Source organism: Panthera leo, chromosome C1 (genome assembly GCF_018350215.1).
Source record: "Panthera leo isolate Ple1 chromosome C1, P.leo_Ple1_pat1.1, whole genome shotgun sequence".
In the NCBI taxonomy this organism is placed as follows: domain Eukaryota; kingdom Metazoa; phylum Chordata; class Mammalia; order Carnivora; family Felidae; genus Panthera; species Panthera leo.
The window spans coordinates 117,357,189-117,869,127 of NC_056686.1; the positions used below are offsets into that span (position 1 = coordinate 117,357,189).

The window sequence follows — 511,939 nt, forward strand, 5'->3', positions numbered from 1 at the left end:
TTGGATTCTGTGTCCCCCCACCCCGTCCCTCCCCTGCTTGTGTTGTCTCTCTCTCTCAAAAATAAAATAAAACATTAAAAACTTTAATTCACAGAAAAAAGACTGAAAGGAAATAAACCCATGTGGTACAGGTGCTTTGTCCTTTCTACTTTTCCATATTCAATCATTTTTTTTATGATGGACGTGTTTCACTGTCATCTTTCAGAAAGGCGAGCAAGTTTGAATTTTGACAAAGTGCACTTGTTCCGGGGACCATGAGTAAAGGGGGAAGGGAAAGGCATGAGAGGCATCTTTGAGAAAGATGTGCTGAGAGGGTGGGGTGTAGGGCATGCTTAGTTTGAGATGCGACCCAAGTGGTGAGGTGGGGCAGACAATTCAGAAACACTTCGTGGTGTGGGAAGCAAAGGGATCTTCTGGCAGGGACCACCTCATGACGGGGGGAGCCCCTGCCCAGACCCCAGAGCCTCTGGGTCCCTGTCTCTGGCTTCCCCTTCGGCTCCCAGCCGGGCCTTCTTTCCTCTGGCAGGAAGACCACTGAGTCATCCACACTGTACCTGAGACAGACAGCCTCCTGACCTCTCTGAGCCTTTGGGGTCAACTTTGTAAGGTCACCAAGGTGGTCACCACTGTGAGCGCTGATGGCCTGAGACACAGGGAGCCAGCCCAACTCTGGTGTCCCCCAAGTGGGGCTGGAAAGCCCGGCAAGCTTCCCACCAAGCACCCCACCGGCCCTGACATGCCCTCCACCCCCAGCTCGCTGGCCTTCAGCTGCTCTGGCAATCCATGACCGCCTGGGTCACAGCACCCCTGCACTGTTCACAGGAATCCCACATGGTGGGCTGTGGCCTAGGCCATGAACCTTACGGGTTTTCCCACACTCTTTCCCCAGACTGGAGTGTCAGCTGGGCCATGCCTCTGTTCATGTCTATCCCCCACTACTGTGCCTGGACCCCAGTAGGTGATCAACAAATAATTCTTGAGAGAGAGAAGGGAAGTCCAGGTGCAGGCCCCCATCTTGCCGCCTCATGTGACTCACCAACAGACACACCCCAAACCTGGCTGTCAGGCCAAGGGATCGAGGCACAGCCAAAGGTAGCTCGCTCTGGATGTAAGTGTATTAGTTTCTTGTGGAAGCCATAACAAGGTATCCCAAACTGGGTGACCTGAAACATTTATCCTCTAATGGTTCTGGAGGCTAGAAATCCAAAAGCAAGGTGTCCGTATGGCCATGCTCCCTCTGAAGGTTATAGGGAAGAATCTATCCTCAGCACTCTCCTTACTTCTGGTGGCTTCAGGCAATCCTGGGCCTTCTTTGGCCTATAGGCACGGCACCCCAATCTCTGCCTCCATCATCGCATGGCCTTCTTCCTTGTGTGTCTGCATCTCTCTGTCTGAATCTCCCTCTGCTTTCCTTTATAAGGACCCCAGTCACTGGATTAGGGCCCACCCTAAATCCAGTAGGACCTCACCCTAACTTACATCTGAAAAGACCCCATTTCCAAATAAGGTTACAATCCCAGGTATAGGGCGTTAGGACTTGAAGAGCTCTTTTGGGGGGACACAATTCGACCCCAATAAGAAGGGTCACAGTAGGTGGCCTCGTCTCTTTGCAGGATGAGTGAGCCTAAATGGTTAGCAGCTGGATTTCTGCCATGTGGGGGAGACTTTCTCAAGTAGAGGAGCCTCCCTCCATACCTGTCTGGTCTGGGGAGCCTCTTCCCACTCAGGATCTCTCCCCCTGGCATTGGGGTCAGGGTGAGGTGAGACAGACAGGGATGGTCTGCTTGCCCTACAGTGACCAGGGCCCTTCCGCTACCCAGACTCCCTGGATGGCATCTGCTCACAGAGCACTGAGAGGAATCCACAGCCGGCCTCAAACACCACTGGTCACCTTCTCTGAGACTTCACGTTTTACCTGAGGGCCCCTGCAGGTGGGACACCTTCACCTGAGGAACATTTCTGTGCGGGGGGCTTTTGGGGCCCCGCGCTGCCACAGCAGAACTATTTTGGGTCAGGAAGTCTCTCCTCAAATCCTCCCCGGGTTAAGTTCTGGTCTAATGATCAAGCTAGTGAAGGGGAGAGGCAGGGCTCTGTGTGACCCAGGAAGGTGGTCGGTGGTAGGTTCGGGCTTGTCTGCTGGAGCTCAGGGCCTGGGGGGGGGTGCCCACACCACCCCACCATCCGGTTGGCCAGGCAGGTGAGGGAGGCGGCCTCAGAGCTCTTCCTCTATGGTATTACCACTCATGATAATGCTAATTCTGCTAGTGCTGAAGTTTCCAAAATCCAGCCACTCCTTTGAGGCCCAGGCCCCACATGCAGACCTCACCCCAGCACACTCTGCTTTGGGTCCCCCTGAAAAGGCGCAGCTGCTGGTAAAATTCTCTCTGCCTTTAAGTCTTAGCTTCACCCCTCCTCCTCCAGACCGCTTTCCTTGACACCCCTCCCCCTTACTCTGCTGCATTAACGGGATCCCCAGCAGTTTCTACACGTGACCCCTTTCAGAGTGGGGACCTCCTCCAGGGCTGAACCTTCATCCCTGGATCTCTGAGGGTCCCGCACGTTGTCAGTTGGAGAATAAACCGGACCTTGAGGGTATTATGCTAAGTGAAGTAAGTCAAACGGAGAAAAATACTGTGTGATCTCGCTTGTATGTGGTATCGAAAAAAAACAAAAAACAAAAAAACAACATCTCATAGATGCAGAGAACAGGTAGTTGCCAGAGGTGGGGGTGGGGTGCGGTTGTGTGAAATGGATGAAGGGGATCAAAATGTACAAACTTCCAGTTATAAAGTAAATAAGAGATGATCATGGGGACAAAAATGTAAAAAAAAAAAAAAAAATCAAACCCCCAAAATAAAAGAATAAGCGGGCGAGTGAACGAGCACATCCTTGCCAGCTCCTGGAAGGTCTGAAGGGGTAAGAAGTGAGAAGGCAGAGCGGAGAGGAGAGAAGGGAGGCAGAGGGCCGGGGAGCACAGGTGGTGAGAAGCACCCCAAGCCGCTGAGCAGATAGGTGGCCTCAGCAGCCGGGCACGGCCGCCACTGGGAGTGGCAACAGGAGGGCGAAGGTTCGGGGGCCGAGGCCCCGGGAGGAGGTGAGCAAAGGTCAGCCTGGAGCCACCGACACAATGTGCCAGGCACCAGCCGCGGACCTCACCATGCCTTTAACCCTGAGGTCGGAGGGCAGCCAGGAGCTGCAGCAGGTGGGGTCCCAGTGCCTCAGGGCCCCCGGCTTCCACAGCTTCCACTCCCAAGGGGCCCACCGGGGACCAGAAGCTCCGTTCCAGTCCCCAGCGGGCGAACAGGCCCCGTCCCCGTCAGTGTGTCCTGCACCGAGCAGCCCCTGCTTCGGGGACACAGAGCCTTTCAGCCAGAGGGAGGTGCAGGCGGGGCCGAGGCCTGGATGGGCCTCTGACTACAGCCTACCTCTGCTGGAGCCCATGAGCCAGTCTGATGGTGGCTGTCCCCACCTCCTGAATACCTGTCTTGCTGTGGGCCATGGTGAGACCTCCTAGACAATCCAGGCCCAGGGTGGCCCTGGGCCCCTCAGCTGGGGACCATGGCCGCCCTCCACCCCACAGCTCCTCTCTGCCCTCCTCTTTCCCAGGACGGACACAAGGGCTCATGCAGCCGGCCCAGCTTCACCTCTTGGGTCCTCTCATCCCCGCAGCACGGAGACGCCAGGATCAGCAGAATACCCCCATGTGCCTGGGCTCAGTGCAGGAGTGCGGGGACCTGGACCGGCCCAGCAGTCCTCCCCCGCCACCATGCCACCTCAAGGGGTCCCACTGCACCTCTTCTGGCTCAGGGTCCATCCTACTGTGGGTTTTTTGTGTTTTTTTTTCTCAGCTTATTTATTTTTTAGAGAGAGCTGCACGTGCACATGCATGTAAGTGGGGGAGGGGCAGAGAGACAGAGGGAGAGAGAGAATCCCAAGCAGGCTCCACACTGTCAACACGGAGCCCAGCATGGAGACACTGAGCTCCATCCCACAAACTGTGAGATCATGACCTGAGCTGAAATCAAGAGTCAGACGCTTAACCCACTGAGCCACCCAGGCGCCCCATTGAGCCGTGTCTTTATGTGCCAGCTGGGCTCAAGTCAAAGGCCTGGGAAGAGCGTGGGAAAGTGATGGCCAGCATCTTGAAGGGGAAGGAGAGGCCAGCCTGCCCTGACAAACGAGCCCAGGCAGGAAGTACGACGGGTCAGCACACGGCTCCTTCGGCCCCAGTGACTGGGGGCAGGTGGGGGCTGGGCTGACTTCCCATTACTGGCAATTTCTACGTGGGGATACAGCCTGGCGCCTACCCTCCCACACCAGCCTCGTCCCGGTGCCTGGGGCCCCAGTAATGACCAGGATGTGCCAGGCAGGAAGGTACGATATTGCATCAATCCCCACTGTGTCCTTCAGTTCTGAGATGGAAGTCCTCCTCCCTCCCTCCACCCACGTGCCCTGGAGCTCCCTTCGAAAGACTCCCCACACTTACCATTAGCACTTGTGGTCTGCAACTTCCCCCATGGCCCGGTGGGTCAGTGGCTCAGGGAGGGCAGGCGCTGCTGATTTGCAAAGACAGGATCTGCATGAAAATTCCTTTCTGAACTCAGTGAGTTCAAGGACTTTGGTTTCTGCCAGAGCAGTTTCTGCCTGTCCCGCTCTAGCTGTGATTTTCCTCACTGCAGTGCAGTTTTCTCAGTATGGAGGTTTTTAATACAATCTTGAAGTGAGCCATTATTTTATCTTCTTCGGTTACTTTTGTGTGCATTCCTTTCCTTTTCTCCTTTTTCAACAATTTTCCAATAAGTATTGAACCGAGCTGCATACACTCATTTCTTTAAAACTGCCTTTGGTTCACCTTCCAGGTCTCCAGAGGAACACCCAGTCCCAAACATCCACCTCCTCACCCTCCTGGGTCCTGAGTTTGCTCACACTTCCTCTCCATCCTGTGGCTCCTTCTGCTTCCCCAAAGGGGAAAACTGTCCTCCAAGCATCTTCTACTGTTCTCTATAGTTGTTCTTTGGTTTGATGGATTGTGCAAGCTGTTTTGGCTGCAGCTACTTGAAAGGTGATGTGTTTTCAACCATCTTCTCTTTCTGGTGGGGCAAAGCCATTACCCCCACTTGTCTGAATATCTCAATCTCTCATCTTCCAGGTCTTTCGGAAAACTCCCTATTTCATTTTTATTGTTTTATTTTTAAAGTTTATTTATTTATTTTGAGAGAGAGCATGCACAAGCAGAGGAGGGGCAGAGAGAGGATCCAGGCAGGTTCTGTGCTGTCAGCACAGAGCCCGATGATGTAGGGCCCGATATCATGAACCATGAAACCATGCCCTGAGCCAAAATCAAGAGTCAGACATTCAACCGACTGAGCCACCCAGGCACCCCAGAAAATTCCCTATTTTAAGCTCAAGAGCTCTTTATTGTCTTGGGTGTTTGTGTTTCCTTTTTCTAAAAAGAAGAAAGTTATTATCTCACATAATTTTGAATCCCAAGAGAGGACTGGCTGACTCCATAGCCCATTGGTTCAGTCACTTAATGACATCATCCAGGACCTATGTCTTTCCATCTGCTTCCATAGTGACTTCATCCTCAGTCCACTGAGCAAGATGGCCATGGCAGGTCCAGAGAAATGAGAGAGAGCATCTCATCCATTGACTCTCTGCTGAGAATGAGGAAACCTTTCCCAGAAGCTTTCCAGCACGTTTCTTTCCACACCATTGGCCTGAATTCTTTCTTTTTTTAATTGTGTCTATAAATATATAGAACAAAATTTGCCAGTTTTGCCATTTTTAAGTATACAATTCTGTGGCACTCATCGTACTCATAGGGTTGTGCAACCGTCCATTCTATCCATTTCCAAAACCTTTTCATTATCCCAAACACAAACTCTGTAGCCATCAAGCAATAACTCCCCATTCCCTTCTCTCCGCAACTCCCCAAAACCGTGATTCTACTTCCCATCTCTATGAATTTGCCAATTCTAGATATTTCAGATAAGTGGAATCATAGCACATTTATCCTTTTGTATCTGGCTTCTTTCATGTAGCATGTTTTCAAGCTTCCTCCATGTTGTAGCTTCTATAGGAATTTCACTCTTTTTGTGGCTGAATAACAGTCCATCATATGGGTAGATCATCTTTTGTTTATCCATCTACACTGATGGACATTTGGGTTGTGTCTAGCTTTTAGCTATTGTGAATAAGGCTGCAACAAACAGCAACACATAGGGATCTCTTCAAGTCCTTGTTTTCAATTTTTTTGAGTATATACCTAGAAGGGAAATTGCTGGATCATATGATAATTCTCTTTAGCTTTTTGAGGCATTGCCAAACTATTCCCCACAGTGTCTGCACCATTTTACATTCCCACGAGCAATGTAAAAGGCTTCCAATTTCTCTACATCCTTGTCAACACTTATTTTTTTTATGATAGCCATCCCAGTAGATAGTATCTTTTTGTGGTTTTGATTGCTTCCCTAATGATAAGTATATTGAGCAACTCTTCATGTGCTTATTGGACATTTGTATATTTTCTTTGGAGAAGTGTCTATTCAGGTCCTTTGCCCATCTTCTAATTGGTTTATGCATCTGGCTATTGTTGAATTTTAGCTCTTCATACATTCTGGATATTAATTCCCTATCAAGTATGTGATTTGCAAATATATTCTCCCAGTCTCTGGATTGTCTTTTCACTCTGCTGATAATGTCCTTTGATGGACAAAAAATTTTTAATTTTGATGAAGTTGAATTTATCCATTTTCCTTTTGTTTATCATGCTTTTGGAATTATATCTAAAACTCCATGGCAAAATCCAAGGTCATGAAAATATATACCTGAGTTTTCTTTTAGGAACTGTATGGTTTAGTTCTTGTATTTAGGTCATTGATCCACTTGAGTTCATTTTTGTGCACACTGTGAGGTAGAGATCCAGTGTCATTCTTTTCCAAGTGGAAACTCAGTTGTCCCAGCATCACTTAAGAGACCATGCCTTCCATATTGAATGGTCTTGGCATCCTTGTCAACTATCAGTTGGTCATAGACACGTGGGTTTATTTCTGGACCCTTAGTTCTATTTGAATGGTTTGTATGTCTAGCCTTAGGCCAGTACCATACTATGATTACTGTGGCCTTGTAGGTAGTAAGTAAGATTTATTTATTTATTTATTTATTTATTTATTTATTTATTTACAGAGAAAACTTGGTGGAGGGGCAGAGACAAAGAGGGAGGGAGACAGAATTCCAAGCAGGCTCCACGCTCACAGCAGGCCTCGAATTCACAAATTGCGAAATCATGACCTGAGCCAAAATCAAGACTAGGACACTTAACCAACTGAGCCACCCACATGCCCTGTAGTAAGTTTTAAAGTCATTAAATGTGAATCCTATGACTTTGTCCTTTTTCAAGACTGTTTTGGCTACTCAAGGTCCCTTGAAATTCCTTATGAATTTCATAGACTTTCCATTTCTGCAAAAAAAGCTGTTGGAATGTTGGGGATTGCATTGAATTTGTAGATCTTTTGGGGTGGTTTTGACATTTTAACAATATTGTCTCCCCACCCATGAACACATCTTTCCACTTAGGTCTTCTTTATCTTTCAACTGTTTTTTTTTTTTTTTGTTTTTTTTTTTGTTTGTTTTTTTTTTAGTTTTCAGTGTAGAAGTTTTTATTCTTGGTTAAACATATCTCTAGTTATTTTATTCTTTTAGATGCTATCGTAAACAGAATTGTCTTGTTAATATCTTTTTTTTTTTTTTTTTATTGCTTTTGCAAGTGTATAGAACCACAGTGAATTTTTGTGTCTTGATCTTGTACCCTGCAACTTTGCTGAATTCACTTACTAGCTCTGGTAGTTTTCTTGTGGACAGTTTGGGATTTTCTATATATGGGATTATGTCATCTGCATATATAGTTTTATTTCTTCTGATTCAACTTGGATGCCTTTCCTTTACTTTTCTTATCTAACTTCTCTGGCTAAGACTTTTAGTATATATTGAACAGCAGTAGTGAACTGGGCATCCTTATCTCGTTCCTGATGTCAGGAGGAAATCTTTCAGTGCTTTACCATTGAATTTGGTGTTAGCCGTGGTTATTTCTTATATGGCCTTTATCACACTGAGGCAATTCCCTTGAACTTCTAGTTTTATGAGTGTTTTTTATCATGCAAGGGTGTTAGATTTTGTCAAATGCCTTTCTGTGTTAATGGAGATGATCATTTTTTTTTTCTTTCATTCTATTAATGTGTTGTATTACACTGGTATTTTGGTGTTGAACCACCTTGTATTCCTGGGATAAAACCCACCTGGCCATGGTGTATAACCATTTAATATGCTGTTGGATTCAGTTTATTAGTATTTTGATGAGGATTTTGCATCTATATCCATCAGGGATATTGGTCTGTAATTTTCTTTTCTTGTGGTATCTTAATCTGGGGCAATGGAGGAGGGAGTTCCAAAACTCTGAGCAGAACCAAGAAGGCAGCTCCAGAATATCTGGAGGCAGGACTATCAGCCTCATTGGGTCAGCATGGCCTCGGGGACCACTGAGGAGGGCACTGTTGGCATGGAATTTCCGTGCAGGCAGAATTGTTGTGGAAGATGCTCTTTGCTGTGTACTGAACATCTAATAGGGACCCTAGCACATAGTAGATGCTCAGTCAATAATCGTTGAGTGAACCGATGAACACAAAGTTGGAGAAGTTCAGAAGAATACATCCAGTATGATTCTATTTATGTGAAATTCAAAAGCAGGCAAATCTAAACTCTGCTATTTAGGGATGTGTACCTTTGTGGGTAGGGAGGGGGCTGGGAAGGGATCTGGGCAGACCGGCTAGGTTTGCCAATGTTCTATTTCTTGACTGTGGTGCTGCAGCGCCCCCCTGTGGAACTGGTGGGGAGAGCCATTTAGATGCAGGCAGCTCTTGAATGACAGGAAGTGTCAAGGCAGAGGTCAAAGGACTCAGGACACAGCCCTCAGCTTGATAAGGGAGCAGAGGGTCCCAAGACCAAATCAACCAAGTCTTCCTAAGGAGCTGGGCCTATGTTCTGGCCCTGCCTGAGATAAGCCGGCACACCTGGGTCCATACCCTGACTGGGACAAGTGTACCAGCTATGGCCTAGACACACTGCTTACCAACCCCTGCAACACACACACACACACACACACACACACACACACACGTCCAGATGTCACTAATAGGATACTCATTCGCTGGTGTCTTAGGGAGACCGCCCTCATGGGGAGGCTGTGTATCAAAGGCGATAACCTCCACATCCTAGTGAGCACTGATATTCTTGGACCGAGTTCCAAGAAGGCAAGTTCAGTGCTTCCTGGGGAGCTCAGAGGCAGCAAGGACAGATCCTGGGTCTGGGGAAGCGCAGGGTTGGATAAGGTTTCACAGAGCAGGCCACGCTCACCCCTGGAGCTCTGTGAGATAGCTTTACGTGATATGCAGATAGACTGCTTTCCTTTTACTGTACATTAGCAAAACTATAAATAACCATCCCATCACAAGTGTGATTTACATTTTAGGATAAGCCCATGTAAAAGCAGGTGGGTAAAAATGATGTTAAAGGAAGTTCTAAGTAACACGCAAATGTGGCAACATTGTGGTCTGTTAATGCAGTGAGCAATAGGTTGTCCCAACGCACCTGGGACTTTCCTGGTTTTGGCACTGAAAGTCCAATGTCCCAGGAACCCCCTTGTCCCAGGCAAACCGGGACAATTGGTGACCTGTGTGTGAAGGCCTGAGGTTTGGGATATGGTGAATTCAGGCGTAGAGTCATCCAGACCTGGTTCAAGTCCTGGTCCAACACCCACTGGAAGCCAGACTTCTGGTTCTTCCTAAGACCACAGAAGTTGTAAGGAGTAAATGGGAAAACCTGAATTAAGGATCAAGTGCAGCCCATGGAACATAGTAGGTGCTTAATGAGTTCGGCATTCATTTGACTTTTTTTTTTTTTATAATAAAAACTTTGACAGTTTTATGCAGGAACTGCTGTAGTGTTTGGTCCAAGATGTGAAGTTACCATGTTCAAGAAACCGGGAGGGGGGTGTGAATCACTCTATAAACTAATAAGAGTATGTGACAGGAAGAATGCACACATTATAGTAGAAATCCTGTCTATATATAGTAGTTGCTTCAAAAAGTCATTTGGGGGGCACCTGGGTGGCTCAGTAGGCTAAGCGTCCAACTCTTGGTTTCGGCTCAGGTCATAATCTCACAGTTTGTTACTTCCAGCCCCGTGTTGGGCTCACTGCTGTCAGCACAGAGCCCACTTTGGATCCTCTGTCTCCCTCTCGCTCTCTAACTAAATTAGCATTAAAAAAAAATTTTTTTAAGCCATTTGTTCTTCTCTTGGCTTGTAAAAATGGTGTTCCGGGTTTCAGGGCAAGTTAACAAACTTCAGCTCTTTGGTGTGGCAGGAATTTTGTTCTCACCCTCCAGTTCTTCCACCCCAGCCTGTGCCATGAGGTCTGCAACATTTTTCTCCAGGTTGTCAATGTGACTACTCGTGTTACCAATTCTTCCAATGACCTGGTCAGACATGGTCTGAAAGGTATCTTGCATCTGTTGCAGGAGTGCGTCTGCACCATTGAGGTGAGATCTCGCACGGTCTTGAGGTCAGTCTCGGCCATCTCCCCAGTTCCCAGCTTTCATTCAACAAACATTTGAGCACCAACTGCATGCCCGGAAGCACGCCGGGTACCCCAGATGCAGCAAGGGAGGAACTTGTATTATCAGGAAGGCAGTTAACAAGTAACTCACACAGGTGCTGACAGTGGAGATGGGCTGATGTTGGAGCACACGTTGGGGGGTTGGACATCTGGAGGAAGTGATGTGCAACCTGGGCCCTCAATGAGAAGCCTCAGGGCACAGGGCCCGGGGCCACAGTGTTCCCAGCAGGAGGGAAGGCCCAGTCATGAGAGTGAGTACAGGCCACCCAAAGGAGTGGAAGCTAGCAGCACAGCTGGAGGCCGTGCTGTGGAAGCCAGCAAAGGAGTTTGGATGCTGTGTTCCGGGCAATTGGAAGCCATTACTGTTTTAGTGCTGAGGAGGAGCGTGACCTCATTTCTGGCTACAGTTGGAAAATGGATTCATCTGACGAAGGCAACTGCCTGATGCAAGTCAAGCCAGATGCTAACTTGGTCAAGGGGTGTAGTTGCAAAAATGAGGAGGCATTTCAGAGACAGACCCAGCAGGGGTCTGAGGACTGATAGAACATGGGAGGACAGAGAGAGGAATCAAGGGCAAGTCAACAACTCACTGAGACCAGGATCACTGAGAAGCAGAAGTTTGGGCACATGTGGGGGTGGGGAGCTTTGGGAGAACTACTTTAAGTGTGGCTTATGATACACTGAGTCTGAGGTACCCGAGTAACATCCACATGGAGCCAGGAGCGGGGGGCGGGGGGTGGTTCAGGCAGAGATATGGGTTGGAGATAGGGACTTGAGGGCCATGAGCACGTAGATGGGTTCTGGTATTTTTTTAAAAATTTTTTTAATGTTTTTATTTATTTTTGAGACAAAGAGAGACAGAGCATGAGCAGGGGAGGGGCAGAGAGAGGGGGAGACACAGAATCTGAAGCAGACTCAAGGCTCCGAGCTGTCAGCACAGAACCCGACGCGGGGCTCGAACTCACGGAGTGTGAGATCATGACCTAAGCTGAAGTCAGATGCTCAACTGACTGAGCCACCCAGGTGCCCCGATGGGTTCTGGTATTAACTCATGTAACCTTCACCACACCATGAGGCAGGTACTAGTCTCACTCCCATTTACAAAGCACAAGGCAGAAAGGCTGATGGCAGGGCTCTGAAAGGGTATATTTTTATATTATTATAATTCAACAGTTGGCCTAAAGTACTGTTCTTGACTATCCTAGGCTGAGAACTGTGTATGCCATCAGGCCTTCGTTACACAAGCATCTGTTGAGCTTGTACCGCTGGCCAGTGCTGCAGACAGAGGGGAGGGGAGCCATCAGTTGCCCAGGAGAATCCTTCCTTCTCTCTGCCCCTCTCCACCCCCAATACCTCCTCTGGCCAGATACTCCCATCCTGAGCAGGAGCTTCTGACCTGAGGATTCCTAAGGGATCAATGAGCACGTGGAATTGTATGCAAAACTACCCACATGTCCAGATGTGTAAGAGTCCCTAACCTAAAACTGATTAAGAAGGACCAGTGGCATTATTCACAATAGCCAAGGAATGGAAACAACCTAAATGTCCATCAGTGGATGAATGGCTAAAGAAAATGAGTCATATATACAGTGGAATATTACTATTCAGCCACGAGAAAGAAGGAAATCCTACCATTCGTGACACCATGGATGGAACTTGAGAGCGTTATGCTAAGTGAAATAAGGCAGATGGAGAAAGACACATATTGGATTCTATCACTTATATGTAGAATCTAAAAAAGGCAAACTCAGGAACAGAGAGTTTAAGAGTGGTTGCTGAGGGCTAGTGTAGGGAGAAATGGGGAGAGGTTGGTAAAAATGCACAAAATACAGCTATGGGTAAGATCTGAGGATCTAATAACGTAAAATGTTTATGATTCTTTCTTTTACAGGTTAAAGATTTTTGTACAGAAAAAATAAAGAAGAAACAATGGCAAACCATGTGAGAGCCCTGAGTGTCTGGTGGGACTTTCCCATGAACACCTGTCCTGTTGGTTTGCCAGCTAGAAGATATTCAGAGCTCTTGAAAGGACAGGACCAGTGGGACTGGGGAGCACATGGTGAACATGGAGTGATCACTCCGAGGTAGGGCTACTGGCTGTAATCCGGAGAAGAGGAAGGGGCTGTTCCAGGACCTCTGAAGCCCTGAAGGATGGCAGAGGTGTGTGGGTCATTCCAGGTCTGTGCTGTGGTTTTTTTCTGAGGAGACTTTGCTTGGAGCCATGGAGGTTTGACATGGATAAGCTTCTCCCATGGGAATTCTGGAGCCAGGCAGGAAGGGCCTCAGAGGTGACACAGAAAAGGTGACACTGTGCTCTGTGGCAACTCTGACATGGGGACCCAAGACTAGCAGTGCTGAGGGAAGTGGGTGAGAGGAGGAGAGCAGGGAATTCCTACCCCTGACCCTACAACCAAGGGTCAGTTCCTTCCCTCTCTGGATCTCTTTTCTGATCTACGCATGGAAGACTGGGACCAGGTCATCCAGCAATTCTACTCCCCCTCCAACATCCTAATTTCCTGACTTGAGAGCATGAGCTAGCTCTGATCTATGCATGATGCACTTGGAGGTGTGAAGGGTGCACTATGGGAAGCTAGGGAGTGGCCACCAGGGCCCACGAGGGCATGGGCGACCCTGCTGTGGGGAGAGGGTCTCTCTGCACCCCTGAGGGTCTCTCCTCCATGATGGAACCTTGGAACCTAAGCAAGTTGGGTTGAACATCTGCTGGGACAAATCACCTTAAGCCACCACACTGCCCCCAAACCAACACTGAGCTCGTTTTCTTGGGCCTTACTGACCTGAGTGCCCTTCATGCCCCTCCTATCTTTCCTTGGTACTGACCACAAAAGCCCTTTCTGTGTGGCATGCTGGGTTCATTTTTTTTAATGTTTAATATTTTAAGAACAGAAATAACATTAGAATACATGTTTTTGGAGTATAAACATACAATTTCTTTTAAAAGTGCAAGCCCTGTATCTCCAAGGCTTAAAAGAGCAATTATCCAGCTGCAGTCTACTCTCCTGAATTTTGTTTTTCCTTCATATTTTAACAACCAATATATATACATACACACATATATATGTATATATATATATACATGTATGTATGTATGTGTGTGTGTGTGTATATATATATGTATATATATATATATATATATATATACGTATATATACGTATATATATATATATATATATATATATATATATACGTATATATACGTATATGTATATATATATATATATATATATATATATATATATATATATATATACGTATATATAGTCTTGGTAGCCCATATATATAGTCTTGGTAGCCCAGTAACCATTCCCTTCCCTCTGGGGACTCACAGCCTTCCCAGGTGTCCTGCCGTCCCCAACTCAAGGTGCCAGGAGGTACCCTCTGCTGGTCAGGCAGCAGGCAGACCGTCCCTGCCGTTGCCAGAGAAGGAGTCCGCACTTGCACCCATCGTCTCACCTTCTTATTGGTCAGAGAACTCTCCAGATCTTCCCAAGGAGTCACTCTGCCCACATTAGAGTGACTTTGGTTGCTTATTGCCGAATCTCTTTGAGGAGAGCTTCCAGCACAGGTGATGGAGCCCAGATTCCTGCCTCTCTCTGCACATCTCATCAGAACCTAATTGAAGCTCCTTGGTTTCCAAGGCCAATTGCTGTCTGTCTTCTGGGCGGAAGGGAGAGGAGGGGAGCAGGGAAGAGAATGGTCTCAGAAGTCTCGCTCAGACTCTCTGTCCAGCAGCAAGGTTCTTCCCTGGGGTGGCGTGACAGAAGACACCTACCGCCCTGTACCAGACGCTGCTCCACGTACAAGGTACCACCCTGTCCCAGAAAACGGAAATGAAGCGCAGGCTTCTGAAATAATTTAAGGTTTCCTGTATTGAGTAGAGCTGTGTTTCTGCTGTACCCTGTGGCTTCTGGAATGGCCACTGTGGCTTCCAGGATGTGCTGGGAAGGACCAATGAGGTTTTTCCAACTCTGAAAGTGCCTCTGCTCCCAAATTTGGAGCGCTCGTACTAAAATGAACACAGAGAGCGGTGCTGCAGCTCCTCCCGTTCACTGCTTCCACTCGCTCCCTCGCTTTCCTACTAACAGCAGCTCTAACAATCGTGCTGCAGACAGAAAACGGGCACCAGACAGTTTCCAAAAAACTGAACAGCTCGTAAAAACAGAAATGTTTCACAAAAGCTTTATTTGTGGTCACATCTACGGTTGTCATGTCAGTATACAAACAACTCAGTTCAGTGCAGTGCTTCTAATACAAGTCATATAAAGCTGTGGAACACAATGAATAGTGCACTTGATATAAAAATAAATTACACTTTAAAAGCTACTGAAAAGCTTTACATATATAAAAAGTAAACACAAAATAGTTAGTGAGGTCCTTTAAACTGTCTATCATACCCAGGTAAGAAAATTTATTTATGAAAATAAAAAGAGCAAGGGATCTGTACTAAAACACCTCCCTGATAAAAAGAAATCCTGGGAAGTGACTGAATTATTATCTCGAGCAATGTGATAAAGAGACTCACGTATCCTATCTTAAAAGTGGAAATAATTCCGGCTCTGGCACATGTTCACACAGCAGACTTAAGCTCAGGACAAATTTCTATAATCCAAACAAGTCTCCTCATCCTGAAGGCTAATAGATAGGAAAAGCTTCCAACTTTTGTCTGATCATTCGAAAACCAGAGTGTTTGAATTTTTGAGAGGAAAAAGGGACAAATAATACAGAAATGTCCATTCTTCAACTGCAGAAGACTCCAGGTTTCTAAGCAACCAAAAGGCTGAAGGCAAGATTAATGAGGAAGTGGGCAGGCCTCACAAAGACGCTCAGAGCTGGGAGACCCACGACCACCCTGTCCATGCAAATGAAGATGACATCGTCCAGAAACGTCAGGGGCCTCCCAGTGGCGGATGATGCTGCAGAACCTACCTGAACACTTGCCTGACTCCCAGGGAGCCATGCTGACACTCCATGAAGCTTGAAGTTGGAAGCAGCACCTGTTTTTGTAAATGAACTTCCCTGGAACACAGCCGGCCGATGCATTTCCTACTGTTTTGCTGCTTTTGTACAACAACGGCACTGCTGAGCAGTAAAGTATTATCTCAGCTCTTTACAGAAAAACTTTGCTCATGCCTGCTCTAAATGAGGAGACAAGAACTTTGCTTCTCAGGACCCTTACTTATGGAAAAATATGGAAGATCTTTCTCTATGTAAGAGACTGTCAAATAATCCTGCTCTAAAATGGTCTCTGAAGCAACACCTGAACTTTCATTCTAGGGCTTATGTAAGAGAAGACAGAGGTGCCGGTGTTAGCCAAAATTGGGAAGCATGAGAGAAGAAGCAGTTAAGATGCAAGGGACAACCCAGGGCTTTCATCCTTGATTGTCCACAGAACTTCCGTGATTATGCAAAAGCAGATAAAGGTGAAAACAGACAGCAGGCTATAAGAAATATTTTTAAGTAGAATTTTTCCGAAAACAATATAAACATCTTAAGAAAGCTGCTCAGGGAATGTCTGAATTTATCAAGCTCAAAGGAATCTGCTCATTCCTTCACTCAGCAGCGCTTCTAGAAGGGCAGGCGCGGGAGAACCATGCCCCCTTCCAGTGTCTCCAAGAATGCTACTGTGACAGCAGGGAGAAACAGGATCTCATTTATCACTTTACAAGTTCTGAAGAAGAGTTGAGGGCAGAAAGCTGAAGCCTACAATCTGATTTTAAGCCCCAAACCACCTCTCCCTTCCCTGCCCGGACTGTCACATGGCCTGACTTGAGATTCCTGTCCTTTCTGCTCCCCCAAGGCCGGCAGCAGGCACCTGCTGCATGGCTCTGTACTCAGTGTCTCTGGGGCAGGATACACGGCAAGCCCGGAGACGGAGCAGCGGCCGCAACCCAGTCTCAGGGAGCCCCTCAGACCCTCGAGACGCCTCAGGACAACACAAGAAGGCCTGCCACCCTCTCGGCGCCAGCCCTTCCGCTCCCAGTCACAAGTGCCTTCATGGCTGACCCTAATGAGTTACTGGAGTCCAGGGTGGAACTGGAAACTCTGGGAAGAAAGTAACCACAGAGAAGCTGAGCCTGTGGCTAACAGCCTCCTGTTATTTGTTGCCAATCTGGGTCTGTTATCTCAGCTCTAAATCACCTCCGAGCTACTTTCCAAGGGAAGAACACTAACAGCTTTCTAGCTGGAGTGCTCAAATCAACTATTGTTCTTGCTCTCTTTTCAAACATGTTCACATAATTATAACGTTGCCAGTATTTCTTTTTAGCTGTATTTCCTAAGGTGCATGGGAACCTCATTCTAGATGGAGAAAAACTTCCTGCCCACCCAGCTGTCATTGGGAACAGCCACTGGGGCTCTTTGAGCTCACCTGAGGATCCGAGCTTCAGTTAGTTTATCCGAGGATTCAGATGTGCAGGTGGGTTTTAATCTTTTGCAGTGGAAGACTGAGCCCTGAAGGTCACCGGCGGGCAGTGCCACCATAGCTGTAACCAACCTGCCTTCTTATCCAGCATCACCTCAAATCCCTTCCTCTGCTCATATTCTTCACTGACTCACACATATATGCTTCTCTCTCATCACAGAGATGGACTTTCCCCTTCCCTCTCGGACACATTCACAGATATCCTGAGCCCTGCAGTTCTCTCCCCCCCCACTCTCAGATAAGCAGAACGAGATCGCCGTCACAGCAACTCTGGGGAAGGCGGCAGCAGCAGACATGACAGGGAAGTTATTCTACTTGACAGGCACCTACACTGTCAGGGCCAATTCATCATGAAAGTATAAATTTCCATGTTTACCACTTCATGCCAGGACAGAAGACAAAATTTAGCGTGAGGTTTAAATATAGTTTAAGGAAGTCTTTATCAATATTCTAACCAGCAAGAATACAGGTACCTGAAGACACAGAGGTTATAGACTATTTTTAACAACTTATTCCTCAATTTTAAACAGTTTAAAATGAGGCTGGTGCTCGCTCCTAAACTGGCTGGGATGTTGAGGCCTTCCAAGCTAGTAATGCCTTAGCTGTTCCGTACCGCGGTTACAGGCACAACTTGAACCTTTCAGTACTTCTAGCACTGTCAGCACACTAGAAATCTGATGGCCAGTCCAGCATGTCCCGGGCTAGGCCCCTGGTTCTAGCTGTCACTTACAGCTGCGAGAAAATGTGTTTTACAATTAAGAATTGGCAAGAGCTCAACCAACGAAATTCACAAGCTTAGCACAATGGCTAAGAGGAGGAAGCCAGCAAGAAGCGCCAACTTTCTTTCCTTCACCAAAGTTGTTCCGTGCAAAAGTGGTTTCCAAACTCTACAGCTCCCTGGGAAACAGCACGAGATTAAAATTCCTGATCTTTCCAATCAGACAGTAGCACATGTTTGCCTGAGCACATGACTGTGCTACAGGGAACCCAGGACAGTCCAAACCACAGAGTTTTAAAGGTCACAAAACTGGATGTTCTTTTATGCTGAGCAACATAAATTAACACTCAATTATATACATAATACAGGGCAGAAAACTAAACATCAAATTCCAGGAGGTACAGTTTGATATCAATCTTTGATCACAGGGATTAACAACTATACCAAGATGGTTTCCACACTATCCTCATTCCCAGTAGCAACTGGGAATTCTTAAGTTTTAAAGCCAAAATAATAGTGTTTTTCTGGATGCTGAAATTGCAAGTGGTTATTTTTGCATCTTTGTTATTTTCTATATGAGCGTGTACTACTTTAATATCCAGAATTTTTTTGTGTACCAAAAGTGACGAGGAACTTCTAGAAACTTTTTAAAATTAACACAAAATTCCTAACATAAGGTGAGATAGGAGTTCTTCCAGTATGCAGAGTAGTTTCAGACATGGTAGGTGTTCAAGAAACAAAATCCCCCTACTCCCTGATTCCCCATTTCTGTCCTGGTATTTTTGTTTTGTTTCATTATCTTTAGTTGATGAGTTCTAACTTTATTTAGCCCATATTAAAAGGAAAAGAAGTCTATGTCCAAACTGGTAGCAGTGTGGGGAAGTGACTGCTATCTCCGTCCAGGCTGAAAAGTTACAGTCTATGTGTGTGGTGCATGTGTTTCCTATAGGGAAGCAGGGCTGAAAAAAAATATGACGCAAAATACACACAGTTTATCTTAACCTTAATGTAAACCTGGGAGTATTAAGATAGCCAGTCCAGTAAGATGTTAAAAGTATGGGAGACATCTGGAAACCTTCTGTATTCTAAACTTCTTTTTAGTACTGTAATAACTGTAAACAAGCTAGGCCTTAATCTACCTACATAATGCCCTCATTAATTTCCTAAATTCCTGATTTCTAGGTATTCAATGGGTAAGGGCAAGTTCTCTAACAGGCATTCAGATCAAGGACACTTATCCTGATACTAGGGAGAGAAATAACATTCAAAAGGCTATTACTGACTACCAGAGACCTCTGGTTAAGGAGGGGTTATGAACAATTACACCCACTAGATGGAGCCAAGAGTTTGAAGGAAACCACAGAGAAAGTAATTCTCGTTTCAAGAATTGACAACTGCAATACAATTATAGGTAGATACCCTCATTTGATCAAATACGTAGTGTAATTAAGCCCTTCCAGTTGGACGGAAAATGTTTTTCACCGAGTTGAAGTCTAATCTAGGTGAGCTTTTTTAACTCACAAGTAAGGACAAGCTCCTGAACCCAACACATTCCAGCGGAAATTGATTCCAGGACGGACAGCTGCAGAGTGCTGGGCATTCCAGTTATAAGTGAGAAGGAGCCAAACCCTCAGAGCTCAGTAGTCAGTAAACACTTCTGTTTCAAGATGGCTTCTTCGGCCAACGTTGGAACAGAGCTGAAAGGAAGAATGGGTTACTCGTTATTCAGTAAAACCACTGGGGTGGGAACAACATGGATTTCTCCACCAGTGCTACATGGAGCAGGTTGACAGTGAAAAACCCAAAGTGACTATGCTGCAGCACCAAATTTAGCAATGAGACATTTACAGAAGGGAATTTTCTAGATAATTGATGCTTATTTCATCTTGAAATGAAATCTAAAGGTATCAATTTCCCCTACTTCCTTGAATAAAAGGTACCAAACACTTACTCATTTGTTAATGAGCCAGGGTTATTATGAATAGCAAGAACAATACTATGCAGAGCATGACAGCAACCCGCTCAAAAACTACCAAGGGAAGGGGGCACACGATTCTGTGCTTTACACAGATAGTCCCAGATGGCTGTGGCTCAGTTCCCACAGCAGGTAATCAGAGTTATGTGAAAAAGAAAAGGCTGTGGGCTCTGCATGAGTGCCCAACAGTCTCTGCCACAGCTGAAGAGCATGTACACAGATGCAAGGATGTAACGTCATCTATTTGGTTTCATGAAAACCTTAAAATATACAGTACAGAGAACACAGTTTAACGTGGTGAAACTACTAACAAACTTTATAGACGCAACAGCCATCATGTGCCACCTCCCTCATTTCTACTACACAGAGACAAACACTTTCAACAGTTTTCTTTTATTTCAGTATTTTCCTTCACTTTTCTGTGTCTCCGGGTCTCAAGGTGTAGTCCCTGGAATTTGTTATAAATGCAGATTCTTAGGCACCACTGAGACATACGAATCACAGACTCTGAGGCTGGAGCCAGTAAGCTGTGTTTTAATAGGTCCCCCAAGTGACTGTGATGCACAACTAGCAAGAGTCTAAGTGGCCTCTTTCTACAATGACTTCCTGTCATGGACTGGCAGGGCTTACCATTCTTATAGCCCACTCACCAGCTCCCCAATCCTCCCTTCCTATCTTTTCAACAGTTGTGGAAACAATTTTGATCACATAGATATTCAGTGTTGTAATCATTTCCACAATGTGGAATATTTCCACAATTGACAGACGTATATTATGTTTTTTTCTTATACAATTCGTTGTTCCTGGACTAAAGAACTGCTTCCTTTTTTGTTGTGACTGTCTGTTCAGTTTTCTGTACTTATTTCTAATTTGTCCCTAAGCTTGCAGATAGAACCATGGATCTCTTCACAGTATATCCAGACAGGTCATGTAACTGTTTAAACACTGGGGTAAGGCCATTTGTTTGTATTTTTTCTTAGTAATATCCTTCCTGGAACTCTGTACCCCCCTCTTCAAATCTGTACAGAATCACTTCTAGACCTGCAGGGCAGCTGTTGCCTTGGAACTTCCCTCCACCTTCCTGCTGGTTAATTCCTGCACCGGTTTCCTGGGTCCCATGTCTTCTTGGATAATCATCTTATTTTGATGGAACACATCTCCAGTGAGTAAGCCCACTTGGGAAGTACATATTTTAGAGAAACTCTATGCTCACTCTAATCTCACATTTCATTGATAGTCTGGATATAAAAACCTAGGTATGGAGTGCCTGGGTGGCTCAGTTGGTTAAGTGTCTGACTTCAGCTGAGGTCATGATCTCATGGTCCATGAGTTCAAGCGCCCCATCAGGCTCTGTGCTGACAGCTCAGAGCCTGGAGCCTGCTTCAGGTTCTGTGTCTCCCTCTCTCTCTGCCCCTCCCCTGCTTGCTCTCTCTCTCTCTCTCTCTCTCTCTCTCAAAAATAAACAAAAAAAAATTTTTTTAATCTAGGTGAAAAATAATTTTCCTCCTGAAATCTGAAGGCATTGCTCTATTATCTTCTTACTTTCAGCGAAGTCTGCTGTCATTCTGATTGCCAATCCTTTCACATACTTTTTCCTCCCTCTCTGAAGACTTACATCCTCTCTTAACTCAGATATTCTGAATAGGAGTCCTTGGTGTTGTCTATTTTCATTCTCTGTGCTGGGTACTCAGGTCCGTTGAATCTAAAAACTCAAGTACTTGGGTTCTGAGAAATCTCCATTTCTTTTACAATTACTCTGTTCTTTTCGGATCTCTAATGATTCATATACTGGACTCCTTGGACCAATCCTCCAATTTTCTCTTCTGTCCCAATTTTCATCTTTTTGTTCTACTTTTTGGGAGAGTTCCTCAACGGATCTTCCACGCCTTCCTTAGATTTTATTTTTAACATGGTTAATAATTTCTAAGAATACTGCGTTTTTTCTTTTTCATTTCCTGTTACTGTTGCACGGATGCAGCATCTCCTCTCTCATGAAACTATTGTTTTGTGAAGTTTTTGATGTTCACATTCCTTTCTTTCCCCCGTTTCTTTTTCAGTTTACCTGTTCTAATTAATTTTCCCTCAGACATCTGATAATTTTTGGCCCTCTTCGCACTTATGAAGGAAGCACCCATTCCTATTTAAAAGTGAAGCACTGGAATGCCATTTGGAAACTATACACATAAGCACACTCCCTACACTAATGGGCTTGCAGTAGAGTCACCGGGCAGGTTTCCTGGCAATCTCATCGGGGCAGCCACAAAAGTTAGTCTCTGGGAGCCTTTTGTCTTTATTGGTCAGTTTCTCTAGAGAATAATCCTCTTATTTCTCAGCTGAAGACATTTTACTTGGCCAACAACATTCTGGAAGCTGAGAAAGAAGGAAGGTTGGCTGTCTCACCCTTCAGTGTACGGACTTTGAGTTACCTCTGCTTCAGCTCAGAGCCTTACTCTAAACAGAAACTCTTCACATCTGGAGCCCCTCTGGCCCAGCTCTTCCACAAAAAAAACCTGCAGAATCATGCTGGCATGGGTACAGTGAGGTTGGGGGGCGTCTATGCTATAAATCTTTTCAACCAGTCCTCAGATTCTCAGCCCTACCTTCTGCCCCATCTTCACAAATATCTGGTACCTCCAATTCCTGAGCTCTTTCAGGGTTCTGCAGTGGAAATTGGCTGGCTTTTTTATTTTCTCAGTTTCCACCCCCTCCCCTTTTTAGGCCTAGATTTCATTTTTCCCTTCTCTGTGAAGTTGGTTACTATTATTTCTCTGCTTCCACAACCTGAAATCTTTCAACTGCTGTTGTCTTCTCCTCTATTCTTTGTTCTTGTGGTCTTATGCCTTTAAAGTAAAATTTTACACACAGCACCCAAAGTAAATCTGAATCTGTAGAGATGTGACCAGTCATCATTAAAAAAAAAAAAAAAAATTACTAATTATCACACATATATATTGAAGTGCACATAGCATGAGTTTACAGCTTGATGACTTTTTGCAAATTGAACATACCTTTGTAACCAGCATGCAGATTAAAAAAAAAACAAGAAGAAAACTGAATTTGTATTCCTCAGTGACTAGTCAGGTCGCACACTGTCTTGTATGTTTATTGGCCATCTGGATGTCCTCTTGTAAACTGCCCTATTCAAGTCTTGCCAATTTTTCTATTTAGCTATTTTTTTCTTATTGATTTACAATAGCTCTTTATATATTCTAGATAGGAGTCCTTTGTCAAAGACAGAGAGATAGAGATAAATGCAAAGGTGGAAGGAAGTGCAAATATTTTCTCTCACTCTGTGGCTTCCCTTTTTGAGATCTTCCAGTTACTTCTTTTGGCAAACAGAAGTTCTTGATATAACCCAAGTTACCATTTTTTTCCTGTATGATTAAAGATTTTTGTGAGTTGTTTAAAAAATCTTTTCTGAGTTCTAGGATGTTTGCTTATGTTTTCTTCTAAAACCTTTATTATTATTTGATGTTTCACATTCAGATCTGAAATCCATCTAGAATGGATTTTTGTGTATGGTCTGAGGTTGGGTCAAGATTAATTTTTTCCCTCACGAATGTTTAATTTGTCCAGCTGATTTACTGACAGATCATCCAGTCTGTCAGTAGCACTGCATAGCACTGCACCACCCCTTTTTCACAAATGAGGTAACTATGTATGTGTGGGTTTGTTTCTAGACTCTATTCTGTTCCACTGATTTATCTTTTTTTTTTTTGAGGTCTAATTGGCATATTAACATTATATTAGTTTCAGGTGCACTACTGTCATCTTTGATCTCTTTAATTCTTCTATGACTACTTTGTTTTGGGAAGGAGAGCAGACAATCTTCTTTCATCTGTCATTTTTAATTTACAAGTCCTTAAGAACGCATAAACTCAATTACAAAGCATTATCACCTGGTCCTCTACATGTAATTTCTATTTTTACAGTGGCAATTATTAGGCATATAAATGGTTAGAAAAATAACCTATTAAGATTGTATAAGGTGCTATTTGACAACTATACGTGAGTTCCCCAAGGCAAGTCCCATGTCTGTCTTATTCACTGCTGTCTTCAGTGCTGCCAAACCAGATAAAATCAAGGCCTGGTACATAACAGACATTCAATAAGTGTTTGCTGAGTGAGTGATTATATTAAAGACTGTGGAGATAAGAAAACGACTTAAAATGAAACTATCAGTTTCTCTCAAGCTAATCAGCTCTAATAATTTTTTTCACTTAATTAGGAAATTTTTCTCTAGTTAGGAAAGCATCTACTTCAACCGACTTACACTCTCGGCATCCAAAGAAGATATGAGAAACAGACATAATCAGAAAAAAGTCCGAGGTGAGAATGAAAGCAACTGTACATCTTTTGCAAAAGAGGCACAGTTTTGGTCCTGACAACGAAAAGCTGAAGAACTACATGCCAAGCGAAAGGTCTTTTGAGTCCAGCTTCTGTTTGTGGCATGCGATATGCTGAAATAAGCTTGTAACAGGTGTCAGTACAAGGTGTGCCAGAGCCTCACCTTGGGAATCTCCTATCTCCCTCTTATCTGTGACTCTTCACCTTACTGATGGACAACATAACAGTTAAAGCATGAAAGGAAAAGATATAAATGAATTTGAAAACAAATATAAATTTTTCAAGATAAGCCTATTAACATTTATGAAGATTTCATTAAAAAAACCTAGTAATAATAAGGCCTACTTCATAATTTTGTAGAAGACTAACTGACAAGAAAATAGAAAGAAACACTATTCTAAATAATAAACAGAAAAAATTTACCCAGTTTCAATTAAGTTGAATTAAAGAAGAACTGACATTACTGCTATAAATATATTAATTTTACTATTTTTTCCTAACAGATGCCTAAGAATTGCAATGGAGAAATAATTTCCTCACCTGGTCACAGCATCCACCAAGAATGGTGCCGGGGCAGAAATCAGCGAGGCTGCTTCTCTATTACCATGTCCCTCCTTCCCCGCCAAGGACGGCACGCTTCCTGCCAGTCCATCAGAAAGAACACGGCTCTGCTGAGGGAGAAGACAAGGCATGTAAGCAGGGGTGACAATGCCCACCCGGGCGTCAGCCCTTCAGCTCCAAGTCATCTTCTCTAATGATTATGGTCATAAGTAAGAGCATCCTGATGGTCATGGCTGTTTGGGTTTGTTTTTTTACCATCTTTCACCTCAGATTTTTATTTCTGTTTTTGTCAGCATCCTTAATGAGCATTTACAAATAGAAAAATTAAATCACTAGTTTGAAGCCATTAAGTCCAGGTAACAGAACTCTGGGAATGCCCCCACATTTTTAGGGAAAAGCAAGAGCCTGGTTTTCCTCAGGCTTTAGCTTTACTCTGACAGGGCAACCAAAAGAAAAACCGCCAATGTCATTCACCTACCGGCACAATCCACCGTGGTGTGATCATGGATGTTGAAGATACCTAAAATAAATGTTATATATGTGTTTACTTTTAGGGAAGTCTGATTTTCATAATCATTCTCATAATGCTTTCTTCTCCTATGAAGTGCACAGTTCTTAATGGTTCCCCCTAAGCTGACACGCACTTTGAATCCAAGATCCTTTTCTATGACACAGATGCCATACTCACCACTTAAGAGGGAATCTCTTTAATTTAAAAATGTTCTACTCCAAGAATGCTGTTTCTACTTTCAGTTCCTTATTAATGGACTTCCCTCGCTCCCCAACCCTGGCATCCAGTTTAACATTTTATTTTCTGACATTTCAGTTCACTGCAAACAATCATAGCCTTCTTGGTAGCATCCTGAACAGTGGATTGTGACTAATCCAAATTAATAGCACAAAAGACGTACACAGAAAAACAAATCTGTTTATATACAGGTCATTCCCTGATTATCATGCACACGCAAACATTCATACTGCTCCTGACTCACAGGGTCTTTGTTACATTCTTTTTAATGTTTAATTTTCTAGATCTTACTTCTATGTGTAGAATTATAATTTCATGAACTCTTCCTATTTTATACAAAATCAGACTAGTCCCTAGACTGGCGGCCTTAGATCCTGATAGGAAAAAATTAACATAAGTCCAGGTCTTATTAATAAGTTAGGTGACCACCAGAAGAACAAAAATACAACATAAGACTTTCCCATCAATATAAAGTAAATGTACTTTTATCACAGGAAATAAAAAGGACAGAGAAAGAGAAAGACTACATGGTAAAAGTAAACAAAAAAATGGTTTGGCAGAAACACATCCTATAATAACCATAATTACAGTAAATATAAATGGATTAAACTCCATTTATGTAACATATAAATGTATCTATGTATATAATATGTATACAGTATATAAATTTATATATCTATATAAACTCCATTCAAATAAGACTTAAAAAACAAGATAAAAGGGCGCCTAGGTGGCTCAGTCAGTTAAGTGTCTGACTTCAGCTCAGGTCATGATCTTACGGTTCATGGGTTCGAGCTCTGTGCTGACAGCTCAGAGCCTGGAGCCTGTTCCTCATGTCTCCCTCTCTCTCTCTGCTCCTCTCTGTCCATGCTCTGTTTCTCTCTCTGTCTCTCTCTCAAAATAAATAAACAGCAACAACAAAAAAAAACCAAGATGCAGCAAACTGTTGTTCACAAAGGTTCACTTAAAACCAACAGATACAAAAAGGCTAAAAATAAAAGCACAGGAGGTTATACACTAAGCAATATAAACTGAAAAAGAAAGCTAGGGTGTCAATTTTGTATCAGTCACAAAGGAAATTAAGAGAAAAAAAAGGGGCAAAGAAGGACACTTTAAAGTGCTCAAAGGAGTTTGAGAAAGTTTAATTACTGTTAATATACGTGCACCTCACAGCATATCTTCAAAATACACCAACTGACAGATTTAGCAATAGATGAGAAGGGAATTAATCACTAATTGATACAGGTATGAAACACACTCTAGAAACTGACAGAATATTAAAGAGAATCAGCAGATTGACTAATGAATGAATTCAGCAACTCTGTTAGACACAAAATTAACTTATAAATTCAACTGTAAAAAATTAAATACCATTCACGGTATCAACAAAATTGTAACAAAACTACAAAGTCTTTAGGACTTAACCTGCAACTTAAGAAGACTTATAGAGAACATTTATAGACTCAAATAAAGATGAGCGAAAACACAAGTATCGTGTTCATGAAAATGAAAAGATTTTACAAAAGTGCCAGGTTTTTTTTTTTTTTTTCAAAATAATCTATACATTTAATATAAACTGCATTAAAATGCCAGCAGAATTTTGGGGAAAATCTGCCATACTGATGCTGAAATTTATAAGAATACACGAGATATCAGCACAAAGCCAGAGTAAGAAACACAACAGTGGTAGAGCAGAAAGAGCCCACTGGATCAGAAACACACCAACTGGGAAAGGATGGATTATTTAGTAGATAATATTGGGAAAATTGGATCTTTATATGGATGAATGCAAATTTGGGTCATATCGAAACCACAACTGACCTCCTCCCCCAAAACTTCAAACTATTCTAATGGATTAAAATCTCAGTGTGAAAGGTAAAATAAAATTAAAACTAACAGAAATGAATACCTTTGATCTCAGGGGATGGGGTGGCAGATGCGGAAGGAGTTTTTTCAAACCCTACACCCCAAACAATGAGAAAAAATGAAGAATGAATGGCATCAGAATAAAAGGTTTCTGTTCAGTCAAGGCTATACACCTATTTTACTCATCCATCTCCACAGTGATAGACATAGCTTGCCTCAATCTCCTTGCTACCTGCTAAAATGACACAGTGATAAAAATGCCTCAGATGTGTTAATACACAGATTATGAGAACATATTTTTAATATCTAAGACTGACATATGATTAACAACTAGACTGACTATACAAGAAATTCCTGAAATCATCAGGAAAAAGACAGGAAACCTGGTAGAAAAATGGGTAAAAGAAATGAATAGCTGACTCACTCACAGGGGAAACTTAAATCAGCAATAAAACAATGGAGGAAATATACCATTTAACTCATGTGAACTGTAACAATGAGACAAACCCATAAAGATGGAACACATTAGACAATCAGATAAAACGCAGTGTAAGGAAAAACTGGTAGGAATGTAACTATGGGAGCCATTCTGGGGGCAGAGAGCAATATCCAGTATTCATATATGCACGCAATTCAGCAATACTACTTGTGGGTATTTATCCCACATTCTCCCACAGTACCTTCAAAGAAATGTGAGGTTGTTCTTTGAAGTTATATTAGTTGCAGGTGTACAATATAATGATTCAACAATTCTAGACATTTCTCAGAGCTCATCAAGGTAAGTGTACTCTGAATCCCCTGCACCTAAGTCACCCATCCACCCACCCAACTCCCCTCTGGTGACCACCAGTTTGTTCTCTGTATATAAGAGTCTGTTTTAGTATTTGTCTCTTTTTCCTCTGTTCATTTGTTTGGTTTCTTAAATTGCACACATGAATAAAATCATATGGTACTTGTCTCTGTCTCCCTTATTTCACTTAACATTATGCCCTCTAGCTCCATCCATGTTGTTGCAAATGGCAAGATTTCATTCTTTTTTATTACTAATATTCCATTGTATGCATATACCACAACTTCTTTATCCATCCATGTAATATCAGTCGATATTTGGGTTGCCTCTATATCTTGGCTATTATGAATAATGCTGCAATAAACATATGGGTGCACAGATCTTTTTGAATTACTGTTTTCATTTTCTTTGGGTAAATACCCAGGAGTGGAATTACTGGATCATATGGTGATTCTATTTTTAATGTTTTGAGGAACCTCCATACTGCTTTTAGCAGATGTTTATCTAAATAAATATATGAAAGTTTCCTGGAAGGACACACAGCAAATACAGTAGAATGGGTGCCTCGGAGGAAAAGGGGAATGGAAGTCAGGAATGGAGGCCAAAGGAAAACAAAAGAAGACAAACAAAAGAAGACCTGCATGGACCTAAGAAGATAGTCTGCTGTGGCCTGAGAGATATAATTTGGGCATCTGACTTTAAAAAAATTGGATACTATCCTATTGGTCTTAGAGATATCTTGTCACAAATTTGTTACATATTTACTAATTTCCAAACTGATCGGAATCTTAGCGCTTTCCAGAACTTTTTCCCTAGCCTTAGTAATAGATATTTCTGCTATAAATTTTAGATTCTTTCTGCCTTTGTTCCTCTCAGGGAAGATAGAACTTTATGATTATAATTTGCACACTCCTTGAGAATGCTAACTATAAATGAGGTAAACATAAAAATATAATAAAAACCCTTCCCTCAATAAAATGCACTTTATTTATTTAATTTTTTTAAATGTTTTATTTATTTTAGAGAGAGAGAGAGAGAGAGAGAGAGCGAGCGAGCGCACACAAGTGCGGGTGGGGAGCAGAAAGAGAGGGAGAGCACAGAATCCAAAGCAGGCTCCAGGCTCTGAGCTGTCAGCACAGAGCCTGATATGGGGCTCGAACTCACGTGCCGTGATATTATGACCTGAGCTGAAGTGGGATGCTTAACCGACTGAGCCACCCAGGCGCCCCAATGCATACTTTATTTAAATATCTATAATTTTTTATAGCTTTACTGTTTTATTTGTACAGTTTTACTGTTTTCAGTGATGAAAAGTTTTGTTGAATTGTTTTTCAGAATACAATAGCCTTCTTAAAGCCAGTTTAAAATTAATGGGAAAATAAAATCTCACAAAAAAACAGGAATACCTGAAAAAAATAAAAATTAGAAAGTACAGAACTTATATTGGCGGGGCTATAATGACAAACTTTAATACAGGAAGTCTTGAATGAGAAAAACATTGTATTCTTAGCTAAGAAGAAAAATTATTACAAATTTGGCAATTTCCTCAAATTAACTTATGAATTTAATGTATTTGCAAATAAAAACCCAAAGGATTTTGGAGGGGTAGGACCTGAAAAAAAATTCTATAATTCTTCTGAAAGAAGTAATAAGCAAAAGTAACAAAACAAAACAGCTACATAATGATGCCTGGCTGACCTTACTGTATATCAAAATCAGTTAAAAAGCTAGTTATTAAAAGAGCGTTACAGACCTAGTAATGGAGAAATCTGTAAGTGTAACAGAACAGTCCAGATGCAGAATCTAAAATACATCATATTCTAAATTTTGATTTAAAATAAAAAAGCATTCTTAATTTTTAGGGAAGGGAAAACATATTAGTGACACAAAAGGGTTGTTTCATCAATTTGATTTTCATCACTCTATCCACTTATGATAGAGTGTACATGGAATAAGGTTCTGAGTTAGGCCCCAGGGATTCCTTCTCTGACCTTTAGGCCATCTTACATTAATCTTCAAAGTTCCTTTTTTTTTTTTTTTTGTCTTTATAAAGGATTACCATGGCCCAATACTGACAATATCCCTTTTATCTTCTGCCTATCCACTTCTCCAGATTTGTGATTTATTCTTATCCTTTGGTCAAGTCTCTGTTTATTGATCTAAGCTGGTGGTTCCAAAAGAGTAGTTCCCAAACCACATCTGCATCACCTGGAACATGCGAGAAATGCAACTTCTCAGGCCCCAACCCCCGACACCAAATCAGAAACTCTGAAGGTGGAGCCAGTAATCTTTGATGCACCCTCCAGATGATTCTGATACACACCTAAGTTTAAGAACTAAAGATCTAAGCAAACACCCAGCTGCACAGAAAGCACTATCTGTACTTCCAAGCCTTAAGAATGACTTGTAGTTCCCAAAGCAGTTCTTGTCATGTTACTCAGAAGACACTAAATGAGTTATTTGTATACCTTTCATCCCTACGTCTCTGGCAGGAAAGAACTGTTTCTTATTTGTATTATAATTCAGCCATAGTATCCAACAGAGCATCTTCCATACTGCAGTAACAATCAATATGTTCAATGCCAACCATTCTTATGCTCTATATCCTTATTGTTTTAACTCTATATTTATCCCCAGTCTTCCTCTCATGTTATTTAATATAATGTTGAATAACAAAGAGGCTTATAGTAACATGTGGTTTCTATAAAGTGACACATAAATTCAAAGTGGTGAAATTTTAGTAGAAAGGCAAAGCTAAGTGGTTACTGAAGTATGGCCCCTTATTAAATGAACAGTTTTACTATATGGTTAAAAAGGCAAAATTTGGGGGTGCTTCAGTTGGCTAAGCGTCTGACTCTTGATTTCAGCTCAGGTCACCATCTCACAGTTCATGAGATCAAGCCCTGTGTGGGGCTCTGCACTGACAGCATGGAGCCTACTTGGGATTCTCTCTCTCTCTCTCTCTCTCTCTCTCTCTCTCTCTCTTTCTCTCTGCCCCTCCCCCCTACTTACACACACACTCTCTCTCTCAAAATAAACTTTTTTTTATTTAAAAAAAATTTTTTTTAACATTTATTTATTTTTGAGACAGAGAGAGAGCATGAACAGGGGAGGGTCAGAGAAAGAGGGAGACACAGAATCTGAAACAGGGCTCCAGGCTCTGAGCTGTCAGCACAGAGCCCAACGCGGGGCTCGAACCCACGGACCGCCAGATCATGACCTGAGCCAAAGTCGGACGCTTAACCGACTGAGCCACCCAGGCACCCCAATAAACTTTTTTTAAAAAAAGGCAAAGATTGGAATGTAGCAGGAATACTTTTCAAAACAGAAATTCCTTTCCACTTTGCTGTTTTAAGCATATTTACCTGAGGTGTGATTGTGTGGTCAATTAGATTCTCAGTCAGAGATAAAAGCAAGGCATCCAATTCATCTGTAGCATCCTAGGGAAGATAAAAAATACATACCTGTTAAATGAATCATTAACCACCTAACTAAATTTTTTCCGCATCTTCTCAATTTACAATTCTGACTCAGGCCTGCTTGGTGTTAACCTTTAAAAAAATCCAGGACATTCAGGAATCATGGTTATTATAGTGATTCCACTTTTGCTTGAAGGGGAACCAGACTACAATCAGAAGCTGAAAAAGATAAAGTATCATGTGAATTTTTACAAAGCTACTCTTTTTAGTGAGACAAAACTCGGGTAAGGTTAAGACCGTCCTGGCTCTTAGTTCTTAGACTTGAAGAGAGAGGTAAAAAGGTTCAGCATAGGAGACAGTGAGTGAAGAAGATGCCTAAATTACAAACACTGCTTTATCCAGATGTGCCAGTACATCACTGTTTACAGAAGAGTACAATATGAACTTCCCCCATAAATGTTAATTAACACTTTTTAATTACTATTTGAAGCACCTTATGGAAGATGCAGCTCTGTACTATAGAAGAGAGAGATAGAGACAAGGTAGGTAGGTAGGAAGAACTTAAAGAGAATAAAAGATAAAATTCCAATCTGGAAATAAAAGAAGAATTCAGGGTCTAGTACACATAACAAAAAGGCCCTTGGTTTATACAGTTCTATTTCCACCTATCTGCCTTGAGGCTGTGGTCAATCTCCTATTTATGTCTCAACATTCAACTTAATTTTAATCACACATAGGAAAAAGTTGTTCTCTCACTTCTCACATCTCCCTCCTCTTATACCAACCCTCCCCCCACCCCCCACCCCCCGCCGTGGCCTGGGTGAGTGCCCCAAACAGCGTGTATCTGTCTCTACCACAATGTATTAAAATTATGTTCCCCAGTGGAATATAAGCAGTTTGAAAAAAGAGGCCGTGTTTCATTCACTTCTGAATTTTTGAAACTAGCGTGTTGTCTGGTACATATTACAAATGCAATAAATCTTTGAATTAAATGTCCTCCTCTGTTCCAAAAAATCTCAGGTTCCACTTCAATTTCAATGACCAACAATGTCAATATGGCTTTTTAGAATTTTAATTAGCAGAAAGGAAGCTCCTAACTGAAGATATTTTAGGTTGGATTTTTTTTAAACCCAAAAGTCTGAAAAATTATACACCTAAATATTAACTATACATTGTCTTTGGATAGTGGGAATATAGGAGATTCCTAATTTTTTCTCTTTATGAAGGATTTGGCAAATTTCTACAATAAATGCATTTATGTAGTTAAAGAGGTAAACGTTTATTTGCAAGGACAATTTCTTATTTAACTTGCAAATTAAAACACTCAGTGGGCAATGAACTGGGTTTCTCTGATTTCTAGACTGATACAGGTGTCACAAGTGGCTATCAGGAAGGCAGAGGCTGTGATGACCTGGTTAATACTGCCAACACAATGATAGGTTGCTGGTGTTTCAATTAATATTTATTTAGTGCCTACTATGTGTCATCTATCATTTGAGACACTAGGGAGGCATAGCCAGCATCAAAAAAAACAAAAATACAAAGAGCACCTAAAACAAAAGGCCAACAAATAACAGAGAAACTGAAGAAACCCCGTGATACTCTTGTGAGAGATCTGACAATAGGATTCTCCCTAGAGAACTGAGGCTCAATGCTTTTCTTACAGCTTAAGTTCCGGTATCCACCAGAAATCACCAGATGTCTATGATTATACTGCAGGACTCAACTCAGTATGGTCTTCAGAGAAACCTTCAAAAGTAAGGGTTGTTACCTTAAGAACAGAACCATTTGCTGCAGGTGTGGTATGCATCAGAGCAAGAGAATCTTCAGGAAGGGGCACATTATTCTCATTTAATACAGCACTGGAAGAAAAAGATAAATTCACATCATGGAGCACCTATACAGGCATAGGGAGCATTTTCAAAGAAAGGGCTTCACGAAGAACAGTAATGCTTCACGTAGAGGAAGAAGAAATGACAATTTGTGAGGGGCGTGATGGCAGTCAGTGTTGCACTCATATGCCTTTGTGAGACCCTTCCCCATCTACCATGTAACAATTTTCATATCCACATCAGACTCATTCACAGATGGATCAAAATGGCAGACTACTTTACTTCCCTCTTAAATCTTACTGAAGGTTCAGAAAAGATTTATCTTAAAATAAGGCAGATACACCAAAAAGATAAATCAAGTGACTGATTAAAAAAAATTTTTTTAATGTTTATTCATTTTGAGAGAGAGAGAGAGAGAGAGAGAGAGAGAGAGAGAGAGCACGCATGAGTGGGAGAGGGGCAGAAAGAGAGGGAGACACAGAATCTGAAGCAGGCTCTAGGCTCCGAGCTGTCAGCACAGAACCCGACGTGGGGCTCGAACTCATGAACCACGTGATCATGACCTGAGCTGAAGTCAGACGCTTAACCGACTGAGCCATCCAGGTGCCCCCAAGCGACTGATTTTTAAAAGCTGTTATCAAATACATGGATGGGAAACCTTGGTGGACTAGAAATGAATCAGAATACCTGAGATATGGGAGAACAGTCAGGAAACCAGAGGGAGAAGCCAACACTTAAGGACACAGGCTGCAGAGCTCTGCTGCAGAAGGCAGAAGCCACATCTAGAGTACTCCAGATATTACAACAGGATTAGCCAGATGACAGGATGCCAGAGAATCTGCTACCCGAAGGCCTGGCCGGAATCACAGTGGTGTCTAATCCCAGATAAGAATAGTGAGAACAGGAGCAGCGTTACAGATGGCTTCAACACCAGGGAGGAAAGGGGGAAATCTAGAGCCAAAGACCGTCATCCACCAGGAAAACACATCCAGCAGGAAACCCCAGTCCTTCCTAATGTCACTGAAAAGTGTGCAAACAGGAGCAGTTCCTGTCCAATCCTACAAGGAGAATGAGAAAAAATAAGAAATAAATCCCAGAGTGAAAAAGTGAAGTGGAAGCTATGACTGTTGCAGCCACAACTCTGAGGCAAAAAGAGGCAAGGAAACAAAAAAAGAAGAAATAGTTGTGAGAAACAGAGCAGCAATCAAGATGTTTCAATTAACGGATACTAGACATTCAAGAAGATAATGACTTATGATTTTCCAGAACTGAAAAAAGACATAGGTCTTCAGATGGAAAGGCCACCTTGAATACTAACAACAACAACAAAAAAAACTGTTTTAAACCTATTCTTAGACCATACAGTAATGAAAATGAAGAACTTCAAGAATAAGCAAGCAGTAAAGCCTAAAAAAGAAAAAAATATAACTTTGTGCTTCAGAAAGAAGAAACAGCTCAGAGGAAAAGATTCAATGTAAGAAAAAGTGAGCATTAAAAGGAGTGAAACAACATGTTTTACAATGAATTCTCCCACACCTTCAAGAAAAGATTAGTCATATGTACTTTACACTGCTGCAAAACATGGAATGAAGAAGATGAAAAGATTCCGCAGCCATTCTGCTCAGTGTTATGTCATGACCCAGCAAATTCACTCCCATGTAGGTATACACCCTAAAAAAATCCTCACAACATGTGTAAGGAAGAACATGTACAACGTTAATTTGGAACAAACCCTGGTCCATTAATAAAAGAATAAACCGTGACTGACTTAGGTAATGGCAGTTACAATGAAGGAACTATGGATAATTTTTTAAAATTCAGATATGTCAAAACAAAACCCACTAAATTATATTCTTTAAATGGGTGAATTGCATATTTGTTTATTTATTTATTTATTTAGAGCATATACACACAGACAAGCGAGGGAGAGAGGGAGGGGGAGAGGAAGAGAGGGAGGGAGGGAGGGAGGGAGGGAGGGAGGGAGGGAGGGAGGAAGAGGGGGAGAGGGAGGGGGAGGGGGAGGAAATCTTAAGCAGGCTCCACGCTCAGCCCAATGCAGGGCTCGATCCCACAACCCTGGGATCATGACCTGAGCCGAAATCAAGAAGCAGATGCTCAAGTGGCTAAAGCCACCCAGGTGCCCCTTCCCCCACCATAGCATTTAAATTTTATCTCAATAAAGCTGTTACTACAAAAATAAATGATATGCATAGCCATTTCTCCAAAGTAAAAAAGACATCCAACATCCTCAGTGAATCAAAAGTCAAACCACAATGAGACATGCTTCATACTCTCTAGGATGGCTATAATTCTAAAGATGGAGAACAATGAGCACTGGAAAGAATGTGGAGAAAGTGGTACCCATATACACTGTTGGTGGGAACAGAAAATGTCGCTATTTTGGAAGACAGTTTGGCAGTTCCTCAAAAGTTGAACCTAAGAGTTACCAAATGACTCAGCAATAACCCTCCTGGGTATATATTAATAGAACTGAAAGCATGTCTACAAAAATTATTTTTTGTTGTTGTTTATTTATTTTGAGAGAGAGAGAGAGAGAGAGAGAGAGAGAACACAAGCAGGGGAGGGACAGTGAGAAAGGGACAGAGAAAATCTCAAGCAGCCTCCACTCTGTTAGTGTGAAGCCCAATGCAGGGCTCAAACTCATGAACTGTGAGATCATGACCTGAGCCCAAATCAAGAGCCAGACACTTAACCAACTGAACCACCCAGGCACCCCCAAAATTCTCTTATGTGAATGTTCACGGCAGCTTTATTCATAATTGTCAAAAAGTGGGAACACAAGTGTCCATCAATTGATACATGGATAAACAAAATGTGGTCTATCTACAAAGTGGAATATTATTCAGCCCCGAAGAGGAGCGAAGTACCAATACATGATACACTACGGATGAACCTTCAAAACATTCTGTTAATTGAAACAAACCAGACACAAAGGCCACATATTGTGTGATTCCTTTAGATGAACTGTCCAGAGTAAGCAAATCCAGTATGTGGAGAGACTGCAATGGGTATGGTGTTGCTCTTAGAGGTGATGACCACGTTATGGAATTAGATTACTGGTAATGGTGCAAAACTTTGTCAACATACTAAAAAGCACTGAATTGTATACTTATAAAGGGAAAATGTTATGGTACGGAAATTACAACTCAATAAAAAAAGATAAGGAAAAACAGTCTATACCTACTACAGCAAAATGTGAAGATAGTACAAAGCTTGACATTTGGTACACAGACAATATATAATCTCCACAGTTTTCTAGAACCTTGAAATATTAAAAGGAGATACAGTAATTTTTAAAAGTGTGGTATGGCATGGGGGGAAAAAAAGATTAGAGAGAAGATTAACAAAAAAGGAAAAGGTACCGAAATAGACCCAAGCATAAACAGGAACTTAAACACATCTTAAAGGATACATTTCAAATCCTAGGGGGAAATTAGATTATTCAAAATATCAGCAGCCATTTAGAAAAACAAATCTAGAAGTTGGGAGTACATTCTAGGGTGTTTCCAGCAGTAAGAGTTCAATGCAACTGGGCAGTCCTATCCCCATTATTTTCCTATTGGAAAAAAAAAAAAATTTTTTTTAAATGAAGTTCTAAAAGACTCTAAATAATAACAGTATTTAAAGTGTTGTGGGCCAGGAGTGGCTGGGTGGCTCATTCAGTTAAGTGTCCAACTCTTGATTTCGACTCAGGTCATAATCTCACATTTCAGATCAAGTCCCATGTCAGGCTCGGTGCTGCCTTGGGATTCTCTCTCTCCGTCTTTTTCTGCCTCTCCCTTGCTTGCAATTGCACACATTCTCTCAAAATAAATAAACTTTAAAAAAAAATTTAAAAATTAAATGTCGTGGGCCAAATGATTTACTGAAGTTAATTAAAAAGTTAAATTGTAATTCTAGTTTTACCCTGATCACCAATTAGTATGTTTGTTGAATACTAACTACACAATACGAAGCATGCTATATGCTTTAGGGCTATGTTGGTTACAGTACCTGGAACTGAATAAGATTAATCAGGAAACTGCTCACTGAATACATTTTGAATAATGGGAAAAGAAATAGCACTCATTCATTCAACAATGTTTAGCACCAACTAAGCACAAAACACTGGATACACAGTGATGAACAAAACAATTGGCACAGAGCAGGGGATAAAAGCCTAGCAAAACAAATAAATGGCCTAATACTCATTAAAGGAAAGAGACACAGAAGGGACTTAAAACAGCAAAGAAATTTATGTGAATAATGTAAGAGCCCATAGTAGAAAGTTTGTAAGAACAAAGCCACTGTGATAATAGGATGGCACTGAAGTTAAGAGAAATAATATACATTCCTCACCATGCAGATTAAAAATATCTTTAAAGGTCGCTTTTGCTCTGCAGTAGAAGGATGAGAATGTAGAGACTATTAGAATTATCTCTAGATAATCTAAAACTAGGAAGTAAACAGCTATGATGTAATGGATACAAGAGTGAATTCAAGCTATCTTTCAAATAGATATCCTGAAATTATTTGGGGATACACTGAAGAACAGGAAAAAAGAGCAAAAAAGCAAAGTTAAGAGGAAAAGAACATCAAATTAATTCAGTCTAACCCAAACTGTACCTGTTTGTGGCAGCATCCTGAGCATGTGCGTTTTTATGACTTAATAAGCTATCTTCTCTTGTAACCTGAGAAAATGAAGAAAAAAAAAAAGTAAATCTTTGTAAGGATACTAAAGTAATAAGGAATTTACACATCTTTCCAGTAAAAACAGAAATATCACTTTGCTTCAGTTCCAGAGGTAATCATACCTTACATATGGAAATACCAGTACCTCACCTAGTGCAGTCTCACCCATACCCAAATTAATAATCCACACTTCTACTTCAATAGTACACAAATTTACGCCCTTTACTAGACAGCTCTCAATTATTTAAGACACCATGGTGTGTTAGTCAATATATACAGAATCCCAAAAGATTCGATGTCAGAATTTTTTGAATTTACCTGATAAAAAGAAGAGACAGATACTAAGCTGCATATTTGGCTTTTTATTTTTCCCTGAACACAAAAGGTATGTTAGGAGGAAATTCTAAAATATTTTTCTGAGGGGATCAGTTTTTTCTCTTAACTTGATTGAGGTATCATTTACATAGAGTAAAAAGCACATTGTTAACTTTTTTTTTATTTTTTTAAATTTACATCCAAATTAGATAGCATATAGTGCAACAATGATTTCAGGAGTAGATTCCTTAGTGCCCTTTACCCATTTAGCCCATCCCCCTCCCACAGCCCCTCCCATAACCCTCATGTCTCGGGTCCATGAAATACAGCCAGACCAACACTAAACCATCCTACACACCTAGAAAACTGATTGGAGCACACGTTTTTAATGTGTGGTTTGATGAATTTTGAAAAATATATACAGGTGCATAACCAACACCACAATCAACACGTGCAACACTGTCACTACCCCCACAGTGTTCCCTTGAGGCTTCCAATGCAACCCCATCAAAAACCCTGACACACGGCAAACAATGAGCTGTATGTCCTATAGTTTTATACACATGGAATCATAATGCCTATCTTTTCAGTGTCTATCTCTTTAGAATAGCATGACGTTTTTGAGATCCACCCATGATGCTCATGTATCACCAATTCATTCCTTTTTATGTGCTGAGTAGCATTCCACTGTATGAATATACCACAATTTGTTTACCTGTTTATGGACATTTGGGTTTTTCCTAGTTTTTAGCGACTTCAAATAATGCTAAGAACATTCATGTACTAATAACCTGTATGAACCTACGTTTTCATTTCTCTGGGGTACATACCTCAGAGTGGATCTGCGGGGTCATGTAGGAATTGTGTATTTAATACATTGTCAAATGCTTCGTAAAGTGCTTGTAACGTTTTATATTCTTACCAGCAACGTGCACTGCAGGAGTGCCATCACTGCTAACACAGGGATGGTCAGTTTTTAATACTGGCCATTTCAGTGAATGTGTTTTTCAGCACGCATGTGATGCTAGCTGTAGACTTTTTTCGTTGATACCCTTTATCAGGCTGAACAAGCTCCATTCTATTTCTAGTTTGCTGTGAGCATTTACCATGAATGGGTGTTGATTTCTGTGAAATGCCTTTTCCATATGAATTGAGACAATTTTCTTTACTTTTTAATATGGTCAACTACAGAGGTTTTTAAATTATAAACCGACTTTTTTCCTGAGATAAACCCTACTTGGTCTATTTTGTTAAGGATTTTTGAGTCTATGCACAAGAAGGGTATTAGTCTATAGTTTCTTTTCATATGAAATCTTTTGCTGGTTTTGGTATACCAGGGTAATACTAGTATCATTAAATGAGTTGGGAAGTGCTTCCTCCTCTTCTATTTTCTGAAAGAGTTTGTATGGAACAATTATTTCTTCAGTAGATTTCCCAAATGAAGGCATCTGGCCCTGGATTTTTCTTCATGGGGAAGTTTTTAACTGTAAAATAAAATCTTTTTATTTTAGGGCTATTGACTTTATTTTTCTCTTCTTCAAGTCAAGAAAAGTCCCAAAGTGGAAATATCATGTAAGGTAACAACAGTAACAACTACCGCCACTGCTAATACAACACATAGCTTCAATACTTGATCAAATGCTGTTTATGTGCCAGGCACTCACCATTCCATGTCCTCTACATTTACTGTCCTTATAACCCACCTTAAGGTAGGTACTACCATTATCTTTTCTTAAACACGATTGAACTGAGGCTTAGAGAAACTAACTTGCCAAATCACAACACTAGTATGTGGTAGACTAGAAAGGGATTCAAACTCAAGTTGTCTGATTCCAGAGCCTGTATCATCATATTTCATATTTACTTTTATATACAAATATCATGCTTTATGTTTACACTAGGGGGAGAGGATAAATAACCAAAGCATGAACAATATTCCTCAAATCTTCTCAGGTTCTGTTCAAGGCTTGTGCCTGGGGACAGGATGGGTAAAGTGCATCTTCTCAACAAGATATTTTGAAATCCTAGTTGATAACATGACTTGGTGAGACGGGCCGCTGTCCTGATTTTAGTATGGAGGGTAAGTCTGAAAGTTAGGGAGCACCAAGGGAAAGCAGACTCTGACAGCATGAATGCCATAAACTTCATGGGGGCTGGTCCTTGAAGGCCTTGAAGGCTGTGAAGGGCATGGCATCCTTCACAGTGTCACAACCAACTCCTTCACCTTGCAACTGTCACTACTGTGACATGCAACTTTACCAAACTGAAGTCAGATGGGTGGTGGGAAGTAGCAGACTGCTAAAGACCTGAAACCACAGACAGTATTGACAGGAATCTAAAAATCATTAGATTTTCTGGCTATAAAAACGGCAAAGATTAGGGACTCACTTCCACAGGAATTTGGAAGGGTTTCCTCCATCCAAGGGAAGGGAAGCAAAAATAATATAAAAACAGGGAGGGGGACAAAACATAAGAGACTCATAAATATGGAGAACAAACTGAGGGTTACTGGAGGGGTTGTGGGGGGGATGGGCTAAATGGGTAAGGGGCATTAAGGAATCTACTCCTGAAAACATTGTAGCACTATATGCTAATTTGGATGTAAATTATAAAAAAAAAATTAAAATTAAAGGGAAAAAAAGGTTTTTTTTAAATTTTTTAAAAATTTATTTATTTATTTTGAGAGAGAGAGAGCAAGTGGGGAGGGGCAGGGAGAGGGAGAGAGGGAGAGAGGGAGAGAGGGAGAGAGGGAGAGAGAGAGAATTCCACGCAGCAGGCTCTGAGCTGACAGCACAGAGCCTGATGTGGGCTCAAACTCACGAATGGTGAGATCATGACCTGAGCTGAAATCAAGAGTCAGATGCTTAATCGACTGAGCCACCCAGGTGCCCCTAACAAAAGTTTAAAAAAAAAAAAAAAGTTCTTACACCCTAGAGGGTCTTTACTCTCAACTTTTTCTCCCATGACTGCCTCCTCTTAAACTAGCTTAGACTTAGACTTGGGAAGGCATTCTGCCATCCTGAGCCTGTTTCTGGGAACTACTCGCTGTCTGCAATCACTAGCTAGGTCACCCTTATTTAACACTCATGTACTTTATGTGTCTTCAGGGTTCTCAGCTGTAAGTCTCATTTATTTCCGCTTCATCAGGACTCTCCCCATTAAAGGCAGCTTACCTTATGCACTGCTTCTGCTTCTACTTGAGCCTTCAAAATGTTACTCTTCAAGTCAGGAGGAACTCTCCTGGCATTCAATCCTGGGCTCTCAATGGCATTATTAAGACATTTCTCAGTCAACTTCACCACCTCCTCCTAGATATTAAAAATACAGTGTAAGCAACTCTGGCGGGCTATAGTTATACAGAAATAGGAAAGGGGCTGATGAAAGTTCATATTCAGACAACCAGGATATCACGTGTCTTAAGCCTTCCTATCCTATTCCAGGAATAGTCCCCTCCCACCATAAGCAGTTTCAAACTAAGACTCAATAGTCAGAAACATGAAATACAAATTGGTAGAGATCTCTAGAAATCATCTAGCCCAACTTCCTGCCTTAAAGCTACTGAAGAACTGACTACATCATCCAGGACAGATGCCTGAGTTAAATCACACATGGAGAACATGTGCCATTTGCTGTAATTAACTTCAACCGGATTTTAGGTTAGGCCCTACACAGGCTAATCCCTGTAATTCTGGAGCTGTCATCAGGCAGATGATTTTGCTTGGGATTATGTTATATAGCCACAGTCACTCTCAGGTACAGACTTATGAAAATGACAGAATAAGGCACAAGTCCAGTCAGTGAAGATCTTAATGAAAACATTATAAACAAACCATTATGAAAAGAAATAAATGGAAGGAAGCAAATTAAGAAGTTTAAATTATCTGTACTACAACTGATACCTTAAATGAATGACTACAACAACAATTATCATTATTATTACGTGCTTGCTATTTAAGGCTGATCTAAACAACAGACTGACTCTAAACATTTTCTTAGTCTCACACACAGCTTCTGTTCTGTAAAACAGGCTAGCTGCCATGTATGGGATTATATACTACACCATTCTTTCAGATTTGAAAAGATTTAATTAACGTGCTTATTCTGATTTGGTGTTTCTCAGTGTGGTTTCCACACATCTGCCTCCAGGGGGGCCCCTAAAATCTGAATGTTTAACAAGCTCCTCTATGTGATTCTAACACACATGTAAGTCTGAGAATCACCATTCTGGACTAACTCTATGTCTGTAACTGCTTAGTGTTTGGAATGATTCCTATTAATTGCAGGAAGTTCCTTACATCCTTCTTCAATCATGACTAGTTCACACTGTATGATCCAGGAATCCCACTTCTGGGTATATATCCAAAGGAAACAAAATCACTATCTTGAGTAGGTATCTCCCTCCTGTGTTTACTGTAATATTATGCACAGTAGCCAAGATATGGAAACAACCTAAGCATCCACCGACGGATGAATGGAGTAAAAATGTGGTGAGTGAGTGTATGTACATATATAAAATATTATTTACGTTTAAAAACAAGGAAGTCTTAGCATAGCCAACATATCCAATAATACTGTAGTAACTTTGTATGGTGACAGATAGTAACTACACTTATAGTGAGCATTTTATAATGCTTGTAATTGTAGAATCATTATGTTATACATTTGAAACTAATATAAAACTGCATGTCAACTATACTTCAGTTTTAAAAAAGAAGGAAATCTTGCCATTTGCAACAACATACATTACGCTAAGTGAAACAAGTCAGAGAATGACAAATATTGCATGGTATTACTTACATGTGGACTCTAAACAAACAAAAAATCCAACTCAGAAACAGAGTAGAATGGTGGTTGCCAGGGGCTTGAGGGTAGGAAAATAGGTAAAGCTTGGTAAAAAGGTACAAACTTTCAGTTATAAAATGAATTAAATTCTGAGAATCTAATGTATAGCATGGTGACTATAGCTAATTATACTGTTCTGAATACTTGAAATTTGCTAATTAAGCACTGTCACCAAAACCCAAAACAAAACAAAAAGGTAAATACGTGAGGTGATGGATATATTTATTAATTCAGTTGTAGACATCATTTCACAATGTATATGTATATAAAATCATCACATTGTATTCCTTAAATATAATACAAATTCATTTGTCAATTATATCCTAATAGTATATATATAGGGAAAAATCATGGCTAATTCAAAATAGTTTGACATTTTCTTTTCAGAGTCAATTATGTTGCAGACTTGAGATTACTTGGTAATTATTGAAATTTGCAAGTTATAGGATTCTCAGAGCAACCTGCCTATATTACAAACAAAGACAAGAATTCAACACACATCTCACAAGTAAAAGTATAAACTGTCACCATCTCCCAATTTTTGCAAAAGTATAAAGGCTTTAAAATTGCCTATACTTCTACCTATCACTTCCTTTCCAGGAAAATAATCAGATGATTGAAGGTATTTATTTATAAGGCTGTTTGTCACAGCACTGATTATGACAGTGAAAGTTAGCAATAATCTAAATGTCCAACAGGGAACTGAGTAAACACAATGGTGACATGGGCATGCAATTTAACTACTGTCTGTAATAGGTCATTGATAAAGAAAGATGTTTACAATCGATTAGTTTTAAAAAGCAATTGTCCCTGCACTTTTATTTTAAAAAAATACATCACATTTAAATGTTTGGAAATTATTTATCTTAAAACCGTTAACTGTAGTTATCTCTTAGCAGTGAATAACGGAAGATTTAAAATTTCCTGCTTTTAAAAATCTGTATCTTCTATAATTATGATGTATGAGAACATTAAAAAATTACTGATATACAGTTGAGTGTAACAGCTTTAAAACACTTTCACTTTCTTTTATTATAGTACATAATTCCAGTGGCAGCCAGTTACTATGCCACTGATAGTCCATCTTGGAAGGCCACAAGAAAAGCTCTCCACTCTCCCCCTATTTGCCTAAAAGCAGAACATAAACTTACAAAAGTATCCCTCCTCCCCACTCCACCAAGAAGGACAAAGATTAATCCCTGGGTACTTCAGACCCTTCTCAATGAAAAGCAAGGAATCAAATCTGCGTAACAACCTTACTCTTATTTATCAGACTTTTCCTTATAACTTTCTCATAACTGGCTTCCCCTGCATCTTTCAACTCTAGCTGAAGGTGGTATTCAAGCAGGAATTCTAAGCTGTCTCTGAGAGTTATTCATTTTTTCCTGGGTTAGGAAACTTGTTTTTCTCTTGTTACTCGGTCTTTTGTCACAGAGGTCTCAGCCAAGAACTCAAGAGGGTACGGGGAAAATTATTTACCAATTATTGCCAAGCAGGAAATATTTGCCTTTGCATTCATAAAAAGTATAATTTCTACTTACTAATTACATGATATGTACCAGCTCACTGATTTCTGGAGAAGTATGGCCGTTGCACAGCTAATGTCTGAAGACTGCCTCCATTTCCAAAGGGAAGTTAGACTTATTCACATACCTTCTGTGTCCACTGCCCTGTGTCCAGGGCAGATGTAAAGAAAGTTAACTACTTGTAATCTGAGGGTTGATGGGGACGGGGGTTGGGAAGGTGGAAAAAATGTGAGATGGTCATTGAGGAAGGTACTTGCTGGGATGAGCAGTGGCTGTTGTATGTAAGTGATGAATCGTGGGAATCTACTCCTGAAGCTAAGACTACAATGTATACACTATATGTTAGCTAATGGGACAATAGATTATTATAAGAAGGAAAGAAAGAAAGAAAGAAAGAAAGAAAGAAAGAAAGAAAGAAAGAAAGAAAGAGAGAGAGAGAGAGAGAGAAAGAAAGAAAGAAAGAAAGAAAGAAAGAAAGAAAGAAAGAAAGAAAGGTAGGTAGGTAGGTAATGACTTGCAGAATCAAGTGAAATGGTGTCACTTATGTCAAGGATAAAAATGGAGATGATCAACATACATACATGAAGGAAATCTGACAAGAATTTACAGTTCTAAAAAAAAAAAAGAATTTACAGTTCTTCTCAGAAATCAGCAGAGAAAACCAGACAACTTCTAAATGCCAAGCTAGTTCACACCATCTCTGGACTTCCCTGTTCCCCTGAGTCAGCTATCCTGATCCAAATAAAACAGGACCACTAAGCAATCAATCAGCTGGGAGAAAAAAAAAAAAACAAAACTTCTATATTTACCCCATAAACAATTCCTCTGTGTGAGCAACTCAGGACTCATTGCTCCTGCAGCTGTCAGGTCCCTGGCTTGCAACTGAAACCTTAAAATAAACTCATTTTTCTGTTTTGTTTTATTCTGTGTGCCAAGTTTGGCTTTTGAGATAGTTCTTGGTTATACCTTTTTAAAGTCTGGATACAAGCAAAAGGGTAAAAATGACAGATTATTCCAAATCATATATGGTGGCAACCTGTTGCAGATTAAGTTCTTAACTATCAAGAGAAGAGGTCAGCAAAGTATAACTCACAGGTCAAATCTAGCCCACCACCTGCTTTTGTAAATAAAATTTACTGGAACACAGCCATGCTCATTCCTATGTGGTTGCTTTTGTGTTGCAATGCCAGAGTAGTTGTAACAGAGACAGTATGGTTGGCAAGACTAAAATACTTACTATCTGACCCTTCATGGAAATAGCCCGCCAATTCCTAGTCAATAGAATACAGTTGTCATGCCCTACTTTTAATTCTTTTCCCAAAAAAGACCAGTTGCTAAAGGCCATGCATGTCTTTTTTTTTTTCTGATACTTTTCTTTCAATTTTTTTTTTTTTTTTTTTATAATTTACATCCAAATTAGTTAGCATACAGTGCAACAGTGATTTCAGGAGTGGATTCCTTAGTGCCCCTTACCCATTTACCCCATCCTCCCTCCCACAACCCCTCCAATAACCCTCAGTTTGCTCTCCATGGGCCATGCATGTCTTAATTAGGCCACCTGTCCTCACTAATAAATGCAGTTTAACTTTTGTTACTTTAAGCATTTTTTTGGAAGATTTTATTTTTAAGTAATCTCTACACCTGACATGGGGCTCGAATTCACAACTCTGAGATCAAGAGTTGCACACTCCACCAACTGAGCCAGACAGGCACCCCTTTTTAAGCACTTTTTTTGCTGACTGAAGAACAAGAAAAAAATGATTTCTAAAATGAAATCTGGAGATAAAGAAAATCTTGGAATTGCCTCAGGTAATTAAGAGGAGGAACGTAACTTGAAAAATCTATAGATCTTAATCCAGCATAAGCCCTAAAGGACTTCAAACACATAGGTCAAGCACAGAAACTGTGAATAAATTTCTAAAAAGAGGAGTTACAAAAAAGAGGGAAGAACCCCAACAATGACACTTAATCACAGCATCTCAAGGTTGGACAGAATGATCAGTTCCTCCAACCACCAAAAGAGCCCATAATGTGGTTAATTTATCTTTGCCTGAGGAACTTCCCACATTGAAGAACGTGCTGCTTTCTTGGGAAATTACTGTTAGGAAATGATTCCTTCCTTCCTTCCTTCCTTCCTTCCTTCCTTCCTTCCTTCCTTTCTTCCTTCCTTCCTTCCTCTCTTTCTCTCTCCCTCTCTCTTTCTTTCCCTTCCTTCCTTTCTTTTTTGTTAGAGATTTTATTTTTAAGTAATTTCTACATCCAATGTGGGGCTTGAACTCACAACCCCAAGATCAAGAGTCACACACCCCACTGAATGAGCCAGCCAGGTACCCCAGAAAATGTTTTTCATATCAAGGTGACACCTGCACACCTCTTACATACTCGCTGACCTCAACTCTTCTTGGAGGCTATTAAAACAGGTTACACTAATGCCTCTTCCACATAATACCTCTTCAGATATCTAAAATGCCCTTCCTGGGGCACCTGATTGGTTCAGTCGGTTAAGCGTCCAACTTCAGCTCAGGTTATGGTCCTGGTTTGTGAGTTCAAGCCTTGCATCAGGCTCTGTGCTGACAGCTCACAGCCTGGAGCCTGCTTCGGATCCTGTGTCTCCCTCTTTCTCTGTCCCCTGCTTACACTCTGTCTCTGTCTCTCAAAAATAAATAAACATTAAAAAAAATTAAAAAATAAATTTTTTTAATGTTTATTTATTTTTGAGAGACAGAGTGCATATGGGGGAGGAATGCAGAGGGCAGAGAGAGAGGGAGACATAGAATCTGAAGCAGGTTCCAGGCTCTGAGCTGTCAGCACAGAGCCCGACATAGGGCTCCAACTCACGAATCGAGAGATCATGACGTGAGCCAAAGTTGGATGCTCAACTGACTGAGCCTCCCAGGCGCCCCCGTCAAAAAAAATTTTTTTAATAAAATGCTATTTCCTGAGACTACTGATCCTTAGTTGTAACTCAGCTTCAAGAGCTTTCACCATTCAGTTCCTTCTCTTCTCAAACTGCTTTAGTTTCCTAAATCAGTTTTGAAGAGTGCTACCCAGAAATGACTATAATAATACTATGTTTGGACCTCCCTTTTTAAACCCTTTTGGTTAATATAACAGAGATGTTCTGCCAGTCACACTTCAAACCACATTTACATATTCCTAAAACACTTTTTTACACATGCTTGTTTTATATTCTACCTCTCTATCCTAATCCTGTATTTTCAGATTTATAACATATATTCTTATATATAGTGCATCATTCCAGCCTGTCAGTCTTCATGGATCCTGATATTGCCTTCCAAAAACTGTATTTCTTAGCTGTTTTCTTTCATCTTATTAGTTTATCTTACAGAAAGTAAACAATAAACACGTTTGTAGAACTGAATCAACAGTGTATCAGGATGTCAAGGGACTGCATCAATCCTGGGTAATGTAGGCCTCCCATGGCATAAGGTCCCTCTAAAATGGGTTCTCAAGACATGAGTTTGAAGTCAACTCTGCTGTCAGTAGTGCTGGTCTGAGCCTAACATTCTGTCACTGGCTTACAGCTTCTCAGTTCCACAATTCTTAGAGCTAATCATCCAAAATTGGTACTTTGCTTTACCCTAATGTATTTTATTTACAGGTTTTTCATTCTAAGATTACTTTAATTAGTAAAGCTTATATCAAGATTAATTTGCATTCCCTAAGAAAACATGATCTACTGATGATAAAGGTAGAGAAATCAGACTGGATTAAAAATGTATCATATATATAAAACAGGAATCAAACTTGTATATAGCACTCTAGTTATAAAGAGGTCTCTTGTTTTTTTTTAATACAACACTGAGTTCTTTCTTGTTATTCCTGCCTGGCGTTGATTAATCTCACTAAATATTAGCTATCATTTTTTCTAGCTATGTGAACCCCAGAATGTTCCTTTACGGCAGCCACTGTCCTTTACCTAACCTACTCTTACACTCCCTTTCCTATCCTGAACCCACACTCCTGTTCGTTCTTCAAGTCTTCAAGATTAATTTAACAGATTCTCTGCTTTGGAGGCTCAGTGATATTATAATAAGACATGCAGGGAATTTTACAAAAGAAACACATTGCTATTCAGTGGATTTGCATGAACTCCCTTCCAGTGGAACAATCATTCCTCTTCTCCCACCCTATGCCCAGAAAGATTCACCATTCTCCTTCAGGTTCATTCTAGTCCTTCATTAAATTCTTCTCAAATTAATTCCTAACCCTCTAAAACTTTCATCCAGAGCTTTCAATTAACCCTCTGTCTCTGACCCTGCATTCCCCTACCTATAGAGATAGTAAAAACAATGGACGATATGAAAGCAAACAGATCAATATAATTGAAAAATACTGAGGGGTCAAGAAAATGAAAGCCTTTCTGGAATTTAATCAGCTTGTAAAAGACATTCCTAAGCAAAAACAGAAAAAGGAAAAAGAAAACCAAGTTGGATTCAAAAAGATAGCTTGAACAATGACAAGAAAGAAGAAAATCACTCTCTCTGTTATACTGGTCTCTGAAGAAATTCCAGCTAGTTATCCAAGGATGAAAGAACACTACAAATCAGCTGGTCTCTTTTCCTCTTTAAAACCACAACAAAATTAATTCAACAGACCCTTGTTATCTGTTGTCTATATATGGAAAAAAGGGTGTCTCCAGATCATTATCTAAAATTTACTCTTCCATTTAGTAGGGACACCTAGTAGCTGACACAGTAAATTATTTTTACCTCATCTGATCTATTTTTAATTATCTCTATAAGTTATTTAAGAAAATTTTTAAATTACACTCAAACAATGAACTAAAGTTTAATATGTTAAATTGGGATGCACCCCCCACCTCACACCTAAAACTCCAAGGGCACAGGGTGGTAAAAGTTATGAAGGACAAAGCTGAAGCATCTCAAGTTCCATTCTCTTCCTTGTTTATAGGACAGAGCAGCTCCCATTTGAACAAATCCTTCTGTAATTTTGAAAGGCTTTCAACTGGTTCTTCAACTATAGCACAACCCATTGAATAGAATTAGAAAGAGGATGGGCTGAATCAAAAGAACAAGTTTAAAGCAACCACAACACTTTGCATGTGTGTTTAAAAACACTCAGGAGATGACTTTACAGTTCCTATCATGGCCCAAGTTTCTTCCTTTCCTCCAGAACATACATGAACTGTGCTTTTTAAAGAGATCTGTAAGAAGTCCACACACACACATTCCCCAGTGAAAGAAGAGAGAGAAAGCATCAGCTTTGGAAAGCAGGGATTTCCACAAGGTCTGAAGATGTGTACAGGTATATGAGGGAGAAATCTGAATACCTGGTTGTTGATGTTGACATCAACGCTGGGACGGGAGGACAGCAACAGACTGCTTTCCAACTCAAGGTGTCTGAGCTTCTCTGAGGCATCTTTTAATGCTGGGAAAAAAATGGCAACATGGCCCCTTAGTCTGTCAATCTGTCACAGCTGTGTGAGGTAATACACTTAAGTTTTTTTCCCCAATACCAGTTACCAAAAATTAAATGGAATAATCCAGATGACCACAGAATAAATACATTTTCTTTCTAGAACCAGGTAACTATTAATTTAAAAGTTAACCCAAACAGGGGCACCTGGGTAGCTCAGTCAGTTAAGCGTCCAACTTTGGCTCAGGTCATGATCTTGTAGTTTGTGGGTTCAACCCCCGCCCTCATCGGGCTCTGTGATGACAGCTCAGAGTCTGGAGCCCACTTCAGATTCTATGTCTCCTTCTCTCTCTGCCTCTCCCCCGCTCGTACTCTGTCTTAAAAATGAACATTAAAAAAAAAAAAAAAGAGCATGTTGGGGAGCCTGGGTGGCTCTGTCGGTTAAGCATCCAACTTCGGCTCAGGTCATGATCTCATGGTTCGTGGGTTCGAGCCCCATGTTAGGCTCTGTGCTAACAGCTCAGAGCCTGGAGCCTGCTTTAGATTCTGTGTCTCCCTCTCTCTCTGCCCCTCCCCCACTTGCACTCTGTCTCTCTCTGTCTCTCAAAAATGAATAAACGTTAAAAAAAAATTAAAAAAAAAAAAGTGTGGATAACTGAGTCCCAGTTGGCCTTTAAAAGTTAACCCAAACAGGAACATTGCCCTGTATCTACAGTACTCCTAGAAAGCCACTGGACATGGAATCTCAAGAGCATGTGCAGTTAAGAAGGCTTACCAGCCAAAATATCCGAAGAAAAGGCAGAGAACACCTGTGACACGATCCTTCCACAACCACAACCCAAGCTCCTCCTGCCGACCTCAGTACTTTGCCTTGCCACTTTCTTTCCTCGGCCCTGACTATACGCTGCCTAAAACTACACTTTTATGAAGCAAACAGATGGAGGACATACATTTATTCATTGACTGATACAACATATTATGTATTGATAACACAGGTGCAATGCAGGAAAAGCCTTTTGTCTCTCTTATGTTCCACCTAGCTGCAAAACACATTACAAATAAAGTTCTCTAACCACTGAAAAGATAATATATTAAACACAATTCAGCTTTAAACGAACTCTATTTAAATTAGCCACTCTGTAATAATCTTATTTTGCAGGGACTAATCTGGTATGAGTTTGAATTTTCACACAGTCTCATGAAAAAGCAAGCTGTTGAATGCCTAGTAATTGTTTTTTTTTAATTTTAACATTTACTTATTTTTGAGAGACAGAGAGAGGCAGAGCATGAGCAGGGGAGGGACAGAGAGACAGAGATACAGAATCTGAAGCAGGCTCCAGGCTCTGAGCTGTTTGTTAGCACAGAACCCAATGAGGGGCTTGAACTCAAGAACTGCAAGACCATGACCTGAGCTGAAGTCGGATGCTCAACCAACTAAGCCACCCAGGCGCCCCATGCCCAGTAATTTCTATTTAATTAGGTAGAAGGGAGGGAAAAACTATGAAATCATTTTCTCCTCGTCAAAGGGATCTTATAAAGTGTCCATTCATTAACTCAGTGGATCCCTCCCAAGGCTACACATTAAAACCAGATAGGGAGCTTTTAAGGAATACTGATTCCCATAGCTGATCCTAGTACAATGATAACAGAATTTCCAGAGACAGTTTTCCAGTACTGGCAGTTCTTAAAACTTTTCCAGTAATTTTAACGTACAAAATCACAAATTCAACACTGATCTTCCCCAAATCCTCCGTTTTCGTTTATGTACTTTAATTGCCATCTCCTGGTTTTCTTAACGCTTCTTTATGCGATACTAAATTTTAAACATGATGATGTTGAGACCACAAATACTTTAGCTTATGCTGATAACTTAATACCCCCCAAAATTGGGTTCTGGGTTGGGGGGGGGGGGGTTCTGGCTGAAATAAAGCTTCTTGTGCTACTTCTGTTTGTCTGAGGAACATCCTAAAATTACAGGATGTTTTTAAAAAAGTTACCATGTATAGCTACTTACCTATGTGAATCAGGATTTTGATATTATAGCCAAAAGAAAATACAGAATAAATTGGATACCAAGATTATAAAACCTTAATTCCTAATATCAAAACACTCTATTTTCATTGAATGACTCTGAACACGTTATAAATGTGAACTCAGTAAAAGTCTTATTAATGAAACCCCCATGCTACACAAGAATTTCTTCTGTCACAACTTCAACATCATTTAAGCTCTGTTTGAATACCTTTTGTAATGAGGGGCTCACTTCCTGTTAGGTATCTTAACTTTGTAAAAAGTTAAGCAGCACTCTTCCTGGATTATTTATTTTTGTGGGTCTGGAACAACAGTCCTCATTAATAACAAAATACTTCCTAGGAGCTAATGGGATGTCTGAACATCTATTAAATCCTGTGTTATAGGAAATCTTTAAGGAAATTTTCTCTTAATTTCCACTTAAGAAACAAAGTAAAAAAAGCAAGTTTGAAAATTCATGAATGCTTAGGGTTCCTGGGTGACTCAGTCGGTTAAGGTGCTGACTTCAGCTCAGGTCATGATCTCTCAGTTCACGAGTTCAAACCCTGCGTCAAGTTCTGTGCTGGCAGCTCAGAGTCTGGAGCCTGCTTTGGATTCTGTGTCTCCCTCTCTCTCTGTCCGCCTCCACCCCCCCCCTCCCCCGGCTTGTGCTGTCTCTCTCTCCAAAAATAAATAAACATTAAAAAGAAAAAAGAAAATTCATGAATGTTTAATGACTTATAAATGACACAAATGTTTAATTTTTTTTTTAATGTTTTTATTTATTTTTGAGACAGAGAGAGGCAGAGCATGAGCAGGGGAGGGGCAGAGAGAGAGGGAGACACAGAATCCGAAGCAGGCTCCAGGCTCTGCACTGTCAGCACTGAGCCCGACGCGGGGCTCGAACTCACGGGCTGTGAGATCATGACCTGAGCCGAAGCTGGACGCTCAACCGACTGAGCCACCCAGGCGCCCCAAATGACACAAATGTTTAATTGTCCCAATTATGTAATCTTAACAATTTCAATGGACCCTTAAGCCAAAAACAGGCAAGAAGGCATAACTATTCTTCCTTAAATTTTAAAATTCAACTATTGCATAAAACATTCTTGAAGGAACTGATTTAAATAGCTCACTTCAAAGGGATGTAAAATAAAAAGTTGTCCTTGATGTTATACAGAACATTTACTTACTCCCGCACTCCTCTTTAGGTTCCTCTAATCCAGTTTGCCCGGTGACTGTGTTAACTTCATCTGGCACTTGGGGTGTTTCCAGAGTGTCAGGTGCCCCAATTAGATCATCAATGGTTGTTTCCATTAAGTCTGGACTATCTAGCAAATCAATATTCAGAGGCAAGCTGTAAGGGTGAAAGAAAACTAACTTAGATCAAGAAATTTATCATGAATTTAAATACTAACAAAAATATCCTATGAAAACAAATCCATGTAAGAGTTCATATCCCAACTGATTTCGTCATCTGTCAAAACCTTTTGGGCAGACTTCTCTTCCAGCCAAAAATGGCATCAAAGGGACTAGATTTAGCACCCCCCCATACCCCAAAATAACTGAAGGAGAAGAAAAGAAACTATTTTTAAGATATTTCGGCATCAGATAACACAGGCAATCTGGAAAACAAAGATGGTGAGCTCTATGACGGCCTTGAGAGAATTCCCATGCAGTGGTGCAGAGGTGAAATGAGACTGGGCATGGAGGACCTAAGCTGAGAAGATGAGGCTCACTCTGGGCTACAGGGCCTACTTCCACAGACTGTAAAACACATAATTCACAGGGTACTGAATACTCAGAAAGGTCTTGCCTCAGTAGTGGAGAATAATTAACCCACACTGGGCATGGCAATGGACCCACCTAACATATCATAAAAATAAGACCTGAAATGCTCATATTGTTTCTAAGTAACAATTGCATCCCAAAATAAAGCTCAAGAAGATTTACAAGAATATAAAATTATCTAGCATCCAACAAAGTAAATTTCACAATATCAGGCATCCACTGAAAGATTACCAAAAAAAAAAAAAAAAAAAAAAAAAAATTGCAAATTTAACAGAATAGTTCATCAATAGAAATTAATGTTAGAATTCGCAGAGAAAGACATTAAAACAGTTATTAGAACTACTCTATGTTCATAAAGTTAAGCAGAGACCTAGAAAATATAAAAGACCCAAATCAAACTTCTTGAGATAACGGAGATGAAAAATATATTGAATGGGATTGACAAGAGATTTGAAATTAGAAAAGGCACTGAGTTTGAAAGCACAGCAACAGAAATTATAAAAAATGGAAAACACAGAGAAAAAAGAATCCCTCCAAAATGAAAAGAATATCAGTTAGTTGTGGGACAAGCAGTGTACTTTATGAATAATTGGAGTCCCAAAGTGGGAGTGGGACCAAACAAATAGTTAAAGAAATAACAGCTGAAGTCTCTCTAAATTTGATGAAAACTGTAAACCCACAGATCTAAGAATCTCAACAAACCCTGAACACAAGCAATATAAAGAAAACTATACCAGAGCATGTTATAATCAAACTACTTAAAACCAATGATAAAAAGAAAATCTTAAAAGCAGACTAAGCCATTATGTGGTCAGAGGCATAAAGATAAAGATGAAAGCAGATTTCTCATCAGAAACAATGCAAACTAGAGGGCAGAAGGGGAACATATTGAAATCACTGAAAGAGGAAAAAAAACAAAACCCTACCAACCCAAATTTTACATCCAGCATAAAAAGCTTTAAAAAGCAAAGGAAAAGTTAGGCATATACCAAAGAAAAACGAAAACATACATCCACACAAAAATTGTACACAAATGTTCAGAGCAGCGTTATTCCTAACAGCCAAAAAGTGGAAACAACTAAATGCCCATCAACTGAAGAATGGATAAATAAGATGTAATACAGCCACAGAATGGAATACTAATCAGCAATACAAAGGTGTGAAGTACTGATCGATGGTACAACACGATGACCCTTGAAAACCTGACGTTAAGGGGAAAAATTCAGACACAAAATACCATCTATGGTAGGAGTCCACTTATATGAAATGTCTAGAATAGGCATACCCATAAAGATAGAAAACAGATTTGTGGTGGTCAAGGGATGAAGGAGAGATCAGGGAGGAATGCAGACTCACTGTTGTGGTGTAAGGCATGAAATTAAGATTCAATATTAACTGCTGCCTTGACACATTGGGCCTCGCAGGGCTCCAAATGCCTAACCATGAGTTCCCCTACTCTTAACCAGATATGTGCCCCACCCCATCCTGTGGAAAAGTTGCTTCGGCACCTGGCTGGCTCACTTGGCAGAGCATGTAACTCTTGATCTCAGGGTTTGAGTTCAAGCCCCATGTTGAATATAAAGATTACTTCAAATAAAATTTAAGAAAGAAAAGAAAGAAAGAAAAGAAAAGAAAGAAAGAAAAAAAGAAAGAAAGAAAGTAAGTAAGTTAGTTCCCCATGCAGCTGTACTAGTTGCATTCTACTTGGTTTTTAACTTAATGAGTTTTACTTCCCTGCCAGCCTATGAAATTATTTGAACAAGTAATCACACCTTCTAGTGGGAACCAGGGGTCACCTCATCCTCATGTTACTATAAAGGCTGCCTCCCACAGCCCATGTTTGTTCACTTTGATCCCAAGTACAACACCCATGTGGCCCTGTATGTTGTGAGGTTTTCCCCTCCGTTGAGCTGTGAGTATATGTAACTAATACATTGCTATCTCATCTGTCCCATGTTGGATGTTGTATGCTCAGTCATCTTGTGGTATTTAGGGTAGGGGATCTCTCCCAAACATGAGAGTGAATAGGAACTGATCAGAACAACTGCTAAAGGGTATGGGGTTTCTTTTAGGGGGACAAAAATGTCCCAAAATAAAACTGTGATAAAGGCTATAAGATCCTACAAACGTATTAAAAACACTATTTTTTTAAAGAAAGATTTTCTTTTTTGTGTGTTTATTTATTTTGAGAGAGAGAGAGAGAGAGCAAACATGCACATGAGAGAGAATTGAGCAGGAGAGGGCCAGAAAGAAAGGGAGAGAGAGGGAATCCCAAGCAGTCTCAGCACAGAGCTCTGTGTTGAGCTGGATGCAGGGCTCAATCTCACAATCATGAGATCCTGACCTGAGCCAAGATCAAGAGTCGGATACTTAACCAACAGAGCCATTCAGATGCCCTTGAATGTTCACTTTAAATGGGTGAATGGTATAGTATGTGAATTATATCTTAATAAAGCGGTTAAAAAAAAAAAGTCAAAGTAAAAACACCATATTCACACAAAAGAATTCATGACCAAAAGACCTTCACTAAAAGAACATTAAAGGAAGACCTATAGGCAGAAGTAAAATGAAAAATGTATTATGGAATTTATAATATACATAATAGTAAAATGCTTGACAAATGATAATAAAAAGCCTAGGGGACAGAAATACAAGTACCCTACCTATAGTAAGGTTCTTATGGTATAATATCCCTTAAATGTAGACTGGTAAGTTGTATATGCTAAAGCAACCATTACGGTAAAAACAGCACAAAACAAAGACACAAAGAATTACAGCTAAGGACTGAAGAAAAGACATAAATAAAAATTTTTAAAAATACCTGATTAATGAAAAAGAAGGCAGAAAGAAGGAACAAGAAACATGGGACAAACAGAAAATAAATAACAAAGATGACAGACTCAAACTTAATCACAGCAATAATCACAATACATGTAAATGACCTAACACACTAATTTTTAAATGCAGAGATTGTCAGTTAAGATTAAAAAAGTGAAATCCAATTTTAGATTGGATACTGCCAATCTAAAAATTTTAGATTTAGATTTAGATACTGCCTATCTAAACAATTTAAATATAAACAAAGATTAAAAATAAAGATAGAAGAAGATATATATCAAGCTAACACTAGTCACAAGAAAGTCTGACTGAATATATTGATATCAGAGTACAGTTCAGAACAAAGAAGAGTGAGTACCTAAAATGAAGATGATCACTTTATCAGGATAAAGGAGTCATTTAGTCAAGAGAACGATACTAAATATTTATGAACTTAATGACAGAGCTTCAAAATATATGAAGTCAAAACTGAAAGAACTACAAAGAGTAATGCACAGATCAATAATTATGATTGGAGATTTCAATACCCCCTTTCAATAACTGATAGAACAACCAGTTAGAAAATCAGCAAGGTAGACCTGAACAACACTAACGACAACTTTACTTAATTGACATTTATAGAATACTACACTCAAAACACCAAAATACACATTTTTCTTAAGTGCGCATAGAATAACCAGTAAGAGGGATGCCTGGGAGGCACAGTCAATTTAGCATCATGACCTCGTGGTTCGTGAGTTTAAGCCCCACGTCGGGCTCTATGCTGGCAGCTTGGACCCGAAACCTGCTTTGGATTCTGTGTCTCCCTCTCTCTCTGTCCCTCTTCCATTCATTCATTCACTCTCTCTCTCTCCCTCTCAAAAGTAAACATTAAAAAAAAAAATTACCACTAAAGCCATAAAACAAGACTCAATAAATTCAAAAGGATTCAAGTCATATTAAATATGTGTGTTCTTTGACCAGAACAGAATTAAATTAGAAATCCAAAACAGAAAGATCCTTGGGAAATCTTCAAATATTTGGAAACCATTTAAGGAACTTCTAAATAACCAATGGCTCAAAAAAGATACCAAAAAGAAAATCAGAAAAGTATCTTGAACTAAACAAAAATGGAAGCATAACATATTCAAATTTGTAGGATACCACTAAAGTAGTACTTAAAGGAATATTTAAAGGACTAAATATCTATATAAAAGAAGAAAGTTCTCAAATCAGTGACCTAAGCTTATACTTTAATGAACTGCAAAGAGAAGAACAAATTAAATGCAAAGTAAGAGGAGGGTAGAAAATAATAAAGATCAAAGGGAGAAAACAATAGAGAAAATGAATTCAACCAAGAGCTAGTTCTTTGAGAAGCTCAACAGAATTGTTAACTTTTAGCTAAAGTGATAAGGAAAAAAGAATACGTATTTACCAATATCATGAATGAGAAGGGTGACATCACTATAGATCCTACAGATATTAAAATGGTAGAAGAGGGGTGCCTGGCTGGCTCAGTCAGTGGAGCATGTGGCTCTTGATCGTGGAGTTGTGAATTCAAGTCCCCCATTGGCCACAGATCTTACTTTAAAAATATATATACATAATAAAATGGTATAAGGGAACATTATGAACTTTATGCCAATAAGTTCAACAACTCAGATGATATGAAAAAACTCCTTGAAAGACAGAAACTACCAAAGTGCACTCCAGAAGAAACAGAAAAATCTGAATAGACACATATAAGTAAAGAAATTGAATTAGTAATTAAAAACCTCACAAAGAAAAAAATCAGGCCCAAATGACTTCACTGGTAAATTCTACCAAATATTTAAAAGAAGACATAATGCCACTCTTCAACAAACTATTTCAGAAATAGAGGAGGAGGCAGTATTCTCTGACTCACTCTATGAAGCCATTACTACCCTGATACTGAGCCATACCAAAGACATAACAAGAAATTAAGCAAGAGATCAAAAGGATTGGCCACCATCACCAAGTGGGATTTACCCAAAGTATGCAAACTTGGCTTAACATTCTAAAATCAATTAAGGTAATATACCATATTAACAGAAGAAAACCATACGATCACCTCAATAGATGCAGAAAAAGCATTTGACAAAATTCAATACGATTCTTGGTAAAAAAAAACAAACAAAAAAACTCTTAAACTGGGAATGGATAAGAATATCCTTAATCTGATAAGGATATTTACAAAATACCAAGAGCTAACATCATATTTAATGATGAATGAATGAATGCTTTCTCCTGTAAAAACGAAGTAAGACAAGGCTGTCCATTGTTGCCACTGCTATTCAACACTATACTACAGGTTCTAGCTATAATGTAGTATAGGGGGGAGAAAAAAGGAAAAGGACAGAAAAATAAACCAAGGACACCCATAATGGAAAGGAAGAAGTAAAGAGAAGGAGGTTTTTACAGGTAGATTATAGAATCCTATTTGTCTTCGCATTCTATTTGTCCTCAAATCCTAGAAAGTAATAAATGAGTTCAGCAAAGTTGCCAGATACAAAATCAACATACAAAAGCAAGTATACCTATATACTAAGCAATGAACAACAGGAAATTGAAATTAAAACTCTATTCATAATATCATAAAGAATAAAAACTTAGGAATAAACTTAATAAAGGACAGGCAGGACATGTACACTTAAAGAATTTACACGTAAATTAATGGTGATCTAAGTAAATGAAAAGACATCTCATACTCAGAGATCAGGACATTTACTATTGTCAATATTGGAACACTTAATATTGGCAAATCTTTCCAAACTAATCTACAAATTTAATGCATTCACTGTCTAATTCCAGCAGGGTTTTTTTGTAGAAATTGAAAAGCCAATCCTAAAATTTGTATGAAAGTTCAAAGCTAGAATAGCCAAAACCATTTTGAAAAAAAATAACAAAAGTTGGGAGGATATACACCATCTGATTTTAAAACTTACTGTAAGTCACAATAATGAAGACAGTACGGTACTGACACAAAGACAGACATGTAAATCAAGAAAGAGTTCAGAATTTCTTACATTTATGGTTTTTATCAACACAAACCAATGGAGAAAAGAATAATATTTTCAAAAAAAAAAAAGGTGCCAAGATAACTAGATATACATGCAAATATATGAAGTTAGACCTTTCCCTTACACGATACATAAAAATTAAATTAAAATGGATGACAGACTTAAGCATTAGGAGCTAAAACTGTAAATATTTGAAGAAAACACAGGGGAAAAGTATCTGTGACTTTGGATTGGCAAAACGTTCTTATTAGGATAGGATACCAAAGGTACAATGTATAGAATAAAAATTTGATAAACTGAACTTTACCATAATAAAATGTTTGAGTTTCAAAAGACACTATGAAAGTGAAAAGAGAAGGCACAGATTAGGAGAAAATTGTTGCAAATCATGTATCTGATAAGGGACGAGTATACAAAATATACAAAGAACTCTTAATAAAAAGACAAATAAACCATATAAAAATGGGCAAAAGGTTGAACAGACATTTCTCCAGAGACAATATATAAATAGCTGATAAGTGCATGAAAAGATGCTCAGTATCACAAGCCCTCAGAAAAATGCTAATGAAAACCACAATGAGATACCACTATTCATTCACTCAGTACAGTAGATATAATCAAAAAGACAAAATAACTATCAGGATGTCGAGACACTGGAACCCTCATTCATTTCCACTCTAGAAAACAGTTTGCCAACCCTTGAGAAGTTAAAATGTAAATTTACCATACAACCTAGCAATTTTCCTCCTAGAAGTCTATACAAGAGAAATGATACCTTATTGTATACACAAATACATTTACAGAAACATTCGTAACATTACTCATAGTAGCCCAAACATAAAAACAATCCAAATTCCCACCAACTGGTGAAGAGACAGACAAAATGTGTATATCCATACAATGGACTACTAGTCGGCAGTTAAAAAGAACAGACTAGGATCATGAACCTCAAAAACATTATGCTAGGTGAAAAAAGCCAGACATACACCCCTGCATATTGTATAATTCCATTTATATGAAGTGTCTAGAAAGGGCAATTATAGAAACTGAAAATAGATAAGTGGGTGCCTGGGGGAGCGGGAGGGCAGGAGCATTACTTAAGTTTAAACCAGCACAAGAGAACTTTTTGGGATGATGAAAACATTTTAAAACAGATTGTGGTGATGACTGTACAGTTCTATACATTTCTAAAGATGGAATTGTACACTTACAATAAATGAATTTTATAAGTAAAAATGTCCTAAAAAATTAAAAAAAAAAAAAACCACCTTAGCCAAACTCAGAATTTAGAAATTATTGGGGTGCCTGGGTGGCTCAGTCAGTTGAGCATCTGACTCCTGATTTCAGCTTAGATCATGATCTCAGGGTCATGGGATTGTGTTGGGCTCTGTGTTGAGCACGGAGCCTGCTTAAGATTCTCTCCCCCCCCCCCATCCTGCCCCTCTCCCCCACTCGTGCTCTCTAAAATAAAAAAATCAAAATAGAATACAATTAAAAAAAGAAATTTAGAAATTATCTAGTTCGGCCAAGTTGCAAGACACAAGATCAATATATAAAAATCAACTGTATATCCGTACACTAGCAATGAACAAGAAACTAAAATGAAACAACTTCATTTAGAAATTCAACGTATTCTAAATGTTTTTTGGGGTTTTTTTTGTTTTTTTTTTTTTTTTTAAAGAACCAGAGACTGTCAACCCAAATCATCTGCTGTGGAAAGTTCAAAGCTTTAGATCATTTTGTTGATCTAATACTGAGTTAGTGGAAAGGAAAGGAATTGCCATTGTTTAGAAGGTTCCATGCTTTCCTAGAAAAATGAAGGCCACATTTCACTTACTTACCTAGTGTCTAGGAGCCAAGTAAGAAAAAATTCTTTCAAAAACTGTAAAAAGAGGTAGTAAGAACAAAGAGAATTTCTGCACAAGAGACCTGTATCCTAGAGTCTTATCTCTGCAACCACCCAGGAGTACAGCTTTGGACAAATCACTTTATCTTGGTTTTCAAAATGTGTTCTACAGAGCCCAAAGGATTCCACAGATATATGTAAGTGACTTATCTATGGGTAAGGAAAACGTGGTGTTTTGATCTCCCCACAGTGATTTTAAGGACTTTTATTTAGAATTCCCAGGTAAATTTAATTCAAATGATTTCTTGGCTAAAAACTCATTTGGAAACCACTGGAGTAAAGGCATTTCAGGCGCTTTTCATCTTTAGCACTAAAACTATAAAAATCTATTAGTGTAAAACCATATCATCAGTTCATTTTCAAGCCTTTTTCCACTGCTCTAAATGGTATCTCCCCTAAGAGTGATTCAGTGTCACCTGTGGGGCTTTTTTTTTTTAATTTAAATAACATCTTCAAAAGAAGAGTTGGTGGTGGTAACATGGAGAATAGAAGACGCAAAAATTGAAATACTGGAATTTGTTGAAGCTGGTTGATGAACATATTGCAGTTCATCATATATTCTATGTAATTTTGAAAGTTTCGTCATAAACTTTTAAAGATGTGGATAGCAATCATTTTGGACAAAAGGTTGTGATAACTGGTGAGAGTTTATCTACTGTGGTTCTAACATGGACACAGAACATAATTTTCTTTATACACTATGGGTCTTAGTCTATTCAGGCTGCTGTAACATAAATACCATAAACTGTGTGGCTTATCAACAACATTTATTTCTCAGGGTTCTAGAAGCTGGGAAGTCCAAGAACAGGCACTGTGTCTGGTCGAGGTCAGCTTTCTAGTTCAGAGACCATTTTTTTCAGTGTATCCTCATATGACAAGAGAGGTATGTGAGGGATCTTTCTGGTATCTTTTTTTTTAAGGGCACTAATCCCATTCATGAGGGCTTCTACCTTCATGACTTAATCACCTCCCCAAAACACCATCACACTGGGGATTAATTCTCGACATATGGATTGTGGGGGGGGGGACACAAATATTCAGTCTATAACATCCAGAAATAAGGGGGGAAAACCCTTTATTAATTTCAATTATATGAAATTAAATAGAAGCCCATATATACAAGAATGTTGAATGGTCTCAGCCTTTCTGTTGAAGAACAGTGATTAAAAAGTACCCATGTTAGGAGTGTCTCCCACTCAAATTCTTACCTTGAAGTCCTAATGCCCAGCACCTCAGAATGTGATCTTATTTGGAAATAGGATGTGTGCAGCTGTAATTAGTTAAATTGGGATGAGATCACACCAGAGAGTAGGGTAGACACTTAATCCAATATGTGCAGTGTCCTTACAAATGGGGGAAATTTGGACACAGATACCTACACAAGGAGAATGAGGAGAATGCCACATGAAGATGAAGGTAGAGATCGGGTGATGCTTCTGCAATCCAAAGACTGTTAGCAAACCACCAGAAGCAGGTGGGAGACATGGAACAGGTCCTTTCTCATAGCCCTCAGAGGCAAGCAATCTTGCCTACATACTGATCTCTGGGATTTCTAGCCTCTAAAACCATGAGACAGAATTTCTGTTGTCACCCAGTCATAACAGCAGTCCTAGCTAATTAATACATCTCACATTCTAAATATCTGAGCAGGACTTACTAAGAAAGAACCTGAGAACACCGTACTTTCCAGACCATGAAAGACAAATCCACAAAAACATTTTGCAAGAAAATTCACAGGACATAAGTGCATTCTGACTTTTCTCCTCCTCTCCCCAGGACAGTAGGGCATTGCAAAAGCACATCCAGTAAATGGAGGCTCTAAAAGAACTTGAGAAAGGGCATAATGGCATCTTACTTGGTGGCGGGGCACTGCTGAACATCAGAAACTAGTAAGCCGATGTCAGGAAGCATAGGGAGAGTTCTTGAAAATCTGATATATGAATCTGTAAGTTTGGGAGCATATGCAAATATACTTTCTATGCAGGGAAGTGCCTCCTTCAGCATGCAGAAGCCTAAATTCACTGAAGCCAAATTTAATAACATGGAGAAAAAAGACCAGCAGTTGGATAAAGTACATTTCTACTGTTTGGCACAGCAAGAATGCATAGATTCCCAGAGGCCAAATTTGAAACAAGTCGCACATCAAAATGAGTAACAGGAATGGATGATAATACATTTTTAAAAAATCCATGTGTGGATTAAAAACAAATTATTTCCTTTACAGGTGAGAAGAGGAAAAATTCTCTATTTTTCTAAATGTTTATTTATTTATTTTAAGGCGGGAGGGGCAGAGAGAGAGGGAGAGAGAAACAGGGAGAGAGAGGGAGAGAAACCCAAGCAGGCTTCTTGCTGTCAGCTCGGAGCCCAATGTGGGGCTCGTTCCAACGAACCATGAGATCATGACCTGAGTTGAAATTCAAAGCGGGTGCTTAACTGACTGAGCCACCGGGGCACCCCAAAAAATTCTTTTATAGGAGAATGCCAACACCTATTCATGGAAAGAATGACAGAATTAGAAAATAACCATATTGTAAATACCAAAGTACTAATAACTGATTCAGACAAAAATTATCAACAGATGCTAAGAAACCATTGGGTGTGAGACTGTTAGGGAACAGGACATTGACACTCCACAGATTAGAGCAAAAAGGAAACAGGTACTTTTACAGAAAAATCTGGTGAATATCACCTTAACCAAAACGTTAGTAAAACTGTTAAATTTCAATCTAATCATGAGAAAACAACCACATACATCTAAGAGGTATTCTGCAAAGAAGCCAGCATCGACTCTTTTAAAAACATTAACACCACAAAAGGCAAAAAAGGGTGAAGAACTTTTCATGATTAAAGAGATATGAAAAACTAACTGAAACCTTGATTGGATCCTGAATAAGGAAGAAAACCAGCTATCAAGGGCATTTACTGAAACATTTTGGAAAATCTGACTATGGCCTATGTATTACAGTATCACATCACTGTTGAATTTTGAGTGTGGTAAACATATTATGTACAAGAATGTCTGATTTTTGGAGAGACATACAGAAATATTTAGGAAGGTAGCGATATAATGTCTCATTATGATCCTCAATTACTTCAGCCAAGAAAAAGTCAGCAAATGGGCAAAATATGTTAACAAGTAGAAAATCTAGAAGGGCGTATGACTCTTCATCCACCGTCCTCTCAACTTTTCCGTGGGTTCGAAGTTTTCCAAAATAAAAAATGGCAAGGAAAAGAAAAAAAGCATATGTGCTTCCCCTGAGCCAAGTTAAGTCCTGCTAGAAGCCCATTTAACATAAGTCCACCCGTGAGACAAATTTACCAAGGTAAGATGACACACAATATGGGTGTACTCAGCAAGAGCTGAGCCAGGAGTAAACGAAAGAAGAGTGTTGCCAAAGGTGAAATGTGAAGTACACTGCCTATGTGGGCAAGTGATAGGTTCTATAAGGGCCTCCGAAAATAAATGTATTCGGGTTTAGCACAAAAGAGCTAGCACATATATACAGGCCATGACACCATGCTGGATTACAACAGAATCATTCAAGTAAAATGTTGCTCCCTTTCCTCTTTCTTCTTCCTCAACCTTGAAAGTAAGCACCACAAGAGTAAGAAGAAAGTAACGATTAAAAGAACAAAACAACCGCCACCCCTATCAAAATGAGAATGCAGGGGCATTCTGGGTGGCTCAGTCGGTTAAGCGCCCAACTCTTGGTTTCAACTCAAATCATGATCTCATGGTTTGTGGGTTTGAGCCTCACATTGGGTGCTGACAGTGCAGAACCTGCTTGGGATTCTCTCTCTTTCCCCCTCTTTCTCTGCCCCCGCCCCCAGTCAAAATAAGTTAAAAAAAAAAAATGAGAATGTGGGAAGGAAAAATCATTATATTGGGTATAAGATTAAAACTGGACTTTCTGTAACTTAAGGTATGTTTCAATTACTAAAAATAAGATGATTCTTCTAAGTACAAATGAAGGGCTAGAAAGGGTAAAGAGTTGACCTTGTATAGATGAATACAGTAATTAAGAGAAAGATAAAGCAGAGAATTCAGGCTTTTCCAAAAACAACAGTGATAAACTCCCATTAATGAACGGGGGGCTCAAGACAGGAAGAACTCAGGGAGCTGGGAATGGAAACAGGCACTGGGGTCAAAAACCCAACTCCCTGGGAGTAATGAAACCCAAGACACCTCAAGCGAGACAGTAAACAAGAGTCAGACTCACTACCTGAAACAAAGGTACTGTAATTTTTTGATAGGAACAGAGGCTCAAATGACAAGTGCAGTTTCAAATGAAAAGTGCTTGCTTGCTATGAAGGGAAGAATTAGAAATATCTGTGCAACCAACAATAAGACCACCATATACTGACTCAAGGACTGGAGGAATTTCTCCAGAAGATCCTACTCTAAGACCTTCTTCAGAGCTGAGGATTTCAAAAATTCAGGCTGGGGCAATTTCAAAACTGCCTTATTGGAAAGGAGTATGGTAAAAAGGAAAGAAAACAAACCTGTTTAAAACAAGGCAAACTGAACTCACCAACAAAAAATTACAAAGCATATTTTAAAAAATCATTATATTTCTCATAAAATAATTTTCTCATAAAATCACTCTAAGGTGACAATATAAGGACACAAAATCACATTCATTTATAAGGAACAAAAAAGGTGGGGAGAGGGGTGCTGGGTGGCTCAGTCAGGTAAGTGTCCAACTCTTCATTTCAGCTTAGGTCAAGATCTCACAGTTTGTGAGAGATCAAGTCCAAGTCAGGCTCCGTGCTTGACAGCTCAGAGCCCTCTTGGGATTCTCTCTCCTTCTCCCACTGCCCCACCCCTGCTCATTCTCACGCTCTTTCTTTCTCAAAATAAACAAACATCAAAAGGTGGGGGCGGGGGGGGGGGGGGAGTAGAAATTTAAAGGTAGTGGAACAGATGAACAAGTGGCATTCATTAGAAAGACTATAAAAAGCTAAAACCTAATTCTGGGGGTAGGGAAAGCCTAGAAAAAAACTAAATCACTCTAGAGAACTCAAAAGAAGTTGTAAACATGTTCTTCCATTTTATGTATTGTCTTTTTACTTTCTTGATAGTATCACTGGAAACACAAAAGTTTTAATGTTTGATGAATTCCAATTTATTTTTTCTTTTGTCACAGGTGCTTTTGGTATTATATCTAAAAGACTATTGCTGAGTCCAGTCACAAAGATTTACTCCTGTGTTCTCCTCTAAGACTTCTATAGTTCTAGCTATTAATTTTAGGTCTGTGATCTATTTGGAGTTCATTTTTTTTACATGGTGTGAGGTAGAGATCCAATTTCATTATTTTCTATGTGAATATCTAGTTGTTCCTGCACCCTGATGAATTTTTTTTTAAAGTAGTGTTGACACAACTGGATACAAACTTGGAAACAAACTTAGATTCAATATTCATACCTTATACACCAAGGTAGTTCTAAGTGGATCTGAGATTACTGATATTACATAGATACATTACTGATATTACAAGTTACTGATATTATATAGTTAATATCCCTAATACGCATTAAAAACTTCTTAAAAATAGGGAAGAAAAAAGTGAACAATTCTATTGAAAAAGGTGGAAGGGGACACTACAAATGAGAATCAAACCCGGGGCGCCTGGGTAGCTCAGTTGGTTAAGCGTTCAACTCTTGATTTCAGCTCAGGTCATGATCTCAAGGTTCGTGAGTTCAAGTCCCCTGTCAAGCTCTGCACTGACAGAGTGGAGCCTGCTCGGGATTCTGTCTCCCTCTCTCTCTGTCCCTCCCCTGCTCACACACATGCGCAGGTATGCTATGCTCTCTCTCTCTCTCTCTCTCAAAAATAAACAGTGGCACCTGGGTGGCTTAATCAGTTAAGCATCTGGCTTTGGCTCAGGTGACAATCCTCACACACTGTTAGAGCCCTGTGTTGGGCTCTGTGCTGACAGCTCAGAGCCTGGAGCCTGCTTCGGATTCTGTGTCTCCCTCTCTCTCTCTCTGACCCTCCCTCACTCATGCTCTCTCTCTTTCAAACATAAACGAACATTAAAAAAATTGTTTTTCATAAATAAACATTAAAGAGCCAATTCTCACAAAAAATGCAAATGGCTCTTAAACATAAAAAATATGCTAATAAAAGGAATTTAAATAAAAACTACACAGAACATATCCATCATTAATATTGATTATGGTGTTGGTATCACAGGTGTATACATGTCAAAACTTATCAAACACTTTGAATAAATGTACTTTACTGTGTATCAAATGTACCTCAATAAAGCTGTAAGAAAAAAAAAGACATATACTTCATCTCCAACAAAGGGGAATCTGGCAACATCTAGAAAAATTAAGATGTATTTACTACTAAATGAATACCATAATTACATAGGAAAAAAAGGAACTAATCCAAGTAAAATTTAAATATAGTATTTTACTTATTCTCAGACTAAAGAGAACTGTGGATACTGAAATTTACTTAGATTTGTTGTTGGTAGCGGTATGCATACAGCAATTCTGAAGCTATTGATATGTATCATACAAGTGGGCAAATATGGAATCAGTATACTGCTAGTAGTTAGGTTTCTCACTAGGGAAGAAGAGAAGGGAAACAAAAATAAGGAACTGGGGAGGCAAAGAACCCAGATACAGACTAAAATTAGAGTATCAGTATGAATTTGTGATTTAAACATACCTATTTTTTTCACTCTGTCCACTAAGTCTAGAAGCAATGACATTTACAGGAGCAGTGAACATAATCTAATGCCCAGATCTTGATTGCTAAATACCATTTTAACTAAAAGGATTCCAGGCTCTTAAAAAATGGCTGCCTTCAGGGCTAAGGCAAGGAAAGTACAAGATGAGTGTGGACCCTCTTATACCAAAAACTAAAAACAGTTCTCAGAAAGTGAAGGGGACATAGTAAGTGGTAAGGGACATAGTTTGACAGGTTTTCATTGGCCAGATTTGGGACAGGTTGACTATCAAAGGAATACCACGAACTATATAACACACTGAATGAAAGAATCCACAAATCCATGTATAAATAGATAAGAAAAAGTTCTTTTTGTAGAACACCAACTGACCAACTAAGTAGTGTAGAGAATGATAGTTAGCAAATCACCATTTTGCAACAATAACTAATTTTCACCATTAGGTGGAAGTTTGCTGGAAGAATATTTGCACAAAGTATTTGATAATTTTTTAACTACAAAAAAATATGGTGGAAAAGTCTGATAAACAATACCTAAACCAAGTAATATGAAATCAACACTACCAGTAATGGACAAAGTAGCGTCAAGTACCCTCTGATGTAATCTGCTACAGATATATCGCGTCTATATAGATACATCACATTTTTATTGACGAAAGTGCATAAACTGAATTGAATCATGAAGAAATGATCAATTAAATCCCAAATAGGGACAGTCTGTGAAACAATGGATGCATACTATTTAAAAATACAAATGTTGTGAAAGATAAAGACAGGCTGAAGAACTGTTGCAGATTAAGACACTCGAAACAAAATGTAAATGTGTGGTTCTGAACTGGATCATAGAAGGCTCTATAAAACACAGGGTTAGGACAATCAGGAAACTTGACCATGGACAGCATATATTTGGTAATAGTAGTATACTATGTTTGACTCCCTGAATGGACGTGGTAACTGCCTCGGAGACATGTAGAGAATGTTATTGCTCATCCCTCTCTTACTCAAAATCCACCTTGGAATAAAATCCACATTACTTTCGCCAGCATACCAGGCACTCCATTACTAGGTCTCTGCCTAGCACCCTCAGAACACTTACGGTAGAGCCGCTTCTTAATTAAGCTCCATCCACACTAGTTTTCTTTTCTACTCCTCAAAAATCAACTCAAAGGCCTCTGTGTTAGTTATGTCTGCCTGAGATTCTCCTTCTTTGCATGACTGAGTCCTTATACCCACCACTCATCTCTCAACTTGGGTATCTCTTCAAAGGACTACCCCTCACCCTGAAGTCACTTACTGTGACATTACCTTATTTTCTTCACAGAATGTTACTATTTGAAATCATGGCATCTATTATCTGTATACTAATTATCAGTCTCTTAGTACTAGAATATGTATGTCATGAGAGTAGGAACTTATGTCTTGGTCACTATTCCATTTCCAGAATGTAGAACCCAGTGCCTATACACAGTTGATACTTACCAACAAGTCACTAAATTACAGAATTACTAATTCTGATATGTACCCATTAGGGAGTCTACCATTTTAAGCATGATGAAAATCCTAATGAAACCTCATGTTAATTTAGGAGGTATTCAAAAAATACAACTTAAAATGCTTAGTATTGGGGAGGGAAAAAAAAAGCGCAGTAATTTTAGTGTAAAAACACTACCATCAGGTCAGGAGACCACAAAAACAATTTATTCCATTTATTCCCTCTAACTCTCAATACATTTCTTTTCAAAGTAAACAAAGTGGGGAGACAGGGGAAGAGAGGGAGAAAGAAGGAGTAGGGAGAAAGAAGGAGTAGGGAGAAAGGGGGAGGGGAGGAGCAAGAGAGTGCATGCAAGAGAGAGTAAGCACAGAATGTGCACAAGGAGAGGTATTAAAAGAACCATCCACTGTAGCAGATACCACCAAGGGTTTCTATTCCAATCACTTTCTATCTCAAAACAAAGCCAAAAAAAAAAAAAAAGATTTATTAATTCTCATCTTCCGATAAAGCTGTGGCTGACACGTTCAAGTTATAAAGACTCTTTTTAAGCGTGAAAACTCATTTCCTTGCTATCACACCCTTGCATTTTAGAACAGGCTGTGATGTATCTGAAGATCATTTGCGCCACATTTTTGTGTGCTGTTGCTATTGAAATTTTCATTAAGTAACATCAGATAAAATACCTCTCCTGACTGAGAAGTCTGCAAAAGCTACTTCAGGATTTATCTATTTTCTAGTAATTTGTTACACATCAATAGAAAATGAAACACCAATGAACCTAGCACATGGCTCTCAATAACTGCTTAAACAAACTTGATGCATCCACTCTTTTCTTCCCTAGGGAAGAATGTGTGCCATTTAAATGGAACATTCTTACTGTATCTTCATCCAAAAAGACTTATTTAACTTCCCCATTGAAACTTGCAAACAGATAAAGGATTACAATCTACAGGTAAGCAAGCCAAAAAAGAATTAAAAAAGCATAATTTCTAAAAGAATTCATCCCTGAGCACCCCATCTCATAAAGATGTGAACTCCAAGATGTAATTACTGTTTACTTAATCTTTTTTACTTTGTCTCTCTGAAACAGAGAAATAACTAATTATTCTGCTACAGGAGCTGTTCACAAACGGACTTAACTGTCACTGGGCCTTGTTTTCATTCTATACAATCTGCCTCACATAGGTAGGGACACATATAATGTGCCACAAAATTAAAATAAAGTGAGGGGCGCCTGGGTGGCGCAGTCGGTTAAGCGTCCGACTTCAGCCAGGTCACGATCTCGCGGTCCGTGAGTTCGAGCCCCGCGTCAGGCTCTGGGCTGATGGCTCGGAGCCTGGAGCCTGTTTCCGATTCTGTGTCTCCCTTTCTCTCTGCCCCTCCCCCGTTCATGCTCTGTCTCTCTCTGTCCCAAAAATAAATAAAAAACATTGAAAAAAAAAATTAAAAAAAAAAAATAAAAAAAAAAATAAAATAAAGTGTTGTTCTATAAAAAGACTAAATAAAGATACGGCTCTAGAAAAAAGGGGCACAAACAAAAGGAGACAGAATTTGAGATGCTACAGATAAAGAAAGGATTACTATGTCCAATTTTGAAAATGGGCAAAGAATGTGAATAGATATTTCTCCAAAAAGGATATGCAAATTTCCAATAAGCATATAAAAAATACCCAACATCATTAGCCCCCCAAAAATGCAACTCAATGTCACAATGAGCTACACCCTCCAACCAAGATGACTATAATGAAAAAGGCAACAAAATTGCTGGTAGAAATGTAAAATGGTGCAGCTACTTTGGAAAACAATTTGGGCAGCTCCTCAAGATGTTAAATACAGCTAATATGACCCAGCAATTCCACTCCTAGCTATATACCCAAAAGAACTGAAAACACATGTTCATTAAAAAACAAAAAATCTGTTCCTGAATTTTGAGAGCAGTATGGACAATCACCAAAAAGTGTCCATCAACTGATGAATAAAAGATTATGTAGCATACAAGGGAATATACCAAACCATTGAAAGAAATCAAATACAAATGCTATAACATGGATAAAACTTTTTTTTTTTTTTTTTAAGTAAGCTCTACACTCAACATGGGGCTTGAACTCACAACCCTGAGATCAAGAGCTGCATGCTCTACCTACCAATACAGGTGGCCCCAACACAGATAAATCTTAAAAACACTGTGCTAAGTGAAATAAGTCAGACAAAAAAGTCACATGTTATATGATTCTATTTATGATACATTTCCAGAACTAGCAAAATTTATGGAGACAGATTAGTGTTTGCTAGGGCTTGGTGGGGAGGGGAAAATAGGCATTAAGCGCTAATGGGGAAGGGTTTCTTTGGGGGATAATGAAATGTCTGGAATTATAGTGGTGATAGTTGTACACCTTTGTGAATATATTAAAAACCAGTGGATTATATACCCAAAAAGTTTTTAAAAATGTAGTTAGACATTACATTTTTAATCTGTGACTTTTGGCAATGTCCTAGCACACATCCATTTCTCAAGAATGTACAAAGAAATATATATGACATTATCTCTTCTATCCATCTTCTTTTTCATGGACACTTACCTGAAGCAGTCTGTCCTGTTTCCTACCACATATGGGGGCATTTTAATTTGTTTTAAGTTATTTATAGTAGGTGCTAACAAAAAAAAAAAAAAGAAGAAAGAAAAAAAAGAAAAGTCTCCCTTATACCTACTAAATTGCTTCGAAAATTCAGTTTATCTTTCCAGCTTCATTTTCTGTACACTTACAAATATATACATGGTTTGATTTTTATAAAAATGAAAACATACCTGAGACACTTCACTGGAGTTTGTTACTGAACAATGGATGACTGACATACTCAATAACCACGTACATGGAGACTTTTCCTCATTCTTTATCAATTACATAGTATGGATGTAGCATACTTTAGTTATCTAATCTTCCACAAATTGACAATCATTTTTCACACTGCCTCTTTAGAAAGTTACTCCTATGACACTCCTTTTGACTCTCCACAATCTAGCCCCACCAAGCTTTACAATGTATGGAGTCAGTGCAGTGGGTATCATTCTGGTCTCTAAGACCAAGCTGACTTTGAACCCCAGCCTATCCATGTACTAGCAATGTAACTTTGGAGAAGTTATATCCTTATTGTGCCTTAATTTCTTCACTAGCCTAAATATCTTACAGAGTTCTATAAGAAATAAGGTACTCCTGTACCTCCAAACAATGAATGCCAGTCACAGATGTACTCAAATGTCAGCTATCATTATCATACCTCCCCATGAATTCTGTACTCATACTCAAATGCCACTCATAATTCCTCAACTATTCCTTTTACTCTGCTGTTAAAATTTTCTTCTGCTATGGCTGTTAGTCTATAATGATTAATTCATCCTTGGATGCCTTGGTGACTCACGTCAGTTAAGTGTCCAACTTCGGAGATACAAGCACCCTTTGTAACGGCATTATTGATCCAAGATACACAAGTAGCCCAAATGTCCATCAATTGATGAACGGATAAAGAAGATGTGAGACACACACACACACACACACACACACACACACACACACATATACACACACAATGGAATATTACTCAGCCATAAAAAGAATGAAATCCTGCCATTTGCAACGACAGAGAGTATAATGCTAAGCAAAATAAGTCAGAGAAAGACAAATACCATTTCACTCATATGTAGAATTTAAGAAACAAAACAAATAAGCAAAGGAGAAAAAGAGATGCAAACCAAGAAACGGACTCTTAACTACAGAGAACAAACTGATGGTTACCAGAGAGGAGCTGGGTGGGGAGATGGGTAAAAGAGATGGGGATTAAAGAGTATATTTATAAAGATGAGCACCAGATGATGTGTATGGAAGTGCTGAAGCACTATACTGTACACCTGAAACTAACATAACATTGTATGTTGACTAACTGGAATTAAAATAAAAACTTAAAAAAAAAAAAAGAAAGAAACAAGATGGGAGCAGTGGAGATGGTGACAAGTAAGGGATTCTGTATCTATTCTGAAGAAAGAACAGACCTCACTGACTGATGAGTAGAAACAAAGCAGAGTCAAGAGAATTATTAGGGGCCCTGATATAAGACAGTGCTTCTCAAACTTTAGTATGCAAAAGAATCTCCAGGAGAGCATATTAAAATGGAATTGTCTTATCTCTGGTTTCTGATTTAGTAGTTCTGGTATGAAGCCTGAAACACACCGGCCCACCAACAGAAAAACCAGAACTGCCAATTAGTAAGCTAGGAAAAACAGCAGAGATAAGAAAAATTGAACGAGGAGTTCAATTTTGAACATATTAAATTTGAGATGTCCCAATATCACCTCTGTGGTATTTTCCCCCGGAACCCATAGACTCAATCTAATCATAGAAAAACATCACATACACTCAAATTGGAGGACCATCCTACAAGGTATCTGAGCAGTAATCTTCAAAAGGTCATCAAAGCCTGAAGATCATAGATGGAAGGGGGCCAGATAAGATCCTGGAACATTTGTGGAAAGACTGGTGAAATCTGAATAAAGTACACAGTTTAGTTAGAACTGTACCAATGTTAATTCCTTTCTTTGATAATCGTCCCATTGTACCATGGCTATGTAGGATGTTAACATTCAGTAAAACTAATGAGGGAGGGTATGAGAGCTCTCTGCAAGATCTTTGAACTTCCTGTAAGCCTAAAATTATTTTGAAGTAAAAAGTTTTTTAAAATTAAGATACCTATATTAGATATCTAAGTAGCAATGTCATACAGGCAGTTGGATATGAGAGTCTGGAAACAAAGCAGTCCAGGCTGATGATATAAAATGGGAAATTACTAATGTATAAATGGCACCTAAAACCATAACACTAGTTGAGATTACCAAGGAAATGAGTTATTGCAGAAAAGGTCCTAAACAATCTTTAGGGGATTAGGGAAATAAGGAGAAACTAAAAGAGGGTCTAAAAATGATGGCTAGTGGGGCGCCTGGGTGGCTCAGTCGGTTAAGCGTCTGACTTCAGCTCAGGTCATGATCTCACAGTCTGTTGAGTTTGAGCCCTGTGTCGGACTCTGTGCTGACAGCTCAGAGCCTGGAGCCTGCTTCAGATTCTGTGTCTCCCTCTCTCTCTGCCCCTCCCCTGCTCATACTCTCTGTCTCAAAAATAAATAAAATTAAAAAAAAAAAAAAGGGGGGGGGTAGGGCGCCTGGGTGGCTCAGTCGGTTGAGCGTCTGACTTCAGCTCAGGTCATGATCTCACAGTCCGTGAGTTCGAGCCCCGCATTGGGCTCTATGCTGACGGCTCAGGGCCTGGAGCCTGCTTCGGATTCTGTGTCTCCCTCTCTCTCTGCCCCTCCCCCACTCGTGATCTGTCTCTCTGTCAAAAATAAACAAACATTAAAAAAAATTTTTTTTTAATAAAAATGATGGCTAGTGAGGTAGATGACAAGAGATAAGCTCTGTGAAGGAAGCATTTCATGAAGAAGGAAATGAGCAACTGTCATGAATGCTAACTTGACTGAAGATTAATGCAGAATGAGAAATGTGGTCATTGTGAACTAACAAAAACTCTTCTGGTGGAGTGGTAGCAGAACACTACTAGCCTGTACAGAATCTTTATGTGGATTTAAACAATGTCCCTCCCAAAGACACTTTACTTGCATCTCTTACAAAACTGTCATAGAATATGCTTTTATTAGAACAAGAAATTTAGTGCCACCTGCTGGAAAAACCACTGTCACAAATATGTGATCACTGTCCTCTCGAATGTGGCACCCTTGTTCAGGACACGACCTGCACAATCATACACAGCAGCTTAGTTGGCAAAGTCTGGTTAGAATGGGTTCAAAATAGAATGAGGAGGGGAAACCATACAGACAATTCTTTCATGGCAAGGAGTTTTGCTGTAAGTGAAACAAGGAAATGCAGGAATAGCCAAAAGGGGAAGGTGGATTCAAGGGAGGATTTCTTTTTTTAATAATATTAGAGATCATACGGTGTTTCTGTGCTGATGAGAATATTCCAGTAGAGAGGGGGAAAATGATGCTATAGCACAAGAGAGCATTGCTGAAATGATGTTCTTGAGTAGCTAAGAGTCAAGATCTAGAAGACAAGTGAAGAGGTAGGCCTTAAATAAGAGAATGGATAGTTCACCGAGACGAACAACAGGAATAGCAGAGTATATATGACCAATTGGAAAGAAGTGGACTGATAAGGTGGCGGGAGTGTACAGATCTCTTCTGCTTATTTTCTCCAGAACGTAGGAAGCAAGGTCATTAACTGACAGTGAGGAGTGAGAGCTGAGGAGGTGGTGGAAGTTTGAAAGAAGAGAAATTACTGCCAGCACAATGTGACAATGAATAGATTAAGAAAGAAAATGTGACAGGATTTCAGGCAGCATCTAAAGACCCATTTGAGCTCAGTGGCCAAAATTTAAAGAGAGACCATTCAACGATATTGCATTCCATATTCTCCATCTACATGTACAGTGGACAGAGTGGATCTAGCCAGGATTGAACCAGATGTGCACAACAGGGGAAGATATCTGAGGGTACATACAAAAGAGTAACTATAAGTGACTGCATATGAGGAAGTGAGGAACAAGGAGGTGCTCTGGTAGGTACTCAACAAGTAACGAGGTGAACTTAAAATGGAGATATCAATACAAGCCTCCCCAGTCTTCAACTTAAACATTTGCAGTGATTGGCCCAGGGTTCCTTACCAAATTGAAACTCCTTCGCACCAAGATTCAACATCTTTCCAAGACACAAGTACTTTTAACTACTATCACTCCAGTTTATCTGTTAAGTTCCACTTAAAGTGATAAACTGGACATTCTACTCAAATCTCCACAAGTCTTTCTAAAGACTTCCAAACGTTTTGATGCTGGTGTTCCCAGAAAGAATTAATGTAAGTTGTTAAACATAGTTCATTCTTTCTTTAAAAAAAAAAAAAAAAAAAAATTCTTTTTTCTTTTTAATGTTTGTTTTTGAGAGAGAGAGAGAGAGAGAGAGAGAGAGAGCGAGCGCGCGCACATAAGCAAGGAAGGGGCAGAGAGAGAGAGGGAGACACAGAATCTGAAGCAGGCTCCAGGCTCTAAGCTGTCAGCACAGAGCCCGACATGGGGCTCGAACTCACAAACCGTGAGATCATGACCTGAGCCGAAGTCAGACACTCAACCAACTGAGCCACCCAGGTGCCCCAAAACATAGTTCTTAATCTCCACCAAACTCCTAGAGAGTTTATAATTAAATAATCCCTGAAGCTAATTAGCTGGGCTACAAACATAGCCCTGTTATAGGAAATTCTTCTGAGTAATGGTACATATGTGGCATTGTACATCCTGGGATGTTTTCCGTAATTTCTCTGGATAGTCTTCCAACCAGTTCCATAAGACAAGTCAGGCCATCAACTGTCTTCCTGTTATCATCTCTTACTTTTCATTTTCTTTTACTCCACCCATTCCTAATAATTGAAAATATTTTTTCACTTAATATTAACAATAATCAGTCATAAGTCAATACACCAGACCTTATTAAGGAATCTGCAACTTCCCACAGATCCTAACCATACACTAGTATAGCTCACTTCTTCTTTATTAAAATTACTCAAAAACAAAACAAATGGGAATTCCTTCAAGAACAAAAAATAAGATCTGCAGCTGTTAAACCTGCTTTTAAGAGGAGGAGGTATAGGTTTATTACACCACCAAGGGAGTCTTCAGTCACACTCCTGGAGAATGTTGTTCTCCAAGTCAGATAGCTCTCCTCCATGCCAATATAAACAAAATGTTGGCCAGGTGTCAGGAACAAAATGTAAAAAGTTCACTTGAGCACCATCACCTAAAATGAAGGCCACAGCTTGCTGTTAGGAACACAAAAGCTTAGGTAATTATCTAATAATAAAAAATTGTGAGAACAATTCCTTCAGGAAAAACAGGAACACTTGCTTTTCTACTTCAGTATAAAAATTAAAAAATGTATCATTAAAAAAGCCACAGAATTTTTTTTTCCTTTCACCAACTTCTTTTGAAATTTCTCCTCTTCACTAATTCTCTAAAAAGGCTAATATTACAGTACTCCCCACCAACCCAAAATGCTCAAAGCAGCTCAAATGTATTACACATTAGCCAGAATTAAAGAAGTGAAGTTATATAACACATATTCCAGTGAAAGTGACATGCTTCTTACCCTAGTATTTCTATCACCAAAGTTCATGTCCAGTGGGTGAAACAAAATTCTCACAATGGATTTCACATGACTAAAGTAAAAAGATAAGTTATAAGAAAAGAGCATGAGAAAATTTTATGTTCTTCAAAAAAGGGAGCTGAGAAAAAATATTATAGGATTCATATTAACAAGAAAGGATTTGACAAATAACATTTTATACTGAGACAGAAGCCCACAAGAGAGACAGCAGAAAGACAGAGGCACAGACAGAGGTTTCCCCACCCTAAAAGGATCTTCAAATTCTATCTCTAGCAAATTCTATCACATGCAGGCACTGACCATTCTGGAAGCCGGGTATAACTGACGATGTGGTATAATTTACATTAAAATATAGGAAGGAAGTAGGTGGTGGTAAAGAGACTAATACAAGAGGATTTTACTTTTGCAAATCCATGACAAACCCTATATACCAAAGATATAAAATAAATGCAACTTGATATTAATATTTTCAGACCCAATATTTAAAGCCTAACACATAAAAAATAACAGCCTTTCAAGCAATGAACTATGGTTTCAAAATGAAGCGTATGCCCCAACCAAAACAGTTAAAGCGCTGTTTCAAATGATTACTGCTTTCACCATCAGAACGTGCTGCACTAATATGGAAAACCATCCCCCTACTTTGTCAGTTTACGTCTATGAATACATATGGAAATAAAGGGATCAAAGATGAGGATTAGTCTTCTTATTCCTGTAAAGCCTGTCATCACAATACTCCTCTTCCTCCTGAAACTCAAGACACCATAATCGTCCATTATTTCCACCACCCCTTCATCTATTTTCCTGTTTTAGCAAGATGGAAAGATGAAATGCATGACATCAGGACACATAAAAGTGATAAAACAAGACTACTAATCAAAATAATCATTAGCATATCAACCAAATAAGTATGTAAAAATCTAGTGAAACAAACTACCGTAATCAAGGTCCAGTTCGTTGTTTATCCCATGAAACAAGTTATCTGCGTGTCCTCCATTCAGAAGACATTTCAGTTTTTTATCTTGATGTTTACAAAGCATCTTTTACATCCTGGACAATTTTAACAATAAAGATTCACCCAAGTGTTATAAACAACATTTCCTGGGTCAGCACTTTAAACAACTTAAAATCCACCTAAAAAGGGTCTGAATTATACTGACATTACAGTATTAGAATGTTTGCATACTAGTTGCTTTTTAAAATATAGGCATATACACAACAGGACAAATATTAAGTTTCTGTTTTTCTCTATATACCCATTTAAAAGTACAGTGTATCTGTGACTACCCTATCAAGGTCAAAAGGGTTAGACTACACTCAGAGACAGGTAAAAGCCTTTAATAATCACAAGATCTTCTATTTTCATGTGTGAAAGTATGAAGATCACTAGCTTTGCTGTGTTTCTGTAAGTTTCTGTTTATAAAAGTGCAGTTGAAACATAGCCAACCTAATTCAAGATGTTAAAACTATGTTAAATAAAATTAGCCCAAGCACTGAAGTTGAATCACATGGTCCCAGAGCTCTGTGTGGTTGGCTCCTTCTGATCAAAAGGATAGTGACCAACTAAGGTACTTCTAGAGGATATTAGTTCCCTAATCTAGAATGTATGATCACTAACCCTTAAGGCATAATAAAATGCAAAATATAAATAAGTTGGTGACAATTTATTTAGAATGAATGACCTGTAAATTCTTCATAGCTATGGAAACGTGGATCTTGAAATTACCAGTAACACGAATTTTCACAATATTTGATATGAAATCCTGGATCATATAGAAACTTATAATAGACAAATTTAATTCTACTACCACCCAGTCTTAGTCCTTTACTTTCCCCGCCCCCTCCCCTCTAATCCAGTTTCTCTTATCTAGGACTTTATAAATGAACTATTATATTAGGTTTTCAAAGAAAATATAACCATGATGTGATTCTTCCATCACTTAAATGTAACATTACTGATTAACTCAAATTCTATAGAAATGACCACTTTCAATGCAAACTGAAGACCTTACTCTTCTATTATTACAATCCTTCCCCTAATTCCCAAAGTTAAGATTCTGCTAAGGTATATTTGAAGTACGAAAAGTCAAACCTTGGGATTTACTAAAAGACCTAAAAACCTTTATTATTATTATTTCTTTGGTTTCTATACACTCCTTTGGTTTCTATTATAGAGATAGGAAGTTCTTGGGGTGCCTGGGTGGCTCAGTCGGTTAAGCATTTGACTTCAGCTCAGGTCATGATCTCACAGTTCATGAGTTCAAGCCCCGCATCGGGCTCTGTGCCGACAGCTCGGAGCCTGGAGCCTGCTTCAGATTGTCTCCCTCCCTGTCTCCCTCCCTCCCTCCCTCTCCCTCTCTCTCTGCCCTTCCTCCACTCATGCTCACTCACGCGCTCTCTCAAAAATAATAAACATTAAAAACAAATTAAAAAAAAAACTTTTAAAGAAATAGGAAGTTCTTAATCATAGTCACATCCATGAAATCTTCTCCTGAATGACACAAACCAAAGTTTTTGTGCTTAAAATGTTAATTCAAATTCCCTGTTTTAAAGAAAAAAATTACCATCAACAATACCTAACAATTATAATCTGAGCCATGTAAAGTCTAAAACAACTATGAGGAACATACATTAGTGGTCATTTTTAAGCATGTTTTATGATGATAGAATTAGGGAGGGAGCTAGGCTATTTAAGATATGGATCTGTTCCTATTTACAGGTTTACAGGATGTGCTAAAGAATACTTTGAACTTCTGTCTCCTTAAAATGATTGATAAACTCACAGGCTGAAACTTGCTTTTATAAATCTCATTCCTAGGTCTTACTTAATTTTGCTTACTTATATTTCCTATTGACAAGTTGTATGCTATTTGCAACCAACAGTCCAATAATAACACCCTCTGAAACCTTTGTCTTTGTCTAGCAGAGAGAGATAAGACTGACGTTGGAGGTAAATGGATGGTATATGGGTTAGGTTGTTTATAATAAAGCTTCATTATCTTGAAGTATTATGAATTCTCAGACTATAAAATATCTTCAAACTATTATATACATAGTTTTAAGGTTTGGAAATTGTTAAAATTTCTAAAAAACTATAGGAAGGCAAAAGAAATGCTTCTCTTACATCAATTTCCATTACATTAGAAATGTACTTTTTTTCATGTAACCTGCCTCTATGAATTAAATCAAAGAGCTTGGATAATTACATTCAGAGTTCATGAAGGACAAAAAATAGTAATATATCCAATCCATTTGAAAGTGGTATGGTTTTGGCCTTAGAATTTTATTTTAAGGCCAGATTATGAGGCTGCTGCAAACCTGGGAAATCTATCAGATGCATAAGATGAAAAAAGAAGAGAGGAATATGAAAAGACAAAAGTGGATAATTTTCCATTTTGTACAACCATTCAGCAGTAACGTAACAAAATTCAGTTAACCACTGGTTAACTAGTTAATCATACAAAAGTAAACATTCAGATTTCTCTCTCTCTACATGAATCACATCATTAATGTGACTTCTAGACATTTTGGTAAATTAAAATTCTTGCGTTTGTAAAAACTAAAAGTGCTTTTAATTATAAATTACATTAATTACAATTACAGAATCTTAGGCACTTAACTGAAATTAAGGCATGGGTCACTGTAGGCGTGTTAAAAATGGTATAGAAAAGTAGTTCTATCAAAGTATCACCAAAGACTGAAACAGGGTGCCTGGATATGCTTCCTTCTCAGTGTACGATTACTTTGTCTGATTCTTTTAACTGCAATCTATTTGGATGGCTTGGGTAGGATGATAATAGGCAGCTTTTACACAAACCTTCTCCTGAGACATCTTCTGAATGATGCATTAACATGTTAAAATCATGAAAAATCTTTCCAAAATTACAATGATATACATACCCTTTCAACACAAAAGCATTTGTCATTATCACTGATGGCATACAGCTTAACATCATTTCCCTTTCACAGAATTATTCAATTACAACCAACACTACGACTAGGGACTCAATATAACTTCTCCCAAATTCTCCTAATGTGACCAATCCTCTGTGTAGAAAAAATGTATACCATCAATTTGCATGACAAAGAGTTCCAGTATCTAATAGGCTTAACACTTATATCTCAGTCATGGCTGCCTGGCCAGGAAAATGAACATCATGATGGACTCCTGCATTCTTCACATTGTGCTCATGGACAAAGTCAGTGTAGTTTCTATGTGCAGGCTGGGGTGGGGACAAGGCCCTTGTGTTCCACTGGTTTCCACCACGTTGACAGCAGTCACTGGCAGCAGAGAGCCTGGATGGTTGGGGAGTGGGAGGGGAGCACAGTTAGTCTACAGGAATAGGAGAAAATGAATGTGTAAGAGGTAACAAAGGAGAAAGGCAGTGTGACCAGCATGCACCACTGTTATGAGTAGTTATTGACATCTACTCCATGCAATGACATTCAAGAATAAAGGGAGGGGGGAGGACAGAATCAACAGTTATATGTAGTAGAAAAGCTCAATATGGAAATATCAATAAGTAATCAGAGTCAGTTAAGTGAATTAAATAGAGGAAATTTCACCAAGAGCAAAACACTCTATCTGTCCCTGATGCTGGTATCAAAATCAAAGGTAGAAATGTTGTTTGAAGTTCTAATAAAAAGGAAAAAAATATAACTGACTTCACTCAGATATTTAAAAGGACAATTTGGGGTGCCTGGGTGGGTCAGTTAAGCGCCCAACCCTTGATTTCAGCTCAGGTCATGATCTCACAGTTCATGAGATGGAGTCCCGTGTTTTGCTCCGCACTGACAACGAGGAGCCTGCTTGGGGCTCTGTCTCCCTTTCTCTCTGCCCCTTCCCTGGCTCATGCTCACACACTCTCCTCCCCCCCGCCAAATAAATAAACAAACATTTAAAAAAATCATAAAATACAAGGACAGTTCTAAATTACGGATAAAGGCACACATAGAAAAGGGCAACTGTGAGAATTATTCCCCAAATTAAGGGATTTCACAAAACTGAAACCCAGGAAACAAAATTCCACAACTACCTTCAGAGGCCATGTAATTTTACATCAATGTTTCCAATTAACAATGGAGAATTGCTATTCCTTCTATAATCAAAGTTCACAGGACCTCAGAATAAAATTCAACAGGTACAGATAATGTGATGAGACTATAAAGCCCCTCCAAGGAACAGTTTAGTAAGTATATTAAGAAACCTTTTATCACACAGTGCTATAGAATAGACCTGCAGAACTATGAGAATGAAGCATGCATACAAGCAGTTCCTGGTTAGAAATAACCAGAGTCCTCCAGTAGAAAGAAAACATTTGTCACGGTTCAGAAGATCAAGGTTTTTCAACACAGCAATAAGGGCAGCACATATTTAAGACAATTACAAAGAAAAAAAAATCATCCCAATTATAAAAGAGGTCTAAAACTAGACTTTTAAATACGACACTTTTCTAACTCAATTGAAACATGAATCTTCACCTTTCTTTCCTTAGGGAAATTGAAAAGAAATTAGCTAAAAGGATTTTAGAATAAATTTGAACTTTTTTTTTTTTTTTTTTTTTACAATAAAATCATCTTTTCTTCAACCGATATACAATTTGTTCATCAAATCTATCCCATAAAATTCATGACCCTCAACACACAGACTCTGAAAACTTAGGACATTAAATTAGGTTTATGTTTTCCCCAATATAGGCAAGATTTCGCAAATATTATTCGATTTTGTTTTTGTTGTTTATAAATGGTTTAATGGGTTTAAAATACATAAACTGTTTCTCAAAAGGTGATACTCTAAATAATCAAGACTCTAAATATCTACATTACCGGTTATCAAATCATTTACTGAAATAATGGTGCCATTTAGAACATACTAGCAAGAGAAAGCTAAAGAACTGAATGTGAAGTAGGTTTAGATTAAAATGGTTAAAATTTATCTACCTGATTATAGTCTATTATTCTGCCCAATTGTTCAAATCTAGGGAGCATTTCCAAATTTTATTAACTTATCACTTTCTAAAGGAGGACTGTTTTATATTCACTTAAAAGCATTAATAACAAGCAAAGCATGCAGAAACAAAAAGTGAAATAGAAAATGCACTTTAAATTCAGGCTGGGGAATCCATTAGCTCCAAAACAGATCAGCTGTATATTCAGTTCCACGCCACTGCTGACATACACTGAGACTCATTAGGTTTTCAGGATCATCATTTTACTCCATTTCAGCAAAGGAGGTCTCAGCACAAGTAAATGAAGGAAGGACACATAGCTCCAAATTTTTCATTTCCCTTGAAATTCAATACTCTCAGATTCAGTATTGTCTATTTCTAAAGGTTGTATCAAAGGAACTTAGGGCCTAATGAATCAAATTAAACAGATTTAAATATGTGCCCAGGAAAATCAGAAAACTCAATAAAGATTTAGTGTCATAATATAGTATGAAAAAAAAAAAAAAAAACACCAGAAAACAAAAAACCAGACTCTCATTCCACATTAGTATAAAAGGTAAGCATGTATTAAGGCAGTTCTTTTATAGTTGAAGTCTCAGTACTGGTTTCCTTGCCAACAGACTTGGTGTTAATATCAAGGCAATAAAACATAGCTGCTTACTGGAGCTGTGTGTTCAGTAAGAAAGTGAAGAACTGTTTCTAATGGCTTAAAAAAATAAAGACTAAAATCTGATATTTAGAAGCCTCACTGTTTATACTTGAAGTGTGTGTCCACATGCACACACATACACAAAGTTCTCCTACCACACTCTCAGGTAAAAGGAAAAGGGGGGAAAAAGGGGGGGGGGGATTCCCTCAATCTCAGAAAGTAATCAAATTATTTGGAACTGAGGTAAAAATATGCCCAACCATGAAGAGCAAAGCACCTTGCAAGTTAGTTAAGCCAAAATAACAGTGAAAAACAATTACATAGCAAAGACTGAAAATAATCACCAACCACTGTTGACCCACCACCATGAAGGAAGAACTGGTTGCACAGAAAGCTGACCAAAACCTTGAGATCACCACAGAAACTCATTAGATTTCAGGTATAAATAAACTAAGAGCAAGAGAAAAAAAGAGAAAAATCCTATAAATTATCAAGGTTCATTTCACAGACATACAACTTGAACAGATGATGCAACCAACATGACCACTTAATCAAATAATTCCCTACGAACCCTCCAAGCCACATATATTTATTTGGGAAATAACGAACCCTACTGATTACAGTCCAATAAGCCACAAAGTATTCATATTTGTGTATGAATCTAAAAAAAGACCCTGGAAATCTAAGCAAATGAAAGATCTTCTCTGTCATCAGATTCTCTCTCCAATCCCCAAAATGGAGTATTTCATGCTTTATTAGATTAGAATCATGTTTCCCTTTTGGCTTTATCTTCAGTCTCTAATGAAAAAACTCATCCAAAACAGTAGTGTTATGTTGTGTGGAATAACATATAGCAAACACATTTTCTTTATAGATCCGGAAAAGGTTCTACTGGACTAGCACTGAAGTCATTTCAGAGAACCAGCCATCAGTCTCCCAATCATACTAACCAAAATAAGGAGAGCTGACCAATGTTTTTCAATTAAATAACTGCATTCCATTCTTCACTTATATCCCTTGTCTTCCCAATTCCATTCTGACTGTTCAATAATATGTTTCTGTTCAGCTTACAAATATGAATAATTTGCTTTCAATCATTTAACGTGTTCTAAGATTATGGGTTGGGAATTTAGAATACATTAAGCAAGCAACATTTTATTCCGGTTTAAGGAGTTAACAAACCATTTCCTGTCATGCTGGTCTGTTCCAGGATTCCTTGGAAGATTCTCTATCTCTGCCAGCACAGGACCAGAGGGAACAGAAGGAACCACAGGTAGAGTAGATTTCACAGCCCAAGCCTTTGGACAGAAATTATAAAAATCATCTATTTTACTTACATAAAAGACTTCGTCACCTATAAACAGAACATTAAAATAGAATACTATCTACATATTGAACAAATAAACTGTAAACAAATGCTTGAATGTTATAGACTACCTTAGAGATAACAATAATCTATCAAAAAGATCTATCTCTAAAAGAGATAAATAATAATCTATCAGTGTCTTATTCATTTTATAGGATTTACAGGAACAGAAAATGTTCTATAGGATACCTGTCCCATTTATAACATCATAGATAATAAAATAACAAAGGGTTTCATTTTTGAGCCACTTTACAGATAAGAAAAACACACAAAACTTTCCTGAAGTTATACCACTATGAAAATTCAATTAATAATACCACTATATGTCATAATTAACTACAGTGTTCTAGTGCTTTAGAAGCTTAAGATGATCTTACCTGTTGGGAGCCATTACTCTGAGTTGAAACATTATTGTGAACACTGTAATGGGGAAAAACATCTATTAAAAAACCATATATAAAATTCTAGGGCTTCACACTGTAAGATAACACATACACTAATGAAAGTAGCTTTATTTTTAAAGGCATTGATTGTTTTGTTGCAAATAAAGAAAAAATTACTGTTGGTTCCAAAACTAAGAATGTAAGATGCTCAGAAAACATTTGCTCTCGTAGACAAACACTTGTTTTTCTACGATCTGCTCATTTGAGATTTGTATATACCTGTATTTTAACTGTGCTTTAAATGTGTAGTTCACTACTAATCTTATTCATTGGACAGGATCTGTCAAAGATAGCAAAATGAAGAGCAGCACAAATGATTCCTTAAATTCAAGGCATTAAGCACAAATATCCACATAAACTTATCTGTGCCACTTCTTTTGTATATTCACACCCTCTCACAAGATCTTCCAGTGTCATCAACAGCTCAGCATTGTATAACCCAAAAGACCTTAGTACAAACTTAAAATTAGAAACCTTTCTGTATACTTTCTGCTCCAAATAACTTATAAATGTGTCTTTAAATTTTTAGCTTAGGCTGTACTCATTTCCCTGCTCCATCCCTTCCCCCCCAAAAGCACTTAAAAACCCCAATCTTGGGGTGCCTGGGTGGCTCAGCTGGTTAAGCGAGCAACTTTGGCTCAGGTCATGATCTCACAGTTCGTGAGATCAAAGCCCTGCATCAGGCTCTGTGCTGACAGCTCAGAGCCTGGAGCCTGCTTTAGATTCTGTGTCTCCATCTCTCTCTGCCCCTCCCCTGCTTGTCTGTCTCAAAAATAAATAAACATTAAAAAAAAATAATAATAAAAAAATAAAAACTCCAATCTATAACAAAATAAAAACAAACCTCAGAGCAACTTAAAAAAAATTCAATAAAATAACTCAAAAATGACATATTATCACAACAAAACGAGGGAAAAAAAAGAGTTTACTAACTTCACACTTTCTAACATCTAACATAAGCATACTTGCATCCTGAGGTAAAGAATTCAACTAAGGCAACTGAAAAATATATTCAAAATAATGTATGTATGTACGTATGTATGTATGTGTATACATATATATACACACACAAATACGTATATATGTGTGTATATATATTTACATACATACCTGTGTGTATGTGTATATGTATATGTTTACATACAAATATATGCATAAAATTCCTTGAAAGTGAGAAAATAATCTACAGATTTAACAAGAGCACTATGTCCCAGGAAAATGAGATAGAGAGTTAAATGCATTCAACACATTATTATTAAAATACTGACTTTCAAGGATAAGGAAAGAATACTTAAGGTACCCCAAGAAAATTAAAAGGAAATCACTGCCAGTATCTGGCTGGCATAGACTTCTCCATAGCAATACTCAGTATCATACCCAGCCACAATGTCATTCTAGTAAAAGGAAACACGCAAAGCTTCTCAAACCAAACTCTTAATACAATATCTAAGAGCCTTTCTTAAAGGGGTGAGAAGAAAACAAAAACTAGCTGATGAAAGGCAACAAATTAAGAAAAGATCTCAAGAATGAAGAGCCCTTGCTAAAAGACTAGGTAATGAAAAGTGAACCCATTTTATAGCTAATCATTTTATTACCTACATCTCTATTACAAGTTGAGTCACTAGAACTTGCACTAGCACTGACTGGGTTCAAATTCAAGCCGTGCCACTACCACTAGCTAGTTCTGCTCTCTAAACTTAAGGTTCTTCATCTGTGTGAAACTGTTACAGGAGGATTAAATGCATTAATATTAGCAAAACACAAATAAAACTGACGAAAAAAAGCTTTAAAAAAAATACTAGTTAGTGTGTAACTGTTGTCAAGACAATCGTAAAGTATATACTTGTCAGGTACGATTTCTTTTGACTAATGCTACTGTTCCCAGAATACATTATGCTGGTTTAAGTAACCATAATCCCAAATATTATGAAATCTCATCCAACCTGCTTGGCTGGATGATCCCCTTGGTTACTCTTTGAAGCTTTTTCTTTAACTGAGAATAACTCCAGCAGGTGATGAATAAAGATGAATAATAACATTAAAAAAAGTACTTATAGTAAGTGATCTTAACTGGATCATAGATCCTGGTTTCTAAAAATTTGAAATGTAGAAAGCACTATCTTCTCATAATTACATTCTTTCACTTCCACTAATATAAAAGTGAAACACTTCTCATTACTGACCTTATCCCACTTTCCCCTTTCAAAGGAACACCTACAATAACTGACCCCTTTTGCTCCTATACTCTGTATTCATCATTGCCTCCACCATTTTTTCTCTTCTTTTCTTTTCCATCTTCAAGATTCTGTCTGCTAAACCTGTACAAAAAGTACCAACCACTGCAATGTGGACTATCCTTTAAAATGTCACCTCTTCTTAGGATACTCTATATTAGTCAAGGCTCATGGGGAATAGTTAGGAGATAAAAGAGTACAAGGAAAACGACTGACATCAGCCAATTTAAAAACCTGTTACTCAAATAGGCACAGTACAAGGTCAAGAAGCTTTTTAGGTCATATAGCTGTGCTTTTTCAAACAGTCCTGTTTTCCATGGTTCACTGGAGCAAAACTGTTCATGCAAACAGAACTACAAGGGCAAGAATGAAAGGGTATTCATGCCAGTCCAAACTGGTCTGGTCCTCTCAAGCCGTGTTATGTAGACTGGTAAATAACCTTCAGGAGAGCTGGGTCCCCCTCTACATTTAATTTCTAAAAGCTTATTACAAAAAATCATAAAAATAAAATATCGTTATTTAAGTATCCCATTTCTGGTGCAGTTTCCAGAGCCAAAAGCATTATTCAAGGAAAGAAAAGAAAATTTTGTCATTAAAGTTAAATTAATCTAAATTCTAGGAAAGAGATTATAAAGCTATACTCAAGTTTTGGGTCAGAAACGTGTGTTTCAAAAAATTTTTAAAGAAGGATAAATCCTTGCAAATAAAAACCTTAATTTCAACTACATATTATTGCTTGAATACTTTTACATTTCTGCTAAATTCACTAGGTTGTCATCTTTATTTTAAGCTCTAATATGCTGTACTAGCCTCTTTTTCAGGTTAAGTAAGACATGATTCATTAAACAAAAAACAAATAAAATAGTTTAAAAAGTATAGAATGCCTCTAACATTGCTCCATCATCTTTCTTAAAAGCATAGCTTATAAATTACAATGAAAATAAAAGTACAACTCATGAAAAGCAGAAAATTGTTTTTTACCTAATTAAAAATTCACAATAGAGAAAATCACTTACTTCCTCCTTACTCTATTCATTTATTTATACTTAACAACTTACTGACAGCTAAAGAAACATCAGAAGAATCCTTATTCAAGAAGCAGAGTGTTTTTATGGTGAATCAGTAATCAGCCTGACTCTAATGGCTTTCTAAGTGTGGAGGGAAGGGGAAAAACTGAATAGGACATCTCAAGGAGAGGCTGGCCATACTCAGCACCCCACAACAAATAATTTCTACTTCTGAAGAAGCTCTAGTCACACATCTGCCATATAAGAGTAGACAAGCTCAAAAGAGTTAATTAGATTTACAAGTACATCCTGAATCTGAGACACTCCAAGAGACTGGCACATAATAATAGTTGAAAAGCATTATATGAAACTATACACTGTAATATACACTATTAAAATTGAGTCATCAAAAGTAGGACTTCTAGAATGGTGGTTTGAGGACCCTTCCCGCCTGTGAAACAAACATTTTAGCTGGTGAAAATTATTAAAAAACAATCATTAAAAAGCATACATCAGTGAATAAACCATTTATTCAAGGAAATCTACTGAACCTCAGAGCTGAGTCTGGCATTTGAGCCACAATTTGCTCCCCTTCCCCATTCCCCCAAGTTCAATGTGGTGGAAGCTTTACTTCACGTGAGTGCAGCCAAGAAGACAGAGCTCTCTCCAGGCAATCCAGACTTTAAATCAGCTATTTTAAAGATGTTCAAGAACGAAAAAACCAAATCTAAAGAAGTAAGTTGGGAACACTGTCTCCATAAAAAGAAAATATCACTTGGGGCATCTGAGTGGCTCAGTCAGTTAAGTGTCTGACTTTGGCTCAGGTTATGATCTCATGGTTCATGAGTTCGAGCTCGTATTGGGCTGCTATCAGCACAGAGCCTGCTACAGATCCTCTGTCCTTCTCTCTCTGGCCCTACCCCACTCACATGTGCATGCTATCTCTCTCTCAAAAATAAATACACCTTAAAAAAAAAATGAAAGTATTTCAAAATGTATAAAAAAAAGATAATACCATTAAACAGAGACTTTACACATAAGAATCAAACAGAAATTCTTGAGTTGAAATGTACAAGAACTGAAATTTAAAAATTCACTGAAAGAACACAACACCAGGTTTGAGCAGGTTGAAGAATCAATGACTTGAAGACAGGTCAACTGAGATGATCTAGTCTGAGTAACAGAAAGAAAAAGAATGAAGAAAAATGAACAGAGACTCCAGTACCTGTGGGACACCATCAAATGTAGCAACGTGCATGTGATGGGAGTCCCAGAAGAAGAGGAAAGGAACAAAAAGATAATCTGAAGACATAATCGCTGAGAACTTCCCAAATTTGATAAAAATAATATACCAGGGAAAAGCAACCAGAAGAGGGGTCCCTGGGTGGCTCAGTTGGTTGAGCTTCCAATTCTTGATTTTGGCTCAGGTCATGATCTCATGATCATAGGACTGAGCCCCACAACAGGCTCCACGCTGGCTGTGAAGCCTGCTTAAGAGTCTCTCTCTCTAACCCTCTGACCCTCTCCCACTCATACACACATGCACTCTCTCTCTCCCTCAAAAAATAATAAAAAATAAAGTCAGACATTTAAAAAACAAAAGAAAAAAAGAGAGAGAAAAGCAACCAGAAGAGAACTGGACTGTCAATACTTGTATCAAACTTCAAAACAAAAAAATTACTAAAGGGCACATCCAGCGTGGCACGCTTTTGTGGGCCTTCAGTCGAGCAGACCCAGTGTGGTCGCTGAGCCCTGCTGCCTCCGATCACCTGCTGTAGACTTGGCTGCACCATGGAGCACCTTGACAAAGCAGCGCTAAATGCACTACAGCCGCCCGACTTCAGAAATTAAAGTTCAGGGGTGTCTGGGTGGCGCAGTTGGTTAAGTGACTGACTTCAGCTCAGGTCATGATCTCATGGTCCGTGAATTTGAGCCCCGCGTCAGGCTCTGTGCTGACAGCTCAGAGCCTGGAGCCTGCTTCAGATTCTGTGTCTCCCTCTCTCTCTCTCTCTCTGTTCCTCCTCTGCTTGTGCTCTATCTCTGTTTCTCAAAAATAAATAAATGTTAAAAAAAGAAAAAAAAAAAAAAAGAAAAAAATGAAAGTTCATTAGCATCTACCCTGAAGACGCTCCTGTTCTTCACAGCTTTAATGATCACTGTACCTCGTGGGTTGTATTTCACGACTAAATCTTATGCTTTTGAAGGTGCCTTTGGGATGTCCAATAAGGACAGCTATTTTTATGCTGCTATTGTTGCGGTGGTCATCATCCATGTGATGTTGGTCCTTTTGTTTATGTGGCCTGGAATGAAGGCTCACGACAGTGGCGAGAAGACAAACAGGATTAAATCGAATTATCACCTTTTGATAGCATTAAATTGATTTTTTTAAATGGTAAATGCGCCTGGGATATTGATGATTTCAATAAGGTTGAGGCCATGTTAAAATCAATAATAATAATTTTAAAAAATAAAGCAAAAAAATTACTAGAGAAGAAGAGTGACATTTTATCATAATAAGAGAGTCAAACAATTATAAATACATATGCACTTAACAAAAGCCCCAAACTGAAAGAATTGGAAGAGAGAAATACACAACTAAGCAACAGTAATTGGAGGTTTCACAACCTTACTCTTAATAATGGATAGAATTAGGAAAAAGGTCAACAATGAAATAGAAGTCCTGAGCAGTATTACACCAAGTAGACCTAACAGACATTTACAGAACATAACATTCAATAACGGCAGAATATCCATTCTTCTCAAGTGCATATAGACCATTTTCTGGAATAAGCCATATGCTAAGCCATAAAACAAGTTTCTTTATAAGGATCAACATCATACAAAGTATGTTCTCTAACCATGTGGAATAAAAGCACACACACAAAAAAAAATAAGAGAGGAATAGTTAAGGTATTCACAAATATGTGGAAATCAAGGAACACATTTCCAAGTAACCAATGGGTCAAAGAAGAGATCAAGAGAAACAGGAAAATAATTTGGGATAAATGAAAATACAATATACCAAACTTACAGAATGTGATTAAAGCAGCGCTTGGAAGAAAATCTGTATCAATAAATGTTATGTTAAAAAAGAATAAAGACCTCAAATAACCTAATTTCCCACCTTAAGACACTAGAAAAAGAAAAGCAAACTAAACCTAAAGCAAGCATAAGAAATGAAATAATATAGCAGAGAGAAAATCAATAAACTTGAAAAATGAGTAAGAATCAATGAAACCAAAAGCTGGTTCTTTGAAACAGCCTACAAAATGGACAAACTTTTACCTAAACTAACCAAGGTGGGGGGGATGGGGAGGGGACCCTCAAATTACTAAAATTAGAAATGAATGAGGAGGGGTGCCTGGGTGGCTCAGTCAGTTGAGAGTCTGACTCTTAATTTTGGTTCAGGTCATGATCTCGTGGTTCGTGGGTTCAAGCCCCGCATTGGGCTCTGCACTGACGGCAAAATGTTAGTGAGCCAAATCCAGCAACATGTAATATAAAGAATTATACACCATGACCAAGTAGGGTTTATCCCAGGAATAAAATTAATTGCTTAGCTGCAAATAAAACTTTGTTCTTTGAGCTCCCTGTGTGCAAGAATCCTAATTTATTCATCTTTATATCCTCAGTCACAGGCCAATAACAAATGTAGGTCATTCTCATTATAAATAGTATATCCACCCCCCAACCCAGTCTTTATTTCTAAATTGCTTTATTTTTCTTTGTCAATTTTATCTGGCATTACATCTGTTCCCTGCTATATTCCCAATGCTAAGGAACAACTTAATACGTTGACAGGTCTTCAACAAGTATTTGTTTAATTAATGACAGCAACTACATGAATTCTAAAACATGTTCCTAAGTTGTAAGACACTACTCACCTGAATTCTTCAGGTTTTGCTGTACTTGCTGACATGGGGAAAAAAAGAAAAAGAAAAGAAAACATCCCATTAGTTTCCTCTTATATGGTAAGCTGCTTCACTATTCATAAAAGTAAATCTAGACTGGTTGTTTTAGGTTTGTTTATTTATTTTGAGAGAGAGAGAGAGAGAGGGAGTAAGCAGGAGCGGAGCAGAAAGAGAGCAAGAAAGAGAATCCCTACAGGCTCCCCGCCATCAGTGCGGAGCCCAACTCAGGGCCTGAACCCATGAACTGTGAGATCATGACCCGAGCTGAAACCAAGAGTCAGATGCTTAATCACACAGGCACCCAGGACTGTTTTTTCAAGCCATGTTTCCCAACTATAGATTTAAAAACCTTCCTTTGACAAAATGTTCTAGGATTCACATCACTAAAATCAATAGTGACAATTATTTCCATTTTAAAAATAAAGCAATAAAATAAATACCATCTTCTTTTAAAACAGAACCACCTGCAAGCCTCCTAGAGTGAGTTATATCACAACAAAATAGAACATGAGAGGTAACTCAGGGTTTTAAACCATCACAAACTAAAATGGTCTCATTAATAGCTATATGTTATTTGATTTATAGCCACAAAACTTATGAATATAAATCGTTTTTTAAGTCAAACATCAGATCATGTTACTGGACAACTGGGATGACCCTAACATCAGATATACTTAAAATTCAATCTGTATTTTGATACAAACTCAGACTCAAAACCAAACACAAGTTTTAGTTTAAAATCAAGCTTTTTGTTACATAAATTAAATGTACAATAAATTTAAACACTATTTAACAGAATCTTATTATAATGTTATACAAAATAACATTTTTTAAGTTTATTTTGAGAGAGAGAGAGAGAGAGAGAGAGAGAGAGAGAGAGAGAGAGAGGGAGCACATGCACGTGCATGTGCACAAGTGGGGGAGGGGCTGAAAGAAAAGAAGAGAGAATCTCAAGCAGGTTCTGCACTGCCGGTCCAGAGCTGGACTTGGGGATCAAACCCACAAACATGAGATCATGACCTGAGCTGAAATCAAAGAGTTGGACGCTCAATCAACTGAGCCACCCAGATGCCCCTTGGCATAATTTTTACTTAAAATGTATTCATCGTAAACCAGTGGTTTTTTTTAAAGTTCTTAAAGACATTTGAGAGATTTTTTTTTTTTTTTTTTTTTTTAAGTAAACTCCACACCCAGCATCAAGCCCAACTCAGGCTTGAACACAAGACTCAGATCAAGACCTGAACTGAGACCAAGAGTCAGATGCTTGGGGTGCCTGGTTATCTCAGTCAGTTAAGCATCTGACTCTTGATTTCAGCTCAGGTCATGATCTCAGGGTTTGTGAAATCAAGCCCAGCGTCGAGCCCAGCATCAGGCTGTGCGCTGACAGCACAGAGCTGGCCTGGGATTCTCACCCCCTCTCTCTGTCCTTCCCTTGTATGCGTGCTCTCTCTCAAAATAAATAAACAACAAACAAACAAAAAAAAGATGCTTAACTGACTGAGCCACCAGGCGCCCTGAGAGATTATTACAAATGCAAAAATCAGGAAGTCAAAAAGGGAAGGGAAGGTGTTAATCTACAGAACTAAAATAGCACAAACAAAAACTGAACACAAATTCAAAATAGTGTCTCAACTGGGATTAACACAAAGTTTAATCTCAGCAACAACATAAGCAATTTTTCCATTTTCTTATATTGATTCTGTCATAACCAAAGTTAATTAACAAGGGTACTTTAGTTGACTGGAATAAGCTTAAGGTTCAGATAACTTCCTTTCAAGCAAACAATACCAGCACACAATGGACTGTCAAGGAAGAACTGTCCTTTGAAACAGGACTGCATCTCACCTTTCATTTGTAGAGTTCGTCGAGAATATCGTTTGCTGGGTCTTCTTTCAAAGGATGTTGATCTTCTTGCTTTATTGGTTTTTGTGGTCTGATACTCCGTTTTCCCACTAAAATAAATGAGGCATATTAACAAGAATAAGAGAATTTGAGGCCTACAGTAATCAGATACACATGAGAAAAAGTCTATATTAAGACTGTTCTTAAAAGAACCCGCCTGAGCTTCATCCTGAAGGAACTACTACGAACAGGCTTGATGTCTGTCTTTACCACATCATGCTTCTACTCTTTAGGCTTGTGCGAAATACGCAACGTACAAATTATATTGTTTTTTTTCTTAAACATGCATATAACTAAGAATATACTGAGTAAGTTTGGAATATCTGTACTCTTATGCAACTCTTTTCCCCTCCTTATTCATTTACCTCATGCAAAATATGCAATTAACTCAAGATTTTCTGTTATTTATTCTAATTGTGATACATTTTTCAGATAATTTTCCAGAAATATTTAAAACTATTTCCCATTCTCTTTGATTTGCATTTAAATTCTGTTAAGAAAATGCCTCCTCACTTTTAATATAGGTAGAATAGAGCTCTACTTACATGAATCCCACCCACACAATCAACTATCAACAATATGGAATAGTATCCATTCCTACTTTAAATCACAGTGACTCTCATGACATGATGAAAACTCCTAATGATCTACTCTCAGGTAAACCAAAACATTTCTAATTTATGACCAACACACAAGGAGTCTATAAAAATAACTTCATTTTTATAAAGGACCAGAAATGTTACTCAGATGCATTTCCCACTCAGCGCACAATACCTTTTTTCTATATGGTATTCAGCTAATGGATGGAGACTCTTTAAAAACTCTTATTATATGAATTTAAATGGATGATTAATATATAAAGTAAATGTCAAGAGGGATACAGAATCTATTATATCATTACAATGTTTCATTGGCTATTCAAGAAACTACAACCACGCTGTCAGCATGGAGCCTGCTTGGGATTCTGTCTCTCCCCCTCTCTGTCCCTCCCCTGTTTGCTCTCTGTAGCTCTCAAAATAAATAAAAATAAACTTTAAGAAAAATGAAATTACAACCAATAACAATACTACTTTGTCTTTTAATCTGGCCAGTGGAAAACATTGGAAACCACTTTGTTTCTATGCCTTGGTTTCTACATCTGTAAAATGAGAGGTCAACCTAAACTTTTTGCTTTATGAAAGAACAGATATTCTTTCATATGAAAATTATGAAAGCAGATATTGACATTCACCTATATCTAAATCGTGATCCTAGTCGAATAAATCCCGATCGATGAGAACTCTTTTGGACTGGGCCTCGGAGGCGAAAGAAGGCATGATGTTCCACAGCACATTTCCATAAATGTTTGCACGCTTTTGGATGATCCAATCTAAAGACAAATGTATGCTCCTGCTCTTTGCCCTGGAAAAAAAAAAAAAGGATGTAAAGAGAGGTAATTATTAGGTTAAACAGTCCTTTCTGTCCCTTGTTACTCAGCTATAAATACAATCACAGCAATACCAAGAACAGAATAATAAAGCATCTAGTTTGCTCCCGGAAACTAAGACATTCTCTATAGCTACCTACATAAAAAGGCAGAGTTGAAATCAAGCTGTCCACTTTCACAGCCAATATAAAATTATTCCTAAGAGGGTCATCTCTACTTACATGATCTCATTTCTTAGAGAAACATAAAAATAAGGCTTTATTTGCCATACTTTGGATAAATATATAATTATCATGGAAAGGATCATACAAGATGTGGCAATATATATCAACAGACTTAAAAAGGTGCATATTCTTGGGGCACCTGGGTGGCTCAGTCAGTTAGGCATTCGACTTCGGCTCAGGTCATGATTTGACAGTTGGTGGGTTCAAGCCTCGTGTCGGGCTCTGTGCTGACAACTCAGAGCCTGGAGCCTGCTTCAGATTCTGTGTCTCCCTCTCTCTCTACTCCTCCCCCGCTCTTGCTTCTGTTTCTGTCTCTCAAAAATAAATAAAAATGTTAAAAAAAAAAAAAAAAAAAAGAAAAAAACGGTGCACATTCTTTTGTCACAGTAACCATATTCCTGGGAATCCAAATAATAATTAACATTCATAGCCACTTTTTAAGGATTTCACATGGATTAACTCAATGAACAGATATTATCATTAGCTCCATTTCATAGATAGGGAATTGAAGCTCAAGAAATAAAGCCCAAGGTCACAAAGAGGAAATCAGAACCTAACTATTTGTGCTCCAGGACCTGGTGGTAACAATTAAGCTTTACCATCTGTTTAGGGAGAAAGATTTTCTTAACACCAAAATGTATATCCAAAGATTTTCTTCACAATCTCATTTATAATAGTAAGTATTGCAATAAAACACTAAATGTCCAAAACAAATTATCAGTAAATAACATTAAAAATGATACAAAAAGATAAATGAGGGGTGCCTGGGTGGCTCAGTCGGTTAAGTGTCCAACTTCAGCTCAGGTCATGATCTCAAGGTCTGTGAGTTCGAGCCCCACGTTGGGCTCTGCGCTGACAGCTCAGAGCCTGGAGCCTGCTTCAGGTTCTGTGTCTCATTCTGTCTCTGCCCCTCCCCTGCTCACACTCTGTCTTTTTCTCTCTCAAAATAAACATTAAAAAAAAATTTTTAATAAATTAAAAAAAAGATAAATGAATCAAAGAATGAATAAATGCACAATTGTTTATTCACATTATAAAATACCATATATAAGTTAAAATGAATGAACTGATATCTACATGGCTACACCTATTTAGGTAAACTAAGTAAACTGCCAAATATATATATATATGATTTCTGTAAATTTCAAAAACAATTCCACCATGTATTATGATGTATTTATATTTGGAAAAAGGAAGTATGAGAATGACACCCTCAAGAATGATGGCTAGCTAGAGGATTATACCTCACTGTACTGAACACAGTTGTTTTTTTTTAAGTTTATTTATTTTTAGAAAGAGCACGAGTGGGGAAGGGGCAGAGAGAGAGAGAGAGAGAGAGAGCGCGCGCGCAGGGGAGGGGCAGAGAGAGAGAGGGAGAGAAAGAACCCTGATGCGGGCTCAAACTAACAAACCATGAAATCATGACCTGAGCTGAAATCAAGAGTCAGACGCTTAACCAAATGAGCCACCCAGATATCTCTGAATACACCGTTATGGTTATCCCAAAAATGTTACTCTAGATGAGTAAAATGGGTATCAGGTTTTCTGATACAACTCTGCAGTACACTTCAAATATTTTACAAATTAAACTATATTTTAAAATGACTATCTATATGTAGTTATTTCATGACCTTGATATAGGCAAAGATTCCTAAATTTGAAGACACAGAAAGTACTGACCACAAAGGAAAATAGTTATAAACTCTATTACATTAAAATTGAAACACTCTACCCAAAACATACTATTAAAGGAATCAAGGCAAGCCAAGAAGAAGATACTTACAACACACAGATCTGCAAAGAACTGATGTCCACAATACATAAGAACTTCAATGAGGAAAAAGAGCACATGACCCAAGAGAAAAATAAGCAAAAGACTTGAACAGCCACTTCATAAAAGAGAATACTTAAATATTAAATAAATTTATAAATAAGCACTAAACAAATAGTGATCAGGGGAATGCAAGTGAAAACCACAAAACCATTCTATGAACAGAATGGCTACAAGGAAAAATACCAAACATTAGCCAAAAAAGAACAAATGGAACTCTCTTACATTGTAGGTGGGAATGCAAATGTGTATCAACACTTTTGAAAACAGTTTGGCAGTATCCACTAAAACCAAACACATGCATACCCTAGTCTTCAGAGCAGCACTTTTAATAGTGAAAACTAAACTCAACAGTCCATCAACAACAGGATGGATAAATAAGTGCAATCTATACGTAAAAAGGAATATTACTGGGGTGCCTGGGTGGCTCAGTCGGTTGGGTGTCCAACTTTGGCTCAGGTCATGGTCTCACGGTTTGTGGGTTCGAGCGCTGGGCTCTGTTTTGACAGCTCAGAGCCTGGAACCTGCTTCAGATTCTGTGTCTCCTCCTCTCTCTGCCCCTCCCATGCTCATGCTCTATCTCTTTCTGTCTCTCAATAATAAATAAACGTTTTTTTAAAAAAAAGCAATACTATGTAACAGTAAGAACGAGCCTACTATAGCAACCAGCTGCAAGAGGGCAAAGGCTCACAAATATAAATAAAGAGAAGTCAGACACAAAGAGAACAGTCAGGTTTCATTCAGATTGAGTTTAAGATATAAACAAAAACTAGTGTATGGTGGTAAAGTCAGAAGAACAAGAAAAAACCTTTGGAGGACTATACCTGGTGGGAGGCACAAGAGTGTATAATTCTAGTAGTATTCTATGTCCCCAACTGGGTGCTGGTCATATAGGTGTTCGTGGAAATCCAACAAGCTGCCCACTTGTTTTTGCACTTATCTGAATGTATATTATACTTCAGTGAAATTGACGAACAAAAAATACACATAGAAAAAACCATGGAGAAACATATAACCTCAAAGGAGGAAAAACCCTTCCATAATCCATGAAAGACTGATGAATTTGCCTATTTAAATTTTTTTAAAGCATGTGGCAAAAATCACAATAAATAACATTAAAAGATGAACAACTATTAGATACAGTATTTACAATTTCTATGAAAAAGGGCAAAACAAACCAGTAAGAAAAAAGGCCCAATGACAAAATGGGCAAAGGGTATGAATAGAGAGTTTGGAGAAAAGGAAATATAAATAACAAAATATATGAAAAGATGTTCAATATCACCCATAAAAACAGAAATACAAATTAAACCTACAGTGAAATTCCATTTTTTACCTTTCAGATTAAAATGTGACAACTCCCTCTGAAGAAACAGGTTTGATCCTTCATAGGATCTCTGTTATCTAGGACAAGTGCACATAACCATTTGAACCAGCAAATCCACCTCCAGGAAACTATCCTACAGATATTTGCCGATGTACAAATTCATGCATATATAGTGAATAAATGTTGAGAATGTATTAAATAATTTAGGGTACATCCACACAGAATACTATGCAGTTTAGTTTGCTTTTTAATTTAAGAACAAAGAAGCATTCTACATACAGATATGGAAAATATTCCAAAAGTTATAATGTAAAGTTTAAAAAGGGTTAGTACACAGTCTAAAGGCATGGTAACTTCTGTATAAAAAAGAACAGATACACATATTTGCACATGTGTGTGTGTAAAATACCTTCAAAAAGATATCCAAGAAGGTAATACTATATAAGATCTAATTTAAAATGCCATCAATTGTAAAATGTGCATTTTATGGCCCAAGTAAGAACAAGTGTCACCAATTAAATTATGACCATATTTCCTTATCACAAAGAATTGTATTTTATTCTTCCTGAAAAAATGCCTTTGGATTTCGATACAAATATCATGCAATCACATATGTGCTTACATAAAAAGGAAAATCGTAAAATAAGTTTTTACATACGAAATCTGCAGCTTCTGACTCATTGTTAACTCATTTGTTGATGATGCAATGATCATCCTCTGTGCCATCAGATTTAATTTTTTTTAATGTTTATTTTCGAGAGAGAGACAGAGACAACAGAGTGCAAGTGGGGGAGGGGCAGAGAGAGAGAGGGAGATACAGAATCCGAAGCAGCCTCCAGGTTCTGAGCTGTTGGCACAGAGCTCGACACAGGGCTTGAACTCACAAACCATGAGGTCATGACCTGAGCTAAAGTCAGACACTTAACCAATGCACCCAGGCACCCCAATAGATTTCTTTTTTTTTTAATTTTTTTTTTTAATGTTTATTTTTGAGAGAGAGAGAAAGACAAAGCATGAGCAGGGAAGAGGCAGAGAGAGGGGGAGAATCCAAAGCAGGCTCCAGGCTCTGAGCTGTCAGCACAGAGCCCAACGTGAGGCTCAAACTCATGAGCTATGTATGAGATCATGATCTGAGCCAAAGTCAGATGCTTAACTGACTGAACCACCCAGGTGCCCCCTCAATAGATTTCTTTTTAAAATGGTCTGTTGCCTCTATAATTTCCTTCTAAGCTGGGTGAAAGGGCAATCCTTTGCATTGTCTTAGTAATAAAACTTAGTAATATCACTGTTTCGCTAATTTTCCAAATCTTCTTTTAGGTTTTGCTAAGTAGTCCTTCTCACACATCATTGTGCATGCAATTGCTGAACTTGCTTTTATCTATATCCATCTATATGTATATATGTGTTTCAATTTATTTCTTTGCAAGGAATAAAGTTATTATTTTTTTTTAGTTCATTCATGATTCTGTGAGTTATGATAAATGGCATGGAGTCTAGGAACTACCACCAAAATCTGGTTATAGAAAAGTTATCTCATTCCCCTAAATTCCCTTTGCTGTTTCTTTGTAGTCAAGCCTCCTCATTCTCCCTAATCCCAAACAGTGATCTGTTCCATTATTATAGAATTGCCCTCCCCAGATCATCATATAAATGAAATCATACAAGTCATAATTTTCTGAGTCTGGCTTTTTTCACCTAGCATAATGCATCTGAGACACATTCATGTTGTGTTTATCAATCGGGAACTACAGTTAACCGGAAAAAAAAAAAAAAAAAAAAAGTAAGCCTTAATTGAGAAGATTTTATTAAAGAATATGAGTTTGGAAACCCTTATAAAAGAATAATAGGAGTGTCTGGGCGGCTCAGTCAGTTAAGTGTCCAACTCTTTATTTCGGCTCAGGCCATGACCTCATGGTTGTGAGATCAAGCCTGGCATTGGGCTCTGTGCTGGGCATGGAGCCTGCCTGGGACTCTCTCTCTATCCCTCTCTCTCTCTGCCCCTCTCCAGCTTGCATGCACATTCTCCCTCTCTCTCAAAAAAAAAAAAAAAAAAAAAGAAAAGAAAAGAAAAATTAGACTTGAGTTACCACATAACATAGTCATTGTTAAATAAATAATGCAATACAATTCCTACCTGATCATCATCTTCTACAACCACCAGGGTTAATTTATTCTTCTTAAAATCCAACCTGGTTATCTTGGGCCTATAACAATATTAGAACAAAAGCCAGATTTCAAATAAATGTCCTCTAAATTAAAATTTTTGCTGTTATTTCCAGTATATCAATCATCTAACAGCTGAACTGTAAATTGATTAAGAGGGTGTTTACTCTCTTTACCTGTACTGCCCACCAACAAAGCCTCTAATCTAAAAAAATATTTAGGATAACAGAAAAAAAACATTTCAAAAGCAGGATCTCTAACAAAACTGACGCTGCACAAATATCAGACAGTAAAAATGTTACAAAAAAAAAGAAAATGAAGAAATCCATTTAATATTTTATAGGTTCCCAGCTATGGTACAAGAGATTCCCCAGGCCTAGTGTAGAGCAGCAGCATAGGAACTGGATACAGACAGACAATAAAGGTTTTCTAAAAGGCATAAATGAAAACAAATTTTTGATTAAGACCTGCAACTTTATTTTCTGTATCAATTTGTTTGAGGAAGTACCTCTTTAAAAAAAAAAAGAAAAAAGGTTTTTTAAACCTCACTTTATGGCCCCTTTTCCAACTCTATCACCCACCTGTACTGAAATCCTCAACAACCTACCACATGTGAACTTTGCACTTCTGCAAACTGTGAATGTCAAAACAATGAAACTCTCATTCTCTCTAATTTTTAAATATAACTTATACAAAATACAATTGTAAAACATAACTTTTTTACAAGAGTTGTACTAAAATAGTAAGTAACTAAGCACAATAGGTGGAGCAGGAGGGGAAGAACTAGCACTTAAGTGTAACAAATACTTACATAAAGCCTATCAAGTGTCAGGTAACCTTCTAAGTGTACTATACGTATTAATTCAACAGATCCTCACAACAACCTTAAGAAGTGATACAAAAGATGCTTTCTTCAACTCTCCAGCTACAGCATTCTCTGGCCATGAAGTATGTTCCATCTGCCCACAGGGCAAGCTGGAAGTGTCAGAGAATTAACACTCAAAGACTGGATGAATAAATGCCCCAAAGCTCCTTCACCTATCAAGGGACAACTGTGAAGGTATTCCACTCAAGTCTCTCAGAAAGTCCCTAGCATGGATACCTGAATTCCAAAATAAATGAAATCTATCTTCAACTTTTTGAGGGAAAATAATTTTCAAACCTAAAATTCTATTCTCAGCCCAATTACCAAGAAAGCATAAGAGAAGAATAAACCATTTTAAGGCATCCAAGGATTCAAACAATTTATCTCCTACACCCTGCTTTTCTTAGGCAGTTAGTTACCTGAGGATATAGATCAGAAAAAACAAAAGGAAGGAAAATATGGGACGAAGATACAGGATCCTAGCTGAAAAAACAGACAAAAGCTGTAGAGCAGCCTGGAGAGCAGACAATTTCAACGGGAACAGAAAAATCATTTAATGCAACCCTGAGGATCTGAAAGAACGTAAGGATAAGTCAAAGGCAGGTAATTTAAAGCACTGTGTGGGATGTAAGAAACTGAGGGGGAAGCCAAAAACTCCAGGAAAAACAAAAACCTATACAGAAAGAAAATGTAATTCCAGTTGTGAGTTCAAGTATTTCCAGACTGATCAGAAAGAAAGGATCATGACCTAGCTCTATTGTACAACAAACTTTACTGACAGGTGTTTGGACAGGGTTGCATGAAAAGGAAGCCCTTGACAACAGGAGATCCTCCAGAGGTGGCTGCACAAAGCTACCCCCAAAGCAGGGGAGACAGCAAGGGAACTTGTAGGAGAGAAGGGAATCAGAGAGGGGGTTTGGGTTTCTATGCAATGGCATTCAGCAGCAAGCGGGAAGTCTCTAGGTCAGAGAGTTCCGAAGGGCAGTAGTGGTTTGGTGTCTTTTATAGCTACAGGATTTTTCATATCTCTGACCAGCTGATGGCAGATACAGTTTATAGGGGGACATGCAAAGCAGGAAGGCTCTAAATGATTAAAAATAAACTTATTGGGCTATATTTAAAGTAACTGGATATATAAGAAATTGAGTTTGGTGCTGGTGGGCTTTGAGCTAACCATCCTGGCATGCTGTGAAGAAGTAAACAACATAGAGGCCCTTTAACTCATGTATATAACACCAGTACAGTGGGAAGTTCTCCACCATTTCAGATACAGGGATAACAATATGAACACTATTTCCTGATTTTCTACTTTTAGAACAAACCAGGCAAGATGTGAAGAACTTTACTATGGCTACGAAATCCAAGTAAAATCTATTCCTTGATAGGAAATGCAAATACAATTTTAAACTATGAGTTAAGTTGGGACCTAAAAAGAGAAGCACAGCTTAAAAGGAGGGGTAAATATTTTCCTCTTACACACCAGGGAATATGGGGTAATATGACTGTGGAACAAGAAGTCCTAAAAGTAGTGATGTAATAACTATACGACATGAGAGTGTCCATGTGAACATTTAATACATGTAGAAATAAAAAATATGTATCAAGAGATGTATATTGACATACCTTGAAACTAATGAAAAAATGGATGGAAGAGTTTTAAAAATTACCCCTGGGGGATGGGACTAAGAAGGGCTAAGGAGTATGACAGGAGACAGGTGATTTTTATTATCTTTTCAGAATTATTTGATCTCCAAACTCTATTTTATGTATTAACTTGAAAGAAATGTTTTTACTCATTAAAAAAAAAAAACAACAACAAAAAAAACCTGTAAGTATCTGTAATATTAACTCTACTTACCAAAAAAATAGGCCAATTTTGGTCTCTCCTTCAAAAACAAGGACTCCTGTTGGGGTCAGTCCCAAGCTATAGTCATTTCCATCTCTAGCCTAATTTAAGGAAAGCAAAACATGTTAACTTTATTTGCATAAGACAGATATCACATTTTCACACAAAAGTTTATTTTCACATTGAATTGTATTAACTATATACAGGCTACTATTAATATGCAAAATGTTTTCAACAAATAGAAATATCCAAAATAACATTCTCAGGAAAATTCATGCATACATTTAGTTCACCGTTAACACCATAGTCTTTTTTTCTTCAATATATGAAATTTATTGTCAAATTGGTTTCCATACAACACCCAGTGCTCATCCCAAAAGGTGCCCTCCTCAATACCCATCACCCACCCTCCCCTCCCTCCCTCCCCCCATCAACCCTCAGTTTGTTCTCAGTTTTTAAGAGTCTCTTATGCTTTGGCTAACACCATAGTCTTAAGGTAGGTCATCAATGAAAATACACAGGTGTACTTCCACAACAAAGAAAGCTCTTTGCAGATTCTGCCTATATTCTATTCACCACTTAAATCACCATTTTTAAAAAGACTACCTTTCTAGGGGCGCCTGGGTGGCTCAGTGAGTTGAACGTCTGACTCTTGACTTTGGCTCAGGTCATGATCTCATGGTTTAGGAGATCAAGCCCCGTGTTCGGTTCTGCGCTGACAGCACAGAGCCTGCTTGAGATTCTCTCTCCCTCTCTTGCTGCCCCTCCCCCACACACGTGCACTCACACACACTAGCTCTCTCTCAAAATAAATAAATAAACAAACTTTAAAAAAACTGTCTTTCTGGAAAATTTTAACTTTTTAAACTAGAAATACGTTAAATCATTATACAAGCTGTATTACAGCTTATCAAAGTCTTCTCAAGCTATAAATTTTCAACTTTGCTTCCTGAATTATTTTAATTTTTAAATAGCCTACTCAGCTTATGTGATGCCAGATGACATGAATGTTACATGAATATTACACTTAATAAGAATAAAAAGTGGTTTAAAAATCTAAAAAACATAGTAACACCTTAAAAACACAGATACACCTTTTTGGAGATTTTGGTTGTTTCTCTTCTTTCTTATACTGTAACTTTATGTGAGATTTTCATATTTAATCTCAACCTTTATAACACATCCAAAGTACCCAGTGCTATACTATACCATCTCCATGCCCTCCTTAATTTTGAAAAATGTCATAGTTACCTTCAATCTTGAAGGAATAAACTTTTTAAAAATCATCACAACACAGTTCTTACCTTGACCACATGCATATCAACCCCATACATTTCTAACCATTTGGCTTTATTCAGATAATTGGTTTCAGCTTGTGCTGGTGTCTGACCTCTGAAATTTAAAAAATAGTAATTTTTAATAATAATAAATGTAAATTCTATACCAAGGACGGTAATAGAAGAAAACATACAAAATCACTGCAGTGATGTTAAAGAAAAGTGTGGGCAAAGCCAAGTACCTGTATTCCTTCCATTTCTCAAAAATAGCCAGCTCCATCTCTTCAGTCTGAATGGGCACAAACCTGAACTCAGACACAAGTTCAGGACTATGCTCAGCAAGATCATAGTCACCAAGTTCAGCTACAAACATAAGTTGCACAAAGTTATATTTTGTTAATTAAGTTTATTTCCTGCTGAATCTTTCTTCAGAATTCATTAATAAAAACTGCTAAGATTAGAAACGTTCTTTCTTAAACTATAGTAATTCATAACACCCAGATCATTCCCCAAAATAAATCTAGCTTAGACTTACAACGTGTCAACCAACATCTATACGCACAATGATATACTTGTGGTTGGTGGTATATTTTCAAATATATGTGTTTCTGTTCATTTATTTCATATCTTATAATGTTTAGCTTTTGAAAACCTCTTTGTAGACTTCCTTAGAGAAACACCTTTTGACCTTATAATGAATAAACAAAAATATTTAGCAACTTTTAAAAAAAACATTTAGCCAGCATCTATTAAGAATCCAATATGCAGAGGGGCACCTGGATGACTCAGTCGGTTAAGCATCTGACTTCGGCTCAGGTCACGATCTCATGATTTGTGGGTTTGAGCCCCACGTGAGGCTCTATGCTGACAGCTCGGAGACCGGAGCCTGCTTCAGATTCTGTGTCTCCCTCTCTCTCTCTCTGCCCCTCCCCAGCTTGCACTCTTTCTCTCAAAAATAAATATTAAAAAAAAAAAAAATCTAATATGCAGAGAACATGACATCATACACCACTACAAGATACAGGCTCCGTCCTCCTGGAATTGTAAATAGATAATCCTAAAGAAATAACTGAAAAAAATATTAGTAAAAAGTATCTGGGGAAGGGAAGCAGTAGGAAAACACTTAGGCGGGGCACAAATAATCATGTGCCCATCTATGGTTAGCTCTGAAATATAGGTTTGGGGAAGAAGGGAAAATGATTCTAATATTTTCTTTACTTTAGACATTTTCCCTTTTAAAGAACATCTTACTCATTTAAAAATTAAAATAGTTCCATTTTTATTAAAAAAATCCAGTTGTATAGAGAAAAAAATACAGAGATCTTGAGATACTAATAAAAATGGTAACAACTCATTATTTATTGAATACAGACTCTACACACTTGACATATTACAGATATATTGTCATCTATTTTCTCAACAACCTTGGAAAATATTATCATGCCCAATTTGTTGCTGAAGAAATTACTCTTTTGTCTGGATAACGGGTATTTTTTTTTCTGTTTTAGGTCACATTTTTAAGAAGCACCAAACCAAATCTTCTACCTAGTGTTGTTCAGGATATATATTAAAATGTCAAGGAAAAACTGAATTGAGAGTATGAGAAAAGCTAGTAACAAAAATTATTCTGATAAAATATAAAATCATAAACAAGAAACACAGAGCTCATTTTATGAAGATGGACTGTACTTCAGCAAATTTATTCTAAGGACCTTAAGACTTCGGATTTGGCAAAATATTAGACACGGGACACAGAGATGCACAACATGACAAGAAGTGTGGCGGAATCATGCAAATAATGGTGCTGTGGATGAAGGAGAAAGTAGGAAAGAACTTTTACTTAGGAAAAAAAATGTGATAAGGAGGGTTAAGAGATAACAAAACAGAGCCACAATGCATGAATCAAACAATAAACATTTAGGGGTGCCTGGGTGGCTCAGATGGTTAAGCGTCCAAGATACACTCAGATGGTTAAGCGTCTAGATACTCCAATAGAACAGATTTCTTTCCATTTTGTGAATGAGGACCGAAATTACAGTTTTCTTAAAATGTCAATTTTTCAGAAAAAAATACCTAAACTTAACAGTATTTCGTCAGTACAATAAAGTACAAAATTAAAAGTTTTTTCATTAATTTAATTTATTGGAAAATACTTTAACCATCAGGAACTTTTAAATATGCTCTAAGTATTTCTTTCATGGATTCATTTTTAAGAATAAAACTAAAGAGGACTGCCTGGGTGGCTCAGTCGGTTAAGCATCCGACTCTTGATTTTTAGCTCACGTAATGATCTCCTACTTCTTGACATCGAGCCTGAGTTGGGCTGTGCACTGACAGTGAGGAGCCTGCTTGAGTTTCTCTCTTTCTCGCTCTCTTTGTCCCTCCCTCACTCACTCTCATGCTCTCTCTCTCCCCCTCAAAATAAACAAGACTTAAAAAAAAAAAGAATCAAACTAAAGAAAGCAAAAATACAACTGCAAAAATCTCTTATATCCCTGCATTCTTTTCAAGTTAAAAAAAAAAAGCTGAGAGTCCCCTTATAATATTTATTGAATTATCAAGTCACCAGCAATTTTGCTTGAAAAGAAGTTACAGATAGAAGGGGAGCAAATGAAGTGAAAGGGAAGAAAAAGAAGGCCATGTTCTTTAAACAAAGTAAAGTAATAAGGTTGGATATTGATACAAGTTAACAGTGGTGTTACTTTTCTTATCCATCATTTTGAATCTTTTGAAATTCTTAACTAAAAACACACAAGAAAGAATTATGCTTTATTCTTAACAGTCAACATAAGAATTGCTTACCTTGCAGATTATAAGCTGCCAGCTGAACTGCTGTATCAAAGGGACACTCTAATCTGAGACCGAAACACAAATTTGTTAGACAAGTCAACTTCCCAAGGTTCATTTTAAGATAAGTGCAAATAATACCTACTTTATGCTGACCATTCCTTTTTCATAATTATGAACTTATTTTTCAAAATCATTTTCAACTACTTAATAAAATGTGGTTTACCTTAAATAACTAATACTCACTTTCCACTGAGAATATCTTGTTTTAACTGAAGAACAAATAAATACCTAAGAAAAATAAAAGGCACAAATTTAACTAAACAGAATAATCTACTATGAAAAATAATCCCACCCTTCTAATGTGAGAAGAAACATTTTTAATTACAGAATTTTACCTGCAATAGAATCCAGAAAAGAAAAAAAATATGAAAAAAAATTGGGGCCAATAAACCATCAGGAGGATGGCAGCATGTCCATAAGATAACTGAGTACAGTACAACCACCTTAAGATTAAAGGTTTTAAGCAAATTATGGAGAATGAGCTCTGTGATCTAAGTTTACATTACTCTCACAACACAAACCACCTGGGATGTGAAAGGACACAGGCATATATGTAACTATGGAGATTAGCTATAATTTCGCTGGTAGGGGGTGCAAGAGAAGAAAACCCTTCTAAAGGGACTCAGCAACTCAATTTTTACTTAATAAATAGTATGTGTGAATGAATCATGCATTTACCACGTATAATCAATGAATAAATATGAAGGAGGCAGGACAAAATAGAAATAATTGTATATAACCTGCTTAAAGTTTGTTTAAAACTATTCAAACCAAATCAGGATTTATTATTTTTCATCAGTCAGCGAGCGGCATTTCAATAGGTAAAGAATATTAGGAGCCAACATGAATAAACTCCCAGTGGCCAAAGAGAGATCATTTTGAACACCAACAAACATAACATGAATAAATATAATATGGCAACATATTCAAACACATCAATCTTGTTTAAAATCCATGAGTTGAGGGGCACCTGTGTGGCTCTGTCAGCCAAGCATCTGACTTCAGTTCAGGTCATGATTAGTGAATTCAAGACTCGCATCGGGCTCACTGCTGTCGGCACGGAGCCCGCTTCAAATCCTGTCCCTCTCTCTTTGCCCTTCCCCTGCTCACACTCACTCCCAAAACTAAACATACATACATACATAAATAAGTAAAATCCATGAGTTGATGATAATTTAAAAAAGGAACTCAGGGGGCGCCTGGGTGGCTCAGTCGGTTAAGCGTCCGACTTCAGCTCAGGTCACAATCTCACGGTCCATGAGTTCGAGCCCCGCGTCAGGCCCTGGGCTGATGGCTCAGAGCCTGGAGGCTGCTTCGGATTCTGTGTCTCCCTCTCTCTCTGCCCCTCCCCCGTTCATGCTCTGTCTCTCTCTGTCTCAAAAATAAATAAACGTTAAAAAAAAATTTAAAAAAAAAAAAAAAAAAAAGGAACTCAGTAGTTACCTTAAAGAATGCTAGGGAACCAACTCTTTATTTTGAAAACTGATAAAGGGAAAAATTCTACACTTAAAAACACTGTCCCAAAATGAAATTCTATTGTCTGACAGGTCTTATTACCAGGGGTAAGAGATCCATTTCATTAGTGGTCTATAAACTGTAAAGAATTATAAAGACAATCTTCCAACACCTTTAGCTAGCTGACCGAAACTACTTTACCCCTGTACAACTCTAGAGAGTAGTCTTACCGGGTTAGCTCTTCACGAAGATTATTTGGTTCTGAGGAATAAAACTTAACTCGAAGATGCAGACAATAGGGTGAACCAACTGTTTAAAAAAAAAAAAAAACAAACAAAAAACTTTAATTTTTTTTAATGTAACTATTCAAACTGTAATTTTCCAGTCAGTAAATTTGTCAAAAATAATCTACTTGAAGTAGGGAGAAAAGGTAACAGGCTTTGTGGTAATATTTCACACATCGAAATATTGTATGGCTTCATTAAAGCCTTTAAATTAAAGGCTTTAAGTACACCTAACACAAAAAGATAATCAGTAGGTTTTTTAAAATGTACCAACCATCATATAGTACCATTACAATTAGCTGTCCTCCCAAAAATAGATAGCTCTAGATTAATTCTAACAGTTTAGGGATAAATGCATCAAATAAAAGTCTTGACTGTGCAATCTAACAGCCCTAAAAAACCTGCCACACTATATTTCTTAAAAGACTAAGGAATGCCTGGGTTATTAACCACTCACTGCAAATTCCCCCCACACTTTCAATTCACTTCACCTAGTTCACTAACTTGTAAATTCTCAGAGGTCCCATTATTTTGTAAAGACAAAAAAGTTGAGGTGCTCTGAAATCTCTACTACCACAAAGAACAAGCTGGATTACGAGTGAACACTGGTATTTTTCCCTATTACTAGGAATAAAACTGACATTTTATGTCAATTGTTTCATTTCATTATTTTTAAATTTTAAAAGTTACAGCTTTAAAGTCTCAAAACATTTTACAGAGCAGGACAGATGCCAAGCAGGAAAATTCCAACACAATTACTAAATAAAAGTTAAGCATCGCATGAGAACTCAATCTCCTTGCAAGATACAAGCCTTTCACCAGGAAATAAACTATAAAGCACTTGAATCTAGATTACTATTAACCCTCTAGAACTAAGGGGGTAGGTCAGTATATCAAATTGAAATTATCTTTAAAGTAGAGATGCTAAGAAATTCATCTGAAACATGATTTATTAGGAATCAGAGCTTCTAATATATAATTTACTTTTTGTTCACAATTTTTTCAACACTTACTTTTTACTTGCTTTTTGATGCTCTTTGTACCATCTAACCAGTGCTGAAAATAAAAAACAAAAATCAGATGTTATGCAGATGATAGAACTCAACATTTTCATTAAAAGTTAATTTTCATCATGTTTTTGTTGATAACCAGAAAGAAATATGAAAAACAAAAGTGAGGATGAAAATGGGGGGAGGATTATCTGTCCCAACATCTACAGCAAGCTTATGACACACAAGCAAAAAAAGACCTAAGACCAGATATACTACTTCTTAAAACATTTCCTCTCCTCTCTCACAGTAACAAGGATGATATTTTAAATTCTGCCCTTAGTTTTCCTGTTTCCAAAAAAAAATGACTCTTTCAAAATTGTTAAAATGAGAAGAAAAGTATCCTCATACTCCAGTGTCTGGTTCATTCTTGTAATAAAAACGTAATATTTATTAACAGATCGCAACCAAAAGTGAGAGGAAATAACAGTGTCATTTAAATTTTACGAAACAGATACTACTCAGAAGTAGTACTCTTTGAAAGAGCCTGCAAAATAAAATTAGATCTTTCTCATAACTAACCCTACCTATTAAATGAAGTAGTCTTTTTTGTTCCTTTGCTTTATAAATAAAAAATGTTAAAACTGTGACTAGTAGACTTCTGGTTTCAAAAGTAATAGGCTTTTGATTTCTGTAACCTCCCCACTCTGAAATGCCCGTAACACAAACAGACTTAAGAAGCAATTCCAGAGGCTTCCACACATAAACCAGTCCCAGCTCACTTCTCACTATTAATCCCTTTACACCACCATGTCCTAACAGTGACGGGATGCACTCATCCAACTAAGATATACAAGCCTGTGTTCTCTCCAACATGCTTACAATTCCAAGCACCCAAAAAACGAAAGGAGTGCTCTTGTACTAACTAGTTCACAGAGCTAAGGAATCCAGTTTCAGAAACCCAGACAGGCAAAGTGGGTAAACAAGGCTGCATTGTTAACAGCCTTGTAACCGTTTGCTTTTCTTGCCAATTATTTGCCTAGCCTCTTCTCTCCATTCTCCCCCAAGATCCAAAAGTGAAATTCACAAAGCTACCAGTGGGCGAGCAAAGTACCTCTGCACATTGAAATAAGATGTTCAGTAAACAGTTCAAAAGGCAATTAAGTACTGTGCAATATTTTCTCTAGATTCCAAGTGTATATGCTACTTAGTCAGCCATCTCTCATCCTTTCTTTAAGATTTTATTTTTTAAGTACTCTCTATACCCAATGTGGTGCTCGAACTCACAACCTGGAGCCAAGATTAAGAGTTGCATGTTCTACCTATTGAGCCAGCCAAGTACCCAGCCATCTTTCATCTTTTACTGAATTCAGGTGGATATCCATTTTTTTTTTTAATTTTTTTTTTCAACGTTTTTTATTCATTTTTGGGACAGAGAGAGACAGAGCATGAACGGGGGAGGGGCAGAGAGAGAGGGAGACACAGAATCGGAAACAGGCTCCAGGCTCCGAGCCATCAGCCCAGAGCCTGACGCGGGGCTCGAACTCACGGACCGCGAGATCGTGACCTGGCTGAAGTCGGACGCTTAACCGACCGCGCCACCCAGGCGCCCCTATAAGCATATTTCAATGTAGCACCTCTTCAGTTTTATACATCCCTCCAACTGAATCCTAGGCCGGCCAGTAGACAGAACACAATTCAATCTTTCAGCAGAAAAGACTTCAACCTAGTACAGCAAAAAAGTCCATCCATCATGGCCAATGTCAGCAACTCAATATCTAATAATCTGAAACTTAATTATGCTAATACCTACTAGAGCCTGATGCCAATGACATACTAGGTAAAAGATAAAATTAGTTTTTATACCCCAGACTGTCTTCTTCCCACAACATGAATCTGGGAGTTGCCTTATCTTCAGGTTTTATCTACTCTACTGCAATGAATTAACAGGTAGTCTGGCTGGTCACCTGGGTTGTCTTATGTGCCTATGGTTAGGGAGACTCCTACACCATGAGCGTAAATGAGCACAACTCTTCCAGGAGGCAATTTAACAATGCTTTAAAAATAATTGTCTTTGACCCAACAATTCTATACCTAGAAATAGCGATGGATGTGTGCAGATTTATTTATAAGCAATTATATGAGAAAGTTAAGACAATATATATATTCAACAGTGAACTGGTTAAAGTATTTCAGTATGATGCAACATGATGCAGCCATTAAAAACAAGGAAAGCAAATACTTAAGGATCTGGAAAATTACTTACAATATACTGCTGAATTTTAAAAGGTAGGTTACACCTTTTAAAGGTGTAGGATAGACACAAGTGTTTTATCAAAATGTACAAGTTTGTATATAAAAACATGCACTTTTCTTTTGGACTGAGATAATCTAAAACAAAACAATAAAAATGTTATCTCTAAGTGACAGATACTGCTGGTGATAGTTTTTCTTTTTTATGCCTTCCTCTATTTTAAACTTATTCTACAATGAGCACATACTACTTAAAACTCTCATGGACCCCTTATTTTAATATTTTATATAAGTAATATATTTATATGGCTTAATTTTGGGGTAGTATTAATAGGCATATGGTCCATAGTCCCTCCACCTCCTACAATAGCCCACCAGCCCATTTACCCAATTTCTATCACCACATGCACTGCCCCTGCACACAACAAGATGTTATTGGTTTCTGACCCCATCCAGAGTTTCTTCAAAGAGGGAAGGAGGGGGAAAAGGGAAAACAAAACAAAACAAAACAAAACAACTGTTTATGTGTGTTGGTTAAAAAAAAAAAAAAAGACAGAACATTAACAATGGACTGAAAACCAACAGACTATCAATTTTGAAAGAATGAACTTTGAAGAGTAAAAGAAATAAACACTAATGTAAGATAGACCATGTGATATTTCAAGATCAATCTACAGTCTTTCTTTCTTAGATCATTATAACTTAAATTTCTTCCTGTTTAAGAACATCTAGGGCTAGTCTCAAAAATTCACCTTTAATCTTTAATTTGTACCCTACTATTCTAAGAAGCACATTAAATATAAAATCATCCCAGTGAGATTAAGGATCAGAGTTTTCTTCCAAGCAGATATTTTAGTCCCTTCTTTACCTACATATGTCTGCTCTCCCTTAGGATAACCCAAACTCAGATAATGCATCAAGCACATTTTAAAGTGAAATTTAGGAGCTGGGGAGTTCTGGGTGACGTTATTCGGGGGAAGGTCTGAGTTCATGCTTGTATATTCTCAAGTCTGTTTTCTTTCATCTCCTCCACATTCCAAGCCCAGGGACTGGAAAATTCAGAGCTCAGAGATAGGCACTGATAGGATTTTCCTTCAATCAGGGTCTTTAGGAGTTGAGTTTAAATTACATTAGATGATAAAGGTGAGAGCATGCAGATATAGATTCTTGGATGCTTAGTGTGAAACTAATAAGAGTTCTCTTTCCCCATCATACCTTACAAAGCAAACAAACTCCCTCCTAATTTCCTAATTTTAAAATTTGGTTGATAAACGTAGACATCAAAGGATATGAGAAGCCACATTTCTTTCCGTCCTATTGAACTGGGCATGAAAGAAAAATTATCTACTTATGTATATCTTAAAACATAAATAATATTTAATCACAAACACAAAAGACATAACCAAATCAAAAGAAGAATCACCTAGGGAGCTTCCAAAACACTAACATGTACACACCCTCATCCCAGCCCTTCAGCCAAACAGTCTGTAAACAGCTTTTCAAATAAGTGATTCCTGACTTCTAACCACCTACACAGCTCTATTAAAGAAATGCCCTACTACTTTTGCTCAAAGAGCAAAGAGTTGAAAACAGAGATGTGTTAACCATCTTTCAAAACAACTACATCTGCAGAAAATATTTCTCCTCTCAGGAGTAGAGGCCTATGCTCTGAATTAAAGGGTTGTTTTAAAGGAAATTTTAACATTTTGGGGTAGTATTGACATTTTAACAATATTTGTTCTTCCAATCCATGAGCATGCAATGTTTTTCCATTTCTTTGTGTCTTCTTCAATTTCCTTCATAAGTTTTCTATAGTTTTCAGCATACAGATCTTTTACATCTTTGAAAATTTTAACATTGTAAACAACAAAAAGTTTAAAAACTATGCTATAAAAATGGAGAACCAATACACTGCACTGCTGTAATCTAACTGAAAACACTTCAATTTAATCTATATTCATTGTAACACATTTCAAATGAAGATTTAGATGAGGCATTAAAATAGATTTCCCACTGTGCCTGTGTATTATTAGTATGCTCTTTTAAAATTCTTAAAAGTAAACTCATAGTGGGAATATAAGTTGAGTGAGGCAGGTTTTATATTTACTCTCCAGGGACAGAGTACATAATCTATTTTGGAAACACACTTTTTACTGTTCCTCCTTATTTAACAAATACAAGGGTATCTATGTGCATGTTACAATATACATATATTTAACATATATGCTACTTATTTCTATATATTTTTCACTCCCCACTACTTTATTGAATCCTATTGTTTGTGTTAAGTTCTCAGTTGATATCCAATCCAATCATCTGCCAACAGTGTTAGTTTTACCTCCTCCTTTCCAGCCTTTACAACTTCTGTAACTATAATTGCTGGCACTTCTATTATGAAATTAAATAGCACTGGCAATAATATGCAAATTAACACCATGTGTTTAAAAGAAATGTTTCTATCATTCCTCTACTAATCTAGAGTTGTTGTTATTGTTATTGTTGCCAATGTAAATAATCAAATATCTGCAAAGAAAGAGAGCAGAACTGGGGCCCCTAGATGGCTCAGTTAAGCATCTGACTCTCAGTTTCAGGTCAGGCCATGATCTCACAGTTTTGTGAGTTCGAGCCCCGCGTCAGGCTCTGTGCTGACAATGCAGAGCCTGCTTGGGATTCTCTCTCTCCCTCTCTCTGTCCCTCCCCTCCTCAAGCTGTCTCTATCTCTCTCAAAATAAACAAACTTTAAAAAATTAAAAAAAAAAAAAAAAAAAAGCAGAGCCACTGAGTAATCACCAGGTCTGTCTTCTATAGATGCTGCCTATACGGGTTGTAACACACATCCACTAAACACCTAGAAATGGAAAAAGGTACACCTTCTAAAGCTTGGATGGAGCTACACAGATAGACAGAAGGTCAATTCTATACAGGCCAAAGTCCATTGGGTTTATTCAAGGTATTATGGGGCTACAAAGAAGGGGCTTAACAGGCCACCAAAAAAACCACTTGATAAGAATTCTAGACCTATTATCTGTACAACCTCAAATAAGTGAGGGTGAGCAAAGACAAACAAACCTCACACACTGTGCCCACAGTACCTGAAAGCTGAATTCTAAAACTAGAATAAGAATTGCCTCTTCCCTTAACTCAGTGATCTTGGATTTGCTATCAAGGTAACCGACTGTTGCAGCCTCCAGGTGTGCACTTGTAAAACATTTACTCTATGTTCCGCTAGATAATTATGTGTTTTCTAGCCTTCAGCTTTGGATCTAACATCTCCATTTCCATTCAGTGTTGTCTTTAAATGCCATACACTTCAACTAATCAAGTTACTTTATTTTCTTTGTGGTAAAGATTTCAGTTTCAATCTTTTTTTGAATGTATATTTAAGTATACATTTAAGTATATGACGAAGCAATAACAGCATAAATGGTTAGTGAAACTGTTCAGAATTGGCAAACATCACATCAACTCAGACTCCACTGCCAAAGGCAAATCACATAGCCAAGCCTGATATCAAGTGAGCAAGAAAGGACAATCCTGTGAAAACAAAGGCAGGAGACAATGCATGAAAAAACATATATGACAAATTGTATCAACTGATAATGAATCGTCCTTGCATTTCTGAAAATTAAACTCCACCTGATCATAATGTATTAATTATACTTTTAATAGACTGCTGAATACTGTGTGCTGATAATTAAAGAGTTTTACACAGAGAATAAGGGAAGTTTAAACAATATACATAGAACCAATACAAGCTATCAAATCAGTATTTTTAAAAAGCAAAAAAATAATTACTACTGACTTGTTAAAGTTCTTTTTCCTTCTTTTCCAAGTAAAGGAGAAATGCTACCTTTGTTTCTCTTTTCTGAAACATGACAGAGTTGTCTACAATCTAGGTAACTAGTTCTTCTTTAAAAACTTGATAGACCAATTAAAATTCTAAGCTCTAAATATGAAGCTTGAAGGGCGCTTAGGTGGTTCAGTCAGTTAAGCATCTGACTTCAGCTCAGGTCATGATCTCACAGTTTGGTTCTTGAGTTTGAGCCCCGCATCGGGTCCGGGCTGACAGCTCAGAGCCTGGAGACTGCTTCAGATTGAGAGAGTGAGAGAGAGAATGAGAGACAGAGACAGAGAGAGTGTGTGTGTGTGCGCGCGCGCGCGTGCGTGCGTGTGTGTCTGCCCCTATCCTGCTCACATTCTCTCTCTCTCAAGAATGGATAAATTCACATCCTCTCTCAAGAATGGATAAATATCAAAAAAACAAACAAATAAAACAAACCCAAAAAACCTTAAAATTTTTTAATGGGAAATGAAAATATATCTAGCATGCAGCATGATTCAGGGAAAAAAACAATGAGAAAAAACAGTTCTTAAAAGTACATAACACTCCTGTGTCTTTTAAGATATACTCCAACTTGCTTCCCTTCTTTTGTTCTCCTGTTTGATCTCAGTAGACATTTGATTTTAAGATTGAAAACTGTTCCTTCAAAATAAATCATACATGCTCTCTGGCAAATTGGTACAGTTAATTCCTCAACTGTTTTGCCAAGTCTTACTGCACCAACCTAAAACCACTTAATATCAGAAGAATTCCTTCTTGCATGGTTTAAGATATATTATTTCCACACTGGAATATTCTATTGTACAAGAAAACTACCCCATAACATCATTTATTTAAACTATAACATTGGGAGTTCTGCTGTCATTCGGCAACTTTTCACACATCCTGTTATTTTTATGACCCTGATCCTTAAGGGGAAAGATTTATACGATCTGAAGAGAAACCAGAGTGTATGACCCTGATCCTTTATCAATAAATAGTACCACAAAAATCTGTGGAGTCATCAATAATATAGAAGAGATTATAGATTTTCAAAAACACTAATGATTATCATAAAGACTTTAAGAAAACACATGCAAATTAATACCATTATCAGATTTCCTTTAAACTACAGATTATTTGTGAAAGAAAAGGTTACTAAATAAAAGTCCATAGATGGGGCTCAGGAATACCTTAATTACCTTTATATGTACACAAAATATAATATATATACATGCACATTTTTCTATGTAAAGCAGCTAGAGATTTCATCATTATAATTCAAGGCTTCAGATCATCTCTGGACTATGTAAAAGGACACTAAATTAAGTTTAGATGTGAAAATAGAGGATGGGGCGATATTCTGCTGTCAACAAAAACAAGAGTAACTATAAATCCTAGGATGCCAGAATAAAACTGGTTTTCACATACTATCCCCTCATCCAGTAAGTCCCCCAAAGCTCTCCACAATGGCTCGGTTTATGGGTGCATGGGTGGCTTAGTCGGTTAAGCATCCAACTCTTGGTTTTGGCTCAGGTCATGATCTCATGGTTTGTGGGTTCAAGCCCATGTGCATCAGGCTCCGAAATGACAGTGTGGAGCCTGCTTGGGATTCTCTCTTTCCACCCCTTCCTCTGCCTCTCCCTGGCTCACGTGTGCCCGTGCACTCTCTCTCTCAAAATAAATAAATAAGCTTTAAAAAAATAAAGTGGCTTGATTTAAAAACTGCCTCCAGAAACAAGTAGCAAATCTGAATACACCTATAACAAATAAAGAGATTAGTCAATAATCAAAAAACTTCCCACAAAGAAAAGCCCAGGACCAAGACAGCTTTGCTGGTGAATTCTACCAAATGCTAAAAGAAGAATTAACACCAACCCTTCATAAGACCTTCCCAGAAATAGGAGGGAAGACTTTCCAACTCATTCTCTGAGGCTAGTACTGTTCCCACCAAACAAGACAAAGATATCAAAGGGAAAAAAACCCCACAAAACTACAGACCAATATTCCTTACAAATATACGCACCAAAATATTCAACAAAATACTAACAAATCAAATCAAGCAACATATAAAAGGCTTATACATTACAACCAAGTGGGATTTGTCCCAGAAAAGCAAGACTGGTCCAACACACCACCCATTAACAAAAAAACTATCAACATAATACAACATATAAACAGAATACAAGAGAGAAACCATATGACTCTCTCAATAGATGCAGAAAAAGCATTTGACAGAACCCAACACCATTTTTGATAAAAACAATGAACAAAATAGAAATAAAAGACACCTTCCTTAACGTGATAAAGGGCATCTATAGAAATCTCACAAGTAGCATACTTGATGGTGAGAGACTGATCACTCTCCCCCTAAGATCAGGGACAAGACAATAATGTCTGCTGTCACCACTTCTATTCAATATATTACTAACGGTTCTAACCAGGGCACTTATGCAAGAAAGAGAAAATAAATAAATAAAAGGCATTCAGATTAGGGGATGCCTGGCTGGCTCAGTTGGTGGAGAATGTGATTCTTGATCTTGGGGTCTTGAGTTCAAGCTCCATACTAGATGTAGAGCTTACTTTAAAAAGTAAAAAGATAATGAAAATACAAGATTACTGAGTAACATATAGAATTGCTGAATCACTATATTGTACATCTGAAACTAATATAACACTGTATGTTAACTATACTGGAATCTAAATAAATTTTTTTTAAAAAAGGCATTCAGATCAGAAAGGAAGAAGTCACACTATCTCTTTTTGCAGATGACATGTTCTTTTTCATAAAACACGTTAAAACTAATAAAGAAGTTTACCAAGGATGCAGGATACAGGATAAGTATACAAGACCCAACTATATTCCTATATACTAGCAATAAACAATCAGAAGATGATATGAAGAAAACAACTATGTAGGGGAACCTGGCTGGCCTAGTCAGTTAAGCGTCCAACTCTTGGTTTCAGCTCAGGTCATGATCTCACAGTTTGTGGGATCGGGCCCTGTGTCGGGCTCTATACTGCCAGTGCAGAGCCTGCTTGGGATTCTCTGTCTCCCTCTCTCTCAGCCCCTCCCCAGCTCACACTGTCTCTGTCTCTTTCAAAATAAACTTAAAAATTTTTTTAAAAAGAAAAAAAAAAAAGAAAACAACTATGTATACAATAGCATTAAAGGAATAAAATGCTTAAGAACAAAACCAAGGAAGTAAAAGACATGTAAAGTGAAACTATAAAACACTGTTTTAAGAGATGTAAAGATTGGGGTGCCTGGGTGGCTCAGTCGGTTAAGCGTCTGACTTCGGCTCAGGTCATGATCTCACAGTTCGTGGGTTCGAGCCCCGCGTCAGGCTCTGTGCTGACAGCTCAGAGCCTGGAGCCTGCTTCACATTCTGTATCTCCCTCTCTCTCTGCCCCTTCCCTGCTCATGCTGTGTCTCTCTGTCTCAAAAATAAATAAACATTAAAAAAATTAAAAAAAAAAAAAGAGATGTAAAGATCCAGTACATGGAAAGACAATCCATATTCATGGATAAGATTTAACATTATAATGATAGCAAAAGGATAGACTCAGTGCAATCCTGATCAAACTTCCAATTGCCTTTTTCCTCCCAGAAATGAACAAGCTAATCCTAAAATGTATATGGAAATACAGCCAAAACAATCTTGAAACAGAAGAACAAAATTGAAGGATTCACACTTAAATTCCAATTTCAAACTTAGCAAAAAATTACAGTAATCAAGACAATGTAGTGCTGGCATAAGGATCAACATATGGACAGATGAATGGAACAGAAGACAGAAGCCAGAAATAAACTCATATAACTGGCTAACTGATTTTCAATAAGCCAAGATCACTCAATGGAGAAAGAATAACCTGTTCAATAAATAGTGCTAGGACTACTGGATATCCACATGCAAAAGAATGAAGTTAGCCCCCTACCTTACAACACATACAAAAATTAACTCCAAAAGATAAAGAAAAAAACAAAATAGGCAGCAGTTTTGCAGATATGACCAAAAGCATAAAAAAAAAGCAGATAAATTAGACTTCATCAAAATTAAAAAATTATGTGCAAAGGACACTATCAAGAAAGTAAAAAGAAAATCTACAAAATGGGGAAAAATATTTGCAAATCACAGATCTGAAAAATGTCTACTACTGAAAAAAAATATGAACTCTTACAACTCAACAAAGAAACAAATAACCCAATTTTAAAATGTGCAAAGGATCTGAATAGACATTTTTCCAAAGAAGATACAGAAACAGCCAAAAAAGCACATGAAAAGATACTTAACATCACTAGGCTTTAGGGAAGTTCAAGTCAAAAACCACACAGGACCACTTCATATCAACTAGGATAGCTAGAATCAAAAAAGAAATACTGTGGGGGCGCCTGAGTAGCTCAGTTAAGCATCCAAGTCTTGATTTCGGCTCATCATGATCACATGGTCGGCAGGATCAAGCCCCGTGTTGGACTGTGCGCTGACAGCATGGAGCCTGCGTGGTATTCTCTCTATCCCTCTTCCCCACTGGTACTGGCACTCTCTCTCAAAATAAACAAACATGAAAAAGGAAAGAAATAATGTGTTTGTGAGGACACAGAGAAATCAGAACCCCCCACACATTACTGGAAAGAATGTGGAATACTACAGTCATTATGGAAAACAGTTTGGCAGTTCCTCAAAAAGTTAAACAGTTACCTTATGCCCCAGCAAATTCACTCCTAGATACATACCCAAGAAACTGAAAATTATACTCATGCAAAAATTCGTACACAATGTTAATAGCAGCACTATTCCTAAGAGCCAAAAATGAATGAACCCAAATGTCCATCAATGAATTGAGTAAACAAAATGTAGCATATCCATACAACAGAATATTACTCAACCATAAGGATCAAGTATGGGGAGATGCCACAATACAAACCTTGAGAATATTATGCTTAAGCACATTCCCAGACTCAAAAGGCTATATATTATGTAATTCTATTTACATGAAATTTTCAAAATAGGTACATCCATACAAACAGAAAGATTAATGTTTGCCAGAGGCTGTGGGAGAGGGGAAATGGGAAGAGACCATTAATGTAAGTAGGGTTTCTTTTGCAATGAAAATATTCTGGAATTAGATAGTGATGTGACGGCTGCACAACTCTGTGAATACACTAAAAACCGCAAGTGAGTTTTAGGATTTGTAAATTACATCTCAATGTTTTAAATGTGGCCTACTTTAGGCAAAAGTTATGTGGCCACCTCAAGTAAAACCTACTATATTTTACTCAAGCATGCCTTCTTTCTTCCCTCTAATCCTCCTACTCTAAACCATACCTCTAGGAAAATCATTCTTCAACACTATTTCCAAAGAAGTGCTTCATATACTACTCTGTATTTATAAGGTAATTGGAACATAAAAAGCTTCCTCTTCCCAAATAATTCAGTCCAGAAGTAATTAGGTGGTCAGGGTAATGTCAGAATCTGTACAGGGAGACGTTAGAGATTGATTCCATCCAGAGTGAGTTATCACTCAAGTAAACATCCTGATGACAATCAAACCCTGGTTTCTGTAGAAGAGAACTGCAAATATGGGAAAGGAAAAAAACTACAATCAGCCTTGTGGCACTGAATGTGTCAATTTATATATAAGATTACAGAAATAAACGTAAACATATATTCCCTAAGTCTGACCACAAAGCCAACTGGAGAACTAGCAAATTCCAGGGCTAGAGCAGGGAAATACAATATGAACATGGAACGTATTCTTAGGCCAGAAAGTAAGGTAATACCCAAAGAATGATGGTGCGTGTTAAAAGAACACAGAAACCATCTTGAAGCAGTTCCCACCACCCAAACTTGGGAAACTCTGAGCATCAAAAGAAATAGTAGTTACAAATGATAACACACCGGTTAAGACAAGAATCCATTAGTTCATAAATAAACAGAAAGTTTGATGAGAAAGTGGTCTTTTTCGGGGGGGGGGGGCACTAAATAAATAAATAAATAAATAAGCAAGCAAGCAAGCAAGCAAGCAAGCAAGCAAGCAAGCTTATTACAAACAGAAAAAGAATATAATGGAGACGCCTGGCAGACACCACCTTAATCAAGGGATCAAAGTGAATATCACCTGTAAGGAGACAAAATGAAATTAAATGTTACTTGATAGAATAAGAAGAACACAGCATCACTTCATTTATTTTTCTGTCAAAGTGTCTAAGATTAATCTAGTTCATGAGGAAACTTCAGACAAACCCAAACTGAGAGCTTATAAGACAACTGGCCTGTATCTTCAAAAGTATAGAAGTTAAGGAAAGAATGAAGAACCACAGCATTCCAAGATGAAGGCAACTAAAGAAATTTGACAACTGAATGTAAAACATGAATCCGACCGAACTAGACCCTTTGGCTATAAAGGACACTGTAGAGACAAGTGGCAAAATTTGAATGGAGTCTGTGGATTAGATGGTGGTAATGTCACAATGTCAACTTCCTAGTTTTGATGGTTGTGCTGAGTTATGCATAATATACTTGTTTGTAGGAAACATACACTAAAGAGTTCAGGGGTGATGAGACATCTACAGCTCTTTCTCAAATGGTTCCACAGAAATAGTTATTTACACTGTTCTTGCAACTTTTCTGTAAGTATGCCATTATTTCAACTACAAATCAAATATTTATATATGAACATAAAATGAGCTGGTATAAGCAAAAGTTAACAACAGCAAATTCATATGTGTACATAGGAAAAAAAAAGTAAACTACGGTTTCATCATATAACTTTGGTTATCTCCATGATGGATGAATAATTCCAGTCATACATATTTTAGACTGATGTGAAATGACCAATAAACTAAACTTTAACACACTAACTTTACATATATAAGCATACAATATATTCAAGATTAAAATGTAACATGTAATTCCTTGATCATTTTTTCAAGGTTTTTAATTTAATTCCAGGAGCATTAACATATGGTGTTAAGTTTCAGGTGTACAATACAGTGATTCAAAAATTCTATACATTACTTAGTGCTCATTGTGATAAGTGCTCTCATTAATCCCTATCACCTATCTCACCCACCCACCTCTCCTCTGGTAACTATCAGTTTGTTCTCTATAATTAAGAGTCTGTTTCTTGGTTTGTCTTTTTTTTTCTTTGCTCATTTGTTCCACATTTGAATGAAATCATATGGTATTTGTCATTCTCTGACTTATTTAGCTTAGCATTATATTTTCTAGTTCATCTAAGTTGTTGTAAATGGCAGAATAATATTCCATTTATATTATTAAGTCTATTGATGGACTTGGGCTGCTTGCATAATTTGAATATTGTAAATAATGTTGCAATAAACACAGAAGTGTATGTATCCTTTTGAATTAGTGTTTTTGTATTCTGTGGGTAAATAACCAAAAGTGTAATTACTGGATCATATGGTAGTTCTATTTTCACTCTTTTGAGGAAACTCTTTACCGTTTTCCACGATGGCTGCACCAGTTTGCAATGCCACCAGCAGTGCACAAGTGTTTCTTTTTCTCAACATCTTCACCAACACTTGTTGTTCCTTGTGTTTTTGATTTTAGCCATTCTGACAGATGTGAGGTGATATCTCATTGCAGTCTTGATTTGCATTTCCCTGATGATGAGTGATGTTGAGCATCTTTTCATATGTCTGTGGGCTATGTGAATGTCTTCTTTACAGAAATGTCTGTTCATGTTTTCTGTCCATTTTTTTTAATTGGATAATTTGTTTTTTTAAGTTTTGAGGTGTGTAAGTTCTTTATATATTTTGGATATTAAGCCTTTATCAGATATGTCACTTGCAAATATATTCTCCCATTCGTAGGCTGTGTTTCGTTTTGTTGATTATTTCCTTTGCTATGCAGAAGCTTTTTATTCTGATGTAGTCCCAATAGTTTATTTTTATTTCCCCTGTTTATGGAAACATATCTAAAAAAGTGCTGCTATAGCTGATGTCAGAAAAATTACTGCCTGTGCTCTTTTCCAGGATTTTTATGGTTTCAGGTCTCATATTAGGTCTTTAATCCACTTTGAGTTCATTTTTGTGTATGGTAGAAGAAAGTGGACCAGCTTCACTCTTTTGCATGTAGCTGTCCAGTTTTCCCAACACCATTTGTCAAAGAGACTGTCTTTTTCCCAATGCATATTCTTGACTCTTCTGTGAAAGACTAATTGACCATATATGTGGGCATGTTTCTGGGCTTTCTATCCCGTTCCATTGATCTATGTGTCTACTTTTGTGCCGATATCATACTGTTATGATTACTACAACTTTGTAATGTACTTGAAATCTAGAAGCGTGGTACTTCCAATTTTGTTTTTCCTTTTTAAGACTGTTTTAGCCATTTGGGGTTTTTTGTGGTTCCAAACAAATTTTAGGATTATTTGTTCTGGTTCTGTAAAAATGTTATTGATATATATTTTTTTAAATGTTTAAAATTAAAAAAAAACTTTCTTAATTAAAAGAAATAGGGGTATTTCTACCCTGAGCTACCTGGGTAGCTCAGTTAAGTGTTCAACTCTTGATTCAGTTCAGTATGTATATATGTATTATATGCATGTTATATACATACATATATTTACATATTAATACATATTAATATGCTAATATTTGTTGAGGATTTTTGTATCTTTGTTCACCAGAGCTACTGGCCTGTAGTCCTTTTTTTCGTAGTGTCTGGATCTGGTTTTGGTATTAGGGCCCTCAGTCATTTTATTTTTTTTACCCTGCCTCAACCTTCTTTGGATTCTACATTTAGGTCTACACACTAAATTTAACAAACAGATGTGAAAATCATAGGACTAACTTAATTTACACAGATGATCCTGGCCAAAAAGTCCACTTGATCTATCAAGTTCACTATCTTCACCAACAAACTGAACTGTTTGCAAGGTATCAATTTTGTTTCATTCTGGGGTTAAATCTGGTCATGTGACAAATACCGGAAAGTCTTCTCTATTTACTGATGTCATAAAATTGTAGAATCATGAGTTAGCAGTATAAGAATAATTAAAGGTTTACCTAGAGCTCATTTTGAATAGCTTTCATCTACCAGCTACTGTCCTTCTAGTTCAACTCCAGAGTATTCTAGTGACAGCAAAAACAGAAACTAAAAATAAATCTTACTTAACTTTAATTTTAATGCCTAGATTTCTGGGCATTGGGAAGGATAAACTAGAACTAAAAAGAGCACAGATTAAAAGTTCTGGGGCACCTGCCTGGCTCAGTTAGGGATGCATGCAATTCTTGATCATAAGGTCATGAGTTCAAGCCCCATGTGGGGTGTACAGATGATTTAAATAAAACTTCATTTTTTTTTTTAAAGTCTATTTTGAGAGACAGAAAGAGAGTATGTGTGCGCATGTGCAACGGGGGAGGGGCAAAGAAAGGAAGAGAGAGAATCAGCAGCAGGATACTCATCATCACTGTAGAGCCCAATACAGGCCTCAATCTCACAAACCACAGGATCATGACCTGAGCCAAAATCAAGAGTCAAACGCTTTACTAACTAAGCCACCCAGACGCCCCTTAAATAAATAAAACTTTGAAAACTGGGGGGGGGGGGGGGGGGGGGGGGGGAGTTCTAATGCTGGCTTTACCAAAAACTTGTTAGAACCAGAACAAAGGCACAATATGTGTGTCAAATGAGGGAAGAAACAGTAATGGATCTAGCAATTCAGTGATTATTGATATTAACAAAGAGCAAAGAATACAACTTAGCAATGGCCACTTCTTAGAATAGAAAGAAATGTCTATTTCTTTCCCCAATGACAACAGTCCCCCTTATCTGTGGGAGATACATTCCAAGACCTCCAGTGGATGTCTGAAACCACACAGACTAACTACTGAACCCAACATATGCTATGTTTTCCTACACATACATACCTATAATAAAACTAAATGTATGAATTAGGCACAATAAGATATTAATAACAATAATAAAATAGAACAATTATAATATACCATAATAAAAGTTCTGTGAATGTGGTCTCTCTCTCTCTCTCTCTCACAATATCTTATACTGTATTCATCTTTCTTTGTGTGATGCTGTGAGATGATAAAATGCCTACATGATGAGATGAACTGAGGTGAATGTTGTAAGCGTTGTGATGTAGCGCTGGGCTACCAGTGACCTTCTGACAATATGTCAGAAGGAGGATCATCTGCTTCCAAACTGGGGTTGAACATGGGTAAATGAAACCATGGAAAGCGAAACCACAGATAAGGAGAGACTACTGTATTTATAGATCTTAAGGAAAGAAGGTACTTGAAACTTAATGTTAGCATATTTCGACCTCTTCTTCTACAACCCCTCAAAAAACAGGATGCTACGAATTATTTATCCCTAACATCATTTATTTTTTCATTGCTTGCAAGACTGTAATTCTATTATTTGAAAGACGACTAGTGAATGATATTAAACCCAAGAGTCAACAAAGCCTTTATATCAAACTAAGCAGTGCACCAGAATTTAATTCAATAAATGGTTTGTGTGTCTGCTACATGCAGAGCAACAGAGGTTACACTCATTCCCTGCCCTTGATGGATTTAGTCTAATCAAAGAGAAACAACATTAAGAAGAAAAATAAAACACCTCCCATACAAATTCCATCCAGAGATAAGAACACTAAAACTACAGAAAAGAGTTTTGCAAATTTTTTCATGTATATGTGTGCATATGTCCACTTATTTTAAAATTGAAAAACTCATACTGTTTTGTAATTCTCTTCTTGACATCATTTTATGTCAATTGGTATACTTAAAAAAATCACGATTTTAAAAAAAAAATTTTTTTTTTTAACCTTTATTTATTTTTGAGACAGAGAGAGACAGAGCATGAATGGGGGAGGGTCAGAGAGAGGGAGACACAGAATCTGAAACAGGCTCCAGGCTCTGAGCTGTCAGCACAGAGCCTGACGCGGGGCTCGAACTCATGGACTATGAGATCATAACCTGAGCCAAAGTCGGACACTTAACCGACTGAGCCACCCAGGCGCCCCAAAAAAAATCACAATTTTTAATGAGCTGCAGAGTATTCCACTGTACAAGTGTGCCAAAATTTACCTAACCAATAGTCTGTTGCTAAATGCTCATGCTTAATTTCTTTTAACCCAGGAAGGGAGACTAGGAGTAGGGAAATTAGAGAAAAAAATTACAGCTAACATTATTAACAGCTGTAAATTTAGCCAAGATACTCTATAAAGCCAACTACGGATAAGCCATCTCCGAAAGAGGTTTTTTTTTTGTTTTTGTTTTTGTTTTCCGAAAGAGTTTTTAACAGCATCTTATAGATGTATTCTAGTTAACTTATTAATCACACCAAATGAATGAATGTCCCGCTCCAAAAAGAACTTGAGAAGTCTTATATATTGTTCCTATGAGTCCTAGACATGACAATTAATGTGTCACTAAGCACATACACACACATCCCCCTCCATCACAGACTTCCAGAAAACAAGGCTTAATGTTTTGATATCCTTATCTCTACTCCCTCCCTCTCCTTGCTACTATGAATGTCCTATTCCAGGCCTTAACATTACTTTTATCCCCAGCGTTTGCAATGACTCCTGACTTCAATCTCTGCCCATTCCAAATAATCCTACTCAATATGTCTATATAATGCTTTCTGAAGCAAAATATAACCTCCTGGCTTAAAAAACCCCTAATGCCAATTATTAGAGAATAAATGCTGCCTATTTATTACTTAATAGTTTTGGTATTCACTTTGGATGATATAGTCACTAACCCACCTTACAATCTTATCATCTACTACTTACTTTCTCTCAAATACCCTCCAGTCAAATCCCAATAGTACTCAGATCTTTGAAAAGCCTCCAACTTCCTACCCTATTACATATGCTGTTCTCTCATCTAAAATGCACAGGTCAGGGGACATCTGGGTGGCTCAGTGGGTTAAGCAACCAACTTGGCTCAGGTCATGATCTCATGGCTCATGAGTTAGAGTCCTGCATCGGCCTTTGTGCTGACATCTCAGAGCCTGGAGCCTGCTTCAGATTCTGTTTCTCCCTCTCTGTCTCTGCCCCTCCTCCACTCATGCTCTATCTCTCTCTCAAAAATGAATAAACATTAAAAAAAATAACAAAATAAAAAGTTTAATAAATAAATTTATATAAATCTGTCTTTTTCTCAAAAATAAATAAACATTAAAAAAATTTTTGTTTAATAATAAAATGCACAGGTCAGGATCACCTGGGTGGTTCAGTCAGCTAAGCATCCAACTCTTGATTTCAGCTCAGGTCATGATCTCATGATCATGAGGTTCGAGCCCCACATCGGGCTCCACGCTGGGTGTGGAGTTGCTTAAGATTCTCTCTCTCCCTCTCTCTGCCCCTTCCCAGCTCGTTTTCTCTTCCTCTCTCTCTCTCACTCACTCAAAAAAACCCAGTAATAATAAAATGCACATGTCAAAGAACATTTATAATACAGAATCACAGATCAGAAAGGGATCTTGAAAATAACTTACTCTATTCACCTTAATTTGCAAATCAGTAACTTCCATCACTTACCCAAGAACCCACAATACTCCCATTCTATCACCCTTTCCATTGCATGGTAGTTCTCAAACTCTAGTACGCCCAACAACCAGCCCAGTGGTTACTGAAAAGACAGATTTCTTACCCTCATCTGCAAAGACTATGCACTAGTAATATGGGCTAGGACCAGAACTCATTTTTTTTTTTTTTTTTGAACAAGAAAATTACAAGAAAAAGAGAATGACATATGAATATGTAGCCTGGTAGCACTTAGCACATCATCTGAAATTTTCCATTTCTGCTCCCATACTGGAATTTCCAAAAAAAACAGCTACTCACTGCTACTTGTGCAGAATCCATAAATCTCAGCCCAAAATAGTCACTTTCAATAAGGTCCAAGTGGTACATTATTTGATCAAAGAGCTCTTGTCCTTTGGCTTTTTTCTGAAATGGTAAGAAAATAAATTAATCAATAAATGACTTTAAAGATCAACAAGTGTGAACTGAAGATCTATTTAAAAAAAACATTACTTGCAGGGTGCCTGTGTGGTTTAGCTGGTTAAGCATCCAACTCTTGATTTTCGCTCAGGTCAAGATCTCAGGATTTGTGAGTTTGAGCCCCACGTAGGGCTCTGTGCTGACAGTGCTGACACTGCTTGGAATTCTCTCTCTCTCCTTCTCTGTCCCTCCCCTTCTGGTTTTCTCTCAAAATAAACTTAAAACAATTTTTTTTTGGGAGTGTCTGGATGGCTCAGTCGGTTAAGTGTCAACTTCGGCTCTGGACATGATCTCACGGTTCGTGAGTTTGAGCCCTGTGTTGGGCTCTGTGCTGACAGCTCAGAGCCTAGAGCTTGCTTCAGGTTCTGTGTCTCCCTCTCTCTGCCCTCCCCAGCTTGCACTCTCTCAAAACTGAATAAACGTTTAAAAAAAAAAAAATTAAAAATTTTCAATTAAGTTAAATTTAAAAAATAAAGTAAAAAAACATTACTTGCAATACCAAAAATACTACCATGTATCAAGTAACGGGTAAGATACTATAATTTCCCAATAAACTATTTAAAGCCAAAAGAGAATTTATGATCTATCTGCACTTTCATGGAAAGTGTTACTTCCTATCAACCAATAATTATTATCTTGTACTGAACATTGTGCGTAAGGACAAACTCTTATCTTGTTAATTTTTAGAGTCCCTACTTCAAGGAGCTCTATATTGTAACTGGAAAGAGAAAATACACAAGAAAACTTAAAACACTAACGTATGAATCATGTGGAACTGTGTATTTGCCAACAGATTTTAGAGAAGAGATAGTCATAGAGACTAGAATCATCAGTCTTGGAGATCAGCCTTAAACTGGAAAACAATGTAAGGTAGAAAATGGCAAAAACAAAACTGGAACATGGGAGGAAATGCAGGACAATGAGATAATACTGTCATCAATGCGGAAGACACAAATGGCAGGGGAAGGTAGATAATAAGCAAAGAAACTTGTATGGAAAACGCAGTTCTCAAAGTGTGGTCTCAGGACCCAAGGGTTCCTCCACATACTTTCAAAAGATCCTCAAGGTCCTAGGATTCTCCCCATGTAACTCAATCAAAACAACATACTGCAACACAGTAAATGCAGAAGCAGAAACCAGAACCTAAGTATGTTCTATTAGACCAGACATTAATGAGATATGCAAAAGTGCATAAGACAATTACTCTTCTCACTAAATTCTTTTGTTTAGTAAAATAGATATTTTTCACAAAAATACTTGTATGTTATTAATAACATACAAGGGTTATTTTATGGCTGTTTTAGGTTTTTTAAAGAGTATTTATTTTATGAAAGAGAGAGTGTGCACGCAAGCACGTGGTGAGAGTGGGGGGGGGGGAGAGAGAGAGAGAGAGAGGGAGAGAGGGAGAGAGGGAGAGAGAGGGAGAGAGAGGGAGAGAGGGAGAGAGGGAGAGAGAGAGAGAGAGACAGAGAGAATGAATTCCAAGCAGGCTCCATGCTGTCAGCGCACAGCCCAACACAGGGCTCAATCCCCAAATCATGAGATCATGACCTGAGCGGAAATCAAGAGTCAGACACTCAACGGACTGAGCCACCCAGGGGCCCCTATTTTTTGCGGTCTTAAAATTGTTTTTAAAATTTTTCAGTTTTAATTTCTAATAAGGTAACTATTGATAGATATAACCCACATAAGCAAAAGCATTGTTAAGATCCTCAATTTTCAACAATTTTCATAAACATCCTAACCATGCCTCTCCTCCTATGTAATTTTAAATTATGACTTAGGTATTTCTTGTAAGATTATATATACCTATAGATCTATATATTTTACTCAGTCATCAAACTGTCTTTTAACTGACATCCTTAAAATACAACTTGTATTTTTGCTTTTCCTTCACTTTTTACAATCTTTCTTTTTGATAAATAAAAGTGCTATCCATATATCCCTTTATCAAGAGAAGAACTTTACAACGCCCTCATGCCCATCATCTCCCCTCCATCCAATCCTCATGTCAATGAGCATACTTTCTCTATTTCTTTTCTTTGGTCGTGGCTAATTTTTTTTAAGATGACAATCTTTATTTTGGTATTTTGATCATTCTCTATACATCTTACATTTGTACATCACACATACCTAACAGCATCTGCTAGATTTGTTTCTCCACTCGTTTAAGTTCTTCCTACAGAAATGTTCTCCATGTGGGACTTTGTACGGCCAATCTTTAAAGGTCTTCTATGTTTGAGAGTATTTTCAACATGCTTTTACACTTGAATGCTTATTGTCACCTTATAAAATTTAAGGTTCAGAGTTATTTTCTTTCAACACTGTTCAATACTCAAAACGTATTAGTCTTTCATCTTCTTACAGCTTATGTGCTGTTGAAAAGTGTGGTGACAATTCGAATTCTGGTCCTTAATAATGTTATTAATTCTTGGTTAGCTTTTAAACTTCTCTATCTCTGAGAGTCTTAAATTTCAATATAATGTGTCTAAGTGTGGTTTTTTCCTCATCTCTATATTGTATTCTATTGGGCCTTTTAAATCTGAGATCTTTCATCTCCCTTTAATTCTGGGAAAACAATCTATTATTTCCTCAAATATTTGTCCTCTGTTTTTCTAAGTTTCCTACCTAAGTGCCAGCACTTCTACTCTTTTTCTTAAACATATGTTTATTTAATACTCCCAATTATCCTGATGATTATGGCTTATTTGTCCATTTAATAAATACATAACATAGAAAAAGTTCAGAAGGCTTTAGTAATATGACCCCATTGCATAGCTACAAAAATGACAAGGCTAGAATTTGCATTTTGCTCTCTCCCAAGCTCCAATTTCCTAAGGTTACACACCACACCCAGATTTTAACTGGAATGTCACCTCTCAGATCAGTAATTAGATACCCCCAACTTCTTATCACAACCTCATCTCTATCTTGTTCACAAAATTACTCTCAATGCCTAGATTCTCCAACTACAATGGGAACTTCCAGTACACTGACCCCACTTAACAAGCATCAGTTTCCGTTTCTTTTTTTTTTTTAACATAACTAAATTTACCATTTTAACGTATACAATTCAATGTCATTAAACATATTCCCAATGTGTACAACTGTCACCACCCTTCATTTCCAGAACTTTTCATAATACCAATCAGAAACTCTGTACCCATTAAACAACCATTTTTCACACTCCCTCCCTTTAACCCCTAATAACCTCTTTCCTACTTTATGTGGCTCATGAATTTGCCCATTCTACATACATCACATAAGTAGAATCATACAATATATGTCCTTTTGTGTCTGGCTTATCTCACTTAGCATAATGTTTTCAAGGTTCATCCATGTTGCAGCAGGTTTCAAAATTTCATTCCTTTTTAAAACTGAATAATATTCCATTGTATGTATATACCGTATCATTTATCTGGTCATCTGCTGATAAACATTTGGGTTGTTTCCACCTTTTGGCTACTGTGAATACTGCTATGAACACTGGTATACAAGTATCTGTTTGAGTCCCTGCTTTCAATACTTTTGGGAATGTACTTAGGAGTAGAATATGATAATCCTATGTTTTTAACTTTTGAGGAACTGCCCAATTGTTTTCCATAGTAGCTGCACCATTTTGCATTCCCACCAGCAATTCATAAGATTCTAATTTCTCCACATCCTCACCAACATTTGTTATTTTCTGGGGTTGTTTTGCTTGGTTTTGTTTGATACAGCCATCCTAATGGATGTGAAAGGACGTGATTTTGATTTGCATTTCCCTAATGCCCTAATGGTGATGTTGAGCATACTTTCAGGTGCTTATTGGCCATTTGCATATTTTCTTAGAGAAATATCTATTCAAGTCCTTTGTACGTTCAAAAGAAAAATTTTACTGAAGTATAGTTAAAATACAACATTACATTAGTTTTAGGCATACAGCATAGTGATTCAACCATTACATAAAGTACAAAACGCTCACCACAGTAAGTGTAGTTATCATCGTCACCATACAAAGTTATTCCAATATGACTGACTATATTCCCTATGCTTTACTTTTGTCACCCTAATTTATCAATTTTATAACTGGAAGTTTGCACTTCTTAGTCCTCTTTTACCTACTTCATCCACCTCCTGACCCACTACAAATTCATTGTTCAGCTGCATCTAGACCATCATTTGCTGCTTATATTCTTTTCTCCTAATAAATTATTCCAGGTCACCGCCTCACTTCACATCCTGTTTTCTGAAGAGTAAGACCATCAAGATATTACCTTTTCATCAGCCTTCCATCTTTCCCAGCAAAAGATGGCAGTCCTTTCTAGAATACTCACTCTATAATCTCCACCTGTGTATATAAAACCAATTTCTGAGAGACATTTTTCCTATTCATTTAACAAACTCAGATCTCCCCTCTCTAGCCATTCTCTAGATGCTGTTATTTCCTTCCTTCCTGTTACCGCCAAATCTCATGGCAATTCTTCAACTTCCCTTCATAACTAAATAATACTGATTAAGCACCTACTAGGTACAAGGGACTAAAAGAGGTCCAAAAAATATAAGATTGGATTGTCCCCAATAATTCCCTTAAATCCTCTATTTCCTTTTTTAGAGATTTTTTAAGTTTACTTATTTTGAGAGAGAGAGAGAGAGAGAGAGAGAGAGAGAGAGACAGACAGAGGATGCAAGCAAGGGAGGAGCAGAGAGAGAGGGAGAAAGGAGAGAGAGAATACCAAGCAGGCTCCACAGTGTCAGCACGCGTTTGAACTCACAAACCGAGAAATCATGACCCGAGCCGAAACCAAGAGAGTTGGAGGCTTAACTGACTGAGCCACCTAGGCTCCCCTGCTTTAAGCCCTCTAAATCTGGCTTCTAAACACATCATTGCACCACTCCATCATAGGGCCCTCCTTTTTCCGCTTCATTCTTTTACTCCTCTCTCAGTGACAGCAGACTATGCTCTCATGATCTTCCACACAATCAATATCCCCCACTCAACCACAGCGAAATTGTATTTTACTCAGGTCTGATCTCCACTTTCTTCCCTGCACCATATCCATGTACTAAATTCCTTCTCCTGCAGTCTCACTGCCACGATTAGTCCACAGCCCCATCGTCGCGTGCCTTCATTAATATTCAGTCTCCAGATTTTGTTTTCCTGTAATGAATCAAGGAAATCAACTCTAAATCATGTCTCTTGAGTACTAAAAAAAACGTTAAATGGAATATAACACAAGTATGCAAAATTCCATGCATCTTTAAAAACAGGTGTGAGATATAATTCACATATCATTCACCTATTAAAAGTACTAACTTCAGGGGCACCTAGGTGGCTCCGTCAGTTAAGTGTCTGACTTCGGCTCAGGTCATGATCTCATGGTTTGTGAGTTCGAGCCCCATGTTGGGCTCTGTGCTGACAGCTCAGAGCCTGGATTTCGTGTCTCCCTCTCTCTCTCTGCCCCTCTCTGACTCACACTCTGTCTCTCAAAAATAAACATTAATTTTTTTTAAGTACAAAATTCAAAGGTATAATCACAGATATGTACAACCATCACAATTCCAGAACATCTTCATACCTCAAAAAGAAACCTTGTATTTTTTAGCTTTTGCTCCAACCACCATTCCCACCACTCCCTCAGTCCCTACCCATCTGCCCTAGGCAACCACCAAACCACTAATCTACACTTTTTTTTCATATAGATTTCTTTATTCTGGACTTTCATATAAATGGAATCATATAATATGTGGTCCTTTGTGACTGGCTTCTTTCACCTAGCCAATGTTTTCAAAGTTCACCCATGTAGCATGTATCGGAACTTCATTTCCTTCATGGCCAAATAATATCCCATTATATGGATATAACACATTTTGTTTATCCATTCAACTTTTGAGAGATAGCTGGGGTTTTTTTTCCCACCTTTTGGATAGTAAGAATAACGCTGTTATGATCATCTGTGTACAAGTTTTTGTCTAAACCTATGTTTTCAATTCTCCTGGATACATACCTAAAAGTAGAATTGCTGGGTCACATGGTAACTATATTTAATCACCTGAGGAACTGTAGGCTATATTCCAAAGCAGTTGTACAATTTATAGGACCGTCAAAAATGTAAGAGTGTTAAAGTTTCTCCACATTCTCACCAACACTTAGTATTATCTGACATCTTCATTTTAACTTTCACAGTTGACATGTAGTATCTCACCATGGTTGTGATTTGCGTTTCTCTGATGACTAATGATGTCAAGCATCATTTCATGTGCCTATCGGTCAGTTGCACATCTTATTTGGAGAAGGGTCTATTCAGATCCTTTGCCCCCCATCCTCTTTTTTTTTTTTTTTTCTTAAAGAGAGAGTGTGAGCAGAGAAGCAGACGGAGAGGGAGAGAGAGAGAATCCTAAGCAGGCTCCATCCCAGTGTGGAGCCTGACACGGGGCTCAATCTCACAACCATAAAATCATGACCTGAGCCCAAATCAAGAGTTGGACACTTAACAGACCAAGCCACCCAGGCACCCCATTGCCCATTTTCAGTGTGTTGTCTTTGGGACGCCTGGGTGGCTCAGTTGTTAAGCATCCAACTTCGGCTCAAGTCATGATCTCATGGTTCATGGTTGGAGCCCCACGTCAGGCTCTGTGTGGACAGCTCGGAGCCTGGAGCCTGCTTCGAATTCCGTGTCTCCCTCTCTTTGCTCCCCCCGCCCCCAACTCCTGCTCTGTCTCTCAAAAATAAATAAACATAAAAAAAATTTAATTGGGTTGTCTTTTCATTATTGGGTTGTAACAGTTCTTTATATATTCTAGACGTAAGTGCTTATCAAATACGTAACCTACAAATACTCTTTCCCATTCTGAGAATCTTTTCAGTTTCTTGATGATGGCCTTTGAGACACAAAAGTTCTTCATTTTGATAAAAGTCCAACTTATTTTTTTTTTTAATTTTGTTGTCCGTGTTTTTCATGTCATACCTAAAAAACCAAATCCAAGGTCATGAAGATTTATCCCTACATTTTGTTTTAAGAGTTTTATCGTCTTATCTTTTATGTTTAGGTCCTTGGTCCATTTTGAGTTAACTTCTGTATATGGTGTCAGCTAAAGTTTCAACTTCACTTTATTCTCTCATATATGGCTATCCAGTTCTCCTACCATCACTGGTTGAAAGACTATTCTTTCCCCCAATAAATGGCTCTGGAACCCTCATCATAAATCAAATGACCATAACCAAAGCTATCTTGAGAAAGAACAAGGCTGGAGATCTCACAACCCCAAACTTGAAACTACACTACAAAGCTATTTTTTTATACTACAAAGCTATATTAACAAAAGCAGTATGGTACTGGCACAAAAGCAGACACATAGATCAGAGGAAAAGGACAGAGAACCCAGAAATAAATCCATGCTTATATGCCTAATTAATCTACAACAAATGAAGCAAAAATATACACTAGGGGAAAGACAGTCTCTTCAATAAATGGGACTGGGTAAACAGGATAGTTATATGCAAAAGAATGAAATAAGACCACTATCTTATACCATATACAAAAATTAACTCAACATGGATTAAAGACCTAACTGTGAGACCTGAAACCATAAAACTTCCAAAAGAAAATATAGGCAGTAATCTCTCAGGTACTGACCTTAGCAATATTTTTCTGGATAACCCTCCTCACACAAGAGAAACAAAACAAAAATAAACATTAGAACTATATCAAACTAAAAAACCTTTGCACAGTGAAAGAAACCACCAACAAAATGAAAAGGAAACCTACTGACTAGGAGAAGATACTTGCAAATGATATGTCCAACAAGATGTTAATACCCAAAATATATAAAGAACTCATAAAACTAAACACCCAAAAAACAAATAATTCAATTAAAAAATGGAGGACATGAATAGACAATTTTTCAAAGAAGCCATACAGATAGCCAACAGACACATGAAAATATACTCAACATCACTAACCCTCAGGGAAATGCAAATCAAAACCACAGTTGAGTTATCACCTCACACCTATCAGAATGTCTAGTATCAAAAAAGACAAGAAATAAGTGTTGGGCAGAAATAAGGATGTGCAGGAAAAGGGAACCCTCATGCACTGCTAGTGAGAATATAAAGTCGTACAGCCACTATGGAAAACAGTAGGAAGGTTCCTCAAAAAATTAAAAACAGAAATACCATATAATCTAGTAATTCCACTGGTGACTACTTACACAAACAAAAAATGCTTGTCAAAAAGATATATGCACCCCTATGCTTACTACAGTATTTACAATAGCCAAGATATGGAACCAACCTAAATGTCCACCAATAGATGAATCAATAAAGAAGATGTGGTGTATATACACAATGGAATATTACTCAGTCATAAAAAAAAAAAATGAATGAATTCTTGCCATCTGTGACAACATGGATGGACCTAGAGGGTATTATATGAAGTGAAATAAGTCAGACACAGGAAAACAAATACCATACAATTTCACTTACGTGCACAATCTAAAAACCAAATGAACAAAACACACAAAAAAAAACAAACAGATTCATGAATACAGAGGATAAGTTAATGATTGCCAAAGGGGAGGTAGGTGGGTGGGATGGGTCAAATAGGTGAAGGGGACCCAGATATACAAACTTCCAGTTATAAAATAACCACAGTGATGAAAAGCACAGCATTGGAAAAATAGTGTAGTAACTTTGTTTGGTGACAGATGGTAATTACACTTATGGCAAGCATTTCATAATGTGCATACAACTGCCTAATCACTGTGTTATATACCTGATACTAATAATATAATGCTGTATGTCAACTATACTGCAATTAAAATTTTTTTAAAAATTCTTTTCATTTAAAATTTTTTTAATGTTTATTTTTCAAGAGACAAAGACAGAGCATGAGTGGGGAAGGGACAGAGAGAGAGGAAGTCACAGAATCTGAAGCAGGCTCCAGGCTCTGTGCCATCTACACAGAGCCTGACATGGGACTCAAACTCACGAACCACGAGACCATGACCTGAACCAAAGTCGGACGCTTAACCGACTGACCCAGCCAGGTGCCCCAAATTTTTTTTCACTTTAAAAGCCAGATGATGGGGCGCCTGGGTGGCGCAGTCGGTTAAGCGTCCGACTTCAGCCAGGTCACGATCTCGCGGTCCGTGAGTTCGAGCCCCGCGTCAGGCTCTGGGCTGATGGCTCGGAGCCTGGAGCCTGTTTCCGATTCTGTGTCTCCCTCTCTCTCTGCCCCTCCCCCGTTCATGCTCTGTCTCTCTCTGTCCCAAAAATAAATAAAAAACGTTGAAAAAAAAATTAAAAAAAAAAAAAAAATAAAAAAAAAATAAAAGCCAGATGAGAACACACCAAAAAATTTTGTTAATTAAAAGGAATAGGGGCACCTGGGTGGCTCAGTTAACAGTCCAAATCTTGATTTCGGCTCAGGTCATGATCTCACAGTTTGGTTTCATGCAGGCTGTGTGCTGACAGCATGGAGCCTGCTTGGGATTCTCTCTCTCCCCCCTCTCTCTGCCCCTGCCCTGCTCACACCCTCTCTCTCAGAATAATAAACATGAAAAAAAATTTAAGAAAAATAAACACAATTAAAAGAAATAAGTGAGCAAAGGGTTTGAATGGACATTTCTCCAAAGACAATGTAAAAATGGCCAGTAAGCATATAAAAAGATGCTCATCAGTAATCATTAGAAAACTATAAATCAGGGTGCCTGGGTGCCTCAGTCAGTGAAGCATTTAACTTTGGCCCAGGTCATGATCTCACAGTTTGTGGGTTCAAGCCCTGTATTGGGCTCTATGCTGACAGCTCAGAGCCTAGAGCCTGCTTCAGATTCTGTGCTTCCCTCTCTCTCTGCCCCTCCCTTGCGTGCTCTCTGTCTCTCTAAAATAAATAAACATTAAAAAAAAAATTTTTTTAAAGAAAACTACAAATCAAAACCATAATGAGATATCACCTCACATCCTCTAAGATGACTATAATCAAAAAAATGGAAAATAACAAGTGTTGAGGATGTGGAGACACTGGAGCCCTTCCTACATTACTGGTGGGTATGTAAAATGATACAGCTGCTACAGAAAACAATTTGTCGGTTCACAAAAAATTAAACATAGAATTATCATATGACCCAGCAATTCCACTCCTAGATATCACACCCCAAAGAACTGAAAACATGTATTCCAACAAACACTTGCACAAGAATATTCATGGCAGCACTATTCACAGTAGCTAAAAGCTGGACACAACCCAAATGTCCACCAACTGATGAATGGATAAACAAAATACAATGTATCATACAATGGAATTTTTTTTAATGTTTATTATTGTTTATTTTTGAGAGAGAGAGAGAGAGAGAGAGAGAGAGAGAGAGAAAGTGCACGCTAGAGACGGGGAGCAGCAGAATGAGAGAGAGACACAGAATCTGAAGCAGGCTCCAGGCTCCAAGCTGTCAGCACAGAGCCCGACATGGGCCTCGAACTCACAAACTGCGAGATCATGACCTGAGCTGAAGTCAGACCTTAAACTGAGCCACGCACACGCCCCATTTAAGATTTTATTTTTAAGTAATTTCTACACCCAAAACAGGGCTCAGACTCACAACCCCGAGATCAAGAGTTCCATGCTCCACTGACCAAGCCAGTCAGGCACCCCTACGTGCCTATTCTTGTGCCATCTTGATTAGTGTTGTTTTACAGTAGGCTTAAAACCAGGAAGTATGAGGGGCGTCTGGGTGGCTCAGTTGGTTAAATCCAACTCTTGATTTCGGTTCAAGTCAGGATCCCAGGGTCATGGGACCAGGCCCTGCGGCAGGCTCCACACTCAGCATGAAGTCTTCTTAAGATTCTCTATCTCTTCCCTCTGCCCCTCTCCCCTGCTGGGGTGCCTATGAGCATGTTCTTACTCAAAAAAAACAAACACCTAGAAAGTGTGAGTCCTGCTACTTTGTTCTTTTTCCAGTATTGTTTTGGCTATTCTGAGTCCCTTGCAATTCCGTATGAATTTTTAAATCAGCTTGTCAATTTCTATAAACGAATCAACTGGTTCTCTGGTGAGGATTATGTTGACTCTATAGATCAATATGGGGTGTGCTGCCATCTTAACAATGCCTCTCTCTGCCCCCCCCACTCACGTTCTCTCTCTCCCTAAAATAAACATTAAAAAAATTAAAAACATATATATAATAAATAAAAGTATAACCACACATGGGCTATATAGTTTAAAGCCTTCAGCATCTACATCAGCAAAATAGGTTTATTAAATTACCAAATTGATTAATTAAACATTTTCTATTAAAGTTCGAAAGATGCAGAATGATACAAGACAGGCTATTACTAAACACTAAGATCATAAATCAACAAAGTTTCTGTGGCCATTTCCAAAGAGAAAATTTAAAAATCAGTCAGAAATTTCCACCCGATGCTTTTATCATTCACCAAAAGGCATTAGGCATTTCTGTGGTTATTTCTTAAAAGGGGGGGGGGGGGGGATAGGTGGGGTGGAGAGAAGGTAATTAAATCCCTCCCTCAGTTTTGAGAGGAAGAAGTCAGCAAAAGGAAAAAATGGCCATACTACCAGTATATACTAATTTGAAGTCCAAAGATTTAAAGCACTCTATTTAATCACTGATGATCATTTACATATTGCCTAGGCAATCATCTTAGTTCCACACTGGTTTGTTATGATCACTAGTGACCTTAATCCTAGTGGGAAATGAGTATATGCTTCATCCAATTTCTAAAATCAATTCTAAATCCTCTTTTGGAATAACACTAGACTGGTTGAGAAGCTAAATCAAAAAAAAAAGGGGGGGGGACTTTCTTTTTTAGAAATTAACATTCCTCTGGTCTATTTTTTTTTTAGTAAAACAGTTTAGCTGGCAGGCCAATGCCCATTTTATACCCATGAAAGGATCTAGAATTAGTTTACCAACTCTAGGATTTCACCTGCAGAGCTGAAAAGGCAATCAATTGTTCTAGTTCCCCAAAGAGTCAAACCTAAAACTCTTGGCTTTTTCACTGCAATTGTCTATGTGAGAGAGGTCAGCTAGTATTTCTGGCCTTGATCAAGCAATCACATCCACACTACTGAGCATACCAAGCATAGGAAACCATTCTATACCAGTCACTAGCCATTTGTTCCACTACTTTAAAACCTAGTGCTGGGGGCACCTGGGTGGTTCAGTAAGTTAAGCATCCGAATTAGGCTCAGGTTATGATCTCGCAGTTCATGAGTTCAGGCCCTGCATCGGATCGGGTTCTGTGCTGACGGCTCAGAGCCTGGAGCCTTCTTCAGGATTCTGTGTCTCCCTCTCTCTCTGTGCACCTCCTCCACTTGCACTCTGTCTCTCTCAAAAACAAATAAATATTTTTAAAAATTAAAAAAAAAAATGAGTTATTTTGGGGAACCTGGATGGCTCAGTTGGTTAAGCACCTGACTTTGGCTCAGGTCACGATCTCATGGTTTGTGGGTTCAAGCCCTGTGCTGGGCTCTATGCTGACAGTTCAGAGCTTGAAACCTGCTTCAGATTCTGTGTCTCCCTCCCTTTCTCTGCCCCTCCCCTGCTCATGCTCTCTCTGCCTCTCTCAAAACTAAATATTTTATAAATTAAAAACAAACAAACAAAACGAGTGCAGTTTCTCCTCCACTCTACCCTGCCTCTTTAAAAAATTTTTTAATGTTTATTTGGCAGGGGGGAGCAGAGAGGGAGACACAGACCCCAAAGCAGGCTCCAGGCTCTGAGCTGTCAGCACAGAGCCCAACGTGGAGCTCAAACCCACAGACTGCAAGATCATGACCTGAACTGAGGTCAGACGCTTAACTGAGTCACCCAGGTACCCCTAGCCTGTCTCTTTCAAAAGCTCTTTTACAAAGCCTATTTTCCTAGTATCAGCCCCTCCATCAACAACCATGAGACTTCATATTTCAAACATTAGGTAATAAGAAACTTCTTTCTGGTCTCTTAAACAGCAATCTCAAGCTTTTTATCACGTATCTAATGATTTTTTTTTTTATTTTTTTTTAATGTTTATTTATTTTTGACAGAGAAAGACAGGCAGGGCATGAGCGGGGGAGGGCCAGAGAGAGAGGGAGACACAGAATCCGAAGCAGGCTCCAGGCTCTGAGCTGTCAGCACAGAGCCCAACATGGGGCTCGAACTCATAGACCGCAAGATCATGACCTGAGCCAAAGTCGGACACTCAACCGACTGAGCCACCCAGGCGCCCCTAGCCTATCTCTTTAAAAAGCTCTTTCACAAAGCCTATTTTCCTAGTATCAGCCCCGCCATCAACAACCGTGAGACTTCATACTTCAGCCATTAGGTAATAATAAACTTCTTTCTGGTCTCTTACACAACAATCTCAAGCTTTTTATCACATATCTAATGATATTTTAATGGAATAGTACACAAAACTCTTAAGATACTTATCAAGAAAGAAACGAATATGAAAACTCCTCACAAAGTATCACATACTGGAATGTCTGACAAACCCTCAAGAAGCCTTACAGGAAGAAAATGTAAATGCCTTCAAGTATTCCAGAATCAAAAACCCTAAAGATGTCCAGTCTAACATAGAAAGATAATAAATACGTACTCATGATGACAACTTCAAAACACTTTAAGAAACCCTATGTTTGGGGCGCCTGGGTGGCTCAGTCGGTTAAGCGTCCGACTTCGGCTCAGGTCACGATCTCGCGGTATGTGGGTTCGAGCCCCGCGTCGGGCTCTGTGCTGACCGCTCAGAGCCTGGAGCCTGTTTCAGATTCTGTGTCTCCCTCTCTCTCTGACCCTCCCCCGTTCATGCTCTGTCTCTCTCTGTCTCAAAAATAAATAAATGTTAAAAAAAAAAAAAAATTAAGAAACCCTATGTTTAATTTTATCACGTTCTATTACTTTTAAGATGCGTAAGGCACGTGCCTAGTACATTCTAAATTATTCAATTAGAATATTCGTTTAAACTATCCACTTCCTTATTCTCTCACTGTGAGTTAAAGGTTAAGTTAAAGGTCTTCTAGAGTTTATTCAACTGTGTAGTGTAGCAGCATTTACGCCCCCACCTCGCACAAAGACTTTTTTATTGCATTTTGGGTATATAGGTGTATACTAAAAAGAATGTGTAGGGAGGGAAGATAGTAGGGAACATCCAATGACACATCAAATCACACATTTTACAGCTTAGTTATATAAATCTTTTAATGCAGAACAAAGACATTTGGTATTAGTAAATAGCTTAGAGAGAAACTCAACTCCCCCTAAACCATATAGCTACCTCTTCTGCCCCTCAAAAAGGCCTATAAGGAATAAGTCAATCCCTTTCAAATATATCAGATTGTTTCATAGTAAATTATAATTACATATTCATAACTGGAAAAAGAAACCATCTAAAATTTGGATAAAATTACAACATCCTGTCTTGAAATAAAGATTACAGTGTATAAAAAATCTCCCCCGCAAACTAGTTTGGGAGCAAAGAGATAGACAGAGCTGATGAGCATGAAGTCCTTTTACCCCATTTCATTAAAATTTCTGCAAGCACACTAAACTGCTAAGAAGTATTTATTTTGAAAAAAGTGAGGAGTGTTTTGAAAATTACAGAAAAGTATAGAGTACTAAAAGTTCGCAGTATACATGTAAGTATCATTGTCACTCCCAAAGATTCTCATTACTTTAACGACTGCTCAATAAGGATTGTGAAAAATCCACTAGAGTACCCTATATGTAGCTACCCTAAGGAACACACATAAACACACAAATGTTTTGTGCCAATAACCGCCCTATCATTTAAATATTTCAGGTTAAGTTCCACTAATCCCAAAGAAATATTTTCATTCTGGGTATCTAAGGTTACCTGATCCGTGTACTTGAACATTACAGTGCCTGATCCATACTAACCTATATTACCTAACTTCCCCAGGAAGGTAACAGTAGAGAATTCAAATGCAGAAAGTGGTCTCGTATAGAATTTGCAAAAGTTCAGCAGGACCTACATACCGGCAAGTCCACACTAACATCAGTACCATCCAGAAGAGACACCCGACATGTGATGATGGACTTAGAGTCTCCAGCTGCAGGAATGTGCGTGGCAGCTCGTTGAGCTTCTCGGAGTCGTTCCTTCTCGGCATGTTTACGCATTGACCGACGCCCAAGTGTTCTACGGAAGAAGCTCAGCATTTTTGTCACTATAAAAACCAGACAGAAAAAAGTATCAGAAGACTCCCCACAATATGCAGTCAGACATACGGTGTTATTTACTAAAATCCTATGGTATTATGGATACACTATTAAAAAAGGTTTCTGGTCAAGTAAATTTGAAAAAAACAGTTAAAACTGGCTACTTTAATTCCAAGTTTTTGAAGACTTTTATATAAAATAGAGCTATAATTTACAGCATTTCTAAACTTACTGGACTATTTTATAAGGAGTTGACAGAAGACAACAAACATTAATTAAGCTTATCAGGTCTTTTGGATCAATGAATTTCATGTACAATAGCCGTATACCTCTACAAATGTTAGGAAACAATCCATTCGCTAAAGTATCCTTTGATGATCACTAACAACCCTAAGAAGTATCATTTCTTTTCTGAGCAATCACAGTAAAAACACAAAAAGGGGTGCCTAGCTGGCTCAGTGGGTGGAGCACACAACGCTTTATCTTGGGATTACAAATTTGATCCCCACACTGGGTGGGGAGATTATTTAAAGATAAAATCTTTAAAGGGCGCCTGGGTGGCTCAGTCGGTTAAGCGCCCAACTTTGGCTCAGTTCATGATCGTGTGGTCTGTGGGTTCGGGCCCGTGCTGGGCTCTGTGCTGACAGCTCGGAGCCTGGAGCCTGGAGCCTGAAGCCCGCTTTGGATTCTGTCTCCCTTTCTTTCTCTGCCCCTTCCCCACTTGTGCTCTGTTTCTCTCTCTCTCTCTCTCTCTCTCTCTCTCTCAAAAATAAAAACATTAAAAAAAAATTACTAAAGATAAAATCTTTTTTAAAAAATCACCTATTTCAGCTAAAATACAAATATAATCCAAATTTTATGTTTTTATCAAATATTCTATTTCTTACATATTTTAAATTGCTATTTAGTAAAATCAATTCTTTATAATGTTAAATTATGTTAATGCCATTTCCTTTCATGTCTTTATTAAGACACAGGTTTAGTAATTTTAAAAATACAACAAACACAAAACGGTAACACCAAAAAAACTACTTTGCTAACCTAATGTTTAATTTATGCAAATAAGACAATTATTAATTCCAGAGAAAACAAGAAAACAAGAAGTCAAGCAGAAAAAGGAATCACAGTATACTTCATGACTTAGCTAATATTTTAAATATTCATAATAATCTAAACACTAAATATTGATCTAAACACAACTATAAAGTAACTATAAGATAAATAATAAAGGTAGATGTGGACAGAGAGCCAATTCCTCATTTTGCCTAGTTGGAATTCAACTGGTAATTCCTGAAACCAAAAATCAAGAAGTGACAGTAAAAATATGTTTAAATCAAAGTGGTTGTCTTGAAGGGAACAGAACTCAGGAGAGTGCTGTTTTTCAAAAGAAGACTTCGGATTAGATGACTTTCAACTAGTTACATTTATAAACTTGATTAAAAGGTAATTTAAAAATAAATACCAGCACATTAAAAAATAATGCCTATAAATTGAAGATCATACACATATCACACATATGGATAAGTATGGATATTCCTACATAATTGAGTAAATTGGCAAAGCCCTAAGAGGTGTCATTTTTATGTTCATCTGCTTAACTACCAAGAAAATAAAATTTTAGAGAGGTTTTTGGTTTACAAAAGCACTCAAATAGAACATCTGGCCCTGTCTCTTTCTCTCCAGGTTTCTCTTCAGACACTGCTCCCTTTGCACCTTACAAAGGTACTATTTCAGCAGCCTAAGAAAGGTACTATTAACCCAGATGTCAAAAGCCCATGTATCAGAAAATCCCGATCTATTTTTTAATTCAATTCCACCTATACCTCCCCTGAGAAACATTCTCTGATTGCCAAAGAGTCACTCCCATCATCACACTTCCACTGAAACTTGAAGATTGCTTACTGTTTCACTAACCAGATTTTAATTATTCATTTACATGTCTGTCTCCTTTATCATTGGCTCCTTGAAGACACAATTTCTATTTTGAATAGACTTCATCAACAAGTACAACAAATGGTTAGTAAAGAATCTTACTTGCTGCTTAGAAAAACTCCCCAAAATACTGTCTTATTTTGATGAGTAAACTAAGGGTCCGATAAATGAGACCATTGGCCAGGTCCATTATTTAGTAAATAATGAAGAGAGGGGCTCAAACTCTAATTTTTCCGGCTCCAAATACTGGTCTCTTTCTACTACGTCACAGAGCAATTTATGTAAAATTTATGCATATTTTAGAGAGAAAAAATTATCAAAGATCATAGCTAAAAAGCGTCTGCATGAAAACACAAGCACAAAACATACATGATAAATTTGTTGTTTAAAACATTTCAGTTGGGGCGCCTGGGTGGCTCAGTCGGTTGAGCATCTGACTTCGGCTCAGGTCATGATCTCATAGCTCGTGAGTTCAAGCCCCGCATCGGGCTCTGTGCTGGCAGCTCCGAGCCTGGAACCTGCTTCGGATTCTGTGTCTCCCTCTCTCTCTGCCCCTAACCCACTCGCATTCTGTCTCTGTCTCTCTCAAAAATAAATAAACATTAAAAAAAAAAAAAAAAAATTTAAAAAGAAAAAAATAAAATAAAAATAAAAAAATAAAACATTTCAGTTTATTCAACAAATTGCAAGGGGGGAAGAGATGTAAGGAAAACTACAGATTAATAAGAAAGACTTAAAATATATATCCATCTTTTCAGGCGCCTGGGAGGCTCAGTCGATTAAGCGTCCGACTTCAGCTCAGGTCATAATCTTGCAGTTCATGAGTTCAAGCCCGGTGTTGGGCTCTGTGCTGATAGCTCAGAGCCTGGAGCCTACTTCAGATTCTGTGTCTCTGTCTCTCTGTCCCTCCCTGCTTTTGCTCTGCTTGCACACGCGCTCACTCTCTCTCAAATAAAGAAACATTAAAAATTTTTTATTAAAAAAATAATAAATAAATAAATAAATAAATAAAATACATATCTGTTAATCACAATGCGTGGACCTGCTTTAGATCCTAATTCAATTTAGGATCTAATTTTTTTTTTTAAGTTGTCTGATGTTATCATTAAAGATGTCCTGTTTATGACAAAAACAGACACTCGGATCAATGGAACAGAATAGAGAACCCAGAAATGGACCCACAAATGTACGGCCAACTAATCTTTGACAAAGCAGGAAAGAATATCCAATGGAATAAAGACAGTCTCTTCAGCTGGTGATGGGAAAACTGGACAGCGACAAGCAGAAAAATGAACCTGGACCACTTTCTTACATCAAACACAAAAAATAAACTCAAAATGGATGATGAAAGACCTAAATGTAAGACAGGAAGCCATCAAAACCCTCGGGGAGAAACCAGGCAAAAACCTCTTTGACATCGGCCACAGCAACTTCTTATTCAACATGTCTCTGGAGGAAAGGGAAACAAAGCAAAAATGAACTATTGGGACCTCATCAAAATAAAAAGCTTCTGCATAGCGAAGGAAAACAATCAGTAAAACTAAAAGGCAACCGACAGAATGGAAGAAGGTATTTCCAAATGACCTATCAGATAAAGAGTTAGTATCCAAAATCTATAAAGAAGTTATCAAACTCAACACCCAAAAAATGAATAATCCAGTGAAGAAATGGGCTAAAGACATGAATAGACACTTCTCCAAAGAAGACATCCAAATGGCTAACAGACACATAAAAAATACTCAACATCACTCATCATCAGGGAAATACAAATCAAAACCACAATGGGATACCACCTCACACCAGTCAGAATGGCTAACATTAACAATTCAGGCAACAACAGATGTTGGCAAGGATGTGAAGAAAGAGGCTCTCTTTTGCACTGCTGGTGGGAATGCAAACTGGTGCAACCACTATGGAAAATGGTATGGAAGTTCCTCAAAAAATTAAAAATAAAATTACCCTACAACCCAGCAATTGCACTACTAGGTATTTATCCAAGGGATACAGAAGTGCTGTTTCGAAGGGGCATATGCACTCCAATGTTTATAGCAGCACTATCGACAATAGCCAAAGTATGGAAAGAGTCCAAATGTCCATCGATAGATGAATGGATAAAGAAGATGTGGTATATATACATACAATGGAGTATTACTCGGCAATCAAAAAGAATGAAATCTTGCTATTTGCCACTACGTGGATGAAACTGGAGAGTATATGCTAAGTGAAATTAGTCAGAGAAAGACAAATATCATATGACACTCATATGAAGAATTTAAAATAAACAAATGAACATAAGGGAAGGGAAGCAAAAATAATATAAAAACAGAGAGCAGGACAAAACATAAGAGACTCTTAAGTATAGAGAACAGACAGAGGGTTACTGGAGGTGTTGGGGGGGGGGGGGATGGTCTAAATAGGTAAGGGGCATTAAGCAATCTACTCCCGAATCATTGTTGCACTATATGCTAATTTGGATGTAAATTAAACAATAAATAAATTAACTAATTAAAAAATTTAAACTAAATGTTAAAGAAGTCCTGTATAACCAGTTGATGCTTTAAACTAGATGCATTTGTAAATATGATGAAAATAGAAGCCAAAATGCTGAAATAATACCAATGTATTTAAAAATTCAATTGTTATAAATCCTCATTTTACAAGCACGCATACTCCTACGTAATTAGGTAAACTAGCAAAGACATGACAGTTGTCATTTGAACTTCCCAAGGACATAAATTATACATGCACACATTTGAAAACTGACTGGCTTGTTTATGATAACCAACGAATTACTGCCCTTTTTCTTTTAGATACAATAGTGTAAAGATATGTTCAACAGTTTAGATACAATAGTTTAAAGATATGTTCCCCAAAAAGTCCTTATTTTTTTAAAGATACACACTGAAATACTTATAAATGATGCAATGCCTAGTATTTGCACCAAAATAATACAAGGAAAGGAGTTAAGTGGGGCTAGAAACTAAAACTGCCCAGGTAACTGGCCACTGTCAGAGCTGTTACGATAGGTATATGAGGGTTCATTATATTCTTCTGACTACTTCTGTGTATGTTGAATTTTTCCAAAATAAAAGTTTTTCTTAGGGAAAACAATGTTCAAAATGCACAACTGAGAGATTCCTAGGAAGCAAATGAACTAAAAAACAAGCTTCCTGACTTTTACCTTATCTTCTCTCTTGAAAATAAAAACTCATTATACAAGTAGTTAATCTGCTAAGAAAAAACAAAGGTTCTTTACGATATAATAGCTATGTATTCTGAACCGTAAAACCAAATGTCACAACTACTTTTTACAAAATATAAAAGCAACTTACATGAGGGGCACCTCATGGCTCAGGCCATGATCTCATGGCTTGTGAGTTCGAGTCTGAGTTGGGCTCTGCACTGACAGCATGGAGCCAACTTGAAATTCTCTCTTCCTCTCTCTCTGCACCCCTTCCCCGTGTGCACTCACTGACTCTCTTTCAAAATAAATAAATAAAAAGAGAAAAAGTAATGTATATGAAACTAAATTTCTGATGGACTAAGAATTTAAAGTCAAAGAAATGAGGGGCACCTGGGTGGCTCAGTCGGGCATCCCGACTCTTGATTTCAGCTCAGGTCATATCTCATGGTTCATGGATTCGAGCCCCACAATGGGCTCTGCACTGACAGTGCTAAGCCTGCTTGGGGGTCTCTCTCTCTCTCTGTCTCTCAAAATAAATAAACTTAATTCCTTCTCTTCCCCCTCTGCCTCTCTTCTCCACTGGTGTTCTCTCTCTAAAATAAAAAAATAAAAATAAATAAAAAGACAGCCAGTGTTGAAAAAGATATGGGATAAACAATCACCCTCACACATTGTCCTCTTTGGAAGATTTGACCACACTATCAAAAATGTTAATGTGCAAGGACGTCTGGGTGGCTCAGTAGGTGAGTGTCCAACTCTTGATTTTGGCTCAGGTCATGATTTTGTGAATTTTGCGTTCAAGCCCTGAGTTGGGCTCTGTGCTGATGGTGCAGAGCCTGCTGGGGATTCTCTTTCAAAAATAAATAAACTTTTTAAAAAAATCTTTAAATGTGGCACCCACGTGGCTCAGTTGGTTCAACGTCTGACTTCAACTGAGGTCATGATCTCACAGTTCATGGCTTCAAGCCCCACATTCTGTGCTGATAGCTGAGCCTGGAACCTGCTTCAGATTATGTGTCTCCCTCTCTCTCTCTCTGCCCCTCCCCTACTCATGCTCTGTCTCTGTCTCTCAAAAATAAATAAATGTTAAAAAAAAAATGTTAATCTTTAAAAAAAAATGTTTACATGCATACCCTTTCATTTGGCAATTCTACTTCTGATAAGATATCCTAAAGAAACAGGATGTGATCCAAGTTGTAGAAATAAGGATTTTCAGGGCATAACTGCCTTACAATTTTAAATGTGTCCATCAAGCGGTTAAACAAACTATGGTACATCAACTGGCATACAACACAGCTGTTTTTTAAATACAGTGGACTCAGACACCAACAATATTTTTAAGTTAAAAATGAAATCAGAGAAAAATGGTTAAGTTTTATCCCACCCTGGTGTGGGATACCTACATGTACGCAAAAGGACTAAGACATGCAAACTGTTAAGGGAGGTTATCTCTGGAGAGGGTCATGTGAAGGTACCAAAGTCCTCTATAATAAGAATATATGAAGGTGTTAAAAGAGCTTTTAAAAATTATTTAAAGAAAAAAAGATGTTTCAAAATTCACTTTTTCCACCCAACTGCTATTTCCATTTTTTTTTTTAATTTTTTTTTAACGTTTATTTATTTTTGAGACAGAGAGAGACAGAGCATGAATGGGGGAGGGTCAGAGAGAGGGAGACACAGAATCTGAAACAGGCTCCAGGCTCTGAGCTGTCAGCACAGAGCCCGATGCGGGGCTCGAACTCATGGACCACGAGATCATGACCTGAGCCGAAGTCGGCCGCTTAACCGACTGAGCCACCCAGGCACCCCTGCTATTTCCATTCTTAACGCTACAGCAGATTTTTAGCAACCACAAATCTGATCCCAGTTTAAAAATCTTTAATGGCCTTGCTCCCTGAGGCAGCTCCTCCTCCTATCTGCCTGACCCTTCAGACAGCCTACTCCCAGCTGCTCAATCTGCTCTGGTATCCCTTCTGCTCAATCCAACAATCTTTTTAACTGCAGGCCTTTTTTGTTGTTTTGTTGTTGTTTCGGCTGTTCCATCTTTCTGGAAGGCTCTTTTTCCACTTTATGTCTCTCCCATTTCCTCAGAAAAGCATTCCCTGACTCCCGAGTCTAAATGAGGTACTCCTTTCAATACCCTTAGACTTTTCAACACTTAGAAAACTGTAATTAAACACCCAATTGTTTAATTATTTTTTTAACTGTGTACTTCCCCACTAAGACTCAAGGACCTGGTCTGACTCATTCAGCAAGATGACCTAGCTAGCATAGTAATCAGCATATTAGGAACTCAATAAAGAACTTCTGACACTAAAATGATACAGTGGAATTCTCAGAGAGTAGGTTTATATGTTTTTTAGTGCTAGTTTTTAATCTGTGATTTCTAATTTTTCAGCAATGAACATGAAAGGTTTCCTTTACAATCATAAAAAAATAAAAAATGCACACTGAATTAACTGAAGGTTTTTTTTTTTTTTTTAATCTAAAAACTCAGAAGTTTGTCATGAAATGTGTACATGCTCCTAAGGGGCTGATGGCCACATTCTTTGGTAGGCAATTGCTTTTTGATAAAGCAATATACCCATATACAGAATTGCCATGAAGATATTAATACCTCTGGCCCCACTAATCCCAACACAGAAAACGTTTGTAAAAGAATAATTCAACAGAAGTAATGTCGATCATTTGCTAACGAAGGTTACCTATAAAAGAAGAAAACTCTGCAAACTAGCTTACATGTACGAATAATCCACTATCTTAAGTAGGGTTCAACAACGTGTTAGCAATGCCAGAAATGGAGTTATGGGTAATTCTTCCCCTAACTCTTAAAAAAAAAATACTTCTGATATTGATTTAAAATGTGGCTGAGAGGTTTAAAAGACTTCTTACCCTTAGCTAAAATTCATGAGACTTAGTAACCCCAAAAGTAGTGACAGGTACCATTAAAGTTCACACACCGAAGAACCCACGAAGAACACGCCCAGCTCCACGAGTGGGGGCGGGGAGGGTCCTTTGGATCCCGCCATTGCTGGGAACACACCTGCCTCTCACAATTGCCAAGCGGCTGAAGTTTCGGTCAAACGCAAACCAACCCCCGAAGTCCACCCGGGTTTTTGTTGTAAAACCGTGACACACACTCGAGGTGGGTTTTTCCCTTGACCTGCCACATCCCCCTCGCCAACCAGACGGCTAACTCGAGAACTCACGGTGAAGGGCGACCCTCGGCCACTCACGAGGGAGTCGGGACCGGGCAGGGGTTGAGCCGGCACACATTAACCGGCCTTGCCCCGGACTCCCGGCTGCAGCTCACGGTATCGCCAGAAACTCAGCGGCCGGGCCCGATTGGCCGCCGCCGCCCCTCCCCTCCCAGCAGGTTTAATATTTTGCCGGCCGGCTGGGGAAGCAGCGGCGGCCGGAGGCGAGGTCCCGAGGCGAGGCCGCGAGCACGGAGCCCAGGCGCGGGCCGGAACGGGTCCCACGACCCGGGAGGCGAACCGGGGCGTGGACGGAACCGGGTGCAGGCAGCGCGGCCGGGGCCACTGGGCCTCGCACTTACCTGGGCTGGGGACGGAGGCGCGGTGGCGAAGACGGCACGGAGAGCCGGCAACGGAAGGGAAGAGGTCCCGAGCGAGACTGAGGAGGGGGCGGCTCCTCTGGAGACGCCGAGAAATGGCGGCCTAAGGCGCGCGCCCACCCTGCGCTAATCCTGCGGAGGACCCCAGCCTCCCGCCGGCCCGCCCCTTAAAGCCCCTTCTAAGCTCCGCCCCCGGGGCGGGGCGCTCTAATCTTAAATGGGCAATGACACCGCCCCGGAAATCTCCCGGCTGGGCGAGACTCGGGTTAAACCGGCGATGCCAGTCCCTGCCGGATCTGCAACCTGCGCTAGCGGCCCAGCGTCCACGGCTGGTTTAAAGGGGCGCTGCCGAAATCCAACCATGGTTATCAGACCTCCTCCTTCGGAGGGGGTGCACGCCGGCAGAGAACCCCCAAATTAGTCAGTCTTATCGCAAAGGTAGCTTGGCGCTCTCGGAATCCAGCATCAGGTGCCGCTAGACTCATTCATCTATTCGTTCAAGAAACTGATTCATTCAGCAAATATTTACTGCCCCATTGTTAGACGAACTTTCATTGTAGTAGGGAGAAAGACGGTAATAAATACAGATAAATAGTGGTATCATGAGGAAAAATAAAGCAGGGAATGGGAAATAGATGTCTGTTTAACATAGCTTGGACAGGGGACATTTCATCAGTTCTTTCCGCAGATAATTTGTGAAATTGCCCGTGATGGGCCAGGCGATGTTCTGGACCCTGGAGATACAGAGGCGTATCAGGACAGACAAGAATCCCTCATGCAGCTTAAGTGCTAGCAGGAGAGACAGAAAATAAACGAGATACATTAGTAAAACTAAATACTGTTAGGCATTGCTAAACGAGAGAGAGAAAAATAAAAAAGCAGGGGATAGAGATGGGGAATAAGGAAGTGGTCATTTTAGACAGACTGGCTAGGTGAGGAGGAAGGTCTCAAGAAAAAGGTGACCTTTGAGTGAAGACCAAGGGAGGCAAAGGAGTAGTCCTGTGGACCCCTGGGGGAAGAGCAGAGGGAACCCCAAAGGCCCTGTTACCTGGGTGCTTGGCCTGCTCAAGGAAAGCCAGTGTGTCTGGAGGTGAGTAGATGCAGCCATGGGAGGTGACAAGACAGGGAGGCAAGAGCTTAAGGTGAGAGCTGTAAGGTGAAGGGTGGTGTGGACACCCACCACAGTCTGGGCAAGCCAGAGAGTCAACCCTGGAAGGTGTGAGGGTGTGAAGTGGCTGAAGTGGAGGACCCTGCAGGCTGAGATGAGAAGAGGCAAATACTGAGCCCCTTCTGGAGATTTGGCCCTGCCGGTCCCCCACCACCCCAAGACTTACGAGTTGGACTTGGCAGGAACAGCTGGTCTCTGATCCACGTGGTGTTGGCTGGGGCACATCACCTGGAGCTGGAGTTGCCAAAATGGCTTCATTCTCTGTGGCATCTTAGCTGGGATGGCTGAAATGAACAGCTGAGTCCGGCTCAGGCCTCTTCCTCTAGCAGGGTAGTTGGGGTGGCTCAGGCCCCAAAGCGTATTAAGGGAAATGCCCAGAAGTCACACTGTGTCACTTCTGTTGCCTATTATGGTCAAAGCAAGTCACAGGCCAGACCATTTTCAACTAGGATGGGAATAAGATGCCCATTTTTTTTTTTTTTAGTAGTATTAAATAAAATTTCTTTCTCTACTTTTTAAAAATAGCTCCATTGGGGCGCCTGGATGGCTCAGTCCATTAAACGTCTGACTTCGGCTCAAGTTATGATCTCCCGGTTGGTAAGTTCGAGCCCCTCGTCAGACCCCGCACTGACAACTTGAAGCCTGCTTCAGATTCTGTGTCTCCTTTTCTCTGTCCTTTCCCCACTTATGCACTCTCTCTCTCTCTTTCTCAAAAGTAAATATTTTTTAAAAATTTAATAAAAAAATTAAAATTGCTCCATTGAGATATATCACATGCGATACAATTCACCCATTTAAAATGCACACTTCACTGACTTGTAACTTATTCACAAAGCTGTGCAACCATCACTGCAATCTAACTGTAGGACATTTTGATCTTCTCTCATGGGAGAAGCAGCATGGAAGTACAGGGATGGGAGGATTTGTTGAGGGTCATCTCTGCATCTTTATCTCAATAAAAAAGCGGTGGTGATGATTATGACATGGGAGGCAGGGAGGCGGTGGATGTACGGATGACACAAGAAAGGGCTATAGGTTGAAGTTGAGTAGATAAGTATTCTATTTGATGTACAGGTTTACATTTTTTCCATAATAAAAAGTTTTTTAAAAAAATTCTGTCAAGGCTATGTACTTCTTGGAAAGCCTTCCGCTGGGGGACTGATGACATGTTTGAAAGCTACAGTCTTGAGTGCCATCCGGGCTGTCTCCCTCTAACTATTTGTCATGCAGTGTCTATACATTCGAAAGCTGTATTGTAATTCATTTGTTTACTGATCAATAATGAGGGCATTTTCTGTCAAGACTTACAAACCTACCTCATTGCCCTAAATAGTTGCGTGTCCCACCAATCTAGAGAAGGTGTCCTCTACTCCCCTTCTGCTCAATCCTTAGCTCTAACTCCTGTGGAGGGTAGGGTTGAGGGAGGCTGTGGATGAGGGGAGAGGAACACGTGAGAAAGAACGTTGTAGGCTGAAGGAAATACGAAGATGTGGGGAAGAAAAATGGAACTTAAGAAGTTAAGTCATGGGAAGCTGTCCATGCTCTAATCACATAAGATTATTCCTAATAACAATTTGTCTCCTCCCCATATCCTCCCTCTGAGACATAAATACTCTCTGCAACATCCCTATTTTGTGGCAAATTGGTCCCGTAATTGGCTCCCACCAGAGACACAGTAGGCTCTCACCTTGAACACCGCTGAATTCAGTAAGAATGCATTTGGCCCCAAGTAATAGAGAACACAATTCACTGTACTTCAATAAGGAGTTTGTGTTTTTCACATAGGTAACCTAGAGGTAGGCGGCTGTCTAGTATTGGTTCAGGTCCTCGACAGCGCTATAAGGATCCTAAACACTTTTACTCTTCCTGTTCTGCCGTCCTTAGCGTGTTGAGTCTGGTTTCTATGCTTCTAGCTTACTGGCCCCAGAAGAGTGGCAGTATGCCCAGCTCTTCCGAGTTTCAGGAATGAAAGGCAAAGGGGGAAAGAACTTCCTAAAGCCTTGTCTTTTAATTTAGAGAGTGAAGTCCCCCCCACCGGACACCAGCGTGTTTCATTAGTCGGAACTAGATTACCTTTACCTGCCCAGACTTAGACTACTTACTGATCCTTAGACTATTTACTTGACCATAGGGTAAGAGAACACCGTGATTTGTTTACACCAACCACAGTTCACTCTTGGGGTTTGGGGAAGGGCCTGCTCTCAGATCTGGACTCTCCATTAACTTCTTGAACAAATCCAAGTTTTTGTTTTTGTTTTTAATGTTTGTTTATTTATTTATTTTGAGAGAGACAGAGAAAGAGAGAGCTTGAGCTGGAAAGGGGCAGAGAGAGGGGGAGAGAGAAAATCCCAAACAGGCTCCACGCTGTGAGAGCACAAAGCGTGTCACGGGGCTGGAACTCAGGACCCTGAGATCAAGATCTGAGATGAGATCAAGAGTCTGATGCTTAACCAACTGAGCCACCCAGGCGCCGCAGAACAAATCCAAGTTTTATTAGCAGGATAAGGGGGGTGTTGCAAGGAAGAATGACTCTGGGTGGGCTATGGAGGGTGCCTACCACAATAACCCACTTTTTGGTGAAATAGTCCTGGCCCATGGAAAGATTTTCCTTCATTGAGAGGGGAGATTTTAACAAAAAGAAACATTGTTTAGAATGGAGTGGGGAGGCCAGCAGGGGGAGCTCTAACGCTGCACCACTCAGACCCAACGGGAAAAGATGTACTTTCCATGCGCATGCTGATTTAGCTACTACTTTACCATCCCAGTAGGAAGCAGAAAGGTTTTTCTCCTCCCCAGCCAGTGAGAGGCCATCACAACTGAGCCAATGAATAGCCCCTATACTTGGAACTCCCTGTTTACTCCAAGGGACTTTTTGTCTCTAACAGCCCTCTCAACTTCCCACTTTCCTCTGTAAAAGAGTGGCCCTCCTCTTTTGTTTTCTAGATTTATTTTTTTTCCTAGATTTGCCTATGGTTTTGCGTAACTTGCTTGTCCCGAATTGCAGCTCTCTGCTATTCCCAAACTTTTGCTAGTGAAATAACTGGCAGTTTTAACAGAACATTCTCACTCTAGATTTCCACGTGTATCTTCGCTCTTGGTTTGCCCTCTGGAGTCACGCAGAAAGAGGTAGACCCAGTTGTGTGGCTTCTGAAAACCATACAACTGGGACAGGGCCCTTTAAGCGAAATAACACATATTTAAGTATTGAAAATGAGGTACTGGTTCTTGGAAGGGGCCCACACAAGTCAAGAGACCCAAAGCTTAAACCTAATTATCTTCATGGTGAATCCACCTCTGCCCACAAGAAGAAACATAATTCTTTCGTATCAGAACCCTTTAAATAATTAGGGATATTTGTCCCAAGCCTGCAAATTCTCCTTCTTTTGTGTTTATTTCCAAGAGAGTTCTTTACTTTCTTGATTAGCTTTTCGAAACTGGTCCACACTAGTGGGGTCACTCATGTCAAGGTATTCTGAGCATCGTGGAGCAGAAGGAAGTCCAATTTAACACTCAGTCCCAGAGACTGAAAGGCTCTGGGATTCCAAAAGGCTTTTTGGGATTCCAAAAAGGCTCCACTGAAAAGAAAATACTCTCAGGAGAGTGGATATCATGAAGAACTAATTTATCAGACACTGGATCAAGAGAGCATTACCTATTCAAAAAATGCACACAACTAAAATAAATAAAAAATAAATAAACCCAGTCATCAGGAAACAGCGCTAAGAGAGAGATTGCTATAAGCAGACTGCAAATAGTCTAAACTTTAGAAGCGAACACATCTAAAACAGGTTTAAGGTCTGTTGGGATAAAGATGATACTACCTGCCTCACAGGGCAGTAATGAGAGTTACAGAAAACAAGGTGTCTGAAAATGTTTTCAAAAGCATACAACAGGGAACGCCTGGATGGCTCAGTCAGTTAAGCGTTCGACCTCGGCTCAGGTCATGATCCCGCGGTTCTTGAGTTCAAGCCCCGCGTGGGGCTCTGTGCTGACAGTTCAGAGCCTGGAGCCTACTTCTGATTCTGTGTCTCCCTCTCTCTCTCTCCCCCTCCCCCACTCACGCTCTGTCTCTCTCTTTCAAAAATAAAAATATTTTTAAAAATTAAAAAAAAAAAGCATTCAACATGACATATAAGAGGATGTAAATGTTACAGACCAAAGAACAAAAGTACCTGGGGATGCAAACAGAAGATGAAGGTCTCCTAAATGGAGCTATGACTTGTGCCTAATTTCATGTGGTTGGGTAGTTCCCTTTATCCAGTTAAAGCTTTCCTGAGCCAGAATCTCATGTTTGAAAGTCCACACTTTCTCTCTTTACAAGTAACCCTGGGGGGAAGTAAGATCTTAAATTCATACTAAAGTATTAGCCACAGAGGCTAATTGAAGGACACCTTAAAAGAACGGGGCGGGGGGGGGGGATACCTGGGGGAGAGAATTATGCAGAGAAGGGACATGGAAGGATGAATTGAAGACAAGTCTGGAACAGAGTCTACTGGTCTGGTAGCCTATGCTCCTTCTTTATACTGATAGGAAGAAAAATTGAGAAAACCTTGGATGGCACCAGGAAGTTCATAATATTGTGTAATAGAAAGACAGAAGTAAAAACATTTTGCTATTAGATTTGCCTAATGGTGAAACCAGGATGAGAAGAAAAAGGAAGGAGCCAAGGCTCATTATTTCTAGAAGTTAATGTGTATATGTCACCAGATGATCTTGTTAAAAGGCTTAAGTCTAGAGTGGAGCCTGAGAGTCGGCATTACCCACAAGCTTGCAGTTTGTTGACACTGCTCATGAGTGGGTATGCTTTGAGTAGGGAGGTCTTTCGCTGACTGCCCCATACTGTGACTACTGACCGCCCCCAGGGCCTCTGAAGGCATTAAAAGACATACAGTAGAAAGGTCAGTGGTGACCACCCTGTCACTAACTCACTTGAACAAGGATTTATCTTTTCTGGCATCAGTTTTCTCATGTGTAAAATGAGGTAATTAGAACAGAGGATGGGTTGGATCATGTCCTAAAAAAAGATAGGTTGCAGTTCCAATCCCCAGTACCTATGAAGGTGACCATATCTGATCTTGGCATATGAAATCAGGTTAAGATGAGGTCACTCGAGCAGACCCTAAACCAATATGACTGGTTTAGGTGCCCCTATAAGACTGGTGTCCCTATAAGAAAGAGAAATTTGACTGCCATGTTTATAGCAACATTATTTACAACAGCCAAAACGGGAAAACAACCTAAGTGTCCATCAGTGGATGATGGATAAAGAAGATGTGGCATATATATATGTATGTATATATATATATATATATATATATATATAAAATGCAATATAATACGTGAAAACAACCTAAGTGTCCATCAGTGGATAAAGAAGATGTGGCATGCATATATATATATATATATATATATGTATGTATATATATATAATGCAATATAATATAATGCAATGATATTACATTTATATGGCCATAAAAACATGAGCCATAAAAACATAAGTGTTCTCCCCCCAGGGTTACTTCTACCATTTGCAACAACATGGATGGTGTTTGAAGGGATTATGCTACATGAAATAAGTCAGAGAAAGACAAATACTGTATGATTTCACTTATTTAGCCATTAATCCATTGATGGACACTTGGGTTGCTTCTATCTTTTGGTTATTGTGAATAATGCTGCTATAAGCACAAGTGTGTGTGTGTGTGTGTGTGTGTGTGTGTATACATATATCTTTGTGATCCAGTGTTCACTGCTTTTCGTTATATACCCAGAAATGGAATTGCTGAATCAAATGATATAGGAAAAAAAGAAATGTAACCAACCATGCTAAAAGTAAAATATTGGTTTTATTTATCTATGTAAAATTTATTTACCTTTATCAGTGTTACTTTTTCTTATGGCTTTAAGTTTCCATCTAGTTTCCTTTCATTTCAGCCTAAAGTACTGTCTTTAGCATTTCTTTTTGGATAGATCTACTGGTAATGAACTCCCTCAACATTTTTTTTTAATCTGCAAATGGCTTAATTTCTCCTTTATTCTTAAATCTCTCTCATTTAAAATTTTTTTAAAATTTTTTAATGTTTATTTTTTGAGTGAGAGAGAGAGAAAGAGAGAGAGAGAGAGTGCAAACAGGGAAGGGGAAGAGAGAGAAGGAGACAGAGAATCAGAAGCAGGCTCCAGGCTCTGAGCTGTCAGCACAGAGCCTGATGCGGGGCTCGAATCAATCCATGAACTGTGATATCGTGACCTGAGCTGAAGTCAGACGCTAAACCGATTGAGCCACCCAGGTGTCCCTTTAAAAAATTTTTTAAATTATTTTTTAAACGTTTATTTATTTTTGAGAGAGCACCAGTGGGGTAGGGGCAGAGAGAGAGGGGGACAGAGGATCTGAAGCAGACTCTGAGCTGACAGCAGAGAGCATGACGTGGGACTTGAACTCATGAACTGTGAGATCATGACCTGAGCCAAAGTCGGACACACTCAACCAACTGAGCCACCCAGGCACCCCTCTGTCTCATTTTTTTAAGTAATCTCTACAACCAACATGGGGCTTGAACTCACAACCCTGAGATCAAGAGTCACATGCCCTTTTCCTTTATTCTTGAAGAGTATTTTTGCCAGATATAAAATTCTTGGTTGATACATTTTCCCCCAATATCTTAAATGTTATTCCACAGCCTGATGACTTCCATCATTTCTAGTTAGCTGTTGATCTTACTTAAGATCCTTGTACCTGGTGAGTTCTTTTTCTCTTGCTGCTTTCAAAATTCTTTGTCTTTGGGTTTCAACAATTTGATTATAATGTATCTCAGTGTGTGTACCTTTTAATTTTATCCTGCTTCAAGTTTGTCAAACTTTTGGGGCATGTGTATTCATGTATTTCCTCAGTTTTGCAAAATGTTCAGCTGTTACAGTTGTGCCCCCCATCTGCGGGGGATACATTCTAAGACTAACTGATGCCTAAAGCCATGGATAGTACCAAACCGTCTACATACTACATCTTCTTGTATACATGCATACTTAGGACAAGGTTTAATTTACAAATTAGGCACAGTAAGACATGAATAATAACTAGTAATAAAATAAAACAATTATAATAATATACTGTAATACAAGTTATGAGAATGTGGTCTCTCAAAATGTCTTATTGTACTGTACTCACCCTTATTCTTGTGATGATGACAAACACAGGCATTGTGACATACTGTTTGGCTCCTATGGACCCTCTGATGATATGTCAGGAGGAGGATCATCTGTTTCCGGACCACAGTTTACCACAGGTAACTGAAGCCATGGAAATGAAACCATGGATAAGGGGGGACTACTGTATTTCAAATATATTCTCAGCCAATTTTCTTTCTTCTCTATCTGAAGTCCTTTAATGGTTGTGTTGGTATGTTTTGTGGTATACCACGGGTCCCTCAGATTGTTTTCCCCTTTGCTCTTTTTTCTTTCTCCTCCTTACACTAAATAATTTCAATTGTCTTATCTTCAAGTCACTGATCCTTTTTTCTGGCTACCCGCACCTGTTATGGAACCCCTGTAGTGGGTTTTCTTTTCAGTTATTTTACTCTGCCATTCCAGAATTTGTTTTTTTAATATTTATTTAAGTAATCTCTACATTCAACAAGGTGCTCAAACCCACAACCCCCAAGACCAAGAGATGCATCTGTACTAATTGAGCCAGCCAGGTAACCCTGTTTTGGGTCAAGTCTCATTTTGTTCATACATGATTTTCCTGGTTTCTTTCAGTTCCTGCCCATGGTTTCCTTTAGCCCATTGAACATATCTAAGACGGTTGATTTCACATCTTTGACTAATAATTCTACTGTGTGGACTTCCTTGAAGATGATTTCCATCCAATTCTTTTTCTTTCCCCTGTGAATGGGCCATATTTTCCTATTTATTGTAATTGTATTACAAATAATAATATTATAAAGAATAATTTTATTCTTTGTTGAGAAGTGGACATTTTGAGTATTAGGTGGTGAGAACTCTGAAAACCAAATTTCCCCATTCCTTAGGAAATACTGAGTCCTGGGGCACCTGGGTGGCTCAGTCAGTTCTAAGTGTCTGACCTCAGGTCAACTCATGATCTCACGGTTTGTGGGTTCGAGCCCCACGTTGGGCTCTGTGCTGATAGCTCACAGCTCTGAGCCTGAAACCTGCTTCGGATTCTGTGTCTCCCTGTATCTGCTCTGTCCCCACTCGTACTCTGTCTCTATCTCTCAAAAATAAAGAAACAGTCAAGACAGTAAAAATGAAAGAGAAAGAAAGAAAGAAAGAGAAAGGAAGAAAGAGAAAGAAAGAAAGAAAGAAAGAAAGAAAGAAAGAAAGAAAGAAAGGAAGAAAGGAAGAAAGGAAGAAAGGAAGAAAGGAAGAAAGGAAGAAAGGAAGAAAGAAAGAAAGAAAGAAAGAAAGAAAGAAAGAAAAGGAATTACTGAGTTTTGCTTGTTGAGGTCTGGAGTTATTTGTGACTTTTCCAAAATATTTTTGCAAAGTGTGTATTCCTTTCTGTCTATATGGTCACTTACGTTTCTATTCTGTTACTCTGTGGCAGCCAGTGACCTGACAAATATTGTTGTAAGGTCTGTCTTTCAAGAGGGGGAGGGGGAACCAAGTACTGTTCTTATCCCCTGGGAGCAGCTTTAGCCCACTGGGATTGAAACAATAGAAACCAGCCTCTGTCCTGGCCCCTCGATCAAAAGCAGCAATCCCCAATCAGAACCCACAAATCTCGATACTTGGAAGACAAGGTTCTTATTGCCCACTCTGGCTCCAGCAAGCCACACCAGAAGCACAGGTAGCTATCTTCACTGCTGCCTGCTGCAAGGATGGGATATGGTAGTTGCTACCGCATGAAAGGCTGAAACTTACCAAAACTTACCAGTCTCGTTACCAACAACCTATCTCCTAGATGCTGCAAATATTCCAGCTGGATCCAGAACTCCAAAATAGTGACTCCAGAGAGTCTCTGCAAGCCAAATTAGTTGTTTAAGTGGAAGGATGGATTCCTGGAACTTCCTACACCATCTTCCAAGACATCACTCCCAACTGGTTCTTTAAAAAAAAAAACTTCTGCTTGGGGCACTTGGGTGGCTCAGTTGGTTAAGTATATGTCTCTTGATTTCGGCTCAGGTCATGATCTCACTGTTTGTGAGTTCGAGCCCCACACTGGGCTCCATGCTGACAGCGCAGAGCCTGCTTGGGATTCTCTCTCTCTGCTCCTCCTTATCCCTATGTTTTCTTCTACATCCATAGGCATATTGATCCTACTTCCTACATGTTTCATTGTCCTTTTGTTCTGGTCAATCTTCACCATTTCCAAGACTAAGTGGTTTTTCTCCACTGGGTCATACTTCCTTGAGTCTTCCTGTCTATAGTAATTTTTTGTTGGCTGCCAAACATGATAAATTTTATTTTCTACAATAGTATTTTTGTTTTAAATGTTTATTTATTTTTAAGAGAGAGAGGGAGACAGAGAATCCGAAGCAGGCTCCAGGCTCTGAGCTGTCAGCGCAGAGACTGACACAGAGCTCACACTCATGACCTGTGAGATCATGACCTGAGCAGAAGTTGATGCCTAACCAACTGAGCCACCCAGGGACCACTTGAGTGGTATTTTTTAAATGGCCTTTACCCATTAGGCAGTTAAGTAACTTGTGAATTAGTTTGATCATTTTGAAACTTGTTTTAAAACCTTTGAACTGAGTTTAGAGTAGCTTTTACCCTCCAACTTGGTTAGCCTCACTTCTAAACTTTGGGCTTTCCTGAGTTTTTGCTGACATCCTCTTATCTTCAAAGAGGCTTCTCCTCGGTGCCTAAAAGAAACTCGAATTATTCTCATCCTCGTGGCCAGCCCTGGGAATATTCCTCCTACAACTTGGTAATTGTTTTTCCTCAGAAGTTTGTCTTCTTCATGAGGTTTTACCACATGCAAAGATTAATATTCCATCTAAGACTCAGAGTGACTCCTATGTAAATTTACTGAAATCTTTATATCGTTTCCTCCTCCTTGGAACGTTGCTTCATACCTTCTAACAGCCCCAACTTCCCAAAACTCTGACACCTGTCTCCCCAAGTAGCAAGATTACCAGTCTTGTTTGGGCTTCATATGCCTGCATCAGCTTATAAATTATCTCCACAAAGAAAACCTGGCTTATGGGAAGGCTCACTCACCTCTCTTTTGATCTGGCTTATGGGAAGGCTCACTCACCTCTCTTTTGATCTTTTCCCAGGAATTACAGTCTTAATGGACTTTTCCTGATATTGCAAACGTTTTTTCCTATTATTTTGTTCAATTTTCCAGTTGTTTACACAGGAGGCTGACTCTGGGCCCTATTGCTTCCTCATGCTCAGACGCGGAAGTCCAAATAGCTTTTTGTTGTTTAAATGGGCCAAGTTGTAAAACAGAAAGGACCTGAATGGACAATTCACCAAGAAAGAAACATGCATGGCCAAGAAGCATATAAAAAGATATTCAAATTTGCAAATCACATTTTATATATGTCTTATTACATGAGAAAATGTAAGAGTCATGATATCCACCAAGGGTGGAGACACAGACACATTACTGATGAGGTGGTAAAATGATGGAAGTATAGTTTTGGAAGCCAATTTTGACAGTATCAGTAAAAACTTTCAGGTATACTTAACATATTCAGCAATTCCACTCCTCGATATTTACTCAGAAACGAAAGCATGTGTTCACAAGCATACTTGTACAGGAATGTTCACAGCATTTTTACTGATAAGATCCCCCAAATCAAGAATGTCTCCAAGCCCAGCTACCCATGAAAAGGAGGCCGATAAGCAAACTATTAATATATTTAACCACTTACCAAATAAAAACCAAAGTGATGAATCTCAGAAATTTTGACTAAAACGAGTCTTAGAATATACATATAAATTGCATGTATGAAAAATTCTAGGACAGGCTATTCTAATCTCTAAGAATCAGTATACTCACTGCCTCTAGTAATGTTGTAGGTTGTATTCTGTCCACCCCCCACAAAAGACATTTTGAAGTCCTAACTGCCAGTACCTCAGAATGTAACTTTATTTGGAAATAGGGTCATTGCAGACAAAACTAAGATGAGGTGGTGCTGGAGTAGCATGGGCCTCTAATCCAATATAGCTGGTTTCCTCACAGAACAATGTCCATGCTAAGATGGACTTTTGGAGTGGTTAAATTTAAAAGCCAAGGAAGGTCCAAGGCTAACTGAAGCTAAGAAAGACACACGAAGAGATCCTTCCCTAGCACCCTCCGGGGGTGGGTGCATGGCCCTGATAACATTCTGAGTTTGGATTCTGGACTCTAGAACTGTAAGACAATAGATTCCTGTCGTTTTAAGGCACCCAGTTCGTGGTACTTTGTTAGGGTAGCCCCAGGAAGCTAACGAAGGGAAGGAAGGTAAGGGTAGTAATGGACTGGGAAGGGAAAAGGAGACTCTCTCAAGTGATGAAAATGTTCTGTATCAAATCCTTATGTAGGTTTTTTCCTCCTTTCTTTTTTCTTAAGATTTTGGAGCCTCTGGGGTGGCTCAGTCATTAAGCCTCTGACTCTTGATTTCGCCTCAGGTCATGACCTCACAGTTCCAGAGACAGAGTCCTGTATGGGGCTCTGAGCTCACCTTGCAGAACCTGCTTGGGATTCTCTCTCTCCTCCCTTATCCCTCCCCAATTGTGCGCCCAAGCTCTCTCTCTCTCTCAAAACAAATAAACTTAAAAAAAAAAAAGACTTTGTTTTTAAGTACTCTCTACACCTAACGGGAAGCTCAAACTAACAACCCAGAGACCAAGAGTCAGTCTCTACTGACTGAGCCAGCCAGGCGCCCTCCCCGTTCTTTCTTTTTTAACTGAAATAGAATTGACATACAACATATTAATTTCAGATATACAACATGATTTGACATTTGTATAATGATCACCACATTAAGTCTAGTTACCATCTGACAACCTATGCAGTTAAAAATTTTTTCTTGTGGTAAGAATTTTTAAGATTTACTTTCTCACCAACTTTCAAATTTGAAATGCAGTATTATTGACTAAAATCAATATGATATACACTACATCCCACTGACTCATTTTATAATTGGAAGTTTGTACCTCTTGATCCCCATGGGGGTTTGACTTTCATAGAAATATGCATTCATTAAAACTTACTGAATGGTAGACTTAATATTTATTTTACTGATAAAAACGTTATGTCAAAAAGAGATAATTGTTGAAGATTAGAGATACATGAGCTGAAGTGCTCAGGGGTCAAGTGTACAGATGTGGGCAACATCATTTTATGAAGTGCATAAAAGATGTATTGATGGATTGAGAGATGCCTAGGTAGATGGACAAGTCATAAGACAAATATAGCAAGATGGTAATTACAGAATGTAGGGGATGAGTATATGGATGTTAACTTCAATTCTTTCAATTTTCTGTATGTTTGAATATTTTTATATATTCAAAATATATTATGTTGGGGGGAATTTTATAGATAATTGACCCATATGTACAAGTATAATTTAAAAGGGAATATATAAAAGGCTATCATAATTTTTAATAGCAAACTTAAAAACTGTCTAAATATTCGAGAGGAATTTTTACATACAGTAGAAACTGTATCTGATGGTACCAAAACTAATGGTTAGTTGGTTAATTGAAAAGCCATTTAAAGGAGAGAGAAAAATACAAGCATTTTGTTTTAGCTTAGGACAAAAAATGCATTTTTATCTGTGATTCTTTTTTATGTAGGAACAAGGTTTTACTTTTACTTTGGGTTTGAGCCCAATTATAGTCCCTGAGTCTCTGTTGCAAAAAACAGACCCCAAGTGTGGCATCTATTTTTTTCTGTCTCTCAAATGCATCATCTTTTGTTAGTCTCTCATAATCGTCTCGCTAATACCTATTTTAAATAATTTTTAAAGAATTTGATGAAGTTTTAATGACACCTTTATAAGGGTTTTGCAAAAATCCAACCCTCCTGCTTTTCACATGCACATTTCACTGGCTTATGTAGCACATAATTAAATGGTATCAGAAAGATAAATTTGCATATATAGGTTAGCAAATAAATACAGCTGATTTTAGGAAGCTTACTACTTTAATTGGAACCCCAAGAGTTCTGGCATGACTCAGAGCAGTCAGTGGTGGCAAGGGGAGAACAAGAGGGGAAAACAGAGTGCCAGTCTACAGAGTGGGTTACTTAGAAGGTGGTTAAGAGAGCTTCTGTCACAGATGGAATGTTAATAGAGGATTAGAGTCAAGCTTTTGCAGGTATACCCCAAACTCCGAAGTCACGAAGAAGACTGATACATTGTTGATAAAAGTATTAAAAATATTATCATGTCCCCCCAACACCCTAGAAGAATAAAGTCAAAGAACACCGTAAGAAAAAAGGTTTGCAATATATAAACACATGACTGTCAAGTGACTAATTTCTTTAATTTCCAACATCTCATATGAATAGAACATTAAACAACCTGATATAAAAATAAGCAAAGGATATCAATATGGAATTTTGAGAACAAGAAATACAAAAGATCAATAAAGATATGAAAATCTACTTAACTTCCTCACAGAAGAAATGCATTGTCAAAAGATAATTTCATTTATAAGATGAGCAAGTTTGATATCAGTTCTAATAAAAATGTGGGGAAACAGACATTCTCATATGCTTTGATGGAACCATAAGCTGATATAAACTTCTCCAAGAACAATTAGACAATATTTATTAAAATTTCAAAATGCAGGTGCCCTATGATCTAGCAACTTTGCTGGTAGAAATTTACCCTACGTTTATGCTTATAATGATTAAAGAAAATATTTGCAAAAGGAGGTTCAATAGAGCATTGCTTGTACAGTATGAACTGGAAACAAGGTAAGTGTGCATTAGGAAATTAAATTACGGTATATCCATAGGATGGAGTACAAGGCAGTGATTGAGAAGAATGAGGTAGACCTGAATATGCTGATATGGAAGTATTTCCAGGGTGACAAAGCACTGCAGAATATATTGTACGATCCCTCTGACATTAACAAAATGTATATGTACTTACAAATGCATACACACACATTTCCCCCCAGAGGAAAATACAAGAAATTGAATAGAAGTTGTCATCGGTTTGAGGGAGACTACTCTTAGGGGTAGGTCAGAGGCTTTTACACCTCCTTGTGAATCTTCCTTATACTGTTTGAATTTCTATTATTATGTACGTGAGAATAATCATGGCATAATCATAAATCTTTATCTTTGCCTTCATTTTTTAGATACGAAATTACTTAAATATTAATTTTTTAGGAAATTATTTTCTTTCAGGTGAAAGATGGCATACTTCAACTGCATTTGGGGAAGACACAAGGCGCGCTGAATGTAGGTACAGAAAGGTCCCTTATTTTGATTGACAAGATCTTAGGTCAGGAATACCAGAAGAGGGGCTGGTGCTGGGAGGAGAGAGGAGTCAAGCAGTGGCTGAAGTGAAGGAAGAACATTTCCTTAATTCTTTAATCCTCTAAATCCCTTTTAGTTCCTTACTTAATCTCCTCACCCCTCCCCAAACACAGCCACTCGTGAAACAGAAATTCTAGAAATAAAGTTTGCACTTAGCATTCTCCCAGTCCCTTCGGATCCCCCATTAATGAATACAACCACTGTCAGAAAAGCCCAACAACAAAAAATAATCTTCAAAACTCCTATACTTTAAATTACTAAAGCACATCTTTATTTTGCAATTGAACAATTAAAAGTCACAGCTAGAGTTTTTTCACGTCTGTACCTGAACAACTATTTCTCAATCAAAATGAAATATGGCCAACAAAATATGTGTAATAGCATTGCACGTAACAGAAGTTGCTCTTAGGACTAAAACAGTTTTAATGTAAATCAGCATTTTAATCCTGTCTGATGTTAGTATTCATAGATTTTTTTTACATGAATAAACTTCAGGAATTCTAGTTTTTCACTGAAATTAAAACAAATACACAGGCTTTTCAAGCATACAGTAAGCTGCAGTGACAAATGCAGAGCGCTGATTTCAAATTATCCCGTGTTGACCAAATTCAAGCTTATACATTTTAAACGAACCCTAAGCTTCTTTGCCTCTTAATTGTGGAAACAAACCACATGGAAAGAGCTATTTTTGTGAAATGGGGAAAGAGAGTTAATTTTAAAAATTAAGGGGCTAATTCCATTTTGCTACTAGTTCAGTACAATCAAACGTGAAATGACAGCAGAAATGCAAAATCATATTTTAATAACGAAATAAACTAGATTTTTAACTAAGTGACTTTTCGCCCTTCATATTTACATATAGCACCTGTTACAAGAAAAAAAATCCCAAATTAATACACCCTCTACATAGAAATAATTCTTTGTAAAACTAATACTTAAAAATATCACTGATGAGTATATAGTAAATTGTCCTAAAATTAAGCCTACACTGTAGAAAATAAAGACTAGCTTTTCTTACTTGAAAAGATAACAATATGGATTGTAACTGCAATGTCCTGATGCTTTAAGAACACTGGGTTGGACAGTTTTTTGTTTTTTTTCCAAGCACACATACTCTAATGAGATAAAGTGAAAACAGCTTAATGTAAACTGTTTTTAGTGTCTTAAATCCTGTCCCTTGACACGTATATAAAGTATCAGGACTTTGCCCTCTTCAACTTACTTGTGGTGCGGTATTGACTTAACCCCTACCTACCACTTAAAACCAAACAAGTGGATTTCCAAGTATTCATGTCATGTAGGAAAATTCAAAGCAGAAAGGATTATTGTAAACCAAACCTGGTTGAAGCTAGCTGAGAGCACCCAGAGTCCAGCTGGATAGTCAACTGGGTAGGCTTCACTGTACTAAATTAATTACAGAAAAGTGGCAAAGCTAAAACCACACAAATTACCTTTTAAATATCAAATGACCAGGAGATCATTGTAAAGCACTGAACTTGGGTCCAATCCAATGAGTTCTACATACTAATCCACTAAAGTTTTTCCATATTTACAAAACTCCTAGGATAGATTTTATTTTTCAATGTATAAATTAAGTCAGTAGTAAGCATGAAATAAAGTGCTACTATTTAAAATTCAAGAAGTCAATTTCAGCATTGAAATTTGACCTACTCTACAGGATATAAGAAAGACTGAATAATCTTGTGAACTCACTAAAGGGTTGGAAAAGATGGGTGCCAGAGAATCCCAGAATTGGATTGAAATGTTCTTGCCAGGGAAGGCAAGGAACTGCAACACAATTCAGGAGTAAAAACTAAAAAGCTTCTTTTAAATAAAAGGTAAAATGGGCTCAATTGTGACTACAGTGAATTTGGGGAAATCAAACATCAGCACCTATTTCTGTCTAAGATGGTAAACTGGGCTGATCCTCCTTGACGATGTCATGGTGATAATTTCATTTAGCAAGGTGGCATTTCGGTTAAAGTTACAAGTAATATTTGTTACATTTTGGAAACTCTCAGGGTTGAGGGGGCCTGATATTAATTTCTTAACCACTGTAAAACAAACAAAAAAAAAGCTAATGAAGAAAGGTATCACCTTATAGCTTGAGGGTATTTACTTCACAAAGACTGTAAGATGAAATTACTTTTCTGAAGTTGGATATACGGAAGCAGGAGTCAAAATAATGAAGGTCCCATTGAGTCAAGTGTAACAAGTGATGAATAATAAGTACTACCCTTTAAAAAGACTATTGAGCAAATCATGCCTAAAACATGGTAGGGTTTGTTGTTCAGCTGAATTAATAAATCCCTAAGCATCTAATACACCACTGTTACAGGTCAGAACTGGGCTCAGTGGTCTTACCTGTCCAAGATACTGATCATAAGAAGGCAAAACTATTTGTCAGGGGCCTCTGCACATATTTACTATAGTGGATCTGATGCACAGATTTCTGGCGTCACCAAAGTCACACTCACAACGATGTCCTCATTTGTGGCTGCCACATTGACAAAGCCTGAGAACTTTCCTTCACGGTAAACACATGCAGCAGAATGTTTACCCTCACACAAAAACACCCTTCCACACTCCAGAAGTCTAGAATTCAATTGTTTTACACTTAAAAATAGTAAGCACAAGTTTTCTTGAAATTTTCTATTCTAGAACTAAAACAAAACAGAATACAAAACAATGTATGTTATATCTGAAATATGCTTCAGTAATGATTGCTTGTTTATAATGAAAATTACAATTTTCTTCTAAAATTGCATTTTATATAATGAAGTGGATGGAATACTCTTCCTTTCATTTTTTTTCAATCCCTTGCTGACTTTTGAAAACAAAGAGTTTCCTTAGAATCAAGTCATAATTCTAATAACATTTCAAAGATACATTCATATTTTTACAGCATGAAAGACATACAAGTATCATTTCCTTTTACACAATGAAGTAAAAGAAGTTAACAGTTTCAATCTTTTGTCCATAGAAAAATATTTTCTGTATCATTTACACAAGTAGGAAAATTCTACAGTGCTTAACTGAAACTTCCATGAGCACATCAAGGCTTTTAAACACTCTCATTCTCTTATTGGAAATTTTAAAAGGTTTCAGGAAGTTAAACGTTAGGACTTCCACCTAAAATTGTAGTCTTTAACTTGCAATATTGCTAATACCTTTCACTTCGTAAATTTAAAAAAAATTGCTTTTCTTCTTTATGCACTGAATCACATCTAGTCAATATTGATGGATTGCACCCCAGTAGATACTACTTGTGGCTGCCCACCGAGCTTGGACTGCTAAAATAAAAATAACAATGACTATATAACTTTAGAAATCAATAGTAAATTGCAGTAGAAAAACATACAAATAAATAGCAGCAAATTTAGAAATGGAAACAGAAGTAACTATTTGGTGTTTACCCAGGACAACTTCACCAAGATTATGAAAATAAAATGTCTCATTTCTGGCTGATATAGGACTTGTTGGTTTTTGATACTATTGAGAGGCTTATGTACGAATTGCTACTAAGAATAAAGGAAGTTAGTATATAATAAAACAATTGTTGGTAACAGTTGCAGACATTGTAAAATAAGATGAACTCCCGAAATACAATTTAGGGATTAATTTCATGGGCTCTTTATAAAATTGCTGAACTTCTCTATTAGTTCGCTCAAGAATGTTTTATTACTTGTATTCCTTTGTAGCTATACAATTCACTAAGAATTTTATAAACAGTTGCTATAACTTATGTTGTGATCACACTGAGACACCAATAAATCTGCCAACAGATCAGTAATTCTGATATCTGATAAAATCCAGTGGATTTTAACAACATGGCTATTTTACTTGGAAGAAACACCACACACACACAGACAGACAGACACACACACACACACACACACACACACGACTGCAGAAACTGGTTGAACAGCTAAAGTAAATGTGGGAAGTAAGCAATGATAATATGGTTACTTTGTTGATGTGGCATAAAAGCCAACTGTGTGCGACACAATTCATCTTTTTCATGTCATATTATTAAGAGATGTTCATTCCCACAACTACTTACCATAATATATTTACTCTAAGTGACTTAAGTGTAAATTTACCTAAACTACAAAATAAAAGAGATGTAAACATATCCCACCTTATTGTGGTATAAATAATTTTTATGAATTCAAAACTACTTTGGCAACCTTACTATCAGAATATCTTAAATATTCAAAACACAGGTATTAAATAGAACATTGTTAAAAATTCTTCTTTCTTTCTCCCTTCCTGATTAGATTATAAAATAAGTAATGCTTTAATTCTACTACATGTTCACATTATGAACATAAATTATTTGATTATAACTCGACATATATCCTAAATCCTAGTTCTATGTCTTAAGTGCTTTTAAAAAATTAGTCTTCTAGTTTACATTTCAGAATGTTTTTGTACTGCATGTGTTATCAGCCTAAACACTTCACAAAAGCTTATGTTCTATCAGAGAAGCATAACTAGCAAACTGAGTCAGGGTCCTAATTAGGATCACCTTTTAAAGCCTACTTATTTTCTAAATTAAGTTACATCTTCTAAGATCATAGTTATTAAGTGAAAACACTGCCTGAGTATAATTCTTGAGCTGAAACAGACTAAAATTCACAAGAATTTATGATCTATTCATATATGTTGCCTAAAATAATGGAGAAGGTGAGATTAGACAAAATCATTCAAGTTCCTTTCAGCTCTCAAGTTAAGAGTATTTCTAGTGGAGACAGAAGACTTTCACTCAAATACCTGATTAGACCTGACCAGACCTGCCAGCAGATTATAAACAACTCTATAGTTAAAATAATCCTTTACCTCTGTTTGTTACCATTAGCCTTTATGAAACACACAAATATATATAAACACACAAAAGTGTACATAGTAGTACTTGAAACCTTCAAGCAACTGTCTTAATGGCTTATCATACCTTCTTAAGTTTGAAGTCAGTTTTTATATATAAATTTTCTCTTTACTCTTAATCAAAATGAGCAACACCCCCCCCCCCCCACTTGTGCTAGCAGGCCACACGAAGAAAATTATTTCTTAAGCTGTTTACTCTGCCTCTATTTTGAATGGATGTACTCATTTAACAAATACCACCAATTCTTCTTGTGAATGTAAAGTCTATTCCAAAATATTCCTCATGCTATGTACACAGTGCTGACACAAATCTGATGCTCAACAAAATCTGAAATGAACATGGTAAAACCACCTTAAATCAGAGAGGAAAGGTTTTCATAAACATTTATCATTTACAAAGCCCCTTGATTCACCAATATCTATTTCCACTTGTGAGAAGAACAGTAGCATTGATTTCTCTGCGGGCGGGGGGAGTGGGAGAGCAGAGGAGTTAACTGGAGGAAAGGGAGAGCAGTTCAGATACAAGAAATTTGACATTTTTATTACACAGTATTACATGGATATGAATGGAAAATCTAGACCTACTTGGCATATTAAAGCTGGGATTATTCCTAGAACCCTATTTAGATTGATGAACAGGTTAAAAATTCTTAGGTGTAACGGATAAAGTCTGATTTGTTGGGTGAACACAGAAGCTTATATAATTAGCATATCCATTTTAAGAAGCTCTGAAGGATAATTTGTTTTAAGATCCTAATAAATATGCCTTTAAAAAAGGATCTTTTCTGTACATAAAAATACTGACAGAGGGCAGCTCCCAGATGAAAAATCCATATATGAGAAATTTAAATGTAACTCTAGACTTCTAATATTTACCACTTAAAGACTGGAATTAATCATTTTAAAAGGCAGCAGTGCTCATTGCCAACAAAATTAGAGTTTATCTCAGAAGTGTAAACACACCTGTAAGTTAAAGAACATGCCAACCATGACATTTATCTGTTCATATCTATACAACTGCATTTTTTTAATCTTTTTAATCTATGGTTGTCATATTCTGTCCACACAGAATAGATTTTCATTTTAATTCAGATTAAAAACAACTGTCAAACAGCTATTAATTATGAAGACCCTCAACATGATTTTACTTGTTCACTTCTTATCATTATGTCATATAGCAGCCTAAATTATATTTATCTGTTGGTAGAAAATGGAATGTTCAAATAAGACTCTAGTTAGTTACTAATTTATACTGTCTTGGCTGTGAAATCCAGGGATAGGATAATTTCTCTTTGACATAAAGGTTATGTTTACTTTTCTCTTAAAAAATTAAAATATTTGAATATAATAATTTATTTGGTATCTTGGTTATCAATATTTAGGACTTAATTTCCTAAAATGTGTTATTATGGGTTCTGATTATCTGAAATAACATCACTTTGATTACACTGAAGATTTTTAAATGTGTATTTGTCTCCTCATACTGAACGGCATTTCACAATATCTACCATTCAAACTCTAAGTTTTATCAAGACTATACAGAAGTATTCAGAAACCATTAGTAAATGAATATTTTAACCACAATCCATATAAAACAAGTGTGTAATATAACATTTCAATAGGTGAGCAAATTTCCACTTATATTAAAACTGGGCAATTTTAAAGTTCTATCTCTCTGTAGACTTAAAAAAAAAGTCCTGAAGAGGAAAGGATACACATCCTTACAGGGAACCAGAGCCTCCATCAGGCTGACAAGCAAAACCCTCCGTATTAACATGCTTATAACTTAGTAAGTATATATAAACTGGGGTAATTTAATTGTACACAAATATGACAATAAACCCTCAATGCAGTTATTGAGGGATTACCTTTAGAAATAAGTCAAAAACGTTTCATTCCTCGTTCGAAGCATCCCAACCAACAGACTGGTGTGAGCAAAGCTTGATATGAACCGAAATAAATGCTTTAAGAATAATAATTTAGACAGTGATAGAAATAAATCACAACGAATTGCTCTAACTTTAGCTGAAAATATCAATATGTTTAACTTTAATATGCATATTAGGTGCCATTTCTAAAGTTAGGGATAAAATAAAGAGAAAATTTGAATAATAAAGCATCTTTTAACTTGAGCTGCTCAACTGTAACCCTTGTCCCTCAGGAAAGGAATGTGCAGATTTTCAATAATTCCATAGCAGCAGAACGCTCACTCAGTAGAACACAATTTATCTTTGCTTCTTGTGGCAAAATACAGGAATTGAGTAAGAAATAAAATTTCCATACCCTTCTTTGCGTAACTCTTCATACAAGAAGCTGTTTTTTTAAATGCAAACTGATTCAAAATGCATAAAAATGTAAATGTACAATATACACACATACCTCCTAGTGGGGTCAAATGAGTGCCTTTTCATTAGACATACAAAGACGTCTCAAGGCACTTAAGGGGTTAAGACACAACGCATGCATTCCTTTACATCAAGTATGTGAAATCACATGATTTGGAATAAGCCAACCGTATGATAAATAGAAGTTACATTATTAAATTCAAGAAAACTTGTAGATTCATATTTATACTTTCTATAAGATGCTGGTAAATGGACACTGTGCAGCATTTCCTGGGAAAAGCAAATTCCATCTTTCTTCTCACGAACAGCAGGTCTCTACAGGGGAGTACGGGGAAAGATGTGCTGCATCCATAGGCAGTGTATTGGCTAATATTGAGAATGATATTGCTAAAATTTAAAAAATAAAAATCTGGTAATCAGTATAGTAAGTACATGAATCACTGGGAAACACCAGAGCTGACTCCTGATGTATACTTCTTTTTGCTTTCAAGATACAGGTGTATATCAGAGATGAGGAGAATTCTGAGCCTCATTTGTGGCAATTCTACCAGAAGGGGACTGCATGGCACCACCACAGATTTCATAAATTACCCTGAACATACTCAGTTATTCACTATTTGTTCGGAGCAAAGCATGAAATAGTCTTCAAACACATGAATTACAGATTTTGAGAGAGTGACATTGTTTAAACATAAAGTGCAACAGTGCTGAAGTTTTCAGTTTTTGTTAGTTCTTCATTGTTTTTGTCTAACTGCCATTTCCTGCGAGCAGAATTATGGCACAGTGAATAGAACAGAAAGCAGTTTTCCAACACATATCCCAGACTTATGCTTTCTTATTTATTTGATGACGTCGTTAAGGGTTTAACAAATCCTTCTTCATAAACTTTCAAAATAGCTTCACATACAAATCTGTATTGACTCTGAAAAAGAGAAAGGACAGAACTGATCAGAAAGACTAGAAAACAACAACAACAACAACAACAACAACAACAACTTCACTTTACTTGCTTATAAAGGAAATGCAAAGTAAAACCGCACAGAGATACCATTTTTCACCAACACAAAGGCAAAAAATAAAAAGGTCTGACAACGTATTTTGTTGGCAACACTCACTCATACATTGCTAGTAGGGATGTAAAATACTACAATTTGGCAGCATCTAAAAAATTACATTAATTTACCTTTCACCCATTAATCCCACTTGTAGGAATCTATCCGAAAGATAAACCAGAAAAAGAAATTGAAAACATATATTCAGAAATAAGTCTATTCACCACTGGATTATTTTTAATAACACAGAGTAGGAACAATCCTAATGGCTACCAGGAAGGAACTGGGTGGCACATCCTCACAGGGGAATACTATGTGGTGAAGGGCTGAAGGGGAAGGAATGAAAGTCTACCGATCACTATAAAATGATTCCAGAGTACTAAGTTAAAACAGCATGGCAGAGAAAAGTGCACACAATGTATTCTCTTTATAACAGAAAGAGGGTGACTACAAATGTCCATCTCAATATATATGTTATACAAAGGGGAAGGACAAATCATTAAAAACATAGTCTCCTATGAAGAGACAGAGGGAATAGAGTGCAGGAGAGGGGTAGAGATTAGATTTCACTGGATATACCTCCTCCTTCTATAGATTTTACTTTGGAACCACATAAATATACCCCATAATTAGAATGTTAATTTAACAAAATCTCTGTAAGTTGAAAATAATATGAAACAATCAATGTGTGTATGTAGTTGATGGCATAACCACATAGAGAGGAGTTATTTCAAGGGACTTTTAAACAGTAATTTGAATATCTCATAGATATATCCAAAAAAGAGAAAAAAAAATTCTTTTCAGTAACGATTCTGTTGGTGGTAGTAGTGTTAGTTTTGTTATTTTGAGATGTTACGTCATGTGGAATAAAACAAGGGAGTATTTGTGATAGTCTAAATCTTTCATTGCTGATATTGTAGAGAACCATTATTCTTGTTAAAGAAGAATGGAAATAAAGATGTAAGGTAGAACACATCAAGTAAAAACACTGAGGTCCTGAATTTGTATTGGAAGCATCAGTAGTAGCTCCTTATACGTTTGTTTTCTTCACTGTGGCAATGGAAGATTTCTAGAGACAAATACTAACACTAACCCAGCAGCTTAAAATACCTAGTGCTCAGAAGGTGATCCCTAAAATAATTTCTGAAGACAAAAACAAAAAAAACAGTACTTTTCTGGAGAAATTATGATTCTAAAACTGGGGCAGGAAATGCACATGCCTGGACATTTTTATTGGTAGCAAAGAAACTATCCATACTACTTGACAAAACAGCTTAGGAGCCGAGCTGAACAGGTTCCTACTGGCCAAAAATGGGACAGTGTAGGCATCATTAAAAAAAAAAAAAACAACTACAACGAGTTGAAATATATCACATATGTTTAAATCCACGATATCAGAATAATATCAAAGCAAACAAAAGTATGAGGTCACCAGTGGGAGAGGCAAGTGAACCAATTCATTATACTGAAAACTGATATAGGAAAGCACAGCCTATACCACTGGTTAACCAAATAGCAGAAGAGAACTTTCTCTTTAAAGAAGTATTCCAGCTAATAAACAAAGAAGGAATAATAGACTATTATCATTCTTCAAACCCCACCAGTTAATGATGCAGACACTGATCACCCAAGGCCACTAACATCACAAAAAGAAAGACAACGTTTAAGTGCCTCTTGAAAGAACAAAATACCACCTAATTTGTTCAAGTCTATAGATCCATTTACCACTTTTAGGAAACACAGATAATACTCGGTTTATTCATCAAATAAACTGCAGGAAAAAAGAAAAGAAACATAGAAAGAAGCAACACATTAAAAGAGATTTAGGAGACATAAACCAATCAAAATCTGTGGACTGTATCTGAATCCTGATTTTATACAAACTGTAAAAGCAAAAACTCATTGTGTATGATACAATCCAATAATTTGATTTCTGGGTATATATACATACAAAAAAATTGAAAGTAAGACCTCAAAGAGACATTCATACATCCATGTTCACAGAAGCATTATTTGCAATAACCAAAAGATGGAAACAACCCAAATGTCCACCAGCAGATAAAAGGATAAACAAAATGTGGCCTATACACAATCAAGAATTCTTCAGCCTTAAAAGAAAGGAAATTCTTACACATGCTACAAAATGGATGAACCTTGAGACTATAATGCTGAGAGAATCCAGTCACAGAAAAACAAAACCTGTATGAAGCTACTTATATAAGGCATCTAGAGCAGTCAAATTCCTAGAAACAGAAAGTAGAATGCTGGTTGCCAGGGGATGGGAGGAGAGGGATATGGAGAGTTGTTGTTTAATGTGTATAGTGTTTTAGTTTTGCAAGATGAAAAAGTGCTAGAGACAGGTTACCCAACAGTGTGAATACACTTAATACTACTGAACTGCGTAATTCAAAATGGTTAAGATGATAAATTTTATGTGGTGTGTTTTGCTACAATTAAAAATCCATTATGTGTGAATATAGATACAAGAATCTCAAGAAAATATTAGCCAATCAAATCAAGCATCATATAAAAAAAATTACACACCATGTCCAAGTAGAATTTACCCCAGGAATGCAGGTTAGTTTAACATCTGAGAGTCAGTCAAGATACTATACAACATTAATAGAATAAAAGACAAAAACCACACAATCATTTCAAGAGACATACGTACACAAAAAGCATTTGACAGAACTGAACATCTTTTCATGATGAAATTACTCAACAAACTAGCAACAGAGGGAACTTCCTCAACCTGACAAAAGGCAGCTTGTTAGATACTTAGTGGGTAAAAAACTGAAAGCTATCTCCCTAAGACCAGGAACAAGACAAGAGTGTCTGGTTTTACCACTTTAACATTGTACTGGAAGTTTTAGCTTGGGACACTTGGGAGAAAAAAGGGGGGACGGGAGTGCCTGGGTGGCTCAATTGGCTAAGCCTCCGACTCTTGATTTCAGTTCAGGTCATGATCTCATGGTTTGTGAGTTTGAGCCCCAAACGGGGCTCTGCACTGGCAGCATAGAGCTTGCTTTGGATCCTCTCTCTCTGCCCCTCCCCTGCTCAAGCGCTCTCTCGCTCTCTCTCTCTCTCTCACTCTCGAAACAAACTTAAAAAAAAAAAGAAAGGAAAGGCATCTAAAGTGGAAAGGAAGAAGTAAACTATCTCTATTTACAGATAGTATCTTGTATATAGAAAATCCTAAGGAATCCACTTTCATAGGTAAAAAATTATTAGAGTTAATGAATTATTTCAGCAAGGTTGCAGGATACATGATCAACATACAAAATCAACTTTATGTCTATACCCAAGCAATGTATACTCCCAAACTGAAATTAAGACAACAATTTCCCTTAAAATAGCACCAAAAAGACTAAAAAGCTTAATAAATTTGACAAAAGAAGTATAAGACTTGCATACTGAAAACTACAACATATGAAAGAAATTAAAGACGACATAAATAGATGGAAAGACATTTTGTGTTCATGGTTTGGAAGATGGAATATCATTAAGATGGCAACACTCCCCCACAATGATATGTAGATTTAATGCAATCCATATCTTGCTTTTTTTTTGCAGAGAACATATAATGAATCCATATAAAATTAATATGGAAAAGCAAGGGACTCTGAATAGCTAAAACAGTCTTGAAAAAGGAACAGAGTTGGGAGAGTCACATTTCCTGACTTCGAATTTTATTATAAAACTATAAGTAATCAAGACACTATGTAAGTAGTATAAGGATAGGCATATAAATCAATGGAACAGAGTTGAAAGTCCAAAAATAAACCCTTACATTTGTGGTCAACTAGTTTTTGACAAGGAACATAGAGACAATTAACAACAATCTTGGGGTGCCTGGGTGGCTCAGTCGGTTAAGCGACTGACTTCGGCTCAGGTCATGATCTCACGGTTGATGGGTTCAAGCCCTGCATCAGGCTCTATGCTGACAGCTCAGAGCCTGGAGCCTGCTTCGGATTCTGTGTCTCCCTCTCTCTCTCTCTCTCTCTGCTCCTCCCCTGCTCGTGCTCTGTCTCTCTCTGTCTCTCAAAAAATAAATAAATGTTAAAAAAAAAAATTTAAAAAGAAAGAACAGTCTTTTCAACAATGGAGTGGAGACAACTGGAAAGCCACATGCAGAAGAATGAAACTGGAACCATACCTCAAACTATATGTAAAAGCTAACTCAAAATAAGACACAAATGTGAGAGCTAGACTATAAAACTCTCGGAAGAAGCAGAAGAATAAACCTTTGCAGCCTTGAGTTTCGGCAATGATTTCTTAGATATGACACCAAAAGCATATGTGATTTAAAAAATATATAAACTAGACTTCATCAAAATTAAAAACTTCTGTGCTACAAATGACATAATCAAAAAAGTAAAAGAACGGCATGGAAGAAAACATTTGCAAACCATAGACCTACAAGGCACTTGTATTCAGAAAATATAAAGAACTCTTACAACTCAACAATAAAATGACCAAAAGAACAAACTGAAAAAAGGGGAAGGGGCATCTGGCTGGCTCAGTTGGTGAAACGTGTGACTCTTGATCTAAGGCTGTGAATTCAAGCCCTTTGTTGGGTGCAGAGATTATTTAAAAATAAAATCTTTAAAAAAAATAAAAGGGCAAAAGGTTTGAATAGACAGTTTTCAAAAGAAGATATACAAAAAAACACATGAAAAAATGCTTGAAAGCACTAGTTATTAGGGAAACACAAATCAAAACCACAACAAGATACCACTTTATGTTCAGTAGGCTAAAATAGAAAAAAGAGAGGGGTGCCTGGTTGGCTCAGTCAGTGGAGTATGGGACTCTTGATCTCGGGGTCACAAATTCAAGCCCCACATTGGTGCAGAGACCACTTTAAAAAGACAGATAATAACAAGTGTTGACAATGATATGGAGAAAACAGAGCCCTCATACACTGACAGAAGAATGGCAAAATGGTATAGCCACATTGGAAACAGTCTGGCAGTTACTCAAAAGGTTAAACAGAGTTACCATATGACCCAGCAATTCCCCCTCTGGGTATATACCCAAGAGAAATGAAAACATATTCACACAAAAACATACACAAATGTTTATGGTACCATTATTCATAATAACCAAGAAGCAGAAATGATCTAAATGCCCATGAACAGATGAATAGATAAACAATGGAATACTATTCAGGCAAACAAAAAAAGAGAAAGAAATGAAATATGATACACTCTATAGAATGGATAAACCTGTAAATATTATGCTAATTAAAAGAAGTCAATTATAAAGACCAAGTTGTATGATTTCATGCATATGAAAGGTCCAGAAAAGGTAAAGTTACAAAGACAGAAAGTAGATTAGTGGTTACCTGAAGCTGGGCTGGGGGGAGGCTGGAGACTATATGAGGGAAATGGGTATGGGGTTTCTTCTTCAGGTGATGAAATATTCTAAAATTAGATAGTTGTGATGGTTGCAAAACTCTGTGATATACTAAAAACTAATGAACTATATACTTTAAAAGGGTGAATTTTGTGGGCGCCTGGGTGGCTCAGTTGATTAAGTGTCCAACTTCGGCTCAGGTCATGATCTCACGGTTTTTGAGTTCAAGCCCTGTATTGGGCTCTCTGCTGTCAGCACAGAGTTAGCTTCAGATCCTCTGTCCCCCCCTCTCTCTCTGCCCCTTCCCCACTGCTCTCTCTCTCAAAAATAAGCTAAAAATTAATAAATAGGTAAATTTTGTGGTATGTGCATTATATTTCAATAAAGCTGTTCTATAAAAAAGACATGATTTATATGGGACAAATGAAAATCTGAATATAGGCTATTTGATAACATTAAGAAATTACTGTTTATTATACTTACATGTGATGATGGTATTGTGATTTTGTTTAGAAGAAAAACCACTCTGTACCTTTTACAGATACACACTAAAATATTTATAGACAAAATGATCTGATGTCTAGGATTTGCTTCAAATATGGGAGAGTAGGTGGCACTACAGATGAAACAATATGGCAAATGCTGTTGGGTTTGAGTACTCAACATAGTGTTTGATTATCTACTCTTGCGTTTGATTATGTTTATGTACTTTTGTGTACATTTGAAATTTTCTATAATTAAAAGCTAAAAAAAATGACAGGCATTTATTAGATCACACAGGTCGATTCACTTCAATAACTTTAATGCCACCAACAATACTAATATTTCACCATGGCTTAATACAAAAAACAATCTTAACATTAACTCTAAAATTCTTCTTTTTATTCTTGGGATATAATTCAGAGTCTGTGTAGAATACAATAAGTGAGTAGCTTAATTTCCATGACTTTTTTTGTTGTTGTTGTTGTTGTTGTGATTCAAGTTCTTATGTTAAAAAGAATGTGATTTCACCACAGCTGTTTCATGGAAAACAGGTCTATCAAGACTCTCCAGTTCTTGGCATCCCACTTGACTGACACTTAATAGAGGGAAAGTTCCTCTGCACCTGTTTAAGCATTCAAGGATTAACATGATAGGGTGGTACTAAGAAACATTTTCTGTAAAAGATCAGTTAGTAAATGTTTTAGGTTTTACCAATCATATGGTACCTGTTGCAACCTCTCAACTTTGATACTTTAGTATAAAAACAGTCATAGACAATATGTAAAGAAGTGGGAATGGCTGTGTGCCAATAAAACTTTATTTACAAAAACAAGGGGTGGGCCAGATTTGGCTCACAGGCAATATTCACCAACCCCTATGCTACGGGTTACTGGCTCCTGGTAAGGAATTAAAATATAAAAATATGGTTCGGCATATATAATGGTAACAAAAATCATCATGTTGAGAATACACACAAGTACATAAAGTGCAGTACTTACAGGTGTTTGGATCATCATGGCTCGTTGATCTCTCATTGTTCTTACAATGTCTAGTGGATAAACTGGTTGATTGCATTCAATGAGACACATGGCTGTTTCCATAGTAATAAGAACCCCAGTTCTTCCAATTCCAGCACTAAAAAAGTAAGGGGCAAGGTCTCATTGATACTATCCTGTTACACTTCTTGTGGCTTTTGTGCAGTAAATTAAAGTACTGAATGAAACATAATACAATGGAATAATTTGATTTTAATTAAAAGTTTTATATTACAAAAGTAGAACCCAACTAAAAAATACTTTGAAAATTGAAAAACTTTTCACACGTAATATAGATTAAATGGTTTGTATCCACCCCTTCCCCATTGTTAGTGTAAAAAGGCTACTTTAAAAGAGTCACATTTCAGTTTTAAAAATCTGAACAAGTATAGAAGCTTACTGGAGCAACCTCACTTTAAAATGCAAAATAACAAAGTTACAATAATCATTAACAAATGTACAAAAGACAATAGTATTTTACATATTCAAGTCAGTTTTTAAAATCAAATTTAATTTTGATTAAACTTTAGAATTGGGATAGTCAAGAACAACTTTTTGAAGTATTCTCTGTGAACATAGCTATAGCAGCTTTTGGGGGCTTAGGATATGAAATGGCCAAACGTGTTCATCATTCCTGACATTTTTCCTCTCAGATATCTGGTCTATAATGTGTTTTGATAATTTGAAAGTCTGCTCTTAAAAAAGTGCTGGAAAGTTTAAGGATGAAGAGATACCTTCATTTATTTATTCAGAAGATTCAATACAGCTTCTGAATGAATCACTTAACGACAGAAATGGCTAGGATAAGAAGATAATTTCAGTTTCCTACTCTGGGTTGGTGGCAGTGAAGGCTAGAGTGATTGTACCTGGCCCTCTGGAAGGCAGAATGGGGCCTGAATATGAAAGCAAGAAAGGGTAGCCTACCATTGTTCACCTAGGGCTCATAGAAGTGGCATAGCCTCTGATGATACTGGGTACAGCCACTCCAAGAGGGGAGGGTACTTAACAAATATCCTGGGAGGGGTCACAGAACGGGAGGGAGTACCTTGCTGGGAGGAGAAAATCTAAACCTTAGGCTGCAACTGAATGCCTACAATATTGTATTTCATCAAGTCTAAGATGCCAGCCATTATAAGACACCCAATGTCTGAGAGGTAAACTGTGAAAAAGACAACCTTCTAAGAATTAATCAGTAAAGTATTATTTTTACTTATGATAATGTTTCAGACAATCATGTGTTGGGACATACCTGCTGCTTTCCAGCTTCATTTCATAGCTTTAGGTTCCCTCTAATTAAAATAGCAATGATCACAATTTAAGGACAAAATAAAATACGCATTTCCTTTTAGAAGTGACCTATCTGGTCAGCTATTCAATCATAAAAGACAGAAAATAGAATACCTGCAGTGAACAACAATAGGTTCTTCCTTGCCAGCCCTCTTATTTCGTACATGACAAACAAAATCCAGAAAGTCACTGGAATCATCGGGGACTCCATGGTCAGGCCAGGCTATGTATTGGATCTGAGTGAGTTGACGACTCTCATTTTTCTAAGTGTGAATGAAAAATTATGCACTTTGACTAAGGAATTATCTTTAAGGTATAAACATTTATGTCATTTTAATTTTAGAAGAAAAGCGAGAAAAGTATTCCCACTACACACAAAAAGTAATGCAGAAATTCAATAAAACCCCAAATTTTAATGAAAAAGAAAGAAACTGTTTCACAGAAACAGTTGTATCCATTAAGTATTGTCTACCTGGATCACTACTCTTCTGATAACTCAATTTGTCTATTTGTATTTTTCAGATGACAATCAAATAAATAAGCAAACCAAGTTAAGATACAAAGAAAGGTGTGAAGAAAACTAAAAAGTGTTAGGTGAACAAAATGGTAAGGTAAAAAAACTTTTATAAGCAAAATTGGGCGAATTCTGAAAAACACAAGTGAAATAATGGAAATTAGGAAAACAAAATCTCAAAATAAATGTGGATTAAAAACTGGAGATCATAAGAACACAAAGTCAAATCAGGGCTTAATTCTTTTTTAGGAGCCAAGAATCAGTAAAATGGAGAAAGGTACTGGATTTATGCATCTCATTTCTAATCTTGACTCTGCCGGTAAGCACTTAATATATCAGAGCCTTACTGTCTTAAACTGAAAAATAACACCTCCAACCCAAAGGGATAGTGTTATTTTGAAAGGATTCTATGAGAAGACCTATAAATTACCCCATCAGCTGTTTGGAATCATATTCTCAAAAATTGGTAGGTATGGTCATTCGACACTATTAAATCTGGCTACAGTCATTTACATTAAAGGGAGCTTCCAGAAAAGACCATAAAAGTACAAGGTGATTAAGAAAGGAACTAATGAAAGAAGAATTCCCAAAGAGACCTCAGAATAACCTGATAAGTAATTTTTTAGTATCCTATGAAATGAGATGGTTATCTACAATAGACAACCTTTGATTATTATTATTTATTATTTTTTTTTTTAAGTAGGCTTCACACCTAGCGTGGAGCCCAAAACAGGGCTTGAACTCATGACCCTGAGATCAAGACCTGAGCCCAAGATCAAGTGTCAGATGCTTAACCGACTGAGCCACCCAGGTGCTCCTTGATTATTATTAACATAAGAATTTAATTAATTTAATGTACCAATAATTACAAAAATGGTTAATGTAAAATTATCTTTTATTATGTTTTGAGGTAGTGTCTGTCTTTCTATTTATCCATGTATGTATGTATTTGGTATGGTAACAAATGTATTTTCCCAATTATATTTGTCCCAAACTTTAAAAACTAATTTGTGTCTTAGCATAGTTCTGAGGTACTCAGGGTTTGCGAAGAAAAGACACTTTAATATTATAAACTGCCATGGGTAATCTATAGGTGGAGCATAAAGAGACTATGCTGAAGCCATATACAGCCTTTCATATCCATTTGGGAAAATGAAGAAATATCTTATGGACTTACCTTGTTACATTAGACCATGAGCTATACAATATATGTCCCTAAGCCCTAAATTCATTCTGATGGAATCTACAAAAGATTTTGAAAGTTTAATTTTTTACTTCTTATAACCTATTCAATGCCAGATTCCTTTATTATACATCAGCACGACTTCTAGTTCCTTCCCTCTGGGTCAGTAAAGCTGTCTTGCTGGGCTCCTTTATTCACATTCTGGGAGGTAGAATGGGGCAGGGAGGGGGAGAGGAAGCTCTCATTTCCTAAGGCTTAACCATTGATGGGGTAGGCATGGGTATACAAAGGTAGTAGACTGTACTATTTGCTCTTCTCGAGCCCCCGTCAAAACCAAAGGTGGCTACAGGGGAATCTCTAGCTGCAGGCAGTGAAAGTGGGGTGTACGGTCTTTAACAGCCTGACAAGACTGGCAACATGCCACCCTCCACACACATCTTCCAAGTGGGTTACTAAGCCATCACTTACTAATCAGTTTCCATTTCTAGCTCTGGATTTGGAAGCAAAGAAGAGTGACCCAGGTGGCAGTAAACTAGCAATTAGAAAGCTATAATCTGTCTGCTGTCAGAGGATCCTGCCTACAATCTTTTCCTTCTTAATACTGAGGAGACTGTGAACACTCTCCTTTATACTCTTTTACAAAAAGGACAATAATTTGACAGCTTTTAATTATTCTATTTCCAAAGATATACCCAAATACTTTACTGATGTTACTGGTAGGAAGAAACTAAACACAAACCTGGCGTAATTTTTAATGAATAGGCAAAGTATTATGAGTAATAAGTATTATTTACTAGAATCTTTTTTTACTGACCATTCATATCTACCTAGAGAAAGTGAAAATGCATTTAATATAGCAGGAGAATACATTTCATAAGATTCCAAAGAATCCCAAGGAAGCAAATAATTCAGTAATTTTAAAATAATATTTCCTAGTTAACCAGGACTCAAAACATTTTTGGCTTTCAAAGTTTTACCTTGAACATAAAAGTTCTATTGAGTGGATATCCTGCCTTCCTACCTCTTGGTTAAATAGTGTCATCTTCCTGAAGATATATGCTGTGTTTCCTTCTTCTGAGTGGCAGGTGACTTGGTAGCATCCATAGGATGAACTTGCTGTGGGTTCTGGCCAATACTGGTGACACTTAACCTGACATCAATAGATTTAAGAAATATATAGAATTTAGGTTCTTCAATTTTGAAAATGTTTTACTTTTTGAAAACTTTTAAGCCTACAAAAAAATTACAAGAATAATTTGAGGAACCTTCATATATCCTTCACCTAGATCTGCCAACTCTATTAACATTTCTTCATCATTTTTTCTTTGTAATAATAATCTGTTTGGATAGATTTTGAGACTGCAAATATCCTGTTTATTACAAGCTTTCATCCAATGATTTACAATTTTTGATTAATTCTTGTGTGAATTATTTACTATGACAGTGGCAAAATGGTGCATTAATTCTTATATTTCTAGATTTAAGTTAACAATGAGAAAGATTCTCTAAAATGCCAATGCATTTATTTTCATAATTAGGATTAAATTTTTTTAAGTTTATTTATTTTGAGAGAGACAGAGAGGGACAGCACAAACAGGTGAGGGACAGACAGACGGGGAGAGAGAGAGAGAATCCCAAGCAGACTCTGCCCTGTCAGCACAGAGCCCAACCTGGGGCGTGAACTCAAACTGTGAGATCATGACCTAAACCAAAACCAAGAGTCAGATGCTAAAGTTGACTGAGCCAGCTAGGCACCCCATAATTAGGACTTTAAAAAAAAAAAAGCTTTACTGACATATAATTCACATACCATACCATTTGCCCATTTAAAGCACACAATTCAATTAGTTTTAGTATATTTACAGAAGTGTGCAACCATCCACACAATCACTTTCAGAACATTTTTTCACTCCCAAACCCATTAATAATCACTGTGTGTTCCTCTATCCTAACCTCTTCTCTCATTCTGGACCTAGGCAACCATTAATCCACTTTTCTGTCCTCTGTGAATTTGCCTACTCTGGACATTTCATATAATGAAATCATACTGTGCGCGGTCTTTGTTGACTGCCTTTGTTCACTTGGCATGATGCTTTCTAGGTTCATGCATGTTGTAGCATGTATCATTTCTTCATTCCTTTTTATTGCCAAGTTTTATATATATATATATATATATATATATATGATTATACCATGTTTTATTTGTTACATTTTGATTGTTTCCACCCTTTGGCTATTATGAATAATGCTGCTATGAACATTTGTGTACAAGTATTTGTGTGGATGTATGTTTTCATTTCTCCTGGGTATGCCTAGGAGTGAAACTGCTGAGTTGTAACAACTCTTATGGTTAGCCTTTCAAGGAACTGACAGACTGTTTCCCAAAGCAGCTGCACCATTGTACAAATTTACCAACAGTATAAGAGGGTGTCATTTTCTCCCTATCGTTGTCAACACTTGCTATTATCTGTCATTTTTATTTTAGTCATCCTATTGGATATGAAGTGCTACCTCCTTGTGGTTTTGATTTTTGCATTTCCTTTGTGACTAATGATGCCAGCCAAGCACCTTTTCATGACCTTACTGGCCATTTAAATATCTTTATTCAAGAAACATCTACTCAGAATATTTGGCCATTTTTAAATTGGGATTCTATCAGGGCACCTGGGTGGCTCAGTCAGTTGAGCGTCCGACTTAGGCTCAGATCATGATCTCACAGGTCATGAGTTCGAGCTCGGCGTCGGGCTCTGTGCTGACGGCTCAGAGCCTGGAGCCTGCTTTGGATTCTGTGTCTCCCTCTCTCTCTGCCCTCTCCTACCCACTCTGTCTCTCTTTCTCTCAAAAATAAACAAACATTAAGAAAAAAATTTTTTAATTGGGGTTTTATCATTTTATTGTTGAGTTGCAGGAGTTCTTTATATATTTTAGATCCAAATCCTTTATCAAATAGCTATTAATCCATTTAGATAACAACTGATAATAGTAGTTAACATTTATATATCATATTTATTATGTGTTAGTCACTATGATTTTAATCACAACACAAGAAAGTAAGTTTAAAGGTTACAAAAAAGACTAAATCAACGTGAATATTTTGACCATATATGCAATTTAATTTGAAAACAGCGCAAGCATTGTTTAAGATTCAAGTATGACTTACTCTGCCACGTTCAACTTGTGTGGTCAACATTACAACCATGGAGGAGCCTTGTTCCCAAGTCATCTGCCAAAAATCTGTACAAGTGTGTGGTAATGGCCCTTGACAAGCAATATACTGATTTATAATGCTAGAAGAAGGGATTTCCATCTAAAAAGAAAAGGACACAAAACTAAAAGTCTTTTACATTATTACTTTTTACTGTGATCAAGTATATGAAAATCATCCACTAAATAATAACTGAATACAACTGATCTCAAAAAGCTGCAAAGTCAATAAAACTTTATTAACAATTTCTTTATCTATAGAAGAAATTTCTCAGTAGTTTTATACATATTTATCTTTTAAGTATTGGGAATAAAAATTAAAATATTTTCCAAAGCACTCTTGTGGGCTTAAGAGCAGCTTTACAGAAAACCCTGCTTTAGAGGAAGAGACTTGCTACAGAAATAAAAAATATTTGTCTCTAAACAGCTTACAGGTAAAATTTGCAAGAAGCAAAAATTCTGCCGTTTGTTTTAGTTCAGACTTTACAAATAATACACACTATATAACATATATGCATTATACTATATAACATATATAAGAAATATACACACACATACAATAGAAAAAGATAGTAAAAATATTTTAAATTAATTATTTTTAAGAAGAAGTAAGATCGTGAGTATTCGGGGAGGATTATCATCCTACTACATTTTGAGACTTCATTAAAAAAGAAGAAAAGGTGACACACGCACATGGCACTGGAATAATACTAAAGGGTGAACAGAAAAAGAGGTCTCACTCTCTTCCCAGCCTCTGGTTCACACCCAGAAGAACAATCGTTTTTGCTAATTTCTTTATTTTTTTAATTAAAAAAAATTTTAATGTTTTTTTATTTTCGAGACTGAGAGGAGACAGAGTGTGAGCGGGGGAGGGGCAGAGAGAGAGGGTGACACAGAATCCAAAGTAGGCTGTAGGCTTTGAGCTGTCAGCACAGAGCCCGCCGCAGGGCTCGAACCCACAAACTGTGAGATCATGACCTGAGCCAAAGTTGGATGCCCAACCAACTGAGCCACCCAGGTGCCCCTCTTTTTTAATTAAAAAAAAATTTGTATTTATTTTTGAGGGGGCGGGCAGAGAGACAGAAAGAGAGGGAGAGAGAGAGAATCTCAAGCAGGCTCTGCACTGTCAGCACAAAGCCCGATGCAGGGCTTGAACTCATAAACCATGAGATCATGATCTGAGCTGAAACCAAGAGTCAGACATTTAAACCGACCGAGTCACCTAGGAACCCCTCTAATTTCTAAAATATCCAGAGACACTCTATAAATAACACACAAATGTACATGCAGAAGTCTTTGTTTTCTGTAAGACATAAAATGTGGCTTACAATGTTGTTCTGTGTATCTTGTTTCTTTTTCCACTTTATCATTGAGATCATGTCAGATTAGTACATAAAACTTCATTCTTTTTTTTTTTAAATTTTTTTTTTTTTTTTTTTCAACGTTTTTTATTTATTTTTGGGACAGAGAGAGACAGAGCATGAACAGGGGAGGGGCAGAGAGAGAGGGAGACACAGAATCGGAAACAGGCTCCAGGCTCCGAGCCATCAGCCCAGAGCCTGACGCGGGGCTCGAACTCACAGACCGCGAGATCGTGACCTGGCTGAAGTCGGACGCTTAACCGACTGCGCCACCCAGGCGCCCCTAAAACTTCATTCTTTTTAATGGCTCTACTGTATAAATATACCATAATTTATTTAACAAACATTTAAGTTGCTGCTAATGTATTTGTTACCATAAACAAGACTGCACTGAGTTATTTTTATAAACCTAACATTTTTGTTAGTTACCTCTCCAAAGAGGTTGTACCTATTTATACTTCCACCAACAACGTATCAGGGATGCTTTTTCCCTGAGAGTCTCTTTAATATACTGCTGATCCCTCACACACAATTTTGAAACTCCCAGTGCTCTGAAGTGTAAGTTTGTCCTTTGTTTGGTACATCTGACCTAAGTTGGACTCATTTGACAACAATATCTGACCTGAGTTAATCTAAGATTATTTACAGTCTTTAGGAGCACCACTCAGTGGGAATATCCATGTTTCCCATTGAGTATCAACGCATTGATTACAGGGTAATGTCACATAGTCTACTAGGGATGTTACTTATTACAGTATTTGGTATAGGCACTGAATAAACTTTCAAAAATCCAAAAAATTACGAATCCCAAAGTCTATTTGGCCCCAAGATTTCAGATAAGGGATACAGACTTGTATATGATATTATCACACTTTTTGATATTTCAATCTAATCGGTGAAAAATAGTAATCCCTTGCAGTTTTGATTTGTACTTTTCTTTCTGTGAGTTTAGATGAGTGTCTAAACTTAGAAAAAAATTTCCCTCTCTGATTTTAAATAATTCTCATACATTTCCTCCAAGTAGTTTCACCATTCCATTTTTACATTTATATTTTCATATATCTAAAATATGGTATACAAAAAGTGAGGAAGTAGGTGAAGTATTTATAGATAAAAAATATTTCTGAACTATTCTATTCCACTGCTCTATATGCATGTTAATATACCAGTACCAAACTATTTTTGGTAAGGTTTATTTATTTTGAGAGAGAGTGTGAGCGAACACGTGCACAAGTGGGGGAAGGGCTGACAGAGAGGGAGAGAGAGAATCCCAGGCAGGTGCCCCAGTATCAAATTATTTTTTAACATTTGTATTTTAATATTTTTCAATACCTGAAACTGTTAATATTCTCTCAAATATAAAAGGAACCTCAAAGTTTAGGGATGCCTGGGTGGCTCAGTTGGTTAAGTGCCTGACTCTTGATTTTGGCTCAGGTCATGATCTCATGGTTTGTGAGTTTGAGCCCCGCATCGGGCTCTGGGCTGACAGCACAGTTGGGATCCTCTCTCTGTCTCCTTCTCTTTCTGTCCCTCCCCCCGCCGCCGGCCTCATGCACACTCTCTTTCTCTCTCTCAAAATAAATAAATATTTGGGGGGAAAAAATGAACCACAAAATTATAGTCCGTCTTATTCCGAATGACAAAGGCACAATAAAAATAAACTTACGTTTATATAATTTGCATTGATATAGTCTTCATTACCCTTTAAAATGACCCGTGTAGCATCATCTGAAAAAAATTTAAAAGAAAGAACGTTTTAATATAGCTATGCTACAAAGATTGAACTTAATAAACAGAGATAGTAGATACTTACAAGGCGAAATATCTCTGTATCTATTTTTGGAAATATTCTGAGGTAATTTGGCACAAGACATTGTCATTCCAGGTTTTTTCCGATATAGTTGCTTTAAAAAAAAAAAAAAAAAAAGAGCTTAAGATGAGTTCAGCAAGCCATTAAGAGGTTCTGTTTTGTTTTTCAGACTTATTTCTATGCAAAAAACAAACAGGTTTTCTTCCTTAGGATATCTCAACCGTACAATGATGTATGTACCTTAGGCTAGTAGGGTATTGAACCAAATTTGCAAAGCTGAATTCTGTGCAATTTCTCATGAGACTTATATACCATTTTCATTTAGTTTGGAGATGTTTACACAGTATATGAACCAAGAACTTCTCAAAAGAAAAACTGACCTACCCTAAATGATTTACAGTAACAAATGGTTTATAGTCAATCACCAATAACACATACTTTAGAACAACAAATATTAATGATGACCAATTAGACAGACAAAAAGTAGAGAAGGATTAAATATGACTAGGTACAAAAGTTCTTTTTCTTTAACTCAGAATTTTTAGCTCCACCATAGACTATCTTTACCTGTTACCTTTCATAAAAAGAGCTATATAATTACAGGAAAAAATTTAGTTTGAAGACATACGCATAAAATCTCCTTATTCTTCTCTTTTAACAGATTATTATGTCACCACAGCTAGCATTTTGCAAGAAATGTTTAAAACTATGGATTTTAGAACATTTTTTAAGTCAATTATTTCTCAGAATATCATTTTAGTTTATACATTATAAATGATAGATTAGGTAGTTAGGAAACCATGAAATTAATTTAAAAATATGGCCCAACATCCTTTCCATACAATAGTACTTACATCAAATTGCGTCAGGACTGTTCCAGTGATAAGCCCCTCAGCTAGCTGGATCATTGACTCCCGCAGGGAATGGTCATCCTGATGGACGCTATCTAGTGGGGCTTTCTCAGGAATGTACTGGAAGTCTGGTTCATTTTCTAGCTTTTCTTCCACTACATCATATACAGCTAAAAAAAAGCCACAAAAAAAAAAAAAAAAAAAAAAAAAAGCCACATGGAAATCTTAATGAATTGGCAAGAATTTACCAGATGTGTTCTTTAATTTTGTGTCAGGAAAAAGAATTCATCAGATCTCAGTCCGGTGCCACTGCATAAGGGACAGAGAGTGGCTGTGAAGTTGAACCTTGTTGTACCTTTAGGGAAAAGAAATGTTCCCGGGCATACTGCTGAAAATGCCTGTAACTTCAAGAGGAGCTGCCAAGATAGCAGCTCAGAACAGACCTGCCCTTAAATTGTGGGGCCTAGAACAAAAGTAGAAACAGGGACCTATATACTATACACCCATATATGAGACGATACAAATAACTTGAATAGAGTGCTAAACAAAATTCGTTCTATCCTCTTTCCTTGAAACATCTACAAAACCTAGGAGGGCAGAATCCACTGTCACAATAGAAGGAAGAGAACCAGAACCTAGACTCCGGCCTGGAGCCCACCCTACTTCTTTTCCTACCCTAAGCTCCATTCTTAGCTTGGGGGCCTATGAACATATGTGTGAACATACCAGCCCATATGAAGCTTGTTCTCCACTCCTCTGCAAATTGCTGCCTCTTAGCTATCCTGCTGGCCCAGTGGTACATATACCATGTGATCTATCCCAGGGAGAATGGACCTAGGGAAAATGGCCACACTGTAAGTGGCATCAGAGCTATATGGACAGAGAACTAAAGGTTAAAAAGAAGTGTCTAGAAAAGAAGGCACAGTCATAGGTGATAGACTGGTATGCCCCCCTGGTCCTGCAAAATCCTAACCCCCACAGACAAGGGCAAAGCTGAAAGAGAGCCAGAGTAGAACCAAGCTAGTGGCTTCTTTTACCCATGCCTAACAGGTCTGGTTCCTGTTCAGATGTGTGCACTTCTGAGAAGAAAAAATTTCTGAAATAAGGAATGAAAAGAAAAAAAAAAAAAAATGAATGTATTCTAAGAAGAAATGAAATCTAAAGGGGGGAAAACCTACAAAAACAAGTTGTTTGTCTTTCTGGTATTTTTTATAAACATAGTTTTAAATTTTGATGTTATTTTAAATAAAAAGGGACATGACAGAGTCATGCTGAAAGTAAATACAAGTCCCAGTCTAGATTTTGACAATAAAACAACAGAAAGGTCTTTTACCAAGAACTAAGCCATAGATGGTTTCCTCTCCTATTTTATTTTATTTTTTGTTTTGTTTTGTTTTTATGTTTATTTATTTTTGAGAGAGAGATAGAGTGTGAGCAGGGGAGGAACAGAGAGAGAGATACACACACACAGATCCAAAACAGGCTCCCAGCTCTGAGCTGTCAGCACAGAGCCCGATGTGGGGCTCAAACTCATGAATGATGAAATCATGACCTGAGCCGAAGTCGGACGCCCAACCAACTGAGCCACCCATGCACCCTGTTCCTCTCTTAAAGTATGAATGAAGTGATTTAGAATTGCAAAAAGGCTATGACTTTCCCATTAAATGGAATTTTGTTAATATTCTGGTTCTATACAAGTCATGAAATTTGTAAGCAGATAACTGAATATCTTGGTGTCAAAGTGTCTTCAACTATAAAATAAAGATAATTCACGTATCTCACTGGCTGGCTGCAAAGATTAAAAGAGAATATATAAAATAGCCCAGGTGCAGAACTTACTATTAAGTTCTTTAGGAGCTGTTATCAAGAGAAAACACAACAAGCAAAACTGAGGAAATATTATTATTCTTAGTATAAAATTTAAGTTGCATTATGTGACAGAAAATGCCTAGTAATGAATCACCTAAATATCAGGACTAAATGCATGTGTTCCTTGAAAAGTCAAAATAGAATGTTCTGTTGAAGTCCTCTGAATTTTCTTAGAAAGCCAATTCTAGACAATGAATGCAAAAAACAAAGTGGACAAGAATGAAAATGCCTGTTTGTACCCAAGAGACAAAATGAGTGTTTTGTATATCTTTTTCTTTTCTTTTTTTTTTATTTTTGTATTTTTCTTTTTTAAAGAAACTCTCATGGAAAACTCTGCAGGGTTGGGTGTGGTGGTGGTGATAGGGGAACAGGTCGAGTTCTAACTACATTTTACTTCTTTATGGTAAATATTCAACAACTGGTAGCAAGGCATTAACCAACAATTACTCTTGTGGCTAAAACTGTGGTTAATGATGAACTGTTCAGAACAAAACTAGAATATTTATAATGCTGGGATACAGGCATATAAGAATTTTTCTCAGAGGAGACTGATAAAGTGTAGCAGGCACTTGAAACAGTGCAATAAACTGAAGAAAGGAGGAGGGTTTCTTGCCAAAAAACTTAAGGAAGGGGGATTTAATTTATTCTGCATTAAATTTATTCTGCATAGCACAAAGGGACAGAATTAGGAACAAAGAGACTGAAAGAAGACAGATTTTTAGTTCAATTAATAGTTCAAGCTACCCAAAGGGAAAATGAACTGCTTCAGGAGCCACTGAATGCCACACACTGGCAGGATGATTTTGAGGCTATCGTACAGGAAACTCAAACCATCAGCAAAGGAGCTAGAGAGTATGGTATTAAGATTTCTCTAAACCTGGAACTGTGGTTATGAATTAACAAGCCAGCTGTCCAGACAAGGAGATGACATGATTAGGCTAGTGGCATTGTCCGCCACAAACACAGACAGGATTTTTCAAAATGCTCTAACTGTAGCTTGTTACAGAGTTTTCTAAAAGTGGTTCAAAACGGGCTCTTGAGTTAAGATGGCAGAGTAGTATGGGGACCCTGAGCTTGTCTCGTCCCTGAAATGCAGGTGGATCAGTATCAAGCCATTTTGAACACCTAGGAAATTGATCTGCAGACGAACGCAACAATCTGCATAATATGAGCCGTAGAACTTGGCAGGTATATGGTGTGGAGAGGTGAACTGGGGGAGAGAAAAGCTGCAGAGCCACTGTGGGTAGAAAGCGATCTTTGTGGACAGAAGACAGAGAGAGAAAGGGGGAGAATACAGTGCTTAGGGATTGCACAAGCAAAGTACTGTTCCTGACAGTAGCTGGAAAGAAAAAGAGAGAGTGAAAACACTCGCAGGGGACTGGACAAAAAAAAAAAAAAAAAATCTGTTCCCCAAAACCACTGATGGGGAGAAAGGAGAGGATTTTAATACCACCACTGTTCTATAAACAGTGGAGTGCAGAGTCTGATGGTCTGAAGCTCAGGGCCTGGCGGTGCTCTGGTGAGGAAGCAGGGTGAATCTTCAGGAGCAGGCAGCACAGTCTGAGGGGTCCATGTGCCACACAGGGAGAAGCGGTTCACCTGATTGAAGTGCATTTGGTAGAGGCCATACAACCTTCCCTTGGGCCAACCAGGTTTACTGATATTGGAACAAAGATGCCAGAGGTCACCAAAACCTGGCGTCGGCTGTGTGTTGTGATTTACCATAAACCCTGAGACTCTGCTGCTGTGCAAATGTTTTCTGGGATGAGCTGGTACCTGGCCATTGCTCGGTGAGACCCTCCCCCAGAGAGTCTAAGCAGATCCAAGCTGCTGGGGGTCTCCAAAGTGTGGGATTTTGAAACACAGCACCATCTGAGATAAAACCCTGGAGGGAGGTTACCACCTGGCAGGCAAACAGCTTAGACATGGTCAACGTAGAGGAAGGGAGCAGACAGAAGCCTGAGACAAAGAAGGGGTGCTGGTGTGCAGGTTGGTGACGGCACAAAGTTTCTGTGCTAGAGACTAAGGAGTTGGGTTAGGCCATTTGCAATTTTTGTTCATGCACTTCCATGGATCGACCCCACTAAGCTGAGCAGCGCCACCAAGTGGAGAATGGAGCCGTTACACCAAGCACCAACCACCTGTGCCATCCAGGCATATCCCCCAGAAGACCAGCACACATCCTTTCCACCTGCTTATTAGTCTACGGACTATAGTGTGCTGTAAAGTTTCAGATCTACAGGAAAATGAATGTAATATCATTTGGGTCTTGTTCTGTTGGCTGGTTCATTTATTTGTTTTCATTGTTTCTGCTTTTCCTTATGTTGTTTTGTTTTTTTCTCTCTTTTCTTTCTTTCTTGGATACAGAAAGAGCAAATTCTTCCTTATTTTTTTAAAATTTTTATTCTATTTTATTATTTAAAAAAATTAAAAATTTTTCCCTTTCTCTTTATTACCTATTCTATCAAGCTTCTCTCAAGAAACAGACCGAAACACACGTAAGATCTAAATTTTGATTTTTTTGGTTTCATTTTAAATCTTTACTTTATTAATTTTTTTCTTCCTCCAAAATGACAAGATGGAGGAATTCACCCCAGAAGAAAGAACACGAAGAAATGATTACCAGAGATTTAATCAACGCAGATGTAAGTAAGATGTCTGAATAGAATTTAAAACCACAATTTTATTACTAGCTGGGGTTGAAAAATGCATAGAAGACACAAGAGAATTCCTTTCTGCAGAGATTAAAGAACTAAAATCTAATCAGGCAAAAATTAAAAATGCTATAAACTGAGATGTAATCTTGAATGGATGCCGTCATGGCAAGGATGGATAAAGCAGAGCAGCAAAACAGCGTTACAGAAAATAAAATTATAGAAAATAATGAAGTAAAAAAAAAAGAGGGAAACAAAGGCAAAAAGATTGCAATACGAGACTTAGAGAACTCAGTGACTTATTAAAAAGTAACAACATTGGAATCATAGGAGTCCCAAAAGATGAAGAGAGAGAAAAGGGGGCAGAAAGTATTATGTGAGCAAATTATAGTGGAAAACTTTTCCTAACCTGAGAAAGGACACAGACATCAAAATCTGAGAAGCACAGAGGACTCTGATTAGATTCAACAAAAATCAACCATCACCAAGGCATATCATAGTTAAATTCACAAAATACACAGACAAGAAAAGAATTATGAAACAAACAAGGGAAAAAAGTCCTTAACCTACAAGAGAAGATAGATCAGGTTTGCAGCAGATATGTCCACAGAAACTTGGCAGGCCAGAAAGGAGTGGCAGGATGGATTCAACGTGCTTCATCAGAAAAATATGCAGCCAAGAACTCTTTATCCAGCAAGGCTGTGATTCAAAATAGAAGGAAAGATAAAGAGTTTCCCAGACAAACAAAAACTAAAGGAGTTCATGACCACCAAACCAGCCCTGCAGGAAATTTCAAGGGGACTCTTTGAGTGAAGGAAAAACAAGACCAAAAGCAACAAAGACTAGAAAGGACCAGAGAACATCACCAGAAACACCAACTCTACATGCAACACAATGGCACTAAATTCATATATTTCAATAATCACTCTAAATGTAAATGGACTAAATGCTTCAATCAAAAGACACAGGTTATCAGAATGGATAATAAAACAAGACCACCTACATGCTGCCTTCAAGAGACTGATTTTAGACCTAAAGACACCTGCAGAATGAAATTAAGGGGATGGAGAAACATCTATCGTGCTAATGGATGTCAAAACAAAGACTGTAACAAGAAATGAAAAAGGGCATTATATCATAATTAAGGTGTCTATCAACATCGCACTTACAGCAATGGACAGATCACTGAAGCAGAAAATCAACAAGGAAACAATGGCTTTGAATGACACACTGGACCGGATGGACTTAACAGATAATATTCAGAATATTTCATCCTGAAGCAGCAGAATACCCATTCTTTTCGAGTGCACATGGAACATTCTCCAGAACAGATTACATACTGGGTCACAAATAAGCCTTCAACAAGTACAAAATGATCAATATCATACCACGCGTATTTTGGGATGACAACACTATGAAACCTGAAACAACCACAAGAAAAAAATTTGGAAAGACCATGAATACTGGGAGATTAAAGAACATCGTACTAAAGAATGAATGGGAGAGAGTGGGAGCCTGGGTGACTCAGTTGATTAAGCATCCAACTTCAGCTCACGTCATGATCTCGTGAGTTGTTGAGTTTGGCCCCACTTTGGGCTCTGTGCTGACAGCTCAGAGCCAGGAGCCTGCTTCAGATTCTGTGTCTCCCTCTCTGCCCCTCTTCCACTCAGGCTCTCTCTCTCTCCCTCTCAAAAATAAATAAATATTAAAATTTAAAAAAGGGGGGCACCTGGTGGCTCAGTCGGTTGGGCATCTGATTTCAGCTCAGGTCATCTCACAGTCCATGGGTTCGAGCCCCGCATTGGGCTCTGTGCTGTCAGGTCAGAGCCTGGAGCTTGCTTTGGATTCTGTGTCTCCCTCTCTCTCTCTGCCCCTCCCCCCATTCATACTTTGTCTCTATCAAAAAATGAATAAACGTTAAAAATTTTTTTTAATTAAAAAAAGAAAGGAACAAATGGGTTAACAAAGAAATTAAAGAAGAAATTAAGAAGTACATAGAAGCCAATGAAAATGAGAACAAAAGTGTCCAAAACCTCTGTGAGACAGCAAAGGCAATCTTAAGAGGGAAGTACATAGCAATCCAAGCCTTCCTAAAGAAGAGGGAATGTCTCAAATACACAGCCTAATCATACACCTCTAAAGGAGCTGGAAAACAAATAGCAAATAAAGCCTAAAACCCAAAGGGAAATGATAAAGAGCAGAAACCAAGGATATCGAAATAAAAACAAAAAACAGTACAATAGATTAATGAAAGCAGGAGCTGGCTCTTTGAAAGAATTAACAAAATTGATAAATCCCTAGCCAGATTTATCAAAAAGAGGGAAAGGACCCAAATAAAATCATGAACAAAAGAGGACAGATCACAACTGACACCACAGAAATACAAATAATAAGAGAATATTATGAGCAATTATATGTCAACAAATTGGGCAATCTGGAAAAAATGGACAAATTGCTAGAAACATATAAAGTAGAAACAGGAAAAGATAAAATTTTAACAGACCCATAACCATAAGGAAATTCAATCAGTCATCAAAAATCTCCCAAAAAACAAGAGTCCAGGGCCAGATGGCTTTCCAGGGGAATTCTACCAAACATTTAAAGAAGAGTTAATACCAATCTTTTGAAGGTGTTCGAAAGAAAAGAAAGAAAAGAAAGAAAAGAAAGAAAGAAAGAAAGAAATGGAAGGAAAACTTCCAAACTCATTCTATGAGGCCAGCATTACCTTAATTCCAAAACCAAAGAACCCACTAAAAAGGAGAACTACAAACCAAACCAATTTCCCTGATGAATACGGATGCGAAAATTCTCAACAAGTTACTAGCAAACTGAATGCAACAATACATTAAAAGAATTACTCAAGTGGGATTTATTCCTGGGCTATAGGCCTGGTCCAAAATACACAAATCAATCAACATGATACATCACATTAATAAAAGAAAGGATAAGAACCACATGATCCTCTCAATAGGTGCAGAAAAAGTATTTGACAAAATACAGCATTGTTTCTTTTTAAAAGTCCTCAAGAAAGTAGGGATGGAAGGAACATACCTGAAGATCATAAAGGCCATGTACGAAAGACCCACAGCTAATATCATACTTGATCAAGAAAAACTGAGAGCTTTCCCCTTAAGGTCAGGAACACGACAGGGATGTCCACTCTCACTACTATTATTCAACATAGAATTGGAAGTCCTAGCCTCAGGAATCAGACAAAAAGAAATAAAAGGCATCCAAATTGGCAGGAAGTCAAACTTTTCACTCTTGGTAGACGACATGACACTCTACATGGAAAAACCTGAAAGACTCCACCAAAAAACTACTAGAACTGATATGTGAATTCAGCAAAGGTGTAGAATATAAAGTCAATATATAGAAATCGGTTGTATTTCTATACACCAATAATGAAGCAACAGAAAGAGAAATCAAGGAATCAATCACATTTACAATGACACTGAAAATAATAAAATACCTAGGTATAAACGTAACCAAAGAGGTGAAAGATCTGTATGCTGAAAACTATAGAAACCTTATGAAAGAAACTGAAGAAGACACAAAGAAATGGAAAAACATTTCATGCTCGTGGATTGGAAGACCAAGTATTATTAAAATGTTGATGACACCCAAAGCAATCTACATTCAACGCAATCCTTACCAAAAACTAGCATTCTTCACAAAGCTACAATAAACAATTCTAAATTTGTATGGAACCAGAAGACTCCAAATAGCAAAGTAACATTGAAAAAGAAAAACAAAACTGGAGGCATCACAATTCCAGACTTCAAGCTGTATTACAAAGCTGTGATCATCAAGACAGTATGGTATCAGCACAAAAATAGATCAATGGAAAAGAAGGGAGAACCCAGAAATGGACACACTAATGATTGGGCAACTAATCTTTGACAAAGCAGGAAAGAATATCTAATGAAAAAAACACAGTGTCTTCACCAAATGGTGTTGGGAAAACTTGACAGCGACATGGCAAAAGACCTGGACCATTTCTTACACCATATACAAAAATAAACTCAAAAGAGATGAAAGACCTAAGTGTGAGACAGGAAACTGTCAAAATTCTAGAGGACAAACAGGCAGCAACTTCTTCATAGATGTCTCCAGAGGCAAGGAAAATGAAAACAAAAATGAACTACTGGGACCTCATCAAGATAAAAAGCTTCTGCACAGTGAAGGAAACAATCAACAAAACTAAAAGACAAGCAACCAAATGGGAGAAGATATTTGCAAATGACATATTGGATAAAGGGTTAGTATCCAAACTCTATAAAGAACTTACCAAATTCAACTTGCTGCCGCCCCAGAATAATCCAGTTAAGAAATGGACAGAAGACATGAATAGACACTTTTCCAAAGAAGACATCCAGATGGCTAACAGACACACGAAAAGATGTTCAACATCACTCATCACCAGGGAAATACATATCTAAACCACAATGAGATACCACCTCACACTGGTCAGAACGGCTAAAATTAACAACTCAGGAAACAACAGATGTTGGCAAGGATGTGGAGAAAGGGGAACCCTTTTGCACTATTGCTGGGAATGCAAACTGGTGCAGCCACTATGAAAAATAGTACGGAGAGTCCTCAAAAAATTAAAACTAGAACTACCCCAAGACCCAGTAATTGCACTAGTAGGTATGTACCCAAAGGATACAAAAACGCTGATTTGAAGGGGCACATTCACCCCAATGTTTATAGCAACACAATCAACAATAGCCAAATTATGGAAAGAGCCCAAATGTCCATCGACTGACGAATGGATAAAGAACATGTGGTGTGTACGTGTCTGGGTGTGTATAATGGAATATTAGTGATCAAAAAGAATTAAATCTTGCCATTTGCAACAATGTGGAGGGAACTAGAATGTATTATGCTAAGCGAAATAAGTCATTCAGAGAAATAAATATATGATTTCACTCATATGTAGAATTTAAGAAACAAAACAGATGAACACAGGAGAAGGGAAGGAAAAATAAGATAAAAACAGAGAGGGAGACAAACCAGAAGAGACTCTTAAATAGAAAGAACAAATTGAGGGTTGCTGGGAGGGTGTGGGGTGCGAGGATGGGCTAAATGGGTGATGGGCATTAAGGAGGGCACTTGTTGGGATGAGCAATGGGTGTTACATTTAAGTGATGAATCACTAAATTCTACTTGTGAAACCATTACTACACTGTATGTTAACTAACTTGGATTTAAAAACTAACTTGGATTTACTTTTAAAAAAAGTAAATAAAAGTGGTTCAAAATATACTCATTTATTTAACAAGTATTTACTGTGTACCGACCACTACTAGGGCAACTGAGGGAAGAGGGAGGCCTTTTTAGCTATGGTAGTCAGAAGAGAAGGATTTTCTGGGGAAGACATCTGAGCAGAGACCTGAATGAAGATATAAATCATAGAAAAATCAAGAAGAGCATCTTAGGCAGAAGGAATTTTTATTTATTTATTTTTTTCAATATATGAAATTTATTGTCAAATTGGTTTCCATACAACACCCAGTGCTCATCCCAAAAGGTACCCTCCTCAATACCCATCACCCACCCTCCCCTCCCTCCCACCCCCCCATCAACCCTCAGTTCGTTCTCAGTTTTTACGAGTCTCTTATGCTTTGGCTCTCTTCCTCTCTAACCTCTTTTTTTTCTTTCCTTCCCCTCCCCCATAGACTTCTGTTAAGTTTCTCAAGATCCACCTAAGAGTGAAACCATATGGTATCTGTCTTTCTCTGTATGACTTATTTCACTTAGCATAACACTCTCCAGTTCCATCCACGTTGCTACAAAGGGCCATATTTCATTCTTTCTCATTGCCACGTAGTACTCCATTGTGTATATAAACCACAATTTCTTTATCCATTCATCAGTTGATGGACATTTAAGCTCTTTCCATAATTTGGCTATTGTTGAGAGTGGGCAGAAGGAATTTTTAAAAAGCCAGCACAGAACAGAGGAGAGTGAGCAAGGCTGTGTGGTAGACAAGGGGCCAAGAACTGAATCCTACCACAAGTGTGAATGCAAGCCACTTTGAGCAGTGAACTGTCACGGCATGATTTGTTTTTTAAAAGCCCGCTCTGGTTGCTGCGTCTAGTAACAAAAGTAAGAAACAATAAAAATATCCAGTGCTACATAGAGTACTCACCATTAGGTCGAACCAGAAGTACGAGTTCCCCAGAATGTCTCTCGCAGCTAGCTTTAATAAATAGGACAACTTGATCATGGGTATGTTCTGCAATGTCCCGACCGTTGATCAGTACAACTTGGTCCCCTTCATTCAATCGAGGGACACAGAGGTCAGCCTGTAATGTAACATAAATAAAGTTTCAGGTGTGTACATGGCTTTCTGAAAGTAAAGCACAGGAATTTATTTTTATAGACACTACAGCAGGAGAAAAAAAACTATATGTAGACCGGCATCCATCCATTTACTCATCTGTTTGCAAGAAGTAGAAATCTGGCTTTCCCATGAAGCTACTACCTTTTTCTCTTTTTCTTTTCAACAACTTCTTCCCTGATGTCCTATTATACGCCTAGATACACAGATAAGACTATGCCTCAAGGTGCATAGATACAGGCAGCCCTCACTTTGCATGGTGCAGATACGTACAAATTTGTCACCACAGTACAGTTAGATAACACCCGTCTCCCAAAAAGGTTCAGATTGCAGTTGCCACGATGCATTAATTGAATAATTGCATAACGTACGAACTTGGCTACTAGCTTGTGAGTCCACAAATCACGACATAAGTAACAGACACACATCACAATCAGTGACCTATCACACATCGCTTCTTTCAAAGTCTGTTGGTGATGTGCATCTGTTATTCGGTTCACGCAGGGACAGCAAAGCAGGTACTTGTGTCACCTCCATGTCTCCCAGTGATAAACCCACGTAAATATAAAGCAGGAACTAGCCAGAAAAGTTAAAAATGCAACAAAGAAACAAAAGAGTGATAGTGCTGGAAGCAAAATGCAAATCGAATATCAACCGCTGACAGTGGAAATGCTGCTGCTGCTGCTGCTGCTGCTGCTGCTGCTGCTGCTGCTGCGGCTACTGTTAGCCTCTAGGCATGCAGTGAAAGGAATTCAGTGAAGGCAGACTTATCAACATAAATGACGAAAGTGGCTGTGATGAGAAAGATCAAAATGTCCTAGAGGAAGTGAGGCTGGCAAAAAAGTTCTCACTAAAGGTATATTTCATAACACTGAAAATGCACAGGATGAATGCTAGAAGTGAATACAAATTTAGAAAGGATTAGGACAATTTGCCAAAGAAAGAAAAATGCTCACTCTTGTATTTTAAGTTACACGACAATAAGGGAAACAAGTTTCAACATAGTTGTGGTAAGTTTCCATCAGAAAATAGAATGCTTTCTTTATATTTCTCAGTGTTTCTGATAGTTTGAATTAGAGGATAATAAAGCACTATTAGTTTTATTATTTTTTCATCTCCCTATATATTTATAAGAGAAACTAAGAAAATTTCAATTATTTGATAAAAAGTTTAAAGGTCCTAGAAATCACCATAACTTTTCCCACTGATTATCAAGATCGCTTTACACAGTGTCAGCTTGCATGGTCGTTTTTATGGTTCTGCACTACAGTGCGAAGTGACAGCGGCCTGCATTTTACTGAGAAAACAAAGAGGTAATTAGGCAAAAAGAGGCAAGCACAAGTATGGACAGCATGCTCCAGGAACACAGCAATGCGAACAGATGGGCGTCAAGTCTGAAGGATGATAGGTCGGACAGAGAAGGAAATGACACGGTTGGATCTCACAAAAAAGGGACTGAAGAAATGAAAGCACTACTAGTCAAATTCATAATAATAAAAAAGTCAATAAAATCCAACAAGGTACTGTCACTAGTGGCAAGAGCAAAAGTTCTTCCTTTGCTGCTTACAAAGTGTGTGATTTTAAACACATGAAACTCTGGAAATGGAGCAGGTATCTGCTCTAATTATTTCACAGATTTGTAAAGACAGAAATGTGATGACTCAATGCAGAGCATTACAATCTAGAAAATGCAAGTTCAGAAGTAATGACCATTCTCTCTAGTCGCTCCTTTCTCTACTTCTCACAGTGGAGATGACATTCATATACTCCCTCTGTGCACTAGCACTGTGATCCTTTTGTGTGCCAATATGGTCCCTAGTTTTTGTAAATGCCTCTGTGGTACCCGAAGAGTGGTGAACTGCTCCATATCAATGGTACTGGGAGAAATGTAATGGGCTAGAGCAAAGGGTTACCCTCTTACCTTATTTGTGGACAGTACAGCTGGCAGGAAAGAGGCGGCAGTCCATGTGGTAGGAAGAGAATAGCTATGCATTTCTCTTACTGTACCTTGAATACATCCACTGATATTTCCAGTTCAGAGACTGAGGCTAATGGGGTAGTTAATCAATATGCTAGAACATGCAGAGATTAATTTTTTTGAACCCATTATCACTGACAGAAACTCTCTCATACTTAATCTGCCTTTTGTCGGGTTTATTTATAAATTTCTATTTTCATTTTTTTTTTTTTTTTTTTTGTGGAAGCTGAAGCTGCATTTTATTTATCTATTTGCATTCTGATCTGGAAAGTCTAGATAAACTACATACTTATTTATTCATTTTTAAACGTTTATTTGTTTTGAGTCAGGGGCGGGGCAGGGAGGAGCAGAGAGAGAGGGAGAGAGAATCCCAAGCAGGCCCCACACTGTCAGCGCAGAGCCTGATGCAGGGCTTGATCTCACAAACTGTGAGATCATGACCTAAGCCACAATCAAGAGTCAGGATGCTTAACCGACTGAGACACTCAGGCACCCCAATAAACTACATATTTAAACGAATTTTGTTGGAGCATCAATTGCTGGCTCAAAGATAATCAGACAGAAAGAAAAACATGGTTTTAATTGGGAATTATTTTAACCATTTCAGAAGGTGTCCAATATAAAAAATAACATTAAAATATTTGAAGTCCTGTTCTTTTCCCCCAATCACCTAAAATGATGTTTCCAACTGGAACACTGTGATGGTCTCTAAGAAGATAATATAAAAATGATAAGTTTCTATTGTTCTAACTTCAGCCAATATATTTTTTAAGGCTTCCTTCTGGAAACCTCTTTCTTCCTCCCTTAACTGTTATTATGCTTCGCTGGTTTTGTTTTTTCCATCCACCTTTCTTGTCTCTCATTCTCTGCCTTTGGGGAACTTTTGTGTCTTCTCTTATCTTTTAAATGTGGTGTTTTCTAACTGCGACTTTTTTTAAATTTTAAAGGTAGGCTCTCCACGAGATGTGGGGCTTGAACTCATGACCTGAGATCAAGAGTCACACGCCCTACTGACTGAGCTAGTGAGGTGTCCTTCAGCCAATATTTATGGGACATAGCTCTACACGGCAGATAGGGAAAATTATCAATAATTTGTACAGCCTAAAAAGAAAATTTAGAGTCACAGAATTTTGTTCAGAAATAAACCTGTCTATATGATGTTCCCTGAACACCTCTGACTTAATTGAAAATGATCCACAGTCACTGCTCAGGAAAATTAGTATTTCTTTTATGTCATTCAGTTACTATTACAACTGGTGGATAAATAAAAAAAGATGTATTATCTTTTCTAATTACAAGAGCAACACATTCTCATTATCATGATTCAGACAACTAAAGAGAAGAATACAAAACAAAGTGATAAATACCAATAACTCCACTACCCAGATGAAAAGCTATTAGCATTTTGAGTACGTTTCCAAACTTTTTAAATTTTTAAAAAATGTTTATTTATTTTTGAGAGACAGAGAGACAGAGTGTGGGCAGGGGAGGGGCAGAAAGAGAGGGAGACACAGAATCCGAAGCAGGCTCCAGCCTCCGAGCTGTCAGCACAGAGCCTGACATGGGGCTTGAACCCATGAACCACAAGATCATGACCTGAGCTGAGTCAGACACTCAACCAACTAAGCCACCCAGGCACCCCTATTTCCCAAAATTTTAAAGCACTAACTCACATTTAAAAAAACTGGATCAAACATACATGGGGAGCAATAACACACATTTTCTATGACACCATTTTATGAACCTATTTCCATACTTATATAGAACTACATCATCTATCATTTCAACAGCTGTAAAGCAGCACGTAATTTATTTCACCAACTTCAATGATGTACGTTTTACCACCACCCCAATCTTTATTATAAACAATATTACAATGAACTTCCTTGCATATCCTTTGTTCCCTAGTCCAACTGCTTCATTACCGGCAACTGCTAGAAGTGGAATCATCACGTCAAAAGATATGTATTTGACTTAAAAAATTTTTAGTTAAAATTTTTGTTTTTAGTAAAGTTCACATCACACAGCTTGAAGAAATGACTAAGTCTACGAGATTACTAAGGCAAGCAACCATTTCTTGTGTTCCTCTGTACATCCTGCTCCCCCACCCCAGGCAACTTCTTTCAACACTTTAGCTACATCTTTTGTATCCATTTCAGTATCTCCAAATAACATCCTGATTTTGTTTTTCTTTAGTTTTCTATTTTAGATGTTACCTACAGATGAGAATTTAACAATCTTTCATCTCTGCATCTGCAGTCTGTCCTAAACATACATATTTCCCATTATATATATATATATATGTATATATGTGTGTGTATATATATATATATATATATATATATATATATACACACACACTAATAAATAATTTTGGACTATTTCCCCCATCTTTGTCCCCCGGCCTTCACATGAATAGGTTCAAGAGGCATTTTATATATCATATCCCTGGCCTGTCCCCACTGACCCCAAGTGATGTGTTGAAAAGAGGACATCTGATACAAGCTGGATCTATAAAGGACTTACTTCCCAGAAGTCTGTAAACTGGACTGAGAGGTTTAATCACTCTGGGTTACTAAACTGGTAATATATAAACCTACAAGTTACCAGTAGCCCACCACATAAACTAAGAATGGTGGTAGCTATACAGTTTCTCTTTCGTACAGAGTCAGGGTCATAATCATATTTGAAAGGAGAGTATGTGGTGGGAATGTTACAGGACTAACTTGAAGCTGCTACTAAGTACACGGTCTTTATTCAGCCTGTATTTTATTTAGAGGAACTAGACAGATGAGGCTGATTCCCTACACAAACTGGTTTGCAGTGGGAGAGAAGAATGGAGCATAAAAAGAAACAGAGGTGAAAAATAGAGTCCTGATGTTTATTTTAAAGTTTTGGTTTTTTTCCCCTCCAGGTCTGACCGCATTCCTATCTTTGGGTTTTGTGAGGTACTACTATAGCTACAGGACACATTTTGTATTTATGCATAAGCCAGTGGTATTCCAGAGTATCCTGTTATTTGCAACCAACAAAGTCCTTAACAACCAGAACCAAAGGTATGCATTGTGATATCCCTGATCAATCTTGACTGTGACCATCAAATCAATTATAAGGTTGCTGCGCAGCACCAAAAAAAAAAGCCTAACTGGACTCTTTCAGGCTGCTGGTTTATATCCTGTCTGTGGACACAGAGACAGGTAAATGATAAAAGATGCTGATGGAAAACTCCTTGAAGACCATTTAGGTCAAGTAGGCAACAACAGAAATGGGAAATTGAGGGCAATATTTGCTACATAAAAGAGCAATAAAGAGAACACACCCACAACTCATTAAGAATTGTCCTTGTGATGAGCAGAAAGTTCATGAATCCTGAAGGTGAATTAAGGGAACAGGAGGGTTCATCATAATGGGTACATACAGTGTTTTCTCAACTTCTGTTTAGAATGTTTATAATACAAAGTTTAAAAACTGTCCCTATAGGGAAAAAAATCACTACTTATCATATCTATTTAAAGTCAATTTTTAAAACACAAAGTAGGCAAACAGATTATAGGTAAACAATTCTATATGAAAATACCAAACAAAAAAGCAAAACAAATACTATACCTCTGTCTCCATTTTTCTGTTTAAAGCAGTTATTTTGATAGAATCTATTAGCACTTTAGAAACTGTAGTTTCTATAACTGAAAGTTATAAACAGCTTCTTTCCAAAAACATGGATTTAAAAAAACTCTTATACACAGGAAGTTAGAAAACTTCCCAACAACTTAAGAGATTTAGCCAACATTTGATACTTGACAAATTTTCAGAAAAGATTAATTTTTTCCCACTTATTTAAACTAATAAAAATAAAATGAGTACATGTTCTTGAAAATAGGATTTACTTGCAAGATATAGATAACTCACAGGTGTTCCTGGTGCTACTCGGGACACGATCACAGGCATCTTCTGATCATACCCTCCCTTAACAACAGAGCAAATCAGATATCAGTCAAATATTACCAAAATAGACACATCTTAATTTAAAAACTGAGTACAATGTAAATTCTAGATTACCTTCACATTGAATCCAAACCTTCCATTTTCATCAGGTTTCATTCTGATTAGAACAAGATTATCTTGTGGGATACCACCATTAGGCTTAAAGAAAAATAAATAACTTGTAATCTTCCTCACTTATAATCTCTCCTTGAAATGTATACATGAAGTATGCTTTTTGTACATTAATATTATCTACAACATACAAAAAGTCATAACTTAAATTCAAACTTTTAATGCTGGAAACTACATTGTTTTTAAAATTTTTAAAAATATTTATTTTTGAGAGAGAGAGACAAAGAGACAGAATACGAGCAGGGGAGGGGCAGAGAGAGAAAGAGAGACAAAATCCAAAGCAGGCTCCAGGTTCTGAGCTGTCAGCACAGAGCCTGATGCGGGGCTCTAACTCATGAACCGTGAGTTCATGACCTGACCTGAAGTTGGACACTTAACCGACTGAGCCACCCAGGAGCCCCAGGAAAGTAAATCCTGATTACTAACTTGCAGTTACACAACTAGATACAGCCTCCTTGTCACTGCATGCTAGACTAAGTGCAAGGAGGAACAGGGGCATTATGATTTAAGTTATTAATTGCAATACCCCTAGAACCTGGCTCAAAGCTCTTCACACAACAAGTGTTCATAAGTGTTACAGGAACTCACATTCCTCCCTCTGCTTTTTAAAAACACCTTTATTGGGATACAACTCACACATTATATACACTTCATGCAAAGTGTTTAATTCAATCATTTTTACTATAGCCACAGTGTTGTAGAAACACCACTACCATTTAATTTTAAAATATTTTCAGCCCTGTCACAAAGAGATCCTGTACCTATTAGCGGTCAGTCATTTCCCATCCCTTCACCCCCCATTCCTTAAGTCCTATTCAACCATTAATCTATTTTCTGTCTCTTTACATTTGGCTATTCTGGACATTTCGTGTACATGGTCATTTGAAACTGGTTACTTTCACTGAATATGTTTTATGCGTGCTTTCAGGGTAAGTATCTGGCTAATTCTTGCTTATCCTTCAAGACACGGGTCAGAGATGCTCACTTTGGGAAGTCTTCCCTTAACCCTACAGCTGCATTAGTTATTTGTATCTCCTTCCTTATAATCACTTCTAATTATATTACCTTCAAACTGATTTCCCACTTGCTCTAGACCCAGGTCCTATTCCATACTCAAGGATACTGCTATAGCAATTAATTCTCTACTCTCCTACATTATCCATTTTCCCCACCCTTCCAAGAAATACTTTTATGTGTCCCCTTAAAAAAAATGAACTTTCTCTGGACTCCACTTCCCCATCTAGTTACGCCCCATTTGTCTCCTTCCTCTTGCTCTTAAACGTCTTTAAAGAGTTGGCCACATTTGCTGTCTCTATTCCCTCTGATCTCATCCTCTCAGAGTCATGATTTTATCTCCAATGCTCCATCAAAACTGTTCTAATTAAGTCACCAAAGAGTTTCACATTGCTAAATCCAGTGTTCAACTGTCAATCCTTGTCTTGACTTACCAGTAACATCTGACAAAGTTGGCTATTCTCTCTGTGACTTTCTTGCCATTAGTCAGTTAGCCGGTGGACTAGTTTTCTTCCTGCCTTGCTGTCTGAATCTTCTCAGTGTCCTTTGCTGGTCTTCATCTCCCTAAGGCTTACATTTTGGAGAGCCAAAGACCTCCTAGAACCTCCTATTTAGTTATCGGCACACACTACACTTCCTTGGTGTTTTTTTTTTTCCTCTCTCGTGATTTTACATACTGTCTACATGCCATCAACCCTCAGTGTTATTATAACCCTAGCTTGGACCTTTCTCTTCAACTCCAGAATCGTATCTGTAAATGGACTTCTAGTAGCCATCTCACACTTATGTCCCAAACTGTACCCCTAATATATCACCCATACCTGCTCTACCTGCAGCCTTTTACTTCTCAGTAAACAGAAACTTCGTAAAACCTTGGTGTTCAGGCCCAAACCTTGCTGTTATCTTGGATTCCTCTTTCTCCAGCACTCCACATCCAATCCCTCAGCATATTACGTTAGTTCTGTTCTAAAACTATCCAGAATACAGCCATGTCTTCCTCCTTCCACTGCTACCATATGGATCCAAATCACCACCGCTTGCCTGGAATACTGCATGACCTCACAACCAGTATCTCTGCTTCTACCCTTTGTCTATTTTCAATACAACAGTCAGACTGACACTGTTTACAACTTAAGTGACATCATGCTGCTCTTCTCCTCACATATGACCTGTCCCTTTTGCTTCGTATCTCACTCAGAGTTAAAAAACACAATCTTTAAAGACTTTGGCTTTCTCCTGTACCTATCTCCTCTTCATTAGCTCATTTTGCTCGAGCCACACTGATTCCCTTGGTGTTCCTTGACCGTATCAGTCATACTCCTGGCTTTGTACCTTCTATTCCCTCAGCTCCCCTGATCTTCCACTAGCTATCTATCTGACTCATCACTGAGTTCATCCCTGGCTTACACCATTTAAAACTGTGGTCCTCTAATCCTGAAATTCTCTAGCCCCTTCCTTCTTTACTATTCTCCCCAGAATGTATACTATCTAACATGCTATATATTTAGATTATTTACCTTGTTTACTGTTTGTCTCGCCTTTATCCCCAGAATGTAAGTTCCTTGAAGGTAGAATTTTTGGGTTTTTTTTCCCTATTTTATTCCAATATATCCCCAAAGCCTGTAACAATGCACAATTCTTAATAATTAATATTTGCATAAATGATTAAATAAATTAGGTTGTAGATTATTTAATAGCAGGGACCATGTCTTATTTGTCTTTATATTCCCACTACCCACCAAAGTACCGAGCTCATAGAAAGACCTCAGTGACTATGAATCGATGAATGAATGTATGAGTGAGTGATACAGGAGAATCACCACACAGGTATCACCAAATGTGTCACTCATTTTTGGTAAGGATTCTGATTGTTTTTGGATGTGCCTGTGGCGGTGAAGCAGTAACTGTGGGAGAACAGAGTGGCTGCTTCGTGCTCTTCAAACTTTAGACATAAGAGGGCTACCACAGAGGCGGCGACCAGGAACTTCTGGCCCTACCAATACCTGCTGCGGGTCCTCCTCTCCCTGTATCTTATTTTATTTCCTGATGTCTCCTCAAGTTTCCTGAAATATACCCATATTTGTCTGTCTTAAAACTTCTTCATGAACACAGTGTATCCCTAAAATTTACTGACAATCTCACTTTTGGTTTATTTACATCTCCTTGAGAAAGCAATGAAAATTCATAAATCAGGAGATTTGAAAAATTTACCATTTTGTTGTGGTAAAAGCATGCCCTCTAAAGGAAAAGCACCAAATGATCCATAAATACATTTTATAGAGCAGAGAGTGATCATAAAATCCAGGGACCTGCACTCAATTTCAAAAGGTTAATGAAAATGATAAAGTCCGTGCACCTGGTGAATGATATAATAAAGTTAGTGATACTTAATGGATTATCAGCATTTCTTCTAAAAGCGAGTGTTTTGCAAGACTGAAATCAACATAAATTTGTCAGGAATTAACTTCTAGAGCAATGAACATTTTAAAAATGAAGATAAGTTGAAATTCCACAATTGGGTCAATCATGGCAAAATTCATGACCAACATATGATGAAAAAAAGAAAGTACAGTAATTTAATTTACAGATAAAACATACCACAGTCTAAAAGAAATTCCATTACAGATTAAAAAGTTCAAAGGGAAGGTGCCTGGGTGGCTCAGTTGGTTGAGCATCCAACTCTTGATTTCAGCTTGTGTCATGACCCCAGGGTAGTGGGATCAAGCCCTGGGCTGGGCTCCCCACTGAGTGTGGAGTCTACTTAGGATTCTCTCTCTCTTCCTCTCTCCCATACTCTCTCTCTCTAAATGATAAAAGTAAAAATTCAAAGAGATGTGAGAATATCTGAAGTAGGTACTTACAGTAGATTTTTCAGGGGAAGATGGAACATCAAATGTTTCATTAATATGGTTTTCCAGATCTTGTTGAGAATGTGAATAATGAATTTGGTTCCAACTGTTTTTCTTTGATTGTTTGGGTGGTAAAGCTGGAGGCTGCCCATCTCCAGGGGTCTCCTGTGATCTAGATAGGAAAAAAAGAAAAACAAATGAGTATTTTGGAAGTTGTCTCCTAGAACAGTTATTTTAAGTTTATTTATTTATTTGGAGAGAGAGAATGTGCATGTGCAGGGGAGGGACAGGGAGAGAGGGAGAGAGAAAATCCCAATCAGTCTCAACGCTGTCAGTGCAGAGCCCGCCATGGGGTTCGATCCCACAAACTGGGATATCGTGACATGAGCCAAAATCAAGTCAGATGCTTAACCAGCTGAGCCACCCAGGCACCCTAGAATTGCTATTTTAAAAGCTAAGGTAAAAAGTTGCATAACATAACGGTAACATAACATAACAACACAGCTAGAGTCAAGCAACTCAAATATTTACAACATCTAGTAGAAGACAAGCTTGAAATACTGTATTTATTGGAGCACTTGGGTGGCTCAGACAGTGCAGAGCCTGCCTGGGACTCTCTTTCTCTCTCTCTCTCTCTCTCTCTCTCTGTTCTTCCCCTGCTTGTGCTCTTTCTCTCTTTTTCAAAATAAATAAATAAACTTCAAAAAAAATTTATTTACAAGTGAAATCTTAACTTTGAAGTTTAAGTAGTACATTGAATTTCCTACTTTATCAAATCTGTAAACAATTCCACATAATAATCAAATACACTTTTTAAGTGTATCATGATAAAGATATTTACTAATCCACTGTAGTAATATATACACCTTCCAAAACACTTTTTTAAAATAAGGTTTTCAGTGGAGTCACAGGGGTAGTCAGGGAAAAGGGGAGGCAAAGAGAAATCAGAATTGAGAGTTGAGCCGTTCCACAGATAAAACACCCAATACAATCTAGAGAACTTGTGATTGGCCCAATTTATTTAGATTTTTTTTTTTAATACTTATTTTTGAGAGACAGAGTGTGAGCAGGGGAGGAACAGAAAGAGAGGGAGACACAGAATCCGAAGCGGACTCCAGGCTCTGTCAGCACAGAGCCTGACGCGGGGCTCGAACTCACAAAGTGCGAAATCATGACCTGAGCCAAAGTCAGATGCTTAACCGACTGAGCCACTCAGGCACCCCTGGCCCATTTCTTTAGAAATAAGACACAATTCATTAAAGTAATGAACTCAATACTACACCAAAGATTGGAATCTGAGTAAGAGTACTGAGCTCACTGAGGAGACAAAACTGGATAAAACATTGTTGGAATATACAATTTAAAAAAACAAAAATTCAATTAACATTAGGGAGCACAAGCTTCAATTTGTGGCAGCAAGAACCGATAAAAAGAGCTAGGAAGGATAGAAGACGCTTCAAGGTAAAAACGGTAGTTTTTAATGTTTATTTTTGGTGGCGGGGGGGAGGGGGGTGGTGTGTGCACGAGGGAGAGGCAGAGAGAAGGATACAGAGGATCTGAAGCCGGCTGTGCGCAGAGAGCCCAATGCGGAGCTCAAACTCACCAACCATGAGATCATGACTCGAACCAAAGTCGGACACTTAAATGACCAAGGCACCCAGGCACCCCTAAAAATGGGAGCTTTTATGAATGAGCATAGTATATGTAATAACATTACTTGTGAGTTTTCACAAAGGCCAGGAGGGGGAACCAGCGTTTCAACTTGCATCCTAGAAAGCATACATCATGGGAAGTTGTGGAAGCTAGAACAGGTAAGGGGAAATGGTTCTTTGTAAGAGCGGTGACCATTCCTGAGGTTATTATTTATTTCTGCAATGCCAGGAGGTCTTTTGGAAAATAAAAAAATTACTGACTGTCCCATTGCCTAGGTCCAACGAGAGAGTTGATAGCTGCGGTGTCAATGGCCGCTGTTGTGCAATTCAGGCACAGATTTCACCCACTTCCTGCTTTTTGTGTTGAGTGGCAACAGATGCCCAAGATACCAGCTGTAAGAACTTAAGGAAGTGGAACTGCATTAGACTGTATTACTGTTCAAAAGTTATTCTCCACCCCTCTCTGAGTGATATCAGGCTTGGCTATCTGACTTGCTTTGGCCAATGAAACAGGAGTAGAAGTGGTCACTTTGAAAGGAGACTTTAAAAACGGCTCATGGGGGCGCCTGTGTGGCTTAGTCAATTTGTCTCTGACTTCAGCTCAGGTCATGATCTCACAATTCATAGGTCTGAGCCCTTCGTCGGGCTCTATGCTGACGGCTCAGAGCCTGGAGCCTGCTTGGGATTCTGTGTCTCCCTCTCCCTCTGCCCCTCCCCTGCTCACATTCTGTTTCTCTCTCTCAAAAATAAATAAACATTAAAAGAACAAAAAACAAAAAAAAACAGCTCATGATTCATTATGCTTACTAGCCATGCCCCAAACAGCAGTCTGGGTCCTGGAATGAACATGACATGGAGTAGAACCACAGTTGACCCATGATATACGTATGATATAAGAAAAAGAGAACCTTTGTTGTTGTCACTATAAATTGGGATAATTTGATACCCACATAATTTAGCCCAAGGTAACAGACACAGAGATTACTGTCAGAGTGGCTCTTTGACATATATGCCCTCCTTTGGTACAGAAGGTGTGAAGCTTACTTAGAGGCTCACTGCTAAATACCTGGTAGATACAGGTAACGAAGCTAAAAATTTGATTAGTACCAATGAAGTCAGCAATTATCAGGAATGAATGGTATAACTGTATGGTCCTCCAGGGAAGTTTCTCTAAAGAGAGAATATAGTCCTGGGGCGCCTAGGTGGCTCAGTCAGTTAAGCGCCCGACTTTAGCTCAGGTTGTGATCTCATAGTTTGTAGGTTCGAGCCCAGCATCAGGCTCTGTGCCGATAGCTCGGAGCCTGAAGCCTGCTTCAGATTCTGTGTCTCCCCCACTGGATTCTCTCTGCCCCTCCCTGGCTCGTGCTCTGTCTCCATCTCAAAAATAAATAAACATTAAAAAAAGTTTTAAAAAAGAGAGAATATAGTCCTTCCAAATTTACATAATGTAAAAGTTAATCACTAAATTAGTAGGTAAACCATAATGTCCACTCAGCCTAACTTTCTACACAGAAATCTTTAGGGAACAAAATACTCCAAATTCTAATAAATCTATAAGGACTGCATCAAAAAATATACCTCTCTTTTTCAGCAAAAACTTCTTTGAGGTCTACCTTGATGGTCAGGGATTATAGGTACCAAGCACACTCGTTTTTATTCTACTAGTTTTCTGCCAAGAACCCAAGCCTTTAAGATCTAATACATTCAACTGTTGCTAGTCTAGGAAATTGTTCCCACAGATTAGAATAGAGTCATGTACCTCAACTATGGCCTGCTGCAAGGGGTTAGGACACATAAAGATGGACATCCATGGCACAGCCTCACATGTGATATTTCTAAAAGTCAGTTGACCAAAAGCTTTCAAGACTTTTCAAATACCAGAAGTCATTGGACTCCACATCTATCAATCAATCAATAGGTCTTATCCCTTACTTAGGGTTAAGTATAAGTAACTTAGGCAAGGTGAAGAGAAAGGTTTTTTTCCTAGTTTTGCATATAGTTGTCATACACGGGAAACAGCCTCAAAACCAAAGATCTATAGGGCAGAGTGTAAGGTTGAGATCAGCTGGGAATGGAGTCAGATCAGCTTTTCTTTATTCGTGGTCCAGCCAACAGCCTAATACATACCAATCCTAAAATATACAACTGAGACAAACTCACGTCTGATCTGTAGTGCAATATTTAAGTGAGCCAAATCTGGTAGGTATGGGCCTAACAATGACAATACTCAGTTCAAGAGAGGGACAGTATTGACATATGGGACATTCTGCTTAAACTGTTCAATTTACATTTCTGAGGTTAGAGATTAGGCATATATGGTCAAAAAAACTCCAGAAGTTATTTCTATTATGCATTTCTAATTAGAACCCTAAAACAGTGGCTACAAATTCATGGCTTATGGGCCAATTTTGGCCAACATACATTTGGCCCATTAATTTTTCTTTATAAAATATGAGTTAATTGACTCATTTTAAAAATTACACATGTATCCAGATTTCCAGAATGGAATACCTAGAAACTCTGGAAAGAATGGATCTGCATTACCACTGGTCAAAGCCAAGAACTAGCTGCTGCCTTTAGATGGGCCATGGGCATCCCAGTCCACATAAATTCCTCCCACAGTTACCTGCCAGATTCCAGCAGGTATACGAGTATAATCTCTCCTTTAAGCAAAGTCCAGGGCAAGCCACAGATAGGAAGAGAGCCTAAGCATACAGGCTTGGATTCGATTTAAGCTAAGTTCTAAAGAAGAGGAGGAGAATGCAGCACACATGGAGAGGCTTACTCAAGATATAACACAAGAAAAAACACTAATTTTGGATTTCAGGAAAAGGACTACCTACCTTCTCTCACTGTTTTATGTAACTTTCTTGCTAAAATAACTTCTCAAATAGTGATGGCCAGGCTCTCCAGATGCTTGATTGTTGAAGACACACAGGTTGGTCTGGGAGCTTTTACAGACTAATTATGTATTTTCCTAGGACAACCCCGGTAACTGTTTGCCCTTTCTAGGTTCAAGAACCAAACTTCATCTATATCTATTTGTGTCTCTACTAATACAGTCTATCAAAGTAATCAAGGATGTCAACACAGACTCCTGAAATTCTTATTTTGGACAAAGGTTCTCAGTTACATTTTAAGACTTATTCTGGGGCGCCTAAGTGGCTCAGTTAAGCATCCAACTTCAGCTCAGGTCATGATCTCATGGTTTGTGAGTTGGAGCCCTGCATTGGGATCCATGCTGACAGCATGGAGCCTGTCTCCTTTTCTCTCTATCCCCCCACCTTAGACATAGATAAACATTAAAAAAAAAAAAAGACCTATTCCAAATGTATTTAACTCAATTTTATTATAACAAATGATAACTTCCTCCTTCATATCTAATGTAGAGATCATGAGTGCAGTCAATTTATTACTTATTCAATTATCTAGGAAAACGATTTTCATAGGTAAACCATGCTTTATAATTAGAAATTGTAACACCTTTAAAATAATGTCATTAAATATGCCAGTTCTAAGAAAAGATAACTTTTCTAGGCAAAACTAAACAAACAAAAAACCTACAATTGCTAATTATAACAAAATGAAGAGACATAATATGCTTTGGAAGAACAACCAGACAGCATAATGGAACACAGCCCCATTAGAAATAATTTCCCTGAGGGGCACCTGGGTGGCTCAGTCAGTTAAGCATCCAATTCTGATTTTAGCTCAGGTCATGATATCATGGTTAGTAGGTTCGGGCCCGCATTGGGCTCTACACTGACAGTGCAGAGCCTGCTTTGGAATTCTCTCTCTCCCTCTCTCTCTCTCTGCCCCTACCCTGCTCACATTCTCTCTCAAAATAAATAAACAATTAAAGGAGAGAAGAGAAGAGAAGAGAAGAGAAGAGAAGAGAAGAGAAGAGAAGAGAAGAGAAGAGAGAAAAGAAGAGAAGAGAAGAGAGAAGAGAAGAGAAGAGAAAAGAAAAGAAAAGAAAAGAAAAGAAAAGAAAAGAAAAGAAAAGAGTTCCCCTGAGAGAAGGGAACTGTGACTTAAAGAGAAAGCCAGCATCTACTATTAGGTAGTTCAGACAGGACTAGAGAAATAGGAACCAATGAAAAAAGTGGGCATCAGAGCTATGGCTGGTGTCTTACAAATATTGGTAATACTTTGGCTTAATTTAAAGATGGGAGGCAGAAAAAAATCTGTTATAAGGAGAGTATAGAAAGGAGTGTAATCCTAAAGGGATTATTTTAGTTACTTTTAAAAAAGAAAAGTGGGCAAGATAAACTCTGAAACTCTTTATGCTTTATAGAAGCATAAAATTTATTGTAATTTAAGACTGGAAAATAAGCAAAAACCATATTCTTGGTAGACCCTAATACAAACTTGACAGGACTGATGGATTATTTTAAGATTAATCTTCTAAGATGCATACCAGGAGCACATGTCTCTTTCAACTACAGTCACTAGTGCTATCCCAGCTCTTACTGCACAGTAACTCTACTATCCTATACTTATACTATGTTAAGATGCAGATAAAATTCTGATCCAAAATTCAAGATTCTTGACACATTGGCTAATCTATAGTAACATTTACAGTACTTCAAAGTAAACACCATTGCAGACTGATTACTAATAAACGCTCAATAAATTTAAAAAATGCATATAAACCCTCAGGGATATGATATTAAGACTAGAATTGAAAATCTCATATTACTACATCAGTACGAATCCATTTCAGAATCAAGGTCCCAGACCTGAGATGCCTGGTTTCAACCAAACTTCAAGTCCCTGACCTTAGCTCCCAAAAGTAAGTAATACAGGTATCTGCCAGACATGGATGGCAGGTAAATATACTGCAGCTACAGCAGCCCAGGGACCTATGTGATTGGTCTTGCTGCCACAAGTACATCATCAAATACAGTGCATCCTCTGAGTCCCCATAGCTTGATTATCTCCTCCTGTCACAGCTCCTTTGGTTCTTTTATTTCCTAGTCCTAGAGCGGTCTGGTATTTGCAGGATCCATAACACAGATGACCCTCGAACAACACAGTTTGATCTGTGCCGATTCACATACACATGGATTTTTTTTATAGTACAGTACTGTAAATGTACTTTCTCTTCCTTACGATTTTCTAATTAACATTTTCTTTTCTCTAGCTTACTTTACTGGTTAAGAATGTAGTACATATTACATGTAACACACAAACTATGTGTGAATCAAGTGATTATGTTCTCAATAAGGCTTCTGGTCAACAATAGGCTATTAGCAGTTAAATGTGGGGGGAGTCCAAAGTTATATGTGACTTTTCAACTATGCAGGCATTAGCACCCTTTACTCCCCACATTGTTCAAGGGTCAACTGTATGCTGCTAGACTTGATCAAGATTGGCATGGGAATTGGGTCAAGCTGAGTATGGAGATAAAATTTTCAGTGGCAGTAGCTCAGAAGGGCAAAATGAAGGCAAATCTTTAAGAAAGATTTAAGTGAAAGGAATTCATAAGGTGTGGACAAAGCTGAGGTGAGTCATTAGGTAAGACTAGAATGGGACAGTCCAGGCATGGGACTGTCCAAGGAAATGGGTTTGATACTTCAGGATTATGAAATCTGTAAAGAGTCTCTTGTGATTAGGGCCTAAGGATCAAGTTGACAATTTGGAGAATTCTTCATTGTATTCAACTAGACATCCATACTTCAAACATGCAGACAGATATGTGGCTATAATATTCTTAAAGCCTACCTACTAGTATATCCTCCCAAAGTAATTAAATTACACAATTATTACAGCTAACATCTACCAAACACTTTTTCTCTGCTTAACTGCTCATCTCATTAAATGTTCACAGCAACACTACGGGGAAGATATTATCATCCTATTTTTACAGGTAAGGAAATTGAGGCTTACAGAGATAAAATGACTCATCCAAGCTCACGTAATTAGAAGTGGTGGAACCAAGTTTTAAACCCAGTCTGAATCCAGAGCTTGTGCTCTCAACATCATGTTACAGTTGTACTTTAATCAAAACAACTGCAAAAAACAGGAACAAAGCTATTTTAAATCAGAGGTTTCAAACTATTTGTAGCAGTGGACTCTTCTCCAAATACAATGCTTCTCAGAAGCCAATTTATAAAACAGAAAAGCTAAACAACCTACCTATCTGACAGTATCTGAGGCCTCAATAGAACTTAACAGAGAATGTCCCAAGACTATTTTCTATCATGCCATATAGAAAGTTATAAGTGATAACATGACTACATGTGAAATCCTAATAACATACTTCTAACTCAATGGTTTTAATATATTTAAAACCAATAATTTGCCTAAATGATGGTGGGGGAGGGGGGCTGAGTGGGAACAAAACTTGAAACGTAATGTTCAAAATCTACCCACATAAAAAATCTGGAGGAAAAATTACCACTTGTGTTAACTTCTGAACATTAAGAATGGAGAAAGGGTGATGGGAATGAATATAATTCCAAAAGTGTTCCAATGCCCAACTCTCATAGTGGGGTTTTTCAATACAAATATAGTAAAACCTTGGTTTGTGAGCATATTTAATTCCGGAAAAATGCTTGTGATCCAAAGCGCTTGTATGTCAACGCAAATTTCCCCATAAGAAATCATGGAAACTCAGATAATTCATTCCACAACCCAAAAATATTCACATAAAAAATGATTATACTACTGTAATATAATACGAATAAAGAAAATACAAAATATAAAGAAAAGTAAACAAATTAACTTGCACTGACCTTTGAAAACCTTCATGGCTGGTGTGAGGGAGATGAGAGAGGAGGGTTATCCTGCAGGACAACTTTCACTATCACTAGGGGAATCACTGCTATCTATTGACTCAATGGAATTTTTTCTGCATGCTCACAGGGATGCTGACTAGAGTACAGTATTAATAAATTTTTGTCAGTATTAATACTACAGTATTTACTGTAACTGGCAATAAGGCAGCAGAGGAAAGGGTCCATTATCTGCAGGCAGCCTGATCTAGAATGAAGGAAAGTATTCCTAAATTTAATCTTGCATGGAAAAGCAAGGGACTGTCTGTAGGTGCTTTGAAGTGACAAAAAATACATTAGTGCCAGTTGTGGGCATCTTCCAATGTTCTGAAAAATCACGGATATCTGCTAAACACTGTGGCCTGAGACTGAGCATATGAGCAAAGGAGATGATCACCCACAATCTGTCACCGAGACAGAGAGAAGAACCATTGGCTCAGTTGTGATCATGTGACATTTGGCATCACATACTACTCGTATTGCAGGACATCGCTCGTTTATCAAGTTAAAATTTATTAGGAATGTTTGCTCATTGGGGCGCCTGGGTGGCTTAGTTGAGCATATGACTTCGGCTCAGGTCATGATCTCGCAGTTCACAAGTTCAAGCCCCGCATCGGGCCCTGTGCTGACAGCTCAGAGCCTGGAACCTGCTTCGGATTCTGTGTCTCCCTCTCTCTCTGCCCCTCCCCTGCTGGTACTCTGTCTCTCTCTCTCTCTCAAAAATAAATAAAACATTAAAAAAATATTTTTTTTAAAGAAATGTTTGCTCATCTTGTGGAACACTCCCAGAACAAGCTACTCACAATCCAAGGTTTTACTGTAACTTGCTTATCTTCAACTTTGACATTTTAAAAAATAATGAAAATGTTACTTTTAAGTGCACTTTGCTGTCAACAAAGCAATATACTGTAAAATAGCATCAAAAGATTTGTTAAAACTGTCAATCAAGCCAGGTAGGCAAAAGCTTTGCTGATTTACTAGAGTCCAGTCAGCTTTAAATTTCCTCATGAATACTTCAACAGCAGCATTGAAAGCAGTTTATTCTGCAGTCAAAGCAGCTCTCTGTTGCTGTCCTTAGCAATCTGTATCAAAACAAACAAATTAAATCTTAGGGGCACCTGGGTGGCTCAGTCGGTTAAGCATCCAACTTCGGCTCAGGTCACGATCTCACGGTTCACAAATTCAAGCCCCTCTTCGGCCTCTGTGCTGACAGCTTGGAGCCTGGAGCCTGCTTTGGATTCTGTGTCTCCCTTTCTCTCTGCCCCTCCCCCAGTGCACTCTGTCTCTGTCTCTCTCAAAAATGAATAAACATTAAAAAAATTTTTTTCAAATAAACTCTTAACCACCCAACTTACATGCTTTGTGATGGTTTTGTAGAAATGTCCAAACTTCCCTGTTACATACTGATAGGAGTATACTAACATTTGTGGTATGAATTTACTAAAATAAGCACCTGTTAAGTATTTTCAAGTTAATTTAGGATTATTGTTTTTCTCAGAAAATCACAAACTAAAACAGTCTAATCTTCTGTGAAACATTTAAAGAAAGGAAGGAAATGGTAGACTGTAGTTTCAATTGCCCCTGCCTATAAATGGTAACTTTATTCTAAGCAGTACAAACAACCTATTTGTTTCCATAACAAACACACCTATGAGTTAGCAGTGTTTTCGTCTTGTGAAGAAGGCAACCTGACGCAGTAATTAAAGTCAGGACTCAGGTTTCACCTCAAAGGCCCTATACTCACTCAAAAAACAGGGAACTGGTGAGATGATCTCAAGATCTATCTCAATACATGTTGAAATGCTTTGTGCTTCATCTGACACATTGTCTGAATTCTTTTCACATTTGGCCAATATAAAACTAAATCCTATTGATTCCAAGTTGCAAAATATTTTCTCTGAATTGCAAAAATCAATCAACCAACCAAGGGATTACAACAAAGCCCTGTCTAGGATACAAAAATTCTGCTGGTTGGGTCAGATAGGGAAGACCTGAATGTTAGTTCTATAAAATGGGATAAATCCTGTTAAGTGGGCCTTCTCATCTATAAATGGGGAATAAAAGTCTTTTCTATTTCATTGAGTTCAACAGTGAGATAATTTATGAAAAAGCTGACTGTAAACAATTAATTTGTTTACCATTAAGCTTATTTTTTCAGAACTCTCTCATTATTCTTAAGGTTAAAACTGGCTGAATTTCAAATGCAGTGTTAGAGATTCAAACCTGAATACAAAACACAAAAATTTCATAAATAAAATACATGTCCAAGGAAAAATACAGGTCCAGGCATTTGAAATTCTTGTGGATCAGGATGGGGAAGCAAAAACTGCACAGTTCCAATCTATCCTAAACTTGCATCTCCATTTAAGTTCAGGAAACCAGAACGAAGGTTTTTTTGGATTGGTGAATCCATAAAATTTACATATGGAAACACTCAATTCTATGTGTATGTATACACATGTGTATGTGTGAGTGTCTCTACAAAAAGGGCCCTTTAAAAAAATGGATGGAGATAATTTGATTAGGCCCTGGAATGGTATTATTGTTCTGTAACAAGACAGGCTTTTGAGATTCCTCTATATGGTTTATTTCTATGTGCTCAAAGTATGTCATTTTTAATTACTTAACATTTCCATCATGTTCTTAATTATTGTACTTTTTAAAGTTTCAGAATTGGAAAATATATGCTTACTAAAAATCAAAGTTTATAATGCTAATTTTTAAAGCAATCAAAAACAAAATCTCCATCAATCTTGTCTCCTGTCAACTCATTCTCTACAGGTGTCACTGTGCAGTGTATATCTTTCCTACCCTTCCAACCTCTTTACTATACACGTACAATCAAAATGTTTGACTAAGACATGTTACCAAGACTGAATTCCACTTGTCTTAATGGCTCAGCCAGTCTTCCTTGGCTGCCCCGACAGTGAGGACAACCGCTTCCTCTGTATCTTGTCAGGTGTTCCAGCTCCTGCACCTACCTGCTTTGCTGACCAGTCCTTTTACCCTTCCACCCATCACTTTCAGACCTCTCCTTTCTTCAGCCCTGATCATAGTCACTCCATTCTACACCCCTTCTCGATAATAAATGCATCTTTATATGAAGCCACAATTCTTGTAAAGAATTTTATTTTTCTTTCCTAATTCTTACTCTGAATTTTTACTTGCATATGGACTAATTTGCATTAATATAAACAATAAGTCAAGATATTGTATATTAATTTGAGGGTAAGCATATTGTACATTAAACCAATGGGGTATAAATACTGAATTATGAAGCTGAATTTATGTACCAGTATGTAATTCGAGAGAAAAATGAATTTTAAAAATGATGTGTGAATACTTTCTACAACTCATTTTCAGTATGATGGTCATCTTACTTGGTTCTCCTTTGCTAAGTAATTTTTCCATCATTTTCTATTCATTGTCTATTCATTCTTTTGGTTCCCTTCTTGAATAATACTAAGAAACTCTATCTTTTAGTACCTTACTACCTGACCACAGTGCTACATCTACATCTGCACAAATATTTAAGTGTATGCACCAAAGGTTAAAGAACATACTGAATCAATGAAAACAAAGTTTTTTGTTTGTTTGTTTTGGTTGGGAAGAGTACAAAGAACTCTCAGGGACAAATAAGCACATTTACAAATACAAAAATGTTAATACATTGTGTAAACAAATACTTATGTCAAACACCCTAATTTCCCAGGATTATTTCAAATAAAACAATTTGGGGCATTATAATTTATAAGAAGGAAGCTAAATGAAAAAGGTCTTACGGTGATGATTCCAGAACAATGCTGTTAGCTTGTGTTGAAGATGGAGATCTGTGATTCACAAATACTTCGCTTGGGGAAGTGTGAACCACATGGTCTACCAAATGACCAACTGAAGACGGTCGTAACCGGGTTCCCTCTTGTGTGAATGCAGAATTTCGACTACATGAAGAGGAAAAAAGATTGAGGGAAAATGTGCTTTAACTCAATTTTTCCCGTTTTTTATTTATATGATTACATTAGAAAGTGTGTATTTTTATGACTAACCATACTGACTAAGCAAAGACTCTGACAAAGACAGTGTGAAGTAAACAGAAAGAACACCAAATAGGAAGTCAAAAATCTGAACTATAGTCAGTGAACTGCCGCAAGGATTTTACCTGTTCAATCTGTTATCTCTACACCTAATGTCTACATAGGCTATAGTCACTACAATTTTGTGTCTTAATCAGTGTTTACACCTCATTTTATTGTGCTTTGCTTTATGCTTCTTCTTTAAAAAAAAAAAATTGGGGCATCTGGGTGGCTCAGTCGGTTAAACGTCCGACTTCGACTCAGGACATGATCTCACGGTTCATGAGTTTGAGCCCCGCGTCGTGCTTTGTGCTGACAGCTCAGAGCCTGGAGCATGGCTCGGATTCTCTCTCTCTGTCTCTCTCTGTTCCTCCCCTGCTCACACTTTCTCTCTCTCTCAAAAATAAAGATTTAAAAAAAAAAAAAAAAAAATTGAAGGTTTGCAGTAACTTTGCGACCAAGTCGGTTGGTGCCATTTCTCCAACAGCATTTGCACAACTTCATGTCTACCACGTTTTGGAATTCTTGCATTATTTCAAACTTTATCATTGTTATTATATTTGTTATAGTAAACTGTGAGCAGTGATAACGACTCACTGAAAACTTAGAATGTGGTTAGCACTTCTTAGTAATATTTTTTAAAGTATGTACACTAATTTTTTAGACATTGCTATTATTGCACATTTAGTGTAAACATAACTTTACATGCACTAAGAAACAAAAAAAATCCATTTGACTTGCTTTATTGCAGTGGTCTGAAACCAAACCTGCAATATCTCCAAGGTCTGCCTGTATAAAATAAAGGGAAAGAATAAATAATTCAGAAATATCTTCTGGTCTGAGTTCTCTTTTAATCCTCATAAATGTTTCTGTTTATGGGACTTCCTTTACTTCCTAAAAATAGATAATGAATAACATAATTCCATCCTTGTAAGTGACATAGTCACATGAATTATTTTGATTACTATTATTAATCATAACCAACATTTGAACACTTATTATGTGCTAAGCATTGTTCTAAGCATTTTACATATATCCTCTGATTTAACCCTCATAAAGGACACTGCTATTATAATTTTATAGAAGATAAAAATGGGACAAAGAGATTAATTTGTTCAAAGTTCAAACGTACAGTGACTCTAGGGCCTATGCTCTTAATCATCACACTGTACTGTCTCTTTAGAATTGAGAAAAAAACTTTTTCAGATCATATCTAAAATCGTTTCATTAGGGTGCCTGGGTGGCTCAGTAGATTAAGCATCTGACTTCGGCTCACGTCATGATCTCACGGTCTGTGAGTTTGAGCCCCACATTGGGCTCTGTGCTGATAGCTAGGAGCCTGGAGCCTGTTTCAGGTTCTCTGTCTCCCTCTCTCTCTGCCCCTCCTCTGCTTGCACTCTGTCTCTTTCCCCCTCTCTCAAAAATATACATTAAAAAATAAAATAAAATTAAATTAAAATTGTTTCATTAACCAGGAAATTTAATCAGAACTACTCCTAATTAATTAACTCAATCATCTTTCCTGTGTCTTCTGTCATACAATTTCTTGTGTTTCTGCAATTTTCTGTAATTATTTAGTGGTACTAGTAACAAATGGATGGGGTGCCTGAGTGGCTCAGTTAAGCATCTGACTTCAGCTCAGGTCATGATCTCACGGTTCGTAGTCTCGAGTCCGGCATCAGGCTCTGTGCTGACAGCTTGCAGCTCTGAGCCTGAAGCCTGATTCAGATTCTCTCTCTCTCTCTCTCTCTCTCTCTGCCCCTCCCCCGCTAGTGCTCTGTCTCTCTCTCTTCCAAAAATAAATATTAAAAAAAAAAAATTTTTTTAATGGAAAAATGAGTGCCTGGAAAAGGGACCAAAAAAGATGATTCTGAATTTTCTTCAAACAGTTGATTAGCCTCTGAATATATACAGTATTTTATATATATAAAAAAAGATAATTTAGCAATCTGCAATTAGAAACCTAGAAACTTTTGAATCTATCTTTTCTAGCAGTAAGGAAGACACTGAGCGGGGGTGCCTGGGGGCGCTCAGCTGGATGAGCATCCGACTCCAGCTCAGGTCATGATCTCACAGTTAGGGAGTTTGAGCCCCAAACTGGGCTCTCTGCTGTCAGCGTGGAGCCTGCTTCGGATCCTCTGTCTTCTTCTCTCTCTTCCCCTCCCCTGCTCATGCTCTCTCTCTCTCTCTCTTTCCCAAAAAGAAATAAACATTAAAAGAAAAAAAGGAAGACACTAAAGTATGAGATAATGTTCCCTGAACAAAACTATTTATGCACATACTTTACTTTCAATATGGCAGAAGTTTATTCTTGGGCTGACAAACACCCATCAGTGACACAACTTCTAGAATTTACTACACACTTATTGGATATTAATGTGTATAAACTATTTCTAAAGTTAGACTTCTTCAAATATTATATTCCATATAAAAATTCAAGTATTTTGTATTAAACCTTTTGGTTGAACAAGGTCTGTGAACATACTGAGATGTGTTTATCATTATTTAGTTACATCCATATATTCTACCCATTTGTTAACACATTATAAAATTAACAACTTTGGCCAGTACGAGTTGATTATCTTACTATTATCTATATCAAAGCATACAGTTTTGGTAGGAAATAATAGAAGTATATAAACAGTAAGTACTGAGTAACACAGGCTTCTTAGCATAGATATAGCTAAGCTTGTGGGAGCTTATGTTGGAAACACCTTTTTCTAGACCACAGAAAGTGGTGAAACAGTGGTTGGGGTAGGAGATAAAGTAAGATAATCACAATCATTTAGCATTTTCAAAGAATATATGTTCCCCTAGAAATTCTGTTTGAAAGCCAATAAAAAAGGATTATGCCAGTAATAACCATTATTTCCAGATTTTAAGTCTACTAATAGATCTTGATTTATTGGCTAGAGACCCATACTGTATAGGATAGTGAACATCCTTGTTCAATGTTCTACTCCCTCATTCACTGAGGCTTTTCCAGGCCATTTATGCAATAAGCTGCAGGCTATGAGGAAATAATGCTCTGGAGCAACAAAAATCATGTCTGGCTAAAAGATTTAAAGGTAAAGATTTACATATTTCAATCTTTGGGCAATGGAAATAACACAGTCAATAATTTAGAAATTAGCAACATATACACCTGATGTCAGTCTGTACTTACTGATTAGGAGTTCCAGGTGGAGATCGCGATGGAAGGCTTTGTGTTTCTAACCTGTCATCAGATATTGAGTTTCTGCTTACTACTTCCCAATCCATTAATTTCCGTGCCAAGGGCTTACTTGGGGATCTGCAGAAATAATTTACTATGTAAACATTTTTACACCTCCAACTATAAACCAAATCTTAGAATTTGTCATATTCTAGATGAATAAACATAGTTTACTTAAATGAAATTAATGCATTTGGTGGCTATATACCTCATAATTTCCTAAGAAATTAAATCTGCTTTGTATGAAGAAGGAAGGAAAGACACGCTAAGAGTAGAAGAGAGAATAGGAAAGAAAGAGGAACAAAGGAAAGAAGAGAGGAGAAAAGAGGAGAAAAAGAGAAGAAACAAGAAAAGGAAGAAAGGAAAAAAGCAAAGGAACAGTTGGCTCCCAAGTTATCTCATATATGAATACTATAAATATTGCCTATTCCAGAGTTTCTGAAATTCTAAGTCATCTTGTGATATATTAAACAACTGCTAGCATATTACCTCCTGAATATCCTTAAATCTTAAACCCAAACCCTGATCCTCTGCCTCAACAGAGGTCACGGCAAAAAGGATAATTATGTATTTTTTCCATTTTATTCATAATAGTAGGACAGTGGATTTTTTTTTCTTTGTTTTGTTTTTCCAAAAAACATCATTTAGAAGGTTAACTATTCTGTCTCATGGGAGGGAGTAGAAGACTATGTTTACTACCTATCTATATCATAGTAATAAAGATGAGAACTAAGTAATCTTTTCAGAAAAGATACTGACGTTTGCAGAAATCAGAAATCTTTAGAATTTAGGTAAGTTAACAACTAAAGTCTTTTTTATGTTCAAATTCAGATAATGGCCAAAATTCATGGAAATAAATATGACATCTACTTAAATACCTAGTTTTTTTGACATGCACAGTTAATACGAAGGTTAATATACGGAAGTAAGCTACTTACATAAAAACACATAATAAACAATCTTGCAAGCTGATAGTTTTATATCGCAATAAATTCACTGAAGCACATAGATACAGAATAGACTAAAAAGCACAGTACACGTACCAAGAATATTTAATAAAATTTACAGACACAGTAGGAAGTATTAAAATGATAAGTGGAGGGTCCTCGTTTTAACCTTCTATGAGTCAAATCAGTTAAGTATCTACGTCTAAATATTGAAATTTACCAGTATAATGTATGAACCTAGGTCCTCCCCTACATCCTGCATTTTATAATTTATGAGTATCTAAATTTTCAGTGCAATGTTTTAGTTTATTAATTTTATGAACCCACAAGTAACTTAAATTACTTACGAATCCAAACCACACAAGTGCCTCATTTCGTATATTCACAGCCCAAACCTTTTTTAGTTTGGCTTAATGACATTTCCTTAATTTAAGAACTTAGAACATTTCGTGAGAGATGTAATGTTATTGATTTAAAAATAGGCACTGACTCAGATTTAGTTTTTCATAAATGAATTCAAATTATAGGCTTTTCTTATTTGAAGACAACACAGGACACCATTTAGTCCAATCTCCTAAAGTGCCATGCAAACTAATATTCCTATTAGTCAGAATAAGATGGAAAAAAAAACGATGGTATTTCATACATTTGATTTTTAAAATGAAGTAAAGATTATTAAAAGAAACCCTAGCATTATTGCTCTTCTATTAATGTTAACTGTCAAGAATTAATAAGCTATTCTTTCTCATATATTAGACTACTAAATGTCAGCTCTAAGACTGCATAACTACAGTTAGATTGACTACTTTCATTTTTGAAGAGAGGGAAAAAGTCATTTGAAAAAATCCAATTATACTCACCTAGTAGTATAAAGCGTCAGAACACTTAACTGTTGTTAATAAACTAAACATGGTTGGAAATGCTCTGCGCTTAAAACTAAATTTCAAGAATTTTATTAACAGCTTTAACCTCAGAGACCCACCCACCCAAGCTTGCTGTCTATGTTTCCTGTTGAGTGTGGAAATTTCAGAGAAAAAAATACCACACTTCATCAGTGTGTTTGCAATGTGGTAAATATATTTTCTGACCATGGCACTTTATTTTTCTGTTACACGTGAACATTCTTTCGCTTTCTTCTTAGATATTATATGACAATTGAAACAGTGTGAAAGCAATGAAAAGAGTTGAGCGACTGGGAAAAAATATTAACATATTCATCACAAAAAAGTGACCTTACATGAAAAGTTGAAGGAGAAATCTGTTCTATTTATACACCACCAACTAAAATTCTAAGAAGTGGATAAGAACTCCAGAATTCTCTAATACTTTAACAGAATAACTTAATAACTGCTAAAACCATCATAGTTTTTTGGTAGATATGCATCAGGTCATCACAGTGAGGCTGTGATATATTATAAAAACAAGCCTTAGACTTTTGGAGATGGAAGGGTCATAAACACTAAACAAAACTTTGTCCCTGCTAAGGACTTATTTTAAGGAGGATTCATAGAATTCCACATAACAAATGATATGGGACAGATATTTAGGACTTCTTATATTGGAATTTTAGCTCTACTATTCCTTAAATAATGCATATTTGTTTCATAAAATAACCTATTACAATTTCCCATTTTAATAATGCACATAAAAAATGAAGAACTAGGATGCAGGTATAATTGTGCATATTTCTCAAAGTCACACATGATCAAGATATTCAAACATTAACACTTATAAAGAAAGTACTTTGCATGTGATAATAATATTAATATGTAAGTACATGTATAATTTGATATTCATATCGGGATATCATACTACAGTAGAACTAGTTATCAAACTGTGTTCACTATTTTTATAAATATCAAGCAAGAAAAAATTCAAGCTTCTTGTAAGGAAAAGAAGAAAAAAGCTAAGAATTTTGTTATGTGCATTAAAAAAAATTTTTTTTAATGTTTCATTTACTTTTGAGAGAGAGAGAGGCAGAGTACGAGTGGGCGAGGGGCAAAGAGAGAGGGAAACACAGAATCTGAAGCAAGCTCCAGGTTCTGAGCTGTCAGCACAGAGCCTATTACAACGTAATTGTATTGTGTCATAATTTTTTTATGTTATTTGGCATGTTGGAATTTTAATTTATTTATTTTTCTTTTCTTTATTTTAGACAGGGGAAACCTCGAACACGGTTGAGTTTCCCACGTTTGGGGGAACTGCAGGAATCAGAATGGCCTGAGCACAATGGACAAGCCTCTCCCGGAAAGAACCATCTCTGCAATCATGGTTATCTCCCCTGCCAGGTAAAATTACTGGCATTTGGAATTTTAACAAATAATGAAGTATCACTTATATGAGCAGAAAAAAAACAATAAAACAATTTTTACTTTTGGAGAAAAGAAAAAAACCAAAAACTCCTTTTACTCTAGAAACACAAAACAGGAAGGTCTTTTTGATAAAGGCTAAGGGTAAAATTAAAATAAAAGCCAAAGCAAAAATTTCTCATAAAAATTTATTAAAACTCTTATGCCTCCTATGACAGGAGATACCAAACACATGAACTCTTTAAGGACTTATCCTCTGTAAGCCATTTCCACTGAAAAAACATGCTTCATTTAAAAGCCATCTACCATACTGCACACATTATTAAAAGAGCTGGGTCTAGTGCAGTGAAAAAAACAGATAAAACTCCCACCCTCATATAGTCTGCATTCTAGTGGGGGAGACAGACAATAAAGGTCGTCTCTCACATCTCTGAGACAGAGCAGCCAAGCGTTCACCTATCTCATGCAGAACAGCAAACCTATTCTGTAGAGGGTAAAAGTGTGGCTAAGAACAGGGAGGCCTGGGTGAGAATCCCTTAATACTTCAGGTAAATTATTCAAATGTGCTGTGCTCAGTTTTCTCATCTGTAATGGGATTTACCTCACTGAACTATGGGGACTGTGAGATACTACACAAAAATTCCCTGGCCCAGATAAATACAAAATAAATGTTAGCCACTCTTAGGTTAACTGGTTATCCTCTTTCCACTCACATGCCCACACAACTGATTCTCTCACAGCAGCCAGAGTGATCCCCTAACCCCCCATATTTTTACTATGGAACACTTTAAATATAAACAAAAGTAGAGGGAATAATTTAATAAACACTGCATTCAGGACCCAGGTTCAACAATTATCATTACGGTCAACCTTGTTTCATTCGTCCCTACATTTACCTGAACCCTCTCACCCCAATGATTCTGAAGCAAATCCTAGAAATCACGGTATTTGTAAATACTTCAGATTACCACTATAAAACAAAACAACTCTGCCAGACTCTTAAAAGTTCAAGTCCCTTTATATCTCTTCAATGCTCTCAGTCCCCACTGGCTTTCCCTTAAATGCAAAGTCCTTGCTATTTTGAACATGGGGTCATACAAGTTCTGGCTGCTGCTTACCTCCCTAACATGTTCTCTACTGCTGCTCCCTTACTGGCCTGCCTACTCTTCCTCAAACATGACAAGCAGGCTCCAGCTCCACGGCCTTGCACTGGCTCAGTCCATTACTTGCATTAGATATCTGTTGCACCAATCAGAATTTAAGTTCCAGGGGGCTAAGACGTGTGTCCCGTTCTTCATTCTATTCCCAGGACCTGACACACGCTCAGAAGAGTAGGTCCTCAATAAATATTTGCTGCCACCGATTTGGTCACTCTTCCTCCCTCCCACTTATTGGATAATCCTGTTAGACTGCTGCTCACGGACCTCAAACTAGACTTGTGCCAGGTTAACTACTTTTTCCGTTACAAATTTGTTCTCTTTCCTGTATCCCTTTGTCCATTTCTGTCACTCAAATCTGACGGTCTCTCCAGATACTCCTATCTCTAACACACCTCCATCTAAGTGATTTAACAACTTCTGTTAGTTCTACCTGCAAAATATTCCTCAAATTTGGCCCCTACTCTCCATTTCATCACCAATGTTTTAGGTCAGGCCTTCATTATTTTTACTGGGATTACTGCAATAACCTAATTGGTCTCTTAGCACCGGGTCCTTACTTCCAATCCATTCTCCATCATTGCTCATAAAACTATTTTCTAAAACATAAACTTCATGTTGTTTCAACTTGCTTGAAAACAATAGCTCCTAAAAATAAGAAGATAACTAAATGGCACTCCCCCAAAATTAACTTTTCTTAACAAGATGATGTAAAAAAAATGGAAATGGGCTGAATAATACATGAAATTAATCATTATGTTTTTCAAAAATGTTAAAAAAATAAAGGAAATAAACTTTCCCAAATATGTTACATGAATAACATAGTATTTGATTCAGCCTGGTCAGAACTACAATGCTTGATACAGGGTTAATTTAGCTCACATTAAAATAATGTGGGGAGGGGGGGCAATGAATAAACTAGACAAATTATTTCATTACTCCCTCAACGTAATTTATTGTTTAATTAAATAAAGGATCATGTGATAATTCTGTAATCACATCTGGAAAAAGAGTTTTTAGTAATTTTAATCTTTCTTTTAAAAAAATTCAAACACTGAAATAGAGGCAGCTTACCTTGCAAATACCCTGTCTTTATTTGCTTTTTCTTTGCCATACTGAACTGACTGGACTTCAGTTCTCCCACTGAAATATATAAACATGCACAATAATAAAACCTTAAGGAGAATCATAAGATAAAATAACAACATACAACATGATTATATTACAACTTCATAAGAGACAAATTTGTAGCAGAGAAAAGGGAGCAGAGAAGAAATGGACTGAATTCCAGCTCTACCTGAATGGATGAAGCTTATTTATAGCTCTTCCAATTAATGAACAAAAAGATGTGTTCCACAGACACTTCATTTTTAGATACTTCTTTTATTTGAGAATGACTGTCACTCTCACCCCACAGGTTCGTCTGTGGTTTAGCCAGTGTCTCTACTACTCCTTAATGAAGGAGAGCACAGGGAATCTTAAAAAGCTGCTCTTTCCTTGGGCTTTTCTTCCTTGTCTACTGGTAACGATCACAGATACAAAGACTGGTTATATTCTCAAATCCTTCCTTGTCCAGACACAGGCAACTCTGGACTTTCATAAACAGGGAGGAACTAAGGATTGAAAAATCACTGGGAGTTGGGCACTACAATTTGCCTTGAAGCTGAATTGTCTAGCAGGCACACAGTTTATGCATGGAAATAGAGCCTCCTCTATGGTAAACCAAGGTGTTCAGAACTTATGTGTTACTAAAAACTTGGTTTTCAGAGAATTTGCTACTTGACACATCATATTATTTAAGTGTGAACAGACATAAATGTCTAGTGTATCAAATAGAACCATTTACATTTGTAGATATCTAATTCATATAAAAGCAGCCAGATGTAGGTTTCCAAAGCAAAGCAAACAATTTTAAGATCATCTTCCATAAATAAGTATAGATAAATGTGAACAGAATGGTCTATCTGTTGAAGTTCAAAAAATTTTTTTAAATATTTATTTTTGAGAGAAAGACACACAGAGTGCAAGCAGGGGAGGAACAGAGAGAGAGGGAGACACAGAATCCAAAGCAGGCTCCAGGCTCTGAGCTGTCAGCACAGAGTCCCACACCAGGCTTGAACTCACAAACCGTGAGATCATGACCTGAGCTGAAGTCAGACACTTAACCCAGTGAGCCACCCAGAGGCCTCTATCTGTTGATGTTTTAAAGGAAAAGTCCAAAACATAACCATGAGTTTTAAACTTAGGTACGTTGAAGTTTCTTAAGAAAATATATTTCCTCTAAGAAGGATAAACTATACTTGCAATTGTGAACAAGGTAATGAGTTGAGGTTCATTATTGTTATTCTATTTCCGCATTAGAACAATGATTTTAATCCCTTGGATATTTTGGAACAGAGATAATAAAGATGTGTGTTTGGGTACGTTCATGGAGGAAATAATAAATCGTTTAATATTCCAAATTCCATCTCTTAGCCTAAATAATATTTCAATATTGTACGTATTACAATAGTTCTAGTATTTCTAACCACTGTTTATTATGACAGACAGAAATCTTTATTTAATGCATACTCAGTATAGACAGGACCGTGTCCAGATAAACACCTGTCATGCCGCCATTCCTACCTCAATCATAAGATTATTGATCATTTTGATGATTAAAAAGTGCTTTACAGTCATGGGATTGAGCCCAGTGTCAGGCTCTGCACTGATACAGCAGAGCCTGCTTGGGATTCTCTCTCTTCCTTACTCTCTGCTCCTCCCCTGCTCATGCTTTCTCCCTCAAAATAAATAAATAAACATTTTTTTTAAAGTGCTTTGGATAGGGGCGCCTGGGTGGCTCAGTCGGTTGAGCATCTGACTTCAGATCAGCTCATGATCTCGCAGTTAGTGGGTTCGAGCCCCACGTCTGGCTCTGTGCTGACAGCTCAGAGCCTGGAGCCTGCTTCGGATTCTGGGTCTCCCTCTCTCTCTCTGCCCCTCCCCAGCTCATGCTCTGTCTCTCTCTCTGGCAAAAATAAATAAAACATTAAAAAAATTTTTTTTAAAGTGCTTTGGATATATTTTTTAAAGTCTGAAAGGACTACAAACAAAACTTAACTTTTACAACTATAAACATGTATGGTTTACTTATACACACTAATTTAATTTAATGTTAACTGAGCTGTCATGGGCTTCAATCCTGTTCTTCCATGATCCACAAAGTTTCATAGGAGGCTCCCAGTCAGCAAACTATTTTCTAGATTCCTTTGTAAGCTGGCTTTCTCTTACTCTACTTTCTGATCTCCCATCAGAAAAAAAGTAAATATAAGTCAAAAGCCAGAGACTGACAAATGCTGGCAGCTGCCGTAACAGAAGTGGGAATAGGACACTAAGAGAAATCACACCTTGTCAATGTTATATACCACCCCTGGTCAAAGCAGCACCTATTGGGCAGATCCAGAACTGACAGTGACAGTGGTTCTAACAGTGGAGTAGCAGGTCTAGGCTTATGGACTCCAGCCTAGATGTAACACAAGATTCTGATCTTTAAGCATTATCCATTCCTCCTGGTTACTTCACTATAACCCTCTTTCTCACTTTTGCTTTGCCAGCCTAATACCTGTGTAACCAACTCCCTTAATTAAATTGCTTTTATTAGAAAAATCAAAAAGACTTTCTGTTTCCCTGATACATTAATTTACCACCGAAGAGGACTCAAATGAGACACTATTACTCAAAAGGCTGGATTAACAACTTGAATTTCATAATAAAAACATAAAGATAAAACTGAAATATGGGGGGGGCCTGGCTGTATCAGTCAAAAAGGCATGTGACTTTTGATCTCAGGGTCATGAGTTCGAGCCCCACATGGGGTATAGGGATTACTTAAATAAATAAAACTTTAAAAAAAATTGAAATACGATGGAGCAATTAAAGGTTTATATTTTATATTATCCATAATATGGTTCATTAGGAGTTTAGTGTTATTACTAGAACAACATGAATATACCATAATCTAAGAATACCAAATTCTGACAGCAGGATAGTTATCTTTAAACAATGAGAAAATGCTGATTGGTAAGAGAATACAGGCTCATTATAGGTAATTTCAGCAATACAGAAACACATAACAAAAAGATTTAAAAAAAAAATTTAGCCAGTCTTATCCCTAAGAAATAATCTCCATTATGAGTGGTAAAAATCATTCTAAAACTCTCTATATACGTAGAAAATGCTACAAAAATGGACATAATTCTATTAACTATGTGATTATGCGATATACGCCACTTTTCATGAAAACAGTATTAAACTAATTTCCCTTGAACTGAAAGAAGAAAAAGACTGCCACTCATAAATACATGTATATACATGGTAAGAAAGACAGACCAGGACAAGCTTAAGGAGTTGGTGTTGTTACCATTTAATTTTTGCTAACATGGTTTCTTGTACTTCGACTACTCTCTTGTTTTCTTAGTTCTATTGTTATTTTCACTTTATCAAAGTTTATAGCATTTTAATTCTGTTCTATAGTCATAATTCTGACAGTTGTCAAGGATTAGGTCTATATTTAAAGGACTTAAGCATCATTCTTAGTTCTTTTACCAAGATTCTTCTTGAGTCATGTTGACTTATCTCTTGTGGGTTAATTTTATTATTAAAACATTTTTAGAGGGCACCTGGCTGGCTTAGTCAGAGGAGCTTGTGACTCTTGATATCAGGGCTGTGAGTTACAGCCCCACATTGGGGGTAGAGATCACCCAAAAATAAAATCTTTTTAAAAAGCATTATTTAAAAAAAACTTTTTTTTTTTTTAACATTTATTTATTTTTTGAGAGACAGAGAGAAACCAGAGCATGAGCAGGGGAGGGGCAGAGAGATGGGAGGAGTCACAGAATCCAAAGCAGGATCCAGGCTCTGAGCTGTCAGCACAGAGCCTGATGCAGGGCTTGAACTCACAGAGCGCGAGATCATGACCTGAGCCAAAGTCGGACACTTAACCGACTGAGCCACCCAGGAGCCCCTAAAAAAGCATTATTTTTTAGATGGGCTCACAGATGTTATATTCCCTGAGGTTTTGTATATTTGATAATGTTTATTGACTTTAGACTTGAATGGCAAACTGGTAAGTTTAAGATTTTTCAGTCACTTTTTTTCCCTTAAAGACTTGGTAGACAAAGGGTGACTCCCAGCTACACATAAGCCTGAATAAAGTTTTATTTGGCATTAACAATGCTTAAAAGTTTTTTGTTTTCTATTTATTTTAGAGAGAGAGAAAGCATGTGTAAGTCAGGTGGGGAAGAAAGTCAGAGGGTGAGAGAGAGAGAAAAAGAATCTTAAGCAGGCTCCACACTCAGCACGGAGCCCGATCCCAGGCTCTATCCCATGACCCCCCGGGATCATGACCTGAGCCAAAATCAAGAGTCAAATGCTTAACCGACTGAGCTACCCAGGTGCCCTGTTTAAGAGTTTTTAATCCAAACTGATAAACCTCTAGCAAAGACAGATCAAGGAAAGAGAAGAGAGAAGGTACAAGTTACCAAAATCAAGAATGAAAGAAATGATATTACTACAGATTCTAGAGATATTAAAAAGAATACTATAAACTTTATGCCAAAAAATTCAACAACTTAGAGAAAACAGATAAATTCCTTGAAAAACATGAACTACCAAAGCTTACTGAGAAGAAAGAGAAAACCTGAACTGCTTTACATCTATTAAAAAATTTGAGGGGTGCCTGAATAGCTCAGTTGGTTAAGTGTTCGACTTCAGCTCAGGTCACGATCTCGTGGTCCGTGAGTTCGAGCCCCGTGTCAAGCTCTGGGCTGATGGCTCAGAGCCTGGAGCCTGCTTCCGATTCTCTCTCTCTCTCCCTCTCTCTCTGCCCCTCCCCCGTTCATGCTCTGTCTCTCTCTGTCTCAAAAATAAATAAAACGTTAAAAAAAATTAAAAAAAAAAAAAAAAGAATCTGCTGTACCTTCTTTTGTAGCTAAAAATTTCCTAATTCTGTTTAAGTGTTGCTACTGAATTTGGGGGTTGCTCTGGGGGCGGGGGAGCATATATTTTTAATAGTATATCCTGTACTAAGCTTTATGCTGTTATTTTTTCTGAGATTACAAACTGGCATTTATAAATTCTGAGATTTACAATACAAATCTTTTTTGTACCACATCTAAATATTTTCTGCATGAATATATAACATGAATTAATCTAACACGTAATGATGAAAGGTTTTATTTACTGAAGATGGAAAATATTATTTTATGAAGCAGAAACAAAAATGGATAACAATTGTTTTAGCAGAGATTACGGATGACTTTTTCTACCTGATTCTTACCAGGCTGCACTTAAAAACTAGCTTTCCTGAGTCTTGTAAGAATTCCAGAGGCAAAATTAATCAGAATTTCTCCAAATTTAGAATTATCCCCCAAAGTACTGTTTCTTTTAGGAAAAGATAAAATAGTAATAAGACAGTTTTAGGAAAAGAAATTTGGGGTTATTGTTCAATGACTAAATGTAATTTTTGCAGAACAGCTGTTTTGAACTCTTTATAATAAAGGGTTCAACAAACTCATACATAAAAAAGCAAAGTACAGGTATCCCCTGCTTTTTGTAAGCTTGTGTCACGCCACTATGCTTGTACAATATAAGGAAAACCCAACACTCAGCATCTGTTCTGCAGCGAGCCACTGAAGAGGCAGCACACCCCGCAAGCAGCGAGACTGCCTCCGTCCCCTGCCCCAAGTTCCTTCCCAGGGAGTACACTCAGCATCTCAGCAGTAAGCCACCAACGCTCTGAACTGTGTCTGTGAGCATCTGTGCTTTATCTTGATTTATTTTGTGTATTCAATAGCAAGATGTATCCTCAGGTAAAAGAAAAGCCTGTGAGAGGTAATTTTGGGGGTCTGAGAATGCTAAAAAAGTTTACCATTATAAATTAATGGTAATGGCTTCTTCATGTATGCCATTTGGCTTATGAAAGGTTTTACAGGGACATTCTACTTTTGGATAGTGAGGGAAACCAATAAATTACATGTTCATGCAGAAGATACCTTTGCTTTTACAAATAAAGGTGTCTTAGAACAAAGAAAAGTTTTCTTGTAAATGTTTAACAAAGACATAATGGAAATTATAGATGTCTAGAATGTAAATAATTAAATATCATTGATTTACCTTTGAGAATAATGATCAAAATTATAGTCAATGGAAGAGGTTTCTCCCATATGGCACAAGAACCTTTAAACTTTTGGTTGATATAGACAAAGGGGCCACACGCCGCCACAGAGATTCTGACTCAGTAGGGTGTATAAATAATAAACATTCTATGACTCAATAAAATACACGTTTATTTTACAGTGAGGAAAAATCCAATAATAAAGCATTAGTGCATAAGCAATACTTACCAGTACCGGAATTTTGAACCTAATGTAAAATAATGTGCAAAAAAGTTCTTTTGAGGTGGAAGCGGTCTGTCCAAACGGAAGAATGTGTGATGTTCTACACATGCTTTCCACAAATTTTTGCATGCTCTGTAATTCACCATATTAAATCCCAATAACGTTTCTCTAGATTCGTGCTGTAGTAAATGACAAAATGCAGAGAATACCAGGAAAACATCAGGATCTAATGCTCCATTTAGTTTACTTTTTACAGATAAACATTCTAGCCTTACAAACGACTAATCCCTGTAGCACAGCCCCTTTTTTGTTTATCCAATAAAAAGGCAGTAAAATATTTATTTTTCTTTTGCAAATGGAAAGGTTTGCAAAATGTGGACCTCACCTCAGTCAGTAATATTACAACTCTTAGGAACTTTTATTTTACAATATAGCTACAAATAAGTTTAAAATTGGATATATATCTGTTTTTAAAGCTTACTAGCTATAATTCAATTTCAAAATATAATCCTGGAACATAAACTATAAGATACATACACCTTTTAAAATCATCTCAAAATTTGTATATCTGTGTAGACTGCAAGTACATAGGAATATTCAGCACTTATAAACACTATTATGGAACTCAAATTTTAAAATAAGTAGCAACATAAGAGAAGCATTTCCTTAATTTTTCTCTAAAAGTTTGGCACAAATTACTTTTTAAATGGTTTTACTGAAGCAAACTACATCTAGTAAGTCACACATGTTCTAAGTGTATAGCTCTGGTATTCACACAATGAATGCAACCATTTAACTTCCAACCAGAACAAGAAATGGACTATTACTAGCAACTCTGAAGTATCTCCCCTTTCTACCAGATTATCTTTGCAAAGGTAATCACTCTTCTGACTTTTATCACTACAGATTAGTTATGCCTGTTTTTGAACTAAATTATATACATGGAATCATACATATGTGTCTTAAGGCTTGATTTCTTTTTAGTATTGTTTCTATATCCATCCATATGGTTGTGAAACAGTAATTTTCATTCTGTGTAATATGCTATCATATGAATATGTCAGTTTATCCATTTGTTGTCGACAGATACTTTGTTTTTCCAGTTTCAGGATATAAAAATATTGCTATGTATATTCCTGTATGTGGTCTGATGCACATGTGTGTACATTTCTGTTGTTGGATAAGATATGCATGTTCATCTTTAGTAGATAATGCCCAACAGTTTTCCAAAACAGTCAGATCAATATATACTCCCTCCCACCGGCCGTATATCCTCTAACTCACCAACCACTGGCTTATTAATCTCTTCTCTACACTATTCCTGTGGATGTGTAGAAGTATCACATTTTGGTTACAATTTGTACTCCCCTGACGATCACAGAGGTTCAACACCTTTTCACATTACTGGCCACGTGGCTGTCTTCATTTCTGAAGTATCTGTTCAAGTCAGTAGCATATCTTTAGACTGGGTTGGATATATAACCAAGGATGTGGGTACGTGTGTATTATAGATATACTTTGTGCTATTTCACTCCCTTCATGCTATCTTTTGATGAATACAGTTCTTAATTTTAACACAGTCCAAGTTACTGATCTTTTCTTTTAAGGTTTTCTATGCCTTGTTAAAGAAATGTTTGCCTATCAAAAGGTATGATAGCATTTCCATAACTAAAATATAGTAAGATGCCCACATATAAATATTAAACTACTGGGGTGTCTGGGTGCCTTAGTCGGTTGAGCGGCTGACTTCGGCTCAGGTCATGATCTCGCAGTCTATGAGTTCGAGCCCCACGTCGGGCTCTGTGCTGACAACTCGGAGCATGGAGCCTGCTTCAGATTCTGTGTCTCCCTCTCTCTCTGTATTCTACCATTCACGCTCTCTCTCTCTCTCTCTCTCTCTCAAAAATAAACATTAAAAAAATTTAAAAAAAATAAATATTAAACTACTATTTTAGAAGATAATATGCTTAAAATACCACTTCTTGATCACTAAAAAAATTTTAACTGTGCTTAACAGTGGCTTTGTATGCACTAACAAGTAGTTTACATGCTGTACCATATGCCATGAATATTGATTAGGTCTCAAACAGAGCATTACACAGCAATACTCTGCAGAAGCAACATCTAAGAATCATTTATATTCTACCTTTTTTGACACTTTGCATACTTCAAAAAGTCTATGTGTGATTCTGGCTTTCTACCAATTGTACTCGGACAATCTGTAATAAATTATAACAAAATCCACATTTTGTAAACAATAGACATAAAATGTTGTATTAAGAGATAAGTAGTTTCTATAAAGTGTGGGTATTTAAAAAGATGTTCCTGAGAGAAAGCATTAACAAAACGACATTCTACAGACTACGACCATATACAGTCTCAGATCAGTTGTTAGATGACTTTTGTTGATAATATCTGTGGCTAAACACATTCCTAAATGATATACTACCTTACAGAATGGTTTGAGGATTAAATGCTATGAAAATGATTGTGTGATTATCAGACAAAGAGTAAGACCTCAATAAATGTTAAATACCACAACGACTATTAGTAGTAACAATAGTACTATTAATGGGAAAAAATTAGAAAGTTGACTTCTACATTGCCTTCTACCAATATAATGATTTAAAGTAAAGTATTTTAGAGAAGTAGAGGCTTCCAGGTAAGATTTGAAACATATACAAAAATGTTCATTAGCAGCATTAGTTGTAATAGTCACAACCTGGAAATGCCAAAAGTATCCACTAACATAAGAATAAATAATTTATGGTATATTCAATCAATGGAACACCATGTAGCAACAGAACAAAGTACTGCTATGTGCAACAGTATGGATGAATCTCATAATGTTAAGGTTAGAAGGTACACAACAGGAGAACATTATGTATGATTCATTTTTTAAAGTTCAAAAATAGGCAAACTAATCCATGGTGATCAGTATTTACCTTTCAGAAAGGTTAATGACAGCAAATGAGCATCAGATCCATCAGCAATAAAACCAAGGTGACAGTAACATTCTACATATTAACATGATATATTATTACATACTTACCAAACACTATACTTAATATTTATACACTTTTTTGTGTGTTTCAATAAAACTCTATAGAAAAAAACTTTCATATTTTGTGAGGATAAAAGGGAAATCATAGTTGCTGATAAAATACAGTTGATTCAAATATTTTTAAGATTTCAAATACATTTTACACACACATACAACTCCCTTGAAATCTGCATTAATTTGTTATAATTTGCAAGAAATAATTTAAGTCAAAGGATAAAATTAGTTTAATTTGATTAAATAGAGAAAATCATTTACAAGATGAAATTCTTTCCCATGACAACTCAATGTGTTGTATTTAATATACAAAAGGACACCACCATTCACACAAAGGGAGGAAATGTACTATACATTCATGAACTAGAAACAAAACTAAACACTCAGTTTCCCTAAAATGAAATGAGCATATATATGAAAGAAAGTGTTATAGATCAGTTAAAAAAAAAAAAAGAAGAACATATAAAATGCTCAGTTACCACCTTCATGACTAGACCCTGGCAACTGACAATGAACATCACAATTGAGATCAGTTTCAAAGTTCAAAAGAGAGCAGAATGGTTATTTAGAAGAACTTTTTAAATCAGTACCACAGTAACACTGGGGAAATAAACACTGTCATAAAATGTGAATTAACTAAATCGGTGGGCAGTTATCAACCTCACACTGAGAGTCTGGCCACGAATGACTTCATTTCTGAAGACTTCGCTTATATAAATACTATTTGTTTATATAAATGTTATTTATATTTATACAAATAGTTTTATAAATATATTCATTTATATTAATAATGATTAAGATCATCACTCACCAATTCTTTTCTAAGTTGAATAAAAAACTGTTTGCACTTAAAAGAAATTTTTACAATCTTCAACCTGGATAAAAAGAATGAATTGGAGTGTTTATAATACTGAATGAAGATAAAAACAGTAACTTAAGAAAATAATTCAAAAAATAATCTTTTAGCTGTATATATAGTAGCCTCTGAACATTTAATCATATATACACACATTACATAAATAATCTAAAGATTCTGGTGCTTCATGAAAAATAATTAGAATCTATATACTCAATTGAATAAAGTTTTATCAGAACATTTGCTGTGAACTATACATTTTCTAATTTTCAGCTCTAGAGAAATACATAAAAACACATATCACAAATTAAAATTTCAAGATATACCAACAACATAGTTATTTACTTTTTAAAACTACAAGTAGTTTTCTGGTTCTGTAAGGAACTCAGAAATCACCACTCCAATGTATTAAGTACAAAGCTCAACAGACTGAAAAACCAACAACTCTTCTTGACTCCATAAGAGACAGGAGGGCACAGGGCAAACTGCTACCCTCAAGGCCTGAGACCAACAAGTGCATGCAGAGAGCTGCAGCTTACCAGAGCAGAGACTCACGAGCAGAAACTGCCAGACGAACCAGTGCCAAGGCAGTAAAACCTGAACCGTAATTTAAGAATTGTTGGAGGCTCCATGTAGCCAACTTCCAGAGTTAAAAACTCCAGAGGCACCCAGTCATACAGGGGGCTCCTGCAATATTGTTAAGATTTACCTCTAGGAGTTCCATCAGGTTCGCAAGGTACACGTCAGAGAAAAATATCCTTGGGTTTCCAGCAAGAGAAGGGGAAAAGGAACCATCTTGAAATACACCAGAGCACTCTGTTCTTAATAAGGTCCTTCAGGAGTAACTAGTTAGACAAATCCTAACCTGCTGGGGTACTACTACCAAAGCTTAACTAGCCTGGGGAAGCCAAACCAACTCCAGCTCACTCTAACCATTCTATCCCACCTAGCAGGGAGAAAAAAAACGAGAAACACTTGTGAGGCTCACAGTCTAGAGGCACAGGCTCACTAAAACACTGAGGGCTATTCATAGGATACAGCACACTTGCCTTTCCCCGACACCTGACAACATTACTAAGAGCCTATTTACAGCAGTTCCTTTAACTAAAATACCATATCTGGTTATCAAGAAAAAGTTACAAGGCATACCAAAAGGCAAAAACACGATGTGAAGAAACAGAACAGAACCGGACATGGAAGAGACGCTGGGATGATCAGACTGGGAATTTAAAACATCTACAATTAATATACTAAGGACTCTAAAGAATAAAGTAAAAAGCATATAAGAACAAATGGGCAATGTAAGTACAGAGATGGAAATCATAAGAAAGAACTTCAAGAAAATGCTATGGGTAAAAAACACTGTAACAGAAACAATACATTTCATGACCTTATTAGTACACTTGACAAAGCTGAGGAAATAATCTCTAAGATAGAGGATATATCAGTAAAATACTCCAAACCCAAAAAGCAAAGAGAAAAGGATGTAAAAAGAACAGACTATCCAAGAACTGTGGGACAACTACAAAAGATGCAATATACAGTAACATATGGTAATGAACATACCAGAAGGAGAACAAAGTAACAGAAGAAATGTCTGAAACCAAAATAACTAAGGAATTTCCCTAAATTAACACCGAACATCAAAGCACAGATCAAGAAAGCTCAAGAGAACACCAACAGGATAAATGCCTAAAAAAACACACCTAGGCATATCACTTTTAAGTTACAGAAAATCAAAGATAAAGAAAAAATCTTGACAGAAGCCAAAGGAAAAGACACCTTACCTATAGACGAACAAAGGTAAGAAGAATTACATCCAACTTCTCCAAAACCATAAAGAAGAGCGCATTGAGAGAAAAAAACCACCAACCCCTTATTTTGTATTCTTGAAATTACTCTTTAACAAATGAATGAGAAATAAAGACATTCTCAAATAAAAGTAGGGGGACTTTATTGCCACGGACCTGCCTTGCAAGAAATGTTAAAAGAAAAAATTAATATAGGCCCAAAACTTGGATCTATATAAAGAAAGGTAAAACAGTGAAGAAGGAGTGACAATACAATAAAAACTTGATTTTTCATATTCTTAACTGATCTAACATATAACATTTTCTTCAAAATAAGAAAAGCAACAATGTATTCAATTAGGTATGCTTCTGTACCTATCATATATGTATAATTATATATATATAAAGTTATATACTTCTGTAGGCTTATAAATAAGTGAAAGGATTGACAGCAATGATACAAGGGACAGGATGAAGAAATTAGTATTATTTCATTATAAGGTACTCACACTACCTGGGACGTGGCATATTATCATTTGAAAGTAGACTTGGACTAATGTAAACAGGACTGCAAACTCTAGAGCAACCACTTAAAACAAGTAAAAAAAGAAGTAAAACTGATAAGCTAAGTAAGGAGAGAAAATGAGATCATATAAAATGCTCAATTAAAATAACAAATGGCAGAAAAAGAGGGAAACACAAAAATGGAAACAAAGAACAAGGGCAACAAACAAAAAAAGTAATGAATATGGCAGATACTAATACAAACATCAAAAATCCTTTAAAAATGGCAAAAGGCTAAATGCAACAATTAAAACATACATTGTCAGAGTGGATCAAAAAACAAGATACAACAGTATATTGTTTAAATATAAAGACATATATAGGTTAAATGTAAACAGATGGATAAAAATATACCATGCTGGGGCGCCTGGGTGGCTCAGTCGGTAAGCGTCCGACTTCAGCTCAGGTCATGGTCTCATGGTTCATGGGTTTGAGCCCCGCATCGGGCTCTGTGCTGACAGCTCAGAGCCTGAAGCCTGCTTCAGATTGTGTCTCCCTCTCTCTCTGCTCCTCCCCCACTCACACTCTGTCTCTCTCTCAAAAATAAATAAACATTAAAAAAAATTAAATACATATATATGTGTGTGTGTGTGTGTATATATATATATATGTGTATATATGTATATATACACGTATATATGTATGTGTATATATGTATATATACATGTATATATGTATATATATGTGTATATATGTATATATACATGTATATATGTATATATATGTATATATATATATACACACACACCATGCTAAGACTAATCAAGAGAAGCAGGAGTAGTAGGGTTGTAATGGCCATCATGGGGACTATAGTTAATAACACTGTATTGTATATTTAAAAGTTGCTAAGACAGATCTTAAAAGTTCTCACCACAAGAAAAAAAAATTGTAATTATGTGTAGTGACAAACATTGACGAGATTTACAGTAGTGACCATTTTGCAATATATACAAATACTGAATCATTTTTGTACACCTGAAACTAACATAATGTTATATGTCAATTATATCTTAAATTTTTTTTTATTGTTTATTTATTTTTGAGAGAGAGAGAGATGGACAGAGCTCGAGCAGGGGAGGGTCAGAGAGAAAGGGAGGAACAGAATCCAAAGAAGGCTCCAGACTGCGAGCTGTCAGCACAGAGCCCTACGTGAGGTTTGAACCATGAACCATTGAGATCATGACCTAAGCTGAAGTCGGACACTTAACAGACTGAGCCACCCAGGCACCATCAACTGCATCTTAAAAAAGAAAGAATCAAAAAAAAAAAAAAAAAAAAAAAAAAGAGTAGTTCTAATAATTTCAAAAAGAACAGACATTAAAGCAAATAAAGTTATCAGGGATAAAGGGCATTCCACAATGATAAAGGGGTAAATTCTCCAAGAAGACATTATGAAACCTTAATGTGTATGCACCTTAAAACAGAGCATTAAACTACAAGAGGCAAAAATTGATAGAATTACAAAGAAATACACATGAATAACTAACATAGTTGGAGACTTCAACACTCCTCTATCTGAAATGGAAAAATTCAGCACATAGAAGATCATTAAAGACATAACTGAACTCAACAATATCATCAATTTAATGGATATAATTGACCTTTACAGATTACTTCTTATAACATGAAAAAATATTCTTTTCAAGCTCATTTGGAACATTCACTAAAATAGACCATATTCTCAGCCATAAAACACACCTTCACAAATTTCAAAGGATAGAAATCATGTAATATCTACTCTCAAAGCACAATGAATTAATCTAGAAATCAGTAATTACTGATTTCTACTGGAACATCCAGTAGAAAAAAGAACTACTGGAAAATCCTAAAATGCCTGGAGAGTAAATAACACACCTATAAATAAAACATGAATCAAACAAGAAATCAAGAGAAATGAAAAATTATTTAACCTAAATGAAAATGAAAACACAACCCATCCAAATACATGACACACAGCAAAAGCAGTACTTAGAAGGAATTTTATGACACTGAATGCATATATGAGAAGACCAAAAATCAATAATCTAAGTTTCTACTTTACAAAAAGAAGAGCAATTTAAATCTAAAGTAAGAAAAACAGTAGAGCAGAAATCAGTGAAAAAGAAAACAGCAGACCAACAGAGAATATCAATGAAACCAAAAGCTAGTTCTTTGAAAATTTAATAAAATCAATAAGCCTCTACTTATTGAGCCAGACTAAGAGAAAAAGAGAAAGTACACAAATTACTAATATTAGAAATAAGAGCAGACATCACTACAATTAAAAGCATAGTAAACAGTGACTGAAAATCAAGTTTTATTTATATTAATATGAAATAAAGGTTTTTGAATTACAGCAACAACTTAAAAAAAAAATAGTAAAAGAATACTATGAAGAAGTCTATGCCCGTAAATTTGATAATCTCAATAAAATGAGCCAATTCTTTGAAAGACACGATCCGTCAAAACTCACAAAAGAAGAAATACACAATCTGAATAGGCCTGTATTTGTTAAAGAAATTTAATTAACAAACTTATTAAAAAAAGAGGACCTGAATAGACATTTTTCTAAAGTAGACCTACTGAAATGGCCTACAGACACATGAAAAGATGCTCAACATCACTAATCCTCAGGGAAATGCAAATCAAAACCACAATATCCCTTTCCACCTGTTAGAATGGCCAAAACCAAAAAGACAAGAAATAAATGTTGGTGAGAATGTGGAGAAAAGGGAGGCCTTGTGCACTGCTGGTGGGAATGCAAGCTGGTGCAGCCACTGTGGAAAACAGTAGGGAAGTTCCTGAAAAATTTAAAAATAGAAATACCATATGACCCAATAATTCCACAATTGGGTATTTACCCAAATAGAAAGGAAATACTAATTCAAAAAGATATACGCAACCCTGACCCCGGATTGCTATTGTTATTTGTTGCATTATTTTCATGAAATCCACCCATATCCCCCAACTCCCAGTGCTAAGCTTCTGCTGCTACTCTTCAGGAAGGCACATAGCCTCCTCGTATGTGTACAGTAATCCTCAGAGGACAGTGGTACCAGTCATCCCATTCTTTCAATAAGCACACCCAGCTGTAAAACTCCCCTAATTACCAACACATTGCTCTAATGCCCGGAGGCATGAATCCTTCAGAAGCTAAACCAATCAAATTATGGTTTCTTTAAAGGAACATTTTGTGAGGTAAGTGTGTGAGGCTATTTCCCCTAGTTACCTTGCTTTTGTCTCCCCTGTTGGCTTTCAGTTTCCCTAGAGACTCCTTCTTAAATAGTCTGAGTCTGGCAGTTATTTAAATTGTAATCCCCTGTTATTATACAGGAGCCCTTTGATGTGGTAGTAAAGTGAGGGTTGGGGAGGAATTGTTCTTAAACCCATGATTAGGTCTCCGTGGTTTGGTGGTCTGTGCTACTTGGCCCTGACCTCCAGTGCTTTCCAGCTCACCCTCTCCTTAAGTGAGACAAGAGGTATAGTGGGGGCTAAAAAAAGGTATTTCCTTCCCCCACTTTGGTTATGCTTTGGTAAAATCCATGTTGGTTAAGTACTGCTAAGATAGATTTCCTTGAGGGCAGACCTTTGTTAAGGAGAAAAGAAAGCTCTGAGCATGTTTCAAAATGTTTACTTCTCTGCTCACCCCACCATGCCCTCCAAACAGGAGTGGATTTTTCTCCACTCTTCAGGCTGGGAACCCGGTGGAATGTCTAGTGATAGTAAAATTCATGACAGTGTGGGCATCTTTGTAAGGCTGGGGTTCAGGAGTTTTCATCTCTCAAGCCAGTTTTTGCTCAGTCTCCAACAATTAGTCAAATAGCTTTAAATTAGTCCTCCCAGTGGTAGTATGTACTGCCATGAATACTGAGGATCAAAAGAAATACTTACGTTCCATGATGATTCAGATATAGTAGCTTTAACAACTTTAAATCCCATCTATTCAGTTTAATTCTTTTTTTTTTAAATTTTTTGAATGTTTTTTTAATTTTTGAGACAGAGAGAGACAGAGCATGAGCAGGGGAGGGGCACAGAGAGGGGAGACACAGAATCTGAAGCAGGCTCCACGCTCCAAGCTGTCAGCACAGAGCCCGACACGGGGCTCGAACTCACAGACTGTGAGATCATGACCTGAGCCGAAGTTGGACGCTCAACCGACTGAGCCACCCAGGCGCCCCTATTCAGTTTAATTCTTGAAAATAAAATTTAAAATGAACAGTATATACTTTGCAATCAATATCTTAAACATTCACATCTTTTTGTGTGTGCATGACCTAACTTGTACTTTGATAAAGACTTCGAAATGTGGGGTGCCTGGGTGGCTCCATTGGTTAAGCATCTGACTCTTGATTTCATCTCTGGTAATGATCTCATGGTTTGTAGATTAGAGCCTTGTGTCAGGCTCTGTGCTGACAGAACACAGAGCCTGCTTGGGATTCTCTCTCCCTCTCTCTCTGCCCCTCCCCACCTCAGAATACATAAACATTAAAAAAACATAAAGAAAGAAAAGGGGCACCTGGGTGGCTCAGTCGGTTAAGTGTCCGACTTTGGCTCAGGTCACAGTCTCATGGTTTCTGAGTTCATGAGTCGTCTATGCTGACAGCTCAGAGCCTGGTGCCTGCTTCAGATTCTTGTCTCCCTCTCTCTCTGCCCCTCCCCACCTCAGAATACATAAACATTAAAAAAACATAAAGAAAGAAAAGGGGCACCTGGGTGGCTCAGTTGGTTAAGTGTCCGACTTTGGCTCAGGTCACAGTCTCATGGTTTCTGAGTTCATGAGTTGTCTATGCTGACAGCTCAGAGCCTGGTGCCTGCTTCAGATTCTTGTCTCCCTCTCTCTCTGCCCCTCCCCTGTTCATGCTCTGTCCCTCTCTCTCTCAAAAATAAATAAAGATTAAAAATTAAAAAAAGAAAAAAAGACTTGGAAATGTGAGTTATATTTCTCAATATTAAACTGTTTCTAAACATATTTACCAATAAAATAATATGCCAACTCCTTAGCAGAATATGTAGGATCCTTCACAATTGGAATCTAATTTCTCTTGTAAGCAATATCTTCCTAAATTTTTGTTCCCTTATTTCTGTCTTCAATGAAGACAACTGAAAGAGAAACCAAACCAAACAGCTCTTCATTTCCTCAACCCTTACTATTCGGCCTCTGCCACTGTTTGCTACCTCTACCTGAATTCCTTAAATTCACACCTACCTCTTCCACACTTCCTGCTTCACTGAGGAAATGTCTATTCATCCTTTAAAATCCATCCCACGTATCGTGGAGCCATTAAAAATTTCCCTAGAGCAACCGTATCCTTTGTGTGTCCAAAACAATTTGTCAAAAACTCTTCTAGAATCCTTATAATAAAAAAGGTATATACAATATAGGGTTTTGAAACTACAGAAAAATTTAGATTATCACTGTATTATTTTATCCCATATTATCTGAAAAGAATTTTTCAAATTTTGACATTTATATAAAATATAAAATTTATATAAAAATGTAAAATATAAAAATACAAAGTAAAATATTTTTAAAATTGTCTTTAGTAAAATCAGAAATGTATTACAATCAAAGATGCACATTTCAAAAGAAGAGAGGTTAGAGAGGGAGGGAGCCAAAACATAAGAGCCTCTTAAAAACTGAGAACAAACAGGGTTGATGGGGGGGGTGGGAGGGAGGGGAGGGGGGGTGATGGGTGTTGAGGAGGGCACCTGTTGGGATGAGCACTGGGCGATACTTGTATGGAAACCAATTTAACAATAAATTTCGTATTAAAAAAAAAAGATGCACATTTACCATTTCACTGTTATGAAAACTGACAGTGAAGCTTTTAATTACATATTTTCTTATTGTTATTAATTGTATAATTCATTCTTGTGTGTCCACTAATAGGCAGGTGCCATGTCTTTATATCCTCCTCTGAACATATCATGGTTTGAATTATAGTGAATGATATATAGCAAACATATAAAAGATTTGATATGAAACACTAAATGATGCTTAATTTTCTTTAATGGACTTTGTAGAAGTGTAATTGACATATATAATGAAATATACCAACTTCAATGAACAATTCAGAGAGTTCTGACAAATGTAGTCAGTTATGTAACTACCACCCACCAAAATCATCACATAACATTTCCATCGCCTCAAAACATTCCCTTGTGTCCCTCTGCAGTCAACTGCTTCCTTCTATTTTCAGTTCCTGGCAACCACTGGTCTACTGTCTCTATAATTTGTAGAATTATATAGAATTCTCTAGAATTTCATATAAATAGAAACAAAGAATATGTTTGTGTTTGGCTTCTTATACTTGGCATAAAGTTGTGAGGCCAAGGCATCCATATGGTTTAGTGTTATCAATAGCTCATTTCTTTTTATTGCTGAACAGTATTGATTGTGGAAATAAATCCTCTGTCACCAACTGATGGACATCTGCAGTTCTGTTTTGTGGTGTTATAAATAATGTAGCTAGGAACATCAGTGTAAACCTCTTCATATGAACTTAGGTTTTCATTTCTCTTGGGTAAATTTCCAGGAACAGAAATGCTGGATTATATGGTAAACCTATGTTTAACTTTAAAGAAACTGCCAAACTGTGTCCAAAGCTGGTGTACTAGTTTGCACTCTCACCAGGAACGTATGAGATTTAAGGAGTTTTGCTTCTTGCCCTCATTTGGTATTGTCACTTTTTTTTTTTAAGTGGAGCTATTCTGTGTGTGAGCAGTAGTTCACTGTGGTTTAATCTGCATTTCACTGATGACTGAACATCTTGTCAAGTGCTCATGTACCATCTGTGTATCTCCTTTGGTGGAAGCGTGTAATCAAATATTTTGCCTCTTCTTTTTAATCAGATTGTCTTCTTACTACTGAGTTATTAAAGTTCTTTATATATTCTTGATAGGCCCTTTATCAAATATGTATTTTACAAAAGACTGTGTCTTTCTCTTTCATCCTCTTTAGAGTCTCTTTTGAAGAGCAAAAGTCTTTAATTTTCATGATGTTCATCAATTTTTATATTTTATGCTTCGTATGGTTTTGTGACCCATCTAGGAAGTTTATTGTTATTATTTAAACAAAGTTGTGGCAATTTTCTAAAATAACTGCTTCTGTTACTTATCATATTTCTATTAAAGTGACTAGTTACAAAAACCTATTAAACAAAAATCACAGATAGTTAAAAATCAGGACCAAATCTTTTAAAAGGAGATGTAAAGAGAAACAGAGTAATACAATGTATTTATGTATTTGTTTCTGCTGCTAAAGAAAATCATTACATTTATTTTAAAAAACTGCAGCTGCTCATATAATGCATAAGAGATATGGTCAAAGTGATTTTTATGATTTTCAACTTATCCCCTTAAAGGAAAGAGGCAGATCCTACTTCTTCTTTTTCCTCGTTCTGGGACACAGAGGGTGAGTCATCCTGGACAATGAGGACAACATGCTAAGGACAGCAGAGCAGTAAAACTGAAGAAACAGGAGTTTTAAACCCCATGGAGCCACCATACTTTCCTAGCACCAATTTAAACCACGTAATAGCAGATCATAGATGCAGCAACCACACCCATGCTCCAACCGATAAAATGGGACCTCACTTAATGCACTTACAGGAAATACTGTAATGTGAAGCAATCATGGAGTGGGTGCCTGGCTGGATCAGCCATTAGAACATGCAACTCTTGATTTCGGGTTTGTGAGTCTGAGTCCCACGCTGGGTGTAGAAATTACTTAAAAATAAAACTTCTAATGGGGGTCTGGGTGGCTCAGTTGGTTGAGCGTCCGACATGGGCTCAGGTCATAACCTTGCCATTCACGAGTTCGAGCCCTGCATCAGGCTCTGTGCTGACAGCCCAGAGCCTGGAGACTGCTTCAGATCCTGTGTGTGTGTCTCTCTCTGCCCCTCCCCCACTCATGCTCTTGTTTGTCTCTCTCTCAAAAAAAAAAGATAAATAAATAAAACATTAAAAAATTTTTTTGAAACACTCAAAAAAATGAAAAAATAATAAGGCAATCAGCATGGTGCAAGACACAGAGTAAACATGACAGTATTAGCTACTATACCATAGGGCAAATTTAAGAGATTCTCCAAGAGAAAAATTCATGAAGTAGTATTCTTTATAAATATTGCCCTGTCTGGATTAAGCAAGTTTTCAAATAAACAATTTAATTATTTTGGTAGTCTCTAGTAGATTTCAAGTGGGATAAGATGCATGACAACATTAATATACTTCAACAACCACTTTCTTTAATATGAATTATTATATTTAGTAATATAATGGTAAAAGCAAAAATATTGATGGAAGTTCTTACCATGGAAAGGTATTCATTCGTACCCTGTTCTTATAAATCAGAATTCCTCCTGACATCACTCCAATCATAATTTCATTGTTACTTTGATCCTTCAAAAAAAGAAAATGACAAATCTAAAATATTGGACTTTTCTTGTTAAATATATATTTTAAAAATAGGATAAGGATTTTTTTAACACAATGTAACATATCTGAAGGCAGCACATAATTGCATAATATTTACAAACCCACATAGTAATTTTTACCTCACGAAGATAAAGAACATACTTCAATCAAACTTAAATGTTAGAATATTAAAATTCATTATCTACAGTAAAAAATGATCTCAGGATTCCCCACAGTGTATAACTGGAATTGACTCTTTGAGACAGGGAATCAAAGGCCTTCTCACCCTGTAGAACGATGAAGTAGGATCTATTCTTTCATTTCTAAATTATTCTAACCTAATTGCTGTGTAAATACAGTGTCAGAATTGCAAAATTAAAGAAAATATGGAAGAATTCAGAGTTTAGTGAAGTGTAACCTATAAAAAAACAAGATTTCCAATATAATGATAAATCCTATAACTAATGTAATACAACAAAAAAATCATGGCAGTAGAGTAGGGAACAACTGTTGGAGAATTTGAATGACTATGGAGAAGAAAATTTGAACTGTGCTTTGAGGAAAGGAAGGGTTTTCATGATAACTCATCCAACTTGAATAGCTAATCTGTACTACTGAGAAAATGTTGAATTAATTTCTCAGATGCGAATCAACCTTGAAATAGTGTTGCTAGTTGACTTGAAACATCCTATAGGCAAGCTAATGCTTTTAGCATTTAGCAACAATGCTTTACCCCCTACCATTCATATACTCAGAAGACAGAACTAATTAATGAAATTACAATCAAGATTTTATAATTGTGCCCCTAGGAAAAAAAATCCTTTAAAATGTAGTTTCAATAACTTCTAATTAAATTAAAAAACTTACTAACTTCTGTGACAGGAAAATAAATACCAATGGCCAAAGTAACACAACACTGAGTACTGTATGACCAACTTATTTAGCAATAACCAGCATTATTGTACACTGTTAGGGTTCTTAAATCATTTTTAAAAAAATATCAATTAGAAGTCTGGACCAAGATGGCAGACGTAATATATGTTCCTATTGCTCCTTCTGCTCCCACTCTCATACCACAGAAGATACATAAAAACAATCCGCTTGAACGTAATCAACAGACCAGACATTTTGAGAAATTTGTAAAGACATAAAGAGGATAAAATCAGATTTTAGGAGAGAAAAAAATTATAGAAGACCACAGCTTGAATTAAACACAGAAGAGAAAGTTCTGTATGGAGGCAGAAAGAAGGTATAGTCAACAGATACAGTTTCACAGATGGCAGATGAAGGAAATAAAGGGAGCCCTCAAATTACTGTCAGGATGATCAGGTAGAGAACAGCTAAGGTAATTAGCTCCTATCAACTCTAGAATCCTGCCCTGTCTGGACTGAATTATGGGACAAGGAAGTATGTGCAGCTTATCTAAAATACCAAGTGTGGATACTGGGGACAGAAATTAGAGCAATCCTCAGAATGGATGGAGAACCTCAAACTGAGAAAGGCAAACTACAGGCATGTGTTTCGCGGCAATATTTTCCTTCTCTCCTCCACCATCACCTAAAGCAGGCCATAACAAAGAGAACGCTGACAAGCAAGTGGACTAAGAATCACAAATGCAAAAGGAAGTATACAACCAATGATCACCAAGCACTAGAGAAGAACCAATACATTAAAGAGATATACCAAACTCAACAAATAGATAAATCAATCAAGCTGCTATGTTGGCAGAAAAACATGTTTAAAAACAAAAAAGCAAAACATGTTCAGGCTCTCTAGGAACTCAAGTTCTTAAATTATAGCTATCTAGATATGAAATGGCAATTCCCAAGGTGATGCCAGAAGTGAGCAAGATAAAAAAAAAAAAGAAGTGTTATGTCCTTAATGGACACAAATGCTACTAATTCCAGTGTACAGGAAAATGCATGAAGACCACCTTATTTTAAAATATCTTTGTGTTTCTTTTTACCACTTACTACTACCTATATTATGCTATAAATTATGTTATTTAATCTATTTATTCTTTACTCTTCTTCAGTAGAACCCAAGTAGCAAAGCATAGGGCCTTTGTTTTTTCCACTATTGGGTTGTTAGGTGTGTAGAAAAGTGTCTTGTAGAGTTAACCCATGAACAACACAGGTTTGAACTGTGTGGGTACACTTATATGCAGACTTTTTTTCAATATAGATTTGTAAAATTTTATAGATTTGCAACAATTTCAAAAAACTTGCAGACAAATCCTGTGGCCTAGAAATATAAAAAAAAAAAATTTTTTTTAAGTTAGGTATGTCATGACTGCATAAAATAAATGTAGATCCTACTCTGTTTTATTGTTTATTACCATAAAATACACACAATTATATATATATATATATATATATATATATATACATATATATGCATTTTAAGTTTATTTATTTATTTAAGAGAGAGAGAGAGAGAACAAACACATGTGGGGAAGGGGTCGGAGAGAGAGAATCCCAAGCAGGCTCTGCACTGTCAGTGCAGAGCCCAACGTGAGGCTCAATCTCAAGATCATGACTTGAGCCAAAACCAAGTCAGATACTTAACCAACTGAGCTACCCAGGTGCCCCAATACACACAAATATATTATAAAAAATTAGGATGTATCAAAACTTCTGCACACTTACAGACCATACAAGGCCTCATTCACAGTCAAGAGAAATGTAAACATTTGTATGAAATCATAACTGCATAACATTTCCTGTAGTACATATTGTATCACTGTAATAATTTCATAGTCACCTCCTGTTGCTGTCAGCTCAGGTGTTGCCAAGCATCGGCTTAAAATATGGTGTGACACTAACCATCTCTGCATGTGCGGTTTGGTCTCTCCAATAAACTGCATCTAGCAGCAAAAGTGATTTCTCACAGCTCTTGCTTATTTTCAACGTGTTTAGTGTAATACCATAAACTTCCAGTAACATCATGGGGCCCATAAAAAGTGCTCCTTAGTGATGCTGGAAGTGTTCCCAAGAAGCAAAGAAAATCATGACATCATAAGAAAAAAGTTGAATTGCTTAATAGACTGAGGCCTGCAATTGTGGCTGCCTGCTGTTTCAAGATAAATGAATCCAGCATGAGTACCATTGTAAAAAAGGAAAAGGAAATTCATGAAGCCATTGCTGCAACTATACTAGCATGCACAAAAACCTGGTACTTGGTGCAAAATGTGCCTTTTCATCTCATATTGAAAATGTAGCTTTTTTGTGGGTAATGGACCGCTATAAGAAAGGTATGCCTCTATCTATAAACTCTAATATGATGTGAGAAAAAGCAAAGTCATTATATGACAACGTAAAGCAAAAAGAAGGTGTAGGATCTAAACCTGCAGGATTTAATGCCAGAAAAGGATGGTCTGATAATTTTAGAAAGAAGTTTGGCTTTAAAAATGACAAGAAAACAGGAAAAGCAGTCTCTGCTGAGGAGTCAGGAGACACGTTCCCAGGTGCCATTCAGAAAACCACTGAGGGGAAAGGGTATCTGCCTGAACATGTTTTCTTTTTTTTTTTTTTAAACGTTTATTTATTCATTGTTATTACAGAAAAGGCCATGAAAGCCATCAAGCTCGAAACAATAAATTCCTGGGGGAGAAAACTGTGTCCAGATAACTTTACAGGACTTACTACAGAGCCAGTCAAGAAAATCATGAGACGGATTAAAGACGGAGGGTGAAAGGTTTCATGATACAGACCTATCAAGAAACTCAAGAGCACCGCACCACAGGATTAACAAGGTGACTTGATAGAGGTGAGTGCTCCCAAAATTAGTGCTAGATGATGAGGAAGAAGTGGAAGAAGCAGTGAAGCAAGAAGGGGAAGAAGCAGTGCAGCAATGAACTGACACTGGACAACCCAGCAGAAGAGTTAATTATTGAAGACTGCTTTTGACTTTTCTTTTGCAACATGGGCCCTTCTATGATAGGAGCACTGCAACTAAAGCAGACAGTGGAGGAACTGGTAACCATACAGAAATTTTATTAGAGAAGTTAAAGAGCGAAAAAGCCTGGTAGAAATTACAATGCATTTCCATAAAGTTACACCGAGTGTGCCTACCTCTCCTGCCCGCTTCCACCTTCCCCGCTTCTTACACCTCTGCTCACCTCTCAGATAGTAAGACCAACCCCATTTCTTCTTCCTCCACAGCCGACTCACTGTGAAGACGAGGATGAAGACCTTATGACAATCTACCACTCTATGAACTGCAAATAATCATCATGCTATTCGGCTTATAAACTTATCTGTTGTGAATGCATGTGGGTATCTTTGTGCAGAAATCTGACCATATGGGAAAAACTGTATGAAACATTTTTGTGCCATTATCATCAGCAATGTCTAAGTATTCGCCTGGAGAACATCATGTGCAAGACTCATATGGAAGTGGACAGCCTATCCTTATACAGGAATGAGGTCTGTGATATTTAATATAAAATTAATAATGTGTTAGTTTGCTTAGTGTTTTATAATTCTGCTTTCAAAGAATTACATTACTGTGCAGTATGCCTCTTTGTCTCATAATTGGAGAAACTGTATAACTAGCCTACCATCATCGGTAAGTAGTTTTTAAAAAAAATAACAATGCTTCCGATATTGTATCAGGACTATGAGTGCAATATTGTAGGCCATAAATATTTTATAATGATTCATTCATTGGTACATAGCATTCATACCGCTGCTTCTCCATTATCAATGTATGAATCGTTACTCCTGTAAATAAATATGTATTTCTTTTTCACATTAACTTTTCGTTTTTGATGTCTAGTGTTAGTAATACACTTAATATCTACAGTGTTTTGTATAATAGAAGACAATATTGATGTAGGTACTGACAAACCATTCATCTTGTATATAGACGATGTACACTGATCAATAGAGTCCTGTAAATGTATTTTTTCTTCCCGATGATTTTCTTAATAACATTTTCTTTTCTCTAGTTTACTTTACTGTAAGAATGTAGTATATAATACATATAACATAAAAAATACATGTTAATCAACTATGTTATCAGTAAGGCTTTGGGTCAACAGTTGTCGATTAGTAAAGTTTTGGGGGAATCAGAAATTACATGAAGATTTTGGACTGTACTGGGGGGATAAAGGTTGGTGCCCTTAACCCCTGCACTGTACAAGGGTCAACTGTACTCATTTGTTAAATGTTAAATGAATGGATCTCTATCACCAGTAGGAAGAGGTCTTAACTGTTTAGCTTGGCACTGTAGGCCTTTAAACAACCATCCCATCCCACTTTATCCTCCCTTCTAACTAGAAAAAACTGTTTCTCATCAAGCCAGTTCTGTGATGTTTTGTGCACCCATAATTACATATTTCTTTAAGGCGGTTCTCACACCTTCTTCGTGTTTCTCTAATGAATCAAACCAAAGTCTAGATCAAGCTCATATTTTTTTTTTAAGATTTTGTGCATTTTTAATTAAAAATTTTTTTAACGTTTATTCATTTTTGAGACAGAGCGTGAGTGGGGGAGGGGCAGAGAGAGGAAGACACAGAATCCAAAGCAGGCTCCAGGCTCTGAGCTGTCAGCTGAGAGTCCAACTCGGGGCTTGAACCCAGGAACCAGGAGATCATGACCTGAGGTTAAGTCTGATGCTTAACTGCCTAAGCCACCCAGGCACCCCTTGAGTCCATCTTCTCTGTGAAAATTCATTAGCCCACATGAACAAGTTTCTCACCCAGGGACAGAACTCCAGACCCCCTTCTAACCAGATCCCAGCCCACCTGACATGCATGTCCAAAAGAGTAGTCACTAAATGCATGCAACTATTTAAATGGAAATTCATTAAACTGACATAAAATTAAAACTTCACTTCCTCAATCACACTAACCACTTTTTGAGTGACAGCACAGGTCTAGAACATTTCTTGCATTTCAGGGAGTTCTTCTGTAGATAGCTGCAAGACCAGAGCTGTCCAACAGTAATACAGTACAAGCCACATGTGTAATTTATGTAATTACACATAATGGGTGGCTTAGTCGGTTAAGCATCCAACTTTGGCTCAGGTCATGATCTCATGGCTCATGAGTTCGAGTCCTCCGTCAGCGTCTGTGCTGACAGCCCTGAGCCTGGAGCCTGCTTCAGATTCTGTGTCTCCTTCTCTCTCTCCCTTGCTCATGCTCTTTCTCTCTCAAAAAATAAACATTAAAAAAAAAATTATCCCAGTAAATAAATAAAAACAAAAGACTTAAGATAAGACTTAAGAATTAAGTGCAGCCTCCAGTGAATTAACGGATCCAGGCACTGAACATCAATGGCTACTAACATTAAAAACAGAAGTGAAAACCAGACATTATGTGCCTCCTGATAAAATCACACAAAAAAGGGATCAATCCTTACTCTGAACATGCCCCTTAATCAAGCTGCCAATCTGCAAGTAATACACAGAAAGCAGAACACGTTGAGTTACACCACTAATATATGATCAGTACAGTCCAGACCATGACAAATTAAAGGTGAAATGGCCCAGTTCTTTAACATGAAAATTTTAACAGAGATTAACAGAGATTTAAAGTGATCTAGTTAAAATAAACAAACAGCAAGGCCAAGTTGTAGTATCTATGAAGGCACACTTGGGTGATAAAACCATAAAAAAATACAAAGTAGGAAGGGGCTATTATCGTGACAGGGCACAAAGAAGGTTTCTGGAATGGATGGCTAACATCTACTTCTTGACTTGGGGGGCAGCTGCCGATGTTCCCTGAAATACAGTACACAGTTGTGTATCTGTTTTGTAATAGGCTAAAAAATAACAATGTAAATGGTTGAGATTTAGGATGAATATGAATATTCTAATATTTTTGACCCATACCTCAACCTATCGTTATTCCATGACCTGTAGTGGTCTTCCCTCCTTTCCTTTGGAGAATACTGTTCTAAACACAAACTGCACAGCTAAGACTACCTAATGTTCTAGCCTGTCTATTGTCACAGGTTAAGAGTAAAGTAATTCAATCCCACTAAAATTTTATATTATGGGTGGGGGAAACATTAATTTTAAGTGGTGTAGGGTAGCTATGAAAATAATTTTAATTATTTGTAATTATTAAAATATTTCAAACAAATATAGAAATACCAGGAAGTCAAACAGCATCCCTCACCTTCTCTGCCTCATTCCCCAGGGATAGCCACTACTAATATTTTATGTTTATAAAAAATATAAATACATATTTTATATAACTACACAATTTCTTTAATCAACAAAAAATATGATATCTTATTCTGTAAATTATTTACTGCTGCATAGTATTCCAAAGCATGGATTTATCACAATTTCTTAACCATTTCTGTTCATTTATTTAGTGTTTCTAATTTTTTATTACAAACAGTGCTGTAATAAAAATTCGTGAACACACTATTTAAAACACTTATATAAATATTCTACAGGATAGAATCTGAGAAATGGAAATGATTGAAGATTATATGAATATCTGCACTCCAAAAGGGTTATATCAAGTTATACTTCAACAATGTTTCAAAATGTCCACTTTGCATACTCTTACCAATAATGGATATTTTTAATCCTTTGAATTTTTGCAAATCTTATGAAATTGGTTTCTCCTTGTTATTTTCATGGTTATATTTTATTTTTTTAGATTTTTTTAAAGTTTATTTATCATTTTTATTAGTAACCTCTACAGCAAATGTGGGGTTCAAACTCATGACCTCAATACCAAGAGCCACATGTTCTACTGAGCCAGCCAGGCGCCCCTCAGGATTCTATTTTAGAGGATTAGAAAAAGCAAGCAATTTTTCATAATATCAATCATTTGTATTTCTCCTGTTAAATGCTCATCTTTTTCCTATATTTCTAATTACATGTCCATAAAAAATTAATCCTTAGAATATGAAATATGAATACAAAATAAGAATATTATGAATAAAATAAAATATGGATATTAAAAATTTCTGTAATGTATGTTGAAATTATGTTCTCTTTTAACCTTTAGCTTTATGTTTTCCCCATATATGATTAAAATGTTTATGTTTATATGTTTTTAATGTGGTTAGGCATAATATACATTCACTAATTCAAAAACAAAAGTTTGTGTGCCTTACGTAGGCTTAACAGTGTAGGCAAACTCAAATTATTCAGTGAAAATGAACACAGGTAGTTATCTACTGATCCTTTCATAAAGATGTCTGATACATCACACACACACACACACACACACACACACACACACACACACACACAAGCTATGTCTAGACAAGATGTGATGAGTGAAAGCACACAGCAGAATTATGGAAAGTCACTGGGTGATCTGAATACTCTAGGGGGACACAGATGAAGTCATATATACTGCTCCACTCTGACGGAAGAAACTCTTTTCTCTGTTTCAAGAGATTACATTTTTAAATTATTTGATTATTCTAACCAATCTGTCAGAAAGTTTTCAAATGCATGTAAGTTAAAAACAGTGTTTTAGAAGAAGCTATAAATTGGTTCTTCAATATAGAAATAGACATCGTATGGCTAAATTACTTAGTATCTCTGTGTCTCACTTTCCTCATCTGTGAAGAAATGACAACACTCCTACCTCACTGGGATACTGTAAGGATTAACTGAGATTAATATACATAAAGTCTTAAGAAGGTGTTGGACACTTAGTAAATGCTATTTAGGTGCTATTATTATTACTTGTGTCCTGTATGGCAAAAACCTCTCAAAATTACTGTCCTCGTATTCCTTCTTGTATACTCTGTAATCAGCCTAGGCCATCAAAGTACCCCCAAACTGTTCTTACAAGGTCACTGATGACTTCCACATGTCTAATCCAGTTCTCATCTGACATAGTTGAACACTCCTAATTTGCTTCTCTTCAAAGACACACACGTGTCTGAAAGACAGGCTTTCTATCTATACGGTTGCTTCCTCCTGGTTCTTCCTCATCTCTCTAATCTCTGAAGTGTTCCAGCTCTGAGGACCTTTCTCTTCAGTATTTACTAGATTTCTCCGAGTGCTCTCATTTCATGGCTTTGAATATTAACTATGAGCTGACAATTCCCAATGTCTGTCTTTAGTCCAGACCTCTCTTCTGAACTCAGTCCTATACACTGAATTGCCTACCCTCCTTCGTGTGGATGTGTAAAAAGTCTTCTAAAATTTGACTGTTGTGAGACTAATTCTTGACCCACCCTTCCAACCTGCTTCTCCCTGGTCTTTCCCATCTTCCTGAATAGTTACATCATCTGTCTAGCTGTTCAGACCAAAAACTTTGGAATCACTCCTGAATCCTTTTTCTCTCACATCCTATAGCCAATACATCAGTAAATGCTGTCACTTCCATATTCAAAATATATACAGAATCTGATTACTTTTCACCACCCAACTGCTACAACCACCATTATTTCTCACCTTGATCATGGTAAGAGTCTAGCTGGTCTCTTAGTGCCTTATAGAATACTCTCAAATGGCAGCCATTGTTATCTTTTCAAAATGTAAATCACACCAAGACTTTTATCTCCTCAAACTGTCTACTGGACTTGCTTAGAATTAAAAGTTGTAGTGTTTAAAATGTCATATAGGGGCGCCTGGGTGGCTCAGTCAGTTGAGCGTCCGACTTCAGCTCAGGTCACGATCTCACGGTCCGTGAGTTCGAGCCCCGCGTCAGGCTCTGGACTGATGGCTCCGAGTCTGGAGCCTGCTTCCGATTCTGTGTCTCCCTCTCTCTCTGCCCTACCCCCGTTCATGCTCTGTCTCTCTCTGCCTCAAGGATAAATAAACGTTAAAAAAAAAAAATTAAAAAAAAAAAAAAATTAAAAAAATAAAATAAAATGTCTTATAAAACCTTAGTCCACCTTAAACTAATCAATACTCTTCTTTCCTACCTTATACTGCACCAGCCATAATGGTCTCTCTGCTGTTCCCTGAACTTCCAAGCAACCTATTTCATGGTTTTCATTGATGTCTCCTCTCCCCTAGATATGCATCTGCATAACACCTTCAAATCTGTTGATAGTCTCAGTGAGGCCTTCCCTGATACCACACTTTGTTGGTCTCACTCCCCTTTCTCAAGTAATTTTCCACCACAGCATCTATTACTATCTGATATGTTATGTATTTAGTTAAAGAAAAATTAAGTATAATGTACATATATTAAAATGTATAGGGGCATGTGGGTGGCACAGTTGGTTGAGAATCTGGCTCTTGATTTCCATTCAGGTCATGATCCCAGGGTCATGCAATAGAGCCCTTTGTTGGGGTCTGAGCTGAGCATGGAAACTGATTAGGATTCTCTCTCTCACTCCCTCTGCCCCTCTCCCTGCTCACGCTCTCTCTCTCTAAAATAAAAACGTTAACATTTAAAAAATAAATAAAATGTACAAATCTTACATGCGCAACTCAAAATTTTACATATATACCTACACATACATATATATATGTCTGTGTAATCAACACAAAGATACATATTTTCAAAATCCAAGAAGGCTCCCTCATGAGCCTCCCAGCTAATAAAACCCTTCCACAGGTGATTGCTATTCTATTTGCCTATTACTGTAAACTTTACTTCCATGGAATACCTACTATGTATTCTGATATACTCAATTATTTGTTTATAGTCTGTCTTGCCCACCAGAATGCAAGCATCATGAGGGTTGGGTTTTTTTTACCTGCTTTACTCAGTGCTGTATCCACAGTGTCTATAAACAGGACTTGGAACATAGAAGGTGCTCAATAAATATTCATTGAATGAATGAATAATCAAAATAGCATCATTAAGCTTTCCTTTCCTTTGGAACGCTGAAGGGCAAAAGTTATTTTTCATTAGAATTATCTTCATTATTATTACAAATACCTATGGAAATAAGATACTGACAACAAGCCTAAAACTTGAACTGTTTTAGGGTTAATTTAGAGCATCCTCTACTTAACTGAAATCCTAAAGCCAAACTTTCTGTGATTACTTTTACATTTAGGTAACAAGGTTATGCAATACAGAGTTCACATTACACTGACATCCTTATAAAACAGAGATTGAACTGGAGGACCCATGGCATAGGTGTCTTATAACTCTATTATGTTCTTTTATTCTATTCTCACAGTTTAATAAACACTGGTTTTCATTAGAAAAGATAATAGATGTTTGGTGAGCCCTCAAACCATTCATTTAACAAATTAAGACAGTTTAATTACACTAGCAATTACTCCTGAGATAGTGCTTTTATAACATTTTAAGAGGTCAGAAATTCTTCACAAAAATGTAAATTTAGCTCCCAAAATGTTCCTTGGAATTAATATCATATGTTCAAATTGTATTTTCAAGATTACTTTCATATCATTATTTCATTAACTGATCCTAACCAAAAATTTGGGGGTAACTAATCCTTATTCTTTGTAGGTAAGAATCTGAGAATAAAGCAGAGTGCTGGGTGGAAATAATGACTGCATTTGCATCCACTGTTTATTTAGAAGTGTATTTCTTGATTTCCAAATGTTCAGAAGATTTTTAAAGTTTCCTTTTGTTTTCAAAAATTATATTGTGTGTTTGAAAATCATACATATGTGGAGTTGCTGGATGCGATATTCTACATAAATCAATTAAGTCAAGTTTGCTGATTGCATTGTTAGTCTAAAAATCAGCAAGATAAAGATTTTAGCTATCTGTTCTATCAGTGATCAAGTAAGGAATATTATAAATTATCACTTTCTTTTGCTCCAAAGAATGGGGAAAAAAATCTGCAAATCACATACCCATCAAAAAAGTGTATCTAGAATATATAGAGAGTTCTTTAAAAAAAAGGGGGGGTAAGAAAAGAAACAAATAATGGGCAAAATATTTGAACAGCTTATTCATCAAAGAAGATATGATGCTCAACATCATTAGTCAACAGAGAGATACAAAGTAAATACATGCTGAGATGAAACACATCTATTAGAAAAGCTTGAAAAGAAACAAAACAAAACAAAACAAAACAAAACGGACAATGCCAAAAAAGGATGTGAACTGGAACTTGCACAATATTGCGAGTAAGGATACAAAGTTGTTCAGTCACTTTGGAAAACAGTTTGGCAGTTTCATGTAAAGCTAAATACACACTTACCATATGACCCAGCCATCCCACTCTGGGGTTTTTACCCTACAGAAATGAGAACTTAAATCCACACAAAAAAACTGTAAATGATTTTTCTGCAGTGGTCTATTGATAAAAAAAAAAACCAAAAAACAAAAAACAACCACAAACAATCCAGATGTTCTTCCATGGGTGAATAAACAAACAACAACAAAAAAGGAATGAACTATTGAAATACACAATAACTTGGATAAATCTCAAATGCATTACTGTAAAAAGCCAGTCTCAGAAGGTTACATAACATAGGATTCCATTTGTAAGACATTTTGGAAAAGACAAAAATTTAGAGTCAGAAAATAGAACCAGTTGCCAGGGATTAGGGGGAAGTGTAAGATTAGATTACAAAGGAGCAGCATGAGCAAGAGTTTATGGGATAATGGATTATCTTTATTCTGATTGTGGTAGTAGTTACATAAATCTATACCTATGTTAAAACTGACACAACTGAACACATACACACACCCCTAAAAAAAAAAATCCATTTACCATATTATTTTAAAACACAAACTATGTCCCTGCTCCCTTACCTCGAATCTTTTTTTCTCTATCTTGAAGTTCTCAGTCATTCTTTAATTTTCTACAGTTCCCTTTTCCCTTACTCATATAATCTCCTGGACACATAAAATGTTCTTATTTTCTTAAGCATGTCATGTTCTCTTGATTTCAGGTCTTTACTCATGGCGATGGTCTACAGTGAAAACCACTCTCTTGGTTAATTCTTATTCATTCTTCTGGCTTCGGTAATTTACCGAAAAAAAAAACTTTTTTTTCGGTAAATTACTTCTTATAATAAACCTTCCCTAACCTTTGCTCCCAGGCTGGATTAGACGTTTGGTCATATAGTCCCATATCATTCTGCACTTTCCCCTTCTTATCTTCACATTTTTGTCAACGCATGACCCATTTCTTTCTTCCCCACCATCCTGTGAACTCCATGAGATAACTGATGTTTTGCTAAGTACCCCTTAGCACCAACACTGTGCAAGGCACCTAAAAGACCCACAACAATGAGTACTCTAAGACTTATTTGTGTTTTACAGATTGCTATAAATAACTTGTTCTACTCTCTGATTTTTTCAATCTACATTTCAAAGGCAGATAGAAAACATCTTACCTCTTTTTTTCAAAATAAAATATTATTTCAAACACCTTTGCTTGTGATATTCAATTAGGTATTCCCTTTATGTATCCTCTCTCCTCTATTTTTTTGTCATTTTTATTCAGGATGCTGTAAAATTCCCCTCCACGTTCACTGGACATCTGCACATTTTCTTCTTAAGTTCTCAGTATCCACACACAACCAAAACACCCTTTCCTGGCGTTTTCTGTCAGTACAAATTAGGTTTCTAAATAACTCTGACCACTTAAAATTTAATTTAATCTGGCACTCTACATTTATGGCTTTCTTAGAGTTTTACAATCTAATAATTTAAATAACAACAGAACTCCTACCTTAATCAAATCAATAAATACCAATATGGTTAGTTATGCATGAGATCCAGCATGTCACTTAAATTAAAAAAAGAAAGTCTCATATCCTTTGTATTTCATCGACAGCAGTCAGTGATAGCAGGCATCAGGGTACACTACCTTTAGAAAACTGCTAAGGACTAACATGATGGAATTTAGTGATCTTTTTATTGTTAACCATAGTGAAGGAAGTTCCATTAGTTTTAAACCTTATGATAAAAAACAAAATCTAGCTGCACAAATATTGACAACTATGTTACATTTTGGAGAATCAGGTTAAAAAATAACCCACAAACAGAGATGGGCCGGGGGGGTGGGGGGGTGGGGGGGGAGAGAAACATTTTAAAGAGAACAAAAAGTTCAAGAGAGCCTTACTTACACATTTTAAATGGAATCAAACAAATAGATTTCCAAGTTACAAACACTCAGAACTAGATCTAGTCATGTGAGGAAAGCAAATCTTTGTTTTTTTTAAAGGAGAGACTGACATAAGCTTTGTGAAATACAAGAACACTCCTCTTCCAGAAGAACATAGCCAGGTGAGGCCCTGAACAATAAAACCATTACATGGAACAGAACTTCGAGTGTGTATATTATAAAATAAATTCAAAATAATTATCTAAGGAAAATGTAACTCCCTTTCAGACTGCTAACCTTATTCGGATTGCTAATTTATCTCAAGAGAATATAAAACCTATCACCAACTCAAACAATGATTACCTATAATTCCATTTTTCATTTGTTATGTAGAAAAGCTGTACTCCAAGTACTTCTAAAGGAACATAACTTCATGATAAAATCATGAGAAAGAATTTAGATAGAGACATACTAATTAAGGACAGCAACTCACAAACATGCTTACAGCAGGGTTCTGGAAGCAGAAAAGTTTGACACCATTAAAAAGTTGTTACAGACTGATGTACAGAAGAAGCCAAAGACTGTAAATTCCATCTTTTATTAATAAAGGGATTTGTCACAGGGGAGAAAGACAACCAAAAAATGTTAACATACTTCATTTTGTGCTTTATAAATAAAAATTTATAATGATGCCACTAAATGAGGAAACAAGTGAAGTAACACAAGCCTCGGTGAGGTGAAATTATCTTTATAACACTGAATATGAATGCAAAAATCCCTACTTTTCCTGCTTTTATTTTGGAAAATAAAAAGCCTAAAGGTACTATCTCTTATGGTCTGCAAAATTATCTTTACAAAAATTATCTTCATAACATAAAAATCTAAAAATAACACAAAATACCCACTTCAACCATTCTTCTCCTCAGGTATTAAATCTTAAGGGATTCTGAAAATACTTATATTCAGAGGAAATTTTCAGTGCAACTATGTTGTCAGCACTCACTAGTTATTCCATTGGTTGCCTAATCCTACTAGGCATTAAATAAAAACTCTGATATATAGTAAATGGAGCCTAACTCAACAACATCACATTAGTTCTCTTCACTTACCCTTGCATAGTGGAATTCAACTCCATAGAGTTCTAAGGTACGTGCTGTGTTCAGATAATTAAATTCTGCTTCTGCAGGAGATAAGCCTCTGTAAAGACAGTGTAGTAAAAATTATACCAATCACAAATATGGCCAAACTGGAAAAAAAAAAAACCTATTTATCTAGAAAAATTTCAGCATTCTAGTTAAATCTTTTATAATACATCATGCATGACTACTCCTCTTAGTTGTATACAGTAATATCTAACTTATCTGGAAAGTAAATTTTCATTAACACAAATCATTATTTTGTAGAATATTTCATTTTCCAGAAATACAAGAATGCACTAGGGGATGTGGAGAAAATGAACCCTTGTGCACTGTTGGTGAGAATGTAAACTGATGCAGCCACTACGGTAAACAGTACGGCGATTGCTCAAAAAATTAAAAATACAAATACCACATTAAAGGGGACTCTTTGAGTAGGGGAAAAAAACACCAAAAGCAACAAAGTCTAGAAAGAAACAGAGAATGTCAACATCACCAGAAACACTAACTTTACAAATAACACAATGGCACCAAATCTATCAATATCTATCAATAATCACTCTGAATGTAAATGGACTAAATGTCCCAATCTATCGACATAGGGTATCAGAATGGATGAAAAACAATATCCATCTATATGCCGCCTATAAGAGACACATTTTAGAGCTAAAACACCTGCAGATCGAAAGTGAGGGGATGGAGAACCATCAATCATACTAATGGACGTCAAAAGAAAGCCAGGGTAGCCATACTTATATTATAATATAATTATATTATTTTTAATATAATTTTAATTATATTAATTTTAATCTAAATATATATAATAAATAAAATTATATTTAATATAATATATATTTTATAATTATATATCATGTCTAATATAATATATATTAGTTATAATATATATTTTATTATTTTGAGAGAGAGAGAGAGAGAGAGAGAGAGAGAGTGAGTGTGCGCAAGTGTGCACATGAGCAGGGGACAGAAGCAGAGGGAGAGAAAGAGAATCTTAAGCAGGTTTCACGCCAAGCACAGATCCCAATGTGGGGCTTGATGCCATGACTGGGAGATCATGACCTGAGTCAAAATCAAGACTCGGACACTTAACCAACTGAGCCACCCAGGCACCCTGTGACAAACGAGATTTTAAACTGAAGACTGTAACAAAAGATGAAGAAGGGCATTACATCATAATGAAGGGGTCTCTCCATCAAGAAGAACAATTGTAAAAATTTATGCCCCCAACTTGAGAGTCCCCAAATATGTAAATCAATTAATCACAAACATAAAGAAACTCACTGATAATAATACAATAATAGTATGGGCCTTCAATACCCCACTTACAACAATGGACAGATCATCTAAGCAGAAAATCAACAATAAAACAATGTCTTTAAATGACACACTGGACCAGATGGACTTAACAGATATATTCAGAACATTTCATCCTAAAGCAGAATAAACATTTTTTTTCAAGTGTAGATGGAACATTCTCCAGAATACATTATGTACTGGGTCACAAATCAGCCCTCAACAAGTACAGAGAGACTGAGATCATACCATGCACATTTTGAAATACAATGCTATGAAATTGGAAGTCAACCACAGGAAAAAATTGGGAAAGAACACAAATACATGAAGTTTAAAGAAGTTCTCACTAAAGAATGAATGGGCTGGGACACCTGGGTGGCTCAGTGAGTTGGGCATCCGACTTCAGCTCAAGTCATGATCTTGTGGCTGGCTTGTGGGTTCAAGCCCCACATCAGGCTCTGTGCTGACAGCTCAGAACCTGGAGCCTGCTTCGGCTTCTGTGTTCTTCTCTCTCTCTGACCCTCCCTGATTCATGCTCTGTCTCTCTCTCTCAAGAATAAATAAATTTTTTAAAAAATTTAATAAAAAAAAGAATGAAAGGGTTAACCAGGAAATTAAAGAAGAAATTAAAAAAAAAAAAAAAAAACTACATGGAAGCAAATGAAAATGAAAACTTGACAGTCCAAAACCTTTGGGATGTAGCAGAGATTGCAATACAAATCTACCTCAAGAAGCAAGAAAATTCTCAAATATACAACCTAACCTTACACTTAAAAGAACTAGGAAAGAAACAGCAAATAAAGCCTAAACCCAGCAGAAAAGAAATAATAAAGATGAGAGCAGAAATAAATGACACAGAAACAAACAACAACAAAAAAACCAGTATAACAAATCAAAGAAACTAAGAGCTGATTCTTTGAAAGAATTACTAAAATTGATAAACACCTAGCTAGACTTATCAGAAAGAAAAGGACTCAAATAAATAAAATCATGAAAGAGATCACGACTAACGCCACAGAAATACAAACAATTATAAGAGAATATCATGCAAAATGATATGCTAGAGGGCCTGGGTGGTTCAGTTGGTTAAGCATCCAACTCTTGATTTCGGCTCAGGTCATGATCTCACAGTCGTGAAATCAAGCCTCGCATCCTGTTCCATGGTGAGCATGCAGCATGTTTGGGATTCTCTCGAGTGCCCTCTCTCTGCCCCTCTCCCATTTGCTTTCTATCTCTCAAAATAAATAAACACACATTAAAAAAAAAAAAGTATGTGCCAACAAACTGGGCAATCTGGAAGAAATGAACAAATTCCTAGAAACATTCAAACTACCAAAACTGAGTCAGGAAGAAATAGAAAATTTGAATACACCCATAAGCAGCAAAGAACTTGGATCAGTAATCAGAATTCTCCCAACAAACAAAAGTCCAGGGCCAGATGGCTTCCCAGGGGAATTTTAACAGGTATCTGAAGAAGAATTAATACCCAGTTTTCTCAAATTTTCCCAAAAACATAGAAATGGAAAGAAAATTTCCAAACTCATTCGATGAAGCCAGCATTACCTTGATTCTAAAACTGGACAAAGATCCAACTGAAAAGGAGAATTACAGGCCAATATCCCTGATGAACATGAATGCAAAAATTCTCAAAAAGAAACTAACAAATCAAATCCCACAGTACCTTAAAAGACTTATTCACCACAATCAAGGGGGATTTATGCCTGGGCTATAGGGGTGGTTCAGTATTCACATATCAATCAACATGATACATCACATTAAAAAAGAAAGAATAAGAACCACATTATCTTCTCAATAGATGCAGAAAAACCATTTGACAAAATACAGCATTCATTTTTGATAAAAATCGTCAACAAAATAGATACAGATGGAACATACCTCAACATCATAAAGGCCATGTATGAAAGACCCACAGCTAATATCATCCTCAATGGGGGAAAAACAGAGCTTTTCCTCTATGGTCAGAAACAAAACAGGGATGACCACTCTCACCATTACTATTTAACATGCTACTGGAAGTCTGGGCCTCAGCAATCAGACAACAAAAAGAAATAAAAGGCATCCAAATTGGCAAGGAAAAAGTCAAAATTTCACTATTTGCAAACAACATGATACTCTATGTAGAAAACCTGAAAAGACACCAAAAAAACTGCCAGAACTAATACATGAATTCAGCAAAGTTGCAGGATATAAAATCAACATAGAGAAACTGGTTGCCATTTCTATACACCAATAATGAAGCAGTAGAAAAGGAAATCAAGGAATTGATCCTATTTACAATTGTAACAAAAAGTGTAAGATACCTAGGAATAAATGTAACCAAATTGGTAAAAGATCTCTACTCTGAAAACTATAGAACACTTATGAAAGAAATAGAAAAGGACACAAAGAAATGGAAAACCATTCCATGCTGATGGACTGGAAGAACACTGTTAAAATGTCTATACTAACCAAAGCAATCTACACATTTAATGCAATCCCTACCAAAATACCACCAGCATTTTTCACAGAACTAGAACAAATAATCCCAAAATTTGTATGGAACCACGAAAGACCGTAAATAGTCAAAGTAATCCTGAAAAAGAAAAGCAAAGCTGGAGGCATCATGATTCTGGACTTCAAGCTATATTACTAAACTATAGTCATCAAGACAGTTAAGGTACTGGCACACAAACAGACACATAGATCAATGGAACAGAAGACCCAGATATGGACCCACAACTATACTGCCAACTAATTTTCAACAAAGTAGAAAAGAATATCCAATGCAAAAAAGTCTCTTCAACAAATAGTATTGGGAAAACAGAACAGCAACATGCAGAACAATGAACCTGGACCACTTTCTTACACCATACACAAAAATAAATTCAAAATGGATGAAACACCTAAATGTGTGACAGGAAACCATCTAAATCTTGCAGGAGAAAGGGGGTGGCAACCTCTTTGACCTCGGCCATAGCAACTTCTTATTAAAACACATTGCTAGAGGCAAAGGAAAAAGCAAAAATGAAGTATTGGGACTTCATCAAGATAAAAAGCTTCTGCACAGCAAAGGAAACAATCAACAAAACTAAAAGGTAACCAACAGAATGGGAAAAGATGTTTGCAAATGACATATTTGATAAAGGGTTAGTATCCAAAATCTATAAAGAACTTATCAAACTCAACACCCAAAAACAAGTGATCCAGTTAAAGAAATGGGCAGAAGACATGAATAGATATTTTTCCAAAGAAGACATCCACCAGATGGCTAACAGACACATGAAAAGATGCTCAACATCACTCATCATCAGGGAAATAAAAATCAAAACCACAATGAGATACTGCCTCACACCTGTCAGAATGGCTAAAATTAACAACACAAGAAGCAACAGGTGTTGGCGAGGATGCGGAGAAAGGGGAATCCCTTGTACTGTTTGTGGGAATGCAAACTGGTACAGCCACTGTGGAAAACAGTATGCAGCTTCCTCAAAAAGTTACAAATAGAACTACCCTATGACCCAGGATTACACTACCAGGCATTTACCCAATGAATTAAAAAACAAAAACAAAAACAGATTCAAAAGGGTGCCTGCACCCCAATGTTTATGGCAGCAACAGCTAAACTATGGAGAGCCCCAGTGTCCATCAGTAGATGAATGGAAAAAGATGTGGTATATACATATAATGGAATATTACTCAGATATCAAAAAGAGTGAACATTTTCCATTTACAATGACATGGATTAGAGCTAGCCATGCTAAGCAAAATAAGTCAGTCAGAAAAAAACAAATACCAAATGATTTCAGTTATATGTGGAATTAAAAAAACAAAGCAGATAATATATGGGAAGGGGTAAAGAGAGAGAGAGAGAGACAGAGAAAGAAACAAACCATAAGAGACACTTAACAGAGAACAAACTGAGGGTTGATAGAGGGGAGGTGGGTGGGGGATGGGCTAGAGGGGTGATGGGTATCAAGGAGGGCACCTGTTATGATGAGCACTGAGTGTTGTATCTAAGTGATGAATCAATGAATTCTAGTCCTGAAGCCAATATTGTACTGTATGCTAACTAAAATTTAAAAAGAATAAAAATACCATGTGAGAGATGAATGAAAGAATGAGTAAGTAATTAAATAAGAAGTACCATATGATCTAGTAATTCCACTACTGGGTATTCACCCCCCAAAAATGAAAACACTAATTCAAAAAGATATATGGCCCCCTGTTTACTGCAGCATTAATTACAAGAGCCAAGATACAGAACCATGCCAGTGTCCATTAATAGATGAATGGATAAAGATGTGGTGTGTACATATATGATGGCACATTATTCAGCCATAAAAAAGAATAAGGTCTTGCCATCTGTGACAAAATGGATAGATCTAGAAGATATTATGCTAAGTGAAATAAGTCACACTAAGAAAGAATAATTTCACTTACATGTGGTATCTAAAAAATGAATAAACAAAAGCAGAAACAGACAAATAAATACACTAAACAAACTAATGGATGCCAGAGTTGTGGGTGGGTGGGCAAAATGGGTGAAGGAGAATAGGATATACAGGCTTCCAATGACAGAATGAGCTGGTACAGCATAGGGAATACAGTCAATGGTATTGTATTAGTGTATGATGACAGATGGTAGCTACATTTTTTAGTGTAGCATAAGGAATAGGCTTATCAAATTACTACAGTCTATAGCTGAAACTAATAAAACTGTGTGGCAGCTGTATTGAAAACAAAACAAAACAAAACAAAAACCCACGTTTTAAAAGTCCCTCGGTGTTCTTACGGCTGACAAAGTCATTTGTTCCCTGACAAAATGTGAAAGAAGTGATTTTCAAAATTTGGTCCATATACTGTATCTGTGTTTAATCCATAGTTGCTTCTAAAACATGGAAGTTTTGAGACATTCTCCCGAGCAGTGCTTCTCAGATTATGGTGTACAGACAGGTGGTGATTCGTAACAAGTACAGAAATTGACAGTGTCAGTCTTTTATATTTTATAGCACTTTGACAGAGCAATTGCATGTCTGTGGAATCTAAGGTCTTGTCATTTTTATGTCTCTATTTCTCCATTTTACTTTTCTAGTAATTTAATTTTATTATTTTTTCAGAAGTTTCATTCCATGACAAACGGGGAAAAAAACTGGTCTCATCAGTTTCAGAAATACAATTGTATACAATTGGATATAAAATGGTAAGGTCCTAAACTATTTATATTTAAGCAATGTCCCAGGTGATTCTTATGAACACAGCAACGCAGTGTTCTTATGAACACTCGGCAAAGCCATTAGAAGTAGATTTACTCCTGCATTACATATATTTCTAAATATCTTAGTTATCCGATATTATCTGACTATAGCAGAGCAAAAGCAGCAAACTACAAAAGCAAAAAATATCAATCTTTCACTCACTAATGATACCAGAAAAGGAAGCCAACAGCCTACCAATGCATGATCATAAAAATGAGATTCCTAAAAAAAGCACATATACCTCAATTTTCTATAAAATTCAATTAAGTTAAACAAATACTCTATCTCCCCACCCCAATCCCCACTTCTCAAACTGGATGATTCTATTTTTCTTTGTTTAAAGATCTGAGGAATCATTTCTCTAAACCAAATACAAATACATAATCAATATCTTGTCAAATGTACAAGCTTTTTCCTTACAGAAGAGACTTTATTGGCAAATTTTTAAAAAATCTGGTTTATCTTCAAATCCTTGATCAGATATGCTATGTGTAGAACTTTTGCTACAAATGGCACTTACTGTTAGACCAAAATAGCCCCTTCATCTCATTAGGCCAGTTTATTAAAATTCTCATTTTATTAGTCTTATTTTAGGTCAGAGGTCAGCAAACTTTTATTGAAAAGAGTGAGACAGTAAATACTTTAGGCTTTTAGACCACGTGGTCTCTGCTGCAACCACTCAACTCTGCTGTTACATGAAAGCGGCCACAGACATGAAAATGCGTAAGGGAATCTGTGTTCCAGTAGATGTTCATTTATGGACAGTGAATTGGAATTTCTGAAAATTTTACATGCTACAAAATGTTATTTTTCTTTTTATGTTTTTCTCAACCGTTTAAAACGTACAGATCATTCTTAGCCCGTGGGCCATACAAAAATAGGCAGTACGCCAGTTTGTAAACCTGTGTTAGGTACATGGGCCATAACCAAATGAAAGGAAGTTCCCTTAAGAGCCAATATTTCTTCAGTGTTTACTATGTACTAGGCACTATTCTGAGTACTTTGTATATATGAACTAATGTAAGCCTTACATTAACTCCAGAGGTAGACACTTTTATTATCTCCAATTTACATAGAAGCAGAGATAGAGAGCAATTTGGTCAAGATTATTGACCATTAAGTTGTCTTTTTTTTTTTTTTAAGTTTATTTTATTTATTGTGAGAGACAGAGAGAGGAAGAGACAGAGGAAGAGAGAGAGGGAGAGAGAATCCCAAAGAAGCTCCATGCTGTTAGCGCAGAGCCCGATAAGGGGCTTGACCTAAGGAACTGTGCGATTAACGACCTGAGCCAAAACTGAGTCTGGACGCTTAACTGACTGAGCCATTTGGGCACCCCAAAAGTTGTCGCATCCAGAATTCCAGACCAGGCAGTCTGGCTCTCTAGTTCAAACTCTTAGCCAATACGTAGCACTGCCTTAGTTTCTCCGTGAGTATTCTGAATTGTATGTTAAAGCAAAAGCAAACTCTGAACCAATAAACAATATTATTTTCTACTCAAAGCAATGTATCTCTTCTTGAAACAAATTATGTCACAAAATTAAGACTCACAAAATATCAAAGTTGAATACTGTTATGAATGAAAAAGTGCTACTTTTTTAAAAAAGGACTTTTAAAAACATTATTTTAGTATTACATAAAGTTCCTTTTTTCCTTTTGGTTCACTGCAAAACAAATGATTCCTTTCACATAACTAAAAACTAAGAAAGAATTGCTGAGTAGATTGATCTGTAACAGTTGATCTGTGAAGATACCATTAATATTCTAAAATTCCTTCTTAAAGAACTGTCAACTTTATATAATAGCAAACTTCTGTTTACCTATAGTTTTATGGTTCTTAGTAGAAATGAAAAAAAAACCTTACGTAGTCTATGAAATTAGTAATGATTTTTTAGTATAGATAACCCACATTTCCTTACATCAATCACACTATTTTACATAACAGTAACTGTTCTATATTAAATAAACACAACACTCACATTAGAAATAATTTAAAACATTTCTCTAGAAAACACGCCATGAAGAAGTTTATGAAATAAGCGGAAAAGTAAATAAATTCTTACGTATGTTGCTGATGTAATTTTGCAATTTCTTTTTCAAAATCTTGAGGTTGATTAGGAATGAAAGAATAATCTGAGAGGTAGCCTGGCAAGTTCTCTGACTGATTGTAGTCTCCAAGTTCAGCTATTATATGGAAGGAAAATATTCACAATTTAATAAACACATTTTGTAATTCTGATAGCTAAATAAGAAATGTCATGAATTCCATTATATTTCTGGAAGTAAAGTATTTGTTTTTACTGCTAGCTACCATGTAAGCAAATTATGACACTACACTTAACATTTCTAGGTCTCAAACAACTTCAGAAAAACTTTTCAGGAAACAAACTAATTGCTAACTAGTTGGATATTTCATTACATTTTCTTTGCAATCACTTTTTCTGTATAATAATGTATGTCTAAAGAACTCATACATTAATGGTAATGTACTATCAACACAGACCATGCAATCACATACTCCATGACCCAAAAGTGGGCTGATACTTACACTGAACAGCAAATGAAGCCAAAAGGGCAGCAGTATTATAAGGACAGGGCAATCTAATCAAACAAAATAGAAAACACATACCCCATGGTTAAACACAATAATTTCAAAAGCACTGTAATTTATATTATACTATTCTATGTGACTTACTTTTTAATTGTTAAGTAATGATCTTATCTGATGAAAAAAACTGATGCTACATGCAACCATTTTCAATAATTTGTTTGCGATGATCATGAATTACTTAAATAATACAGAACTGAAAGTACCTTTAAAGCCCATTACTAAAAACTTAAAATAGCCCACCTTCCAGTAAGAATATCTTGTTTAATTTGCAAAAAATACTGGTACCTTAAAGAGAGAGAGAGAGAGACAGCATTTAGCATTTACTGGAATTATAACATTTCAGGATTAAAAACTGTATACTTATATTAACCAATATAAGTATATTTGAAATATTTACATATTTGCTTTTATAATCTACATATTAGCACACATAGATATATTTTTAAGTAAGATTTCATATTTCATGAATTCCAATCATTAAAATTCTTTGACAGACAAAATTCTGTACTTCAAATATCTTGTTTCCACTAGCTTCTATTATAAAATTTCTCAACATCTTTAAGAGTTACATGACCAAGGGAGATTAAGGAGAATACTCTAAGATTGGTGTTTGTAGAAATTAGAACTGTGAAACACAGAAAAGTTGAGTCAGAGACAGATTGCAGCTGACAGCAGCAATGCACTAGGGATCAACTGGAGAAAACCATCCTTTCTGCTGAGACAGAAAGCCAGAGGCAAAGACATGCCTATGATCATCTTATCATTATGCTGCCCCCTGCTGGAAGCTGCTAATTGTAGAAAAACACCTTTCTATTTTCATTTGAGTTAAGAAAGCTCTTTCTGATGAGGAAAAAAAAAACAAACAAAACAAAAACCAAGACCCCTTCTCTACCATTAGAATGGCCAAGTAAGCAAATTCCTTTAACACCAACAAAAATACAAGATTTCTATAAAAAAGAATGCTGAGGTTCCTTACAAGATGGCACTGCCCTCTTATAAGTCCCAGCTAATGGGTAAGTCATTCCCTAATGCTTGCAGCAAACAAGTCACCTGTGCTGCAGAACACTGGCAGAAGACCAAATTTTGTGGCTTTAAATAGGAAATTTTAAGACTTTTATTTCATCCCACTGAAAAAAGTAAAAACACCCCAAAAATCAAAAATCATTAACAATTTTAGTTGTCTGATTAAAATTATAAAAGCGTACATGACAATATTTAAATTACTAAATAATTTAATTAAGGATTTCAGAGAATCAGATATTCACTATAAAAAATTTTTTTTAAAAAGCTGATACAAATATCCTGCTGTATATATTAAAGAAGTATGTAAACTCCCTGTGAGAATACATAATGCATAATATTGTAAATATTATCTACTTATTCAATCTAAGACAAGATATTTCTATCTAGTTTACCTGGTTTCATAATTAAAAGTTAAAAGTTCCTGGTGGGAAACAATCTTATAGTTAAGTTTAAAAAGGCATGTATATCCTTGACAAAATATTATAATCTTACACAAATAATACCTATGCCTGCCGAATTTTATTTATATACCAACCAGTAACAACTGATAGAGTGGAAACCAGAATTCAAGTCATAAGCTAAACCAGCCTGTGTTCTTTAGAAAATTACTTAAAATTTGGCTGACCCTTAGTTTCTATATTTGTAAAAAGGAAGTAATATCACTTGTACCCCAGGGGCCCTAAATCATGTGACAAAAACCCAATTTTTACAATTAAGACTTTTAAGAGAGATTAATAATGCTTGAGGTAAATACAGAAATAAAATGTTTAATCTCTAAAAATAATATAACTTTTCTAACCCAGACAATAACCAATACCATAAACACTTATCATGTATCGAGTACACCTAGGCACTAAAAAGGTACCAAAAAGAACTGTCATTTGTACCCTCATGACTCCTGAGAAAACTCCAATTCTAAGGATGCCAGCACCTGCTAACACCAAATGACTGTAGTTTGATGGAAGCTCTATAGGGCCCACTCTTTCCTACCACTAATCTAAAATGGAATCTCAAGGTAAGGGGGTGTAGCAGATTTCCTGTTTTGTGGGTTTAAACTAGTCCTTAAAATTTAGCAACTGTGGCTGAAGGTGTCATATTACTAACCATGACCACCGCATTAAGGTTGCCCAAGCACTAAAGTTTTAAAGGAGTATTTCTTAAACCTGCTGCACATTAGAATCACCTGGGAAGCTTGTAATGCCTGTGCACAGGTCCCATCTGAGACTGAATTGAATCAGAATATCTAGGAGGTATGTCCAAGGCATCAGCATGTTTTAAAGCTCCCCTAAGTGATTCTAAGTTGTAGTCGGGGTAGAGATTCACTAATGTACACTATGGTAATATAATAAAAACTAGGTACTTAACTCATTTTTACCAAACAGCACCAGATATAAGACTCTAGGACATTCTATCATAAAGGATTTTTGAATGAATACATTATTTCTAGTGAAAACAAAGAACCTTCTTGACAACAGACTGAGCACAAATTAATCTCTTGACTACTACCAAACTTGGCTTTACTTTCTTCTACTTCAGGAAGATATTTTGACTTGATTATCAATGAGATACATTTATTCCTTATGTTTTCAACATAGGTTTTAAAAGAACACATTCAAGCTCCATTAAGAAATTCAAAGACATTCTTTTGAGTCAAGCAAATTAATGAACAGGGTTATAATTGACAGTATTTTAAGTGTTATGCTAACAAACTTCATGAATGTTAAACACATTAGAAATCCAACTTTAAATAATTGTTTTTTTAATTGCAAATATTTCTTATACATTTAAAAATCTGATTACATAAAACATGTATTATAAAATACTTTTGCTACTTTATTTCAGGTTATATTTATCAGCAAATAGTAAAATGCACTTTAAAATGTTTTATACTTCAAAATTTTCATTAATTCAAAGTAGTTTCCTTGAAGTTAATCCAAAATTAGAGAAATTTTTATAATACTAAGAATTATTAAGATAAAGGATTTTGTTATTTTGATTATTTAAAAACAACAACAAAACATGACTAAGAACTATAATATTTAATTGAAGGTTATTCATATAACACAACTTTGCATTTCAAGACAAATTAGCTTGGAAATACTATTAGTTTCAAAGGATAGGACTGCCTAACCCAGGGGCTACACTCCTAAATTCTGTTATAAAGAGCTTCACACCTGGCCCCCAACAAACACCCAGAAAAGGATTCTTAAGAAGGTCAACCTAACTTTTCTCACCTGGTCTCACCTATTGTATCAACACCTGAGGATTGGCAGATATAGATAAGTATCTTTAATTTATTCTTTTGTTTCACCACAGCACCACAGAATTCTAAACAATGACCAATATATTAACATGTCACAACCTATCTACACATAGCTTTAGACACAGATTGTTAATTTGGCACTTATCCTTTAGAGTAATTTTGAATACAAGCACTGACCTATATTCTTCTATTTAAGATTTTTATGGAAGGTATCATATGTCAATTTTTAGTCTTAAAAAAAAACCTGATTACTAATTGTCTTACAAGCAGTAAACAAAGTTATTATTCAGTAACAGATATCATACTGTAATTATTTCTACCTTAAACAGTTCACCTAACATTCATACACTCAAAATGCTCATCTGGGTCATTTTTGTGTATACTTTGTCCCTTAGAAGTGACAACAAAATTAGACTGTAACTTAAGATCAGACTTAAAATGGCCAATAAAGTGGGCACTTAAAGACATGAATGTATTAGAGCATTCTCTGCCAACATTCTTTATAAAAAGGTACCTGCTCACCTGAAACGAATGTAACACCGTATGTTAATTATACTTTTAAGGAAAATGGTGGTGGGGGGGGGAGGTACCTATTGACCATTACTCCTGCACATAATGGTTATATATTTTCTAAATTCTGTGTTCGCCTCAATGGAAATTAAAAAATATACATAGAATGTTCTTTTACATGAAATAAAAGGCACAATTCTCACAATGCAGCATCACTTGGATACAACTGCAGTATCATCTAATTACCTCAATTAGTTACAGAAGTGCTTCTTAGCCGTTTTTTAAAAAAGGAAAAATCTAATTTTATATGGTTCAGGAGGCTGCCTGTGGTTGGATGGGGTGGTCCTGGGATCCCAATCTCCTAAAGCCCTCCCAGCCATGCAAGAGGGCAGGAAACAATTATCATGAAAGCTCTATACTCTATTCTGTGTGATGGCTGGGAAGCTCAGAAGTACACTATGATAATCTATTTTTGCCTAAATAATTTCAAAATTTCATAATAGTTTTGACAATATTTTCAGGAAAAACATGCTCCATAAACCCACCTTGTGTATTCTTCTTGTAACTTGTTGGGGTCACTTACAAAAAATTTGACTCTAAAGTTCAAACTGTAAGGAGATCCTCCTAGAAGTAATAAAAGCAGTTCTAATTAATTAGATTATATCAATCCTTTATCTTTATAAAGTATACTTGCAAAACATCAAGTAAATATGTATGCTCACTCTTTAGCTGCTTCCTTATAGGTTTGTTTGGATCCAGCCACCTCTGAAAAATAAATAGATAAGACTGATTTCTTTTTCCCTTGAGGAACTAATACATCAATTGTTGCAAATCTATAACATTTGAAGATCATTCCTAAAAACTGCATTTTTAAAAAAGTCTAGGAAAAATACTCAATTTATAGATATTCATATCAAGTATAACAAAATTAATACTAGAAAGTACTGAACGTATTTGTGGTAGCTCTAAATTTTTCATTTGAATTTTCCATCAAAGTATACAGTGTCCAACATAACCTCTATTCCAAAACTAAAAATACTTAATCACAGCAATCTGAAGTGATTTCTGTTAATTTAATTGTATTATGTAACAGTGTGGCAAGTTTTTAAAATTCTTGGTATCTTTCATAAAAATATAGTTGGCCTTATAATCTCATTCAAACAAAATCTAACGACACATCATGAAAATATACTCTTAAGGAAAATTTAACTTCTACCCTATTCCCTAAAAAATAAAACTATCTCCTCCCCCCACCCACCAAAACAAAACATAACAAAACACCCTCCACACTAATTTTGTAAGAGACAGTGTTTAGTTTGGGGAATGACTGATTTTTGGGTGTGAGAATTTTAAGTAGCCTCAACACTTCCGAATGCCAGTTAAGCTCTACTTCAGGAAAACTATAACTGAATTCAGAAAATATTTCAACTGCAACATATTTCATTAAAAAAAATTAAAGAACCCAAAATGAGTAACAGATGTGGCAGTATTTTCAAAGCACTACACAAATATCAGCTTACATCATTATGTATAAACCATACTCCACCACCCATACTTGATTCCATGCAGAACACATAGAGATTTTAATAACAAATAGCTGACATTACTTCGTAAACCTTCCCTTTCCACAATCCACAACATCCAACACATCAAATCCAGTTGATTCTACCTTCTTCCTATACCTAGAATTTAACAGTTCTTCTCCATCCATTCTGCCACCATCTTATATCTGGGATAGCTCTGGCCATAGCCTCGTAATTGTTATCTCTGCTTCTTTTCTTACCAAGTTCTTCATTCTCCATCGGAAGCAAGTGTAGGCTTTTGAAATATGTCAGTTCTTTCCTTAATAGCTCTTGGCATTTTCTCATGCAAAGTTTAAAGTCCTTACTAGGGCTTGCATGATCACTTCTTACCTCAGTTTACTAAGCTCCAGCCATAATGGCTTCCTGTCTGTTTCTCACAGATGCTATCTTAGGGTCTTTAATTAGAAGCTCCCTTATGCACATCATGTCCTCCTCTAACTTTCCCATGTCTTACTCCTTCCATTACCTGTTGAGTCTCAGCTTAAACACTACCTCCTCAGAAAGGCCTTCATTGATCACCCTAACAAAAGTATGTCATGAAGGGGTGCCTAGGTGGCTCGGTAGGTTGAGCATCTGACTCTTGATTTTGGCTCAGGTCGTGGTCCCAGGGTAATGGGATCGAGCCTCACATTGGGGTCTGTGGTAAGCATGGAGCCTGCTTAAGATTCTCTCTCTCTACCTCTGCCCCTCTCCCCTGCTTGTACTCTTTCATATATGTATATGTATGAAAATATATATATAAATATATATATTTACATACATATACATATATATAATTTATATATATATATATATATACATATATATGAAGTATGTCACAAATCTTCTATGTCCTTAGTTATCGTCTGTAAATAGGCAAGGAATATTATTTTCCTTCACATTTTCTTAATTGTAACGTTTGCTTTGCCTTTTTATTGCCTAACTCCTTCATTAGATTATGAACTCCATGAGGTAAGGGATAAAATCTGATTCATTCAAAGCTGAACAGTCAGCACCTAGGCACAGGGCTTGGCATGTATGTATTTAAAAAAATGTAGAAAAGGACTTAATAAACCTGCTGAGTGGCCCAACGGTTGACACAGGGTGTGTGTGTGGGGTGTGGGGGGGGGGGGTTGTTTCTGCACCAGCAATCAGCTGTTTTTCACCCCTAGGTAACACATTTGCTTCCCCTGCAGATCTACCCATTTATCCATTTTCCATCTCATCTATCTTCTATTGATTTCATTCTACATATTTTTTAGAAAAAGTCATAACTTACATTCATTTTAATGCTTGTCTAAAGTCAAAATTTGGGCTCAGGTTATCTATTCAAAGCCTGCCTTCCACATTCAGTTCTCCTTTAAAATATTCTAAAATAGTATCAGAGACACAAACACATTTACATACACAAATAGATACATTCAGCTGACAAAGCTGAGGAGTACAATAATACGTACTGGGAAAAATTTTTTTTAATTTCAGAGACACAGAGAGAAAGAGAGAGAGCATGCACAAGTGAGTGGGTGAAAAGGGGAGAGGAAGAGAGAGAATCCAAAGCGGCTCCATGTTCAGCGTGGAGCCCGATGAGGGGCTCAATCCCACGGCCCTCGGATTATGACCTGGTCGAAATCAAGAGTTGGACACTCAACCTACTGAGCCACTTGGGCATCTCTAAATACTGGAAAATTTAACAGACCTCATCAATGATGTCAATGAGACAGGACTTCAATTCTTGGCTTAAGCCATGAAAAGGGAACAATTATATAATGAGCACTCCTGGACAGTGTTCCTAGTAAAAATACATCATAAGTCAAAAGAAAAACAAAGTGGGCAAAGAGACAACATATAAAAAAGTTCTACAAATCAGTAAGAAAAAGACCAACACTAATAGAAATATGGGTAATGAGTAAGAATAGAAATTCACAGGAAATTTAAATGACATTTAAGTTATGAAAAGATATTCAATCTCGATCATAATTAGAGAAATATAAAAGTCATTTATATTAGCTTTTCATTTTTCATCAATAACACATTGGCAAAGATTAAAACTTTTAATGCTGTACCACAATGGCAAGAATGTGGAAAACAGGCACATATACATAGCTCGGGAGAATAAAAATGATGCCATCTCAATGCTGGACAACTTGGAAATATTTATCAAAATATAAAATGTAAATGACCACAGACCCAGCATTATTTTATATAGCATTATTTACAGAGACATATTTTACACAATATAAAATTCACCATTTTAAAGTGTATGCTTCAATGTACTTGAGTATATTCACTATGTTATGTAACTATCAATACTAAATAATGTCAGAATACTTGCATCACCCCAAAAAGATATCCCATACCTAGTAACAGTCCATTTCAGTGGCCCCCTGGCAACTGCTATTCTACTTATGATTACTATGGATTTTACAATTTTGGATATTTCATATGAATGCAATCATACAACAGGTGGTTGTTTGTGCCTAGCTTCTTTCACTTAGTATAATGTTTTTGAGGTTCATCCATGTTGTGGCATTTAACAGTACCACATTCTATTTTATAGCTAACATTTAGGTTGTTTTTATCTTTTGGCTCTCATGAATAACACTACTATGAACATCTGTGTAAAAGTTTTGTGTGAACATGTGACTCAGTTCTCTCAAAGGGTGTCTAAGATTGGTATTGTTTGGTCATATGATAACCCTGTATTTAACTTTTTAAGGAATTACCAATTTTTTTTCCATATTACATTTCTACCATCTATGTAAAAAAAAAAAGGGTTCCAATTTTTTTTGTATCCTCATCAATACTTGCTATTGTCTTTTTAATTATACCCATCCTACTAGGTGTGAAGTGGTATGTCATTCCTTTGATAAATTATATTCTATTGTAGGGATACACAACTTGGTTTATTTGTTCATCAGGGGATGGACATGAGTGCTTCCCCTATCTATTATGAATAATGCTACTATGAACAGCTGAGTAGTAACTTTTGTGTGTGGACATGTTTTCACGTTTGGGTAAATACTGGGAGTGGAATTGCTTACCTTTTTGTATTATGTCCTGAAAACAAGTATTGTAAGCTCTCTAATTTTCCTACATAAATGGGCATTGAGAGTATATCACTATTTTTAGTCATACACCATAATCTATGCCCAAAATCATTCCACCAATTGAATTACTATGCTATATCTGAGATAAGAGTCTTCATTGTTTAAATGCAATATATATGAATTTAAAATGTGGTATCTTACTAGAAATGATTAATACCTACCAAGTGTTAATAGCTAATAAGGAAGTTCTGGTTCAAGATGGCAACCTAGGTGAATCCTACTAAACTCACCTACCCCCATGGACACACTGAATCTAAAAGCTACATACAGAACTATTTCCTCTGGAAAAAAACCCAGAACTAGATGAGTGACTTCCTCTCATCGAGTGAAGGAGAAAAACCGCACAAAGTGGGAAAGACAAGACAAGACACAATCTCACCATAGAACCCAACCCCCAGCATGGTAACCCACACTCAGGAGGGAACTCACAACCCCGAGCCTCTCCCTGAAGAGCAAAGAGTTTGAACTGCACATCTGGTGCCTCAACCTTTAAAACCTGCACCTGACAGAAGAGACCCCAAAATCCCTAGTTTTGAAAGTCAACTAGAGCCTGTGACCACAAGACTCCCAAGACTAGAGTAAACTGAGAAACAGTTCTCAAAGAGTTAGTGCAAACTCACCCAACCCAGGGCAGAGCAGAGCCAACTGAAAAGTGCCCAGACTTTATGTGAGAGACAGACTTACCTGCTTATCTTAAAGCATGGGCCTAAGGGGAAGACACCTAATTTAACATACGTCTAGGGGGCCCTAGTGAAACACTCTCCAGATACGGAGGCCAGCAGGCACCATCTTTGTACGCTCCCTCTGCCTCACTCCAGGTCACTGGTATCTCTTGGAAAGAAGCTTATATATTCCTTGTTTGGCACCCTGATTTTTTCAACTGCTGCCTAGGAGACACCTCTAGATTGTTCAGCTCTGGTGACCAATGGGGCTGAAGTCTGCAGGTCCCATGGGACTCTTCTAAGAAATGGAGAAAGGGTTCTAAACCAGCTACTCCCCGCAGGGCACAGCAAAAAGGCAACAGACTGAGGCACTCAGTCTTTCTGTCAAGGAGGCCTATTTGCTTCTCTTATAGCTGTGGCCAGAGTAGCAGGCTTCCAATTAAATGCTCATCTAAGACTCAACTGTAATCCTCTCAAGAGACCTCAGAGGGCAGGTACTATCTCCAAGTACTCCCATGCTCCAGAGCACCAATGCCTCCCAGAGGAGAGCTTGTACATATGTCTGGTGCTCTAGTTTTTATGTCTGCTGTCCAAGGAATATCCCTTGATCATCTGGTTCTGTTGCCCAGCATGGCTTGTGTCATGGGCCCAAAGGGACTAATAACAAATGAAGAAACCATGCTTGGCTGGCCACCATCCTCCAGGGCAGAATGCAGAGACACAAGAATGAAACACACCCTAGTCTTTAGGTGAAAGAGGCCTATTTGCTTGTGTAAAAGATCTGGCCTGAGGGGCAGGCTTCCAGTTTCGCACACATATCAGGATTTACTTAGGCACTCTCCGGGAAGGAGGCTGGTGGGTGCCATCTTTGTACTCTCCTTGTCCGCCCAGGTTGTTGGTGTCTCTGAGAAAGGAGGTTGTGTCTGGTGCCCCAGATTTTGTGTCTGCTGTCCAGAGGACACACCCTTTGATGGTTTGACTCTAATGGCAAGCAGGGCTTATGTTCACAGGTTCAAGGGGACAGCAGCAAACGAAGAATTTACAGTTCTTACCTAATTATCACCCCAGGGTTCAGCATGCAGGGGGCAGACAGAAATGCCCATCTCCCGGTTTTCCCCTAAAAGATGTATATTTGCATACTTTAAAAACTGCTGTCTGAGGGTCTGGCTTCCAGTTGCCCTGAATCTAGATGCTCACCAAGATCCTCCCCTTTGAGACACCGGCAGGTCTTGGCACATCTTTAAGAACTGGGAGCCACTAAAAATAAATTAACTACTTGGGAAATCCTGAAAGGTTCCAGGCATAACCAAGAGCTATGGAGGGCAAGGGTGAATGATTAAGGTTCAACACAAGGCCATTCCTTCACGACTAGGAGAGGTGGCTATTTAATCTAATGCATAGAAACCAACACAGTAAGTAAAGCAAAATGAGAAAAAAGAGGAATATGTTCCAAGTAAAAGAACAAGAGAAAATATCAGAAAAAGACCTTAATGAAATGAATATAAGTGATTTACCTAATAAAAAATTCAAAATATTAGTCATAAAGATGCTCACTGAGCTCAGAAGAACTGATGAACACTGTGAAAATTTCAACAGAGATAGAAAATATAAGAGAGTATCAAAAAGAAGTCACGGGATTGAATGAAGAACACAGTAGCTGAACTGAAACATACATTAGAGGGGTTTAACAGCAGACTAGATGAAGCAGAGGAAAGGTGAGTGAACTCAAAGATAAGATAGTAGAACTAACCCAAGCAGCAAAAAGAAAAAACAATGAAAATAAGTAAAGATAGCCTAAGAGACTCAAGGGACAAGATCAAGCAGATCAATATTCACAGCATAGGGCTCCCAGGAGTAGAAGAGACAGAAAGGGGCAGAAAACTTATTTCAAGAAATAAAGGTTGAAAGCTCTCCTAACATGGGGAAGGAAACTGACATCCAGATCTAAGAATCTCAGAGTTCCAAATAAAAGGAACTCAAAGAGACCCACTGTAAGACACATTATAATTAAAGTGTCAAAATTAGAAGACAAGGAGACCATCTTAAAGGCAGCAAGAAGAAAACAACTTCTTACATACAAGGGAACTCCCATAAGATTGTCATCAGATTTTTCAGCAGAAACGTTGCAGGCCAGAAGACCATGGCATGACATATTCAAAGTGCTGAAAGAAACAAAAAACCTGCCAACCAAGAATACTCTATATGGCAGAACTGAACTTCACAACTGAAGGAGCATTCAAGAGTTTTCCAGACAAGCCAAAGCTAAAGGAGTTCATCACCACTGGACAAGCCTTAAAATAAATGTTAAAGGTACTTCTTTAAACTGAAATGAAAAGGTGCAAATTAGTAACAGAAAGACATGAAAGTATACATTTCACTGGTAAAAGTAAATATATAGTAAAATTCAGAATAATCTAAGTGTTGTAAAGGTGCTAGGTTAATCATGTATTAAGCTAGTATGAAGGTTAAAAGATAAAACTAACAGTAATAACTATAACCACAATAATTTAATGGATACACAAGGTAAAAAGATGTAAATTATGACATTAAAAAGATAAAACGGGGGTGGGGGTAAAAATGTAGAGGTTTAGGATGTGTTCAAACTTAAGTTGTTGTCAACTTAAGTTGTTATAGGCTGTTGTAAGTTGTTTTATGTAAGCTTCATGGTAACTACAAAGCAAAAACCTACAGTGGATACACAGAAGATAAAAGGAAAAAAATCTAAGCATACCACCATAAAAAATCTTTCAAACTGCCAACAAAGAAAATAAGATCCATCTATATACTACCTATAAGAGACTTGCTTCATATGTAAGGATACATGCAGACCGAAAGTGAAGGGATGGAAAAAAGGTATTCCACGCAAATGGAAACTTAAAGAAAGCTGGGTAGCTTTTTATGTAAGACAAAATAGGGGCACCTGGGTGGCTCAGTAGGTTAAGTGTCTGACTCTTGATTTCAGCTCAGGTCATGATCTCACAGTTGGGGGATCCAACCCTGTGTCTGCCCTATACGTGCAGAGCCTACTTGGGATTCTCTCTCCCTCTCTCTCTGTCCCTCCCCTGCTCACACGCTCATGTGCTCTCTCTCTCTCTCTCTCCAAATAAATAAATTAAAAAAGAAAAAGACAAAACAGACCTTAACACAAAGACTACAGTAAGAGACAAAGTTATAATGTAATAACAAATGAGTCAATCCAACCAGAAGATATAAAATTTGTAAATATTTATGCATCTAACATAAGAGCATATAATAAACACATAATGCAAGTATTAACAGACTTAAAGGAAGAAACAGCAATGATAGGAAAGGACTCTAATATTCCACTTACATCAATGTGGGAGTGTGTTGCCAGTAGGGTATCATAGCTACCGAGTCTCGTGGGCAAGGGTGATTTTTTTCATTTCACCGGGTGCCACCAGCCCTCTGGGACACTGACTTGCCTCTCTTCCTTCAAGTACTCACACTTAATGGTAAAGTTAGGAGTAAGCAGTACTAATTACTTACCACATGGTCTGTGGGGAGGGAATGAGCTAACCCACTTGGCTGCTTCTACAGCAGTGTACCTCCTTCCAACAGTCCCCCAAAGTCTCCACAGCCTCCCCACCCCACTCCCCCACCACACCTTGCTCATCACTGAATTAGGCATGCCTCTGAAACTACTTACAGTCATGAACTTTGTGATCTTGGGCAAGTTACTTCACTTCTCCGTACCTTCATTTTTTCATATGTTAAGTGGGAATAGTAGTAGCCAGGTACATTGTTAGGATTGAATTTGGTAAGATTAAAATACTTAGTGAACAGTGTTTAATATATGTTAGAGTCGGTTAGGCGCCTGACTTCGGCTCAGGTCATGATCTCCAGTTCGTCAGTTCGAGCCCCACGTCAGGCTCTGTGCTGACAGCTCAGAGCCTGGAGCCTGCTTTGGATTCTGCATCTCCCCCTCTCTCTGCCCCTCCCCAGCTCACACTCTGTCTCTATCTCTCTCAAATATATATACACATTAAAAAAAAAAAACATTAATACATGCTAGAAATGTGCACTCAGTTTGCCATCTTGCTATAGAAACACTGCTTTTTAAAATAGGATGCTTAAATATTTTTAAAGAACATAAATATATGATTTTAAGATGTGTATAAGCTCACCTTTGAGGCAACTCATGGAAAAATGACACACAAAAAATAAATGAAATGAAAATGAAAAATGAAATAAAACGAGATTTGGAGAGGGAATCAGAAGTAGGATAGCTACTTGAAACTGAGTAACAAAGATATCAGTACCGTTTTTTTTTTTTTAATGTTTATTTAGTTATTTTGAAAGGGGGGGGGGAGAGAGAGAGAGAGAGAGAGAGAGAGAGAGAGAGAGAAAGAAAGATAGTGTGTGCAGGGGAGGGGCAGAGAGAGAGGGAGAGAGAATCCCAAGCACACTCCAGGCTGTCAGCACAGAGCCCCACCTGGGGTTCAATTCTCACGAACCATGAGATCATGACCTGAGCCGAAATCAAGAAGAACTGCACATTCAACCAACTGAGCCACTCATGAGCCCCTCCCCTGCTCTGTGACACCAGGAGGCTCCAATCTCCCAACAGTCTCTAGCTTGCAGCTCTATTTGCCACTGGCCACACAGTAACCAGAGTGGTATATCTAAAATACAAGTCTCATGTAACTTGCATAAAAAAAAAATCCTTAGGTGAATATAATCTTACAGATTAAAAGGTATTCCATAATCTGCCATACTAGGCAAACTTTTTTTTTGTTTTTTTTGTTTTGAGGAGGGGAGCAAAGGGAGAGGGAGAGAATCTTAAGCAGGCTCCATGTCCAGCGTGGAGCCCCATGCAGGGTTCAATCTCACCACCATAAAATCATGACCTGGGCCAAAATCAAGAGTCGGATGCTTAACCAACTGAGCCACTCAGGTGCTCCTACCCAAACTTCATTTTACACCCACATTCTCCTCTTGCTCTGTATTCCACTCATTATTAAAAATTTCTTTCAGTTCCTCAATACAACCCTCCTCATTCTTCATTCTGGAACTTTACACATGACACGGATTCTCTCTGAAACATTTTTCTGCACCCTAAATCTGCCTGTCATTCCCTCCCAAAATGGAACAGGATTAAAAGAGACCAAAACCAAAAACCTAACATTCAGCAGACTACCAAAGAGATTTATGCAACAGACAGTAAAAGCCTGGTTAAGATGTAACAGTAAAACAGATGAATATGACAGATATACTAAGATATATGAAATAAAAACAAGTACTAAAATGTGGCTTGTTGACAGAAGAGTCATCCTCTATGTGGCTTTTCCTGTAGTTTCTCAAACCTGATGAAATAAAATTTAAGAATTCTGAGCATGTAAAAAGAATCTCCAAAAAACAGACCCAAGTTTATTCCATGTGCATTATTTTTTTTACTTCAGTAGTCTTAGCCTACTGTGTTAGAGCAGTGATTTTCAAAACATGGCTCCATCGACTAGCAGCACTTTTACAGGGGAACTTGTTTGCATTGCAAATTACTGAGCTCCACACCAGAGTTTCTGAATTAGAAACTCTACACATAGGGCCCAGAAATCTGTATTTTAAGCAGCATCCAGGGGATTCTGATGTAAGTTAGGTTTGAAAGCCACAATGTAAGGGAATAAGGAAATAGTACTAAAACAGTAAAATATAACCACAACACAAAGTATCAGAAGGATGAAAGCAAAAATAGAACAAGTCAACAGTAACCGATAATATACTCTTTGTCCCACTAAAGGGTATTGTAATTCACTTTAGGGACAAAACAGCGCAAAAAACAAAAGTAAATGTACATGTATAATATAATCAGAGGGTTCTGATGAATATCATACTGATAAAGGCCAATAAAGAAGAGCCACCTTTAAGTACTTATAAAATTAAAGAAATTATGCATAATGAATTATTACCACATTACTCATTATTTTGCTCACTCAATAAACATTCACTGACTACTACTATTAAACCATACATTATGCTAAGAGCTAGAGCTATGACAAATAGGTGTGTTTTTTTTCTTTTTTGATGTTTATTTATTTTTGAAAGACAGAGAGAGACAGAGCATGAGCATGAGCAGGGAGGGGCAGAGAAAGAGGAAGACAGAATCTGAAGCAGGCTCTAGGCCCTGAGCTGTCAGCACAGAGCCTAACGGGGGCTCAAAACCCCTGAACCATGAGATCATGACCTAAGACGATGTCAGAGGCTTATTAACAAGCTACTGGGCCACCCAGGTGCCCCTACAACAAACAGGTTTTAATGAAAGCAGAAGATATTTTGAAAAGTCAAAGCTTTTCTTTAAGTAATTTTGTTTGTTGTACTGGAATTCTTACCAAGGAAGATTCTGAAGAAAATGAGTCTGTATTTGTTGTGTACATATCACAATAAAACATTAGGTATCTATATAATTTATCAATTGTTAAGTCCAATTAAATTAATTTGAATGTCTATGTGCCTAAGGGAATATTAGCTCCAAAATCCTCTAAAACTATTACACACACACACACACACACACACACACACACACAACACATCCATATATATGTAACACACATACATGTATGTATATATAAGTATATATAACTAGAAAAACTTAAATAAAAAATCTCAGCTAAGGATTGACAAGGATTAATTCTTTTAGAACATAACCAAATTCCTTTTGATTGCTGTTGGCAATTTTATTGCATGGATACATCCTCTTCTCAACATGTTCATTTTTCTAAATCCTGTGCATCTATATATCATCATCTCTTGAGAAGCAATGTTTTGTGGTAGGGAGAGTACACTATAATTTGGAGTCTAAATGCAAGTTCAAAACCATTATCAGTGACTTAATTATCTATGTCATTAAACAAGTTTTGTAAGCCTCAGTTTTTCATTAAAAAAATGTTAATGATTTGTTTATAAAATTGAGAATTTGGTTTACAAACAAGTCTACAGTACATGTTTCAGAAACATTACCCTCTCTTTTTCAGAATGGTATGCCTTCTGTCAGTCCATTAATTATCCTCAAAGTATTGATGTGATGTATTTTCATATTGACAATCATAAAGAGGACACTGCTTACAACATTTGTGCCTCACAGGCCTTTCCATGGATTCATTTTGTCATTTCACAGATTCTTCTAAGTATTTAAATACTGAACATGCAGTACTGTGGGAAAGACCTGTATAGGGAGTTTTGACACCCAAGACTAGTTTCATTAATGCCAGCAATAGCTTAGGCTTTATCTCCTTGGATTAGGATAATTTCTCATGAAAAAATAAGGGTGCTAGATAATTTCTTTTTAATTTTTTTTTAAAGTTTATTTATTTATCTTGAGAGAGAGACAGACAGACAGACTGACAGAGTAGGGGAGAGGGAGGGGCAGAAAGAGAGAGAGAAAGAGAGAATCCCAAGCAGGTGTGCTGTCAACACAGAACCCGACATGGGGCACAATCTCACGAACCACAAGATCATGCCCTGACCCGAAACCAAGAGTCAGATGCTTAACTGACTGAGCCACCCAGGCACCCCTAGACAAAATAATTTCTAAGGCTTCTTTTGGGTCTTTGAAATTCTAATTCCAAATTTGGGGAAAGAATGATTTTAGATCATTAGCAAATAGACCCTTGGACCTGGGAATATATCTTATTTGGAAAGGAAAGCTCAAGATAGAAAAGTAAGACAAAATAAGCAAAATTAAGAGACTACAAAAAGATCAACCCAGCTAAATACCTCTGCTTCCCCATATTCATCCTGCTAAAATGTCCTCCTGTACACACACTTATGTATCAGAATTTAAGTTTATTCATTTTGAGAGAGAGAGAGAGAGAGAGAGAGTGTGTGTGTGTGTGTGTGTATGTGTGAAAGCAGGAGAGGGACAGAGAGAGACAATCTGAACCAGGCTCCACAATGTCAGTGCAGAGCCCAATACGGGACTCAATCCTACAAACCTTGAGATCATAACCTGAGCTGAAATTAAAAGCCAGACACTTAACCGACTGAGCCACCAAGGTGCCCCTACTAACAGAATTTTTATCCCTTGTAATATATGTGATCTCAGTATTAGTCCTTCTAGAATACTTTATCACAGCGGATGATTTTTCATACTCATGGCAGGGACAATGATTCTGAGTAGCTGCTCTTTCTCCTTTGTTGTCTTATCATTTTTCTAATCACTCTAAAGACAGGCTTCCAGCAGGACAGTGTGACCGATAACTGTCAGCAAGATAACCAGACAATTAACTTTTATTAACTGTATGTCACACAAAGTGGGGTGTGGCAGACACCTTTGGTGTTGCCTGGCTCACAATTTATCTTTCTGGGAAAGGCTGCATAACTGACATTTCTACTCACTTCCATTCTCACATTTATTTATCAAGAAATAATACTACTCAACTAGGCCCTTGCAGAAGCTCCAAACTCTGGTGAAGGCATCAACTTATATGGAAAGTTTGTTTTTATTTCAGTTCATTACAAAAGTACTTCCTTCCACTGACACTAGCTGGCTCTTGCTTTGTTTTATCCACCTCATTCTCATAGGTTTTCATACAAAACCAGTAAATGATGCCAAGAAAAAGTAATAGTTAGGAGGCACCTGGGTGGCTCACTTTGTTAAGCATCCAACTCCTGATTTCAGCTCAGGTCATGACACGGTTTAAGCCCCGTGTCAGGCTCTATATGCTCAGCGCAGAGCCTGCTTGGGATTCTCTGTCCCTATGCTGCTGTCTCTCAAAATTAAATAAACTTCAAAAAAAAAAAAAGTAATGTTTAACATCTCACGGTTACCTCTGCTTCCCCATATTCCTTTCTGTTAACCATTCATTCAGAGATCTAGGATTCTGACTATGAGAGAACAAGAGTAAGACATGGAGAGAAACTGTACTTTTCACGTAAGAGTTATTTGTATTTTCTATAGCCATTCTATTAACATTCCTTTATAAACCAATTTCTAAAGCACTGAACCAGAGACCCATTTGTCCAGCCTCCAAATTTTTCTAAACTATAGATATAAAAGGTCTCTTTCAAAACAGTCACTCTCCTGTACTAATCAAATGAGTATCATTATTCTTTTGTAAAAGACCCTATCTGTATAAGCATATAACTTTTCATAGAATTCAATATTTCTGTTATTCATCACATACTATCTTCTATTTCTATAATGTGATTTTTTCCAACAAGAAGAATCATGATTGCAACTATTAAAAAAATTAGTAACAATCTAAGTAACTTAATGTCCAAGTAACTGTAGAGCTCTGAAATTTAATCTCTATCTCATTTGGGAGGGTCTCCTTTGAATCTTCCTACTTGGAAAATTTACATTTAACAAATTAAGAAATTTGTTAGAAACAGACTGCCATGAATACCACAAAAAACTAATTTCACTTTAATGGAGGCTAATTTATATTAAGACTAAGATACATTAACATTCAAAAATATTTTTATCTTACTTTAATATTTTAATACTGCATTAATATTTTAAACTTTATGCCCAATTTTCTCTCAGACAAGTAGCATGAATTAGATTTACAGTTGAGTTGTGCGAGATAAGTAAACTGGCACTAGATTTATAGACTGACTTATAATTATGAAAACCTTCAGGAAAAAACTTTATTAATTAAAACACCAAGAAAATGAGGAACAAAGGCAGAAGAATTAGCTCTAATCATTCCAATTGAATTCTGAAAACTTTAACTCACTAATCAGATTAGTAAACATTATAAATCAAAAATTCCTTATATTATGAACAGAGAGAAAAACTGAAATGAAATAAAAGAGAACAGCTTAAACTTACTGGGTTGTCTGTGGAATCGTCAGCCAACTGTAAACCAAAATAATCGCGCTCAGTCAAATCAAGATGCTTGAAGACTATATCCAACAAAACTTGCCCCTGATCATGTTTCTAGAAGAAAAGGAAAGGAAATCAACACTGATAGGCAATATACTTTCACATTTTTGAGCTCCTGAATTTTTATCCTCTTCTATTAAATTGGCAACTATTCCCACACCAATGACTTGATTGAGAATAAAGACTTCACATGTTACATAATACTTAAAAAACAGTCTGACTTGGGGTCCCTGGCAGGCTCAGTTGGAAGAGCATGTAACTCTTGATCCCCTGATCATTAGTTTGAGCCCACACTGGGTGTAGAGATTACTAAAAAACAAACAAACAAACAAACAAAATACTCTTGACTTTTGTTCAGAAGGCTCAAAGAGCATATAAAAATATGATGACATTAAAGAAAACCTCTGATTGAAATGGCTTCTGCTTTCAAACTAGTGTCATGGGATTTTGGTAATTTTATACTGTTGCCACATTAACTCACATACATATCTTTATCATTTGCCCTATTGGCTTTTTTCTAATTTTTTAAATGTTTGTTTATTTTTGAGAGAGAGAGACACAGCGTGAGCACAGAAGGGGCAGAGAGACGGAGACACAGAATCCAAAGCAGGCTCCAGGCTCTGAGCTGTCAGCACAGAGCCTGACACGGGCTCAAACCCACGAACCACGAGATCATGACCTGAGCCAAAGTCCGACGCTCAACAGACTGAGCCACCCAGGCGCCCCTTATCTTACTGTTTTTATTCTTCCATTTAAATTAGGACTAGAAAGTGACACATTTAACTAAATAAAATTTAGTATTTCTGCATGTAAAATAAAGTCATCAAAAGCCCCAACAATGATGAAAATTATTTGTAGCAAACTGATAAATATTTTAATTATGCAAGTATTCAGAGAACTTTAGAAAAATACCTCCTTTTAACCTCACATTAATTCTATCATGTAGGCATCATTTATTATCCTGCTGTTTTAGTAAAAGCAAGTATAACTTCCCTAAGTTCCACAGTTACTAAGTTGTAGAACAAAGGGCATGACTAGGTAATTTCCTAAAAAAAGAAATGTAATTTGTATGTAAGTGATGAATCGCTAAATTCTACACCTGAAATGAGTATTACACTGTTTGTTAACTAGAATTTAAATAAAAACTTGGGGGAAAGATGTAACCAATAAATAAAAACATGGAGAAATAATCAGCACATCTGGTAATAAAAGAAATCAAAAGTGGAAAACTATAATGCCATGCCATGAGCAAACAACAATCCAAAAAATCCAATGAGTAAGATAAAAACTACTTATTGCTGCTAATATTATAGATAGATATAATGTGTTGGGAAAGCAATCTGAAAACACTAAGAGCAGTAACAATGTTGACTACTTTTGGCATTCTAACCTTAGTGACAAATAATTAAATCCCGGATTATGACGAAACAGCTATACATACCACTATGTTCACTACAGTTTTATTTATATAAGACAAATATTAGAAAAAAACATGTTAGTAAATAGTGGTATACCTTACCACTATTTTTTCCTCTCACTAGCTATAGCGGTTTGGAAGCTTCCAGCTACATATTAGAATCAAAACTCAGAGCCAAAACAATGAGGACATGTACGTTTTCAAATAATAGAAAATAAAGAGGTACAACAGACTCCAGAGCTGGCTAATTCAAGCAGATGAAAGATATAATCAATCACCAGGTTTCTTTCCGTCTCTCATATCTGCATTCCTGGTATTAACTGTCTTTGTAGGCTGTTACCAAGATGGTCATAGCAATATCAAAATTTATACCAATACATGACAATGTTGAAAAGAACAACCTTCTTAGTAAGGTTACTTTACAAAGAGCTATCCTTCATGTCTTATTGGCCAGACTGGGTCAAAAAGCTATTTGCAAAACTCGTAAATGGCAGGATGTATGTGCTTCAAGTAGTGACTCACAATGGTGGCTGCTATTTAAATAATATAAATATTTTTTATACTGATACAACTCACCTCCCCGACCCCTCTCCCATTCTCATTAAATTGGTCCAGGATGGAGATCAAGCATTATCCACCTTTTTTTTTTTAGGTTTTATTTATGAGAGGAAGAGAGAGAGAGTGAGCGAGCAGGGGAGTGCAGAGGTAGAAGGACAGAAGAGAATCCCAAGCAGGCCCTGCACTGTCAGTCCCCAGTGTAAAGCTTGAAGCCACAAACCATGAGATTGTGATCTGAGCCTGAAAACCAAGATTCGGACGTTTAACCAACTGAGCCACCCAAACGCCCTAAGCATTAGTCATTTTAAAAAGCTACTAAGGTGAGGGGCGCCTGGGTGGCTCAGTCGGTTAAGCGTCCGACTTTGGCTCAGGTCATGATCTCACAGTTCGTGGGTTCCAGCCCCGCATCGGGCTCTGTGCTGACAGCTCTGGGCCTGGAGCCTGTTTCAGATTCTGTGTCTCCCTCTCTCTCTGCCCCTTCCCCACTCGCGATCTGTCTGCCTCTATCTCAAAAATAAATAAACATTAAAAAAAAATTTTTTTTAAAGAAATTCTGTTTAACTTTTTGAGGTACCACCAAACTCCTTTCCACAGCAGCTGTAGCATTTCACATTCCCACTAACAATGCATGGAGGTTCCAATTTCTCTAAATCCTTGCCAACATTTGTTATTTTCTATTCTTTTGATTGAAGCCATCCAAGTAGGTATGAGGTAGTACTTCAATATGGTCTTGATCTACATTTCCATAATATCTAACGATGTTGAGCATTTTTTCCATGTGCTTATTGGCCATCTGAACATCTTTGAAGAAACGTCTAATCAAGTTCTTTGCCCATTTTAAAAACTGGCTTGATAACCTTTCTGTTGAGTTTTAGAAGTTCTTTTTATATTCTGGATGCTAGAGCTCTTCTGGATGTATAATATACAAATATTTTTTCCCATTTGTAGGTGTCTTTTCACTTTCTTGATCATAAACTTGGATACACAAAGTTTTAAATTTCTGTGAAGCCATATTTATTATTTCTTTTGATATTATATCTATGAATTACTTGCCAGGTCCAAGGTCATGAAGAATTACCTATATATTTTCTTCTAAAAGATTTATGGTTTTAGCTCTTAACATGTAGTCTTTTCAGTCTTTTGAAGCTTATTTTTCTGTATGGTAGGTATATATATATATATATACCTAGGTAGGGGTGCAGCTTATTTCTTCTACATGTGGGTATCCAGTTGTCTAAGCACCATTTGTTGAAGAAACTATTCTTTCCTCACTGAATCTATCTTGGTAACTTTGTCAAAAAACTGTTGACCACAGATATACGGAATTATTTCCAAATGTATAGGTTATTTTCTACTCTCAGTCATCAGTTTTGTTTTCATCTCCCATATACTATATAGACTTAGTTCTGAAGAATCCTACAATCCAGAAATGCCAATAGTCACTGATGAAAACAGGCCAAGAAAACCTGCTTGCTCTAGCCAAATGACCAGGAAAAGAAGGGTTTCTAGCAGCACAGAAACCTTACTGACAATGCCAACTCTACTCCTGCCAAACCCAATGGGAAAAAAACAGAGCCCATCTCCAGTAGTGCCATGGAAATCAAGTTGGGAACTAGAGTTCCATGTGCCTCCTGGTACTAGCAGGGAGCCAGTGGGAAGCCTGTTCTACCTCTGCCAATCAAAAGCCAAGTTCCAAAACACAGTTACCCCTTAGTAGTGGTAACAGCAGAAGCTGAGTGTGTTACTGAACTTCCATTTCAGCCTTATGGTAACAGGCAGTGTTTAGCTTCCCCCACTGTTACGGTGACAGCAGAAGGTGAGAGGGAAGCCTAGATTTCCACTACCACACCATCCAGCTATAGCAGGTGGCATCTATCAAACAGAAAGCAGGAGGAGGTAACTAGGAAAAAGAACAGTTAAATCGTGAAATAACAGATACCCATGATAAGCTGCATATAAAACTGACCAAAATTAAAAGAGCAAAAGGTTTTAAAATTCAGCTACAGTGTGGAATACATGCATGGCTTTCAATTAGGTCTCTGGATAAGATACACACAAAGCAGAATAAGGTAATTACACAAAGGTTCTAGAAACTAAATTATCATTAGAACAACCCACAAAAGCAGGCCAGGACCTGTATACTACCAAGGTGACTCCTTGCAATAAAGAAGATCGAATACAATCTAGAGTCTCACAAAATATTCCCCAAAATGTCCAGAATACTACCTAAAATCACTCATCATACAAAGAACTAGGGAAATCTCAACGAGAATGAGAAAAAGCAATCAACAGATGCCAACAATGACATGACTCAGATGTTGGAATTACCTGACAAGGATTTTGAAGTAGCCAACTTACAAACATTTCAATGAGCCATTATGAATGCTGTCAAAAACAAAGAAAGAAAAAGAAAACGAAAAGAAAGGGGCACCTAGGTGGCTCAGTCAGTTAAGCATCCAACTTTTGATCTCAGCTCAGGTCATGATCTCATGGTTTGTGAGATCGAGCCCCTCGTTTGGCTCTGCATGACAGCACAGAGCCTGCCTGAGATTCTCTCTCTCTCTCCCTCTCTCTCTAGCCAACTTACAAACATTTCAATGAGCCATTATGAATGCTGTCAAAAACAAAGAAAGAAAAAGAAAACGAAAAGAAAGGGGCACCTAGGTGGCTCAGTCAGTTAAGCATCCAACTTTTGATCTCAGCTCAGGTCATGATCTCATGGTTTGTGAGATCGAGCCCCTCGTTTGGCTCTGCATGACAGCACAGAGCCTGCCTGAGATTCTCTCTCTCTCTCCCTCTCTCTCTCTCAAAATAAATAAATAAACTCAAAAAAATTTAATTAGAATATTTCTGCAAAGAAATAGAAGATATACAAGAACCAATGGAAATTCTGTAACTTAAAAATATAAAGACTTGATGTGCTCAGTAGGAGAATGAAGATGATAAAGAAAAGAATCAGTGAATTTCAAGACAGATGAATAGAAATTACCCAATGTAAACAACAAAAAGAAAATAAACTGTAAGAAAGAAAATGACCAGCCCTTCAGAGGCATGTGAGACAATGGAAAAAAATATAACAGTCTTGTCCCTGGAGTCCCTAAAAGAGAAGATAGTTTCGGGATAATAAAATATTTGAGGAAATGCTAGCTAAAATTTTCACAAATTCGGCAAGAAGTGAAAACACAGACTCAAGAATCCAAATGAATCCCAAGGAAAATGGTTCCAAACAAATACACCCTGAGACACATCATAATCAAACTACTGAAAACAAAAGATAAAGGAAAAAAAATCTTGAAAGCAATATTTACCTATACAAAGTGACAATTCAAATTAGGATAGATTTCTCATCTGCAACCACAAGGCCATAAGGAAGTTGTACATAATATTTTCCACGTGCTAAAAGAAAACAGCTATCAACACAAAATTCTTTAGTAAAAGAAAATATTGTATAGGAATGAAAGATAAATACCATTCTCAGAAAAAGGAAAATTTAAGAGAATTTATCACCAATAGTTCATCACTAAAGGAATACCTAAAAGTAGTTCTCCAACCCGAAAGAAAACAGTAACAGGAAGAAATATGGAAAAATAGAAAAGAAAAAAGAATAATAGAGTGGGAGAAACTGGGAAAAATATAAAAGCCTATGCTTCTCTTTAGGATTAAATTATATTTGATGGCTAAAAGAAAACATTGTAACTTTATCTGACATGCTGCCCAATGTACATAGAGAAAAAAAATTAACACAATTGAAAGGGGGAAAAGTAAAGGCCCCTAAAGGCAGGTAGTTTCTATACTTCATTCAAGGTAGTAAAATACTGTTGCCAATATACAGTTGACTCTTGAACAACAGGGATTAGGGGTGCCAATCTCCACTCCTGTCCCACAGGTGAAAATCTGCATATAACTCTCAACTCCCCAAGTCTTAACTGGTGACTGGAAGCCTTACTTACTGATAACAAAAAAAAGTCAATTAACGTCTATTTTGTGTGTCATGTGTGTTATATACTGTATTCTTATAATAAGCTAGAGAAAAGAAAATATTAAGTTATTAAGAAAATCATAAGGTCGGCACCTGAGCAGCTGACTCTTGATTTTGGCTCAGGTCATGATCCCAGGGTCATGGGATTGAGCCCCACGTCAGGCTCTGCACTGAGCATGGGGCTTGCTCAAGATTCTCTTTCTCACTCTCTCTCCTTCTGCCCCTCTCCCCTGCTTTCACTCTTTCTCTCCCTCTAAAAATAAAGAAAATTTAAAAAAAGAAAAAGAAAATCATAAGAAAAAGAAAATAACATTTATGGTACTATGCCATATTTATCAGGAAAAAATCTGCATATAAATAGACCCATGCAGTTCAAACTCATGTTGTTCAAATCTCAACTATACTACCATAATTGGTATGTAAAAAATGTAATACCAAGAGCAATCATCAAAAACAGCCATGCAAAAAGATACTTTCAAAAACACTAAAAACGAAATTCTAAAAAACGTTTACATAACCTATTAGGCAAGAAAAAAAAAAAATGAAAAGCATAATAAACAGAAGCCAAGTAATAAAATGGCAAACCTAAGCTCTAACACACAAATAATTACATGAAAGTACATGGTCTAAATAGATGAATAAAAAGGCAGAGTAGGGGGAAAAACCATGATCTATTATCTACAACAAATTTACTTCAAATATAATGATATATGTAAATTGCAAACAAAGGGACTGAAAAAGATGTATCATGCAAACATTAATTTTAAAAACTATACTTGAAAGCAAAAAATTTTACTAGGGGAAAGAAAAGAACATTACAAAATATTTATGCACAAAAAAACACAGCTGGAACACAAATGAAACAAAAATAGAACGGGAAGAAAATCAGAAAATAGAAAAAGCACAAATATAACTGCCAATGTCAAAAATTTATCAATTGTAGAATTATTAATAGAAAATTAGCAAGAATATAGAATTCAACAAGACATCAACTAACAACATCTACATGGGACGCTCTATTCAACACCAGAATACTCATTCTTTTTGACTGTCTATGGAATATTCCTAAGACAGGCCATATCCTAGGTCATTAAATAAACCTTACCAAATTGAAAACTAAAATCAGTGCTCTATAACCATAATAAAATTAGAGCAGAAAACAGTAACAAAGTTAAAAATTAGAAACTAAACACTTGGAAAATAACTCATTTTTAAATACTCCACAGGATAAAGAGGACTCAGTAAAATAAAAAAAAATACAATAAACTGGAAAAAAGAAAATTCAATATATTAAAATTTGACTACAGAATATAGCTAAAGCTGTGCTGAAAAGAGGATTTATGACCTAAAAGTTTACTTTAGAAAAAAAGGAAAGGTCTCCAGTCAATAGCCTGAACTCCTAACAAGAACTAGAAAAAGCAAAATAAATAGAAGGAAAGGAGTAAAATACAGGTAAGACCAGAAATCGATGGAAATCTGGTTCTTTGAAAAGATCAAGAAACTTGAAAAACTTCTAGCAAGAGTATAATGAAAAAAAGAGAGAACACACAAATTACCAATTACAGAATTAAAAGCAAGGATGTCACTGCACCCTCCAAAAACATCTACAAGGTAAGTAAATAGAAGAAACATATCTATACACAGACATTTCACAATTTGGGTGAAATAAATGATTTCCTCAAAAAATAAAACTCTACTAATATTTACCTAATATGAAATACTTTGAATAGCTCTACAATTATTTTTTCAATGAAACTGTACTTAAAAAAAGCAAACAAAAAAAAAAAAAAAAAAAAAAAAAAAAAAAAAAAAAATGGGGCGCCTGGGTGGCGCAGTCGGTTAAGCGTCCGACTTCAGCCAGGTCACGATCTCGCGGTCCGTGAGTTCGAGCCCCGCGTCAGGCTCTGGGCTGATGGCTCGGAGCCTGGAGCCTGTTTCCGATTCTGTGTCTCCCTCTCTCTCTGCCCCTCCCCCGTTCATGCTCTGTCTCTCTCTGTCCCAAAAATAAATAAAAAATGTTGGAAAAAAAAAAAAAAAAAAAAAAAAAAAAAAAAAAAAAAAAAAAAAAAAAAAAAAGCAAACAACAACAAAAAAAACCACCTCCCCTAAATTGAAATCTCCTGGGCCTAATGATTTCACTGGAGAATTAATTCTAAGAAATATTTAAATAAGACTTAAGAACAAGTCTACTCAACCTACCTCCAGAATATCAACTCACTCTATGAAACTAGTATACCCAGATATCAAAGCCAAAGTACAAAAAAAGAAAACTACAAATATTTCTCATGAACATAAATGCAAAATTCCTCAAAGAAATATTAGTAAATGGAATTAAGCAATCCTCAAAAGGATTATACATGATGAACAAGTGAGGTCTTCCAGAGACACAAGTGTGGTTCAATGCTGAAAATCAATCAGGTAATGAAGTCCTGAAAGCAATTCCCTTGGCCTACTCCCCAGCAAAACAACTACTGCTAAGGAAAACAAGCAAAAACACAACCCCAACAATTTAAAGCCTCCGGAAATTGTGGTAAGAACATAGAACAAATGAAACAGCATTTATTCAAAAAACTATACTAAGTCTTGGTAAGGATGGTCAGTCTGTGGCACTTGAGCCATGATCTACTCTGTCTCTCTTCCTCCTAGGCTAATGGTAAGCAAGCTCTACTCCAGGATGGCCAAGAAGAGGAAAATCCCTCTACCCTTAGATCATAGTCAAGGCATACAGAATCTGTACAGAAGGGGCAGGCTGCCAGCATTCTCAGGCATCTCAACTGTGTTTCAGATTTTAAAACACAGGATGGTGTGGCCAAGAAGCTGGAAGCCTCCACCCAGCCCTCACTCACAGAGCAGAGACTGGTCTCAATCACAGAAAGTAAAAAATACTGAAGCCATGAAGCAGATGGGATTGCCCAGGGTCAGAAGAAAGAGTAAAGAAACAGCTGATGGAGAACCTTGACAGGTACCAAAATCCCCAGCAGGCAGAACAGTGACTGCCAAAGAAGGCAATAAAAACATATTTGGTTAAGTGACTACATAAACGATAGAATGGCCTTCAGAAAATAATTTAAAGTTTATATGGCTTTTATATATGTCACTTAGCAGGCATTCCTGGTCCTTCAGAGGTTTTTCTTTTTTTTGTTTTTTGTTTGTTTGTTTGTTTACTTCATAAGAGGACCAGCTAAACAAGACATCTGAGGAAATCTCTAAAGCACAAGGGACAGTGCATCCTGCATAGATACTAACTTACTGGAAACAGTTCCTTTAAAGATGAAGAAACTGTTCCTGAGGCTCCTGGGTGCCTCAGTCGGTTGAGTCTCTGACTTTGGCTCAGGTCATGATCTCACAGTTGCTGAGTTCGAACCCCATGTTGGGCTCTGTGCTGACAGCCCAGAGCCTGGAGCCTGCTTCAGATTCTCTCCTGTGTCTCCTTCTCTCTTTGTCCCTCCCCTGCTCATGCTTTCTCTCTGTCTCTGTCTCTCTCTCTGTCTCTCTCTCTCTCAAAAATAAATACATTAAGGAAAAAAGAACTAAAAAAAAAGGCAAAAAAAGAAACTGTTCCTAACAGAACTTATCTAGGTTTATTACCAGAAATTTAAGTTGATAACAACTGCCAGGCAAAACTGAGATTCCTATTGGCAGGCCAAGCACAAGGACAGATGTGTTAGACAAGTTTATAAGAAATACCAAGCAGCAGCACTATAAAACCTATGGCAGAGAAAAATACTCTGTAGGGTAGTACAGTAAAACGGAAACAACAGTCAAGCCAAGTCCTTACTTGGCTAGTTAGTATGTAGTCTTTTTGTTCTAACTAAGCCAGTTTCATCAACTCAAAACCTATGAGGATAGACTAGTTCATGTGTGTTTTGAGGTGGCAAAGGCGAGATTTGGGCTTCCTGCTTCAACCATAGGAAATGTAACTGGTCTACTACATCTACCCACCCACACATATACATGTGTGTATGTGTATCTTTGTGGCAGAAAAAAACCCAAAAGTATTTCATACTTTAAAACGACTGAAAACAACTAGAGTAGATGATCTCTGAGGTCCCTCGTTTCTAAGGATGCTTTCCTGAACGTGGAAAAAAGAAATGTTTACACATAAGAAAAAAGGCAATTATGTAACAGTTAATGCAGGTTAGAAACACTAAAGGGCTGGAGGAAAGAGTTACTTTCATAATGTTTAGGCCAAAGGCATATAATGTGTCTTAACAGTGACTGAAATCCTTCAGATCCCTCTTAGAGTATGGACTTTGATTATATCCCTGGATGGAACATACACAACAGGAATAGATTTTCATTAGGAGTCTAAAGTGAGGAAAGGTTCTTAACAGACAACATAAGCTTTAAGAGATAACATAAACACATGGGTTTTGAAAAGAAAAGGAGGTAACTTATTGGTGGACAACGTAAAATTTAGTAGTGGCTTAAAGGAGTGACAATAGCTTCTTTTTTCTGCCTGGAACTAATTTATAAAACAGGAGAAGGGGAAACAAATATTATGGTACTCCAAATATAAACTACACCTTCTATAGTTTAAAAAAACTGCATTTTTTTCTATACGAAAGTCAGAGAAAGGTTCTGCATAAAGAAAAATAATCCAAACAGAGTTATGGCTAGCAAAGTTAGTAATGACTGATAACAACAGTGATAGCCAAAGCTTACTGACTACTTGCTATGTCTGACACTTGTAAATGAACATGTAATAATTCACTTCATTATCGTGAGAACCTCTGAGGTAGGTCCTGTTAAGACTCTTTAGGAGTGCCTGGCTGGCTCAGTTGAAGAGTGGGCAACTGTTGATCTCCGGGTTGTGAGTTTGAGCCCCCATGGTGGGTGCAGAAATCACTTAAATCCTAAAAAAGACTCTTTAAAGATGAAGAAACTGAGGCAGAGAAAATAAACACAGATTTGCAAAGATCACACAGGTAGTAAATAGTGGAACTTACATTCTACCCCAGATTATCTGGCTCAAGAGTCCATGCTTACAGCCACCATAAAATACTTTGTTTCATAGAATAATTTTGTCATTATCAACAATGGAAGACTACTTATACTTAGTCTCCTCAGCTGAAAGGAATATTTTTTAAGCTGGGTACACACAATTGCTTTGTATAACCCATATAAAAATACCAACTTTCCTTTCCAGCAATATGGCAGAGTAGAAAATCTAAGAACTCTCTGCCACAAAATCCCTAGAGATGCTGGTAAAAATGCAATAAACATTCTTTTAATTGTATTGCTGGGTTGAAAAGAAGCCTACAGCAAGAAAAAAGAAGGAAATATAAAACTTAAGAACTGTGCTAGGACTGCCATGGAAAGGCTTCTTAAGGAATAAGCAGTCTAAGTTCATCACATACAAGTGAGACAATCTGAGTAGGAGATGGGCTCAAATAAGGTGAGATATAGGACTAAGACTTTTTCACTGAAACTCCCAACTCAGATGGTGACATTATTTTTTTTTTTAAGTTTATTTATTTATTTTGAGAGAGAGTGTGTGAGTACAAGTGGGGAGGAGAAGAGCAGAGGAGACAGAGAGACAATCCCAAGCAGGCTCTGCACTGTCAGTATGGAGCCCAACACAAGGCTCAATCCCATGAACTGTGAGATCAGGACCTGAACTGAAATCAAGAGTCAGACACTTAACCAACTGAGACACCCAGGCGCTCTCGGATGGTAACATTATTAACGAAAGGCAGATTAGTGGGGGACAAAATCCTCCCACCAGCTCAGGATAAAACGAAAGAAGTTTTTCTGCCTCTACCTGGGATCCAGATGAAGTGGAAAAGTTTCCCCTGAAAATTATTCACAACCACAAGGTTGCCCTCACAAGGGTCTAATGTTTGAGTTTATACTGTCTATTGCTTAAAGAACCCCAATGGTGAATAATTATGATCAAATATTAGTTCTGGGTAAAAACAAAACATCCCTCAAGGAATGCATCCTTAACCCAGACTACAAACAATTCTCAGGGATAATGCTTATCTGAAGACAAGGTCACAATTCAAAATTATAAAACACCGGTGGAATCAAGACAAAAGTCATGAAAGCTAATTACATTCTTTTAAAAACTTCAAATAATAGAGCCATAAAGACCATAAACTTAATGATTAAAAGTATTAAAAATATAGGGGCACCTGGGTGGCTCAGTCAGTTAAGTGTCCAACTCTTACCTTTGGCTCAGGTCACGATCTCATTCATGGTTGTGAGATTAGAGCCCCATGTCAGGCTCTGCACTAAGCTCCAGAGCCTGCTTGGGTTTCTCTCCTCTCTCACTCCTGCCCCTCCTCCAGTCATAGTCGATCTCTCTCAAAATAAATAACACCCCAAATTACTTATAGATGGGTTAAAAAATGTTAACAACACACAAGCCTCTGACAAAACTGAATTAAGAATTAAAAACAAAAAATTAACAAGAACCACATATAGAGCATATGGATCTAAAACAATGAAAGAAAATCAGTAAGCTGTTTAAAATTTCACACATAAAAGGCACAAATAGCATTACCAAATCTGTGAAGTTCTAACCTTCAAAGAATACAAAATCTCCATCTACCTAAACTTTTCCAATGAATAGAAAAGCAGAGAATGTTACTTACTCTGATGATTCTACTTTAAAAGGCAATAATAACAGTAAAAGAACATATGAAAGTGAATCACATTAATGAATAGAAATGCAAAAATCTCAAATAAAATACTAGCAAACTGAATTTTGGCATCACGACAAAAAATGATTCGAAGATTTTGTGGAGGATTTAATATTACAAAAGCTATAGATAGAATTAATAATTTAGTATTAACGGAATAAAGGAGAAAAGGCATACAAATACCTCCTCATTCAAATGGGGAAAAAATGAAGTAAAACCACATAAACAAATTTTGCAGTAACAAAACACAAAGAAGGGCATTAGAGAACTATAAAGGGAGTCAATTCAAAAAGAAAAGATAATATTTGTAAATATTTACTCACCCAACAAAGGAGCACCTAAATATATAAAGCAAATACTAACAGACAGGGAAAAATTGACAATAACATAATAAGAGTAGGTAACTTTAATATCCCACTTACATCAAAAGACTGCTCAGACAGAAAATCATAAAGAAAAGACTGACCTTAAACAACACATTAGACCAGATTAACTCAATAGATATATACAGAACATTTCATCCAAAGGCTGCAGAATACACCTTCTTTTCAAGTGCACATGGGACATTCTCTAGGATAACTCACATGTTGGCCCACAAAACAAGTCTCAATAAATACAAGAAGACTAAAATTATACCAAGGATCTTTTCTAACCACAACAGTAGAAGACTAGAAATCAATTACAAGAAGGAAACAGGAAAAAAATACAAACATGGGTAGACTAAACAACATGCTACTAAACACACAATGGGTCAACAAAGAAACCAAAAAAGAAATTTAAAAAATACCTTCAGAGAAATGAAAATGGAAACACAACTTTCCAAAATCTATGGGATGCAACAAAAGCAGTTCTAAGAGGGAAGTTCATGGTGATGCAGGCCTACCTAAAGAAATGAGAAAAATCCCAGATACACAACTTAATTTTACACCTAAACAAACCAGAAAAAGAAGGGCAAAGCCTAAAATTAGCAGAAGAAAGGAAATAGTAAAGACCAGATCAGAAATAAATGAAACCGAGACTTTTAAAAACAAGAGAAAAGATCAATGAAACTAGTAGCAGGTTCTTTGAAAAGAAAATCAATAAATCATTAACTAGACCCATCAAGGAAAAAAAAAAGAGGGCACAAATAAATAAAATCAGAAATAATGAAGTTACAACTGACCCTATAGAAATATAAAGGATGATAACAGACTACTACAATCAAATATATGCCTACAAACTGTAAAACCTAGAAGAAATAGTTAAATTCCTAGAAACTCATGACTTATAAAACTGAATCACAAAGAAATAAAAAGTCTGAATAGACTGGAATGCCTAGCTAGGTCAGTAGGTAGAGCAAGCAACTCTTGATCTAGGGCTTGCGAGTTTGAGTCTCACAGTGTTTGTGGAGATAACCTAAAAAGTAAAATCTTAAAAAAAATTTTTTTAAATCTGAATAGCCTAATTACAACTAATGAATTAAATCTGCAATTTTCAAACTCCTAAAAACCTAAGGCCCAGGATCAGATGGCTTCACAGGTGAATTCTACCAAACATTTACAGTTAGTACCTATTCTTCTCAAATTATTTGAAAAAACTGAAGAGGAAGGACTGCTTCCAAAATCATTTTACAGGGCCAGCAAAACTAAAACCAGACATTCTGCCCATATCGCTGATGAACATAGATGCAAAAACCCTCACCAACTATCAGCAAAGTAAATTCAACAATATATTAAAAAGATCATACACCAGGACCAAGCAGGCTTTATTACAGGGATGCAAGGATAGTTCAACATCTGTATTTCAATCAAAGTGATACACCACAACAACATCAAAGGATGAAAATCATATGGGCATCTCAGTATATGCAGAAAAAGCACTTGACAAAACTCAACATCCATTTACGATAAAAAGTCTCAACATTAGGTGGGTACAGAAGAAACATACCCCAACGTAACAAAGGCTACATGTGTAAGATCCACAGCTAACATCACACTCAATATTGAAAAGCTCACAGATTTTCCTCTAAGATCAGGATAAGGATAACTACTCTCACCATTTTTATTCAATACAGTACTGGAACTCCAAGCCACAGCAATTAGGCAAGAAAAAGAAATAAAAGGTATCCGAATTAGAAAGGAAGAAGTAATATTGCCATTACTTGTAGAAAACTTAATTCTATATACAGAACACCCTAAAGACTCTACCACAAAACTATCAGAACTAATAAATTCAATAAAGTTGTAGAATACAACAGTAACATATGGAAATTGGTTGTGTCTCTATAAACTAATAATAAGCTATCAGAGAAATTAAGAAGGGCTCCTGGGTGGCTCAGTCAGTTAAAGCATCTGACTTTGGCTCAGGTCATAATCTTGCGGTTTGTGGGTTCGAGTCCTGCTTCAGGCTCTGTACTGACAGATCAGAGCCTGGAGCCTGCTTCAGATTCTGTGTTTTCCTCTGTCCCACTGCCCCTCCCCCACTCGCTCATTCAAGCGCTCTCTGTCTCTCAAAAATGAATAAGCAGGGGCACCTGGGTGGCTTAGTCGGTTGAGCGTCCAACTTCAGCTCAGGTCATGATCTCACGGTTTGTGGGTTCGAGCCCCGTGTCAGGCTCTGTGCTGACAGCTCAGAGCCTGGAGCCTGCTTCGGATTCTGTGTCTCCATCTCTCGCTGCCCCTCCCCCGCTCATATTCTGTCTCTCTCTCAAAAATAAACATTAAAAAACATTTTTTAAAAATGAATAAACATTTAAAAAGTTTTTTTTTAAAAGGAAGGGAAATTAAGAAAACAATCACGTTTACCATAAAAAATAAATAAATAAAACACCTAGGAATAAATTTAACCAAGAAGACCAAACACCTGTACTCTGAAAACGATAAGACAATGATGAAAGAAATTGAAGATAAGTAAATGAAATGATATATAATTCTCAAGGCTCCAAGAATTAATATTGTTAAAATATCCATAATACTCAATGAAATCTACAGAAACAATGCCATCCCCATCAAAAATACCAATGACATTTTTCACAGAACTGGAACAAATAATCTTAAAATTTGTAATGGAACCACCAAAGACTCCAAACAACAAAAGTAATCTTGAGAAAGAACAAAACTGAAAGTATCATGCTCCCTGATTTCAAACTACACTAAAAAACACAAAAATAGACACAGAGATCAACAGTATAGAGAGCCTAGAAATAATCTCAAGCATGTATGATCAATTAATCTTCAATAAATGGTTCTGGGAAAACTAGACAGTTATATGAAAAAAAAAAATGAAACTGAACCAATACCTTGTGCCAAAAATAAACTCAAAATGAAATAAACAGCTGAATGTAAGACCTGAAACCATAAAACACAGAAGAAAACATAGGCAGTAAGCTCTTTGACATGGGTGTTGGCAATATTTTCTGGAATGGTCTCTTCAGGCAAGGGCAACAAAAGCTAAAATAAACAAAGGGGATTACATCAAACTAAAAAGCTTTTGTACAGCAAAGGAAACCATCAACAAAATGAAAGGGTAACCTACTGAATGGAAGAAGATAACTGCAAATCATACAACCAATAAAGGGTAAAGGGCACCTAGGTGGCTCACCTAGGTTAAGCAACTGACTCTTGATTTCAGTTCAGGTCATGATCTCCCAGTTCACGAGTTCAAGCCTTGCATTGGGCTCTGTGCTGACAGTGTGGAGCCTCCTTGGTATTCTTTTTTCTCCCTCTTCTCTGCCCCTTCCCCACTAATGCTGTCTGTCTGTCTCACTCACTCTCTCTCAAAATAAATACACAAAATAAAAAAAATAAAAGGTTAGGGGCACCTGAGTGGCTCAGTCAGTTAGGCGTCTGACTTTGGCTCGGGTCATGATCTTGCAGTCGCTGAGTTCGAACCTTGCACTGGGCTCTGGGCTAACAGCTCAGAGCCTGAAGCCTGCTTGGGATTCTGCCTCTCCTTCTCTCTGTCCTCCCCTCCCCACAACCACCACCTGCTTATGCTCTCTCTCTCTCAAAATGAATAAATTTAAATAAATGAATAAATAAATAAATAAATAAATAAATAAATGTAAAAAATATAAAAAATAAAAATAAAATCACATTACTAAGTATTAAAAAAGTCATTATGGTGCATAATGATAAATGGTGCAACTTGCCAAAACAATATGCCATTTCTTAACTTTTATGTACCAAAAAGAGTTCCAAAAATACAAAGTGTAAGCCACAATAAAAAAATACCACTTCACACCTACAAAGATGGCTATAATTTTCTTTTTAAGTGGAAAATAACAATTGCGGGCAAATTTATGGAGAAACTAGAACCCTTGTAGATTGCTGGTCAGAATGTGAAATGGTGCAGCTGTTATGGAAAACAATTTTGCAGTTCCTTAAAAGCTAAACAAAAGTATCATATGATCTAGCAAATGTACTCCTGGGTATATACCCCAGGGAACTGAAAACAGGGATTTGGATATTCGCAAGCTAATGTTCACTGCAACATTATTCACAAGAGGTGAAAGGTGAAAACAACCCAAGGCTCATCAACAGATGAATGAACATACAAAATGCAGTATACCTGTATAATGGAATATTTTTCAGGAATAAAAAAGGAATGAAGTTCTGATACATTCTACATGGAATCTTGAAACATTATGCTAAATGAAACAAGCCTACATAAAAGAACATATATTGTACGATTCCACTTAGATATCTAGAATAGGCAAATTCATAGGTTTTGGGGTCAGGGAAAAATGGGGAGTAATTGCTTGATGGTTCAAGAGTTTCTGTTTGGAGTGATGAAAAAGTTTTGGAAACAGTATTAATGGCTGCAAAACAATGTGAATGTCATTAGTGCAATTGAACTGGACACTTAAAATGGTAGTAAATTTTATGTTATATATATATATATATTATTTTAAAATATAGCAATATACCTAAAACCACTGAAATGTACAATTACAAAGGATGAACTGTACACTTTAAATGTGAATTATATGTCAATGAAGCTGATAAAGCATATATACTATAAAGTTGACAGTTCCTACAAGAAGAACCTGACAAATCTTTCCCCACAGGAGATTTTAGCAAAAATGAACTACTGATAAACCACAAAAAGAGTGAGATAAATACTGGAAACATAAACGATCAATAATTATAAGGGAAAGGGAAACAACAACAAAGGCACAATGAAGTGATGGACAGTGGACATCCTTGTTTCCAGTGTTAGGGGAAAAATTCTAGTATTTCCTTTCTAGGTATGATGTATGCCTTAGGTATCTGTAAATACCCTTCGGCAGTTTATAGAAATTCTTTTCTATTTCTAGTGCACTAAGTTTTTGTTTTTTTTAAAACATGTTGGGGAACTGATCACATGGAATTTCTCCTTCACAGCTCACATTCTTGAAATTAACCTAACTTGGTATAAACACATTTTATGAGTACTGTGTGTATGTGCCAATATAAATTTAATTTGTTAATAATTTGTTTGAAAAATTTTCAGATCTTGTTCATTTTGTTCTACAATATTTCTTAATTTTTTTTAATGTTTACTTTATTTTTAAAAGAGACACAGTGTGAGTGGGGGAGGGGCACAGAGAGGGGGATATATGGAATCTGAAGCAGGCTTTTGGCTCTGAGCTGTCAGCACAGAGCCCAAGCGGAGCTCAAACTCACAAACTGAGGTTATGACCTGAGCCGAAGTCAGATGCTTAACCTACAGCCACCCAGGTGCCCCTACAGTATTTCTTTATATAATAATGATCTGACTAGCTATAAATATGAAGGTTATGCTGGTTTTGTAAAATGAGTTGTTAATTATTACTTCTCTTTTTATTCACTGGAAGAGATTGGTGTTATTTTTTAAATGTTGAAAAAATTCATTAGTAGAAAGTAAAACCACGATACTACAACATAAGCATCAAAACGGCTGAAATTGAAAAATACCAAGTGTTGGTGAGGATGTAGAGAGAGAGCACATGTCAACACTCATAAGCTGCTGGTGGAAATGTATATGCAAATATAACCACTATGAAAAACTGTTTCATAATATCTGACCTAAGCTTTCCACTCTGAGATATTTGCCCAAAAGAAGTATATGTGTATATATATGTATACATATTTTTCCACCAATTTACATATATGAATAAAGCTGTAGTATTCACAGTAGCCCCACAATGTAAACAAACCAAGGGTCCACAAACAATGGACTGGATAAATTTTAGTGTACTTATGCAATGATGTCTCACTATCTATTGCTTTATGGTAAACACACCAAGATGTTTTTTAAGAAGTATCAGGGGCACCTGGCTGACTCAGAAGAGCATGCGACTCTTAATCTCGGGGTCATGAATTTGAGCTCGGGGTCATGAATTTGAATCTCTTGGGTGTAGAGATTACTTAAATACATTTTTTTAAGAACTTAAAAATAAATAAAAAGTATTAATATCTTTCATGCTTCCGTGGGTTGATGGGCCCACTCTGTGGTTCTTACTTGTGGTTGCAGTTAGATGGCAGCTATTAAATTCATCTGAAGTTTGGCAGTACCAAGATGTACATGACGGCTCACTCACGCAATTGGCAACTGATGCTGACTGCTGGCTGGAGTATCAGCTGGGACTGTTAACCAGAGAGCCTACATCTATGGCCTCTCCATATGGTATAGGCTTCTCACAGCAGGATACCTGGATTCTGAGACTGTTCCAAGAGTACCAGCGTTCTAAGAGACCCAACTAGAAGGGGGACGCCTTCACATTACTGGCAGTCACAAAGAGTCTCTTTATTGCCATGGACAGAAACAAATCACACAGGCCAGGCAACACTCAGGGGTGAGGAACTCTGCAATGGTGTGAATACTAAGAGGTATGGTCCAGTGGGAGGCCATCTTTGGGGACTGGCTGCCACAAATGGAATATTACACAGAAGTGGGGAGGAAAAAGAAATATTTAGGTCGAACCATATATAAAACTGCTGACATGGTGACTTACAAAAATAAGAATTTCACATTAAAAACAAACAATACTAATCTATGGTGATAGATATCAGAATGGTGACTACTTCAGGCAAGGAGTGATAAATAACAAGAAGGAAGTACAAGGAATGCTTCTAAAGTACTGGTAATATTCTGTATCTTGATCCAATGGTTATTTCACAGACTTTAGTTTGTAATTCTTATCAATCTTACATTTAAGATTTGATTTTTTTTTTTTTTTAATTTTTTTTTCAACATTTTTTATTTATTTTTGGGACAGAGAGAGACAGAGCATGAACGGGGGAGGGGCAGAGAGAGAGGGAGACACAGAATCGGAAACAGGCTCCAGGCTCCGAGCCATCAGCCCAGAGCCTGACGCGGGGCTCGAACTCACGGACCGCGAGATCGTGACCTGGCTGAAGTCGGACGCTTAACCGACTGCGCCACCCAGGCGCCCCTAAGATTTGATTTTTACTGTATGTATGTTATACTTCAATTGAGAAGTTACTTCTGCCCCACTTGCACTACCAAAACCCTGAAATATCAGTTCTTATTCATTCAGACTGAGAAAATTTTGTTTTATTGAGGAAAATTAGCAAGTAAATGGCCCAGTGGGAACTCTAATGTATCACTTGCTGATACACAAAAATTGTCAAGTTTTACTCTTTACATATAAACCTCCCCACTTCAAACTTAGCCCCTGTAACATTCTACTTTTCTACTCTGCCTTCATTTAAAGCTGAACTAAAATAGGTTTTTCCACAGGGAGACCACAGATCTGTACAGTGCTCTGTCTTAATTTAGTCATTCCCATTTATCCAGTGTTATTAATATGCAAATGCACAATGCAAACAATCAACTCAAGAAGAAATGTTTGTGTATGGGGGTATGCTTAGGGACAAAACAAAATCTCTTGACTCTTAACTTTCAAAAGCATAAACACCTAACTAGTGGAAAACTGCAACTAAACATTCTTTTAAAAAATGAATTTATTCATAAAAAATCTTCATTGAACACTAACTTTAGAATACAGTTTCTCAACCAACTTTGGCACTGATGACATTTTATATTAGAGACTTCATGGAGAGGGGGACTGTCCTGTGCATTATAGGATGTTTAGCTGTATCCTTGGTTTCCACCCAGCAGATGCTAGTAGCTCCCACCCAACTGTGACAACCAGAATGTTTTGACATTGCCAAATGTCCCCTGGGGGAGGGGGAGCAGGTATAAAATCAGTCCCCTCTGAGAATCATCACTACAGAGGAACATTTACAGTTCTAGCTATGGGCTCAAAACCACTTCCTAAAGACAATTCTTGTAAGACTATAGATTCGTTTCTCACTGAACTTTAGAAAAATACTAAACAGAAAGCCTACCCCACGAGGGAGGAGAATAGTAAGTATAATACATCTGGGACATGAATTTTGACTATGTCCCATTTAGTATATGCAATGAACACAAAGGAAAATGTGCTCTATAAATAACAACTAATTATAGAATGTTAATGAGGCCAAGGCAGTCTCCATCCCTCCCAACTGTGGTTTTTTTTTTTTTTTTTTTTTTTTTTTTTTTTTAATGTTTATTTATTTTTGAGACAGAGCATGAACAGGGGAGGGTCAGAGAAAGAGACACACACAGAATCTGAAACAGGCTCCAGGCTCTGAGCGGTCAGCACAGAGCCCGACGCGGGGCCCGAACTCACGGACCGCGAGATCATGACCTGAGCTGAAGTCGGCGCTCAACCAACTGAGCCACCCAGGCGCCCCCCAACTGTGTTTTTATGACAGAGACTACATGGATCCAAATCATCTTGCGTACTTTTTAAATACAGATTCCTAAGCCCCCCAAAAGACCTACAAAACTGAGGTGTGCAGACAGCAATCCGAACTTCTAATAAGCTTTCCTTAAGAGTCCACCATTAAATTCTTATGCATACAAAAACGTAACACAAACAGCACCATGGACTACTTATCTCCAATCTTTCATAACCACAACTTTCAATTTGTGTCACTGATCAGAAGGAGATATAGAGAAGAAATAGAAGACCAGTCAACTGATAGCAGATGGTGTGGCAGATAAAAACATCAGTCTGAGGAGTCAAAGGGCCAGGATTTTTATCTCAATCTATCACTTACTTGGCCTGTAACTATGAGCAAGGCACAAACTCCCTGGGTTTGATTTCTCTATCTATGAAAAAGAGGTAATTGTCATACCACATTGTTATTGACAAAAAGAACCAAAAACATATGTGAAAGCTCTAAGGAAGTAACACAGAACTAATATGCAAGATAAGTATTATCCAACAGATACTAATACAAAGCTACAACTGAGAAGCCATACTACAGTAAAATTATCCAATAAAATATTAATTTGGATATATGAAAGAAAAAGGATTCTGTAGAAACATATCTTAAATATTATTCAAAACAATAAAAAAATAAAAGCATATTCACAGGGTACCAAGCAGGGGAATTTCTACAGATGAGAAGCTGAGAGGTGAGTCATGTGTCACTTTACTGAAGCAAGTATGTAAGTAGGAAAGACACTATATACTACCAAAGAAAAACTTGATCTAGTATGACATTACTAAGAAAAGATTTATATTCGACTTCAGGTGTAGATCAACCAGAAATAAACATACTAGAAGCTACTTTTCTCACTCAAGACTCAAGATAAAAAAACAAAAAGCAATCATATGAGGAATCCAAAATGTAAATTATAGCAGGCAGTGTAGAGAGGAAAAAATCACAATCTGAGGTAAGGTGAGCTTTCCAGGTTTTCTTTTTTTTATCCTTTCTTTAGTTTTCTTTACTTAAACCTTTGACTCAAAGATGGGTTGAACTAGGACTGCCAGTAGGCACAGGCAGCAAAAGAGACAAGGGAAACCCAATTTTCTTTTTAAGAGGAAGAGAGAAGGAAGCCCTGTGAACCAGAGTGTGGTGCGGGGCGGGGGGGGGGGGGGGGGGTGCAGGCAGAGACACATTTTTTTCCTCTCTAGAGCTCTGCCTCAGGGATAGCCCCGGTCATGCAATGACATGGCCATGGTGATGATACCGTGGGAACTAAAACTCCCATCTCTGCATAGTACAAGAAAATAGGGTTTTTTGAAGAGTAGGGAGTAATCTGTGCTTGTTTGGTTTTTATCCCTCACTTTTCTCTCAGCACCACTACGCTCTAAGACAAGACTGTTCCACAAAACAGAAAAGAACCTCATCCTTCTGACCAGAGTATGAAAAGTGGCTACCGGCAACCAGAAAGTGTGCAGAAAAGCCTGCAAAGTGTAGGAGAATACACATCAGAACAAGTCCTGGGCTCATGCCACAGCTGTGCATGTGCAGAATACACCCGAAGAACCACAGCAGTGACTAAGAACTGAACTAGAGTGTCAGCCTTAAAGTAGCTCTCGAGTGCCACGCAAACGTCACACTCCCAGATTACACCAAAGGCTTTAAAAATGAATTCATGCTGGAACCACTGCCCCCAAAATGAGAAGAATTTGAGTACCAGGTTAACCTCCCACTAAAGTAACAACAAAAACAATATTATATCACGGATTTTAATAAGATACAGACTCATAATATTCCAGAATGTCCACGATGCAATAAAAAATTACCTGATACACTTAAGAATCTGGCAAATCTGAACAATTTTGAAGGTAAAAAGATGATCAACTGATGGACACTTTGAAATAACTCAGATGTTGGAATTATCAGGCACAGCCTTTAACACAGTTACTATAACCATCTTCCATGAATAAAGGGGGTGAACACACTTAAAATGAAAGAATATACAGAAATTCTCAGGAAAAAACACCCATACATATACCCATATATAAATGGAGATATTCAAACTGAAAAATACATTATCTAAAATAAAAATCTCAAATGTCCATCAACTGATGGATAAAGAAATTGTGGTTTATATACACAATGGAATACTACATGGCAATGAGAAAGAACGAAATATGGCCCTTTGTAGCAACGTGGATGGAACTGGAGAGTGTGATGCTAAGTGAAATAAGCCATACAGAGAAAGACAGATACCATATGTTTTCACTCTTATGTGGATCCTGAGAAACTTAACAGAAACCCATGGGAGAGGGGAAGAAAAAAAAAAGAGGTTAGAGTGGGAGAGAGTCAAAGCATAAGAGACTCTTAAAAACTGAGAACAAACTGAGGGTTGATGGGGGGTGGGAGGGAGGGGAGGGTGGGTGATGGGTATTGAGGAGGGTACCTTTTGGGATGAGCACTGGGTGTTGTATGGAAACCAATTTGACAATAAATTTCATATATTGAAAAAAAAATAAAAATCTCACTGAATGGGCTAAATAGCAGAATAAATATAACTGGAAAGTCAATTTTAAGGTAATGAATAACAGGTCTAATCTGAAATAAAGAGAAAGTTTATAAATGTGAACAGAGACTCAGGGACCTATGGACAAAAGTTAAAATACACATTACTAGAGTTCCTGAAACAGACCAGAAAGAGATTGATACAGAAAAAATATCTGAAGAAATAAGGACTGAAAAGTATCCAAACCTGATCAAAGCAATGGATTTAAAGATTTGAAAATTTCAGTTAAATAAAACCATGGCCAGACCCATCAAAATCAAACTGCTAAAAGATAAAATCAAATTTCTAAAAATTTTACAGGAGACCATATTTAAAAAACACACTTCATATAGAAAAACAATAACTTGAATGATTGCAGAGTTTGGATCAGAAACTATGAAGTCACAAAACAGCTAAACTACGTATTTAAAGAGAAAGAGCTATCCCCCCAGAAATCCATATCCATTGAAAATATACATCGGGGGGGGGGGGGGGCACCTGGATGGCTCAGTTGGTTAAGCATTTGACCTTGGCTTGGGTCATGACCTCACAGGCTGGGGAGTCTGAGCCCTGCATCGGGCCCTGTGCTGACAGCTCAGAGGCTGGAGCCTGCTTTGGATCCTGTGTCTCCCTCTCTCTGTCCCTTCCCCACTGGCACTCTGTCTCTCTCTCTCTCAAGAATAAATACACATTAAAAAAACAAAAAGAAAGAAAGAAAATATACTTTGGGGCACCTGGGGGGCTCAGTCAGTCAAGTGTCCAACTCTTCCTTTTGGCTCAGGTCATGATCTCATGGGTTTGTGAGACAGAGCCCGTCATAGAGAATCCCTGCTTGGGATTCTCTCTTTCCTTCTTTCTCTCTGACCCTCCCCCTCTCGCACACACACCTCTCTCTCTCTCTCTCTCTCTCTCTCTCAAAATAAAAAAAATATTAAAAAAAAAAAAGAGAGAGGCGGTTGGGTGGCTTAGCTGGTTGAGCGTCCAACTCTGGATTTCAGCTCAGGTCATAATTTCACAGTTTGTGGGTTCAAGCCCTGCATCAGGCTCTGTGCTGGCAGTATGGAGCCTGCTTGGGATTCTCATTCTCTCTCTGCCCCTCCCCAGGTCGCTCTTGTCTCTCAAAGTAAGTAAACTTAAAAAAAAAAAAAGAAAAGAAAATATACTTTAAAAAGTATAAGGCAACTCAAAACACTGTCACACAAAGGAAAATTAAGAGAATTTATTGCCAGAAGACTTGGGACTAAAAGAAATACCTAGAAGTTCTTCCCTGAATTGAAATGATACCAGAGGGAAATCAAACTTAAAGCAAAAAGAATGGTAAATATATGGGTAAATATAATACACTATTTTCTCCGACTAAATTATTTAAAACGTGTTACTGTTGAAAGTAAAACAGCATGTCTGAGAAGATATCATCCTATATAAAATTAATATATATGACAACAATAACCAATAAAAGGAGAGGGAACTGGGAACTGTATGGATGGAAGTGTACAGGTTTAATTGAAGTGGTAAAATGTGAAATTTAAGTGGATCATAAAAAGTTGGTATATATATATAATATAATCTAGATAGCAATCTCAAAAAAAACAAATGAAGCAAAGAGATACACTAAAAATGAATACTAAAAATATTCAACTAATCCAAAGAAGGCAGGAAAGGAAAAAGAAACAAAAAACAGAATGGATAAACAAAAGAACTTAAAAATGGAAGCATTAAATTGAATAAATTCAATAATCTCATTAAGTTTAAATTAAAAGACATTAACTGTCAGATTGTACTTTAATTTTTTTAATTAAAAAAAAACTTTTTAATGTTTATTTTTATTATTTTTGAAAGAGAGAGAGAGAGACAAAGTGAGAGCAGGGGAGGGGCAGAGAGAGGAAGACAGAGAATCTGAAGCAAGCTCCCGGCTCTAAGCTGCCAGCATAGACCCCAATATGGGGCTCAAACTCACAGATCACAAGATCATGACCTGAGTAGAAGTCAGATACTCAACCAACTGAGCCACCCAGGAGCCCCCAGATTGTACTTTTAAAAAGACCTATTCATGCACTGTCTACCAGATTTCCATTTTAACATAAAAATGTACACACGTTAATAAAAATAATGAAAAGAGGTAGTGGGGAGGTTCCGGAAGATGGCGGCATAGGAGGACGCGGGGCTCACAGCGCGTCCTGCCGATCACTTACATTCCACCTACACCTGCCTAAAGAACCCAGAAAACCGCCAGAGGATTAGCAGAAGGGAGTCTCCGGAGTCAAGCGCAGACTAGAGGCCCACGGAAGAGGGTAGGAAGGGCGGCGAGGCGGTGGCGCTCCACGGACCGGCGGGAGGGAGCCGGGGCGGAGGGGCGGCTCGCCGGCCAAGCAGAGCCCCCGAGTCTGGCTGGCAAAAGCCGAGGGGCCGGACGGACTGTGTTCCGAAAGCAAGCGCGACTTAGCGTCTGGGAGGTCATAAGTTAACAGCTCTGCTCGGAAAGCGGGAAGGCTGGAGGACAAAGGGAGGGAGAGCTGCTGAGCCCCCGGACGGACGGCAGAGCTCAGCTTGGCGGGGAACAAAGGCGCCAGCACCATCTCCCCCGCCCATCCCCCAGCCAAAATCCCAAAGGGAACCAGTTCCTGCCAGGGAACTTGCTCGCTCCGCGCAAACACCCAACTCTGTGCTTCTGCGGAGCCAAACCTCCGGCAGCGGATCTGACTCCCTCCCGCTGCCACAGGGCTCCTCCTGAAGTGGATCACCTAAGGAGAAGCGAGCTAAGCCTGCCCCTCCAGCCCCCGTGCACCTTGCCTACCCATCCCAGATAATACGCCAGATCCCCAGCAACACAAGCCTGGCAGTGTGCAAGTAGCCCAGACGGGACACGCCACCCCACAGTGAATCCCGCCCCTAGGAGAGGGGAAGAGAAGGCACACACCAGTCTGACTGTGGCCCCAGCAGTGGGCTGGGGGCAGACATCGGGTCGGACTGCGGCCCCGCCCACTAACTCCAGTTATACACCACAGCACAGGGGAAGTGCACTGCAGGTCCTCACCACGCCAGGGACTCTCCAAAATGACCAAACGGAAGAATTCCCCTCAGAAGAATCTCCAGGAAATAACAACAGCTAATGAACTGATCAAAAAGGATTTAAATAATATAACAGAAAGTGAATTTAGAATAATAGTCATAAAATTAATCGCTGGGCTTGAAAACAGTATACAGGACAGCAGAGAATCTCTTGCCACAAAGATCGAGGGACTAAGGAACAGTCACGAGGAGTTGAAAAACGCTTTAAACGAATTGCAAAACAAAATGGAAACCACGATGGCTCGGCTTGAAGAGGCAGAGGAGAGAATAGGTGAACTAGAAGATAAAGTTATGGAGAAAGAGGAAGCTGAAAGAAAGAGAGATAAAAAAATCCAGGAGTATGAGGGGAAAATTAGAGAACTAAGTGATACACTAAAAAAAAATAATATACGCATAATTGGTATCCCAGAGGAGGAAGAGAGAGGGAAGGGTGCTGAAGGGGTACTTGAACAAATTATAGCTGAGAACTTCCCTGAACTGGGGAAGGAAAAAGGCATTGAAATCCAAGAGGCACAGAGAACTCCCTTCAGACGTAACTTGAATCGATCTTCTGCACGACATATCATAGTGAAACTGGCAAAATACAAGGATAAAGAGAAAATTCTGAGAGCAGCAAGGGATAAACGTGCCCTCACATATAAAGGGAGACCTATAAGACTCGTGACTGATCTCTCCTTTGAAACTTGGCAGGCCAGAAAGGCTTGGCACGATATCTACAGTGTGCTAAACAGAAAAAATATGCAGCCGAGAATCCTTTATCCAGCAAGTCTGTCATTTAGAATAGAAGGAGAGATAAAGGTCTTCCCAAACAAACAAAAACTGAAGGAATTTGTCACCACGAAACCAGCCCTACAAGAGATCCTAAGGGGGATCCTGTGAGACAAAGTACCAGAGACATCACTACAAGCATAAAACATACAGACATCACAATGACTCTAAACCCATATCTTTCTATAATAACACTGAATGTAAATGGATTAAATGCGCCAACTAAAAGACATAGGGTATCAGAATGGATAAAAAAACAAGACCCATCTATTTGCTGTCTACAAGAGACTCATTTTAGATCTGAGGACACCTTTAGATCGAGAGTGAGGGGATGGAGAACTATTTATCATGCTCCTGGAAGCCAAAAGAAAGCTGGAGTAGCCATACTTATATCAGACAAACTAGACTTTAAATTAAAGGCTGTAACAAGAGATGAAGAAGGGCATTATATAATAATCACAGGGTCTATCCACCAGGAAGAGCTAACTATTATAAATGTCTATGCGCCAAATACCCGAGCCCCCAGATATATAAAACAATTACTCATAAACATAAGCAACCTTATTGATAAGAATGTGGTCATTGCAGGGGACTTTAACACCCCACTTACAGAAATGGATAGATCATCTAGACACACAGTCAATAAAGAAACAAGGGCCCTGAATGATACATTGGATCAGATGGACTTGACAGATATATTTAGAACTCTGCATCCCAAAGCAACAGAATATACTTTCTTCTCGAGTGCACATGGAACATTCTCCAAGATAGATCATATACTGGGTCACAAAACAGCCCTTCATAAGTTTACAAGAATTGAAATTATACCATGCATACTTTCAGACCACAATGCTATGAAGCTTGAAATCAACCACAGGAAAAAGTCTGGAAAACCTCCAAAAGCATGGAGGTTAAAGAACACCCTACTAACGAATGAGTGGGTCAACCAGGCAATTAGAGAAGAAATTAAAACATATATGGAAACAAACGAAAATGAAAATACAACAATCCAAACGCTTTGGGACGCAGCGAAGGCAGTCCTGAGAGGAAAATACATTGCAATCCAGGCCTATATCAAGAAACAAGAAAAATCCCAAATACAAAATCTAACAGCACACCTAAAGGAAATAGAAGCAGAACAGCAAAGGCAGCCTAAACCCAGCAGAAGAAGAGAAATAATAAAGATCAGAGCAGAAATAAACAATATAGAATCTAAAAAAACTGTAGAGCAGATCAACGAAACCAAGAGTTGGTTTTTTGAAAAAATAAACAAAATTGACAAACCTCTAGCCAGGCTTCTCAAAAAGAAAAGGGAGATGACCCAAATAGATAAAATCATGAATGAAAATGGAATGATTACAACCAATCCCTCAGAGATACAAACAATTATCAGGGAATACTATGAAAAATTATATGCCAGCAAATTGGACAACCTGGAAGAAATGGACAAATTTCTAAACACCCACACTCTTCCAAAACTCAATCAGGAGGAAATAGAAAGCTTGAACAGACCCATAACCAGCGAAGAAATTGAATCGGTTATCAAAAATCTCCCAACAAATAAGAGTCCAGGACCAGATGGCTTCCCAGGGGAGTTCTACCAGACATTTAAAGCAGAGATAATACCTATCCTTCTCAAGCTATTCCAAGAAATAGAAAGGGAAGGAAAACTTCCAGACTCATTCTATGAAGCCAGTATTACTTTGATTCCTAAACCAGACAGAGACCCAGTAAAAAAAGAGAACTACAGGCCAATATCCCTGATGAATATGGATGCAAAAATTCTTAATAAGATACTGGCAAATCGAATTCAACAGCATATAAAAAGAATTATTCACCATGATCAAGTGGGATTCATTCCTGGGATGCAGGGCTGGTTCAACATTTGCAAATCGATCAACGTGATACATCACATTAACAAAAAAAAAGAGAAGAACCATATGATCCTGTCAATCGATGCAGAAAAGGCCTTTGACAAAATCCAGCACCCTTTCTTAATAAAAACCCTTGAGAAAGTCGGGATAGAAGGAACATACTTAAAGATCATAAAGGCCATTTATGAAAAGCCCACAGCTAACATCATCCTCAACGGGGAAAAACTGAGAGCTTTTTCCCTGAGATCAGGAACACGACAGGGATGCCCACTGTCACCGCTGTTGTTTAACATAGTGCTGGAAGTTCTAGCATCAGCAATCAGACAACAAAAGGAAATCAAAGGCATCAAAATTGGCAAAGATGAAGTCAAGCTTTCGCTTTTTGCAGATGACATGATATTATACATGGAAAATCCGATAGACTCCACCAAAAGTCTGCTAGAACTGATACATGAATTCAGCAAAGTTGCAGGATACAAAATCAATGTGCAGAAATCAGTTGCATTCTTATACACTAACAATGAAGCAACAGAAAGACAAATGAAGAAACTGATCCCATTCACAATTGCACCAAGAAGCATAAAATACCTAGGAATAAATCTAACCAAAGATGTAAAAGATCTGTATGCTGAAAACTATAGAAAGCTTATGCAGGTAATTGAAGAAGATATAAAGAAATGGAAAGACATTCCCTGCTCATGGATTGGAAGAATAAATATTGTCAAAATGTCAATACTACCCAAAGCTATCTACACATTCAATGCAATCCCAATCAAAATTGCACCAGCATTCTTCTCGAAACTAGAACAAGCAATCCTAAAATTCATATGGAACCACAAAAGGCCCCGAATAGCCAAAGTAATTTTGAAGAAGAAGACCAAAGCAGGAGGCATCACAATCCCAGACTTTAGCCTCTACTACAAAGCTGTCATCATCAAGACAGCATGGTATTGGCATAAAAACAGACACATAGACCAATGGAATAGAATAGAAACCCCAGAACTAGACCCACAAACGTATGGCCAACTCATCTTTGACAAAGCAGGAAAGAACATCCAATGGAAAAAAGACAGTCTCTTTAACAAATGGTGCTGGGAGAACTGGACAGCAACATGCAGAAGGTTGAAACTAGACCACTTTCTCACACCATTCACAAAAATAAACTCAAAATGGATAAAGGACCTGAATGTGAGACAGGAAACCATCAAAACCTTAGAGGAGAAAGCAGGAAGAGACCTCTCTGACCTCAGCCGCAGCAATCTCTTACTCGGCACATCCCCAAAGGCAAGGGAATTAAAAGCAAAAGTGAATTACTGGGACCTTATGAAGATAAAAAGCTTCTGCACAGCAAAGGAAACAACCAACAAAACTAAAAGGCAACCAACGGAATGGGAAAAGATATTTGCAAATGACACATCGGACAAAGGGCTAGTATCCAAAATCTATAAAGAGCTCATCAAACTCCACACCCGAAAAACAAATAACCCAGTGAAGAAATGGGCAGAAAACATGAATAGACACTTCTCTAAAGAAGACATCCGGATGGCCAACAGGCACATGAAAAGATGTTCAACGTTGCTCCTTATCAGGGAAATACAAATCAAAACCACACTCAGATACCACCTCACGCCAGTCAGAGTGGCCAAAATGAAGAAATCAGGAGACTATAGATGCTGGAGAGGATGTGGAGAAACAGGAACCCTCTTGCACTGTTGGTGGGAATGCAAATTGGTGCAGCCGCTCTGGAAAGCAGTGTGGAGGTTCCTCAGAAAATTAAAAATAGACCTACCCTATGACCCAGCAATAGCACTGCTAGGAATTTATCCAAGGGATACAGGAGTACTGATGCATAGGGGCACCTGTACCCCAATGTTTATAGCGGCACTCTCAACAATAGCCAAATTATGGAAAGAGCCTAAATGTCCATCAACTGATGAATGGATAAAGAAATTGTGGTTTATATACACAATGGAATACTACGTGGCAATGAGAAAAAATGAAATATGGCCTTTTGTAGCAACATGGATGGAACTGGAGAGTGTGATGCTAAGTGAAATAAGCCATACAGAGAAAGACAGATACCATATGGTTTCACTCTTATGTGGATCCTGAGAAACATAACAGAAACCCATGGGGGAGGGGAAGGAAAAAAAAAAAAAAAAAAAAAAAAAAGAGGTTAGAGTGGGAGAGAGCCAAAGCATAAGAGACTGTTAAAAACTGAGAACAAACTGAGGGTTGATGGGGGGTGGGAGGGAGGGCAGGGTGGGTGATGGGTATTGAGGAGGGCACCTTTTGGGATGAGCACTGGGTGTTGTATGGAAACCAATTTGACAGTAAATTTCATATATTAAAAAATAAAAAAATAAAAAAAATAAAAAAAAAAATGAAAAGAGATTCAGTATATAAACACGATTCAAATGGAAGATGAAGTGTACTATCTGACAAAGTAGATGTCAGAAGAAAATGACCAAGGGAAAAGATGGACATTATGTATTGATAAAAGTGTCAACTCACTAAGAAGAAATAACAGTTTTAAATGGCTAATACAAGAGATAATACAAACACATTAGTTTCCCATGAGGTGAAACTAATATAACTGATACACAAATGTTCAATTATACAATTATAGTTGAAGACTTCAATTTGAACAACTGATAGAGCAAAGAGAAAATCAGCAAGGATGTAAAAATGCTATGAATCAACAACCAAACTGACATTTATAGACCTCTCCACGCAAAAAGAGTGCACATGTACCATTCACCAAAATATGCCATAAACCTTACCAAATTTAAAATAAACCTTACAAAAGCAAACCTTACCAAATTTAAAAGAATTGATATCACACAAAGCACATTAACTAGACATAATGTAATTTAAATAGAAATTAGTAAGAGAAAGGTATCTGAAAAATCCTCACATATCTGGAATCCAGCATACATGTAAATAACCCACAGGGCAAAGAGGAAGTATTGATGGAAATTTAAAAATATTTTGAACTGAATGAATATAAAAAGACAACATATGATACTCTGCAGGATGTACAGCTGAAACGGTGCTTGGAGAGATATTTACAGCATTAAATGCTTGTAATAGAAAACATGAAATATTTCAAAATAATAATCTACATGATTCTACCTTGAAAAATTAAAACAGTAGATTGAACCAATATGAAAGAAGGAAGAAAATAATAGAAATCAATGAAACTGAAGAGATAAACAATTGACCAAATTTAATTAAAACCAGAACTAGCGATTTTTTAAAAAACAGTAAAATTGATAACCTTTTAGCCAGAGTGAAAGAGGAAAATAAAAAGAAAACACCCAAATTAGCTTTTATTTCTACTATTGATAGACATCCATACAACTCCTACAGAGAATAAAGAAACACAACAGGGGTGTCTAGGTGGCTCAGTCAGTTAAACGTCCAATTCCTGACCGGCTCAAGTCATAGCCCTAGGGTCATGAGATCAAGCCCCAAGTTGGACACCACACACTCAGCATGGAGCCTCCTTAGGATTCATTCTCTCTCTTCTCTCTCTCTCTCTCCCCCACCACTGTCCCTCCCCCAATCATGCTTCTCTCAAAAAAAAAAACAAAACACACAACAAACTTTATGGTCATTAAGTTGGCAACTTAGAATAAATCAATCAATTTCTTAAAAGACACAAATTATTAAAACTCAAGGGAAAAAAAATGTTTAATTTGAACAGTCCTAGATCTGTTAAAGTAGTTGACTTTATAGTTTAAGATATTCCAGGGGTAAGGGGTGGCTCAGTTGGTTAAGTGTCTGACTCTTGGTTTTGGCTCAGGTCATGATCTCACACTTCATGGGATCCAGCCCTATGTTGGGCTCTGCACTGACAGCACAGATCCTGCTTGTGATTCTCTCTTTCCCTCTCTCTCTGCCGCTCCCCTGCCACATGGGCGTGCTCTCTTGCACCAAACATTTAAGGAAGAAATAAAAACAATTTTACACAATCTTTTCCAGAAAAGAGAAGGAGAAAAAACATTTCCCAACCAGACAAGCACTAACCTGATACCAAAAACACATATAAAAAAATACATGAAAAGGGGCGCCTGGGTGGTTCAGTCAGTTAAGCATCCGACTTTGGCTCAGGTCATGATCTCATGGTTCGTGGGTTCAAGCCCCACATTGGGCTCTGTGCTGACAGCTCAGAGCCTGGAGCCTGTTTCAGATTCTGTGTCTCCCTCTCTCTCTGCCCCTCCCCCACTCACACTCTGTCTCTCCGTCTCAAAAATAAATATTTAAAAAAATTTTTTAAATACATGAAAATATTACAAGAATGTAAGAATACATATTACCATCTCCCATAAGCACAGAGACAAAAATTCTCAACAACATATTAGCAAACCAAATCTAGCAATATATAAAATGGGTACATCACAAACAAGTGGTATTTAGCAAAGGAATTTAAGGTTGGTTCAACAATCAAAAATACATCAGTGAAACTCACCACGTTAACAAACTAAGTAAGAAAAACCAATGATCAAAAAGAAACAATATTTGACAAAACTCAACATACAGTCATGATAAACCCTTTTGGTAAGCTAGGCATAGAAGAGAAATTCTTTGAGCTGATAAAGAGCATCTACAAAATAACTACAGTTAGCAACATATTTAATGATAAAAGACTGAATGCTCTACACTTCAATGAGAAAAATGAAAAAATTTCCTCTTACCACTCTTATTCATTTCTTATCGTAGTCAGTGCAGTAAGATAAGAAAATGAAATAAAAGGTTTACAGATTAAAAAAGAAAATTTTTAATTCAGACATGTAGAAAATTCCATGCAATCTATAAAAAGTCTCTTAGAACAAATGAGTTAAGTTGCAGGTTACAAGCTAAATATACAGCATCAATTCTATATTTGTATACTGGCAAATGAACTGGAAATCTTAATTTAAGAAAATATTATAGGGGCGCCTGGGTGGCTCAGTCGGTTAAGCGTCCGACTTCGGCTCAGGTCATGATCTCACGGTCCGTGAGTTCGAGCCCCGTGTTGGGCTCTGTGCTGACAGCTCAGAGCCTGGAGCCTGTTTCAGATTCTGTGTCTCCCTCTCTCTCTGACCCTCCACCGTTCATGCTGTGTCTCTCTCTGTCTCAAAAATAAACAAACATTAAAAAAAAAAAAGAAAATATTATAATATGCAACAGCACAAAAAATTAATCACTTAGGTGTAAGTCTGAGTTTCTTTTCAGGATGATGAAAAAGTTTTGGAAATGGATAGTGGTAATGGTTATATAACATAGTAAATATATTTAATACCACTAAATTGTACAATTAAAACATGTTAAAATAGTAAACTTAATCTTTTTAATCACACTAAAGATATCTTTAAAACGATTTTTTTAATGGGCAAAAGGTTTGAACAGAAGTTAAAAAGGACCAAAAATGTGGGGTGCCTGGATGGCTCAGTCGGTTAAGCTTCCGACTTCAGCTCAGGTCATGATCTTGCTATTCATGAGTTCAAGCCCCACGTCAGGCTCTATGCTGACAGCTCAAAGCCTGGAGCCTGCTTTAGATTATGTGTCTCCCTCTCTCTCTCTGCCCCTCCCTACTCACTCTGTCTCTCAAAAATGAATGTTAAAAAAAAAAAAAGATTTTTTAAAAAAAAGGACCAAAAATGTTATGTAGCAGTGATGATGATACTAATCAAAGAGAAACAACATATATCATTTGATGAGGAGATGACAATTAACTGTTTTGAATATGCTGAATGTGAAATACTATTCTGGTTATGCACTGAAGACTAACAAATCCCATCAAAACAGAGGGTTAGGGATGCCTGGGCAGTGCAGTCTGTTAAGCATAAGACTCTTGATTTCGGCTCAGGTCATGATCTTGTGGTTTGTGAGTTGAAGCCCCGCACTGGGTCCTGCATTCACTGCAGAGAACCTGCTTGGGGCTCTTTCTCTCTCTCTCTCTCTCTCTCTCTCCCCCTCCCTCCCTTCCTCTCTTTCTCTCTCTCAAAATAAATAAACATTAAAAAAAGAAAACAGTGGGTTAAAACAGTAACATTAAGTTTATTTTACTGAGGATTCTGGGATTTCACTGGGTTCAGCTATATCAGTCTCAATGAGTCTCGTGTGCCTATAACATGTTAGGACTGGTGTCATCTCAAGAGGTGTCTTCACTCAGATGTCTAATGTCCTGCCCTGGGAGACAAACAGCTGGGAATTCCCTGGGCATCTATGTGTTCTCTTCATATGGTCTCTTCACAAAATCTCCACAAGGTCTCAGGGTAGCCGGACTTTACATGGCATCTGAAAGCTCTCCTAGAGGAGTGTACTATAAAATGCCAGCAGAAGCGAATTGGTTTTTCTAACCTCAACTGGGAAGTTACACAACATTTCTTCCAATGGATTCTATTGTGGAGGGGATCACAAAGGCCCACCAAGGTTTAACTGGAGGTAATATCAACCCCTTCTCATGGTGGGAGAGATTTCAAAAATTTTCTGGACCACAAATACCTCTAGCATCTTTAGCAGACAGAGAGTTTGCATTGAGGAAAAATAACAGGACTGGAGATAATAGGTATCACAGTCTACAGAAACCAGGAAAGAATGAAAGGGAAAGATAAAAAAAAAGGGGGGGGGGGGACATCAATATGTACAAAACTGATTAAGATACAGAATGTGATCAGAGACAGAAGAGAGTTTTCCTTAAAAGGAGAAGGTAACAGTTCTAAAAACTGCTAGAAGTCAAACACAATAAGCCACAAGAAGCTAGTTAATTTCCCAACTAGACAGTAAGATTTGAGGAAGTTTTCAGGAAGCAGAATGAGGGCTGAGGCAAGATTGTATAGTATTTCTTTTTCACCCTTTATTAAACTAAATTTGAGAAATAGAATTGTATATATTTAAGGAGTACAAAGAGATGGTTTGATATACATATACATTACGGAAGGATTAGGTTGTAATGTTTAGATGATTGATGACAAAGTAGGTAAAATGACTCTTGTTATTTTCTGCCAAAACACACATAAAATAGAAACGGGAAGGGGAGGTCATCTTTAAAAAATAAACACTTGATTTTAATGCAAATACAAGGATGTAACTTCAAATTTCATTGTAAACAATCATCCATCTTTGTTATTCTTATTAAGGAAAAAGAATTAGCAACCTACTGCTTAAAATGTTAAGGCAAATTAGTAACTTTCCAAAGCAGAGAGCACCAGATCCAGATGGGTTCATTGCTGAATTCTACCAAACATTTAAGAAAAAATTGTATCAATTCTCTATAATCCCTTTCAGAGGGTAGAAGAAAAGGAATACATACTTCCAAAATCAGTCTATGAGGCCAGCATCACATCTTCATCAGAGCTCTTGGGTGACCAGGCACATTGTCAGTGAGCAGTAATATTTTGAACTGAATCTTCTCTGAGCAGCAGGTCTCATTAATGGGCTTAAAATATGCACTAAACAATGTTGTAAACAGATGTGCTACAATCCAAGCTTTGTTGTTCCATTCATGGAGCACACGTAGAATAGATTTACCGTAATTCTTAAGGGCCCTAGGATTTTATGAATGACCAATGAGCACTGGCTTCAACTTATCAATTTAAAGTCATTAGTTGCATTAGCCCCTAACAAGAGAGTCAGTCTGTCTATTGAAGATTTGAAGTCAGGCATTGACTTCACTCTAGCTGTAAAGGTCCTAGATAGCATCTTCTTCCAATAGAAGGCTGTTTTGTCTACACTGAAAATCTGCTGCTTAGTGTAGCTATTTTCAAGGAGGAACTAGATCTTCTGGAATCACTGACTACAGCTTCTCCATCAGCACTTACTGCTTCACCTTGCACCTTTATGTTACAGAAACAGCTTTTTTCCTTAAATCTCGTGAAACTACCTCTGCTAGGTTCAAACTCTTCTTCTGCAGCTTCCTCACCTCTCTCAGCATTCACAGAATTAAAAATCATTAGAGCTTTGCTCTGCATTAGGCTTTGGCTTAAGGAAATGTTGTGGCTGGTTTGATCTATCCAAACCACTCAAACTTTCTCTGTATCAGCAATAAGGCTCTTTCACTTTCTTATCATTCATGTGTTCAGTGGAGTAGCATTTTTAATTTCCTGCAAGAACTTTTCCTTTGCACTCACACCTTGGCTAACTGGTGGAGGCCCAGCTTTCAGCCTATCTCAGCTTCCGACATGCCTTCCTTACTGAGCTTAATCAGTTCCAACTTCCGATTTAAAGTGAGAGATGTATGACCCTTCCTTTCATTTGAACACGCAGAGGCCACTGTAGGATAATTAACTGTCCTAATTTCAGTATTCTTATGTTCCAGGGAATAGTGAGGCCCAAGGAGAGGGGAAAGAGAAAGACAGGGGGACAGCTGGTCAGTGGAGCAGTCAGAACACACATACTTATCAATTAAGTTCACTGCTTTACACAGGTGTAGTTTGTGGCACCCTAAAATAATTACAGTAGTAACACCAAAGACCACTAGAACAGGGGCGCCCAGCTGGCTCAGTCAGTGAAGCATGCAACTCTTGATCTCAGGGTTGTGAGTTTGAGCCCCACGCTGGGTGTAGAAATTCCTTAAAAATATTAAAATCTTTAAAAAAAAAAATCACAACACGTAATAATGAAAAAGTTTGAAATATTGCAAGAATTACCAAAATGTGACACAAAGTCACAAAATGAACAAAAGGTGTTGGGAAAATGGGGCCAACAGACTTGCTCAACATAGAGTTGCAACAAACCTTCAATCTATAAAAATGCAGGATTTGTGACATGCAATGAATCAAAGTGTAGTAAAATGAGGTTTGCCTACAATTTGAAACACAAAAACTAAAAGCTCAAGGGAGAAAACTAAGCATACTTTCAAGAAAAGACAATAATTCTAGGAAGAACAAAATACTATCCAACTACGCTGCTTGGCTTTCCAGTAAATTAACTTGCATAATGATAAAAAAAGTAAACAATGACACCAATTAAGGCAGAAACTGCCAATGGCCCACATCATACCCATTTTGTCTCATTTCATTAAAATAAAGCTTCAATATTGTTTGGGGTAGAAACGGTATGTAAAATACCAAGCCCTGGAGCACCTGGCTGGCTCAGTTGGTAGAGTGTGCTATTCTTGATCTCAGGGTCGAGAGTTCAAGTCCAATGTTGGGTATGGAGCCTACATAAAATTAAAAAAATAAATAAAATAAAAATAACAAATAAAATAAAATAAAATACCCAGCCCTTGCAGACCCAGTGAGGACATGTGACTGAATTTTGGCCAATAAGATGTAACTAGAACCTACAGAGTAGAATTTATAAGTAATGTTCTTTAAGTTTGGGGAAGAAAACTGGTATGTCCCCTTTTTTGCTTCTCCATTTTCCCCTACTGTAATCAGAAAGAGTTGGGTTCCTAGAAAAAGAACAGACAGAGCTTTCTTAACATAAGAGAAGTCAATTTGGGTCCCAACCATCTTGTGAAAGAATGTAAGAGCAGGCAGCCACTATCAGGCCAGGATATAACCTAATCATATCAGGGACAATAAATCAGTAGTAAAACTCCCAGTACTGATTCAAAAGTTAAGATTCACCTGATGCACATCCTTGAGTTCTCTGTGCAGGATCTAAACCTCTCTGAGCATTTAGACATGGACCAACTGCCAACCTTCGTGACTGTGACCTAGACTCAGTCACCCTCAGATGACTTCTGCCCCAATTCCATGCTGTATTCCCCACTGAGCAAAGCCCCTTCATGAATATGTGTGCACCGTTAGCTTAAAACTTCCCCAATACTGTGGTTCAGGAGACACTGCTTTGGGAACGATCCCCAGTGTTCTCCTTTACTTGTTGCAAGTAAAACCCTTCCTTTTCCTATTCTTTGGCTTGGTTGTGTCTTTTGGCTCAACAACCACCAAGAGACGAACTCCATTTTGGGTAACACCACCACCTGCCTGAAAGCTGACAAGCACGTTAGAATTCTGAAAGCTTTCTTGGATCGTGAAATGATCTTATGTACACAGCCATGCACCCAGGGAAGTGAAGGACAAACAGGAAACCTGACTCCTTGATAACTGTGAAGCTGCCATCCCATTATTGGACTGTCAATCGCTAGAATTCTTTTGATAGAAAAATTAACGTTAGCTCATTTTAGTTACTGTTATTTCCAGTTTCTTTTACTAGAAGCCAAATGTAATTCTGATAGAAGATCAAAAGATACAACAGTAAAGGGACAGATAGATAAACATATTTAACTAAAAATTATGACAGAAGAATTTTAGGAGGAGTGAGGATATAAAGTAGACTAAAAATATTAAATCCTCATCTTGTATAATAGGAAGTCAATATAAAAAATGTCCAGAATAAAAAACATACACCAGCACAGAAAAATGGAAATAAATGCCTAAAATATATCTCCAAAGGTATTTCAAAACTAGTACTAAAAGAGTGGGAGTGGCCTCCAGTCCCCCAAGCAGCACAGCACAGCCAGCTTCTTGGCCATGGCCAATCAGGAGCACATGGTCATTGCCATCAAGCTGCATGGTGTGTAGCACACCCTGGTGGGCAAGATCACCAAGCACTTTGAGCAGAAGGGATTCCATGTTGTGGCCAAAAGGCTCCCTCCTACAGGCCTCTGAGGAACTGCTAAAGCAGCACCACATTGACATAAAGGCCCACCCATTCTTCCCAGGGCTGGTAAAGTACCTGAGCTCTGGGCCCACTGTGGCCATGGTTTGGGAGGGTCTGATTGTGGTGAAGACGGGGTGAGTGATGTTTGGGGAGACCAAACCAGCAGACTGTAAGCCAGGCACCACTCATGAGGACTTCTGTATTCAAGTTGGCAGGAACATCATTCATGGCAACGATTCAGTAAACAGTGCAGAGAAAGAAATCAGCCTATGGTTTAAACCTAAAGAATTGGTTGACTACAAGCCTTGTGCTTTTGACTGAAACTAGGAATGAAAGGTAGACAAAGCATCAGTCCCCTTTGGTGCCACCTGATGTGTCCCTGGACACAGCTCTTCATTCCACTGGCTTGGAAATAACAGAATCAATCTTCCTCTTCTAACACATATTCACCAATAAAGCCTTTGGAAAGTGGGTCAATAAATAAATAAATAAGTGGGAGCATTTCATTAAGCTTTCATTATATGCTTTGTCTTGTTGGGCTTTGAAAAAATATTTAAAAGTGTATGTTACTACTTAGATAGAAATTAATAACCAGGGCATCTGGGTGGCTCAGTAGATTAAGTGTCTGACTCTTGATTTTGGCTCAGCTCATGATCTCGATGGGTTCGAACCTGGCATCAGGCTCTGCACTGACAGTGCAGAATAATTTAATCAGCTACTACAAAAATGTAGCACTACCATGAAGAAATGACCTTTTCCAAACAAAAGTCTGGTCTTTGCCCTTCACTAATGGGAGATGATCTCTAGACCCTTGGAATGTCCTGGGCTTGGCAGGTGTTTTGGTCCCGTCAAGACCTCCTGCCTGGGGGTCTTGGTTACCTGACAGTCTAACAATATGATTTATGATGGGGAACATCAGTTCTGACTTCTACAGGAACGGAAAACTAAGGGTATTAGCCTGACCAGTAGGAAAGGCTAGAGATTAGGTCAGTTATGCAGGGAGTATGTGATCAAGTCCCAGTAAAAATACAAAAGGCTTGGAGGAGACTCCCTCGTTGGAAATAGTTTGTGTGTTGGAATAGTTTGTGAGACTTCCTCGTTGGAAATAGTTTCTCCATGAGGAGAAGAGGACTTGGAAGTTCTTTCTCAGTTTTAACTCCTTCTGGCATCTACCTTGGCTGATTAAAATTTTTTTCTCATGTTTATTTATATTTGAGAGAGAGTGTGTGTGAACGGGGGACGGACAGAGAGAGCGACAGAGACAAAATCTGAAGCAGGCTCCAGGCTCTGAGCAGGGCTTGAACATGGCTTGAACCCACATCATGACCTGAGCTGAAGTCAGATGCTTAACCAACTGAGCCACTCAGGTACCCCAGCTTGGTTGATTTTAATCTGTATACTTTCCCTGTAATAAACTGTAACCATGAGAATGACAACTTTTAATGAGTTCTATGAGCCCTTTTTTTTTTAAATTTATTTATTTATTTATTTTGAGAGAGAGAGAGAGCGAGCAAGCAGGGGAGGGGCAGAAAGAGAGAGGGAGAGACAGAATTCCAAGCAGTCTCCACACTGTCAGCACAAGAGCTTTATGTGGGGCTCGAACCCACAGACCGTGAGATCATGACCTGAGCCAAAATCAAGAGTCAGATGCTTAACTAACTGAGCCACCCAGGCGCCCCAGTTCTGTGAGCCCTTCTAACCAATTATTGAAACTCAGGGTCGTTTCAGAAATCTCCCAAACTTGCAACTGGTGTCAGAAGTGAGGGCAGTCTCGTGGACACTGTACCCGCTAACTTTTCACTTTGGCTAACTATGGGTAACTAAAGAGGAAGGAGGGAAAAGAAGATAAAGAACAAGAAGGGATGTTGTATTTCAAAAGCACCTTAACAGAATCCTTATTGGCTGCTTTATATACATTCATTTAATCCTGACAACCCTAATAGATGATATCATTTCCACCTTATATATAAAAGGAAATTATATATAAAGATCAAGCAAACAGGACAATGCCACAGAGCAAATACTTACTAGGTCCAGGTTACAAATCTAGTCTTTTGAATTCTAAGGTCCATGCACTTCTCATCATACTATGCTACCTTCCTACATCACAATACTTCCTTTATTAACCATTCATGAGTGCTTAGTCTTAATTGTGACATCACTATATGCTTAAATAATCTGTGTGGGATAGTCCAAAAGCTGCAATCCAGGACCAGATCTATGTAGTTCTTTGTAGAACTAGCCCAGTCCCATTCAAGTTATTCTTTTTTTTTTTTAATGTTTATTCATTTTTGAGAGAGAGAGAGAGACAGAGTGCAAGCAGGGGAGGGGCAGAGAGAGAGGGAGACACAGAATCCAAAGCAGGCTCCAGGCTCTGAGCTGTCAACACAGAGCCTGATGCGGGGCTTGAACTCATGAACTACGAGATCATGACCTCAGCCAAAGGTGGACACTTAACCGACTGAGCCAACCAGGTGCCCCCATTCAAGTTACTCTTGATAAGGAAAAATGAAACTCACTTCACAGTAATTCAAAGTTAAGTGATATCAAAAAATACACAGTGAATCCAATGCTGTAAATTAATCTAGTACTAAACTTAAGTGCCTATTCACCTCCAGATTTCCTTAACATGGGGGAAAAAATTAAATAACTACAAAGGAAACAGCAGAAATAATAATCACTGAAGCTTATTACAAACAAATCAAAGGAAGCATCAAAAAGAAGTGTGTGCACATTCTGAAAAATTTTTGTCATAACAGTATTACTGATTCATCACATATCACAGCTGCTGCTTTTCTTTGTGGACACTAAATAGTTACATTTAAAAATTATGTGTACAACTCAAAAGGTAAATGAAAAAAGTCATAAAACCAGTTACCAGGAAAAGTATTTAAGAGGAAGACATATTACTATACTGAATTCATAAGCACTAGAAAAAAGAGTTTCAAGAGAAGTAAAGATTTCTGAAAGTGAGTAATTTGCTATATGTTTACATGTAATGCATGCATATATGCAAGTCCAGAGTTGTTTTATTTTTAACTTTTGGAAGCAAAATTATTTTAAAGTCTCATTTTTGAAAAGAATGTTAAGTAAGGACAAAGACTCAAATAAGACTATATGGATGCTACCTTTACTATATAACCAAATTTCGAATATATAGATAATAAACTACCTAATTTTGAGTTAGTAATAACACTCTGAATGGATACAAAGAACAAAGTAAGTTCTTTTCTATAATACTGTGATCAACAGAGTCAATCCACCAACACCAACCAACACCAACCTCTGGGCAGAGGATCATACTGGGTGGGCACCAAAGATTCCTCCTGGGGATTCTTGGTTCTATAAGGGGACTTAGAACAAAGAATCGCCCAGGGGAAGGGATAGGGAGTGCTGCATCAGAGAAAGAGTCATGTAGCTTACCTACATGGTAACATCCACATCTCTTTCTACAGTCACCGACACCATTCCAATGAATATTGAAAGCATGTTTGTAAGTTCTAGCAGAGAAACAGAGCTATGACATATATCCTTTCTCAAAGAACAGGCCACATGTAGCTGAGAAGGGCATGTTATTCAACTTCAGGAAAGACATACAAAGAGCAAAAGAGAGAAAGCATACCCCAAGATAACTACCTAGTTTCATCAAATTAATCATGGTAACCTGTGGCATAGACAGACAGCCCTTATATTCAGTAGAATACAAAAAAAATAGTATGATAGGAAAAACATTTAAATGATTATTCCCTCAAAGAATATGAAATAAGGTCATATAACAGCGTGTTACCAGGTCTGTATTCCACATACACTATAAGTATAGTAGTTAAGAGATGATCAGTGTGGGCTAAAATATTTAAGAATTGTTTTGGAGATACTGGATATATAAACAACAAATATAAAATTGTTAATTAAGTATTAAGAATTGGCCAGCCAAAGTTTTTCTGATAATAGGTGAGCCCAGACCAAGTAGGATTAAGGGGTATCTCAAATGTGGCAGATGACTTCTGAGATGAAATCTTCTAAACTAACAAACACAGGGTGTCTGGCTGGCACAGTTGGAGGAGTGTGCAAGTCTTGATCTCAGGGTCATGAGTTCAAGCCCCACATGGGGTGTAGAGATTACTTAAATAAATCTTAATAAAATAACCAACCCAATGGCCCAGCTGCCTCGGGCTTCATCTTTGGAAAAGGGCCATTTTATCCCCTTCACTAGATCAATATATCACACTAATTTGATTTTATAGGATGCATACATTCACCATTATTAACTGAGATCTGAGTCCTTCTACTTGGCTAAACTGAATAATGGAACAAAGAACACAGCCAGCAACATGTTAAATATTTCAAATCAAAGTCCACTACTATACAATGAGATATATTTTCACATTTTAAAACAATCAGGATTTTCAGTTCTTGTCATAATGGAGTAGCTAATGTTAGAATACCCTCCTGCTATAAACATCTGTAAACGCTGGACCAAATATACAAAAAACCAAAAGAAAAAAAAATCCTATTTTCAACCCTTAGGCAATAACCAACACAACACCATGATCCTTGATAGAAGAGAACTAGATGAATCAAACCCCATATTCACACTCAAATCTCTCCCTTAAGGGCATTTTCCAAATCATGGTGTAGAGAAACAGAGCCCAAGCAGTGTGGCAGTCTTGCTGGGACGAGAAAACTACAATTAATGTCTGGGAATGCTAAGGTAGCTGGATTTGGGGGGCAGGTTATTAGAAGGGAAAGAACCAAGAAGAAAAACTTACAAAAATCTATATAAAAAATCCTCTCTGGTTCTCATCTGCCTCCTAGGCTGTGCACACACAGGGTTAGACTCCTAGAAGCCTAAGACAGAACGGCAGTTGGGGAGGCTGTTAGCTAAACAAAGATTTCAGAGCTTGCACAGTTCTGAATAAATTAAGTTCCGGCTCAGTCAGAGGAGACAGATCTTGATGAATACCCAAGGCATTTAGGTAAGACCCTGGATAATCCATGCCCTAGGAATAAAAACAAAGTTAAAATAGACTTACCTTAACAAAGCTTAAAACTAAGCCCCACAGGATCAAAGTGACCCGCTGGCAATTTAACTGCCTGCCAGAATAAAATAAAATTTTATTTAGAGGAAGATAACAATCCAGAGCTTTTACAAGAAGGGTCAGCAAACCTTTCCTGTAAAGAGCCAGAAAGTAAGTATTTTTAGGTTTTGAGGGTCATGGTCTCCACTGCACATTGTCTTAACAACAACAACAACAACAACATCTTTTAAAAAGTAAAAACCATTCTTAGCTCATGGACCAAACAGTAATAACCACCAGGCTTGCATTTGGCCCCTGGGCCAACTTGCTTTCCACTATTCCATATTACACTTAAAATAGCCATCACACAATGCAAAATTAGTGGGTATGTGAAGCAGGAAAAGTGTTTGATAATCAAGACACAAGACATATATTAGTCTTATGTAAGAGCTTCAAAATAACTATGACAACGTATCAAAGCCAATTAAGATAGAATACAGAAAACAGATTAAAATATATATTTCAACAGAGAATTAGAATCTATGAAAATGATCACATAGATAATCTAGAACTACAAAACAAGTGAAACAGAGGAATTCCTTGACTAGGTTTAATAGCAGAGTAAGCACTGGGAAAAAAGAAAAACAATCAGCACATGCAAAGACAGATTAAAAGCTATTTAAAGGACAGAAAAAAAATCATAAACTAGAATGGGATGCAATCAAACTAATATATATGTTAACTGGAATACAGGAAAGAAAAGAAAATGAGTCAGAAGCAATATTTGAATCAGTAAAGGTTAAGAAGTTTTCAAATGTTGTAAGATACCAACCTACAGATTCAAGAAGGTCAATGAATATCAAGCAGGTTAAAACACATACATACAAAACCATATAGGGGCGCCTGGGTGGCGCAGTCGGTTAAGCGTCCGACTTCAGCCAGGTCACGATCTCGCTGTCCGTGAGTTCGAGCCCCGCGTCAGGCTCTGGGCTGTCCGTGAGTTCGAGCCCCGCATCAGGCTCTGGGCCGATGGCTCGGAGCCTGGAGCCTGTTTCCGATTCTGTGTCTCCCTCTCTCTCTGCCCCTCCCCCATTCATGCTCTGTCTCTCTCTGTCCCAAAAATAAATTAAAAAAAAAAAAACACAAAAAAAAAAAAAAACCCATATATAGCCATGTTATTGACAGGTGACTAAAAATCAAAGAGACAGAAAATTCTTAAAAACAGAGGAGGAAAAGGACCTCTCTCTTGCCCTTCAGGAAAACAACAGTAAGACTGAAAGATGACTTCTCAAGAGAAACTATGAAGACCAGTGAAGTGGCATCTTTAAATCAGTGAAGGAGAAAACTATCAACACAGAATTCTATACTCTGCAAAAATATTCCCCAGAACATGAGAAATAACTAAAGACATTTTCAGACAGAAAGTTGAAAGAATCTATCATCAAGAGACCTTATTTAAAAAAAAAATAAAACTGGGGCGCCTGGGTGGCTCAGTCGGCTAAGCGTCCGACTTCGGCTCAGGTCATGATCTCATGACTCATGGGTTCGAGCCCCACATCGGGCTTTGTGCTGACGGCTCAGAGCTTGGAGCCTGCTTTGGATTCTGTGTCTCCCTCTCTCTCTGCGCCTCCCCCACTTGTGCTCTGTCTCTGTCTGTCTCTCAAAAATAAATGTTAAAAAAAAATTTTTTTTAAATAATGAAAGAAATTCTTTAGGATGAAAGGAGATGATTCTAGATGGAAGCATAGATATATATAAGAAATGAATAGCTGTAGAAACTATAGATATAAAGGTAAATAGAATAGTAAAATAGTAAATATAAAGGTAAACATAAAGGTAAATGATTGTTTAAAGCAATAATAACAATGTCTTATATAGTTTATAACAACATGAGGGGGATATTAAAATACTTAACAATAGCAAAAAAGTAGGAGGCAGGTAAATGGACTTAAACTGCTTTAAGGATTTTGCATTGGGGGAGGACAACAGTAAATGTATTAAAAGGAGACTTTTATAAGTAAAGACACATTTTGTAATTTCTTTTAATTTTTTTAATGTTTTGTTTATTATTTATTTTTGAGATAGGGAGACAGAGCATGAATGCGGGAGGGACAGAAAGTGAGGGAGACACAGAATCTGAAGCAGGCTTCAGGCTCCAAGCTGTCAGCACAGAGCCTGACGCAGGGCTTAAACTCATGAACTGCGAGATCAGGACCTGAGCCGAAGTCAGACATTCAACCGACTGAACTACCCAGGCACTCCCACATTTTGTAATTTCTAAAGTAATCACTAAAAGTCTGATATTAAAGGATTAGCCCAGGGATGACTGGGTGGCTCAGTCGGTTGAGCATCCAACTTCAGTTCCTATCATGATCTCACGGTTCACAAATTCAAGCCCTGCATCAGGCTCTGTGCTAATAGTGCAGAGCCTGCGTGGGATTCTCTCTATCTCTTCTCTCTCTGCCCTTCTCCCACTCATGCTTTTTCTCTCTCTCTCTCAAGATATGTAAATCAACTTAAAAAAAAAGATTAATCAAAAAAGCTAATAGAGGAAATATAATAAAATAAGAAAGAGGGCACAAGAGAATCTTTTTTTGGTGAGGGAAATAATCAATGACTTAATCTTGTGGTGGTTCCACAGATGTATACATATGCAAACACTCTTGAGTTGCTTAATGAAGATTTATGCACTATACAACACATATCATGAGTAATAAATTTTAAAAACCTATATATAACATCCAGGGAAGAGAGACTGAGCTGCAGTATCTTTCTAAATAAAATTCAACATATTTCTCAAAAATTTAATGGCTTACAGTTATTTTCACCATTATTTTTTTCTATAATATATACTGGGCACTCAATAATTACTGTCATTAAATAGATATACAAACAACCCACAATTTTATTTAATTTACCGTACAACTGCCAAAATAATAAATACCTAATTCCCAAAACTGTAAACTTAGCAATTATTTCCTCTTTACTTTTTAAGAATAAACTAGCATATTTGCAATTTCTGTATATATGTATTTATAATTAATATTGCCAGTAAACACACTGGGTTTTGGAAACAGTACATGGACACAGTACATAGATGAAAATATTATATATGCATACAAAGCAATAAGCAGATTGCTATTTTGTGGAATTTTAATAATAAAATTCTTCCAAGGAAACATATCTGGTACTACAGAATAGACAAATGGATCATAATCAATAGAAGAAATCAACCTTTCTAAATGTGTAACATAAGTCAGACACATAAATAAGCACTTCACAAATATTCTCATTTTATTCTGAGCATCCCATGCAAGGCAAATATTATTCTCTCTTAACAAATGAAGAATCTAAAACACAAAAAGGTAGGAGCAACTTATGTATACTCACAAAGCTAGTAAGTCTTCAAACTAAAGACTTACAAATTCATCACTGGGTAACTGTCCAGGAAGTAAACATCATTATCAGTAAAAATTTATGCATGACAAATGTGATACAAGACCTAAGAAGTATACATACCTCATGAAACATAACAGGATTAAAGAAAAAAACAAGAAATATGATAACCTTAACTGCACATAGCTATACATCTGATCGATACAGTTTTCTAGTGCTCAATATGATACAGTTTAGGAAAAAACATTGTGAAATGAAGCAAAGCTTTAAACATGTATGACATACTACAATGTTTAAATTTCAGACTATGTGGTAATTGGGAAATTATCACATCTTTTTGCACTAAAGATGACAAGTTCCATTTTAACATGTGATTTTACTAGAAAAAAAAATTGTTAAATAGTAAATTCTCCTCCAGGGTGGACATTGTTGAAAATCAATCTGAGAGGTGTGAAGGTTAAGGCAGACTGGACACGAATGTTTGCTTAAGACACACTAAAATAACAGAAAAGGCAGTAATCAAAATGAGTGTGAATAAGTAACAGTCCCCTCCATGACCATCTCTCATCCCCACCCCCTTCCCATTGCCAATTACTATAAGAACCAAAGATTCTGGACTCAGGGACATTGGGGACAGCTGTTGATTCATCTTTACTGGATTGAAAACAGGGAAATCTACGTAAGTGCAAGTCTACTTACTGAAGAGCTAAGAGCTCTCCAGTCCATTTCTCTCGCTCAGTGCTAAGAAGACCCAGCAAGGCTCTACAAACTCCAGGCAGATGATAGGAGCATTTCTCCCTATGGAAAAGAAATACCGAACTAATCAAGTAATATTACATAACTATTTTATTTATTGAGAGGACAAGAGAGCGGAAGAATTATCTGTGTATGGAGAGGGGAAGGGAGATGTAAGAGATCTGAAGTCTCATTCTTCAAAGTCAATAAAGAGTATCAACAACAACAACAACAAAAAAAAAACAAGGCAGACAAAAGCAGAAATAATATAGGCATGTTTCTTAGAACCATAGTAATAAACATGAGAGAAAAACTGTGTTGAATGTGGTTATTTCTAAGTAGTAATGGGGCAGGGAACTGCTGGCTTTTGTGACAACATTTTTAGAACTATTTGGTTGGGATTTTTTAAACTGTATATATGAATCATATATGTAAAACAAAACACTTCTGAGGGAATCTGAGTGACACATACAGTATTTTTAAACGAACTAACATACTGAATTTAAGTAGGGCTAGAAAATGACAATAAAATAATAGTTGAAATGTTGACTAGAGGTCCTAAAAGACCTTCCCTCTCTCCCTCCCTCCCTCCCTCTCTCTCTCTCTCTCTCTTTCTCTCTCTCACATACACACACACACACACACACACACACACTCTCTCTCTCTCTCTCTCTCTCTTTCTCTCTCCCCCCCCCGCCCGCCCCCCCCCCCCGCCTCTCCCGGCTCTGCCACTGACTTAGTAAGTAACCTAATGACTCTAAACTTACTTCTTCACATATACAATATATAAAGTCAGTGCAACAATAATCAGGAAAACAATTCCCTAAAATCCTATCCTCCTTTACAGATATAGGACTATCTGTGGTTGCAAATGAGTACATCTCATTTAGCTAAATTCACCATCCTTATACTCCTTTAGCTTCCCATCTCAATCTGCACCCCACCTGCTAACCACACTGTTGTAATTAGGTTTACACTACTGATTTGGTTAACAAATTATTTCACAGACAAAAAAAGGAAAAAGTTCAGCCAACTAAATATTCATCAACCCAAATTATCACATAACAAAAATATATATTAATTGAATTTCACCTTATTTCAAGAAAAAAAAATTGATGATTTATGGCATCTTTTGTTAACAACTGAGGTACTAGTATCATTAAAAAAATTATTGGGGCACCTGGGTGGCTCAGTCGGTTGAGCGTCCGACTTCGGCTCAGGTCATGATCTCACAGCTCGTGAGTTCGAGCCCTGTGTGGGGCTCTGTGCCAACAGCTCGGAGCCTGGAGCCTGCTTCGGATTCTGTGCCTCCCTCTCTCTCTGCCCCAACCCACTTGCATTCTGTCTCTGTCTCTCTCAAAAATAAACATTACAAAAAATAAATGGAAAAAAAATTATTGGGGCGCCTGGGTCACTCAGTCAGTGTGACTCTTGGTTTTGGCTCACATCATGATCTCACGGTTTCCTGAGTTTGAGCCCTCTGTCACACTCTGCACCAGCAGCACAGAGCCTGCTTGAGATTCTCTCTCCCCTCTCTCTTCCCCTCCCTCACTCATGCTGTTTCTCTCTCTCTCTCAAAATAAATAAACTTTAAAAAATATATCAGTTATTCTTGAGTACATATATATAACAAACAAAACAATTTAGAGAACAGCTTTAGTACTATTAGGATAATTTTATTTCCAAAAAATAAACTAAGGGAAGAGTGCCTGGCTGGTTCAGTCAGAAGAGCATACAACTTTTGATCTCAGGGTCATGAGTTCAAGCCCCATGTGCAGCATAGAGCCTACTTAACATAAAAATTTAATTTAAAAAAAAAGTAAACTGGGACAAAAAGACCAAAAAAAAAAAAAAAAAGGCAAAAAATTCCTTAATGCATAAGCTTTGTTCCTCGTCTTTGAACACTACTACCTATGAAGCACCTTAGAACTACACACTGAATAATGTGTACTGAATAACTTTCTCTTCCACTGATCCTGAGGGTGACTTTGTGACAGCACTAACAGAATGTGGTGAAGTGACATTATGTGACTTCCAAAGCCAGATCAGAAAAGGCAATATGGTTGCAGCCTGGCTCCCACTCTCTCTAAGGATGCTCACCTTTGGAATGCTGTGAATATGCCTGGGGCACACAGAGAGAGCATACACAAGTGTGTAAGCCTCAGCTAAGGTCGTAGGTAATAAGTCATATGAGTGAATAAGCCTTCAAATGATTGTAGCCTCCAGCCTTGAGTTTTTCAGCTGAGGTCCAACCATGGAGGAGATATAAGCCATCCCTACCTATGTGAATCCTTGACTCACAGAACCTCTGAGGATAATAAATATGCCACTAACTTTTGGGGTAATTTCTTACACAGTCCTAATAACTGGAATAGGGTGGTTTTCCCCAACCCTTCCTTGTCACACAGGCTACTCCTAAATCGCCATACTGACATAAAAAAAAAAAGCCAAAATTTGGAAAAAGTCCTCATAGGTAGGTGAAATGAATCCACATAGTATGGATACTATGTACTTAATGGAAAGATGTTTTTAGTGACTGACAATGAATTCAGGGACACAGAAAGAAAACACACTCCATAGGCTGGCTACAGTAAAGTAGTTGTGCCAAAACCATAGTGAAAATGTAACTTCAAACTGAAACAACACTAACAGGCTTATCTCAACCCTGTGTCTACAAAGAGATAGAAAAAAAGGAACTAATGAAGTTTTATCAGTTCCTTCATTACACCATTTTCTCCCAGGACGATATACAGAAAAGATTTTTATTTTTTTAAAAAAGCTCCCCAGATGATTTTTTTTTAAGTTTATTTATTTATTTTGGAGAGAGAGAAAGAGACAGCACATATGCAAGCAGGGGAGGGACAGAGAGCAAGGGAGAGAGAATCCCAAGCAAGCTCCACACTGTCGGCACAGAGCCGGATGTGGAGCTAGAACTCATGAACTGTGAGATCGTGACCTGTGCCAAAACTAAGAGTCAGACGCTTAACTGACTGAGCCACCACCCAGGTGCCCCCACATAGAAAAGGTTTTGATGAGATGAATACAAGATGGAAAAAAAAGCAGACTTTGGTAAAAATGAACATTTAATCTGTGGTACAGACATCTTTCAGGGAAAGGAATGATTTCAACAGCTAAAATGCTACAAATCGTTGCCTGGCAGTCTCCAGAGACTACCTGGAGACCTGAATGGTTCTCCTTCCCAGGGAATAGAGAGGCTGGTGAAACTAGCAGCTGCCCACAGTGGGTATTTCTGAGACCTAATGGTACTTACTGGACACAGAGAATAATATCAGAAGTTTGAACTCCCCTGTTAATTTGCAGACTAGATCACATGATGCTGTACAGATTGTAAACTGCACAACTAGAAAGCCATTCACATAGATTAAAATATGCAGCATCTAAACAAAAGTACTAAAGTGCACTAAAAGTACACTTTGAAAGACTTGGGTCCAAATACCCTGAGGAATAAATATACTATATATCCAACAGTCAATTTCTTATACTGTTCCTCTTAAACTAAATTTGGTGATGACCTGAAGTAAAGGTAAAGTTTCCAGTACCATAATATTATCAGTCTAGTGATACACTCAACTGTATTAAAATGGACATTTAAACATATATAACATGTATTAAAAATATATAAAAAGAGTAAATATATGTCTTTCTAAAAGAGTAATTAGCACATTGATTACTATATTGAAAAATACAACATTCCAGGGGCGCCTGAGTGGCTCAGTTGGTTAAGCACCCAACTCTTGATTTCGGCTCAGGGAGATCGAGCCCCATGATGGGGTCTGCACTGACAGCACAAAGCCTGCTGGGGATTCTCTGTCCCTCTCTCTCTGCCCCTACCTGGCTCATGCGCATGCTCTCTCTCTCTCAAAATAAATAAAATAAACATTAAAAAAATACAACATTGGATTATTAACTAAAGTGCCCAACAGAAAAAATTTTGCTAAACAGAAAATAGCAAATCCTTCTGCAATATTTTGAAACAAATACAGAATTACAAGCTAACATTAAGAGTAAATATGAACTAAGTATAATGAATATTAAATTAAGAATTACTATTTAACCCCCCCAAAAGAATTTTAATGAGTCAATAACAGGAAAAGGGACTTTTCTTGTACCAAGTCCCAACACATGAATTTCCATTAACTAAAAATTTTTATGAAGTAGAATTCCCTTCACTAAATACTATTGTCCTTTGTTGGCAACCTATACTATGTATTAACAGAGGACAGAATACTAAAAAAAAAGAAAAAAATTAAAGCTTAACATGTCGGAAAAGCACACTAGTTGGGTATGTTAGAAAATACTCTTAAAGGTACTACTCTGCAGCCACTTTTCCAATGTGAAATGGTTCGGAGTTTGGGTAAAAAAATAAACTAGCAACAGATTAGCGATCGTGTTGTAATACAGAAAATTTTAAGTTTAAGAAACTGGTAAAGAAAGAAGATTAATATTTTATTTTTTCCAGCTTTGAGATATAACTGACATGACATTGTGTAAGTTTAAGGTGTACGACAAGATGATGTGATACACATATACATCATGAAACAATTACCATGATAAAGTTAGTACATGCATCACCTCACATATTACCCTTTTTGTGTACAGTGCAAACATTTAAGGTTCACTCCCTCACCAACTTTCAAGTATATAGTACAGTACTGTTGACCACAGTCACCATGCTGTATATCAGATCCCCAGAACTTACTCCTAACTGGAAGTTTGTACCGTTTGGCCAACATCTCATTTCCCCCACATCCTAACCCATGGAAACCACCATTTTACTCTTTCTGAGTTCAGCTTTTCTTTTTAGCTCTCAGATATGAGTAAAGTCACACAGTATTTATTTTTCTCTACCTGGCTTATTTCACTTAGCATAATACCCATGTCCATCCAAGCTAATTTCAGAAGATTAGTATTTCATATCACTGAAAGATTTCTAAGTATAGAAAAACCCAGGTAACAACCCAGGTAACAGCAAAAAACAGATGAAAGGTGCTACGGAAAGGCAGAAATGAGGAATGAGGAATCCAGTCCGAACACAGACTATACACCAGCCATTATTATTTCATAGTATTTGATTTTTGAAGGGGACAATGGTTCTGTGGTAATTTATGAGATTCCTAGGCTGAAGTACTTACATGTGAAGTGTACCACTTACTTTCAGAAGGTTCAGAAAAACACACAGAAAAAGAAAGATAAAGCAAATGTGAAAAATGTGAACAACGGATCAGTCTAGCTAAAGAATATGTGGGTATTCATTACCCTATTCTTCCTCCTCTTCTGCAGGTTTGAAATTTTTTAAATAAAAAAGAGGAATACGCCCTTGTATATATCAAGACATGTACAAGTATGCTCACAATAATGTTACTGACAAGAGCCCAAAGTGGAAAAAATCCAAATACACCAACAGTAAAGTGGACAAGTAAATGGTGACAAATAAGTGAATAAGCAAATTGTGGCATATTCACACAACTGAGTACTACATAGCATTGACAACGAACCAACAACTGTCAACATACTGCATGGGTGAAATTCACAAATAACGTTAAACAAATAAAAATAGAAATAGGATGAACAAATATTTGTTAAATAAATATTTCAGACAAGACTCAGATAAGATCAGGGCTGTCCTTTATCTCTGTTTAGCAAGCTTTATTCACAGAAAGTACAAGAAAGAATTACGAAGAAAATGTGTAAATCACTCACGGGAATAAATTCCTTTCAAGCACCTCAAGCTCATTTATAAAAACCAGCCACACACTGATTTGCTCCACTTATCATAATGCACTGTTGGTGTGTCAACCTTTTGAAAGACCCAGTTTAAATCAAAACTTATACTAGAAACTTACAAACCCATACTAAAAAGACTTTCTTCACTGGATAAGGAATAAGGCTTTTCAAAGTATAATACAATTAAACAATTTTAGTTTTAAAATATAATCTAAATTCAGATTATGAAAAGAAAAAACTATATAAAATACTTACATTAACTTTGAAAGCTTGTACAGTGTTATCCAAAAGAAGGATGTTGCAAACCACCTCCGTATGCTGTCTGTCTCGGGCCAACTCTGATGCTCGTACATTGTAGGTTCTGCCAGCAGGCAATCGGAAACGTGAGGTCATTACTGTCCACACACGGTCTAAGTTGAAAAACAAATTCACTAAATAAAAGAATAGTTGAAGATACAATGTAGTTTAAAACAGCAAGGCTGTTATATATTGTTCAACTAACACTTACGTAAAAAGCAGTTATAACTTTTGAAACACCTGGATAAGAAGAATTGTAGGCATAAATAAAGGAACCGTATATAGTTCATCATCTAAACTAAAATTCAAACTGCCTGAAGAAAAGCTTTATTTTGAACTGTTCCATTGGGAAGACAATACATGAATTGTTCAGGAAGTCATAATCCAATTCAAAATAAATAAATTTGGGAGTAGCCAAAACAAGGGGTAGGAGCATATGCTATCTTAGGAAGCTGGAACATTTCTCACCAATGCAAGTATTAAACGACACTGTAGAATAGCAAATGGAAGGAAGATTGTGTAACTTTGAAGGGCCCTTTATTAAACTGATTCAGATTTGGGGGAAACATGGGAGTTTGCTCAATTTTTTAAAATAAAATGATACCCTTCATTTTAACTATCCTCATATCCAAACTAATTCTAATAGGATTATTCTTATTATTCTCAAGAAAACAAAAACAAAATAGGAAACATAAGACTACACATCTTTGCTTCTCAATTTTTAACCTAAGAGGGAAAAACAGGGGCACCTGAGTGGCTCAGTTGGTTAAGGGGCTGACTTTGGCTCAGGTCATGATCTCGCAGTTCATGGGTTCAAGCCCTACATCAGACTCTGTGCTGACAGCTCAGAGCCTGGAGCCTGCTTCGGATTCTGTGTCCCTCTCTCTGCCCCTCCCCCACTCCTGCTCTTTCTCTCTGAAAATTAAATAAACATAAAACAAAATTAAGAGGAAAAAATAGCATTGCCAAGAAAGAAGAGACAACACATTGCTATCAGCAGTACTTGATGTTAAAAGGCAATGAAAGTTGTAGCTTTGAAGTTCTAAAAATTATATGAAACACAGAATTACATACCAAAAAAATTAGCGTTCATGTGGGAGAACAAAGCTAACGACATTTCAGACAGTCAAGGATTCAAAGTTTAAAATCCATACAACTTTCCTCTTAAAGACAATTAGAGAAAAGAAATAAGATATATTAGAAACACAAGGTATAGAATTTTTAAATATGAATAAGCAATAAGTAGTAAGAAATCTGAATAATGAGTAAGCAAAAAATAATAAAAATAAACACCAATTCAAATCAGTGGTATCCAGTAACTGCAGTTGACATCACAGACTGTTCATGTCAAAATGATTAAAGCTAACAGTCAGTGTTACACAGGTATGAGAACTATATAAGGAAAACAGCTTTAGCAGTTGACAAAGAAGGGCTAAGCCAAGTAAGGTTCACCAATTACAAGACAGTGATGGGTGGTTTCCGGTTCCATATGTAAAGAGCTTGCAAGCCCCCATGCCACTTTAACAAGTAAAAAGTAGAACAGACTGGAAAATCACCAATGCTTCTAAGATTTATGAGAAAGAGAAGATCAAGGCAAGCTACTGTCCCCAAGACTGAAGAGACAGGCAAACAGGTCTCATGTAAAGAGTCACAAGCAGAAACCACCCAGGGAACCAGTAACTGTAACTGGCAAATTGCTGGGGGCTCAGTGTGGACAATTCTGAGAGTTAAAAAAAACTCCAGGGGACTTCCACAATATTGTGAGATTTATTTCCAAGAATCCAATTAGATTCCCACAGTAAGTACTGAGAAAAGTAGAGTTAAGCTTTCTGCCAGGGGTAAACATACATACACATACACATACATACATACATACATACATACACACACATACACACACATACACACCACACACACACACACACACACACACACACACACACACAAACTATTATTAAATACACCAAAGCACTCTGTTCTTAACAACAACTGCCCTTAGGAGAAACTAGTTAACAAGAGCCTAACAAACCTGGGGCAAGGAAAATACTCAACTCCAACTAACTCTAGCCTTCTGGTGGGAGAAGGGAAATACCCAACTCCAGCCCACTTTAGATATCCTGTCCCATCTAAAAGGGGAGGGAAAAACTGAGAAACCCTGTCCAGAGACACAGGCTCTCTAAAATACTGAGACTTAACCAGAGGATTACAGAATTCTTCTCTCCTCCCCCCACTCTTCCCCACACCTACTAAAGGCCTATTTACAGCATTTCCTCTTACCACGACACCATGCCTGCCTATCAAGAAAAATTTACAGGGATGTCAGGCTGCCTGGCTGGCTGGCTGTCAGCAGAGCATGTGACTCTTGATCTCAGGGTTGTAAGTTTGAGCCCCATGTTGGGTGTATAGATTACTTACAAATAAAATCTTTAAAAATAAAAAAGAAAAAGAAAAAGAAAAATTTACAAGGCATGATAAAAGGCAAACCACGATTTGAAAGGATGGAGCAAGCATCAGAACCAGACATGAAAGGGATGTTGGAATTATCACAGAGAGAATTGAGAACAACTATCTGTGATTAATATGCCAAAGGCTCTAATGGATATTGTAGACAACATGCAGAAACAGATGGGTAACGTGAGCACAGAAATGGAAATCCTAAGAAAGAACCAGTAAGTAATGTTATAGGCAAAAAACACTAACACATATATATGAAGAATGCCTAATGATAGACATGTATCAGACACAACAGAGGAAAGACTCTCTGAGCTAGAGGATATATTAATAGAATCCTCAAAAACCAAAAAGCAAAAAGAACAAAGACTAAAAAAACAAAAACAAAAATAAAAACAGAACACCCAAATACTGTGGGACAAAAAAAATTTTTTTAAAAGGTATAACATAGATACAGTGGCTATACCAGAAAAAGGAGAAAAATAAGAAAAAATATTTATAACAGTAATGACTGAGAGTTTCCCCAAATTAATGTCAGAGATCAAAGTACAGATCCAAAAAGCCTTGACAACACTAAGAAGGAAAAATGCCCCTCCAAAAAAACAAAACAAAACCCTACAAAAACCAGCCTATACCTAAGCATATCATTTTAAAACTACAAATAAAAGATTAAAAACTCCTGGAGGCACCTGGGTGGCTCAGTTGGTTGAGTATCCATCCAACTTTTGGTTTCATATTGGGTCACGATCTCACAGTTTGTGACTTTGAGTCCTACATTGAGCTCCACGCTGATGGTGTGGGGGCTGCTTGGGATTCTCTCTTTCCCCCTCTCTCGCTGCCCCTCAACATGTCTCTCTCTCCCTCCCTCTCTCTCAAAACAAATAAACTTTAAAAAATTCTTAAAAATGGGGCACCTGGGTGGCTCAGTCAGTTAAGTGTCTGACTTCGGCTCAGGTCATGATGTCTCAGTCTGTGAGTTCAGGCCCCCTGTCAGGCTCTGTGCTGACAGCTCAGAGCCTGGAGCCTGCTTTGGATTCTGTGTCTCCCCGTCTCTCAGCCCCTCCCACACTCATGCTCTGTCTCTCTCTGCCTCTCAATAATAAATATTTTAAAAAAAAATTTTTTTTTTTTAATTCTTAAAAAAAAAAAATCCTGAAGGAAGTCACAGGAAAAAAACACTGAGGAGCAAATATAAGAATTACATCTGACTACTTAAGCCTGCAAACAAGAAGAAAGTAGAGTGGAATATTTAAAATGTTAAGGGAAAAAAACCCACCAACCGAGAATTCTATATCCTGCAAAATTACCTTTCAAAAGAGAAAGAGAAATATACAATTTCTCAGACAAAAAAAAAAGGGGGGGGGGGAATGGATTTGTTGCCAGTGCACCAGTCTTGAAAGATACTTTTTAAAAAGTTATTTAGATGGAAGCAAAATAATATAGGTCAAAACTCAGATTTACATAAAGAAGAGTTTCAAAGAAGGAGTAAGTGAATGTAAACTAAAAACTTTTATTTTTATTACTCTTAATTAATCAGATAACAGTACAATGCCCTCCACTTGAATATGGCAAAGACAAGAAATTTGATGAGATTTTCCTTCCGCAATTAGGTGAAGGGTAAGAAAGATATTGCAGATGTGATTTAAGTCCCAAATCAAAAGAAAAGAATGCCTTTGGTGGGCCACACTCAGGTGCAAAATTCTTTTACTTCCTGAAGTAAAAGAAATTCTCCTGCTGGCTTTAAATACACGGTCTGCCAGGGTGCCTTGGTGGCTCAGTTGGTGAAGCATTCGACTCTTGATTTCGGCTCAAGTCATGATTTCATGGTTCGTTGAGTTCGAGCCCTGCACTGGGCTCTGCACTGGCAGCACGGAGCCTGCTTGAAATTCTGTCTCTCTGCTCCTCCCCGGCTCATGTTCTCTCTCAAAAAATAAAACAAAATAAACATTTAAAGATATGGTCTGCCGTATTGTAAGAGGACCTGTGTCAGGAGCCTCTAGATGCTGATAGCCAGCAAAAAACTAAAGACCTGAGCCCTACATTTGATTGTATTAATCAACAATCACATGACCTTGGAAAAGAACCCAGGATCCCCAAGTCTAGTCAACATCTAGAGAGCAACTTTCCAAGAGCCAACCTACTCCCATATACCCAACCCACAGAAACTGGAAGAAAATAAATGTGTATCATTTTAAACTACATTTGGGGTAATTCATTACACATTAATAGAAAATATGAAGCAACACACACAACGATCTCTTTGTGTATGTTAAACTCTTGCCTATAACAGATATATATTTTCCCTTCTCCCCAGCCCTGCCTTCCCTTCAACTGGGGTGAGTGGTCCAGGTGAAGAAAGCGGGCAAAGACCTAAGGAAATTCATAAGGAACAGAGAATTGGCAAATTAGGTTTAACAGTAGGGGGAGCTACCAAAAAAAAAAGAGCACTGGCCGATGTTATAAAGATATTCCAATGTCAAAGAATGGTACAGGAATGACAGGATCAAAAGATATCAGTGTATTCTGCCAACACCAGTCTTCCCCATTTACTGGCACACTTACTTTTGACATTTGCACCTGAACCCAGATTAACAGTTTCCCTGAAATTTCTTTTTTTGGTTGTTTCAATGAAATTTCTATGTAACTCACTCAGATACTTCCATATTTGAGATTCTTCCATAGTCTTGAAAATTATCTACATTTATGATACATACCACTTGACAAGTGACACAATTATGGCAGTGACAACCTAACTGCCCACAGGTGATAAGAAATAAGATAACAATAAGCCAAATAAGCTAATAAGCCAAATAAGCTAATTCTGACAAATAAGTTGTCAGAATTTCCATTACATTTTGAAAACACACTCCCAAAAGTTATGAGCATCTTAATATATGACATCCAGCTGACAGATGAGTGCTTTTCTCAGAAGAGACACCTTTTCCTAGTACCTCAAACTTTTTCTATTCACTTATGAAAGTAAGATGTTCTTTTGGAGATGCTAAGAGAACATAATTGTTTAAAGTCTCAGTTGAGCAAAATATCAAATGCTTCTAGGGGGCTCTTCTGATCATCCTCTATGCTACATATAAATTTTCAAGAAGTCATTTAAGGAGACTATATGAACAAAGAAATCTATCCATTTTAAGAACTCTTTAATTACATATGTCCTTGATTACTACTCACCATAGTCTAGTTTATGTTATCTCATACAATTTTCTAACTGATGTTTAGGGAGTGCTAATATCATGCCTTTTTTTTAAATTTTTAATATTTATTAATTTTTGAGAGAGAGAGAGAGAGAGAGAGAGACAGAGTGCGAGCAGAGGAGGAGCAGAGACAGAGAGAGTCACAGAATACGAAGCAGGCTCCAGGCTCCAAGCTGTCAGCACAGAGTACCACAAGGGGCTTGAACTCACAAACCGTGAGATCATGACCTGAGCTGAAGTCAAACGCTTAACCAACTGAGCTACCCAGATGCCCCAACTAATACTATGCTTGAAATATATAGTTTTATCGGGTTCAGCTTATGATCTCATGGCTCATGAGTTCAGGCCCCACGTCAGGCTCTGTGCTGACAGCTCGGAGCCTGGAGCCTGCTTCAGATTCTGTGTCTCCCTCTCTGTCTGCCCCTCCCCATTCATACTCTTTCTCTCTCTCTCAAAAATAAATGAACATTAAGAAATTTAAAAAACTACATATATATATACATATATATATATATATATAGTTTTATTATGACTATTATTTACAAAGTGAAGTGCAAACAGCAGATTATTTTGAAAACCAATTATTAACATTAAGCAAATATTGTATTGGGTATTACTTCCATTTTTGGCAAAAACAAAGAAAACACTGAGTAGCATTTCCACAGATATGTAATTATTTAGAAAACTAAGTCACATGTTTTTAGAGACTACCCAAATCTACTCTTAGACAACATATTTAGAGATAAATGTATCCTGAAAGTAACCCATCTATTGGCTCCATGTTTAAACAGGTTTAGTAGATTATAAATAAGGTTAAAGCCACTGTTCTTTACGACCAAAGAAACCTAAACTTGGCTACCCTAAATAGATAATATTCAAACAAAAAGAACTAACAATAGGACAGCAGGACATTATAATTAACATATGTAAATGTTCTTAAATTAGAACAAAATGTACCTACCCTCTATCCTCAAAATCTCATGTTCCTTAGATTTATGCTTATAGATAAAAATATTTTCCAGACAGTGGTTGTACTTACATATTTTTTAAATTACACGATAAAACTTTAAACACAAGCTCAAGTAGCTATTATTACCAAAACATTCCTCTCAACCTCAAGTCACTAACAATAATGGACAGAAAGTATTTAAGACAATGCAAATTAACTTTAAAAGAATAAATTTGCACTGCTAAGCCCAACTACAGAAATGCACAATCTATTCTAAACATTCAATGCTCTTAAATGTGGATTGTCACAAGATGTTGGCCACCTATAATTTGCAATAAAACCTTAGTTTACACCCTGCTGAGAGTTTTAAATAATTTTATTTGATTACGTGGTTTGATGTTATCCTCTAACCTTTGAGAAAAAAATTCATTAATAGTAATCTTCAAATTTTAAAAAATATTTCTTGAAGAGAACAGACATTTCTCCAAAGAAAACATACAGATGGCCAACAGACACATGAAAAGATGCTCACCATCACTCACCATAAGAGAAATGCAAATCAAAACTCATTGCGATGTCACCACACATCTGTCAGAATGGCTAAAATCAACAACACAAGAGACAACAGGTATTGGAAAGAATGTGGAGAAAAAGGAACACTTGTGCACTGTTGGTGGGAAAGCAAACTGGTGTAGCCACTATGGAAAACAGTATGGAGGTTCCTCAAAAAGTTAAAAATACCCTACATGACAGCAATCACATCACTGGGTATTTACCCAAAAAATACAAAAACACTAATTCAAAGGGATATATGCACCCCTATGTTTATAGCAGCATTATTTACAATAGCCAAATTATGGAAGCAGTCCAGGTGTCCATCAGTTGCTGAATGGATAAAAAGGAGGTAATATTTATACAATGGAATATTATTCAGCCATAAAAAAGAATGAAATCTTGCCATGTGCAACAACATGGATGGAACCAGAGTATAATGCTAAGCAAAATAAGTCAGTCAGGAAAAGACAAATACCATATGATTTCACTCATATAAGGAACTTAAGAAACAAAACAAAACAAACAAGCAAAGGGAAAAAAAGAGAAAGACAAACCAAGAAACAGACTCTTAAATTTTAGAGAACAAAACGATGGTTACCAGCAGGGAGGTGGCTGGGGTATGAGGGAAATAGGTGATGAGGATTAAGGAGTGCACTTATTGCAACGAGCTCTGGGTGATGTATGGAATTGCTGAATCACTATATTGTACACCTGAACTAATATAACACTGTATGTTAACTAATTGGAATTAAAATTAATAAAACAATTATTTCTTGAAGGGGAAAAAAAACCCTAAAAGGAGAGACTCTGAGTTTTAAACTCATATTCATGAAAAATATCCTTTCCATTAAAAAAAATTAGAAATTTCTTTTTTAAAAAACAAACAGTAATTTTAAGTAATCTCCCTGCCCAGGGGCGCCTGGGTGGCTCAGCTGGTTAAGCATCTGACTCTTTGAATGAGGCTCAGGTCATGATCCCAGGGTAGTGGGATCGAGCCCCGTGTCAGGATCCCCGCTGATTCCCTGTCCCTCAGCCCCTTCTTCCCCTCACTTGCACATACAGGCATTGTTTCTCTAAAATAAACAAAACCAAAAACTTTAATCTCTCTGCCCAATGTGGGGCTTGAACTCACAACCCCAAGACCAAAAGTCACATGCTCTACCAACTGAGCCAGCCATGTACCCCAGGAATAATTTCTAAGTAGACTAACTATTCAGCGAATATTTGCTAAACTGTGCCAGGCACTGATCTAGGCCCTCAGCATACATCAATGGGGGGGGGGGGGGGGGGGGGGGGGGGGCGGGGAAATCACAAGTTCCTATTCTTATGGAACTTATGTTCTAGCATAAAATATTTTATTTTCCTCTAGCCCTCTTGCAAGCATCCTTCAAAAGAAGCTGTAAGTGCCAAGTAGGCAGAGACTGGTTCTAACATAATTACCATTATACTTCCTTTTATAACTTTCAACCCCAAACCTTATTAAGATGCTGGGCACAGAGTAAGTATTCCTTAAGTAACCAAATGAAAAGTATAATAAATTAAGTATATTTTCCAGACTATTCTGTCTTGTACATTTTAGAATCTTAGCTGTGAAATAGTCTTATTAGCACTGCTCCCACTACTCAGTATCTTTAGTGCTAAGTTACTTTCTTGGGAAACACTACTTAAAGACTTCAGACCTAAAGCAAAAATGAACTGTCTAATCCACTCTTGAGACTTCTCCATAAAATGAAATCTTCACTTCAGTTACGAAGATTTAGTTACCAATACACTAAGTATATTCACACTTTTTGCCACATTCACTTTCCTCTCATAAAGCAATAATTCTGTTTGATTTCTGGGAAATTTTATTACTTGAAAATTCTAACTGTGAAAAAAATTATGCCAAATCTTCAGGATGCTTTAGAAAAAAAAGGTCAATTGAAATTCTCCATCACATCTTTCTTTCTTCATCTGAAAAGTGTTTTCAGTAAAACTGATACACATGTATACATAACTGCTTTCAGTGGAAACAAGCCCATCTCTTTTTAAAAGAATATGAATTCTGGGGTGCCTGGGTGGCTCAGTTAAGCATCCAACTTCGGCTCAGGTCAGGATCTCACCACTCGTGAGTTTGAGCCCCGTGACAGGGTCTGTGCTGACAGTTTAGAGCCTGGAGCCTGCTTTGGATTCTGTGTCTCCCTCTCTCTCTGCCTCTCCCCTGATCAAACTCTGTCTCTCTCTCTCTCAAAAATAAATAAACAGAGGCGCCTGGGTGGCTCAGTCGGTTAAGCGTCCGACTTCGGCTCAGGTCATGATCTCACGGTTTGTGAGTTTGAGCCCCGCGTTGGGCTCTGTGCTGACAGCTCGGAGCCTGGAGCCTGTTTCAGATTCTGTGTCTCCCTCTCTCTCTGGCCCTTCCTCCCTCTCTCTCTCTCTCTCTCTCAAAAGTAAATAAACATTAAAAAAATTTTTTAAATAAAAAATAAATAAATAAAAATAAATTAAAAAAAAATAATAAACATTAAAAAATAATAAAAAAATAAAAATAAAAAATAAAAGAACATGAATTGTGATCTATAAAAATGTTCAGTCATTTTATACTCAATGTACTAATAAAATTTTAAATATTCTTAAAAGACCTAAAATTATGATAAATCTTTTTGTCTACAGACATTAAAAATTTATGCATATTAAGTCAAAAGAGCGGAGCATAAATGGTGATATTCAAACTACATAAATTACGGGCAAATATAATAAGAGACAGAAAAAGCATTCAGGCATATTCATATAGTGGTGAATTAAAATTCTGAGATAAAATTCTTTCATATTTAGAATTCTAATGTTAATACAATGTTTTCTGTTCAGTAAAAAGCACATTCTTTCTGAATTTCTTTTAACTTCAAAGGACAAAATGATAGTTTATTTTCAATCATCACAAATACAGATTAAAAGGTTTAGGCTGTCACAAAAAGAAACAAATGACATGGCTTGGCAGTAGCAAGAAAGTACAAGAAAAATGAAACGGGTGGTAGAGAATAAAACAGGGGACACGCAAATCTTCCTTGACATGATAGAGGACATCTGTGGAAAACATTCTTAACATCATACTTCACACTGAAGAATGGAATGGCTTCCAGCTAATAGTAGGAACAAAACGAGGAAATCCGATCAGCTCTCATCACTGTTATTCAGAACTGCAGTGGAGGGGTGAGGAGTAGCAATTAGGCAAGAAAAAGAAATACAAGTCATTGAGGTTACAAAGGAAGAAGAAAAACCATCAATATTTGCAGATGGCATAATTAGCTACATAGAGAATCTGAAGATTTACAAAAGAAAAAGCTGCTGCTAGAATAACTGAGTTTAGCAAAGCAAAATATCACGCCAAAGGTAAAAATTAATTGTACTTCTAATAAACTAGCAACCAAAAAATATTTTAAAAATAATATAATTTACAATAGCATTAAAACTGAAAACTTCAAAACCAAGGAAGAAATATTTATTACTAAGGAAGAAATAAAATCTATGAGGGGATATGTTGTGTTCACAGGTTAGACGATCTATAGATTCAAGGCAATCTCACTAAAAATCACAGCAGGCTTCTTACAGAAATTGACAAACCATTCTAAAATTTATATGAAAATGAAAGAGACTTAAATAGGTCATAAAAAGATTTGAATTGAAAATAGTTGAAAACAACTTCAAAAAAGAAAGAAAATGGGAGACTAAATCTACTGATTTTAAAACTCATTCATTATAAGCTACAGAAACGAAGGCACTATTGTATTGACATCAAGATAAATAAAGGAATGAAACAAAATAAGAGTCCAAAATGAGATCTACACATATATGGACAACTAAATTTTGACCAAGATATACAGACACACCTCATTTTACTGTACTTCACAGATACTGAATTTTGACAAATTGAAGGTTTGTGGCAATCCGGCATCAAACAAGTTTATGACACCACTCTTCCAACAGCATTTGTTTACTTCAAGTCTCTGTGTCACATTTCATTTAATTCTCTCAATATTCACACTTATTTTCATTATTATTATTATAATTGTTATGATGATCTGTGACCAGTAATTACAACTCATGTATAGCATTTTTTAGCAATGAAGTATTAAAAAAATTTTTTTTAACATTTATTTTTGAGAGACAGAGACAGGGAGGGGCAGAGCGAGAGGGAGATGCAGAATCTGAGCAGGCTCCAGGCTAAGAGCTGTCAGCACAGAGCCTGACATGGGACTCAAACCCACAAACCACGACATCATGACCTGAGCCAAAGCCAGACGCTTAACTGACTGAGCCACCCAGGCGCCCCAACAATGAAGTATTTTTTAATTAAGATACGTACTTTTTGGGATCCCTGGGTGGCTCAGTACATTAAGTTGTCCGGCTCTTGATTTTGGCTCAGGTCAGGATCTCACTCACAGTTCACGGTTCAAGCCCTGCATCAGGCTTCGTGCAGAGCCTGCTTGGGATTGATTCATTCTCTCTCTCTCTCTGTCAAAAATAAGTATTTTTTTTAAATAAAGTTAAAAGAAAAGTATATATATTTTAACAGTATTTTTAGAATTTTTAAATTTATTTATTTAATGTTTATTTTTGAGAGAGAGACAGACAGAGCATGAGCAGGAGAGGGGCAGAGAGGGAGACACAGAATCCAAAGCAGGCTCCAAGCTCTGAGCTGTCAGCACAGAGCCCAATGCGGGGATTACCCACACATAAAAAGATGCTCAACATCATCAGACATTGCAAATTAAAACCATAACACAAGATCACTACATACCCATCAGGATAGAACAACACTAAATGCTGGCAAAGAGCAGGAAAAAATGGATCTCTCATTCATTGCTGGTGGGAATACAAAGTGTCACAATGACACTAGAAAACAGCCTGGCACTTTCTTACAAATTTGAACTTACTCCCAACTCTATAAGCCATCCATTCCATTTCCAGGTAATAAATGCATATGTCCATATCAAGGCTTGTATTCGTTTAGGTAAACACTGGAAACAAAACAAATGTCTATTAACAGGTAAATGAATTTATTCGCATGTGGTACATACTTATTCACCTGTGGTTTGTTAATAAAATGGAATACTAGTACATAATGAAAACAGAACTACTGATATACACAACAAGATGTACAAATCTCAAGATAATTATGCTCAAAGAAACTAGATCAAAAAAAAAGAATACAGGGAGGGGCATCTGGATGGCTTAGTCAGTTAAGGGTCCGACTCTTGATTTCAACTCAGGCCATGATCTCTTCAGTTTGTGAGTTCTAGCCCCACTTCGGGCTCTGTGCTGATGGTGCAGAGCCTGCTTGAGATTCTCTCTCTCCCCATCTCTCTCTGCCCCATGCACGCTCTCTCTCACAATAAATAAACTTAAAAAAAAGAAAATAGAGTACATACTATATGATTCCATTTATATAAAATTCTAAAAAATACCAAGTAATATTTGGTGACAGCAGAGCAGCAGTTCCCTCAGGTGCAGCAGTGTGGAGGAAGGGATCACATTGGGGCACAAGGAAACTTTTGGGAGTAAAGCGCATGTTCATTGTATTGATTGTGGTGATGAGAAGTTTTATGGATGTATAAATATGTCAAAACTGATCAAATACTATACTTCAAATATATATACAGTTAATTATATGCTATTTTATTTCAATAAAACTGTTAAAAGGGGTGCCTGGGTGGCGCAGTTGGTTAGTCTGACTTTTGATTTCAGCTCAGGTCATGATCTCACAGTTTGTGAGATGGAACCCTGTGCTGCTCTCAGCCCAGAGCCAGCTTGGGATTCTTCTTCTTCCTCTCCCTCTCTCTCTCTCTCACCCTACCCCACTTGCTCTCTCTCTCTCAAATAAATAACTTTTTTAAAAAAACTGTTAAAAAGCATACAGTCAAACCACTTAAGAGGGAAAATATGTAGACAATTCTGACATTATGATTCATAATCTCCTGATTATATAAGAAAATTCAATTTAATTTAACATAATGCACGTTTTGGCCACTTCATCATGTTAATATGGCTGATTTCTTCTACTAGTGGCAAATGCTGACAATGTAAATTTAAATTTTTAATACTCAGTTTGAACCTTAGATGTCACAAGAATTCAGATGTAGAGACTGTTCTATATGCTATTACAATAAGGCCTATTATTAAGAATATAGATGATCACCAGATGTATGTTTATTCTATTTAACCTACTTCTGCCTCATTTGCTTCATCTATAAAATGGTCAAAGTAATAGCACTCACCTCCAAGGGTTATTTTAGGGACCATGATATAACCAGGTGATGCACTCTAAGCTGAAAAACAAACTGACTAATCTTCAAGTGGTCAATTTACTCTCAAAGAATCATCTATACAATGATATTAAATGGTTATAAACACAGGATAGTCCAAATATAAAGGAAACAACTTTTTGTTTTCAATTCAAGAGAAATTTTTTCTCTTTCAAGAGAAAAAAGAATTTGTGAACTTGAAAATAAGTCAATTGAAAATAGCCAATTTGAGGACCAGAAAGAATAAAGAATGAAAAAAAAAAAAAAAAAAAAAGAAGAGTCTGAGACCTGAGAGACACCATAATCAACTACACTAACATATTTATAATGGAAGTCTCAGAACAGTCAACTAAAAAGGAGGCAGAGAAAATATTTGAAGAAAATGGCAAATGGCAGATTAAGTCCCCAAATTTGATGTTTAAAAATTTAAGCCACCCATCAGAAAAATCCATTGACTTCCAAAAAAGATAAACTCAACCATATCCTAGACATATCCTACTTAAACTATTAAAGCACAAAGAAAAAGAAAATCTTGAAAGTAGCAAGAAAAAAGTGACTCATTGCCTACAAGTGATCCTCAATAACATTTACAGACTAATATCTAATAGGAACCATGTAGGTCAAAGGGCAATAAATGACACAAAGTGCTAACAGAAAAAGACTATCTACAAGAACTCAATATCCAGCAAAACAATACTTCATAAATGAAGAATTTAAGAGAGGTCCAAAAAAACAAACAAAACAAAACCTAAAGGAATCTGTCACTAGCAGATCTGCCCTAGGGGGAAAAAAAACACTAAAAGATGAAATGAAAGGACATTTAGAGAGCAACTAAAATCCACAGGAAGAGGGGCACTTTGGTGGCTAAGTCAGTTAAATGTCTGACTTCAGCTAAGGTCATGATCTCATGGTTCGCAAGTTCGAGCCCTGTGTTGGGCTCTGTGCTGACAGCTCAGAGCCTGGAGCCTGCTTCGGATTCTGTGTCTCCCTCTCTCTCTGCTCCTCCCCTGCTCACACTCTGTCTCTGTCTCTGTCTCAAAAATAAACATTAAAAAAAAAAAAGTAAAAAATAAAATAAAATCCAAGGAAAAAATGAAAACCACCAGTAAGGGTAACTATGTGGCTAAATATAAACAACCCTATGAACGTATTTTTTATTTGTAACTTTATTCCTCCTGATTTAAAACACAAATGCATAAAGCAACACTTAGAAACTGTTGATGGGATTATACTTAATAAAAATGTAATCTATATGGCAATACTACAAAAAGGAAAGGGAAGGTGAGCTATATAGGAGCAAAATTCCTATATTTGAGATTAATCTGCTATTATCCCCAACTAAACAGTTAGAAGTAAATTCCCAGGGAAACCATTAAGAAATAAGCTGAAAATAATACAGAAAATAAATGACATAATTAAAATGACAGGTTGGAAAATATCAACTTAAAAGAAAGCTGTGATACAGATTACAGTGGAAAAGGGACAAAGACTAACAAAACTAGTAAAACAGCACTACCTTATCAATAACAACATTAAATGTAAATGTATAAACACTCAAATCAAAAGGCAAAGATTCACACAATAGATCTTTTTTTTTTTTTTTTTTTACAATAGATCTTTTTTAAAGCCCTGCTCCAATTATATAATCTCTACAAAAGACACAATTTAGATTCGAGTCCTGGATGGAAACTGAAGATTCAATTTACATTCAAATGTAAAACAATGTAAAAAAATATATACCAGAAAAACAGTAACCACAACAGAGATAGCATAACTGTATTAATATCAGACTGAAACTAATAAATTTAGCAAAGTGGTAGGATACAAATCCAACCTGTAAAAATCAGTTGGGTTTCTACACCTTCATAATCAATGATCCAAAAAAGGAAATTAAGAAAACAACTTTCATACAATAACAACAAAAATAATAAAATATTTAGAAGTAAATTAGACTAAGGAGGCAAAAGACCTGTATACCGAAAATGACAAAACACTGAGGCAAGGAAATTGAAGAAGATAAAGATGGAAATCCTCTGTTCATGGATTGGAAGAAAATATTAAGATGTCAAAACTACCCAAAGCCATCTACCACATTTAATGTAAAACTATCAAAACCCTACTGGCATTTTTTGTAGACATAGAAAAATCCATCCTAAAACTCATATGGAATCTCCAAGGATTGTGAATAGCCAAAACAAATCTTGAAAAGAACAAAGTTGGAGGTGTCACATTCTCAATTCAAAACTTATTACAAAGCTACACTAATCAAAACAATGTAGTACTGGCATAAAGGCCAATGGAATAGAATGGAGAGCCCAAAAATAAACCCTTGCTATACATGTTCAAATGATTTTCTATAAGGGTGCCAAGGCCATTCAATGAGGAAAGTACAGTCTTTTCAATAAATGGTAATGGGAAAAATGGAAACCCACATGCAAAGGTATGAAACTGGGCCAATCAACACATGAAAAGTTGCTCAATATCACTGATCAGGGAATTAATTGCACATTAAATTCATAATGAGAATCCTACGTCACATCCATTAGGTTGGCTACTGTCAAAAACAAAGAAACAAACAAACAAACACACAAAATAACAAGGATAGGGAGATACTTGGAAGCCTTGAAAAGAAGAACAAGTTAGAAGTGTCACACTTTCGGGGCGCCTGGATGGCGCAGTCGGTTAAGCGTCCAACTTCAGCCAGGTCACGATCTCGCGGTCCGTGGGTTCGAGCCCCGCGTCAGGCTCTGGGCTGATGGCTCGGAGCCTGGAGCCTGTTTCCGATTCTGTGTCTCCCTCTCTCTCTGCCCCTCCCCCGTTCATGCTCTGTCTCTCTCTGTCCCAAAAATAAATTAAAAACGTTGAAAAAAAAAAAAAAAAAAAAAGAAGTGTCACACTTTCTCATTTCAAAACTTTTTACAAAGCTACAGTAATCAAAACAATGTAGTATTGGTGGAGAGTAAAATGGTGTGCTGCTATGAAAAGCAGCATGTGGTTCCTCAAAAAATTAAAAATAAAATTATCACATGATCCAACAATTCCACTTCTAGGTATATAACCAAAAGAATTGAAAAGCTTGGTCCTGAAGGGATATTAATACACCCAAGTTCACAGCAGCTTTATTCACATTAGCCAAAAGGTTGGAGGAAGCAAGCCAAGCGTCCATCAGTGGATGAATGGGGAAACAAATGTGGTACAACCATAAAATGGAATATTATTCAGCCTTAACAAGGAAGGAAACTCTGACACATGCTACATACCATGTGGATGAACCTTGAAGACCATGCTAAGTGAAATAAGCCAGTCACAAAATGGCAAATACCGGTTGATTCCACCTAATAAGGTATCTATAGTAGTCAATTTCATAGAAAGCAGAATGGTGGTTGCCAAGGGAAAGTAGGAGGGAATGAGAAGTTGTTTAATGTATACAGCATTCCAGTTTTGAAAGATGAAAAGCATTCTGGGGATGGATGACAGTGATGGTTCCACAACAATATGAATATACTTAATACCACTAACCACATACTTAAAAATAATTAAGATGCTAAATTTCATTATGCATACTTTACACAATTAAAAATAATTTTTTACGGTGCCTGGGTGGCTCAGTCAGTTAAGTGGTCAACTTCAGCTCAGGTCATGATCTCACAGTTCATGAGTTCGAGTCCCGCATCAGGCGCTCTGCTGTCAGCACAGAGCTGGCTTCAGGTCCTCTGTCCCCCTCTCTCTCTGCTCCTTCCCCACTCACATGTGCATCTATGTCTTACAAAAATAAACATTAAAAGATTTTTTTAAAACATATAAAAATAACTTTTTAAAAACTTAGTTATATGAACAGGTGATCTAAGTTTCTGTAATCAACAAATGTTACTTTACAGGTGTGACAGGCTATTAATTAGTGAAAGTAATGTATTTTTGAATTTTGTGAAATTTGTGTTGTCACTTTTCATCATCTGTGATCTCTTTGCTTATTCTAAATATGCTCTATTGGAGTTCTTACACCACCGTTAAAAAAAAAAAAAAAGAAGAAGAATATGTATTTTTAAGAGCCCTGGCAAACTTTATAAAGAATGACCCAAGTTAATTTGGGGGGGAAAAAGGATATCCTAAGTTTTCTTATGAGTTCATGTAAATAAAAGTACAGGAGAGCCTGAGTGGCTCAGCCAGTTGAGTTTCTGACTGTTGGTTTCAGCTCAGGTCACGATCTTGCAGTTTCATGAGCTCAAGTGCCAGCTCTGCACTGGCAGCCTGAAGCCTGCTTAGGATTCTTTCTCTCCCTCTGTCTCTCTGCCCCTCCCCCACTCACTCTGTCTCTCTCAAAATAAATAAACTTTAAAAAATTGAAAAGGAAAAAAGTATTTTTTTGTTACTACAAAAGGGTGAAAATTAAAACAAGCCAAACTAAACTTATATTCTGCTTAATGTATCAGATTCATTCCAAATATAAATTTATGTAGAATAAAGAAATACAAAAAATTCAACAGTTAAACTAATATTGTACTAGAGGCAGTACAACATTAAGATTTTAAACCTCATTATCTAAAATTTCTAATTTTAGTTTTCAACACCAGTAATTTTTTTCTACTTATCATCATGTACACTGGGTTTTAAAACAAGAGGTGGAGAACACATACACCATCTTAGGAGCTCATACCCAATGCTCTCAAGCTATTTTTATAGGGTACATAAGGAGATACTAACTTTATTTCTACAGATGAAGACAGGCTGATCGAGATTATGCAACCTCAATGTGACACTGCTAGAAAGTACAAGACCTAGTGTGCCAGACACCAGAGACTACAATCATTTTATTATTCCTCAAAGATTCATTTGTTCACTTAATCAAATATTTATTAAGCATCCACTGTGTTCCAGGCACTATGCTAAAAACTGAGGAGTAGAGCTCAAATATTAGCTAAAGTAGTAATTACCTGAAAATAACTTGTAATTTTTAAGTGCTACATAAATGTCAGATGATATTACTTCTATTAGTAGTAGTAGTAATACACAGATCTTGAATATGAACAATACTACTAATCAAGCATTCAAGTCTACTAAGTATAGATGTTCTTTTTAAGACTGAAGATCCTCAAAGGCAGAAGTCCTATTTACCTTTGTACTTCTCTTAGCACCTAGGACTGAACTTTGCACTCAGTAGTATTCAAACAGTATGTGTTAATTATACAGAAGCATCATGGGGTGCCTGGGTGGCTCAGTATGTTAAATTTCCGACTTTGGCTCAGGTCATGATCTCACAATTTGTGGGTTCGAGTCCCATATCGGGCTCCGTGCTGTCAGCTCAGAGCCTGGAACCTGCTTTGGATTCTGTGTCTCCCTCTCTCTCTCTCTCTGCCCTTCCCCTGCTCCCTCTCTGTCTCTCAAAAATAAAAACACTAAAGAGAAAAAAAAATTTTTTTAAGATTATACAGAAGCATCAGGATCACTAGAGCCACTCTTTCCCTTGCTCTCTTTCCACACTGGGTTGCCTAGAACACTAACAGCCAGTTTTTGCCCAGGCACAACACTGGGAATCTCTTTCAGAAAACTATCCCCCAGGTCAGGAAAAAGACATAAATCCTAAAGTCTACAGGCCAACAAAACCACCAAATACACACAAACTCATGCATTATGAGTCTCCTATCAGCCGTTTGGACTCTCTCTTAAATATAAAAAGGACTAAATCATCCTTTGGGGAAAGAAAGATTTAAATGACTAACAGCACTTAGCTGGGGTTATGATGGAGGAAAGGCCAAACACTAAGCTACCAATGCACCATACTATGTCTACCATATTAATTTATAAAAAGGTATCCCTCAAATGTGTGTTAAACTAGTATGCTGATAAAAGTGCCCGACAGAACTGTCATCTAGTAATGCTTCTCAAAGCTATTTTTGTGGGAAGCTTGGTGAAGGCCATTTTTTTTCCAATTTCTAATCCATCATGGACTGTGGTAGATTGTATTTTCCAAAAACGGCAGCAACATTTCTAGAATTTTGCCACTCCATCAAGACGTGGAGTCTATGTCCCTTACCCCACGAGTTTGGAAACACCTTTGTGTCTGCTTCGGTGAGTAACAGTAAGCAGAAAAGACACACTGACTGCTGAGGCCAGGTCATAAAAGCAGACACAGCTTTCACCTGACTTTGTGTAAGAACACGTACCCTGAGAATCCAGCCACCAATATCTGAGGAAGGCCAGGCCACATGTGGAAAGGAAGCCAAGCCCCCAACTCTCAGCCCCGGCAGAGCTCCCACTGACAGTACCAATTTGCCAGCTCAGCAAGTGAACCAACTTCAGTCAAGCCACCACAGCTCCCTCTGCATGGAGTAGAGACAAATCTTCTCTGCCAAGCGCTGACCAAATTAGATTTGTGAGCAAAATAAATGACTATTGTTTTAAAACACTAAGTTTTGAGATAGTATGTTTCCCACAGTCCAACACAGTTTTTGTAAATACAATAAAAGTGACTAGAAAATAAAATTTTTAAAGATTCACAGAATACACGCTCCAATGTTTTCTTATTAGATTTAAGAGAAATCGAACTCTCAGTCAATTATTATGAAAGTTACTTACTCTCAGTTACTATACTCATCTCCTCCCAGCCATGGACTAATCCACAATCATTTGAGTAGCACTACTACATTAAGGGAAGAGAAGAGTAACTTAACCGGAGTAATAGTAAAATATGTAAGAAATATGGCAAGGAAAGAAAGTGCTCAACTAAGCAAGTATTTAAAAAACTGCAACCTGGTGCACCTGGGTGGCTCAGTTGGTTGAGCACCAGACTTCAGCTCAGGTCATGATCTCACAGTTTGTGAATTTGTGCCCTGCACTGAGCCCTCTTGTGGAACCCACTTTGGGGCTCATTAATTGGGGTTCATTAACCTATTTTGGGGGCTACATTAATTTCCCTAAGAGTAAAGGTGTCCTGATTAAACACCATGAGGGTGAAGCACCTGGCTGGCTCATTCCATGGAGCAGGCAACCCTTGATCTCAGGGTTGTAGGTTCAAGCCCATATTAGGCACAGAAACTACTTAAAAATAAAATCTTTGAAAACAGTAAAATAAAATAAATAAATAAAAAGTAAACACCATGAAGGTGGATGGATCAGTCTATCAAAATGGGAGCCATTATGCTTCATAACACTCCATCTAACTCTCTTACTTTGATATCACACTCACATGAAAGCTTCTCATCGTCTCATTTTCTCTCTCCCTCCCTCCCTGTCTTGTGTGCACATACATGCACACACATGCCCACACACAGAGCAAATATGACAAAATTCTAACAACTTTTTCCCAAGCTTTATTGAAATGTAATTGACATATAATATTCTGTAAGTTTAAGGTGTACAACAGAATTTTATACACGAATATATTGTGAAATAATTACCATGACAAGGTTAGTTAATATATGCGTCACTTCACATAATTACAACTTTTTGTGTGTGGTAAGAACACACAAAATTTAAGATCTACTCCCTTAGCAACTTTCAAGTATATAATACAGGACTATTAACTATAATCATCACGCTAAATATTGGAACACCCAAATTTACTTACCCTATAACTAGAAGTTTGTACTCTTTGACCAACCTTTCATTTCCCCTAACTACCCTCAACCCCTGGCAACCACAACTCTACTCTCTGTTTCTATGACTTTGGCTTTTTTAAGATTCTGCATATGAGTAAGATCATATAGTTATTTGTTTCTCTTGTCTCACTTATTTCACTTGGCATAATGCCCTCAAGGTCCATCCATGCTGTCACAAACAGCAGGACTACCTTCTTCCTGATGGCTGAATAATACTCCATTGTGTGTATGTATTGGTGTGTACACACACACATCTTTACCCATTCATCCATCCATGACACTTAGGTTGTTTCTATGTCTTAGATATTATGAATAATGCTGCGATGAACTTGGCAGTACAGCTATCTCTTTGAAATAGTAATTTCATTCTCTTCAGATATGTATCCAGAAGTAGGACTGGTGGCTCATAAGGTAGCTCTATTTTTAATTTTTTGAAAAGCCTCTATTCTGTTTTCCATAGTGGTTGCATCAATGTACATTCCCACTGCTGCTGCACTAGGGCTCCCTTTCTTCACATTCCTGCCAACATTTATCTCTTCTTTTTTCGGAAATAGCCATTCCTACAGATGGGAGGTAATATCTCAATGTGATTTTGATTTCCATTTCCCTGATGGTTGGTGATGTTGAGCATCTTTCCATACACCTGTTGCCCATTTGTATGTCTTCTTTGGAAAAATGTCTATTTTGGTCCTGTCCATTTTTAAAATGGATTTTTTTTTTTTTGCTATTAAGTTCCTTATATATTTCGGATATTAACCACTTTATCCAACAGTTTGGAAATATTTTCTCCCATTCTGTAGGTTAACTCTTCATTCTATTGATTGCTTCTTTTGCTATGCAGAACCTTTTTAGTTTTATGTGGTACTGCTTATTTATGTTTGCTCTTGTTGCTTGCACTTTTGGTGTCAAAACCAAAAACTTGTTGCCAGGACAAACATCAAAGGAGGTTTTCCCCTAGGTTTTCTTCCAGAAGTTATGGCTTCAGTCCTTACAATTAAGTCTGTAATCCATATATATATATATATATATATTTTTTTTTTTTTTTAACGTTTATTCATTTTGAGAGACAGTAACAGAGTGTGAGTGGGCAAGGGGCAGAGAGAGAGGGAGACACAGAATCTGAAACAGGCTTCATGCTCCAAGCTGTCAGCACAGAGCCCGACACGGGGCTCAAACCCATGGACCATGAGATCATGACATGAGCCAAAGTCAGACGCTTAACTGACTGAGCCACCCAGGCGCCCCACGTCTGTAATCCATTTAATTTTTGTGGGTGGTATAAAACAGGGTTCAAGTTCTTTCTTTTGCATGTGAATATCCAATTTATCAAACACTATTGAAAAAAATAACAGAAACTATCTTTTCCCCACTGAGTATTCTTGACTCCCCTGTCAAATATTAGTTGACTGTATACGCATGGGCTTATTTCTGGGCTCCCTATTCTATTCCATTGGTCTATGTGTTTGTTTTCATGCCAATATCAGACTGTTTTGATCACTATAGCTTTGCAGTATAGTTTGAAAACAGGAAATGTAATGTCTCCCACTTAGTTATTCTTTCTCAAGACTGTTTTGCTATTTCGGGTCTTCTGTGATACCAAAAATTTTAAGATTTTTGCTATTTCTGTGAAAAATGACATTGGAATTTTGATAGGGATTGCACTAAATCTACAGTATGGACATTTTATAACAATATTAATTCCTCTGATCCATGAAAACAAAATATTTTTCCATTTATTTGTGTCCTCTTTGATTTCTTTCATCAATTCTTAAGTTTTCAGTGGATAGATCCTTCACCTCCTTGACTAAATTTAAGTATTTTATTTATTCCTAAGTTTTTGATGCTACTGTAAACGGAAATGTTTTCCTATTTCTTCTTCAGATATTTCATTGTCAGTATAGAGAAATGCAACTAATTTTTTTATTAATTTGTGTAATGTTTATTTTTGAGAGAGAGACTCAGCACAAGCAGGGGAGGGGCAGAGAGAGAGAGAGAGACACAGAATCTGAAGCAAGTTCCAGGCTCTAAGCTGTCAGCACAGAGCCAAACACACAGGTCTTGAACTTGTGAACCGTGAGATCATAACCTAAGCCGAAGTTGGATGCTTAAACCAGCTGAGCCACCCAGGCACCCCAAGAAATGCAACTAATTTTTGCATGTTGATTTTATATCCTGAATTACAAGTTGACTGAGAATCAATAGCAGAATTTCATTGCTTTATTTTGCTTAATTAGCATAGCTTATTCTTTCTAACCTCTCCCAATAGCTTCCCAAGTCAAGTTCATAAATCAATATACAAATGGAACCTTACTGCAAAAAAATGAATGAATAGAGGGGCGCCTGGGTGGCGCAGTCGGTTAAGCGTCCGACTTCAGCCAGGTCACGATCTCGCGGTCCGTGAGTTCGAGCCCCGCGTCAGGCTCTGGGCTGATGGCTCGGAGCCTGGAGCCTGTTTCCGATTCTGTGTCTCCCTCTCTCTCTGCCCCTCCCCCGTTCATGCTCTGTCTCTCTCTGTCCCAAAAATAAAAAAAAATTAAAAAAAAAAAAAAAAATGAATGAATAGAAATTAGTGCAAATGAATGGCAAAGCAGCATCTAGCCAATTATTTAACCAATTTTTTTTGAGAGCACACCCATACGCACTCAAGCAGGGGAAAGGCAGAGAAAGAGAGAAAGAGAATCCCAGGGAGGCTCCACGCTGTCAGCACAGAGCCCAACAAGGGGCTCAAAACTCACAAACCACAAAATCATGGCCTGAGCCAAAATCAGGAGTAGGATACTTAACCGACTGAGCCATCCACGCACTCTGTATTTAGCCAATTATCAAGCTCTCAAAACACAAAATATTCTGTGTTACTATGCTGCACTCAAATGGAATTTAGCAAGAAAAGCTTTCACAGCCTAAAGCAAAGGTCTCCTTTTCTATCAACAACTGTCGTTACACTAGTAAACCTGATAAACCACTGTTTCACTGTAAACTTTAACATTCTAATTCTGTTGCTTTCTCATTCGGATCTACCTTGGAACAGTCACTTCATCTTTCTGAGCTCCAATTTCTTCATCTGTAAAATGGTAAAACCTGTGTGATCTACAATCTGCACTGTCCTATACAGCAGCCATGCTACACAGAAGTGAGCGCTTGAAATGTGGTTCATGTGACTAACGATTTTTTTAATTAAATTTAAATGGCCACAGTTGGCTAGTGGTTAACCTATTGCGCAGTGCAGGACTAAATCATCTCTAAGTTCCCTTCTAGTTCTAAAATGCAATCATTGTTAAAAGTTGCCTTTCTCCTTAAAATGGAATAAACAATGAACTGTAAATCAAACAGATAACACAACCACGAAGGGGGGGGGGGGGGGATCCTAATAACTACTGAACACAGTATTCCTGACTAGGATTGACAAAATTTTTCTATAAGAAGCCAAACAGAAAACATTTTAGGCATTACAGGCCATATAATCTCAGTCACAACTATTGAATTCTGCCTTTGTAGTGTGAAAGAAGCCATAAACAATATGTAAACAAATTGAGTATAGCTGTGTTCCAATAAAACTATGGACACTTCAGTTCAAATTTCATATAATTTTTAAAATTTAATAATGTTATGAAATATTATTCTTTTGATTTTTTTCCCAACCATTTAAAAATGTGAAAATCAGCCTTAGTTCAACAGCCATACAAAAACAGGTGGGAGGTCAGATTTGACCAAGAGACCACATTCTGCTGACACCTGCTCATGACCGCATACCCATAACATCATATAATCTGAGGACAAATCAAAAGAAATGTAAAAAATAACCTTGAATTTTACTTAGTAAGTTTGTTGTCTATAAGTGGTCTTGTTGTAGCATTCTGAAACTGTTTTGTATGTATTACTGAACAAATGAATGAATACGTTAATGTTACTGGGAACCAGGGGTCCCACTATAGGAGAAAGGAGGTCAGATATGGCATAGAGAGAAGGTTCTAGTGTTAGACTGGAATTAGAAATAATGATATGATTTCATTTTAAATATATATATATATATATATATTTGCAGAGTGCCTGGGTGGCTCAGTTAGACGTCTGACTCTTGATTTCGGCTCAGGTCATGATGTCACAGTTTGTGGGTTCGAGCCCCGTGCTGGGCTCTACACTGACAGTGCAGAGCCTGCTTGGGATTCTCTCTCCCTCTCTCCCTGCCCCTCCCTCCCTCTCTGTCCCTCTCTCTTTCAAAATAAATAAATAAAAAATCATATATATATATATATATATATATATATATATATATATATATATATATATCTGTCCACTATTAGAACCTAGAAGCAAAAATACTTCAATTAACACTGAACATATATAATGCCCTATATATTTTTCACACTAAAAGGAAATTTTCAGGATTCCTTGGGAAAAATAGTTGGTTCCAGAGCTGGGACAAGAAAAATACAAGGTCAGGCTAAACGTCTTGTGTTAGTAAGTGAAGAAATCCTCAAAATCTGATGGAAACAAGTCAAAGAACATAAGAGGCAGTTTAAAGGGGCTCCCACCAGCCAAATGAGACCATTTAAGTTTAAAAATAAATAATAAAACAAGAATCCTCAGATTTAACCTGATACTAATTTTTTTAAGTGAAGGAGAGAAATAACTAACTTCTTTATAGAATAACGTCAAATGATAAATGTAGAAGGAATGAGAGAAACAGAAAACTGCCATTTTACAACTACCACAACTGATTCAGGCAAAAGTCATCAATGAATTCTAAAATCAGTTGATGAAAGTTTGTTGGGGAACAATGTATACACATAATTTCAAGGTATCATCCCACAGATACTATTAATTATGAAGGGGGAAAGGTATCTCTATGGTGGAGAAATCTGTCAAATCCCACCTTAACCAAATGATAATCTTTAACATCACCAAAACTGATAAGTACCATAATGTACCATAAGTACCATAATGTACTTATGGTCATAAGTACCATAATGTTATACACTAAGAACACAACACCTATGTAATATTCCTGCCAAAAATGTTTAATCCGAACCTAATTATGAAAAAAATTATATTAAAACAACCAGACAAATCCAAATTGAGAGACATTCTACAAAACAACTGGCCTGGATTCTCCAAAAGAAAGAAAGGAGGAGGAGGAGGAGGAGATGTAAAAGGCTAGGCAAGTGCTATAGATTAAAAGAGACTTAACCAAATGCAATGTGCAGTCCTTAACCCAATCGTGAATCAGGAGGAAAAAAAGTATAAAGCATTTGTTTGGATAACTGGAGCAATCTAGATATAAACTGTATTTCAGATTACAGTACCGTGTCAAAGCTAAATTTCCTGAGTGTGATCATGTGATTATGTGGGAGAATGTGCCTTTTCCCCTAGAAGATGCATGTCTACATGCTGAATCATTTAGGGTACAGTGTTATGATCGTGATGACTGCAATATTCAAATAGCTCAGAAATTTTACAAGTGTCTACAGGAAATAAACAAAGTAGCAAAACATTAGCAATTGGTGAATTTATATGAAAGGTACATGGGGATGTTCAATATGCCACTCTTGCTACTTTTCCAAAGGTTTGAAATTTTTTTTAGTAAAAACCTGCTGGGAAAGAATATCTCTTTCAAATGCTGTTTTAAAAGCAAATACAATAAAACCTCTGTTAAAAAAAATCAAGCAATTAACTACTCACAAAAAGTTTCCTGGATAAGTGACAATCTTTTACAGTTATTTTAAATGGAATGCTCTGAAATGAACCATCTGCTTTGCTGTAATCTTCATTTGTAATACAATGCTTTGAATGTAACTGTAAACTGTAATGCTGGTAGTGTAAAATACTGAACTGAGTAACTTGGCTTGTTGCTATAATACTATATTCAAGGGTCCCTCAACCCTTCAGAACTGAACTAGCAATATAAAATTGAATGGGCCAGATTCTGTTAGGACAGAACTATGAAAACTATGATCTATAAAAATGATACGCCATAGAAGGGGAAAATAAAAAAAACCACAAATGTAGCAACAGTTTTGCTCTAAAATTTAGCTCTCTGTATTTAATACACCAAATACTATTCATACAGTAATTATAATGCAATAATTTATACAAGAATCTTCTTAAGAAATAGTATACAACAACAAAAAAGTATCCCAGATAATCACAAGCAAATCAATCACTTGAGACATGAATGCATAGCACTGGGCCCACACACTGATTCACTGATGTACAGGCAGCATTTTCCAAATGTCCTCCATGGTTATGGACCCACTAAAAATGCTGAATTACAATGTCAATATAAATTTAAAATTCATTCTAAACTATAAATCCTGGAATATAATTTAAACCATTTCTTGTGTCAAATTTATTTACCTGAGACTTTTCCTTTTTTCACTATTTAATGTTTTATATCTCAGTATTTCCTATTTATACGTTACAGCATTTTAAGTACCATGTGACTATGTGTGTGTGTGTGAGAGAGAGAGAGACAGAAAGAGAGAGAGCACGCACAAGAGAGAGATACAGACACCTAGACTCACTAAAGCCCACAAAGAGGTCCGTAATCCTGTACCTTCAATATACCTGTTTATTCATGTAAACATGTCAACAGCTCCTAGTTGCCATACACAGTATTAGATGCTAGAGATATAAATCTATATTCATCTAGGTCTCCACCCTCAGTGAGCTCACAGTCTAGTTGAAGAAAGAGACTTTAAATAATCCAGTAAAACAATATACTAAAAAAGACATAAACAAACGGTTTTAGGGAGTCAAAAAACTACTGTTTCTTTCTCCTGACTGTAGCTCATTACCTAAGCACTAGAAACAATTTCAGCAGCCACCAGGTTTTCCCCTCTCCCATCCTACTTCCTAAATTTCTATTCTTTAGTCATCTCCATATAAGACACCAACAATAAAGTCCATCTTTCATAAGTACCATCAGCCAATGAAAATATTCTTGTTTTTCCTTGTCCAAAAAGGGCCAGCCATTAGTGTATATAGTATCATCGTCTTTCAGGGTTTGATGCTCCTTTCTTCTTCAACAAAAATTCTCTTAGGGGCACCTAGGTGGCTTAGTCAGTTGAGCATCAGACTCGATTTCGGCTTGGGTCATTTTCCTAGGGTCATGGGATTGAGCCCTGTGCCAGGCTCCACACTGAGCATGGAGCCTGCTTGGGATGCTCTCTCCCTCTCTCTCTCTCTCTCCCTCTCTCTCTCCCTCTGACACTCTCTAAAATAAAATAAAATAAAATGAAATAAAATAAAATAAAATAAAATAAAATAAATAAGTAAAAATTAATTATTTAATTTAACTATATAATATAGTCATATTATATTACATTACATTATTAGTGTAGAGCATTTTTAGGTGGGGGGAAAAAAAGGAATACTAGCCTCCAGAATTCTTACCCTTCATTTAGAAAGCAAGTGTTTCATATAAGCAATTTCCTTTGTAACTGAACACAAACAATAGAGTTCACAGTACCTAAATGTTTAATGAAATGTTTCAAACTGTAGGTTGAGATTCACTGGCTATGAAATCGACTTAGTGAGCCAAAACCAGTATTTTTTTCAACAAACAAGAATACAGCTGAGTCTTAACACAGGGTTGAACTGCGTGGGTCTACTCACATGCAGATTTTTTTTGATACAGTACAGTACGATAAATGTATTTTCTCTTCCTTACGATTTTTTAAATAACATCTTCCTTTCTCTAGCTTATTGTAAAAATACAGCATATGATACACAGAACATACAAAATATGTGTTAACTGTTTATCGGTAAGGCTTCTGGTCAACAGCAGACTACTAGCAGTTAATAAGTTTTTGGGGAGACAAAAGTTATACATAAATTTTTGATTGTGTGGGGGTCAGCACTTCCTAACTTCCATGTTGTTCAAGTGTCAACTGTAGAATGAAATAGAAGTTATCATGAGAATGACGTAAAAAGTACCTCGTAATGTGGAGTAAAGTCTAAGTAGTGGGAAAGCCCTGACTTTGTATGTAATCATAATACCATCTTATTACCTCATATGTTCTCATGAATCCTTGTCTGTTGAAAATAACTGTCAGTCCTTCACAAATGAAGTTAGATTAAAAGAGAGGGAATTCTGCAAAGGGGCCCAAACTGTAAGAATACAAACTATTAGCATACATGGGAAGTAATACTTCTTAGTAGTTAAGAATGTGGGCTCAGTGAAGCACCTGGGTGTCTCACTCGGTTAAGCGTACGACTTCGGCTCAGGTCATGATCGCATGGTCCAGGTTCAAGGCCCCTCTCTCTCAACAATAAACATTAAAGAGAAAATTAAAAAAAAAAAAAAAAAAAAAAAAAGAATGTGAGCTCAGTAATCAGGCTGTTTTAAGGTTCAAATCCTTACTACCTTTATACCTTGGAATTACTAAACCACTCTGTGCCTCAGTTTCCTCACAAAGGAGCTGCTAAGAGCATTAAATGAGGTGATACCTAAGTCCTTAGCATAGTGCCTGACACTTAAAAGTACCTAATAAATGTTGGCCATTATTATTATCATCATCATCACTGGGTACTACCTGTCTTAACACTCAAAACTGACTTTAGGAAAAAATTGGAAATACTACGCTTTTATCAAAATATTGTAGTTACACTAGAATTAAATCAGAGTACTGGTTACTAAAAGCCTCACAAACCAGTAACTATCCAAGAAACACCAGTAATGCAGTTGGATGCAAGACAACTCATCAGGAAAACAAAACCTGGAAAGATGAGCACCTGGGTGGCTCAGGTGGTTAAACGTCCAGCTCTTAATCTCAGCGCGGGTCATGATCTCACAGTTCATGAGTTCAAGCCCCGCATCAGTCTCAGTGATGACACTGCGGATTCTGTCTCTCCTTCTTTCTGCCTCTCTCCCCACCTGTGCTCTCTCTGTCAAAAATAAATAAATAAACTTACAAACAAACAAAAAAACCTGGAAAGATATTTGGGCCTGTGCTACAGATGAGCTTGCACCAATTTGGGCAATAGTGGCATAGTCCAGGGGTCAGCAAACTATGGCCCAATGGCCAAATCTGTTTGCTTTTGGGCCATGAATTAAGAATGGTTTTTACAAGGGCACCTGGCTCAGTCAACAGAGCATTTGACTCTTGATCTCAGGGCTGTGAGTTTGAACCCCACAATGTGCAGAGATTACCCTAATTAAGTGAAATGTTATCCTATAAAAAGGAATTACACTCTTCTCATTACTAAACCAATACAATGAAAAAATTATATTCTACCATTACTATTATATTTTGATTTCATTAATAAAAATCTGTAAAAAAAATTTTAGAAGCCTCAATTGTTTATATGTTTGACAATTAGATAAATGTTCCTCCTTATTCTCCTCTAACCCTTTCCTTGTTCAACATTATCTACCAAATGTCTCAAAATGTGCCAGATCAAGAGAAGCAACACAAATATATCAACAAACTAAACAAAATAGAAGCCCCTGTCCTTATGGAGCTTCCATTCTAATAAGTAAAAATAAAATTATATAGTATAAGGTAGTAAAGCATGGAATGTGCAAATAGGGATACAATTTTATTTTTTTACTTTTATTTTTTTAAGAAAGTTTTATTTTTTTTAATATTTTATTTATTTATTTTCAGAGAGTGAGCGAGAGAGAACATGAGGGGGTAGGATCAGGGAGAGAGAGTCCCAGGCAAGCTCCGTGCTTTCAGCACAGAGCCCAATGCAGGGCTCAAACCCACGAATCATGAGATCATGACCTAAGCCAAAGTCGGAAGCTCAACCACCTGAGCCAACCACGTGCCCCTTGATGTTTACTTTTAAGAGAGAGGGAAGGGGGAAGAGCAGAGAGAGGAGGGCAGAGGATCCAAAGCGGGCTCTGCACTGACAGCAGAGAGCCCAATGTGGGGCTCGAACCCATGGACCGTGAGATTGTGACCTGAGCTGAAGTCAGACGCTTAACCAACTGAGCCACCCAAGTGCCCCCAGGGATACAATTTTAAATAGGATATTCAGGAAAAGTATGACTGAGAAATTCATTTTTAAGCAGACTTGAAAGGAAGTAAGGGTGAGTCATGTGGATACTCTGCCTGGAACACTTGGGAAAAAAGGTGTTCTAGGCAGAGGGAAGAACAACCAAGAAAGACTCAAGTGTGAGCATGTCTGGCATGTTCCAGGAACAGCAAAGAGGCCAGTGCACCTTGAAAAAAGTGAACAAGAGTGGTCAGAGAGGTCAGACAGAGCAGCACCCACAGATCATGTAAGGGCTTGCAGGCCACGGTAAAAGCTTCTGCTTTCAAAATAAGACCAGATGCCATTAAGGCACTTTGAGCATAGGAGCACAGTCATCTCCCTTATACTATAAGTAGATGAGTGTTCAACTCACAGAATTTCCTATTGATTTGTTAGAGACAAAGAACTTAAAATATGTCACAAGTGGTTCTGTGCTAACAGAAACCCAGTCAGTATCTACAATATTATAAATTGGTAAGAAAAAACATTAAAATCCTAGCAGAAAAATGAACAAAAAATTTGAAGAATGCAACAAGAAATGAAATACACATGAATACACATGAAATACACATGAATACACATGAAAAAAGTTCAACTAAATTATCATCAAAAAGAAATTCAAAATAAAACAGACTACTATTTATCACCCACTGGTAAGGAAACTGGAAGTAGTGAAAATTGGTTCAGACCTAAAATCCTGTATCTGAAACTACTGGTTTCAAAACACTTCTGAATTTCAGAATATTTTGATTATAGAGAGGTGATAATGCATAAATACCTCATATTAAATAACATTCACAGTTGGGTCTAAGGTAATACCCAGTATTAACCACACATTATTTAAAAGTTCCTTAGAGTACCCTAGGAATGTTCAATGCAAGTGAAATAAATAAAGTCTCAGTAGCCTTGGGACACCTGAGTGGCTCAGTCACCAAAGTGGTTAAGCATCCAATCTTGGCTCAGGTCATGATCTCACAGTTCGTGAGTTCAATCCCCACATCAGGCTCTGTGCTGACAGCTCAGAGCCTGGAGCCTGCTTCAGACTCTGTGTCTCCCTCTCTCGCTGCCCCTCCCCTGCTCATGCTCTGTCTTTCTCTGTCTCAAAAATGAAAATAAATAAAATAAAAACATTAAAGTCTCAGTAGCCTCACATCAGTTTAGGTCAAGTTTGGCTGTCAAATTAGTTCTAAAAAGTTTTTTTCAGGGCCTTGGGGATCTCAGAATTGCATATAAGGAACTGTTGATCTATACAATTGCTTTGTAAATAATTATGCTAACACAGATCAAAATCTATAAAAATATCTACATGCAAGGTAGGTGATAATATCACAATCACCTAGAATAACTTTTCCAAATCACAAAACCCATCCCAATGAAGATTCCCCATTTCCCTATGTAGCTTCTGCAGCAAGCACAGTAACTGATCACAGTCTGGACTGGGCTAGAAAGTTGGAAGTGTAAATAAACTAAATATAGAGATTTTTTAAATTCCAATGTAAATAAAACAATTTGGGAATCCTTGGAGTTTGTAAAAATATTTTATTTCCATGCTATAAGAAATAACTAAAAGAGAAAACATGAATTTAAAAATATTCTAAAATATTTCCTAAATAATTTTAATCTCCTTGGAAAATTCATTCATTCTACTCACTTGAAGTGTAGTCCATATTAATTAGCACGTATTACAGGCAAGGCACTGTGAATACTGGGAATATGGGAGTGAAGCTTGGAGAGGCAGACAAGGGCTGACCATGAGTTTAGCTTGTATCTTACAGGAAGAGAGAGCCAATACAAAATTCTGAGCAGGGTGTAATGTGATAGGATATCCATGTCAGATTACTCGGGCTACAGTGACGAGGAGGATTAAAAAGGGCAAAACCAATGGCAGAATGCACTTTAAGGAGACTATTTTACAAGTCCAAACAAGACATGATGAGTTTTTAAAAATATCATCCACCAAAATTTCAGAAGTTTTGCCCAAGGTTCATATTGCCAAACTGAAGCTCAAATGGTAACAGGGATACAGTAGAAAAAAAGGAGAAAAGGAAACTCAGGGATAAGGAGAGGCAATCTAGACAGACAGCTAAAAAACAGTATCCACATCTTATACTAGTGGGCAATAGTCAGCAATTCAGGCAAGCAGGGCCTTCGTGGTAGAGATCCGATAAGCAGGTGCTATCCCAGCAATCAGGAAAAACATAATAGGGAAACGTGCCTAATTTCATGGTTCTTGATGAAAGGCTTATGAGATAGCAGAGAGCTCCAGTTATAAGACTAGAATTCAGGAATTCAAAAATAGGAGACAGAAAATAGGACAGCAGCAGAAAAGATACAGATTCTGGACTCAAATTAACCTACTTTCAAAACCTAAATCTGCCATTTTCTAGCTGTGAAAGTCTAAACAAACTCAACTTTTTGACCCTCAACTTCTTCACCTATAAAAAGGGGGTAACATTACCTATTCTACAGGGTTGTGTGAGAGAATTAAATGAAATACTATATTTTAAAACACAAATATTAGTTTCACCCCTTTCTCTTTTTCTTTTTCTTCCATTTTTCATCTAAGCTACTACAAAAAGGAAGTCCTTTGCTTGGCCACAAAGTCTAAAATGCTTCTCCAACTAGGCATTCATTAGATGCCTTTAAGTGAAGAAAGTAACACAGATCACTGATGTAAAATGCCTCATGGAGGGCACCTGGGTTGGCTCTGTCAGTTAAGCATCCGACTCTTGATCTCAGCTCAGGTCTTGATCACCGGGTCGTGAGTTCGAGCCCCACACTGGGCTCCACGCTGGGTGTGAGGCCTACTTAAAAAAAAAAGAAGAAGAAGAAGAAGAAAATAAAATAAAATGCCTCATGGGAGCACTAGTTCATACAGAAGAGGTGAAAGTAAATGAGCTGCACAAGTAAAAGGGCCTAAAAAAGTAGAGCAAAGTTCAAATAATTTGAATCAGTTAGCATAATAGCATATCCACACAATTGAACATGTCACTATACAAAAAAAAAAAAAAAAAAGGAAGAGTTCCCTTATACTGAAGTTAAGGGATCTCCAACATATATTTTAAATGAAAAAACTATGATAGAAAACATTAATATAATATGCTGTCTTCTACCCAGAAAGGTAGGGGGAAACAGTGATTTATATTTATTATTTCTTTTCTATTTGCAAAAATACTGGTAAAATATACAAAAAATCAAAGTGGCTACCTATAGAGAGCAGGGAAGGGAGAGACAGAACAGTATTAAGACTTCTTGGGGCGCCTGGGTGGCTCAGTCAGTTGAGCTACTGACTTTGGCCCAGGTCATTATCTTGCGGTTCCTGGGTTGGAGCCCCATGTTGGGCTCGGTGCTGACAGCTCAGAGCCTGGGGCCTGCTTCAGATTTTCTGTCTCTCTCTGCCCCTCCCTGGCTCATGCTCTGTCTGACTCTCAAAAATAAATAATGAACATTAAAAAATAAATAAAGACTTCTAAATACATACCTTTTTACATTATTTTAAAATTTGAACCAGACATACTAACAATTAAAAAAGGAAATACAATTTAAATAAATTTTTAAATATTTGAGAAGTCTGAGTTTGGTAATATATTGTGCTACACTTATTAATTATGACTTATCCATACATACTTTAGCTATATACTAACATAACTATGATTTATCTGTATATATTTCTAGCACTATAATAAATTTTAAGTTCCTCCAAAGAAAGTATAATCTCCTTGAAAATAAAGATCATGTCTTATTCATTCTGTAACCCCACTGCCAAGCACACTGGATGAAATAACCACTATAGTTTCTTTCTCTTAATCCCCCAAATGTTAAGCTGTCTGTAACCTTAAAAACAAACAGACAAAAAAACACAACAACAAAAAACCTGGAACATCCTGTGCCAGAAAAAGTCTGGAACATCCTGTGCCAGAAAGTAAGGAAAGACTCAAAGGATGGGGACATATCAAAAAGACTCAGGAGCCATCTTGGGGGGGGTGGGGGGCAGTGCCACTAGCCAAATCTAAGACAATTTCAACAATAACAACAACAAAAATATTAAAAATAACAATACAACCCACCGAATAGGAATAGAAATCCTTGAGTACATATTGATATAAATAAATGAATGAATAAATAAATGCATGGGGAAGAAGGGAGACATGTGTTTTCAGCAGAACATCAAACAGTAAATGCAGACAGCAACCTTCATAGTAGTAGCTGATTCAGGCAGAATGCAGAAGTCATCAGTGGTCCCATAGACTGATGGATGGAGGTTTGAGGAAGAATCAAATACTTGGAGCCTTGGAGCTCTTCTCACAAAAGACATACCAATTACAAAAGTAAAAATGATGACTTTACAGTGTAGAAACTCAGTAAACATGAACATAACAATGTGTTCAGAGTAAACATCACAGTGGTGGGACAACACTGTAGGCATCCTAGTGACAGACTAAGAACAGCACATCATTTCTATGGTATTCCTGCCAACAACGCATTTAGTCTACACATGAGCAAACCAACGGATGAACCGAAGCGAAGGGATATCTTTCAGAATAAAAAAGGTCAAGGTCATACAAGAGAGAAATATTGAGGAAATGTTTCAAACTGAAGAGACTAAAGACACATTATAATTAAATGTAATGTAAGATCCTAAGTTGGATCCTAAACCAAAAAGAAAAGAGAAAAACTGCTGGGACAACTGGAAAATTCTCAATGGCATCTGGCAATCTGAAGGCACTGTTATATCAATGTTAACTGTCTGATTTGATAATTATATAAGAGACTATCCAGGTTTTGGTAAAGACACACTGATTATTTAGGAGTGATGGGCATCATGTGTGCTACTTGCTTTCAAATGGTTCAGAAACAGTCCAATGAAATAAAAAATGGTACATTCCTCTGAAATGGCTGGAAGTAGGGATGAAAATGAGAGACCAGAAATGAGATAACTAGGTAGTCTCACTAAAATTTGAGAATCCACTAAGATATAGCAGAGAGAAAGGGTCAAAGACAAAAGTTCCTTCTTTGGGCATCTGGAAGAAAAGGCCACACTTGGGCCCACTACCGCGAGCTACGCACAAAGATGTTGCATGCTTAACTTGTGTACACACACACACACACACACACAGTATATACACTATATACAGAGTATATACCACATATGGTATATATATGGTATATACTGTGTGTGTGTGTAAAATTATTCAAGGAAAATATTTTTACTAAGAATAATTCAAGGAAAAAATTGGTTGAAGGAGATTCAAGAGCTCTTTGTGCTGTTCTTGCAACTTTTCTATAGGTTTGAAATTATTTCAAAATAAATTAATTTTTAAAATTCAGTAAGAATTCATGACAACCTTGTGCCTAGCAAAATGCATGGCTCACTGTACGTACTCAATAAAAATTATTTGGCCTTAGAGCTGCCCAAAGAAGAAATCTTGGTATCATCATCAACTCTTTTCCTCTTTCCCTTATATCCAAATGGACACTCAGTTCTAGTGAAACTACCTAATCAGTTTTCGGTTCTAGTCCCACATCCTCATTTTCATTTCCCCATTTCCAGCTATAATCTCTCACCTGGACCACTGCAAGGGCATCCTAACTGGTCTCTCTAGCCTCATGTTTGCACCATCCTTACATCCTTGCATCATTATCTACAAGTCAGGAGTTACCTTTCAAAACCCACATCTAATCTTATTCCATTATTTAAATATGGATAATTGCTCCCTAATGCAAATTCTGATTTCCTAAGAGGCAGACTAAACATTTGTGTAGGGCACTAGCAAAAAGTACACCTAAAAGGAGTACCAAAAAGATATTTTACACACACACACACACACAAAACAATCAAGTAGTAATTACTGGGGGGGGAAGGGGGGAGAGAAGAAAGGCAGGTTAAAAAGGGGACTTTGATTTGATCTCCTGTGTGTTTATTTTAGGATTTGATATTGGTTATACTTTTTATTACATGTGGGAATGCCAGGGGTGAGTGGGTACCATAAACTTGCCAATACTTAGAGCCTCTAGAACACAGTACCTTTCCCAATCTTTTCCCAACTTGGCACCAAAGAAAATAATTTTTAGGACACTGGAATAAGCCAACACTATAGGAGGTCAAAAGAAGCCATCTAGGGGTTCCAATATGCCCAGGACCGATAGCCTGATGGGTACACCTTGCTCTCTGGCACACATGTGAACCATTCATGGCACACCAGTTGGGAAGTTCTACAGTTCTTACTATAATTCCACTCAAAGCCCAAATAAGGACCCTCGGAAGGTTTCATCCACATAGTCGACACACACATACAGGAACACAGATTCCACACAAAATCAGACACCAAGAGCCAGCCCACAAAGACACACATATACAAGACAACCTGTATTTTTCCAAATACACTATGCACCCTTTCATACTTCTGACATTTTGTACATGCTGTTCTCTCTACCCAGATCACTTCCAACCCGTCCTCCAAGACACTGCTCAAATGCCACATCTCATTTCCCCCAGATCTTATTACACTTGTCACTATGAATTGTAATTGTTTGTTGACATGTGTTACCATCCTAGAATTAGAGCTCAAGGACAACAATCATGTCCTATTTACCTGTATACCACTGATCCCTATAACAGACATTCAAATATTTGTTTAATTCACATATAAATGAGTGTTTACTATGTCATTCCCCCAATAAGCCAAAATTTCCAAAATACATTAATTAAAACCATAAGGTAAAATTTTACAATCAAATTAGCATTTTTTTTTTTCCAAAACAAGATTGCCCATTTCTCTGAGAGAAACCTGGCATAGAAATATTCATACCACTGGACCATTATCCTAGTTTTAAACTGAGGAAATAAACAAGCTATGAGCACAGAGATACTCACTGTAGATTATAGGAGTAGAAATTTCAGAAACGGCAAAATGTTTAACAAAAAGTAAATGACTAAATCAATCACCTGATTGATAAATCATCTGAACTGCTAAGCAATTGTTTAAGTTATACTCATGATGGGAATGGGAAAATGAGAAAAATATGATCACCTACCATTTATTGACCATCTTTTCTATTTAAAGAGTACTACATGCTTTATACATATTATCCTAATCATTACAACAACTCAAAGACAAGTATTCTTATCCTAATTTCACAGACAAGGAAGTAGGCTTGAGGGTTATATAATTTGTCCAAAGTTTTTGAGATCAGATTCCAACCTACATCAATGTGACTTCAAAGTCTATCATCTTTTTCCTACATTGCAATGCTTCTACTATATGTTTCAAATATATTAAACTCAAAACTGTATCTCTACCATACAACTTAATTTTAAAAGTATGGACAATTGCCTGGAAAAAAAAACAAAAATATCTATTAAATGGTAATTAAGGGTGAATGTTGTGACAGTATCATTTTTTTTATATTAGCGACTCTTTGAAGCCGAATTGCTAGGCAATGAACTGAACTCCTGAGGCAGTAAAAAAGAACTCCCATTTTAATTTTTTTTATATATTTTTATTAAGGACACAGAACAGGTAACATTGTAAAAACTTAAGAAGGATGTACTCAACTAACTGTATTTAAAAATCATATATTAAGCCCAGGGTGCTTATTACTAGGATTGAAAACCTGTCAATCATGACTGGATTAAGCAGCATTCTTCCAGGGAAAAAAGACTGAATTTTGAGGAAGACTTAAAGAGGAGGCACATGAATTGGAGACAGGAATGTTTCAACTGAGGAAACAAGGGCAGAGGAAAACACAAGAGTATTTTCTTTTTAAGCAAGAATGGGAAACAAAGCTAGTGAGATGAAGTGGGTAGAAAGCCTTCAAGGCCAAGTTGATATGTTTGGAATTAATTTGATAAGTAACAGGGAACTGTAACAGACACGTTCTTAAATGGGAAGGTGGCATGCTGAAATAAAAATTTAAAAATTCAAAAAAAATATTTAAAAATTCAAACTTCAGGGGCGCCTGTGTGGCTCAGTTGGTGGGGCATCTGACTTCAGCTCAGGTCATGATCTCATGGTTCATGGATTCAAGCCCTGTATCAGGCTCTGTGCTAACAACTCAGAGCCTGGAGCCTGCTTTGGATTCTCTGTCTCCCTCTCTCTGTGTCTCTCTCTGACCCTCTCCCACTCACGCTGTCTCTCTCTCTCTCTCTCTCAAAAATAAACATTAAAAAAAAAAAATTCAAACTTTGTTCCAAGGAAAGCACTGCCTTGAATTTAAACAATACTTAATAACTGGAGGGGAGGAGGGAGGCAGGAGGGGGGAATCCATTATCCATTATGTGTGCTTTATACATATTACCCTTCTGAAAAAGAATAACTAAAGAAAAAAGTTTAAATAATGGGTAAATATATTGGTAAGAGGAATCCTTTCAGATACAATGCTTTCAAATATTAAGTGCCACTGTATATTTTAGTAAGAATCACAGAACTCTAGAGCAAGAAGGGATGCTGGAGATAATCTTTTCAGTGACAACCTCTTCATTTTCCCAGTGGGTTAAATTGAGGCTCAAAATCAAATAATTTGCTTAATGTCATATATAAACTAGTGGAAGATTCAATACTAAAACTCAGATTTTCTAGGCAGCAAGATCTAAAGCTGTGCTATCCAATATTATAGCCACTAGCAACATCTGGTTATTTAAATTTAAACTGGTTAAAATTAAATACAATTTTAAATTCAGTTCCTCAGGCAGGACAGTCACATTCAAGTGCTCTATGCCACATATGATTAACGGCTACCATACCTGACAGTGCAGAAAAAGAGTATTTTCATCACTGTAGAAAGTTTAATTGGACAGCTTATTCTTCAGAATAAGCTTCAGAGTCAGACAGACCTAGTTTCAATTCTACTTACTGCAGTGTGGTCCTAGTTATTTAATTGCTCTTTGACCCCATTTGGGGGAGGGAGGAAGCAGGGAATTCATAATACCTACCTCACAAAGTGTACTTGATGACTACGTAAGACAACACAAAATGCTCCTTTACATTATCTGGCGCGTAACGGACATTAAACACTTCCCTTGTGTATCCTTCTATCTTTCTACTCCTCTATATAACTTCTTGGTTAAAAGATACAAACACAAGAATGCCCAAATTAGTATCTTCCCCTTAAGATAATCCACAGCACCTACTTTTCAATCTGTTCCTACCAATTTTTTCAAATACTTACACCTTTCTTCTAGCGTTGCTACTTAGGAGTAACAAAATGAAGAATGAAGGTGGGGGAGGGAGATGCCTCTAACAAAGTTTAGAGAATGTAATAAATATCCCCTCTTATTTCCCACCCTGTTGTATATATGACTATACTGACTGACCATGCAAAGGAAAAGAAATATACTAGACTGTTCCTAGATCCTGAACTTACACTGTTCCTAGATCCTGAACTTCCAAACCAATAGACGATTCTACAGTACTTGTACATTATATTCCTTATCACCATCTGCCCTAGTTGAATATTAAATGAAGAAATAACACCTTCATCTTACAATACTTTCCAGGTAAACAGTAATAAAAAAGGATTTCCAGCGTGTTAAACTAACCTTCAAGGCTTCACAGCTTAATCTACTAAACCGACAAATTTAACAAATCTAGACTACAGCATATAAAAAATTTTACATCATGTATGCGTTTACCCAGAAAAACAACAAAATTCAACTCAGTTTGTAGCCAGTGAATTTCCACCAATACTAAATTTTACGTAGGGACAACAATTCATATTTAGCCACATAGTTAAACAGACTTGCCATTTTGCATGAGGTCACCAATTTTACACTCCTAAAAACTAACACAAAAAAATTAAAGAACTTTTAAACAGTCATGTTTAAACATCCACAAAACAAGATTTCTACATATTTTTTAAAGCTTTCTTATTGCTTAAAACGGACCATATCAACTCGCAAAAGGGGGGGCAGGGGAGTGTCCTCCCAGTGTCTCCTTGAAATTTATCTGGCATTCTCTTACCTCAGTCCTTAAAGATAATTTACTCAAAAACATGACCAATGCTCCCCCATAAAGGGTTCAGAATAAGTCAAATAAATGCCAAAGAGATAACACTGCACCTTGTACTGTCACTTTACAACTCAAATAATTTTTTTAGACAAAACTAAAATATTCTGAATATACAAATCATAAAGACTAACAATATTCAATGGGGGGGAGTCACATAAAATTTTTTTTGATGAAAAAAGTCTTTATTACTATCCTACATAAAGCACTTTATACATTGAAAACAGGCTTCTATGCCTGAACCGATGAAATCTAATTTGTGACAGTCTGTAATTTTTTAAAGTCCTTCAATAATAATGAAGTGTACATTGGTCACATTAGAATAGGTCAAATGAATTTTCCTGAGGCTGCATTCTAAGTACATCTGACCCAGAAAGTATTTTTAGCAAGTGTGTTCAATCAATGCTGGTTTTATGCCTAGCCTAAATTAGAAATTGGGTGTCACAAATTTGAAGTAACAAAGTTAGTAGGGACATTTTAAAAGATATTCAGTTAGAACATAAAAAACCAAGTATGAAACAATTCTATACCCACAGCCCAGAAGCTAAGCAGGTTAGAAAGCAGGCAATAAGAAAGTTATATCTTCTCCATTACTACTTTTGAAGAACGTGTGATTTTCCAACTTAATAAACTGTAGCCTACTCAACATTAATAAATATGACAAAATAGTCATGGCTCCTTGTGTTTAGCTCCTGGCCAAATGTTTAAAACAGATTAGCTAAATCATAAATATCTCCATGTACTAAGAGACTATGATTTTCTTCTTATAAACCAAACCACTCAAGAACATGAGAATATGGGACCACACGTTTCAGTGAAAAACGGTAACAAAGATATGTGTGTCATTAAAAACAAACAAACAAAACAGAGACATAAAAACAGCTTTGTGGTAACTGGAGCATAAATTTATTCTGACAAAAAATGGTGGGATCGACAAAAGACCGCACTCTTTTATTATGAGTCAGTAAAGAAGTTCTATACAATACACAAACTTCTGCTTATGAAAAATCTTTTTTGAAAAAAATCTATAGGTGAAGTTTATATTCATCAAATTCAAGATCTAACTGATACATCTAGCTCTACTCCAGTAAGCAAGCACACCTTGGACTGAGCAATCACTTATTTTAAGGTCAGTTCCTCCTCCCTTAAAAAAAAAAAGAAAAATAATTTTTTTTCTTTGACACGTTAAGGTTCAAAAATTAGGGTAAAAAATCTGGGCTTTTACTGTTCCATGATCTTTTCCCTTAAATCATCTTTTGTAAGTCGGATATGTTGGCTTTTGGGTTAGGTTCCCCCCCGCCCCCATAAACACGTTTTAAGTGCAGTTTCAGCTAGATCCACGATCTGGTCACATAAACCTAATATTACTCCAAGTCTGATTTAAAAGCAGTTAGTACATTGCAGATATACAGGTTCCCCTGAACAAGCGCTTGAAAAGCCTACAATTCGTTGTCTGTACTGGTGTCACAATATAAGGTAACCCAACACATAAAAGCCTCCCATTTCAAATTTCGCAGAAACACCGATACATGTATCTTTGCAACTGTAAACTGTTCCATCCTAAGGAAACCTTGGGAAATGCATCGGTATCGTCTACTTAGCTACATCTCAACTTTTTTTTTTTTTTTTGGCCCAACTACAGATTCCTAAACACAAGTATATACCGGTGGAATCACAAGAGGCTTAAAACTTCAACGGTAGAGACAGTTTGCCCATGCAGCAGAAGCAAGAAGCACTCACACGAGCCCATTAAAAAACAGAAACAAAACCAAAAAGGAAGCCTACCAACGATGGAAAACTCAGAAGATTCCAAAACCTTACCTAGAGTTTAGGTACTGTGGAACATTCCATCTCCGCACCGATTCCATTCCCTTCTCCCTTCTCCCTTCGCTCACCCGTAACAGATTCCAACATTAACCCCAGGAGCTGCGGGAGCAGAGGTCCCGAGAAGAAAGGGGGGCGGGGGTACAAGCATCATTTTTCCCCTTCTCTGAAATCAACCTAGTGCCTCCGGCTTGCCCTACCTGGCTCGCCTCCCACACCCAGGTAACAGCCTCGCGCGCCTCGCAGGGCCGAGACGCCGGCCGGAACCCCAGAGCCTCTTACCTTCGGTGCACAGCCGCGTCCTCTCGGCTGGAGAAGAAAAGCCTCGAGGCCCGGGCGCGCCGGGGCGAAGCGCGTCCGCCGCGCGGCTCCCGGGGGCTCCCTCAGCGTCCCCCCAGCAGCCGCCGCCGCAGCGGCCGCGCCACGGCCCCGAGCCGCCAGCACCACCTCATACTGCGGGGCTGCAGCGGGCCGGCGCCGCCGGGGAGGCGGGAGGGAGGCGGGCGGCCGGCGCGCTCTCCCACCTCCCTGCGGGGATGAGATAATCCACACACCCCCAAAGTGCCGTGGGGGAGGGGAGCCCCGGGGCGGGGGGCCTGGCCCCAAACCTCGGACCCTTCGGCCAAAGCCAAGTCTCTCCTGTCCCCGACTCAGGCCCGGAATTCAGCCCCCGGGGACCCAGGAGTCCTGAGAGAACAATGTGGGGGGGCCGCGAGGAGCGGAAAAGCGCGCAGCGCGGTGTGAGCGGGCGGGTAATCCGGGGCAGCGTTTGTGTGTGAGAGTGCAAGAGGAGCTCAACCTCCCCCCTCCTTCTCCTCCTCCTCTTCCTCCACCTCCTCCTCCTCCTCCTCCTCCTCCTCCTCCTCCGTCTCCTCCTCCTCCCTCAAGCACACCCCGTCTCCCAGGCCACAGCATAGCAACCGAACATGGCGGCTGCGCAGACGCCGCCACTCAGCGGCCGGGAGCGGCGGCGGCCGCAACTGGAGGCGATCTCGCGAGAGGGGAGGCCAAAAACCCTTCCAGCTAGAGCCGACAGGAGAGGTTGCACCCGCGCGCGAGCGGGGGGACACGCAGGTGCGAAAGAGGCCGGACCTGGGTAGGTTGGGGAGGGAGGGCTGGGAGGAGGGGGCGGGGCGCTGTGGCCCCGCCCCATGCCCCAGCAGCGATTGGTTACTTGAACTGCGACCCCTGCTGGACCTACTGACCTAAGGGACCGGCCGAGGAGCAGAAACCTAAGTTTTAAAGGGGAAAACCGGACCTCTGGGCCCCAAATGTCCCAACTTCAGTGCTGATAGAGGATACAGGTTTTAGGATGTAGTTTTGAATCATTTCCTCTCCTAAATATAGACTCTAAAACAAAGAACAAACAATGTTCTTTTACGAAACAGACGTCTGGGTGCCTTCTGTGTGCCAGGAGCGGTGTGCTTTTAAAAATTGAATTAATTCACCATGATAACACATATGAATTTGGTGTTATCACACCAGGGGTTTTACCCACGTGCATTCATATTTTACTGATGGTACAAACTTATTTGTGATAAGACAGATGCCTACGGGCTGGGTGATCTCAGCTGAAATGATGAGGGATTTGGGGACCGTCGCACTTTTCTTTTTGCAATCATTTTTGTCCCTGTCCTTTCCTGTAGCCTGGTGCCTTCTTGCTCTTCCTTGCTCTTAGCTTCAGTACCCCACCAGAGCCGAGGTCACACAAGCGTTCTTTCAAGCAGCGCTTTGTCTCCAAGCCAACAAAATGCCTCTTTATTAATCAGGACAGGTTTTTACAAGATGAAATCTTGTAAATTTATACAGATCTGTGAAAGACAGCGATTTCTATTGACTCTCTTCTCCTTCGCATGCCTGCTCAGTTTTCCCATTTTAAAAAGACAGCTTGTCAGTCCGTATTTTTCCTGCTTTACCTCTTCTACTGACTGTCCTTCCCAGAGCTTAGTTCCAGCAAGTGTTCATTCATCCTCCCCCAAATATGCTTTCCTGCCCCTAGCTCTCCTTTTTCCATGCCTTTGTTCATACTATTCCCCCTACTGAAATGCTCTTCGCTTCATCTCCACCTATCAACATCCAGTCATCCTTCCGACCTAAGGTCATGTGGTACTTCCACCAGAAGTAAGAATTCCTCCTTTGACATTTGTAGTTCTTGGTTTATACCTCCCTTCTGTTTTTAATAGGATACTTATGCTTGTGTGGGCCTTATCACCACTACTACCTGATAACCCATTGAGGGCAATCATCTTTGTATCAAACTTGTAATATAAATACAGCTGGAGTCTCCACGTTGGAGGGGTTGAAGGAGACATTTTTTTTGTTTTGGGAACCTCCATAGAATGAGACCTTTAGATAAACAAATGTAAGACTCATATCCATCTACTGTTCTTTGGGAAAATTATTAAGTCATTCTTTAAAAACTTGATATATATGGGGCACTTGGGTGGCTTAGTCAGTTAAGCATCTGACTTCAGCTCAGATTATGATCTCACGGTTTGTGGGTTCGAGCCCTGCATCTCTCTGCTGTCAGTGCAGAGCCTGCTTAGGGTTCTCTGTCTCCTTCTCTTTCTGCCCCTCCCCTGCACATGTGCACTCTCTCTCTCTCCCTCTCTTTCTCAAAAATAAACATTTTTAAAAATTGATATATAATTCACATACCATAACATTCATCCTTTTAAAGTGTACAGGAGTTGGGGCGCCTGGGTGGCGCAGTCGGTTAAGCGTCCGACTTCAGCCAGGTCACGATCTCGCGGTCTGTGAGTTCGAGCCCCGCGTCAGGCTCTGGGCTGATGGCTTGGAGCCTGGAGCCTGTTTCCGATTCTGTGTCTCCCTCTCTCTCTGCCCCTCCCCCGTTCATGCTCTGTCTCTCTCTGTCCCAAAAATAAATAAAAAACGTTGAAAAAAAAAAAATTTAAAAAAAAAAATAAATAAAAATAAAGTGTACAGGAGCACCGGGATGGCTCAGTGGGTTAGGCGTCCGACTTGGGCTCAGGTCATGGTCTCGCAGTTCGTGGGTTTGAGCCCCGTGTCGGGCTCTGTGCTGACAGCCCCTCCCCCACACATGCTCTGTGTGTGTGTGTGTGTGTGTGTGTGTGTGTGTGTGTGTCTCAAAAATAAATGAACACTTAAAAAATAATAATAATAAAGTGTACAGTTTAGTGCTTTGTAGTATATTTGCAGAGTTGTGCAACCATCACCACTATCTACTTCCACAACATCATCACCCCCAAAAACCTCTCATACCCATTAGCAGCCACTCTTCACTCCCTCCTCTACCAGCCCCTGACAACCACTAATCTACTTTCTGCCTTTATAGGTTTGCCTACTCTGGACATGTCATATAAATGAAATCATACATACTGTAAATTCTCTACAAAAATATGTAAATTTTTGCTCATCTTTAAATTACAATCTCTAAAAATTAATATATGCCTATTCTAGATCATTTTGATGACCACTTTGTAACCAAACACTGCCACCTGATTTCATATTTGGCACCGAGAACTGTAACTTTAATTTTCTTGGGCAAATGAGAAAAAAGTAGAGTACTTCTTGGGGCGCCTGGGTGGCTCAGTCGGATAAGTGCCTGACTCTTGGTTTCAACTCAGGTCATGATCTCACTGTTCGTGGGTTTAAGCCCTACATTGGGCTCTGTGCCAACAGCACAGAGCCTGCTTGGATTCTGTTTCTCTCTCTCTCTCTCTGCCTCCCCCGCCCCCCCACCCCCCCGCCTGCTGGTGATCTCTCAAAATAAATAAATAAACAAACAAAAAAAGTAGAGTACTTCTTGCGGGGATGACAACGTTCTGCCTAAGTGAAGATCAAGCATCCTCATGGCACAACATACAAAAGTTTCACAAAAATTCAAACAAAGAAGAATGTAGGGATAATTCAGTTGATTATAAGCATGCCTTTAAAAACCCATGCCATAGCAGTGAGTTCCATTTTCTCATCACAAGGGACACTTTAATTTCAGCAAAACAACATCATCTACTACACTACATGCATGATATTAATTGAATTTTTAATTTTGTTGATTTAATTTGCAAAATTGTTTAGTTTATAGGTGTAAAAAAGCTCACAGCTGTGAGAATAAGGACTTTATACCTAATCTTATGTTTATCCATGATTAAGAAACATAATTTAAGTGATTTAATTTCACATTTGAGAGTTAGCAAGATCTTTCTTTGCATTTCAGAGTGACCCCAAACATTGCTAGATATTGGCAGACACTGCTATTGACTGTGATTTTTTTTTCCCTTGTCTGCAGCCTGCCCTTGGCTGTGCTTTGGGAGAGTGAGAGCAAGTGTTGTGTCCACACTTGAAGGGTGTTGGCAGGGGAGGACTGGCCTTTTTGCACTGTGTAGTTGACGTTAGGACCTCTTCTAACCCTGGGTAGCCACAGCCAAGAAGGAATGGGCATTTGTTCTAGCCTGTGCAGCCAAGCCATGCGCCTGGACCGTGGCAGTGACCTCTGGCAGCCATAAGGCAACAGGGAATGAAGGACACAAGGACCAGGCGCTGTGGCTTAGCCACCCTGCCATCAGCAAGCTGGGAGGATCCCTTTGGAAGAAATAAGTGATCCTTAGGTCAGTGGAGATACCTAGGGAGGAGAACCCCAAGGGAAACCTGGATTCAGCTTGCTAGGTAGACCTCAGGGTACTGACTGTGAATTTTAACATTAAAGAACACGTGACTTGAAGTGACTTGATTTTGTTGCCTAAGCTGATGAAGTGGAACATACAAGGTATACAAGCTTTCAAATACCTGCTTTCTGACATGTGACCTTAATTGGATATCTAGGGGCTCAGTCTGTTGAGCATCCGACTTCTACTCAGGTCGTGATCTTGCGATTTGTGGGTTCAAGCCCCGCGTCAGGCTTGCTGCTGTCAGCACAGAGCCGAGAGCCTGCTTCGGATGCTCTGTCCTCCACTGTCTCTCTGCCTCTCTCCCACTCACTCTCTCTCTCTCTCTCTCTCTCAAAAAATAAATAAAATATTTAAAAAAAATTTTTAATTGGATTTCTACCTGCCTTTGACTGACAACGAAGGGACAAAGGGGGAATTCCATCTTTTTACCTATCTGGAATCTTCACGAATAACTTAAAGTGGGGTGCCTGGGTGGCTCAGTCAGTTAAGGGTCTGACTCTTAATTTCGACTCAGGTCATGATCTCGCAGTCATGAGATGGAGCCCTGAGTTGGCCCCCCACCCTGCACTGGGTGTGGAGCCTGCTTAAGATTCTCTTTCTCCCTTTCCCTCTGCTCCTCCCCCTCTCCCTCTGCCCTCTCTTTCAAAAAAAAAAAAAAAAAAAAAAAAAAAGAGGAATAACAAACTGAAAGAAAATAATTTATAGAGTTTAAACCTTTAAGGAGGCATCATATATTTTTCCAACAAGTTCAGAATTCTGTGCCTTGGGCTTCTTTTAATCACGGAGCTGCTTTAAATATGCTTTAAAAAAAACTTATTTTTGAAAATTAGATAGCATGTATCTCTGAAGCAGTTGGCCCAGATTTGATCACTCTGTCAAAATGACCTTCTTCTCTTCACTTGCTAGCAATTCTTTCTTCCTTCCTTCTTTCCTTTCTAAAGCAGCAGAAGAACCATGTTGACAATCCCTGGGATCAAGAACTATATAGAAAAATGTAAAACTTTAAAGAATCAAAGACTTCCTCTGGCTTTCGCACTCTCTAAAGGTAAAGGTAGTTTCTTGTGTATACTTCTAGAATTTTCTCCACATCTGTAAGCTAAATGTATATCTTTCCCCCTACATATAAGGGATTATACTATACATACAATATTTCAATTATAAATGTACCTAATAAAACATATAGATATATGTCACTCTAAAGGCTGCACCATAGTGTATTTAATCTTGTCTAATAAATGGGCAGTTAGGTCATTTCCAGTTCTTTGCTATTGCATACAATGCTATAAAGAACACTTTCATTTCATGTACAAGAAAACTTTGTACATATAACAAAGTATTTTTTTAATGTTAATTCACTTTTGAGAGACAGAGACAGAGACAGAGAGACAGAGTTTGAGTTGGGCTGGGGAAGAGACAGCATGAGACACAGAATCTGAAGTAGGCTCTGGGCTCTGAGCTGTCAGCACAGAGCCCAACGTGGGGCTCAAACTCATGAACTGTGAGATCATGACCTGAGCAGAGTAGGCTGCCCAACCGACTGAGCCACCCCGGAGCCCCACAAAGTATTCCTTTATTTTATTTTTTTTAAAGTTTATTTAGGGGTGCCTGGGTGGCTCAGTCAGTTAAGCATCCAACTTTGGCTCAGGCCATGATTTCATGGTTCTTGGGTTCCAGCCCTGCGTCGGGCTCTGCACTGACAGCTTGGAGCCTGCTTCAGATTTTGTGTCCCCCTGTCTCTCTCTGCCCCTCCCCAACTTGTGCTCTCTCTTTCAAAAATAAATAAACATTTAAATAAATAAATAAAAATAAAATTTTTTTATTTATTTTGAGAGAGAGAACAGGAGAGGGGCAGAAGAAGGGGGAGGAGAATCCCAAGCAGGGTCTGTGTTGTCAATGCAGATCCTGACACGGAGTTTGACCCCACGAACCTTGAGATCATGACCTGAGCCAAAATCCAGAGTCAGATGTTTAACTGACCGAGCCACCCTGGTGCCCCAAAGTATTTCTTTAAGACAGAAATGCAATTGGTGGGTTGAAGTGTATGGGCATGTTTAATTTTGATAAATGTTGCCAAGTTGCGCCCACCAACTGCGTGTGAGTTGCTGTTTTCAACCTCTTATTGTTTCTGGGTTTTGTATTTTCATCAATACAAAAACAAAAACATATTTTCTTCTAATACTTACGGTTGTTTTTCCTCTTTTTTAAAATACTTAAATCTATGGCCCTCTGGAAATAACGCTAGTGGAAAGAAATAGGGATCCCGCTTCATTTTTTTTCATAGCTATCCACTTGTCCCAATAGCAATCTTCTTGAAGAATCCATTAACAAATTACCACAACTTTGGCGGCTTACAACAACGCACACTTATTATGTCACACTTCTGGGCATATGAAGTCCAAGATGGATCGATAGACTATGTTATTTCTGGAGGAGAAATCTCTTGTCTTTTCCAGCTCCTTGAGGCTGAAGTGCTCCTTGGCTCATGGCCCCTCCCTCCATCTCCAGACCCAGGAGCTCGCATCTTCACATCTCTGTCTCCTCATCCCTGCATCTTCCATGACACCCATACCCCCCTTGGATGAGGACCCTTGTGATTACGCTGGACACATCCACACAGTCCAGGATCACCTCCCCATTTCAAGATCCTTAGTTTAACCACATCTCCAAAGTCCTTTTTGCTATGCAAGCTACCATATTCACATTATCATTCTGTGCAGATGGTGTGAACATCTTTGGAGGCCACTATCCTGCATGCCATGATGTGGAGAACAAAGGCAAAAGAAGTGTAGAAAAAATTAAATTTCCTTACAACTTGCAGCCCACTGACAAGTACCTGAGATAGAGTGACCTTCTTCAAGGAGCTCAGCTGCCTCAATATTAATACTTTGCTAAGGGCAAAAGGCAACCTTAACCTGACATTGGCCGGATCTCCAGGATCCTGTAAATCTTCTTTAACGTATAGAAATTCCTTTGGAAACTTCTTTTATCTCTACCTGCCCCCCAAGATATATGTTAGCAATCATCCTCCAATCATATGGCCCACTGTTATACATCTGAAGGGACTCGTGACTAATATTTTACTAGACAGTAGTAAATGACATTTTCCTAACAACAGCCAGCCCCTCAAAGTCCTCACAACCTTGCTTCCAAATTCCTTAGAGACTTAAACTATCCCTCACCCCCTCCCAACTTAAAAGTATATACAGTCACTCCTCACAACCCCAGGGCAGCTATTTCTGCCCACAGGTACTGTCCCCGTGCTTTAATAAAACCACTCTTTTTGCGCCAAAAACCTCTCAAGAATTCTTTTTTTTTATTAAAAAAAATCTTTTTAATGTTTATTTTTGAGAGAGACAGAGCTTGAGCAGGAGAGCAGCAGAGAGAGGGAGACACAGAATTTGAGAGAGACAGAGCGTGAGCGGGAGAGCAGCAGAGAGAGAGGGAGACACAGAATCCAAAGCAAGCTCCAAGCTCTGAGCTGTCAGCACAGAGCCCGACACAGGGCTCAAACCCAGGAACTGTGAGATCATGACCTGAGCCGAAGTCAGAAGCTTAACTGACTGAGGCACCCGGGTGCCCCAAGAATTTTTTCTTGACCATTCCCTCCCAGACCCCAAAACACATCACATCGTGCCATGGTCTCTAATGCCACGCTTTTTAGCCATTAGAATCTCTAATCAGTTTTAATACCTGAAAAAAAAGGTTAATTTCACCTCATGACTTCTTTTTCCAAGATGAACATGTTTTTAACTATATGAATATAAAATACGTGAGCCAGGGGCACCTGGCTGGCTCAGTCAGTGGAGCGTGAAACTCTCGATCTCCAGGTTGTAAGTTTGACCCCCCACATTGGGTATAGAGATTACTTAAAAATAAAATCTTAAAACAAAAATAAATAAAATAAAATACATGAATCTTAGATTATAACCACAGTATTAAATTACATTGACAGTACATATGGTGTGCTTAGTGTATAATTTGTATATTGTCAGAAAAAATATTATTTGTAGTTATACGTGAATATAATCTGTATATATAAGTACATTCTTTGGACATTATCCATATAAGGCACTTAACCTGTATCTAAGTTTTCTTAATTTATTTTTATTTGTTTTCTTAACTTAAATATTAATGCAAATTTGTTCTCATAATTTTCATTCATAAAAAAACCAACAATCGTGTATTGCTCACCTACTATTTGTTAGGCATCTAGAATATAGGTAAGAGGTGGCCCGTGCCCTCAAGGCAAGTGTTTTTCATTCTTGGGTTGTGACTTACAAATGGGTTGAGAAATCAGGGTGGTAGACCATAACTAGAATCTTGAAAAAAGGAAATGAATTAGGCTAGAAAATAGAGCGCATCACACAAAGTGAAGGTAAACACAGTACTGTGAAACTTTAACTTAGGTTGCATGTTTGTGTGTTTTGTGTGTATGTAGGTTGCGATGTAAGATGTCTTTCTTCCTTTAGGTGTGTGGCCAAAAAGTTTGAGTGCCTCTGGTCTGCAGGAGAATTAAGAAGTAAATAAAACAGTACAAATTCGTAGAAGTGCTTTCATAGATTAAACTCCATGAGGGCAGGAACCATGGCTCACCATTATTTCCTCACAGACTGGTCTGGTTTGGTAATGTCTGGTTTATAATCAGCCCTCAGTTGTCATTCTCCAATAAAGGAAGGGATGAGATGGGCCCAGGAGGCTAGGGAAATCAGTGAAAGGAGACCAGATGACTAGACACATTGTGCCTTGGGTTTTGCCTGGCTTCCACTGGGAGCGTGGACTGCAGGGACAAGATTTGGAGATGAAATGATCTGGTGGAGAATTGAAGGCTGGGCAGAGCCTCGAGAGGGAAGCCTGAGGGACCTTGAGTGACATCTAGTGGCTTCTGTGACCAAATGGGAGGAACTAGCCTGAGGAATCTCCCATCAGGAGGAATATTATTGGATGTGCTGTATGTTTAAAGAAGAAGAAGAAGAAGAAGAAGAAGAAGAAGAGAAAAAAGAAGAGAAAGAAGAGGAAGAAGAAGAAGAAGAGGAACAAGGAGAAGAAGAAGGAGAAAAGAAAAAGGAAAAGATGGGCTCATCCCCACATAATGTATAAATGTTCCTTTATTTGTAGATGAATACTGCAGTTTTAATGGTCTACACTCTTTTTTGTGTGTGTTGGCTTTATCCATAGGAGCTTTAACAACAGATTAGAAAATCTTGATTAATCTTAATGCCTTTGTAGCATGCACCTGGCACGGCATTTTTAGATGTGCTGTTGGCTGTCTGACATGTCTTGGTCATTCATTCAACCTGTGGTCATTGATTGGTTACCACCCACATTAAGGATTCTCCTCCCTGGCCTCACGTTAGAAGCACTAAGGAAGTTTTTAATAAATACAGAGGAGTTGGGGCACCTGAGGCTCCACCGTTTAAGCGTCTGACTTTGGCTCAGGTCATGATCCCACGGTTTGTGGGTTCAAGCCCTGCACTGGGCTCTGTGCTGACAGCTGGGAGCCTGGAGCTTGCTTTAGATTCTGTGTCTCCCTCACTCTCTGCCCCTCCCCCACTTGCACTCTATCTCTCAAAAATAAGTAAACGTTAAGAGAAATTAAAAAAAAAAAAAGTACAGAAGACTTTGCCCCACTCTGATCCCACTCTATTCTCACTTAATTGGTCAGAGTGGAGCCCAGGGTCCTCTTACAGATGTGGATATAGATGAAGATTTTTTTCAGCTGCCAACAGAGCACTCCTCTCTGGTGACGCAATATTCATGCCCACTCCATGATGCATCTCTCCCTCCAGCAGGCAGGTTCAATAGGCCAGATTAAGTTCCTACTTTCTCTGGTTTTTACACCACTTCTGAGACACCTTGATTGGACTTGCATAATCCCTGGTTTTCATCGGTGATATATTTATTAACTATCTCCAGCACATGTTTTACCCACAGATGACTCATCTCTCATAAGGCAATTACTCCTTCTCATCTTATTATGTGTAGTGTTTCCCTTCTGTCTATCATGCTCTGCCTTTCCTTTCTTTGCCAAACTCCTACTCACCTTTTAGACTTCAGCTCTCAGGCTGACTCCTCTGAGAAGGCTTCCTTGATCTTCCCCTCACCCAGGGCTCAACTCTTTGTGTCCCCAGGAAAGCACATAGCCCATGACGTTGCAATGGGCCAGCTCCTCTCTTTTCCCCAGTTGATTTTTAAGCTTCTTAGAACATCGATCTTGGCTTTCATTTATTTCTGGATCCCCCAAATCCACACACAGTAAAGACCCCTCCCCCCAAAAAATGGTTGGTGAAATAAACTAATTCTCTAGTTCCATTCTCAGAGGATGGTGTTATGGCAAGGGGCAATAGGATAAAGGATTAACTTCAAATCTTATTAAAGCCTTGGTGATGGGGAGGGGTGGGGAAATTGTTTCTTGAAAGTCAAGCTGGAGAGCATGAACATTGAGTGGCAGATGATAAAAGAGTGTAAGGAGTATGATGATGTAATCAGCGATTTAGGAAAAATTAATTTCATGCTTCTGAGGAGGGAGAGATTAGGATTGGGCAAAGACTGAATCTGGAAGACCAATTAGAACAGTGACAATACTGCCCCATGAGTCAGTACTGACACTCACCCCTACCTTCCCCCCCCCCAATTCTGATAAGTCACCCACAGCTTTCCCAGGCCCCATCCTTGATCAATAATCACAGCCATGGAGAACTTTGGTGTTGAAGGGAGTCTATCCTATGCCTCAGATGCAAGGGAAGAAAATTCAGAAGTGTGTTGTAATAGTCTGGATGTCAAGTACTAGAAACTTCATGTATAATCATTATATATTTAATCAGTTTAAATAGTGATTCCACAATTTTTTTTTTAATTTTTTGAATGTTTTTTATTTTTGAGAGAGACAGAGAGACAGAGTGTGAACAAGGGAGGAACAAAGAGAAGGAAACACAGAATCCGAAGCAGGTTCCAGGCTCTGAGCTGTCAGCGCAGAGCCTGACTTGGGGCTCGAACTCACAAGCCGTGAGATCATGGCCTGGGCTGAAGTCGGGCGCTTAACCGACCAAGCCAGGCGCCCCTGATTCCAAAAGTTTTTTTTTTTTTAAGTGTATTTGTTTATTTTGAGAGAGAGAGAGAGAGGGAAAGAACGAGTGGGGGAGGGGCAGAGAGAGAGGGAGAGAAAGAATGCCAAGCAGGCTCTGAGCTGTCAGTGGAGAGCCCCATGTGGGGCTCAATCTCACCAACTGTGAGATCATGACCTGAGCCAAGATCAAAAGTCAGACGCTTAACCAACTGAGCCACCCAGGCACCCCGATAATGATTCCAATTTTTTATCTTGGATATAAACTTTGGCTGGTGACGAAGCAAAACATCTAATGGAAGGTAACAAATGGTTTTCTTAGCACTCATTACTAGTCACCTAAGTTTGTATGAATTTCTAGTAAGGGCAGCAAGGCCCTGGATTGGATTTATTATGTACGGTGATCTTTTATGGAATGTTTGATAAATAACACAGCATGTTCTTAATGGTCTGATAAGTTTCATTGGAAAAACCATCTATACTGTTCTTATAGGAATTCGGCAAGTTATACTTTTTTTTTTCCTTCAATCTCAACATCCAGTAATATATTAAACCCCAAATTAGGTCATGCTTCCTTCTCTTCAACTCTCTTTAGGCTGAACTCAGAAATGAAGGCAACTACCCACTGTGAGTGAGACAAACAATGTTTCTCTGACCAAAATCAGTCAGTTACAAAATCCTAGGGACGCCTGGGTGGCTCAGTCAGTTAAGTGTCCAACTTGGCTTAGGTCGTGACCTCGCAGTTCGTGAGTTCAAGCCCTGCGTCAGGCTCTATGCCAACAGCTCAGAGCCTGGAGCCTGCTCTGGATTCTGTGTCTCCCTCTATCTCTTCCCTTCCCTCTCTCTCTCTCTCAAAATTAAAATAAAATATTTTTTAAAAATTAAAAAAAAATTAAACACTATAATTACCAATCCAGTGTACCATTCTAGTTCTTAACTTCTTTAGATTCTTCTAGTACCAGTAGCTGTTCTGAGGATCATCAAAATCACACAGTCTAGAATACTCTCCTTCCTACGTGGGTATCGGACTTAAAAGAGAGAGAGAGAGGCAGCTAGAGGACAGCAAGCTTTAAACTTGAGGCTTAAATTTTTGTGCATCATCTCTTTTTTTTAATGGCAGTCTAACTAATGGACCAGTCCAAGCAGGTCTGTGTATCTTCCTTAAATACAGATGTAGGTGTCCCCTGGTGTGTAAAAGAGACACTCTAGTAAGAAGAAAACCACATGTAAGGGGAATTGGCAATTAGAGACATTTGAAAGTTGTGATGAGCCATAAAGATTAATCTAATAGGAGTCTATATCTGTTAAAATCAAATTTAAAATTAAATGAAGGAATTTGGAAATGGGCAAAAGTTATACAGACCATTTGACAAATCAATCTCAGAGGATATCATCTGCCTTGAGTGGGCCTCTGGAAAGACATCAGTAGTATCAGCTTGCGTCTGATGCAGGAAGTAGGGTGTGAAGAAAAGTTTGTGAGCATTTTCTATTTGCAATGATTCATTTTTGGAGAACCGAGGAAAAGTCATTCTAAAAGCCACGTTGGGAGTTGGGGGTTGGGGAGGAACACAGGTCGGGGAGGAAGAACAAGTGTACCCACAGCCTAGAAATAACTCACAGAGTCAAGAGTTTCCAAGTTTCTAACGGAGAATGTTAAAAATCACAGCTGTTGTACCTACTTGAGGAAGTTCACACACATCCTTGGATAAATGCACCCTTATATTAAGGATGCTGGGTTGAGTTTCAAGAGTCCCTCACCCCCATCCCAAGACTTAAAAAAACCAGGCTTCATGCCCAACAACAGGGGATAGGTTACAGTTCATCCATGCACACAGAATATTATCCAAGCATTAAAAATTGTGCTTATAAACAAAATGTGTTTATAAGTAAGTTTTACTGACATGGAAAAATGCTTCTTATGTAATATTAATTGAAAAAAACAGGATTGCAGGGGGGCCTGGGTGGCTCAGTCAGTTGAGCGTCCAACTTTGGCTCAAGTCGTGATCTCCCATGTCATAAGTTCGAGCCGCACATAGGGCTTGCTGCTGGCAGCGTGGAGCCTGCTTCGGATTATCTGTCTCCCTCTCTCTCTCTGCCCCTCCCTTGCTCATGCTCTCTCTCTCTCTCTCTCTCTCTCTCTCTCTGTCAAAACTAAATAAACATTTAAAAAAAGAAAAAAAAACAGGGTACAAAATTAATATATGTAGTATGAGCTCTGCCTAAGAATGATGTGCATCAGGAAGGATGAACGGATGGAGCACAGGGGCGTAGTAGGGCCAAGGAAGCTATTCTTTATGATACTGTAATGCTGGAGATGTGTCAGTATACATTTGTCAAAACCCATTGAACATACTATGTTTTCATTGGATATACTGTATTTTTCTGTAAGCCTAAAACTGCTCTAGAAAACAAAGCCTGTTAATTAAAAGAAATAGATGCATAGAAAAAAGACAAATTCTGTCTCCTTCACATTTTGCTTAGGCAAGTTTACTTTCACTCCCTGTATTTCCCCATCCGTTAGAATGGGGATTAGAGTATCACTTACCTCATAAGATTTGTTGCTGGCATTAAATCAATGAACACACATATTGTGCTTAAAACATAGCATTACCATCTCTGGGGGGGACAGGTGGAATTGTGCTGATTTTAATTGACTAATTTATATTTACTAACATTTTTCCAATAAATATATATTATCTTGATACTATGGAAAGCGATATATTTTGTGTATAAGATATATATATGGAGGTGCACCTGGTTAAGTGTCTCTTGATTTCGGCTCAGATCATGATCTCACGGTTCATAGATCAAGCCCCACATCAGGCTCTGCACTGACAGCAGAGAGCCTCCGTGGGATTCTCTTTCTCCCTCACGTTCTACCCCTCCCCCCAGCTTTCACACAGCACACCCTCTCTGTCTCTCTCTCTCTCAAAATAAATAGAATAATCATTTTTAAAAAGATACATATGTGGAAATTATGTGTTTATTTTGTATTAGTTCTCTATTGTTGCTTGACATAAAACAATAAACATTATCTCACAGCTTCCATGGGTCAGGCATCTGAGAGTAAGCTGCTGTCATCTGAAGCTGAAGATTTGTTGGGACAGGAGGATCTATTTCCAAGCTGACTTGTTCACATGGCTGGCCGGCTGGCATGAACTGTTGACAGGAGGCCTCAGTTCCTCACTGTGTAAAACTCTCCAGTGTCTTCATGACATGAGAGCTGTCTTCCCCCAGAATGAGTGATCTCAGAGACAGAAATGTAGAAGCCTCCACGATCTTTATGGCCAAGTCTTTGGGCAGTATCCTATTGGTTTCCCAGATCAGCTCTATTTGGTGTAGGAGGGAACAACATAAGGGTATATACACCAACGGACAAGGATTGGGGACCTTGTTGGAGGCTGGCTATCATATATATGTATATGCATATGTCTGTATATGTATGTGTGTCTGTATGTGTGTGCCTGTGTGTGGGTGTCTGTGTATTTTTCTGTCGGCTGAAGCATTACCCCAGTGTCCCTGCATGTATGTTCTTGTTTTGTGTATTTTATTGAAACAACCCCTGACTCTCAACTCCTTTTTGGCTGCCTATTACTTGGTCTTAGCAATCTCTTCCTTCCTTCCTTTCTTCCTTTCTTCTCTTCTTTCCTTCTCCCTTCTTCCTCCTCCTTCTTTCTTGCCCTATCTCCCTCCACTCTTCCTTTTCTTCAGGAGATACTTATAGTATACCTATTAAGTGTCAGTGAATCACCTCTGTCCACCCCTCTGACCCTATATTCCTCTCCTGCTCCCTGCTTTCCTTCAAGGTCCCCAACACCAGACCATGTGGACCAGGCCAGCTCCTCTTTCAACGAGTATCTAAAGCTTCCATTTCCAGGGGCGCCTGGGTGGCTACATCAGTTTAGCGTCCAACTTTGGCTCAGGTCATGATCTCGCAGTTTGTGAGTTTGAGCCCCGTGTTGGGCTCTGTGCTGACAGTTCAGAGCCTGGAATCTGCTTCAGATTCTGTGTCTTCCTCTCTGTCCCTCCCCTGCTCATGATCTCTCGCTCTCTCTCTCTCTCTAAAAAATAAATAAACGTTAAAAAAAATTTTTTTAATAGAGTTTCCATTTCCAGGGCTGCCTGTTCTGAGATGTCCCTAAGCTCTGGTCCTTATCACTCTCCTCCCCATCACCAAATCTACCCCATATCTGGGCTGGCCCCTGTGGTACTGGTTAAAGCCTAGATCTCATGCAGGTTCCTTGTCATGCTAATGACAGTCCTCCTTGTCCCACTTAACAGGCAGCTGAATCTGAGGTGGTGCTCAGCATAATAGCTGGAAAATCAGAGAAAAACACACACAGAACAGTTCAAGAGGGACCAATTAGCTTCCTGAAAATCCAACATGGACCAAAGAGCCTCATATTTTATTCTGAGGTTTTCACTTCTTTGTAACTATGAATCTCTAAAGATTAATACAAACTCAGCTTAGATAGCTTACCATGGTCATTAACAACAGACCACTAATAAATACCTGGTCTGTAAGACACTTAGGGGGCTCACAAAGCGGAACAACTGAGACAATGACTCAGCTTCAGCCCCCTTGGCTTAGCAGAGGGTCTCCTAAGAGACCTAATGCATTGGCAGAGAGGAAGCAGAAATAACAACAACAACAACAACAACAACAACAACAACAACAACAACAAAAACCAAGAGAGACCGAGATGGTCTCTCTCTGTGCTTCCATGGTCCATGTGATCTATCGCTCTTGTAGTCACTTTAACACCACATTGCAATTGTCATGTAACTTGTCACTGCACCCCTCTGGATTATCGGCAACATGTGGATAGAGAGTATAGTATCTGCACAATACTATGCTCAGTGTAGAGTTGTAGGTTCTGGGAAGGCGTCCCCAGGTTTGCTGTTGTTGGTTATTTGTCTGGTTTTTTTTTTTTTTTTTGAGATAATGTGTATGATTGTTGTTTGGTAGTGGGGGAGGAAGGAAGGAGTAAATTGCTGCTGCTCTAAAAATATTTGAGGGGTGCCTGGGTGGATCCTTCGGTTAAGTGTCTGACTCTTGATTTCGGCTGAGGGCATGATCTCATGGTTCAGGAGTTCGAGACATGCATGACACTCTGTGTTGACAGTGCAGGGCCTGCTTGGGATTCTCTCGCTCACTCTTTGCCCCTCCCTTGCGAGCACACACGCACCACACATGCTCTCTCTTTCTCTCAAAAATAAATATAAGTAAATATTTTTAAAAATATTTGAGGGGCGCCTGGGTGGCTCGGTCGGTTAAGCGTCCGACTTCGGCTCAGGTCATGATCTCACGGTCCGTGGGTTCGAGCCCCGCGTCGGGCTCTGTGCTGACAGCTCAGAGCCTGGAGCCTGTTTCAGATTCTGTGTCTCCCTCTCTCTGTGACCCTCCCCCGTTCATGCTCTGTCTCTCTCTGTCTCAAAAATAAATAAACGTTAAAAAAAATTAAAAAAAAATATTTGAAACCACTGATGGAGATGTTGGCTTAGGTTTCTTCTGAATTTAACCTAGAATCTATAGGAGGGAGATAGGTATGAGAGGGTTAAGTGGCACTGACATGTGAGAGTATTCAGTAGGATGTCTGGCACACAGTAGGCCCTCAGGAGGGTGAACTTGGACCTAAAAGGGAGAAATTAAAGGGATACGCTTGACAGAAAAATCAAACTACAGTGGCTTATACAAGAAGGGGCTCATCTCCCCCTCCTGTGAAAGATGGAAGGGAGTCTGGCAGTCCTGGGGTGATGTGGTAGCCCAGGTCCGTTAGGTCCTCAGGGATGCAGGCTCTTTCCAGCTCCCTGGTTGGTGGTCCCGAAGATGTGGCTCTCATCTTTATGGTCTAAATTGTTCACTAGAGCTCCAACACATCCATATTTCAGGTACCCATTGAAGAAAGAGAGAAAGAAAAGGGGGCAAAGCCAGTTACCTGCCATTTGAAGGAGGTTTCTTGAAGCTGGCACACAGTCCTTCATCACTTAGTTTTGTGGCCACACCTAGATGCAAGGGAGCCTGGGAAATGGGGTCTTTATTCCACGGCTGCCATGTTCCCAGCCAAAATGCGGGGCTCCTTCCATTCTCATACTGAGGGAGAAGGAGAGAATGGGAACTGGAAGTTACATAATGGCATCTGCCACTGTGGAGAATCACAGATTGCCTGTAACACGGGCTTCAGGGCCACTCTGTCTCCTGCGCTTCCCTTTATCTGTCAAGTATATTTACACGCTGTGTCACACTTGACAAACGACTCACACGCGTGGTCCGTTTTTTATTCATTGCACTCTGGTTATACCAGTGTTTAAATAATATATGGTCCTTGTTTAAAAAACAAAGAACAAACAACAACAACAAAAACTATGGTGCGTGTAAGGCATACATCTCCATTGCTGACCAGGCCCAAGTTTTGGCCTTCCCCGTCTCATCTCTCAAGACTTGAGTACCGTCATCAGTTTAATGTGCGTTCGGCCAAGTGTCCTTCCAGCAGTGATACCTTGAAGAGCTGCCACTCGCTTTGGGAGGACGCCTGCAGTCCCTATAAAAGGGGCTCTATATCTTGGGGTGTTTGGGTGGCTCAGTCGGTTGGGTGCCTGACCTCATTTTGGCTCAGGTCACGATCTCATGGTTTGTGAGATCGAGCCCTGTGTCTGGCTCTGTGCTGAGCGTGAAGCCTGCTCGGGATCTCTCTCTCCCCCTCTCTCTCTGCACCTCCCTACTCACACATCTGTGCATGCTCTGTCTCTCTCAAAATGAATAAATGAAAAAGGGGGGGGCTCTATATTTTTGAATGTGCCTGGCATTCAAAGACAGTTACTTAAACCATCAGACAACATTCCCCCCACACCTGCTCCTTGTTGCCTTCTCCCAACCCTCCTGGTCTTCATCAAATCTCCTTGTGGCCCCACCAGTCTCTACTGTGCCACCCCCCCCCCCCGGCCCCCCGCCGGAGATCTAGACCAGTTGCTCCGGTTGAAGCAGGTTTTTATTTCTCCTTCCTGGATCAAGTCTTTGTTCAGACAACTGTCAGAACAGCACATGCCTCGTGGCCCCATATTAACCCGTGTTCTGGACCTCCTTTTCTGAGCACTGCACTCACCGTGGGACAAACTGTCCTCCTTGAAATGAACAGGGTCTGCAAATGGCAGCAACAGTTCTTGAGTGCCTGCCATGGTGCTCTGCAAAAGTCTTCAAAAGTCTGGAGGCCTATGCTCTCCCCCACCCTGTAGCTAATGAGCAGGGCTTTCCTGACCATGCCGAGCCCTCGTCCAGTCTGGGAAGTACTGGTTCTGTGGAAGGAAGCTGGGCTTTGGATAGGGCAGACATATCTGTTGTGTGTACTTGGGTAAATCACTCAAGCTCCAAGAGGATTGTGGGCCCCTACAGAATTGTGAACATGAAAAGGGGTGATGCATACAAAGCATTCGGCCTAGTGCCTGGCACATGGTGCTATCAATGAATGGTAATGCTCCCTATGTAGACACGACATCAGCTATGTCTGACGGAGAGTAGGTTATTTTAAGGCCCTGTCCAATGTTCAAACAAGCAATTGCCAAGTGACTGGAGTGGGAAGGAGCTACCCCCACACCACCACCACCCCCCCCACAGGTGATTTCCCTTCAACTGCCCATTTTCCTTGCTTCTACAATTGGGATTTTGGCCCAAGCTTGCTTGCTTATTTATTTGTTTGTTTGTTTTTATGTTTTAAGATATTCCTGATTTAATTGTAGCAGTCAACTGAGAATTTTTCCAAGGCTGTGCCTTGCTTCTGTTTGGGGCTTGCAATATTTGGAATTGTACATATCAGAATCTTTCCACAAGTGGATGTTTTATACATTTCGGTAGGAAAGAAGAATCACAGATCTAGTCTTAGTGGGAAAAAAGTAGGACAAACATCAACCCAAAGAGGAGAGAATTAGCATGTACCTTCATTTGGCTTATAGGGAGGGGCAGCATGTGTTAGTATAAGCTCTGTGCGTGGTTACTGTAAAACATATCTTTCCTCTTTAAACAAGCATGTCAGCACCTACACATTGAATTTCCAGTCCTTCAGCTTAGTCATTTTGGGAAGCTATATGTTTTTCCAACAACTTGACTGTTTCTCAAATACTGTCAACCCCCATCTACTTTCATCTCTACCACTCAGGTTCTTATATGGTAGGATGCTATCTGTCCCTTGTTAGTGCTCTGCTACCCAACCCCTGTTCTGAACCAGTCCCAGTTGAGGCAGGAGATAAACTAGGACCTCTAACCCTGGCAGCAGGATTAAGCATTTGGCTTGATGGAGTGCTGTCCCTGTGCCCAGCACCATGCTAGGATCTGGGTTTGCAGGGATGAATACGATATAGCACCTGCTCCAAAAGACTTTATGGACCAGTGGAGAAGTGGTTGATCTAAAAGCCGAAGCCAACATTCTCCCTCTCTTTACAAGGGTTAGAACTGTTAAGTGTTCATAGAGTTGAAGCCAAGCACTAGGACACCTGTTTGTATTGGCCTAGGACACATACTCCAGTTCCTGTGATAAAGCATTAAAGTCATTCTGGAGCACCTCTGTTGAAGGTTTGGCTAAAATCCAACCCAAGAAAAACTAGGTAAACACTGTGAGTGTGGGGCACTTTGCTCCAGCTCAAGGTCAAGTTTACCCAAATGGGAAGGCACAAGTGCTCTTGCTTTAAACCTCTTGCAAAACATAGAATGTGAAATGACAGTTTTGAAAAGAGCGAAAATGTCAAAGTCTCTTTGAGGCAATTTCGAAATGACTTTATTTACAGAATAATAGATTTAACTTAGGTCTGAATTATTTTGGTGTCGATGACATCAAACTAATTAGTTATTCAATCCAGCGGAGAAAAAGCTTTCAAATTATTGAGAAGTTCTTTGTAGTTGAGAACATCCCATTGGCTTTATGCTAACATTCTAAAAATTAGCCCTTAGATTTGTGTGTTCTTCCTCAGATAATTTATAACACGCTTATTAGGAATTCCAGAGTGTATAGCAAGAGCCAATGGATTAATTTAAGTGGTCTCCAAACGGGGAGTCTGGGTGGCTCCGTTGGTTAAGTATCTGACTTGGACTCAGGTCATGATCTCACAGTTCGTGGGTTTGAGCCCCACATGAGGCTCTCTGCTGTCAGCACAGAGCCTGCTTCGGATCCTCTGTCCCCACCTCTCTCTGCCCCTTTCCTGCTTGCACTCTCTCTCTAAAATAAAAAAATAAGTAAAAAATAAATAAATCAGCTCTGTGTGATTCCACAGCATTTGAAAAAAATAAATAAGTGGTCTACAATCATGAAGAGGTAGGGTTGCATAATGGTAACGATGGCAGAGTCGGGCTGCTCCATGAGTAGGAGCTGTTAGCAGTGACTAGACCCTTACTATGAGCCATGCCTATTAGACGCACTCCTTGCTGAATTTGTACCTCCAGCTCCTCTCTGAGCAAGTATCAATAGTAGAAACTAGACTGGGGGTAGGGTAGGCATAAAGGTAGGGAAATAAGCTTTAGACCCGCGTGATAACCCAGAGGGCTATGGTTAGATCAAGGTGGAAATTGTGGACATAAAAAAGAACAGAGATACTTAGAGATGTTAACTAAGTAGAAACAAGATCACCTGATCATTTATCATCTGATCCAGGTGGGATCCAGGTTTCTGGTTGGCCAAGTGGCTGGATGGGTCGTTGTGCCAGTCACCAAGATCAGGAGTGCAAGATAAAAGGGAGTCAGTTTGAAAGATACGATGATGACTCCAGTTTAAATGAAATTGAACTTGAGGTACTTATGAGATTCTAGGTAGAACCATCCAGCCACTTAAACTTAAGGTCTGCAAGCTCAAGTCTCCAGCCTGCACTGGAGTTAGATATTGGATATGGTAGTGCGTGTCCTGAGGACAGTGTCAGGAGAAAGAAGAGGAGGAAAGGAAAGAATGCTATGGGGTGAGCCCCAACATTTGGGAATATGCCCCCGTGGTAGACCAGTCAGGGCGAGAAGGACTGGGTAGGGTCCCAGGCCTCAGAGGAAGAGAGCTTGTCAAGACTGTCAGAAGGGTTAACTGTGCCATGTGCCACGAGCTGAGTAAGCTGTGGGTGGGAAAGTGTGTCAGGAATTGGGAGTTGAATATTCATTCATGACCGTTGACTGACAATCTCAAGGAAGAGACGGGGGTGGAAGGCAGATGACAATGAGTTGAAGAGGGAGTGGGAAGTAGACAGAGTGAAGACAGGTCACAAGGAGTTTAGTTGATTAAGGAAAGTGAGAGAAATAAAGACAGGCCGTGGTGGAGGGGAAGCTTTCGTTAGAGCACGGTACTAACAATACTATGTCATGGGATTCAAGTCTTCACAAGGGTCCATTAATACTCCCTTTTTAAAAGTGATAGTTGATAAACCCTAACTCAAGGCAGCCATTTGGTACATGAATAGTCCATGCTTCACAAGCTCCCCAGTGATCCCGGAGCATCCTGAAGTCTTGTGATAGCTCCCCGATTGCATACTCAACCACCCTTGTCCCCTTCTTGCTGACGGAACCCAATTCTATGGTGTGGCCATTTGCCCAGCCCCATAGTATAAGTTGTGATTATTCTAAGACAATTAATGCAGTTCTGGTTCCTTTTGCCAGTAACTGTTCTAGGGTATGTGTGTGACTCTGTCCTAGCCAAAAAGATGCTGGAGAAAATTTGCTGAAGGCTTCTAGGAAAGCTTTCCTCCTCTCCCCATGCCCCTAAAAAGGAGAGGAAAACGGGGAGAAAGCCACTTTTCCACCCTCCCCCTTCTGCTCTCTTTAGGACATAAAAATAATTGTAAAAATATCAACAATTGTAAAATAATCAACAAAGTTCTGATTTTTCCAACAATGATTGCTTTGATGCATTCTTAGACAATTCAAATTGACAATTTTTAAAACGTTTATTTATTTTTGAGAGAGAGTACAAGGGAAAAGGGACGGGGTTGGGGGGAGGGACAGAGGATCCAAAGTGGGCTCTGTGCTGACAGCAGAGAGCCCAGTGGGGGGCTTGAACTCATGAATGATGAGATCATGACCTGAGCTGAAGTCAGATGCTTAACCCACCGAGCCACTCATGTGCCCCTCAAATTGCCAGTTGTTGAAAAAAGTTTTCATATATTCCTACTTTGTAAATATCCTAAGCAGACTTTTAGTTAGCTTATTCAACAGTCTAACACTGACCTTGACCATTACTATTTGACTTGTATGAGCCTCAGTTTCCTTACTGGTACCCCGGTGGTGGGACTAGCTACTGGCACATGTAAAGTGCCCAGCATATAAGCAGCGATTGTGCCCAGCTCCTATTTTCATGCTGGTTCTTTACACACGCCCTCACCTCCCCACCCGCACCCCACTCCTACCCCCTTGCTAGGAGAGACTAACAGTGGCCAGGGCTGTGGGTAAGTTACTGAGAGTCAGTCCCCTCCCCAGGAGCCCCTAGGAGACCCCAATCCCATCCTTCATTGTTCCAAGTCACCCATTGGCTGCTAGCTCCATGGGTTTTCTTCCAGCTCAATGGTAGCCTGCTGACTTGGGCACATCCCCCTGCAGCCTGCCTGCCTGCCTGGCCACGTATGTAGGCCAGACTGTCCAGCCCGTTGAGCCCACAGACATAGAGTCTAGACCTTGTACCCACTCCTGCACCAGGCCTGTGGCAGTCCAATTTCCCCAACCCTGGCCAGCCTGTTCCCAGCTTCCAACCCTACCCACTGCCCAGTCAGCCAAATTTTCTGAGCATTCCAGCAGGTTCCAGGGAGCCAGCCCAGCTTTCTAACCAATAAGCCACAAAATCAATCAATCAGTCAATCAGTCTGTGGCCAGAAGTTAACATCAATCAAATCCACACCCTTAGATACCTTGGTACCCCTGGAGGAAAGAGGACAGATGTCTCCGTCTCTCTGTCTTTTATTCTCAGCTTAGAGAGCCTGCTGAGTAATGAGGAGAGTGTACTTTGGACGAAGAAAGTGACGGAAATCCAGCATTAGCACTTAATAGCAATTTTAATTTGAGCAAGCTACTTGACCTCTTTAACTGTAACAATAATAACAGTACTTCATATTTACTGATCACTTATTTCTCTACTAAATACTTTGCAATGTGTTATTTTCCATCCTCTCAGTTGCCCTGTGAGGGGGATTTTCTTATTCTCATTTTACAGATGAAGAGCCCAGGACATAGAGACTTAAGTAACTTGCCAAAAGTCACAACTAGTGGGCAGAGGGGCTAGATCTAGATTGGAGGCTAGACTCTCTGGGACTCAGCTCCCTTATCTGTGAAACATGCACAGCCGTCACAACCTCATAGAACTGATCAAGAATAAGAGACATAACTTAATAGATGCCCAGCCATGCCAGCTCCTTTCTACTGCCTTCCCTCTTAAAGGAATCGACACAGACCATTAAGACAGTGAGCTTTCAGTAAAGATTTATTCCCCAGGCAGAGCGTCCTAGAGATGAACTGTTTTGCAGTGAGGACTTGCTATTGTTGTTTGGGGGGGGGGGGGGGGGTGGGCCTTCATCAACCCTTCTGAAGGGGTTCTTGAAGATGTCAACCCCTTTTCAACTCAGTATGTTGAACATGAAGAAACAGGCTGTTTTCACATTCCAACACTTCCAACACAAAATGTGCGGATTTCCGGCCCCCTCCCCCAATACTACCCTGTTATCCACCTCTCCAAATACCAACTGGGTGTCCTGCAATTTAAATCGATTCTGACACTGACCACCTGGAGTTAATGTCAGCTCCCCCAGGTTACAGGCCCAGCCCCAGGAGACTGCCCCGACTCCAGATGCCAGTTGCAAATCACCAGCCCCCTGTACTTCTGACCGGCTGGCCACAATTAGGGGTTCCCATGAATCCTTTTTGGGTTGGATAATGGGCCAGAATAGCTCGCAGAACTCAGGAAAACAGTCTACTAGCTATGAATGGCTTATTATAAAGCTGCGACTCAGGGACAGCCAAATGGAAGAGAAGCATTGAATAAGGTATGGGTGGGGCTCTGGGTTTTCAGGCCCTCTCTGGGTGTGCTACCCGCCCCCAGTGCCTCAATATAATCACCAACCCAGAAGCTCTCTGAATCTTGTGGCTTAGGAGCTTTTACGAAGTTTCGTTAGGTGGGCACAAGTGATTAAATCATTGGCTAGGGATGATTAGCTTACTCTCCAGCCCTCTCCCCTCCCTGGAGGTCCAGAGAAGAGGCCAAAAGTTCAAACCCTCTAGTCCAAGCTTTGTAGGAGCCCCTCAGCCAAAAGTCATCAGCATACCAAAGACACTCTTAGCACTCAGGAGATTCCAAGGGTTTTAGAAGCTCTTGTGCCAGGAACCGGGGACAAAGACCAAATATACATTTCTTATTATATCACAACATCACACAGCAACACTGCTGTTGAAACGATGTCTGCCAGAAACGCACTTCCTCTTAGAGGACAACCCATATTAGTGGAGACAGGACACAGACTGTTTAGCTGTGGAGAGGAGGGGAATTTAGATACTAATCTTGTGGGAAGTTCTTCAGAATTGACTCAAGTCTGTAATTTAGAACCACACATAAAAATTGCTTTTTTGAAAAAGACTCCAAATTACTTCAATGAAACTTCTTTCTTTCCATAAGGTGAGAGCAAAGTGCTCACAGACCCACCCACAATCTGGTTTCCTCTACCTCCTTTTACTATCATTTAGAAGTTTGTCCCCCTCCCTGCTCATTCCTGTCTTTCCCGGCACTGTTAAGAATAGTATAATTTGGAGTGGGTTTTTTTTTTTCCCATTCTCTTTTTGGTCTATGTAAATTGTCTGTGGATGTATCTCATTCCAGATGTTTTTCCCAACCTGCTTTTCATAAAAAACCCAGAATTATTTTTAAACATAATATGGGGGCTTCCAAATAAAACAAATATCCTAATTGCCTGTGGGTTCCTGAGTTATGAGTCCCGGCTTGTGGTGGACAGAAAAGAACATGGAGGCCAACAGGACAAAGGGAGGCCTCTGAGGCTTACCCTGTGAGCTGGCCTGGCTTCCCCTTCTCCATTTTCTACTTCTTGGGCACTGTCGTGGAGTGAATGTTTGTGCCCCTCCCTCTTTCCATTTGTTGAAGCCCTAATCCCCCATGTGACTATATTTGAAGATGGGGTCTCTAAGGAGGTAATAAAGGCAAAATTAGGTCATAAGAATGGGGCCCTGACCCCACAGGCTTAGTGTCCTTATAGGAAGAGACACCAGAAAGCTCACTCTCTCTCTCCCTCCAAGTGCACTAGGAGGAAAGGCCACGTCAGGACAAAGTGGCCATCTGTAAGTCAGAAAGGGAACTCTCTCAGAAACTGAACCCAGCCAGACCTTGATCTGGAACTTCCAGCCTCCAGAACTGTGAGGAAATAAGTTTCATTTGTTTAAGCCATGCAATCTATGGTATTTTGGTATGGTGGCCCAAGCTGAGACGGGCCAGTGCCCTCTGGCTGTCCCTGGTGTGCTCTACTTAAGTAACTCACTTCTGTCCCACGAAACACTACATAGGTCTTCTGAATTTCATCAGCATCCCTCTTTCCCAGGAGCTGATCTGAGAGAGTGACACCAAATCACACACCTCTCCCAGGTAATACATTATCAGAGACCCTTAATGCCTCGACCCAAGGGTTCTCAACTCTGTCTGCACATGGGAATCATCCAAAGAACTTATTAAAATACAGATTTGCCTGCCCCATTCACCCCAGATCTGGGCGTAATGCCATGGAAGCTGGATTTTTTTAAAAGATTAGTTTCATTTTTTATTATAAATGTAACACATGCTCATAATTTTTGTTGTAAGGTGGCTGGGGAGGGCCTGTGGGGAAACTGAGTCAGCCCTGCCTGGGATGTCCTCTAACTTCAAGATCCTCTTAAGGAAATGTATCATTTGGAAGGGAGGCTTTTCCTTAAACTGTACTGAGAGTGGCTGCCTGCTGATGCGAAAATGCCTCAGTAGAGACCTTAGGTTGTTGTTTTGTTTTTTGATTAATCTCTCTGCCCAACGTGGGACTCAAACTCATGACCCCAACATCAAGAGTTGCATGTTCTACTGATTCAGCCAGCCAGGCTCTCCAAGACCTTAGGTTTTCTTGAGCATCTTTCTTCCTTAGAAGCTAATCTGAATGATCATCTAGAAGGTACTACCACAGCACCAAGATAGCACTACAGGCTACATAGGGGGTTGGCGCCCCTGACCCCCACGTTGGTCAAAGGTCAACCATCCTTTAGAGAACTTTGAATACACCCTAGCTCTCTGCAATGCTTTGCTCACTTGAGTATGGGCCTCAGGATACTATAGGAGACTGTGGGAGGTGAGGCTTACCTGGATGGTTCCTCTGTAGGAACAGAGGAAACAGCAGGCACATCTCAGGGGGACCATCTTGAGGATGAACCTGTGACTTCACAGAGACAAAAAGACTGGGGAAAAGTGTGTGATTTCATTTCCTAGATAATTAAACTAATTAATGTAGTTTCCCACTGAGTAAGTATGTTACCCTCTGGATTTTTGGACTCTTTCAACCTCCTTTCCTTTGGGCAATGTGTTGGTGTAGAGACAAAACTTCCCTCTAGCTCTGGTTCCATCACTACCTCGGTGTGTGATGTTAGATAAGTCTTTTAACCTAACTAGGTACCAGTCCCCTTATCTATGAAATGAGGTGAAGAAGTCAGATGACTTTTAGGGTGCTTTCTGGCTTTAAAATACTGGGTTGCAGGATTATGACCATACACAAACTATACAGGAAATTTTTAAAAATTGCCTCTGAATTCAGTTATTTAAGAAACAGGTGGTGGAATCCCATTACCCAGATGGAGCTTCCTATTTACACTGTTGTTTTCCGGACTTGAGTAGCACTTTTCCTTTCAAACCTTTCTATGAGTATGGAGATTTAGAGCATCTGACCTTGATGGCTTGACTTGCTTTCTTCCAGAATTGCCACCACCGTGTCACTTATTTCATGAGGATATTGTCCAATTTAATGCATTGTAATCACGTCTTCTATGCAGATAGGCTTTCACAGAGCACCATGAAAGGTACGTTCGTTAGAAAGCACATGGGTGTTTCTAGAAGAGATGCTTGGATTTGAATCCTGCCTTGTGGCAGCCAGGGATTGGGTTGCCAACACAAACTGTTTCTGGTTAACTTTAGCAGAAGAGAAATTTATGTGAGGGGCGGTGGGTAATTCATAGAACAACCGGATGGTGGGAGGCCCTGACAAAGGAAGTGAGGCACAGTAGAGAAGCTACCTGGGGAGACACCAGCTTGACGAGGTGGGGGGAGTTCTTGTCACTGCACTTCAGGACCACCCCGCATAACCTCTAACTGAAACTGTGCCTTGGCTTGTCTCCCTCGAGAGGTAAAAAAAATTTTTAACTTTATTTATTTATTTTGAGACAAAGAGAAAGAGAGAGAGAGAGAGAGAGAGAGAGAGCTCACAAGCAGGGTAGTGGCAGAGACAGGGAGAGAGAATTCCAAGTAGGCTCTGTGCCATCAGCACAGAGCCCGATGCAGGGCTCGAACTCAGAACTGTGAGATCATGACCTGAGCTGAGTGAGAACGAGTCGGATGCTTAACTGTCTGAACCACCCAGGTGACCCTCAAGAGTTGAAGTTTTGAGCGACCAGAGAATGGAAAGAGGGAATATCTTCCCCTTCAACTTGATTTCCACAGTGGGTGGTAGAACCCTCCTCCCACTTACCTTGATGTTTCTGCCAAAAAAAAAGTATATCCTCAAGTGGATATCCATCTGCAAAAGAAAAGAACAATGATTCTCACTTTGTATTATATACAAAAATTAAGTCAAGTTGGACCATTGACCTAAATGTAAGTTTCAAAACTTATGAAACTTCTAGAAGAAAGTGTAGCATAAGTATATCCAGATGCCCGATGTTCACCACAATGACAAATGTTCACCACATGGCTCTACCACCTACTACTACCAGCTGAGTGACCTTGGCAAAATGAGAAAGGGGACAACACCCACCTCTGGGGCAGCCATGTGGATTCAATGGGAACGTGGGTAAGACCTCAGCCCAGGGTCTGACGCTGCTCCCCAGCCCCTCTGTGTAGCAGTGTTCTTCTGAGCCTAACCTGAAGCTTGAGCATTCCTGGGTTCCTACACTCCCAGCCTCCAGGTGTCATTCTGACACGAAGGGGGTGTAGCAGGTCTAAGGGGACAGATCATTTTGACACCTCTTGGTTTTTGCAGCTTTGAGAGCCCTGAAATTCACCTTCTTGGGGGCATGGGTAGTTGTAGAGAGGGCATCTCAGGCACTTGAAAAAGGTTTCTCCTGAGACACCCCCAGGAGCTCCCAAAAATATCTCTGGTGAAACATGTTGGGGATCCCTGGGGGCCTTGTGTCAGAAGGTGGGAGGCATGAGCTATGACACCTGTTAATGTGGATTCATGTGTCCTTCTGGCTGCTGGCGCCTGAGGGAATGTGGGATACACAACGCCCTCTCATTGGATTCTCATGACAACCCTTTGAGATCGGCCGAGCAAAACTAGTAGGCTCATTTTTTTCCCTGCAAGAATCTGAGGCTAACAAAGTACAAGGTACTTGCTGAGGCCACCCAGGTCGGGCCGTGGGGCTCGTTTTCCTGATACTGAGCTCAGCATCCTTTCCACCATCCAACACTTTTTCCTGTGTTCGTACCTCCATTATTAGAACACCTGGATATTCTTAGCTAACAATGGGCGACATAAATAAACGCATGGCCATTTCCCCACATTTCCGCAGAGACCCATGCAGATGGCAGAGCCCTTTCAATGAGTGCACTGCATGAAAAGTCATTTCACAGAGTAGAAAGAGAGCTACAGCATTAATCATCACGGAGCAGCGGAAGCTGGCTTTGCAAGATGAAATGGACTTCAGGCAAGATGGCCATCTTGTGCTTGCTGTCAGGGGACCCCTAGTGACGGAAAGTTAAGGCTGCCATTCCAGGGCCCGAATGGAAGGCCTTTGCTGTACCAGAGAACAGGGGCTGACACTCAGTCCCCCAGGGAAAGCACCTTCTGCTGCCGTCCCCCCAGAAACTGGCTTGGAGCTCTGAGTGCTTTTTTGGCAGGCGGGATCCGGATCCCGCCTGGCCCCGAGGCCAAGACTAGGGTGGGGGAGGGGAGGGGTGACTGCCTGGAACTCTCTTTTGCGGTCACTGAGCCAAGGAGGAGGATGAAAAATAGACCCTGGAAGAAAGCAGAGGCCAGAGGCTAAGAGAGACCACTTTTTGGGTCAGGCTGGAAGGCTGTAGAACTGGGGTACAGAGGGATGGTGTCAGGAACCAATCAGGTTGCAGATTAAGGTGAAGAGTCCTTCTTTCATAGGACTCTTGTGTCCAGCAGACAGGAGACGATCAATGACTGTTTGTTGAAGTAATTAATAGTTCAGCAACCACAGAGTCTTTTGGGGTACAGGCGCTTCCTAAAAGGGGATGCAGTAGGCAGGGCGGAGCAGGAATTTCTACGTGGTGAGGCCCTTTGAGACCCATAAACTCCAGTGTGGAGGCTTCTCCGCCTCTGAACCTGAGTGACCTCCTCACCCACTGTTTTTCACTCTGCCACAGGGGAAACCAGGCCCCCCCCCCCCACAAAGCACAGAACCCCACAGGTGAGGGAACCTGAGCACGCTTTCATTTGTGAGCCAGAAACGGAAAGTAGGCCTTGATGTAGTGCTATGACATTTGAAGCCACAGTCTAGAAAGCATGCTTTAAACGGGGAGAGGGAGGAGAAAGAAAGCTGAGTTTGCTCAATTACTCAGAAAATTAACAGGTTGACCTTAATCGATTTGTTTAGATGTTGACCGTTAGAGAACAATCTGTACCCTGAGAAACTGTGCACATATTTAGTAACTTTGAATACATGTTTACGATCATGGAAATAGATGGCTGTTTGGGCAGAATGACATGTGCTCAGTGTGAGGTCCAGGCGGCTCTGTTTATCTGAGGTGTGACTTTGGTCATCTGGTCCCTTTGTGTGTGTGTGGGGGGGGGGGTGACAGAAGCTGACCACAGAACCTGCTCCAACACCCTGGTGTTGGCTGCTTGGTGCCCAGGCATCCATCTCAGAGCCTTGGTGGATACTGGGTGCTGATGGCTTTAGTGGCCCTCGGGGACGCTCTCTTGGCTGTCTGGGCTCAGTGTCCTTAGCTCTCTCTCAACTCTCATTGCTTCCCTAATTCCACTGTCACAGCAGTCTTTGGAATCCTGTCGGCCTGGCCCACCTCTGGAAGATGGGTTCTCTGGAAGTTGACCTCTGCTTCCTTCTTTTCTCCTTTCCTTCCTTCCCTCCTTCCACGTAAAATGACATGGTTGAACTGGACTGGTTCCACATCCCTTCTTCTTCTAACCACCCTATGGGGCCAAGAAGGTGTCACTGAGATGTCCGGGCAGAGCTCCTCCCAGAAACCACAGAGGCAGGCGTGTGGTGAGTCCCCATGCTATGTCCATATGGCTTTTCTCTATAACAAGAGTTGAGATGGCTTTCTGGATACAGTTAGAACACCAAAGGAGTCAGCCAGGGAGCCAAGGAAAATAAGGGCAGAACAGAAGGCAAGTATTCAAGGACCAACTTGCCATGGGAGGGCATGCCCATCAGACTCAGGGCTGTTAGCGAAGTAGATTTGTCATCCTATTCTCTCAGGCTGACAAGCAACTCATTGTTCTCAGAAAACAGCAGCCGCTTCTGGGGAGCTTTCAGCATTTGGGTGTGACAACCTAGAGAGGCTAGTTTGCAGCATCAGGCTCGGGGCCTTCCTCTAACAAGGAAGAGGGAAGTCGGTCTCCGCAGGGTATTTGTTTTCTGTCGCTGCTATAACAAATCACTACAAATTTAGCAGCTTCAAACAATGCAATTTAGGGCACGTGGGTGGCTCAGTCGGTTAAGGGTCCGACTTCGGCTCAGGTCATGATCTCATGGTTCATGACTTTGAGCCCCGCATCGGGCTGTGTGCTGACAGCTCAGAGCCTGGAACTTGCTTCGGATTCTGTTGTCTCCCTCGCTCTCTGCCCTTCCCCCGCTCACACTCTGTCTCTTACTCTCAAAAATAAACATTAAAAAAAATTAAACAATGCAATTTATTGTCATATAGTTCCGTGCATCAAAGTCTGACATGGGTCCCCACATGACTGCAGGGTCACATACCTTTCTGGAGACTGTAAGAGAGGAACCATTTTCTTGTTCACACAACTGGTAGAACTCAGTTCCATGAGATCTGGGACCCAAGTCTCCTTGCTGGCTGTCAGCTGGGGGCTCTCTCCGGTCCATGTACATAGCCCCCCCCACGCTACAGGAACCGGCAACAGGACTTCTCATGCTCCTGACATGTCTCTCTGACATTTCTTTCACTGTCACATCACTCCTTCTGAGCACAGCTGGGAATGGTGAGTCCTTACTCATGTGGGTAGGTTAGGTCCACCCAGATTACCCAGCATGATGTCCCCATCTCAAAATCCTAAATCCCAGCAGCAAAGTCCCTTTTGCCATGTGAGGTAATATTCGTAGGTCCCGGGGACTAGGGTGTCGACATCTTTGGGGGAGCCATTATTCCAACTCCCATAGTCAGGGTTAGGCTGAGACGCTGACCCTCAGCAAGGTGTTCCATCAGGGCAACAGACCTTTATCATGTGACTCACACCTTTTATGCATGTTGAGAGACACAGACTTGTATGACAGTGCCAGCTGGGCGAGGTGCAAAGTAAGACTTGAATGTATCCGTCCCAGGCCCTTTGTGGTCAAGCCATCGGATTCAGTCAGTAATTAACGTTCACACGGCTTTGTGAAATGCAATTATAGAGGCTAGCTCATAAAGTGGTTGTTTTTTTTTTTTTTTTTTTTTTTTTTTTACTTACAAGATCTGACACAAATGGAGCCCACTCAGCCTGATTTTCCTGTTCTAGCTTTGCCAGCAGAGTCAGGACCCTTCTGGAACTTCTACTGCTGACTCCCCATCCCCCTTCCACCAGTGTGGTTTGGTCCCTTTTAGCCCCTGACCTACAGGCTGAACAGCCCAAAAGCAATGTTGACATGACCTGAACTTTGCATTCACACTTGCTGCTCCCACGATGGCCATGCCCGACCTCTCCCCTCTCCCCTAAGGGCCTGGCAACAACTCCTACGTGTCTTTCTAGCCCCTCACTGTTCAAAGTGCACATGAGGACATCATCTGAGAGCTGCAGGAAATGCAGACTCTCAGGGCCACCCCCCCCCAGACATGCTAAAGCCAAATCTGCAGTTTAATTCCATCCTGGGGGACCCTGGGCACTTTAAAGTTTGAGCAGCACAGGCTGAGGGCCTGCTAGGTGGCTCCCCTTCCTTGAGGCCCTTCCTGATTGCCCCAGACCCCGCTAAAAAAGCTCTTCCCATGGTTCCCATTGTGCCCCCCTTGGACTTCTTTCATAAGGAGGGAGTATAACTGGAGGTTAAAAGGGACTTTTCCTGTTATCCAGAAATTTCAACAGAGGCCGCAAAGGCAGAGAACAAGATAGTCAGTGCCAAGAAACCTCCCATCCACACAAAGTGCTGAGACCCACATAGGACAATGTGAAACTTCCTCTGTCAGCCTTAAACCCTTCCCCGCTTCCCGCCCGCGAATGACAGCCAAAAGGGTTTCTATGGAGAAGGCTGACGGAGGCCTGTGTGTTCCCACCACCCCAGTGCCCTTCCCTGGGGCAGGGGAGACAGGTGCTTCCTTCTCGCCTCCAGGTAAGTGAGAAGGGCGTCAGGGGGAACTTTAAGTGTTTGGGGAAAGCCGAGGACTGGTCCCAGAAGTCAGGGTGACACTAGATCAACACGGCCCTGCCCCAGAAGGCAATGGGGCAAAGGTACACCATTCTCCTACACTAGATGTGGCTCGCAAACTGGGCAGACTGCCTGGAGCCTCCCTGAAAGGAACCTCACCCAGGGCGCCTGGCTGGCTCGGTTGGTAGAGCACGTGACTCTTGATCTCAGGGTCGTGAGTTGGAGCCCCACGTTGGGTGTGGAGATTAGAAGAACAGCTGCTGCGGGGCTGCTGCGGTCCCTGTCCCCAACATACACACACCCCAACCTCATAATGAGCACGGTACTTAGGACAGGGTTGCCGGATTTGACAAATGAAGATACAAGATGGCCATTTAAATTTGAATTTCAGATAAGCAAAGGACGAGCTGTTAGTCTATCACATGCACTGTTTGAGATATACTAAAAAGCCATTTATTGTTTATCTGGACTTCAGATTAGCTGAGCATCCTGTATTTTATCTGGCAACCCTACCTTGGAAGCTTTGCAGCATAAGTGCTTGTGGCTTCTTCAAGAAATCCACAGACATGTCCTAAATGGTGGTTAGTTATCAAACTCCGACGTCAGGTCACTACCGAGGCAATCAGATAAGAGCCTTTCTGCTCCTTTATCCTTGTTCCTCTCCCCTTCTCTCCCTCCCCTCCCCTTCACCAACAACCCTGGCTAGCGAGCGGATATGGAAGAATGGCAGGTGCCTGGGGGACATGGCCAAGGAGAGAGACACTTGACCTTTCAGTGAAATTGAGCATTTTGAGTGCCACCAAACTACTGAACAACTATTGTTCTCGTGCCTTAAAGGGACCTATGTGCGATGCCTGCCTCAGACGTCCCGCTGGGGTGGAGTCAGGTTGAAAGACGTGGTGGAAACAGAGTGGCCTTACGACTGTGCCCTGCTGAGTGCCGTCGGTTCACAAACCGACTTCCCATTTGTATCTGCACCTCTGCCGCTGCGGCCCGTCCTTCATCGGTGTCCACGGTGCCTGATGTCTGTGGTGGACGCTCAGTGTCAAAAGCTGAGTGAACTGACCCCTTTTCCCACCTACAGAGTCTCCGGAGAGGTTTTTCTGGCATTGTTTAGTCCTTCCCAAAGGGACTTGGGCTGTGGTACGTCTTCTCGTTACAAAACATGCCAGGTATGGGGCACCTGGGTGGCTCAGTCGGTTGAACATCCGACCCTTGATTTCGGCTCAGGTCATGATCCCAGGGTTGTGGGATGGAGCCCCGAGTCAGGCTCTGTGCTGAGTGTGGAGCCTGCTTAAGATTGTCTTTCTCTCTCTCTCTCTCCCCGTCTCCCCCTCTGTCCTGCTTGCACTCTCTCCCTCCCTCTAAAAATAAATAAAGAAAGAAATAAAATAAACAAACAAAATGAAACATGCCAGGTATGATAATGGAGACAGCAGAAACTGGATTTGGGATCTTCCCCGAGAACATGGGTGGGGACTGTGTTCACAGAAGGGGCGGATCTGGGTTTTTCAGCACCCGAGGTTAGTACAAATTGGGAATTTTTCTAAGAAAAAGAGGATCAAATTATGAAGATCAAATTAGGTATAAATGTGAATATTCATCTAGGGGAAATCACAACACATTACAAATTTTGAAAAAAAAATTTTAATGTTTATTTATTTTTGAGAGAGACAGAGACAGAATGCGAGTGAGTCAAGGGCAGATAGAGAGGGAGACACAGAATCCAGAGGAGGCCCCGGGCTCCGAGCTGTCAGCCCAGAGCCCGACGCGGGGCTCGAACTCACGGACTGCAAGATCGTGACCTGAGCTGAAGTCAGACGCTCAACCGACTGAGCCACCCAGGCGCCCCTTTTTTCCTCCAATTTTTGTTATACTTTTTCCTACATTTTTTGATCAGTGTCCTTGTAGTGGTGGCCTAGTATGAGTCTATGCTATCCTTGTTGATGTCAGTGTATTGTGGTCAAATTACCAAGAGTGATATTCCTCTGATTCACTCTTTTTCACTAAGTTGGGTGATGCAAAGAATCTATGCTCAAGACACATCTCTGCTCTTAATGAAGGACTGCTTTTGGCATGTTCTAATTCTTAAAATCTTTCTCTCTTCTCTTGTCGTTTTCATTATTTGTATTTTTCTACTTGTGATTGTTTTATGTGATTCTTTTCCTAAACTTCATGCTGCGTCCATCAGACTTTTTAGACTTTCTGTTATTATAGAACAAGAGAGCATTTGACATTTGGAAGTTTCTCCTGGGCTTCAATCTGCCAGTTTTTGTTCGAGGCTTCCACTCAATGTTCCAGCATTAAGATGCTTCTTAATACACTTGAATTTTGTATCATCAATAATTCTGAAAAAATATTCAAAATTAATCAGAAATAAAGGGAAGAACAACCACTGAAAGGCACTTAGAAACTGCCGAAATGTACTGAGTCATACTGAGCATAATCAAATTGCCTGTCTGCCATATAAACCGATCGATTGGTGAGTATGTGGGGGGGGGGAGGGTAACGGTGGAATGGTTTTCTCCTTTCTCTCTTTTTCTAAAGATTTTATTTTTTCTTCCTCTTATTTTTAAGTTTATTTTGAGAGAGACAGAGAGAGAGCGAGCATGCGAGCACAACTGAAGGAGGAGCAGAGACAGAAAGAGAGAGAGAATCCCAAGCAGGCTCTGCATGTTCAGCGAAGAGCCCAATGTGGAGCTCAAACCCATGAATTGTGAGATCATGACCGGAGCCGAAATCGAGTCAGAAATTTAACTGACTGAGCCACCCAGGTGCCTCTTAAAGATTCTATTTTACTATTATTATTTTTTAAAGTTTATTTATTTTGAAAGAAAGAGAGAGAAGGAGCTGGGGAGGGGCGGGGGGGAGGGGTGGACAGAAGATCTGAAATAGGCTCTGTGCTGACAGCAGAGAGCCCAATGCAGGGCTCGAACTCACAAGCTGTGAGATCATGACCTGAGCCGAAGTCAGGGGCCAAACTGACTGAGCCACCCAGGCACCTCAGATTTTACTTTTAAGTAATCTCTACATCCAGTGTGGGGCTCAAACTCACAACCCAAAGATGAAGAGTCTCATGCTTTACCAACGGAGCCAGCAAGGCGCCCCTCTTTTTTTTTGTCGTTCGTCTTGTATCTGTGGTAATTTGTGCAGTTTCACAGGAAACCAGCAGTGTTCATCATAATAAGAGGAAAGGATACTCTCAAAATAATCTGTTTGTGTAGGACAATAAACCTAGGAAAGTCATTATATACGCAGTGTGAGCTCCTCTCTTTGCAGAGGAGGGTGGACAAGCTCTACTAAGTGGATAAGCATGGACTCCAGACTGATTCTTCTTGTGTATGGGTATAACCTTGTTGGAAAGCAGTATGTGCTGAAAGCCTTAAAAATATTTATATCCCCCTCATATGCAGCGTGCGCGTGCACACACGCACACACACACCTTCCTATACTTTGCTCTGCTACTTTGATTTTGATTTTGGGGTGTTAACCTTAAGGAAATACTCCCAAAAATGAAAAAAAAAAAAGTATTATGTACGAAGATGTTAACACTATTGGAATAACGTGCTCCAACAAGAAATGATTCATCATCTAAATCATGAAACGTCAAGCTGATGGGTATTATCACTACTAACGTTTATAGATGGTGCAAAATGGTTTTTAGGTAACATTAAACAAAAAAGAAAAAAGCAAGATACAAAAGTATATTTATACATTTTTCCATCAACTAGATGGTAATAATCCCTATGCTCAGAAAAAATCCTGGAATCTACATGATTTTAAAATGTATATGCTCTTGGGGCACGTGGGTGGCTCAGTTGCTTGAGCAACTGACTCTTGATTTCAGCTCGGGTCATGATCCCAGAGTTGTGAGATCGAGGCCCACATCTGGTTGCACACTGAGCATGGAACCTGCTTAGGATTCTTTTTCTCTCTCTCTGCCCCTCTCCTGCTCACACACGCATACATGTGTTCTTTCTCTCTTTCTCAAAATAAATAAACATTAAAAAAAATACGTACACCATACATATCACAAGCATCCTTCTATGTCAATAAATACAGATTTATTATTTCATTCTTAATGGTTGCATGTTGTTCCATTGTATGTATGAACCAAAATCTAACCAATTCCCTATTGTAAGACCTTTAGATTATTTCCTATCCTTTTCTGTTTTAAGGGCATTGTGATGAGTAATCTGCACATCTAATTATTTCCTCAGGATAAATTCCTAGAAGTGGAATTGCTGGGTCAAAAACATTTTTAGGGATTTCAAAACTTGTTGCTAAATGACCTTCCAGAGAGACTATAAATTTATATTCCCACCAGCAGTGTGTGAGCGTCTGACCTTTCACTGGTGCCTTTGCAACACTGACTCATTAATTTGCCTTAAAATTGAGAAGATAACTTGAGAAAACATGCCTGCAACAGATTTAAAACTTATTAAAGTTTTTGTTACCCAATCCCGGCTTGCTATTGTAATGTTGATAGCAGCTAACATTTACTGTGCCCTTACCAGAACCCAGACCGGTTGCATGAGTTAACTTTTACAATCCTCTGGATAATTCTATGAATTAGGTACCATTTCACATGGGAGGAAACTGAGGCCCAGTATACTGAGATGCCCAGTAATCTGCTCAAGGTAACACAGTCCAGGGTAGTGAAAAGCTGAGCTAACATTAAAAATTTTTTTTTTAAATGTTTATTTATTTTTGAGAGAGAGAGACAGAGACAGAGTGTCAGAGGGGGAGGAGCAGAGAGAGAGGGAGACACGGAATCCCAAGTAAGCTCCAGGCCCTGAGCTGTGAGCACAGAGCCTGACACGGAGCTCAAACTCACAAACTGTGAGGTCATGACCTGAGCCAAAGTCAGATGCTTAACCACTGAGCCACCCAGGCACCCCATGGTTGAGCTATAATTTGATCCCAGGCCACGGCCTACACCAAGCTGTAGTTTCTCTCTTGAGGATACCTGCTGAGATGTTCTTTTTTTTTTTTTTTTTTAATATTTATTTATTTTTGGGAGAGTGCGGGCAGGGGAGGAGCAGAGAGAGGGGGACAGAAGATCCGAAGCGGGCTCTGTGCTGACAGGCTGACAGCAGTGAGCCCGATGTGGGGCTTGAACTCACGAACCATGAGATCATGACATGAGCTGAAGTCAAATGTCCCTCTGCTGAGATGTTCTTTTTTTTTTTTTTTTTTAGATGTTCTTAATTTTTTTTTTTTTTTCAACATTTTTTTATTTATTTTTGGGACAGAGAGAGACAGAGCATGAACGGGGGAGGGGCAGAGAGAGAGGGAGACACAGAATCGGAAACAGGCTCCAGGCTCCGAGCCATCAGCCCAGAGCCTGACGCGGGGCTCGAACTCACGGACCGCGAGATCGTGACCTGGCTGAAGTCGGACGCTTAACCGACTGCGCCACCCAGGCGCCCCTTTTTTAGATGTTCTTAAGTGCCCAGTGGAACCGATGAGTTGAGGGTTCCATGGCACTAGAAATTCCTCTAGTTCATAAGCTAAGTTTCAGCTTAGACAGAGGTCTCAAAGAGAACCATCTAGAAGATGCCAGGAATCTGGGACACCTGGGTGGCTCAGTCGGTTAAGTATCTGACTCTTGATTTCAGCTCAGGTCATGATCCCATGGTTTGTGAGTCTGAGCCCTGCATCGGGGCTCTGTGCAGACAGTGTGGAGCCTGCTTGGGATTCTCTCTCTCTCTGCCCCTCCCCTACTCTCTCTCTTTCCCTCTACATAAATAAATAACTAAAAAAAAAGTCTTTAGAAGATGCCAGGGATCTACGTCTCAGAGCCAGGTGAGCCCTGTAAGCAGGACCTGTGAAGAGAACTACAGTTGGCCTACCAGTTTTCCCACTGGTCACTCCGGGCAGAAAAGTCTCGAGAAATTGGTGGCTTTGGAGGGAGCTGGGTAGTGTGACGTGCCTGGGTAAGGTAACCAGCTCCTCCCGGTTTGCCTGGGCCTGCCCCAGTTTTAGCATTGAAAGCCCTGCCTCCTGGAAAATCTCGCAGTTCTGGGCAAACTGGGACAGAGCCACTCTGGAGCCAGGGGCCTGGACAGAGGTAACTGCCGTGCATCGGACACCCAGAGGACCCTGTGCCAGGTCACGGGGCTCTGCTCTCCTTCCTCCATCCTCTCTCCCTGTGGGTTTGACCTCAGACGTCTGCAATCCAGCTGGGGAGCATGGGGGTTGGGGCAGAGCTGGGAGAGAGAAGCCAACCACACAGACCCCCACCCCTCTCCCCTCTGCTGCCTCTAAGCCTGAAGCAGTCCTCAGCCTGCGGAAGGAAGGAGCAGGAGCTTAAAATCTAACACAGTTTGGGGGTGGATTGTTACACTGGCTTGGATATTTTAGTCACTGAAATGAGACTTGAAAGGGCCCAGAAGTATGATGGGAGGTTGCGGAGATGGTCCCTGGGGACGGGTAAAGATGATTGCAGAGGGCAAGTCTGCTTTATGATTGCATGCTGCTGAGTCCAGCCCTTTCAATGACAGGGTTACATGGAGTAGTGCTGTGGGCCCCGCCCAGCGCCTGCCTCTCCTGTCGAGTCAGGATGGAACTACAGCTGGGGGCCAAGAACCCGGGTCCCTTCACTGTCTCCTGTCCATCAGGCCCTGGCAGGAGCCTTCCTCCACCCCGGAGTCAGCCTTCCCCAAAAGAGGATCCCAGTTCTTCAAACTGCCAGAGCCCATCCTTCCTTCCACTCCCCCCAAGTAGCTAACAGTAATAAGCGATAGCTTGTCATGCACGCGAGACGCTTTAACAGGTCCTTTTAACGCATTCTCTTCTTTTGTCCTTATAACTTTCCTGTGAGGTATGATAATCCTCCTCACTTTTCAGACGCTCAGGGACGTTAAGGAACTAGGCCACTCCTAAACTGGCAACGGTGACTCGAAACCACTGGATCTTCAGGCAAAGCCCATGGCCGGTTCATGGTTCTATTGGGACTCCCCACGCCCACCTGGGAGGTACATCTTCCCGCTGGGGCCATGGGGCACTTGGCTGTGTTTCTGCCACTCCTTCTTGGAACTTGGAACGTGGTCTTGCTTGGAAATCACATGATGAGGGGTTGCTTCGACTCCACTGTGGTTACTTACTGGTTAAGTCGGCCTTTGTGACCCGGCCTGGGATTCTACCCACACTGGTTCACGTGATTTCCCGGGAAGAACACACATCCTGCGTTCTAAACAGCAAGTCTCAAACACACTGTTAGAACGTAGCTTATTTGTGAGTTAGGGAATGTCTGCCTGTAAACTATTTTATTCTGTATGACCAGAAAAAGAAGCTGAGCTCTTGAATTTTACTATCTGGGTTGTTGGTTTAAAATAACACAGAAGCTACTCCAGTTTGTCCTTCTGCAAGGGCATCGTCAGTTTGAATTATTAAATCTCTTATAAGAATTTGTAGAAATGGTCTGATGAAAACATCTATCGTGTAGTGAGCAAAGACTGAATTAGGAGTCGGGAGATGGTCATCTGGTCCTGCCCTTGCCCTTAACTAGTTGTGTGATCTTGGGTGAGTCACTTCACCTCCCCAGGCAACAGCTTCTCAGTCTGTGAAACAGGGGGGTTTCCATGAAAGTACTCCCGAGTTCCCTTCCTGTTCTCAGATTCCATGAAATACAAACAGCCTCAGGTGCAGAATTACAAATGAGGGATCTGCTTCCAAAGCTTCTTTTTCTTTCTTTCTTTCTTTCTTTCTTTCTTTCTTTCATCTTTCTTTCTTTTTTTCCCTTTTGTAATTTTAAAAAATCTCTTAGGGGCGGTGTTCTCCTCAAGCTATGGCAGAAGAGAAAAAGGGAAAGTCAGGTTCTTTTGTGTTAAATGGAGCATTTAATGATGGATAAGCAAAAAGATGCATGATGGGTCTTTTTCTCACGTTGGGTGTTTGGCTAATAGATCAGAAGATCCTGGCATCCGAGTGACAACCTGCATTGAAAAGGGCCGAACTTGGCTCTCCTGCCCTTCCAGCTGTGAGAGCTTGAAAGGGAAGCTATAGGAGGAATGCCTTTCATTTCCCCCTGGAAGCTGGGAGAACGCTCAGTTTAGCATTGCCAACTGTGTATTGTGGGCTCGCCTCTAAATGAAGCCTTTTTCCTTGGACGGCTTTCGGGCGGCCACATTCCCTTTTGGCACTCCCACCCCCTTGGAACAAAGCCTGATATAAAGTCTGGGTGCTACTCAGACCAGCCTAGGAAATAATTCATTTCATAATGGCAGAAAGTCCTCGATGGGTCTTCAGTGGCTTTTTTTTTTTTTTTTTTTTTTTAATGCTAGGATTTTGTTTGCCCACTTGTTTGTTTTTGTCTTATCACTTTCAATGAAAATGGCTTCTGGCAAGGAAACTTAACAACAAAATGCTCCTGGGAAAAGAAACACAGGGAGGTGGAAATTCAGGTCCGAGGGAAATAGAGATAGGAAGATCAAGATCCGGTAAACGAGGAGCTAAGATGTGTGGACTCTGCAGTTCAAATTTAGCTAGCTAAAATTTCCTGTGTCAAATCAAAAATGGGCTCCATAGTTGCAGAATTCTTCATGTTAGGAGAGAGAAAGGTCCCAGTTTTGCAGAGGAATGTTCTTGTCCTTTCATTTAGCCAACATCTATTTAAGTGCCCATCGTGTGCCAGGCACTCGTCAAGGTCATCAAAGATGAAAGGTTGCACGCAGCCCCCAGGAGCTCGGCGTCTAAAGGAGGCTGGATGAAGGAAAGATATTGTGCACGCCAGGTACTGGGCATGTAATTACACATCTACTACGTGTCAGGCACTATGCATTTCATTAGGCACCACAATACATTACACGCCGTGCATTGTTGTTTAATGTAAACTCATGTTACAAACACTCATTCAGGTAGACATTATATTTCCTTTTACAGATAAGAACACAGGTTCTCGAAGTCACTTCCCACAACCAGTGGATATTGAAGTTGCGATTCAAATCAAAGGCTATTCTCTTTTTTTATATGATGCTATTCTGTTGGCGGTCTTCCTGACATCCATTATTCAGCGCACCTTCTTTTTCCTAACAGAGCCTCAACTTTGTTTAATTATTTACCACTCCTGAAAAAATAGCTCATGCGGACTGAGGGATGATGACCCCCTTTTCAATTCCTTTTTTTTTCCTTAGAGATTTTTTTTTGAAGATTTTTAAAATTTATTTTTTTTATTTTGAGAGAGAGCAAGAGAGAGCTCACGCCCGCGCGCAAGTGGGGGAGGGGCAGAGAGAGAGGGAGAGAGAGAATCCCAGGCAGGTTCTGCACTGCCAGCACAGAGCCCAATGTGGGGCTCAAACTCATGAACTGTGAGATCATAACCTGAGCCAAAATCAAGAGTCAGATGCTTAACTGAGTAAACCACCCACGTGCCCCTAGAGACTTTTTTTCAAGTGATCTCTACAACCAACCTGGGACTCGAACCTATAGCTCCGAGATTAAGGGTCATGTGCTCCCCTACTGAGCCAACCAGGTGCCCTGCCCCATTTTCAATTCTTGGTGGCAGGATGGGAAGATCGATTACTTTAAACTAATCACAGAAAACTCGTACGCTGTCCAGTGATCGCTTTAAGAAGTTGGGCTTAAACCAATCAATCTGTGACATTCTCCTGGTGACCCAGGTCTAGTGTGATGTAAGTGGGCACAATAAGTTGAGGGAAAGATGATCTATTCCATGTTTGGGGGATAAGTGTTTCCCTCCTTGCTAGAAATAAACTAGTAGGTATGTTTCTACTGGCAGACTTTTTGTGACCCTGGGGGAAGCTGACTATTCTGATACCAACTGTTGTGACATCAACTTGTGTACTGTAATACAGTTCTCCAGATAGAAATACAGATCTCAGCTGGAGTCAGTGTGGGCCCCACAAGTTAAAAGGCACAGTTCTCAAAAAGACTTTCCCTACCTCAGATGCCAGCTGCAAGTGGGATCCCAACCACTTTTGCTTCTGACCAACTGGCTACAGATCTGGGGGTTCCCATGACACCACTCAGTTTTAATAATTTGCTAGAATGATTCGTAGAAGCCAGGAAAGCAGTATCCTTATGACTATAGTTTTATTATATTAAGTATAAAAATCAGGAACATGGGTCGAGGTCTTGGGAGGGTCCTGAACATGGAGAACCTGTTCCCTCTCCCTGTGGAATCAGAGGGTCACTCCCTGCACATCAATGTGTTCACCAACCAGGAAGTTGCTTTGAACTTGAACTTCAGCATCCAGAGTTTTTACTGGGGTTTCATTCCGTAGGCAAGATTGATTAAACAATGGTCATGTGATTGAACTCATTCTCCGACTCCCATCCCCTCCCTGGAGGTGGGGCTGGCTTAACACGGGAATTGTCTAATCACATGGGTGGACTTTCTGGTGACCAACCTCCATCTTGGGCCACCTTGTTTGTGTAAATTCAGGCGTGACCCAAGGGGCTTATGAAAAACAAAGGCAAACCCATCACCCGGGAAATCACAAGGGTCTGAGAAAGCCTGTGCCAGGAACCTAGGACAAAGACCAGATACATTCTTTGTTATACAACACCGACCTTCAGACAAACCTCTGGGAGGAAAGTTCTGGTCGAAGAACAGGAGAGACACAGAGTTGGACCCCTGGTTGTGCTGCATCTGGAGTCCACTGTAATTTGGACTCTATGATGTAGGAGATAGTGCCTTTCTCACTCTTTTAGTCAGTATCCGTTGTTTCTGTCACTTGCAGCTAATGGATCTTGTATTTGTTTTGACACTTTGAGCCACAGTAAACAGAAAACCCAACTAAAAATAATGTTTACAATAAAACTTCTATTATTCCACGTAATGAAAAGTCTGCAGGTAAAACACTTTTGGAGTTTAAGTTTATTTATTCTTATCTTATTTACTTATTTTTATTTCAGAGAGAGAGAGCAAGAGTACACACAAGTGGGGGAGAGGGGCAGAGAGAGAGAGAATCTTAAGCAGGCTCCAAGCTCAGTGTGAAGTCTGATGCAGGGCTCAACCCCATGATCCCAGGATCATGACCTGAGATGAAATCAGGTGTAGGATGCCCAACTGACTGAGCCACCCTGGCACCCCTAAGTTTACTTATTTATTTATTTTGTAACGTTTATTTACTTATTTTGAGAGATAGTGAGAGAGAGCCAGTGGGGGGAGGGGAATAGAGAGAGGGAGACAGAGAACTCCAAGCAGGCTCCGCACTGTAGATGCAGGGCTCAAACTCACCAACCTGATATATGACCTGAGCCTATAGGTCAGATGACCTGAGAGTCGGATGCTAACTGACTGAGCCACCCAGGAGCCCCTTATTTATATATTTAAGTAATCTCTACACCCAATGTGAGGCTTGGACTCAGGACCCTGAGATCAAGAGTCACATGCTCTTCTGAATGAGTTAGCCAGGTGCCCCCAGAATTTTCATTTTAACTTGGGGCTGGTATTAGGTGAAATGAGCACGGTACTTGCCCTGGGAGTAAAATTGAAGGGGGTGCAAAAAATTCAATAATAAAAACAAATAGTATTTAATGCAATATTTTTAAAAAGGAAAATTAATACACACACTCAGGATGGACAAAATATCAAAAAATTTATTTATTTATTTATTTATAGCACACGTGCAAGCTGGGGAGGGGCAGAGGGAGAGAGATGGAGAATCTCAAGCCGTGTCCATGCCCAGCTCAGAGCCTGATGCAGGGCTCAATACCACGACCCTGGGATCATTACCTGAGCGGAAGTCAAGAGTTGGATGCTCAACTGAGTGAGCCATGCAGACACCCCCTCAAAATTTTTGAATAAAAGCGAGATCAGCGTTACTGATTTTTCCTTTTCCATCACGCTTCACTGTCGCGTAGGATGGTATTGTTACTTTCCTGTCTATTTAACATTTTGATATTTTGTTCATTGTGGATTTTTTGCATTAATACTCATTTTCAAAATATTGCATTAAATATTATGTATCTTGACTACTGAGATTTTTAAAATGTTTATTTATTTTTGAGAGAGAGAGAGAGAGAGAGAGAGAGGCTGAGTGCAAGTGGGGGAGGGGCAGAGACAGAGGAAGACACAGAATCTGAAGCAGGCTCCAGGCTCTGAGCTGTCAGCACAGAGCCTGATGTGGGGCCCAAACTCACTAACTGGGAGATCATGACCTGAGCCGAAGTTGGACGCTTAACTGACTGAGCCACCCAGGCACTCCTTGATTACTGAAATTTTTGACACCCCTTTAAATTAAATTTTGCACCTCAGGTAAATGTTTCACTTACCTCACCCGTGTTCCAGCCCTATTTTCACTATTCTGTCCTCAGAGTGTTGACTTTATACCTCAGATATTTCCCTTCATTGTTATAAAGGGACTGCTCTAATTCCAAGAACAACAATATCAAACAGAAACAAAGGAATGTTTTTGTCTGTGCATCTTTTTCATAAAAAGAAAAATTTTCCCAGAAGCCTCCAGCAGACTTTCCTTATTGGCCAGAATTGTCCCACATGCTCACATCTAAACCAGTTACTATGGGAATGCAAACTGGTGCAGTCACTCTGGAAAATGGCATGGAGTTTCCTCAAAAAATTAACAATAGAACTACCTTATGACCGAACAATTGCACGGCTAGATATTTATCCAAAAGATACAAAAATGCTGATTCGAAGGGACACATGCTCCCCAATGTTTCATAGCAACACTATCGACAATAGCCAAAATATGGAAAGAGCCCAAATGTCCACAGACTGATGAATGGATAAAGAAGATGTGGTATATATATATATGTGTGTGTGTGTGTACACACACACACACACACACACACACACACACACACACAAAATGGAATATTACTCAGTCATCAAAAAGAATGAAATTTTGCCATTTGCAACAATGTGGATGGAACTAGAGGGTATTATAGTAAGTGAAATAAGTCAGTCAGAGAAAGGCAAATACCATATGATGTCACTCATATGTGGAATTTAAGATACAAAAAGATGAACATAAGGGAAGGGAAGCAAAAATAATAAAAAACAGGGAGGGAGACAAACCATAAGAGACTCTTAAATATAGAGAACAAACTGAGGGTGGTTGGGGGGTGTTGGGTGGGGGAAGGGCTAAAGGGGTGAAGGGCATTAAGGAGGACACTGGTTGGGATGAACACTGGGTGTCATATGTAAGTGATGAATCACTAAATTCTATTCCTGAAAAAATACACACATTTTTATTATAAATAAATAAATAAATAAATAAATAAAACAGACTAGATTAAATGTAGAAAAGGCAAAACCTGTGGACAAAAAAGCAGTAATAAAAATGTACTTTACATGGGGTACCGGGGTGGCTCAGTCAGATGAGCATCTGACTTTGGCTCAAGTCATGATCTTGCTGTTCATGGGTTCAAGCCCCCACGTCAGGCTCTGTGCTGACAGCTTGGAGCCTGAAGCCTGCTTTGGATTCTGTGTCTCCCACTCTCTCTCTGCCTGCTTGTGATCTGTCTCTCTCTGCCTCTCAAAAATGAAACAAAAATGTTAAAAACATTGTTTAAATAAAGAAAATATACTTTACCAATAAACAAACAAACAAACCAGTCACTAACAGGGCTATGGAAGGTCTGTGTGCAGCTTAGAGCAATCGTGGTCTGGACCTGGGGAGAGTGTCCCTGAGCACATGGCCTTGTGGGGGTTGGATGCTTGATCAAGCTCAGGGTTGGACCTCAGGGAGTACATGCTCTGTTAGCTCAGGCCACCATAACAAGACACCACAGGCTGACTAAGCTTAAATGACAGAAGTTCATTCTCTCACAGCTCTGGAGGCTGGAAGGCCAATATCAGGTTCTGGCCGATTTGGTTTCTCAGGGAGGCTCTCTTTCTAGCTTTTCAACAACTACCTTCTCTCTATGTCATCACATGATCTTTCCTAAGTGTGCTGCTGGAGGGGTAAAGAGCGGAATCTTTCTAGTCTCTTCTTAAAAGGACACTAATCCTATGGGACCAGGTCCCCACCCTTATGACCTCGGTTAGCCTTAATTACTTCCCTAGAGACTCCATCTACAAATACAGCCACACTGGGGGTTAGAGTTTCAACTTGTTAATTTGAAGGAGACACAAACATTCAGTCTATAACACATGCTATATAAAGTTCAAGAACAAGCCTCACTAGCCTATGGTGTTAGAAGTCAGGAGAAGTGTCACCTTTGTTATTATCATGGGGTGGGAGGGGTCACATGAGTGTGCTCACCATCAAGCTGTGTGGTATGGTTTGTGCATTTTTCTGCATGTGGATCACAGCCTTGCTGATTGTTGAAGTCTGGAGCCTGCTTCAGATTCTGTGTCTCCCTCTCTCCCTGCCCATCCCCTGCTCATGCTCTCGGTTAAGCATCCAACTTTGACTCAGGTCATGATCTCACAGTGTGTAAGTTCAAGCCCTACTCTGCTGTCAGCACAGAGCCTGTTTCAGATCCTCTGTCCCTCTCTCTCTCTGTTCCTCCCCCATCTCAAAAATACATAAACACTAAAAAATTTAAAATAAAATAAAATTGGGAGACACAATATTATGTGTCAATTTTAAAACTGATTTTACATTGTTAATATGTCAATATTATCCAAAGCAATCTACACATTCACTGCAATCCCAATACAAATTGCACCAACATTCTTCTCAAAGTTAGAACAAGCAATCCTAAGATTTGTATGGAACCACAAAAGACCCCGAATAGCCAAAGTAATATTCAAGAAGAAAACCAAAGCAGGAGGCATCACAACCCCAGACTTTAGCCTCTACTACAAAGCTGTAATCATCAAGACAGTATGGTATTGGCACAAAAACACACAGACAAACCAACGGAATAGAAAACAGAACCCAAAATTGGACCCACAAATGTATGGCCAATTATTCTTTGACAAAGCAGGAAAGAGTATCCAATAGAAAAAAGATAGTCTCTTTAGCAAATGGTGCTGGGAGAACTGGACAGAAACATGTAGAAGAATGAAACTAGACCACTTTCTTACACCATACACAAAAATAAACTCAAAATGGATGAAAGACCTAAATGTGAGACAGGAAACCATCAAAACTCTAGAGGAGAAAACAGGCAACAACCTCTTTGACTTCAGCCGCAGCAATTTCATGCTCGATACACCTCCAAAGGCAAGGGCATTAAAAACAAAAATGAACTCTTGGGACCTCATCAAGATAAGAAGCTTCTGCACTGCAAAGGAAACAATCAACAGAACCAAAAAGCAACTGACAGAATGGGAAAAGATATTTGCAAATGGCATATTGGATAAAAGGTTAGTATCCAAAATCTATAAAGAACTTATCAAACTTAACACCCGAAAAACAAATAATCCAGTGAAGAAATGGGTAGAGGACATGAATAGACACTTTTCCAAAGAAGACATCCAGATGGCTAATAGACACATGAAAAGATGCTCAACGTCACTCATCATCAGGGAAATACAAATCAAAGCCACCCTGAGATACCTCCTCACGCCGGTCACAGTGGCTAAAATGAACAACTCAGGAAACAACAGATGCTGGCGAGGATGTGGAGAAATGGGAACCCTCTTGCACTGTTGGTGGGAATGCAAACTGGTGCAGCTGCTCTGGAAAATAGTGTGGAGGTTCCCCAAGAAATTAAAAACAGAACTACCCTATGACCAGCAATAGCACTGCTAGGAATTTACCCAAGGGATACAGGAGTGCTGATGCATAGGGGCATGTGTACCCCAATGTTTACAGCAGCACTTTCAACAATAGCCAAATTATGGAAAGAGCCTAAATGTCCATCAACTGATGAATGGATAAAAAAATTGTGGTTTATATACACAGTGGAATACTACTTGGCAGTGAGAAAGAATGAAATCCTGCCATTTTGCAGCAACGTGGATGGAACTGGAAGGTATTATGCTGAATGAAATAAGTCAGTCAGAGAAAGACAGATATCATATGTTTTCACTCATGTGGATCTTGAGAAACTTAACTTAAAGAAGACCATGGGGGAAGGGAAGGGGAAAAAATAGAAACAGAGAGGGAGGGAGGCAATCCATAAGAGACTCTTAGATACAGAGGACAAACTGAGGGTGGTTGGGGGGGGTGGGCAGGGAAGAGGGGAAAATGGGTGATGGGCATTGAGGAGGGCACTTGTTGGGGTGAGCACTGGGTGTTGTATGCAAGCAATGAACCACGGGAATCTACCCCCAAAACCAAGAGCACACTTTACACACTGTACGTTAGCCAATTTGACAATAAAAAACAACAACAACAACAACAACAACAACAACAACAACTGCTTTTGCAGGAATTTCCAGAGCTTTGCTAGCAGTGAAGAAGGTGGGGGAGAGTGGGTTTGGGCAGAAAACAAACAGCAGTGGCTTTCTGTCTGACAGGCGCACTGACTCTCAGGCTGAACGATGAACGCTTCACAGCAGTGAGCTGTGTCTGGCTCCTTTTTGACTCTCCACAAGGCTCACAAAGTGGTCCTTACCGTACCCTAGTCAGTGGCAATTTTTCTTACTGTTTGTCCCTCCATCTTTACCTATTCTTCACTTCCTTTCTGTCTTAGTCCATTCGGGCTGCTAGAACAAAAATAGTTCAGACTGGATGATTTAAACAACTGACATCTATTCCTGACAGTTCTGGAGGCTCGAAGTCCAAGATCAAGGCACTGGCAGATTTTGTGTCTAATGAAAGCTTGCTTCCTGAGTCACAAATGGCGGTCTTCTCCTTGTGTCCTCACGTGACGGAAGGGGCAAAGTAGCTCTACGGGGTCCCTTTTATAAGGGCACTAATCCCATGCCTGAGGGCTCTACCCTCATGACTTAATCACTCCCAAAGCCCCCCCCCCCATCCCATTTAATACCATCATACTGGGGATTAGGTGTCAGCATGTGGATTTTGGGGGGATACATTCAGTCTGTAGCACCTTCCTTTCCCCTTCACAATCTGTTTTCCTGTACCCTTTGTGGGGCTCAGACAGGAAACAAAGGCTCAAGACATCTTGGATGCTGACTTGTCCTTGTGGCAAGGACAGCGTGAAAGTGGGGAGTGAAAGAGCAATTCCTTTGAAGTGTGCCCCCCATTCCTTTGATAATAGCAAAGAATTCTCCAGAGACTTTGGGGAATTAGTAAGAAAACCTTAGCCTCCATGAAAAACATGGAAGCCAAAGGCCCCAGGTGACCTGTCCTGTTGACTCCACCTCACCTGAGTCCAGCAGATGGGGAACAAAGCCCTGGTCCCTGGTTAGATTGCTCATCTCAGGGCCAGTGGGGGCAGGGAGGGGGATGGGGGGAGTCCACGGAGGTGGGGAGTGTGGTGCCACATGTGGCTAAAATCCCTCACCCACATGAATGGGAGGCTGGTGGTAACAACTTAAAATCTACATTCACCTGGGATGCCTGGGTGGCTCAGTCAGTTAAGTGTCTGACTTCCACTCGCCTCAGGTCATGATCTCACGGTTTGTGAGTTTGAGCCCCGCATTGAGCTCTGTGCTGACAGCTCAGAGCCTGGAGCCTGCTTTGGATTCTGTGTCTCCCTTTCTCTCTGCTCCTCCCCTGCTCACACTCTGTCGCTCTCTCCTACAAAAATAAATACACATTCAAAAAAACCTTTTTTTTTAAATCTCCATCCACCTAACTGATTACAGAAACTATATTTTGCAAGGGATGTTGGTTCTGCAGAAATATATGTTTTGCCAGAAGGAACATAAACTGGGATTCTAAACTCCAGAAACACGGGCATTGTAAGGACTGTACAGTTTAGTCCTTCTGCTCTGATTTGAGATAAAAATTCTGCTTATGACTCTTGCTTACAATTTGTGCTCTCTCAGACTCGTGTGGGACACCCCCCGTCCCTTGCTGGTGCTGAAGGGTCCCTAGCAACAGCAGAAGGAAATACTGAGATTTAGCCAGCCAACCAGGCAGGAGCACAAAAAGAGGCTTCTAGTAATATGTATCAGGCACACCGTCCTTTTTAAAATCTCAGGTCAGGGGCAAAGGTCAGCAATGGGGGAACTGAGAGAGGTTCCAGACAAAAGGAATATCACCAGTTCGGGCTCAAGTAAATGCTCCTGAATAACTCAGAACTACTTCAGGGAGGTGACAGAGTGCTCCCACCCGCCCCCCCCCCCCAATTATGAGCAGCAGGGTCTTGATGGGCATGTGATCTGTAGAGTCACAAGGGTTCCAGGTTCAGAAGAGCCCTGTCTTTGTCTCAAAACCCTTCATAAATTTAAACAAAAGGCCCCGTATTTTTCACTTTGCACTGGGCTGCACACATTGGGTAGACAGTCTTGAATACGAGACTGGCCAGCAAGGGGAGCCGAGTTATGCCTCCTCGCCCTGAGATCCATGGTGTCCCATAAAGAGCCCTATTCACCTTGTCCTGTGTCTTGCGGGCCCCGGAAGTGCCTTCTTGTTCTCCAGCTCACTGTTTCATGCCTCCTCTGGGTCTTGTTTTCAATTTTTTGCTTTACGTCCCTGTGTGTTAATTTCCTACTGCCACCGTAACAAAAACTCGGCAGCTTAAACAACACAAATTTGTTATCGTCCAGTTCTGCAGGTTGGAAGCCCCATACGGGTCTCACCAGGTGAAGAGCAGGGTGTATTCTAGATACCATGAAGGGAGAACCCATTTCTTGCCTTTTCCAACTTCCCTAGGCCCCGTTTTGTTCTGGCTGATAGAGCCTCTCTCCATCTTCAAAACCAGCAAGGATGGGTAGAGTCCTTCTTTCATTGCTACACCCTGGCCTCCCTTCTCCACTTGCAAGGACTACTGGGATTCCAGTGGTTCCTCCTGCATAATCCCCCTATGTTAAGGTCAACTGATTGTGACCTTACTTCCCCTTTGCTAGGCAACCTAATGTACTCACGGTTCTGGGTGTTAGGATGCGGGCATGTTGTCACTATTCTGCCCACATCATTATCTTTATCCCTTCTTTCTCTGGCCCGGGGTCCCAGTTTATTTTGTCCCTGGGCACGCTTTTTGCCCAGGGTGCTTTTTTTTTAAGAGCTCCTCATACTAGCCATAAAGAGAAACATGCAGTAAGGAAGGAGGAAAAGAAAGGTAGCATGGGGTAGGGGGAGGGATCGGTAAATATTCTGATGGCCTCTCGGTGATTTTACATTTTGCAATTTGCAATTTTTTCACCACCTCCATTCTCTCTCTCTTTTTCGAAATGTTTATTTTTTGGGGGGGTGGGAGGGGCAGAGAGAGAGGGAGACAGAGAATCCCAAGCAGACTCCGTGCTGAGGGCACCAAGCCTGATTCAGGGATTGAACTCACAAACCATGAGATCATGACCTGAGCCGAAGTCAGACGCTTAACCGACTGAGCCACCCAGGCGCCCCGTGTCTCTTTCTCTTTTTTTTCAAGTAGGCTCCATGCCCAACGTGGGGCTTGAACTTATGACTCTGAGATTGGGATTTGCATGGTCTGCTGACTGAGCCAGCCGGGTGCCCCCACCACCTCCATTCTCTTAAGCACTGCCGTACCTGACATACTGGAAGATCAGTGTAATTTTAAAGTCTGGGGAAAGAGTCACTTTGAGAAAGTGGTAGGAATTCTATCCACTGAGCAGGCACAGTTAAGACCCTAGAAAAAGGCCTTTTAAAAGGAAGCTGTAGGAGACACCCCTGGATAACTGCATTTCCCTCGTTTCCCTCTCCCACTTCCGCATGTGAAATCTATGCTCTGGACCAGACAGAACGGTCCAAGACCCTTACGTTTCCCTGAAAAGTCTTTATTGCCTCCCTTCAAGGGCAGAGCCTCCCTTCCTTTTGGGGGAAGGGGGGCCTCCAGGGTAGGTGTGAATTTGCCCCTGTGTATTCCTTATACCGCATTCTCCCCCAGCTAGGTTTCGAGCGTTGCAAACAAGAACTCTTGGGCAGATTGCAGAAAGAGAATCCTGGCTTGGAAAGTGTTGCCAGCTGGTCTCGTACCCACATCTTTTCAGTAAATTTCTCTCAAGCATATGTACACATACAAATACGCCTTCTGTTGAAGGCAATGAAATAATCTTTCCCCATGGAGGCTGGAGAAAATATGCTGAACCATGAAACTGAAGCAATGCTTTTGGTCTGGGTATGTTTCTTCATGGAGCAGAGACTGTTGTCACCATCTCTGAGCTGTGCAGGACTTGGATATTCAGCAGGTTGGAGTGGCCCCCGGAAGCATCATTCTGAGTATGGAAGTTCCCCCCGGGACATGCTAATCTCGTTCTCTGCCCACCTTGGCTAAAATGACTCCACAGGCAGCCCCAGCACCTTCCCCTTTTACTACCTTCACAGAATAGACCAGTCTTGGAAATCACCTTACAGGTTTGTTTATGTGTGGTCTGTCTTCCCATAGCAACGTATGCACCACGATCTGTTTTGTTCGTGGATGAGTCCCCGGCACTGAGACTGAGATGCTCAGTCCCTACTGTCTTTGTTCTGGATCATCAGGGGCTTGTCCTGCCCACAGGGATAGTGCCTCCTAGTCCAGTAGGGTCACCCTACCCCTTTGGCCCTGGGCTGTGGCTTTTGACCTGCTTGCAAGTTTCTCCCTCTTGGGAATCTGACCTAAGACACAGGGAAAGTCTTTGCCAGTTAATTTTTTCTTTTTGACATTTATTTAGTTTTGACAGACAGAGAGAGAGCACGAGTGGAGGAGGGGCAGAGAGAGAGAGGGAAACACAGAATCCGAAGGGGGTTCCAGGCTCTGAGCTTTCAGCAGAGAGCCCAATGCGGGGTTCAAACCCACCAACCATGACATCGTCACCTGAGCCAAAGTCGGACGCTTAACCTACTGAGCCACCCAGGCGCCCCAAGGCTTTGCCAGTTAGAGGCCACCCCACATAAGACCTAGGGCAAGCCTAAGTCACAGGGGAGCAGGCGAAGCTGGTGCCGCCAGGGGTGGGAGACAGCAAGGAGGAAGCCAAGAGTCTACCCCTCGAGGGTGTGCAGTCCAGGCCGAGATGACAAGCAACGAGCCCTTTGAACTCAGCTCGATGGGCCGTCTCAAAGGAGTTAGCTCTGGGCTGCTCTTTCGCTCTGGGGTAAGTCCAGGAAGGCTGCCGGAGGAGGGGCCCTTGAACAGAAATTGGAAGAGTGACTGGGAGTTTGCCTGGAGCAAAGGGATTAGTGTAAAGGGGTCTGGGTTCAAATCCTATCACTGCCACCGTGTGAGACCCTCACTCTTGGTTTCCTCCTCCATGGAAGAGTGAAAACTCCACACTTTAGGCTTGTAGAATTTACAACAATGGAGGGAAAGGGGACTGGCTCCTGGCCTCCCGGCGCAGGTTAGCTCTCATTCAAATGTCGGGAGGTACACACTCCTATCTTCTCTCTGCCCGCATTCACTCCCTATTACCTTCTCTGCGTTCAAACTTTCCTCCTGCCCGAAGCTGGCACCTTGGCTCTTGCCTGTGCCCACCTCGCAGTTAAATCCCCGGGGCCTCAGCCAGGGCCCTACCTGGACCCTCGCCCAGCACGACCCTTGACCAGCAGCCTGGGTTTGCCTTTATCACCTGGACCTGAATCTTAGCAGCTTGCAGTGACCCACTCAGCTGTTGGCACGGTTTGCTCAGCTCTGCCTGTCCCCTGGCTGCCCCAACCTTTGCCGCTGCACGTCCGAGCCCCTAAGCAGGCTGGGTCTGAGGAACAGGGTGGAGAAACAGATTGAAGAAGTCAACGTTCAAGTGGCGTCCTGTGACAAAACACTCAGATGCCAGTTTTGCTCCTTTGGGGAAATCACCCACACTTTGTCCCCACCTTCCTTCTTCCCTGTATTTCTGTCAGGGCTCTGGAAGGAGGATGTGTGACCTCATGGCTCAGCAATGCTTTGAAGATGAGAAGCTCTGAGCATTTTCCCAACAGCCCTCAATTTACTTTTTCAGCGTTCTCTCCGGGTTGTCGAGTCTTTGTAGTTATTTTTATAAATAGCAGTCGCTGGCTGCTTCCATTTTTACCCAGGGAAACTCCACCTCCAGCTGGAACTGGCTACTGTCCTACAGCAGACCAGCGTCAGGGCTGGATTTGCCCCCGTGTCCCTTGCCAACCCCGCTTGCCACTGCAGACCCCCTCTCGCTGTCTCTTGTGTGCTTCCAAAGTCACCTGTCTCCCGTTGCTGAGCTCTGGTCCATCCCAAGTACTCCCCTCTCCGCATGAAGCTCAAGTTCTCCAGTATGGCACCCAACACCCTCCATGATCTATCTGGTCGGCACATCCCGCAGCCTGGCCCCCACCATACCTTGGGCTCAAACATCCTCAGCTACCTGATGTTCACAAAAGCACCAGACTCAGTCATGCCTCCAGGCTAAGAGAGAAGCCGGTTCACAGAAAATAGAAACGGTCTGGGGGCGCCTGGGTGGCTCAGTCGGTTAAGCGTCCGGCTCTTGATCTCGGCTCAGGTCATGATCTCACGGTTTGTGGGATCGAGCCCCACATTGAGCTCTGCGCTCACAGCACGGAGCCCGCTTGGGATTCTCTCCCTCCGTTTCTCTGCCCCTCCCCCACTTGCTCTATCTCTCAAAAAAAGAAAAATTAAAAAAAAGAAAGAAAGAAAGAAAGAAAGAAAGAAACCATCTGGTGGCAGGCCTGCCCCAGCGTGGAAGGAGGGTGGGCTTCTTGATGGATCAGTGTGCATTTTTTGAATAAAATATTTAAACCCTACAAAAATATATGGGGGATAATATAATGAGCCATCTGACTTATGAAATGAAATGCTACCTTTATGTCTAGGAACTTCTTTTTTTTTTCTTTCCAAATTTCCCCCCCCAGAAAAAATCTCTATCTTCAATTTGGTGTCTGGTATTTCTAGGAAAATCTTCATGCTTTGGTCATATATGTGTGTGCTTTTAGACTTTATATAAATGTTAACTTATTACACATATCCTTACGAGATTTGCCTACCTACATTTTAGGCACATATCCAATTAACTACCTCTTGCTTTCTTGCTGATTCCAGTAGTATCTGTTCATCATGGTCTTTTTTTAACGTTTATCTATTTTTGAGAGAGAGAGAGAGCATGCCATACACATTTGGGAGTCCAATAAATCTGGTTCCCAAATCCAACTCAACTGCATGTTAGCAAATTAGTTCTCTGATCCTCAGATCCCTCATCTGTAAAATGAGGGAGAATATATCCATCTCGCAGTAGAGTGGTGAGGATTTAAAAAATTAAATGAGGAGCACCTGGATGGCTCAGTCGGTTGAGCGTCCGACTTCAACTCAGGTCACGATCTCGCGGTCCGTGAGTTCAAGCCCCGCATCGGGCTCTGGGCTGACAGCTCAGAGCCTGGAGCCTGCTTTGGATTCTGTGTCTCCCTCTCTCTTTGCCCCTCCCCCATTCATGCTCTGTCTCTCTCTGTCTCAAAAATAAATAAACGTTAAAAAAAATTAAAAAAAAAATTAAATGAGATATAATATTCTTCAGTGCCAAAATTGGGAAGCAGGTTGAGGGAAGGGGAAAGGCATGGAAATAAAATCGTCAGGGGATGTCAAGTGAGTAGCAGGGGAACCAGCTTTTCTAGGACCTAGGCCACACCTGGAGCACAAACTGTGACTGCACTTTGATGACCGTTGGCCCATCACATAACTCAGAATAAGACCACTATTGGTTTTAAACATCATTGATAATCCAGATTCCTCACTGTCATCCTCCTTCTCAGTGAACACTCATTCTGTAGCCACCATACAAAGGATGCCACTGGTGACCTCCCCGGTTTGACTGCCTGAGGCTTGATCTCTTTGCTACAAAATAATATTAATGTCTTACCTTTGCACGGGCTTTTCATATATTATGCACTTTATTCTCACAGCTGATCCACGAGGGAGTTTCTTTGTTAGCTTCTTCATTAGACCTGAGTTGTGTAGAGCAGCATGTACTTCTTATTTTTTTCTTAAGTTTATTTATTTGTTTTGAGAGAGAGAGAGCATGTGAGTGGGGGAGGGACAGAGAAAGAGAGGGAGAGAGAGAAAGAATCCCAAGTAGGCTCCACGCTGTCGGCACAGAGCCTGACGCGGGGCTCAAACTCATGAAACCGTGAGATCATGACCTGAGCCAAAACCAAGAGTCGGGCGCTTAACCAACTGAGCCCCCCAGGCGCCCTGCAAGGGTACACTTCTTTCTGATGGACCTGTGGTTGGCTGTAAGGTGTCTGGACCAGGCTGGACCCAGGTGTGGACTCTGGGCTCTCAACTCAGGGCTGATAACTGCTGGTCGGGTTGATGGGTGCTCCACATTTCTCTTCTCCTTGGGCCGGTGGGTATCCAGGGCCAGTTCTTCTTATGGCGAATGTCAGGAGCACAAGAGCGTGAGCAAAAGTGTGTGATGCCTCTTAAGGGCTTGGCTGGTGGCTGTCACTCTGTCACTGTTGTCTGCATCCCGTTGGACAAACGAGTCTACGACTCTGTTGGTCAGCTTGGGCGGCCATAACAAAATATCACAGATCGGTGGCTTACACAACAGAAATTTATCTTCTGGTAGTTCTGGAAGCTGGAAGTCCAAGATCAAAGTGTCAACAGCGTTGGTGTCTCCTGAGGCCCCTCCCTGGCTTGCAGATGGCCTCCTTTCCTCTGTGTCCTCACACGGTCTTTTCCTCTGTGCAGCTTTTCAATTAGTGCAGGAGGCTGCCCACAGGAAAAAAAAAAACAAAAACCTATCCATATTTCAAATCCCAGGGGATAAGAAAATCTAAGGCTTGTTCAGGAGCATCAATATCCCCGGGATATGCATGTTTCTGCCCAGAAGAGCCGCTTGCTTTCCGAAAGCTGCTGTTTCGTTCCACATTTTATTGACTGTCTGTGTGCCAGGCGCTTTATGAATATTACTCCATTGAACATTTGCAACCTCCCAGCACGAGAGCGTATTATTATCCTCACCTTACAGATGAGAAAACAAGGACTCGGATGAAGCCACGTACTTCACAGTTTGAACTCCATGGGGGCAGAAACATGAAATGGTTTTATTTTTTTCTCCAAATCTTTTAAAAGTTTCTATCAAACCTCCTTTCATAATCCTTGGTAAAATCTTGGGCTTGATCTCATATTTGTAGTTTTTTGGTTGCTTTCAGGTATTAAAAATATCCTCCTGTCCAGTCTAGTTCCAGTCTAGTTCCTTTTTAAAATCTTAAATAGTGAATCTGATGTAATGCTCGCTGCCTGCCCTTCTCCCAGGACCAGCCTGTCTGTCGCCAGGAGCCTGGGAGCGCAGGGGTTGGGAGTGGGGGGCTGCCCTTCATACCCCTCCTCAGTCCCCTGCCTTGAGGACTTGGAGAAGGGGTGGGGGCAAGGATAAGAGTCTTTTCGCTTCACTGGGTGCCAAGTGCAACCTCTTCTTTTGTGGGTTTTGTGGGTTCTCTATTGCTGTTTTCAGGATGGCGGGTGTCCAAAACCCATCTCTCAAGAGGAATAACTGTGGGCCCCTCCTTCTGCCTCTCCTCAGCTCGCTGACAGCCGAGTCCCTTTGCCTGGGGTTGGCTTTCTTAGGGGGAAGTGCTGGTGGGACAGCCCAAGGAACCCACTGCCCCACAAAACTCATGGGCCCCACTTGGGCACACAAGCCACTGTGGCCTCTCCATCTTGTCCCAAAGCCTCTCTCGCACCCAAGAATATGCTTCTCGTGGGCAGCCCCAGTCTCAAAGGGTAATTCTCTCGCAGTGCCTCCCTTGATTAATGAGGGGAGAGCCGAAACATTCCCCAGCACGGTGCTGCCTGCGACTTGAACCTGTCTTCCATTTACACGGTCTGAGGTGGTGGGAAGGCTCAGGGGTGGCTGGGGCTGGCAGGGCCGAGTTGTGACGTTTAATCCCGCTAAGTGTAGTATATTTAGTTTTATTGCAGTGATATTCACATAACATTGACCATTTTACAAGTGACCAGTACACTCACCACGTTGTGCAACCACCGTATTGATCTGGTTTCCAAACATTTTCACCACCCCAAAATAAAGCCCCATGCCCACTAGCTACTCCCCATTCCTTGTTCTCACCACCTGCCACCCCCCCCCCCCCAACAATCACCAATCTGCCTCTCTCTCCATGAGTTTACAGGTATAGTGTATTTTGACATTTTCTTTTGGGGACCGCTTTCCCTAAGATTAGCTGGCTGACTCTATTAGCCATTAATTACCAATTACCAGCACCCAGTGGATCAAACACTCCCTGAAAATTCAAAGGGATTGCGGTATGGGGTGGGATTTTTAGCCGACCATTTGCTTTCAAAAATGGCCATTTCTAAATGGCCACAACTACACTCACCTCAAGTAGTTAAAAATCAGATCCAGAGCTGTGATAGATGTTAGGCAACAGCCATTTAGCGAGCATTTTCTATGTTGTTGTTTTTCTTTTAATGTTTATTTAATTTGTGAGAGAGAGAGAGACAGAGCATGAGCAGGGGAGGGGAAGAGTGAGAGGGAGACACAGAATCCGAAGCAGGCTCCAGGCTCCTAGCCCTCTGCACAGAGCCCGGCATGGGGCTTAAACCCACAAACCTCGAGATCATGACCTGAGCCGAAGTCGGGCACTTAACTGACTGAGCCACCCAGGTGCCCGGCAGTTTCTGTGTTTTATACACAGTGTTAGATACCATAGGAAAATGGAAAGGCAAGGTGTATGGGCCAGTGGAAAATCCACCACCAGTGGATGCCTGTCTGCTAAGTTGCTGTATGTCCTCGCATAAGTTATTTAGCTTCCCTGGGCCTCAGTTTCCTCATCTGTGAAATGGGTGGTGACATGCTACTTATGCAACTTGTAAAGCTATAAAAAAAAGAAAAACCAAGACTCAGATGAGGTGACCTCTAAGATCCCTGTGTAGTTGAAAGTCATTAAGAGCTTAGGTATTGCCTCCATGTGGCTTTACACGCTGTTAGGGAAACTAAACAAACAAACGTAGAAACCATTAAGAAGAGTTAAGTACCAAGCTGAGTCATAGTGACTTCGAGTCTGGGGTGGTCCAGAGGAGGGAAGAGAGGGTCTGTGCCTGGAAGAGAAGAGGCGTGGACCAACGCTGAAGAAGCAGTTTGTGTAGGGGGCTCTGTGAAAGTGGGCACAAGCCAGCTGGGAGGGACTCAGTGCAGCAGTGGCTAGCCATCATGAGTGTGTGTGTGTGTGTGTGTGTGTGTGCGTGTGTGTGCGCTGTGAGCGATCATGCACACTCATGTGAGACACCTTGTGTGAGGACTGTTCAAGATGACAAGGCACTCAGAGGTGCACCCGGGTGGCTCAGTCTGTTAAACGTCCGACTTCGGCTCAGGTCATGGTCTTGCGGTCCGTGAGTTCGAGCCCCGCCTCGGGCTCTGTGCTGACAGCTCGGAGCCTGGAGCCTGCTTTGGATCCTGTGTCTTCCTCTCTCTCTGTCCCTCCCCCACTCATGCTCTGTATCTCTCTCTCTCTCCCTCAAGAATAAATAAACATCAAAAATTAAATAAATAAATAAATAATGAGACACTCAGGAAAAAAAGAAGACCCCTGGGAAACATGCCTACCAAATGCCACATGTGGAGCTTGTTTAAATCCTAATTCGAACAAACCAACTGTAAAACAGACATCTTTGGAACAACTGGGAAAATTTGAATATGAATTGGGTGTTAGATGACCATAAGGAACTTTTGCTCATTTTGTTAGGTATGTTAATGTGCGCACACAGGTGGGAACAACTTCAATATGCTTGTTATGCCCCCAATTTTTTTTTGAGACACATACTGAGATCTTTCAGCAACATCAAGATGTCTGGGAGGTTTTCTTCCCCCCCAGAAAAATAAAAATAGATGAGGTAAGTATGGCAGAATGGTAACCATTGTGAAATGTAAGTGATGGGTGTTGGTAGTTTACCGTATAGCTTCTATAAGCTGTGCTCTAACCAGGAGGCAAACAGCACCTGAGCGTGTAAAGCACAGAGGCTTGAGGCGGACTATTGGTTCCACAGGAGATGGGAGGCTGGGGAGCCCAGCTGACAACCCGGAGATTAGTGTCAGCCACCGCCAGCCTGCGTTGGAGGGGCAATCACCAGAGCCACTTAGCACACACACAAAAAAAAGAGTGGGGTCACTTAGCAAAGTAGAAACAACAGCCTGCCTTTAGTGGGGTAGTGGGGAGAGGGCACTGGAGCCCCGGGGGAGCCTTACCCGCTGTGGGGACACTCTCGGAGGTAGAAAGAGAGAGGAAAACCCTGCTTCTCCTTTCCACCACCCTCCAGTCTCCTGCTGGTGCTCCCTCTCAGTCATGCCCACTGTACTATCACAATGAACCCATTGGGGGCTCAGCCCCCTGCAACACAGAGAAGAGAAGCAGAAGGGTCACGGATCTGAGGGGGGCAGGTAGGTTCAGGGCCTGTACATTATCCTGTCTACATTTGTACACGCTTCTATTTACTTATTTTTTTAATTTTAGTTTTGAGAGAGAGAGAGAGAGAGACAGAGCACAAGCAGGGGAGGGGCAGAGAGAGAGGGAGACACAGAATCCGAAGCAGGCTCCAGGCTCCGAGCGGTCAGCACAGAGCCCGACATGGGGCTCGAACTCACGAACGGCAAGCTCGTGACCTGAGCCGCAGTCGGATGCTCAACTGACTGAGCCACCCAGGCGCCCCGGTGCACGCTTTTAAAAACAGAAGGAAAAGAGACCTCTACCCTAAAACACTGTTTGCAAGATGACATCTCATCTCATCTCATCGAGGCTTGCCTTGAAGACCGCTTGCCCTTCTACCCGAGCTCTGGACAGCAGGCCTCTCAGGGAAGAAGAGTCATTAGTTCCATTTTAAGGCAGCTTCTTGTTGCTTAGACAATGCCTTTCTGGCAAATAAACCACGCCTGTTGATAAAGACCCAGAATCAGCTGCTGTCACTGCAAAACCATCAGCTTTGAGAGACCACGATTTGGCCTAAGACCCCACAGGAGCCCAGCTGGTGACCTACCCCAAATACCTTCCTCATCTTTCCACTAACAGAACCTTGATTTTGTTCTTGCTGGCAATGTGCCTCCAAATTTATTTCTCTAGTCTTCTTGGAGTTACTGCTAGTCATGTGATTAAGTTCTGGCCAATATGATGCACGTGGAAGTCCTTGGGGAGGGTGACCTTTCTGGAATAAAAAAACTGCCACAAAACAAGTCTCTTTGCTCTGCCTGCCTCTTCTTGTGTGAGATGTGGATGCAATGCCTGGAGATGCAGCAACAGTTTTGTGACCATGAGGACAAAAGTTAGATGCTGGAGGAACAGCTGCACCAGCCCTGGACTGCCTAGCCCTGGGCCTCTTGGTAGCCGAATAAAAGAAATCTCTTATTTCTTTAAGTCACCAGTGGTTTTGTGTGACTTGCCATTGATGACATACCTTGACTCAAAGCAAAGAAATATGCTCTTACTCCAGGAAAGTGAATAAACTGGTTACCAAGGCAGAGACTAGTGGCATGATCTCTGTGGAGAGTGCTAGACAGACAGCAGATGCTCAAAAAATATATGCCATTAAGGGCCACATAATGTCACGTTATCAAGGGCTGACAGTCCATCACCTTTGCCGTACCCTGTGGATGCCGATAAATGGCTGAATCGATGTGGACAAGTGAATGGCCACCTGAGTAGTGAATCTGAAGAGTGTAAAGGCTTGTAGATGTAAGGCAACCTCTTCCATTGCTTCAAAGGAAACCAGCAGCAAACATGCCAGGATACCTGTTGCCATCACAATGATCTGGGGATAAGGAATTATTTCCTGAACGTTCTGGGACAAATGCAAATAGTGTATATGTGTGGAAAATATACATTTGCTTCTTGCCCAACAGATAACAGGACTCTGAGAGCATAGGTGTGGTACAAATACCCTAAGGTGACCCCCGATGAATCACACCTTGTACAATCCCCACCTTCTCCCAGTGAGTGTGGCGGGGGGGGAACCTGGGACTTGCTTCTAATGGAGGTGGAGTCCCTCCTTTGACAGTTACGTTATATGGCAAAGGTGATCACACATGTACACATGCACGTGGCTCTGAGTAGAGTGGATTGAGAGAGAGTCTTTCATGCAGACTTCCCCGAAGGAAGCTGCCCTACAGGGAGACGGACGCTTGGCAAGGAACTGTGGGCAGCCTCCAGGAGCTGAGAAGGGCTCTTTCTGAAAGCCAACCAGAAAAAGAGGATCTAAGTCCTCCATCTAAGGAGACAAATCCTGCCCGCAACCTGAAAGAGTCTGTGAGATCTCCAGGGTGGGCAACAGCATATTCCCAGGCTCTGAGGCCAGCCCCAGTCAAGCCTCCAGATAAGAATGCAGCCCGCCAGCTTCTCAGGCACAACCAGTGAGTCCCCGAGCAGCAGACCCAGCTAGTCTATGCCCAGAAACTCTGAGATAACCAATGTGTACAGTTTTAGCCCACTAAGTTTGTGGGAATTTCTTACACAGCAATAAATAATGAATATGCTGGGATAGAGAATTAAGATCCTTCGGTGAAAGACAGGAGGCCGTGAAGAGTCTTCCCAGGACCCAGCGTGGGGAGGGTAGATCTGGGCAGAACGTTCATTTGTTCATTCACTGATTTGTCAACTACTTATTAAGAGCCACTGCTATGTGCCAGGCACCGGATAACAATACAAAGCTGTTGTGTCTCACACCCCATTTCTTCTTCACCGTGCAGACATAACAGTAGCAACCCACTCTAGACATGGTTGAAGGGATAAAATGGGGATTCACACGTGTTCAGTTCCTATGACGACCTGGGCACAGAGCCAGACATGTTACATATACTGACTCATCAGTCATCACAACAGCTCCTAAGATAGGTTTTCATATAATCATTTTACAGACAAAAAAAAAACCCACAAAAAAAACAAAACACAAAACCCTGAGGCCCCACAGTATAGAGCTGGGAGTCTAAGAACGTAAGTCAGCTCCTCCTCTTCTAAGTTGTGTTTGGCTATGGAGGGAAAAATCAGGTCATCGGAGTGCATGTGGCCTACTTTATCAAGCAGCTGCCTTTGCCTCCCCCTCCCGTCCCACCTCCTGTTCCTCCTCCTCCCTCTCTCCTTCTCAGAAGCACGTTCTTAAAGGAGGTCCACTACTCTGCATTTATAATTTTTTTTAACGTTTATTTATTTTTGAGAGAGAGAGAGACAGAGTGCAAGCAGGGGAGGGGCAGAGAGAGAGAGGGAGACACAGAATGTTTAGATTCTGAGCTGTCAGCAAAGAGCCCGATGCAGGGCTCGAACCCACAAACCATGAAGTCATGACCTGAGCCGAAGTTGGACGCTTGACGGACTGAGCCACTCAGACACCCCTATTATGCATTTAAAAAATACAATCTTGGGGGTGTCTGGGTGGCTCAGTCGGTCAAGCGTCCAACTTTGGCTCAGGTCATGATCTCGTGGTCCGTGAGTTTGAGCCCCACGTCGGGCTCTGTGCTGACAGCGCTGAGCCTGGAGCCTATTTCAGATTCTGTGTCTCCCTCTCTCTCTGATCCTCCCCCGTTCATGCTCTGTCTCTCTCTGTCTCAAAAATAAATCAACGTTAAAAAAATTTTTTTTAAATACAATCTGGTAGTAGCTTATGGAAATGTTTCAAAGAAATAAATATCTAGAGGGCCCTTTGCAATTTTCCTTTGTCAGCCTTCGTCCCCTTCCATAAAGACGTTATTAGAACATTCCTTCAAATGCTTTCTAAATTTGAATCTGGTGTCAATGCATCTCTCCACTGCATTCCGCCGCATTGCTGTGAGTGTTCAGTGAAATCAGGAGGATAAAGCACTGGGCCTTTTTTTTTTTTTTTTTAAATATATATACACAAAGCTTTGTATTCTTCTCTTTTCACTTGACGCATGCATTAGTCAGAATCCTGGCAGGAAACAGCATTCACTCGGATGGTTCAAATGAAGAGCGATTTGATGAAGGATGATTTACAGAGATGCAGATAAGTTTGAGGGAACCAACAAAAGCTGCTGAGGCACCTGGGAGCCGGCCCTGGCATGAAGCTGTTACCGCCACCAGAGCCAAAAGGGCAAGGGGAGAAAATGATGGTAACAGAACCCAGAGAGGGCTGCATGCTTAGAGTGGGTGGCCCAGCAGGGACTGTAGTCCTGGGAGACTGAGAAGGCATATCTCAGCCTATCCTCTCTTGCCGTTCAGTCTCCTGCTGGTGTCTCCCATTGGCTGAACCCAACTCAAAGCCAGAGGGCAAGGGAATAGGGATGAAGGAATGCACTGGGCTCCATTTCTTGGGGAGCAGAGCAGGGCAGGGCAGGGCAGAAAATGATTCTGGAAGGACAAATGGAGAAGAATTAGCATACTATGAGCAGTATCCCATGCTATTAAATATCCCTTGAAGACAGTGTTCTTTTTTTCTTAAATTTTTAAAAATGTTTATTCATTTTTGAGAGAGAGAGAGAGAGAGAGCAGGGGTGGGGCAGAGAGAGAGGGAGACATAGAATCCGAAGCAGGCTCCAGGCTCTGAGCTATCAGCACAGAGCCCGACGCGGGGCTCGAACTCATGGACCATGAGATCATGACCTGAGCCGAAGTCGGACGCTTAACTGACTGAGCCACCCAGGTGTCCCTGAAGACAGTGCTCTCTTAAAAAAAAAAAAATTTTTTTTAACATTTATTTATTTTTGAGACAGAGAGAGACAGAGCATGAACGGGGGAGGGGCAGAGAGAGAGGGAGACACAGAATTGGAAGCAGGCTCCAGGCTCTGAGCCGTCAGCCCAGAGCCCGACGCGGGGCTCGAACTCACGGACCACGAGATCGTGACCTGAGCTGAAGTCGGAAGCTTAACCGACTGAGCCACCCACGCGCCCCCTGAAGACAGTGCTCTTAATGGCTAAATTAGATTGCATCATTTGGGGAGTCTACAATATACTAGTAGTGGTATTGTTAGTAGTCATAGGGGGCACCCGCCTGGCTCCGTCCATAGAGCATGCGACTCTGATCGCTGAGTGCAAGCCCCATGTTGGACATAGAGCCTACTTAAAAAATATATTAGTAGTAGAAGCAACAGCAGCAGTAACATCAGAGGGTACTAAGACTGGTCTGTGTCCAATCACTACAAGGGTGTCTTTGCTCACAAGTATGTTTCTACACCTGCCATTTTAAGCGCATGAATTCCTGGAGGCGTCTCCACAGTTGAAGGATTGCAGAGTCCAGGTGAGAAACACCAGCCCTGCGCCCTCCCCGGAGACCACCTTGGGCCATCAGGTCCTACCTTTCTTTGCTCAGTGGCTTGTGGGTCAGAAGGGTCGGGCGGCACCTGAAAGAAGTGTTCCTCAGAAACTGCAGGGCTGGGCTCAGGGTTGAGGGAGGGTGGATGGATGCCCAGGGGTGGGTCCCCCACTCACTAAGGCGTCCACTACCTAGGAGATTATTAAATCCTGGGAGCCTCCCAGCATTTGGGCTTCGTTCGACCCACGCTTCTCCCCAGGGCTCCTGGGCCTTGGGCTGTGGCGAGCTTGCTCCCCCTGCTGGCCATCCAGGGCATCTACAAGAAACTGCCCAGCCAGGCTCCGGCAGGTGCGTTAGCCACCCTGGGCGTAGTCACCAGTTTGTACCCAGCCTTTGGGACTAGCCCCCCGAAAAGTTCCCACAGAATTTCGAGCATCTGAGGATGCTTGGCCTCACTTTACTGGGGTAGAGAATTGTCTTGGCTACAACAGAATCTCTTGGAGACGTGGAAATTCAAACTGGCACACATATGGGAAAGTTTCAATTTGTTGATTCAACCTCCTCCAGGAAGCCTTCCATGACCACACCCACCAATACCCCAGTGTAATCTATATGCCCCCTTTCCCCTTCTCCTGTGGCACTTTTGCTTGTGTCTGACTCAGGTGAACAAAAAAAAGTAATTTTATTTTACTTTAACTTTTTACATTTCTCTTTTGAACTCCAGTTCCTCCAAGAGATTGAACTAAATTGATTTCAATCACTTCAGGGTGTTGAAAAGAAAACCACAGGCCCAAAAGTGTGTCATTGGGGGCAGGCCAAGTCACTAAACCAGGCCTAACACCTAAACTGCAGTTTTAACCTCCTCCAGAAATATAAGTTTGAACCTTTCAACCAAGAATTTTCTAACGACGAAATCTGTCACACGGACCCTCTCCATTTCCCAAAGGAAGATGAGGTAATCTAGAGAAGACCCTCCCCCCCCTGCCCTTCCCCCTAGGGAAAAACAACCTTGCCTGAAACAATCCTTTCTTTTGCTAATAACTTTCTTGCCCCACCTTCCTTCTTAGAAAAACCTTCCCTTTTGGAGCACCTGGGTGGCTCAGTCAGATGAGCACACGACTTTGGCTCAGGTCAGGGTCTCACTGGTCTTGGGTTCGAGCCCCACATCGGGCTTTGCACTGATAGCTCAGAGCCTGCTTCAGATGGTCTGTCTCCCTCTCTCTCTGCCCCTTCTCCGCTAGTGCACGCTCTCTCTCTCTCAAAAATAAACATTAAGAACATTAAAAAAAAAACAACTTTGTATAGTTTGTATAGTTTCTGGGAGCTCTCTCCCACGTGGCAGATGGGATGATGCCCGTTTGTTTAATAAAGCCAACTAGAACTTCAAATTTACTTGATTGAACTTTGTTGCTTTTTTTTTAAGTGTCAAAGAAGTTTTTTTTTTTATGTTTATTCATTTTTGAGAGACAGAGAGAGACACAGCATGAGCAGGGGAGGGTCAGAGAGAGAGGGAGACACAGAATCCGAAGCAGGCTCCAGGCTCTGAGCTGTCAGCATAAAGCCCGACGCAGGGCTCGAACTCACGGACCGTGAGATCATGACCTGAGCCGAAGGATGCTCAACAGACTGAGCCCCCCAGGTGCCCTGAACTTTGTTTTCTTAGTAAGGGTTCCTCTCTGCCCTTTCCCTGGGATTATGTCCTAGAGGAAGGTGGAGGGAAGAGGGGAACACTTATGTGGTCAAGGCCTAGGGGACCCGGAGCCACCGGGCTTCTTAGTCTGTCCTCACAGGCACCTGCTGAGATGCTCCTAGGTCCGCAGCCAGGGATTCCTGGCTTCCGGGCTCCTTCACTGGTTGCATTTGGACTCCTGGAAATCCCTCTGTGGCCCTGTCGCTTCGTAGGGGCACTGGATTTTCTGAAAGAACAGCTAAGGAAAAGAAAAAAGCTAGGCTTTTCCAACTTCTCCCCTCCCCCACCTGGTGCCTTCCAGGGAAATGTGTGCCAGGTGCCCCCAGCGCCCTCACATCCCCTGGCCCCCACCAGGTCCTGCCACACCCCACGGGCTCCGCTCAGGAAGCAGGGCCCAGCCCGCCTACCTCTTACCTCCTCCCCTGCAACTTGTCCCCTTGACCCTCCGCCCAGCCCAGGGAATCTTAGCTGGGGCAGGAAGCCTTGCCCTCATTCCTCATTCCCGGTGGTTTCCTCCCAGGTCTTTTGTTCAAGCCTTAGTGACTCTCTGCCATTAATGGTCTGGGAGGACTTTTGCGAAACAAAAGCCAGGAAGTGACTGCTTTTATTCTGCTCTCTGCTCTCTCATATCTTCCTCTTCCCAGAGGCTTGGAGCTGGGTTTAAATGGGAGGGAGAAAGGAAGAAGGGAAAAGGGGGTGGGGAATGTTGGAGAAATCATCTAATCTTTCAAAAATGTCATGCCACCCCGCCTTTCAGCACTCACTCTTGCCTCACCTGTCCTCACCCATCCTGTCCCTGGGGCGGGGGGGGGGGGGGGGGGGGGGGGGGGGGGGGGCGGGGGGGGTGGGTTGCACTCAGGACATGCTCTCTCTGGGGTGGAGGCCAGGGGCCCTTGGTGGTGGGCCCGACACTGGATCTCCCAGCACAGGCCTGGCCCATAGACCCACCAGTCGATGCATATCACCAGTGAACATCGTTAGGCAGCCAGAAAAAGTGAGGTACGGAGGCTTGAAGGGACTCCATTTTAGGAAGGCGCCTTCTCTGCTGCGTGTCTGCTGGGCCCCATTTACTCGTGTTCCACTTTTTGCCTCTGAATAAGCCGAAGAAGCTAATGTTCCCACTTCAAGGGGAAAGCGAGAAAGTGAATCATCCTCTGAGTTTTCTCCCAGGCCCCAAACACACGATAACATCTAAGAAGAGCTGGATCCCAAACACGTTCCAGAACATTAGCTTCGAACAGACCTCAGCCGAGGCTGGCATCGGTACCCCACCTTCGGTGAGTTACCCTGACACCTATCGTTTACTCCCTTTGATTGGACCCTACCCTGGATTCCTGGAGGAACACTACCCTAGACCCTTTTCTAACATAAATGCCTACCCCCAGGCAATGACCAGACCCATTTTGCTTCCCTTTGAGGGCTCCAGACAGTCCCTCTGCCTTTCCCTAGCTGTCACTTACACTATTCAATAATCTGTTTTCTGTTTTGATTTATTTCTTATTTATTTATTTAGAGAGAACAAGTGGGGGAGGGGCGAAGAGAGAGAGGGGAAGAGAGAGAGAGAGAGAGGGAGAATCCCAAGGCGACTCCGCACTACCATCGTGGAGCCCAATGCGCGGTTCAAAGGCACGAACCGTGAGATCACGACCCAAGCCGAAATCAAGAGTCAGAGGCTTAACCCACTGAGCCACCCAGGTGCCCCTGTTTTGATTTCTATTCTGCATAAAGCCAGGGACTCTCTTGGCTGGTCCTGTGGGACCCTTTCCCCGGTTCTCGGACTTAGCCTGTTGCAGCTGTCCTAAGCAGTTTAAATGTCCGGTTAAGCCAGGGACAGTGCCATGGGAAGGCTCAGGCCCCCAACACAAGTAAACACAAGTAAACCTTGGAAGCCTGCCTTCCCCACCGCGTCCAGCTCTCTCTTTTCCTGCCCTCCTTCCATGGCTGGATAATGATGAGAAAAACTCTGTAAAGGCCTGATGGACAAGGGAAGTCATTTTAAACTTCTTTCTAGGTCAACATGACTGTACATAAACTTTGTTCAAACCCAAAGCCTGATTTATAGCCTGCCACGCAGGCATTGTACATTTGAGTTGTGAATGTACATTCGAGCTTCTTAGCCCAAAAGAAAACCATCATGACCTTAAGATATCCATCAATTCTCCTACTTCCTGCATTCCTTTATGATAAAACTCGTGATCCCTGCTTACATGGGAGTGTATAATCTTTTGAGATTTTACCAGATGTGAAAAAGTATATAACCCTGTAATAACTGTTCATTTTTTGGAGCATTTTCTTCCCTGGTGAAGAGTCTTTTTCCCCAGGCAGTTCTCCTAACTTGGGCTCGATTAAAACTTTTTTTCTTAAAAAAGTTTTTTTTTTTGAGAGAGAGAGCGCACACGTGCGTGCAAGCTGGGGAGAGGCAGGGAGAGAGAGGGAGAGACAGAGAATCCCAAGCAGGCTCCATGCTCTCAGTGCGGTGCCTGACGCAGGGCTCAAACCCACCAACTGTGAGATCACGACCAGAGCCGAAGTCGCACGCTTAACTGACTGAGCCACCCATGCGCCCGTCTTTCTTTCTTTTAGAGATTCTGCAAGGTTGGTTCATTTTGCCTCAATAGTGCTCACTGACTTCCTGCTCCCACTTCCTGCTTCCCTCCTGCCCCTGGCTCCTTTCCACCCCGGAGTCTGGTTTCCCCTTGCTGTTGGCCCAGAACTTCCTGACATCTTCTCATGGCGGCAATAATGCGAGGCTCCGTGTACCGTGGCCCGAGGGAGGTGGGTTGGGAGGAGAAAGAAAGGAAGCAGGATACGGGAATGCAGGCTGGTGTAGCCACGCTGGAAAACAGTGTGGAGGTTCTTAAAAAAACTAAAAATAGAAATACCCTACGACCCAGCAATTGCACTACTAGGCATTTATCCAAGGGATACAGGTGTGCTATTTCAAAGGGACACATGCACCCCCATGTTTATAGCAGCACTATCAACAGTAGCCAAAGTATGGAAAGAGCCCAAATGTCCACCGATGGATGACTGGATAAAGAAGATGCGGTATATACATATACATATATATATATATATATATATATATATATGTATATATAATGGAGTATTACTCGGCAACCAAAAAGAATGAAATCTTGCCATTTGCAACTATGTGGATGGAACTGGAGGGTATTATGCTAAGTGAAATTAGTCAGAGAAAGACAAAAATCTTATGACTTCACTCATATGAGGACTTTAAGAGACAAAACAGATGAACATAAGGGAAGGGAAGCAAAAGTAATATAAAAACAGGGAGACTCATAAATATGGAGAACAAACTGAGGGTTACTGGAGGGGGTGGGGGGGGGATGGGCTAAATGGGTAAGGGGCTTAAGAAATCTACTCCTGAAGTCATTGTTGCACTATATGCTAATTTGGATATACATTTTAAAAAATAATAAAATTAAAAAAAAAAAAAAAGAAAGGAAGCAGGGAGGCACCTGGCGGATGATTCAGCAGGATGACACAAGGAGCAGAGGGGCCGTAGACCCACAGAGAGCAGAGAGGAGCCGGGGTGAAGAGCCAGGCCGGGCTTGCTGGGGAGGAGAAGCCTATAGGAGCCGCAGAGGGGGCTGTGGGGGCTGCAGGCAGAGGGAACGGCCAGTGCAGATGTCTGCAGGTGAGAGGGAATGGCCTCTGGTTCTAGACAGCTGGGTCCCTAAAGTGAGGTGTGTGGGGAGACACGGAGAATCGAGGCACCCCAAACCTTCAGTTGCATTTTGTGGCCACACTATTCACAGGCTGGCTGGGTGTGACCTGCGCGTCTGAGGGTCACGGCTTCGAATCTCCTGGGCCAGCCCGGGCTGCACCCTGAACTGTCACGTGCACACAGGCCTGTGTCTCACCACAGGCAACTAGGAGAAGCCTTCTCCAGACAGGCTGCTTCCCGTGGGCAGATGACAACTTTCAACAGAGGAGTGAAAAGAAAGGTTTTCAGACGAAGGCAGGGAAAAACCCCAGTTCTTCCTTCACAAGACCCTACACAATCTGGCCCCTTCCTCCTCCTCTCTGATTTCTCTCCTTTTCCCTCTTCCCTGTACCGGCTCCAACAGTCCAGACACGTTCCTGCCCCAGGGCCTTTGCCCTGGTCCTTCTCTCAGGGAAATGATCATTCGCACGTTTCTACTCCCTCACATTGCTCAGGATTTGGCTCCAAGGTCGCCTTTGCAGTGTAGGGCTTCCTGGGCCACCCTATTTGGGAAAGCACGTGGTCCCCTAACCCAGCATATCCAATCCCTTGTCCCACAGCAGCCCTTACCATCTTCTTATATGCTCCATAATTATTTATTCTTTGTTTCTTGTCTGTGCCCCTCAGTAGAATATATAGGCAGGGATTGTATCCATTAGTGTGTTTCCAGTGCCTAGAACAGAGCCTGGCACATAGTAGGTGCTCAATAAATGTGTGCTGATGAATAATTGATGGTAATGGGGTGCCGTCACCTCTCACCCCCACAACGTGGTCACCATGAGGTCAGTGACAATACTAGCAATCTATGGTTTTCCCAGGTCCAGTCTTGGTGGGATAGACAGTACTCTCAACACTGACCTCCACAGCTGTCCACCCAGCTCCTCTTCCCAGGGTCCCCTGGGTCACGTTTAATCTCTGAGCACTCACATCAGCCCACATGCTCTTAAACAGTCAGGATTTCCGGACATTGCCTCATCTGGGCTGCCCAGCCCTCACTCAAGCATTCATTCAGTGCACACTTCCTTGGCTGGCCCCTGTAGGATGCCCTGCGGCCTTGGAAAGGAGGCAGTCCAGGCCTCCTGCCCCTCTCCCTAATCCTGCCGGCCTCCAGGCCTGCGCCTGCCTCCAGCCTCATGGCACCCGCACGTCTCTTGTTCTCGGTCAATGGAACAGCCCTAGGCTTCAGATCAGGCCGAGAATGGCAGGAAGGCTGTGGCTGCAGGGCCACTCTTTCCCTTTTATAGGTCAGGGGATTCCCTTTTACAGGTTTTGGGATGCTGACGCTTCCCAAAGTCACATGCAGGGTGGGGGCAAAGCCAAGACTGGAAGCAACATGCATGGCCAAGGGCGCTCCCCTTTTTGTTACACTACCTGGAAACTCTGCAGACTCACGCTCTTCTAAAGTAAGACGCGCTAACTGTAGGTAAGTATGTCCAATTTACCGCACCACCATGCCGTGAGGTTCAAAAAATAACGTATATGGAAATTTGTAAACCGATTCATGTTATGTTATGAATCTAGACCTTTCCCTAGGGCCTTGCCCTCTGACTTGTGCACAGTGGTGCTCAGTAAATGCTTTCGGACTGGGTTGCTGTCAGGCCCACAGGGTCTCCCCTCCTGGCGCTTCCTCCCGCCCCTCCCTCGCCTAGAGGTGCTCAGCCAGGTGGCCAGGATGCTGGAAGGCCCCCCCCACCCCACCCTGCCCACCAGGCATTCACAGCCCAGTTGGGAGAGCCTGACAAGGAAGCCGACTTGATGCCGTGTGAAGAGTGCAAGGTGGAGAGTGCCAGGCTGCCATGGGAACAGAGGGGGGCTTGTAACCACAAGAATGAAAACAGCTCCTTGCATCTGTGCATTGCGTTCAGCTTTTCAAAGAGCTGGGTGTGGAGGGAAGGGGGTGGGGGGTGGGGGCAGAAAATGAAGAAATGGGAGTTTTCCCCGGTCCTGCTTTGTTCCAGCCCCGCGGCTGTCGCCTTGGTAGAGCTTCAGCTCTTCTAATGGGAGAAAAAAAAAAAAAGAAAGAAAGACACACAGACTCTCTCATCGGTAAACAAGGCATTTGTAGCAACTATGTGTTTGCAAGATCATTTCTTTCTTTTTTTTTTTTTTCCGCACGATCATTTCTTGATGTTTGTTTTTCAGAAAGGCATCGAAGCATCAGTGGGCACCAGGCTGTAATGCCTAAGCATTAAGAATCTGCAGGACTGCTTCCAGCGAGCAGAATTCTCACCTCCTACTAATGAGCCACTTCTGGTTGAGTGCCCAAACTTGTCTGAGCGGAGTGCGTTTAACCCTTGTGGCGGTTTGTCTCTTAAGCATAGTACAGCAGCACGAAGGGGTGAGTGATGTGGTGGTAACGACCCCAAATCCGTGCCTTCAAACCACAAAGGTTTGCTTTTTGCTCTCGCTCCATGTTCATCACGGGTTGCAGGGGTCTCTGCTCCATAGCCGTGGGGACCCAACATCTGGAGGCCCACTGGGGGTAGGAAAGATGGAGACACTCTGGCTCTCAAATGCTTTCGCGTGGAAGTGACCCCCATCAGCTCTCAAGTCCACTGGCCGGAGCGGGCCACGTGGCCATGCCTACCTTCACGGTGGGAGTGGGAACAGAACCTGGTCACCAGCAACATCCACACAAGTGGCAGAGAGCATCAGCCAGTCACAGCACGGACTCTACCACTGCTAACCCCTGAGGGCCTCCAGGTTTCTTCAGGCTCCACCGCCGACTGACTGGCTCTTACCTTGCACCCCTGGTCTAACTATCCAAGAGAGAATGTGATGGGGCCAGTGAATTAACGTCACCTTTATTTGCACTGGACTTCCGAAGGTTTCCTGGGGCATGGGGCGTGCGTGCGTGCGTGTGTGTGTGTGTGTGTGTGTATGTGGTTTGTGGGGGGTGAGGGTTTGGTGTGTGTGTGGGGGGGGGTGCGGTGAGTATGGTATGTGTCTGTGTGTGTCCGTGTGTGTCCTCTGTGGCTCCAGCTGGTGGGCAGAGGTCATGTGGGAGGGTCATATGGTTCCTGCAGGAGACCTTTGCTTTAGGTATGGCCAAGGCCTTTTCCCTCAGAAGGGGCTGCACACACTTGAGAGGGTCCATTCTTCAGGTGTTTAAAGAACATTAACCTGGGGACACCTGGATGGCTCAGTGGGTTAAACTTCCAACTCTAGATTTCAGCTCAGGTCATGATCTCATGGTTTGTGAGTTCAAGCCCCGCGATGGCAGTGTGGGGTCTGCTTGGGATTCTCTCTCCCACTCTCTGCCCCCCAGCGCCCAAGTAAGTAAATAAATTAAAAAAAAAAATTATAAAGAACATTAACCTAAATATTGGCTTATCCACGGCAGTCATTCTCATACTTTAGGGTACACACAAATCACCCCAGAGAAAAGCCTGTGAAAAATGCAGCTTCTTGTGTTTGCCCACAGACAGTCTGATTCGGTAGTTCTCAGGCAGGCCTGAGGATCTGCATTTAATGGGTGCCTCAGGGGGTTCAGAAACGTCCTTTCTGAAAGCGTATCTAATTTCATTCTCCATCTTCCTCTGCTTGGAGGAAGTTTTACCAAGAGCCCGCTTTTCAGAAGAGACCTCAGGCCACCATCATATCCCCGCAGGACAAAGCAGTAACTCAGTGACTGAAATGTTCCAGTCGGGGCTCCAGGGTGCCCCACATGCTTCAAATCGGTTCACCGAGAGCACCCCAGCAGGGAGTGGGGCTCCCTGGGGGTCTCCAGGAGGCTTTGCCGCTTCACAGAAGGGTGCTGCTGTCCCAGATGTAGAAACCCCAGATGATCCTGACTTCCCCGGTGTGGCTGCAGCTTTGGTAGAGAACACAGCATAGGCTTCGCATTAGGGCTCCAGGGATCCCACCCTGGTCCCTCCGGCAACAGCTGTGTGTCGGTGGGCAAGTTACATAACCTCTCTGAGCTGCTGCTTCCCAGCTAGACCAGGAGACTAATACCTGCCTTTCTTTAAGGAGTTTTGTGGTGATTAAATGAGATAGTATGGGGGGGGGGTGGTGGTTAAATGAGATAATATGAGGAAACAGCCTAGCACGGAGTAGCTGCTCCCCATGTGAAGGCTGTAACACTATTCCACAGAGGCAGTTCCATGTAGGGCCGGGCTGAACAAGCTGAAAGGAAGACTCCTTTTGAGGGCCTGGGGGAATGTGAGGTCCCTGCTCACCTCGACGGGCACTGAAAGCCAACTTTGCCGCATCTACTGAGGTGACCCAGGGTAGGGCCAGTCAGGGGGACATGGGCCTGGTGCTCTCACGAGGTGCCACGAGCCTGTGGCTACACCACAGTGGCTTCCTCCTTAGGCCACAGGGCCTCCTCAGTCGTCTCTAGGCTTCCCACTCCGGCCCTCCCCTCTGGCTGTCAGTTCTGCCTTCCTCAGGTTAATGTAACCTCTGAATAATTTAGCAAATCTCCCCTTGCTCAACTGAAGATCTTATCACGAGGCAAAACAACGTTGATTCATATGTATGCAAGCATTTTCTCGGCAGCTGCCGCTGGCTGAGGCCACAGATGGCTCCTGACATTCGCTTGGCGGGCCGGCAGAGCCTTAGGTACGGGATCCAAAGCGGGTCAAACAGGAGTTGGGAGGTGGAGGAAGCTGTGGGTCTGCACAGAAGAGAAGGAGGCACCAAGGGGCCAGGCCTGTGGCAGCTGCGGCCCGGCTCTCCTGCGGGGTCTCCGAGAGCTTGTGTCCCTCTGCAGCAGGGGCCATCCAGAGCCTGGGACACCTTTCCTCTCCAGGGACCGGCACGGGACAGTCCGTGCGCCAGCAGGCCGGATCAGGACCTGGGGATCGATGCTTGAGGGTGGCCCCAGCTGTTGCGGGAGCCATGTCAGAAGGTGCTGCAGGCCTTGGGTACCCTTGTGTGCCCTCTTGGGGTACCTTATCCAGGGATCAGGACTGGCGTCTAGAAGCCTTACTTCAGCCTCTCCCCCACCAGCTCCTAAGAAATGCGGGCTGAGTTGAGTCTCTGGGGTGTGCCCGCTTGTCACGCTCCCGCCTCCCTTCACACCTCAGTCGTGTACTCAGCAAACTGCCTGAGCACTGACTCTCAGGTACTGGGAATGAGGGGGTGAGGGGGCCCCTGCTGCTGCCCAGGCTGGTGGGGGAGTCAGACACGAGTAAGACGCCGCTGGGGTTTGGAGGACGCTGGGCGGGGCCGCACTGCCAGCCCTGACTCACGTCACAATCGCCCGGGACGTTTCCAAAGATGTCACACGGGGTCACTTCCCAACAATCGTGCCTTGGTGAAGAAAAGCATATTCAACGTTTCCAAGCTTTATCTCTGTGCCAGGCGCCGCTCAAAGTGCTTTACAAATGTCAATTTATTAAGGTTTTTTTCTTTTTTTAAGTTTATTTATTTATTTTGAGAGATGGTTCGAGCAGGGGAGCAGCAGAGAGGGAATCCCAAGCAGGCTCCGCACTGTCAGCGAAGAGCCCGACCAGGGGCTCGACACCGCGAACTGTGGGGTCATGACCTGAGCCCAAATCAAGAGTTGGACGCTCAATTGCCCGAGCCACCCGGGTGCCCCTCGATTTGTTAAATTCTTAAAACAACCCCAGGAGACAGGCATTTTCGTATTTCCCATTTATGGATGGGGGAAACTGAGGTATGGAGAGGGTAAGTGACAGGCCCGGGGCAGGCAGTTGTAAAGCCGTGGTCTCAACCCAGGTTCCGAAGCCAAAGGCTGCCTGGAGAGTCACCCACAGATTCACCCCTGGCTGACAGCCTCCCACTGGGTCCCGGTCTCCCGGGACTCTGATTCCAGTTCTTTCCTGCCTCCGCACGCCGACAAAAACAGGCATGTTTCCGGCCTGCAGGGTTGCCCACGACCGGTGGGGGCCAGGAGGGTCCCCCAAGTCAGCCGCGGTTAGCTCTGAAGGGGCGCAGCTCCACGGATTTAAGCTCGGGGCCAGGTAAGGGAGGGAGACCCTCTGTGGTGAACAGAGCTATGACCTTAGTCTCTTCACATGTGCATGGCATTAGGGAAAAGTCAACCTTGACGTTGACTTGAGGTCTTGAAAATTGGAGCCAGTGAGCGGTGCCCACCCGACTGTGCTGTGGGCCAGCAAGGACAACCACCGGCATCCGTGAACTGTCCACGACCGACTAGCCGGTCAGTGTCAGAGTGTGGGACTCTGGCAGAACTTGTTGATGACAACAGTAAAATCTGTAAACAGGGGCGCCTGGGTGGCTCGGTCGGTTGGGCATCCGACTTCAGCTCAGGTCATGATCTCACACTTTGTGAGTTCGAGCCCCGCATCGGGCGCTGTGCTGACAGCTCGGAGCCCGTTTCGGATTCTGTCTCCCCCTCTCTCTGCCCCTCCCCTGCTCATGGCCTGTTTCTCTCTGTCTCTCGCCAATAAATAAAAATGTTAAAAAAAGGTTTTTAAAAATCTGTAAACAGAGAGGGTCTGATCATAAAGCGGTGAGATGCTGGCGTGTGGAGTGTGGATGCTCTTCCCCCTCCGTCCGTCCCTCCACGTGGGCTCTGTGAGCAGCCTGTGAGCAGGCAGGGGGAGCAGGAGGGGAGGGGTGGTTGACAGCATGAGTTTGGACCCGCTGACTTGCAGCAGGGAGCAGGTCCCTCTGGGGAACGACGGCTCCACGGACCTAGATTGGAAGACGTCCAGAGCCACGGTGGCTTTGGGTCCAGGTGACTCCAGGTGGTGCACCAGGTAAGTTTGTGCCGCCTGAGCCTGCCAGAGGCGAGCACGGCCGGGGGCACAAGGAGAGGGCACAAGCAGAGGGACACCGGACGAAGGAGCTGGCAATGTCCAGCCTGTGGACACCAGCTACTCACCTCCATTGGCCTTTGCCCTGAACAATCTGTGGATGCTTTGGAGAACAGTCTTCAGGTCTTCTTCCTTGTTCTGCCTCAAGCCGGGAGCTCGCGGGCATCGCGTGGGCCAAAAGGCTTCACGGCCACCACCACAGTCTTTCCATGGAGGCATAGTCAGTAAAGGAGGAGGGACATCCCAGGAGACAGAGAACGGGACTCAGTGTCTGCGAGCTCTGCAGCAGAGAAAAGGCAGAGAGGACACCCCAGACACCCCAGCGGCCAACCTGGAACTGGGGGACGTTCCTGACCCTTGACTTCTGACATTCCTCTCTCACACCCCCAGACCCAGCCCACTACCAGATCGCATTAATACTCCCTCCTAAATGTAGCCCGAGTCCTGCTTCTTTTCATTTTCACGGCTACTGCCAAGTTCAGGCCACCACCATCACTTTTTGTTACCAAATGTCCCTTCCCCCACCGACTGCTCTCTCTGCCTCCTGTCTGGCCCTCTCAACCCATTGTCCACTAAAGTCACTCTCTAAGATCCAAGCACGATCGTGTCCTCTCCTGCTGTAGCGTTATCAAAGGCTCCCCAGTGCTGTCAGAATAAAATCCAAACACCTCGCCATGGCCCACCGGGCCCTGCATATTCTGGTCCCCACCAGGCCCTTCAGTCTCATCTCCCCCGCACCCTTGTTTGCACTCTGCCAGCCATGCCAGGTTTTGCTCTTTGACCATTGGACTAGTTATCAATTTACTGCTTCTAATGCGTCCTTCACCACCTGCTTCGAGAAAACGGAGAGGGACCCTTTAAGTACTTCTCCCCGGCTGACACAAAGTTGAGTCTTGTCAGTAGAGGGCGCTGGAGGGTCACTGGAGGAGGACAGGATTCTTCTCTTCCTCAAGGTCCTGTCATGGCGGTCTCTGTAACGCAGGCTCCTCCAGAGCACGGCCTCCCCAGTATCCAGCCCCTGCGGTGTTTCCTGACCCGGCAACCCTTCAGTAGCTCCCCTGGGGCCAGTTCCCGGGCGTTCCCTCAGGTGGCTCTGCCCTGAGAACCGTGGTCTGAAACAGGATTCTGAGCTTCATCTGAATTAGCTCTTACCGTGGAACCCAAAAGTGTGGCCCCTGCATTTGGAAGTTATCACCACCTAGGCGCCCTGCAGTTATACAAGTATTCAGGAACATGTTGCTGCCTACCAAGCTGCTTTTGAATTTTGTTATGTTGAAATACAAGAAGTAACAATGACAGCAGCAGTTAAGGTCACAGAGATCGTGAGGGAAAGGGAGACCGATGATGACCTCTGCATAATTTCCTTTCAATAAAGTGAGGTGAGGGGAAGAAGGAATTAGGTTACTTACCAGCGTGTGCGTGCGTGCATGTTCGTGCATGCATGCACACGGGTATGTAATCCACTCCTTTTTCTTTGAAGCTCGTAAGATTAAAATAGGGAAGAAGTCCTACGTATGTTACAATGATAGACTTTGCCGGGCGGGATGTTTAGGAAATCAAAAATTCTCCAGGCTATCTTTTTTTTTTAAAGGTTTATCTACTTAAGTAATCCTATACCCAACATGGGGCTCAAAGTCCAGACCATGAGATCAAGAGCCGCATGCTCTCTGACTGAGCCAGGCCGGCACCCCCAGCCTCTCTCCATCTTCGTTTATGCTTGAGATACAATAATGTGCCATATTTGCCTTGAAATCTGTGATTATCAGAAGTTTTACTGAAATTCTGCAGAAATAATCCGTTTTCATCGGCTGTCTAGATGTCTTCGTGTCAGTTCATGAGACAGAGCTTGTTGATGGCATAGTCGGATGCTTCAGACAGGCAGCCATTACCCTTCAAAGAGGTTTGAAGGGATTTTTTTTTCCATGTTCAAATAGTTCCGGTTTCTGTAGAAACTTCATTTTGAGATTAGCCTCTGAGGGATGAGCTATCAGAATTCAAGTGAACAGCTCTTTGTTCCACTAACTATTCACCGTCAGGCAATAGCAGTAAAGGCAGTCAAGACGCAGTAAGCTTATAAAGTACTGTTTTCTAAAAGAAACGGGAGGTGCCTTCACCTTTATTATTGTACTTTTGGTTATGCAAACAGCTTGATGACATAAATGTTTATGTTCCCTATACATCTGGTCAGAAATCATTCTTTGTGGGTGAAGTTAAACAGCCTCTGGTAGGACAGAATACTGGGTACAGAGTAAAAGACTACAATAAAATGCCAGCTCTGAAGAGGAGACTGGTTTACCCACCAAACATTCTGTGCCTTGGTCTAACATTAACATGATGTCTGTGTAATCACATCATATTTTCCATCATTTTTCATTAGCCCAGATTGCCAAGTGTGTTCTTTCTAAGAAGTTTGACTGAATCACTGTATACATTTACTGTCACAGGTGACACTTTGTCATTGTGAGAGATTTCAGTAATTAAAATAGGAAACAGAAGCTTAAGTTATTTTCTTTATAAAAATTATGTTCCTTGTTGGCGCCTGGGCGTTTGTCGGTTAGGCGTCTGACTCGATCTCAGCTCAGGCCTTGATCTCAGGGTCGTGGGTTCAGGCCCTGCGTTGGGCTCTGCACGGGCATACAGCCTACTTAAGAAAAATGTTTCTTGGAAGCACGTTATGATGGTTTGCGTGCTCTTATACACCGGATGTCTTAACCTGAGTGCAGTCCAGGGGACCCTTTCTAATTACAGGAAGGTACTCCTTTCCTCAACGCTGTGATCTGACGCGTGACAGATCTGTACTACGCGCTACGTACGTGGAGAACAAGTCAACTGCAAACCAGCTGAATGGGTGAATCTTATGCTGGTGCTGAAATGTCTTCAGAACAGTCCTCACGATTTCAAGGTTTGTTTTGAAATTTGCGAGTATCAAGTGTCAGTCAGAACCTAAGATGAAACGTTAATGAATGTTGAACTCTCATGCTTTATGTGTACTTCTTTCTTGGATTTTTCGATTCTCTGCTATTCTTACCGTACCGCTGCATTTACATTTCCTACACACCGACTTGGTGCGATTGAAATAAAATTGCACTACGCATGCAAAAAAATTCGTGGTCACCAAGCTGGTCCTCACGGGCCTTCGCTGCACCGATCTCACTGTGCTGTCACTGCAGGTTTACTTGTCGGACGGGCCCTTCCGTGGGACTGCAAGCACCCCAGGACCTCACAGTGTACCTAACTGAGCAAGGGAGTAATCTCATTAGCTCAGGTCCTCTGAGAAATAGACAGGAAGACAGGATTACATGTGTCGGGGGATAATGCCTGTGAAGGGCAAAGGGGTTGGGAATAGAAAGTGGAGGGGGGCTTTCGTATCACGATGTAGATCTGACTCCTGGAAAGGAGTGGGGAATAAAGGAGGATTGGGTAGGAAGGGTCTCGGACCTAAGACAGACCTGCCCAGGTTACATACAGTAGAGTCCTGGAGCCACAGTCACCCACTGGAGAAGTCCCTCAATTCAGTGGAATGAGCCTGCCTTAGCATGGCCACCAGACCAGCCGTTGGCTGAAAGCAGCCTGTGAGAGGCATGGCCTCAGTGAGAATGCGGTGGTGGAGCTAAGGAAACAACAGCTGCGGCTGTCAGTCACTTCTGCTCCCCGCAGATCTGAGCAGCACATTTTCATGATGGCTACGGAAGCTGACAGACAGAAGGTTGGCCACACCCCAAGGATACACAGCCAAAAGCAGTGATGCCAGAATCTGTCACCTTGATGCAGGGAGAGGGAGCGGGCCCATGGACCCCTCTGAATAAGCCTTCATACACAAGTATAAACATATACAGCAGTAAATCCTTACATATATTGAATGCATAGTCATTCCAAACTCCACGGGAACAGATTTACTTTCAACTTTGTGAATTTCTTTTTTTTTTTTTTTTTTAACGTTTATTTATTTTTGAGACAGAGAGAGACAGAGCATGAACAGGGGAGGGGCAGAGAGAGAGGGAGACACAGAATCTGAAACAGGCTCCAGGCTCTGAGCGGTCAGCACAGAGCCCGACGCGGGGCTTGAACTCATGGACCGTGAGATCATGACCTGAGCTGAAGTCGGACGCTTAACCGACCGAGCCACCCAGGCGCCCCAACTTTGTGAATTTCTTTCCAGGTCCTACCCATGGGACATTATTGCAATCATCATTGCAAGTAGCACTTCCTATTTTCTAAAGACTTGCTATTTGTAACTAATATTTGTACATTTCTATCATAACCTTCACAATTATGCTTTTTGGTGACCAAACAACATTCAACAGATGGATGTGCCATAATTTCCTAAGTCATTGCTGTTCAACATTTCTATTATTTTGATTTTTTTTTTTAATGATCACCGCTAATGTTCTTATGTACATCTTTGGGCATATACTATTTAGTTTCTGTTAGGTCGTAGCTTTCGGATAAGTTTCTAGGTTTCAAGTTACTGGCTCAAAAGATACAGTTTTGTGGTCATATCAAATTTTGCCAAATTGCTTTCTAAAATCATTATGTCAATTATGTTTATTATTTTGAGAGAGAAAGAGAGAGAGAGCATGCAAACAGAGGAAGGGAAGAGAGTGAGGGAGAGACAATCTCAAGCAGGCTCTGCGCCGTCAGCGCAAAGCTCAGTGCAGGGCTCAATCCCAAGAGCCGTCGAGATCATGACCTGAATGGAAATCAAGAGTTGGATGTTCAACTGAGCCACCCAGCACCCCAAACCATTGTTAATTAATCATGTGCATTAGTTAGCTGTTGTTGCACAAAAAATTACCATAAAACTAAGTGGTTCATACAACCCACACTTATTGTCTCACTGCTTCTGTGGGTCAAGGATCCAAGCATAACTTAGCTGTGTCCTCTGCTTCAGAGTCTGTCACAGGTTACAGCGAAGGTGCTGGCTGAGGCTGTTGTCTCTTCTGAAAGCTCGACTGGGGACAGATTATCTTCCAAGCCTACTCAGTTGTTGTCAGAATTCAGTTCCAGCTGTTGTCAGAATTCAGTTCCTCATGCACTGTTGGATTGAGGGCCTCAGTTCTTAGCCAGCTGTTGATCAGAGATGGCCCTTAGTTCCATGCTATGGCAAGGCTCCAATATGGCAAATTGCTTTATCAAAGCATGCATCTGAGAAGACAATAGAGTCTGCTAGGAAGACAGAAGTCACAATCTTTTGTGACTTGATTACAGAAGTGATACCCCCTTAATGTTGCTGTATTCTGTTTTGAACCAGGGGAGTAAAGACAGAGGATGACACAAGGCCAAGAGCACCAGGAGTGGGGATCACTGGGGCCATTTTGGAGGCTGTTTACTACAAATGTCACCAAGAACATACGTTTGTACCAATTTCACAGCAACCACCCTAAAAGTGAATGGTCTAGGATTTTAAAATTACCAGTATAGTAGGTGTAAGACTATCTCCCATTTTAATGGCCTCTTCTCTGGCCTGGTATCTACACCAAAGGGACATGGGTCCTTTGCTCTCAGCTGCTGCCACGTAATTTCCAAAAAGTTGTCAACTGATAGCAACTCAGCAAAGGTACCAACCTACCTGGGACTTTGAAAAGCTCTAAGCACAGACTTGTAGTAGGCAGCAGTGAGTTCCCTGGGAGGGTTCCAGCCTCAAGGAATTGCTGGTATTTGGGCAGCAACTCCAAGCTCTGAATACCCTAGTACCTGTATCACTTAAAAAGCAGGGAAATTTAGGAAACCAATATTCTTTTAATTTTTTTTTTAACATCTTTTATTTTATTTTTGAGAGATAGAGAGACAGAGCATGGGCGGGGGAGAGGTAGAGAGGGGGAGACTCAGAGTCCAAAGCAGTCTCCAGGCTCTGAGTGTCAGCACAGAGCCTGATGTGGGGCTCGAGCTCATGAACCGTGGGAACATGACCTGAGCCAAAGTCGGCACTCAACCGATTGAGCCACCCAGGTGCCCCAAAACCAATCTTCTTTAAAAAACATTTTTTAAATGTTTATTGATTTTTGAGAGGGAGAGAGAGAGAGACAGAGAGCGAGAGAGAGAGAGAGAGAGAGAGAGAATGAGTGGAGGAGGGGTGGAAAGAGAGGGACACACAGAATCTGAATCAGGCCCCAGGCTCTGAGCTGTCAGCACAGAGCCGGATGCAGAAGTTGAACTCATGAACTGTGATATCTTGGCCTGAGCCGAAGTTGGACGCTCAACCGCCTGAGCCACCTAGGTGCCCCCAAACCAATCTTCTTTTAAAGCTTACTATATACTCTCACTGGGCTTCACATTTTGCAAACTTTATTTCACTTTCATTATCAAAATAATACTGTAAGCTACATATCAATATCCCCATTTAATAGAAAACTTGGGGACCAAGATGTGACATCACTTGTTCAAGGTCACTCTGCTAAAGTGGCAGGACCAGCATTTGAACCCACAGCAGGCTATCCTGTCTGTGTCCTCTCTCTGCTTCCTAAGGTAACCTTGTCCTCAGCTGGAGCCTCTGAGGGCTCCTAATGCTTGGTCCCTCCACTCCATTCTCACCTCAGCACCAAATATGACAAATCGGGTGTCCTCTCCTCTTCAGTTAGCTGAAAGGGTCTCCCCTGGAAGTTCCAGAAAGCTCTGCTCAATGACCATTTTCTCCTGATGAGAGGTGAGGCTAGAGAGTCACCTCTAACCAGCAGGGGAGAAAGTCTATAGAGGTTACAGTACAAGTTTATACCACAAAACCCTCAGGATAAATAGGACAGTGTAAACAAAGGGTTTGCAAAGGGGATCCGGACCCAGGCTCCTGACTTCAAATCCTTGTTCTGTTATTTTCAAAGCTTTGTGGTTTGGGGCCCATTTCTTCACCTTTCTGTGCTATTTCCTTGCCTGTAAAATTGAAATAACATTGGGGCGCCTGGGTGGCTCAGTCGGTTAGGCAGCCGACTTCGGCTCAGGTCATGATCTTGCGGTCCGTGAGTTCTAGCCCCGCGTCGGGCTCTGTGCTGACAGCTCAGAGCCTGGAGCCTGCTTCAGATTCTGTGTCTCCCTCTCTCTGACCCTCCCCTGTTCATGCTCTGTCTCTCCCTGTCTCAAAAATAAATAAACGTTAAAAAAAAAAATTAAAAAAAAGAAAATCGAAATAACATTATCAACTACCTGTTCCAATTTGGGGATCAATGAAAACAGACTCTAAGAGCCTAGCAGAGTGTCTGCTACATACTAAAGGCGCTATAAACAATACTGTAGGGATGGAGTGGGCAGGAGGACTCACTGGGTGAGGATCCACAGGTCTCTTTCAGCCCCAGACTGTGATATACGCACACCTGGGGATGGGGGTGCCAGGCATGGCCACATGGGGCATGGCACTGTGGATACTGGCTGCTGGGGATGAGTCAGGCTGCTAGGGTCAGGAATGGGCAGAGCCGATGATGGCATGATGGCTCTGGGGCTCCCTTTCCTATATTCCGGCTGTGTGTGTGTGTGTGTGTGTGTGTGTGTGCACGCGTGCGCCTGCATGGGGGTGGGGGGGATCTGTGTGCGTTGACAGAGCCTTGTCGGTCAGCCTACTTCGGAGTCTGAGCAGGGCTGTTGTTCTGGGTGGGGGGGTTGGGTATCTCTGCACATTCACACTCAGAACCAGGGTCATGTGGGAGGGGGGCACGACTCAACAGGACAATGTTCTCTTGGGATCAGGGGCAGAGTGCTGACAGCTGAGGCGTGCTGCAGGCATCTGAGAAGGAAAGACGCAGGGCCGCATTTACAGGGTACCTTCCTGCCACCTGGTCTGTTACAGAGCTCTGGAGCATGCTTTTTCATCTTTCTAGGATCAACACCCAAATCTGTGTGCGAGGGCACAATATATCACAAAATTTGGGGGGGGGTGTGTGTGACCTATTTCCTAAAGCCTCTTGGAGGCCCTGGTGGCCTGAGTGGTAATCTGTGCTCTATAGGAAGTGACCAGAAGTGTCCTGGTTTCCCCACAGAACAACAATCACAGAAGATCCGGGCCAGGCCCTGCCCTTGGAAAGTCCCAAGTTGGGAAGACAGGACAGGGTCACCTATGATTCATATGGCCTCACCCATGTGTGCAGCCAGCCCTACAGTAAATGCTCTGACTCTAGGGAGCCAGGCCTGCCTGTTGTAGCTTAAAAGTTCCATTCATTTATTCAAAAATGTTATGGAAAGCCTCAGTGCACAGCAGTATACAAGACATAAACACTGTTCTTATAGACAGTACGTTTCAGTAGAGGAGATGGTAAGCCATTAGCTTCACGGTAACTTATGTAGTTATAGTTTGCACTAAGGGCTCGGGAGGGGTACAGGGTGCATGATGGGCGTGAATGGGGAAGGTTCCCAGGGTCAGGTCACTGGGTATTCCTGCAGAAAGAGCACTAAATAACAGAGACAAGGGCAAAATGGGAGAAAGCACCCCAGATCAAGGCACTGTGTGGGGAAGGAAGAGGAAAGCAGTGAGGGAACCAAAGTGCTCCTGAGTTTAGGATCCACAGAACCAGGAGAAGGGGACACAAGATGGTTAGAGAGGCCATTAGGTCCAGGCTCAGAGATGCAGCTCTAGCAGAAAGCAAGGGGATGTCCACAAAACGGGTTTTTTTTTTAATGTTTATTTTTGAGAGAGACAGAGACAGAGCACAAGTGGGGAAGGGGCAGAGAGAGAGGGAGACACAGAATCTGAAGCAGACTCCAGGCTCTGAACTGTCAGCACAGAGCTGGATGTGGGGCTCGAACTCATGAGCTGTGAGATCATGACCTGAGCTGAAGTCGGATGCTCAACCGGCTGAGCCACCCAGGCGCCCCTAGCAGAAAGCAAGGGGATGTCTGCAAACAGTTTTAAGCAGAATGGAACCCAGACACACCTGATTTTCCAAGAGCTGGGAGGGGTAGGAGGCTGGAGGGAGGAACTATCTGGGGACGGCAAGGACAGAGCTGACGGTTGCCTGGGCCTGGGCGATGTGCAGAATGCAGCAGGGAGGAAGGGGAGGGGCAGCTCACAGGGTGGAGGCTCTGGGCCAAGGTCTGGAAATTGGGCCACACGAGGCATGCGTGGGGACCGGGAGCAGCTGAGGAGTGCAAAGTTTGTGACATGGACTAGAGGGAGCCAAAGCAGCAGCCATCTCAGGGGATCACTTCCCTTACCACGGGGGCTCCCTTTCCTTCCCTTTTGGGCAAGTCAGCAGGAATGCCTGGTGTGGCCATCCTGCTGCTCCTCTAGTATTGAACGCAGTGGGGCGGGGAGTGGTAAGTGGATGGAGCTCACCGAATCCAGACCCCAAACCACGTTTCTCCAGCCGAGATCACACAGTCATACATGGGGGCAGCAGCCGGGGGACAGCCTGAGGGACCCCCTGAAGTGGTACTTCCCAGAGCGGACACGCGTTCTACCACTCACTAACTCATCCACCTGCCTATGCATCCACCAAGTGTGTGCCCAGCGCCATCCCGGAGACCTGAGAGATGGGGTGTGTGGCCAGGCCGGACGTTGGGACCCACAGGCTGGCCCCATGGAGCCAGAGCACAGATCTGCAGCCACCGTGAAGGACCCAGAAGGAAGACATGCCACTCCCCCACCCCCCTCACTCTCCATTCAGCCTCCTGCAGGAACTGTCTGCCACTGAGTGTGCTTCCTGGCTCCCTGGGTGTGGCCTGATCTCTTTGCCCTGAGTTACCTTGGCAACGGGCTTGAATTCTTCCACTGTTCCGGGGAAAACATAATCGACAATGAAAAATAAAAATAAAAAAGGGAACCTGGCTTGCTGGCCACAACTGTCCCCACCTTTCCTGGGAAGGGGTCTCCTGTCCAAGGACCAAAAGTGGGGTCTGCTCCATCTGCCACTAGAAGGCCCAAGGGAAACAGAGCAAGGGTGCAGCATATCCTCCTGGGCCGAGTGTGACACCAGGCCCAGTCCATCGCTCTCCTCCATCCTGTTTCCTCCTGGCCCCTGAAAACCAAGCTCCCTCTGCCCCCACCCCTGGCCCTCTCCTCCCCAGGCACTGACCATGCATCAGCAGGCTCCCTCCCTGCAGAGCCTCAGTTCTGCAATGGCTTGTTCCTTCCTCTTCGGCCACAGGTCTCGCCGGGTTCCAGCAACACCTCCACTCCCCGTCAGGCCCAGGGGCTCTCTCTGAGCTTGCCGTCTTCACTGGACACATTGCCCTTGAAGCTCTCCCTCAAGCTCCCACTTCCCAGCCTCTCAGGGAGACACTAGCTTCTCACCTGGGCCTCGAAGGTTTTCAATGTCTGCCACAGCAGAAGGAAATTGGGATTAGACCACCAGGTAAACTACACGGTGGTTGTTCACGTCGTGCAAGCACCTCCAGGGGGGAGAAGCGGCCTGACTCCCACAGCCGGCTGGTATTCAAACACCAAGGAGGGACATCCCATTTCTTCGAGGGATGTCCTCTCGGCCAAGCCCTTTCGTTCACAGCTCACGCTGCCCCACAATCCTGCCAGGTAATTTACATCGTCCCCATCTGACAGCTGAGGAAACCGAGGCTTAGATTCAACAGACACTTGCCCAAGCTCCCCGGGATCATGAGTGGTGGACTGGGATAGAACCCAGGCTGTTTAATTCCAAAGTCTGACTTATCTGACAATGGGCTGCGGGTCCAGAGGCACCAAGAGAGCCCCCAGAGTCAACGGCAGGGTGGTGCCTGCAGGAGCCGCATCTGTCCTTGTGATGAGTCCCTCAGGAGCGGCCCGAGTTGAGCGTGGCCCTCCACATCTGCAGCACAGAATCCCGGCGGGTCGTGAAGGGTAAGTGTTTGATGCGGAACCAGTGTCTGGGAACGATGTTCCCACTAGGTGTATACAGCTTCGCTCCGTGTGTGCCCAAGAGGCTGCGCAGGGCTACGTTGCCGGATAAAACCTTCTCATAGAACTCCACTCCACCCCGGGCATAAGCTGCAGACAGGGAGGCCGTGCGGCGGTCCAGCCAGGCTTCCAGGGCATGAGTGAGAGAGTCTGTGGAGAAGGCATAGGCCACAAAGCCCACCACCGCTGCGACCAGGTTGAAGGCAGCCCGTATGTTCATGGGGCCCCCATAGAGCCCCAGTGCATGCTTGGCACCCACGCCCAGTGCCCACGTTCCTGCCAGGCAAGCTGGGGCCGGCAGAGCCTGTAGGGCGGCGGCACTGCTCTCCAGGTACACCACTTCCTTGGCCAAGGCAAACTTCTGGGCGTCGCGGGACAGGGTCAGGGCATCTCTCAGCCGGGCACCTGCTGGGCTCTGCCAGTTCACTCTTTGCCCATGTACAACCACTGGATGATCAGTGTTGGTCAATGAGCCACCCAGGAAGCTGGCTGGGATGCCCACTACCGCCCCGGCGGGGAGTCTCGGGAAGCCAGCACTCACAGGCTGGAAGGTGAAGGTGGTGAAAGCCTCATAGCTATGGCCTGCGGGGACACCAATGTCCTGTAGCACCTCTTGGAAGAGCCTCTGCAGCTCTGGGGAGAGTGGGGCTGGCTGGCCCTGAGGCCAGTACTGGTATAGCCATTGGATCACGGGATCTGGGAAGACGTGGTATGAGATCTGGGCCCCAAATAGGCCTGCACAGGAACCCACCACCAGGCCTGTCCTGTGTCTCTGCACAAACGCTGCGGCCCGCCACAGGGGACCTGCCATGAGCGCTGCCACCGTTGTAAACCTGAGCCAAGAGAAAGAGAAGTCAGCCAACAGTTCCCTGGGTCTGCCTGCAGGCTGACCTATCCCAGGGCCACATCCTCTGTAACTGAGGCAATACAGCAAGGTGGGTAAGAGCATGCAGAGCTCCAATCCAAACTCCCTCTCTGTGCATCACCTTACCCATCTGCCAAACAGGCAAGGGACAAGGGCATCACTAGGGTGGCGGTGACGGGCACATGAATAAACATATGAATACGTAAAATAATCGGTCTGGCACAGCAGCTGACTCCTCTTGTGATAATGCATGATTATTACGTTTAATAAGCACCAAGTCCCCAACTGCCTCATGACACTAGTCATCCCATAGTGAGGCCCTATGTTCAACGTATGAAGTACTTCTTAGATGCTAGACACAACTCTTAGAGCTTTATATATATTATCCAACAATTGAATCCTCACAACTCTATGCCCAATTACTCTTGCCCCTATTTGTTTATTTAAAAAAAAATGTTTAATGTTTATTTATTTTTGAGAGGGAGAGAGACACAGAGTGTGAGCAGGGGAGGAACAGAGAGAGAGGGAGACACAGAATCCAAAGCAGGCTCCAGGCTCTGAGCTGTCAGCACAGAGCCCGATGCGGGGCTGGAACCCTCGAGCTTTGAGATCATGACCTGAACCGAAGTCAGACGCCCAACCGACTGAGCCACCCAGGAGCTCCTACTGCCCCTTTTTTAAAGCATTGGAAACTGAGGCACGATAGGCTAAGTAAATTGATCAAAATCCCAGACTACCAAAGTGGCAGTATTAAAGGTTGAGTTGTGTTCCCTCCAAATTCACATGCTGAAGTCTTAACCCCTGCCAACCCCCCCCCCAAGAATGTAACTGTATTTAAGGATATAACTGTATTTAGAGATAATTAAGTGAGGTCATGAGGGTAGGTCCTCATCTAATATGACTGCTGTCCTTAAGAGAACACCTTAGGGGGGCGCCTGGGTGGCGCAGTCGGTTAAGCGTCCGATTTCAGCCAGGTCACGATCTCGCGGTCCCTGAGTTCGAGCCCCGCGTCGGGCTCTGGGCTGATGGCTCGGAGCCTGGAGCCTGTTTCCGATTCTGTGTCTCCCTCTCTCAGCCCCTCCCCCGTTCATGCTCTGTCTGTCTCTCTCTGTCCCAAAAATAAATAAAAAACGTTGAAAAAAATTAAAAAAAAAAAAAAAAAAAAAAAAAGAGAACACCTTAGGACACCGACACGGAGGAAAGACCATGAGAGGACACAAGCCACAGGTGACTATTTACAAGCCAATGGGAGCAGTCTCAGAAGACGCGTCATGCTGACGCCTTAATCTTGGACTTTCAGCTTCCAGATCCTGAGAAAACCAATTTCTGCCACCTAGTACTTGTCCTGGCAGCCCCAGCTGTGACTAACACAGGCACAGTATTTGAACACAGGCTATCAGGGGTCCACAGAAAAATTTTCATCTCAGAACAAAATTTAATGCTAAATTACAAATATATACAAAAGTAGAGAAAAGAGCACTTAGCCACTTAGCACTTCAACCAACTCATGGCCAATCTTGTTTCCTCTCTCTCCCACCCACATTCCTCCTCCAACTGGTTTATTTTGAAACACGTCCTGGGCGTCCTCTTATTTCATTCGTAAATATTTCAACAAGAATTCACAATTATTTTACTTTGGTTGAGGCTTACTGTCTTCCTGCCTCTGAAACGTGTTTAATTAGCAAGTAAGTTGCTACAAACAAGAACGTGGGGGTACCGGCTGGCCTATTTTAACAAAAAACTCCCAAAGGGGCACATCACTTGGGCCTATTTTCCCAATGGAGAAACTAAGGCTAGGAAAGCAAGGGTCCTGGCCAGGGTCCCAACGCTCCCAGGCCCACCAGCGCCAAGGCCACGCTCCAGGCTGGGCGAGGAGGGGCCGCGGGACCCTCGCGGAGGGCTCGTCGCCGGGCGTCCATCCCGGGCCCCAGGCTGCGCACCGCGGCTCGAAATCGCTGCTGGAGTGGACCCTAGGGAGGGGGCCCGTCCCCGGCTCCGCGAACCTGCCGTCCCCTCCGCGCGCTCACCTTTTTCCGCAACCGCCACCTAGCACACGGCGACACGTGCGCGGGGCGGGCCCAGCGCAGGGCGCGGCCGGCCTGGGCTCCGGGGGCGGGGACTACAGGGGGCCTGGCGCAGAGCAGGCTCTGGAGGCGGGACAGGGGGGCGGGACGTCCGGGGCGGGGCCTGGGGCGGGGACTAGCTCGCTGGCGGTCGGGGTTGGAGCTGGAGGCTCCTCCCTGACTGAGTGCCTTGGGGCGGGGCTGAGGCCTGCGGGGTCCTCGCCTTCGGCTGTGCTGCGTGGGCGGGGGCTTCCTTCTCTGTCCCTGAAAGGCGGCCTTGGTCGCCTGTTTAGCCCTCTAAGAAACGGCGGCCCCACGTGGGTTAGGAGGTGATCTGTGGTTGCGTTGCCTTCGGAGCCCAAGCGCACCTGACTGCCAGGTCCGTGGCCTTTCCTGTCTGGAAGCGTTCACCGCCAGTGGTCTGCTCTGGGCTTTAGTTTACCGTAGCCGCTGCCCCCTGGCCCATGCCCCTCAAGTGATCCATGCTGTACAGCCCACAGAGCAGCGTCACACCTGTCACTTCATCTTCCCAGCAGCGCTGCTCGCCACCTGTTTTTTGTAAATAAAGTTTTATTGGAGGACAGCCATACCTATTTCTTTACAAGTTGCATATGGCTGCTTTCTCCCAGAAGGGCACAGTTGACTAACCAGGACAGAGACCGTCTGACCCAGAAAGCCTAAAATTTTAGCTATCTGGCCCTTATGGAAAAAGTCTGTGGACACATGAAGTACATTATTCCCATCTTACAGATGGAGAAACAGAGGCATTTAGCTTGCACAGGATGCCCAGCTCATATGCACCTAGCATGCACCAGAATGGCACAGGACTCCTGTCCCTGTACATTTCCCATTACATCTCCTGCCTTCATACAATTCAACCTAGTCGCTCTTGTCCATTCTCCCAAGTGGGTCTGGCCTCTGTGTCTGACTTTCTCTTCCATCCAAGCCCTTTTCTGCCACCCCCAAGGAGAGAGGAGGGCTTAGGTCCTGGGTGGAAAGGTGAGGCTGCCAGGGAAGATAAAGATGTAAGGAGACCCAGAAGCCTATGGGCATTGGGGTGGGGTTTTGGATGGTTAGCAGGCTATGGGCCACTGACTCTCCACACAAACCATCAGCTCTCTGCAGGGGTCTTGACCACGAAAGGGCTAGCAGCAATCTCAGTCAGGACCATACCTGATTCCTAGCTAACTCTCTGTGTGTAGTATCCCATGGAGACACCTTGGGGTTGGTGTTTCCTGTCTCAGGCTTGTCCCAGCAGCCCCTTCTGGAGCCATAGGCTGGACTGGCAGAGATAACCCTACTGACACTAGGGAAGAACCTAGATCTGGTGTGGCTGCCCCTGGGGCAGACGTGGGTTGGTCCCTCAGCCCAGAAGCAGTATTTACAGAGACTGAAAAAGAACTTTCTTAGGAGGCAGGGGGCTCTTGCCTAAAGGATGTCACCTGCCCTGGACCTCAGTTTCCTCATCTCTAGAGTGAGGATAATATCTATCTCAAAGGACCATGTTACCTCCTAATCCTAGAAGTTTCCTAGATACTCTCATCCCCATAACTAAAGAGGGGTCACTTCAAGTCACATGCTCCTGAACAGGACTTGGGGGTCTCCCTTCAATCTTGGCCTTGAAAGTCTGTCGTAAAAGGTTCTGTGACCAGATGTAAATCTAGAAATAGTGCAGCGCACAGAGGCTGACGCTTGACTGCTGGGGGTACATCCTGGCTCTACCCCTTACTAGCCGTGTGACTTTGGGCAAGTTAACCTTTCTGGGCCTAGTGTTCTCACCAATAACACGGGATGAGAGTACCATCTAGCTCCTAGGATTACTGTGAGGATTCAATGGGTTCATGTACGTATGATGTCCTGCATAGTTTGTACCAAATAGCTATTAGCTATTATTACTGGGATCTGTTCTGATTCTGACGCCAACTCTGGCTGCTCATTTGTTTGTGTGTAAATGATGCTATAACACGCTTCAATATGTGACCTCAGCTAGATTCCGAAGGTGGGATAGTCTACAGGGCAGATGATGTGGTCTTTCTAACAAATCAATGGCCTAAAAAACAAGGGAAAGGAGACCTTCACAAAATAAGAGATGTGAAAGACAGAGCAGTTAAACGCAAGATGTGGCTTTTGTTGGGATCCTGAATCAATAGTTTAAGTGTAAAAAAAAGACACCTTTGAGACAGCTGGGGAGATCTGAATATGGAGTGAACGTTAGGTAACATTAATGAATTGTTTATTTTGTTAGGTGGGATGAAGGAAGATATTTATGTAAACCAAAAAGTCCTTGTCAGTTAGAGATGCATATTGAAGTATCTAGAGGTGCAACGACATGATGTCTGCTATTTAGTTCAAAATATTACAACCAAAACAAAACCACCACCATGAAAACAAAAACCAGGGGCATAGATGAAACAGCAACGAAATGTCGGTAGTTGTTGAAGCTTCGTGACCAGTTTAGGAGGGAGTTCGTTATCCTGTGCTCTACATACGTTTGGAAATTTCCAAATAAAATGTGTTTTGTTAAATGTGTATTTGAAAGTACGCTGATCTGGGGCGCCTGGGTGGCTCAGTCGGTTAAGCGTCCGACTTCGGCTCAGGTCACGATCTCACGGTATGTGAGTTCGAGCCCCACGTCAGGCTCTGTGCTGACTGCTCAGAGCCTGGAGCCTGTTTCAGATTCTGTGTCTCCCTCTCTCTGACCCTCCCCCGTTCATGCTCTGTCTCTCTCTGTCTCAAAAATAAATAAACGTTAAAAAAAAAAATTAAGAAAGTACGCTGATCAATTGAACTTCATCAAATTAAAAACTTTTGGGCATCAAAGAACATTATCGAGAAAGTGAAAAAACAGTCCACAGAATGGGAGAAAATATTGGGAAATCATAGATATAATAAGGGCCTAGTTTCCAGAATATATAAGAACTTGTAACAACTCAGCAACAAAAAGACAACCTAATTTATTTTTTTTTTTAATTTTTTTTTTAACATTTATTTATTTTTGAGACAGAGAGAGACAGAGCATGAATGGGGGAGGGGCAGAGAGAGAGGGAGACACAGAATGGGAAGCAGGCTCCAGGCTCTGAGCCGTCAGCCCAGAGCCCGACGCAGGGCTCGAACCCACGGACCGCGAGATCGTGACCTGAGTTGAAGTTGGATGCTTAACCGACTGAGCCACCCAGTCATCCCAAAGACAACCTAATTTAAAAGTGGGCAAATTGGGGCACCTGGATGGCTTGGTTGGTTAAGTGTCTGACTTCCATCAGGTCGTGATCTCATGGTTTGTGGGTTCGAGCCCTGCTTCGGGCTCTGTGCTGACAGCTCAGAGCTTGGAGCCTGCTTCAGATTCTGTGTCTCTCTCTGTCTCTCTCTCTGTCCCTCCCTGCTTGTACTCTGTTTCTCTCTTAAAAATAAACATTGAAAAATTTAAAAGAAAAAAAAAGTGGGCAAATGACTTGAATAGACACTTCTCCAAAGAAGATTCACAAATGGCCAACGAGCACATAAAAAGATGCTCAGCATCCTTCATCATTAGGAAAATACAAGTCAAATCCACAATGAGATACTATTTCACCCACTGGGACGGCCATAAAAACAAAACAAACCAACAGAAAATAACAAGTGCAAGGATGCGGAGAGACAGAAGCTCTCATACGTTACTGGTGGGAATGTAAAACGGGTCAGCCACTAGAGAACACGGTCTGGCGGTTCCTCATAAAGTTAAGCGTAGAATTACTGTATGATCTGGCAATTCTACTCCTAGGAACACAGACAACCCTCTTAGCTGTGAAGGATGGGGTCTAAGAGGCTTTGTTTTGTTCACCATGTTTATATGATAATGATCTCACTGAGAAATAGTGTATTGAGAGTATCTCATTGAGAGAGACAAATTGATGATGCCAGAGAGAGGGGATCCCTGTGGGAAAGAATTCCTTGGGTAGGTGAGAGGGGTTGGGGTCCAGGGCATGAGTGGGAGAGGGAGTGGGATCAGGAACAATTCTTCACCGTAACAAGATAAAGCTGCTAACGAATCAACACATTGTAACTTTAAACTTACAAAATTCTTTAAAAAGATTTATTTATTTATTTTTGAGAGAGAGAGAGAGAGAGAGAGAGAGAGAGAGAGAGAGAGAAAGCGTGAGTGGAGGAGGGGCAGAGAGAAAGCAAGAGAGAGAGAATCCCTCTTCACTTATAGGGTGGAGCCTGACACAGGGCTTGAACCCAGGGTGAGAGCATGACCTCAGCTGAAGTCGGATGCTTAACCAACTGAGCCACCCAGGCGCCCCAAACTTACATAATGTTATATGTCAGTTATATTTCAATAAAGCAGGTGGCGGGGGTGGGGGGGTGGGGGAAGGGGGAAGCTGTGGTCAATGGGCCCAGGCTAGTGATTTCACAGGGGGAAGGTGAGGCTGTTCTTACCTGATTGCTTCTTTGTTTTCTCGGTGTAGGGACAGGGTGGGGAATGTATGAAGAAAGCAGAAAAGATGTGAAATTTCCACATGAAGAGGAGGAAAGAGCCCACCTGGACCCTGTAATGATTGTTGAGTGCCCATTTGGGATCTGGGTCAAAAACACGGCGTGAGGGCAGTTAATATGGTTGTGTGATTTTCTACAATAATGTTCAGATGCTTAGGTGCAGGGATGGGTGGATGGATAGTTGAGGGGTTTAGCCAGAGGTAGAGTTTGCCAGTCAGGTGTAGGTGGGGAGAAATGAACGAGGGAGGTGAGGGCGTTTGCAAAGAAGTGGTTATATAGTGATGGACCATGAACTCTAGGCTAGAGAAGAGGACAGTGAGGGCCCATGGGGATGATTTATGTGCTAACCACGGAAATGGTGGATACCACGTGCACTTAGCACTGTTTCTAGGCCCTTTGCAGAAGGAAGGAGTGGCAAGATCATCGTCTCAGTGGAATGTAAGGATTGTTGGAATGGGGTCACCATAGTAAGGTGTGTAGAAGTATAAGGAGGTGGTGATTAGAAGGGGGGAGGTTAGAAATGGACACTTCAGAAGTGGTGTCAATATTGGTGATGGCAAGGTCAAGAGTATGACTGTGAAGGGCGCCTGGGTGGCTCAGTCGGGTAAGTGTCTGACTTCGGCTCAGGTCATGATCTCACGACTCGTGGGTTCGAGCCCCACATCGGGCTCTGTGCTGACAGCTCAGAGCCTGGGGCCTGCAGCCTGCTTCTGATTCTGTGTCTCCCTCTCTCTCTGGCCCTCCCCTGCTCACACTCTGTCTCTCTCTCCCTCTCAAAAATAAATAAACATTAAAAAAAATTTTCTGAATAAAAAAAAGTATGACTGTGGGAGTCAATGGCTATGGTGAGGCGAAAGATTACAGAGAATTGAGGAGGTGTATGACTTGTGTTTTTTTAAAAATTTTCCATATTTAACGATATTTTGACAATTTAGGGGTCTCGCTAATGCTGGAAAGACTGCCCCTCCCAGGACTAGCTAATTCCTAGAGAGAACAAGTGACTCCCTCTACTTTGCCCATAAACATACCTTTCACATGGGAAACCAACCGTACCCCCGACCATTTCCTTCAGCTCTCACACACCATGCCAGTATTTCCCCTGCCCTAAATGAATGACCCTTGAGTCAGGTACTGGACAACTAGAGACCATCCCTGTCATCCCGGAGGTGGCCAAAATTATTCAAGATATCCAATCCTTAACTTCTTTAAACTTCCCTACCCTGCCTCACCATTCCTTCCCATGGAAACCACGGTAGAGGTTCTGGGCCATGTCTTCTACCTGCTCCTTTTGCTTCTGGACTGACCCCGCTACTTCCCATGTTGCCCCACGTGGCATGATGTGCTCCCTCCTCTCAGGAAATGTAAATAATAAATACTTCTTTCAATGGCATTGACCTTTCCATGTTGCCCCTCAGTCACCTCTATACATTACATCTGAGGTACAATCAAAACAGGAGGCTCAGTTACAAGAGGCCGAGGTCTTGGGTGGATTGTCTCTGCCAATGTTGATGTTGGCAAGAATGGTGAAAAGGAAAGTGTTAAAGAATGCAAGGGTCCAGGTGCTAAAATAATTCAAGAAGGAGACAGAGAGTGACTAGGAGGTGGGTGGATCACGGTAGCAAGGCTGGCGGTGTATCGGAATGGTCTGACAGCACGGACGTCACAGGCGCTGAGGTTTGTGAAGGAAATGGCCATGGGGGCAAAGAGGACACCTGTTCTATCCTGATTTCCGCAGGGTGTGGGGAGAAGTTATGGTATCCTCACAAAAGAGAGCCAAGCTTTGGTGAAAGCAAGCAAGAGAAACAAATGTTCAGAGAAGGAGGTGAAGGTATGTGGAATTTGCTGATGGCGGACCAAGCATCCTAAAGGTTGCAGTGATGTTTGGGAGGCTTGCAAGGGGTGCATGATTGGGACTAGATTAGGGTATAAAGAGGAAATAAATATATGGGGATAAGCACCCAGGGAATGACAGATTACAGGGCGTCTGGTGGTTGGTATTTTTCGATGGTGGTAAAACACACATATTTTTAAGTTGTACAGTTCAGTGGTCTTTATACATACATTCATCATGTTGTACAAGCATCACCACTATACATCTCCATAATTCATCTTGTGAAACCGAAGCTCTATACCTAAAAACTCCCCATCTCCCCTACCCCCTAGTCCCTGACAACCACCCTCGTAATTTCTGTCTCTATAATTTTTACTAAGTATCTCATATAAGTGGAAACATACAGTATTCGTCTCCTTGTGACTGGTTAATGTAATGTAGCACAATGTCCTCAAGTTTTGTCCGTGTTAAAGCGTGTGACAGGATTTCCTTTCTTTTTAAGGCTGAAAAAGATTCGATTGTATGTATGCACCACAATGTGTTTATCCATTCATCAGCTGATAGGCATTGAGTTGCTTCCACCTTTTAGCTATTGTGAATAGTGCGGTTATGAACATGAGGGTACAAATATCTCTCTAAGACCCTGCTTTCAAATCTTTTATATAGACCTAGAAGTGAATTGCTAGATGAAATGGCAATTCTATTTTTTCTCTTTGAGGGACCACCGTACTGTTTCTCACAAAGGCTATACCATTTACATTCATCAACAGTGCACAAGGGCTCCAATTTCTCTACATCCTCTCCAACAATTGCTGTTTTCTGGGATTTTTTGATAGAGGCCATCATAATTAGTGTGAGATAGTTATCTCATAGTTTTGATTTGCACTTTCCTAATAATTAGTGATATTGAGCATCTTTTCCTGTGCTTATTGGTCATTCGTATATCTTCTTTGGAGAAATGTCTATTCAAGTGCTTTGCCCATTTTTTTATGGGGTTGTTTGTTGTGGTTGTTGTTGTTGTTGTTGTTGTTGAGTTTTAGGAGTTCTCAATAGACTCTGGATGTTGATCCCTTATGAGATATATGATTTGCAAATATTTTCTCTCATTCTGTTGGTCTGTGGACATTGTCATTTGATGTTTTTGGTTTTGTTTTCGTTTTTGTTTTTTTATAGAGTTTGAAAATTGTCACGAAGTCCAATTTGTCTATTTTCTCTTGTTGGCTATGCCTCTGGTGTCATATCCAAAAAATCATTGCCAAATCCAGCACCAGGAAGCCCTATCACCATAGGACAACTGTGTTTTCTTCTAAAAGTTTTTATCGTTTTAGGTCTTACATTTAGGTCTTTGATCTGGTTTGAATTAATTTTTTGCATACAGTGTTAGGTAAGGGTCCAATTTCATTCTTTTGCATGTGGATATTCAGTTTCCCCAGCACCATTTGTTGAAAAGACTGTTCTGTCCTCATTGAATGGTCTTGGCATCCTTGTCAAAAATCATTTGGCTATATATATGAGGGTTTACTTCCAGATTCTCTCTTTTGTTGTATTGGTTTGTCATTATGCTAGTACCATACTGTTTTGATTGTTGCAGCTTTGTAGTAAGTTTTGAAATCAGGATGTGTGAGTCCTTCAACTTTGTTCTTCTTTGGCAACATTGTTTTGGCTATTTGGGATCCCTTGAGATTCCATATAAATTTTAGGATGGGTTTTCCTATTTCTGTTAAAAATGTCATTGGGATTTTGATACATTGCATTTGTAGTTTTCTTTGAATAGTACTGACATCTTAACAATGTGAAATCTTCCAATTCACGAACATGGGATGTATTTCCATTTATTTATGTCTTTAATTTCTTTCAGCGATATTTTGTAGTTTTTATCATTATATAAGCCTTTCACCTTTTTAGTTAATTCCTAAGTATTTTGTTCTTTTTCTTGTTATTATAAATGGACTTATTTTCATAATTTCCTTTTCAGATTGTTTATTGTTAGTGGATAGCAATTGAATTTTGTGTTGACTTTGTATCCTGCTACTTTGCTAAATTTCATTTATTAACTGTGTGTGTGTGTGTGTGTGTGTGTGTGTGTAATCTTTAGGGTTTTCTACATATAAGACCATATATCATCTGTAAACAGAGATAACTTTACTTCTTCCTTTCCAGTTGGATGCCTTTTCTTTCTGTTCCTTGCCTAACTGAATTGCTCTGGCTAGGACTTTTAGTACTATGTTAAATGCAACTGGTGAAAGCAGGCATCCTTGTCTTGTTCCAGATCTTAGAGGAAAAGCCTTTGGTCCTTCACCATTGTGGATGATGTTTGCTGTGGGTTTTTCATATGGCTTTTTATTATGTGGAAGCAGTTTACTTCTACTAGTTTGTTGAGTGCAGGCGTGCTAACAACACTGACTCCATCTTTGGCCTTCCATCTTGCCAGAGATGACTCCACTTTAGATGACTAGTAGCACTCCCCTCAGGTGCACAGGTGGCACTATTTTAGATAACTACCTTGGGACCTCACCACCAGGCATCTCCATTTATACAAGCTGTGGTGGCAGTCAGGGCTTGGTGGAAAATGGGCAGAGAACAACTGCTTAGCACCACTTGGATTGGCAGCCCTCCGGATTGCCCCCACCAGTAAACTGCAACCAGTATGAAGTGGCTTGCTTTGTGTTTCAGTATTAAAGTGAAACACTTTCTCCTTCTGGAGGACACATACTTACTGACCCTCCTCTACCATCTAACAGTTGTGTGTCAAATTTTATATAAGTTGAGATGATCAGTTGGCTTTTTTTCTTTATTTTGTTAATGTGGTGTATTATGTCGATCTGTTATGTTGATATGTTGAGCCATCCTTGCATTGCAGGAATAAATCCCACGTGGTTGTGGTGTATAGTCCTTTTAATGTGCTGAATCCGTTTACCAGAATTTTGTTGAGGGCTCTTGCATCAGTATTCACAAGGGATATTTGTTGAATTTTTCTTGTAGTATCTTTGTTTGGCTTTGGAATTGGGGTAATCCTGACCCACAGAATGAGTTACGAAGTGTTCCCCCTTTGGAAAACATTCGAGAAAAGAAAGATTGGTATTATCTCTTAAAAAAAATTTTTTTTAATGTTTGTTTATTTTTGAGAGAGAGAGACAGAACGTGAGCAGGGGAGGGGCAGAGAGAGAGAGGGAGACACAGAATCCAAAGCAGGCTCCAGGCTCCGAGCTGTCAGCACAGAGCCTGACTAGGGGCTCAAACCCATGAACTGGAAGATCATGACCTGAGCCAAAGTCAGGAGCTTAATCGATTGAGCCACCCAGGCACCCCCTTGGTAGAATATTTAAAACCAAATAGACCAGTGAGACCATCAGCTCCAGAGCTTTTCTTTGTGGGGAGATTTTATATTTTCATTTTTTTAAGTTTATTTATTTTGGGAGAGGGAGAGAGAGAATCCCAAGTGTGGAGCTGGATGTGCGGCTTGAATTCACAAACTGTGAGATCATGACTTGAGCTGAAACCAAGAGTCAGATGCTTACCCTACTGAGCCAACCAGGTGCCCCTTTTGTGGGGAGATGTTAAATCACTGATTCAATCTCCTTTCTTGTTATTGGTCTACTCAGGTCTTCTATTTCTTCATTAAAAAAAAAATCTGAAAAAATAATTCTGAGGGGGCTTTTGGGCACGATAGAAATATTTAAAAGTTCATTGTACTTTGATTATTATTTAGTTGATTAAAATAGCAAGCTCCAGAGGTGCCTGGGTGGCTCAGTCGGTTGAGCGTCCGACTTTGGCTCAGGTCATGATCTCGCGGTCCATGAGTTCGAGCCCCGTGTCAGGCTCTGTGCTGACAGCTCAGAGCCTGGAGCCTGTTTCAGATTCTGTGTCTCCCTCTCTCTCTGACCCTCCCCCGTTCATGCTCTGTTTCTCTCTGTCTCAAAAATAAATAAGTGTAAAAAAAAAATTTAAAATAGCAAGCTCCAATATCCCATGTCTTCTAAGCCAAGAACCTCAATTTACAAACAGAATCTTAGTAAGAAATCTAGTATTTTTTTTAAATAAAATAAGAGTTTTTTTCTACTTGTTCTGTGATTACCTTTTAATTAAGTATGGGCTTTACAGATTAAATCTTCCTTAATTATATCACATCCCTCCTGTACTTAATTGATCAAATTCCCTTAGACATTTCCAACCATACTTTCAAATTTAATTGAGCTGATTCTTTTAAATACACTCTCCTCAGACTGCAGCCTTTCAAATCCAGTAAGCAAAATCTTTCAAACAGTGGAATGAAACTCCTTATTACAGATAACCTAACCGGCACCGAAGTACCAATTCAGGTAGATTTCTTTATTCATCCTGACATTACAAATGTCGTCTCCCAACCCAGGTGTCCAGAACCATCCTCTCAAGGCACTTCACACTGCAGTGCTCTGGGTCAAACTTTCAGTGGTATGTTCTTGCCCAGGACGGGTCCAGAATGATTTCCGGGGTGATTCATCATGAGTTCGTTTATTAGGTTGAGTATCGGTGGGGATAATTGGACTTCCCAAACCTCTGTGGGTTTTTTTTTAACAGTGAATCTTCTACAATTTTTCATTGCCTGAGGAGAATTGATGCGATGCTGAATCCCCTGCCAAGATTGCAATCCATCTTTTAGCTGTTTGATTTGTAATGATCAAGTTTTGATGTTATATTCAAAACCTGAATATAGTATATACATCATTTTGGCTTTGTCAACATACTGTAAACATCATTAAAAAGTTGTACCTGCCTTTTTTTCTTTTTCTTTTTTCAGTATGCCTCATAGGGTTGTGCAGAGAACTATTGCTGTCTTTCTAATTGTCACAATTTGCTCAGTGGGAGCCCTTTCAACTGGCTCCTTTATCCTTTAAATTGCGTTGGATCACTTTGGAGGCATACTTTCTTTCTGGCAACAAAGTGATACCCTACACCCATCTGAATGATCCTTGCTCCAGGATATAGAATCAGAAAACTTTCCAAGGCTCCTTGGTTCTTGCTGGGGAACTGTAAAGACTAAAATCTAGGTGCTTCGGGCACAGGTTAGACCGCTCTACTCGATATTAGGGGTGGGCTACAGCATAGCAGACTATTTTAGAGGCAGACCCAGAAAAAATATCATGGAAGGGGCGCCTGGGTGGCTCAGTCATTTAAGCGTCCGACTCTTGATTTCCGCCCAGGTCATAATGTCAATGTCATGAGTTTGAGCCCCAAGTTCAGCTCTCTGGTGGGCATGAGGCCTGCTTAAGATTCTCTGCCTCTCGGGACGCCTGGGTGGCTCAGTCGGTTGAGCGTCCGACTTCAGCTCAGGTCATGATCTCGCGGTCTGTGAGTTCGAGCCCCGCGTCGGGCTCTGTGCTGACGGCTCAGAGCCTGGAGCCTGCTTCGGATTCTGTGTCTCCCTCTCTCTCTGACCCTCCCCCACTCATGCTCTGTCTCTCTCTGTCAAAAATAAATAAAACATTAAAAAAAAAAAGATTCTCTGCCTCTCCCCCAATTGCGTGGGTGTGTGCTCTCTCTCTCTCTCTCTCTCTCTCAAAAATAAAAAACAAAAAAAAAAATCCCCCCCAAATAACAACAAAAAAGAAAAACATCATGGAATCCTATTATTTTCAACTCCAACTTAACTGAGAACCTAAACAAATCATGCTTTAGTATAAAAGATTTTTCCAGAGATACCAGCTTCCCTTATTGCCACAATAATACAACACTGTTTTCCTAACTTTAACATGCCAAGCTGTATATTGTAATTCTGACCCGCAGAGACCAAATTAGATCCTGTATCCCTCTCCTTAGGCTGCACTGAACACCCTTCCTTCCACTTTCATGATCCCATGTGCCCACTGACTATCATTCCTCTCTATGAGTCACAAGCTGGGACTTGGGGTGGTGACTATAGTGTGGATAGTTTGATTGAGTAATATCAGCTCATTGAGGCATAGACGAAATAACTTTATTGTTTGGGTAATTACTACCAACTGTATTTAAACATGTGCTTTCCTGCCTACTGGTGGGCTCCCTTAATGATACACAGTCCAAACCTATAGTTTGTCGGTCGATGTCCGTTACTAAGACAGTATCCTTTTGGTGAAGACTCGGTTTCATTGTGTGTTTTAAAACTTCAGTCCCGTATTTGACACAAGGCTGCCCCTACCATGTCAGCACGCCACCCCCAGTGTAGACCAGACTTCTATCTCCAACAGCTTGGAGCGCGGAAGTAGGGTCTGCTCTCGTTCCCATAGCTCCTGGGGCTTCCTCTTTTGGTAGGAAGGATGGAAAGAGAAACAAAGATGTTTGCCTACACGGCTGCTCACTGGTGGTCTTCCTGGTGGGTCGTAATGTGAACAGCTGATGTTATAGTGACCAAGTTCCTGTTGCCTTCTATTAGCCCCTCTGCTAATCTAGCTTGGTTGGTGGTGATGGTGGCGGTAAACACTGAGTCAAGATGAGATTGGCCTTGGTAAGTACTCTAGACTTTGAATCTAGGGCAAGGTGGGTAAAAACCATTTAAAGGTCCAGAGTAATTCGCCAGAAGTTGCAGGAGAGGCTCGGGGCTTCGTTGTTCAGGCTTGCCATTGGAGGTAGATGCATCAGCCTGAAGCAGAGGCAAGAGCTTCTGGAACGTCAGAGTGGGAGGAGGAGCAGCAGAAGCCATTGGTGCCCCCAGGATGGCCAGCTTGGAGCTCTGGGCATTGGGGACCTTGAAGAGTAGCCTGTCCTTGGCTTCAGCCTCCACCCCAGTCAACTTCCACCTTCAGGGACAGTAAGCACATAAAAAAGGGCTCTACCTTTTGCAGGTATCTAGTTGTTGAGATATTGACAGCTGGACCCCAGGCAGGGTGTGTATCTATGTGTGTGTGTGTGTGTGTGTGTGTGAGCACGTATGGGCTTGCACTGTTGGTTACTGAGGGAGTAAGCATCATCTGACAACCTTCTCTATACATCTCAAGGTCTTTCTTTTGCATTGCTTTCTCTAAAGTCTTCTCCCAATGGCTTTAACACACTTCCTGCAAACAGTATCTGAAATGAAACGTTTTTTTTTAATACACTGCTATTGGAGAACGTGACACCAGACCTCTGTGCCCATGCCTTGGCCGAGTCTCGAGATCGGATTAGCCTCTTTGGTGTTAGGGAGTAGATTCTCCTAAGCTTCTGAAGAAAGAGAGGGCTTGTTACAGGGCGGGGTCCCAGGACTGGGGCTGGCTGAGATTGGGGCTGCTCAGGGAGAGGCATGCTTGGGTTCCATCCTGACTTGCCTCTTGTCTCTTGGTGCATCTTGGTGCATCTTGGTGCATCTGCTTTATTTCTTGTGTTTACCAAACCAAGAAACCTGCTTCTTCACTGCTTCCTAACTTCAGCTGCTCAGGGCCTATCATAGCTGCCCCACATAACTTCTCTGTTTCATAACCATCCAGTTTCTGTCCCTGTTACCAGGTTGCTCAATCTCTCTCTCTCTCTCTTTTTTAATGTTTATTTATTTTAGAGAGAGAGAGAGAGCATGAGAGTGTGGGGGGGGGGTGTGCAGAGAGAAAGGGGGGCACAGAGGATCTAAAGCGGGCTCTGTGCTGACAGCAGAAAGCACAATGCAGGGCTCAAACTCACAAACCATGAGATCATGACCCGAGCTGAAGTTGGACGTTTAACTGACTGAGCCACCCAGGTGCCCCAGTTGCCCAATCTCTTTTGAACTTCCTGGTTCAAATTCCTGAGAGAAGGGATCAGATTAGTTCAGTCTACCTTTTTTTAAAAAAAAAATTTTTTTAACATTTTATTTATTTTTGAGAGACAGAGCACAAACGGGAGGGGCAGAGAGAGAGGGAGACACAGAATCCGAAGCAGGCTCCAGGCTCTGAGCTGTCAGCACAGAGCCCAACGCAAGACTTGAACCCATGGATGCGAGATCATGACCTGAGGTGAAGTCAGATGCTTAACCAACTGAGCTACCCGGGTGCCCCTCTATCTTTTAATGACAGACTATTGGTCCCCATCTCCCATAGACCAAAAACCTTTGGGTAAGGTGCTTGCTTGCTCTGATTGAATCAACTGTAAGAAGGAAGGGGAAGGGCACCTGGGTGGCTCAGTTGGTTGAGGAGGATCTGACTCATGATTTCAGCTCAGGTCATGATCTCATGGTTGCTGAGCATGGGGCCTGCTTGGAATTCTCTCCCTCCCTCTCTCCCTGCCCCTCCCCCACTGTGCTTTCTCTCTCAAAAATATCAACGCTATTAAAAAGATAAAAAAAATTTAAAAAGGAGCGGGAGGGGTGCTATGGGCTCTCTACCCTGGAAGTAAGTGGCTGCCCCCTGGATAAAAGGCCCTTCTGGATGTCCTCTAGGAGAGGTAGTTCTCCTTGCCTTCATAATGAACCTCTCTCCATGATGCCATCTGCTGGGCAAAGGGGGAATGGCCTGTGATGTGACTGGGAAGGGGAAGGCGGCGAGGTCTGGACAGAGACCCAAGATGAAGTCCTCCATCTTTGGAAGGCACATGAGAGACCACTGAGTCGATGAGTCCGCTCCCCACCTTCAAAGAGGCCCACATCCCAACCGTTCCATTCCCAATCTTTAGCATTTACGTGAACTCCTGTTCCCAAACCCTGCTTGAAGAGAGAGACTTCGTGTTCTTTAGTGCAATGTTTCATCCCCACACCTTCTGGAAGGTTCTCTTTCGTGTGCAGTTCTCAGCTTAGCTGTTGGAGCATGGGAGACAGATGGTAGAGGGTGGCAAGGGGAATTGCAGAAGGTGGGGCGGCAGGTAAGGAGTCAGCTTCACTCCCTCAACAAATAAACAGTGAGACGCTCATAACAGCTAATCTCTATTGTGTAATGTGCTGCCATATCATCTCACTTAACTCCACAGCCATCCCGTAAAGTTATTATTGTTATTTCCCTGTTTAATAAAAGGCAAGGAGATTGCATAAACTTGCTGTATTTGCTGAGAGTACACCCTTATTTACCAGGGATTCAGAATTCATTTATTACCTTCAGCTCCTATTTCTCCTATAACAAATATTCTCCATAAACATACACGTTCATGAAAATGTAAATGGATATTAGACACATAGTTCTCATATTTCTTTCATATTCTTTGATTCAACAAACATTATTGAGAGCCTATATTGTGCCAAACCTTGCTGTGTGCTGGGGACACATAAATGTGGCCAATGCCCTGGTGGGGTAACATACTATCTGATTTCTTTAGATCCAAACGGATCGATTTTAGAGCTAGGAGATTTGTTAATTCGTGCTTTTTCTACATTACATATTTTAAAGAACAAATAATTAAGTAAAATGTAAGTATTATTCTGTGACATGTAGAAACCCAGAAGCTGAGATTTTAAATTAAAAGTAAATAAATATAAAGCAGTAAAATTTCCATTGACTTTCATTTGGTAGAGGGAAGAGTGGATGCAGAATCAGGCAGCCTGGGTTCTGCCCAAACCTGGCTGTTCTGTTAATTGGGCAAGTCCACGAACCTCTCTGGGCCTCAGTTTCCCCACTTATATCACGATAACAGCCAGTCTGTATGTCTCAGAACACTGTAAGGATCATTGAGAAAATACTTCACAAACTGAAAGTCTTCAACAAAGAAGCAGTTATAATTACTTGTAAAATGAAGCAATGGTAGTGAATTATCCTGAGGTCCTTTGGTTTCACAGCTCTTGGACTTTAGAGAGAAGGAGAGGGGATAATCTGAGTAAATGCAAGCGGGAAGGAGCTAGCGGGTCTTCAGAGACCGCTGCTTAACCCTGAGCTCCTCATCTACCCTTTGACTATATCCACGATCCCTAGAGAACCTGGCTGACTGATTCCATAGGAAGCCCCCAAACTTCACGTGGTCAATGATTCCACTGAAGAAACTTTATGGGATTGATTGTGGAAGACAACACGTATAAGGGTTCCTTGCCTTTTCTCATCTAAGGGTGGTCTGAAAAGAAGGAAGAAAAGCACAGACCATAGTCCCTCTTTGGAAGCTGGTTTGTTTCATGGGGGAAATCCGAGGCTACGTGTACTTGGGAGGCAGATGAGGCCTTTCTTGTGGCATCCAGCAGATGGCACCAGATCCCCAACACAGTCCCATTCTTTCAGAGGGCCCATAGCCATAGGACGCGTTTGGAAGGCAAGGAGAGAAACAAAAGAAGTTGGCCCTTGTTTATGTGGGGCAACGGAGCTGGATGTAAACACATGCACTGACATGAGCCCAGGTTCCAAGCCCTTGGAACAAGCCCTGAGCGGGAAAGTTCGCACAAATAATATAATGCTGGGCACCCAGGAAGAAAGGGGGAAGGGGCAGGTGGAGTCAGCCAGGGGCTCACGGGCTGGGTGTGCTGAAGGAAGCAAAGTAGACAAAGTGGTGTTGAATGTGGACGTCGAGGGAAGCAATTCCCTGAACAGGCAACGATGCCTCGCCGCCTTCCTCAGTAGTGGAGGTACTGAGTACCAGGTACCCAGAGATGACAGACCTAGTCCCTGCCTTCGAGGTAGTGCGGTCCTGCAGAACCAGGGGCCGAGGGAAGCCTGACCTGGGAACAGGAGGCAGGAAGGTGGTGGAACCTTAGGAACAGTAGGGGCACAGGTGCGGGATGTGCACGCGTGGGCTGTGTCTAGGGAACTTCTGAGCGAAGGTGGAGGCGGGATATGGATCTCAAGACCAGCCCGTGAGAGATTTACGAAAACTACCGATTCAGAGGATAAACCACAAACCAAAGGGACTGGTTACCTACAGGGTGCATATGAGGAGGAGGGAGAGACCTTCCCCTGAGTCTTTTTGTGGAGCTCTGGCTCTTAGAACCGTGGTAATGCTCCACAAACCAACCCCTCCCCCCACCCACCCCAAATATGAGCAAATAATTAAACCCAGAGATGGAAGATAAACAGTAACACATGGGCCTAACTGTATCCCAAATGCACGGCACAACCACAGTGGTAGAAGCAGAGAAGAAAAGGAAAAGAACTAACTTTGGAAAACTGTATTTTAATTGGACTCTATAACACTAACGACAAAAAGAACCCAAGCAATATAATCTAGTTAAAAGATATGTTTCTTGGGGCGCCTGGGTGGCTCAGTTGGCTAAGCGACCGAGTTCAGCTCAGGTCGTGATCTCACTCACGGTTTGTGAGTTCGAGCCCCGCATCGGGCTCACTTCTGTCAGCGCAGAGCCCGCTTCAGATGCTCTGTTCTCCTCTCTCTCTGTCCCTCCCTCACTCCTGCTCGTGCTCTCTCTCAAAAATAAATAACATGTTTTAAAACAAAACAAAAGAAAAGCAAACCAGAAAACACCTGTTGTTGCTGGAGTCCTACCCCAGCTGGTCCGTGCTGGGTCTGAGCTACAGCTCAGGCGTCCTTTCTTATGCAGTGCTTATCAAGTGCTTCTGAAGCACAGCCGGGTGGAGGTCTCTCAATCCAAGAAGAGCAGGTGTATCATTTCCCAGAATAAAACCTGGCCAACTGTCCACCCCGAGTCCGAGCCCTAGAGCACGGCCCTTACCCTGCAGACACTTGGCTTAGGGCAACAGGCAGGGGAGATGTGTCCCAGGGCTTCCCCTTCCCACCTATTTTCCATGGCTCCAGCAGGAGCCCCCACATTGGTTGTCCTTTGTTGGTGTAACAAGATGCCTGACCCTGAGATGAGCCCCACCCCGACGAGCTCACCTTCAAAAAAAAGGCCCTGGTGCCAGGGCAGGAGTTCTGACTGGGACAGACTGGTGCCGGCTTCCTCTCATGGTCGTCTTTGCGCCCCCACCCCCTATGGCTAGTTCTCCACGCAGGCCCGTAAAGTGTGTTTATTTTTGTGTCTTTTTTTAATTTATTTTTTTTATTAACGTTTATTTATTTTTGAGACAGAGAGAGACAGAGCATGAACGGGGGAGGGGCAGAGAGAGAGGGAGACACAGAATCGGAAGCAGGCTCCAGGCTCTGAGCCGTCAGCCCAGAGCCCGACGCGGGGCTCGAACTCACGGACCGCGAGATCGTGACCTGAGCTGAAGTCGGATGCTTAACCGACTGAGCCACCCAGGCGCCCCTATTTTTGTGTTTTTTTTAAGTTTATTTATTTATTTTGAGAGAGAGAGAGAGCACAGCGAAGGGCAGAGAAAGTGGGAAAGGGGGAATCCCAAGCAGGCTCTGCGCTGTCAGCACCGAACCAGATGTGGGGCTCAAACCCACAAACCGTAGGATCACGACCTGAGCCAAAACCAAGAGTTGGACGCTTAACCGACTGAGCCACCCAGTAAAGTGTGTTTAAAACAGAACATGGCTCCTGTTACTCCCCTGCTCAAGACTCTCTAAGGACTCCCTGACCTAGGATGAAACTCCAAATCCAAAGTCCATGCCCTAGCTGCAAGATCCCATGTGACCAGCCTCCTGGCCACATCTGTGTTCTTTCCCTGTCCCTTTCCCTGCAGCCCCCACTGTTCTAGCTATCTGAGCCTTGTCCCTGGTCCTCCAGCAGGCCAAGCACACTTCCTCTGAGGGCCTCTGAATGCGGCGTCCCAAGTGTCTGGAAGTGTCTGTCCCCAAATGACAGCCGGCTTGCGCCTTCCTACAGTCAGGTCTCTGTTCCATGACAAGTCCTCCGGGGCGGCTCTTGGGCCACTCCCTCTCCCCTAGGCCAAATGTCAGTCTTCCTTTGTAGCACTTCTCCTGCCCTGGCTTTATAGTGCATATGTAAAATCTGGCTTTTGTTGATGACGTGTGCCCTTTGCCACGGGGCAAGCTCAGGGTTACATCCCTTGCTGGGCCCAGCAAGGCCCAGCTCCTAGACGGCACTCAGCAACTCTTCTGAATTGTGTGTCTACACGTGT

At 39.5% G+C, this 511,939-nt stretch overlaps 4 protein-coding genes, 2 long non-coding RNA genes and 3 pseudogenes across 17 annotated transcripts; 4 read left to right on the forward strand and 5 right to left on the reverse strand.

Annotated features, from left to right (window-relative positions):
* Positions 1-10,400: 10,400 nt before the first annotated feature.
* LOC122226260 lies at positions 10,401-10,633 on the reverse strand (annotated as a pseudogene).
* Positions 10,634-14,854: 4,221 nt separating this feature from the next.
* On the reverse strand, positions 14,855-156,497 carry EPB41L5 (erythrocyte membrane protein band 4.1 like 5). 5 transcript variants are annotated; one of them, XM_042954191.1, is made up of 25 exons: positions 156,355-156,497; positions 146,148-146,335; positions 131,022-131,126; positions 112,127-112,169; positions 111,060-111,138; positions 109,558-109,602; positions 109,327-109,379; positions 106,767-106,887; positions 106,552-106,639; positions 105,260-105,348; positions 102,508-102,577; positions 96,797-96,966; positions 95,509-95,615; positions 93,637-93,664; positions 86,446-86,488; positions 85,885-86,000; positions 53,347-53,510; positions 50,058-50,155; positions 41,549-41,683; positions 37,995-38,059; positions 33,308-33,398; positions 31,483-31,557; positions 25,192-25,233; positions 24,693-24,823; positions 14,855-19,527 (listed from the first exon to the last, which is right to left on the reverse strand). In XM_042954191.1, the coding sequence occupies exons 2-25, from the start codon at positions 146,325-146,327 to the stop codon at positions 19,461-19,463; spliced, it is 2,205 nt and encodes a 734-aa protein (XP_042810125.1). In that variant the 5' UTR covers positions 146,328-146,335; positions 156,355-156,497; the 3' UTR covers positions 14,855-19,460. The 5 variants fall into 5 exon arrangements, with proteins under 5 accessions (XP_042810125.1, XP_042810124.1, XP_042810123.1 ...); XM_042954190.1 differs by lacking the exon at positions 156,355-156,497 and adding an exon at positions 155,003-155,151; XM_042954189.1 differs by lacking the exon at positions 156,355-156,497 and adding an exon at positions 154,653-154,799 and having other exon boundaries at positions 24,693-24,820.
* VMA21 (vacuolar ATPase assembly factor VMA21) lies at positions 89,113-92,147 on the forward strand. Its single transcript, XM_042952576.1, is given in 4 exon segments — positions 89,113-89,175; positions 90,362-90,491; positions 91,843-92,034; positions 92,037-92,147. Coding segments are annotated over 4 exon segments (447 nt in total). The 3' UTR covers positions 92,099-92,147.
* A 6,903-nt stretch (positions 156,498-163,400) lies between the features above and the next one.
* LOC122228831 lies at positions 163,401-178,585 on the forward strand. The gene is made up of 3 exons (XR_006206766.1): positions 163,401-163,468; positions 170,503-170,556; positions 178,358-178,585. It is a non-coding gene; the product is annotated as an uncharacterized LOC122228831 (long non-coding RNA).
* PTPN4 (protein tyrosine phosphatase non-receptor type 4) lies at positions 171,536-400,792 on the reverse strand. 6 transcript variants are annotated; one of them, XM_042954195.1, is made up of 28 exons: positions 400,703-400,792; positions 357,530-357,684; positions 347,414-347,474; positions 302,148-302,255; positions 287,752-287,794; positions 287,575-287,674; positions 283,474-283,518; positions 283,171-283,223; positions 282,686-282,806; positions 274,033-274,120; positions 258,892-258,980; positions 248,203-248,266; positions 244,340-244,512; positions 238,032-238,100; positions 232,497-232,622; positions 229,040-229,198; positions 216,839-216,998; positions 212,907-212,990; positions 212,757-212,813; positions 206,681-206,837; positions 196,004-196,170; positions 195,153-195,243; positions 195,006-195,067; positions 191,935-192,081; positions 189,796-189,924; positions 187,192-187,340; positions 185,755-185,890; positions 171,536-178,788 (listed from the first exon to the last, which is right to left on the reverse strand). In XM_042954195.1, exons 2-28 carry the CDS (start codon positions 357,625-357,627, stop codon positions 178,702-178,704), a joined length of 2,823 nt encoding a protein of 940 aa, XP_042810129.1. In that variant the 5' UTR covers positions 357,628-357,684; positions 400,703-400,792; the 3' UTR covers positions 171,536-178,701. The 6 variants fall into 6 exon arrangements, with proteins under 6 accessions (XP_042810129.1, XP_042810130.1, XP_042810127.1 ...); XM_042954196.1 differs by lacking the exon at positions 400,703-400,792 and adding an exon at positions 369,078-369,117 and having other exon boundaries at positions 287,575-287,653; XM_042954193.1 differs by lacking the exon at positions 400,703-400,792 and adding an exon at positions 369,078-369,117.
* On the reverse strand, positions 235,661-235,787 carry LOC122229103 (annotated as a pseudogene).
* LOC122228830 lies at positions 342,251-342,673 on the forward strand (annotated as a pseudogene).
* A 51,952-nt stretch (positions 400,793-452,744) lies between the features above and the next one.
* Positions 452,745-454,135, forward strand: LOC122228044. Its single transcript, XR_006206370.1, has 2 exons — positions 452,745-452,885; positions 453,672-454,135. It is a non-coding gene; the product is annotated as an uncharacterized LOC122228044 (long non-coding RNA).
* Positions 454,136-483,805: 29,670 nt separating this feature from the next.
* TMEM177 (transmembrane protein 177) lies at positions 483,806-492,867 on the reverse strand. 3 transcript variants are annotated; one of them, XR_006206767.1, is made up of 3 exons: positions 492,797-492,867; positions 489,090-490,737; positions 483,806-484,242 (listed from the first exon to the last, which is right to left on the reverse strand). XR_006206767.1 is itself a non-coding variant. In XM_042954209.1 (2 exons), exon 2 carries the CDS (start codon positions 490,713-490,715, stop codon positions 489,780-489,782), a length of 936 nt encoding a protein of 311 aa, XP_042810143.1. In that variant the 5' UTR covers positions 490,716-490,737; positions 492,797-492,867; the 3' UTR covers positions 487,821-489,779. The 3 variants fall into 3 exon arrangements, 2 of the variants coding, with proteins under 2 accessions (XP_042810143.1, XP_042810144.1); XM_042954209.1 differs by lacking the exon at positions 483,806-484,242 and having other exon boundaries at positions 487,821-490,737; XM_042954210.1 differs by lacking the exons at positions 483,806-484,242; positions 492,797-492,867 and adding an exon at positions 492,611-492,752 and having other exon boundaries at positions 487,821-490,737.
* Between the last annotated feature and the right edge of the window lie 19,072 nt (positions 492,868-511,939).

Coding starts and splice junctions, on each gene's coding strand:
- EPB41L5 (XM_042954188.1), bottom strand. CDS start 154,719: ATGTGTGCCGGCTCAACCCCTGCCCGGTCCCGACTCCCTCGTGAGTGG. Junction 109,603..111,059: donor CTTCGTGAAGAGCTAACCCG/GTAAGACTACTC, acceptor TATTTTTCTTAG/GTATTTATTTGTTCTTCAGT. Junction 25,234..31,482: donor ACCACACAATCACACCTCAG/GTAAATATGCTT, acceptor CATTTATTTTAG/GTATCTTCAACATCCATGAT.
- PTPN4 (XM_042954195.1), bottom strand. CDS start 357,627: ATGTACGAGCATCAGAGTTGGCCCGAGACAGACAGCATACGGAGGTGG. Junction 258,981..274,032: donor TTGAATTCCACTATGCAAGG/GTAAGTGAAGAG, acceptor CTTTTTTTGAAG/GATCAAAGTAACAATGAAAT. Junction 195,244..196,003: donor CAGTCCTGACGCAATTTGAT/GTAAGTACTATT, acceptor TTTTTTTTAAAG/CAACTATATCGGAAAAAACC.
- TMEM177 (XM_042954209.1), bottom strand. CDS start 490,715: ATGGCAGGTCCCCTGTGGCGGGCCGCAGCGTTTGTGCAGAGACACAGG.